Source organism: Phascolarctos cinereus, unplaced genomic scaffold, assembly GCF_003287225.1.
Source record: "Phascolarctos cinereus isolate Bilbo 61053 unplaced genomic scaffold, phaCin_HiC Scaffold_4;HRSCAF=312, whole genome shotgun sequence".
Classification (NCBI taxonomy): Eukaryota; Metazoa; Chordata; class Mammalia; order Diprotodontia; family Phascolarctidae; genus Phascolarctos; species Phascolarctos cinereus.
In genome coordinates, this window is record NW_027555847.1 from 180,703,485 (window position 1) to 181,280,200 (window position 576,716).

At 38.0% G+C, this 576,716-nt stretch overlaps 2 protein-coding genes and 2 long non-coding RNA genes across 5 annotated transcripts; 2 read left to right on the forward strand and 2 right to left on the reverse strand.

Moving 5' to 3' along the window:
- The first annotated feature begins 144,915 nt into the window (after positions 1-144,915).
- On the forward strand, positions 144,916-479,047 carry PIP5K1B (phosphatidylinositol-4-phosphate 5-kinase type 1 beta). 2 transcript variants are annotated; one of them, XM_021001802.2, is made up of 15 exons: positions 144,917-145,623; positions 269,836-269,920; positions 273,994-274,059; positions 326,555-326,685; positions 335,486-335,603; positions 350,791-350,943; positions 356,228-356,527; positions 386,901-387,112; positions 389,904-389,987; positions 390,095-390,143; positions 393,784-393,868; positions 397,922-398,077; positions 400,774-400,918; positions 447,584-447,701; positions 478,284-479,047. In XM_021001802.2, exons 3-15 carry the CDS (start codon positions 273,994-273,996, stop codon positions 478,284-478,286), a joined length of 1,620 nt encoding a protein of 539 aa, XP_020857461.1. In that variant the 5' UTR covers positions 144,917-145,623; positions 269,836-269,920; the 3' UTR covers positions 478,287-479,047. The 2 variants fall into 2 exon arrangements, with proteins under 2 accessions (XP_078008935.1, XP_020857461.1); XM_078152809.1 differs by lacking the exon at positions 350,791-350,943 and having other exon boundaries at positions 144,916-145,623.
- A 25,831-nt stretch (positions 479,048-504,878) lies between these two features.
- FXN (frataxin) lies at positions 504,879-530,977 on the forward strand. Its single transcript, XM_021001856.2, is given in 7 exon segments — positions 504,879-505,106; positions 509,403-509,458; positions 509,460-509,501; positions 512,722-512,842; positions 521,876-521,912; positions 521,915-521,972; positions 530,673-530,977. Coding segments are annotated over 7 exon segments (657 nt in total). The 5' UTR covers positions 504,879-504,914; the 3' UTR covers positions 530,824-530,977.
- Positions 530,978-540,855: 9,878 nt separating this feature from the next.
- LOC144456654 (uncharacterized) lies at positions 540,856-544,357 on the reverse strand. Its single transcript, XR_013485662.1, has 2 exons — positions 544,269-544,357; positions 540,856-543,940 (listed from the first exon to the last, which is right to left on the reverse strand). It is a non-coding gene; the product is annotated as an uncharacterized LOC144456654 (long non-coding RNA).
- Positions 544,358-560,220: 15,863 nt separating this feature from the next.
- On the reverse strand, positions 560,221-569,646 carry LOC144456839 (uncharacterized). The gene is made up of 2 exons (XR_013486008.1): positions 569,072-569,646; positions 560,221-562,363 (listed from the first exon to the last, which is right to left on the reverse strand). It is a non-coding gene; the product is annotated as an uncharacterized LOC144456839 (long non-coding RNA).
- Between the last annotated feature and the right edge of the window lie 7,070 nt (positions 569,647-576,716).

Below are 576,716 nucleotides of genomic sequence, written 5' to 3' on the forward strand. Positions count from 1 at the left end.
TTCACATCACTTTAGTATTTAATCGAGAGCAAGTTATTTGACCTTTGTACAAGTTTTCAATCTTACAGAAATGGTGGCCATAAAAATCAGAAAGATGAGGGAGTATTGAAGTGTATGCCTTCCTTTGTATGACTGATATTTCATGATTTCAAAGTGTAGTCTGTTCATTAAGCATTCTACCAGGGCCAAATATTATATAAGAGGATTCTCTCAGCTGAAGCAACAAACCTGTTGCAGACACAAGGGAAATTGTCCTTATATTGATCAGCATTCTGGACAACCACCAGCTTACCACTTTCTCTCCATTAATAGACTGTTGATGTTGAGTGGTTATCAGTCATATTTGACTCTTTGCGAAGCTATTTGGAATTTTCTTGGCAGAGATACTGAAGTGATTTGCCATTTCCTTCTCCAGCTCATTTGACAGATGAGGAACTGAGGCATACAGGGTTAAGTGACGTGATCAGAGTCACACAGCTAGTAAGTGTCTGAGGCTGGATTTGAATTCATAAAGAGGAGTGTTGCTGACTCCAGGCCCAGCACTCTATTCATTGTGCTACCTAGCTGCCCTTTTGATAAAGGTTAAAATAGACCAATCTAACCTGGGGAAAACCAGAGGAGTATTAATGAATTAAATGTCTGTTCCCTCCTCCATCCCCAATCCGGTCCACATTGTCTAAGAAAGAAACCAAGTGTTACTTCTGGTTATTGCCATTTAGGCCTCACCCACCTATTTTTCATGCAAAACCAAAGTGTTCTATTGGAAAATAACCAGAGACCATCTTCTGTAAATCTTGTAAAATATGGTCTTTCAGGCACCATCTCTTTCTAGCCATTCAAAGAGAAAGAATGTTTAGAGAAGTCAGACTTTTCAAGATCATGAACTTTATCAGTGAGACACAAAATAGGAGGAATGCTTTAATAATTTTTGTTGTTGTGTTATTTCAGTCGTGTATGACTCTTTATGATCCCATTTAGGATTTTCTTGGCAAATATACTACAGTATGTTGCCATTTCCTCCTCCAGCTCCATTTTACAGATGGGTAAACTGAGGCAAACAGGGTTAAGTGACTTGCCCAGGATCACACAGCTAGTAAGGGTCTGAGTCTGCATTTGAACTCTGAAGATGAGTCTTCCTGATTCTGAGTCCAGTGCTCTTTCCACTGTGCCATCTAGCTGCCCTCTCTAACAATAAGAGCATTCCAAAAATTGAATGGGCTGCTGTCTCATCAGGTAGTGAGTTCCCCATAATCGGAGAAATCCAATCACAGTTTGGATGACTATCCATGATACTGTAGAAGGGAATCCTGCACTCATTAACAGGCTATACTAGTTGGCCTCCAACACTCCTGCTAGCTCCATGAGTCTATGAAAATGATTCCCATTTAGATCTATTCTATTGACTTTATCTCTTTTGCATACCTTTCAGCTTTATTGAAACTCTTAAAAGTGTGATAATAACTCAAGATTCTATAGCCTCCTCAGTATTTTCGGCTGGGGAAAATCATTCCTGACTATACTTTGCTAGAAGCTGAGTGTAAGCATACCAGCCTTCTTCCTCAAATGCCCAACAGCTCAGAACAATGTAAATTCACCACTAACTGTGATTGATAATTGTTATTTATTTAGCAAAATTAAACCCATTATGTAAAGTTTATCCTGCACATTTTGACTTAAGCTTGTTTGTTTTGTATTGGGGCAATTTAGATTTGGGACAAAATAGATTTGGTTTGTTTTTTAAGTTAATCAATATTGTATTTGCTAGGGAGAAAAGGCAAGTATGACTTCCTACCTTGCTATATTTGGCTTCAGATTGTTAAGTCTTATTTGTAATAAGAGAGACTTGACCATTACAGAATCCTAGGATCTAAAGTTACAAAGGACTTTGGAGGTTATCCAGTCCAACCTAGTCATTTTATGAATGAGCAAACTGAGGTAGTCAGTAGTTACAAGCATCTATTAGACCATTTACTACACTTCTGCCCCCTCCACCACCATTATGCTGAGGCTGGGATACAAAGAAAGACAAAGATGCAGAGACAAAGAGAGGACACTCAGAGTAAAGAGACTTGTCCACGGTCACCCCATTAGGAAGTAGCGGGATGAAGATTTGAAACACAGTTCCTTGTAATCCAAAGCTAAGCGGGGAAAGGAAGGACAAGGGAATAAGCACTTATATAGTGCCTACCATATGTCAGACACTATGCTAAGTTCTTTATAAATATCTCATTGAATCTTCACAACAATCTTGTGAAGCAGGTACAGATATTATCTTTGTTTTACAGTTGAGGAAACTGAGGCAGACAGAGGGTAAGTGTCCAGGGTCACGTAGTATCTAGGCTGGATCTGAACTCAGGTCTTCCTGAGTTCCTGAAATTCAGACATATGTTCTCATTCACATGGAAGTGACTAAGTTGTCATGAACTTGTGAAGGCTCAGCCCCTAAAGATTAATGTGGACCAGCTAGGTGGTACAGTGGATAGATGGCTAGGCTCAGAGTCAGGGTGACCTGAATTCAAATCTGCTGTCAGACACTTACTGGCTATGTGACTCAGGGTAAGTCACTTAACCCCATTTGCCTCAGTTTCTTCATCTGTAAAATGAGCTGGAGAAGGAAATGGCAAACCACTCCACTAAGTTTGCCAAGAAAACCCCAAATGGGATCATAAAGAGCTGGATGTGACTGAAACAACTCAACAATAACAACAAAACCTGAGGGGAAAAAAAGCAGTATTTTTTTTCCCCTCGAGGTATGTGTTCCCATAATTGTCCCAAGAATAAAGCATATCTCTCACATGTACATGGTTGTCATGAAGGTAACTAATAGGTTTAATGGACAAGAGTCGTTTAATCTCAGCCACACATCTCCCAGTGAATACAGGGTAAATCAGTGGTATCAAATTCAAATAGAAATGGGGGGGGCCAATAAATTATATGCAAGGATCCCTGTAGTCTGCGTATTGACTTAGCTTTAAAATGTAATGTTACCTATGTTTTATTGTATATTTATTTATTTTGTTAAATATTTCTCTATTAAATTTTAATCTGGTCCAGATTTTGGGAGTGTTGAGGGCCTGCATACAGCCCGCAGGTGGAGTGTTTGATACCTCTGGGGTAGATGACTGTCTGAAGGTGATTCACCTAAGGCCCAGGTAAGTGGGAAGGGACTCAGGAAGGGAGAGACAGGCAGAGAAAGATAATGAGGGATTAGGAAAGAGATGGATGGAAGGAGAGAGACAGAGACAGAGACAGAAAGGCCGATACAGACAGACAGAGACACATACAGAGTGAGAGAGAAACAGACAGACAGACACAGAGACAGGAACACAGAGACAGAGAGAGACAGAGACATACACACACAGACAGAAAGAGAGAGAGGGAGGGAGGGAGAAAGAGAGACAGAGAAAGATGCAGAAAGACATAGAAAGAGAGAGAAGGAGAGAGAGAGGGAGTGAGGGAGAGAGAGAGGAAGAGAGAGAAAGAAAGGAGAGAGAAGAGAGAGAGACAGAAGGAGAAAGAAGAGGGGGGAAGGAGAAAGAGAGACAGAGAAAGACAGAGGGAGAGAGAGAGAGAGAGAGAGAGAGAGAGAGAGAGAGAGAGAGAGAGAAAGAATGAGAATATTTCAGTAGCATGGTGGAAGATCTCTCTCCATGCCTTGGTCTGCCTCTGTACTCAGTGAAGAAACTTCCCATTCTCTTAACAGAGAAGCCAGCAGGTGCAATTAGTGGAGTGAGTCAGATCAAGGCTCCTCTAGATGTGAGAATGAGTAGTAGTAATTTCAGTGCCCAGCTTGCATAGGTGTGAGTGACTAAAACCTTCTGCTTGCTGTGCCTGTGGGAGATTTGCATCGAGAACCTGGACTGTTGTTTCTTTCATTATGAAATGGAGACCTGTGACAGAGGATTCTTGCCCTACAGGGATGGTGAGAATTGAGACAGGTGTCTGTGTTGATACGTACACGTTTGCTGCTTACATTTTATTATTCTTTATTTCTAACCCAATTAAACTGCTTCCTAAGATAACACTCCTCTGCATAGAGATATTTGAATGACAGTGGCTCTGAAGGGAAGAAGGGAGCATGGTAGGGACATTGTTTGTTCTATATAGGGTATCTTGATTCCCCATTGAGGGGGCAGAGATGCCATAGGATTAGCTGGTTCACAGGCTTAGGACAAGAACCATTGATGGACTTCCTTGTCACTTGGTGGACATAGAACAAAATCTATGAAGAGCTGGGGTGCTGGAGGTTTTTCTGGGTCTCCTACAGCCCTGCTAGTGGTCTTTCTGATTCAGCACTGCTGCCATGATGAGCATACAGGCAAATGGGAGCAACATTTATACTTTAATAATTATGGAAAAGTATCCTTTTAAATCTTTTATTACAAGTAATTTATATTACATCTTGGGTCCACTAGTCTTTCATTTCATCCCAATCCCTAGCGGGGGGGGGGAGAGGGGGTAAGGCCATCTCCAATCACCCAGATGGCTCCTGAGGAGAAAGTGAGGCTGGTGACCTCTCACAGCATTCCCTCACTTAAATTCCATTCACTTACAAGTCATGGCATCACCTTCCTGATGTCGTAGTCTTTTTTGAGAACAAAGGACAGGTAACAATAATCTGTGAGTCCCTAGCCTGAATCACTGGACTGACTTGAACTATACTCAGCAAACAAGGAGTGAAGGTGGGAGGCATGAATAGAAAATATTGATTGACACACATACCTCTAGACCAGGGGTTCTTAATCTCTTTTTTAATGTCATGGATCCTTTTGGCAGTCTGGGGAAGCCTATGACCCCCTTCTTGGAATAATTTTGTAATGCATAAAATATATAAAACTGCACTAAGACTTTTGGGATACCCATAGGATTATGAAGGAAATCAATCACACTAAAATACAGTATCAAAATTAGAATGGTCAAATTTATTATTTCATAATAAATCATTTAAATATAATTATCAAAATTATTATTTATCTTTTTTTAAAATTCACAAACCCCAGGTTAAGAAATCTATCTCTAAAAGGACATAAGATCCTAACACAGATAACATGGAGATAGAGGCAGACAGACAAGAAGGTCCTGCTTATGACTTTAGGGAACCACAAAATTATCTGCACTACCACCTAGTCATTATGAGAGGCCTTGTCTAAGGCAAGACAATTTCTTTGAAGTCCAGGGTTTACTGGGGATTCATTTTGCATGTGTAAGTCTATGTATTTGATGGAAGCTAAAATTACTTCCATTTGACTGATTTTCCACAGAGCTCCCCCCCCACCCCTGTTTCTTATTTTATATTGACAGACTTTGAAATTTGCTGTTCTTCCTAGGAATCTTTTTCTGAGCAGAACAGTACATTGTGTCTCTAATTTTATGTAATTGCTCCTAAGTTTATGCTGTTGCTGTATGATATTTCATGGTTATGGGATTGAATATTCACATTTGTTATTCTGCTGTGTATAATTTAAGAAAGCAAATAATCAAAATGACTGATAAATGGCTATTGCAGCTAGATGGCCCAGTACATAAGAGTGCTGGACTGGTCTGAAAGATCTGAGTTCAAATACAGCGTCAGACACTTACTAACTCCATGACCCTAGATTAGTCACTTAATCTCTGCCTCATTGTAAAATAAGGATAATATTTATAAAGTGCTTAGCAAAGTACCACATAGTAGGTACTATATAAATGCTTGCTGCTGCCACAACAACTACCACTACTACTACTGCTGCTGCTGCTACTACTACTATTACTGCTGCTGCTGCTACTGCTACTGCTGCTGCTACTATTACTACTGCTACTAGTACTATTACTACTGCTGCTGCTGCTGCTGCTACTACTACTATTACTGCTGCTGCTGCTACTACTACTGCTGCTGCTGCTACTACTACTACTATTACTACTATTACTGCTGCTGCTGCTGCTACTACTACTATTATTACTATTACTACTACTGCTGCTGCTACTACTACTACTACTACTACTGCTACTATTGCTACTACAGCTGCTGCTACTACTACTACATATTTAGAGCTTTGGTGAATAGGAGTGGACTTGAAGTCTCAAATACTCTCAGAGATACCAATTGATGTTGAGGACAAATTCATTTATAGTCTCATATATAATTCTGTGAACAATTTACAGGTGATGTGAAATACATATTAAAGTGTAAAAGGAAGCTAATGGAGCTTTTGTGTGTGTGTGTGTGTGTGTGTGTGTGTGTGTGTTGTGTGTGCTGTACATTAACTGAACCAGGGTATGGTCTAGTAACCCTGGAGAGAGGAGAATTGGAAAGAATACCTGGAAACTGATGACTAGGTCTCCCATTGAGAATGAGGGACGGCTTAATAGGTTTGAAGCCCTTATGAGCAGAGAGGGATTGCCTGTGGAGAGACTGAAATGCCTGCCTGGTGGGAAGAGATTGAAACCAACCCCAGAGATGGATCTCAGATTACATTCATGCCAATGCATGGACAATACTACTCCCAAACTACAAAGTTGCTCAGATAAGTATCTATGCCACTGTGGGGAGGAACCATGAGGTACAGTGGAAAGGGCACCTAGTGAGAGGACCTGGGTTCAAATCTTACCTCTGAGGCTAACTTTGTGATCGTGGACAAATCATTTAACCCCCTGGGATCTCAGGTTCTTCATCTGTAAAATGAGGAGGTTGCTCTAGAATATCTCTAGATCTATAATACAATGCCACTGATGTATGACTTCAAGGGCCAGGGACTGATTGAGAGAAAGGGAAGAGGCTAATAGGCATCCTCAGGGGATTAGCAATTGATTTCACAGTCAATCTGAATTAGAAGCACCCTGAAGTCACAGTGTTAAAATGCTTGCAAAGGTTAAAACAGCAAATTGGTGGAATAGTAACCATACAGTGAGTCTAGGTAGAGTTCATCTGAGGTAGCTAGATAGTTCAGTGGATAGAAAACTGGGCCTGGACTCAGGAAGTCCTGAGTTCAAATCCAGTTTCAGACATTTATTATCTGTGTGATCCTGGGCAAGTCACTTAACCTCTATTTGTTTTAGTTCATTGGAGAAGAAAATGGCAAACCACTCCAATGCCTTTGCCAAGAAAACATGGACAGTATTGACCTGCTATGGTCCACTGGGTCGTGAAATATTGGACATGACTGAATAACAACAATACTTCATCCACACCTGCCAAAATGAAGGGGAGAAGCCATCTGACTATGTCTTGCATATTGATAGGCTCCTCCAGAGTCTGGTAGTCAAAGGTGAAATGAAGGGGGAAGTGGAAGATGTCAGAGAGTCAGAATCATCTCTCCCAATCCTCTCTGAAAGGCAGAAAAGAGCACTGGACTTGGAGTCAGGAAAAGTTGGATTCAAATTCCACCACATACATACACTTACTAGCCGTGTGACCTTGAGTAAGTCACTTCACCTTTAGATGTCTCAATTTCCTCATCTGTAAAATGAGGGGATTGGACGCAATAACCTCTAAGTTCCTCTCCAGCTCTAAATCTATGATTATATGATTTTGGGGGGAGGCAATTGGGGTTAAGTGACTTGCCAAGGTCTCACAGCTAGTAAGTATCTGAGGTTAGATTTGAACTCAGGTCCTCCTGACTCCAGGGCCAGTGCTCTCTAGCAAGTTTTGTGTCCCTTAGCTATAGCATAAAAGTCAGGGATTTTGTTTCCGGCATGCATGTGCAACAATGAACATTGCTCAAGGATAGAGGGTTAATGGACCTTCCTGCTTTACCAAACCTTTGGTCCCAAGTGTTTACATGCTAATTAGGGGGCATTACCGAAGTAAGCACCCTTCCCCACCCTCAGGTCCTGAAGCACTTTTTAGTGAGGTGACTGGCACATAGTAGGCACTTAATAAATGCATATTGAGCGACTTATTGACCAGATGTGGAGTACAGCAATGTGTTTTGGGAACAGAAACTCAGAGATTTATCGCAAGTTTAAAGGAATTTTCTAACCCTAAGTCAAATGATTTTCTGGGTCTAAGGACTTTGAAGAGAAAGAATTCAAAGAACAGATTTAAATCTTACTCTGGGGGATTTGAAAGGTTTCTGGGCTTTTTGAGGCTTGTTACCAAAAGAGCATCTTACCTTTATTAGGGAGAAGCTTACCAGTCGGTGCACCCACAGATGGCAGCAAAGAGCTGCTGAGGGGCATGAAGGAACTTGCCAAGACACCAATAGAGACCAGCATGGTGACATCACCAGAGCCAGCAGCTGTGTTGAAAACAAAAGGTAGCCTCTGTTTTCTATTACAGGTGCACTCCATGAGTGTTTATTAGCCATACAAGTCCTCTACATGTGCCCTTCCCCATTGGTGGTATGGTAACCTAAAGGAAGAATAATTGCCTATGTCTGTATAGAGAGATCTATTCTTGTCACTCTGTTCCTAAATGAAGAAATTACCTCTGCCAATGTGGATCATAACTTTCTCTGTAAGAGTTGCCCAGAGCATTGAGAGATAAAAGGGCTGGCCACACAGCCAGTATCTATTTGTGGTAGGACTTGAACCCAGGCCTTCCTGACTTTGAAGCTGGCTTTCTACCCACTACTCCACATTGACTCTTTCTTTGTAATGCTAATTGCCTAACATATTTTGCTTCAAACTAATGTGCTCCATGGTTGGTCAGGGGGCTTGTGAATTAAGGCTTTGGGTGGATGCTGATCTACAGAGGAGTAGTTTCCTGGGGGTCCTAGGTGTTACATAGGGATCATGGAGCCTCTCTTGAACAGAACATGGAACAAGGTTAGTAGGACATACCTTTCCCCCCTTGAAATTTGGACAACTTATATTCCTTTAGGAATAAGGGAATTTGATCCCCACATTCATGCCAGTACTGGGCTTTGAAACTAGAAGATGGGCATCGAAGCAATCAAAAAGCTAACACAAAACTATAGAAACAGATAATAGGCCATAATTTACCTAGAATGCTAGAATGTTTTCTTGGAGAAAACTGGTGATGCGATAGAGAGAGCATCAGGCCTGGAGTAGGGAAGACCTGAGTTTAAATCTGACCTCTGATACTTACTAGCTGTGTGACCCTGGGCAAGTCACTTAGTCTCAATTTGCCTCAAGTTCCTCAATAGCAAAAATGAGGATAATAATATTTATTTCCCAAGGTTATTCTAAGTCTCAAATGAGATAATATTTATGAATAAATAATATAAAAAATAAATATAAATAAAAGCTCTTAGTACAGTGCCTGACACATAATAGGTGTTATACAAATGCTTGTGAGCATGCGCGCGCGCGCACACACACACACACACACACACACCACTACCCTTTTCACTATAATGCCTCATCATGGCATGGAGGTCCTTTAGAGCTATGCTAGTCCAAGCAAAGCTCTGGCAGAATTGACCAAACCAGGAAGGCTTTGAGTATGGGTCCAGCAAAGAACTGTATGTCTATTGCCTACTAAGCAACTTAAGTTGGAGATTCCTATTGGCTGTTTGTTCACATGATGATAAGATTTGAGGCCACAGCATCTCTCAAAGACTATCCCCTAAGTCAGGGATTCTTCACCTTTTGTGGGTCAGGGACACCTTTGGTAGTCTGGTTAAACCTTTAGATCTCTTCTCAGAATAGTATTTTTAAATGCATAAAATACATAGGATTACAAAAGAAATCAATTATATTGAAGTGCAGCTAGATGGCACAATAGACAGCATTCTGGGACTGAAGTCAGGAAGACTCATCTACCTGAGTTCAAATCTGGCCTCAGACACTTACTAGCTGTGAGATCCTGGACAAGTCACTTAACCCTGTTTGCCTCAGTTTCCTCATCTTTAAAATGTGCTGGAGAAGAAAATGGCAAACCACTCCAATATCTTTGCCAAGAAAACCCCAAATGGAGTCACAAAGAGTCAGACGTGACTCAAAAACAACAACCAACAGTTATCAAAATACTTTAAAAAACCCTAAATTCTCAGTCTCATGTGCTGACTAACTCATAAAGGGGTTGATTTCTGCATTGGCTGTGTAAGTTTCCACACCAACAAAGTAATAACAATAATGATAACGGTGATGTTTACATAGATCTTTAAGGTTTGCAAAGTGCTCTACATGTATTCTCACTCGATCCTTACACACACACACACACACACACACACACACACAATCTGTGCTATTATCTCCAGTTTACAAAGGTAGAAACTGAGGCTGAGAAAGGTTAAGCACTTATCAAGGGTTATACAACTATTAAGTGTCTGATATGGTCTTCCAGACTCCAAGTCCAATGCTCTTATCCTTTACAATAACAAAATCACCAGTTGTTCATGCCTTCAAATATGGATGGAATTTTAGAGTTGGAAGAAATGTTAGAACTCATCTAGTTCAAATTGCTCAAATTAAGGAAAGGAGGAAGGACTGAGGGAGAGAGGGGAGAAGTGAAAGGAAGAAGGAAGGAAGGAAGGAAGGAAGGAAGGAAGGAAGGAAGGAAGGAAGGAAGGAAGGAAGGAAGGAAGGAAGGAAGGAAGGAAGGAAGGAAGGAAGGAAGGAAGGAAGGAAGACATGCAGGACACTTTTTACTCACAGGATCAAGGAATCTGAGGGTTGTAACTAAAGCAGCCAACTAGTGTAATCCATAGAAGAAGGAAGTCTTCCAAGCAGAGGGGAAGATACTACCTCCACAGCCAAGCTAGCCATTCCATCATGCTTTCTTCTACCCAACTCCCCACATGACAACAATAGCTGAAGGCATCATTTGCTTCTGTAAAATGTGATACCTGACTGGATTTGCATGCTTCACCTTCTCTGCTAAATTAGACATGTGCATATTCAGCAAGGAAAGTTTCTAAGCAGACATCTGAAGTAGGCAATTACATCCCTGGATGAACATTTGGCAAAGTGGTTCTCCCGCAGATCTGGAAACCCTCCTATTTAATGCTATTTTTATTGGATGTACTAGCTATGTCTGGTCTTCACGTCTCTGCTCTCTCCTGATTAAGCAACCTAGACTGTTCTGGTTCAAATTGTTTTCCCATTATATTCGAGTTTTCTCATCCCAGTGAGGTTTTTAACAGGGCCATCAGAAAATATTTGAAACTGACAAGAAAGAAAGAAAAGTTGAAGACTTTTTGACTGTGTTTTGGGGAAGAGAAAATAAGAAATTGGAAATGAGTGTAGCTTCTCCTCATCTCCATCATCTAGTCTAGTATTTGTTCCAAGGAGCTTTACCTCCATTTCTTAGCTGCCTAAAGGGGGCAAAAGAGAACACACTTTCTTCCTCCTCAGCAATAGAAAGTGTTTAGATATGGCAGGTCAGAGACTTAATAAAAATTAGTTTATTAATAATAGTAGTTCTGCATGCTGAGCACTTTGCTCAGCATTGTAGGAGGATGTAAAAGAAACAGAATACATGGCTCTAAACCTCAGTCAGCATGTTTAATGAGGAATTGGAAATAGTGGTCAAGGAAATTATGGAAGAGCACACACACCTACAAGGAGACGTAGAAATTGGCATTAATTTATTATAGCTATGGAGAACTATATCTATAATAGGACTTAAGGGGAAGGAGGATGGGTGCTAAGGTGAATGAGATGGCTCTAGGCATGTACTCTACTGGTCCTCTTCTTATTTCTTATGTATGTAACTTCTCATCTCCAGTTTGTGTGCCTTTGCATAGGTGGGTGTCCCTATGCCCCCATGCCTAGAATGTTCCCACTCCTCTCCTGTGCTTCTTAGGATGACTAATTTTATTCAAAGCTCAACTTAAGTGCCACCTTCCACACAAAACCCTTTCTGGGCCTTTCAGTTTGTGTGTGTGTGTGTGTGTGTGTGTGTGTGTGTGTGCGTGCTTGCACTATATATAACATATATACACTATATATGTGTGTGTATGTATGTATGTATATATGTGTGTATACACACACACACACACACACACACACACACACACACACACATATACTTATATAACACATGCCTGCATTGAAGACATCAGGATCACAGAGAAGAAATGGCTTCTCTCTTTGTTCCAGAGGGTTCAAAATAACTCTAGAACTCTTGTTCTACTGAAAGAAACTAAAGAGTATGGATAACTAAGGATTCCTACTAAAGGGTAATAAAAGAAAGTGCTTTGAAAAAACTAAGTGCTGGGGAAAAAATATAAGGTTAGAAAAAAATAAGCTTAAAAATATAAGGCTAATCATCCTTGGAAATAATGGCTGAACATGTTATGATATATGATCGTGGTGGAATTCTACTGTGCTATAAGAAATGATGAACTCAGAGATCTTAGAAAAACATAGAAAGGCTTGCATGAAATAATGAGTGAAATGAGCAGAACCAAGAGAACATTGTATACAGTAACAGCAATATTGTTTTAAGAGTGACTTTTTAAAAAAGACAATTAAAATGCAAGCATTAAAAAAAGGGGGTGGCAACTAGGTGGTATGGTGGATAGAGCTCTAGCTTTGGAGTCAAGAGGACTTGAGTTCAAATCCAGCCTCAGACAATTGACACTTACTAGCTGTGTGACCCTAGGCAAATCACTTAACTCCAATTGCCTCACCAAAAAAAAAATGGCTTTGAGTGAATAACTCATTTTGACTATTATGAACATTCAAATTAACTATAAAGAATGTATGAAGAAAGACACTATCCGTATCCAGAAAAAGAATTTATAAATAGAAGTGTGTATAGAATAATTATACACACACACACACACACACACACACACACACACACACACATACATACCTATTTGTGTCTAATGGTAGCCATGGGGGGGGAGAAGAAAAAGAAAAAGGAAATTTACATGATAACTTTATTATGTATTTAAAAGGAATAGCAAGTTGTATGTAATAGATTTACAGTTTTATATGCAATCATCTTTTTATGATACTGTTATAGAAATACTTGTTTTATTCCATAAATTAGAAATAAAATAAATACATGTGAAAAATATATAAGGCTAGAAAAATATATAAGCTTAGGAACTTATTCACCTTGGAGAAATCATACATTTCCCATCTTTCTAGAATTATTAGTGGGTATTCACGATTATTTCTATTAAAGCAGTAAAGAACAAGATAGCTCACTTAAATTTGTATGATTTTTTTTCCATTTTATGTAAGATTTAACTAATATTTAATGATATACAGGCATGTCAGTGCCAGCATAAGCAAGTATGGACTTACAGTTCCTCTACTCTAGCTAACTCTTTTCTATAGCCAATTTTTAACTTGCACAAGGTAAAATGGTACAAGTTCCCTGAATCTTACTTCTGCCAAAGAACTAACCTTGCTGACATTTTATAGACCTCTCTGATTTAGTTACATATGAATGAGAATCATGTTAACAACACATTCAATATTTTTAAAATCTAAGGTACTCTTATTTTTTTACACTCACAGACAATTGACCAAATGTACATTTTGGCCCCAATGTTTTATTTTGTTTTGTTTTTACCATTTCTCCAGGAAAAGTAGACAGACGTTATGCATACTTACTGTGAATATAAAAATTCAGCTCCTGTGTTGGTCATCCCAGAAACAATGCAAAACACAGCCTTGAGGACCAGTGCTATCCACCCTGTAAATACTCTCCCCAATTACCCTCCCCTCAGATGCCTAGAATAGTTTAATTCTCCTGACATATTCTGGTTTTTTTTGAAAACAGACAATTTTTAATTATTTTCTTTGGGATTGTAGCAGCCCAACTAAGATTTCACCTGGAGCCTCTGGGTATCTTAGCAACCTTGAACATTTGCTCATCATTGTAATCCCGGAATACTGGGTGTCAATAAAGCACTCATAAAAAAATAATGAGGCTATTTATGGGTGACCTGCCCATGAAGTAAACAATGGCTATTATGCCTAAGTAAAAATGTCAGAGAGAAGCTATTTGTGGGGGAACTTCTCTCAATGCCAAGAATCATCTCCCAAGATTGGAGGCAAGGGGACCCTCAGAAACACACTATTAGACATGCTCATCCAGCAGACTCTGTGACCAGGTCTCATTGCTCCCTGCCTCCCTTCATGATCTAATCTGCCCAGGACAGTTCTCTACTTTCTTTCTTCTGCTAACAGGCAAAAGCAGATACTCTGCTACCCAGAAGTCTCTACTCCAGAAGCACAAAGACAGGAGATGCCTCCCTAGAGTTAAACATGACAGAAGTTAACACTGGGCAGGCACATGAGCTCATATAGCAGAATGAGAAGGAAGAATATTCCAAAACTACCAGAAGTAAACAAAACCTCCTAGGTCCTCTGGTCTTGCTTAAGCCTTCTCTCCATAAATTTGAGCCATCTCTGCCACAGGATTTTATACTGTGCTCACTCGAAGCTCTTACATCAGTTAACAGTAAGCTAGTGGGCCCAGATAGCTGCAGACCTCGCCTGGTTACTGCTTTGCCCACATACTTACCCTCTCTATCTCTGTGTCCTGCTGTCCAGTGGGTGTGTCATTTGCTAACTGCATATGGCTTTATTTATTTTCCTCCTGCCTTCTTTACCCCTGCTAACAGGAATTGAAGACTTTGCCATTTTGGAGATTTGGAATTGTAAACAGCATGTGCATAAAATAGTCCCATGCCTTTTTTTTTTCAAAAAAGCTAATTTCCTTCATTTCCTATATATTGAAAGGTTCTTACTTTGCCTTTTTCCAGCCTTCGTCATCATTTGGATTTTAAAATCCAGTGGTTGCTGGTTATATATTGCAACCAGACCACTCTTTTGTAGAAAAATCAGGAGAAAGCTAATGCATATAATTCACATAAGCGATTCCTGATCGAATCCAGTCATGGCTTTCATTATCACTGACCCAATTCTGGGGCACTATTTGTGCTCATTCTGGCCTAGCATGTGTCATGACCTCAGATCCATGAACACCCCTCTATACTTCAGTAGTAACACAAAAAGAAAGAAGAGACCATGGCCCCAGTGCTACTCTGGTGGGAATCAAGCTGCTTCTCCAACTAGCTTCACCAGATCTCTTAAACTTACTCTCCTTTGCCTCTCCAGAGAACAGGACCAAAACAAACAAACAAAAAACCCAAACCAGATCTAAGAGAATTAGTATCTCTTTATTTATAGGTAATGGAATATTGTTGTTATTCGGTTGTTTTCAGTCATGTCTGACTCTCCATGACCCTATTTGGGGTTTTCATGGCAAAGATACCGGAGTGGCTTTCTGTTTCCTTCTCCAGCTCATTTTACAGAAGAAAACTGAGGCCAACAGGGTGAAGTGACTTTATCAGGGTCACACAGATAGTAAGTGTCTGAGGCCAGATTTGAACTCACAAAGAGGAGTCTTCCTAACCCCAGGCCCAGCACTCTATCCACTGCTCCACCTAGCTTCCCTAATGGACTATTACGTGGCCCAATGGAAAAATACAGGTTCTCGAGTCAGAGGACATAAATTCAAATCCTGCCTCTGACAAGTATTACAGAACAGACAATGACCTCTCTGAGCTATTTTGTCACCTGAATAATGAGATGGCAGGACCAGATTGTCCTAAGTCTTCTAGCACCATATCTATGATTCCATGAACAAGCCAGAATTGTACCTCAGGGGATGAAATTTAGAGGGTATTATCCTGAGATGCTCCCCACCCCATTGCCCCCAATACTGGCCAGTCCTTTAGCATCACAAAACTCACAGCATCCAGGGTCAATTGCCATATCCCAGATGAATCTCACCCCCATGGTAGCCTAGCTGGATGCCAGATGCCCGAGACCCCTTCCTATTATCTAATAGCACACATTTATATGGAATCTTGAAGTTTGTAAAGCACTTTACACATGTCTGATTTGATCCTCCCAAAAACACTGTGAAGTAGGTAGTGCTAGTAGGTGTCTGAGGCAAAAGTCAAACCCAGTTCTTCCTGAATGTAAATTCAACACTAGCTTTCCTAAAGCCCTGAAGGAAATTCCAGTGCAAACAGCCCTAATCTGCTTCAGCTAATCAAATCAATACTTCAGTTTTGAGGGATTCACAGATATAATTTCATTGGTATAAATTGCTGCTGGTGAGGAAACTTCCTCTATCAAGGTCAGGGGTGCAGAATCTGCACCTGGCCCTCTAGGTCCTCAAGTGCAGCCTTTGACTGAATCCAAACTTCACGGAACAAATCCCCTTAATAAAAAGATTTGTTCCATAAGACTTGGACTCAGTCAAAAGGCTACACCCAAAAGGGCAGGAGTTAGGAGGACCTGAGTTCAAAATCTAGCCTCAGGCACTTACCAGCTAGCTGTGTGACCCTGAGCAAGTCACTAAAACCCCAGATTGCCTCCAAAATAAAAATAAATAAATAAATAAATAAATAAATAAATAAATAGATAGATAGATAGATAGATAAATAAATAAAAAAATAAATAAATAAATAAGCAAACAAAAGGCCACACCCAAGAACCTAGAAAGCCACGTGTAGCCTTGAGGCGATTCCCTGCCCCTGGAGGATCATAAATTAGAGTTACTAAGGTTAGGAGTTGGGCAGTGCTGTTGCTGAAGTCAGGAAGACCTGAGTTCAAATTTGGCCTCAGATACAGCTTTGTGACCCTAGGAAAGTCCTTCAACCTGCTTGCTTCAGTTTCCTCATCTGTCAAATGAGCTGGAGAAGGAAAGGGCAAATCACTCCAGTATCTTTGCCAAGAAAACCCCAAATGGGGTCACGACTCAACAACAACAAAAATTAGGCCTTGAAAGCTAGGTCCTTCTGACTCTTGACTTCAGTGTTCTTTCCACTGGACTAGGCCATCATAACCCCTCCCTTGTTCTAAAATGTTTCAAGGCGCCTAGCACGATTGCCTTGCACACTGTGGATGGCTAATGAATATTGGCTGAGTCTGAAATATTTTCATTAAACAGTGAGAAATTACAAGACCTATTGGTTCTTCTCCACCACAAAACTGTGGTAAATCAAACCCACAATAGGTGGATTTATAGGTGTGAACCCTGTAGCCTGAGAAATTTGGTTTTGATTCATTAACATACTTGTTGGTTTGTTTAAAGTATGTAATTCAAAAAGCAAATTGAACAACTTGCAAAAAAAAAGAGAGGGGAAAAAAAGGTAAAAATTAACCTTTCGGGTTTTTTTTTTCTTTAAGAGGGAAAACAAACGTTTTTCCTTGCCAGGCAATGGCAGGTCTTTTTTTTTAAATGTTAGTGCTTTAAGCCCAATGGCAGATTGAAAATTCAGGCCTGCCAAGAATGCCAAGAGCCTGAAAGTAATTAAAATATTTACTTTAGCTCTTAGCAAAGGCCTCAATAACCCACAGGGGAGTGAGGTCAACCAGTCATTTTTATGAAGGTGTAATTACCTCCATTAACCTCTTGTGTGCCATATCCGGCATATGCCTCGAGGCTACCCCACCTGCTTATTATTTGGAGTCCTGCTGCATTGATAGAAGATTACTTAATCCTCAGCCTTGGGCATCACAGATTTCCCTCCCTTCCCTTCTTCCTCCTCCTACTCCGGAATGATAGCATAATGTCAATTTTGTTCTGAAGTATGAACACAGTACTAATGGGAAATTTCCACAGTTTTACCTTCAATTGGTTCTGAAAATGTTTATAAGGATATAGAATATCATTAATTAATCAATGAATATATTTGAATGCCTACATAGAAAACTACTTCTGCACGGGGTGTGTGTGTGTAGCAGTAGTGGAGGGGGGGAGGGGGAGATAGAAGAATTCAAGGAAATATAAAGCAATAATGTAAAAGAGTAAAAACAATCACTGCAGTTAAGAGTCAGAGGGCCTGGGTTCAAATCCTGACTGTCACTTAGTAGCTGTGTGACATTGAACAAGTCATTTAACCTCTTTGCCTCAGCTTTCTCATATGTAAAAAAAAAACAAAACTGGGGCCGGGAAGGGCCAACTGCCTGACCTTTCAGGTCCTTTACAATTCATTGGTAGGCTGGCCTACTTATCAATTGTAACCTCTCCCAGGAAAGGTTGGCCTTGGAGTCAGGAAGACCCAAGTCTAAATCCTGCCCCTGGTACTAACTGTGCGAATGTGGGTAAAGTCATGCAAACTCTTTGAACCCCAGTTTCTTCATCTGTAAAAGGGGGATACAAATGCTAGCAATATTTATGTCTCATATGAGTGGCAATATGGTATAGTAGATAGAGAATCAGCCTCAGAGTGAGGAAAATCTGGGTCCAAATACTGACTCTGACACATACTGATTACATGATTTTATGGGGGAAATATCTCCTCTCTGAGTTCATTTGGTAAGTAACCCCTGCCAAATATATATTCACCATAATGCAGAAATTATAGAGGTAAAAACCTAGGTTTTATTATTATGCTCAAGCATAGGTTCAGGTCTCAGAGAAAACCTAAACACTCATTAGGATTCTAACAAGTTTTCTTATAGGCAAAATTATGTCAGAGTGACAGAGAAATAATTCATTTACATATTGCAATCATGTACAGTCTTCTTAGGCCACAACAATTAAAGAAAAGATAGAGCCATAATCCCATATTTTTTCAATGTCATAAAAGTTGAACAAACTTGGTTAAACAGAGTAATAACTCATACACCCTTAAAGGAAACAAACCTGTCAATGAAACTCTATAGGTAAACTGTGTCAGGTTATAGATTAAACTATGATTAGAGGATGCACAAATAGACTGAAAGAGGATTTATACACACTAAGGCATAAGGGACAGCTGAGATTCTTCTGGCTTCTCATCTAAGGAATGTTTAACATAAAACTAGAGAAAGGTTCAGTTTTAAACTGTTGGTACTGACTATAGTTCAACACAATTCAAAGAAAGGTGCTATTAAGAGATAGCTTGGTTGTAAGAAATAGTGTCAAACTCTAAGCAGGCTGCATGTTGACTTAGAAAACCACAAATTAACATTATCTATGTTGCATTGTAAAGGACAGCCCACTGCTGTAGTGGATAGAGCACTGGACTTAGAATCAGGAACACATTATCTTCATGAGTTCAGATACGGTCTCAGACGCTTACTAGCTGTATGACCTCCCATGGAAAAAGTTTTGGTCAGGTGAGGTTGACATTAGCCAAAAGATGCAGGATGAATAAAAGGAAGTTTTAAAATTCACATGACTATAACCCTGGAAAAAGTCACTGAAACTCTCTGAAGTCAAGGGGACATAAGGCACATAAACAACCTAAGAGTATATTAAATAAATGGCAAATGAATCACATAGACAATTAAGTACTGAAGGAACTCAGAGGGAGAAGTCACTAGAGAGGCAAAATTGGGATCATAAGATTTAGATCTGGAAGAGACCTTAGAAACGATTTTGCTGAAACCTTTCATTTTACAGATTAAGAACCTAGGACCTACATAGGTTAATTGACTTGCCTAAGGTCACAGAGGTAATAAGCAGCAGAGCTAGATTTCAAATAACAGTGATATGTGACCTTCATATAACACTCCAAGGCTTACAAAGTGCTATTTAGTCCTCACAACAAACCTATGAGGTAAGAAGTACAGATATTACTATCCCTATTTTAGAGATGAGTAAACTGAGGCCCTGAGAGGTTTGGCCATAATCACACAGCTAGTAAGAACCAAAGGCATGACTGCAATCCTGTTCTTCTTGACTCCAGGTCCAGATTAAATTCCAAGACCAGTGCTTTCCCACTGTATCATACTGATAGAGATAAGCTTCACAGAATCCTTATTCTAAGTCTGCTCTGCTCCAAATTTAAGTGGGTGCCAAATTCAGAACAAAAGCTAAGAAGATGAAGGAGAGAGGAAAGAGAATGAAGAGGCCCAAGAGTGACAGGAGAACGTGAGAATCGGCAGCCCAGAGGAATGACGGCATCGCCCCTCATGATTGCCTATGGAATGGGCCTCTCACATTTGAACTTTTCATTATTGACTTGGAACCTAGACCCAGGGCAGGCCATTTGTTTGATGAGTTGAGATGAGATATTTGTTTTTATCATGCCAGCTGCCATAATTGCCTCTTAGAATTCCCAACCCTGATCTGAAAGAACCATTTATTAAAATGTATTAAGGCCAGTCTCTCATGCTGTTTCCTACATAAGCCATATTCATTCCTGCCTCTCTAACTTTTGTCATCCTGTTTCTCCCATCCAGAATATCTTCTCTCTTCTTCTCAAAAATAAATCCTACTCATCCTTCCAAACCCAGCTTGGTTTATCTCTTACATGAAGTCTCTTCTGAATTCTCCAGGCTATGTTAAGACAATAAGATTAGAGATTTAGACACGGAAGGGACCTTAGAGGCCATCTACCCCAGCCCTGCCATTTTAAAAATGAGGAAACAGGCTAGTAGATGTTGATTCTATAATCTAATGTTTCACAGCTAGTAAGGGTCAGAAGCAGGATTTGAATTCAAGTCTTCTGTTTGAAAATACAGCTCTAAGGTGCAACTCTGAGTGGCCTAAACCACTCAGATTAAAATGTAATTGGAAAATGTTTAACAGAATAAATGAAAAATGCAATACATTGTTGTTATTGTTCAGTTATGTCCGACTCTTTGTAACTCCATTTTGGAGTTTCCTTGGTGAAGATATTGTAGTGGTTTGCCATTTCCTTCTCCAGCTCATTTTACAGTTGAAGAAATGGAGGCAAACAGGGTTAAGCGACATGCCCAGGGTCACTCAGCTAGTAAATGTCTGAGGCCAGATTTGAACTCATGAAGATAAGGTTTCCTGACTCTAAGCCCAGTGCTCTATCCACTACAACATCAGGCTGTCCTGTACAATGCAACATAGATAATGTTAATTTGTGGTTTTCTAAGTCAATATACAGCCTTCAGGGATTTGTTTCTATTTGATGCTATACTATCTCTTAATAGCACCTTTCCCTGAGTCGTGTTGAACTTTAGTCAGTACCAACACTTTAAAACATAACTTTTTCCTAATATAGACTTTTCTTTCCTCAAGTAGATTTAAAGTTCCTCAATGCATGCTTCTTCATTGCCTCAAATTTCCCTTCACAGAATTACAGAATCACAGAAGCAGAGTCAGATAGATTCTCATAGACCTTCTAGGTCAGCTTTATTTAACATCCCGGGCAAGTGGTCATCTGATCTCTACTCAAAGAACTCCAAGACAAAAGAGTTCACTGCCTCAGAGAGTGGTAAGTGTGGGGAATTACAAAGAAAGGCAAAAAATATTTCCTTATCCCCAAGTGGCTTTTATTTTATATGGAAATAGTGATGTAATATAAGATTGATGCAAAGTAAATGGGAGGTACAGGCATACCTCAGAGATATTGTGGGTTCAGTTCCAGACTACCTCCATAAAGCCAATATTGCAATAAAGGGAGTCACAGGAATTTTTCTGTCTCCCAGTACATATAAAAACTATGTTTACACTGTCCTGAGTCTATTAAGTGTGTATTAGTATTATGTCTTTTAAAATGTACATACCTTAATTTAGAAATACTTTATTGCTAAAGTAAAAATGCCTATAGGAATGGCAAAACCTTTTAATTAGAGAGGACCACAGGAATACAGGAACATGGGACCATAAGATCATAGATCTAGTGTTGAATAAGACCTTAGTCTAATTTCTTCAGTTTATATATGAGGAACTGAGGACTAGAGAGTTTAAGGAACTTGTCTAAGGTCACATAGTAAGTAGGCAAAAGTAGCATGGTATAGCTGATAGGTCATTGGACTTAGAGTCAGGAAGATCTGGGTTCAAACATGTCCTCAAACACTTACTAGCTATGTGACCCGGGGCAAGTCAATTAGCCTCTCTGTGCCTTAGTTTCCTCATCTGTAAAATGGAGATATTGGAGTTGATGGCTTTTAAGGCCCCTCTCAGGTCTATGTCTATGATTCTATGAAATAGCTCATCCAGGATTCAAGCCCAAGACCCCAAGACTCCAAATTCAGTTCTCTTTCAACTACAGTCATTCTTCTATCACCATTTGATAGGATTATTATTATTATGTTTAAACAATTCAGAGAGTGTGGTATGACCCACACCATAAAGAGAAGCTGAGCCAACTTCTGCTCATTCCAATTTTTATGAAGTCCCAACTCAGCCAATGGTAGTGGGCAGGGAAATGGGAAGGAATGAAGGAAAGTCCTCAAGACCAAAGGCCCCTTGAGTTCTGGAGTCCCAGGAACAGGATAGTCTTGTGATCCAGAACACACCTGCCCCTTCCCCAATCCTGACAACCAATATTTAACGATGAATAGAGGAGAAGAGTGGGGTTAGGAGAGGAGAGAGGAGAAGGGAGAGGAGAGGAGGGGAGAGGGGAAGAGAGAAGAAAGGAGTGGGGAAGGGGAGAGGAAAGGAGAAAGGAGAGGAGAAAGGGAGGAAAGAGGAGAGAAAAGGGGAGAAGGGAGAGGAGGGGAAGAGAGAGAAGAGAGGAGAGGAGAAGGGAGTGGAAAGAAGAGGACAGGAGGGAGAATGGGAGAGAAGAAGAGACAAGGGGAGAAAGGGAGAGGAGAAGGAGGGGAAAGGAAAGGAGAGAGGTCAGGAAGGGGAGGGGAAAGGGAAAGAGAGGGGAAGGGAGAGGAGAAGGGAGAAAAAAGGAGAAGGGAGAGGAAAAGGGAAAGGAGAGGGGAGAGAAGAGGAGACATGAGGAAGGGGGGGAGAGGAGAGCAGATGAGGAGAGGAGGGGGAAAAGAAAAAAAAGACACTTCCAAGAAGTATGAGTAGGTCAAGGATACCAGAAATCATTTAGTTTCCTCTTAGTGAGGCCGGAAGGGGCCTGTTGTCATTTGTGCCAGCATCCTAAAGATTTCAAGGGGACAGCCACTCTGTGCTTCCTTTCCAAACACAGGGCTTATTACAATGCAGGGAACAATGCAAGTGCGAAAGGAAAAACAAATCCATGGAGGCTGATATTCCAGAGCCCAAATCATGTGGCAGCAGAGGCATCTTGTGTGATAAGAGCATTGTACTGAGAGCAGTTGTGTGCAGTCCTGGAACAAAGAAATAATAATAATAATTTTAAAAAACCCGCAGCTCTTTGGAGAACTTTCATACCCATTAATATGTTTGACAGAAGCAGCACTGAGGGTCTTTTGAACAGATACAAATGTCAACGGGCAAATGTATTCCATCATTGTTCTTTGACGTTTTGCTTTTCTGTTGTTGCAAACACCCGTTTTATTCTATTAAAATTCACCAAAAGAAAATGTCAGTACCATTGGAGGAAGGGCCTGGCTGCCAAGGATAGCATCAAGAGGTGGCCAGTTCAAGATTTAGGTTTTCTATTGAACTTGTCTTCGAACTAACTTGGGGAGTGGGGGGATGGTTTGCAAGGAAATTCTTTTGGGAGGACAGCAAATCAATGGTGTTAATATGCAGTCCTTCAGCTGTGGAAGCCGTCCTAGCACTCAGTTGCACTTGGTTGAATTGTAGTGATGAATGAGATCATCTTCCCTGCCTGAATACAGATAAAAGAGAGTCTCTAGAAAATGTGCATTCAACAAAGACAAATATTTAAATATGAGCCTGAAGAACTTTGCAAGGAAATGGATTTTTGGTGTGAATCATAGGACAAAACTTCATTTGCAGGAACTTAGGTTAGATCTAAAATATTCTCTACCAGTAAGAAATTTTCTAGATTCTTCATTCATAGCATAGTGGCTAGGCTGGCCTTGGAGTTAGCAAGACTTGAGTTCAGTTCCTTTCCCTGAAACTGACTAGTTGTGTGATGCTAGGAAAGTCACTCCACATTTTGGAAATTTAGAAAATTCCCCTACTAAATTTTTTTTTTTGCAGGGGGAGGCAATAGGGTCAAGGACTTGCCTAAGGTCATACAGCTAGTAAGCATCTGAGGCGGGATTTGAACTCAGGTCCTCCTGACTCCAAGGCTAGTACTCTATTCACAATGCCATTTAGTATGCCCCCCCACCCTGTGATTTTGGTCTCCTCTGTGAAGGCTTTCTCTTTCATTCCTGGTAGCATGGAAATAATAAGTATTTGGTATTTGTCAATATCTATTAGAAACATTGGGGCAGCTAAGTGGCACCATGGAGAGCACCTGGCCTGGAGTCAGGAAGACTTGAGTTCAAACTCAGCCTCAGACACTTACTAGCTGTGTGACCCTGGACAAGTCACTTAACCCTGTTTGCCTCAGTTTCCTCATCTGCAAAAGGAGCTGGAGAAGGAAACAGCAAACCACTCCAGTATATTTGCGAGGAAAACCCCCAAAAGGGTCACGAGTATGGTGTGACTGAAAAAATGACTAAACAACAAGGCCACTCTCTAAGCCAATGTAAGTTACACGACTAGGTACCAAAATGCACTGGTAAAGGGTGGTGTCACATCAGTTCTTCACCCATGAGCTCCCTGCATGAATGAAAGCATACCCCAAACAAAACTTTATAGTGGGATTATTACTCATGGAAAAGGCTCGTTGGCATTTTCAATAGACGCCTAGCAAGCATCCACTGTGTGCAAAGCAGTGATCAAGTTAGAGAATACATACAAAACGCTTTGCAAGCCTCAAAGTGCTATGTACATGTTATTACTACTATTAGAGAAGTATGAAACCATAGTCTCTGCCCACAGGATTTGTAATCTAGTTGAAGAAGGAAGACTTACAAAATGAGGAAGGGAAAAAAACATTTATTAAGTACCTACCATGTCTGGCACAGTGCTTAGGCACATTGCAATCATCATCTCATTTGATCTTGGGAGATAAGTGCCATTATTATTCCTATTTTACAGATGAGGAAACTGAGGCAAGCAGAGGGGAAGTGACTTACCCAGGGTCACATAGCTAGTAAGTGTCTGAGGTCTTTCTGATTCCAGACACAGCACTCTATCCACTGTATTGCCATCTAGCTGTCTCTGTAATACAATACTACGATAACCATTATGTTCCAATTGTTATTTATGATTTCAAGTGTATATATAGAGATACAGCATGGTATAGCAGATGAAGAGCTATTAACAACAACAAAAAAGAACAAAGTAAAAAGTGCACAGCGGAGAACAAAAGAAAACCTACAAGGAAGCAAAGACGGACAGCTCTGAATACAATGTGTAGTATTTCTTGTGTAGGCTTTCTTGAAATGGAAATTTATTGCTCTGTATTTTGAATCCTCTCTTATGTTCTGCTGTATACATGGCAATGTTTCTTTTTCTCTTCTTATTGTGTATTTAAGTTTTAGATAAATAAATATAAATGATTTTTTTTAGAAAAGAGCTAGTGCTTAAATCAGGAAGTTCTGGGTTCAAGTCCCACTTCTGACACATACTAGCTGTGTAACTCTGGACAAGTCATTCTGTCTCTGTTTGCCTCAGTTTCCTCATCTGTAAAATGAAGACAGTAATAGTACTCACTTCCCAGGGTTGTTGTGAGAATCAAGTCAGATGATGATTGAAAAGTACTTACCACAGTGCCTGGCACATAGTAAATGCTATATAAATGTTAGCTATCGTTATGGCTAACACAAAAAAAGGCTAAGAACCCCATTCTAAGGTTACAAATTGCAGAGCAGGTCCATATCTGCACAGAGGGAGGAAGATTACTCACCTGGAGGTCTGGTCCAAAAAATCAAAACCACCAAAGAATGTATATGGTCTTCCTAGTATGATTATGCATCTTTTGAGAGCAGGGATCACGTCTTATATTACTTGTTGCCACCAGCGCTACTATTGAAGGACCCTGTGTTAGAAATATTCAAGCAGAGGCTGACTGTAAAGCAGGTGTGTCATAGTGGGGCTTTCTTTTGTATATGAGTTGGGCTAGAAGGCCAGATGGGAGGTCCTTCTCAACTCTTAAATTCAGTGATTTTTCAAAATGGTGATGATAAGTGGTACAGACCACATATAAATGTTATAGGAGTTCAGAAGAAAGTTTCAGAAGAAAGACTGCGGTGGTCAAGGATACCCTTCATGGAGGAGGTGGGAAATGAATCTTAAATTTTATGCTTTCAGATTCTCATTTCTCAGAGATAGTTAGGGAAGACCTACTTGTAGGTAGGTGGCTAGCTGGCTCTGGACCAGTAGGACTTCTCTAAACCATCTCTGAGAAATGGGGGAAGAGGTAATGGGGTTAAGTGACCTGCCCAGCATCGCACAGCTAGTAAGTGTCCTACTGGACCTGGAATCTGGAAGACCTGAGTTCAAATCTGGCCTCAGACACTTAATTATCTGTGTGACCCTGGGCAAGTCACTTAACTCTGCTTCATTTCTTTATCTGTAAAATGAGCTAAAGAAGGAATGGCAAATCACTCCAGTATCTTTGCCAAAACACACCAACGGATGACATCAGCATCACGAGGAGTAGGACACAACTGAATAACAATAGCAACAACTTGTAGGTAGGGGAAAGAACAGGATAACTTGCTGAAGATACTTCTGCTTATCATCATTTTGTTATATGCCCTCCCCTTTTTTCCCCTCTGAGACTGTGGCCATACCAGTATTGGTCCTTATTACCATATACCTGGACTACTGCCATTACCTTCTAATTGGTCTCCCTGCTTCAAATCTCTCCCCACTTCAGTCTACTCTCTTCTCAGCTGCCAAAGTGATCTTCCTAAACTGCAGGTCTGACTATGTCATACCCCCACACCTTTACTCAAGAAACTCTCATAGCTCCCTATTACCCACAGGATCAAAATAAAATCTTCAGTTTGGCTTTTAAATCACTTCACAACCTGACCTCTTCCACCAATCCTCTTATACTTTACTCACCTCTGTGTCAGTCAGTTGTCATTCAGTCAGTCAATAAACATTTATTAAACACCTACTTTATGCCAGTTATTGTGATAAGTGCTGGAATACAAATAGTCCCTGTCCTCAAGAAGCTTACAATCTAGGGGGCAGCTAGGTGGCAGCTAGATGGCAGCTAGGTGGTGCAGTGGATACAGCACTGGCCCTGGAGTCAGGAGGACCTGAGTTCAAATCCAGTCTCAGAAACCTAATACTTCCTAGCTGTGTGACTCTGGGCAAGTCACTTAACCCCAATTGCCTCACTAAAAAAAAAAAAAGCAGCTTACAATCTAATGAGGGAAGACAACAGATAAAAAGAAGCTGAAAAGATGGGGGAGTGCAAGGCTATTGGGTGGGTAGGGGGAATGATAAAGACCTGTATCCAGGAGATGATGATGATGAGATGACTGCCCTAGGCCACCACCTTAAATAGAAGATCTGAGAGGAGCTCTCTGACATCTACATCCATGTTCTGTAATCAGAGAGAGGGAAGGGTCCTGGGGTCAGGGAGTACTGAGCAGTTGTGAGTTTCAAAGTTGATGCAATCTCAAGGGAAGTTGAGATACTGGAGCCAAGGATGAAGTCCAGGAGATCAGGAGGTCAGGCAGAAAATGATGAAGTACCAGAATTGGGCCCCCTTCCTTCAATGTATAATCTGGGAAGAGATCTTCAATTTCCATCCTCAATCCTCTCCACTCAGATAACAAAAGCAATTATTAAGCACTTACTATGTGCCAGTAAGTCACTGTACTAAGTACTGGGGGTGAAAAGAAAATCGAGAACAGTCCTTGCTCTCAGGGATCTCACATTCTAGTGGGGGGAGGGAATAATATGCAAATTACTATGTACTAATTAAGTACTATGTACTATGTATGGAAGAGAAGTAATCTCAGAGGAAGGTCACTAGCTTTAAAGGGGACATAGAAAAGTTTCTTGAAGCAGCTATGATTTTAGCTGAGATCTGAAGGAAGCCAGGAAAGCTCGGAGTCAGAGAGGAAGAGGGAGAGTATTCCAAGCATGGGAACAGATAGAGAAAATGTCCAGAGTAGGGGCACCCATCCTGGATTCAGGAACACCCAAGTTCCAATCTGGCCTCAGACAGTAGATACTTACTAGCTGTGTGACCCTGGGCAAGTCACTTCACCCCATTGCCCAGGAAAAAAAAAAGAAAACAGTCATCAGAATCTTTGTATAATGATAAATTTGGATGGATGGAGCCTTGAAGGAGGAGAGGTCACAGTTGAAGAAGGAGATGATAACATAGAGAGAGCCTGGAAGAGGCAATGAGGAGTGATGGCGTGGGTTTAAATGCAACCAGTGATGGAAAATGTGACCAAGGATTCTATGTCTCCATAAGGGAGCCAGGTCTCAGTGAATACAAGAAGATAGAGTGAAAAGGGAAATTAATTATTAAGATCAATCAATCAATAAACATACTTATTAAGTGCCTATATACCCAGCACTGTGCTAAGCACTGGGGATACAAAAAGAGGCAAAAGACAGTCCTTGCCCTCATGAAGTTTACAATCGAATAAGGGAAACAATGTGCAAACAAACGTATTCAAAGCAAGCTATATACAGGATAAATACGAGATAATTAACAGAGGGAAAGCACAGGAATTAAGAGGGATTGGGGAAAGCTTCCTGCAGAAGGTAGGATTTTAACTGGGACTTAAAGGAAGCCAGGGTGGTTGGAATGTAGGAGGAGGGGGAGTGTTTTAAGCATGGGAAACAGTCACAGAAAATGCCTGGAGCTGAGGAATGGAGTGTCTTGGTCAAGGAATAGTCAGGAGGCCAGTGTCACTGGCTGGAAGAGTACATGCTGGGGAGTAAGGTATAAGAACTGGAAAGGTAGCAGGGTGCTGGATTATAAAGGGTTTTGAATGCCAAACAGAGTATTTTGATTCTGGAGGCAATAGGGAGCCATTGGAGTTTATTGAGTAGGGGGTGGAGTGGGGCTGTGTAACATGATTGGCCCTGAGCCACTTTAATGGCTGAATGGAGGGTGGATTGCAGTGGGGAGAGACTTGAGGCAGGCAGACCCACCCATAGGCTATTACAATAATCCAGGCTTGAGGTGACAAGGGTCTGCCCTAGAGTGGTGGTAATGTTACAGAAAAGAAGGGGTGTATTTGAGAGATGTTGCAAAGTGAAATCAACTGACCAGACCTGGCAACAGATAGGATGTGGAGGGAAGGAGGGGAGGAGAGATGAGGAATCCAGGATAACCCCTAGGTTATAAGCCTAGGGAGGATGTTGTCACTGTCTACTGTAATAGAGAAAGGGAGGGAGGGAAGGAAAATATCAAGGAGGATTGAATGATCAAGAGTGGCTAAGGTTGCAAAGAGGTCAAGAAGAATGAGGGTTTTGAAAAGGCCATTCGGTTCGGCAAATAAGAGATCATTAGAAATTTTGGAGAGTGAAGTCTCAGTGGAATGATCATCAGAAACCAGACTGAAAGCACTTGGCTACCTATGGAGAAGGCATTCCATGTGGCAGAGTGGAAGGGGTGGGTAGATCTGGGGTGGGACATGAGATGGAGGAGGGTCACATGGAGGGCTTTGAGAGTAAGGAAGTAGATAGTGGGGAACAGGGAATAGATTTGTACAGTGATGGCCAAGTGTTCAGAATAACTGGGATTGGGAGAGTATGACAGACATGCTAATCATTGAGGAATGAGTTCAGTCAGATTATCATCCCTGTGGTGCCAGGCAGCCTGTCTGGAGATGGGGCAGGCCAGAAGGTAAATGAATGGTGGAGAGTGAGTAAATGTGGAGTTGCATTATGTGGAGTTTTCTGGCAGCAATTTACAAAGCCTCAGAGTCATCTCAGGATGCTGGGCAGCCAATATGTAAGTGGAAAGGGGATAAGAGCACTGTGTATGTTTGTATTCTAGTGTTTTCAGCTCAAAAAACCTCAGTGTGACTGAGACTTTCAGGACACTAGCCTCCTTGCTGTTCCTGGAACTTGACACTCGATCTCTTAATTCTATGTCTTTGTGTTGGCTGTCCCCCAGACCTGGAACATTCCCCTTCTTCATCTCCACACTCTGGCTTCCCTTGCTTTCTTCAAGTCACAGAATCCCACCTTGTGTAAGGAGCCTTTTCCAGATCCCCTAAATGTTAGTGCCTTCCCTCTGAGGTTACAAATTCCCCTGATATATCTTACCATAGTTGTTTGCATAGTGTCTCTTCCCTCCCCCCACCAATTAGAATGTGAGCTTCTTGAAGACAGGGACTGTTTATGCCTTTTCTGTAACCTCAGTACTTAACATAGTTCTTGGTATGTAGTAAGCACTTAATAAATGCTTATTGACTTAACTTACTCAATAAAGATAATAATTTCTTCTCTCTCTTTCCCCACACCTTCAATGACCTTTCCCCCTGCTCACACCTCCATTCCTAGGGAATTTCCCACATGTCTTCTCTGCCTTCTCCCTCCCCTCCTTCAAGAAATTTGTCTTCTATCTATATTCAATAGACTAAGAAGAGCATTTAGAGCCTCACTGGAAATTTGTGAAGTCAGTGAAGCTGAACTCTCTTAAAGGTTGTAAGGTAAGAAGCCAGAAAACTCACCCTTCCCTAACCCAAGCCCTTTCCAAATGATATCAAACAAAGAACAATTTGTTGAATTTGGAACACACACACAATTCCACACACAGTTCTGTTACGTCCTAAATCCAAGGAATTCCATAGTCCCCTAGGTAGGTGACTGGGATGATAGCAAATGAATCTTCCAAAGATGTAATCACTCTCATTGTTTTAAGTATAATAACAAGTATAATTACCTGGTGTTTGTATTTCCCTGGTTAACTGCAATGTCATCCCTCTGTGTGTTCAGAGAGAATTGTAAGACTTCAGGGGAGGGAATAAGATGGGCCAATCACATAGCAAGATGAGGGATAATAGAGGAGTGCTCAGCTAAGTTCATTAGTATCCATGCAACCTCAAGATCACTTTAGGAAGGTTCCTGGTAGCTAGGTAGACTCCCTACCACAAATGTAGCAGAGGACACAGAGGAAAGTTTCACAGGATAGGAAAGCAGCAGCATCACCATCAAATAATGAGCATTTATATAGGTCTTCAAGGTCTGCAAAAAGTTTTACAAATATCATCTCATTTATGCCCAAAGGGCTATAAAACTGCATACACTTTGACCCAGCAATACAACTACTAGGTCTGTATCCCAGGGAGATCAAAGATAAAGGAAAAGGATCCTATATGTACAAAAATATTTATAGCAGCTCTTTTTGTGGTGGCAAAGAATTGGAAATTGAGGGACTGCCCATAAATTGGGGAATGGCTGAACAAGTTGTAGTTCATGAATGTGATGCAATTCTATCATGCTATAAGAAATGACAAGAGGGATGTTTTCAGAAAAACCCAGAAAGATTTACATGAACTGATGCAGTGAAGTGAGCAGAACCAGGAGAACATTGTACACAGTAAACAGCAATCTTGTGCTATGATCAACTGTGAATGACTTAGCTATTCTCCAAAATACAAAGATCCAGGACAATTCCGAAGGGCTTGTGTGAAACGTGATGGAGTTTGGATGTAGATCAAAGCATGCTTTTTAAAAAAAAACCTTTATTTTTCTTCGGTTTATTTATTTATTTTTTGGTCTGTGTTTTCTTTCAAAATATGGATAATATGGAAATGTGTTTTGTATGACTGCACATGCATAATCTATAGCAAATTGCTTACCTTCTCAAGGAGGGAAGAGAGGGAGCGAGGGAGAGAATTTGGAACTCAAAATTTTAAAAAATGAATGTTAAAGTTGTTTTTACATATAATTGGAAAAATATAAATAATTAAGGAAAGGTAGTGCCCATAAAAGCATGTAGAAACTTAATACATGGATACTAACTGGAAAAAAATCATCTCATTTAATCTTCACAACAACTTTGTGAAGTAGGTGCTATTAATATCCCCATTTTAGGGATGAGGAAACTGAGGCAGACAAAGGTTAAATGATTTACCTAGGGTCACACAGCTACTAAGTGTGTGGAGCCAAATTTGCACTTAGATCTTCCTGACTCCAGATCTAGCACTCTTTCCACTGTGCCACCCATATGCCTAAAAGGGGTGTGGTCTGTATTGCCCAGAAGAAACATCCATATTGAATGGATCACAGATTCATTGGAGCATTGGAAGGTTCCAACCTCTGATGTCTGATCCAACTCAAAATCTACAACTGAAAAAACATTCTGAATCATTTCCTGATTCATCTCTCTGCCACTCTGAATTTTCTTTCCTCTTTTTTTTCTTTACCACCTTGAGGGAAAAGCAATTGGCTTATTATTATTAGGAAGAACTTATTGTGAAAGCTGATGTACGTGCTATAAAATATGAAAAAGCCAAAAGAATGGGAAGAAGAGAATTGAACCACATAAGTATTTAAGTACTTCTTAGGATTGTGGGAATTAGAGGGTTTTTAGAGGTTATAGAGATCATTTGTTAGAATCACAGAATTTGCAAGTGGAAAATCCCTACCCTGGAGATCCCCTTTGTTATTAGAACAACAATGTCCCTTTTATTTTAGTATAATAGTCCCATACCTTTCACTCCCAAAGCACTAAACACAGAAACTCTGTTGCTAAGTAGGCAGGTAACAAACACTAAGACAGCCATTTTGAGAGTGGAATCAGTGGCGTTCAAAGTATAGGAATATATATTTGCCATTACTGCCCACAGGCCAAATTTGATGGCATTCTATTAAGAATTACAGAAAGTATATCCAGAGCTATAACCAAGGAAGGAATGACAGGGCTTTTCTTCAAGGTACTGAAATATAGAAGGTGCTGACAATACTTGTGTTACTACAGAAAGTCGAAACAATTGAACTGAGTACCTAGTTAGCAAGAATAATTAAAGATGCAAGTAACAGATAGCCTGCTTCCTTTGGTTTCCTCCCCTCACTCACTCCATGATTACACCCCAAGCAAATTCTCCCTCACCGAACTTTTTCCTCCCCTAGCAATGGTTTTCATGGTAGCAGCTTCATGATGTCTAAAAGTCCTTTCCTATGTCCAAGGTGCCTTGTGACATGTGTCTAAGGCCTCTCCCCCAGTTTTCTTACCCCCAAGATTGTTTTACAAAAATGATTTTAAAAATACCTCTTGGGCTGCTGGAACCAGTTGCCAGAATTGCTCATTATAGCTCTGAGAATGGTCATTTCAAAACCTTTTAGTAGACATTTTGTCTCAAGCTGTCAAACTAAATCACAAATTAGATTTAGGCTGGGGGATTTTCTTAAAATTAACGAACTTCTTAGAACAGAATTACAGAGTAAACAGAAAGACAAAGACCAAATGCCCTGAAGTGGGGTCACAAAATAAAAAAAGAGACACCTCACTGCAGTCCATAAACTTTCCTGAGTACTCCTGAATGAAAAAGGCTCTGAAGCTTAGATTAGCATCTTGGAAGCACCTATTAGTTCATTTGCATAATTATCTTCATGGAATTGTAGACATTATGCATCTTTCTGTGTACTCAGATTCTAAATAACTTGGTTTCCTTTTAAGATGGAATTTCTTGACTCATTTCTATTAATTTCTCTTCTCTCCAACTCTCAGTTCTTTCCATTTGACCTGCTGGTACACTTTATTATCTTCCATGGAAAGAAAGCATTTATTTAAGTGACAACTCTGTGGTTATTCCCAAACCATATCTACTCATATATAAAAATACTCATATAACCTTTGTATCGGAGACATGCTCATAACCAGGTATACTTAGAGGACTTTTCTCATTTTGTTGTCTCATAGTCTATTCCAAGAAAATCTGGAGAAAATTCTACTGGTGCCTTCTATCCCTAGTATACAAAAATCAACTTCCTTCTTACAAACACACAATTCATGGACTGAAAGGAAGAAAGTTTGAATTACTGGGAAATAATCTCTCTACAATGTTTGTCATTCATAGTCACAAATGTCAGTTCCTCTCCTGTGACTCCCAGAAGGCATCTCAGGCATTGTTTTTCCTATGAGTTTTTGGAAGCTTCTCCTATAGTTTTGCATGGTTCCTAGCAGACAACATAGCTCTTCCTTCCTTCCTTCCTTCCTTCCTTCCTTCCTTCCTTCCTTCCTTCCTTCCTTCCTTCCTTCCTTCCTTCCTTCCTTCCTTCCTTCCTTCCTCCTTCCTTCCTTCCCTCCTTCCTTCCTTCCTTTCCCTTCCTTCAGTCCACATACCCTTACCTGTGGGTGCTCTGACCAAAGGAATGTAAATTTTGATTGCTGAAATCTTTATTTCTTAAGTTCCACAGTAAACCCAAATCACACTGGCTCTCATTGATTGGCCAACAATAGATCCCAGGCAAACTGCTTGGTCTGTCATTGTTTGGGCTCTGATTGGCCCAGAGTGAATGTAAATAGCAAGGTCTTCCCCTCCCAGATTGATTTTTTTTTTTACTAGATAAAGAGGCCATTCTTTGCCTCATTTCTTACCTAGCCTTAATCACTGAATGGGCATTGCTTCAGTCAAACTGAGACCTGTTAAAGATCTTAGCTTATAAAGGCTAAGGTGTCCCACTGCATCCAGGGCCATCTCCAGTCATCCTGATCTATATCTGGCCACTGGACCCAGATGGCTCCAGAGGAGAAAGTAAGCCTGTTGACTTTGCAAATTCACTTGTATCACCTCCCTGATGTCATGGTCCTCCTCAAGAATGAAGGACAAGCAACAGTAGCAGACAGCATCATCAATATTACCATCCTTAGCATCCTCAGAAGCTCTGTTTACATCCTCTGCAGAACCATGCTGCTCCACATTGCTCTCAGGCCAAGACAAACCCTCTTTGTTTAGGCAGAGCTTTATCTAGCCTTTATGATTTTCACCACTATACAGAAAACCCTTCAGGGTTCTCCCCATCAAACTACGGCTACAAATCTTTCGTTATAATTCCAGTGATACAATATCATATTGAGAACCTCTTCTCACCATGTCTATTTCTCTTTTCCATAACTCCTGTTAAAATCTAGTCTCAGAAGAGTTTGCCTAGGAAACAGGACTTTATTGCTTCCAGTCTTCAAAAGAATCCCCACCCCCCCCACAAGGAGTTTAGATATGATCGTTGCACGTGTTGATGTCTGTTCTCCCTCTGACATATAAAAAGGGTGCCTATAGCTGAAGAAGTACTCCCCAAGTGTTCGGGAGTGACAAAATATTGTGGTATAGCGGAAAGAACGTAGGATCTAGACCCAGTGGACCTGGGTTTAAATCCTATTTTCTGATGCATACCACCTGTATGATTTGGGCAAGTCACCTAATTTCCCAGTAACTCAGTTTAAACACCCATAAAATGAAGGGGTTGGATTAGACAGCCTCTGATGTCCATTCCAACTCAAGATCTGTGATCATGTACCCTCCAGCTTCCTCCCAATTATCATTTTTTAGTTCTAGAAAAATCTCTCTTAGGTAATTAGTGTGGAAACATAAAAGCCTCCTTTTTTTTTTTAGTTTCTCTAAAAATATTAAGAAATTCTATTTCCACACCCTAAAACCCTTTTCAGACTTTTCCCTTGGGAAAATGGGAAGTACAAAGGCTTGGGTTTTCCTTTGAAATGAAGCAAGGAGGATAACCAAAATTGATTCTTGTCCAGATGAAGTCATTGCCTTCCCACATGTGGCACATTTGGTGCCATGATCTCTCTAAGTATAGTGTCATCTCTTTTTGAAATTCGAAGTGAGAATTGATCACAGGAAGGAACTCTTAAGAGGAATCAGTCCAGGAAGGAACTCAGTGGTGACTATTCTGTAATGTTAACCCAAATGCCATTTTAACATAACATGATCATTTTCTTGTTTAAGATTCCTATAAATGTTACCTGAAATCCTCTTGGGGTGGAGAGTCATGTCAAAAACCTAATGCCAGTTTAGACATCTCTCTCTTTAAGCTAGAAATGACTTTGATATAGATTAATAACATATCAAATAAAATTGTTTCTGGCAGGCTTGAGCCTAAATCACAGGCTATATTATTTGCACTAGTATTTTTTTCTTCTTCAACACTAAGTAGATTATTCAAATGCAGTCACAACTAGACTGGAGAAAGTAGATAGGGGACATTTTACATTCCCACAGTTCTCCAGGATGTATTCTCTCGAAGGATACTATTTATTTTGAGAGGAAAGAGAGCAGGAAATATCCCTGTAGGGTTCATACCTTTTCACTAATCAAACTTGTTTGGGCAGAATTGGTTTTTCAATCATTTACTGAACAGATTTTATTTAGGGCTTACTAAATCTAGTAGTAGGCAGCTAGGTGGTGCAGTAGATAGAGCACTTGGCCCAGAGTCAGGAAGACTTAGTTTCCTGAGTTCAAATCTGGCCTCAGACACTTACTAGCTATGCGACCCTGGGCAAGTCTCTTAACCCTGTTTACCTCAGTTTCCTCATCTATAAGGTGAGCTGGAGAAAGAAATGGCAAACCACTCCAGTATCTTTGCCAAGAAAACTCCAAAATGGGTCATGAAGAGGTGGACGTGACTAAAAACAACTAAATAACGACAAAATCAAGTAGTACTAGAGCTAGAGGAGATAGACATGAAAATTTGGTTTCTGCCGTCACAGACCTACATTCCACAATTTTAAAATCAACACAGCATGTATATTCTGATAGTCTTATGTCTGGCATTAGGAATACAAAGATGAAAATTAACACAGTCCCTGCCCTCAAGGAGTCAATGATTCAACATAACTAAATGATCTTTTCGGTCTCCTCTGGCTCTAACCTTCTTTGTCAATAATAATAATAATAATAATACCAATAACAGACTCAATGACCCTTTCAAAGCCCAACCCAGCATCCATTTTGTGAAACTATCATGATCAGCCCAACATGGAGGATAATGTCACTCTTTCATGCACTCTTTCTTCTCACGCTTTCAACAAAAGAAGGCAAGATACAGCTAGAAATAACCAAACCTCCACCTGCTAGAAATTCTTCATTGCAAATGGTGCTGACCACTAATGTGGGCAGACCATGAAGATGCATGGAATTTACTGAAGACATGAATATTTTCATTATATAAAATTTATAATAAAATTTAAGTCATATTTCAGCCATTATGGACAAGAGTCTCATACTATATTTTTTTTTATCAACAGTATACTCCACTCCAAGTCACATAACATACTAACAACGAGTGCTGGGTGATTGAAAAAAACAACGCTTCATACCTAAGCCAAGATTAGAAAAAGTGAGAGCAAGTCAAAAGGCTATGAAAATATGAAGAGGCAAAGTTAAAGACTCTGAGGTCATTAAAAATCTTCACTTAATGCAACCTCCAGAAATTATTCCTGATAATAAAATGAAAGACAAAAACAGTACAGACATCTCAAATGATTTTGAAAAGGATATGGGCAAACAGACTAGACTTCCAAAAAAATCCCTTTTTGTATTTGATGGCATGAAGCTAACTAGCAGACCGAAAATACCAAAACAAAGTAATTAAAATTCAGGATCTGCTAAGACAATCATGAATAAATGCTACCATAATATTTGGCAGAAAATGTAAAAACATTTCAGGATCTGCATAGAATGGTGCATTTAATGGACATTATCATGTTAAGAGTCACATGAGCAAAAGTGTAGGTATCAAGAAATGCTCCTAACAAGAGGCATCAAACACTACATAGGCAAAATAGATTTGAGAGAACCATTGAAGATCTGCTGAAAGGCACAGGAAGAGTGAATCATTATTTAGCTGGTATATGAAGTTGAAAACTTCAAAGTCAATTAAAGGAAACAATTAGGAAAAAAAAACCCGTACAGGATGAAATCTGGAAAACAAAAGCATATTTGAAATTCTGGAGTCCCTTGAAAGTAAAAGTCAAAAGTTTAAAGTGAGACAAGGAGAAAATCGGCATAAAGAAAAAAATTCATACTTTGACATAAATAAAATTCTTACTAGTGAGGCCTAAGAAATAAAGAAATCAGAGAGGAGAGATAACCCCCAATGAACTTTTATATTCAACAATGTAAAAAAAATCTCTGGCCATCTTTATGGTCAGAAGGAGTCCAGCAACAATGAAGACACAAGTAACATCAAATGAGAAATAGTAAGCTTCGACATCATTAATATAATTAACAACAGAAGAGTTACATGGTGGAGTTGACTGGAATTGCAGCTTCTCTAAAAACAATTCAAAGGCAAGTAGACAGCAGGTCCAAGTGAGATCCATAAGTATTAGCTCAAAGATTTCACAATGGTGCATGAGCTACTAGCAAAGTATTCTGAGATTTCTCTAAGATGTAAGTTTGACTCCACTTGCTGAACAGAGGGCATGATATATCTGTTATCAAAAGATGCGAACAATAGCAAACCCTTCAAACACAGGCCAATTACATGCTTATAGATTTTATATAAAATATTTACAGGTTGTTGTTGTTGTTGTTTGTCCTTCTCTTTTTTTTTCTTTTTAGGCAATTGGGGTTAAGTGACTTGCCCAGGGTCACACAGATAGTAAGTGTCAAGTGTTTGGTCTGAGGCCAGATTTGAACTCAGGTCCTCCTGACTTCAATGTTTGTCCTTCCTTCTCAAACAGGACCATGACATCACCATTAAAAACAATCTGCAAACTCGATTGAGGAAGCAATATATTGACTGAGAAGTCAAAAGAGTGTTCCAAAAATGTCCACAGGTATGATGAGGAACTTATAAGTTTGATAATTATTGAAGAAGTTGCCTGAAAGAAGCATACCATTTATACAGCTTTTGACTCAGTTACACGCTCATGACAAAAATAAACCCAAGTATAAAGCAGGCTACCAATGCAATAATAATAGAAACAACTGACATAAGATGTGGCATTTTTTTGTGGGGTGGCAGTTTAAGCCTATTGTAGTTTGACTGAGCCTGAAATCCTTTATCATCTCTCCTAAATAGAACCAAATATGGCATCCACATTAAAGAGAGAGTCAAACAAATTCCCTTCATGTATATAGATGACACTCAATTATGTGATTCCATCAAAAAACATAATAACAGCTGGTATTTAAATATCCCTTTAAGGTTCACAAAGTGCTTTATGTGTTATCTCGCTAAATGACTCCTTCATCTCACAGAATCATTCAATAAGTGTAAATTTTTAACACACACCAAGGCAAGACCCTGAAAGCTTTAAACTTAAATCCAGAGGTCACATCAAACCAATGGATAAAGGAGATACCTTCAAATACCTTGGTTTCTCCCAGGTAAGATTTAAAGAGAAAGCTGGAGATGAATAAGACTTACTGGCATCGTGCAATCAAAGTTGAATTGGAAGAAAAATATTTAAAGTAATTAAGTACTACGCAATAACTTAACTCTTAAAGTACACCTCCAAAACCATAAAATGGATCATATTGAATCTGGAAAGTTTCTACCTGGAAGCAAAGGAGGTCCAGAGTACAGGAAGCAGTTTGGAGATGGTAAGGAAATGGTATGGTGACTTTGTTCTGGGTCAGTATAAAGCAAAAGCTCATCTATCAAAGCCTAGGATCTAGAGTTGTTTTAATGTGCATTTCTCTAATTATAGCAAATTTTCTCAGGCCACCATACCATGTCTTACAAACTGTTCCATTTTTACTCCAGCCCTCCTGTACCTCCCAATGAAACTCAGACTCTTATCACTGGGACTCTGGGCTCTGATAGGTGAGTTTACACCTTATTTTTCCTGAAACTACCCAGCCCTCCAACTCCCCCTTTCAACTCTGGACCCCCTTCATGTGTTGTCTTCTTCTGCTAGAAGGTAAGTTCCTTTAGGATGGGAACTGAGTCACCTTTGTATGTATATATAGAGTGCTTGGTACATAGGAAATACTTAACAAATTTGGATGAATTAAGTGATGGATGCAAAGTATGCAAGGAATTGGTTAGAAATGCGATATCTGTAAATGGTAAAAAAAAAAAATCTAGCACCTACAAAGGCAAGACATGATGGCCAGGTTTATACATTAGAAGCTCACCATTTTTTACAGACTAAAGGATGACATTCCCATACTAAAAACACAGGCTCTAAAATATAGCAGAGAACTTAAACAACAAACTGGAGTTGGACCATCATTACAGACTTAACTGTTGTCCACAATCACCTGAATATAACATTGATCCATAAAAACTTAGAAATTACATTTTTAATAGATGATGCCGTACCACATACAATCTCCAAGCGCTATGAATAAAAGTCTTTCGTTTAAACTACAGACATCTAGCTAAGGAGATGAAAATCATATGGGAAAAGATGAGGGACACATCATCCCTGTTGTATTAGCATTCTTAGAGTTGAACCAAGGATGCTTACAGTGAATTCACAAAGGATGCACTTACACCCTGATAGTTTTACTTAAGTATGAGCAGCAGTTATTCTATCCACCTGAGTAATAGTTTGCAGAACACTAATTACATAAAAAGAATATCAAAATACCTATTTGGCCTGGGCCATTTCTACCTGACTCCTATCAAAAAAGATGAGAACAAAATAACAGCAGTTATAATTGTATAGGAATCGAGCATAATTATAGACAAAACTATCACCTGTACATAATACTGACCCCCCCCCCACAAAAAAAGAACAATTTTTTTCATGGATGGCATTATACCAAACACCCAAAACTTCAAATCACTGGGGAATGAAAAGTTCTCAAGATATCATGATTTAGTGGAAGATATCAAAATTATATGGCAATAGGAAGATTTATATGTCATCATCTCCATCATCCTGTCTACTACTGGAGTTGTACCAAAGAGGCTCTCAGCACATCTAGTAGAAAAGCTTCTTTCTCAACATTTTAATTCAATAAGAAAAATCAATCATTTTCTCTACCTGCATAATTATTATTCATTTGTTTTCAGTCATGTCTGACTCTTCATGACCCCATTTGGGGTTTTCTTGGTATTTTTTTTTTTGCCATTTTCTTCTCCAGCTCATTTTATAGATGAGGAACTGAGGCAAACAGGGTTGAGTGACTTGCCCGGGGTTATATAGCTAGTGTCTGAGACCAAATTCAAACTCAGGAAGATGAGTCTTCCTGACTTCAGGCCAGGTGCTCTATCCACTGTTCCATCTAGGTGTCCTGAATAATATATAATAATAATTATTAAAGAGAAATAGCAGGATAGTGACTTATCCAAAGAACATTTCTTTCTGAAAACCAAAAGGATGAGAAGAACAAAATAATAAAAGATGGTATGATGTAGTGCTTGGATTTTAGAAGACACAGATTCCAATCCTACTTTCTAACTAACTAGCTCTTTGACTCTTGATGCGTCACTTAACCCCTAAGTATCTCATGTCCTTCAGTCAGAACTACCTAGGAATTATCCGCAGAGTCATGGATGAGCAAAGGCAGTTTTCAACAATGAGGAGATCATAGATACTTTCCGATCTTTCTAGACAATATTTATATAGCTAGGGGTGATTGAGTGCCTCATGAAGCTATGGACATGTATATAAATAAAAAGGGTATATGCATATAGAGTTAGAAAATAGTAAGGACAAAGAAAGTGTTTAACTCCAATTGACCTTCAGAACATCCCAAAGAATGCTTCCATTGGGGGAAAATCAGTAGCAAATTTCTTCCACCTTAGTTTTTTGATAAAGATTGATTTCTTGAGAGATTGAGGTGGCCCTCAGTATCCTGTTTGATTATCTAAGGCCCAAGGATTGATAGGTCATTAGTCCTTGACAGGTACACTCAAGCCAATAGAGAATCAACTGTGGATGGCGGTAACACTCAACCAGGAAGCCTATGTGACACCATAGATGACGTGTTTGATCTGGAATTAGGAAGACCTGTGCTCAAATCCAGCATCAGACACCACATGTCTACGTGACCCTAGGTGAGTCACTTAACATCTGCATGTGTCTCAGTTTCTTGATGTGTAAAAAGGTATAAAAATAGCACCTATCTCCCAATGTTGTTGTAAGGATAAAATGAGATGATATTTGTAAAGCACTTTTGCAAACCTTAAAGTGCTATTATTATAATAATAGCTATAGCTATCATCATCATCCTCATCATCATCATCATCATCAACAACAACAACAACAAATAGCTACAATCCTTGCTTGGGGAAAGGAAGCCTATTTCTTTAAAGAAATGCTACTGTGGCTGGAAATAGCCACCTGCAATGTGCAATTCACCAAGGGCAAACTGGCTGTTGCTGCCAACCTAGAAATCACTGAGTTATTGCTGCCTCATCTTGTGTGCACTTAGGATGAAAAAGTATCAAATTAGGATCAAAAATTATCAAACATTGATGGGAAAGCCCCAGGTTTCTCCATGGCTCCAGACCAAACTCCAAGGACTACACTTTCCAGAAAACTCTTAGTAATAGCAGCCACTCTGGTATAGATAGAAAACCCATACCTCAGTTTTACTCTTACGATTTCTTCTGGGCTGAGGTGGACATGAATTGGTCCTGTGCAAATTCAAGTTCAAAAGACATCTTTAAAGCACCGACTGTGTGCAGAACACATTAAGTGAGATACAGAAGTTAGGTGATGCAGTAGATAGTTATGGCCTGGAGTTAGGAAGACCTGAGTTAAAATCCAGCCTCAGACATTTTACTAGCTGTGTGACCCTGGACAAGTCACTTAAAGTCTTCCAGCTTCAGTTTCCTCAACTGTAAAATTGGGGTAATAACAGCACTTACCTCCAAGGGTTGTTATAAGGATCAAATGGGATATTTGCAAAGCACTTACATAGGACCTATCACATAGTTAGTGCTTAATAAATGCTTATTCACTCTGCTTCTCTCCCTTCCCCTCGTCCTCATGGAGTTTATTACTTGGTATAAATTCAAGGTTCAGCAGACACGGGTAAAGTACTTATCACGTGCAGAACACATTGGAGGAGGTACAAAGCTTCGGTAAGGTATGATCCTTAACCTCAGGAGGCTTCCAGCCTAGCATGGAGATAACATACACATTCAAATAAAGACAATGCATGGTATTAAGGTCATGAGACAATTGGATTTAGAGCTGAAATTGGCCTCAGAGAGCATCTAGTCCAACACTAGGCTAGATGTGGAAACTGAGGCTCTGTGATGCTTTCAATCAAGAGTCATGGAACAAAGTGCTATGTGAAGTCCAAGCAACAGGTCATCTGGGAAGGTTTTATTGAAGAAGGAACCTTGCGTTTGGCCTTGAAAAGATGAGTGTGTTTTTAGTTGGCAAAGAGAACAATGAAGGTATTCCAGACATAGGGAGCTGTTTGTATAAAGGTATAGATGTAGGAATAAGCAGGGCATGGGAGGAGTTTACTTTGGTTAGAGAATATGAAGGAGCAATTTGACTATATACAATGGAAAAGACACTGTATTTGGAGTCAGAAAATCTAGGTCCAAAGCCAAGCTCTGCAATTTACTACCTGTGCTACCTTAAGCAAGTCATTTCAATCTAGACCTCTGTTTTGTAAAATGAAGGCTTTCAGCTAGATATCCTCTGGAATTCCCTCCAGCTCTGGATCCTATAATCTTAGCTTAATCTAGCTGTGAAAATCTATCCAGGTGATAGATTGTGGAGGACTTTGGATGCTAGACAAGACTCCAAACTTTACTCAGTGGTCTGTAGGGAAATTTTTGAGCAAAAGTGTTATGCAGCTGGAAAATTATTCAGGCAGTGGGATGAAGGATAAATTGGAAGAGGCAGGATGAAGACTATTGCCATCATCCAAGAGCCTTTCCTAGTGTGGTGACAGAAGGAATAGAAAGAATTGATGGATGGGAGAGTTATTATGCAGGTAGATTTGACATGGATTTGTAACCAATTGAATGTGATAGGTGTAGAAAAAAGAAGAGCAAAAAATAACACCAATGTTTAAAACAGTGTGAATAATTGTGCCACTGACACATATTTTTGAAATCAGAAAGAAAAGAAAGTTTAGGAGAAAAGATAAGTTTGATGCAAATTGAGACATATATGTCGTTCCCAGCACCTACTCCAGTGCCTAGCACATAGTAGGTGCTTAATAAATACTTTGTGATTGATTAATTGATTAATGATTCTGTCAATTAACTGATCTCATTTCAAACCTAAAGATTTGTCTTAAGATCTAAACCACTCAACCAGAAACAGGCACAGAGTGGGAGGCTGGGTGGAAACTGAGGCTCTGTGATGCTTTCAACGAAGAGTCATGTAACAAAACGCTATGTGAAGTCTGAGCAACTGAGGTCATCTGGGAAGGTTCCATGGAAGAGGGGACCTTGAGTTTGGCCTTGAAAAGATGATTGTGTTTTCAGTTGCTCACCTTAAGTAAGCATTCTTATTGAGCCTTCAGTGAAAAGGCTCCTTCATGGTATGTATGTTAGCATGCCAGCCCAAGTTCTATGCACTCCTATGCCATCTGCAATCCTGGATCTAAGGTCACCATGACTCAAACTCCCAATCCCATGAGGCTCACTTCCAGTGCTTGAAATTAAGGACAAACAACTTATGAAAGAAAAAAATACCCCTAGGCCCATTTTTCCTAGCCAGGGTAATAGAAAAGTAAATAGGGGAATGGTTTTCCTTTCCCTCTCACTGGTTCAGTTCATGGCATCCAAGGTGGGCACAGCATTTAGGAGTTGCTGAAGAAAGCATAGCCAAAAGATGGTGAGAAGAAATAATGGACTGTCTCTCTTGTTTTAAAGATGTAGACAACCAGTCAAAGGAGGCTTCCCACACTCACATGAAAAGGAGTGCAATGGAGATCCATGCTAGGCAAACTGGACATGTTCAAAACATGCCCAGAGAAGCCCAGTTACATCTATAAACATGAATAAATACTTTATTTGCTATCGTGTTGGTGATTGATGAAAAGGATGAAATACACTAGGTTTTCTAGGGAACATCATTAGTTTGTGTCACTAGATTGTCAATGTACTTTTAATAAGATCTTTGGGGTTAGTCCTCTACCTAGTTATGTATATGGATCACCTAAGAATTACAGCTAGGTTCTGATTTGTGTAAATAATGACTCCCCAAAGTGATGAATTATTTGAATTCGTATAGCATATTTCCACTGAAATGGAACCAATTCTCATATTTACATAATTATAACTTTGAATTCTGTGAAATCAAACATGCCTGACCACTTAAGAGGATTCATTATTTTCCCTCACTGGGACCCGGTCATGTATTGACTGATTAGCTTAGCATTTCTTAGTTGTTGGGTTTTTTTTTTTTAATGATACAATGGTCTAAGTATTCTATTACCTCAATATGTCAAAGATATATGATTATTAGCATGAGAACTTCTGCCTCTTTTATAGTTCACAAATTACAACTTAATGGATAAGACAGAAATGGCTGTCTAAGGTTTAGAGGATTAAATAACTTAGAGAAGTAGGTTAGTATTGTGGACAGCACACTGAACTTGGAGACAGGATGACATAGGTTCATGGAATAAGTGTAAATACCAATTTTTTTTTTGTATTGGCCAGAAATTTTGAGGGTTTTTCCCTCCCAGATTGATATCTTTGTGAAGGTAGATTGAGCCATCTTTTGTCTCAACTCTTACCCAGCCCTTAGCATTGAATGGGTGTTGTCTCAGACAAATTGAAACCCAGGAAAGACCTTAATTTAGAAAGGCCAAGGTCACCCACTGCATTCTGGGCCATCACCAGTCATCTTGACCTTCATCTTGTCACTTGACTTCGATGATTCTGGAGGAGAAAGTGAGGCTGATGACTTTGCATAGCTCTGCCTCACTTATATCCAATTCATGCACAAGTCAAGACATCACCCTTGTCTTTGAGAATGAAGGACAAACAACAAATGTTTATTAGGTGTGAGATCCAGGACAAGTCACTTAACCGTAGGGCCCTTAGCTTCCTTATATGTAAAAAAAATAGGGGTTAAATTAGATGATCTCTAAGGCACTGTCCAGTTCTAAATTACCTGTGTGACCCTGGGCAAGTCACATAACCTCCCTGTGTCTTAACTTCTTCATCTGTAGAGATAAGAATAGCACCGACCTCACAGGGTTGTTGTAAGGATCAAGTGACTTAACATATGTAAAAGACTTTACAAACGTCAAAGCACTATATAAAAACTAACGGTTATTGTATTATTATTATTTTTTAAATCTATAATCTATTCTTTGTGGTCCTATAATTAGTAAACATCAAAGGTAAGGTTTGAAGCCAGGTCTTCCTAAATCCCCAAACACTGTATTCACTATGCCACATTGTCTCTCAAGTAAGGTATTAAACGGGGAAGAAATCTATATTCACACATAAAAAAGTGTTCACAAATGTCATGGGAGACATGTTTCATAAAATCCAACTAAAAGAAAATTTTACTATTGACAATAAGGTTTTCCAAGTGCTTCGGAATTCAGGTGTGCATCAGGTCCCAATTGATCTGGAATCCATGACATTTGAAAAGGAAGCCTGACTCCTAAATTTAGTTAAGAAAACATGCCTTATTATCAGAAGCAGAAATTCTTAGGCATTGAATTTCTTCTATTTCAAAAGATCTGTGATTTTATCAGTATTGGTTTTCCTTCCACTGAGACAGATCATAGTTCCCTCTATGTCTTGTGGATGCTTCATGAATTGCTATGGCCAAAGAAAATTGCCATCACGTCAATATCCAAACTTCTGGGAACAACTAGGCTTCTTTGCACGAGGCCAGTTCTCAGATGACAGACATAAAATCTTTTGCTGGGACTAGACTCAAAGTCATTCCAGCTTGGAGAGATCTGCTAGAGCAAACCAATCTAATATCTTTGCCAAGAAAACCCCAAATGGGGTCACAGAGAGTTGGACACTACTATAAAACAACTTAACAACAACAATAAAATGACGATGTATCAGAGGAATACTTCAGTGTAGGAGGCATTGAATTTTTCTAACAAAAACTTAAAAGAATCATAGGACCTCAGAGTTGGAAAGGACCCCACAAGGCATCTCAAAACTGAGCAAGAATCCCTTTTAATATCAGTCATTCACACTGAGTCTCCAAGCTATTACTTGAAGACCTCTAGAGTTGGGGAAGTTTACTACCTCTGAAGGTAATCCACTCCATCTTTGGACAGCCCTAATTATCATTCTGTTTTTCCCCCTTACATTAAGTCAAAATGTTCCTCCTTGTAACTTCTATACATTGCTCCTAATTATACCCAAGTAGGTCAAGCGGAATAAGTCTAATCATCCCCCTAGAGCTTAAAGATACCTTGCAACTATTCAAAAGTTTTGGGCAATAATCGTATATGCCATTCTTCCACTGGAACAAGATTAAGGTTCTCCTGTTTCTTTCATAAAGGATATTAGGACATAAAATACTGTAGCCACCCAAATTCTTCTTATGAGTGATTAAATTTCTTCCATGAGGAACAATTATATTTTCCTTTAATTTTATATGTTTGTTCTCTGAATTTTTTTATTCCTCATCTTCCATCCAAAGGGAGGTGAGCAGGTTGGAAAAATATTATTTGTATATTTAAAGGAATTATGGCCAAAAGAAATGGAGATTATCCACATATTAAAAGGAACATTGAAGAGGTGCCCAACATACAACAAAAAATGACAAGATGCTTCTACAAAAGTATGGACACAAAGTCAAACTAGACTATTTCATTTTGCTTGTAATTCATGGTGACCCAAAAGACATGATTCTCTGCAAAAACACCTAGTCTCATGTATGGCAAGTATATTGCCATGAAAGTTCTCTTTAGGAGGAGAGAAGGCAGAAGGTGGGGAGCAAAACCCAAAGGAAATTAGACTCATAGAATATCATACCAGGAATGCTCCTGTCAACTATCAATCAACTCCTTTTTGTGGAGGAGGAAACTGAGACTCAGAAGTGAAATAACTTGCTCAAGGTCACATACAACTCTAATTCCTACACAGTGGATACCACTTTAAGAAACAAGTGATGATAAAGCTACAATATCTGATACAGTTCTGCTTATCTGAATTCTATCTGCTGAGTTTGTTCCCAGGTCCCATTCTAGCAGAAGGGTGTTGATGGCAGCAATGACAGTTAGCAGTATAACACTTGCTGGAGCTCAGAAAATTCTTCTTAAATGGCTGACAAGTCAGTTTCATTCACTCTATGTGTCTATAGCAAGAAAAGAAATAGGAGCAAAGTACTTGCTGAATTATATTATGCAATGTCATCTTTTCCTCTTCTCCCTTCTCTTCTCCAAGGTTCTGATTATTGTACACAATCCGCTTATTCTCCTCTTGCTTTTAGATGGAAAAACTTTTTACTGTTATTGTATGTGTAAAGCATTTTCTATTGTTAAGCTGCAGTGATAGATTTCTTCTGAAAAAGAAGTCATCAAAGAGAAGCCGGGGAATTGACTAAAAATTGTAACTTGAGATTGTTCACTCACTGAGCTAAGGACCTGCCAATCACCTCTTTTCTCCAAATAAGTCTGCCCAACAGAAGATTCAAGAATCGAAATCAAAGAAAGAAAAGCCTGTTGTTGTCTTTTGGAGTCGATATGAGGCAGACAGTCTCCAAGAATGACAGTGTCCATTAGTTGGTCATTCAGTCAGATAGCAAACACTTATCAAGCACTTACTATGTGCTAGGCACTATACTAAATGTTGGGGATACAAGGAAAGATAAAAATAGAAACTGATCTCAATGAAGTCACATTCAAATGGGGGAGACAACATGTAAATAACCGGGTATGTACAAGGCAATCACAGGAAGGGGACAGGTTATGAACTTTAAATACCAAATAGAAAAGTTTATATTTTATCCTAGAATAATGGTGGCCACTGGAATTTGAGTAAGGAGATGATATGGTAAGACCTTTACTTTCAAAAAATAATTTTATTGGCTGAGAGGAGGATGAATTGGCTTAAGGAGAAACTTGAGGCAGGGAGGATAATTTTTAATAGCACAAGTGAGAGATGTTGAAGGCCTGAACTAGGGAAGTTACTGTGTGAGTTGAAAGAAGAGGATGGATATATGTGTGTGTGTATGTGTATGTGCATATACACATACATGCATGTGTGTATATGAAAGGTTGTGAAGATTTGTCAACTGATTAGATATGTGGGGAGAGTGAGAGAGAGGAGTTGAGTATGACAAAAAAGTTTCAAACCTGCCTGACTGGGAGGATGGTAGTGTTATCAACAATAAAAGAAATGTTCAGCAAAAAATGATTGGGATTGGGAGGATGGTAGTGTCATCTACAACAAAAGAGAAATTCAGAAAAAATGAGGGGTCAAGGGTATGGAGCAAGGGAAGATAATTCTGTTTTGGACATGTTGAGTTTGAGATACAGGACATCTAGTTTGAGATGTTCAAAAGTGAGCTGGTGATAGGTGAACATGGAGCCAGAGAAAGACTAGGAATCATCTATACAGAGATAATGGTTGAAATCACTATGCAAAATAGTATAGAGGGAAAAGAAAAGAGGATATGGGACAAAGTCATGAGGGACAACCATGATTACTGAGTGTAACATGGATAAAGAACCAGCAAAGGAGAATGAGAAGTGGACAGACAAATAAGAGAACCAGGAGAGAGCAGTGTTACAAGATTCTAGAGGGAATAAAGTATTTGAGAGTAGAAGATGATCAACAGTCTCAAAGTCTGAAGAGAGTTCAATAAAGATGAAACACTGAGAAAAGGCATTATATTTGGCAATTAAGAGATCATTTGCAACTTTAGACAGAGGAGTTTCAGCTGAATAATGAAGTCAGAAGTCAAATTACAGAACATTTAGAATGAAGTGAGAGGAGAAAGTAGAGACACTGAGTATAGATGACTCTCAAGAAGTTTAGGTGCAAACAATTGGAGAGAAATAAGAAAATAACTCATGGTAATAGTTGGACCATGTGAGTATTTTTTAAGGATGGAGAAGACATGGGTGTGGTTTTAAGTAGCAAAGAAAGAGCCAGTAGATATAGGGAAATTAAAGATGTGTGTGAGAGAGAGGGAGATGGGGAGGGGAGAGTGGCATCTCATCATTTGAGATTGGAGTAGATGAGGGCATCGGAGGAAAATGTCTGAGTAATGTGAGCTGAGAAAAAGAGGGAGCTCTTGGCCAACAGCATAATTTTTTCCCTAATGAAGTACTAGGCAAGATAGCTAACTAAGAAAGTGAGGGAATGAGTACCATGGAAGGTTTGAGAAGAGATGAGATAGTTTGGAACAGTCACAGTGAAGACTGAGTGAGTTGAATAGAGAGAAACAGAATGATTGCCCTGCTACAGTGAGGGCCCAGTTGAGATGACAGCACACGAATTTGCTGGGGAGCCAATCAGCAGTTCTGTCCAGCAGCACATGAATAGTTGTACAGAAGGTGGGTGGTGGGAGAAATCTAGGGTTGAGGTTTGTCTGCCAAACCTCAACCCTGGATTATTCCCATCATCCACCTTGTATGCTTTTATTCATATGATGCCGAATAGAGCTGGAGGAAATTCTATTGTCTTATCAGAAAAGGAGGACAAGGACTTCAAAAGTATAAAGAAAAGAGTAAAATTTAATTGATTCACCAAGGGGTTGAAATAGAGGAGAGGAGAGTGTAGCCAGTGCAAAGGTTATGGTCTGGGAAAGAACCAAAGAATAGAAGACATGAAGGCCATGGTGAAGATGAAGAATAGAGTTAGGGTCACAAGACCCAAGGGAAGATGGCATGATACAAAGTTATAATCAGATAAAGGAATCTCAGACTTCGTGAACAAGTAAGTGGAATGCTTGTTAGTGATAGATAAAAGGTATAACAATCTCTTTTTGTAGGGGAGGTAGAGTGGAGGAGTAGCTCATAAGAACTGAGTAGATTTAGGAACTGGGAAATTAGTATTTGAGAGAGTATCAATGTGGATGTTAAAGTTCCCTAGTGTGACAACAAGAGTTAAAGTGAAGAAAAAGGTTGTAAGCTAGGCAGTGAAACAATTGAAGAAGGATAGAAAATTTCTGGGTGGGGTGGCAGTTGATAGATAATGACCACAAGGTTATGGATCAGGTGATAAATTTGGATCATTACCTCAAAGGAGAAGAGGTTGATGAGTGGTGGTCATAGAGGGAGAGTCTGGAAATGGCAATGGAGTACGAGGAGTATTCAATCTCTCTGCCCCCCCCCGCCCCAGACCAGTGAGTTGAGGAGTATTCAGTAGTAGTACTGAAAATGATGTCGAGAGAATCAGTGTCATCAGAAGGAAGACAGGTCTTGGTGAGTGACAGAAAAATGGAGGGAGTGAGAAAGGAAGAGTTTTTAAATTTTGGAGCAGATATTTCAAAGGGCACAGTAGAAGGAGCAGACAGACATAGAGTGAGACAGTAGGGAAGGAGGGAATACAATTGAAGTGGATGGGAACAAGAGAGTATAGGACACAGTTCGGGGTGGGGAATGGGGTTTGTATGTGGAGCCTGGAGATAGGGATAAGGAGAATATAAGGAGGTGGGAATGTGTTAACCATTGAGGAATGAGCCTAGGCTTAGAGGTTGTTGAGGGAGACATGGTATTAGATGGTTCAAGGTTCTTCTTCAAGGTCAGGTGGTTATGTGAGGCCAGCCTCACAACATGGAGAAGCAGGATGGTTAACCCATGCTGAGCTTGCACTAGAGAAGCCTTTGGAGATCAGGAACTGGGTGAGATCTTTTTGGGGAAGGGTAGACAAACACTATAGAAAGCCTGGAGTCCACAGAAGTGGTAGGGGAGGAAACCAAGGCCCATGGAAGTCAGAAAGCAGGTGGCAAGTATACTGTGATGGTCACACAGCCACCGGTAAGACATATGTTAGCTTAGAACAAGAATGTAAACACTGAATTTCACTTAAAAAAAGGGAGAAAAATCTTAGTGACTTACTGAGGCAGAATCAGTTTAATTTTCTAAAAAACCCTTATTAAGTACCTAATATAAAAAGAGTACTGTGCTCAGCCCTGTACCACAAGATTTAGAATTAGAAAGGACCACAGAGATCTCATCCAACTTATTTTACATATAAAAAACTGAAGCCTAGAGAGGTTACTTGCCCAAGGTCATGTTGGTAATAAATTGGCAGAACAAGAATTCAAACTGAAATATCCCTCTTGATGCCAAATTCAGTGTTCTTTCCAAGATATCACAAAGCCTTTTCTGGAGAAATAAAAGTTTAGATGAGACATAATTCTTGTCTTCCTATATACTTACATACACACACACACATATAAAATATATATGTATTAGAGTCTATAGGGGCATATGACACAGAAACAAAAAACTATAATGCATAATATCACATAAGTGAATTATAGGGTTCCAAAACAAAGGATTCTGGGAGCTCTAGTGGGAGAAGACAACATTTCCCAGAATGGTGTGATCTGAGAGCACGACAGGTATTAAGCAAGGTGTTGATGAGAAAAAAAAGAGATGAATTCGGGAGTGAAAAAAGTAGTCAAGAATGAAATGGGGAGCCAGCAGCTGTTTTGAGGCTATGGAAGGGACCAGGACTGCAGAGAAGCTTCCTCATCAACAAAGGACTGGGAAGTTGCCAAGTGGCAATGGGTGAGGATCTAAGCAGAGATGCTGATGATGCCCTTGGCTGAAGATTGCTACCTCTCATTCCAGAGACTTTGATGAGCCTTCTCTTATTGGCCTTGTAACTAGTTAAGAGAGAGTCACATTGGGATTGGGAGGAGGAATAGAATGAGACTGTGAGACTGTACTCACCAGGAATGCAGGCTATGATTGTTTTGTTGTTTTATTGTTCAGTTCTCTTATGAATAGATGTTTTTACATTTCAGTGCCTTCCAGAGCCTTGTTTTGCTAGGAAAGGAGTCAACCGATTGTCAACTAATCACATTAAAAGTGATTTAACCAGAGAAGCTCTCTGGAATTTTAAAATCTAATTGGGGGACGGAGGAGACAAAATCAGTCAAACAGAATATTAATTGCTTAGGACCTCCTAATAGGAATTGGTATATCTGTCAGAGATTCTGGCTTCTCAATTTTCCTGTGAGTGATAAAGTGTCAGGGAAGTCTACATTAGGGTTGTTTCTACAGGGCTGGTGAACGAGATCCCTTTTCCTCTGTTATTAGTCTGTGTATATCCTAATGGGTGAAACACTTTTCCTTGCCTGTTTGCACCTGGAACACTGGGGAGATTTCAAGGTTTCTAGCAAGAGTTTGTGGCCAATTATAGAATAGATTTCAGCTTTTCCTGTAGACTCCTGACCAGGATTGTACTCAGAGAACATCCCCTTTGGGAAGGTCTTTGGGGTTTCTGTGGCTTTTTGAAACACTTATTCCATTTCAATTCTCTACAGAAGGTTTATCCTACTTATCTGTGCTGTTTAAACCACCCTCTGTAATTTAGGCTGGCCTTGTTGCCAAAGCAGAGCTAACTCACCTTCCATAGGGATGTGTCATAAATTGGTAGTAAATAGAACTGTTCACTCTTCATCTGGAGGCCAGTGAAGATTATGACAGAAGGATATATAAATGTGCCCATAATTAACAACATCTGAAAACCATTGCCTGTTTTCAAGAGAAAGGCTGCCTTATTCTTTGTCTCCCAAGGCCCTACCTCCTCCTTTCTTCACTATTTTTAACTTTGACAACTGTCTTTGAACTCCTGCTGTTAGGGAAGAAAGGCTATAATAAGCTGGAGTTGGTGCTATAGTCTTCCAAAGATGAAATTTAATAGAAATGAAGATATACTCCTTCATTTAGGTTTAAAAAAAAAACATGACACAGATTCATCACTAGCCAAACCCTTGGTATTCTCTGTGCCTGAGACCAGCATAGCCAGACTTTCCCAAGGACCTACAGCATGAGGAAACAATAACAGAGGCATAGTAGAAAAGTCACCCAGAAACACAGGATGCCCTACTCCTTTGCAATAAGGCTCCAGTTGGATTTCTCTTTTTTTTTCCTTGAAAAAACAGCTGATTCTGAAACAAAAGCATGATAATCCAGCTTACAAAACAGCAAAGAAATGCCACAACTTCTCTTTTTATGCTGACTACAAGTAGTTCCAGCAGCTATTCCTCCCAGCTAGTGCCAAAGGGGCCATGCACCCCCACCCCACTTGAAGCATTTCTCACTTCATTATTGCAGCAAAAGGTACAACAACCTAAGATTTTGGAGTAGGATTTCATGTATTGGAAAGAAGATTTCAAAAGAAGGCTGGGATCCTAGATTCTACTACTTACAAATTCGGGTAGTCTATGACTTACTGTAATTTGACTTGGGGCATTCCCATTTATGAAACTTAGCTAATACACCTGTGTTATCAATTTTATATCCAGTTCCTAGTGGAGATAGAGATAGGGATTGAACCGAACCTGTAATTTCATTGCTATAAGACACTCCCACTTGAGGAAACTCATTTTATCAGTCAGGGTAAAGGCCTCTGCAATTTGTTATCTTAGAGAGTTGTCTAGGGCAATTCTGAGAAATTAAGTGACTTGTGCAGAGTCACGTATTCAGTAGGTGTTACAGGGGCATTTGGAAGTGGAAAATGACATCCAGAGAAAGAACTGTGGAGGCTGAATATAGATTGAAACATACTATTTTCTCTTTTTTTGTTGTTTTTTTTTTCTCATGGTTTTCCCCTTTTGTTCTGATTCTTCTTTCACGACATGACTAATGTGGAAATGTGTATAATATGATTGTGTATGTATAGACTATATCATATTGCTTTCTGTCTTGGGAAGGAGGGGAGGGAGAAAAAATTTGGAACTCAAAATCTTATAAAAGTGAATGGTGAAAACTATCTTTACATGTAATTGGAAAAAATAAAATACTATTAAGTGAAAAAAATACTATTAAGTGAAGTGGCAAATGCTAGAAAATCAGGGCTTCATTTATTGTTTTGTTGATTGTCTAGACTAAAAAAAGTAATGAAGAAAATGTTAACAATATAGTTTAACTTAAAAGTGTGCCCTGGACACAGGCTTTTTCCGTCTTCTAGACATCTGGTTGTTAAATATTTACCAGCACACCCACAAGAGGTCTTCTTCCTGGTTCATTGCTTCTCAAACTATTATATCAAACTGCCTCTCTCTTACCAGGTTCCTAGTAAGCTGTCTTTAATGTGCAAGATGGCAAAGGTCAAGGATGGGGAAGAGAGGACAGCTCCAAATTGGTCCAAAGAAAGTCACACAGTAATAACACAACTCTCTGACTTCCCTGACTGACTTCTGGTTTCCTGACTGCTGTTGATTCTATCAGTGTGGTGCTATGGAAAGAATAATGGACTGAGATTTTGCTTATACGAGTTCTAGCCCCAATCTGCCACTAATTATGTGATGTTGGTGAATTGTGTTATCTCTCAGGTGCTCACTTTGTCATCTGTGAAACAAAAGGATTGAATCAGATGATACTGAGAAAATCTGATGTTGATTTGGTATTTTATATTTGATTCCACTCTGTAGTTGATTCTATTCTGTAACTCTGTTCTGTATTTTGTATAATAACCTAAGCCCTTTTCTCTGTATCTGAATGCAGAAGTCTTCCTCTCTCAAGTTAGATGCAAAAGTTCAGTTTTCCTATCAATCACTTTTAATTAAAGAAAAACTCTGGGCTAAGTTTAGAGGCTCAGTGCTCTCATAAAATATTTTAATTCAAAAGGAATTGTTATCTCAGTATCACCTTCAAATCAGTTTATGTCAAGAAAATTTGTTATCCCTTGTTACTTCAGCTCCAGAAAAATTCCATGACATCTGTGCGCTATCTTTGAAGGCCTACAAGCTGACCTGGTACATTTCTACAAGATACATTGCCTATCCTTGCCCAATTAAAAATGGTCTTATCCTCTTCCCGGGAGCCAGGGAGTCTGCTATCCCTTGTCCACCATCAATAGCTTCAGGATGCAGATGGGTTCTATAAATCAATAAAGCATTTCTCTAAGACAGATAGGGGTGGTCATTGGCCCCATATGAGTGTTAGCCCATTTTCCCTAATGTAACCAGTCATGTCCTCACCCCCATGATGCTGCCAACCCTACAACCAACTGTATTCCCATCTGGCTTCTTCTATTCTTTGTTCTGTGCTTATAAAAAGGAGCTCTGCCTCCTCCTCTGGGTCTTTTGGCCTAACTGAGGTAGCCATTTGACCCACTCTGTTAACAGGTTCACACCCTGCTAATAAAGTGTTATCTTGCTTGAAGAAAATGTACCTCAGTTTGCTTTTGTTGAATCTCACTTGCAATAATATCAAAGGTCTGGTCTAGTGCTAAAAATTCTATGATACTCTGACTCTGTTACTTCCTCCCTGGTTCTTCCATGTTGATGTAGTTACATTTTGCCTGCTCTACTCATCTTGGCTTGACTTGCCTTAAGTAGATTGATATCCACGTCTGATTATTCTCTTGTTTCTGGTGCTTTGCCTACTCCTTTCATTTCATCTCTGGATGCCTGAGCAAAGCTATAGCTCATCTTGACTGTATCTGTGGCCCAGACACAGGCTATCCCTTGCTTCCCAAAGTTGTAGAATGTTGACATCTATGGCCCTTAAAGTAGCAGGGCAGAACCGTGGTATAATACCCACAGCCCTTGGGCCCCTGGTAGCCTGGCTCAACACTCTCAAGAGCAGCAAACCAGATTAAAATGTGATTGAGAAACATTTAACAAAATAAATAAAAATACAATAGAATATAATGTCAATATATGGTTTTCTAAGTCAATATGCGGCCCACAGGAATCCTTATGTATGAATTAGAGTTTAATACCACTGAGACAGAGTACCAGTGACTTAGTCAGTTAGCTTCCTCATGTGCTCTGCGTCTTGGTTTTCTAGCCTAACTTTAGCCTCCCATCAACTTGCTCCAAAGTAATAGAACTTAGAGCTAGAAGCAACATGAGAGACCATTTAGTCCTACTATCTCAGTTTATAGATAAAGTAAATAAGGCAGAAAGAGATCAAAGGTTTTGCCCAAGGTTGCACACGTAGTAGGTAATAGAGCCACTTGGGTCTTCCCAAGCAAAGGACTTTCAGTCGGAATACATTGATGAGGATAGATGAACTAATCTATGTAAAATGCTTTGCAAACCTTACAGCACTATGTAAATGCTAAGTAGCTATTATGACCTATTTGTCTGGAGTCTCAGCTTTCTCCAACACAAGAGCAGAGAAAGGGAATAGAGCTCATTGAGTAAGCAAGGAGAAACAAAGGGGGGGGGAAGGAGGGGAGAAAAAGGCATCAGATTAAGGAAGAGAGAGGTCTGTGATTGTTAAATACTGAGATTCATTTTCTTAGGTAGAAAGTAACCAAGGGCAGAAGGCAATTCTCAAAGAGAAATTTTTTAAAAGTTTTGCAGCAGCACAACAGCATTTGAATAATTGAACATGCACCCAAAGTGATCAGAATAAAGAAAGAACAATAAAGTTAGAAGTTGTTCAGTCATGTCTGCGACCCTGTGGACATGCCAGTACGGTCTGTGGGGTTTTATTGCTATTTCCTCCTCCACTGGAATAAGGTAAACAGAGGTTAAGTGACTTGCCCAGGGTCATACAACTAATGAGTTTCTGAAGCCAAATTTGAACTCAGGTTTTTCTGATTTTAGGCCCTGTGCTTTATCTACCCAACCACCTCTGAAGTTGGAAGATATGGGTTCAAATTTCAGCTCTACCTCTCTTTACTCTGACAGCTCAGAAACCTGCAACCTCTATAAATCAGGTTTATTGTTTTGTTGATTGTCTAAACTTAAGAAAGTTTTAATAATGCAGGTTAAACTTAAAAGTGTGTATGTACACATTCTTCACTCCCCTCCAAGGACCTATAGCAATGCTTTAACTTGGAGTCAGGAAGAGTTAGGCTCAAATCCTTCTGAGAATACTAGCGACAGTACCCTGGGCAAATTCTCTAAACCTCTCTGTTTTTTATTTTTGTGTTTTTTTTGGCAATTGGGGTTAAGTGACTCGCTCAGGGTCACACAGTCTTACCCTCTCTGTACCTCGCTTTCCTCTTCTATAAAATGAAGGGGTTGAACTCATCTATAAGATCCTTTCTGGATGTTTATCAATGCTCCTATATTCTTTCCTTCTTCCTGTACTGGGATGAGCTGGTGATAAGTAGCCTTGTTTAATTTTAATAACTGAGCCCACTTGTCCTAAAGGAAAGCAGGGGAGGGAGGGACAAGGGAAGGAGCAGTGATGCTTATCTAAATCTTGAGACCAAGTGGAAGGTTTTGATGCATATACTGCAAGAACCCTGGTGGAGATGTCTCCTATCAAAGGCTTATTAAAAGCTGGCAAGTCACGGGGCAGCTAGGGGGTGCAGTAGATAGAGCAAAGTCTTGAAGTCAGGAGGATTCAAGTTCAAATCCAGCCTCAGACACTTGCCACTTACTAGCTGTGTGACCCTGGGCAAGTCACTTAACCCCATTGCCTAGCCCTTCCCAAAAAATAAACAACAACCAAAAAAAAAAAGCTGGCAAGTCAGATGCTTACAAAAGAGGGCTTCTTATAGCCTGTTTTGTGAGGTTAAGAGATATTGGGAGCATACACAAAAAGAGGTTTCAGGAGGTGCACAGTAGATAAAGTGCTAGACATGGAATCAGGGAGACCTGAGTTCAAATGTTGCCTCAGATGCTTACTAGCTGTGTGATCCTAGGCAACTCATTTTAACTCTGGCAACTTCAGTTTCCTCATTTGTAAAGTGGGGATAATAATAGTTCCTATCTCTCAGGGCTGTTACAAGGAGAAAATGAGATAATGCTTTTAACGTGCTTTGCAAACATTTAAAAAAAAAATATATTTCCAAATTAGTCATGTTGTGAAAGAAGAAACAGATCAAAAGAAAAAAACTATGAAAAAAAATAAGATGTTTCAATCTGCATTCAGACTCCATCAGTTCTTTCTCTGGAGGTGGATAGCATTTTTCATCCTGAGTTCTTTGGAATTGTTTTGGATCATTGTATGGCTGAGAATAGCTAAGTCTTTCACAGTTGTTCATGGTATAATATTGCTGCTACTATGCACACTTCACTTTGCATCAGTTCATGGAAGTCCAGTTTTTTCTGAAATAATCCTCCTCATCTTTTTTTTTATAGCATAATAGTATTCCATTACATTCATATACCACAACTTGTTCAGCTGTTCTCCAGTTGATAGGAATCCCCTCAATTTCTAATTGCTTGCTATTTACAAACATCAAAGTACTATAAAAATGCTAGCTATTATCATTATTAATATATTTTGCAAAGACTTTCAGAGACTTGTCTCCAAATAGGACAGGTTAGTTCATCCTAAGGGAACAGGAATGAGCAACATGTGTTTGAGGTGAGCAAGACTGCCAGACAGTAGAGTGTAGGGAACAGAGCAAGAGGTGAATGTCTGAAAGCCATGGGTGATGTGCATCATTTGTCAGAGCAAAGCAGGACTTCTGAAATATATCATGGTTGTTATCAGAGCCAAGAGCACAGAAGTGTCTTTGGAAATATAAAAAAACCTGAGGATCAGAAAACAGAGACTGAAAAGAAGAGTGCTGATTTAAGAACTTCAATCTCTTGAGAAAAGAGAAGCACTCAATAACCAGGAAGCAGCAGCCATGGAGGATAGTGCCAAGATGACTGCCACCTAGTAGGAGAACTGCCACCTAGTGGTAGAGAAGGACAGCCGACAGAAATTATCCATGGAGAGCGGCAGGAGATGAAAGTTGCTGGAATGACTACAAGACAGACAAAGGAGTCAGGAGGGAGCACCAGCTCAGGAGAACCCCAAGTACCTTCTACTGGAACCCAACCTAGAGCAATGCTTTAAGTCACAAAGACTGCAGTTTTCTTGAAGGTTGTTCACTGATGGTGGAGAGAGAGTCTAATTATGCTTTATGTGTTCAAAAGTGAGTCCTATTTCTAGTACATGGCAAATAAGATAAATTTCATGGGTTTTTTTTCCTTTTAGTATTGTGAGCCTGTGCACTTAAAAGAGAAGCTTCTGAGTTTCCTCAGAAGAATGTTAGGTACCAAAGTTTCTCAATTACCTAAGGAACAATAAGCCAGAAAAGTGAGACATCGGCCAAATCTACTTTGTTAAGAGGGTACAAGGGTTATATATTTATCTGTGTACACTTTTTGTTAGTCTTGCCATAAATCAATCAATGAACATTTATTATGCATTCACTAAGTGTCAGGCACTGTAGATATACAAAGAAGGGTAATAATGGTTTGGTCCCTCAAGTAGCTTACTTTCAAAAAGGGTTGTAGCCAATTTGATCTTGAGCAAGACAATTAAACTCTCAATACCCCCAGACTTCTCTTGAACACTATAAATTCCCTGCAAATTGCTGATTCTAATTGGCAGAGGGAATTTGTTACCCAGAGTTCCCTACCAGCCTGAGCCTAAAACAAAGATTGGAAGCTACTCAAAGATGAGGATCTCCTGTTGCTTATCTTAATCACCTTTGATGTTATTGCACTGCATTGCACACAATAAATGCATAAATATTTGTTGAATGAATTAATGAAGACTATATTTGTTGAAGTCATTCTCATTATTTATAATCCTATATTACATTTTTGTGTTATCAGAACTTTATTCATAGAACTGTGAATTGATATAACGTAAATCATTTTGGATAATGATTTGGAATTATTTATGAGCTAATATTTTTTGATCCAGTGATTCCATTACTAGGGTAAACCCTAAGGAGGTCAAAGACAGAAACAAATTTGTTATATGTCCAAATGTTCATGCCAATATCTTAAATTTTTTAAATTGTTATTGTGAATTGGACAAACACCAATAAAGGTGAACATTTCCATACATATAAAAAAGAGAAAGAGAATTGCATTCCGTGTTCATTTCTATTATACATAGCTTAACTTTTTTTCAGTCAAAAACAAGGTTTATTGAAGATTCACCACATTAGCCAGACTCTTAAGGAATCTGAGCATCTGTGGGCTATTGGCTAGATTGTGAAAATCTGAGCAATGGCTAGATTATAAGAATCAGAGCATCTTAATGGAGACAAGATGGACCTTATATACAGAAAGACTGTGGGAGGGAGCTAGGAGTGGCCAAGTAGTCTATGAGGTAATGGAATTCCAGGGAAATGGAGCCTGGATAGGACCAAGGTGGGAAGTGGCCTGGGGCCATAGGGAGGCAAGACAATGGAAGGCCAGGCTAGATCAAGGATAACAGAATTGGGGGATTGGGTGTAGCCAAAATGAAAGGCCAATTGATGGAATCATGGCCTCAGGGGAATGCCAGAGATCGCCTTGATCAAGTGGGAGAATTCAAGGACATCCAAAGGTTTTCTAGGGCCCGTAGACAAATGGGGCCCAAACTGGGACAAAAATCTCACTTTGGTCCCATACCCCATCCTTCCCCCCTCAAACAAATGGGACCCAAATTCTTTTGGAGTATGAGGCAAAGTTCTTTCTGAATCTGCTTCCTACTGGCAAGGGGCGTAGAGCTGTTCTTGCCTTGAGGAGGTCCCAAAAGAGGAGGTTGACTGGAACCGAGCACAGGCTGCATCCAGGGAAAGATGAGGGGATATTGACTGGTACCCACTGTTTGCTATCAACTGTAGGTGAATGGCCCATAGTCTGGAAGACATAAATCTGATAGAAAAAAACTGCAGGGCCCAGATATAAAGCAGGGACTAGATTTCAGGCCCAACTTTGAGAGTATAAAACATCCTTAGCTCTGTTTCGATTCAGATAATTCAGTTTTCCAACCATGCAATATCAAATCCACCTCATAGCCAGTCTCAGGAATAGCCACGTGGGTAACATTCCTTTTCACAGGAACATAATAGGGAAACTGAGCTGGGAGGATCCCATCTTAGACTGAGGCTAAAATTGTTCTCTCAGCTTTTCCCAATGCTGACTTCCCACCAGTATCACCTCTGAGTGGCTTGTGGCATTTCTCTCAAAATGGTGGATTATTGATTATCGATGGATTATGATCCATCAGACAACTCAAAATAAAATCCTATGAGCTTTTACCTCAAACAGCAAGTTTCACTAATCAAAGTTTACAAAAAACTTTTCCAGGATTTACATCTCAAACTTAAATTTGTCTTGGTGTAAAAAGCCAATCATTAGAGATTTCTATACACTTGCAAATTCTCAGCAAGCCTTACATAACCCAAACAAGCTTTTTGGCTAGTTTACATGTTAAAATAATAACCAATAATAGCTAAATTATTTTATCAGTAACCAAGTTATGAAAAGTTGCTTGACATAACTGAGATAGAAAGTTCACCGATTTGAAACTTGAAAGGAACCCATTACCAATCAGGTGACTTCAGTTTTGTTAAATGCACTTCCACATTACTTTTCACAGAGAATCAACATCTCATCATTAACAGTTAAAACTACAAATTTAAAAGAGCATGCTTACCCAAGTTCAGAGAGCCAGCTGCTTTACCTTGAACAGGATGTGCTGAACCTGGGTGATGTTTCCAGAAAAAGGTTGCCCTAGGGCCCAAGGCCATGCCAGATGGGCCCACTCTGTAGCTTCTTCCCCTCCCCCCCTTCCTTTCCCAGGAGGTGGAGGGCAAAATCAAAGGTGAGGGGTAAAGGGTGAAACTCTCTTCTCCTATGAGAAGGGTTAACAGATACCCTCTTGACTCAAGGGAAGGGATTGACCAGGTTGTACAGGTGTTCCAAAATTCCTTAATGATCAATTGCAAAACCTTCAGAATCTGTGAAGATATTTTTAGCTGTTCTAACTTTCCCTGTAACCTCCATGAAGGAGAATTCAGGGGTGCAGAGGGAAGGGAGTAAGTAAGCCTCAGGGAACCAAAAAGCAGCTGCAGTTTTCCCCAATTCCCTAGCTCCTAGTGAATTAACAGAATTGAGCATACACTTCTTGATAGGGTATCCACGCTTGTCCTCTATGCTGTGAAAGTGTGCCCAGGTCCATGGCCTTGAACACTTTTTTGTGGTATCAAAGAATCAGAAACCAAGTGGGTATCCACTGACTGGAGACTGACTGAACAAACAGGTATGGGAAGCAAAAGATGAACAAGAAGAAATGAATACAAGGAATTCAGAGAAAGGGTAGATTTGTATGAACTAATGGCAGAATGAAATTAGCAGAACCAGAAAAATGATATGCAGGGCTACAAAAATGTAAAGGAGAGATCCCTAACAAGATACTAAACTACAAGTAAAGAGGGAGAAACATGCATTATCTTAGAGAAGATGATAGAACATACCTCCCTCCCATCAGCAGAGAGAGGGATGGAGAGATTAAATTCAGAAAGCTGCATAAATTGTTGGACACATTTACCATATTGATTATATTTACTTAACTCTTTTTCTTGGTTACAAAAGAGGGTTCAAGTCAGGGAGTAAGAGGAAGCAGGTGGGATGGGGGAGGGACAGGGACAGTATATCCAGAAATGACTGTGATGTAAAAATGAAAGACATCAATAAAATCATTTTTATTAAAAACGTATATGGAAAGGGCACTCAACAGGAAATTAAGAAGCCATCCTCTCCCCCCCCACACAATGGATACCATAGTCTTTTTCCTATTTTGGAAGTTCCAGAAGCTATAGAAAATTCTCCCTGCTTGATTCAGTCCACACTGCCTCTCTTATCATTTAAGAGATGTTGGGCTCCAGTCTCACCTCTGGCACCAACAGACTTTATGACAAATCACTTTCAACTCTCTGGACTTTAGCTGCCTCGACTGTAAAAGGAGAGGGTTGGCCCAAAAGATCTCTTAAGTACCTTTCCAGATTGTGTGTTCAGTAACTCTGAGATCACAAATGCTACAGCTCTGTTAATGGCTGGAAAGAGGAGTTCAAACAGGTTTATCAAGTTGGGAGACAGCTATATCTCTCCCCTTTTCATTGCTGCCTTAGGTGTACTCCTGAACAATTGATCAGGCTACTTTAAATCAATTGTATTGGGCTCCTGGCCCAAGGAGAAGAAGAGGCAGGACATTCCTTTCCCTTACCCTTCCTAAGGAGTTCAAAGGAGAGAGTAGAGACTTTTGTGTGTGATAACTCCCATTGTATGGGGTGTGGGGTAGGAGAAAAAAATCAGATCTGTGATTTCCCTGATAAAAAAAAAAACACCTGATGAGGAAACTTTTTTTCTCTAAGTTCACAGTATCTTAGGTCTAGGGCTGGAAGGGATCTTAGAGGACATCTAGTTCAATCTTCTCATTTCACAGTTTAGGATAGTAAGACCCAGAGACATACCCAAGGTCACACCAGTACTAAGTGAAAGAGGCAAAATTTGAATCCAACTCCTCAATTCCAGAAATGGTATTCTTTCTACTCTACCATGCTGCCTTTTTTTGTAGCAGTTTTTTAATTTATTTTTTAATTATTGTAATATTCATATTTTAAAATTTTAAGTTCCAAATACTTTCCATCACTTCAGCCCCTTCCCCTCACATTGAGAACGCAAGCAACATGATACTTATTATATGTGTGAAGTCATGAAAAACATATTTCTGTATTAGCCATGTTGCAAAAAAAAAAAGGCAAGAAGAATAAAGTGAAAAAATTCTGCACTCAGAGTTCATCAGTTTTCTCTCTGGAAGTGGATGGCATTTTTCATTGTAAGTCTTTTGGAATTGTTGTGGATCGTATTAATCAGAGTAACTAAGTCTTTTACAGTTATCATTGCTACACTATTGCTGTTACTGTGTACAATGTTCTACTTGTTCTCTTCATTTCACTTTGTATGAGTTCATAAAAAATTTCCCAAGTTTTTATGAACTCATTCCCCTTGTCATTCTTATAACACAATCATATACCATATCTCACCACATAATTGTCACAGATTTTATGCCAAATTTTTTGCAAAAATGTGGGATGCAACCATTAGTTGAAGCTTTACAAATTGTGCCAGTATTACTTAAAAAGTATTTACTACTAAACTGTCTTTGGTGAAAGATTAGGATGCATAGAATACTTGTGAATATACTTTAAAATTGGGAAGATGAAGTCTTGCCATATCACATGACTTCCTCATTGCAGCTTTGCCTGCCTGCCCACTCTCCTTGTGTCTACAGCTCTTCATTGGGTTGAGTGACAATACCGTTAGTACCGCAGCACTCTAAACAAACCATGCAAGTCGGCTTCCAGAAATATACTGGCAATATGCGCATGCTGAGAATTCTAGACTCCCAGCTTGCAATGTGCTAGAGATAAATGCACATCCATATGCCATTGGTAAATACATTGTTCCTCTGTTTATCTTTTAAGCAGCGTGAGGAACAGAATTATACCATGTGACAATTATGTGATGAAAGGTTGTACACCAGTTTTTGGACTGAAAAGACAGGGTGCAACAATTATGTGGGGGTGACAATTATGTGACAAGTACCACAATTTATTCAGACATTTCCAAATGATGGGCATCCCCTCAATTTCCAGTTCTTTGCCACCACACAAAGAGCTGCTATAAATATTTTTATACATAGAGATCTTTTCCTTTTTTCTTTGATCTCTTTGGGATACATACAGACCTAGTAGTAGTACTCATGCTGTGTTTCTTAATGGAAGTTGATACCCAATCTTAGAAACAGAGTTGCATTAAAGGTTAATTGTAAAAGGTAAGAATCACATAATCAATGAGTTAGAAGCAAGATTTGAACCCCAATCTTCCTGACTCTGAGCCTAGCTCTCTACATCCCATTCTACTCCTTGGTGTCGATATTTCCCCTTCCCCCTCCCTTTCCCATTTGTATAACTGGGGAAAATCATAACAATAGCTGTCATTTATCTGCCCTCAGCATCACAGGATCAGAGCTTGAAGAGAGCTTAGAAGCCTTCTAGACCAACTCCTACACTTTACAGATGAAGAAACCGACGTTCGGTAAGATTAAGTGAGTTGTCCAAAGTCACCCACATGGCAATGCTGAGATATGAACCCGGGTCCTCAGGATCCAGAACCAGTACCATTTTCTTCTTAGACTAAGAAGTATGGAACAAAACTTAGGAAGAGGAAGTTGGCAGTAGAGAAGTAAAAATTCAGTAAGAGGGCAAATAGGCTTCAAGATTTCAAGCCAGCAGGCCCAAACAAACTCCATCCTGTGGCTCTGAAAGAACTGGTGGTGGATGGGATAGCTGAGCCATTGTCAGCAATCTTTGAATCATAGCAGAGCATGACAGGAGATGGGCAAATATTCAGATTTTCAGAAAAGGGAAGCAGATGGGAATCTGCAAACTGGACACTAGTGAGCTTGACTTGAATTCCTGGAAAACATTCTTGAATATATTATTAAAGGGACAGTTTGTGCACATTTTGCAAATCACTGAGAGCTGATATGACTTCATCAAAAACAAGTCACGCCAGACTCACCTTTTTTTTTTCCTTTTCTAATGAGATTATTAGAGTATTAGATCAAGAATGCCATTTAAACAAGAACTTTACAAAGTCTCTCATCTTATCCTTATGGGGAAGAGGAAGGTATTAGAGCTGGCTAACAATGGAGACAGAACCAGCTAACTGACAAGACCAAAATAGGGATTAGTAATAGAGTAATATCTGCTTGGAGATGGTCTCTAGTGGAATTCTCCAGGGATCTGTCCTTGGCTCTTTTATAGCAATAAGAAAAGCTACTATTTATATAGTGTTTTAAGGTTTACAAAGCACTTTACATATAATAACTCAGTTGAGCCTCAAAACAATCCTGGGAAGCAAGTCATTGTCATCAGATCTTGAAAATGAGGAAACTGAAGCAGACAAGAATTAAGTGACTTATTCAGGGTCACATAGCTAGTGTCCAAGGCTGATTTGAACTCAAGGTGTTTCTGACTCCAGATAATGATAATAGTTTGTGAAAAAAGAAGAGTATTTTAGTGGACTCAACATAAGTCAACAGTATGGAATGATGGCCCAAAGAACTATAGCAACATAGTCAAAGGTGTCATTAAAAGAGGATAGTATCTAGAGTCAGGCAAGTGGTAGTAACAGCTCTCTTGCCCAGTTAGATTAGATTCAGAGCTTTTTGTTCTGGACCCAACATTGGCCCAGAAATTGACAAATCAGAGCATAACACAGAGGAGGGAGAGCAGATGATGAAGGGTCTAGAGCCAATGCCATATGGCGGAAGGCTCTAGGGATGTATAGCCTAGACAAGAAAAGACTTAAGATCATAGGAAAAATAGATTTAGCACTGGAAAAGATGTCCAACCTCCTTATTTTTCAGATGAAGAAACTGAGGCATAGTGATGTTGAGTGACGTACCTAGTTTTACAAAACTTACAAATACAATGAGTGTCTGAGATTATATTTGAATTCAGGTCTTTCTGACTTTAAGAACAAGGCCCTAAGGGAAGAATAATACCCATCTCCAAATCATTGAAGGATTATTTGTTATGTAGAAGAGGAATGTCTTGTTTTGCTTTGTCCAGGGGGTTGAGCTGGAACTGATGGGTTGGAATTATTTCAGAAACAGACTTAGGGGACAGCTAGGTGGTGCAGACAATAGAGTGTTGGCCCTGGAGTCAGGAGGACCTGAGTTCAAAATCCAACCTGATACTTACTAGCTATGTGACCCTGGGCAAGTCACTTAACCTGATTGCATCCTGAAAAAAATCAACAACAACAACAACAACAACAACAACAAGAAACAGATTTAGATTCATTATAAAAAGGAAACTTTCAAAGAATTAGAGCTCTTCAAAAGGCTGGTTCCAGATGAGGGGAGGGCTTCACTTGTGTGGGTGGGAATAGATGACCTCTGAAGCCCTTTCCAATTCTGAGATTCTGTGATGAGTCTTGGGCATTAATTTGCAGTCTTTCAAGTGCAGTCAGTTTTGCAGGTATCCCAACACTGTGCTCAACCAAGACAGATTCTCTGGCCCAATGCAAATAAAAATGTAAGCATCCTCATATTTTAAGATGAAAGATACCTCTTATCCCCAACTTACCAATTTTGCTGCCTTAACGCATTAACCAGTTTGTGTGTGTGTGTGTGTGTGTGTGTGTGTGTGTGTGTGTGTGTGTGTATTTCTATCATCACACATTTATTCTGGATTTTGCCATAGAATTGGAGGCAAAGGAACTAATCACTCAGATCTTCACCACCCCAAGCCCAGTAGGCTTCCTTCTCAAAAAGTGAAATGGGGGAACAAGGAGACCTAGTGGTGAGGAAAAGGACTGTATCCTCCCCAACATCACCCTCCCTCAATTGTGCCATTTCAAGAGACTTCTTTTACCCTACTCTTCCCAACTCCTCTCAGCCTGGAGGACTTTACTGGAATCATTCCCTTCTCTTCTTAGGGAAATAAGGGAATAAGTTGTCTCCTCCTTCTCAATAACACATTCTGGCAATCACTTCTTTCTCCTTCCTTGAATTATCAAGGGCAGCTAAGGGAGGTGGGCATTGACATGGGTTTGCAAACTTTCTGAGGAGCTCTAGAATAAGTCTGCTCCATTTCTTACCAGGAGGTGTCTCCTAAGGGAAGAAATCCATGGAAGACTTGTGAGGTGTTCCTCATCCCCCTTACCTCCCTATTGCCTCCAAGATCAAATACAAAACGCTTTGTTTGGCATTCAAGGCCCTTTGTAATCTAGCCCCCTCTAACTTTTCCATTCTTCTTATATCTTACTTCCCAAACATGTACTCTTCCACACAGGCTTCCTGACTGTTCTATTAACAATGTGCAGTCCATCTCCAGCTCTTGGAACACGCTCCCTTCTCCACTGCACCTACTGACCTCTGTGGCTTCCTTTAAGAGCCAACTAAAATTCCATGTTGTTGTTGCTGTTGTTGTTGTTGTTGATGATGATGATGATGAGTCATTTCAGTCAAGTCCAACTCCTTGTGTCCTCATTTGGGGTTTTCCTGGCAAAGATACTGGTTTGACTTCTCCAGCCCAGAGAAAGGAGCCTGAGAAGCCCTTTCCACCTCTGTAAATGGTTCATGGTGATCTTAACTATCTTAGTCGCATAAAAATGTTCTGGCTTCCATTTGATTGGGTGATAAAGACATAGGCGTCACAGGTCAATGTGACTGAGAATCCAAAGTCTCCTCCTGATCTGGGGTTTTTTTCCCCCCTTCAGAATAAAAAGAGGGTTTTGCTTCTTTATGTTTTTAAAACAAACAACCCCCAAGTAAACGGTTTGAAGAGGCTGGTCCAGAGTCAGGTGGTTTGCGTGAGGCCGACTGGATGCTGGCAAATCACTCTGTTCTAAGCTTCCTTGTCCATCAGAGGCTCTGCCAAGAGTCCTGTGTTTTCACATTCCCATCTCCTTTGTCTTATTTTTGTCATTGCCCTTATTCATATGCACGGTGTGCAAGTGAGAGCCCCCCGTCCCTTAGAAATAGAGCCCAAGTTAAGTGGGGAATATCTATTCTTTTCCCTGCCCACTTCATGTTTCTCATTCTACAGAGTGAAAAAATAAGTAAATTAAGTTTTGCTGGAAAGTGTAAGCAACAGAAAATGCCCATTGGGAAATACTTTAGAATCCATGGAGAAAAGAAAACAATAAACTGGAGAAAACTTGTGGAAAAAAAAAGATACTGGTTTGCCATTTCCTTCTCCAGCTCATTTTTGCAGATGAGGAACTGAGGCAAACAGGGTTAAGTGACTTACCCAGGGTCACACATCTTTTGCTGGAAGCGTTTTGTGACCGCTTTTAATTTTAGTGCCTTCCCTCTGTAAATTGTTTCACTATTTATCCTGTATATACCTTGCTTTTTATATATCTGTTTGTGTGTTGTCTTCCCCATTAGAGTATAAGCTCCTCTAAGGGTAGGGGACTATCTTTTGCCCTTTTTATGTCCCCAGTACTTAGCACAGTGCCTCACACATAATAAGGACTCAATAAGTGTTAGTTGATTGAATACCACCCTCCTTATGGCAGTGGCAGTCCCTATTGGCTGGTGACCTCTCCTAGATAAGAATCATAAGGTTAAAAAAAAAGAATCATAAGGTAACAGGATTTCCCAATTTATCCCAGCTAAAGTGGAAGGGGCAGGTGAAAGGGACACTTTTGAAAATATCAGTGAGCCCTCTACCAAATATAGAGAGCAGGAATGTGAAGGAGAACCCTGAGTGGCAGAAATATTGGTCCATCCAAACCTTTAACTTTAAGACATATACCAGCTCTACCTTGAGGGCCAGTGTGATATCTTTCAGGGCAGGGACAGCTTCTGCCATGGGCTTAAGTGCTGAAATAAAAAACGATGAGGATAAGGATGATGACCCATTATCACTCCAATGGTGATCATCATCCTGAGGTTTTCCCACCACTATTTGGACTTCAGCTTAGCAGCTCTTGTCTCAAGCTGGAAAGTGAGACTTTGGAGGACTCTGCATGGTTATCTAGTTCTGACAACTTATGGTCCCTCTCTAGGACCATTGTCCACATTCATCCCTGTGATATCCATTCATCCATTTGGTTACTAGTAAGTTTTTTTGGGGGGGGCAAGAAGGGTGCAGTAACAGTAGACATGGCCTGTGTACATGGGGCCAGAAGGAGGCTGGTGGTGAGTCTGGGGATAGGAAGATGGCAGCTACATCATTAAGTAGTTTTTTAATGTTCTCTATATACTAGAGCAACCAACCATGAGAAATGAAACTTTCACCCTGTTCCTTTATCTGCCGCTCTTACTATGTCTCTCTGTCTCTTTGTACCTTTAGGCTTCTCACCAGTAAAATGAGAACAATGTCTACTCTCAGTTAAGGCTAACAACATGATAGCACTGTGATTATTTTGGGAGTTAGGGAAGTTAGCACTACATTCAAAAGATCATAGGAGGTGACATTGTTAACACAGTGCATTTGTTTATTGTGGGGGGAGAGGAGAAGAAAGAGGGACTGAAAAGGAAGTGATCCAGGGAAGGAGAAAGGAAACAACAGGTTAACCTCATTTTCAGAGAAATTACTTAGTTAAGATTCAGTTCATTCTCTCCCATCCCGTTAGCTGCTGCCAAACTGTAATTTTTCTAATGAGTAGACCTGATCACGTTGTTTCTCTGTTCAAAATTTGTCAGTGGCTCTCCAATGTCTGCTGGAGAAAATATATTCTTCTTAACCTGGTATTCAAGGCCCTCCAAAACCTGGCATTAGCTTATTTTGTAGTACTCTTATGCTGGCCAACATGGGCTACTAACTTTTTCCCATTCTACTCCTGCCCTATTCCACCTTTCCATTTGCACAAGATATCTCCCAGGACTACTTCCTAGAGAAGGCCAGTTGACAACTTTCTCATCCTTCAGAGACTACTCAGGGGTCACATCTTCCAGGATTCCCTGATCCTCCAAAATAGAAGTGATCCCTCTTTCTTCAAATTCCCTCCCGAGGTCTTTTACTTAGTTGTCAAATTCTTAATTCAATTTATTTTGATGGATAGCATCAGCATATCAGTCAGTCCATCAACAAGCATTTATTAAGTGCCTTCTATATGCCAGGCACTATACTAAATGCTCAGGATACAAAGAAAGGCAAGATGGTCCCTGCCCTCAAGGAGTTTGTAGTCTAATGGGATGAGTACTCCCTCTACCTATGCAGATTAAAATTTATCCACAGGAGAGATTTTTTTTAAAGCCTTTAGTGCAGTGCCTGGCATGCAGTAGGTGCTTACTAAATGCTCGGTACCTTCCCCTCCCTCCATCCTATAGGATTCTTATTTATCTCTCCTTAAATCTTCCATGGATGCTCAACCCAAAATACTCTAGACCCTCATCAGGAATTTTTAGTATTGCTTAGATACAGTGTAACACCTGACTCTAGCTGCAGGGAGAATTTACCTCCTTTTCTAGTCATCCATGTCCTTGCTGATGTCTTGTATGCTGCTTTTCATCCCTAAGTCATTGTTCCCAATATGGTAAAGTCTCATTAAATCCAGCACATCTTTCTCTTGTCCTTTGAGTAACCTGAAAGTTTGATTCTTCTGAGATCATATATTTCATGATTCATACACATATAGTATAATTGGGAGAATATTGATGTTAAAAAGATGGGCTTTTGTCTAAGGGTTCAGCTTGGAATCACTGAAAGCATTATAAAAATTTTCATCTAATACAACCTATTTCCTTTTTCCTCTTTAACCCTGGGCCCAGTTTATTGTTCATCCGCGTTACGTATTCAAGATGATCTATTTGTCAAATAGAAATTTACATATTCAACATATGTAATTAAAATATTCATATGTATGCACTATATATAAAAATTATTTATATACACATGTAAATTTATATATATATATATATATATCATATACATATACAAATATCAATATAGGTAGATTAATTCGGTGGGCTGCCAGTCCAGCTACGTGTCATGACATAATGACGGAGACAGTTTGTACATGTTTTAGAAAGGAAGAAAGCTAATATCATTTTATTAAAAACAAGTTATATCATCCTAACTCATTTTCCTTTTTTGACATGGTTATTAGACTGTTTTATCAGAGATGAGTGCCTGATCTTAATCCACTTGCTTATTATCCCCTTTTATCAACCTAATTACAAGCCTCCTTGATCTAAGCTAGGCCCATGTTCAGATGACAGACATATTTCCCCGGGACTTGGCCCCTACAGAAGCCTTTTCAGCTTGGCAGAACCAGTTGGAACTTGTGGGGGGTTTTGTTCATCTGTTGAAAATGTGGGGTCACTTCTTCCTCACAATGGAGATCTAGAAAACAGTGACAGCCATTTTAGACTCTGCTGCTGATTCAATCATATACAATCACTGTCTTTATCAGTAAAGAGGTATTATTGGGACCACTCTGTCATCTATTAATCATCCTGTTGAGCACACAAGGATTTTTGGTAGCAAGGAGAATTCTACCTAAGGATGATCATATTCTTATCTAATTCAATACATCAACCCATGATTTCATCCATGCAGGTGCTCCTTCTGATAAAGTGCAATCCCTCAATAATTTGGTAAAATGTCTTCACAAGTTATTGTGTTCTAAAAACAAAATTTCTGAAAATAAATCATCTGGTAATTGAGCCTTTGTGAATTTATCAAGGTCAATCCTCAGACAATAGATACAAAATCCATTGCTGTATCCATGACCCAGATTAGTAGGACCTACCAAAGCTTCCATTCCTCAGGCACAGACTTAAAGAACTCATTAAGCACAGATGTGATGGTTACTCCTTTACCCAACTAATACCAGCAGCTTGCTATTGCTTCTGGAACCAAATATAAACTCTGTTTAACTTTTAAAGTCTTTCACAACCTTTCCTCAATGAATTTATCAAGGCTCATCATCATCATCACCATTGCCAACATTTATATAGCACTTACTGTATACCAGGCACTGAGTTAAGTGCTTTGCAATGATTATCCCTCATTTTCTTGTCATGATAATACATCAAAGAAGGATTTTGTTATTTCAGTGCAAAACCAGGAGTAGTGACACATCTGAGTTATGTTGTGGCTCAATATGAAATCACAAATAAATCCTGGAATACATGGTATGGCCCCCCCAGGGGGCTAACTTTAACTAATGAAAGAATGGAAAATCACTTATTCAGTGTTTATTATGCACAAAGTATTGGGACAGCTAGTGGATAGAATGCCAGCTTTGGAGTCAGGAGGCCCTGAGTTCAAATGTTGTCTCAGACACTTACTAGCAGTGTGACCCTGGGCAAGTCACTTAACCCCAATTGCTTCCAAAAATGAAAAAAAAAACCAAAGCACTGAAAATTGATTAATATGTTTGCTTGAGAAGAATATTTTTTATTGGTAGCATAGTAGATAAGAGTTCTGGGCTTCAAGTCATGAGAGTTTGAGTCCAGCTTCTGACTCTTAGCCTCAGTTTTCTCTTCTGTAAAATAGAAATAATAATAGACTCTGTCTTGCACAGTTGTTGATAATAAAATGGGATAAAGTGTAAAACACTTTGCAAATTTTATTAGCAAATAGCTCCTTCAACTAATTTTCTTCTGGGGCTAAATGATAGGAGTAAATGGTAGGTTGATTAATGAAAAAGGTAGAATTTTAGAAAATCTTGTATTAGGAATAAGGTAGGTTTGTTTTTTCTCTCTGAGAACACAGTTAAAAAATTACATGTCACTCAGTCAGCAAGTATTTATTAAGCACCTCCTCTGTGAGGATACTGTGTTTGGTCCTAGAGATACAATTCAATGAATGAAACAGTTGCTATTTAATAAAGTTGTTGTTGTAGAGGAAACAATAAGAAGATATGTTAAAATATTAAAAGAATCAATACAAATAAATACAAAGTAGTCAAATAAAAGGGAGTGGAAAATGGAATGCTGTTTATGAGGAAAGGAAAGAAGGCCAGGTTGACTGGGTCAGAAAATGTGGGAGGAGTAATGTAATGGATAGAGCTCCAGGCCTGGAGTCAGGAAGACGTGAGCTCAAATCTGGCTGGCCTCTAAACTTACTAACTATGTGACCCTGTGCAAGTCGCTTCACTTCTGTATGCCTCAGTTTCCGCATCTATAAAATGGGAATAATAATAATAATAATAATAATAGCATTTACTTCCAAGGGTTATTATGAGGATCAAATGAGATAATCATTGTAAAGCACTTAATTCAGTGCCTGGTATGTAGTAAGTGCTATATAAATGGCAATGGTGGTGATGATGATGATGAGGCTTGAGAAATAGGTTGAGGAAAGGTTGTGAAAGGCTTTAAAAGGTAAACAAGGTTTATATTTGATTCCAGAAGCAATAGAAAACTGCTGGTATTAGTTGAGTAAAGGAGTAACCAACACATCTGTGCTTATGAAAAATCACTTGGGATCAGTGTGGGGGATAAACTAAAGAGGAGAGGGACTAGAAGCAGGGAGACTAATTGGGAGATTGTTGTCATAATCTAGATGAGGCGTAATGAGGGCCTGATCTTAGTTGGCAGCTGTGCGAGTAGAGAAAAGATATACACAAGAGGTGTTGTGGAGAGAGAAGCAGAAGATTTGTCCGATGATTGTACATGTGTGATGAAGGAAAGTAGAAAGTCAAGATGGTACCTACTTACATATCTTAGAGAATGGAAGAATGGTGCCTATCACAACAACTGTTAAGATAACAAGCATTTATTAAGCACCAGTTATTTGACAGGCACTATGCTAAGTGCTGGGGATACCAAGAAAACCAAAAACATTCTCTGCTTTCAAGGAGCTCAGTCTAATGAGAGAGGCAACATATAAACAAACACATGCAAACAAGATATGTACAGGATAAAATTAGAGCAGACATAGAGGGCAGTCACTAAGGCGGATCAGGAAAGGCTTCTTGTAGAAGGTGGGATTTTAGCTGTGATTGTTTAAAAGATGGATAGATTTAGGGAGAGAGATGTGAATTCAGTTTTAGATATCTTGAGTGGTTTTTTTAAAATTAATTAATTAATTTTTAGTTTTCAACATTCACTTCCACAAGATTTTGAGTTCCGAATTTTCTCCCCATCTCATCCCTCCCCCACCCCAAGATGGCATGCATTTTGAGTACCCCTTCTCCTAGTCTGCCCTCCCTTCTATCTCTCCCCCTTCTCTTATCCCCTTCCCCTTCAATTTTCCTATAGGGCAGGATAGATTTCTATAGCCCATTTCCTGTATATCTTATTTCCCAGTTGCATGTGAAAACAGTTTTTTTTAACTTCAGTTTTTTAAATTTTGGGTTCCAAATTTTCTCCCTTCCTCCTCCCCACCCACCCTCATTAAGAAGGTACAGGTTATATATGTATAGTCATGCAAAACACTTCCATAGTAGTCATGTTGTGAAAAAACTAAGTATGCTTCCCTTTGTCCTATCCTGCCCCCTATTTATTCTATTCTCTCTTTTGACCCTGTCCCTCCTCAGAAGTGTTTGCTTCTGATTACCCCCTCCCCCAATCTGCCCTCTCCTCTATCATCCTCCTGCTCTCTTGTCCCCTTCCCCCCCATTTTCCTGTAGGGTAGGATAGATTTCCATACCCAATTGAGTGTGTATGTTATTCCCTCCTTAAGCCAAATCCTATGAGAATACGATTCCCCCATTTCTCTTCCACTGTAAAAGCCTTTTCTTGTCTGTTTCATGTGAGATAATTTACTCCATTCTACCTCTCCCTTTCTCCTCCTCTCCATATAGTCCTCTCACCCCTTAATTTTATTCTCCAGATATCACCCCTTCATCTCCAACTCACCCTGTACCCTTTATTTATCTATCTATCCATATATATGTGTATGTACATACATGTACATATATACACATACATATAATTTTTTTCCTCCAATACTTTCATATTGACAGAGGACTCATGAATTACAAATATCATCTTTCCATACAGAATGTAAACAGTTCAACCTTAATAAGTCTCTTATTATTTCTCTTTCCTGTTTACTTCTTCATGTTTCTTGAGTCTTGTATCTGAAAGTCAAATTTTCTATTCAGCTCTGGTCTTTTCGTCAAGAATGCTTGAAAGTCTTCTATTTCACTGAATATCCATTTTTCCCCCTGAAGGATTATGCTCAGTTTTGATAGGTAGATGATTCTTGGTTATAATCCTATCTCCTTTGCCCTCCGGAATATTATATTGCAAGCCCTCCAGTCTCTTAATGTAGAAGCTGCCAAGTCTTGTGTTATCCTGATTTTGTTTCTACGATACTTGAATTGTTTCTTTCTGGCCATTTGCAATATTTTCTCCTTGACCTGGGAACTCCGGAATTTGGCTACAATATTCCTGGGAGTTTTCCTTTGGGGATCTCTTTCAGGAGGTGATTGGTGGATTCTTTTCATTTCTATTTTGACCTCTGGTTCTAAAATATCAGGGCAATTTTCCTTGATAATTTCTTGAAGGATGATGTCTAGGCTCTTTTTCTGATCATGGCTTTCAGACACCCCAATAATTTTTAAATTCTCTCTCCTGGATCTATTTTCTAGGTCAGTTGTTTTTCCAATGAGTTATTTCACATTGTTGTCTATTTTTTCATTCTTTTGAATTTGTTTTACAGTGCCTTGATTTCTCATAAAGTCACTAGCTTCCAATTGCTCCATTCTAATTTTTAGGGAAGTATTTTCTTCAGTAAGCTTTTGGACTTCCTTTTCCATTTGGTCAATTTTGCTTTTTAGGGTGTTCTTCTCCTCTTTGGCTTTTTTGGACCTCTTTTGCCATTTGGGTTAGGCTATTTTTTAAGGTGTTATTTTCATCAGTATTTTTTTGGGTCTCCTTTAGCAAGCTGTTGACTTGTTTTTCCTGGTTTTCTTGCATCACTCTCTGTTTTTCCTCTACTTCTCTTACTCTCTTCTCAAACTCCTTTTTGGGCTGTTCCATGGCCTGGGACCAATTCATATTTTTCTTGGAGGCTTTGGATGTAGGAGCTTTGACTTTGTTGTCTTCTGGTTGTATGTTTTGATCTACTTTGTCACCAAAGTAAGATTCTATGGTCTGACTCTTTTTGCGCTGTTTGCTCATGATCCCAGCCAATTACTTGGGTTATAAACTCTTTGTTAAGGTAAAGATCTGTTTCCAGTGTGGAGAATGTACTGTCCCAAGCTTTGGGGGGTTTATGCAGGTGTGTTTTCAGAGATACCTCTAGGGGCCTCTAAATTTTCAGTTCTTCCAAGGTGCTATGATCAAGGGCGAGGTGTTTACTCCTTTCATGGTCTGTGCTCTGGCCTATGAGTGACCACAAGCACTGTTTTCTGTCTTGGAACTGTGAGGAGGATTCTCTCTTCACAGCCCACTACAAGCTCCACTACGCCAGCACTCCTCCTAGCCCAGGACCACCACCCAGAACTGTGACCTAGATCCAAGCACAGGCAAAGCAAGAGAGTCCTGCACCAGCAAAGTGATCCCTGCAATCCCCCTCTGATCAGCCACTCATGTTCCCCCTCAGTCTATGGGCCAGAAGCTTGGGAGGTAGCTGCTGCCAGGGGCCATGCTCAGGGACTGGGGCTGTGACCCCACAGGACTTCTCTCTCACCACAGACACAGGCTTTTCCTACTGATCTTCTAAGTTGTCTTTGGTGCTCATGGGTTGAGAGATCTGGAAACTGCCACAGCTTCCTATGATTCAGTCCTCTGAGGCCTGCTCAGGGTTCACTGAGGACTGAGTACCCACACTGAACTGCATTCCTCTCCCAGCCTGGAGTGAATTACCTTTCTGATCAACTGTCTAGGTTGTCTTGGGCTGGAAATTTGTTTCACTCTGTCTTTTTGTGGGTTCTGCTGCTTTAGAATTTGTTTAGAGCCATTTTTACAGGTATTTGGAGGGGTTTGGGGGAGAGGTCAAGCAAGTCACTGCTTTTGTTCTGCCATCTTGGCTCCAATATAATTTTCTTTTTCCATTTTGATTTTCCCTGGTTTAGTTATCACGATCATATTTGTGTCATAGAAGAAATTTTGTAGAACCCCTTCTTTTCCTGTTTTTTTCAGACAGTTTATATGATATTGGAATTATTTGCATATTGGAATATATTTAGCAGAATTAGCTTATAAATCCATGTGGTCCTAGGTTTTTTTCCTTGGGAGTTAATTAATAGCTTGTTCAATTTCTTTTTTCTGAGATTAGATTATTTAAGTCCCTAATTCTTGTTTTATTAATCTGACCATTTTATATTTTTGTGAATATTAATTAATTTCATTGAAATTATTATTCATACTATGTGAGTGAAATTGTTGCTAATAATTTGTTTTATTTCTTTTTCACAAATTGTGGGTTTATCTCTTTCACTTTTGATACCGGTAATTTTTTTTTAAATTAACTCAGCTAATGGTTTATCTATTTTATTGGCATAGACTCCTTTAGAATTTTGGCTGAGAAAGGGAGATAAGATACTGATAGCTTGGAAGGATGGCAGGATCTAATGAAGGTTTTTAATGGTTAGGAGACACTTGGAGTTATTTGAAGTTAGTGGAGAAAGAATGAGTAGATAGGGAGAGGCTGAAGATTAGAAAGACAGAGAAAGAGGGGGTGGGGGAGGGGAGGAAGAGGAGAGGAGAGGAGAGGAGAGGAGAGGAGAGGAGAGGAGAGGAGAGGAGAGGAGAGGAGAGGAGAGGAGAGGAGAGGAGAGAGGAGAGAGGAGAGGAGAGGAGAGGAGAGAGGAGAGGAGAGGAGAGGAGAGGAGAGGAGAGGAGAGAGAGGAGAGAGAGGAGGAGAGGAGAGGAGAGGAGAGGAGAGGAGAGGAGAGGAAATGATTGCAGTTGCAATCTGCTGGATAAGATCAAGGACACATATAGAGTGTTTGGCCTTGGAAAGAAAGGTCTTCTTATGGTCAAAACGTATGACAATGACTACAGTAAAGTGAATGAAAGGAACAATAAACTGAAGCCAACTGCTTTGTAATAATAATAACCAATCTTTGTCCCAGGCAATAGAGGGTTCCTTTCTTACAGCAGTGGAGGAAGTAAGGCACAAAATTTGTATATATGGCCAGTAGTTGGTTTTGGCCTAAACTTTTTTTTTAAATCAAATCTCAAGAAAGGGCTCACTAGGTGGTGGAGGTTGAAATTAGGTAGGCATGGGGAGAGAAAGGCACAGGGTGGGAAAGAATATAACGATGAAACAACTGTGATATAAAAGAACAACAAAAAAAAATTTGACTTCCAGGTGCATTTAATTATAACTTTTGTGTTTCAGCAGAGGAATATAATAACAGTAATTAAAAATTATGACATGTGTCAATGGGAATATAACTAAGGTGCATTGTGAGCGTCAGAATAAATGTAAACTTCACTCTCTCACTCTTGCTCCACTTAGTATCAAGACTCACCTGCAGGTGTACTCTGTGTTCTCATTTTCCAATCATCTGCAAATACTTTCCAGGACACACTTGGGTCCCACACCCTGCTACTAATTCCCCAGCCAGGTAATTGATTCAAAAACATCTCCCACATGCAAATATCCTTTGGCTAGGTCCGTATCAGGTTTACTCAATTCACCTTGATTTCATTTGCATACCTTCCTTGGGACCTTTCTCCTCCATCTATATTCCCTGAATTAGAGGGTGACATTCTTGGATATGAAGTAGAGTGGAAGGAAGTCTGCAACTGTGGCATAGTGGATGGAGGGTTAGACTTGGGATCGAGAAGACCTGGGTTCAAACCTTCTCCCAGACATTTGTTACCTGTGTGAACTTGGCTAAGTCACTTAATAGCTCTCAACCTCAGTTTCTTCTTCTGTAAAATGGGAATAATAACAGCACCTACTTCAAAAGGTTTCAAGGAGCAAGTGAGAAAATAATATATATGTAAATCACTTTGCAAACCTTAAGGTGCTATATAAATGTTAGTTACTGAGACACCAGTCTGTAGTTTCTCCATGAGATATTATCATTTCATCTTTTTTAGTGTGGTTCAGATAGAAAATGTCCTTGGACAAGCTGCTATCCTGCTATTATTCTTTTCTATTTAAGGTTTTACAAACTATTTCGCAAGTAGGTAAAATAACTGCTTTTTGGTTCAACACAAGTATTAAGCTGGGAGCTCATTCCCTGCCGGGTCACTGGAAGCATCCTTGGTACATCTCCAGTAGCAGATGGGACAACACTGGGAGGTAGATGCTATTATCAATTCCCATTTTACAGGAGAGGAAACTGAGGTAAACAGGTGAAGTGACTTGCCCAGGGTCACCCAGCTAGCCGAATTTGAATTCAGGTCTTCTGACTCCAGGCCCAGTGCTCTATCCACTTTCTCACCTAGATACTCGCTGAGGACTCTATGAAAGAGAGGAGCTTCTGACACAGAATTCTAACCATCAGGACATGCATTAGTAGCCAGCAGTGCTGTGTTCCAAAGTGTTTACTATTTCCTTGCACTGATCACAAAGCTTGTTAAGGAAAAACCTGGTCTCACTAAATTGTTATTATTTTCATTTTGCAAAAGCATTCTTTTCAACACCCCTGTGAGGTAAGTAATATAAATATTATCTCCATTTTACAGGTGAGGAAACTGAGACCCAGAGAATTTAAATTACTTATGTACACACAAGGAGGTCAAAGGCAGTATTTGAATCCAAGCCTTCCAACTCTAGTTGATCGTTTCATTACAGAAAGTTGCAACTTCCATAACCAAGGAAAAAGGGAAAAAGAGGATCACTCCTGAGAACAAAGAAAAAGCAAATGCTTGGCTCCCATAACCTCTAGATAGGGATCTATACATGTTAATGAAAGAGAAGTTTATGAAAGATAGGTCCCACTTCTTTTTACAGAACTACAAGTTCTTAAGATTTTTAAGCTCCTCATTTAAAAATTTTTTTTTCTGTAAGACTTGTGGCAAAAACCTTTAGAAAACATTAAAAACACAAAAGTATCAGAAGTTCTGTGCTCCTTTGTATAACGGACCCTGAACCAGCAGGGAAGGAGGTGCAAGCCCTGGCATCTCAGTTCAAACAAAGTAGGTGACAAAACACCCAAATGTGCTTCTGTGGAATTATCCCATCAAACTGCCCAAAAGGGCATTATAGATACTCTACAATCCTACATCTCCGCATTCTTTCACTCTTGGAAACCTCCTCAACCAGAAATCAGGATTTGTATTTGGCTTTCCTTTTCCTGGTCACCTGCCTTGCCCTATTCTTATTCCCTTTCTTTATCCCAATTAAAGGATGGGGGGAGGAGAGATTCCTTATGCTTATGCTTTGGATTTTTAAAAAATCACCTGATGGTTAAGGGTCTCATATTGTATCTTCGGTTTGCTGGTAGATGAAATAGACTGTGTTTTCCATGTGCTTTAAGGAGGACAAAGTGGAAATGAGTAATAACCTCCAAAATGAGGAATCACGAAGGCAGGCCACTCGGATCCAGTTTTTGGCAAATACACCTCACATGCTTCAATCCAATAAACCACGGAATTCAGCACATATGCCTGCTGTGCAATGAAGTTCCCGTCTCTCAGAGGGGAAGTTGGGAGCATATGCTCTCATGGCTCAAGTCCACAGATGGGGCGCGATTCTTTGTGCAGCTGCCTCTGTGTGTGTGTGTGTGTGTGTGTGTATGAATACGTGCGTGGGCACATATGCTATCTTGAGGGTTTGGCTTCTGTTTCCTGCTGCTTGAGTCAGGGCTTTTTGGTTGGGTCACTGGTGCTAAAGGATCCTTTTGCAGAATCTAGGCTTGAGGAAACAGGACTCCTAATTCTGTGACAACAGGATCACAGAGGAAAGGGACCCTAGAGGTCAAGTAGTCCACCAACATCAGTTTGCAGATGAAGAACTCAAGGTGTATAGAGGTTAAGGGATCTACCCAAGGTCACAAAGGTGGTATGTATTAAAAGTAGAATTCTTAAATGTCTTGGAGGACAAAGTGTGTGGGGGGGTGAACCTGGACAGCATAATCAGAAGCAGCAGCCTCCCACTGAGAGCAAAGTTAAAGAACCTTCCTGATTAAGGCCCAGCTGATATCCACAATGTGGCCCATTGCAAAAGCCAAGCTGGGCTCTCCCATAATATGCACTGGTTATTAGATAAGCCCTGGTGGGCTCAACTCATAGAATATCCCAAGTATCTATCTGGTGCTCAGACTTGTGCTTAAGGAGCTTTCACAAAGGAAAAATGTTGGTTGATGCTTACAAAGTATGTTGCTAATTTGGCTGGCTGGATGGAGGATGGTGTTAATGAAGCCAAGATGATGACTTCGATCCACATCTATGCCACTCAGTGGTCCTCTATCCCAAGTCAGAGCCTTCCCCTTCTGCTCACATTTAGTTGCTCTGCAAATGCCTGCTCTGAGTCCCAAGGGGATCTCATGGAAAAAGTGGGGATGATTCAGTGCCACCCCATCAGCACTAGTGGAAAAAGCAATGTCAGTCATATCCTCCTTACTCAACATATATCATATCAACTTCAGACTATGAAAAATGGCTCATTTTTTGCCTTTTGCTTTTGGTTAAATCTACAGGGTACTAATGTTACCTCTTACAGATGAAGTTACGAGATGGAAAATTCCTTTTTCTTTGTCAGTTTTTGGCATCCCCTTAGCTTGTATATAGTGTCCTCATGACTGCAAGGTCAAGTTTATGAAATTTTTGTGAAACCTGCTTTGCTTTCCTTGGCCAAAAGAAAGTGGAATAGGTGTTAAAGAAATCAGAATTTTCTTTTAAAATAAGCAGCTAGGTGAATCAGGAAGACCTGAGTTCAAATCTGGCCTCAGACACTTACTAGCTATGTAACCTTGGCCAAGTCACTTAACCCGGTTTGCCTCAGTTTCCTCATAAGTAAAATGAGCTGGAGAAGAAAATGGCAAACCAATATCTTTGCCTGGAAAGTGAAATGGAGTCACAAAGAGTTGGACATGACTGAAATGACTAGATATATGCTGTATGACCCTGGGTAAGTCACTTAACGTCAGTTAACTGGACTGGACCTCAGTTTTATCATTTGTAAAACATGATTTGCTGAAAGGAGGCAGCTAAGTGCTGGGTCTCAGTCAGGAAGACCTGAATCTATTCCTGCTTCAGATACTTACTGACTATGCAAGTTGGGGGTGTTCTGGTGCCACTTGAACCAGCTCTTGGGTCAGTGTGTTTACACCTCAAGAAATAGGCAAAGGATGGGGCAGCTAGGTGGCACAGTAGATAGAGCACCAGCCCTGAAGTCAGGAGGACCTGAGTTCAAATCCCACCTCAGACTAAACACCTGACACTTACTAGCTGTGTGACCCTGGGCAAGTCACTTAACCCCAACTGTCTAAAAAAAAAAGAAAGAAATAGGCAAAGTAAGTCTATAAACCAAGGCTTGATTCGCGGCTTTATTGATTAGGCTTAAGAAAGTGAGGGAAAAAATGTTAAAAATGCAAATTAACATTCAATTAATTCAATTAATTAACAAATTAACTGAGTACATTCCCTTCTCTTCCCCTCCCCCCACTGTTGTTCAGTATTTACCAGCACACCACAGGCAGCTAGGCCTCAGTTTCCTCATAGATAAAATGTGGGAGGGGGAAGGAGTTGAGCTAGCTCATTGGATCACAGATCTACAACTGGAAGAGACCTTTAAAATCGCCTAAATCATCTAAAATCATCAGTGGATAGAATTCTAGTCCTAGAGTCAGGAAAACCCGAGTTCAAATCTGGCCTCAGACACTGACTAGCTACGTGACTCTGGGCAAATCACTTCACCTCTGTTTGCCTCAGTCTCCTCATCTGTAAAATGGGAATAATAATAGCACCTACCTCCCAGTGTTGTTGTGAGGACCAAATGAGCAAATAAATGAGTAAAATGTTTAGCACGGTACCTGGCACAAAGTACTATATAAATATAAGTTGTTCTTATAATTGAGAGTCCGGTAGGTGGCACAGTGGATAGTGCACCTGGCCTGAAATCAGGAAGACTCATCTTCATGAGTTCAAATCTGGCCTCAGACACTTACTAGCTGTGTGACGCTGGGCTAGTCATTTAACCCTGTTTGCTTCAGTTTTCTAATCTGTAAAATGAGGGGAAGGAGGAAATGGCAAACCACTCCATAGCTTTGCCAAGAAGATTCCAAATGGGGTCACAAAGAATCAGGTATAACTGAAACAAATGAGCCACAAAAAAAAAATTCTTATAATTGCTATAATAATTACCACTGTGTATGACCCTGGCCAACTCACTTAACCAAGTCTCTGTTCCTCATTTTCCTCAACTGTAATATGAGGAGTTGAACCTGAAGGCCTTTCTAGTTCTAAATCAATAATCCTATGAAACGAAGAGGATTGGATTAAACCTCTATAGAACTACCACTCCCCCAGCTCTAAATTCATGATTTTCTGACCCAGAACCATGGTTATTCCATTTTTTTTTCAGGATGTTGATATATACCATATGTATTCAGTGCTCTAAGGAAGGCAGCAAAGTCAAGTGGTTGGAATATGGGCCCTGGAGTTCTGCATTTCAGTTCCCTCTTTAGTCACTGACTCACTGTGTAAATTTCAGCAAGTCAAATTTCAGCTTCTCTGCACAAAAGCTTCTCCAATGAGGATGATAATGGTTTCCTGGAAAGAGGCCAAGAACACAGACACTTGTGAGGAGTAGGACGTCAGCAGAAGGAATCATTTCCAACAACTGGAGGAATGAACTGAGGGACGAGAACAAAATAAACATATATAGAGAGAGGAATAAAGGAAAAGACAATTTATAGGCCAGTACCAAGAAGGATGAAATGAATGTATAACATTGGGCCAGTCAATCCCTCTGGGCCTCAGTTTCCTCATAGGTAAAATGTGTGAGGAGAGAAGGAGTTGAAGTAGCTCATTGGATCATAGATCTACAACTGGAAGAGAGACCTTCAAAATCATCTAATCCACCCCACTCATTTACAGATAAGGAAATGGAAACACACAAATAATATGTCACAGGCAGGATTTGAATTCAGGTCCTCAGGAAATGGTAGAACCAGTATTATAATCCAAGTTGTCTGACTCTAAATCTACCATTTTTTCTATTCTACCATATTTCAATATATTGACTTCTAACCAATCAGTCAACATTTATTAAGTACTTACTATGTGCCAAACATTTAAGTAAGTGCTGAGGACACAAAAGCAAACAAACAAAAAACAGTTCCTGTCTTCAAGGAACTGACATTCCAATGGCAAAGATGGCATGTGTATTAATAGGTACATTCAAGAGACCTAAGGTAACTTTAGAGGAGAAGGCTGTGGCAGCTCAGGCAACTGGGAAAAGCTAATTGCAGAAGGTCTGGAGAAGCTCTGAACTGTCTGGGAGGAATCCACGGATCCTTAAGGGAGAGGTGAGGAGGAAATGCATTCCCCAGCAATGGGGACAACCAGTGAATAGGCACGGAGATGAGAGATGGGGTATCACGAATGAGAAAGGGTGAGTAGGCCCATATGGCTGCTCCATAGTGTACGTGGAGAAGAGTGATAGAAGAGGAAGATTGGAAAGGCTGGAAGGGGCCAAGCTTTGAGGAGGACTTTATATTATATCCTTGAGCTAAAAGGCTGCCACTTGATTTTATTGAAATGAGGAAAGGGAGGGGTGATATGGTCAGACCCATACTTCAGAAAAAAATCACTTTGGCAGCTGAGTGGAGTGTGGAAAGGCTGGAGGAAGGGAGACCAATTAGAAGCCTGTTGTACTAGCACAGGTGAGAGGTGGTGAGGATCCATACTAAAAAGGTGGTTATGGTGTTAGGGAAAAAAAAGAAATATATTGTGGAGACAGAAACAACAAGATTTAACAACAGATTGCATGTATGAGAAAAAAGAGTTTGAGGAATACAGCCAAGTTGTAAACCAGGAGACTGGGGAGGATGGTGACACCATGAACAATAAGAAGAGGAAATAGGGAATAGGGGCAGCCCGGTGTCACAGTGGATAAAGCATGACCCTGGAGTCAGGAGGACCTGAGTTCAAATTCAGCCTCAGTCACGTATTAGCTGTATGATCCTGGGTGAGTCACTTAATTCTGATTGCTTCAAAAAAAATAGAGAAGTTCAGAAGAAGGAAATAATAGGGAAGTTCAGAATAATTCTGTTTGGGAAATGTTGAGGCTAAGATGGCTACAGGAAATCCAGTTAAAGATGTTCAATAAGTAATTGCTTAAGAGGCCCTAGGGTTCAGAGGATATACAAAGGCTAGACATATGTGTGTGTGTGTGTGTGTGTGTGTGTGTGTGTGTGTGTGTGTGTATAGATACATACACTATCTTCTGTGTCTATCCATCCATCTTTTTGTCTAGCCATCCATCTATGTATCTATGTATCTATCATCTATCCATCCATCCATCTATCCATCTATCTATCTATCTATCTATCTATCTATCTATCTATCTATCTATCTATCTATCTATCATACAGTCATAGATACATATAAATCTCTGTGATCCCTTACAGTTTTGGATCTATGACCCTAAATTTCCCAAAAGGTAGAGGGCAACTTTAGAGTCAAGCTTTGGCATCATTTAGCCCAGCTCCCATCTTATTTCAGAGAAGGAAGCTATGGCCAAGAGAAGGGCCTAGGGTCATACAAACAGCTAGGTAACTGCTAATTTTCAAATCCAGGTCCTGACTCCACATTTGGCGTTCGTTCCGTTAGACCAGAGCAAGCAAAGCCTAGACCTGTTTGCTCCAGGTCATACTCAGAAGAATAGTAATAGCTAAAAATCAAAAGGCAAACAGGAAGTGGGGGGGAAAGCCATAGATGTTAAAAGTCTGGTATAGTAGAAATAGGGCTAGTTTTGGCTTTAGAAGGCTTGGGTTCAAACTCTGGCTGTGCTACTTGCGCTTTAGGATCACAGATACAGAAGTGGAGGGGACTTTAGAGGTAGCACAGTGGATAGAAAGCCAGGCCTAGAGTCAGGAAGACTCATCTTCCTGAGTTCAAATCTGGTGTCAGATACTTACTAGCCGTGTTACCCTGGGTAAGTCATTTAACCCTGTTTGCCTCAGTTCCTTATCTGTAAACTGAGCTGGAGAAGGAAATGGCAAACCACTCTAGTATTTCTGCTAAGAAAAACCCAAATGGGGTCATACATGACTGAAAAATTACTGAAAAACAACAGATGATAAAACTGAGGTCAAGAGCAATTAAGTGATTTTCCCAAGGTCACTTAGAGAAGTGACAGAACAGGCATGACCTCAGTCAAGTCACTTTATCTAAGCCTCAGTTTCCTCATCTGTAAAATCAAGGGGTTGGACTAGTTGATATTTAAAGTCCATTCTGAGTCTAGATTTATAATCCTATGAGTTATTCCTGAAAAAGGAATGTAGGAAGGTATGGAGAGACAGAGAGAGAAGGAGAGGAGAGGAGAGAAAAGGAGAAGGAAGAAGGGAAGAAGAGAGAAACAGAGAACAAAAAAGGAAGGGAAGGAGAGAGAGAAGAAAGAAGTTTACATGATAACTTTATTATGTATTTAAAAGGAATAGCAAGTTGTACATATTAGATTTGCAGCTCTATGTGCAATCATCTTTTTTTATTCTACTATGATATGGAAATGCTTGTTTATTTCCATAAATTACTTCATAAATTAAAATAATATAAATAAAAAATTTTTAAGTATTAAAAGAGAGGAAGTAAGGAAGGAGAGAGAAAAGGAGGAGGAGGAGGAGGAACAGCAGAAGAAGAAAGGGATGAGCAGAGAGATGAAGAAAAAAAATCAGCCATGATAAGTCAGTTCCACCAAATTCGGAATCAGAAGACTCAGGTGCCAATCCTCTCTCCACCACTTATTTAGCTATGTGACTTTGGGTAAATAACTTAACTTTACTAAACCTCAGTTTCCTCATTTGTATGATAGGGTTAATAGTCTCTTCTTTACACACCTCACAAGGATATTGTGAAGATCAATGACTTAATGCAAGTAATGTGCTTTCTGTAAATGGCTATGTAAATGTGAGTTATTAGGATTAGTATGATCATTTGTTGATTTCCCTAAGGCACCAAGAGGAGAACAGGGAGGCTGATGGTGGGAACTGGAATGTGAGGCCAAGGAAATCGTCAGCTTACTGAACCACTTTAGAAATGATACAGCATGAGAGTGTGAGCCAAAGGATAAGCAGGCAAATGCTCATAGAGGATTATGTGATTACATAATTATTAGGGAAGACTCTGAGAGGAATATTTGCAGTATTTCAGATGCCAAACACGAAGGCACATGATACAAGCTTTGGAAAAGTATGGAAAAATAAATGAGAACTTTATTAGAACTTTGTAGTAATCCTTGAATAGGCCAGGAATTTTTTTTAATACCATACCACACTTTTTTAAAAGCTAGAATTTTTTTAATACCATACCACACAACTGTTTAAAAACTGGAATTTTTAATACTATACTGTACAATTGTTTGAAAACTAGAATGTCGGTAAAGATGACCAGTTAAGTGATAAGGAGACAATGTAAAACTTGAAATTAACCATGTGGAATAAAGAAATTGTGTCAAACTCAGATAGAAACAGGGTCATTAATCCCTCCGGTTCCATATTGACTTAGTTTTAAAATGTAATTTTATTTATGTTTCATTGCATTTTTATTTATTTTGTTAATCATTTCCAAATTACAGATGGTAGAGCCTGCAGTCAGGAGTGTTGTGGCACCCTCCCATGTTTGACTCCTCTGGTGGGAAGGATAGATTGGAGAGGGGGCTGCGAATGGGGCTAAATAGAATGGTGGGCAGCACTGGCAGAGGTGGAAAGGACTTTAGAGATCATCTCTTGTACTTTAACTCCCTCACTTTAAAAATCAGGAAGCTGGGGCTCAGAAAGTGGGAATGATTTGCCAAGCTCACCCTTGGTTAGTGAATGGCCAAGCTAGGATTCTCTAAATCCTCTGTTCTTTCCTAGGAAGTTCTCTGTCCTTGAGGAAGGGAGGAATCATTTGGGAAATCAAAGGAAAAGGAAAGGTACAGATAAAAGTCATAGAATCATAGATTTAGTGCTGGAAGGAACCTTAGAGGTCAAGTCCAACTCCCTCACCATATAGATGAAGAAAAAGGGATGTCAAGTGATTCACCCAAGGTCAAACAGGTTCTAAGATCTGGGATTCAAACCTAATGCCTTTGACTCCAAATCCAGCTTACAGGCCTTAGGGCATCAGGAACTGTTCCTAGAAGTTACTTGAGGGAAAGGAAAAGGTTAGCATTGAGTTTGCGTGGGTTACTGTTGCCTCATTTCAAAGATTCCCTCAGGTCCTCCTCTTTCAGGTGAATCTCACCTGCTTCCTGCTGCTATAAATAAATAGGAGCTGATTGCTTAAACTTTTCTCTGTGAGTTCAGCACATCTTGCATTATTGCCAGACAACAGTGTATAGTAAGTGAAAATGAACTGCTCATGAAAATGAACAGAAGCATCCTCTGCAGTGCAAAAATTCATTTCCGGCCTCAGTTTCTTCATGTGTAAAATGAAGAGGTGGACTAGATGAGCTGGGATTAGTGGGGAGTGAAGTAGCTGTAGAGACAGAGGGTCTGGGTCCAAATGCTGTCTCAGACCCGTGTAATTCTGATCTTCCTCCACCTGTTTCTTTATCTGTAAAATGGGGATCAGGGAAGCAAATGACCTCTATGTCTGCATTCTTCCTAATACTACTTTTGGTGAATAATTCATCTGACCGATTGAAAACCTTTACTGGCTTCCCTTTGACCAGAGGATCCTTCTTAGCCTGGCATTCAAAACCCTCTAGGTTCTGTCCTTCCCCATCCTCCACCTCCTATTTACTTCTTTCCCTATTTTATCTCTTAGTACTCTCCAACACAAACTCTCTGCCCAGCACATTGGAATTTCTTTTTGTCATTGTTTGGTCATTTCACTTGTGACTGACTCTTTGTGACCCCATTTGGGGCTTTCTTGGCAAAGATACTAGAGTGGTTTACCATTTTCTTCTCCAGCTCATTTTACAAATGAGGAAACTGAGGCAAACAGGGTTAAGAGACTTGGCCAGAATCATGTAGCTAATAAATGTCTAAGGCCAGATTTGACTCCAGGCCAGGCATTCTATTCACTGTGCCACCTAGCTGCCCTCTCCAGAAAAGATACTATGCACCCTCCAGAAAACGAACTATTTACTGCTTTGAAGTCTAAATCCATTCTTTCTGATAATTCTACCACCACCTTCCATCCCCACACACCTACTACATCCACACATAACATTTCCCTATTTCTATTACCCGTGTTCCAAAGTCCAGGTCACATCCCTCCTCTTCTATATATCTGCTTCCTTCTGATGTTGCTTCTCCAACCTCAAGGCCATCTGTCCACTGTCTTATTTCCAGCTGCAACTCCCCACCCTTTGGCAGCTGTTTGGTGATGCTCACAATGAGAACTCATTCCCTATCACAGTTTCATTGAGTGACCACAGTGGGAGGCAGACATGAGGGAACATTGGCAGGGCCTGGAGAAACTTATCTCTGCACTAATGGTCTACTCTTAACTAACTGCTTCCCTCATTCCTCCTTTCCATGCCTCCCCAAGGTTCAACAATAACGACAACAACAGAAGAAACAAAAGGCAAATAAAATCAGCAAAATATAGTTTCTTTTCTTTTTCCTTCCTTTCCATCACCATCTCTTCCATCACCACCATCTCACTATGCTTCCTGACATGAGCGGATCATTGATTCTTAAAGGGAAAATGATTTGTTATGACTCAGTTTCATCTATACTCAGCTCAGTGTTTAAATGAGTTCTGCACTCGTTCTCAAACTTATTGATGCCTTGCCCACGTGGCACATGACTTTAGGTAATTGACTTCTATATTCCCCATTAAGTGACTTGCCCAGGGTCACACAACTAGAAAGTGTTATGTGTCTGAGGTCGGATTTGAACTCAGGTCCTCCTGAATCCAGTGCCAGTGCTCTATCCACTGCGCCACCTAGAGGCCCTTATATTCCCCATTCTTATAAGTGATTATTGAAGGTTGACAATGTGCCAAGTACCCTGGCGGAGGGGGTGGGGTCATACAAAGATGCCCTTCAGTAATAACAATTTACCTGTATAGCAAGTTTACAAAACCTTTTTTTATTGAAACAACTCAATTAGGTAGATAACAATAGCTAACATTTATATTGTGTTTTAAGATTTGCAAAGCCCTTTATATATTATTACATTTGACCCATATAATAAGCCTGTGAGTTAGGTGGTATTATAATCCCCCATTTTACAGGTGAGGAAATTGAGGCTGAGAGAAGTTATGTGGCTTGCCTAAGATCACATAGCTGGTGTTCAAGTTAGGAGGAACTCAGGTCTTTCTAACTGGAAATTCCATGCTCTATCTACCTGGCTGCCACAAGTAATACAAATATTATTAGTTGCCTTATAAAATTGAGACTTAAGCAGAGCAACTTACCCAAGTTCACAGAGCTATTAAGTGATAGAGCTAAGATTCTCCTGACTTCAAGGCTAGTGCTCTTTCTACTCTTGGTAGCTTACAATCTAGCTAGGGAGATGAAATTTGTACAAATAACTGCAATAAGATAAATAACTAGTATAAGGATTATTGGATGCCATGTGAGTAATTCAATCATCAATCAGTTGGTATTTATTAAATTATTTCTATGTGTCAAGTATTGGGCTAGGCATTAGGGAAACAAAAACAAAACAAACCAGTTATTACCCTCACATTGTATAGGAAGAAACAACATATCTACATATAAGTAAATATAAAATGTGTGTAAAGTATATACATGATTTTTTAAAAGTACACACAAGGTAATGGCTTCCCTGGCTTCCTTCAAGTTCCAACTAAAATGTTATCGTCTACCTCTCCCAAACCCTCTTAATTATAGTGTCTTTCCTCTGTTAATTATTTCCTATTTTTCCCTCTTAGACTGTAAGCTACTCAAGGATAGGGACTTTCTTTTGCCTTTTTTTATATCCCCAGCATATAGCCCAGTGCCTGGCACATTGTAGGGACTTAATAAATGCTTATTAACCAACTAATAGAGACGGGAAGGCACTAATATCTCTAAGGATTGGGAATAACCTCAAATGGCTGATGACCCTTGAGCTGAGTTAGTTAGTTAGTTAGTTAGTTAGTTAGTTAGTTGGCTAGGGCTAAAAGGGGCAGAAGTAAGGACAGAGTATATCCCAGGCATGGGTAGCAACTTATGCAAGGCATGCAAACAGGAAACAGAATGTTGAGTGTGAGGACCAGCTCATGAAAGGGAGTGAGTGGAGTAAGTCAAAGGTCATCTGGAATCAACTTGTGAAGGAATGCTTCTAATTGGGGTGATCTGGGAAATCTCCACAGAGAAGATGATGTCTGAGCTAGGTCTCAAAGGATAAGGAGGATCTCACTAGGAAGAGATGAGTTGACATGAGTAAAGGCATGAAACAAGGAAAGCACAAAATGTGAGCAATAGATTGGACAATGGACTGGGTTGGCCAGAATGGAGGATTATTGTAGGAGAGAGTATTGTGAGATGTCTGCAAAGGTAGGTCTGCCTTATCTCTAAAATTGGAAGACTAAAATCTAGGATCACAGGGCGTAAGGAAACCTCTAGTTTCTGAAGGAAATTCTATTTTTGGACAGCTCTATTTGTTAGAAAATTGTTTTTATTTTTCCCTCACATCTACGCTGAAATCTGCCTCTCTGCAACTTCCATCTACTTCTCCTAATTCTTCTCTCTGAGTCCAATAGAACAAATTTATTCTCTTTTCCACATGACAGTCCTTTAGATATTTAAAGAGTTATCAAGGATCTCCTGAGCTTCATCATCTTTAATTTAAGTATACTTAGTTTCTTCATCTGTAAATAATAATGTCTTATCTTCTCATGATCCTGGTTGCTCTCCCTGATATAAGCTCCAATTTGTCAAAGTCTTTCCTAACATGTTGTTCCCACATCTGAGCATAATTCTATAGATCCGACTAGGGCAGAAGACAATGGGACTTTGACCTCCTTCTTTCTGATCATATCACTTCTTTCAACATAGCCCAAATCCCATTAGCTCTTATGGCAGCCATATCTCACTTGACACATGTGAAAATTTCAGTCTTCTAGAACCCCCATCACTTTTCCCCATGAATTATTGTCTGGTTATACATCCTCTATCCTGTACTTCTTCTATCTATCACAGTGCTTAAGAGATCAAAACCATCCCTCCTAAGTAGTGGATTGCACTCTAGAAGATAGGTGCAAAGTCTAAAACAGGGTCAAAAGGTGATAAGATTCATCTGCCCTTCTCTTTTTATGGCCAGCACAGAAGGGTGATTCTTTGGCCAGAGTCCCAGCTACCTAAGTATAGTAGAAGCAGTCCAGTCATTGAAAAACAGTCATGAGTTATTTATGTCTTCAAAACAAGGTACCTAATGAGTATGCCTACGTTCTTTAAGGAGATCCCTTCTTGGCCTTGGACAAAGTCTCAAGCCATGGAAACTCATTAAATTAATCAAGGATTCTCCTAATTAATACTTCCTTATACATTTATCTCTATTAAGTTGCTGTTAAGAAGAGAAGGGGGGAGAGATAGAAGGGAGGGCAGATTAGGGGAAGGGGTATTCAGAATGCATGCCATCTTGGGGTGGGGGGAGGGGTGAGATGGGGAGAAAATTTGTGAATGTTAAAAACTAAAAATAAATAAATTTATAAAAAAATAAATTGCTGTTAAGAGTCAGCTTGGCATTATGGTTAGATTCCTGAACTTGAAGTCAGGAAGACTCAGGTTCTAGTCTTGACCATAACACATTAGCTGTGATAAGCAAGTAGTTTACCCTGTCAATGCTTCTAGTAGTTTACCCTGTCAATGCTTCTAGGCAACTCCAGGAGTACAAGTTACAGACAAATTGTCAATCTACATGGACGAAGGGAATTTTCACTCTAGGATTTTTCTTACAGTTCTACTGATGAAATTAATGACATCACAGTGAATAGAGATATAGAGATAGGTAGATAGATGATAGATAGATAGATAGATAGATAGATAGATAGATAGATAGATAGATAGAATGAAGTACTTGGGAGGAAAGTTATTTTCTGAAAGCATAAATAGCAACAATATAGGTGTGTATACAATATACTTATATATACTATAGTTTATGATATAATATATTAGATATACATTATCATATTAAATATAGTACATATAGCCTAGTATATATATATATAAAGTATAGTATACATGATGTATCATATATGTGTATATATGTATATAGCAATACTACCGTATAGTATACATAAAGTACTAAAATAACCTATTACCTAACCCTGAAATCATATTTCTGGTTCTGCAGAACAAGTAACACTCCTTCCTATTATTCCTCCAGTGTCTGATTCATTCACAGTAATAGCTGGGAGTAAGCACATTCCGTGTCTCTTGTTTCCCCAAGTCATAGGTTCCCTTCATTGCTCCTGTGGGGAATGTGTGTGTGTGTGTGTGTGTGTGTGTGTGTGTGTGTGTGTGTGTGTGTATGTGTATATATATATATATATATATACACATACACACACATATATATGGAGAGAGAGAGGAGGGAGGGAAAGGGGAGAGAGTATACACACACACACATTTCTATATATTTTATATATACATTTCTATACATACACATATAGTTAGTATCTTTTGATTTTAGAAAATGACTACCCTTCTAAGTACTTGTTTTCAGTGTACAATGTTTAACCTACTACCATCCACTTAGTAATGCCTGCTTTCACAGCAAGGTAATCAGAAATAGGGTACAATGTTCTAACAGTTCTTCTAGGGGCATAAATAAATACATATAAAACTTTTCTTAATTGATTTCATTGCAAATATGAACAAAGACAGCATATCAGTCTACTGCACAGTCTGAGTAGGCAAATGATATGCAGAAAATGGGTATTTGGGTGGCATCTGTTTACTGACCTTTCAAGCTTCAATTTAGTACATTATGACAGAAAAGGCACTCTTTCTGCCTTCATTGCAGTAAGTCTGGCATACCAAGAGCAAAGCTAGCTTGGGAGAGAAACTGAAAATGGTGAACAGATGGTATAACCCATCAGCAAGTCTAATGGATTCTGGGATCCTTTCATGGCCTGTGTCAGATTTAGTGACAATATTTTACCGACTATTAAGAGCCATAGTTCAGTTCAGTTCCCTCGTTGCGATGTTTTAACAAGTAACACCAGTCCAAGCAGTTTGGTTTCAGACTGTTCTCTGCACAGAAGGCGTGTGTGTGTGTGTGTGTGTGTGTGTGTGTGTGTGTGAAGGATGTTTGCTGCCAATGGCAAAACTGGGTTACAGTAATAAAATGTACTGCCAGGATTTCTCCTCAGGCAGAGCCTTCCTTCTACTTGCTGGTTGGTAAGCTTGCCTTCTCATTTATTTGCAATTTCTCTATACAGACAAGATCGCACAAGAAGCCTACAGTGATGCTGTACATGGAAAATCTTACTGAGTCTTCATTTTCTGTAATGGCCCTAGTGGAGATGGAGAAGAGAGCCAGAATTATGACCTTCTGTCCCACACAGTAAATCAAGACTGCGCTAATTAGATTTTCCAGGTGCTTAGATGCCATGGTACTGGGAATTTCAAAAATACATAGACAAACATTTCCATCCATAGGGACCAAAACACTGTTGCAAAAGATTTGGTAGGGAAATCTACCTCATGGCTTTAGAAAAAAAAAGCTTCAATTCTTTCCATTTTTTTAAATATAGAAAACATAATGAAACTCAAATACAAGAGAAATATCTGGCTCTTGAATTAGTAATGAGTTCTGTATGATATTTTAGAATAACAAAGAATGAACACTAGAAAAATATATCAGCCTGAAGTCAAAAGGGACCAAATAAATCACCAAGTCATTGAAGAAAATATTCAACATCTTGAATATTATCCTTGAAGGGAAAAATAGCTATTCAAATTTATATTTGTACTTTCCCTACCTCCCACTGCCACCAAATCTATTCTGTTGCAGCAAAAATATTTGGGAACTACTGACATTGTAGCTAACTCCTAACTGTTCGGAAGTAAATTATGTAAGGGTGAATTTATGGGCAGTATTTAGAAAATTCTACCCCTGTATAGATTTAATCTATGCCTGAAGGCTTACATTTGGTTTCGATTTTGTAGCCAGAACTAGAGTGGTTTGTTTCCATATTCTGTTGAATCTCTGAAGAATCATCCTTCCTGCCCACCCCATGGATCATGAGCCCATGACTCAACCTCTTTGCCCTGATTTTTGCTATGCCTGGCTTAGCTAAATGTTTCGGTTGGCTTTTAGTTTAGTTCAATAAACATTTATTAAGTGCCTGGACATCCCATAAGCAACTCAAATGCAACATGTCCAAAAAAAGAACTCAATGGTCTTTCCTACCTGAACCCATCCATCTTCCTAACTTCCTTATTTCTATTACTATTCCTATTCTTCTAGTAACCTGGTTCACAGCCTCATGGACATCCCTAACTCTTTATGTTCACTCATTAACCAGATCCAATAATTTGCCAAATCTGGTCAGTTCTTTCACCTCAATGTCATTTGCATCCATTCCATTCTCTCTAGTTTTAACACAACCACTGTGGTCCAGGCCCCCATCACGTATTGCTGGGACTATTGTGATCATCTCCTAACTGGTCTTCCTGTAACCATTCCCTCCCTTCTCCAATATATCTTGCACATAGCTGCCAAATTAATATTCCTAAAGTTTAAGACGGAGCACATCATTCCTCTGCCCAAAAAATTTCAGCAGCTCCCCATTGCTTGCAGGATAAAGTACAACTTCCAGTTTGTCATTTAAAGTCCTTCACAATCTAGCTCCAGTCTACCTTTGCAGGAGGATGATATATTATTCTCTCTCCTATACTCTATGCTCTAAGCAAACTGGACTATATTCTGTTCAAATCTTGGTGATGTCACTATTTATGTGACCTTGGGTAAGTCATTCAAGATCTCTCCTGTTGACATGCCTTTGTGCAGGCTGTCCCCCAACCCTGTAAATCTGCTACTTCTCACCCTCATCTCTTGGAAACTTTAGTTCCCTTCAAGGCTTAGTTTAGGAAGTCCCTCCTTCAACAGGATTTTCTGGATTCCCACTATTGTTAGCTCTACACTTTATACTCCCAATCTCTGTGCATTTATATTGTATACCCTGCACTTACTTATCTGTTAACATATTACATCCTGCTATTAGAATGCTATCTTCTTGAAGGTGGGGATTGTCTTGCTTTTGTATTTTTATCTTCAGCATCTTCAACATATGTACCTGGTATATAGTAGGTTCTTTTTTTTTTTAATTTTTATTTAAAAAAATTTTTTTTTCCATATGCTTTTGAGTTGAAAATTTTTTCTCCCTTTTTCTCCCCCCCAACCCTCCCCAAGATGGCGCACAATCTGACATAGGCTGTACATTTACATATCCATTAAACATATTTTCACATTAGTGAAGTTGTAATTAAAACCAATAGGAGGAACCATCAGAAAGATGAAACAAAACTCAACAGAAGGTAATATATAGTAGGTTCTTAATAAATGTTTGGTGATTGATTGACTGAATATGTGCTAATTACCGAAAACACAAAGATGAAAAAAGCATATTTTCTACTATTTTGCTCTTAAAGAGTTAATCATCAACCTTTGTTATGCTCTGTGAACATCAGCCCTTTGTAGGAAAGATAACAGTGTGGAGCAGGTAGGGTAGAAAAGATAAATAGGTAACTAAGAAGAAAAAAAGAATCTTGCGGGTAGGGATCTCAGGTGATCTCAGTGGGATCCAGTAAAATCCTCAGTGATCTCTTATCACAAAGACTCTCTCCAAAGCTCTGAATGGTTCTAGGATTTATAAGTAACAACATGGTGAATTGGATCAACTCATTTCAATTCTTAACTCATTCATTTAACTATACCAGTTTACCACTCTCTTAAAGAGTATTTTAATGTTGCATTAGACATAGCCTGTCTGTCTTTGACTGTATTGTTATAGGATTACTATGATCCTGACAGTCCTGTTAAAGGTTGAAAAGACATAAATTTGACTACAATGTGAAGAAATATAAGATTTGTTTCTACAAATCATTTGTGATTAACCGTGAGGGTTTCAGGATGGCTTGTAAAGCACATGCCCAGAAATCATGTTTTTCAAACAGCCTGACATCTGCCTTGTAAGAACACAAACATATGTGCCATCCTGAGCATATGATTAAGCTGATGAGGTATGATTACAGGGTAAGAGAAAGGAACGATGGAGCTACTCTGGTGCAATGTTCAGAATGCAAATGAAGGCACGTGCATGTATCTGACTATCAGGATTCAATTTGTATTTGAATGTCAAACCCTCATGGTGCTTTGGAAACATTTTGATGACAGGTTGAGAAACTGTAAGATCATTTTTTTTAAAGTTAGAAGTGATCAGTTCTTTATCTAATTGCTTCATGACTGCCAAAATCATAGTGCATATGATCATGATGGTTTTGAATCTCTGTAAAAACAAAGTTGCATACCATAGTTGCAAACACCCAATGAGTCTGTGAACCTTTAAGTGGGAGCTGCTGTTACAAGCAATTTATATTCTATCAGCTTGGTTAATGTAGCCTCAATGCTTAAACTTTCTTTTAAAAGAGATTCATGTGAATCTCTTGATGGTTCTGCTTTCTAATAGATATTTGACAGAAACAATATAGTGTAATGGAGGACAAGGCAGCCTCGGAGACAAAAAGACCTAGTTCAAGTCCCACTTCTGGCACATATGGGCTATGTGAATCTGGGTTTAGCCTCTGGGTGCGTGGGCAGTTCTCTAAGGCTATAAGTTTCAGAACAGTTGCAGATCTACATCGAGAGGAAATTTCCTCCCTGGGAGTTTCCAACACCAATGAGATAACAACTTTGATAATAGCACACACACATACATACACACAAAGATTCAAATTGCAAAATAAAGAGCCAATGGCAAAGCAGTGTACTGTAAAGAATGTTGGATTTGGACTCAAAGGTCCAGGGTTCAAATCTTGATGATGTCACTGTTTGTGTGACCTTGGGTACGTCATTCAAGCTCTCTCAGCCTCAGTTTCCTCATCTATAAAATGATGAAGCTGGGCTACATGACCTCTAAGTTCCCTTTCAACTACATATTTATGATCCAAAGAACACCTAGAAGGAGAAATCTTGGACATAATAGGCACTTAACAATTGCTTGTTCACTGATTCAGCAAGATTTGACCTGATAGAATTCACAAGATTGCCAGGTTAGATACCCAGGTGATAAGAAAAGAGTCATACCATTCTGAATTTGCTTTATTCTATAGGTGGGGAACTCAGAGGTTAGGTTTTCTGGGTTAATCTCTTGTGTAATTGATCTACATGAGATAATACTTTCATTTACACAAATTAAATTAGCCAAGGTGAAGCTTACAAACAAGGAAACTACAGGGAATTCTTATAAAATTATCATGAAAAATCCTTCCTAATGAGGGCCTAATTGAGCCAAGAGTCAGCATATGAGTTGATAATCATCTGCCTAAGAGAATGCACATGCCCAGAGTCTCAGAATAGTAAAGCATCTCATTACATGTTACAAAATGAAGCTGCTGAAAAGGTAAATCATTTTGATTTATTTAAAAGCCCTCTGCCTAACATGTTTCAGGGGGTTGAGGGGAACAATTCCCTTGCGACATTTTCCTTAATTTCTTCCTTCCTTCCCTCCTTCTCTCCTTCCTTCCTTCCCTCCTTCCTTCCTTCCTTCCTTCCCTCCTTCCTTCCTTCCCTCCTTCCTTCCTTCCCTCCTTCCTTCCCTCCTTCCTTCCTTCCTTCCTTCCTTCCTTCCTTCCTTCCTTCCTTCCCTCCTTCCCTCCTTCTTTCCCTCCTTCCTTCCCTCCTTCCTTCCCTCCTTCCTTCCCTCCTTCCTTCCTTCCTTCCTTCCTTCCTTCCTTCCTTCCTTCCTTCCTTCCTTCCTTCCTTCCTTCCTTCCTTTCCTTCCTTCCTTCCCTCTCTCCATTCCTTCTCTTTTCTTTCCTTCCTTCCTTCTCTTTCTTTCTTTTGTTCCTTCCTTCCTTCCTTTTTTCTTTCTTCCTCTTTCTTTCTTTCTTTCTCTTTCTTTCTTTTACAATGACTGATGTTTTCTAGTAATGACATTTTAATATTGTTGTTTTAAGGCATCAAATCTCCCTGTAGTATTTGGGAAAACATGTCCTTTTTACCAAGCCCACCCCATCCCACAAAGTGTGGACTTATAGAAAATAAACAACACCAAAATAAAACAATCCCCAAGCATAAATGACTTTAAGTCTTAAAAATCAAGGTGAACTTGAAGTTTTGATATGGGCCAGGACCTGGGGTGAAATGTTATAACTCCTTTTCTGCAACAATTGATCACATAAAATAGTAGCATTGCTAAGCCTAAGACTGTCAGCATGCTGGTGACAGGTGTTTGTGAATCTAAACAGCAGTTAAGGGCAGTAAATAGTACCCTGGAGCCTAGGCTCAGTTAATTTACCTTATGTGGGGGGGGGTTATTCCCAATGGTTGTTGGTTTAAATGGTATAGTAAAGTGCTCTAGAGAGAACTTCTCAACTCCCTCTGGGAACCAAAGCTCAAATGAAAGTTCTGAGGGCTATTTTAACCAGGGTAGAAGTGGCCCATTTTTGAAAGGGGTAGGGGTAGTGAAGCTGTGAATTGGCATAAACATTCTGGAAAGCAATTTGGAATTACGAAAATAAAATGCAAAAATGGCCATATCTTTTGACCCACAGATTTTACTGCTAGTCATATAGCCCAAAAAAGTCTCTGACAAAAAGAAAGTCTTCATATGCATGAAAAGATTTATAGCAGCACTTTCTGTGGTAACAAAAAAAAAACCCCAACACCAAACAACTGGAAACAAAACAGATGCTCATCAGTTGGGGTATGGCTAAAAAACTATGTCACATTAGTATAATGGAACATTGCTATCTAGTAAGAAATAATGAACATAAAGAATCATGGGAACATTTAGATGAACTGATGCAAAGTGAAATAAGACCTATGAAGACAATATATGCAATGATTACAACAATGTAAATGGAAAGAACAAGACCATGAAAACTAGAGTTGTCCAAAGGAGATATAGGAGAGGATACCTCCTCCTGATCCTTTGCAGGGGTTGGAGTCCATGAGTATGGAACATTGTATGTCATGACTTTTTTTAATGTGTTAAAGGGTTTTGTTGAATTTTTTTCTTTTAAATTTTTTTGGTTATAAGAGATAGCTGCCTGGGAGAGGATTGGGCTGGGGCTAGGGGTGGGGAGAAGAGAGTTGGCAGAAATACAAGGAGAAATTTAGGTGCTTTATAAACAATATCATTAAAATTAGATATCATCTCAAACTATTATTTTTAAAGGGAGATTAGTTGAACTAGACATGTTCAGAGGCTCCATCAGCTGGTTTCCAGAACAAGCAAATTAATTTTATAGAATGCAATGCTACTTTTATGACTGGCTATGCCCCAAGCTTACTTCTACAGCAATGGTTCTCAAATGTTTTGATCTCAGGACACTCTTAAAAATTATTGAAGACCCCCCCAAGAGCTTTTTTATATGGGTTATATCTCTTGATATTTGCCATATTAGAAATTAAAATCTTAGTGTTATTATGAAAATAGTTTTGACCTTGCTAACTCTCTGAAAGGGTTTTAGGGACTCTGAAGGGTCCTCAGACCACATTTTGAAAACTGTTGATCTAGAGTCCCAGAATTTTGGGATCCATATCTCAATGTGGTAAAGAAATGACAAAAAAAGAAACAAATAAGGAAACCAGACAGAATTTCTGGATTAAAAAGAGGGTTACATTTATACTACCTAGCTGCCACCTTCTTTATGAAATCTTTCCTAATTTCTCCCAGCTGCTAATGCCTTCCACTTTCTTCAAACTATTTATTTGGCAAATAGGGTTTGGTTTTTTTTTTTTTGGTGGAGGGGTGGTACATGTTGTCTTCTCTAATGAAACGGAAGTTCCTTAAGGGCAAGGAAGGCTTTATTTTTGTTTTCATATACCCAGCCCCTAGTACAGTATTTAGAACATAGTAGGTGATTAATAAATGCTTGTTGCTTGCTTAATTAGCCCACAGCATACCATGTCCTAAAGCATAGTATAGTTTAACTATGCAATAAAGCAAAGGACTATGTCTCATCTAAACTTTTTGTCTTTCCTGGTACTTTGCAGCGTTCTCTACATATAGTGGGCATTTCATGAACGTTTATTGTATTTTATTGTATCGTGTTGTATTCTATATGATGACTAGAAAATAAGGAGTGTTGTTGATTAATTACCTGGGATATAGGAAATATTTTTCTATGGAGGATATCTTTTGTTATCTAGTAATTATTCAGATTTACTTAGTCTTTATGTTGAGTATATAAAACCTTATTGTTCCTCTGATGCTTCTTGCTACTCAGAGCCCAGAAGAAGCTATGTAACCTTGGGAAAGCCAGTCTTCCTCTCTAGGCCTTGGTTGCCTCATCTACAAAATGAAGGGTTGGGTTAGATGATCCCTAAGGTCTGTTCCAACTTTAATGAATCTATAAGTAGCGCGCGCGCGCGCACACACACACACACACACACACACACACACACATAACACTTTTGGGAAATTACAAGAATCCTTGGATTCTACTTGGGCAAATATGATTCAGTGAGTCACACTCTGTGTAAATCCGGACAAGTCAGTTGGCTTTGGGAAATTGACTTGGCTCACATTTATTCATAAGAATTAACAAGTGGGCATAAAGTTTCAGCTGCCAAAGAAATGCTCTGACAAATTTGTGAGGCCCTGAAATGACCCTTCGCTAGGTTACAGAATCAAGAATGGTCTTTAGAAATCATCTACCTTGTCCCCTCATTTGAGAGAGGAGGAGGTTGAGTCCAAAGTCAGTACAGAGCTGGTCACTGACACCTCCTCGTTTCCTGGGTTTCCTGACTTCCAACACATTGTTTTATGCACTAAATCACATTGCCACTCATCCTGGAGTATTTTATGCACTGAAAAAAAATTTTTTTTAACAGAGACAAGAAAGGTCAAGAACAAAGAAAGGCAATATACAGTGGGGCATTTCTTTTTCAGGCTCTAAATAGAGGCATTTTTGTCCTCTAGGGACAACAAAAATCAACAGATGTGCGATTACTCATTCTGAATGAAGTCTAGGGTGATAAAAAAAACTTATTTCTAAGGCAGAAAAAAAATGGCTTAGTGTTACTATCTTAGAAGTTAAGGACAAGAGAGAAAAAAAGCAAAGAAAAATAACAGAGAAAAAGTAATGAAAATATTTTAGGAAAATATATGCATTTTCTCCCTGGGACCTTTTCTGGTTCTTTTCAAAATTATAAAAAAAAACCATGAAAAATAATTTATAAAGATTCACATACATAAAAAATTATCACATACCAAGTTCACAAACTACAAAAGAACTGTACAAGAAAGGTCTTAACATCACCAATAACCATGATGGTGTGGTTACTGATCTAGAGCCATACATCGGGGAAAACGAAGACAAGTGGGCCTTAGGAAGCATTGCTACAATAAGGCTAGTGTTGGTGATGTAATTCCAGCTAAGCTATTTAAAATCCTAAAAGATGATGCTGTTAAAATGCTGTATTCAATATGCCAGAAAGCTTGGAAAACTCGACAGTGGCCACTGGATTGGAAAAACCCATTTTTGTCCCAATCTTAAAGAAGTGTAACGCCAAAGAATGTTCAAATTGCCATACAATTAATTGTGTTCATTTCACACACCAGCAAGATCATGTTTGAGATTCTGCAATATATGAACCGAGAGTTACCAATGGTACAGGCTGGTTTTCTAAGAGGCAGAGGAACTAGAGACCAGATTGCCAACATTTGTTGGATTATGGAGAAAGCAAGGGAATTCCAGAAAAACATCTATTTCTGCTTAATTGACTACATTAAATCATTTGACTATGTGGATTACAACAAAATGCGTCAAGTCCTCAAAGGGATGAGAGTACGGTTCATCTTACTTGTCTCCTGAAGAACCTGTAAGTACAGAACCTGTAAGGTCAAGAAGCAACAGTTAGAACTGCATGCAGGACAACTGATTGGTTTAAGACTGGGAAAGGGGCACAAGGCTGCATATCATCACCTCATATATTTAACTTATATGCAGAGTATGTCACGTAAAATGCTAGGCAGGTTTTCTCTCAGCAACCTTAATTCTGGTTTTTTTATATAGAACTATCAATACCATGAGGATGAACCATAATTAAGTTGTCAATCAATCAATAACCATTTATTAACTGCCTACTATGTGCCAGGCACTGTGGTAGTTCCAATCAAAAACCAGAATTAGGGTTGCTGAGAGAAAAATCAACAATTTCAGATAAGCGGATGATACCACTCTAATGGCAGAAAGTGAAGAATTAGCAAGCCTCTTGATGAGGGTAAAGAGGAGAGCGTAAAAGCTGACTTGAAGCTTAACATAAAAAAACAAAACAAAACTTAAAATCATGGCAACTGGTCTCACTACTTCCTGGCAAACAGAAGGAAAAGAAATGGAAGTAGTATCAGATTTTATATTCTTGGGCTCAAATACCACTGCAGATGGCAACTATAGCCATGAAATCAAAAGACACTTACTCCTTGGCAAATCTGGACAGCATACTAAAAAGCAGAGACATTACTTTGCCAACAAAGGTCCATATAGTCAAAGCTATGGTTTTTCCAATAGTAATGCGTGGTTGTGAGAGTTGGATTATAAGGAAAGCTGAGCACTGCAGGACTGATGCTCTCAAATTGTGATGCTGAAGAAGACTTTTGAGAGTCCCTTGGACAGCAAGGAGATCAAATCAGTCAATGCCTAAAGAAATTAATTCAGACTTTTAATTGAAAGGACAAATACTAAAGCTAAAGTTTAAATACTTTGGCCATATAATGAGAAGATAGAACTCATAGGAAAAGACCATGATTTTGGGAGAAATTGAAGGCAAAAGAGAAGGGGACAGCAGAAGATGAGATGGATTGTGTCATGGAAGCACCAAACATGAACTTTTACAGACTTCAGGAGAGAGCGGAAGATAGAAGGGCCTGGTGTGCCATGGTCATGGCATCACAAAGAGTTGGACAGGATTGAGTGACTGAACAACAGAAACTTCACAAACAAACCAAATCGTACATGGAATACATAGCCAAGGTAACAAAGTATCCTTCGTAATATGAGATATAGGCACAATTTATAAGGAGAATGCCTCTCACAAAATCCCTTTAGGAAAAACCAAGGTAGAAATTTTATCATTTGGCTCATTTTACCTCAGAACCAGGGTCCTTGGCTTCATAACAATAACTATAGCTAACAAAGCATTAAATGTAGATTTAATTTACAACAACAACAAAAGAAAAAGACTTAAGAACAGAAGCCTTCAAGAAAGTTCTCACCCCCTAACCCAAGTCTATGTCATTTATACCCTATATGACTTTGGTTACTAGAGCCAACTTCATTGCTCTTATCTCAGACCTATACAATCCACAAAGCTTGCAGTACCAGTGAAGAACAAGGTCCAGGATTGTTCCTCAACACTGCGTTCTATCTCATTACTCCTTGGTTCTAGCTATTTCACTGGTGTTCAGGACTAGGCAGATAAAACTATGATTTTGCTAAATTTTCAGCGTTATCCCAGACAGCCCATTACTACACTGCTTGTAACATTCGAAAATTCAATTTGGCCAATGGGGAAATTCCCTCCCCATCTTCCCTGACCCTTCTTGATTGATTGTGGCACATCACCAGGCTCACTCAAGTGACTAACTCAAAGACATAATCAAAATAGGGTCATAGATTTTGAGCTAGAAAGGATCATAAAGTAGTAAGTATCTGGGTATGATTCAATCCCAGGTCTTCCTGGCACCAAGTCAAAGGCTGCATGGACTACAACAGATACCTTTCAATATTGCAGAATCACAAGAACAACTAGGTGAACAAATGGGTCAAGCATAACGTTTGACAGGATTGATTGGATATTGCCATAAGTTCCTTGTGAGAAGAGACTGTTTTTGCCCTAGAGCATAGCAGAGTACCAGGCACATAGTAGGTGCTTGCTAACTGCTCATTGACTTGAACTAGCACAGTGCCTGGCATGTAGCAGGCACTTAATACATGGTTATTGCTTGATTGTCAACTTAACTATGGTTCATCCTCATAGTATTTATAGTTCTAAACACAACATGACTCTTAAGCCATGTAACTATACTACTGTAAGCCTATCCTTACATTATTGACAGCTGCCTAACAAGTAGTATATACATAATATGCAAATGGGTTGGGATCTCATGCATTTGGAAGCTCCTTCCAATGATGAAGATCACAGCCTATCCACACCCACCCAACCAGTGTAACTCCTGTCCATACACTGCCATAGGTTCGCCACAGAGGATACATCCAAAATATTGAAGATCTTCCTTGATTTTTCCTGACATCAAGAAGGTAACAGGGGTAAACTCTGACTGTCCACCTGCCATTTCTCTCTCTTGCTTCATGACCAGGCCATTTTTCTTCCAAACTTGATAATGTATTTTGTTCCCATTTTTTCTTTGAGGTTCCTCATTGGTTATTTGTTGCAGCTTGCTGACATCTACCCCTCTCTATTTCCCTCTGTGTGATATTCTGTTCTAATTATTCAGAGACTATTATATTCCATGTCTCACTGCCGTATAGAAACACCAATAGAGATACAGATAAAGATTAGAGCTAGATGGAGATACAATGACATAAATATAGAAAGGCAAATAGATGAATGCATACATAGATAGCTAGGTTGGGTAGATGGATGAGAGAGCAAGACAAAGAGACAGACAGACACACACACACACACACACACACACACACACAGAGAGAGAAAGAGACAGAGAGAGGCAGGTACCTGAACCTGGAATGTGTGTCTAGGTATATATCTAAATATTTACGATTATACAAACCATAGAGAATGAGATGCAAATGAGGAGTAAGGCCTGCCTGGAGGCAGTGGTAGTACAGGAAAAGTCAGTTTTTAAGATGGAGAGAGCAAAGGGGCAGCTAGGAGGCAGGGTGGATAGAGCTCCAGCCTTGGAGTCAGGAGCACCTGAGTTCAAATCTAGCCTCAGACACTTGACACTTACTAGCTGTGTGACCCTGGGCAAGTTACTTAACCCCAATTGCCTCACCAAAAAAAAAAAAGGCAAAACAAAACAAAAAAAGATGGAGATAGCAAAGTACATAAAGACCCAAAGAGAACTTTGCTGAGGACCTGCATGCACATGATTCCCCTCAAAGAGATAGGAATCCATACCACATGGGGACATTAAACTGGCAGCCCCACTGTAAGGGGAGACTTTGGAAGTAATTTTTTACTCCATTATCCAGCCCCTTAATTAGAGGGGAGAGGCAACTGAAGGTACTGAAGGTATTTCTAATGTGTTTTGCAACCTTGAAGCACGATGTAAAAGTTAGCTGTTATTATATGTAAATGTGTGTATATAAAGAAAGCGCTAGTTAAATCTTTTGAGATTTGAAGGTGAATCTTTCATTACTTTTGATATCAGAAACTTAAACCTGAGTAACAAACTGGGCAGCTAGGTGGCACAGTGAATAGAGCATTGGGCTTGGAATCAGGAAGACGCACCTCCAGTTCAAATCCAGCCTCAGGTACTTACTAGCTGTGTGACCCTGGGCAAGTCACTTAACCCTATATGCCTCAGTTTCCTCATCTGTAGAATGAGTTGGAGAAAGAAATGGCAAACCACTTCAGTATCTCTGCAAAGAAAACCCCAAATGGGGTCACAGAGTCAGACACAACCAGAAAGCACCTGAACAATGACAAATTGAGATGGTTTGGTCTAATAATCCCCCCGCAAGCCACCTCTCTTCCTCCTTCAATACTCTGTGGCTTGGTTGGTGATTCAGCATGCCCATCTGGAATGGGATCCCTCCTCTCTGAGGCCAATGTGTGTGCAGTAGCCTTCAGTCGAGGCCTCTTCCCTGTCTAAAGGCAGCTTTCTATCTCTGCATTGCACCAGCTCTTGTCTGGCCTTGTTTTGCCTCCAGGACCATGTAGCTCACTCCCTGTTTATGTCTCCTCCCCAAGGTGCAAGTGGTCACCCTTCCAAAGAAGTGCCCTTCTTTTTGTTTTGGCTAGGCAATGGGGTTAAGTGACTTGCCTAAGGTCACACAGCTAGTAAGTGTTATGTGTCTGAGGCTGGATTTGAATTCAGATCCTCCTGACTCCAAGGCCTGAGCTCTATCCACTGTGCCACCTAGCTGCCCCAGAAGTGTCCTTCTTTTACACGCATCCTTCAGGTGCCCATGGACAAAAAGAAAAGGCTATAAAAATAACCCGACTCCTCTGGGCACATGGCATATATAGATATATCAGGATATCCATTGTTTTTTGTTGTTTGTTCTTCATTCTTGAAGAGGACCAATACAGAACAGAGCAGGAGTGGGGAACCTGCAGCCTCAAGGCCTCTAGGTCCTCAAGTTCAGCCCTTTCACTGAATCCAAACATCACAGAACAAATCCCCTTAAGAAAAGGATTTGTTCTGTAAAACTTGGACTCAGTCAAAAAACCACACCCAAGGACCTAGAAGGCCACATGTGGCTGCAGGTTCCCCACCCCTGGAGTAGTGGAAAGAACATTGGGGTAGGAACCATTAACCTGAGTTGCAGTCCTGGTCAGACCCATAAGTAGGCATTTTTAAAAAATTATTACCCGGGGCAAAAACAATTTGCAGGGATGGGTAGCAGTATGATAGAGAACTGCTTACTGATGGGTATAGTCACTTCAGGAGAGATGCCCCAGCCTGTCCCACAGAAATTGCATTCCAGCCCTCTGGGAAGGTTGGCAGGAAGATAGGCCCTGGGAGAGGGACACTGTGGTGACAAGACCCTGGGCTGATGTCCCAGAACAAAGGAGTGCTGTCATGACACTTGGCACAGGATGATAGAGGCCTCGAGGTTTGAGGCATGAGATTAAAAATTTCTAGACCACTGCAGGGGGGAAGCATGCCCAATGCTTACTAGCTATGTGACCTTAGATAAATCATCTCTCTCATTGCCTCAGTCTTCTCACCTACCAAATGAGAAAGCTAAATTGGTTGACCTCAAACCTCCCTTCTGACTTTAAAATTCTATGTTTCTCAACCAACAAAATTGTTCTACATCTTTAAAAGATGCGAAAAAATACCTATATTTCAATTTTCCCCTAAAGTTTATTTGCCCACAATGTTTTCCTTCTATAACTGCAATATTTTAACCACTCTACAAGGCGAAATTTCTCAATGGATAAATAAAACTATAATCTCAGCAATATACTGCCATCCTCTCCCGATACACAAATTAAAACTAAGGACAAAAACTGTTAAATGGAAAATGAAAGCAAAATGATTAGTTCTGTAGGGAGTACGCCCCTGGGTATTGACCAGGGATCGCATTGCCACCCAGATGAAGCTTTCATTCTGACATTCATGGGGCAGCTAGGTGGTGCAGTGGATAGAGGACTGGTCCTGATGTCAGGAGGACTTGAGTTCAAATCTGACCTCAGACCAAACACTTGACACTTACTAGCTACGTGACCCTGGGCAAGTCACTTAACCCCAACTGCCTAACCAAAAAACAAAACAAAACAAAACACTGTATCATTCTGACATTGATTTCATTTATTTATTTATATCTTCATTTGAGGATTATTGATTGAATCCTAGCTAGCCATCTACCTCAGACAAGCCCTTGGACTCAATCTTTTTTTTTTTTTAAGATATCTTGGTCTTTTGCAAAAAGAGCAGACACAAGTAAGTGACTTCCTAGAGAAGAAACTTGTGCATCCCTGAAACCTCTCTAAAAACCTATATGGGCCAGGGAAATTCAGGAAACATACGGCCCCAGGAAAGAAGTGAATCATGTGGCACCAGAGACGGCAGCATTCAGACATAGTGATAGAACGGTTAAGAAATTTCTAGGTCAAGTTGAGCACTCCAGGAATGTGAGCCTGCAGCAATGTTGCATAGATTCTACCTCCTAGGCAATAGAAGAATGACTAAGGAGGTGCTGAACAATGCCTCCTGGAGAGAAGGGGGGAACGTCCTAATACAAGTGGAAGAATTCTAGGATCAGGCAAGAACTGAAGCTGGGCTTCAGCAAAAGACAAAGCTGAAATATATGGAAGGAAACTCAGACCTTGTCCTCCACTAGTTCTGTGAGTTATGCAGACTGGGCATATCCAGGAGAAAGGAATAGAACCTGTAGTACCATCAAATGATTTCCCTCTTTGAGGGGAGGATTAAAGGGTGAGTTATTTCACTCTGATAGTCCTCCTTGTGTGTGTGTGTGGGGTGGTAGGGATGCAGGTGGAGGTGTTCAACCTAGGGTAATATATAAGTCTAGAATCTAGAATCTAGACTGCGGCTTCAAGGCCACATGTGGCATTCTAGGTCCTGGGGTTCTGCCTTTGACTGAGTCCAAGTTTTACAGAATAAATCCATTTCTTAAGAGGATTTGTTCTGTGAAGTTTGCATTCAGTCAAAGGGCTGCACTTGAGGACCTAGAGGGCCACGTGTGGCCTTGAGGCTGCATGTTCCCTACCCCTGGTCTAGACGATTTCATAAGTCCTTGAGGGAGGTGAAGTTTAGCAAAGAAAGAGGGACCACCTGTGTAATGATTCCAAATATTCTCAGCTTTGGGAAGAGTTTCAGTCCTGGGTAATATAAGTCTCAAGCAGGATTTTTTAACCTGGTTGTATGTCATGGACACCTCTTGGCAGTTTGGCAAATGTTATGGGCCCCTTCTCAAAATGCGTTGGGTTTTAAAAAAATTTATAATTGAAGGAAATGCTAAATTTCATTTAAAGGTTAGTGAAAACAAATACACACACACACACACACACACACACATATTTTTTCCCCTCATCCAGCTTCTATACACAATCTATACACAAACCCCTTCACAGTTAGGCTCATGGACCCAAGTTAAGAACTCTTGGTGTAAAGGATTTTGTAGTTGCTTAACAAAATGGAAGTCAGTAAGAGAGGAAAGAGGAGGAGTTTTGACTGTTTGTGTGCTTTCTATGTTTCAGTTTTTGTCAATTTCAATAAAGTTTATCCAGTATTCCATGTATTGGTAGTGTAAGTGCATGCATGAGAGCTGAGGGATCTTTTATTTTTAACATTCATTTAAAAAATTTTGTGAGTTGCAAATTTTCTCCCTCTCTTCCAGCCCTGCCCCAACCACTGAGAAGGCAGATAACATGATATCAATCATATATATGAAGTCACGCAAAACACATTTCTAGATTAACTGTGTTGCAAAAACAACAAAAATAAAAATCAAGAAATATAAAGAAAGCAAAAAAAAATGCTTCAATTTGTTCTTTCTGTAGAAGTGGATAGGATTTTTCATCATGGGTCCTTTGGAATTGCCTTGAATTATTGTGTTGATCAGGGTAGCTAAGTCTTTCACAGTTGATCATCATTACAATATTACTGTTTTTGTGTACAATGTTCTCCTGGTTCTGCTCACTTCACTGTTCATCAATTCTGAGAGCCTGAGATAAAACTTTTTCTTTTAATAGTGACTTAGACACTAATTATATTCTGATGGTCCCAAAGGAAACCCTGGGAACAAAATTATAATATTTCCAGAGGAAACCATGGGTGGGGGCATGACCCAAAGAGGGCTCTTTTGAAAAACCTCCAATAATGAATCTGATTCATAGCTCTGACACATTGGAGGCTAATACTAGGGGGCAGTGAGGACTTTTGCACCATGTATAAGGAGAAATTATTAATGCCAGAAGAAAGTCCATCAGTTGGTGGCAGGGAGGACCCAGGACATTGCCTAAGGGTACAAGTCTTACATATATGTGTGTGTGCATGCCCATGCACATCTGTGTGTATGTGTATGTGTGTGCATGTGTGCATAGATAGGCATATGTATGTATATATGTGTGTATGTATATATGTATATATGTGTGTATGTGTGTGTGTGTGTGTGTGTGTGTGTGTATGTGTGTGTAGGTTGAGCAGAAAGCCAAGTATTATGTATATATCTGAGTTGAATGCTTCATGGACATAGAGCATATTACAATACTTCTGAGATACCACATTGGTCACAAAACATTCCAAAAGGATTGCTACAGGAATAGTTTTGTTTTTCCCCACATGTCACATGGTCAAGTTAACAATAGAAAACTAAAAAGCCTTTGACAAAATACAATACCCATTCTTATTAAACATTAGGAAAGCATAGGAATAAATGAAGCCTGTCTCAAAATGATAAGTAGTATCTATCTAAAACTAAGAGAAAGCATTATCTGTAATGGGGATAAACTTGAAGCCTCCCCACTAAGAGAAAAGTGAAGCTAGGATGGCCATTTAGACCACTATTATTCAATATTTTACTAAAAATGCTAACTATACCAATAAGACAAGAAAAAGAAATTGAAGGGATAAAAATGGGCAATGAGGAAACAAAACTATCACTCTTTGTGGATAATATGATGTTATACTTAGAGAATGCTAGAGAATCAACTAAAAAAAGTAGTTGAAACAATTAACAACTTTAGCAAAGTTGCAGGATATAAAATAAACCCACATAAAATATATACATGTCTATATACTTCCAACAAAACTCAACACCAATAGATAGAGAAATTCTATTTAAAATAACTGCAGACAATATAAAATACTTGGAAGTCTATCTGCCAAAACAAACCCAGGGACTATATGAACACAATTATAAAATACCTTCACAGAAATAGACAGACCTAAATAATTGGAGAAAATTAATTGCTCATGGATAGGCCAAGCCAACATAATAGAAATGACAATTCTACCTAAGTTAACTTATTCAGTGCCACCAGTCAAACTACCAAAGAATTATTTTATAGAACTAGAAAAAATAATAACAAAATTCATCTGGAAGGACAAATGGCCAAGAATATCAAGGGAATCAATGAAAAAAAATGTGAAGGAAGGCACCCCAAAAGTAGCAGATTTCAAACTATATTACAAAGCTGTAGTCATCAAAACAATCTGCTACTGGCTAAGAAATACAGTGATGAATCAATGAAATAGATTAGGTACACAATGCACAGTAGTAAATGACCATAGTCTAGTGTTTGATAAACTCAAAGATCCAAGTTTAGGGGTCAAGAACTCACTATTTGACAAAAATTGCTGGGAAAACTGGAAAGCAGTTTGGCAGAAACTAGGTATAGACCAACATCTTATACCATATACCATGACAAGGTCAAAATGGATACATGATATAGACATAATGGGTACTATCATAAATAAATTAGGGGCTTGGAAAATGTACCTGTCAGATCTATGGATAAATGAAGAGTTTATGACCAAACTAAAGATAGAGAAGATCACAGGAAGTTAAATGGATTATTTGGATTACATGAAATCAAATGGCTTTTGCACAAACAAAATTAATGCAGCCAAAAAATTAGAAGGAAAACAGAAAACTGAGGGGGAAATTTTATAGCAAGTTTCTCTGATAAAGGCTTCATTTCTCAAACACATAGGGAATTGAGCCAAATTTATAAAAATAAAAGCCATTTCCCAGTCAATAAATGGTCAAAGGATATGAACAGGCAGTTTTCAGAAGAAGAAATCAAAGCTATCTACAATCACATTAAAAAAATGTTCAAATCACTTATGATTAGAGAAATGCAAATTAAACAGCTCTGAGGTATCAGTTCACACCTATCAGATTGGCTGGCAAGACAGAAAAATGAAATGAAAAGTGCTGGAGGAGATATGGAAAAATTGGGACACTTAATGCATTACTGGTGAAGTTGTGAACTAGTCTAAGCATTCTGGAGAACAATTTGGAACTATGCCCAAAGGACTATAAAACTGTGCATACCCCTTGAAACAGAAATACCACTCCTAAGTCTGTATCCTAAAGAGATCAAAGAAAAGAGAAGAGGACCTATATGTACAAAAATATTTATATGAGCTCTTTTTTGGTGGCAAAGAATGGAAATTGAGGGAATACCCATCAATTGGAGAATGGCTGAACAAGTTACGTTACATGATTGTGATGGAATATTATGATATTATAAGAAACAATGAGCAGGATGGTTTCAAAAAAAATCTGAGAAGGCTTGTATGAACTGATGCAAAGTGAAATGAGCAGAACCAGAAGAACATTGTAAACAGCAATATTATAAGGATGAACAACTGGGAAAGACTTAACTATTCTAATCAAGATAATTATCCAAGGCAATTCCAAAGAATCTATAATGAAAAAAGCTATCTACCTTCAGAGAGAGAACTGATGAATTCTGAAGATCAAAGCATACTTTAAAAATTCTTTTGTTTGTTTTCTTTTGCAACATGCCTAATTTGGAAGTATGTTTTGCGTGACTTCACATGCATATTTAATATCAAATTGCTTGCCTTAAGAGGGAAAGAATTTGCAAATCAAAATTTTTAAAAATAAATGTTAAATTTTTTTACATGTAATTGGAAAATATTTAATGAAATAAAGATATATTTTGAAAAAACGATAGTAAATGTAGGATAGTCACAATGAAAATCCAAACACCCAAGCTACATGAGCTTTTTATCTAGTCAAAAATTTGGCAATACCATTAAAAACACAAAATATGATGAAATATATAAGCACCTGCTTAAACAAGCAACTGTACATCCCAATATTTAGAAGCCTTCTATGATATGCATCATTTTGACAGACACACTACAGGGTTTAGTGGAAAGCACATTGTCTCTGAAGAAAGAAGACAGGATTTGAATCCTGGTTCTTGGCTCTGCTATGTGTTACCTCTGTCACCCTGGATAAGACCCTTCCTCCTCTGTGCCTGAGTTCCCCCATCTGAAAGGCAATTGTGGCATAGAGGATAGATTAGTGTACTTGAAGTTAGAAAGACCTGGGTTCAAATCCTTCTCATATATTTATTCATTGTGTGACCTTAGATAAGTCATTTAACATCTCTTAGTCTCAGTCTTCCCATCTGTAATATGGAAATGATAATATAACCTACCTCTCAGGGCCGTTATGAACAAATCTTAAAGTGCTGTATAAGTTAGCTATTATCTAGGAGAGTGAAGGAATTAGACTTCATTAACTTTAGGTTTCTTTCTGGCTCTAAATCCTATGATAGGTGACTAATGTGGATATACATTTTGTGTGAGCTCATATACATAATGGATATTGTATTTCTTGCTTTTTCAATAAATGGAGGAGTAGGTGAAGGGAGGGAGAAAATTTAGAACTGAAAAAATTAACAAAATTAATTAATGCAAAATAAATAAATCCTATGATAGGAACTAGATTAATGATTTAGTTCCTATCATAGGATTTATTTATTTTGCATTAATTTTATCATTTAGCTGTTATAGGGAATTTCTGGGCAAGAAAACTCTACTAATGCCGGTTAGCAAATTTTAGTCTTGGAAAGTGGAGTGGGACAATGAAAGGTCAGACTTAAAACCAGGTCTTCCTGGATCCAAAGCTGGGTCTTTTTCCAATATACCATAAGTATATGGAAGACCATTAGTACCAGCGAAATATACTGATACCAATGAAAAATACATTAAAGCAATGCTACCCCAGTGGGGCAACTAGATGGTGTACTGGACAAAGTGCCGGGCCTGGAGTTAGGAAGACTCTTCTCCCTGAGTTCAAATCTGGCCTCAGACATTTAGTAGCTATGTGACCCTGGGCAAGTCACTTAACCCTGTCTGCCTCAGTTTCCTCATCTGTAAAATGAGCTGGAGAAGGAAATGGCAAACCACTCTAGTATCTTTGCTAAGAAAACTCAAATGAGGTCACAAAGAGTTGGATATGACTGAAACAACTGAACAAAGAATCCCGATGAGAATAAGGCAAGAAATGGTCATTTTAATGTGTTCAATGTCCTTTCAGTGCCTGCCCTGAGGTGTCTGCCACATCCCAGTTTGCCAAGGTATCAGTACCACCACCACCACAGAAAGAAAGCCTGGTAAGTCATAGTGTTGATACTGCTCCTAAAGGAGCCGTAGCAGATGAGCATCAGGTAGGAGAGGTGAGTCATTTGTGGCTGAGAATTCACCTTGGCTGACCTCCACAGCACTGAGCTCTGTAGCCAGAGAGAACTCATGACTTGTGAAGTGGGCTGTTGAGTGAGTGATAAAGGGGTGGCTGGGTCACATGCCAAGCTGTACGCTGTTGGAATGAGGCTTGACAGAACTCACAGGAGGATTGATTGGGGAGGGAGGGGAGGATTCTGCCTATGTGTGCAACACACCAGACACAAATACTTACTCAATTCTTGGGTCTCATTATAAGCAATATTTTTTACTTTCAGAATTAGTCTTTCCCCTTTTACATTAGTAATCAAATACTTTATTGTTATTTAGTCATATCTGACTCTTCATGATCCCAAGAATTACACTGTCCGTGGGGTTTTCTTGGCAAAAGATACTGGAGTGGTTTGCCATTTCCTTCTCCAGCAGATTAAAGCAAACAAAAGTTCAGTGACTTGCCCAGGGTCACACAGCTAGTCTCTAAGGCTTGATTTGAACTCAAGTCTTTCTGGCTTGAGGCCCATACTCTATCAGCCGAGCCATCTAGCTGCCACGATCAAACATATCCAACCTATAACTTACCAAATAGGCCTTGATAGTTGAGTGGCAGGATTCTGGACGTGCAATCAAGAAGACCTAGGTTTAAATCCTGCCTCTGACACTAATTAGCTATGTAATAATACAAGTCACTAACCTCTGTTTGCCTCAGTTTCCTCATCTGTACAATAGGGACTTTTAAGGTCCCTTTCAGCTCTAAAGGCATGCCTATGGCATATTAAAGACATATTACGTGGCATGCCTGCTACAGTTCTAGAGGTGTGGTCACAAACAATGAGGTTTACACCAACCAGGAGAAACAACTGAGGAAGCCACAGCCTGGAGAGACTGGAGGCTTTTCTCAGGTGGTACTCTAGTGAAACTGTTGGAGAAAAGCATACCAGTTCATTCCCAAGTTCGTCTTTTACCTTTCCTCTCCACACTTCCTGTCTGTACTTTTCCCCAGGTATCCTCCAAACTCCCAACACACACTCATCTCAGCCCAGCACACATAAAAGGCAGCTAAGCGGTATAATGGATGCTGGCTTGGAAATCAGGAAGACCTGAGTGCAAATCCTGCCTCAGCCACTTACTAGCTATGTGACCATAGACAAGGCATTTAACCTTGCTGTTCCTAAGGCTTCTTCATCTGTTAAAGGAGGGGGTTAGACTTGGTGGCATCTAATTTTTCTTCTTTCACACTAATAATCAATCACTGTAAAATGAGCTGGAGAAGGAAATGGCAAACCATTCCAGCATCTTTGCCAAGAAAACCCAAAATGGTGTCACAAAGAGTAAGTAAGACACAACTGAAATGACTAAAGAACAACAAATATTAAGAGTCAGTGATTTATAGCATGTCGGGCAGATCATGAGAGGTAATACGGTCCAGAATGCTAGACCTACAGCTAAGATTGTTGTTGTTTGGTTGTTTTCAGTTGTGTCTGACTCTCTATGATGAGGAGACTGAAGCAAACAGGCTACTAAGTGACTGAGACCAGATTTGAACTCAGGAAGATGAATTTTCCTGACTCCAGGCCTACTCTTTTTCAATCATGTTTGACTCTTCACAACTCTATTTGGGTTTTTTTTTTTTTGCAAAGATACAGGAGTGGTTTGCCATTTCCTTCTCCAACTCATTTTACAGATGAGGAAAATAGGATTAAGTGACTTGCCCGGGGTCATACAGTTTATAAGTATCTGAGGCCAGATTTTAACTCAAGAAGATGAATCTTCTTGACTCCAGGCCTAGCACTCTACCCACTGTTCCATCTAGTTTCCCAGTAAGAGAAATGTGAACATCTTAATTAATGGTCTTGGGTGCACTGAGTAGAACTGTTTGGGCCCAGGCAGACACTCAAATCTATGAAGGTGTGTAAAGAAGGATACCTTTTTGGCTAGTTTTAAGAATAAAATCAAAAGGAAACAAGAAACAGAAGAAAATTATATAGGTTTATATAGATATGTATATACATACCTATATAAAATATATAATATAATTATGTAGCTAATATGTTGTATAATATTACTATTGCAGTATAACAAAATATAATTAAAACTGAAATTACATAGGTACATCTAATCTATGAAATCATATATATCTACATACATATATGTATATATATGCATATATACATACACATACACACATACATGCATATATACATATGTGACCCTTGTCCAGGGGAGTAAGCCTTGTGGAAATGGCAATTACATCTGCATGTGACACAATCTCTATCACCTCAGCTGCCAGAGCTACTGAAGACCCAGAAAAGAAAGTTTTAACCACCAAAGTCCTTAGCATTGCCAAACAGTTCAATATTAGACGTAGATATGATTTTTGCCAATGGAAAAGATCTTTGAAATGATGCATTATTATCTGTTTTGCTGCTGCATCCTAAGGACCACAGTGAAGTTTCATCCCTTCATATAAGATTATAACCAATTAATGTGGACCAGAATCTTCCCAGAAAGTTTTGAAGCTAAATTGCTTGACTAGTGCTAACAAATGGTCTTTAGTTGTCCTTTCCAGTGGGGCCTAAAGGTGTCTGACAAAGGTGCTTATGGCTTTTTCTCTTGGAATTTCACATATGAACCCTAACTCAGATTTGTTGACGGGGAAGGGAGAAGAATAAACTTCTAATCCACAAAGAATCCTAAAAAGGGGAAAGACTTTATTAGTCATTTATATTGCAATATAGAATGGTGATTGCAGGTGTTTCAAATATAATGCTTTATATTGTAAGTAGTTATATCTATGATCCATGTACCCAAATTAGTTTGTAAGCTCATGGAGAATATAGGGAAAGTCCCTCATACTTCTTTGCATTTCACACAGCACTGATCGTAATGCTTTCTACGTGGTGACTGCTCAATAAATATTTGATCAATAGATTAAAGCAGGGAAGGGAAGAGAATAAGCATTTATGTAGTTCCTACTGTATGCCAAATACTATGCTAAGCACTTTTCAAAAAAATATTATCCCATTTGATCCTCACAACAACCTTGCAAGGTAGGTGCTATTATTAATCTCATTTTACAGGTGAAGAGACTGATAGACAGAGGTTAAGTTGACTTGCCTAAGGTCGCAGAGCTAGTAAACGTCTGAGGCTGTATTTGAACACAGGCTGACTCCAGGCTCAGTGTTCTATCTCTTGCACCATCAGTTACCTATTTTATTTGTTAATTATTATTATTATTATTATTCATATATTATATTATGAAAGGCAGCACGATATAGTAGCTAGAAAGCCAGACTTGGAGGCAGAAAGATCATGCTTCATTCTCCTCCTGCCTGTGCTTCAGACGCTGGAGATCTCCACCATGACTCAGCTGCCTTCTTACCCTAGAATGTCCTTCTGTCCTGCTAGTCCCTGTCTCCTATTGGTGAGTTTCTTCTGGGTTTTTCATTACAAGGATGGGTCCAGGCAATCCACACTCCTGACTGTGCTTACCTTAAATATCTTTAGGTTGCTCTGTACTTCCTGTAACAAACTTTTTAAGGCAAAGTGCATTTTCTGTTTATTTCTGAAAGGGGGTAAAGCAGATGTTTTAAAAGTAGTTTTGATCAATCAGAAATCCATTTAACACTCCAAGTACTCGGCAGAACTAGTTGTATTAATTTTACCTTGGTCTTGACTTCTATTCAGAAACTATCCACAGGCTGTACCCTAAAGTAGAGTCCAGCTCAGGGCCAATTCTCTGGAAAGGTAGCTTTTGTCTGACCATGCCCCTGGGGAGACACCTCTTCCTCCACTCCTCTTTTCAGCTCTTTTTATGCTTTGACTTCCCTCATTAGGAGGCAAGCTTCTTGAACGCAGGGACCATCTTTCTTTTTGCTTGAGTTTGTATGTCCATCACTTAGCACAGTGCTCGGCACATAGTGAATGCTTAACAAATGTTTGCTGCCTTGCTGCCTTGCTGCCTTACCACACATACCTGCTGAGAGACCCTGGGCATATCACTAAACTTAGTGCTAAAGACAACTCTCTAAGACAAAACATTGTCAGAGAAGATGCTATCTGCATTGAGTTTCTTACCTGGAAGTTCCCTAAATCAATGGAATCACAGGTCCACCTATGTTATACATTAGTAACATAAAACTATATATAAATGTTAGCTTTTGTTCTTATTATCATTATTATTATTTTGTAATACTCCTTATTAGAATATAAGCAACTTGAGAGTAAGGACCATCTTTCTTGCTTGTATTTTTATCCTCATTAATTAGCACAGTGCCTAGCCCATAGGAAGGGCTCAATAACTCATCTATTTTTCCATCAGACATAGAAAGGCCAAGGTCGTCTACTACATCCTGGGCCATCATCATTTGTCTTGATGTTTGTCTTGGCACTGGACTTTGATGACTCTGGAGGAGAAAGAAAGGCTGAGGATTTTGTGCTACTCTGCCTCACTTAAATCTAATTCACGGATTTAAATCAAGACATCACCCTCATGATGTCATTGGTTCTCTTCTAGAATGAAGAATGAACAACAACACTGTCTATCCATATATCTTCAAGACTGCAAGCTCCTTGAGGGATATTTCCACTTCTTTTGTATGCCCTCAGGTACATACTAGTAATAACAATAGTAACTAACATTTATGTAGCAATTTAATAGCTTACATTTATATAACATGTTAAAGTTTACAAAGTACTTTATAAAAAAATTATCTCATTTGATCTTCACAACCCTGGAAGGTAAGTGCTATTATTATCCCCATTTTACAGTTGAGGAAACTGAAAGTGAGAGACATTACCACACTTAAATAGTTAGAAAGTGGATTTGAACTCAGGTCTTCCTGGCTGTAGTGGCAGTTAGGAGGTACAGTGGATAGAGCACTGGCCTGGAGTCAAGAAGACCTGAGTTCAAATCTGAACTCAAGATACTTACTACCCTGTTTACCTCAATTTCTTCATCTGTAAAATGATCTGGAGAAGGAAATGGCAAACCACTCCAGTATCTTTACCAAGAAAACCCCACAGACAAGTTCATGAGGTCATGAAGAGTCAGAAGCAACTGAATAAGTGAATAACAATTTCCTGACTCCAGGTTCAGTGCTCCATTTACTACGCCAGCTAGTTTTACATACCATATCTCATTTGAGATCATGTATGTTTCATGAATTGAATTAAAGTGAGTAGTATGACATACTTTACATAAATTATGTACATACAAAATTATATGATGCATACATACATAAGTTATTAGTCTTATATGCACTAATAATGTCCTACTCAGATTCATTATTGTGGTGGTGTAGTAAGCCTCGGTCCTCAATGGCGATGCCTGCAGAAACCTCTTAAGGTTTCCAAAGAGCTTTACAAACATGCCTTATCTCATAATGACCCTGTGAAGTCAATAGTACAATTATTATTACCCCTGTTTTACAAATGAGAAAATTAAGTATCAGAGACAATGACTTGTCCAAGGTCACACAGCTAGTAAGTGACGGAACTATGATTCCAGTCCAGATTTCCCCCGCTCCAAGTCTAGTGCTCTCTTCACTACAAAATTCTATTCTTTCCCTTACTCTCCTAGCACCTTTTCCTAGAGCTCTAGCTTCCTGATGGATAACAGAACTGAGAAATTTGAGTCCAGAATAAATATTTGGTACATAATTCCCTAAAAGACTAAACTACTCTTCTATAAATATTACCCACTACTGAGAAGTAGTAAAGCATAGAGTAAAGTAGCTAGAATTCTAGACCTCGAATCAGAAAACCTGCATTTGAATCCAACCTTAGAAACTTATAGTTTTGTGTACCTGAGCAAGCCATTTAATTTCTCTCTGCCTCAGTTTCCTCCTAAGTAAACTAGCACTCAAACCACAAGGTTCTTGTGAAGATTAAATGAGTCCGTGTAAAAACATTTTTCAAATATCGAAGTGCTATATAGATGTGAGCTATACACATATACTCTCATTGTAGAAACAGCTAGGGGATGAAATTGATGGTGTTAGACCTGGAATCAATCAGGAAGCTGTTATTCAGTCATGTCTAACTCTTCATGACCCCATTTGGGGTTTTCTGGGCAAAGATCTTGGAGTGGTTTGTCATTTCCTTCTCCATTTTATAGATAAGGAAACTGAGGCAAATAGAGTGACTTGCCCAGAGTCACACAGCTAGTTAAGTGTCTGAGGCCAGAGTTTAACTCAGGAAGATGAGTCTCTATCCAGCATGCCATCTAACTGCCCTAGGAAGACTTGAATTAAAATCATGCCTCACAAACTCTTACTAGCTCTGTGGCCCTGGGCAAGTCACTTGACCCCTCTCAGGCTCTGTTTCCCCATCTATAAAATGGGGGGGGGGTAACAATAGTACCTACTTCACAGAGTTGTTGCAGGAAATTAACATGTAAAGTGTTTTGCAAACCCTAAAGTGCTTTATAAATGCTATTTAATAATATTATTACTAGCCATAGTGAAAACAGCCACATCTTGAAGATGGTATTATTAGTGTGAATATCTTCAAAAGTATAGAGGAATAGAAATATTAAAGCCTATATAAGAAAATAGTAAATTTTGGGAAATATATAATTTTGATTATTGAAGACCCACCCTCCCCCATATAAAAAGCAGCCCAAATCCCTGTCAATTGGGGAATGGCTGAACAAGTTGTGGTATGTGAATGTAATGGAATACTATAAGAAATGCTATAAGAAATGATGAGCACACAGATTTCGGAAAAACCTGGGAAGAATTACATGAATTGATGCCTACTGAAGTGAGCAGAACCAGAAGAACATTGTACACAGCAAAAGCAACATTGTGAGATAATCAACTATGACAGATTCCACTCTTCTCAGCACTACAGTGATCCAAGACGATTCCAAAAGACTCATGATGGAAAATGCTAATGACATCCAGAGAAAGAAGAATGGGGTCTGAATGCAGATTGAAGCATACTATTTTCATTTTTTTTGTTTTTTCTTTCTCCTGGTTTTTCTCTTTTGTTGTGATTCTTCTTTCACAACATGACTAATGTGGAAATATGTTTAATATGATTGTACATGTATAACCTATATCAGATTTCTTGTCATCTTGGGGGGTGGGAGAGGGAGAAACATTTGGAACTTAAAATCTTATTTAAAATGAATGTTGAAAACAATCTTTACATATAATTGGAAAAAATAAAATGCCATTAAGGAAAAAATTAAAAGCAACCCAATATATACATTTGAGTCGTGGTGCCTTATGGTAGAAAGCATCCAGATATCTAGACTCCACCACTAATTAATTATGTTACATTCAACAAGTGACTCTACCTTTAAGAGCCTCAGTTTCCTCATCTATAAAATTAAGGGTTTGGACCAAATGATTTCTACGGTCCCTTCCAGCCCTGAATTTCTATGTGCCTATGACTCTAAGAACAGTCATAGACTTGGAGCTGGAAAGGACATTAGAAATCTCCTAGTGTAACTTTCTCATTGACAGATTTGGAAACTGAGGCCCAGAGAGTTTGCCCAAGTTCCCATAGGTAATAAATGGTAGAGCTGGGATTGGAACCCATACCATTCAACTCCAAACCCAGAACCTTTCTATCATACCACATTGAATGTTATCGACAGAAGGTACCTCGGTGATCATTTAGAAAATCTTCTCTCAAGTTTCATGTCTATGAAAGAAGTTCATTTCTGAATGCTTAAGAAATGATCGCTGCTGGGTAATTAAAGTGAAGAATTTAGAGTGACTGCTATCATTTGGCTTTCTCTTTCTGAGTATCCATACAACTACAAAGTTTCTCATGCTATCCTTGTGGACAACATGGTGAAATTGGAGCTAAATGATATTAGAAGTGGATGGATTCAGAGTTGATTGAATGATTGGACCCAAGGAATGGTCACTGATGGATTAACATCAATGTGCAGAGTGGTTTCTAAGCATGATCTGTGCTTGATTCTGTAGAATTTGACATTTTCAACAGTGACATGGATGAACATAAAGGTGACATGCTAATGGAATCTACAGATAATATAAAGCTGTAAGTAACAGCTTGCAAAATTCAAATCCAAAAAAATCTTTTCAGGCTAGAATGATGGGCCAAATCTATTAAGATGGACTTGAATAGAAATAAATATAAAGTCCTATACTTGGGCTCAAAAACTCAACTTCACAAGTACAAGATAGCGGAGGCACAGCCAGACAGCAATTCATGTAAAACAAAAAAACTATCAAGGGGTTTTAGTAGATTGCTGGCTCAATGAGTCAATGGTGTGACATAGCAGCTAATTAAGCTGATGCAGTCTTTATAGAAGATGACAGTCCTGTTGTCCTTTGACCTGCTCTGGTCACGTAAGAAACATGTGTTGAGTTGTGGACACCATATATTAAGTAGAACATTGACAAGTTGGTGAGTGGCCAGAAGACAGGGATTAGGATTGTAAAGGACCTTGAGACCATGTCATATCTGGGGATTTTTTATCCTAGAAGAGACTCAGGGGAAGATGACAATAATCTTTAAGTTTTTTGAGGGTTATCATGTGAAAGAAAGATCAGATTTATTCTTCTTGGCCACAAATGGCAAAACTATCCGACAATAGAAACTAGAGATTGAAGCTTAATGTAAGGAAAAATGTCCTAAAAATTAGAGCTATACAGAATATTTGGGCTACTATTGTGGATTAACTGAAGTCTTAATGAAAATAATACTCCTTCCCATTTTGGGGAAATGATTTGGACTAGAAGATGACCTCTGAGGATCCTTCCAAATCTAGATATGATAGAGTTAGTTCTCAGTTATCTGCTATAGTCAATTCTCAAGGATCTGTATTGCCACTTATTTAAATTATGTAGAAATTATATAGTACCCTGAGGAAATCTTTTAGTCAGGTACTTATAGCTGTAATTAAGCAGAATAAGTAATAAAGTCATCTGTTAATATTGTTTGTTATCTCTTTTTTAATTATACCCTCTAGTGTAACTTGCAGCTCAAGGGAAGTTCTTTTAAAACCAAACAGTTAAATAACGCCTCCCCCCATTCAAAGAAGTAGTAAATCAAAACCAGAACAAAACTTTGGGAGAGAAAGGATAGCTATATTTAAGCTGGCTCTCTGTTCTAGTTGAGAAGTGATGGCTTGGCTCATGTGTGAATCGGATTTAAGTGAGGTCAAGTTGTGCTAAGTCATCAGCCTCACTCTAGCCTCCAGTTACCAGAGTCCAGTGGCAGGACAAAAGTCAAGATGCTGGCAATGGCCCAGGTGGCAGTGGAAGACCTTGGGGTCTTTGATGTCTAACCAAGCACTAAGTTCTCCACAGTGCCTGCTTTGGTCACTTTCACAGCCATTATTCTCATCTGCCCATTACACCTTGGAGAGTCTTCACATGCTTGGGGTAGGCATCCTCCTAATTCACTGATTGGTTTGAGGCTTGTCGACTACCCTCAACCTGGCTTAGCCAATCTGCCAAGATGTTTTACCAGGATATGGCTACAGCTTCTTGGAGCTACAGGTGAGAGTTTGGCAGGTGGGCACCAAAGGTAGAGGAGCAGTTATGAAAATGCTTGGTAAGCCTTCATACCCAGAGATGCTGGTCCTCCTGGAACACCTCACAAACCCCTAAGAGGTGATACTATCTATAATGGCATATGATATACATGGTTTAGTCACAGGGATGGGGAACCTGCAACCTTGAGGCCACATGTAGCCCTCTAGGTACTCAAGTGTAGCCCTTTGAATCCTGTGGCCTCAAGGCTGCAGGTTCCCCACCCCTGGTAGTGGGCAGACCTCTGCACTTCAGGTTAGAAAGATCTGGATTTGAATTCTGCCTCAAACATTTCCTAGCTATCTGACCCAGTGCAAATCACAACCTCTCAGCCTCAATTTCCTTATATGTAAAATGATGGTAGTAATAGCACCTATCTCTCAGTTTTGTTGTTGAAGTTCAAGAAAGTTAATGTATGTAAAATGCTTTATGTATCTTTAAAGTACTCTCTAAGTGTCATATTTATTATATGCAACACGAATTAGAAAGAAGGGATTACTTCTGAGGAAGAAGGCAGCATAGGAAAATGGGACAACTTTCCATCATGTATTCATTCATTCATTCATTCATCAAGTAAATATTATGTGCAAGGTTCTGTGTCTTCATCATTATGTAAATTTTCATGTCATCAGAAATACCCTTAAAGACTACTTCCTTTGAATAGTTTACCTATCCGATTTATGGAGAATAGAAGAATTCACGACCAAACAGGAGATAGAAAATATTACAAAAAGCAAAATGGATAACTTTGATTACATTAAAATTGAAAAGTTTTTGCACAAACAAAGCCAATGCAACCAAGATTAGAAGGGAAGCAGAAAACTGGGAAAGAATTTTTACAACCAGTCTCTCTGATAAGGGCCTCATTTCTAAAATATATAGAGAATTAAGTCAAATTTATAAGAATACAAGGCATTCCCCAGTTGATAAATGGTCAAAGGATATGAACAGGCAGTTCTCAGATGAAGAAATTCAAGCCATCTATAGTCATACGAAAAAATGCTCTAAATCACCATTGATTAGAGAAATGCAAACCAAAACACTCTGAGGTACCACATCACACTTAGATTGACCAAACAGGAAAATGATAAATGTTGGAGAAGATGTGGGAAAATTGGAACACTAATGCATTGTTGGTGGAGTTGTGAAATGATCCAACCATTTTAGAGAGCAATTTGGAACTATGCCCAAAGGGCTATAAAAATGCACATACCCCTTTGAGTCAGCAATAGCACTTCTAGGGCTATATCTCAGAGAGATCATAGAAATGGGAAAAGGACCCACATGTGCAAAAATATTGATAGCAGCTCTTTTTGTGGTGGAAAATAATTGAAAATTGAGAGGATGCCCACCATCTGGGGAATGACTGAACAAGTTGTGGTATATGAATGTAATGGAATACTATTGTTCTATATAAGAAATGATGAACAGGCTGACTTCATAAAAACCTGGAAAGACTTGTATGGTCTGATGCTGAGTGAAATGAGCAGAACCAAGAGAATGTTGTACACAATAACAGCCACGTTGTGCGATGACTAATATTGATAAACTTAACCCTTCTCAGCAATACATCTCCAATACATCTCCAAAGGCCTCATGATGGAAAATGCTACCCATAAAGAAGAAAGAACTATGGAGTTTGAATGCAGATTGAAGCATACTATTTGCTATTTTTTTTCTTTCTTTCTGTTGAGTTTTGTTTCCTCTTTCTGGTGGTTCCTCCTATTGGTTCTAATTCTTATTTACAGCATCACTAATGTGAAAATATATTTAATAGGAATGTATATGTATAGCCTATATCAGATTACACGCCATCTTGGGGAGGGTGTTGAGGAGGGAAGGAGAGGGTGGTGGGGAGGAAGGGGAGAAAAATGTTAAACTCAAAAGCATATGGAAGTGATTGTTGATAAATCAAAATAAATTTATTTTTTAAAAAAAGACTATTTCCTATTCTCCCTTAAGATACTTTTAGTGTTTATGAAGGTTACCTCTTTTACTTGTTTCATTCCTAACCATTCCTTCACCCTGTACTCTCCAAACAGGAAAATAAAAATTTGTTCTTATCAAGACCAGCTTATTGCTGAAATAGCTTTTTAGGATTCTTTCCCCTCACACACACCCCACCTCCACCTCCACTCCACCCCTGCAAAGACTCCAGAGTTTGAAACTGTAGCAACTTCAAAAGCTGATTGCCGGCAGATATTGCACTTTCTTCATAATGATGGAATCAATAGCCTTCTTCCTAGTAGGAAGAGTTCCAGAAGATACATTTTAAGTGTTCAATTTTCTTCCACAGTATAGGTTTTTGATTCTTTATGGTCCCACTTAGGACTCCAAACACTTCCAGAAAAGCATTTCTACCAAAAACAATGAATGTACAATGGCTCATCTCTGAATTCCAAGAAAATTATCTGAATTTAGCACTAGAACTCTCTGTGCTGCTGTCATCTATTTATGATAAGATCCCAATTATACCATACTATACAAGGCATATTGAGAATTAATAGTTTATTTTATCTCTCTCTCTCTCTCCCCCTCCCTCCCTCCCCCTCGCTTTCCTCCTTCTTCCCTTTTTAACAAGGTATTTTGAAAAGACATTCAAGACTGTTAATATGCCCAAAGCACAAAAGTCCATCTTTTTTTTTTTCTAACACTTTTTCCCAGTAATACTTTATGGCTACAAATTATGGAACACTATGATCTTGAAAGACTCAGAACTTCAGGAAAACCAACAGTTAATAGAAAGATACTTGGAAGGTCTAAGTAGGCTTCAGTCTATTACTCATTTTGATTTGTATATGAAAAAAGGCATAAAAGATATCATCAATGACATGTGTGACTGGCAAAGTAGGAATGAAAGCAATATATCAGAAATGAGACTTAACAGATACACAAAGTGGGACACTAGTTGGTACCCATTAATTTTTTTAAATTTAATTGCTATTATTTCATTTAGGATTTTTTACATCCATATTCATTAATGGAAGTGGTCTATAATTTTCTTTCTCTGTGTTTACTCTTCCTGATTTAGGTATCAGTATCATATTTGTTTCATAATAGGAGTTTGGTAGGATCCCTTCTTTGCCTATTATTCAAAATAATTTATTTTACATTGGAATAAGTTGATCTTTAAATGTTTGATCGAATTTACTTGTAAATCTATCTGGTTCTGGTGCTTTTTCTTAAACAGCTCATTTATGGCTTGTTTAATTTCTTTTTCTAAAATAGGTCAATTCAGATACTCTATTTCCTCTTCTGCTGATCTAGGCAATTTATATTTTTGTAAATATTCTTCCATTTCACTTAAATTGTTAGGTATGTTGACATATAATTGAGCAAAATTAACTCCTTATAATTGCTTTCATTTCATCTTCATTAGTGGTATACTCACCCTTTTCATTTTTAATACTAGTGATTTGGTTTTTTTTCTCTTTTTTAATCAAATTAACCCATGGTTTATCTGTTTTATTGGTTTTTTCATAAAACCAACTCCTACTTTTATTTATTAGTTCAATGGGGTTTTTTTACACTAAATTTTATTACTCTCACTTTCAATTTTTTGGATTCCTAATTTAGTGTTTAATTGGGGATTTTTTCATTTGTTCTTCTATTTTTAAATTGCATACCTAATTCATTGGTCTGTTCTTTCTCTCCTTTATTGATGTGAACATTTAGAGATGTAAATTTTTCTCTGATCACTGCTTTTGTTGTATCCCATAGGTTTTGATATGTTATCTCATTATTATCATTCTCTTTAGTGAAATTACTGATTGTTTCTATGATTTATTCTTTTACCCACTCATTTTAAAGATTGGATTGTTTAATCTCTAATTAGCTTTTAACCTATATTTCCATGGTTCCTTATTAAATATAATTTTTATTGCATTGTGATCTGAAAAGTATGCTTTTAACATTTCTACTTTTCTTCTTTTAACTATAAAATTTTTATGTCCTAATATGTGGTTAATCTTTGTAAAGTATCATGAACTGCAGAGAAAATGGTGCATTCCTTTTTATTTCCATTCAGTTCTCTAGGGATAGCTATCATATCTAGTGTATCTAAAATTCTATTCACTTCCTTGATTTCTTTCTTATTTATTTTTTGGTTCTGAGAAGGGACGATTAAAGTCACCCACTATTATATATCTCCACCTGTAATTCATTTAATTTTTCTTTAAAAAATTTAGATGCTATAGTATTTGGTGCATATATATTCAGTATTGATATTGCTTCATTGTCTAGGGTACCTTTTAATCAGAATGTAGTTACCCTGTTTATTTCTTTTAATTAGATCTATTTTAGCCTTAACTTTGAGATCATGATTGCTACCTCCGCTTTTTTTGTATCAGCTGAAGAGTAATAAATTCTACTCTAACATTCCATGTTAATTCTGCATACCTCACATTCTTAAATGTATTTCTTGTAAAAAACATATTGTTGGATTCTGATTTTTTTTAATCCATTCTACTATCTGGTTCCATTTTATGAGTGAGTTCATCCCATTCACATTCAATGTCATAATTACTATTTGTGAATTTCCCTCCAGCCTACTTTTTATTCACTATTATCCTTTTCAGCCTCTCTTTTTACCCTATCCCCATTACTTTATCTTCTTCCTTTATAATTCTTTATTCTACCAAGAGTCCCTCCATTATCCTCTCCCCCCACTCTCCCAAATCTTAATCTACACACCCTTCTAGAAGGCCCTCTCCCCACCCTGTCCCCCCAGTCCTCTCACTCCTCTACAAGTCCAGAAGACTTCTACACCTCTCCAGATGTTCACATTGTTTCCTTTCAACCCAGATCTGAAAAGAGTAAGAGTCTAACATTACCAGCCCTCAACCCCCACCTGCTAACCTCTGTATCAGTTCTTCCTTTCGTGCGCCATTTATGTGAGATAATTACTCTTTTTTTACCTTTTCCTATGCAATTTTGTTTTTCAAAATCACCCCATCATACACAATTCAGCCCCAACTTTTCCTTCAAACTACCCTAATAATGACAGTTTAAAGAATACTGATTACATTTTCATATGTTAGAAGTAAACAGTTTACCTCAAAGAATAACATCAAATGGTCACAAGCCTAAAAAAAGTTCTTGGGAGAATTTTAAAAAAGAATTCAAAAAACAAATAAGAAAGGTAGAGGAAAATTAGGAAAAAGGTAAAGCAATCTAAGAAAATTAAGAAAAGAAAATTAACCACTTGGAAAAAGAAGTCCAAAATCTTAAGGAAAAAAGTAACTCCTTGAAAACTAGAATTGGGCAAGAGGAATAAAATGAAATTATAAGATGCCAAGAAATAATAGAACTAGAAAAAGCAGAAGAGAATTTGAAACATCTCACTAAAAAACAACTGATCTGGAGAACAGATCAAGGAGAGACAATATAAGAATTGTCAGACTACCTGAAAGTTATGATAAAAAAAATCTTAATATAATATTATGATAAATTACTAAGGAAAATTTCCCTGAAGTTCTAGAACAAGAAGGTAAAGTAGAAATAGAAAAAAATCTACCATTTATCACCCATCTAAAAAGGCTTCTAGGAGGAAAACTTATAGAAACGTCATAGCCAAATTTCAAAACTCCCAGGTTAAGGAGAAAATATTGCCAGTAACAAGAAAAAAAAAAGAAACAATTTAAATAATGTGGAGATACAATCAGCAAAAGAGCTGGGGTTGTGACCAAGAATAACTTACCTAGCAAAGTTCAGCACAATCTTCGATGAAAAAAATTGTCATTTGAAAAACTGAAAGACTTTCAGGTATTTGTGATGAAAACACCAGAACTCAATGGAGAATTCAATAAAAAAGATCCAGAAGAAATATAAAGAAAAGATTAAAGACTAATTGTAAGGGACTCATTAAGGTACCCATGAAATATTAGGAGAACCTGATAGAGAGCTTTAGCACACTGGATATGTGTCATGTGTTGGATTTCTGGAAAGACACGTACAAGAATCTGACAGGATCAGAATACATAGTGTTATGACCTACTCTGGCAAAGGCATCGTAAGATAATGGTTCTTTTGAAATATTTATTTTTGATATCTTTTGTTTTTATGTCACCTACATTTCCCAATGTATCTCACCCTTCTTTCCTTTCCCAGATAGCCATCCCTTGTAACAAAGAAAAAGAAAGAGGAGAAAAAATAGTTCACTGAACCTAAGACATCAAAAAATCTGACATTGCATGCAGCATTCTATACCCAGAGCCTCCCACCTCTGCAAAAAAGCAGGGTGAGATGTCTTCTCTGAATATAACTTTTTAATATCAGACATCTTTAGAGGCATATTAAAACTTAGAAATAATTATCTATTAACAAAGCACTGAAATTTTTTAAATGTAAATTTTACTGATATTATTGCTTTAATATCACCTAAATTCCCTTTTGTATTCCTCCACTTCCTCCCAGAGAACTATCCCATATAACAGCAAAGCACTGAAATTAAATGTACAAATACAAATGTTAGTGGAAGAGAGGGTAACCAAAGTTATTTACTGAAGTAAATAAGCTGAATGTGGAAAACCTCACTGAAAAAACTAAAAACAGGTCATGGGATGATGGAGTTAAAGCTAAAAGTGACCCCAGAGAGCAAATCCAACTCCCTCATTTTACAGATGAGGAAACTGAAGCACAGAGAACTTATGTGACTTGTTCAGGGTCACACAGACAATTAAGTGTCTGAGGCCCGATTTGAACCTGTGTCTTCTTGGCTCTGAGTTCACTGCTCTATCTACTACTCCACATCACCTCTATTAACATGCCATCTTGTGCATGGTTCATAAGATAAGAAATGAGAGAAGACTTAATATATAGTTGATGTTAGCCACACTAGTTCAGTAATAATAATATATTTCAGTACTTCAACAACCTGTGATTTTAGCAGTGTGATCATGCCTCCAATCCCTTGATATGCCTCCACCCTAGGCCTATCCTTTTGATCGGTAACCACCATCTCATGAGAGGTTCTAACCATGCTCATTTCACTTCTAGCTCAACTTGCTCTCTGGATTACTTGACCTGCTCATCAGCAGCTTTATCCCTGACCCCTACATATCCCCTCCCCCATGATCACAACTTCTCTGTAGCTTAGTAGGAAGACTTAAAGAGTTTCTGTGACCAAAAAATCCATCATCCTGCTTCCAGTCTTGTGATAAACTGATCTAAACTAAAATAGACTGGTCACTGAATGACAGACATGTAGGTCATAACCAGGCAGGCCTGTTCTCAAAGCCTTTCCAGCTTGGTAGGACCTAACAGCTCTTACATTGTGCAGGCACAATCACTGAGAACTTAGGCTGACTCCAACATTATGACGAAGAAATCAGAGCAGGACCTTATTGGTATATATAATACTAATATTCTTTAATCACATTATTTATTTTAATATTATTTTAATTTAATTTAATATATCTTAATTCAATTCATGAAACACTTATAACTATGTAAAGCCAGGTGGTACAGTGGATAGAGCATTGGACCTGGAGTCAGAAAGACTTGAGTTCAAATCCTGCCTCAGATACTTACTAGTTGTTTGACCCTGGGCAAGTGTCTTAGTATCTCTCAATGTCAGTTTCCTCAACTGTAAAATGGGGATTGATAGTAGCACGTACATTCCAGGGTTGTTGTGAAAATCAAGTAACACTCATAAAGTACTTTGTAAACCTCAATGTCCTATATAAATGCAAGCCATTAAATTGCCACATAAAGATTAGTAGTTATGATGATGGTGATGGTGATGATGTACCTGCACTATACTACAGAAAATACAAAAGAAGTTTAAGAATGTCCCTCAAAGAACTCGTAATCTTGAAGACAGAAAGATGGATAGAGAGAGGGATGAGTTAAGTGCTTACTATGTAATGGTACAATGCTAAGAAATGGGGATATAAAATACAAACAAAGAAGATGATCCCTACTCTCAAGGTGTTTCCATTCTAATAGAGAATATTACAAAACACAAAGAGTAGCTGGAAAGTGGGAGTGGATATGTAAAGGTTGAGGATAAGGGATAAATCTGCCAATGAAGCAACCCAGAGAGCAAGTAGAGCTGGAAGTGAAATGAGCATGGCTGGAGCCTCTTATGAAATGGTAATCAGCCAGAAACTCACCAATCCAAAGGGAAAGCCCAGGGTGGAAGAGGAAGAAAAGCTGCTGGCAAGGAGATGGAGCAGTTTGGAAAGTGAGTTAAGCTAGGAATAAAGTGAGCATGGCTGGGAGGTCTCATAAGATCCCAAGAGAAAGACTGAAGTTCATTCAATAGAACACAATAGGACAGGCTATGTTTAAATGGTAAAATGTGTACACCAAATAATTTGTGCTATTGAAGTTCAGAGAAGGGAAGAAGGATGAATGGAAGATATTCCAAAGGAACACCTTGCACCTAAAGGTCTCCAGAAATAGTTAAGGAACACACAGAATATAAATAACTGAGATATATGGGAACAAAGAGCTTCTGAAATAGAATCATCTTCTAAATAATATTTCATTTCCCCTCAATTACATATAAAAACAATTTTAACACTTTTTAAAGTTTTACGTTCCAAATTATATCCTTTCCTTATTCCCTTCCTCCCTCCCTGAGACAACAAGCAATCTGATGTATGTTGTACATATGCAATTGTATAAAATATTTCCACATTAGTCATTTTGCGGAGGAAAACTCAAACAAAAAAGAAAAGAAAGAAAGCAGTAAAGGAGAAAAATAGTACACTTCAGTCTGTATTCAGATGCTATCAGTTCTTTCTCTGAAGGTCGATCATATTTTTCATCATGAGTCCTTTGGGATTATCTTGGGTCATTGTATTGCTGAGAATAGCTAAGTCTCACACAGTTGCTCTTCACAATTGTTCATGGTACAATATCGCTGTGTAGAATGTTCTCCTGGTTCTGCTCACTTCACTCTACATCAGTTCATGTAAATCTTTTCAGGTTTTTCTGAAATCATCCTGCTCATCATTTCTTATAGCACAATAATGTAGAATCATTTTTAACTTCCTATTCTCTTGGGACATGAGACCTGAGAACTTTCTATATAGAAAAGTTTCTGGACCGGTGAACAACTTGTAGTTCATGTTGTATCTGATCATAGGATAGTCAGAGAAGGCAGGCATGCAAGCCACTACAGAGACAGGCTATTATGCTAGAATTTAATATTGAGAAAAGCAGCAGAAGTCATAAAGGAATGAAAAGATGTTTGTCCGCATATCACACACCAAATATTATCATTCTTTGGCTATCATAATTTGTCTTACTGTGAATTTAAATGTACTAAGTATTGGTAGACTCTTCTCATTTGCATTGCAGAGAAAAGCATGTTGGAAATACCTTCAGGAAATGGGCTCATGTAGATTCCAGTTACTCCGAACTACTAAGGTAGTCAACATGTCATCTCAGTTGCATGCCAGGAATCTGTAACTTCTTTTTGACTTTAACCATCCAAGTCTGCCTATACCTACACCTTATTAAGTATTTCTTCATATCCTTCCCAGCTGTGCCACACTATTTATCATTCTAGCCAATTCATTCTCAAACACATTCCTTTTGATGGGAATTTTCAAAATATGTCTTGATGGAGACAAAACCAACTGGATGTTATGCATATTTGAGTCCTTGGGTTCCTGGCACAAAGAAGCTATGCTTAGTCATGAAAACTATACAGAGAATTTCTTGTCCAGACTCAGCAAACTCAGTGAAGCTTGTTTACCTTCTGTAGTGGATAAAATGAGCTGTCCTGGATTTAATTCCTTCCTCTCTTATAAATTTTGTGACCAGGTAAATTATTTAAGCTCTTTTCTCCTCTGGTTCACAAGCGGAGAATGAAGGTAACAATTACAGAAGATTTTGCAAAGTGCCTAGAAGAACATTATTGACAAATATATGTTTGTACCGTTAAGTTAACCCCTCTAGTCAAAAGGCTATTCTCCTTTCCCTTATGAATACCAGTATTTGCAGGTTTCCTTAAAACACCAAGTTAAGTCTTGATCTAGAAAACATTAAGCATAATTTTCTATGCCTTTAGGATGATTTTTTTGAGCCAGTTTGATCTCTGTCTTCATATCTCCTTCATTGTACTCCTTTTCATATTAATTCTTACTCTCCCCATTCTCTTGTGTCTTTCTCCCTCCTCCTGTCCTTTTCTTTCCCACTTTTTTACAAACCAATTACCATTTGATTTATTAGCCTTGTGTCACATTATGGACCGATTGGCAACCTGAAGACGTGCCTAGAAGTTGGCTGTGTGTATGTGTGTGTGTGTGTGTGTGTGTGTTTGTGTGTCTGTGTGTGTGTGTATGTTTAAGCATTTAACACAGTGCCTAGCATACAATATGTGCTTAATAAATGTTTATTGATTGATTGATTATTGATTATAAGCAATCGATATGGTATACATATAGTGGAGTAGAAAGGAGAATTACAAACTTTAGGTCTGGTAAGCAGTCATATATAAGACTGGAGATTAAACCAGTTGGGGCAAATGAGTCTAGTTGTCTGAATTTCTTTAGCAAACATTTGCTATATCCCTATATCACCAATTTGAAATTGATTTGTTACCTATTTTTGAGATGGTTTCTTAGCATCCGATAACATTTGGAACACTCGGCCTTTGAGAATAAGCATTAACGTCAAATTGTTTCTGGCAAAATATAGATAAACCAATTAATGTGGAAAGGGGCCTGGATATGTCAACCCCTGAGGAAAGAAAAATGGTCTAATTGGAACTTTATTGCAACAGATTTGGTTGTTTTCTTTCCAGGAAAGAGACCTTCAGGAAAGTAGCTAAGGAAGCAGCAGTGTTTAGTGGGTGAGGGAAAGAGAAAGAGCAAACATGTTCCATTTTGGGTCCCAGAGCACTAAGTAGGAATCTTGGCACCTGGGGTAGAGTGAACACCTTCAAATGCCCCAAATATGAGTTTATTTTTTGATCCTAGATGTTATAGGGAGCCATTGGAATTTATTAAAAAGGGAAGATGACTTGGTCAGACACGTGCTTTTTGAAAATTGCTTTAGCAGGGTTGTCTGGGGATAAAGTGAGGTAGGGAGAGGCAAGGAAGCCTATTATGAGATTATCACATTAGTCCATGTCAGAGACTATGAGAGTATGAACTAGAGTGGTATGTGTGCGAGTAGAGAGAAGGGGATGTACGTGAGATACTTTGGAATCTGTTTGCATTTGGCAATTGTTTGGATATGTGGGATGAGTAAGAGTGAAGAGTTAAAATGACACTGAGATAGCAAACCCAGGTGATTGCAAGGTTGCTAGTGCCTTAATTGGTAACAAAAAGAGATTCTGAGAGGTGGTAAGTTTTTTGGGGGAAATGGTTTCCTTATATGACATCCAGTTAGAAATGTCCAATATGAACTTAGGAATAATTGAATCTTTTCTTGTTATTGAATGCAGTATCTATCTACTGGTATAGTGGATAGATCACTGGGCTTAGAATCAGAAAGACTCCTCCTCCTGAGTTCAAATTTGGCCTCAGACATTTAGTAGCTGTGTGACTGTGAGCAAGTCATTTAACCCTGTTTGCCTCAGTGATTCAACTGTAAAATGAGCTTTAGAAGGAAATGGCAAAACCCCTCTAGCATCTTTATCAAAAGAAAACCCAAATGGGGTCATGAAGAGTCAGATATGTGTAAAAAGACTCAACAACAATAATAACAAAATCTATCTAAAACCAAAATCCAAGATTATATGTAATGGGGATAAACTAGAGGCCTTTCCAATAAGATCAGGAATAAGGTAAGGATATCCATAGTCATCATTACTATTTGACATAGTCCTAAAAATACTAGCTAAAGCAATAACAAGAAAAAAATAATTAAAAGTATAAGAATGGGCTAAGAGAAAACAAAATTTTTGGATTTTGCAGATGATAGGTTGTTTAGTTAAAGAATCTTTGAAAGTTAACAAAAATTAACCATTAATAACTTCAAAAAAGTTGCTAGATATAAAATAAAGCTATACAAACTTTCAGTATTTCTATGTATCACGAGCAAAACCCAGCAGGAGATAGAGATATTCCATTTAAAATAACTACAGAATATATAAAACACTTGAGAGTCTACCTACCAAGTTACAAATAAGAACTATATGACTGCAACTATAAAACACTCTTTAAACAAAAAAAGACAAATAAAATAATTAGAGAAATATCAATTCCTAATGAGTATCCTGAGAGGTAGGTGGAGCAGTGGATACAGCACCGGGAGGGAGCCAGGAAGATTCATTTTCCTGAGTTAAAGTCTGATCTCAGACACTTACTAGCTGTGTGACCCTGGGCAAGTCACTTAACACTGTTTGCCTTAGTTCCCTCATAGGTCAAATGAGCTAGAGAAAGAAACCTAGCAAACCACTCCAGTATCTTTGTCAAGAAAACTCCAAATGAGGTCATTAAGTGTTGTATGCAGCTGAAACAACAGAACAGCAATAAAAAAAAAAGGCCAGGACAATATAATAAAAATGACCATACTACCTAACGTACTTGATTAGTACCAAATTAATCAATCTACAAAAGTATTCATTTATAGGACTAGAAAAAATAATAACAGAAGTCACCTGGAGGAACAAAAGCTCAAGAATTAATGAAAAAGTGAGAAGGAAGGGGGCCTAAAAGTAATAGATCTCAAACTATACTGCAAAGCAGTAATCATCAAGTACTGGTTAAAAATGGAAAAGTTGATTTATTGAACACACTTTGTACATTCCATGCAGGAAAAAAAACCCTAACCTAATAGCCTAATGTTGAATAATCCCAAAGGCTCAAGCTACTGCAATAAGGTCTTACTATTTAACAAAAAACTGCTAGGAAAATTGGAAAGTAGTCTGGCAGAAATTAGGTTAGACCAACCACATACAAATATATCACATACATATTTGTATATGTAATACATGTATATTATGTGTAATATAGATATATAATATGAGTAATATATGCATATTTCACAATATGTGTTTTATATATAGGGGTGTATGGGGTGTTCAGGGAGTACTAGTACTTCTGGTATAAGGGCTTACCATGCCCTTTTCAGGTCTGCTCATCTACCTTTGTTGTCTACCTGCCACCCAACTCTCACCTGTGACTCCAAGAAGCTGTAGCATGCACAGCAGCCACATGCCAGTAAAACTGACTGGGCAGGTGGCTAAATCGGGTTTAGGGTAACAGACAGGCCTCAAACTTGTTGGTGAGATAGAGGGATGTCTACCCCAAGCATTTGAAGACTTCCTCTGGCAGAATGGGCAGATAAGACCAACTTGTTTCATGAAAGGGGCTGAAACAGGTAGTGTTTAGTGGAGTGCTTAGAGCTTGGTCAGACATCAAAGATGACAAGGTCATCCACTGCATCCAGGACCACTGCCAGTGATCCTGACTTTTGTTTTGCCACTGGACTTCAATGACTCAGGAAGAGAGACTTTGTGCAACTCTGCCTCACTTAAATTTGATTCATGCGTAAGTCAAGATATCACCCCATGATGTCACTGGACCTCTTCGGAAAAAAAAAAGAATCAAAGACAAACAACAACATATCACATATACATCACACCATATACATCACCACATACCACAAAACAAGAAGTCCTATCAGAAGCAAAGTAGAGGAGCAAGGAAGAAATTACCTTTCAAACGTATAGATAGGAGAACAGTTTAGGACCAAATAAGGAATAGAAATCACAGAAGATAAAATGTACAATTCTGATTATATAAAATTAGAAAGGTTTTATGTAGCCAATATACTTACAATTAGAAGGGAAATAGTTAATTGAAAAAAATCTTTATATCAAGTTTCTCCGATAAATGTCTTATTTCTTCAATATGCAACAAATTTATTCAAATTTATGTTTAAAAGCCATTTCCAAATTGATAAATGATCAAAGGATCAGTATGAGTTGTTTTCAAGGGAAGAAACCCAGGCTATCTATAGTCATAATTTAAAAATACTCCAAATCACTATTAATTAGAGAAATGCAAATTAAAGCAATTCTGAAGTTCCATCTTATACCCATCAAATTGGCAAAGTGGACAAGAAAGGGAAAATAACAAATGTTGGAGGAGCTATGGGGGGAAAGGCACATTAATGAACTCTTGAAGGAGAAATGAATTGGTCCAGGTTTCTGGAAAACAATTTGGAACTTTGTCCAACAAGCTCCTTAATTGTGCATATCATTTAAACCAGTAATATCACTACTAGGTATATATCCCAAGGAGATCAAAGAAAGAAGAAAATGACCTATATGTACAAAAATATTTCAAACAGATCTTTTTTTTGGTGGCAAAGAACTTGAAACTAATGGGGGGCATATCAATTCAAGAATGGTTGATACAGAATGACATAAGGATGTAATGAAATTCTCTTGTACTGTAAGAAATGATGAAAATGACATTTTCAGAGAAACCTGGAAAAGTTATATGAACTGATACAGAGTAAAGTGAGAGGAATCTGGAGAATAATTTATACTACAACAACATTGTAAAACATACAACTTTGAAAGACAAGAACTCTGATAAATGCAATGATTAATCATGGTTCCAGAGAAATTGTGATGAAGAATGCTACTCATCTCCTAACTGAGAGGTAATAGACTTAATATTCAGAGACACATGTTTTTGGACATGGCTAATGTAGGAATTTGCTTTGCTTGATTATGAATATTTATTTTTGTATTTATTTTTTAATTTTTAAATTAATTTGCTTTTAGTTTTGAACATTCACTTCCATAAGCTTTTGAGTTTTAAATTTTCTCTCCCTCCCTCCCTGCCTTCTTCCCCAGGACGGTGTGCAAGCTGATACAGGTTCTACATATACAGTCCCATTAAACATATTTTCACATTAGTTATGTTGTAAAGAAGAATTAGAACCAATAGGAGGAACCACAAGAAAGAAGAAACAAAACAAAACAGAAGAGGATCTGCATTCCAATTCCATAGTTCTTTCTCTGGATGTGGATAGCATTCCCATCATGAGACTTTTGGAGATGTCTTAGATTCTTGCATTGCTGAGAAGAGTTAAGTCTATCAAAGTTAGTCATCACACAACATGGCTGTTAACGGTGTACAATGTTCTCCTGGTTCTGCTCACTTCACTCAGCATCAGACCATACAAGTCTTTCCAAGTTTTTCTGAAGTCAGCCTGTTTATCATTTCTTATGGCACAATAGTATTCCATTACATTCATATACCACAACTTGTTCAGCCATTTCCCAATGGATAGGCATCCCCTCAGTTTCCAAATCTTTGCCATCACAGAAAGAGCTGCTATAAATATTTTTGTACGTGTGGGTCCTTTTCACATTTTTATGATCTCTTTGGGATGCAGCCCTAAAAGTGCTATTGCTGGGTCAAAGGGTATGCACATTTGTATAGCCCTTTGGGCATAGTTCCAAATTGCTCTCCAAAATGGTTGGATCAGTTCACAACTTCACCAACAATGCATTAATGTTCCAGTTTCCCACATCTTCTCCAATACTTATCATTCTCCTGTTTTGTCATGTTAGCCAATCTGATAAGTGTGATGTGGTACCTCAGAGCTGTTTTGATTTGCATTTCTCTAATCATAGTGATTGAGTATTTTAAAAACATGACTATAGATAGCTTTAATTTCTTCATCTGAAAACTGCCTGTTCCTATTCTTTGACCATTTATCAATTGGGGAATGAGTTGTATTCTTATAAATTTGACTCTATTCTCTACATATTTTAGAAATGAGGGCCTTATCAGAGAGACTGGTTGTAAAAATTCTTTCCCAGTTTTCTGCTTCCCTCCTAATCTTGGTTGCATTGGCTTTGTTTGTGAAAAAACTTTTCAATTTAATGTAATCAAAATTATCCATTTTGCATTTCATAATATTCTCTATCTCTTGTTTGGTAATGAATTCTTCCCTTCTCCATAGGTCTGACACATAAACTATTCCTTGCTGTCCCAGTTTGCTCACAATATTAGACTTTATATCTAAATCCCATTTTGTACCCATGGGTGCTGAATGTACCCATTTTGACTTTGTTTTGATATATGGTGTAAGATGATTATGAATATTTGTTACAAGGATTTGTTTTGTATTGGTTTTCAGTGGGGGTGGAGGGTAAGGAAAGGGAGGGGAGGGGATAAAGGGAGAGAGAATAAATGCCTATTATTTGTGGGAGGAAAACTTCTAGTTAAAAATTTTAAAAAGAAATGTCTAATAAGTAGTTTGCAATGTGAAACTGGAGCTCAGGAAAGACACAAGTGACTATACAAACATACACACAAGTGAATGCGCACACACGTGTATATATACATGTATCCACATATGTATATATGTCATCTGCCTAGAGATGATGATTAAATCTATGGTAGTTGATGAGATTACCAAATGAGAGAGTAAAGAAAAACATGACCCAAGACAGAGTCTTGGGGTATACCTACAATTATGTTATGAATGAAGATTCAGCAAAGGATTCTGAGAAGGAGCAGACAGGAAGGAGGAGAAATGAGAAAAAGCAGTATCATAACCTAGAGCAGAAGGAATATACAGAAGAGAGGGTGATCAACAGTGTTAAATGCTGTAGAGAGGTCTACGATGCCTGCCTGCCTCACCAAAAGAGCTGAAGCTTTAAGCTAAAATAAAGACGGCAAAGGTTTGGTGGGGCATTTGGGGTTAAGTGACTTGCCCTGGGTCACTGAGCTAGTTAAGTGTCAAGTATCTGATGCCAGATTTGTACTCAGGTCCTCCTGACTCCAAGACCAGACCTCTATCCATTGCACCACAAGGCTACTCTTGCTAGGTCAGACAGGTAGCATCTCAGCTGAGGACTCAGGCTGAAGCCAGAAGCTAGAAGCAGAGGGAATCTCTACAACCACATGCCCAGTGAAGCAATGCATAATAGTGACTGGAGACCAACAAAGTTCCACCTAGAAAAGATTATGAACTTTCCATCATTCAGTAGACATTACAGGCCATACTAGAACAATGGAGAATAGTTCAAGTAGAAAGAGAGTAATATCATCAGAAAATGGCATGGCTGCTGCGTTGGAGGTATGAGCTGCCCTCCACTCACATCCTCTGGATATACTCTTCCCTATCTCTGTACCTTTGCATGTACTTCATGGCCATACATTTTCCATACATATGTGCACCTCCATGTGTGTAACCTCATCATATATGTTCCTTATTGTGCTCCTCCTTCCACTGATGGTCTGTGTACTTGTGTAAATGTGCCTCAGGTTTACAAGGGAAATATTAAGTTGCAACATTTCTTATTATGTTATTTTATTAAATGCCTTTGCTTTGAACTAATCTCATTCTCTAGCTGGTTGTCTTGTTGGTAAAAGTAAACACATCAATGGGAGTTCATTTTGTGTTTGTGTGTGTGAGTGCATGTATGTGTTTATTTATTTAGAGACTCAGAGTGGAACTTGAGCCTGGGTAGCCTTTCTCGGTTGGGGGTGTCCTAAGTGATAGATGATTGTCATTTTAGGCTAATAGAAACTGAAATATAAGAGGATTTTTGCATCTAGAGGAAAGGCAGGGTCTTAGGTAAAGGAAGCAAATATAACTATACACATTTGGAAGATGTCTAAAAAAGTTAAAAGTTCACCTTTACAAGTATAAATTAAGTCCCATAGAATTAGAGAGGATTGCAAATTGCATATACCTGGGTTTTGAAGTGTGTGGGGGGTGGGGTGGGCAGGAGGTGGAGTGAGATAAGTTTTAAGGATTTGTTGTTGTTCAATCACTTCAGTTGTGTTGACTCTTTGAGACCCCATTTGGGATTTTCTTGGCAAAGATACTGGAGTGGTTTGCCCTTTCCTTCTCCAGCTCATTTTACAGATGAGGAACCGAGGCAAACAGGGTTAAGTGATTTGCCCAGGGCCAAACGGTTAGTGTCTGTGGCCAGATTTGAAATCAGGTCCTCCTGACTCCAGGGCCAGTCCTCTATCCACTGCACCACCCTAGCTTCCTGGTTTTAAGAATTATTAGCCCCTTAACTGGATCCAGCTGGCTCACTCCTGATAACTTTTTTTCTTTGTTTCTACTGATTAATAATCCGAAAGACAATATTTTTCCAGTGGGAGTAATTAGGGTTCTCCCCCATCCCAACCCAAGGCCAGGAAGCTCAAACCAGCTATCTGTTACTGCCTCTACAATCCATCTCCCCAAACAGTGCAGCAGCCTTACATGCTCTCCTGCTACACCCCCTCCTTTTTATCAGACCATCTCCCATTATCACCTTGTCCTCCTACTGATTCTTCCTTTTTAGTATCCTCTTCTCAGTCCACCCAAATCTCTTAGCTAGATCATAATTCAGAGGAGAACTAAGTGTTTCTGGAATGGGAGAAACTAGCTTGCAAAACCTCCCCCTTCCATTTTTTAATTTGATATAGAGGTGAGACTCTAGATTGTAATAAACATGGTCTTTTGCCATGAACTAAGTGTTACTGGTTTTGTTTTGGAGAATTGTGACTCAATATATGTAGAAACTGCCTCTACCTATAACAAAGCATTACAAAGTAGTTTGTGTTTAACTTACTCCTGGAGAACAGCCTAGGGCAGGGAACTGACAGTTTAACAGAATTGCCCAGCTAGTTGATATACTTAAACCCTCGTCATTCTGACTCCCAGTCTAACCTTCTACCCAATATGCTTCTTCTCGTGTTACCGACATAAATAGTGGTAAACCGAGATTAAGGAAGAATGAGCATACTAATAATATTCACCTGGCTACGATATATGGCTGTGAAACATGGAACACCACCATGCTGGAAGAACTCAAACTATAAATAACTGAATAGAAAGAGGCATGGTAGGTGTAAACTGACTTAAAACTAATATTTGAAAGTGAGAGGCCAAAGATATCTATTAAACTATTAGCTTAAAATGGCACTAAGACTTGTGACACTATGTGTATATATATATATACACAAATGTATATATACACGTGTGTGTATATTGTATATAATATATATGTAATATATTGGCCCACTTCCTTTTCATACAGACATTCATACATATACATTATATACATACACTTGCCCACTTCTGGGACAGTCCTAAATCTGGAGAATGAAAGACAACAGATGGGTAGGGTTTAGGTTATACAAATTATACACTGGCACCTCCAGATATTAAAAAAAAAAATTAAGCCCGGAAAGCCCTTAAGACCCTTGGGAAGAGCCTTAATGGAGGATTTAGCTGAAAAACCCTGGCCAGGAATTGCACAGGATGAGGACAGTACGGGTTGCAATCAGCACTAGTGAAAGGAATATCCACGTTGATGAAATTTCTGATGACAGATTATACAGCAGGTTAAAGAATACACATGCATAGTCTCGGCCTGGGGAACCCTGGTGTTAAAGAGTTTGAGAAACACAACTGGAGGAGATCAGAGGTTGGTAAGCCCACCCTAGCGTCTTAAGAGTGTCCTAAAGCAAGAAAGAGGTCTCTAACCCATTTCCATTCTATGCACCCTCACTGTAATGTCTAAGGCCACTGGAGGCTGAAAACCAACCCATCTTTCGGGATTACGCTCTGCTGGGGAAAGGGAGGGGTGGGGTGGTCTAAGAGCCCACGTTCAGACTTTGGGACACCGGGAGGCAGCAGCGGTGGCGGATCCCTAGACTTCTGTGCTTGCTGCAAACCGGTCTCTCTTCCCTGCAGGGTGTGCGGGGATGGAGAAAGGGGGAGGAGAGAAAAGGGGAAGAGCTTGGGCAGCGGCCGCCAGCGGGCGGGGCCTCCGGTACCCAGCAGCGCAGTTTGGTCTTTCTGCTGCTCTCACAGACTCGCACGCTCACTGCACCCGGGCCGGGGCCGGGCCGGGGCCGGGCCGGAGCCGGAGCCTCCAGATCCCAGGCGACGCCGGTTGTTTCACGCTTCCTCTAACCCTCTGTACCCAGGAGGAAGGGGTAGGAGGTGGAGAAAGAGAGATAGAGGAAAGCACTACGTTACGAGAGACTTTGTTGCCTTAGGAAGAGACGGTGCATGGTATTTGCTGCTTAGCTCCAGAACCAGGCAATCGGTGACTCCTCTCTGGCCCCAGGGACCAGCGGGGAAGGGAAGGAAAAAGGATCGGAGACGCGCGCGCTCCCACACTTACATACATACAAACACACACACACACACACACACACACACACACACACGCACGCACTCCTGAGCGACAGTCTTGAGGGAGTTTGTACAGAGAGCTGAAAAGCTCCAGCTCCGGCCCCAGCTGCGGCCCCAACTGCTCTGAGGCTCGGCCGTCGTTGCCATCCCCCTCCCACCTCTGCTCGTCTTCCCCCAGCCTCGGCCAGCCGGCAGCCCGGCAGCCTCTCCTCTCTCTGCTTCCTCTAGCCAGCACAGCTGCCTCTAGGTCTAGGAGCCGCCGCAGCCGCCGCAGCAACATCCCCGGAACTAGCAGACTGTGGCGCAACTGGTCTGGGGAGCGGAGGCGCTGAGATCCTGCTCCAGGGTAAGAGACTAGTTTTCTTTCCTTCCCGCCCGCGCTGCCCTCTCCTTCTCTTTCTCAGGGCCCTCGGCATTCGGGGAATGAGGGTTGGTTTCTTCGTTTACCCCCAAACCTGGTTCCTCTTCCCTTCCTCCCTGCCACTCCAACTCATTCTCATTCTCCCAAGAGGACTTTGCAAGCCTGTGCTTGGCAGGAGGAAGGGGCTTTGTAGAGCCCCGGCAGGGTGGTTGGAGCTTTGAAGGCAGACTTTCCCGCCGGCTACTAACAGCTGCTCGGCTTGGCTGGCTGTCCCCGTGCCCGCCTCATCCCCGACAGGTCCGCAGTGACACCAGCGGAGTTGCCGGGGGCGGGGGGGGGGGGGTGCACTTCATGGAGTATACCCCTTAGGGACACCAGAGGTAGAAGAGGGGCCAAATTCGGGTTTGGCATTAGAGGATGAGGTTCCCAGTTCCCCATGCTTTGGACCTGGAAACTTATTAGAGGCATTTAGGATGTCAGGAGAGGTTTCGAATCTTTCCTTTGGTCATTACTGGAGCCGGAGCTGGTTTGAACAGGTGCAGTGTTGTTATGACAGAGAATGCTGCAATCTACTAATGCCTCCCCCCAACCCCCAGCCCCCACTCTTCACACACCTTTTCAGATGATGCTTTAACGGCTCAGGAGGAGAATAGGAAGGGGGCATGTCTGGAAATGATTTTGAAATAATTGTCCCATCTGATCGGAGAAAGCAGCAAGTGCCAAGGTCTGTTTATGAGACATCCATGCAGATAAGACTTGCCAGTTCTCATCCCACCAGCGAGCTTGTGCAGGACATAGTTGATTATAAAGCTCATCAGAAGAAGTTGCTTGGATAGGTGAATTAATTCTTTCATTGAACCTACTGGAATCAGAACCCCCGAACTAGGGAAAGGCAATTAATTATGCAGAGAGTCTGTAAAAGAGCAAGCCAAACGAAAACAACCCAACAAACCCAGGCTCTTGGAGGCCCAGGAAATATGGTGAGTTCCTATCAGGGAGGGACACCACTCTATGACTGTCTGCTACCAAAACCCAAGTGTTTTCTCTTAGGTAGAGGCCAAGCTTCAAGATTTTTTGGGGTGGCGAGGTGCGGTGTGGGGAGAGGGGGAACTCTGGTGCTCTTTTTGGTGATAAGCAGTGACCAAAAATTACTCTCCCTTTTTTGATGAGAGGACAAATTGTTGCTACAGCTAGCTGGAAAAGCAGAGTGTTTCTTTGTAACTTTAATGCGATAACGTAGAAGACTGTCAATGAATGTTTTTATTAAGAGAATTTCTTAACCGGAAGGAGTCCCTGCCACAGGGGAGGTGGTCCATTTGTAATCTCTATAAGTAACTTCAGTTATGATTTACAATGAATACTACTGGGGGAAAAGAAGTAACAAGAGTCTTAAGTATTGTAACAGATACAATTTGATAGAGATTGTGGCACAGTGGAATATACATACACACACACACACACACACACATATATACGTATATGTGTGTGTGTATGTATATATATCTATATAGATATATATATCTATATAGATATATATATATCTATCAGATGAGGAGTCAGAAGACCTGGGTTTGACTCCTTACCCTGATGCTTATTATTAGCTCTTTCAGAATATCACTTAACCTCTCATCTGAAGTTTTCTTATCTATAGTTCTATTCCGTGAATATTTATTAAGCACATCAAAGCTTATTAAACTTTCTATATTACCCAAACTGTCTCCTTACAGGAAAGGTGCTTTATGAAATTAATTTGTGTTTATTTTGCATATGTGTACGTGTTCTATTTAATTTTTTTGGTAGCAGCATGTAGTTGGCACTTAAATAATTATTGTTTGATAACTCTTAACGCTAGGAATTTGGGTAGATGAACTCTAATGGCATTTAATTAAAAACGCTAATGCCACCTTATGTTTTTGTTGTACTTTTGTAACATTCTTAAACAGTATCTCATTTAACCCCCATACAGCTCTACCATTGTAGGCATATTTGGGCTTTTTATCCTCATTTTACAGATGAGGAAATAAAGTCCTAGAGATATTGTAACCTTCTTGAAATCTCATGGATAGTAACTGATGAAGATGAGACTTGAACCCAGGCCTAATGACACCCATTCTAATCCCCTTCCTACTACATTCCCGGGTCTTCTGACTCCTGGCACAGTTTTCTTTCCACTATGCCACAATTAAAGTTTTGAGTTCAGTCAGAGCTAGGACAAGAAGGTATTTGTGTGCCCTTAGGCAAAATTTTAAAATTGTTCCCTCAGTATATTACTGTCAAGGATTTGAGCCTTTAGTATAACATGTTGAGTTATAGCAAAAGAATTCCATTCCACATGACCTGTATTTTCCTTGGATTCAGAATATTTTTAAATGTCCCTCATTTGCATATCTCTATATGATGTGTCCTAGGCAGCTGTTTGCTTAGTCCACTGCTTATCCAGTATTTGATGGTAGTGGCATTTGAAGTACATGGTGGGGGGAGGGAGGAATATAAATGAGAGAACAAGGTAGTTAATTTCAGTTATTTCTAAGTTGTGAAAATCGAACAAATCACATTCTCTCTCTAGGCCTCAGCTTCTTTATCTGTCAAAAGAGAAGATTGACTTAGTCCCTTTCTAGCACAAAAAAAAAAATCTGTGCTTCTGTAACTTCTGCATAGTAAATTTTTTTTTTGTTTTGGCTTACAATGCTGTTTTTTGTTTGTTTTTTAAAGTGTCAAAGGATATTTTCTATAAAATACCAGGCTGCCATAATAGACTGCTTATTCTATACCTTTGTTTTCTCTCTGTCTTCTGCTATGTAGTATCTGTATGACTTTGGACAAATAATTTAACCTTCCTGGGCTTCAATGGGTTGGATTAGGTCCCTTTTAGTTCTAAATCAATTGACACATTCTCTCTCTCTCTCTCTCTCTCTCTCTCTCTCTCTCTCTCTCTCTCTCTCTCTCTCTCTCTCTCTCTCTCTCTCTCTTTCTCACTCTCTCTCACTCTGTGTGTCTCTCTCTTTGTCTCATTGGCTATCTCTCCCTTCCTCACTCCCTTCTTCCCTTCCTCCCCCCTCTCTTCTCCTCTCTCTTTCTGTATATATGTGTATATATATTTATGGTTATATTCAATAGTCAATAAATATATTCAATAGATCCATTAATATTAAACTCTCAGGAGGATACTCTCTATAGCCATGCAAATTGGCACCTTCTCTATAACTTAATGTCTTTGTTACCTCAGATATTGAAAGGTTAAGTGATTTATCCAGGTTCCCATAGCCAGGTTTTACTGGCTATGAGGCTAGTTCTTTACCTACTGTATCACTCTGCTGCAATTTGATACTATAAGCCAAAGGGATATGCTTTAAAACATAGGTAGCAATTTATTACTATCACTTGTACTGCTACTACTACGAATATCTAGCATTTATAGAACATTTTAAGGTTTGCAAAGTTTCACATATGTTAGCTCATTTGATTCTTACAACAATCCTGTAAAGTAGGTGCTGTAATTGTCCCCATTTTACAGAAGATGAAATTGAGACACTGACTTTACCAGGGTCACATAGCTAATGAGTGCAACTTGAGTTGTAGCAGAAGAATTCTATTCCACATGACCTGTATTTTTCTTGTATTCAAAATGTTTTAAATGTCCCTTATTTGCATATCTCTATATGCTATGTCCTAGGCAGCTGTTTGCCTAGTTGACTGCTTATCCAGTATCTGATGGTAGTAATGTTTGAAGTACTTAGGAGAAATGCAAATAAGAGAACTGATATAATTTTTATTATTTTAGGAAGGGTGGGCTATTTCCAGTATATTGATGCTAACTCTTCAACACAGAAGACACTCTCAAACCCATTCTGATTTCTGATTCCTCTTTCCACCCCTCCCTCATTCCCCCCTGCTCCATTTTCCACACTGGTGGCAACTGGTGGGTAGAGTACTGGACCTGGAATCAGGAAGAGCAGAATTCAAATCCGTTCTCAGAACTTACTAGCTGTGTGACCCTGGGCAAGTCACTTACTCTCTTTTTACCTTTCCCTTAACTGTAAATAATAGCAGCTACCTCACAAGATTGTTGTGAGAAATGAGATGGTATTTGTAAGAAGTACTTAACAGTGCCTGGCACCTAGCAGGCGCTATATAAAAGCTGATCCCTTTCCCTTCCTCCTGGTAGATAGTAAAATAGGGTTTTTCTTTCTCAAGGAACATTGGCAAAGTTTTACTTTCTAGCTCTAATATTAAAAGTGTTATGTAACAGAGTTATTTACTCTGAATATTCTGGGGTAGAATCATAGAATATTGGAGTTGGAAGGGAATGTAGAGATCACCATTACAAGCTCTGTCTTTTATTTTATTTTATTTATTTCTTTTTTTTAGGCAATTGGGGTTAAGTGACTTGCCCAGAGTCACACAGCTAGTAAGTGTCAAGTGTTTGGTCTCAGGCTGGATTTGAACTCAGGTCCTCCTGACTTCTGGGCCGGGTGCTCTATCCACTGCACCACCTAGCTGCCCCTAAGCTCTGTATTTTAAAAATGAGCAACCTGAGGCCAGGAGGGAGTGAGAGATTTTCCAAGGTCACATACAACTAGTTAGCAGTAGAACTTCTACTAAAAGCCAGGCCACCTATTACCTGCCTGTTCCTCTGCTCACTCTGGCCTATTAACTCTTTTAAAAGGAAGTGTGTACAAATTCAATTCTGTGCAGCTGTTTCTTTGGCAAAGGGGCATTTTTATAAACTCCTATCGTAATTAGTCTTGTAAAGGCCTCAGTGATTTCCAGACATCTACTACTACTTGACTGAAAATTAAGAGAGATTTGGCACTTTGAAAACATTTTTTAGAGGGATAGGTAGGTGGTGCAACGGATGGAAGGGGGAAGAATATCAGAATTCAGATTCAGCCTCAAACATTTATTATCTGTGTGACCTTGGGCAAGTCACTTAACCCCATTTGCCTCAGTTTCCTAAGCTACAAAATGAGCTGGAGAAGGAAATGGCAAATCACTCCAGTATATTTGTTAAGAAAACCCCAAATGAAATTATAAAGAATCAGACCTGACTGAAATTGACTGAGCAACAAAAAGTATCTGGAAAGTTGAGTTTTAAAAAATTTCCTAAACAAGCAGTTTTCAGGAGGAAATATTTATCCATTGTACTTTGCATGGTTTATGCATCACATTAGGCACAGAGCATCATCTATACAAGGAAGTGAGGGAGCTATTTGAATAGAAGCCAAATATATACCAGCTTCCCAAGCTTGTTTTCCTTGTAAATAAAACCATCAGTAAGAGGTGGCCCCATCATGCAACTGGTGAAGTCATAAATATATCTACATTTTCTTCTCATTTGCATGTTGTTTCCACTTGCATTTCTTAAGCAGAAAACTTGAGAATGCTTCTTCTTATGAAGATTTCTCCAGCATGTCCTCAGCTTCATGTTACTATTTAAGACATAAAGTCCTGAAGGTGTTTTTGGAGCAAATGATTTAACAAAAGTTGGGAGGCCTTTACTTCTGCCATTCCCAGACTAACAGAAGCAGTTAGAATTCAGTTGTATATCATGTCCACCACCTGATCATGAAAACCCAGGCCTCTTACAAGGTTGGATTATCTGGCCTTTTAGCTACCAAGAGAAAAGACCAGGCTTAAATTAACAGCCTTTTCTCATCTTCCCTCTCAGTTCAGATTGGTTAACAACCTATATTGGTACTACTTGTGAACTAGGCCATCTGTTCCTTTGGTTTGCTGTTGGTGTTGTTATGGTTTTTTTTTTCCTTTCAAGAAAATAAATTATAAAATCTATTTCCCTGTAAGCTCCTGATGAAGGCATTGTATATTTCATAATACTTCAATAGCATTTGATGCCACTGTTATAATTAAATATGAGAGTAGACTAAATTAAAATAGTCTCTAATTTTGCAAATTCTAGCATGCTTTCTTTACTTTTCTAGTTCGCTTTAACCAAGGAGCTCAAAGCTGTTAACAAGGGTAAACACAAGAACTCTGTTCTAACTAGGAAACTATTGGGAGAAATTTAAGGTGTAAGTTATTGATTTGCATTGAGCATATCATTCATTAGGGGCAGCTGGGTGGTACATGGATAGAGCACTGGGCCTGAAGTCAGAAAGATTCATCTTCCTGAGTTCAAATCTGGTCTTAAACACTAGTTGTGTGACCCTGGGCAATTTGCCTCAGTTTCCTTGTCTGTAAAAGGATCTGGAGCAGAAAGTAACAAACCACCCCAGTATCTTTGCCAAGAAAACTCAAAACAGGATCACAAGGAGTCGGATGCAATTGAAAACAACTGACAGCAAAATTAGCCAGTCAATTGCCAAGGCTGGGATCTGCCACTTCTCTCGTTTTAACTACATGATAGTATTTTTTTTTGAATGACAATGGGGTTAAGTGACTTGCCCAGGGTCACACAGCTAGTAAGTGTTATGTGTCTGAGGGCAGATTTGAACTCAGGTCCTCCTGTCTCCAGGGCTGGTGCTCTATCCTCTGGGTAGGATGGGCGGCTAGGTGGCATAAGCTGCCCCCTACAAGATAGTATTCTTAAGGAAAACTTCAAGAGTTCAAAGGATAATCACAGCATTTATTTTTTACCTTTTAATTTTTAAAATAGCTAATTATATTTCCCTCACTAATGAAGAAACAATTAGGTATGCATTTCTAACTGACTGAACTAGACTTTAATCATACCATCTCTAATTTGTCCCTTCCCCCTCAACATTCCTTTTCAGTGTCACTGTCCAACTACCCCTATATTTACCCATATAATTTCCTTTCATATATTCGCAGGCAATATGGATATTGATCTGGTTTTGCCTTTTTTTTTTAACTTTTCATGACTTTATATCCCTTTCAATTAGCAAATATTTTTTCTCCCTCCTACAAGGAGAAAAACAAAATCCTTGTAACAAATAACTAGTTAAGCAAAACAAATATCCCTTTCCATTTTTCTTGATATTCCTCATATTTACCGTTACATTATTGTTACATTAGCCCCAGAGTTGCTACAGTTACTTCCCAGTTATTAGACAGTGGATAGAAACTAGACCTGGGGGCAGCTAGGTGGCACAGTGGATAGAGCACTGGCCCTGAAGTCAGGAGGACCTGAGTTCAAATGTGACCTCAGACCAAACACTTCACACTTACTAGCTGTGTGACCCTGGGCAAGTCACTTAACCCCAATTGCCTAAAAGAAAAAAAAAAGAAACTAGACCTGGAGTAAGGAAGACTCAGACATTTACTATCTGTTTTACCCTGGGCAAGTTACTTAACCCTGTTTGCCTCAGTTTCCTCATCTGTCAAATAACTGGAGAAAGAAATAGCATACTACTCCAATATCTTTGACAAGAAAACCCTAGCTGGGGACATGAAGAGTCAGTCGCAACTGAAAGGACTCAGCAACAACACATCTCAGAATGAGTAGTTCTCCCTCTCCCTCTTAGTGGTAGGGCCATAGGATCATAGTAACATGGGTATCCTGTCTTCATCATATATTTAAGTTCCTTGAGGATAGGGACCCTTCTTTGTCCTTCACAGTGGCATATAGTGAATGCTTCTTAATTGATTATTGTGTGTTTCTAAAAGCAAAATAGGAAAACTACTGGGTTTAGTATATGCCATACTGTGAAATGGCCACTCTCCAGTGGAAGCTGAGGCAATGACTTTGCATGGGAATTTTGTACAAAAGTAATATAGGCAGTTCAGGAATAGCATCAAAACTCTTCAGAAGAAGTCTGCACCATCTTTTAAAGGATAGAATCAAGGGAGAACCTTACTGCTATCTTTAGTAAAGGAGCTGAACTTCAGCAGGTGATAGAAATTTCACCAGTTTGAAGGCTTGACAAATCACCATTTTCTAATCAGACTCCCAGCCCTGATGAGCAATAGGTTTTGGTGATAAGAAAGTGTGATCACACCCAGCTTTAAGTTGATATGTGTGGATTGGTCATCAGACTTAGAGACTAAAGGATGTGAGGACAAACCCTGTCTCAGACAATTATTAGCTTTGTTGCCCTGGGCAAGTCACTCAGTCAGCCTTGGTCTTCTCATCTATAGAATGGGGTTAATAAAAGCACCAACCTCACAGGATTGTTGTGAGGATGAAATGAGATGTAAATATGTGTGTATGTGCATATATACGCACACATACACACATCTATATATACTGTATATACACATACATCTATATATGCATATATGTACACATATATACTATATAGTGCATAATACTACATACATATACAATCTATGTATGTTCTATATATACATACATCGATACATACATATATACATATATAATTTTGTAAACTTTAACTTATTATAGAAATTTTGGCTGTGATCATAATATAGGCAAACTAAAGATAAATAGGAAAATTATATTAACATTGAGAGAGTTTTATGCTATTTTATAGGGTAAAATATTTTTATCACTATAATCTGTGTATACAAGATATACCTTTAAAAATAAAAGGACTAAAAAAGGATACTAGAATTTATACAAACAAATGAAAGCTATGCTTCAAAGTAGACACCTTGAAAAGCTTCACACTGATTCAAGTAATGCTGTTATTCTCAAAACATTCTGGAAACTTCTTTTGGAATTGCATTCAGAGTGAGTTTATGGAAAAAAACGGACTCTTTATTACATCTTATTTTTGTCTCCCCACCCCTCATACCCATCTTAATCACCAGTGATATTCATTGGAACTGTCTCCAAATGATTTGTGACTTTTTAAAAATCAGATCAATCTTCAAAGCATTAGGATTTTGGCATCATTGAAGCTATACAACAGAATATGATTTGTTTTGAAGACAGCTCTTTAATGTATGAGCATTGTTGAAATGCGGCTATAGCCTCATAGGATGTCTACTTTGAAGGGAATAATATTCATTAGGATATATAAGCTCAATTCGTCAAAGCAGTTTATTAAGACTTAATGTATACAGCACACTCAGGTGGTGGGGAGGTACAAAGTTTAGGTAAGACTCAGTCCTGCCTCTCTTAGAACTTAAAATCTTTTAGGGGTTGGGGGAAAAATAAGATTCTTATTCAGTTAACTGTTCCACACAGTGAACCTTGATAAGTGTGTCAGAGAGATGCAAAATAAAGTTCTGAAATATGTGGGGAAAGATACTGAGGATGTAGTGAAAAGAATAATATATTTAGAGTTAGTGGGCTGAGGTTCAAATCCTGGTTCTAGAATTTACTGAGAAACCCTGAACAAGTTACTTAAACTCTTTAGGCTTCTGTTTCCTCATCTGAAAAAGAAGAACATTGGATTATATGATCTCTAAGATCTCTTCAAGCTCTAAATCTATGACCCTGAGGTGGTTTTTTTTTTAATAAATTTTAAGCTACTTAACATTTTCACTAACTTATTTTTAGACTTTAAAAAAATGCTTGGTCCCTTTTGAGCCTCACAACAACTTTGTTAAGTAGAGCCTTCAGATATTATTCCCGTTTTACAGATGAGGAACCTGAGGTTGAGATTAGTTCAATGACACACTCAGAGTCAGATAGCTGTGATACGTCAAAGCTGGGATTCCAGTCACACATTCTATCCACTAGGTCATGGTGCCTCTGATATATTTTTAGAAACACAATTTTATCCTAGAATAGCTAAATAAAGAAACATGGTAGATTCAGCACCTAATTTCTCAAAGAAATAGACATAGCATTTAAAAATACTAGAGTTAAAACCAAGGAATTTTAGAAGAAAAACTGTTACCTTGGAGAGCATTTTGCTCATTATATATTTTCTGATCAGGAAAGCTGAGTTACAGAGTTCAGATTTCATGATGACTAACCTCAATATAGTAAACACCTTTCTAGAGCAAAGTAGATTTTCAGAGCCCATATACTAAAGCAATATTAAATACAACAGAACTTCTGTATTACAAAGGCATCTGGACTTTCCTTTGGAAGATGTCAAAATGGAAATTGATATATAGCAGCTGACTTTGGAGGGTGCCATGATGGTATAATAGAAAGATATCTGTATTTGAGATTAGAGGATCTGGGTTCAAATCCTGGATCTTCTCCTGGCTACCTGTGTGACTGGACAAATCATTTAGGTTCTCTGAGATTTAATTTCCTTATCTGTAAGATGAGGGAATTGGATTAGATAACCTCTAAGGACCTTTCAGTATTGAAATCTATTATCCTTTGACTTACAATTCTCTTTTAGGATGAATCCATCAAGGGCTCACCATAACTGCTAAGGCTAAGCATATGTGAAAAGGAAGTCATCTGCTACCCAGAAGCTATATGTTTTTCTGGACAAAGAAGAAGCCTTTTTCCAATGAATTATTCATGGATGATTGCGTCATTTATCAAGAATATACTATATAAGTGAATTTGAGTATGGTGGTCATCTAAGTATGGTAGAGAGTAACACTGAAAAATCTAATCATAGCCAAAGACTGCAGTCTAACCCTGCCAGATGGTTTGTGCCATAGGGTGCTGTAGATGGGCTAGACAGTGTAGATGGTGGGGGCTAAGTCATTAGTTCCATAAATAATTCAGGTCAGGTGCTGCTGAAAAAGGAAGTCTGACTTGGAAATGATATTGTGAGGTGTGGTCTTATAACTGGAAAAGTTAAACAGCTGTCTCTGACAACTAACCAGAATACTTGAATTCAATTCAACAAGTATTTATTGAGCAATTCTTATGGCCCAGAACTGTACTGGGTGCTTTGGAAGATATAAAAGTATGAAAAAAAACCCAAACAACTCCTGTACTGAAGAAGTTCCAGTTTAATTGGGGTAAATTAGAAAATAGTACAAGACAGGATATCATCAAATGCTTACCTTGTTGACTTAGTCAACAAGTCTTTAAGTGCCTGCTAAGTACTAGGGATACAAAGATAAGAAAAACATAATCCCTGCTCTCAAAGAAGTTGAGCCATAGAGGACAGAACCCAGACCAATGGGTAGAGGGAGGCAGATTTGAATTCAACACAAGGAAAAAAAAACTACCTCACATTTAGAGCTGTCTAAAAATGGAATGGTTTTGCCTTGTGGGGAGGGAGTAGAGTGGTTCCCCCGTCATTGGAAACCTTCAAGCCTAAGGCTGGATCTTGTTAAGTTATGTTGTAATGAGATTTGTGCTTTGAGTAGAGATTGTACTAAATGCTCTCTCAGGTCCCTTCTAGCTCTGTAATTATATGATTCTTTGAAATTGTCAACATGTACTACATATACAATGTGGTTTTATGATTAGGTCAAGGGAATTCTCAGTGTTCCACCTATCCTTTTGTTCTATTAATTTTAATAGACTCTCAATGAAGACAGAATTATAATACATACATCACAAAGGATTATCATAGTTAGATTTCTTTTCAAATCCCATCCAGCACATTGTTGATCTGCTCCCCTAATTTTTCTATGATTTTAGTGCATGGTCTAATCTCACAAGTAAATCTTGGTCTCTGTCTATGTATACACATACACACATATATACATATATGTCCTTTCTTTGTGCTCGGAGGCGACATGGCATATTGGCAGGTGACCTCAAAGTCAGAAAGACCTGGTTTCACATCCTTCCTTTTACACATTCGGTGATCCTGGACAAGTGATTTATCCTCTCAGAGCCCTAGACAACTTTTTAGAGTTACAGAAGAGGAGATGACCTGTATTGGTAGAGGGCATCCTTTCATCTGGAGACTTCCCTACACTAGTGGGATCAAAGATCCAGTCCCTATCCCTGTCTTTTTCTTAGTGATAACATGCAGGAGTGACTTAAGAGTCCTATGTGAAAGCTGGAAAGGATTTGGGGTAGAGAGGGCAAAGAAATGATGTAAAGAGAAGAAAGTAGGTCTTATGAGGAAAAGGTAAATGGAATATGAATTATTTGGTTTTTGAGAAAAGAAAGATTGTGAGATGATTAATTATGAATTATTTTCAAATGTAGGGTCATTGCGAGTAGTATGGTGACTGCTTGGCTAGTCATCATTTTTATTGTGTTGAATAGTTTTACTTGGGGGAAAATGTCATGGATTCAAACCATAGCATAAGTTGTTTATAGGCTCATAAAACATTTCCTCATTTTGCAGATGGGGAAACTGGGGCCCAAGGATGTTAGAGAAGCATCTTGTTCAGGACTAGTCAGGTGATTGTCCTGCCATTATTTGCCCTTCTCAGACCATATCTAGAGTATCATACTGCCAACACAGTAAGACCATCGCCTGCCTAGTCCTGGATAGTATGATTCTTTAAATGCAGGCCAAGAACAAATAAGTTGTTTTTTGCTTTGTTTTGTTTTTGCTATCATATTATGCCGTTGTATGTATTTTGTATGATTTTAAACTTGCAGTTATTGAAAACCACCAGATTTTTGTCTGAGGAGCTATTTGATACCTCACCATGCCTCCATCAGTCCTCACTTCAGAAACCCACTAATTCTTCATTCACCCTGTCCTCTTTTCTTTCTGCCTCTGAGAAAGAGATGATGTTCCTTTTCCTTACCCAGGCCAATGGGTTTCATCCTGTCCCATCTTCTCTAAGAGCTTTCCCCATTTATCATTCCCTCTCCTAATCTCTCATGTCTTTATTCATGCGAAGAACAACCTACTAAGAATAGAACTATGCCAAGTTCTGGTAGCCTCCAGAAATGAGTTATAGAGGTTTTCAGGCCAAGGCTGACCCACTTTTCCAGATGTGTTATAGAGAGGATTTTTATTCAGGTACAGGTTGGACTAAATTGCCTCTAGGTCTACTCCAGCTCTGAGATTCTGTGATACCTCTGTGATGTTCAGTAAGTCATTCAATCTTGAGCATCAGTTTAATGTTTAAAAAAATGGGACAGGGAATTAAACTAGAAAATTCTAAGGTATTTCCCAACTCTCAATCCTATGATCCTATGAGACTAATGGATTTGTTCAAGACCAAGCTTATGTAACTTAGCTGTAACTAGAACCTAGATTTCCTAATTCCCAATTAGTTGTTTACTCATCATACCACAGAGTCCACAAAGTTTTGTTGTTTTTACTCTCAGAAGATAAATATGTTCTTCATGTAAGGTCATGGAGGGAAAAAATGGTTAGAGAGCTCCTGGAGACAGAGGCAAGATCTCTGATGGCATACGTCAGAGAAAAGCTCTTCAAAGTTTTGTTTAGAGAGCCATATTGGTGTAATCATATAATAATAGAGGATCGACTTGGATTCAGGAAGACTCGGGTCTGAATCTTGCTTCAAGATGTTTTACTAGCTAGCTGTGTGACTTGGGGCAAGTCACCCAATTAAGGTCTCAGATTTCTCATCTGTAAAATGAGGGATTTGAACTCAATGACCTCAAATATCCCTTCCAGCTCTACATCCATGATACCATGAATTATTAATTCTTTCTTTTCTTTTTTATTGTGAATTTAATCATTAACAAATTCAAAAATTTCAATATATAAAGAATAAGAGAACAGCATAAGACCAGTGAACTTCTGTTACACGTGCTTTGTTTTATAAGTGTGTGTGTGTGTGTGTGTGTGTGTGTGTGTGTGTGTGTGTGTTTTATTATGGAGGATATTTTAAGTTACTAAACCCTAGATTTACATAGTGAGCAGCTGGATGGCCCAGTGGATGGATTACTGGGCCAGGATTCAGGAAGACTCATCTTTCTGAGTTCAAATCTGGCCTCAGACACTTACTAGCTATGCGAGCCTTGGGCAAGTCACTTCACTCTGCTTGCCTCAGTTTCCTCATGTGTATAATGAGCTAGAGAAGGAAATGACAAACCACTCTAGTATCTCTGTCAAGGAAACCCTAAATGGAGTCATGAAGAGTTGGACATGACTGAAATGATTCAACAACAACAACAAAATTTGCATATGATACATATGTGTTTATATCTATAGATATTTTGTTACTATCTTATATGTGTGTATCTATCTATATGTATACATATATCTATATATTTATACATATATAGATATACACAGATATGATAAGGTAATAACAAAATCAGTTGGTTCATATGCACATTAAAGTTTTATTCTGTGCATTTTAAAATGTTTCATTGATGATTCTTTTATGTAGCTATCACTGCCCCCTTAATAGTTTCCCTCCCTTTTAACAAATATGTGCATTCTAGGAAAACAAATCTGCCTATTTGTCTGACTAAGAATATATATCTCATTCTTAATCTCTGCTCTATCACCATGGTGCAAAGACAATCACAAATTCTTCTCCAGAGATGCCTTCCTCAGCATTTACCTAAGAAAGCCATTAAATTTTGTTCCTTATAAAGGAATTGGTTAGGGAGTGTCTCTTCTCCCACCACACCAAATAATTCCAACTATGTGTGCTTCAGCCTTCTTCCCTGAGTTTCTATTCTTACATCATTTTCTCTTTGCTTTTGGAGACTAATCAGGATTCCCAGGAAGAAATACACAGAGTACCTGTTTAACATGTATCCCTGCATGGCACATAAAGAATGGACTTGAGTAAATGGACTTAGTCAGCAGACTGTATGCAGATGGTGACATAGTCAGTGCAGGGCTGGGGAAGAGTGCTAGATTTGAGTCAGATGATCTAGGTTCAAATCCTAGCCTTGCCACTTTTTACTTGTGTGTTGGACAAGTTCCTCAATATAGGATCTGAAGATCACATATTTACATCTGGAAGAGACTCATCATATAGCCCAACCCTTTCATTTTACATATAAGGAAACTGAGTCATAGAAAGGTGAAATGACTTACCCAACGTTATGTAGGCACTAAGGGGCAGAGGCAGGATTCAAACCCAGGTCAGTCTGACTTTAAATTCAGTTCACTTGTTTATGGTTGTTGAGTCATTTTTTCAGTTGTATCTGACTCTTTGTGACCCTATTTGGGATTTTCCACACTGGAGTGGTTTACCATTTCCTTCTTCAGCTCATTTTACAGATGAGGAAACTGAGGCAAACAGGGTTAAGTGACTTGCCCAGTGTCACACAGCTAGAAGTGTCTGAGGCTGGATTTGAACTCAGGAAGATGAGTCTTCTTGACTCCAGGCACAGCATTGTATCTACTGCACCACCCAGCCGCCTTTCTTTTTTCTTTTTTTTGCAATGCACCACCCTATTTTCACTGAACCTGTTTATTCATCTGTAAAATGAAGAGGTAAGACTAGACGCCCTGTAAGTTTTCTTCCATCTCTAAATCTCCAATCCTAAGTTAGCTGAAACTTCTGTGGTTGAATCTACTAAATTGCAGTCTAATGCCTTTTAAAGGACAAGATAGACTTTAAAGTCCTTTTCAACTTTAGGAGCCAAGAGAGGTAGATATGATTGCTACATCATCGTTGGTAATGTATGTAAAGTATGATCTTTAAAGATCATGGGAAAAGGGAAAAACTACTTCAAGATTGGAGAAGGAAAAATGCTTTGATTTCCAAAATAGAAAAGAGAATAGAGCCTGCAAACTATAGGTCAGTGAGTTTGATTTTGATTCCTAGAAAATTCTACAATTAATAGTTGATAAACAACTTAAAAGGGATTCCATATTTATGGAGTCAATATGGATTATTCCAGAATAGATCATGCCACATGCAGCTCATTTTATATTTTGACAGGAATACTAAACTGGTAGACTAAGAAAATGCTGCAAATGTATTTTACTGGGATTTTAGCGAAGCAGGTGATAATGTATCTCATACTATTTTTCTAGAAAAGATGTACAGATATAGACTAGATCATAATACAGTTTGATGAACTCAGAGATGGTTGGATGGCCAGACCAAAGTTGTAATTAAGTTTTTAATGGTTTAGGGTTAGCATGGTGGCATATCTCCAGTGGAGTGATCCAGGGATCTATCCATGCTTGATCCTCTGCTACATGATTTTTTTTATATTAATGACTTAAATAAAAGTATGTCAGGGGTAGGGAACCTGCAGCCTCGAGGCCACATGTGGCCTTCTAGGTCCTCAAGTGTGGCCCTTTGACTGAATCCAAACTTCACAGAATAACTCCTTTTATTAAGGGAATACTATTATTTCTTATAAGAAATGATGAACAGGAGGATTTCAGAAAAACTTGGAAAGACTTACATGAACTGATGCTGAGTGAAGTGAGCAGAACCAGAAAAACATTGTACACAGTAACAGCAACATTGTGTGATGATTAACTATGATAGACTTAATTTTTCTCAACAATACAATGATCCAAGACAATTCCAAAAGGCTTATGATGGAAAATGCTAACCACATCCAGAGAAAGAACTATGGAGTCTGAATGCAGATTGAAGCATACTATTTTCACTTTTTTTGTTTTTTAATTTTTCTTTCTCATGGTTTTTCCCTTTTGTTCTGACTCTTTGTTCACAACATGACTAATATCTAAATAGGTTTAATATGATTATACACATAAATCTTAGATTGCTTGCTGTCTTGGGAAGGGGGAGGAGGAGGAGGTAGGGAGAAAAATTTGGAGAGGGAGAAAAATTTACAGAAATGTATGTTGAAAATTATCTTTACATATAATTGGGGGAAAATACTATTAAGGAGTAAAAAGAAAGGCCTATGCCTTTTTTCCAGCAATAAGGAGGTGATAATCCTTCTTTATCTTGTTCTCATAGTATCTCATCTGTAAAATGGTGTTCAGTTCTGGGCACCACAGTTTAAGAAGAATGTCAGTAAGCTAAAGAGTGTCCAAAGGAGGCAATTAGGATGGTGAGGGATCTTGAGTCCATGTCATATGAAGATGGGCTGAAGCAACTGGGAATGTTTGATGTGTTGGTTAGCTTTGTTGACTTTTTATTTTGGCTGTAAGGAATGGTTTGATGGGTGGGAGAGGGATATATTTAGAAATGTAGATGATGTAAAAACCAAATATATTAATATCTTTTGGGGGAGGAAATGAGAGCTATCTTTAGATATTTGTAAGGTTGTCTGTCACCTGACCGAGAAATTTTTCTCGTTCCATTTGACCTGAGCTATAGTTCCTGGTGCCCTGAAGCAAACTTACAGGGATGTAGAATGTTTTCAGTTTTTGAGGGAAACAGAGCAATACTGATCCACTATGTTCCTTTTATGACACTCTCAAATGTTTTATATGTTTTTATTTACTTCTACTTTTAGCTAGGCCAGTAACTTCTTGGACTTTCTCATTTGTGATGTCATGTCTTTCTACATAAATTTATTTATTTTTAGTTTTCAACATTCACTTCCACAAGTTTTTGAGTTCCAAATTTTCACCCCATCTCCCCCTCCCCCCACCCCAAGATGTCATGCATTCTGAATATCCCTTCCCCTAGTCTGTCCTCTCTTCTATCTCTCTCCCCTTCTCTTATCCCCTTTGCCTTCTATTTTCCTGTAGGGCAGGACAGACTTCTGTACCCCATTTCCTATATTTCTTATTTCCCAGTAGCATGTAAAAGCATTTTTTTTAACGTATGTTTTTAAAACTTTAGGTTTCAGATTTTCTTTCTTCCTCCCTCCCAGCCCACCCTCATTGAAAAGGCAAGCAACTCAATATAAGATGTACATGTGCAGTTATGCAAAACATTTCCATAGTAGACATGTTGTGAAAAACTAACTCTATTTCCCTTAATGCTATCCTGCCCTCCCATTTATTCTATTCTTTCTTTTGACTCTGTCCCTCCTCAGAAGTATTTACTTCTGATTACACCCTTTCTCAATCTGCCCTCCTCTTTCTCATCCCCCTGCTCTCTTGTCCCCTTCTCCCCCTATTTTCCTGTAGGTTAAGACAGATTTCCATACCCAATTGAATGTGTATATTATTCTCTCCTTAAGCCAAATCCTATGAGAATAAGATTCACTCATTCCCTCTTACCTTCCCCCATTTCCCCTCCACTGTAAGAGTTTTTTTTTTTTATATATATATTATAATATATATATTTTTTTTTCTAGTATAATCCTCCCTCATCCCTTAATTTTAATCTCCAGATAAGACCCCTTAATCTTCAACTCACCCTGTGCCGTCTATCTATCTGCCTATCTATCTATCTATCTATCTATCTATCTATCTATCTATCTATATACATACATATAATTTTTTCCCTCCAACTACCCTAATACTGACAAAGGTCTCATGAGTTATAAATATCATCTTTCCATGCAGGAATGTAAACAGTTCAATCTTAATAAGTCTTTATGATTTCTCTTCCTGTTTACCTCTTCATGTTCCACTTGAGTCCTGTATTTGAAAGTCAAATTTTCTCTTCAGCTCTGGTCTTTTCATCAGGAATTCTTGAAAGTCCTCTATTTCACTGAATGACCATTTTTTCCCCTGAAGGATTATACTCAGTTTTGCTGGGTAGGTGATTCTTGGTTGTAATCCTATCTCTTTGCCCTCTGGAATATTATATTCCATGCCCTGTGGTCCTTTAATGGAGAAGCTGCTAAATCTTGTGTTATCCTGATTGTGTTTCCACAGTACTTGAATTGTTTCCTTCTGGCAGCTTGTAATATTTTCTCCTTGACCACGGAACTCTGGAATTTGGCTATCATATTCCTAGGAGTTTTCCTTTGGGGGGTCTCTTTCAGGAGGAGATGGGTGAATTCTTTCAATTTCTATTTTGCCTTCTGGTTCTAATATATCAGGGCAGTTTTCCTTGATAATTTCTTGAAAAATGATGTCTAGGCTCTTTTTTTGATCATGGCTTTCAGATAGTCCAATAATTTTTAAATTCTCTCTCCTGGATCTATTTTCCAGGTCAGTTGTTTTTCCAATGAGATATTTCACATTGTTTTCTAATTTTTCATTCTTTTGGATTTGTTTTACAGTGTCTTGATTTCTCATAAAGTCACTAGCTTCCAATTGCTCTATTCTAATTTTTAAGGAAGTATTTTCTTCAGTAATCTTTTGGACTTCCTTTTCCATTTGGCCAATTTTTTTTTAGGGCATTTTTCTCCTCATTGGCTTTTTGGACCTCTTTTGCCATTTGGGTTAGGCTATTTTTTAAGGTGTTATTTTCTTCAGTATTTTTTGGGTCTCCTTTAGCAAGCTGTTGACTTGTTTTTCATGATTTTCTTGCATCACTCTCATTTCTCTTCCCAGTTTTTCCTCTACTTCCCTTACTTGCTTCTCAAAATCCCTTTTGAGCTCTTCCAAGGCCTGGGACTGATTCATATTTTTCTTGGAGGCTTTGGATGTAGGAGCTTTGACTTTGTTGTCTTCTTCTGGTTGTATGTTTTGATCTTCTTTTTCACCAAAGTAAGATAATATAGTCTGACTCTTTTTGTGCTGCTTGCTCATGATCCCGGCCAATTACTTGAGTTTTAAACTCTTTGTTAAGTCTAAGTTAAGAGTCTGCTTCCAATATGGAGAATGTACTGTCCCAAGCTTCAGGGGTTTGTACAGCTGTTTTCAGAGATACTTGTAGGGACCTGTAAATTTTCAGTTCTTCCAAGGTGGTATGATAAGGGGCGAGGTGTTTACTCCTTTCCTGGCCTGTGACCACAAGTATTCTTTTCTGTTCTGTAACTGTGAGGAGGGGTTCTCTCCACAGCCACTACAAGCTCCACCTCTATAGTACTCCTCCTCACCCCAGCACCGCCCGCCCAGAACTGTGACCCAGATCCACACATGGGCAAAACAAGAGATTCCTGCCTCAGCACTGGCAAAGAGATCCCTGCAATCCCTCTCTGATCAGCCACTGGATTCCCCCTCAGTCTGTGGGCCAAAAGCTTGGGAAGCAGCTGCTCCCCCCAGGGCCATGCCTTGGGGAATGGAGTTGAGACCCCGCCTTCCTCTCTCAGCACGGACAGAAGCAGACTTTTCCCACTGACCTTCTAAGTTGTCTTTGGCATTGGTGGATTGAGGAGTCTGGAAACCTCCACAGCTGCCCATGATTTAGTCCTCTGAGGCCTGCTCCAGGTTTGCTGCAGCCTGCGCTCCCAGCCCAGCGCGATACACCTTTCTGATCAATCATCCAGGTTGTCTTGGGCTGGAAATTTGTTTCACTCTGTCTTTTTGTGGGTTCTGCTGCTTCAGAATTTGTTTAGAGCCATTTTTTATGAGTATTTGGAGGGGTTTGGAGGAGAGCTCAAGCAAGTCACTGCTTTTACTCCGCCATCTTGGCTCCGCCACTTGTCATGTCTTTCTGCAGCTAGGATTTTGGTGGTGGTTGTGAAAATCATTATGGAGCAGAAAAGGAAAATGGTGGTATCCAATCTGATTCCAAGATTTGAGAAGTTGTGCAGTGCCTATCAGGTGCACACATCCCATTAATAACTAATTATGGGGGGGTTTTTGAGAATGAAATAAAAAAAATATATTTTTTCTTCAATTTCTGTATTAATTTTTTCAAATAGCTACTAAGTTGATAGGACATAAATGCCAAGTTATTTGGACCTAACTACTTAATAAATTGTTAGGTATTTCTTTTGGAAAAATCACTGAGACCCTAAAGTTCTCATGAATCGAAAAGTTTAGGATCTTCTGCCTTACAGTGTAGAACCAGGAATGGTGGGTAGAATTTGCAAAAGTCAAATTTAGTCTCAATGTCAGGAAAAATTTCTTAACAGAATTTTAAGATTTTAGAGGTGTCCAAAAAAGGAATGGACTGCCTCAAATTGTTGTAGGTTCCCCTCAGTGGACGTCTTCAGGCAAAGGCTGGGTAATCACTTTATTAAGTATATAATAATTCTATTCTTCTGTCATTTTCCCTTTACTTTTGGAGACTAATCGGGATTCCTCGGAAGAAATAAACAGACTACCCTTTTAATACGTATCACTGAATGGCATACAAAGAAAGGCCTAAAGTAAATGGACCAAGCCAGCAGACAGTACACAAATGGTGGATTTGTACACAGTATGCAGAGGGGATTCCTTCAGGGCATTGGTTGGACTTAAATGGTCATTGAAGGCTCTTCAAACTCTGAGTATGTGATTCCTTGACCAAAGTGAATAAAAATTTCTGTTCCTTTAAGGAAGGCATATAAATTATAGTTAAAAATGAAATGGGTCAGGTTGTGAAGGAATTTGCATGCCAAACAGAAGATTTTATATTTCATTCTACAGGTAATTGAACGCCATCAGTTTATTGCATGGGGTGAATAACACGGTCAATCATTTGCTTTAAGAACATCATTTTAGAAGTGATTAGAAGGCTGTTGCAGTAGTCCAAGCCATAAATGATGAGGGCCTGTACAAGGGTGGTGCCTGGGTAAATGGAGAAGTGCACTTTTAGGAGAGGTGTTACAAGGAAGAAATGATAAGATTTGATTACATATTAGATATGGAGAGTGACTGTGAATAAGTAGTTGGAGATGACCCACAGGTCATGAACCAGTGACTGGAAGAATAGTAGTGCCCTTGACAGTAATAGGAAGGATAGGAAGACAGCAGAGTTTTGGGGGTAAAAGATAATGAACAGTATTTTGAACAAAGTGTATTTAAGATGCCTATGGGGTTTGAGATATCCAAAAGGCAGTTAGTGATTTAAGAGTAGAGCTCAGGAGAGATATTTGGGCTGGATATCTTAGATTAGTCTTAGATGTCTATTCATGGTAATAGCTTTGAAGGGAGGGGGAAGAACCTATGAGTAGGGGCCCAGATGAAGATTAAATTTCTTTCCACTTCCGGCTGGGTCAGATCTTCATTGTATAGCTCTGTTATTTGAGTGGGCATTCAGCTATAACTATAAAACCACACTCTTAAAGTAGTCATTTGATTATTTGCAGCTTCTGATATTCTGAGTTCCTCTCTATAATTATGGGAATAATGACCTAAAGGTGCCATATTTTAAATGAATATGATTCAGGAAAGATATCTGTATAACAAATCCTTTTGATTTCTTTATTGTAGTAATCTCATTTTATTTTGGGGGTTTGACCTCTGATTTCAAAACTTTAGAGGAATCTCTGAGAGGAAATTCCCTCTAACAATGCAAGTGGACACACGTTGTACATCTTAACAATCTAAGAAAGTCATCTGGGATCCCAGAGAGCTTCAGTAATTTGTCCAAGGTCACACTGCCAATATGTGTCAGAGGCAGGATTTGAACCCATGTCTTCCTAACTCCAAGGTTAAGGAAAAGTTAAAAAAAAGCAGGTAGTTATCTACTTCTTTAAGATTTGTGGATTTATATTACATTTCTCATTTGATTCTTATAAAGTCCTAGTACTAAACCCACTTTATAGATGAGAGAATTGAGGCTCACAGAAGTTACATAAAGGACAGAATATTTTCTAATTCCTGTAAAGAAACAAAAAGCCCATTTAGCTATTTAATAGAAGTTGCCCTTCATATTTGGTGTAGTTTTCCACTGACTCACTTTTTGATAGTACTGGAAAGGGCTTTGTACTTTTGGTGGGAAAGAGTTTAGCCTTTTCAGGTTAATTCAGCATCGTATAAAAATCATAGAGCTTTAGAACTGGAAGTAATTTTAAAGATTATCTAGTCCAACACCCTTATTTCACTTAGGACAAAACTCTGGAGAAGTTTGCTCAGCTTGTACTTACAAGTATGACTAGGAGTAGAGCCTAGAACTTCTGGCTCCTGAGGACATAGGATTTAGAGGTAGATAAGACTCTACTTAGTATCCCAAGGTTTCTAGGGGAAAAAAATATATATTTCCCAAAGTGCTCAACGCCCAGCCTAAAAATTGGGAGACTATACATCTGATATTAGTTTGTAGTTAAAGAGAACAGTAATGCAGAAACAGCTTAGATTGACTTTCTGTTAGAAGAAGCCTAGGCAATCTGAACCAATTTTGGAAAAATGGCCACTGAATTGAGAAATGTCTACATTTGCTCATGTAATGTTTGTGCAAAGTGGACTTGAAAGCTTATATACTTCTTAAACTTATTTAAAGAAGAAATCCAAGTATAGTTTAAAAAAAAAAAGAAAAGAAAGAAAAAGAACTTTACTTAGAAAATCTGCAAGAAACAATCTAATCAGGCTCACTCTCCCCAACCATGAATTCATTTACCAGTTTAATTCATTTATTCAATCATGTCCCACTCTTTGTGACCCCATTTGGGGTTTTCTTGACAAAGATTCTGGTTTGCCACTTCTTCTCTGACTCATTATATAGTTGAGGAACTGAGACTAATAGGGTTAAGTGACTTGCCCAGGGTCACACAGCTAGTTAGTGTCTGAGTCCAGGTTTGAACTCAGGTCTTCCTGACTCCAGGCCCAGTGTTCTACACCAATTTTAGTTGGCTAGTTAAGTATTAGCATACAGTAAATCTTTGAATATTTAAAATCCTCAGGGAATGAGTCACCCTTTACAATATTTTTATTGACCTGTGGTTTTTGCATCATTTTCCTAGATCTAGATCTAGATATATATGTATATATTCACTCCCTCACCCATAAAACCATCTCTCACAACAAAAAGCAAAGAGTTCAGCAAACTAACCAATATATCAACCAGTCTCACTGTGTATGAAGTGTTTCATACTCATAGTCTCCCATGTCTACAAAGATCAGAGGCAGGTGTATTTTCTTATCTCTTCTTTGGGAACAAATTTGGTCATTAATTGTACAACATTCAGTTTGTGTGTGATGCATCATTCTGAATAGCTGAGTTTTCTGAATAAACTAAAACTTTGTGCCCCCACCCTACCTTCATGCTCAATGATTTTCCACTTTAGTTATTTTGGATTGAAATCTTTCCAAAATGTTTTATACGTATTCCTGATTTCTTGAACAGATGGTCCATTTTAACTTTTTCTTGAAGAGCATAAGATAAATATCAATTATGCTCATGTGCTATCACATTAGAATTGTACCTTTTCTCTAAATGACCTTAGGATGCTATACTTTCTGAGTTTTATTGTTATAGCTATTGCTATAGCTATTGCTATTTTTCTTTTTCTTTTTGTCGCGTCCTTGTCATTTCCTTTCAGTGTTAATGTGCCTGCCTGTAGCAGCTCTCCCCACCCCTTTCTAATTTGCTATTTCTTATCTTCTATGGGCCAGTAAACCATATGAGTGAGCTTGCTGTGAGTATGTATAAAATAAGAGTAATTATGTTTTAACCAATGCTCGGAGGGATTTTCTTCTGAGTAAAATGTATGAGTTTTAGTGCCTAACCTTACTATAACATTTCTTTTGTCAGCTTAGATGCTGAAGAGAGGGAAGTGAAACCAGAGTAGATTGATGGGTTGGTAGAACAAGTTGAAATAGAGGGATTGAAGGTCATGATGAAGATGAAGAATAGGTTTAGGAGGATGAAGCAGAAGAAGAAATTGAAGGAAAAGAGGTTTGTGGTTAGAGTAAACAATTTCACAGTTCTAGAACATGGAGATGGAATAGTTATGGGTTATGGTGACATCAAAACTATGCCCATATCTGCATCTTGCTGAGGTGAAGATAGAAGCTGTGGAAGTTTAGTGACAAACTGGGAGGTTAGGGTATTCAAAAGGACTTGAACATGGATATTGAAGTCCCCAAGTATGGGGTTGGAGTGGATAGGAAGATTACAAGCCAGATAGTAAATTCCTGGATCACTGACCTGAAAGGCAATAGGTAACTGTAACAAGGAGTTGAACCTGGTGATAAAGACATAAATTAAAAGGAAGATAATTGTTATATACATTTATTTTTCAAGAGTTATAGAAGAGCAGACTGATTTAGGACTTTGGGACCAAAGGTCATCCTTTTCTGTGAAGTCTTCCATGCACTGGGCCCACATTCCAGCTCTACCACTTGCTGCTTCTGTAATGTTGGGTATGCAATTTGACCTGTCTAGGCTTCAGTTTGCTTTTCTGTGAAATGATGGGGTTGGACTAACTTTTTAAATATATGCTGTTATCACTTCAGGTAAAAGGAATCTCTCCTCCTGTTCTAAACTGGGAATTCTCCACGTCTTTTTATATTATGGGCCACTTTCACAGTCTGGTATATCCTATAGACTCCTCAGAAAAATGGTTGTTGCCTACATTGAATAACTGAAGGAAAATGTTAAATTTCAATTAGAAGTTAATGAAAAATAAATATGTATTTTTTTTTTATCATCTAACTTTATAGATCTCCTGAAAGCTATCCACAGACTCCTTGGGAGTCTATAGACCCAAGGTTGAGACCCTGCTCTAAACTATGATAGTACTTGGTATTATATGTGCTACTTACCTAGTGCATGGCATTTTTAGTTATCTTTTTATGTATATGTCATATTTCACTGACTAGATTTGAAAGTAGAGATCTTGTCTTTTTAAAACACTCATCTCCCTCATATCTAATATGGATACACACACACACAGACATATACACATACACATACATATATATACATATACGTGGCCACATACACACACATATATATACATACACATGTACATAATAGACATACATATATACAGTTAAAATGTATACTATATCACATGCATATGAAATGCATATGCACATATAAATATCTACAACAGCATATATATACAATATAGAATAAATACCCAATAAATATTTTGTCCTTCTATAATAGCAAAGAAAATGATCCAGCAGCTCAAAGCTGATAAATATTGACATTAGTTGAGGTAACTCTCAGAGATTTTGAAATGTCTGCTTTAAGGTGAATTTGTACTTGGAAGAGTTAAGTCCCAGTTTCTTGGTTAAAAAAAATTTAAGGAAGGATTGGATTTTTATTAAGTTTATACTTCTAAGAGTTCAGTAGGGCAAAAATTATTTGGATCACTCCCTAGTCTCCTCCACTAAAGCCTTATTCTGAAGCCTCATTGTGTTCCTGTGGAGGTACCGCTGGATTCTCAAGAGCTGCATCAGGGCAGCATAAACTCTGACAAGTGAGTAATAGGATACTAGATTTAGGGCTAGAAGAGACCTTACAGGCCATTTAGTCCAACCCCTTAATTTTATTAATGAGGAAACTGAGGCCCAGAGACTTTTCCTTGTAACCAGCAGGGCCAAAACTTCCACTGTGTCACGCTGCCCTACAGAACTGGACAGACTTCAAGTGTGATCCTGGTGACAAACTCCGTATATTTTTCCCTAACCTACCTAATTTTGGAGAGGCTCATCCCAAGATTTTCACAAAGGGTGATGACTGACACCTCTCTTGGACCCTCTATTCAAGCCATAGCACAGTTGAGATTTACATTGGTGTCCTGCATTGACAAAATCACAGGCTGATTTTTTTTATTTGGGAAAACCTTCCTGTCTTATTTCAGTGTGTTGAGTATCATGTAGGTTTCTAGGAGCCTTAGCATTGTATTTACATAGGCTTTTTCTAGAAAGCAGTTATGGAGTTATTGCCCAAGAATGGGGATTGTGACTAATCCTTCCAAGGCTCCTGACCCTTTGGTGACCTGTGGGCATGTGACTTAACTTCTCCCAGTCTTATTCCCTCCCAACCCCTCCCCACCCCACTGTGTCTATTTATTTCTGCTTTAGAGGGATATTGAGAAGCTAATGGTCTTTGAGGTCCTTTGGAAAAAAGGTCCATATTTACACTAATGGGTTTATTATATATACTAGCACAGAAAGAAAGTTCAAGATCAGGGCAGCTACTGTTATGAAAAGTGGATGTAAACAAAGATCTGAGGCTAGGTGCTTACCTTTTAAGTATCATCAAAAATTCCTGGAAACTCATAAAGGAAGGTTGTATTTCCTTTGGGAATACTTCTGGGGCCCTTGAGCTAGAGAAGGAAGGGGTAGCTGCATATTTCTACTGTATGTGGCATGATGGCAGTGTACCGCAGAGGTGTCAAACACAGCCCTCACAGTGCAGCTGTAAGTTGATTGCTAATTTATGAAATCATGAAATGGGTCAGTCATGCCCAGTTTTTTGGGTGCTTACTAGGAAAGGCCATGATGGCAGAGGGGAGTAAGGCTGCAATCACACTTTAATAAGGCACAGAGAGTATAGGAGCAAACAGACAGAAAAAATACAGAGACAAGCAGCAAAAATGGGGTATGGAGATAAATAATGGGGATATGAGGAGAGGGTGATGGGGAGGAGTTTGGGAAGGGAGAAGCACAGAAAATCACTCCTCTAACCATGGATTAGAGTTGGGAGCACTTGGCAGCATGGATGTGATGGAAATGGAAGAATGCTGGGTGAGATGGGGAGCAGGAGTTTGAGGGCTCATTTTTATAAATTTTTTGAGGGGGAAGACTAATTCTTATCCATGCCATTTTGGAGTTAGTTCATTAACATATCCAAGTCATCGCAAACTTGTCAGTTAAACTTTAAAGATAGCATGCCACATCATCTCAAAATTATCAACACCATTTGATGATCTGCTGGTCTTACTGAATGTCTGAAACTTTACTGAAATTCACTTATCATAGAAGCAAAAGGACCCGATAGCAAAGCCCAGAATGTCTTCCCTCAATTCAACACATATTGCCAGGATCAGATTTTTGGTTAGTATATGTCACAATTTGTAAATTATGTTCCTTTGATCTTTGAGAAAGTTGGTAGGTGACTTCCAGATTCCTCTTTACAATCTTACTTCCTGCCATTGCTACTTTATACTGGCTACTTATAAACTTACTTACTATACAGACTAGAAGGTGCTCAGGGAACAAGATACAATTTTAATGCATTTGCAACCAGATGAAAATATCATTGGGATGTATTTAACAAAATAAATAAAAATACAGTAGAAGAGAAATAATGTTAATATGTGGTTTTCTAACTTAATACTATCCTGCAGGAATGGCCCCATTTCTATTTCAGTTTGACACTGCTAGTATAGAGTACAAACCACTCATTTGCAAAACATCAGGAAAAAGATGATACTCTTTCTATAAGTGCAGATTGTACTCCGTCCATGCCTTTAAGTCCTGTGCTACTTTTTTCCAACCATTTCTGGCAAATAATAAGCATTTAATAGATGTTTATTGATTGATCTATTGATTCACCTATAAATCCTTCACAAAGGATATGCGTAAAATTCTTGGTACAGGCTAACCTTATGATATTTCATGATCTCAGTGATCATTGTTCTTCACTCTCACTACATCACTGACCAACCTCCTTTTCCAGTCATGTATCTCTGATGATAACCTTTATGTTTCTTCACATGTTCACTCATCTTGGGTGGTGGTATGTTTCAGTTTATTGATACCCACAGTGAATCACTTTATTTCTCTTTGGATGATCCAAAAGTTTAATTCTTCAGAGAATTTGGTTTTCCATGATTTGTGGTAATATAGCATCATTGGAAAGCTATTGGTTGAAAAAACAGCAGTCACAACTAACATATGTGTGTGTGTATGTGTGTGTGTGTTGTGTATGTGTGTGTGTGTGTATATATATATATATATATATATATATATACACACACACACACATACACACACACACACACACATATGTATATATTTTTATAGTCTTACTTTTCCATCTCCACAAAGTCTTGGATGCTCCATCTCCCAAATGCATGACTTTGCCTGGAATGTCCTCTCTTCTTACCTCTACCTCCCGAGTTTTCTGAACTTCTTCAACATTCAGCTCAAAAGTTCAAGTTTTGGCAAGAGGCCTTATGTCATTCTCTGCCCCCAAGTTTCTCCCCCTACTACTAGTGGCTTCCCACTGGGATTAGTTTCCATTTATTCTATCTATCTATCTATCTATCTATCTATCTATCTATCTATCTATCTATCTATCTATCTATGTACTTATCTCTATATTTATATCTACATACTAATTGTCTCCTCCATTAGAATGTAAGATCATTGGGGATAGAAATTGTTTATATCTGGGTATTTGTTTCCTCAGCACAGCATAGGGCTCTTCTACGCTTTATAAACACTTGCTAATTGTTTCCCCTGAATCTGTCCATCTTCTTTGCTTCCTCACTTTACTATTTCTCTCAGTGGTTCCAAAATTTGCCAGATCTTACATGTGCAAAACCATTGTGCCACTTTACTATTTCTCTCAGTGGTTCCAAAATTTGCCAGATCTTACATGTGCAAAACCATTGTGCCATTTTTGACTCTCTTTTCTCTTCTTATATCCAATTCAAGACCTACTGATCCTATCTCTTTAATATTTCTAGCATCAGTTTCCTCTTCTCTGGTCCCACTGCCACCATCATAATTGGTCCTGGCCCTTATTAGTCATGGTCTAGGCCGTAACATTAGCCTCCTAACAGATCTTTTCACCTCTAAATGAATATATTCCTTGTTTATAGAGCCATTCATGGCCATTCCTCTAGCCAGATCCTCTCACTGACACTCATTGAATGAAGTTCAAGCCTCTTATCTTGGAATTTAAGGCTTTCCGTAATTTGGAACCACTTTATCTTTCTAGTTTTGTCCATACTATATGATCTACCTTATGGACACAGTCTTCTTCTAGACAAACCATAGTACTCACTTCTTTCATGAAGAGTTCTCTGTCTCCTTCCCGCAATACATAGTAATAATCTCACCTCTTCCCATTTACCACTTTGCACCCCTTATGCACTTATAAATATTTTGCATTGAATTTATGTGTTTATATTATGCCTCCCTATCCAAAGTTGTCTCATTTTTTCCCATTCCTTTAACATTAAACAAATATTCAGTATCCCACAAATGTATGTATATATATATGTATATTAAATATGTGTATGTATGTTGCATTCAAGAAGAACTATTATTTTTAAGTGTACTCACAAAACAAGTCAATATTATATTATTTTATAAAAATATTAAGTTTTAGGCTCACATTATTGTTTTAAAAAGTATTTGTACTAGAAATTTTTTTTTTCTGCCAACTTTCATTTCTGATTAGGTTAAGATCCACATTAAGGTTTTAGAGATGAAAAGTTCCATAGATATTTAATATGCTTATTGAACTGAATTGGATCCAGAGATATTTTGCAGAAAGAAAAAAAATCATGTTTGCCTGTTAGAGAAAGCATAGGAAAGATATAGGGATTATAATAGATAATAGCTAATATTTAATTAATTTAATTGATAAGGAATTCTTAAGCTCAGCATATATTAGGGGAAATGTTGCTTTTAACATTTCATTTGTTTTTAGTATTTGTGTACAGTCATTTGTATAGATTGCATTTACACGGCACTCCAAGGTATAGGAAACATCTTCCTCACAATAGCCTTTTAAAGTGAATAGTGTTAAGTCATAGGATGCAAATTTTCCAAAAGAGAAAACTGAGTTTGGAAGAGGTTACATGACTTGCTCAGTGTCACCCAGAAAGCTAAGTGTTGAAGCTAGGACTTTGAATCCAGACTTTTAGATGCTAACTAGGGCTCTATTGACCATACCGTGGAACTGCTTTAGATTATTTGTTTGCATACCCTATCACTTCCCAAATGGTGCTCCACCCACATATTTGTCTTAATTTCATGTTTGTCTTGAAACTTATTTTTTATTGATATAAATATTAAGAAGCATTTTGACTTTACCGTATCTTTTTATTACCTATTACAATGCCTTGGTGCCATGGATGCTTTTGAAATACATATCTTGACTAATTAAAACCTCCCCAGTAGTACTGGTTAATTTTAATAAGATTATTTGGATGTTTCTGAAAAAGTTAATGGAAATCTCACTTGGGCAGGAGAAACAAAACAGTGTCTTACAGCATTATTTTGGCAGTGTTGGTAGTAACTGATGCATAATCTGCTCCATTAGGCATATAGAATAGCAGAAAGAGAGAAATGAAATTAAGAGACTAGAAATGAGTTGACCTAGTCATAAGCTTGTTATGCACATGTTGCCAAAATGTGGGGTTTTTTTAGTATCATTGGTATGAGATTGGCCTTTAAGGTCCTTTCTAGTTCCAGTTCTGTGAAAGTGGTTGATAAGTTCAGTGAAGTAGGGCAATGTGGGGAAAGGGAAGAATTGAATGCTGCAAAGGACTGTTTGTATCAGGGATGATTATATTGTGAATCAAGTGACCAGTCAGAGCCTTTCAGTCTTTAATTTGGACAATAGGTGTTGCAGTCTAAAGGACTGTGGGTATTCCACAGTAACAGCAGGAGTTTCTTGATCCTATGATGACCCAAGAACTTATCAGAGATCATCACCTTTAGAGGAGTTTAACTCTGAATTTCTCTAATAAGATACTGCACAAGATTTTGTGAAATAGCTAGATGTTATCTGAACAGGTTGAAGATGAGACTCTTTACTCCTTAGTGAAGGTTTTAATTAACTATTGGGAAGTCAAGTTTCTCAAAAGGATGTGTTCTGAGAAACTCTACATTCAGTTCCTTAAATACTTTTTCCTTTTGTTTATCTCCTTGAAAGATGCTTTACCATGTTCTATGTTGATTTGGTAAGTCATGAAATATTAAATGCTGCTACTAAACAAGATTAACCTACACTGGCCCCTTCTCTCAAAGAAGAAATTTAAAAAAAAACACTCAAAACAAGAAAAAAAACCAACATACTTCCATTAAAAGTAGTTATAATAAAAAAAAATTAGATGGTAGGAATATGTGCATAAAAGGTATCTGAATATTGACTTCTTAGGTACAGTGGATATTTGAATGGGAAAAAAAATTAACAGGTCTCTATGTTCCAAGTGCAGGAGATTAAAAGTACAAAAAGCAAGACAGTATCTACCCGAAGGGAAAACAACAAATATAGGGGAGTGATGACCAAGGACAGGGATGTTTTGGGCTAGGAAGTGACAGTGGGGACAGTGAATGGACTCATGGGGTAATTGGTTGAATCACCTTTTCCAGAAATGGTAGTGTTGATTTGATTACTGATCCCATTGCAAGTTGAAAATTGGGCTAGGCGGTGTGGATTGTCTGCAGTGGCTTGGCAAAGATTAGACAGTGCTGCATGATGGGCCTGGGGGGGTTACCTATAAAGGGTGAACTCTTCAGAAGTCAGGAGTGCAGAGCCCCAGGACTTCAGAATAGTGGTCAAAGGAGGAGGAAGAGGAAGGTATAGCTGAACATCATGGCAAGAAAATGTCAGACATACAGCATGATAGGTCTTCTATCACTGGGTACAAGAACCCACAGTCAATGAAGAAGAGGACATTTTATCAATCAAACACATAGAAGAAATCATTGCAAACAAAATCAATGAAGCTAATTATATAAAGTAAAAGGATTTTACACAACAAAAAAGCAATGTCTTTAAAATTAAAAGAAAAGAACATATTGTGAAAAATATATGATGTGAATGTATCAGAAAGAGGTTTGACACTGAGATTCTAGAAGGAAGTGATGCATATCTATTAGACTAATAATAGACATTACCTAAATTCTGAGATAGTTCAGAGAAATTTTGTTAGTCACAATTGTGGCAGGATGGGAAGACTCATTTTAAGAGTAGAATGAAGAAGAAAGAACTTGCTCTCCATACAAAATGCTTGAAAGAACAGATGATTACATTGCTGTGAGATATTTTCCCCTCCCCCAACTTGCTTTTACAAAGGTTTCTTAAATATCACATTTTGCTGAATATGACTATGAAAATTGTGTGCTTGGTTTCAGTTTTTGTGAGGTATTGGCATGGGGATGAGAATCACAATGAATAAGCTACCTTGTGTATCTAGAAACAAACATAAAAAACAGCTAGTCAAAAGAGTTTAACCCAATTTACAAAGCTCAAGATAAAAAGTGTCAGTTGTCATTAATATCTAACTCATTATAAAAATACTTCTTTTCCTGGTGCATATAGGGTGGCCAGATTTGTAAAGCAAAGGAAATGATATATTTCTAGTTCCCATCAAGTTTTCTCTTTCTGGGACAGAATATTATCCCAAGGTAGATGGAATTATGTTTTCTCCTGTACTTGGAGAAGTATGGCAATCTGTGGTTCTCCCTAAAAATTCCTAAGAGACTATCAGAAAGGAATGAAAATCTCTTGTTGCTTTTTCTTTTCAAAATTATTATTTACAAGAAAAAACACAGTTTCTTCCTTTGATGCTACCCCCCCAAAAAAAGAAAATTCTTAAGTTGCAAATAAAGATTTTAATAATAGATCAGAGGATCACAGATTTAGAGATGGAAGGGACATTAAAAAGAGGCCATTGAGACCAACCCTCTTATTTTACAGATGAAGAAACTGAGGCTTAGGGAGATTAAGTCACTGACCAGCTATAAAGTACCTGCAGATAGGATTCATACTCAGCTCTTGCTGACTCTCAGTCCTATGCTTTGTCCACTACACAAGCACATATCTATTCAAGACCTCTGACCCTGATGCAATGTCCAGGAGACAAAAATAAATTAAGATGCTCTCATATCTCCTCTAATGATATGCTTTTGCCCTTGTTACTACAAAGCCAGTTGCCTATGAGTATGTTCTTTGCTGTTGGGCCCAAGGAATCATCAGGTTTTTTTTAATCTGAGCTGCATATTGACGGGTTACTCACCAAAATATTTATCAGTCTCCAGTCCACCTAAAAATTTACCTCTATTAAAGTGCCTGTTTTCCCACAGCTCCACTTACATTAGATTTTTTTTTATTATTAATTTTGCCATTCTAATAGATACAAAGGTATCTAAAGATTATCTAGAATTGCATTTCTCTGATTACTAGGAAATGTGAACATCATTTCATGAGGTATTGACAATTTTAATTTCCCCTTTCAAAAGAGATAGAAGGGAAATAAATGGCTTTTGACCATTGCTCTGCTGGGAAGTATATATTTTCTGTAGATATGCATTACTTCCTTTTAGATTCTGGATGTCAGACCTTTACATAATATATTTACTATGTATATATACATATATATATATAATGTATATAATATATATATATATAATGTATATTATATATATAATGTATATTATATATATATATATATATATATATATATATTTCAAATATGGTCCTTTCCTTTTAATTTTGGTTAAGAACAGTAGCATGAGCTGAAGTTTGGAGGTAACAAAGATAAAGCAGACAGCTTATCTAGCAGAGATGGGCTTTCTTGCTCCAGATAAATCCCTTTTCTTTTTAATACTTTGGCTGGAGATCTGTTCCCATGGTTTTGTGCTCAAATAGCATTGAAATTAGGTGGGATATATTTCATGGCCAGAATACAGCAATGTGTTATTCAAAAGAAAAAAAATTCAATAAATGGTGATGGGAGTAGCATTGTATTGTAATAATACTTATTATTTATTTTTATACATTTTATGTGTTATATTTATATATTTGTGTTTTATATTAAATTTATATCTTATAGTTCTTTAAAGTTTGCATATATGTATTAACATATACATATATTATATCATTTATCCTCACAATAATCTGGTGAAGTATTATTCTTAGTATTGAGGTGAGAAAAAAAGCCAACAGAGGTTAAATGTTTTATCCAAGGTCACCTAACTGAATTTGAACTCAGGTCTTCTTGACTATCCACCCTATTCCAATATCCACTCTACTACCTAGCTGCTAAAGGACTAAACTATATTAAAATATTAACTTTATTAAGGTAGCTGAGTGAATATTGGAATAGAGTCAATGGTCAGGAAGACCTGAGTTCAAATTCTGCTTCATGAACTTGAGGGTGGATGAACATGTAGCGGATAATATTTGGAAGAACTAAAAGAAAGAACGAAACAAACAATATTGTTGTGGAAGTTTAATATAAACTGCTTGTCAGCCAATTGGCAAACATTTATTACATGCATACAATGCCAAGCACTGTGCTAGGCACTGGGGTTACAAAGAAAAAACTGAGAAAGCTTGACTTCATAGGTCTTATATTCTATGTGGGGGCTGCAACACATTCACAGAAAAGTAAATACAGGAGAGGGGCAGCTAGGTGGAAACAGTGCCGGGCCGGGAGTCAGGAAAACTCATCTTCCTGAGTTCACATCTGGCTTCAGAGACTTACTAGCTGTGTGACCTTGGGCAAGTCACTTAACCCTGTTTAACTCAGTTTCCTCATCTGTCAAATGAGCTGGAGTAGGAAATGGCAAACCACTCCAGTATCTTTGCCAAGAAAATCTCAAATGGGGTCATGAAGAGTTGGATGTGACTGAAATGACTGAACAACAATAGCAGCAAATACAAGATATACAAAATAAATAACCAGTGATATAGAGGAGGGGGCAGAGACTAGCAACCAGAGAAATCAGGAAAGGCCTTTTGAAGGAAATGATGCTTGGGCAGAGCTGTGAGGTGAGCCTAGCCAAATGGAAGAGATAGAGAACATTATGAATTATAAACCTGGCAGAAGGATAAGATAGAGTAATGATGGAGGTTGTAAATATTTAGACACCTAATAAAGGTCTAATTCTGCTAAAAGCATGCATTTTGATGGTTCTGTGAACTGATGATGCCATTGAACATAAGCCACAACTCACCCCCGCTTCCTCATTATGCCGAATCCTTATTCCTATCTTTCTCTAGAAGATTAACCCAGTATGCTGGAGGCCTTCCTATGGATCTTTTAATATTTCATGGATCATAGTACAATTCTGAGATTATCCATCTGTTTTCTGTCACTTTCCCTAATTATTGTCCCACCTCCTCTTCTGGTGGTGTCATAGGATCTTAGATTTAGAAGCTCAGAAGCAACTAAAAGGTCTTTGAGTCCAACCCTCTGATTTTACAATTGAGGAAACTAGTTTAGAGTTGAGAGGTGTAAGAAGTGACCTACCACAAGCGCTCTTAGTTCAGGTTTAACTTTGGGATGAAATGAAGCATATGTGTGAGACATTGAATGGTTGATTGAAAAAAAAAAAGGAGGTTTGCCTTGCCCTAACAGTAAGGATATGCAGTAAAGATGCAGTGGCACTAATGTTCAGCATTGGTACATGGGGCCTTCCTCCCTTACCTCCTCGTGGAAATGTCTCTGATCAGCAGGTTGCCTGGGCAAGGTGACTTGAATGAGCTTAGGCACCTACCAGGTCTGAGGCCTAGATTCCATGGAGTTAGAACTTTTTTTGCCTTTAAATCATCAGGAAGCTGTGTCAATAAGGAAGATGCCAATCAGATGCCAGGGAGAGCATTGTCTTCTCTTAGGAAATCCCTGTCAGGGGAGGGAAGGAAGAGGGTCCTGGATTTGCCCTATGTTGGAAATGGATAGAGGCTATTACTACCCCATGGTGTCAAGGTCCTAAGGATCTTTTAATTTTGGGGGTGGGGATGGTTGTTTTTGCTTTTTTTGTTTTTTCTGTTTTAGTACTACCCATGCCAAGAGGACTGTCCAGTAAAAGCCCTACAAGTTTTTTAGCAAAAAAAAAAAAAAGGAAAAACAAGCCCAAACCCCAGAAATATGGAGAACAAAGGCCAGATATCCTAGGCTTTTCCTCATCCCTTTGGAAGGACCAAATCTGCAGTCTCACAGCCTATAAAGGCCATGCAGCAATGCCAACTCTTTGCACTTCATGGTGAGTCTTCTAATTCAAGATGGTGATAATGAACCAGGGTGAGGTGCCTTGCCCTAGATAATGCAGACAGCAAGTGGCAGAGTTGGGATTTGAATCCATGATTTCTGACTCTAAATCCAGTTTACAATGTGCTCAACTGAAATTTTCATTCTTAAAGCCATAGAGCATCAGTGGACCACTATTGGTGTTAAGAATATAACTTTTATAATAAGCTTTTGTGTCAGGGAGTAGTTTGGTGTTCCTGAAACACTGTACATTTAATTGTGCACTCATAATGCAAGATCTGTATACTGATGGTTGGACCCAAAGGACTGCTCATCCAAATGTGCTTAGAAGCCCCCTTGATTATCAATATTAAGCAAGGCATAAAATATGGAAATTCATGCCACAAATGGTGTTTGCTGGGATTGAGGAGGATATCCTGTGCAAAGTTCAAATAGAAGAGAGATTCCCTATAAAATGAACAGTTCTCAGTGTGCTCCTAATAAATGTCTGGGGCAGGATTCAAACAACATGATGCGTACTTGTTTCATCAAGCCCTGTAATAACACAGGGGCTCCTCGATGAGCTACTTGGCTCCTTAAAAGAGATTGGTTTAAGCAGTCCAATCTGGGGAATTAAGAGAGACTGGCATAGCAATCCAATCAATGAATTAGCAAGCATTTATTAAGCACCTACTGGGTACCAACAACAGGCCTGAGGACAAAAGAGACAGTTCTTGCCCAAGTTTACATTCTGCTAGGGGTATACAATTTGTTTGTTTACAGGTAAGTAAATACAGGATAGACACAAAATAAATACGTAACGATACGTCTTGGATTCTTTCCTACCCTAAAATTATGTGATTTTTTTTTAAAGACTGTGTCTCCTCAACTCAGTCTGCAAGTACAGAGGTGATTCATAGGGCCTACCTACCCCACTACACAGAAGCTTTGACTCGTCCTATTTCTGACCATGGCTGATTCCCACACTCTTAGGCAACTTGGTGGCCCCTGGTCCCAGAGACTCCCCCTATGAATACTGAATTCTGTGCAGACATTAAATGGGCTTTATCACTACTACAACTTGAAAGTCCTGTGCTAAAGAGATCTGTCAGCCTCAGCCTCCTGGGTAAACAGGATCAAAAGTGTAGGCCATCACATTGCAAATCTGTGATTCTACACAGTTCTGCTACCTCAGTTTGATTCATTTGTTTTTGAGATTACAGCTCATAAATTCTTGATTTATTCCCAACACCCAAGTCACAGTTGGAATCAGGAACATTTCTTTGCCCCTCTAAATCCTGTGCATTATATCTTGACAAAACCTCTAAGTCTATAATCACATACCCTTTCAGTAAAATTTTCTAATATATGTGTATTTATTATGTTTATTATATTATATACATTATAAAGTGTGAATACATTTTTAAAGGATGATTAGATAAACATAAGTAGAATAATGTTTTAAAATAATATTTTATTAGTAGTCCAGAACTCTTTTTGCTTTCACTAAAATACTTATTAACAATATTTAATTAATAAAAGATCATTAATATTTTATGATAAATATGTAATTGGATGTACTTCATTACTTTTAAAATCTTGGTTTAACATTTCACGATACAGCAATTTGCAGTTATGGTTCTAAGTTCAATTTATTTCAGTACTTAGTTTCAATGGCTGTCATAACTGAAAAAAGATTTTGTTGTTATTGTTGGGGTTTTTTTTTAAGCAAACATGAAATTTCTGTGATATAGGGATCCCCTGGAGAGGAACACCTCTGCCAATGTAGATGGGCACATTCTTTGCAACTTTCGAGTGTTAGAGAGTTCTATTGGGCATTGAGATGTTATGGGACTTGCCCAGGGTCATACATGTAATATGTGTCAGAGACAGGACTGGAATCCAGCTCTTTCTAATTCTGAGGCCAGCTCTGTATGTAGGACACCATGGGATCTCTGAAACTGAAAAGGATACCTCACAAAAATACATAGATCCAAATGGAGAAGTTCATTACTGGCTATCTATCCTTACTAATTCAAGATGCTCATTTTTACCAATTTTGCAAGTTTGTTGAAAGTTGGTTGTTAAGTTTCCATCTTCCCTGTTATTCGGTAATTCTGGAAAACTAATTCCAAGATATTAGACTTTTATGTTTTTAACAAATGGGTTCAAAATCCACTGAAGCTCTTCATTTGGAAGATTTTTAAGCAGGTTAGAAAATTTCCAGGTGCAAACCTGCTGATAGGAGACTTTTTATAGGTGAAACAACTTTCAGCAACATCTTAGTTTTTTTTTTAAATGATGTATTTACTTATAACATACTATTATGAGGTCATAATATCTCAAAGCACAATATGTACTTAGGTCGAGGTTCAATGTTAATGACAGTGGGTATAAACCCATATTTCAGATAAGATTGTTGATCATTTCAAATTTGGGAAGTCAGCTTCCTGTCAGATCTGGCTAGATTGCCATTTTATTTCTCTAATAACATAGCTGGTGAAGAGCTTATCCTAGGAGAAGTGTCATCTTTTATATTTACTTGTTAGTTTGTGCTTGCATTATTAGTATTCACTTCAATTCAAAGTTGCAAAATCATTTTTAAGTCACATTCATTTTATGAGGGTTAATTTAGTTAATAAATAATATAATCTGTAAATCCATTTAACTGGGTGCACATAAACTGCGTATGTTGCAATAGGCTCATAGGAAATGAATGAGAGCAATCTTTTTGTGCTATGATCCCATTCTACTCCTAATATACCTTATATACCATTATGTGACACATAACTGTCTAACACACAGGGCTACACCTTCATTTTGAGAAAAGGTACAAATGTCAGTCCATTTATTAAATATTAGTAACATGCTTCTTTTCAATTGTTTTCAGTCATGTCTGACTTTTTGTGTCCCCTTTGGGATTTTCATGGCAGTTACTGGAGTGGGTTGCCATTTCCTTCTCCAGCTCATTTTGCAGATGAGTAAACTGAGGTTTGTAGTTAGAGTTCAGTGACTTATCCTGGATCACTCAGCCAATAAGTGTCTGAGCCCATATTTGAACTCCCAAAGATGAACCTTTCCAGGCCAGGCACTCTGTCCGCTGTGCCACCTAGTTGCCCTAATATTAAATTTATTTCTTTTTTGATATTAAAAAAATGGAAACATAAATTTTAATATTTTCTTCCTAAACCCCATGGATTATTTTGTTTAACCCATATTATGCATGGGCTCCATTTCATAAATTATTGCTGTGGAGTTATTTTTTTATTTTCAATGTTAAAATTTGAGAGACTGATAAAATAATTTTCCTTACGACTAATATAGCCCTCTTTAATTCCATGCTGTTCTCTTTCAGAATATGTTAAATGCTTCCTCTTCCCACTCAGGTGCTGGCTGGACTAGGTGCCAGCTGCTTGGGAACTGGGTAAGACTAACTTCTTCAGTCCCAGACTACTTCCTTCCTCACAGTGCCAGCCACAGCCAATCCAGGAATCAGGGGGCCTAGTGGAGCAAGCATACTGGGATGCTACCTCCCTCAGCTTGCCTGCCAATGCCTTCTTCCCCTCTCACCCCCAATACTGTCCCCATGACCACCCCCACCCCTGGAGAGAGAAAGTCAGGATTCCCGTTATGTTCAGAACTATGAACCCACTTTCTGCTTTCCAATGATGATGGTCTAGGCTCCTTCAGACATTCATGACTCAAAAAGTTTTCATGGTTGTTCATACCACTTTGATGAGCAGGGAGTTACCAACTACAGTTCTTCCAGTAAGACGAACAGCAATCAGGCCTCACCATCTGCCCTGCCACACTGCATCCTAATGTCTTCTGGTCCTTACTATTTGGCCTGGAATCAGGAAAACCTGAGTTTAAATCTGGCTTCAGACACTTACTAGCTCTGTGACCCTGGGCAAGTCAGGTAACCTTCTTTGCCTCAGTTTCCTCATCTGTAAAATGAGCTAGAGAAGGAAATGGCAAACCACTCCAGTATCTCTGCCAAGAAAACCCCAAATGGGGTCATGAAGAGTCAGCCACAACTGAAATGACTGAAAAACTCTATACTTATCATTTGACCCATTCATGAAATTAATACTATTTCACCATACTTCTGTACCAGGTGGTTCCTCTTCCCTCTGTTATTTTTGTACGTTACTTTTCTGCTTGGATTGTAAGCATACATTGAACAGGAATTGGAGGCATTGCAGTTTAGTGGAATAATCAGAGGACCAGTTTAGTGTGGATTCCTTACATCTTTTTCTGGATTGTGTGACCTTGGGTAAGTCATATCAGAGTCTGTAGACTGCTGAACCTGTGGTAGTCGAATTCTGCTCCTGCTTACCTCAGTGTCCCACCCATTACTCCTCCCTCCTACTCTTTTTCTCTAACAAAGCAAAACAGAAAACTGTTGGTATACAGAATAAGATCTTTCCTATATATATATTCATCTGCCTTCCTAGTTGTGTCTGAATATTCCCTCTTTAGAACACTTGCTCCTAGGGGGCAGTTAGCAGATCTTTCCCCAATTCTATATACAGTCTTGTTCAGAACAGTGCTTACTAGGTGTAATTAGGAGTTAAATACCAAGTACTCAAGGCATTTTAGGAGGGTATTGGGTAAATTGAGTTTCTGTACATACACTGGTACATTTTTAGCACTTGACAAATGTTAAGAAGGACTAATACATCATGTTTCTGAGGAATTGGCAGGAGGTTGCTATTATATGTGTAGCTAATGACAGAGTAAAAGCTAGAAAAACATAGGGTTGTTGTGTTTTTCCTTTTCTTTTTCTTCTTTAGTTTTTTGGAAGGATAGCCCAGGGAGAAAAGTACCTTGTGATCTATTTCTGGGTTTGATGGGAATCTGAAAGTGGGCTTTTAGTAATATATTAAAAAGTTTGTATGTAACTTAAGACTCCTGGTTCAGTAGCTCTAACAAAGTCAAGGAAAGCTCCTTTAGTGACTAAGTTGTTTATGTTGTAAAACTGATATGGCCCTGGACAAATATTTATTTAGTGAGTGTTCTCAGAGTAAGTTTGATTCCTTCCTTAGGGAGTATTTCCTTAAGAAATTCATTACCAACCAACTCTAGTTTTAAATCATGTTCTAAGTTCTTAGGAAAAGCCTATGCTCAGTTAGTGATTTCTGCTCCATCCTTAGGGGGTATGTCCTTAAGCAATTCATTACCAACCCACTCTGGTTTTAAATCATGTTTGGAGTTCTCAGAAGAAGCCCAGATTGAGTTAATAACATCAGTTCTCCCCTCCTCCTCCATTGCTTTTATTCAGATACTGCCTGACTCATTAATATCTTGTGTATAGCCACAAGATATTAATGCAATGTGGGTGGGGTGGAGGCTCTCCTCAAAGACTGATTCTTGAGCTACCATTTCATTCTCATTGTATATTGTATGGCCGTATGGCCATCATGAAGACTTGAAAGTCATGGGTACAGTATAGTATGTCTTATAAATAAAGTGCTCTATAAATGCTAGTTATATATAAGTTGTATAGGGGTGTGGACACAGGTGAAGACCGGCTGTGTGAGTGTGGTGGATGGTAATGTATAGATGTTCATGCTGTTGTTCAGTCATTTTCAGTTGTGTCTGACTCTTTGTGATCCCATTTGGGGTTTCTTGGCAAAAATACTGGAGTGGTTTGCCATTTCCTTCTCTAGTTCATTTTACAGATGAAGAAAGGAAGGCAAAAAGGGTTAAGTGACTTGTCCACACAGCTACTAAGTGTCTGAGGTTGGATTTGAACTCAAGAAGATGAGTCTTCCACACTCCAGGCCCTGCACTCTATCCACTGGACCACCTAGCTGCCCTAGATGTTCATAGTATCATAGAATAAGAACTGTAGTAGAGCTCAGAGGCCACCTAGCCCTTTAATTTTATATGTGAAAAAACTGAGGCCTAGAAAAGTTAAGTTATTTGCTCAAGGTCACAAAGTTAATGAATGTTAAAGTCTAGATTTAACCCAACTCCTCTGAGTCCAAAACCGTTGCTCGTTCCACTACACCATTCAATATTGAATGAGAAAAGGCAACATGGAACTTTTCTCAGGTACTTTTCATTCAGTGTATCTTCATAGAGATTGCAGCAGGACATTATGCCCTCTGGGATCTAATAATATCTCTTACAGAATTATGGAAGAACAAAGTAGGAAGTAGAACGTACCTCTGGCCAGACTATGACTTTGTCCTCCCCACATATAAAAGGGGAATCTTGGACAATGATTGTCTAGCCCCTAGATCCAGAAATGTTGGTTCAAAATCTACTGTCCTGAACCAGGAGAATATTGTACATAGTAACAGTAACACTCTACAGTGATCAGCTATGATTGACTTAGCTCTTCCCAGCAAAACAATGATCTAAGACAATTCCAAAAGACTCATAATAGAAAATACTATTGACATCCAAAGAAAAAACTGGTGGAGTCTGAATGCAGATTGAAGCATACTGCTTTCACTTTTAAAATATTTTTTTCTTTTCTATTTCTTTCACAATATGACTAATGTGGAAATATGTTTTACATTATTGCACATGTATTACCTATATTAGATTGCTTGCCATCTTGGGGAGGGGAAAAGCAATGGAAGGAGGGAGAAAAATTTGGAACTAAAAATCTTACAAAAAATAATGTTGAAAATTGTCCTTGCATGTAATTGGAAAAAAAATAAAATACTATCAATAATAAATAATTTTAAAAAAAACAGAATCTATTCTCCTATCTTCCATCTTCACTGACCTAATATTCTATCCCATCTGTCTATTGGGTCTTTTGTCCATTTTGGCTGGCTTAGGGCATACGTGGAAAAAAGCTTGTCCCTTCCCTATATCTGCTTTTGGGTATGCTCTGCTGTGTCATCCTGCTGTTAAAATAGGGAATATGGAAAAAGTACAAAGATAACCTGTCAAAAATTTAAAAATTGGGGGTGAGAAATTTAAGTAGGAAATTTAAAGACTCCTACCACTTCCATTCTAATCTCCTCCACCTAAATAATTTTCAGTGATGTTGGGGCATTGGCAACAGTCTTAGTTATCTGGAGGAAGGTTGGGTTTAGATGACTTCTTGAGGTCCTTTTCTAACTCTTAAAATTTTAAAATTTTATAATATTTGTTCTATGGGTAAAGTTCATTTCAAATTTCTAAAAATTGATTTCAGAGTACAACTCCATCATAGGTTATGGACTTCCTTATTTAAAATGTTCTTTTATTATGTAAATGTGATGAATGTGTTCCTGAAAAGCTGGTTATTAATTAAAGTTTTAAAATTCTAAATGTACTAGTCGTCCTTCCTATTTAAAGGAACCTTGTGGTAAATCCTTTTGTAATGCAAATAAACAGTGGTTCCTTAAGAGCTTTTTTAAAAGTTCAGATTTGGGCATAGTAGATTTCCTTTTTTTAAGGGTTTATTTATAATTTTTGGTTATTAGTAATACATCACTATGTATTGCACCTCTCCATAGAACTTGCCCTTGTAACAAAATACAGTTAAACAAAACACAGGAACACGTTGACCATGTCTGATAAAGTATGGCTCATTACACAGCCAACACCCACTACTTCTATTCAGAGAAAAGAGAGGTATGTAAGGTAGCATTGTGGAGAGAGATAGAGAGACAGACCGAGAGACAGAGGATGGGAGAGAGAGACAGAGACAGAGAGACAGAGGATGGGAAAGAGAGAGAGAGAGAGAGAGAGAGAAGAGAGAGAGAGAGAGAGGAGAGAGAGAGAGAGAGAGAGAGAGATCCAGCCTTAAATACTTAATAACTCTGTGGCCCTGTACAAGTTACTTAACCTCTTTTTGCCTCAGTTTCCTCATCTGTAAAATAGGATAATAATAGCGCCTCCCTCCCAGGATTCTTGTGAGGATCAACTAAGATAATAATCGCAAGGTGCTTAGCATAGTACCTGGCACACAGTACGTGCTATATAAATGGTAGCTATTATTTGTCCTCTGAAGTCAAGTTGGCCCATTTAATTCTTCAGAATTTTGATGTCTTTTTGTGCGGTTTCCCATATGTTCCTGTTGTTATTGTGTAGATTGTATCCCTATTGGTCTATGAATTCCATGGCAGCAGGGACTGTTTTTTGCCTTTCTTTGTACCTTTAGCCCCATTACATGCCTGTCATATAGTCGGTGCTTAATAAATGCTAGTTGGCTTATTTATGGTTCGGATGGTTCTGCTTGTTTTACTCTTCAAATAAGTCTTCCCAAGTTTCTCTTAATTCCTCCCATTCATGGTTTTATGGTTGGATACATGGTGTTCAGACCCTGCAACTCATTCAGCCATTCCAATTCCTAGTCAGTGGGCATATACTGAGTTTTTCTTAAAGAAGAATAAATTAATCATTAAGAAACTGTAATCAATTCCTAGGTGTTCAATTTTAGACTAAGGCCAACTTCTCTTGTAGTCCAATGATAAAGCTAACCCTACATAGATAGAGTTGACATTCCTAGGCATCAGTGCTTCATGGTCTACACAAAACCTTTTTCAGGCTGCCAAGAGGATAAGGCTCATCCACGGCAATGGTTTGCATACATTTTCATCTTCTGAAAGTTCTTTGATATCATGAAAAGGGCGCTATGTGTCATAGGACCTTGTTCTTACTGGCTATTTAACCTTGGGCATATCATTTAATTTCTCTTATCTATACAATGTAGATAACAATTATAAGCACTATATATATATCACAGAGTTATGATGATACAGTACATTTTTGTGAAGCACCTACTATGTGCCAGGCATCGTGCTAAGGGGTGGGGATACAAAATAAGAATGACAGCTTCCTCAAGGAGCTTATAATCTAATGGGAGAAAACAATATACAAAAGGAAGCTGAGAAGGAGAGGGAGGCACTGGCTAAAGGGTACCAATGCAGAGGATTTTGAAAGATGGTGATAACCAAGGTGGCAAATGAAGAGACCTTTGGTTGGCTTTTTTGAGTCTTCTATAAAGAGGGAATAAGGGAGGAGTTTTTTATTTCACCCTCTAGCCTTCCAATCACTGAGGCAGAAGTAGCAAAGTAGCAAAGCTGAAGTAATTTCCATGATAAGGAATTTATCTGGTGATGAGTTAATCCTGGGTGTGATGAAGATGATAATGGAGTTGAAACCTAGAAGAGAAAGCTGGTGGCAAATGAAGGAGTTGTATGGAATGTTTGCTATAAACTACGAAGCAATATCAAAATGAGATTTGTTATAACTCACTTTTTCACCTCTGCTCTGCATTGCTACCATTGAAGTTGTAGGAATTATTATATAAGTAATTTCTTTCAGAACAATAGCCTTTGTGAAAGTCCTAAAACAACATATAACTTTCTGAGGTTTATTTTATTGCACTTTGCTTTATTATGCTTTGCAGATACTATATTTTTTACAAGTTGAAGGTTTGCGTCAATTATCTGGTATTGGCTAAGAAATAGAAAGGTAAATCAATGGGACAGAGTAGACATACAATTTACAGTGGCAAATAAATATAGTAACCTTGTATTTGACAAGTGTAAAGACTTAAGTTCTTGGGATAAGAATTCATTATTTAGTAAAAGTTGTTGGGAAAACTAGAAAGCAGTGTGGCAGAAATTAGGCATAGACCAGTATCTTATACCAATTTATGAATAAAAAATAGAGAGCAAAGTAAGATATAAAATGGATAATTTTATTTGTATTAATCTTAAGGGTTTGTACAGATAAAACAAATATAACTGAGATTATAAGGAAAGCAGAAAATTGGGGAAAATTTTTATAGATAGCTTCTCAGATAAAGATCTCATATTTCAAATATATAAAGAACTTTGTAAATCTAAAAGAGTATGAGTCAATCCTCAATTGATAAAAGGCCAAAGGATATAAACAGGCAGTTTTCTGATGAAGAAATAAAAACAATTTATAGTCATATGAAAAATGTTCTAAATCATTACTGATTAGAGACATACAAATTAAAACAGCCTTGAGATATCATTTTACATCTTTTAGATTGGCCAAAAATGATTGAAGAGGAAAGTGATAAACATCGGAGGAAATGTGGAAAAATTGAGATACTAATCCACTGTTGGTGGAACTGTGAACTGATCTGTGAACTGGAATTATGACCAAAGTGATATTAAGCTGCCTATATACCCTTTGACCTAGCAGTACTACCACTAGATTTATTTCCAAAGATGATTAGGGATAAAGGAAAAGAATCTATAGGAGCTTTCTTTGTGATGGCAAAGAACTGGAAATTGCAGGGATGCTCATCGGTTGGGGAATGGTTGAACAAGTTGTATGTTATAGTGATGGAATGCTACTGTGCTATAAGAAATAATGAACTTGATGATCTTAGAAAAAAACAGATAGACTTGCATGAAATAATGAAGAGCCAAATGAGCAGAACCAAGAGATCATTGTATACAATAGCAGCAGTATTGTTTTAAGAACAACTTTGAGCAACGAAATCATTTTGACTATTATGAATACCCACTTAACTACAAAGGATTTATGAAGGAAGATGCACTCTGCATCCAGAGAAAGAACTGATAGAGAGATGTATAGAATGATTTTACATATATATGCATATTTGTGTCTAATGGTTGTCATCTCTAGGGTAGAGGTTAGTGCTTTTAATTGTTCAAAGCATATTCATTTGCACTGTCTTGTTTGATCTTCAGGATAACCATGGATCAGATTTTAGAACCATTTGGCAGATGAGGAAACTGAGACACAGAAAATTAAAGAAAAAAGGGAGAAAAAATAAATTTACGTAATAACTTTATTATATGCTTAAAAGGAATAGAGTTGTACATAATAGATTTGCAGTTTAATGTGCAATCATCTTTTTTATTGTACTGTTAGAGAAATGCTTGTGTTATTTCATAAATTAAAAATAAAATAAATACTTTTAAAAATGCAAAGAGGAAAATAAATAAAGCTTCCAACCTGGGAGAATTAATAGTATAATGGAAAGAGCCGTGATCTCAGAAGTAAAATTTCTGAAAGGACCTGAGTTCCTCTGAGTCCTGTCACTACTACTTATTAGCTGTAATATGTTGGGTGACTTCCTTAACTTCTCTAGGACTCTTTTTTAACACCAAGTATTTTATTGGGTAACAACATAAAGCCAAGGCTGGGAAGGCTTTAAGCAGAAAACCATGCTGAAAGCAAGGGGGCATGTGGCTTTCTTATCATTATGCTTAATAATAGCTAGCATTTCTACAGCAGTTTAAGGCTTGCAAAATACTTTACAAATATATTATTACATTATATATACATTTTATATATACATATATGTAATATATACAAAATGCAAATATATTATTACAAGAAAGAGGAGGCCTCAAGACTCTGTGCTAGCCCATTGTCATTGCCAGTGGACTTCTCTAAGAGCAAAAGGACAGCAAAAAAGAGGGACTGGACTATGGCCCCTTACAGCTCTAGCGTTCAGTTTTCCAAGCTTGTTCCCCAAACCAGGGAGGCCAGCTTTGAGCCATTGACAGCTCCCTGACTGTCATGTCTGTCTGTGGCAATAAGCCTTGTTTTGGATGATGTAACTTGATGGGGGGATGAGGAGGAAGAGGACAGTTGGAATGTATGGATGGAGCAGCCTAAATGAAAGTTCTAAATGGCGAATAAACAAACAAGCAGCCTTGTAGAATCCTTGTTAAATTAGGAAGCTCAGTGGAATAGTGGACAGACCATTGGACCTTGGAGTTCAAATCCTGCCTCAGACACCTGCTACATATGACCCTAGCCAAGCCATTTAACCTTCCTTGGCCTCACATTCTTCATCTGTAAAATGAGGGGGCTTAACTCAATGACCTTTAAAGACCCTTCCGGGTCGAAATCTATGATCTTATGACCCTTGTTTGCCTTCAATGATTGGCTCAAATGTCACCTCTTATAGGAAACACGTCCTGGTTCTTTCCCAATTCTAAGTTTTCCACTTAGAAATTACTTAGCATTTATTTTGTATTTAATGTTTTATAAACAATAGTTTCCTCTCTCCCCAGTCCCAGAGTAAGCCCCCTGAGAGCAGGGACCCGTGTGTGTGTGTGTGTGTGTGTGTGTGTGTGTGTGTGTGTGTGTGTGTATATATCTCTACATTGCCTAGCATAGTACCTAGCACATTTGTTGTTCAATCAGTTCAGTTGTATTTGACTCTTTGTGACCCCATTTGGGGTCTTTTTGGCAAAGATAATGGAGTGGTTTACCATTTCCTTCTCCAGCTCATTTTACAGGTGAGAAACCGAGGCAAACAGAGCTAAGTTATTTGCCCAGGGTCACACAGTTAGTAAATGTCAGAGGCCAGATTTGAACTCCCTGATTTCAAGCCCAGCACTCTATCCACTGTGCCACCTAGCTGAGCTACCTGGCACATAGTGGATGCTTAATAAGTTCTTGTTCAATGAAGGAAACAAGGAAGTCTATAAGCTCTAGGGCAGCTGTGCTGGCAGTGCCAAGTTAATGGTTACAACCCATTCACCTGCACCAAAAAAATTCACATTTAATTAGTGCATTTAGTGGTTCAAAGCACATTCATTTGCATTGTCTCATTTGATCCTTGCTATACAACCATGGAGCAGATTTTAGAACCATTTGGCAGATGAGGAAACTGAGACAGAGAACTAAAGGTCTTGGTGAATTAATGGTAGGGAAGGAACAGAGGTGAGAGCTACTGATTGACTTGGAATCCAGAATTCTTTCCACAACATCATGTGACCACTTATAGGACCTTCCAGCCTTAACCTTCAAATCATTAGTAGGAAACAACAATTCCTCCCACTTGGAAGGAGTGAACTGGGCTAACATTGAGCTTGGTGGGAGATCTGGATTAAAATCTTAGCTCAATACATAAATTTTGTTAAAAAAAATTATTAGCCACACGATGCTAGGAAAATCATGTCACCTCTCGGAGACTCATTTTTTGTCTAATAAAAGAGGGTGATATTCTTAGCTCTCACAGTGCTATTGTGAGGGAAGTACCTTTTCTCTTTCAATTCTATGTAAACATGAGCAGTTTTATTCCCTAAGGTTGCCAGCAACTAAGGGAATTTCTTCTCCAGCCCCTTATAAACCTAAGATAGAGCAGAAATAAACTTTTATGGACAGTGAGGCACCTCAACACTTGACTATAGGCAATCAATCAAAGGGCAGAATCTTTTACCTCTTTCTGGAGGAGTGAAAATTGGAGTACTGGGACTTTCCTGGTGTCTCAAAAAACAAAAGGATCTCTGACAAAAAGCCAGAGAACTTATAATTTTATTTCTTCCATGTATATGCATGTGTGTGTGTGTGTGTGTGTGTGTGTGTAACTCATTCCTTGCGACTCCTTTTTGATTCATTCCAAAGTTCCTTTGGAGTTATAGCTCACAGTTTGAAAAACACAGTCCTAAGACATTTTATGAAGAGAGGTACCTTGCTGGGTACCATTTTATAGCTCTTTGGGCATAGTTCCAAATTGCTTTCCAGAATTGTTGAATCAATTCATAACTCTACCAACTGTGCCGTAGTGTCCCAATTTTTCCACATCCCCTCCAACATCCATCATTTTTCTTTTCTGTCATATTAGCCAATCTGATATGTGAGGGATGGTACCTCAGAGTTGTTTTAATTTGCATTTCTCTAATTAATAGTGATTTAGAGCAATTTTTCATATGACTACATGCAGCTTTTATTTCTTTGTCTGAAAACTGCATGTCAATCATTTATCAATTAGGGAATGGCTCTTATTTTTTTTTTTATAAATTTGACTTAGTTCTCTATATATTTGAGAAATAAGGCCTTCATCAGAGATACTTGCTATAATTTTTATATGCCCACTGATACTTTAAAAATGAATTTGCATTGATATATTTTGTTTTTATATCACTTACATTTTCCAAGGTATCTTTCCCCTCTCCCATTCCCAGACAGCCATCCCCAATAACAAAAAAAAATTTTTAAAAAGGGAAAATAACAGTTCAGCCAAACTGTACAATACATCAGAGAAGTCTGGCATTGTACACAGAGTTCCACAGTCATAATTCCACACTTTTGCAAAGAAGAGATGGAGAGGTATATTACCAACTAATTTTAAGAATGCACATAGTAAATTTATTATCTTAACAACTTCGTCCAAGGGGAGATAAAACAATTCAGATTGACTCTGGGGTTGGAGGTCATTTATACTGCTAGCACTCTTAAGAGAGTTCTTAAGAGCAAAAAGTGAAGTCCCTTCGTTCTCTCAATAGTATTTCTATTACCCCACAATTGTACTTTTTGCTTCACATGTATAGATGTTGAATTCAATTTATCTATAGATTATTTCTTCCATTTACAGATACATGATATTTACCAAGTTATATAGACACATTAGAAAAGGCTGTGAATGATTCCCCTAATTTTGATATTACTATTTTTATAAGGAAGAGGAGCATGCTAAGTCCCTGGCCTAGAGTAGCATTCTGTATACATGCTTCTTAAATAAGAGAAAGATAATGGAGGAGATTGGACTAAATGACCTTTGAGATTGGGACCTGCTCTAAATCTGATGCTGTAATGAGGCTTGTAAAAGAAGATGGAAGAATGATAAAAGCAGGAATATAGTGTTTCCACTAAGACAATGCAACACCTGAGGCATGGGGTGGATTTACTTTATCTATCATATGTTTCTCAAAAACACCTGCATAATTTGATTTCAAATGTGCAAAGGTTTTCCTTTTCCCTCCAACTATGACTATTGGCTCACATCTCCCCTGGGGTTTTGGAGAGAGGGTAGTAGGAAAGTAAAGCCTCTGCTTAAATTGACACATCTTTCGCTTCCTCTATAGTTTGTAAGAGTCTAAGGCATTTTAAATGAGCAAAATAATATTTCAGTAGGGAAACATGGGAGAAATGAAACTGCCTTTTTGAGAGAGTCTTACATTGCAGTCAACAGGTGCTAATGCATCTATGTTTATAATAATGGTGTAGTGAAGATTATTATTTTTCCTTAAGATATAAGGCATAAGGACTCATTCTAGCTATTGCTTCATCCCAGGATTGAAACCAACCACATGACTTCAGTTTCTTTCAGATGGACATTCTTCAGAGGTGTTCTAAAAAAAATTAGGTTCTATTGGTCTAATTCCTCATTTATAGTAGATGATAAAACTGAGGAATTCTTAACTAGGCCTGCCTCTTGCTTTAAATGAGTTGGCTATATGTTACATTTTGGGCATCCCATGAAACCTTTTCTGTAGCCAGAATAAAGGAGAACTTTGAGAAAATTTGTTCAGATCATTAAGGGGGGATATTCTTATAATGAGAAATTTTGGCCAGAATTATTATATCTGGTTTGGACTACTGGGATTTTCCTGGTGTCTCAAAAAACAAATGAAATCCTGACAAAAAGTCAGTAGACCCAGAGGTGTTAGAATCCAGCTTGGACTTGATCTGAACAGAAATTACCTCTTCAGCACCTCCAGTAAGAGATCAGCTAATCACCTTTTGAAGAGTCCTAGAGATAGGGAACCTGGAACAGCTTGCTTGTAGTCACCCATTTTACTTTTGGGGGGTTCGAATTAAGTAGATTTCCTTACGTGTGCTCAAACCACAACCTTGGACACCCACCCTTCTCCCTCCTACACATGCTCTAGTGACATAATACAATCAACACTACCTTTGCTTCTGGAGGGAGTCCTTTAAATATATCCTGCTGGAGGCCACTGTTCCATCTCCACCCCTCATTAGATAAGAAACATCTTGAGGGCAGAGATGAGAATCTGACTTTGGTGACTACCCCCAGCTCTGGCACACTACCTGGTACTTGTAGTTCAGTCATTTTCAGTTGTGTCAGATTCTTTGCGACGTCCCCTTTGGGGTTTTCATAGCAGCCACTGGAGTGGTTTGCCATTTCCTTTTCCAGCTCATTTTACAGATGAAGAAACTGAAACAAACAGGGTTAAGTGACTTGCCCAGGATCACGCCAGGGTCTGAGGCCAGATTTGAACAAGGTCCTCCAGACTTCAGGGCCGGCACTTATCTACTAAACAACCCAGCCCTTAGTAAGTTTAATACATGCTTTTCATTTATTAATTCCAACCCTTTATTTCATAGACAAGGGACCCAGAGAAAGTAAGTGACTTGCCTAAAGTCAAGTGTCCTGGCCAGACTGCAACCCAGGTGTTCTCTGTCTTTGGATTCCCTATGTAAAGGGACTCAATTGTATTAACTGTCAGTATGTGGAATTACAGGGTTGTATTGGCATGCCTTTTAGCCTTATCTTTTTACCCTTGAAGAGGGTTTTTTTTTCCTTTTTTTAAAGCTGTTTATCATTCCAGATTGTTCTCATTATGGTAGTTTGTGGGATTTTTTTTTTAGCAAAAGAAAATCTTTTTTGTTGCATAATAAGCACATTTAAAACTGTCATTATACAATTTAATCTTTGGTTCTCTGGTTAAATGAGTAATCCTATACATTTGATACAAACAAAAGTAGCTTTTAAAAATAATTTTGCATAATATACTAAAGATTTGTATTTTCAAATAAATATTATGCTTTTTTGATCTCTTAGGGCTTTGTTTTCCTTATCTGTAAAATAAGGAATTCAATCTAGGTTATTCAGAGTAGAATTAAGGTCATTGAAACAACATTATTTGTAAAGTATCATCCAGCTCTACAATAATTTTGTCAGGTAAGTTTTATTTCATCTGCCTTATCCATAATTTTAGATTATAATCTCCCAATGTATAGTAAGGCAGTAACGTGGTGTAGTGGATAGAGTGCCAGTCCTGGAGTCAGAAAGATCTGAGTTCAAATTCAACTTCAAATACTTACGAGCTGTGTGACCCTAGGCAAGTCACTTTACTGTGTTTGCCTCAGTTTCTTCATTTGTCAAATGATCTGGAGAAGGAGATGGCAAAGCACATTTTTGCCAAGAAAATACCAAATGAGATCACAAAGAGTTGGACATGACTGAAATGACTGAACAACAACAAATGGGTAGTGATATAGAATCATAGAGAGTTTTTAGAATTGTAGAAAAGACCACAGAGATACCTTGTCTGACCTGCTCATTAAAATGAAGAAACTAAAGCCCAGAGCAATTTCCACACCCAACCAAGATTACTGAGCTAGTTAATGACAGAACTAGGCTGTGGCGTATGGGGTTGTGTGTGTGCAGTAAATACTCTTTAGGGATTTAATGTCCACAAGTCATTAGTCAGCACATGTAGGATGTTGATTGTTAGTGAACTTTGGAGGAAGCAATATAATGTATATGGAAGGAGAATTGTACGGAGGGCAGGAGACATGCATTCTAGTCTGGCCTATCTTTTATCCTCCCTTCCCACCAAGCCCTGTGTGGCCTTGGGCAAATAACTTAAATTCTTTGTTTCTTAAATGCCTCATCTTTACAATTGGAACCATAAATTCCTAGCAAGGGGCTAAATTTCATGACTTCTCAAGAGTTACTTCTAAGTTATGTTTGGACTAGTTACATAAAAACGATTGTCCTCCATAAATTCCATTTAGATCTGAATTAAAATAATTACAAATTCCATTTTTTTTATGGAGGATGAAGTTAGTTGTAGTGATATATAGGCTGAGAAGGTGGCCAGAAAAAATGATTTATACATGCATACATACATACATACATACACACACACACACACACACACACACACACACACACATACACACATATATTTAGCACTGAAGGGGGACTAAGGAAGGAAGAAACATAGAATAAAGCATTGTACTGAATCTGGTCTTGCTCTTAATGCTGTATGTGGCCATAGGCAAGCCATTTAACCTCCTTGGTTCTTTGGTTACTTCTCTATGAAATTTGTACTAACTGGCATCCAGGGCCCTTCCCAGCCCTGAGAACTATAGAGGCTTGAGAGACAATGTTTGGAGGCTGACTCATTAGCAAAGGGAAATTTAAAAAATGAAATCAATGGAGAAAGAAACAATTCAGAATTAAAAAAAAACAGAAACATAGACAAGGAGAGAGAAGGAAGTGGGACTATTTTGGAAAATGAAAAACAGAAACCAAGGAAAAGAGAAAAATATGTCTAAATTTAGGGAAAGCTATACAGCCCAAAGGGTGAGAGTACTGCATCCACTCCCTTTCCTTTAAAGAGCCCATCAACTCTGGATTCCATATATGGATTAATTGTATTCAATCTTGGGGGAACCTGGCCTCTGAGAAGGTTAGAATCCCTTTTCTAATAAAATTTAACTTACTTTGTTCCCTAATCACAGCACCCTAAGGAAAAATTGCTTACAGCTTAGGTTTTGACTTCATGTCTAAGATCTTCCCAAAGTGGAGGATAGAAGGGTACTCAGTTTGCAACATGAAGTCAGGTATAGTACCTGGTGTTTCCTATGCACAGAATAAAAGGTAAATACAGAACATTCACAATGTGAATTTAAAAGATTTAAAATAGGATTCAGTAACTTGTAACTACTGCTGTATTTTACTGGGAAGCTGAGAATTCCATCAGAAAGATAAAGCATTTGGGGGGACTAATAAATAGGTATTTTTGCATTTCACTTTGTCTCTTTGCTGTCCAGACAATTACCTCAAGGTCTTCTAACAAGCCAGGCCAGGGCTTAGGCTCATCTTTTTGTTGGAGGTGTGTTCTGGTTTTTTTTTCCCCCTGATGGGAAACTGTTCCTTGCCACCAGACAGCTAGAAATAAAGAATGTATGGTTTCTTGAAGTCTTGGATTCATAAGACTTCCTCCAAGGCCAGACCTGTACATCTCAGGTTTGCTCTTCTGTCAACAATGTAGAGAAGAGAACAATAGAGGCAGTTACTCTTTTCATAAAGGTCAATTCTTCTGGCTTAGTAGTGAATGAGGGAGATTGCTTCATCATCTCAAAGTTCAAGATGCCTTCAGTTCTTAATTACATGCATGTGGTTGACCAAAAGCAGAAAGGACAGCTTGCTCTTTTCAACCTATGGTTACCTCAGTAGAAAAATTGAGGAAGGTCGGGAAGGATTAAGGAAATAATGAATCACAATGGCAATCAGTCACTAAAACCCAAGATTACTATAGTTAATTGATGCCAAATATATCTATCATTGGATCAACTATCAATCATTGGATCAACAAATAGTTGTTAAGTACCTACTATGTGTCCGCACTATGTTTGATACCACATATACAGAGACCTAGTGAAAGTCTGTCCCCAGGGAGCTTAAATTCTATCAAGGGAAACAAGTAAATCATGACTGAGTTGCCATCCTCTTCTGGTGAAGGGAGTTCCCACCCTGGGAGTTCCCTACACTGGCCAAATCCTTGGTCGCCATTGAGATCCTCAGTATTCATACACATTTTTCTTGCTGCTTTTTGATACATGATATGAGAAACTTATTCTGAATGACCAAATATTCATATATTTATATATTGGAGTTTTAAATGGAATATGATCTAAAATAGAATTCTTTTCTGCAGAATTTTCAGGACATTAGAAATACGATTGAATTGAATAGTTGCCATTCTCTGAAGCTGGCAAAATCTTCTTAGAACTTTTTCAACTTAAAACTTCATGCAACTGTTGCAGTTGCACAAAATCCTGTTTAGAAAACTACTTACTGAAACAGTCTAATTTCTACTGACAGATTTTTATTTTCCTTGGGAGCAGTGCTTCTTTTTAGCCATGTATTTTTGAGTATCTCTGTTTTATGTAGGCATCTTGCAAATGGTGTAAGGTGCAGGAAGAAAACAAAACCTTTAAGGACTGTACTCATTCAAAATGTATACCAATACCTTTGTAGTATATAAAATCATTTCAGTAAGACTATTTGTTCATTGGACTACTAGATATTAGAATTAGCAGTGAAACTTGTGAGTAATCCCAGAGAAACATCTTTAAGATTCTCCCTGAATGCTGATAACAATGTTCTGTGGTCCCTGAAAAAGTTGCTATCCCAAGTGGCTCTCAGAGAACTTTAGAAAGTAGCCTAGAAAGTATTTGACTGCCACTTAATACCCATGTGACGTTAGGCAAATCACTCAGTTGCCCCTTCATCTTGGTTTACAAAATGAGGGATTTGGACTAGATAATCTCTAAAACTCATTCCAGATTTAAATCAATAAATCCCAAAGAAGCATGTTACCCGCCTCTTGCAAGAGAGGTGATGGACTCTGGTCCAGATGGTGTAGAATGAGACATTCATCTTTGGACATAGCCAACATGTGGATTCATTTTTCCTTAACTATGCTTATTTGTTAAAAGGGAAGATTTTTATTTTAGAGGGTAAACTTTGAGATGGAAGGAGGGGGAGAATAGTGACAATGATGCCAAAAAACCTGAAAATCTATGATCTTTGACCCAAACAATGCAGAGTCGCTCTTCAAAAAGGCGCTTCTTCTGTGGAAATAATGGATGGTCTCCACTATAATGCACAAGCTTCATTTTGGTACTAACCATCAGCATGTAAAAGCATTTAAAACTTTGGGGGGTGGTGTGTATGTGATGTTTGTGTTCATATAGTTCTTGTGTCTGTTTTGGAGGTATGATCTCAGGTATTTTATACTGTCTACTTATTTTAAATGGTCATTAAAACAATATTGAATACTGCCTCTGGGCCTAGTGTAGCTTCCCTATTTTTCTCTCTTGATTAAATCTATTTAGCTTTCCTCACTATCCTTCTCACCCTGTTTGCTCTATCCTCACTCCTCTGCTTTACTTCTACCCCCTACCTTGCCCTACTATTCCTTAACCTACCCACTCCTCTAAGAGCCCCTCCCTTATTCTCTCCCTTATCCCCTTGCCCTCTTATTTCTTTTTTTTTTGCCCTCTTATTTCTTTCTGAATTTAGAAGACTTGTATACCTTTCTAGATGTTTATGTTGTTTTCTCTTTAACCCATTCCCAATGAGAGTAAGGTTCCAGCACTACCTGCCCTCCCATCTAGTAGCTTCTTCTGTATCAATTTTTCCTTTTATGCTTCATTTGTATGAGATACTTATTCCTTTTTATTTCTCCCTACAGTTTTATTTTTTTGGAATCACCCCATCATACTCAGCTTAGCCCAAGCTTTTCTTTCAAACCACCCATATAATGATATAAAGAAAACTGATAATATTTTCACCTATGAGAAGTAAACAGTTTGATTTTATTGAGTCCCTTATAGTTGGTCTTTAATGTTTACCTTATATTTTTCCTGGATGTTATATATCAAATTTTCCCTTAAGTTTGCCTCTTTTTGTCACAAATACCTGAAAGTCTTTCAGTTTGTTAAACATCCATTTTTTTCATTCAGGACTATATTTAACTTTGCTGGGCAAGCTAGCATCGGTTGTAACCCCAGCTCTTTTGCTCTACAAAATATAGTATCCCAAGATCTACAGTACTTCAAGGTAGTAGCTGCTAGATCTTGTGTAATCTTTATTGTAGTTATATGATATCTAAATTGTTTTTGTTTATGTTGCTTATAAAATTTTTTTCTTTAGCCTGGGAACTTTGAAACTTGGCTGTGATATTCAGGTGATGATAGTGGATTTTTTTCTGTATCTGCTTTGCCTTCTTGTTCTAGAACTTCAGGGCAATTTTTATTAATTTTTTGTAATACTGTAACAAGATTCTTTTTTTAATCATAATTTTCAGGTAGTCCAACTATTCTTATGTTATTTCTCCTCAGTCTGTTCTCAATCTGTAATATTTTTAAAAATTAATATTTTTGTCAATTACATGCAAAACAATTTTAACATTCATTTAAAAAAATTTGACTTCTAAACTTTCCCTCCTCCCTGAAGGCAAACAATTTGATATAGCTTATACATATATAGGCATACAAAGCATATTTCCATATTAGTCATGTTGTAAAAACATAGACAAAATCCCTAAGAAAAATGAAGAAAGTTTAAAAAAAAATTATGCCTCAATCTGTATTCAGAATCCATCAGTTCTTTCTCTGGAGGTGGATAGCATTTTTCATCATAAGATCTTAGGAATTGTCTTGAATTATTGTATTGCTGCAAGTAGCTAAGTCATTCACAAGTGATAATTGTACAGTATTGTTATTACTGTGTACAGTGGTTCTCCTGGTTCTACTCACTTCACTTTGCATCAATTCATATAAGTCTTCCCAAGTTTTTCTGAAAGCATCCTGCTCATCATTTCTTATAATAGCACAATAGTATTCTGTCACAATCTTATACCAAAACTTAGTCAGCCATTCCCTAATTGATGTGCATCCCCTCAATTTCCAATTCTTTGCCACCAGGAAGAGCTGCTATAAGTATTTTTATACACATAGGTGTTATCCCTTTTTCTTTGATCTCTTTGGAATACAAGCCTAGTAGTGGTATTGCTGGGTCAAAAGGTATGCATTGTTTTATAGCTCTTTGGGCACGGTTCCAAATTGCTCTATGGAATGGTTGGATCAGTTCACAACTCCACCAATAGTGCATTAATGTCCTAATTTTCTCATATCCCTTTCAATATTTGTCATTTTTTGGGTCATATTAGCCAATCTGATGTGTGAGAAGTGGTACCTCAGAGTTGTTTTAATTCGCATTTCTTTAATCAATAGTAATTTAGAACATTTTTTTCACATGACTATAAATAGCTTTGATTTCTTCTTCTAAAAATTGCCTCTTCATTGGAGAATGACTCATATTCTTACAAATTCAGTTCTCTATATATTTGAGAAATGAGGCCTTTATCAGAGAAACTTGCTATAAAATTTTCCCCTACTTTTCTGATTTCCTCCTAATCTTGGCTGCATTGGTTTTGTTTGTGCAAAAACATTTTGATATTTAATGTAATCAGACTTATCCATTTTATATCCTATAATGCTCTCTATCTCTTGTTTGGTCCTAAATTCTTCCCTTAGATATGACAGGTAAAATATTTCATGCTCCCCTAATTTGCTTATGCTATCACTATGTCTAAATCAGGTACCCATTTTGACCTCATCTTGGTATATGGTATAAGATGTTGGTCTATACCTAGTTTCTGCCAAACTGTTTTCCAGTTTCTCCCAAATTTTTGTCAAGTAGTGATTTCTTGTATCAAAAGCTTGGACCTTTCCAATTTATCAAACACAGGGTTAGTATGGTCATTTACTACTACTACTGTGAATTGTATACCTAATTCTATTCCGTTGATCTACTGCTCTATTTCATAGCCAGAATGATACTGTTTTGATGATTGGTGGTGGTAGTGGTGGTATTCAGTTGTTTCAGTCATGTCTGACTCTTCATGACCCCATTTGTTGTTTTCTTGGCAAAGATACTAGAGTGGTTTGCCATTTCCCTCTCTGGTTTTGATGATTACTGCTTTGTAATACAGTTTGAGATGTGGTAATGCTAGGCTACCTTCCTTTATTGTAATGTTTGCAATTAGAAAATTTTTAAAGTCTCTTTTTATTGAACCTAAATTTCTTCCTCAAGTATAGTGCATTCCAGGAAACAGGATGTTTATTTGTTTTATGTTGCCAAGGCAAAATGAGGGCTTAGTTTCACAGAGAAGTCAAAGAGATGGGTATGTTACTAGTTGGAGGTATGTTCTTTTTTCACTCAGCTTGATTTTCATCTTTGTTACTTATTGATGGGGCAGATTTGTGTTTTCTTTATTGGTTTGTATAGATTACTCTTCAAGGGCACAAGTAGTCTTGAGCAACTAACCGAGAAGCTTCTTAGTTGAACTCTTTGTTTTAATTGATGAAAAACATAGATCTGCTGGTTTTTTCTTTTATTACATGCTAAATAATTTTGCTAGATTATGTTCACATATGTTCATTTCTATTATAGAGTCATCAATTTGAGAGCTAAAAGGAAGCTTAGAGGTCCTGTAGGCCAGCATTCTTATTTTACGGATGATGAGACTGAGGGCTAAAGGGGTTAAGTGACTTAAGTCTTAGATAAGTATTGTGGGCTCCTGATAGGGGAAAAGCCATAAAATACAGTAATAAGTAGAAAACCATAAAACCAAACAAAACCATAAAAAACTTAAACTCTGTGAAAAGTGGAAGCTCAAACATGGTGACCTATTTACAATCATAACGTAGATACTGAATTATGTTTTAGATTCTGAGTCATAACTTAAGATACTATGACCTATGAAAGCCAAAACAAGAATATTTTGACTTATGTGTGAGCACAACATGATCAATATACCAACTTATGTTTGGGCATAACATTGGCTTAATTCCCAAGCTCTTTATGAAGCAGAAAACCAAAAATATCCACCAATCCGTAGTGATGCACTCTCCTCCTGCCTTTGTCTGCTTTTTATAATTGCCACAGGGATTTTGGGGGTTCTTTAGCTAAGATTCACTGATTGGTCTGGCTGCTGCCCCAGACCAAGGATAATTAATATCTTGTCAAGAATCCATCATACAGCTCCAAATGTAAGTAACCCAGTTGATTAAACTACTACCTGTAATCAATCTGGAGCTCTTTGGCTCTTCCTTTAACATAAAAAAAAACAAAACACCCCATGGTTATGAGGGAGGTACAGGGTTCCCTACATGGTAGAATTACAGGTACTAAGTGACCAAGCCCAGAATCGGAACCCATTCCACATCTAGACCATTCTTTGTTCTGTGAAAACTAAACCCTACCTATGATACATACTCTCCTAAATTAAGTTTCCTCTTCGAACCAAAAGAAATGTGATGCAACTTTGTTGTTCCTTCATTTGGGTGGCTCTTTAACTATCCAGTAAAAAGTACACATATATAATCAATTGCCCCTTCTTACTTTGGGGGCAAAAACTATTAATCTTTCCTCTCAAAATCAACAATGAAATTTTAATAAAACGGCACATTTTTTTTCCTTAAAAAGGTTTGCTAAAGCTGCATGGCAATCTTAGCAAAAAAGCAGAATCCAAAAACTTCAGTCATACAGTCTTATGAACGTCAACTTTGGTTTTGAGTGACTGAGGAAGAGAAATGGGAGGTTTCCACTGGATAAGAAAGACATTAGGAAGTGAGTCACTTATGGTAAATCCATTCTTCTTAAGAGAAGCTGCTGGAAGGATGACTGGTTTTGATTCCGTGGTAACCTCATGTGAGTATCTACGGTGAGCAGTGGTAATAAAGGATTAAAGACATTAGCTCAGGCAGGAAGTCATTGCCATGGATAGAACATTAAGAAATTGGGGTGTTCTTTTTAGGGTTTAGGTCATTTGCAACCAGACATAATTAGAAGGAGGGGAAGATCCACTTTGTGACCTGCAAATAACTGCATCTAAAAACATCTAGAGATTACGTAGTTCATTTAACTCAATGAAGATGAAGAACGAACAACAGCCATCAACCCATTTAACTAATCAATAATGTGTCTTAAGCACCTAGTGTATCTAGGCATTGTGATGTTCTTTTTTTTCTCTGTCTTTTAAAAGCTTTGTTTTTCAAATACCAAAAAAAGAGAGCACTTCAAATATACACATCAGTACACAAAAAGATTCTATATGAAATTGTGAATCTTCATACCACTTACTGCAATCAATTCTAAACATGCCTTTTAAAGCTTTTCTGCTTGTCTGTGCTTCCTTCTGAACTCCCTTCTAGTCTGTTTTTTTTACAATGATCCTCTCTATTCTGTAATCATTTTTGTTATACTACAGTAATTTCAGTGTAAAATGAATCAATGAATGAAAACAGACTGAATTTTAAAAAAGATCTGGAGACTATCCTGATGGGAAGTTCTCTCTAGTGTCATCTATACTTAAGGCTCTAGGGAGCTAATAGTTGATACATTTGGAATCTTTTTTTCTTCTGGTCTCTAAGTAGATGTATCCTCCTAGCCTCTTCTCTAGCCTAATGTCACTGAGTGGCTTTTTTCACTTAATTTTCCCTATTTTGGGTTGTTAGAAGAAAGAGGATGATATTTCATTTATTCAACAAAAATTATTGAATGTTGTCTACATATAAGATGCTGTGCAGATTATAAACATATAATACAGCAAAGGTAAATTTTTAGATTTGTCTGATAGAATATAATCTCCTTGATGGAGAGACTGATCAATTTTTGTCTTTTTATCCTTAGTGCCTAGCACAATGTCTGACATATAGTGGACAATAAATGCCAGTTGATTGGATGTTTATTGTTTGATACCTATGTACCAGGGCTCAGCTTCTTACCCAGGGTTACATAATGAGTAGAGAAGGACTTTGACCTTTTAACGCTGAGGTGCCATTCTTAAAGCCTGCTCACTCCCAAGATACCTCTGGCTCTGTTGCACTGTCCTCTGATTGGTTCCTGCCAGGAACCACCATATGAAGAAGTGAGCAGGCCATTCATGCTCACTTCTCTCCTGTTTCTTCTTCTGACTCTAGGCTTTTCCCCCTTAGCTCTGTGAGAATATGTATTGTCTTCCCCAATGGAATGTAAGCTCCTTGAAAATAGAGGGTTTTTTGGGGGTGGATAGGGATGGAGGAGACTTGTATTTGCATTCCTATGCACCACAGCACCTAATACATAGTTAGCACTTGATAAATGTGCACACATATTCTCTCTCTGAATTTGTTTGTGTATATGAATATATGTGTATATATACATACGCAAATATGTGTGTATATATATGTACACACATATATGAATATGTATATATCAATGTGTATGTACATATATACACATACACCTATACAAATATGTGTATATATATAAGTACACGCATATATAAATATGTACACACATATATACACTACATATGTATACATACACATATGATATCAGAAAATTTTTGAGCCTTATATTTTTCTCTGGACAATCACTGCCTCATTCATATATATGTATGTATGTATATGTATGTATACATATATATAGATATAATTTATTTATTTCCTGAAAATGGGTACAAATCCATCAGCTAATAACAATATGTATTTTATCCATAGCATTGAATATTGGTTGCAAATAGCATGGTATTGTGGAAAGGGCATTGAACCCGGATTCCAGAAGCCTAGGTTCTAGTCTTTCTATGTCACTAGTTAGGGGTACGATGTCAAGCAAGTCACTGCCTCTGTCCGGGTTCCATTTTCCTCTTCTGTACAATGAGGTTAGGCTTTAAGATGATTTTAAAAATCTCTTCAGTTACTGAAATTCCACAGTTCCATAATCCTTTTCTCATTTGTTGAGTTCAACAACATGAATACAGACATGATCTGTAACTTAAAGGTAGAGAAGAGAATGGACTGATGATCTGATGAAAGATCTCTTTCTGGACTCTCTCCCTCTCTCCCTGCCTCCCTCCTCTTTTCTTTGAGGATATGGAGGAAAAAAAAATCTTCCTCTAGGCCACATCCACTATAGCAGCAATGATTTTCCCCTCTGCTTTTCGTCCTAGTATAAGTTAGACAGCAAGCTATTTACAGAAAGCAAGAACAGTCTGAAAGAACTAGGCCAAACCAAATCAGTGTTTTAGAATAATTTTTAAGTGAAATCTCCCTTCCTTTCAATCTCTAGCTATTTATTAAACAGCCTGTAAGTCAAAAGGCCTTTCTCATAGCACTATCTACATTCGTGGAAAGGAAATGCCTCTCTTTCAGAAATGTGATGAATACATTGCTTAAGTTTCAATTTCTATCCTCTCACTGATCGCTGAGGATCTCATAAGATTTTACCAAAGTGCAGTGCATTTTTTTTCTTCTTCTGTAGTTTCTTAGGTATACCAGAATATTGTTTTCCCAAGTAGATGTCTTTACTAAAATATGTCAGTCACACAACAGTTAAGTCCTGTCTTCAGCATTTAAATTTCTTCATAACCTGACTCATTCCTACCTTTCCAGGCTTCTTACACTTGACTCCCCTTCCTTCAATCTATGATCTAGCTATATTGTCCTACTTGCAGTACTACCAACATAACACTCCATCTTCCTATCTCTTTGCCTTTTCACTAGCCATCTACATGCCTGGAATGTTCTACTTCCTCATGTCCATCACTTAGTTCCCCTGCTTCTTAGAAGACCCAGCTCAAATTGATCAGGAGACCTCTTCCTGCCTATTCTGTATCCCAATCTGCTTTGTGTATGTGCTTCGTAGATACACAATCCTCAACATTCATGGGTTGACTAGTATGACTTCAAGCATTTGGTGATTTTATTAGTAATGTCATTTTCACTTTCTTGTTATGCTGGGGCAAATTCACAGTTCTGCACAGTACAGAAAAAAGTTAGAGGCAAGTTTGTGGAGCAATTGGTATCCTACTAGGCGCTTCACTGCTCTTGTTCACCCTTCCATTATAAAGAGCTCCCTGTGTATTCACTGCATATTTTCATTGTTCTTCTTTAAAACTCAAGTTTTGTGTTGCAATTATGCTTCCAAAGCACATTGCAAGTACTTTGGACTCTAAGCCTAAGCATGCAAAATCAGTGATGTGGCTTAGTGAGAAAAATAAAGGTATTAGATAAAACTTCAGGGGCTGTCAACCTAATTGATCATCTGGCTAGAGATATCAAGGCTGCTGATTCTATCATTGATCGACACCCTCATGGTTAAACATCAACACCCACCTCTGCTATGCTACCATACCCCAAGACCCTTAAGGATCTCAAATGGCACAGGAAGCAGATGTTGGGTGGATTATTTCAAGCTGATGCATCTTTCACGATCTCCAATGCTATCTACCAGCTGTGAAGGATAGAGTGTCAGAGGTGATGTTGAGACATCGTCAGTCTCAGCATCTTCTGACAGCAGCTACTAAAGTCCCACAAACCTCTCCCTTGGTTTTCAAAGGGCAGCCAAGGTAGAGAGATTTACAGCAATATAGTATATAGTGCAACCCCATCACACTACTACCTGATACAGTGGAAGGTAAGATTCAGGTTAGATATTTTAGTTTTAAGAATTTTATTTGCTGTATTACATTTAGATTTCATGTGTTTATGAAAAGTGAACATTGTCTGAAATATTTTTTTTTATTGAGATGTTAACACAAAAGATCATAGAATCTTAGGGAATTACTAGTGAGAAAAGTGTTTTGCATGTTACCAATTTTATTTTGTGTACTGCCTTCTTTGGGTTATTTCATGGTTACTTTATTAGGAAAAGTGCATATTATTAGAATTAATGTTTTGTTGTAAAGAAATGTATACAGAAAAGTGTGTTTTCAGCAATCTCTAGCGAAAAATTACAGTTTTTGGTGGTTGCAGGAACTTAACCCTCCACACCCCCATTTCCCACATGTTCAATGTGTAGACATTTGAATTTTTTACTTTTGAGTCAGGTTCTATAAAAATTGAGGATTGACTGTATCTTGTGTTTTCATGTTGTTTCCATCATTAGAATGTATGCTTCTTAAAGTCAGGTACTTTTTTCTGCTTTTTAAAAAAAACTTTTGGGGCAGCTAGGTGTCACAGTTAATAGAGCACAGGCTCTGGAGTCAGGAGGACCCGAGTTCTAATCCAGCCTCAGATATTTGATACTACTAGCTGTGTGACCCTGGGCAAGTCACTTAACCCCAATTGCCTCACCAAAAAAAAAAGCAAACACACACACACACACACACACACACACACACACACACACACAAACAAACAACTTTTCTTTATATTCTCAATGCTTAATGCAGTGCCTAGCCATAGTGGGCACTTAATAAATGCTTGTTGACTGACATACTAACATAGGTGCTCACAGCTTCAGCAGATATTGTCAAAGTTCAGGAAGCAGCTGTCCCAATGAGTCATCATTACACAGCTCTATGATATTTTCTATATCCAAACATTAACCAAGCTTTTAGCACAGAGTGGCAATCAATCAATATTTATTAAGTGCCTACCATATGCCAGGCACTGTGCTAAGCACTGGGGATACAAAAAGAGGTGAAAGACAGTGTCTACCCTGAAGGAGCACATAATTTAATGGAGGAAACATCAAACAAACAAATATGTCAAAACAAACTATATAGAAGAAAAATAGGAAATAATTCAAGGGGAGGTACTAGAGTTAAAAGGAATTGGAAAGATTTACTGTAAAAGATGAGAGTTTATTTAGGACTTAAAGGAAGCCAGGAAAGCCAGTAGGCAAAGATGAGGGAGGAGAGTATTCCAGGCATCAGGGAGAGTCAGAGAAAATGCCCTGAACTGAGAGATGGATTGTCTTGTTTGTGGAACAGTAAGGAAGCCAGTGTCACTGGATTGAAGAATATTTGGTGGGGATTAAGATATATAAAAAACTCAGGGTGGTGGTGGAGGGAGGGTTGCACTAGATTATGAAAGACTTTGAACACCAAAGAAGGAGGATTTTGCACTTTATACTGGAGATACTGAAATTTATTGAGTAGGAAGTTGACATAGTCAGACAAGTTTTTAGTGCACAAAACTTCCTCAAGGACACACATCAACAAAGGTTAATGCAAAGGAAAATGAACAGAGAAAGTCACTCAGAAACATTAGATGCTTCCCCCTACCCTTAAATAGTGTACTAAGAAGTTTCACCTGGTTCTCTTGCTCTCCTTCCTCCTGTCAAGATAGCAACTCTATAGCCACATAGTAAGAGCCAGAATATAAACCCAGAATTTGAGTCATTTTACTTGTGGCTACAACTATAGTGTAGGGCAGCTAGGTGGCACAGTGGATAGAGCACTAGGCTTAGAATCAGGAAGACTCATCTTCATGAGTTCAAATCAGGCCTCAGATACTTACTTAACTTAAGTATAACCCAATGAACTAGAGAAAGAAATGGCAAACCATTTCATTATCTTTGCCAAGGAAATTCCAAATAGGTTCACAAAGAGTTGGACACTACTAGAAACAACTCAAAACAAGAATTGTCGTGTAGGAGAAAGACTGATAGCATGGTAAAGGCTGTCAGCAGCAGCTTTTGCCATTGTATTCTACAACTCAGCTGTCCTGCTTTCCTAATTGTGGTAAGAAAAGAGTCATTAAAAGAAAAACAATATGTTATTAATTTTTATTTATTCATCTCCTCTTGGAGATTGGAGTAGAAGTGGGAGGAATTGTATTTGATTTTTTTCCGCAAAAGTACTTATATCTTTGGTACTGATTTTACATTAATCTGAAGATTCATTATACTCTTATCAAAGTCTTAACGTAAAATCTTTTCAATTCACCATTATAATTTTTAAAGTCAGTGCAGCATTGCCTTTAAACTGTAGGGACAATGGTGCATTTTCCATCTATAGCAAAACTGGTTTTTATCACAGTGGTGTTGGGTTATAGAAACCTAGTTTATAAACTCATCAGATAATGTCAGACTTTTACTTAGTTGCTATGTAGTTGTAGGTAGTTGCTAAGTTTTAGGCTCTTGTAATGCATTGAAGTGATTGGTTAAGCTAGATTTTATCATTGTTATGCAAATACAGTATGCTATAGCAGGATTTAGTCTTCAGCTTTCCAGGTTTAAAAATTCAATTTTATAATTTCCTTTGAGGGACTGATGAAGTGAATCCATTGGCTTGTGAACTATTTGGGGGCAGGCCCATCTTTTGCCTCTTTTTCTTTTTACCTGACACATAATGGGTGCTTAATATATGCTTATTGACTGACTGAATCCATCAGAGATTGCTTAATAAATTAGCACTCTTTTATAAATTTGCTATCAGAACTACAAAGGCCAAGCAGACTAAGCAAACTTAATACTAAATGACGTGTGCATTCTCTCCCAAAGGAGAGATCAAATTAAGATCACAAAGGTGCTTAAGTCATCCTAGAGTCAAAGAGGTGGACCACCTGAGGTGTTTTCATCAAGGCAGTGAGAACCTTTTTTTTACCAAGCAGAGGTATACCAACCAGATTAGGATGTGCCCTCAGGCAGGGTGTGTTGTGCTAGTCTGCTCTTTGAGGGGGGGAAATACCCACAGCACACCTCTAAGATTAATCTGAATTATTAACATTTCTTCATCACTTATTTACATTTAGACAATCAAGAAAACAATAAATCAAGTCCTATTTTGTAACAATTTCCAAAATGTAAATGCTCACACTGAAAATTTAACTGGTATGAGTTGACACCAGGACACCCTCTTCCCTGGTCAGTGCTGGAGACATATTCACATTATAGAGATTCATTCTTCTCCATTCAGTGTCTTGTATTGTTGTTTTCCTGATTGTTTCTTAGATTTGACTTAGATCTTGAAGTTTATGGGCTAATGACTTCTTTGGAGGGCATGATTAACACAAAGCATTATAGTATAGTAGAAAGAATATTGGAGGGGCAGCTAGGTGGGCAATGGATAGAGCACTGGCTCTGAAGTCAGGAGGACTTGAGTTCAAATCCAGCCTCAGACCAAACTCTTGACACTTACTAGCTGTATGACTCTGGGCAAGTCACTTAACCCCAATTGCCTTAAAAAAAAAAAGAATATTGGCTATAGAGTCAGAAGATACAAATTCAAATCCAATCTGATATACTACTTAGTATCCTTGGGCAAGTCGATGTGCTTTTAAAATCATGGTGTTGAAATGTATGATCTCTGATGTCTCATCTAGTTCTATAACTGATTCTGTGAATATATGAACTATGTGATTCATATGTGATTTCTGTGTATTTTTTGCGAATAAGATTCTACTATAGTATTCCAGTCTGTCAGAAAATCTTCATACCAGGTCTTTTTAGGGGTATGTGTATTCTACTGGATTTTACTCAATTGATTGTACACTCATCTTGTAAGACATTATCATGGGACATGTGGTCAAACGCAGTCAAAGTAGTAATGTTGTCAGAAAAGGACAATTAAGTAAAATTACCTGATAGAATTTTTGTTTTTACTTCAATTTTCTTGTGTAACATTTTGATAGCTTCACTGGATTGGAAACAGCAATGCTGCAAAAAAATTTTTTTAATAGGATATTTGGTGAAACTGGAAATACTACCCCATCTGTCATAATGATGATCATTAAAAATAATGAAGCACATTGAAACTATAGACATACATTCATTAGTGAAGTTGCTGCAGGATTGTACAAAGAAGCTCAAATCTGTACCCTGAACATTGTTTAAAAGTAATTGCTTAAGGAAGTGCCCAAATCATTGCTTATTACTATTTTCTCTTTTGTTTGTTTTCAGGTCCTTTGGTCTTAATTGTTATACCAATCAATCAATAAGCATTTATTAAACACCTACTATATACTAAGCACTATGGTGAGGACTAGGGTTACAAAGAAAAAGAAATGAAACAAGCCAGATCTCCTTGAGGGACTATCTATCAGGGAAGACATACACACATGTACACATACTTATATGTACGTGCATATAAAAAGAATAAATACAAAAATAAATATGAGGGAGTTAAACACAGTAATTTGGGAGAAGGAGGGTGATAGAAGGAAAGGCTTCATGTAGAAGGTAATGCTTGAGAGGCAGTTAGGTGGCACAGTGGATAGAGCACTGGCCCTGGAGTCAGGAGGACCTGAGTTCAAATCCAGCTTCACTTGACCCTTACTATTTTTGTGACCCTGGGTAAGTCACTTAGCCCCATTGCCTAACCAACTTCTCACCCCCAAAGAAAAGGTCGTGCTTGAGTCAAAACTTGAAAGAAAGGCAGAAGTGAGCAGGAAGTGTCTTACAGTCATAGGGGGCTGCCAGTGCAGACAGAGAAAAGAGAGAAGACCCAGTGTTGTGTTTGAGGGACAGCCCAGTTTGGTTGGATCACTGTGTGAGGAGAGGGGAAGTCATGTTCATTAAAGCTGGAAAGATAGGACAGAACCAGGCTGTGAAGTGTTTTAAATGCCAGACAGAGGAATTTATATTTTATCCTAGACATGATAAGTAACCATTGGGATTTACTGAGTAGAGTACTGATATGATCATATCTGTGATGAAGGAAAGTCACTTTGGGATGTGTGGAAAATGGATGCAGTGAGGAGACTTAAAGCAGGGAGACAAATTAGAAAGGCATTCCAATAGTCTAGGTGAAATGGTATGAGGACCTAGTATGATCAGTGAAAAACTACATTACTTCTCTTACTAGCAGTAACTAACATGTCTAGAAGGCTTTAACACCTGCAAAACATTTTCACAGCAAAACTAAACAAATGACCCCTCCTCTCCCCATGAGGTGGTTAGTATATCATTATCCCCATTTTGCAGATGAAGAAAGTGTGACTCAGGTTGTGATTTGCCAGTGGCCAAACACAACCAAGAAATAGAGATGTAATTTTGCAAAATTTAAAATGAGATTTTAGAAAATAAAGAAAAGTACTATATTTGTTATGCTTAATTTTTGTCAACCTATTCAAATTAAAAATCCTAAATAGATTTATAAGCTATCAGGAATTGACTTGAAGAATACCTTTTGAACTTCTTTTAGAAAGCTACTATTTTAAGTGTTTTCTATAAGCTGAATATCTTCCTTCCTTATATCTGGAGGCCTTTAAGAATCATTATCTTTGTTGAAGTCTCAGGGGCAGCTAGGTGGCAAAGCAGATAGACTGCTGGGCCTGAAGTCAGGAGATTCATCTTCCTGAGTTCAAATCTGGTCTACCTGTGTGTGAACCTGGGCAAGTCACTTAACTCTGCCTCAGTTTCTTCATCTGTCAAATGAGCTGGAGAAGGAAATAGCAAACTTCTCCAGTATCTTTGCCAAGAAAATCCCAAGCAGGATCATGAAGTCAGATATGACCGAACAACAGCTTAAATACCACCTTCTGAGTGATCTTTGCTTATTCTCCCAACCCTCCGGTTACTAGTATTCTCTTCCTCTAATTTACTTATCTGTGTACATCCAAAATTTTCTCCAATCTCTAGTAGAATATAAATTCCATGAGGGCAGGGACCATGTCTTCATATCCCTGTTGCTTAACATGATACAGGATAGGCGCTTTATAAATGCTTGTTGACAAATTCCTATTGACTAATCTCTTAGAAGAATCAGACTCTTGTACAATAGAATCTCTGCATAATTATTGTGAAAATTTACCAATTTACCATTTCCACCACATCATCTGATGTAGCATGATGGCAATAGAAGAAAAATTATATTAAAGTAGAAAAATCACAGGTAATACATTTGTGGCATCTGTCCCATCTCCCCTTTAGATATATACAATGAGGTTTATTTTTATAGAAAATAATGCTTTGTTCAAAACACTGTACAAGAGCTGGAAATAATATAGGAGTCATAGGGATATTCTAGAACCTGAGAATTGGTGAGTTATTCTCAGGAAAACACTAAATCAAGTCAATAAACATTAATTAAGTACCTGCTGTATATCAGGCACTAAGTGATAGATACCATTAAGCATTGATTACACGTCCTAGAAACTACATAAAACAAGTACCTGTGGAGAAAAGGGTTTGGGATGAAAATAAAAATGGTAGTGGAAGGATCTGGGGGAAGGGAACCCACTGAGCCAATCTGTACTCTGGCATGGTAGGGCCTCTGTTCTGGAAAGAACCATAGAGTATGGACACAGGGTCTTCTGACATAACAACTACTAGGTTAGATATTTATCAACCAACTCTGGACCAGCATTAGGGAGGAAAAGGTATCTAGGTTGAGGGAATGTTAAGAGCCATGGCAGTAATTTCACCTGAAGTCCCTAAATTTCCCCATCAATTTGTTGATGTCTGAAATTCCCTTATTAATGAAATTCCTTTATTAGTGAACAATACCTTTCATTAAACAATTAAAAATAAAATAGAGGTGATGTTTTAGGAATGCTTAAAAATTCATTCTCATTAAAATATATAAGTATTATTGAGAGCAAGTATTCTTAAATAGAAGGGAGTCTTTTCCAGGCCTAACGTATTCCTGCATAGTGTTGTTGGGTTTTTTTTTTAAATGGAGGATATATTTCCATTAATTATTGTATTTATTTTATATGCATAATATTTTAAAAGCTCATGTTGTCTTCCTATACTTACAAAAAGCCATCCACTTGAATCTTCCCTCCATGTAGTTGCATCCAGCCTCTTCTATTCATTAATATTTTACTTTTTCCAGTTTGTGGACTTAATGTCATTAACATTCGAGTCTGCCATCATCATTTATTTATCTTGTCACTAAGAAGGGCAATGGTCCCAAAGAAAGTGTGTTAGAATGGAAAAGGACAAACCTTTGGGTTCAATTTTCTCATTTTGGACATGAGGAATGGAGGCCCAGATGTGAATTGGCCAAGGGTACATGAGTGAGAAGTGTAAAGCATCAGGAAATGATTATTTTCAAATCAGGGTGTACAGAAAATGGAAAATTCCTGCTAATGTAGTAGTGAATTTGCTAGCTGCCAAACTTAGAACGAGTGACTCTTAAATTCATTCCATTAGGAAAATGTCAGAACACGTATGGCTGTAAGTTGTGGGACAGAAATCAATATTGCATAAAAAATGCAAATTAAAAATGTACAAGTTGGTTGTATCTAGAAATGTATCTCCCATTTTCCTCATTTATCATTTTTAAAAATAGATTCTGTTTTTTAAGAATGTAACTATACAAACTTGTAAAGATGTTTCCCACTAAAAATAACATCATAATTCATTTTAATTATAATTTTATAATAAACTATATCTAGATAACACTTTGTGGTTTACAAAGCAAATTGCATATAATCTCTTATTTTGTCCTTTCAACAACACTGTGAGGTAGACAGGACAAGTGCCATCCCTGTGTTACAGATATAGAAACTGAGGCTCAGTGAGATTAAGTGATTTACCCAAGATCAAACAGTTAATTGACTATAGAGTAGGGGCTGTTTTTTATTATAAATCCAGTGCTTTTTCCATTACATCAGAGCTGCTGGGGGCAATAACTGTGTTCCATATTTTCCTTTGCTTGAACTCTAGCATGTATATAAGAAGCTATGTGATAATATTTGTAAGGTGCTTAATATAGCTAATGTAACATGTAACATGTTCTTTCTCCTTCCCTTTCACCCTTAGGGGAGCCTTCAGTTCTTTGGCACAGTTTTTAAGGTGCACTCCTCTTCCCCCCTTACCTCATAGAATCATAGATTCAGAGCCAGAAGAGACCTTGGAGGCTGTATAATCTAAACTTCTCATTTTACAGATGAAGAAAGTGAGGTTCTGAGTGGCTAATTGGCTTGCCCAAGGCTATATAGTTAGAAAGCATCAGAGGCAAGATTTGAATTCAGGTCCTCTGACTCCACTACTAAGTGTTCTTTCCACTGTACTACATTGCTTCTTAGAAATACCTATTTTCCTTGAAGCCTCAGTGCAAGTACCAACTTCTAAAGGAAATGCTTCCTGATATTTACCAGCAATTTGTGCTGTTCCTCTCAAGTCACTTTGTACCTATTTATATATGTACATAGTATCTTCCCCATGTAAAGTCCTTGAATTGTTTCATATTTGTCTTTACATCCCTAGTAGCCTTCAACACAGTAGGCACTTAAAATATGATTTCTGATTAAGACTAATTAAATTGTGTTTTTTTAAGACCAAAGTGAAAAAGTAACAATAGCATACATTAAATAAATGCCCATTGTATGCAGAGCACTGTCCTAGGTAGAAAGTTTAGTTAAATGCTATCTATAATAATAATAATAACAATAACAATTATAGCTATTGCTATCAAGGCACTTTAACTGTATTCTCATGCTCACTCTGTAAAGTAGGTGCTATTATTACTCTCGTTTTATAGATGAAAAAATTGATGTTGAGAAAGGAAAAGTGACTTGCCAAGGGTCACATAGCTATTAAGCGTCTGAGGCAGGATTTGAACCATCTTTACCCTGGTTTGGATGCCAATTGAGGTTGGAGGGAGTGAAGGGTCATTATAATATATAACTTCACAATTTTGATGCCCATAAACTGGGCAATGCTATCACTTCTGTAGCAACACACATATGTGTATATGTATATGTGTGTATAGTATATATGTATGTGTTTATGTGTATGTGTGTATACAAATGCATTAACATTTATATACTATTACATATTTGTGTAATATGTATGTGTGTATATATAGATAGCTGTTCACATACACATATCTGATGGCTCTATCTACTAAACTTTCTAGGCATGAAGACATTCATTCTCTTTTATTTTTGCATAAGGTGAAAGTTCTGTTATTTTCACTGATTGTCTTAAGTGACTGTAGGTAAAGCAAGTAAAACACTTCTAAGAGTCATTATGAGAATAAGTACAATTTAATTTTGTTTAGAATTATTTGACCATCAAGGCCAACTACGAAGCAATTTTTGTTGTACTTTAAAGTGTAAAATTAACACAATGAAGTTGAAGCCTTCTGACTCTAACCATAAAATAATATAATATATTTTGGTTTTGTCACTTAAAATAACCATGGGATTATTATATGATTATTATATTATAATCTTAATCTTCTTCTTCCTCTTGCATCTAGCATAGTGCTTTGCATACAATAGGAGTTAAATAGATGTGACATGGTATGTGGAAAGAGATGTAGCACAGTTTGGTAGACCTAATGTCAGAAGAAATCGGGTCCAAATCTGAGCTCTGATACTTACTTTGGGTCTATGGATCAGTTATTTAATTTCTCTAAGTCTTAATTTCTTCATATGTAAAATGGGGAGAATAACAAAGCACTTAGTAAACCTTAAAGTGCTGTATGTAAATTTTTGGGGGTGGTAGGTGGGTTTGGGGAGATTTGGACCTATGATTTCATCTGTAGGGAGCTCCTAGAGAAGAAACATCTTGTCTTCATAACATAGTCTTAGAGAGCTGCTTGGGGCTCTGAGAAATTAAATGACTTGGCCATGATCACACAGTATATGTCAGGGGCATGACTTCAAAACTTGGTCTTCCTGACTCAGGCGCCCACCATCTACACTGCTTCTTATTATATTCAAGTATCATTATTTCCGGCTTATTTGTATTTTATGTATTATTTATATATATTTATTATAAATTGATATCTTTTGAATATATTTATATTTATCATATATTTATTATTTATTTCTGGATAATTACAACAAAATAAAAAAAAGTATTAATATTATTTCAGGATAATAATTATTATCCACTACATAATTGTCTATGACATGGAAGAAGAGTTAGGGCTTTGATTTCAGACAGAGACTGGAATTTTTAAACTATAGATTAAATTGTTTATCTTACTTGTTGAATCACTGTTTTCTTTGTTGGTTGCTGGGGAAGTGAGTTTTCAGAGGTAGTAAGAATATCTTCCATTTGTATGACACTTTAAAGATCTGCAAAGTGCTTCATGTATAGTTTCATTTGATCCTCTTTATACCCCAGTGAGATAGATACCATTATTATCTTGATTCTGGGGAGGAGGAAATTAAGGTAAACAGGTCAAATGACTTGTTTAGGGTCACATAGCTAGTAAGTGAGGCAGAATTCAAATTCGAGTCTCCCGAACTCCAAAGTGTAGTGCTCTATCAGTAATACGATTCTGTGTGTGTGTGTGTGTGTGTGTGTGTGTGTGTGTAGCCATAATATATATATATATATAATTGAATATTGAAGTTAAATAGAATGGGAATTGCTTGAAGACAAGACCATGGAGCTGGAAGGGACCTCAGAGACAGCCTAGTCCAAGCCCTTCATTTTATAGATAAGGAAACTGAGACCTCAAAAGGTACAGTCACTAGCCCAAGGTTATAAAGATAGTAAGGGCCATTTTTATTCTTGTGTCCCCAGTGCCAAACACATACAAGTGCTTAATAAATGTTTGTTGATTTGAATTGAGTTGAATTGAATACAAATGATTTTGATCCTAGTTTCAAGAGACCAGTGCAATATAGCTTTAGTGTCATCATGATTTTTCTCTTTCTGATAAATAGCATGATTAGAGTATATACATACAGCCCTACCTTTAATACTGTATCCAAGTTTACTGGAGTGTAACTTGGACCTATTCTGACAAAGGAAGATGTGAGGTTGTGTGTGTTTGTTTGTGTGTATGCATGCCAATGTATATGTGTTGTATCTACAGAAGATGACACAGAAACTGGGGAAGTTACCTGAACAAAGTCAAGGTCTTTAAGGAGACTGCTGCTCTTCTTTGTAAGAGCAGCTAAAGGCAAAGTGGATAGAATGCTGAGCTTAGAGTCAGGAAGACCTAAGTTCAAATCCAACCTCCAACACTAGCTGTGTGACCCTGGGCAAGTCACTTAACCTCTGTCTACTTCAATTTTCCCATCCAGATTATGGGGATCATAACAGCACCTACCTCCTGGGGTTCTCATGAGAATCAGATGAGATAATATTCATAAAAATACTTAGCACAGAGCCTGGCATGTAGTAGGTACTATAGAAATGCTTATTGCTTTTCCTCCTTGTATGTAAATGGGAATCTTTCTGAAAATGTTAGATGACCAAGCTTTACAGATTTAAAAAAAATTTGTTTTCAGCTTACAGGCTACAATCACAGGTGTGATAAATGCTGCTAAATCCATTATAGTTGCACTTTGTTTACAAACCAGTGATTTTACCCAGGTTCCAGAGGAGACAGACACACCTGCTTTCAAAAGTCACTTTGTTCATTGTTGTCATGTTTGTTTGGGATATTTGGCTTGAAGAAAAGCTTCCCTGAAAGTAGGGGAGGAGTGCCTGAAACTCTTCTCCTGTGGCTCAGCTGTGCTACCTTAATGTGTAAACAGAGGTCAAATAATTTTGCTATCTCTGAGAGTTACTCCCCAAAGCTGACAGATCTTTCTGATGCACCCAGCTCACTGAACTGTCACTCCTGGGATGCCAACTTTGTAGTCATCTGGAAATTCTTCAATTGTTGTTCGAACTATCTGTGCCCTTCACTCATCACTTGGACTTCTTGCTGTGTCCTTCCAGAGTTCTCCCGCCTCCTCTTTACTTGCCCAGATTCCTTCTAGTTTGAGATAACCTTGGTACATCTTATTTGTCTGCCATGGGCAAATGCTTGTGTGGGTATCATGTAGACTGGCAGAACAGTAGTAACTGAGAGTAGTATCCACAAAACAGGGTTTAAATGGATTCAATAAGAATAAGCCCCTGGTATTAACCCCAACTAGAAAATTCAAAGCTGGGGAAGAGAGTAGCATCTGCTACTGCTGAGGATTAAAAAGTGGCTTACTGCAGAAAACAGTATTTACTGATGCAGCCCTTTTGTGGGTGTGTGGCTGTGCTGTGTGGGTGTGTCTGCCTTATAATATGTGCCTCCACACTGACATACACACTCCACAGATACAAGATTGCTGAAGTGTGATGTTTGTATATTTTCATGCTTTAGTAACTGCCTAACCGACGTCTGCCCACCACACTATACTCTGCTATCTTTGCAGTCTTCCTTCACCTTTCACCTCCCCAGTTATTCTGGCCTCTGCTTGTTTCTTGAAAAAGACATTCCATCTCCCAACTCTGGGAGTTTTATCTGCCTGTCCCCCATGCATGGAATGTTCTTCCTCATTTCTTCCTATTGCCTTCCCTTGATTTCCTTCAAGTCCCAGCTAAATGTCCACTTTGTATGGGAAACCTTTCTCAATCCCCCCTTATATGGCTTATTTTTCATTTTTTAGGTACATAACTTGTTTGTACATAATTGTTTGCATGTTGTCTCCCAGATTAGATTGTGAGCTCTGAGAGCAAGCACCATCTTTTACCTTTGTTTTTATCCTTGAGTACTTAGCACAGTGCCTGGCATATAGTAGGCACTTAATAAATGCTTATTGCTTGAGTGACTTTTCCCTAAAAGTTATGCTTCAGAAACTTCTAAAGTCTTGGCTAACAGATTGTGATTTTCTTCCTGAGGGTTGAATTGAGGGCATGAAGAAAAAGGAAATCTACTGTCAAGACAAAGAAAGATGAAAAATTACTTTCTGCTATCATTACAATACACTTTGTATATTAATAATGCTCTGAACCGTCTGTCCTTAATAGTGTTTTTCCCAAGGGCCAAATCCAGATGTTAAACTAGAGGGATCCAAATATATTTGCATGTAATTTACATGTACTTATATAATATTCATCCACAGACAACTGTCAATTAGGACTTTATACTACCTATCATTTCCTCAGTTCTTAGGTTTTCTTTTAACTATTTCTTCTCGCCTGGCAAGTCGCTACCTACTTTGGCCCCCTCCAGAGGAAGACAGTAGAAAGAAGACAAAATCACATAGAGACAGAAAGGTTAGAACAGGTGTGCTTCACCTATGTTGTGTCCTGGACCTCTTTGACAATCTGGTAAAGTCTACATACCTTTTCAGAATGATATTTTTAAATGAACCAAATAAAAATGTAAAATTATAAATAAAACTGATTACGTTAAAATAGTTATCAATTTTTTTTTAATTTATAGACTTTTCTTGACTTCTCAATGGGTTGGGGAGGGGAAGGGAGAGAATTTGGTACTGAAAATATAATAAAATTGGGGGGAAATGTAAAGTTCATGGACACCCACAATGACGGCTGGAAGGATATTAAGAACTCTGGGCCTTGTCATCCACCCAGCCCTTGCACCCTTAGGACTTCAGAGCTTTTCTATCTGCCCTGCAGCTGAAATTTCTTTTGTGTTTGCTCTCTAAGTTAGAGGGTGAGTTTCTTGAGAAAACGGACTGTCTCAATTTTTGTTTGTATTTCCAGTGCTTAGTATAGTGCTTGAGATAGTAAATACTTGGTAAATACTTTGCCTTTCTTTTCTTTTTCTTCCTTCTTTCTTTTCTTTCCCTTTCCTCCTTCTCTCCTACCCCCTCCTCTGTTTTCAGGACCCTTCACCATTATGGTTACCCTCTGTTAGACTTCAGCTTAGCAATGTTCTTAATATCCTATGATTCCCAGAACTGATCCCAATACTTTAGTCAGGTTACAGGATAGTGGAACTGTCACCCCTCTATTCCTGAAAGCTAAACTCCAGATTTCATTAGCTTTTGGACTTCCACAAGATGCTTTTGACTTACAGAGTTTGCAGTTCACCAAAACTCTTGGTTTTTTTACATAACAACTGTTTTCTAACCAGATCACTCCCATTTTATACATGTGAAGTTGATTTTTTTTCATGACCTAGTGAAAGACTACATTTACCTTTACTGAATTTTATCTTCTTAGATCCAGCCCAGTGCCTCTCAAGAACTTTGGGGATCCAGACTCTGTCATCCAGTGTATTAGCTATCCTGTTCAGCTTTGGGTTATCAGAAAATTTGATGAACATGCTACCTATACCTTTACTCAAATCACTGATAATAATGTAAAGCCACATAGAGGCAAGCAGATGTCCTTGGGGCATTTCATTGGAGACTGATGACAACAATGCATATGTCGCACTTTAAGCTTTAAAAACACTTTTTCCTCACAAGAAATACATGAGATAAGCAATTTAATTACCTTTATAAAATGAAGATTGGAAAACTGAAGATCAGTGAGATGAGATGAGATGATTTGCCTAAAGTCACACAGCTACCTACAGTTCAGATCTGCTTTTGGTAGTGCCAGAGTTAAAAAAAAGACTTGGAGTCAGGTCTTCTAATTTCAACATTTGTTCTTTTACCATAGTCTCTGTTCCATTTCCTCTTGAGCTGTCTTCTGTTTCAGGTTTTAGTATTGTTAATCTGGAAGTCTCCATGCTCTGGTCCTCTGGAAGTTCACTGCCCTTCTTGCCTTACCCCTTTTCTCTATGCTCAGTCTTCCTGAAGCAAATTCTACTTAATAGACAGATTTCCCCCCTATGTTCAAGTTGACTTTTTCCTATGCCATTTGAATTTCAGGCTGTTGAGATTCCTGATCCCCATGCTACTTCAGTGTGACCTCTCCTTCCTTACCTGATCATATTCTCATGTAGAAACTTGTATTTTCTTGTGCATCTGCTCTAGCTCCCCACTTATTGAGTACACTGGACTGAACTGTCACTCATGGTTATAGATAGTAGATACCTTTTCTTACTCTTAGAAATCCAACCTCTTCCTCCTCATCTGAAAGTAACAATTTCTTGGCCCATATTTGGAGTTTTCCTCTCTTGGGACAAATCTTGAAAAAGAGCTTTAATATGTGAATTAAATTTCCTCAGCATACAAAATATTATATGTATCACTATACCTTTTTAACCCTTCCCCAAAATTGGGCAGAATTTGACTACCTCAGGAATGGGCCTTTCTCCTATCTTATCTTAACTCACAGATCTTAGGATTAACCACTTATGCTGAAGTAGATAAAGTCAGTTTAGAGGAAATAATTTATTTTGTATTATGCTTGAAAGTATTATTTTTAAAATTCCTGTCCTATATTAGAGGAAAGTCACTTGTTGATTAGAAGAATTAAATATTTTTCATCACAAAAACTGTCTTATGATTCAGAAATTTCTGCAACTCTCACCTAGACAAGTGTAGTACTTTATGCTTTAGTCAGAAATTGCACTGTGAATTGACATGGGGAATGTTCTTTGGATGCTACCTTTGATATCAATTATTATCCCTCTATTTTCTTCCATTTTTTCCTTTTAATTCCATAGAGAAGCATCAGAAACATTTTATATGCTAAAGATGACTTCTAATCTTCACCTCTGAGCAAGTCAGTTCTGTCTTTTCATTATCTTTTCTGTAGGTAGAAAATTGATTGAAAGTTGGTTTTTTAATTTCCTCATCTGTAAAATGAAGGGTAATACTGATGCCTATTTGGGTTGGCATGGAATATCACTTACAGTAATACTAATTGAACAAAAAAGATTATTTTCCAAGTAAGGAAGGAGCTTATTTGATCCAGGAAATTGAAGAAAAACAATGCTTTTAGGCATGAATGGTATTTGGGGTGTGCCAGAAGAAGACTTTCCAGAGATAGAGCTTTTTAAAACTTTCCTCTTGGGCAAAATCTGTGCATTATTCAACTTTGTGTCTTCCATATCCTCTAGCCAAAATACTTTTCTGTGTAATAAATAGCAATAAGTATTTGTTGAGCAAATGAATGATTGTGACAATAATGGCAATTTATATTTAGATGGCGCTTTAAGGATGCAAGTACTCTAGGGCAAACTAAAAAGTTGCATAATATTCTTATTGCCTTTTGTTTTCCTCCTTCTAAACTTTATAAATTAGGTATAATAACATTTCACAAGAACATTATGACAGATAACTGATAACACTTCTAAAGTTTGATTTATCCATGTGAAAGAGTTTCTGGGAAGTGGACTTAGAACTTCTCAACCTCTATTTCCTCATTAAATGGTAACTACTTTTTGCCTTTTGGAGACAGATTAAAATGTTTCTCCTTTTGTATACAGTCTTATTATTTCAAGCCTAGGGTGGCTGCGTATGTCTTTTCTCACACCATATAGTCCGAGTCCTACTGAGATGTGCTTCATTTCATCTGTTTTCAGTCTAGGATTAAGATGCCATTGTCTTCATTAGTTGTATGACTGAAGTAATGTAATTCACTCTCACACACTAAAAATCAGTTTTTTGCAGTAGTGTTCTTGAGTCTTGTTACAGGGATTGTTCAATTCCCTCCGTTGATAACTCACATTCTAGAGCAACTGGTTGTGGGTATTGGTTCAATGGTGTAATGACTGGTAGCATGAAACTTCTTAGTCTATTTGATTTAATGACTTCTTGGTTTCCACATTTTTGTATCAGGCACAATTTATTCATAGGAAGTCATAAATCATTTGGTTATTATGTAATACATTTCACCATGTAAAATACATGGATTTCTGTGGAAAATTGGTTATCTTGCAAGTTTACATTACTGTAAATAAACAGAAAAGTAATTTTTTGAATTAAAAATTGGAGGCAACTTCAGTGTGTGTGTGTGTGTGTGTGTGTGTGTGTGTGTGTGCATGTGAGTGTGAGAGAGACAGACAGATAGCAGAGAGACAGAGAAGACATTGTTTATAAGACTAGATCAATGGCTTCTCCATTCAACTGCATGTTATAGTCTACACAAGAGGCATCCATTATCTAAATGGGGTTTTCTGTGAGGATAGTTAGGCAAAATTCTTGTGATTATGGGTCTTCATTTAGGGGACTCTCCAATATTTCAGGGCTTGATACGATAAGCACAATCATATCTGCAAATAGGAGCATCTGGAGGAACTCAACATTTTATGTGGAATTTCTCTTCCATTTGGGCATTCTTCATGGCAGTGTCAAATACCTTTATCAAATATACATCTCCATTTAAAATCTTGTTTGATATTAACAACCTGAGGGTCAATGAACAAAATTTATTTCCATTATTGTACTTTTCAAAGGAACTTGTATAACTTTGGTGTGAGAATTGCAGGCACCTTTTTTGGAAGAAAGCTTTTAGGGTGGTGTTTTAATCTAAATGAAATGCTTTCTGAAGATAGTCAATAATAAATAAGAACAGTGAGATCTGGTGATCTCTAGGCCAGGATTTCCAAAACAAAAAAAATTTGTCATTAACCTCTGATAGTCTTGTAAAACTTGTAGATTCAATGAATCCAAATGTGGTGTCATTATCAGAGAAAAAATATATATATATGTTCTTAGGATGTTATAATTAAATTAATCTTGCCAAGATTTCTGTAAATGTTTTTCCTGTCACACTACTTATTATTTTGAGAGGAGATAACTTTCTATAGTCCTCTTCTATAAGATTTTACACTTAGGTTTGCCCAAGTTCTCACAGGCACTAAGTAGATAAGGCAAGATTTGAAACCAGGTCATCTGACAATAAGTCTGCCCTTGAGGTGCTTACGTTCTCTTATGGGGGGGGTGGGCGGGCAAGGAGAGATGATGCAATTTATACAATAACAAGTAAAGTATGAGGGAAAATGAGAGAGAAAGCACTTCAACTGATATATTAAGAGGCATACTGACTGATATGTTTATTTGTTCCTACTTGCCAGCTGTAATTGCACAGGTGGTCAACATGGATTTAACAGATTGAGTTCTATAAATGTAAATCATCAGAAGTCATATCACAATAGCTTGAGGACTGTTTGTACCCATCCTAACTTACATCAATCAACTAAATAAAATACCTCCGAGAATACTTCAGTGGATTTGTGGTATCATTGACATAGATTTTCTCTCTACTGAGGCAGATCTCATTCCCGACTATACTTTCTTATTCCATGTAGCTCTTGTCCATGTCCCTCACAATCCTCCATGAGTGTCCAGCCAAAATGCTAAGGGCCTGACTGTAGATTTATTGACATGTGGATATCAGTGCCCTGTACAGCTTGCTGATCAAGTATTCCTCAGTCTTGCTTCATGACAGGCCCGTCTTGTTTCCCATCAATTGTTTCTTTTATGCTGTTTCTTATGTGACATTCTCCTTTAGTAATATGCTATCATTTACTCATGCTCCCCATATATCTCTTCATTCCTCTCTGTATAACCTGTAAATTTGATTCTTTGGAGATTGAAAGAAGACTTAAAGGTTATTCAGCCTAGCTTATGTGAACCTGGTGGATATTAACAATTTTATTCTTATTGGTTGTATACAGAAGAAGAAAAGGTGTGAAGTTATTTTGGGAGGCCTCCTGGAGCAAAGTTAATAAAATAATGTCATCTACCCCACATATATATTTACATTTACATGTGAATATATCTATATAAATATATCTATATATAAGTATATATAGATATATTTACATTTAATAGACCATGTGATTGTAAGGACAGGATGTGAGAGTGATGAAGGCCATACATTGAAGGCAATGTGTGGTGTAGAGGGCTGGACTGATCACAGACTTATCCTTTCCAAGCTAAATATTCACATTCATTAAAAGCAGCAATCCCAAGGCAAAATGACTAGCAGAAGAATTAATGTCAACAGATTAGAGTGCTTCTCTATGTGGAAACAGTTTGTTACTAACTTGGAGGGAAAGTTGAGCCAACACATGGTTGGCAACAGTGGAGTAGAAAAGGAGTTGATAGCTTTCAGAGATTTGGTGTTCAACACTGCATTTATTCATATGGGTCAGAATATTTGCAAACATCAAGACTGGTTTGATGAAAATGATGGGGAAATTCAGAAACTGCTAAATAAAAAATGAGAACTCCACAGAATTTACCAGCAGGATAGTTCATCCATCTCTAAGAAGGCAGCATTTAATTCCATCAAAAGTAAATACAAGTGAAGCTTAGAGAGATGAAAGATTCTTCGTTTGGTAAGAAGGCAGATGAAATTCAGTTTTATGCTTATAGTAACAATCCAAAGCACTTTTATGATGCCCTGAAGGCTGTTTATGGGCCAAAGACCTATGGTGCATCTCAACTATTCCATGCTGAAAGAGCCACATTGATTAGTGATAAGGACACGATCCTAGAGAGAGGGGCTGAACACTTCCATAATGTTCTCAACAGACCACCATCAATCAATGCTGAAACCATTGACAGTTTACTTCAGGTTCAAGTCAGTCCCTCCCTAGCTGAAGTTCCAACTGAAGAAGAGGTTTTGAATGTCATTAGACTCCTTTCCTGTGGCAAAAAAACCTGGTGCTAATTCTATTCCAGCTGAGATTTACAAGGTGTGGGGGGGGGTCCATTGCTTATATAAAAGCTGACTGAAATTTTCCAGTTTATATGGCAAGAGGAGGTTATCTCTTAGGAGCATTGTCTATCTCTATAAAGGTAAAGGAAATAGATTGTCCTGTGACAATCACAGGGGGGCCTTTCTCTTAAGCCATTGCTGGCAAGATTCTTGCCAGAGTCCTCCTTATTGGGCTGATCCTTCACCTGGAAGATGGTCATCCACCTGAGAGCCAGTGTGGTTGTAGAAAGGTGCAAAGAATGGTTGATATTGCTTCCCAACAACTCCAGGACTAATGTTAGGAGCAACATTTGTAGATACTGTCAGTTACAAAGGCTTATGGAAAATTATATCAAAATGTGGTTGCCTGGAGAAGTTCATTAGTATTGTCCATCAATTTCAGAATGGCATGCTTGTCCAGGTTCTGGATAATGAACAATATTCTCACACTTTCCCTGTCACTACTGAAGCAAAGTACGCAAAGCTGTATACTTGCTCCCACGCTTTTTAGCGAGACGTTTTCAACTATGTTGTCAATGGCCTTCAATGAGGACATCGAATCGGCAACTGCTCTGATGGTAAATTCTTCAACTTGAAAAGGCTATAAGCCAAGTCTAAAGTGGAGGGAGTGTCGGTGCGTGATTTTCTGTTTGCAGATGATTGTGTGCTCAATGCAGCCTCTGAAGCTGACATGCAAGAAAGCATGGATCAATTCTTTGCCACTTGTCCTAATTTTGGCCTAACAATTAACATCAAGAAAACACAGGTGCTCCATCAGTCAGCACCACACCATCCATATGCGGAACCATTGGTTATAAGAGATGGAGAAATTTTGTGAATACTGTAGATAAGTTCACTTACCTTGGTAGTGAACTTTCCAGGGGAGTACACATTGATAATGAGGTTGATACATGCATTGCCAGAGTGAGCTCAGTGTTTGGGAGGCTCCAAAGGAAAGCTTGGGAGAGAAGAGGTATTAGACTGACTCCCAAACTAAAGGTTTATAGAGCCATTGTGCTGACCTCATTGTTGTATACCTGTGAAACCTGGACAGTCTGCCAGAGCCATGCCAGGAAACTGAATCGCTTCCATTTGAATTGTCCTAGGAAGATTCTGAATATCATCTGGCAAGATAGGATACCAGACATTGAAGTCTTTTCTTGAACTATACTGCCAAGCATTCAAATTCTACTGCAAAGAGTGCAATTCTGATGGGCTCGCCATGTTCAAATGCCAACTGTATGCTTGCCAAAAATACTGTTTTATGGGGAATTCACACAAGGCAAGCACTCACATGGAGGTCAGAAGAAGCAATGCAAGGACACTCTCAAGGTCTCTCTTAAGAACTTTGGAATTGTGTAACATGGGACACACTGGCATAAGACCACCCAACATGGCATTCCTGTGTTCTATGAGCAAAGCTGAATTGAAGTGGCTCAAAAGAAATTTGAGATGTTCAAATTCAGATAATCTACCCTAGATGTTCACATGGATTATTTGTACCCAACCTGTGGTAGAGAATTCTAAGCTCCTGTTGGTCTGATCAGCCACAATTGGACATACTATAACTTAACTCTAACATAGTGATGTCATTTTGGTCCTCTTCAAGAAACGACAACTATACACATTTATTTACAACCAGGCCCTCCAACCAAGCCATAGTTTTCAGACCCCTGGATTAAACAATGGCTGGTCAAGTTTAGGTAGGTACAAAAATGAGGGAGATGAAGTTTTATAAGTGATCAATATCAAATCCCACACCTAGATTAAAAAGTTGAGCTCCATAAATACAGGATGGGTAAAATTAACCAGACAGTAGTTCATGTGGAAGAAGCCATGGGATTTTATTGATTATTAATTCAGTATAGGATAAAACATCCAAAAAGTGAATGTAGTTTTATGCATTGAAGAGGCATTACAACTAGAAGTAAAAAATTCCTTGATGAATGACCATCTTCTTATTAAAGTCAAACAGGGCATAAGGGCATAAGGCAGGGAGACACGTGCCCTGTTTGACAAACAAAGACATTAGTCACTATCACAGAAAATATCTTGGTCAAATCTATTTGGGAGAGAGGTTCTCTAGAGATGATAAGGTCCTCCAAATGTACCTCTTTGTAGCTGACATTGTATTGACTTCATTAAACCCTAGACCATTACAGGTCCTCTTTGGTAAGATCCATGATTACCCAAAAGAGATAGGCAATAATCTGTAGAAGAAAAAAATAAAATAGTTAAAATGCCTTTTATCCATAATATGACAGGCCATTGGACTGAGTTAGTCTAGTCTATTGAGCTGGCATACATACTCAGCTATACATATACTCAGGGTACTACTGAAAGACAGTGAGCTGGGCCCAAAATCAAATAGGGAGAGGACAGTAGATTGGATTACTTTTAGAAAGTTGTATAATAATTTAATGATTATACTGTTCCTGACACAAAACTCTATCCATTTAACATCATTGTTCTGATGATACTACATGGTTGTAGATCTTGGAAAAATATATTTTCTGAAGAACAAAAAGCTATAGGGTAAGCCAAAGGATAAGGAAGAGATAGACTACAGTCTAGTCCTAGTGATGACAAGAACAAGAAATGTTGTAAGGTGTATCATTCAGGAAGTATGTCATTAGAAGAGGAGGTACGTTACTCGTGTTATAAGAGCAAAGGCCAACATGACTACTGCACTTGGCACTTGCCAAATGTCAAGAATTAAAGCGATGCCATGAGTCCATTGTTGCCTATGTCCTTTGAGGTCTAGCTATTTCCTAAGCTCACTCATCCATCTTTACGTGTTTCATATAACTATACCTCACATCCAGAATTCACTATTCTTCTCCTTCAGAATCCTTGTCTTCCCACAAGGTTTCAAGCTAATGCTAACATAGACCCTCTATGGGAGCTCCCAATTTCTGAGCAGAAGCAGCCACACACAGGACTGAAGCTCAGCTATAAAAACAAAGAAAGATGTATCAAATTCAAGAGAAGAACTTCTTGTGACTGTAAAATAATGAGACTGTTTCCCTTATATGACTAGCAAATTCTAAAGTCAATTCCAAAAAGAAAGCAAAAGAAAATAAGGCTTCAAATAATAATCACAATAATGAGTAATAGCAAATAAATAATATGCCTAGCCTCTCATTGGGACCACTTTAGAAAATGGTATTCATTTCTGTATAGAATAAGTATAAGAAAGCAGTTGTGTTAACTTGAAGGATATATGATTATTTTTATTTAAAATGGCTGATAAAAGGGGGAAATGTGGTGCTCTAACTTCTCCAAGAATGAAATTCCTTTATAATGAAGTCACCCATATTTAAAAATTTTTAAAAATCATCACATATCATATGAAGCCATTGCTGTTAATCAAATGCCTTCATAACAATTTCTTAAGATCAAAGCCAATGTTTCCATTAAGTTTTGCGCATGAGTAATATGTGACAAACATTCATATCTACTTTTTCCATTCTTGCAGTTGGAAGCAAATACAACTGACCCTAGGCAGAATTGTGAAGTGAGGTATTATTATTCTTATTGTAATTGCTATCTGGTGTTGATCACTTATCGAGTGATTTGAATGATTATACTTCAGAATAAATGAGTTTGCCAGTGTGATGCTTCCCTTGGTAGTTAACTTTTTTAGCCTTTTATCTCTAATCTTATTTGTTGGCAATGGAAAGATACATGGATATGCATACTATAGATGTATCATCAAAAATTATTTGGGTTTGCTAAGAGGTGTGGTATAAAAGACATTTATCAAGGCAATTTATGACTAGAAAAGGAGACAGCCATCACATATTGAGAATGACAAATAATACATATCTATCTCAAGGTGTACTGAGATTGATAGAACAGGTTCAGTGTTCCGTTGCTTCTCAGTACACATTGATCCTTCAGTTTCTGGTGGGTTACATTGTTTGAATTCATACACACACACGAATACACACACATATACATGCATGCATACATGTATACATACACACATACACATATATTTGAATATTCTTTTCCTGGTCGTTTACAGAATTTGTTATCGTTGGCATTGTTAAATTACCCATCATGTGTGTTGGAGTTTGCAAGATAGTTTTTTTTTTCCTCTGGAGAAGATACTATGGATTCTTTTGACTGACACTTTGTTTTCTGTGCTCAGAAGTTCTGGGCAATTTCCTTGTATTATTTCTTGCATTGTGTTCAGACTTTTTGATTTGTCATGTTCTCTTGGGATACCTGTTTTAAGTTGTCCCTACACTTTCTATCTTTGAGGTCAATATGTTTTGCTTGTATTGTGATCATTTTTCTTTTAACATTATTGCTTTTTGCTTCTCTTCTAGATTGTCCTTCACTTCTGTGCATTGCATACCTAATCTGTCGGTATCTCTTCTATTTCTTTTGTGAGGTTTGCTACTATGGATCTAGATTTTTCTATTTTGCTGATTATATCTGCTGTGCATGTCATAAATTCTTCTTTCATAAATCTTTTGCCTTTTGTTAGCCATTCAGGAACATGCTGCTGTCATTCCATGATCTCTTGAGAATGCACAAGGTGTTGTTTCATTTTCTTTTGTCTTGAAATGTTTATTCATAGCTGTCTTTATTCATTTGGCTGATCTGGAGGACATCTTCTCTTGTGTTATTAATATCTTCCCCTTTGATTTATCTGTTTATGTTCAATGTATTTTCCTGAGATCTTTGGTAATTTCAATCTTTTTTTTTCCACATATACTCCTATCACTCATTTTCTGACCCATTCCCCTTTGATTGTAGTAACCTTGAAAGCTGGATCTCAAAGCTCTCTCATCTTCCTTTCAAGCTGGGGAATTCACATTTCATCAGCGCCAGTCTCTGCCCCCAAATAAATTCTGGGGAAATAGAACTGCCTAAGCCCACCGCACCAGTTCCCTCCTCAGTCCCCGGCCAAGCACTGCTGTTAGCACATAGAACTGCCATATGGCACTCCCAGCCAGAGTAAGCCTCAGCCTTTTGGTTTTCCTCAGCATGGAGAGTAGGAGTGGAAAAGCAGAGTTGAGTTCTTTTGCAAGCCCATCGGTCAGCTGGCTTGTCCACCCTGCCAGAAAGTGCTGCCTTGGAGCAGAGGGTATGCTGCATGAATGAGTTAGGGATTTCTGCTTTGGGGGTTTTGCCTTGTTAGGGTTCTTGGTCTCTTAGACTGTGAATACAGCTAAAATTACTTAATCACTTTAATAACTGTTTTGTACTGTATGTATTTGGTGGAGTCTTCATTCTCATCTTCATTCCTTAAATATCACAGCCCCTTCCTCAAATAGTATATCAGGTAAAGGTTAGTACTGTTCAAATTTGGTTACTAATTGTTACTGATGAGAAGAGTGCTATATAAATGCCAGCAGATCTAGTCTTTTCACATTTATTATTGTTCCATTTCTTGTTTCTTCTATATGGGCCCTTGTAATAATCTGGTGTATCTGAACTCCAAGTTCTCCACAGGCCTTTCTTCTCAACTCTTTTTCACTGTTTGGTGAAGTGTTGCTTCTGGTGGTCTTTAATCTTTCTTCATAAATGTGCTTGTGATATAAACCAGCAGTGTCCTTTGGCTGCCTTTCTGCTTGGCAAGGATGTCAGATCAGTGCTGGCTGATGTGGCTTTTGAGCTCTCTTGGCCTTCTTATTGTGGCAGTTGATTTACATTGGTTAAACTTCTGTAATAAATGTTGATAGAATAATAAATGTTGATGGAATCACTGTACTTTTGGATAAGTAGACAAATAGAAAGTTGTGTTCAATAAAAAAAATTTAAACATCATGGGACAGATTATTTTCCAGAAATGAGGGATATTTCCTCTATGTAAGGTAGTTTCCTAATTAGAACAAGCAATTACTCATTTAGAAGAAACCTTTCTTATTTTGCCCCAATCTTTTATTTTAAGTTAATATATTTTAAAGCACCTACTAAGTACCAGGCATGTGCTAGAAGTTAGGGCACAAAGGCAAAAATGCAGAAGAGCCTCAGCCTTGAAGGGGTTTTTATGTTCTATGGGAGGAAGCATTATATATCTGATAATAATATGTTTGAAAATTGAGAATTATTCCATTTTTCTTACCCTGATTTCCAGATATTTAAAAAATGCCTGATAAGTCACAGAGATAGGACAAATTACAATTCATAAAAAAATAGAATCGTTGTTTGAGGCTGTTCACTTAGATTCCCATTATTTCCCTATTCATTTTTGATCACAGATCATTATAAAAGTTTTACATTTCCCAGATGTAATGTCAGTTCATATGTTTGTTATCATCTTGTTACCATATTGTACTAGACTTCTAATGAAGGAAAACTCTACAAACTCAAGAGGGGGGAAAAACACACACAAAAAAGTTCTCTGTAATGTATATAAACCAATGCATAAAACGGAATTTTCGTTTTTTGAGTTTCTCACAGTACTATAAAAGTTTCTTAACCATAATCAAAATATTAAATCCTGTATTATTTTCTGGAATGATGGTATTCTTCATGTATAAACATTTTGAAAGAATTGAGAAATGAAGAATATGCAGCATTAGCTATATTTCTGAAATAGAAGCTGCATCATCTATTTCTCTTTAAATTATTTAGAGAAATGTGAAGTTCTAAGCATATTGACTCAACCACATTTGGCTTAAGGTGTCTAATTTATTTAACAGAAAAGGATCCTTAAAAAAAAGCATTTTAATGTTTATCAGAGTATCCTAAAAACCTATAAACACAATTTATTCTCCTCACCTTGAAAAAATTACCTTATAGGATTGAAGTATTTTTAATAATCAAAAAATGAAAAATATAAGAATTTAAGTAAATGAAGATTTTTTAAAGGATCTAGTTCACTTTTTAGTTTAATTTACATACAGATAATGCCTCTGTGTTAGTATAATGGAATTTCAGATAGAAAGCCCTTTTCAGAATACTGGTGTTAATATAATATTTAGTAGGGATCTGGGCAAACTGGAAGACTCTGTAAGATAAAAACTATTGAAAAAGAGTAAGCAGTTACTTTTGGATAAATTTAGCCTACATTCAAGTACTGTCTTTATGGCTATGAAAGATATTTATCAGAGAGAAGACATTTTACTTAACATGACATTCATTAGAATGCCGGAATGTTTTTAAACTGCCCTACCATGACCTCAGCCAAGAACGTGACAAATCCCTGGTTGGCATTTTCATTTCATATCTTAGTTCTGTGGAAAGAAAAGCAGACTTTAAATTAGAGGTTCTCTTGGCCCTGTCACTTACTAGCCACATGACCTTGGGCAAATCCTATTTGATCTCTCAACCTCAGTTTTCCTATATATTAAATAGAAATAAAAATACACTTACTCCCCATTTCACAGATCTTTGTGAGGATCAGATGAGATCATGTTACAAGTTACAAGGGACTTTCAACTGTCAGCACTGTGCAAATATAAGTTATCATATTTAACTTTAATAAAATAATAATGGCTAGGATCTTAAGATTAATTTTTTTTCTGTAGTCAAATACCTGTGATGTGTTACTTAATCTCTGGGCACCACCATCATCATTATCATAAATATGGATACCTAAAGTGCTATTGGCAAGATAGGTAGAGAGCTGCTGGGAAGCAATACCTTAGGACCTTTCTGAATGATCACTATAATTCTTCTCCAGCCATGTGAACACTCATGCATGTGGTTAAGGGGCAATTGCTACCTACCAATCGGCTTTATTATTTAAACTAGTGCCTCAACCCAACTTTCAGCAACTTGTGGTGATTGAATGATGAAGTATTACTGGACACAGAATTTTTCATACCTTTCATCATTTAGAAGGAAGACTTTGAGACTGCTTTTCTTTTAGTGCATCCAATCTTGAAAAATTATTGAGTGAGGGGAAAAAAATCTTAGAGATTATTTAGCCTTACTTCTCATGTAATATAAGCACCCTCATTGCAATTATCTTTGATAGGTGGCGATCCATTCTCTACTTGTACATTTAATGACAGAGTGTGAGGACTTCATGGCAACTAGCCCCATTATTGGAAGTTATAATCATTCAAAAATTCTTCTTTGTCAAAGTATGCCTCTGAATACTCTATTCATTCTAGCTTTGCCATCTTTTGTAAGAAGGATCAAAGTAACTCTATATTCCATGTTTTAGACCAACACCTCACCCCCTATACCAACATAAGCTCCCAATGGATAAGTGACCTAGATAAAAAAAGGTCTCATCATAAACAAATTAGAGAAACAAGGAAGAAATTATCAGATCTATTCAAAGAAAAAAAGTTCAAACACTATATAGAGAGGACCACACAAGTTAAAGGCATGACTTTGAGTACATAAAGTTTAAAAAGTTTTGCACAAACAATTCAAAAGATGAGATTAAAAGAGAAATACTTAACTGGGAAAAATCTCTCCAAGTTTCTTTGATAAAGCTCTAATTTCCAAGATTGTATAAAGAATGAATTCATAAGAATAAAATCCATTCCTCAACTGGTGAATGGTCTAAAGATATGAACAGGTATTTCTTGATGGAAGAAACTCAGACTATCTATACCTATATATTTTTAAATGCTCCAAATAACTACTTATTAGAGAAATGTAACTTAAAGCAATTCTGATATTCTACCTCATACTCATCAGATTAGCAAAGATGGCCAAAAAACGGCAAATTTTGGAGAGGCTTTTGGGAAACAGGAACATTGATGCACTGTTGGTAGATTCTTGCATTGGAATTCAATTTGGAATTATACACAAAAAGTTACTAAACATTGCATATTCCTTTACTAAGCTATACCAACTAAGTTTATACCCAAAAAGAGCAAAGAAAGGGGGCAAGGTCCTATATGGAGTCTTTATAGTAGCTCTTTTTGTGGTGGCAAAAACGAACTGGTAACTAAATGGATGTTTTTCAATTGGAGAATGGCTGAACAAATCGTGGTATATGAATGTAGCAGAATGCTATTGTGCTGTAAAAAGTTAGAAAATAAATTATTTTTAAAAGATTTGGAAAAACTTATATGAACTGATACAGAGTAAAGTTAGCAAAATCAAAAGAATGATTTATATTATAAGTTACCATTATAAAAATGAACAATTTTGAAAACATATGAACAATGAAGAATAAAATGAACAGAATTGGGAAATGTTTGCACAATAATAACATTGCAAAAACAAAACTTTGAAAGCTGTAAGAATTTTAACACAATGACCATCCACGATTCCAGAGGACCTTGGATGAAGCATCGTATCCATCTCATTACAGAAAAGCAATGGACTCAGGGAAAACAATATGACATTAAAACATATATATATATATATATATGGTTGAAGAAAAAAATATGCTTTGCTTGACTCTGGATATGTGTCCCGAGCAATTTGGATTTTTTTTTGGAGTGGGAGGGATAGAATAGATTTTGTGTGTGTGTGTATGTATGTGTATATGTATATGTGTGTATGTATGTATGTATACATATTTAAATTAACTGAAAAACAAATTATGTAAACTTGGGCAAATCATTTTTCCTCCCTGACCTCAGTTTTCTAATATATAAGATGGAATTATAATATTTAACCTGCCTACCTCACAGATATGAGATTCAAATGCAAATTTAATAACCTTAAAAATGGTAGTCCTATATAGATTTAAACTGATAATATTTTTATCATGATTTGTCAGCTAGAATTTTCACAAAGATGAGCTTCTGTGTCTGCATTCAATTTCTCTTGTGGGAAGCTAGAGTAATATGAGCATTGTTATGGGGGCTTCCTCAAGCCCTCAGAGATCTAAGATTTTATTTACATAGTCCTTCATTTTCTTTTTTAAAAATTTATATTATGATGACTGAGATTAGAAGTATGTTGCTTATTAGCAGCATGGCCTACTCCCTCTTTCTGGCCCCCACCCCTGTGTAGATACTGCCACAACTCCTCCCTTCAAGTATTATTCCTTGTATAGTCTCCACCCATGGGGGAGTGGTTTCCTTGAACTTGCCTAGAGACATGGGAAAATATGCAGGGAGATATGCCTGAGGCATATCTATTTCTAAGAGATTAACTCACTTCCTAATTTATCAAGCCTCATTTCTCCTAACAACATCATTAGGTCATTCTTTGCTCAGGAATGCTTGAATACACTAGATTCATTTTTAATCTTTGATTTTAAGGAGTTCAATAATATTCTTTCATAAAATGAACTTTCAAATGAACTAAAGTTCATTTGATCTTCAAGTCAAATATCATGGAGAATTGGAAGGAAAATTGAGTGAGCTTTCTATAAACTTGGAGAAGTCGGTCTCTCGGCACTTCAGTTTCCTCATCTATAAAATGAATACATTGGACTGAATAATTTTAAGGCCTCTTGCAGCTCTAAATCCAAATGAGATCATTATCTCATGAAATTCTTTCAGTTAGGCAATGTCAGCAAGTCAATAGATTATATATGTGCAGACAGTTCTAGTCTTAAACAAATGATTTGTTTATTTAACAGAGGACTGTAATCTCCATTTGAGCAGTTAATAGCAAGTTTTGTGTTCAGTAGTGGGAGCACATGGTCTTGGCTAAGACATTTAAACTCTTCGGGTATCATTTCCCTCATCTGCAAATGAATGTATTAAGTGAATTGATCAGAATTCTCTCTTATTTCTGATCTATGATTCTGTGGGAGGAAGGAAGCTGTAGTCTGACATCTTAAAAGTTTTTTGTTTGTTTATATATTTTCCCTCTGTAATCCTAAAAAATCTCTGTGTGACATACATCAGGTTGTAGAGTTGTCATAGGGAGATAAAGAACTTTTCTGCAACCTGGTAAGAGATAGAACAGTTGTCAGGTTGCTATGGGCAGATTTACAAAAGGGCCTTGGTTAGAAGTTCTCTCTAGAGTATTGTTCCTAGGGGACCAAAGGCAGAAACTCTTTTGACCCCAAAAATCAGCATAAGTTAAAAACATACCCAGTTAGAGGGAAAAAATATCATGAGGATTCAAATGCTCTAAAATGTGTTTTTTTTTACATAAATAATAGTAAACTGTTCTTGCTTCTCTAAAGGAAGCTTTCCCTGGAGGATAGAGATTTACATTCAAATGCCAGAACCCATGAGAAACTCTCATGTTTCACTTCCTAGAAAATTATTGTCATCCAAAGGCCTGAAAGGGAAAATTCGTTTCTGAAATCAGTTTAGAAATGATGCTCAGACTTGATTTCTCCCAGTCACAACAACAATACTTCTGAAATAACCCTTCCCAGCCACAAAGTACCACAAAAGATTAATAGGGTATGATCCTTAGAAGTTCAATAAAGCTACAGATTTGTTCAAAAGTATCTTGAAGTCATGTACACAGTTTCTTCTCTGTATGAAAACAAATTTTATCAGTTTTATCAGTGATAGGAGATTTAGCAGACAATTGTCACCAAGTGCATAGAACATGGATAAAATGCACACAAAAATTCAGTCTGTTCTTAGGATCTTGAGAATCAGTGTATTAGATGAAGGGGCAGGCCTTAGAATCAGGAAGACTTAGGTTTAAATCTTATCTTTGACACATAACCAGCTTTATGACCATGGGCAAGTCTCAATGGACCAAGCAACTCTCTGTGACCGAGGTTCTTAACCTTTCTGGTGTCATGTATTCCTTTGGCACACTAATGAAAATTTCTTAGATCATTTTTCAGAACAGTTTTTAAATGCATAAAATAAAATACCTAAGATTACGTAGAAAAATAAGTCTATTGAAATAGTCATCTCTACAGCTAATCTTCTCTATAGGCATATCTATCTCTATATGTATAGATAATATGTGTATCTATATTAATGTACAGATAGATATGTAAGTTCATAGACACCCCCCGGTTAACAATCAAGAGTGAGATTTATATTTATATCTAAATGTAAACATAGATATAGTTATATAAAAAAGTTCACAGACTCTCTGCTAAGAACTCAGCTCTGACACTATAAATTACAAAAGAGTAACTGGTCTGCATGGATGGAGAACCAGGAGTTCCCTACACAAATAAAGTCGCAGGTCTGAACCCGCTATCTTCAACCAAGTCCAATTCTGTGTATCTTACTATGTTTACTTGAAGCCATATGAGCTTTCATTTTGCTTCCAGTCCACAGCTTTTTGTCATTGGCTCATGTAAGGTGGGTTGGAATTTGTAGGAAGTACTGGAAGAATGAATAGTTATACTGTTATTATGATGGAAGCAGGTATATTATGCCCTATTGGTTGAGACCAGCTTTTTGAGTTCCAAGGGCTGTCATGACAGAAATGTTTTGATCACTCTATAGTAGTGTGATCCCTTTGTGACTAACTTTTATTTCCAGTTCATCAACTTCCAGAATGAAGACAGGTGGTTATGCCTTAAGGGAGATGGTCATCCTATATGCTTCAGTAATTACAATAGAAACCACTCAAAAATAAATTTAAAAATCCCACAAATACAATTGTGGAATGACAGCAATTCTCTTACTCCACCTATGAAGGCCTAGTCCTGGATCAATTCTAGGGATTCATTTCAGTTCTGGTGCTGTGCAAAACAGGCTATGGTAATTGCTCAACCAAATTAGACTCTAAGTAGTTTGCTAGCAAAGCATGGAGCAAAAGAAGACACTGTGGAAAGATACTTCATGTCCCAGCAAAGTGAGGTGGAGGTTTGGGGTAATTATTCTTATCATTCAGGACCCTCTTGCTATTTAAGGTATGAATAGGGTTGTTTTGTATTGGAATACCAAGAGGGAGACTGAAACTACTGTATGTCATTGAGTGACTCTTGGTGATGGTGCACTTGGATCAGATACATTTCAAGCTGCTTTTAGGGGTCAACAGAATTTTCTTAGGGAAATTAGGAAGCCTAATTTAGGTTTTTTTTTTTTTTCAGCCAAAGACAAGGTTTAATAAAGATCTGCCATATTAGCCAGACTCTTAAGGAATCTGAGAGTCTCTGAGATATTGGCTAGATTCTAAGAATCTGAGCATTGGCTAGATTTTAAGAACCTGACCACCTTAATGGGGACAAGATGGACCTTATATACAGAAAGACTGTGGGAGAGATCTAGGAGTGGCCCAGTAGTTTGGGGTGACTGGAGGAGAGGTCTAAGGAGATCTGGATGGGAGTGGCCAGTAAGCTGGAGTGAACAGAACTCCCTACATGGCCAAGGGAGAATGGAGCCTAGCTAGAAATAAGAGTGGGAACTAATTTAGGTTTCTAAGAGCAACATTCTAAAGGAACTTAAACCGAGGTTAGATGATTTGAGGTACTGGTGATGCCTTTCAAGGCATCACGTTTTGATTAAATTAACTAGAAATTATGAATAACCATCAAATCTGTCAATTTCTCAATTATTTATTAGATCTGTGTAGATATAGGCAGTAATTCTTTCAACCATGTGTTTAGTAAAGAATGGTTTTGGCCACATTTTTTATCCTTAGCAATTTATGAAGCTTTGGTTTAGTTTTCATTTGGGTTCTGAAGTTTTGTTAGAATGTATATTTGTTTATTCAGTTTTAATTGAGGTTTATTCCTTTGATATTCTCATTTGTCAAGTCTCTGAAAAGTGGTAGGATAATTGTGACTGGCTACCTTTTTATTTATGAATGAAAATTCTTAGAACTCTTTTTTAGAAAATTCATGCTGGGATTTCACCTCAGAATTAGAATTCCACATTGCTCAGATATATTACAAAGGGGATAGAGCCAAGATTCTTACTGCTAATGGGACAAGCCTAGGCATGTTATAAACAATTACTGTTGGATTCTTTGAAGTTTTCCAAAGGTACTAGAACTTTTAGGTTGCAGAATCATTGGGTCATTTTAGATCTTTAGACTTGTGAGAACCATAAAGGGCAGATATTTTTCTTAGAAACTTTACATTCTTGAAATTCACCATTGAAGCATCAACATAGCCAGAGGATCACAGTTAAACAAAACAAAACAAACCCAGGCTCAACTTTGATTTCTTTCTTTCTTTCTTTTTCTCCTTTGGCATTAAGATGGGGGGAGGGAGCTATAAATAAGATATGATTCACTCCTGACCTGAGTGAACCACCTAAGCTAAAGCCCCATTTGAAGAGGTCTAGGCTTTGGGGTGCTGCTGCAACCCCAAGATCGTGACGCCAGGCCCTGCTTGAAAGAATTCAACTCAAATCTTCTTCCAGCCAGAGAAAAAGTTTTATTAGTGATAAAACACATAGGCCAGGAGATGCTTGTAAGGACAAACGGGCATGAGAAAGTCTCAGCCTTTTGCACGTGAGATTCTCAGCATTTGAATGGGGGTCAAGCTAGATCTTATATACTAAAGTGACTTTGGGTAGCCAGAGGAGGAGTCCGGGAAAAGGGTCTGGGTGAGAATTCTGATTGGAATGTCTAAGAGATTGAATAGACAATGGGAATAGATAATGAAGGAACTGAAAGACATCTGAATGAGATCAAAAATGTGGGGCCAGGGCTTTCAAAGGGAGAAGAGGGGCTGGGGCCTGTAGGCAAAAGGGAGCCAGATTCCCTTTGGGGCAAGGGGCAAAGACCTAGGCTTGGGCCATATTCCATCACATTAATTTACTTCTTCCCAGCAATTGCCCCCTATATCAAGTTCCCCTTATCACACCTCCCTTGATAACCTTTTCCCGCTTACAAATTGAATTTTAGTTCCATATCCATGACACAGTTATTTCTATACGTGTGACCCAGTTTCCTGACCCAAAGATTTTCAATTCATTCTTGAATGATTGTATAGCCTGTTGAAAGTAGTTCATATTTCTCTTTAGTTCTATTGTTCAAAGACAGGTTCTCTTATACAGCCTATTGCAATAAATGCCAAGCCTTTTGGTGTTAGGGGAAGCAAAGGTAGCAGTAGATAAGGACACGCAGAATTTTCTGAAGCTTGCATTCATACCCCCTGGCTGCATGTGAAGGATGTTTCAGCATACTGTTTGATTTAAGATAAGAACAGGATCTGTGATTTGTCTGGAAACTCTCAAGTGTCAAACATGCCTCTTAGGCTTGCAACACTCCCTAATGCAGCCTGAATCAGATTTAAATGAAATTGGGAAATACTTAACAAAATAAATAAAAATACAATAAAACATAGATAATGTTAACATGTGGTTTTCTAAGTCAATATGCCATCAGAAGAGATACTTATATACTGGTTAGTGGCCCTCTTTTTATTTGAGTGTGATACCTCTAGTCTCAAGAGAATGAGCACTAAATGATTTGTCCAGGCTTGAAGAGATAGTATATGTCAGAGGTGAGACTTATACTTGGGTCTTCTGGCTTTAAAACTGGCTCTTTTTCTACTATTCCACTGCCATTTCTATTGCTTTATTTACAAAGTATTAAACTAATAATTGTATGCCTTTGTTTATGCTGGTTCCCCCCTTCTAAGTTGCCCACTACCCATGCATGCTGTTTTTAATTCCTAGAATCTTTGGTAGCTCAAGTCTTACCTCCTTGAGATTCATCTCAATCTTACTGTGTTCTGTCCCCTCTTCTTAGTTTTTAATTATGCACAGATTATTGTTTACTCACCCTAGTACAGGCCTCTACTCAAGATTTTGGATCTCAAGAACCCTTTACGCTGTTAAAAATGATTGCCCACCCACTCCACAAAGAGCTTTTGTTTATGTGGGCTATATCAACATTTACCATATAAAAAATTAAAATGTCTTAGCATCATTATGAAAATAGTTTGGACGTCATGGACCCTAGGAAAGGATCTCAAAGATTCCCAGGAGTCCCATTTTGATGAGAACAGCTGACCCAGACTATGACAACAGCCTTCTAATTTTTCTCCTTCCCTTCCTCTGATTTCTCCCTTCTCCAGTCTCTCTGTCATATGGCTGCCAAAATATTCTTCCTAAGGTATAGGTCTGACCATGATGACATTACCCTTCCCAAGAAAACTTCATTGCACTGAAAGAGTTGGGCTAAAATGCAAACTCTTCAGGCTTTCGTTTAAGAAATTCCATAATCTAGCCCTAATCTACTTGTCCAGCCACGTTTATCATCATTTTTTTTATTCATTCTACCTTCCAATTTGCTACCCTTTAAATTCAACATATTGTATCTCAGCTCCATGCATTCATACCAGGGATCCCCTATGCCTGGAATACATATTCCTTTTTTATCTGTTGCCTTCAAAGGACAACTTAGGTATTACCATCCTTTTGAAATCTGCCTTGATTCCTACCCACCCCTAATAATCTTTGTGCTCTCTCATTATAATAATAATAATGATGATGATAGCATTTATTAAGTACCTACTATGATAAACATTACAAATAGCTTCTCATTTAATTCTCACAAAAACCCTGGGAAGTGAGTGCTATGATGATCACCATTTTACAGATAAGGAAGCTTAAGCAAACAGAGGTTAGGTGAATTGCCCAAGATTACACAGCTAGTATATTATATATGCCTAGAACTCTATTTGATTTTTCTGTGTCCATCTTTGCTCGTGAGCCATGTGTTACATTTATCGGTCTTTTGTGTTGTATTACTCCAGTAGAGTGATTCCTTATGTAAGGAATATTTTGTTCTTGTCTATGCCCAGAACAGTGTCTCTTATATATTAGGTTCTTAATATGGGGACTGAATTGAACTGACATTATCATATGTACAGAGCATATTTCCATAACCAGATTGTAAGTATCTTGAAGACAAGGAGCCTTGATTTTTAAATTTTTTAATTTTTAGGCAATTGGGGTTAAGTGACTTGCCCAGGGTCACATAATTAGCAAGTGTTTGGTCTGAGGTTGCATTTGAACTCAGGTCTTCTGGACTCCAGGGCCAGTGTGCTATCCATTGTGCCACCTAGCTGCCCCCAAGGAGCTTTGATTTTGATCTCATTGTACTAGCCCTAGCTCAGCACCACTGACTTGCATATATTAAGTGTTGTATATATGATACCTTTTGTTTATTTGTGGGGGTGTGTATGAATGCATGTACATATTGTCTCCCCTGGCTAGACTGTAAACTCCTGGAGTGCAGAGATAATTTCACCATTATCATTTATCCCCAGCACTTAGAATAGTGTCTGGTGCAGAGTAGGCACTTAATAAATGCTTGTTGATTGACTAATTGGTGGTCATAGACAATGTATTTAAACCATGTAGGATACTGGCACATGTAAACCTGTTATTAAATACACATATTATAATGCATTTTTATTTGAATGTTTATGAATATTTCCAACTTTGGGAAGTTTTCCAAAGTAAATCTTCATGGTAGAGTGAAAGGAACACTCAATTGTATGTCAGGACCTAGGTTCAAATCCTTACTCTGACACTTTTTCCTAATGTGACTTCGAGCAAGTTATCTGTTCTCTCCAGGCCTCACTTTCCTCAGTGATGAAATAAGTGACATGGGCTTAGATGGTCTCTGAGGCTCCTTCCAGCTATATATCTGTAGTCCTGTGAACCTATGCAGTGTTTTGATTGCATTTGAAGATATTTCTGAAATAATTTTCTCTCCTCATAATTCAATTTTATAAAAATTGCCATTTTCCTCTCCATTTGCATTTTAAAGCCTTGTATCCACTGAATCATAATTAATTTGGAAAGCTTAGACTCAAAAATTTTTATAATAAGAACTGGTACTAATTTGAAGTATGCTTTAAAAAAAAGGAAATCTGATCATTGACAGGAAAGTTAATACTACAGACATGATTGAAAGGGGACAAGAACTAAGAGGAGAAAATTTTTTACACTCTCAAATACTTTCAAAATTTCAAAGGATGTGCTATTTATTTATTCACTCATTCAAGAAACATTAATTGAGCACCTTATAAGTGAAGGTATTGTGCTCAGCTCTTTGAGGAGATACAAAGAAGAATAAGCCACTTACTTCTCAATTATTGTTATTTGTCCTTCATTAAAGCCTTTCTCTGGTATCTCATTCAATTCAACAAACATTTGCCCAAGGGTCGTTGTTCTAGACTCCAAAGGAACTGTAGCAGTTATGGAATCCAAATCCCTAATTTTACAACATTGAGGCCCGGGGTAATTAACTGACTTGTCCAACATTGCATATATGAAAGTGATAAAACCAAGATTTGGACCTTGGTCTGCTGATTCTAAAGGTAGTGGGTATTTTGCTTTGTTTTGCTTTCCCACCATCTCTCACTTTCAGAGACTGTTTTGAGGGACTACTTTGTCTCTCAAAACAGCCAGGATCCCTGTCATTAAAGCTTAGTGTCATATGAAATCCCCTGAGAACTTTAGCTGTGTGAATGAACTTTTTTAGCCTATAATGAATAACTCTAACTGAAATGTTTTTCATTTTTTAAAAACATTTTTGAGGTCAACAAAAATCAAACAAAATGAGCATCTTAATATACATTGTGGCATAGGAGATTGTACATAAAGCTGCAAATTTCCTCTACAGTGAACTTGCCCTTCCTGTCAAAGTAGACCATAAAAATTCCAACATGCAACTCTCAAAGCTGCTTGGCCTGTCTGTGATTCCTTCTGGCCTTTTTTCTGTTCTGTTGTGGTTTTGGAGGGAAGGGGGAAAAGAAATCCTATCCCTAACCTTCCTCTCTGCTTATCTCCCATGAACCCTCCCCCCAGGGAAAAACAAAACAAAACAAAAACAAAATCCTTCTAATAAAACTGCATATTAAAGAAAAACAAATTCCCATGTTGGTCATGTCTAAAAATATATGTCTTATTTTTCATACATCATTTCTCTGTGAAAAGGAGAGTAGATTGCCTCATCATTGTTACTTTATTCAGCTCAATTTATTTATTACTTTTAGAATAAGGACTGTTTTTATCAATTAACAAAAATCAATGTTTCTCCCCCTCACCAGTGAGGGAAAAAAAATAAAATCAGTTGTCAAAAACGTGCATAGTCAAAGCAAAACAAATCCCCACATTGGTCATGTCCAAAAATATATTTTTCAACCTGAACCAAATGAGCTGAATTTAGAAAACATTTATTAGTGCTTTATATGTGCATAGAACTAGGTCTCGATTTAGTTAAGACACTAGCCTCATGGAGTTGACAGTCTAACAAGAGGATGACACACAGTGATGACTGTAACATAATATTACATGATAATCATATGAGAGAACTGCAAAACAAAGTGTTGTCTTAGATATGAGGGGAAAAGTTGTTAATGGAAGCATTGAGAAAAGGCTCATGGAGTGGGTGCTATTCAAGTGGGCAAAGAGAGGAAGGAGGATTCTCCAAGCATAGCAACAGTGTTTGTCAAAGCATGGGAATAGAAAAATGCAGGGCGTGTTTAAGGAGCAGATAATAAATAGTTTTTGTTTGGCTAGAACATAGTGCAAGGAGGAGAATAAAATGAGATAAGACTGAGAGATTGGGTAATACCAGATCATATAGGAAATTGAAAGCTAAGCATGAAGTCATGGAGGAGAATGAAATGAGATAAGCCTAAAAAGATATGGTAATGCCAGATTGTATAGGAACTTGAATGCTAAGCATGGAATTTGAACTTTATTTAGTATGCAGTAAAGTGCTACTGAAGACTTAGGAGAAAAATGACATGAGGTGTTATGGTACAACAGAAAGAGGACCTGACTTCAAATCCCAGCTCTGCGCCTTTACTAGCTTTGTGACCTTGGACAAGTTACTTCTCTAAATCTCAATTTCCTCATCTGTAAAATGGGGGATTAGATTAGAAGATCCTTTGAGACCCTTCTAGCCCTAAGTCTATGTTCCTCTGATTCTTATAGCAGTATGACTGATGTATGAGAAAGAAGGGAGTAGGGGCCAGCTAGGTGGCTCAGTAGATAGAGCACCAGTCCTGAAGTCAGGAGGACCTGAATTCAAATGTGGCCTTAGACCAACACTTGACACTTCCTAGTTGTGTGACCCTGGGCAAGTCACTTAACCCCAATTGCCTTAAAAAAAAAGGAAAGAAATAGAAATAAGGGAGTAAAGGTGAGAGGACCTGTTAAGAGGCTATTACAATAATTCAAGAAGGGTGGTAGTGGTGGAAATGGTGCAAAAGATGATACAGAGTGCATCATTAGTGTCCAGTTTTTTCACATCCTCTCCAATATCTGTCATTTTTCTTTTTTTTTTTTGTCGTTTTAGCCAATCTGATAGGTATAGGGTGGTACTTCAGAGTTGTTTTAATTTGCATTTTTCCAATCAATAGTGATTTGGCATTTTTACATGACTATAGATGGCTTTAATTTCTTTGAAAACTGCTTGTTCATATCCTTTGACCATTTATCGATTGGGGAATGGCTCTTAGTTTTACAAATTTGACTCAATTCTCTATGTAGTTGAGAAAAGAGCGCTTTATCAGAGATATTTGGGAAAATTGACAGAATTTGTTCATTTATTAGGAGTGTGAGAGGTGAAGAAGAGTCCAGGATAATCCCATGGTTTAGATGAATTGAATAAAGGTTGGTTTCAGAAATAATAAAGTCAGAAGGCAAAAACATGGTTAGCAGAATGGTGATGATTGAGGTTTAGGACATGTTGAGTTTAAGGTGCCAGTGACACGTGCCAATAGAAATGTCCTGCAGGCAACTTAGAAGTTCGAATATAGAATGGAGATTTGAATTCAGCTTCTCTTGTGCAAGAAAAATGTTACCTTTGTTCATTTTCAGTTTGCTTTGTAATCAAGCATGAAGTGTTTATTTGGGCTTGTGATTCCTTTTAAGTAAATGTCATCCTAGGGAATAAAAAAAAATGAGAGAACACTGAAAAATAAGCTAGCATAGTTGAGTATGACATAGCCACGGGACACATAGCTGGTTCACAGACAGCTTCTTAACAGCTTCACATTTATACTACAAAGTCCTTAAATATGTCATTATGTAATACAAATGGATTTTTTTAAAATTGGGGGTAGGTGTCATAAAGTTGAAATTCTGTGTTTATATTGGACTTGTTCTTAATGAGCGTGTGTGTGTGTGTGTGTGTGTGTGTGTGTGTATACTAAAGTGATTTTGTCCACCTTTCGTGACTAGTACCTGCTTTGTAAGTCAAACCTGTCCATTATGTTTGCCTTGAATTTAGCCATGTCCTGTACTTGAAGCTTGATCTTATAGGTTTGGTCCTTCTCCTAAGCCTCCCTCCTACCATGTGCAACTCTGTTATAACATAGGGAGCATGAGAGAATTCAGAATTGGAAAGGGAGTTGGCGATAGAAGTGGATCCCACTTACTCACTCTGGCTCAAGGTTCCATTGATCTTTTTTCAAACTGAATTAATTTTCGCAGATGCTAATACTAAAAAAAAGCATTTATATAAATGTCCACTTTGTGCCAGGCACTGTGCTAAATGAGGGGATGTAAATACAAAGAATGAAATTATCCCTATTTGCAAGGAGCTTCTGATTCTAATAGGAGAGACAACAAATACAAAAATAAATACATACAGCATTATTATCAAATGAATTAATGCAAATATATACAAAGTAGTCAAGATAAGTATGGGAAGGGGAATACCAATAGTTGGAAGGAGCACCAGATGATTCTATCGTCATCTCAAATTTCACTCAGTTTCAGGCCAGGAAAATCATGCTCTTGTCCCTCACCCTTCCTCCAAATATACTACATTTCATTGTTTTCATTACTCTGAATCTTTCTCAAAGAGCTTTTCACCCATATGAGCATTTCTACTCATATTCTAAGCATAGGATCATCATAGACAGTGGAACTGGAAGGAAACTTAAATATCAGTATATCCAACCATCTTGTTTTACAAGATGAGGAAACTGAGGACCAGAGAATAGTGACCTGTCTAAGATCACATAGTTGTGTAGAGCCATCATTTTACTTTCCACCTACTGCTCTTTGAATGGCACCATACCATTGCTTTTAAATTTTTTTACATCACATTCATTTCCAGAGATATCTATCATCTCCAAACCAGCGAGATATCCCTGGTAACAAGAAGGGTGGGGGGAGAGCAGTTCAATAAAACTAACCAACATATCAACCAAGTCAGATGTTATACATAATCTCTATACCCATTTTTCCCAACTCTGCCAAGGAGGGAGGGAGGTGTATTTTCTCATCTCTTCAAGGCCACTTTCTAGATCATTATAATTGCACAGATTCCAGTTTCATTTTATAGCCATTTATTATTTCTATTTACATCATTGTGGTCATTGTCTACATTTTCCTCCTAATCTGGCTTCTTTACTTTGCATCAGTTCACATCAGTTCCTTCTTTCTCTGAACTCTCAGTATCCATTGCTTCTTATAACACAGTAATATTCCATTAGATTCATGTACCACAGTTTTGGGTTTTTTTAGACATTCCACACTTGGTGGGCATCTTCCTTTCCAGTCCTTTACTTTTACCAAAAGTGCTGCTAGAAATATTTTGGTGTATTCACCATGACATTTTTCACATCAAGGTTTCTATAGGAAACCTGACATGATCAGGGAACAAATATTGGGCAGACTATAGCTACGAAACATTACTGACATCTGCAGTCTGTCCTCATGGGGTTAAAATAGAAAACCAAAATTAACTACCAGTAAGCTACACCCGGAAGAAAGGTGGGAGTACATACATATGATGTCTGTCTCCCAGACAAAGCTCCATACTGTTCACTGCACCCACATGGTTCTCAGAGGGCAATACATAATAAAATGCAGTATATGTAATAAAATACTTGAAACCTACTACCAAGGATTTTATGATTTTTTGAAAAGAAAGAGCTAGTATTTAATCATTACCCTGGGAAGGGAGAGGGCGATATAGGGGGAAGGGAAGGACAACAGGAGTCCTTTGGAACCTAACACTTTGTAGAAATTCTTTCAGAGTGCCGATCCAGAATCACTTCTGTAATACACCCAAGTGGTAACTCAGCCTGAGGAGCCAAGCAACCAGTTTGATACTTGGACAGTTCTAATTGTTGGGAGGTTTATTTCCTACATCAGATCTCTGTCTCTCTGCTGCTTCTGGTTTTGTTCTCATGAAATAAGGCAGCCAGATGTCACGTTGCATAGAGTGTGGGACCTGGGGTCAAGAAGACCTGGGTTCACAAGTGGCCTCAGACACTAGCTGGGCAACCCTGGACAAGTCACTTAACCTCTGCCTCAGTTTCTTCAACTGTAAAAAGGGGATAATAATAGTACTTACCTCCCAGAGTTGTTGTAAGGGGGAAAATGAGATATTTGTGAAGTGCTTTGCAAACTTTAAAGTACTTTTAAAATTCTAGCCATCACCATCATTATTATTACTACTACTATGATTATTATAAGTGTGCTGGACTTGGAGATAGGAAGACCTTGGTTCAAATCTTGCTTTCTGAGATAACACTTACTAGCTTATGACCATGGGCAAGTCATAGCCTTTCTAAATCTAAGTTGTCTCATAGAAAGGCAGCATCACACAGTGAAAAGAGCTCAGGCTCTGGAGTTGAAGGACCTGGGTTCAAATCCTGTTTTTGGTGCTTTACTATTTGTTTGACCTTGGGCAATTCACTTAATCTCCTTGTTCCTCAGTTTTCTAATCTATAAAATAAGGGGATTGAACTAGCTAAAGTTTTAGGTCCCTTCCAGCTTTTTAAGATCTATGATTATTTGGTCTGTAAAATGGGGGGGATTATACCTAGGGTCTATCTCCCTGGGTTGCCATAATGCTTTCATGAGAGACTGTATGCTATAGTGCTTCACACATTTTTTCTAGGAATCACACCTGTTGATTACAATGACTTCCAGAACACCTGGTGAGGCAACTCCCTCTTCAAATACAGATGCAGCACCTGCTGCTTTAAAGAGCTGCCTGGGGCATTGGAAGGTTAAATGATTTGCCCATTTACCCAGAGTCCCATTACCTGTGTTAATGGTGGCCTTGGACCCAAGTCTCCCTAACTCTGAGCCAGCTTTTCATCCACTATGCTATGCTTCTTCACTTTAAAAAAAAATTATTTTATTCTGAACTTAAGAAATAAAACAAACATTTTTATAACATACTAGGATAGAAAAAAGGATGATTGCCTATGAAACTGCAAATCTATTATGTACAACTTGCTATTGGTTTTAAATATATGATAAAGTTGTCCTGTAACTTTCTTTTTTTTTCCCTTTTATTCTCCCCCCTCCTTAGAGATGGCTATCATTAGACACCAATATGTATATGTAATACCATCCTATACATCTATTTATCAGTTCTTGCTCTGGATGCAGATAGCATCTTCCTTCATATGTCCCTTGTGGTTAATTTGGTTATTTATGATAGTCAAAATGACTTAGTTACTCAAAATTGTTCTTATAACAATATTGCTGTTACCATATACAACATTTTCTTGGTCCCGTGCATTTCACTCTTCATTATTTTGTACAAGTCTATCCATGTTTTTCTAAGATCATCAAGCTCATCATTTCTTATAGCACAGTAGTATTCCATCACAATCATGCATCACAACTTGTTAAGCCATTCCCCAACTGAAAATATTATATACATATAAACTGTATATGTACTAGTCTTTCTTGATATAATTGCCAGCTCTCATATCTTCTCCTCCCCTTCACTTCCTCCATGTCTTTCCTTCTCTTACTCTCTGTAAGTAGTGGATCTTCACATGATGTTATCCTTAGGTCCTTCCTCTGAATAGCCTCTGTTTTATCAACATTGTCTCTAAATGTGGTATGCTACCCAAGATATGGTCTGACCAAGGCAGACCTTTCTTATCCAGGGCAATGGGCCTCTTCTGAATAACTTGGCCTGAGAAGGCAATAGCTTTTTTGGCTGCCTTATCAGATAGCTGATACACCTTCAGCATGAAGTCCATAAAAAAAAAAAACAACCCTAGATCTTTTTCAAATGAACTAACTAGCCATGTCCCTTAGTAATTCTATTCTTATAAAAGTTAGTTTTTTGAACCCTCAAATAAGATTTTGCATTTATGCCAAATTTCATCTTCTGTAACTCATCCTGAAGTGCTTGTCTCTAGAGGGCTTCAGGGATCCTAATTCTGTTATCCAGCCTTTTAATTATTCTCACAACTGGAATTAGCAGTTTGGGGCATGAGAAAAGCTGGTGTGGGAGAGGCTGTCCTGGGATCCTGAAATTGATCCTGGAATTTGTATACTGCTAAGGGACTGGGCTGCTGTTAGGAAAAGGAGAAGCTGAGGTGGAGATAGAACCATCTGGGGAAGGAAGCATGCTTTGGGGCAATGGGTTATTTAAATTACTGAAGGATAAGGAAGGAAGCATGCCCAAAAGCATGTGGCCAGTGGTTGAAGGTAGGCAGAGAAGAAGAGGAAGCCAGTTCTAGCACTATGCTGTTGGCACCTACTAAATGTCTTTCCCTAATCCCTAAATATGGTTCTAGTTCCCCTCACCCCTAGCTTTTTGTAATCTGAAGATTGGGTAAGTATGCCATTTATTGACTTTAATTCAAGTAATTGATGAAAATGTAAATAGTACAGGGCCAAGCACAGATCTTTGGGACACCTAACTGTAGACTTCATGCCAAGCTGACATAAAATCATCATAAAATCGTATTCCAACCATTTGAATAATTTCAGCTTTGCCTGTCCTGACTATCATAAAGCCCATATCTCTCAATCATTTCCACAGTAATAATATGAAAGACTTCCTTTGCTAAAATCTAGATGAATGATATGTACATTATTTACCTGATCTGCCAGTCTAATAAACCTGTCAAAAAAAAGGAAATGAAATTTTTCTGGCATGACCCATTCTTGATGAAGCCATACTCCCTTTGGGTGATCATCATCTCCTTTTCTAGATGTTCAGTAACCATCCCTTTAATTACGCATTTAATTCAAATCAACCAACATTAGGTGCCTGCCCTTACTCTGGACATAAAGATACTTAAAAGAAAAAAAAGTCCTTGGCTTCAAAGCATGATGTGTACACAGATAGGTATGATACAGATTGTCCCAAAAGTCCTAGTGCAGTTTTAAGATATCAAAATCATTGTACCCTGTACAAAAGAAATTGGAGCAAATGGAAAAACTCACAAATAACTAGGGAGATAAGGGAGGGTTTCATGGAGGAATTAGCACCTGAGTTGAGCCTTCAAGAAAAACAAGTACTATGATAGGCAGAGACAAGAATGAAGTGCATGGTAGGCACAAGGCAATGAGTTCTGTGAACGCTAGGAGGTGGGAAATGTAATATCGACTCCAGTCCAGTTTGGCTGAACTATTATTCATGCAAGGCAATTTAGAATCCATGAAAGTTACTTGTATAAAGTAGGCTGGAACAGTGAAAGGCAGGTGGGAGTGAGATTATGGAGGACCTTAAATGACTACAGTGTCCACAATTTTATCCTACAGGTAATAGGGAACCACTAAAAAGTTTTGAGCAGGCGAGTGATATGATCAGACCTAGGCCTTAGAAAGATTATTTTGGTCCTTGTGTGGTAGACAGATTAGAGAAGAGGATGATTAGAAACAGAAGACCAATTAGAAGGCAATCATAGAAATCCAGGTGAGAGGTGATGTGTCATAACTTGGGCAGCAGCTGTTTGAGACAGCTGGGTGCAATGTGTTCCCAGTGGATTTGACTAGGCTTCACAGCCCAGTTAGATATAGGGGTTGAGGAAGAGGCAATAATCAATGATGATTCAATCAATCAACCAATTTTTTAAGTACCTGCTATGTGCCAGGCACTATTCTAAACCTTAGGGATACAAAAAGAGGCAAAAGACAGTCTCTGTCTTCAAGGAGCTTACAATCTATTACAAGCTTAGATGACTGGAAAGGATCTTGTTACCTCCAATAGAAATGTCAGTTTGGAGAGGAATGTTATGTTCAGGGTGGAAGACAATGAGTTGTTTGGATATGTGAATTTAGGCACAAAATACCTAGCAGACAGTTGATGATACATGGCAGGGACTCAAGAGCTTTAAGACCAGATATATAGGGGCAGCTAGGCAGCACAATGGATAAAGCAACAGCCCTGGAGTCAGAAAGACCTACCTGAGTTCACACCTGGTCTCTGACACTTACTAGCTGTGTGACCCTGGGCAAGTCACTTAACCCCAAATATCTTTAAAAAAAAAAAACATATAGAATTGGCAGTCGTTTGTGTATAGATGATATTGATATATGTAAATTATATGTAGGCATAGATGTATATAGACTGAACCCATGAAAGCTGATGGGGGTGCCAAAAAAGCATACATAAAGAGAGAACAGAAGAGTACCCAGAACAAAGACCAGCGGAACAACCATGCTAAGGGGATCAATGTAGATCTAGCAAAGGAGACTGAAGAGGAGGAGAAGTCAAAAGAGGTAGAATGAAAACCAGTAGAGAGCCAATGGTATGGCAGCCAAGGGAAGAGGGCATAGAATGAAGAAGAGGTTAAAAGTATCAGAAGCTCCAGAGAAGTCAAAGAGGATAAAGCCTGGGGAAAAAAAAAGACAATTGGATTTTGAAGTTAAGAGATTCTTGGTACCTTGGAGTTCCAGTCAAGTGGTATGGCTGAGAGCACACAGCAAGGCACTGAGAAGGGAATCAGAGATGAAGATGTGGAGGCAGCCAACGTATCTCAGATATTACCTAGTCTAACCTCATTTTACAGATGAGATGACCTAGGATTTTGGCAACAAGAGGGAGCTTGTGGGGATGACAGAGTCGAATGAGGAATTTCTGAGGAACCTTTGCTGATCTTACACTGGAAGAGGGAGTTTGCTTACTAGGAGTTCCCTACATTTATGAAAGCACATGTCAGATTGGGAGATTGGTGGCATGGAACAGCAAAGAAAGATGATCTATTTAATTTTTCTGAAAGCTAATATCTATGAATGCATTCAACAGTCATCTTTTAAGTGCACATCACGTGCAAAGCGTTGTAACCAACTTGGAATGAACCATGAAGAAGATGAAAAACGAGACCCCTGCCCTTGGCTACCCACACCATATTAAGTTTTCCATTATAGAAAGTGAGTAGTATGTTGGGGCTTAATTGGATAATTTCGTAAAAAATAGATGTAACCCCTATTTCCATAAAAGAGAATGATTTCTTTTATATGAATCAATTAAAACTTTTAGCCTTCCAGATTCTGGATCATATTTCCTAATACCTGACAGCCTTTAAAATCACTAGTGGAAAAATAAAGGATTAAAATATTTTCGATGTCACTCACTAATATTATAAATACCTCTTTCAGAGAGGTCATGAGCATAATTATTTTCACGTGAAGAAGAAAGAAAATGTGGAGGGGGAGATTTGTGACTATGTGCCTAAAAAAATCAAATAATGATTGAATTTTAAAGAATGAAGTGACCTTAGAGACTTGGAGACCTCTGGGGTCTGAACACATTTTTCCCTTGTTCAGAAAACTCTCTACTGAATGTAGGATCAAATATAATCTCTTCTGTTTGGCATTTAAAACTTTTCACGATCGGCTCTGGCCTACTGTTCTAGGCTTATCACATATTACTCCCCTGAATGCACTCTGTGGCCAGCCAAACTACCTTTCTTGCTGTTCCTTGCATTCTAACATGCCATCTTTCCATCTTTATGCATTTGCACACACTTTCCCCTATGCCTGGAATGTCCTCTCTTATGACCTTCCCCCTCTAAGAATCTCTGGCTTCCTTCAAATTTCCACTCAGATGTTACCTCTTACATGAGGCCTTTCCTAGTCCCCCCAGCTGCTCATGTCTACCCTTTGGCCTTATCTTGTGTTTATTTTCTCTATATTTACATGTATTCATGTTTCCTGTGGTGGACCATAAGCTCCATGAGGGCAGGAGCTGTCATTTTTGTCTGTTTTCCCACTGCCTGGCACCACAGCTTTGTATAGAGTAGGTACACTCAATAAATGCTTCTTGATTTATTGATAGATTGTTTCCTATTGCCTGTGTGACCATAGTCAGCCCCCTTCACCTCTTTAGGTCTCAGTTATCTCATCCGTAAAATGAGGTTAGATTAGGTAATATCTGAGAACTCCTCTAGCTCTAAATTTGTGATCCTGTTTTTCCAACTCTTTCTCTGTAATCCAATAATCCTGCTTTACAGATGGTAAAATTGAGGCCGAAGGAATGACAGTAACCAAGGTCAGGCTGCTAGTTAGTAGCAAAAAGAGACTTTGAGTCCAGAGTTCATGGTTTCCAATCTTGTGCTGTTTCCTCAAATAAGTGGTAAAGACAACCGGTATCCCCACGTACTCAATCCAAGCACTAACCAGCAAATCAAAACAGAATGATCTATGGCATGTCCAGAGTGTCCTAAATTTGGGTAACTCTCCTGGTGAAATTGGATCTAATCCTCTAGCTGGATTAACATGGAAAAAGCAAATATTTTCCCTGATAGATTATTAATAATGATCCTCTCTTCTCTCCCACCTCTTGCTTTTTAGCCTCAGTTTTGTGTGTTGTATTCTGTTGTTAGAATGTAAGTTCATTGACGGCAGGCGTTGTCTTTTTTTGAGGGGTGAGGGGGAATTGTGTTGTTTTTTATTGTGTTTTTAATGGAGAAATACATCCCCTGTTTACAAAATAGCTCATGAAAAATACAAGGAATACAGATACTCTAAAACAAAGCAAACTTCAGTCATGAGACACTGTATGCATCATGTGAAAGCAACACTCTGATCTCTAGATTATGAAAGGTAGAACTAAAAAGTCACTATACAGAAAAATTCCAAGTTTCCTGTTTTGAAAAACTTGGGTACAGTTACATGAAACATTTAATAAACTGAATTTTATTTTCCCCAATGGGTAAACAAAATGGATTGTCTTTGTTTTTATTTGTATTTGTATCCGTAGCTTAGCATAATGCCTGGAACATAGTAGGTTCTTAATAATTACTTATTGACTGACTGACTAATATTATAGAGGTTTAAAAAAATTTTAAATAGGTTGAACTTAGGAAATTTAAATACATCTTGAAGTAGATAACCTCTGAAATCTGCCCTAAAGCCATCATCCTATGATGTTCCTTTGTGATGCTCGGGGTGAGAGGAAAATATTCTGAGTTGATGTATCAGAAATGTTATGGGCTTTTGAGGCAACTGCCAGTGTATTGGATTAAGGTTAAACCTGAGAGAACAGGGGACAGATTTTTCCTGTTAGAAACAAAGACACTAAAATAGTGTTTCTAATGAGATTATAAAGTTAGTGACTGTGAATTTAACACTACACATGACCTAAAGATTTAGTTTTGTCAGAATGAGTTGAGCCTCTTCCAACAGGGTAATAAGGGATGCCAAGAGGCATTAGATGGACAGAAGATTAACTTTTTCTTTCTTATTTTTTTGGCATTGAAATGCCATCAATACAGTCTCTATAGGGCATGGGGTGGGGAGGTGACAGGGAGGAAGCCATATGCTACATTAGAAGCATAAATCTCCCATTGAAATCTTTGCTTTTCAAATTTTCTGATAAGAATGACCCCTTCAGTTTGTCTTGTGACTGAGGCTGTGTTAAATTCTTTTAGATTGAATGATGTGTGTTTGCTCCGGAGACAGAGCTGATTTCAGGGTCTTGTGCCATTCCAGGGTCAGTGGGGAAGAAGAAAATACAATGAGAATGCATGAGTAGCTATGAGAACAAACTGAAAGGAGTCTATGTGGAAAGCTCCAGAAATGGCAAATAAATCATCATCCTCTGTGTTTGGAATACTGAACTGTATGCCTATTCTTGCATCCTGTATTCTTTGGTCACAGTGAGAATTATTTTTCCTTCCAATTAGGAACCAAATGAGAAGAGTGTGCTAAGATAATTTTTGCCAATTAATTCTCTTGTCCATTGCCTCTCAGTTCAATGATGATTATTTTCATTTTCTTTCCTTGAGTTTGGCATGGGGAGTTGGCATGTCATCTTATGTAGATTCACAGAATGTTAAGAGTGAGAGGGAACATTAAAGACCATCTAATCCACCTACCTGTCCTTGGATGTACTTTGAAGGCAGGGGCAGTTCAACATTTTTATTTGTATCTCTAGCACCTACCTCCGTGCTTAATACCCATAGCAGGAGCTTAATCAATGCTAATTAATCGATTGAGTTACAGATGAAGAAACCAAGGCCAAGACTAGTGAAATGACTTGCAGAAAGTCACATAGCTACTATAGTCCACCTACTGGTGGAAGAACTGATACTTGAACCTATGACTTCTTTTTGTCTCCAAATTTAGGTTATGCTTTCTACACGGTGATAAGAATTAAAACAAGAGTTAGTGCCAGGTCTAAAATTAGGTCATATTTCAGATCCATGTCCACCAACAGGCTTATCATATCATTATGGCTATTATTATTTTTATTATCAAGAATTGTCGGCATACTTACATAAGAAGATTATGTAAGTGGGGGGCACTTTTGTAGGTACTCAATACACTTATTGATGGAGGAATTTTTTTAATTTTACCGGAAAAGCACTAATATTAACTAATCCCACCTTAGTTTATATTAAGTATAAAAGACATGCTGGTAAGTGGTACAGTGTTCCTACTGCTAAATTATACCAATTTTAAATACACACTGGCTTTTTCTTCCATTTAAAAACTGTGTTCCAGTATTTTATAAGAAGTTAATACGCCGATTCCAAGAGATGTTTGTTTACTTGATTCCACCAGCAGAAAAAGAAAATCAATAAATAAAACTTTTCCTTTAATAAGATTTTCTCCTTGTTTTCTTTTTTAATTTTATTTTTAATTCATGGAATAAAACAAGCATTTCCATAACATAGTACAATAAAAAAGATGTTTACATATGAAACTATAAAACTACTATATACAATTTATTATTCCTTTCACAGATGAGTTCACTTATCTAGCATACCATCAGTATTCTCTTTGATGTGTTCAGCTCTTTGCTTCTGATATCTTCCCAATAATCGTTAGGAGAATAGGAGAATAACCACCCCTTGCACATTCAAAGGGTCTATAGATAATTAGCCTGTCTCAAAAGACTGACTCTTTTTTTTGTTTTTAGGCAATTGAGGTTAAGTGACTTGCCCAGGGTCACACGGCTAGTAAGTGTCTGAGGCTAGATTTGAACTCAGGTCCTTGAGCCACCTAGCTGCCCGTAAAAGAACCAATCTTGAACACTGGTATTGACAACAGGAATTTGTCTTCTAGTATCTGTGATTCTCACATGTAAATAGCTTTTAGACTCCAACTTTAACTGGGCACACAGTCAACTTATCCCAAAATATGCTTGTGATGAGACTGTCGTGAGAATTGAAGCTCTTGCCACAACAATGACATCAAATGATTCAAAGATTACCAAGATGGAAGGTGGGTAACGCCACCCGTATATGGGTGCCCTATCTATTGTTGGGGAGTGGAAAGGACAGGCTGATGCAGAGCTGTGAAAGCAGGGTTGGAGTAAGAGACAGCAGGAGAGGACTGTGACTGGGCTGTATGGCCATGTGGTAAAACTGTTTAGCTAAAATGAGTTTGTGCTAACCTTTTTCTCAACCCACTTTAGGGTCAAATGAAATAATTCGTGTAAGGCACTTTGCAAGCTGAAGTGCTTTGCAAATGTGAACTATTAATATAGTTATGAAAATTGTGGCTTAGTTGTATTTCGGAATGAATTAACAACATTCATCATATACCTCATTGAGATCTTCCACATGGCTTCTGGGGAGTAATTCTTCATTGGCAATATACTCCAATATATTTATACCTACCATATGTTTCTCCATTGCCCTGTGGGTGAATCATAACTTTAATTCTTTAGAGGATGTAGTATTCCATTGTTTGCAGTCATTTAGTATGACTGGGGCAGCTAGGTGGCACAGTGGATAGAGGGCCAGGCCTGGAGTCAAGACAACTCATCTTACTGAGTTCAAATCTGGCCTGAAACACTTACTAGCTTGTGTGACCCTGGGCAAGACGCTTAACCCTGTTTACCTCAGTTTCCTCATCTATAAAATGAGCTGGAGAAGGAAATGGCAAACTACTCCAGTATCTTTGCCAAGAAAATCCCAAATGGGCTCACAAAGATTTGGTCACTGTTGAAAAATGATTAAACAACAAGCATCACTGGAAGAGTGTTGGTGTTGAAAAAAATGGGCCTTTGTTTCAGGGAGAAGCTGTACTCTGATGTCTCATTGTAGTGTGAAGAAGGCCCTTGGAGTCTCCAAGTCTAGTGATGGAACACAAACCCTGGCATATTCTATCATGTTAGGAAGACTTTATGTATACTTCTGGTGATGAACTTTGCTTTCCAATGCCCCTTGCCCTGCAACCTTTTCACTCTTTGAGATCCCTCTACTCATCTAGCCCTTTCTTCAATGGGTGACTTCCTCCCAGAACCACCATTTTGAGGAAATACCCAAGCCAGCCATGTTCATTCCTTCACTCCCTTCCCTGCTCTGCTCTTGATTCTTTGAATTTCTCCACCATGACTCCTCCTCTCCCCACCCACATCCTTTTCAGCCCCTTTAATATGTTGTTTTCTATTACCATATTGGAATATAAGCTCCTTGAGAGTGGGTACTATCTTTTTTTCTACGTTTGTATTCCCAGCATTCCACACATGCATGGCAGATAATAACATGGTAAATGCTTAATAAATCCTTATTGAATTTTTGACTGAAAATCAGGCTGGTGTCATGTGGAGGCTACATTATCGGTAGGCTGGCCAGTAGATGATATGTGATACATTCTTTGTCTATGATAATCGTGCCATTTCCCCCATCCTCTGTCTACCCAAGTCTTCCCCCTCCCCCCATCCTTCCACTGGAGTCAGGTCAGTCTTCTAAAACAAAACAAAGCTTTGCTATTGCTTCCTTTAATGCCATTATTTATGATGTCCTTTCCTCTCACCCCCACCACATACTGGAAATCCTTTCTCTTTAAATAACTAGAGGGAGATACTCGTCTTAGCCAAATTGTACCCATCTTTCAAAATGCAATTCAATTTCACCTCCTCCAAGAATGAAACCTTCTCATGTGGTCCAGTCTTCAACAACCTTTATCATCTCTCTGCTTCTGGACCATGTATAATGATCACTTATTTTATTATCTTTCTCTCAAGTATTACTTCCCATGTTAATCATGCTTCTACATCTAGGCTGTAAATTCCTCAAAACCCACATCTGTGTCTTCTTGAACTTTCCCCAGGTAGTACAGTGTACAGTTCCTAACTACGTTTGTGGAAAGAATAATCAAAAGTATAAACTGGTGATACCTAATTAATATTTTATTCTCATGGGTTAGACATTTAAGAATGATTAAAGGCACATTGAATTCAACTCAACAGATGTTTATTAAGTACCTACTGTGTGGAGACACTATGCTAGGCATTAGGGATACATATGTAAAAAGTGAAAAAAAACAATTTATGCCCTCCAGTAACATACATTTTACTTAACTGGTGTAGGGGTGATGGATAGAAAGATATACAAGTAAATAAATACAAAGTATATTTAAAATCTCAATCCTAGAAGAACTATGTTATGAAACATGCTACCCATCTACTGACAGAAGTAATGGATTCAAGTGCACAATACCACCAATATTTTTGGACATAGCCAATTCAATAAGTTGTTTTACTTGACAAAGCATACCTGTTTCAAGGGTTTTGTTTTTCTTTTTTCCAGTGGAGGGGAAGTGGAAGGGAAAGAATTTCTTTATGAATTGAAAAAGTAAACAAAAATTTTAAGAAGAAAAGGGATGTCAACTGTGTGATCCTGTGATTTTGGGGGAGTCACTTAATAACTTTCAGCCTCAATTTCTTCAACCATAAAATGGAGGTAACTGTTCCTACTTCAGAGGGTTGTTATGAGAATCAAGTAATTCTTACAACATATAAAGTGCTTCTTAAACCTTAAAGATCTAAAAAAAATTAACTTATTTTATTTTACCACTTTTTAGCTCATATTCATGGATGAGCAAGATACTACTGAGTATAGCAATGGCAGAACCAAACCTTAGAGTTTAGTCATGAATTTGGGAGTGCATTACTTGATCAATTAGTCATCCCTGTCTTCATATGCATAAGGTTTATAATCAAGTACTATAATTATTAATGTGCTTTCCTGAGATTCTTGAAACTAAAAATGAAGTACATTTAAAGAAAGACACTGAAAAGGAATAATCCAGGTTATTTTTTAATGAGAAGTTTAAAATGTAATTTAATCTGTACAGTAATAAATATCTGGATAAAACCTGTAGACTTAAACCAAACATTTGGATCTTTGGTAGGCTGTGGACAAAATAGCCAACCATTGGACTGAATTTTGCGGTGATTACTCACATGTTTATGAGAAGACATTAAAAAGCAGTGATATTGTTTCAGTTGGCATGGATATTTTAACAACTGCCAAATGGAGAGTCTGAGAAGTGTAATCATACATGTGTGTTTCTTTTCATGGTCGTGAGCTTCTTTCTATTCACAGTTTCTGCTATTGTGTGTTTAAAATTAAAATTGAGCCAGGAGAGAATGGTACAATAATGGCATTTTCATGGAAAAAAAATGTGAATTACACTATATTGAAAGCAATAAATTGTTCAGTTGTTTTTAGAGAATACTTTTCACTATCTAATATGCACAGTGAATGCTCCATTTTAAAAAGGCTTAAAGTTTTTATAGTACAACTTTTATTGGGAAAATGAATTATGACTGCTACATTTTTAGAGCCTTTTATTTCCATTTATAGCTATTTGATTTCATTGAACATTTGTGTAGTGCCTACTGTGTGCTTGGTACTGTCTACATGTGATGCCAGCTTATCTGTTTTATTCAGTTTGGAAGAGCCAGTTTAAGAACTGATGAAAGTGTTTTATGAAAAAATGTGAGCGTCGCATCTTGCAATTTGTTTTGATTAGTATTCCCCCCTGGATTCATATTGGACGGGTGCCATCCATCTTAGGTTGGAATTGGTTTCAGAAGTTGGGCTTCATTTTTTAAAATATGGGACACTCAAAATGGACCTGACTTTAAATTATTTTTGTCAGTGGCAACAGAACTTAAATTAATGTGAATATATGCAGGACTTAGAGTTTAAGGTATTGTGAAGAAATGGCATATGATGTGTCTAGACATTTGTAATGTGTACCCAGTCTGGGTTTCATTGTGCAAATAAAATATATATATATATATATATATATATATATATATATATATATATATATATATATATATATATATATATATATATATTAAGTGCATTTAATAAAACTTCTATGCCCTCAAAAATAGACATTTTAAAAATTGGCTACAGGATGAATACAAGGGCTGCATCTGCCCCCTTTAATCACTGTTACCATGTTTTTTGACTACTGTGTACATGGTAGCTCCGGGGTTTTCTACTTGTATGAAATGAAATGAAGGATTTGGCCTTTTTGTTTTATATTCTGGCAAAAAGCATGAAAATCTTTCTTTTTAAATGTGGTAAAAATTATGAAAGATTATAAATCATTTTTACCTTTAGTTTTCTTTTTATAAATTAGCCTTCATTGCAATATAGAGCTTCATTTCTATGTTACATGTTCAACCTGTATGATTTCACATATTATAATCAGATGATTGTCATCATTCTTTGACCCACTGCTGGAGCACTGACACATCGTATCATGTAAAGTTTAGACTTCTTGAGAACAGGAGCTATTTTTCATGTTTGTTCTTACATTTCCAGAACCAGGGACAGTGCTTAATAAATACTGTGTTGGATTCAGTTGAATTGCTCCACACATTACTAAGATCTGAGTAGGCAAATTAAAATAATAATAGTACTGACTAAATATGTTTTCTAAGAGGTGATTCAGTAGTTTAACCTGAGCTCGAGGTTACATTTGGGGGATAAGGAGGATTAAATATATTTTTAATACATTGAATACCAGGGTTTGAAATCTGGTTCTGGTTGCTTATTAGCTGTAAAACCATGGGCAAATCACTTAATTAACTACTCTATACCTCAGTTTCTTCATTTACAAAATATGAGCAATTAATATGTGGTTCACAAGATTCTTTTGGGACTAAAATGAGACTAAATGAATAAAAAAAATCTAATAGAAATTCATTTGTAACCATAAAGCACTATAGAGACATAAAACATGATCATTATATTAATAATGAGTTAATTTCTTGTTTTATTAGTTGATCATAAGTCAACAAGTGTTTGGGGGGGAAGTAATTTCTTTAAAGTCACTTGTTAAAGTATTTGGCTCAATTAAAATTGTAGAATTATAAAATAACATTTATCTCTTTACATCAAAATTAGTAGATTTTATACTATTTAGATGACTTGCCAGTTTATAGATTTTATTCACCAATTAAAATAAGCACACAAATATGACAAAATTAAATTTCTAAAGTATAAAATACCTAATTGATGGGGAACAGATAGATAAAGATTATACAAATATTATGATTTAAAGAGTTACAAGTCCCAGGAGGTCTAAGACAAACAAAAAACCTAATGTATGCCAAAATATTCACGGTAGCCTACATTGTGGTATCAAAGTACTGGAAACAAAGTGAAGGTCCATTGATTGGGGAATATCTAAAAATTCTTTTTGGCATAGGAATGTATTGAAATAATGCTGAGCAATAAGACATGATGAATATAAAGAATTCATAAAAATGTGGGGAAATATGTGTGAATTGGTGCTAATAGTCCTGGAGAATAATTAATGAAATGTTTCTCCTTCCTCCTGGTAGAGCAAGGGGAATACTAGGGGACAATATCGTGTATATTTTCAGATATGGTCATTGTATTGGATGTTTTTGCTTACTTGTCATTGACAAAAAAGGAGGAGAAGGGCAAAAGGGGGAGAAGTTCATAAAATGTCTTAAAATGTATACGATATGAAAGTAAAAAACATTTTAAATGGTATAAATTGGATCTTGTTGTATACCAAAAACAGAATAAATGTAATGTTGAATGAGTCTGTAAGATGTAATGGCAAGAATACTACTACTAGGTCCCAAAGACATTAAAAAAATAAAAAGGAAAAAGACCTATATACAAAACTCTGCATAGCAGCTCTTTTAGTGGTGGCAAAGAATTGGAAGTTGAGGGGATGTCCATCAATTGGGGAATGACTGAACAGGTTGTTGTGTGATTGTCATGGAATCATATTGTGCTATAAGAAATGATGACTAAGATGCTCTCAGAAAAACTTGGAAAGACTTGCATGAACTGATTCAAAGTAAAATGAGCAGAACCAGAACATTGTATACAGTAACAGCAATATTGTATGATGTTCAACTTTGAATGACTTAGCAATTCTCTCTAAGACAGTTCTCAAGGACTTGTGATGAAAAAATGTTATCCATCTCCAGAGAAAGAACCGATAGAGTCCGAATGCAGATCAAAGCGTACTTTTTCTTTACTTTCTTTATTTTTCTTTATTTTCTTTGCGTTTTTTTTTTACAACATGACTAACATGGAAATGTGTTTTGTGTCATTGTACATGTATAACTTGTATCAAATTGCTTGCCTTCTCAATGAGGGAGGTAGGAGAGGGAGGGAAGGAGAGAATTTGGGACTCAAAAAATTTTTTTTTAAAAAGTTGTAATGGAGTGGCAGCTAGGTGGCTAGAGCTCTGGGCCTTGGAGTCAGGAGGACTTGAGTTCAAATCCAGCCTCAGATATGTTACACTTGCTAGCCGTATGACTCTGGGAAAGTAACCGAATCCTGACTGCCTCACCAAAAGAAAAAAAAAAGATGTAATGGCAAGAAATTAAACTCAGCCACTGTCCTTTCTACCAAGAGGTTTCTCCTCCTTTTTTCCCCTCATGCTTTTATTTATGCTTTTTTTGTGTGTCACATATCTTTAATGGAAACAATCTTGACCAGAACTATTGTGCTTTCTATATACAATCATAAAATATGTTTTTCAAATTATATTAAATGTAGGAAAGAAACCATGGCATAGTGCAGGCCTGCACAACATATGGCCCGTGGGTGGCCCACCCAAGCAGCTCAGGGACAGTATGTTGTGCATGCCCATTTTACATCCTCTGCATTTTTTGCAGGCTACCCAAAATCCTTTCACAAGCCTCCCAAAAGCCTTTAATGAGGCACACGGCGCGCAGCACAGGCCAAATGTGATGTAAACGTGTCATAGCGGATAGAGAGCCAGTCTCAAAGCCAAGAAGACTTGGGTTCAAGTACCACATCTGACTCATACTGGTTTCATGTCAGTACTCTAGATCAGTAATGTCAAACTCAACTAAAAACAGGTGCCATTAAACTATGCATAAGGATCCCTGTAGTTGCATACTGACTTAGAAACTCGCATAATCAATTAATATTAAGCATCTACTATGTGCCCAACATTGTGCTAAATGCTGGGGATACAAAAATAGGCAAAAGACAGTCCCTGCCTGCAAGGAGTTTATAATCTAATGGGGGAGACAACATGCAAACAAATATACACAAAGCAAACTATATGCGTAACAACTAGGCATATTAACATCTGTGTTCTATATTTTTATTTATTTTTTAAATATTTTCCAATTTCGTTTTAATCTGATCTGGCCAATTTAGGCAACTGTTTGATGCCTCTGCTCTGTTCAGGTCAATTCTGACTTGCATTGGTAGAAGTGTCCTTTCCTGGGAGTTCCCTTTACCAATGAAATCACAAGTTCACTCTATATCCCTATTCCTAATAACTGTAATTTATTTCTTTCATGTCAGAAAAAAACAACTTGGTATTCAATATAACATTGAACAGACCAACTTCTAATTATGATATAAAACTATTTGGGGATTAAAAAAAGGAAGAAGGCAGTATTGACTACAAAAGGGCAATAATACTATTAGGTACAACACAAGACAGGTACCATGAAGTACAAATAATCAGATTATTTAAGAGACATTCTGTTGGACTGTGATATCATTAACTGATTATCTCAATACCTTGATCAAACTTTAGCTCTTTTAATGTTAAAATGAATATATAAAACTATAATCATCTAATTAGAAGTCTTGTCTGTCAGATTATATGTTAACAAATGATTTTTGTTTTAACAGGAGCTGCAAGGGAAAAATAAATACACTAATGATTAGGCTAACTGCCACTACCAGCTCCAGATGACTTGACACATACTTCTCAAAGGTATGCAAATTTGTCTGACATTTTCTTTTTGTTTATTTGTTTGTTTTAGGCAATTGGGGTTAAGTGACTTGCCCAGGGTAACACAGCTGGTAAGTGTCAAGTGTTTGGTCTGAGGACAGATTTGAACTCAGGCACTCCTGACTTCAGGGCTGGTGCTCTATCCACTCTGCCACCTAGCTGCCCCAACATTTTCTATAAACTCTAGAAGTCTCTTTATAAAGACAAGTTACTTTGGTTGAATATGTGATTTCATCAATGATAGTACCTTTCCTTGATACAGACGGTACCACTGCCAACTCTGCCCCATTGCATTTAGCTCTTGTCTCTTTTTTCTTAAGTTCTCTCTAAAGGATCCAAATCAATATTCTAATCCAATCATCAAATCTAAAATCATTTTAAGCTTTTTTCATTTTAAAGTATCTCAGAGGCACCATTTGGAGAGCCTATTATAAAGTAGAAAGATGTGCAAAACCTTTTTTTTGGAGGGGGGAGGTATGTCTAGTACAAAAGTTTCTACAGTGTAAATGCTCATTCATTTCTTAGCCCCTAACTTTTCACATACCCAATTTTTAAAAGAAGCAATCTTAGTTAGAAGAATGAAACCCAAGGGATACAGTATCTTAATAACAAAATTTTTCATTAGCTTAAAAGTCATAGTAATGTCTCAGTTGTACAAATGTCTGTCAGTACTTACTAGGTACAAGATATTAATGTGATTTGAAAGATTTGTTTCAACAGCCTCTTTTTGGAACTCTAATGACTCAAGGGTCAATCACTGCCTTTTCAGCATAGATTTACAAAACGGTCCCTTTCTTAATGGGAGTACTAAAGTTATACAGCACACATATGAAAGCAATATTTTAATCCCAGAAGAGACATTTGATGATTTTTCTTATCAAAGTGCTCAACTGAGCATAAGATCATAGGTTTAAAGCTAAAGGGGGACCAGAGCTCATTTAGCAAAATCCAAAATTTCTCAACTCAAACTTTTTGGTCTCAGAACTCTTTTACACTCCTAAAAATCATTGAAGATTCCAAAAAGCTTTTGTTTATGTGTATTTAATTCTTGATATTTTATCATCTTATATTTGGTTATTAAAAATGATCAATTTTTAAACATTTATTAATTCATTTAAAATTACGATAAACCCATTAAATGTTAGCATAAATAAAATTTTATTAAAATAACAGTATCACCCCAGTAGTGAGAAGAGTGGCATCATTTTACATGTTTTTTTCAAATCTCTTTATTATCTGCCTTAATAAAAGGCAGCCACAGTCCTACATCTCTTCTGTATTGAATTTATTATAATATATTGTTTCAGTTAAAGTATATAAAGAAAACCCAGCCTCACACAGATATATAGTTGGAAAAGAGAGGAGCATTTAAATGGCCAATGGTATCTTATGGTTTTGACCTCTCAGACCCCTCAAAGAATCTCAGGGACTCCCAGAGGTATTCCTACCATTCTTTGAGAATCACTGATCTAGCCCAATCCTATCATTTTTCCAATAAGGAAACTGAGATGCAGAGCAGTAAATTGACTTGTTCAAGGTTGCACAGGTGTTAAATGGCAGAATGAAGATTCCATCCCAGATCCTTTGATCATGAATCCAGTGTGCTTTCCACTGTGCCATGCTTCTTATAGAAAAAAAAAAAAGAAATGGTTTCATAATAATTTACTCTTTCATTCTCTTCACTGCCCCACTATGGAATCAGACATGAAGCATAAATTAATGAAAAATACCTCTGGACCTTTTCATAATTTGTCCTCATTCACATTGATAATCAACCTTCCATTAAACCTTAGCCACTTCTGATAAGATTCAGGTCCCCCTTTGGAATTTTATAGCTTAATAAGCTGCAAAGGCTTAGAAATGAAATCACAAAAGTGGAATCCTTTGGAACAGCTGTTGAGTATTTTTTTTCCTGAGATGTGAAATGTTCCTAGGTCTAAGAAGCTTTTTACATTAATTGGAACCATTATCCTTACCTCAAAGTGAAAGCATAAAATTGATCCCTGTGATTGAAATAAATATCACTTCAGGGGCCTTCTCATGAAAACTCAAGGTTTTTCATAGCAGTCAATCAGGTTTAGGACCGTGTAGGTCAGAAAGGTTAAAATGAACCATATACAGTAGTATTTTGCATTTAGCCCAGCAGTTCAGAAGCTATTCATTAGTTATTACTGACTGAAACAGTGTTTCTGATAAACTCTGGCAATCTCAATGTAAAGACTTGATATTTTGGTCAAGCTGTACTTCTGTTTGTGTGGATTCTTTCTCCCACAGTATATGATATAATCCCACCATGCCATAGTATTCTGATGAAGTTTTAGCATTGTTTCCCTACACGTTTCCTAGAGTATCTACCCTCAAACACTGGTAACCTCCCTCTTCTGCTAAATATGTTTGGTAGAGAACATATAAGCAAATCATTCTTCAAAATATGTTGCCCCATGTAACCAACATTTAATCTGATTGAATCGATTCTAAAGTCTATCGTGGTCTTTAAATGTGCCACATTTCCTCCAGACAGTAAATGTCACCTATATCTTTGAACTATTGCTATACTCCAGGGAAGATTTTGAGGTGGGTATTTTTGTCATCATTAAAGACCCTGTTCTATCCTTCTTAAAAAAAAAAAGTCATTTTTCTAGACACCAAAGAAATTATTAGTTGAAAAAATGAGTAATTACTAAGCAAGTAGCATTGCCCTAGGCACTTGGAAGTTATAGAATGTATGCTTTCATTTAGAAATTAATTCATATAAATACATTGAATGTATACAAATAAAATAGAAGAATTAAAATGCATATGAAGAACGTTTGCTTTTTTATTTGGAAGAGCATATAGGAAGAGTGATTTCATTCTGAGGAGAGAAAGAGGAAAAAGAGATCGGTTAATAGTGGTACATCTCTTTATTCTGTTTGGAAAGATCATAGTCAAATAAGTCTATATGTCAACCCAGAAGGAGCCTTTTGTGGTATGATGGGTGGAACACTGGACTTGGAGCCAAAAGACCTGATTTCTAATCCCACCTTTGTCATTTATTAACTGTGTAATGATGGGCAAGTCATTTAACCTTTCAGAGCCTCAGTTTCCTAATTAGTAAAACAGGGATAAAAGATTTAGACAACCCTTCTCACAAGTTGTTAAGAGGAAGTCTCATGTAAATGTGAGCCTTATTATTAAAGCCCTTGATAATTTACAAAACATTTTGCCCACATAACAACCTGTACAGCACACGAGAAAGGTATTATTATTCCTATTTTATAGATAAGGAAACTGAGGAACAGAAGTTATTTGATTTGCCAATGGTTACATTACCAGTCAGTGATGGAGATGGGATTCAACCCTACTTGATTCAGTTATGCCTCATTTTATTTGGGTACATATGAAGACTCAAAATTGAGTTTGCAGAAGTATAAACCACAAAAACTTGTCTTAATGTGTTTTAAACGCTTATAACGAAGTCAGAAGAGTTGTTGAACTTTGGCTCATGCAGAATGATTACAGAATATAGAATATAGTCATGCAAAATGACTATATAATGCTATATATATATAACTCTGCTGTGATAAAAATACGTGTATGTATACATTTTGCATATATGTATGTATGTATCATCACAACAGATGTTATATATTAATATACAATATATATGCATATATATTTCATGACAGTGGAAATTATATATAATTATATAATGTATATGCATATATATTTTTATCACAGCAGAAGGTCTGTTGCAAATCCTTTTTTTAATAAAAGAAATGGTTTTGTAGGGAGAAATATATTACAATAATAATAAACACTTTGGATTTATATGGCGTTTTTATTTCTAAGAATATGCAAGTTAAAATATTTGATTTTCTATTAATTAAGACTTACAAAAATAAAAAGCTTTGAAAGAGGGAGTAAGATTTTTCAGTATTTTCATATAATCTGATCCAGTTGTTTAGAATAAAAAATACTAACCAAAATGGACATTTTGGGTAAGAAAGCATAAACCACAATATTGTGCTTTATCTTACAAATCTAAATAGGAACATCTTCATGTTCTCTCTTAGATGTCTGCCACTGAAAATGGAGATGCGATATCAGGAAAACAAAATGAGGAAAAAACCTATAAGAAGGTAAATGTTCAGTTTATTTTCTCTTGGAATCGTCCCTGGGATAAAGAGTACCTTTATTTTCCTGATAGTCAGCATGTCATAATGGTTAGAGAGCTGGTGTCAAAGCCAACAAAGATCTGGCTTCCAGGTCCAGTTCTGATGTATACTGGCTGTGTGACCCAGGGCAAGTCACTTAACTTCTCAATGCTCTGAGTGACTCTCTAAAATTGTATCACAGAGAAGATCTAAACTGCATTGGTAGAGGGAGTTTAATCACCTTTACCTGGTCCAGTGAAATCCCAGGTACGACAGTCCCTTTCACTATTTCATTCCCAACATTATCCCAGCTTAACAGCAGAATAATTTAAAATTTTTTCATCTTCCAAAGCAGTTGTTAGTGTATATTTTTCTCCTCTAAAAGTACTCAAATCTCCTTAGTATTCATTCATTCAGTTTTTATTAAGTTCCTACTATTTCCACTTACTTCTAAGCACTGGCATAGATAAAAAGACAAATAACATCTAATCTTTAGTTGAAAAGTTACATGAGGATACACTATTTTGTTCTCCCAGTAGGAACCCCTTAGTCTACTACTTCTTGCATAAGAAACATAGAAAATGATGGTTTTTAGATCTTCTTTTGCCCTTCCCCTAACATTATGCCTTGACCATTATTCCACAAAATCATCCTTTCAGACTTAACCAAATTTATCTTTCCTTTCCACATCTACACTTTAGTAAACTCTTGACTCCTAGCAACAAAAGTATCTATATGCAAACATTATTGGGAAAAATAATTTCCCAAGAACTTCAGGTGTTAATGCTTTGTCATTATATATTGTCCATGTCATTTAGCTTTACAAAGGTTCCTAAGTGGCCACTCCAGTCCTTTCTCAGCAGATAGTATGTTCTGAGGGGAAGAGTATGGATGTGCGTGGGGGTGAAAAAGGAGATAAATTGCATTTTCCTAGCTAGATAACTTTTTTGTATATACTATGTGTCTATTATCCAAATACCATCCTATCCAAATTTGTCAAGATTCTTTGTCAGGGCATTGGTTACTTGGAGATGATTTTCTCAACCACAGAAATTCACAAAGACCATCTACTAATGCATGAAAAGGTTGTGATCCACATCAATGGAGGACTCACGGTGATGGAATTATAAGTATTTGAAATAATCAAATCTAGTGGAGGCCTGATCACATGAAGTTTAGAGAATGACAATATAGCCCTGATAGTTCCAGTTTGGTTTTTATGTGGGCAAGCACTCTCCTATCCATGTACATCTCATTCTAGCTTGCAGACAGCTACATCTGAAAAAGCAAGGAGGAATATTGTCACACCAACCAGAAGGACAGCAGAAGTATAAATTAAACATGGAGGAGAAAGCAATCAGGAATTTCATCTCACCATTTGTTATAAAATATGACACTTAGTCAAAGGAATTCACTCTATCATATTCCACTTCACCTCAAACCAAATGCCATCTAATTTATGTAAGACCCCTGTTAAAACTAGTCCAATTTGAGTCCCAAGTAGTGTTTTCTAATTTGCCAGCATATCATTAATTTGGGTGAGTTTAAAAATGCATGCCAACCAGTGAAAAATGAGGCAAACTGCTTAATTCTGACTGCTTCATTCTGACCACTTCTTGCATAAGAAATATAGGGAAACAAAAGAAACATAAAGTTGTTGAACTTAATTCTGACAGTGAATAACTAGTTAATGATGTGACAACAATAAGAGAAAGTGACTGTGCCTTCTTGGAATAAAGGAGCATAGAAAAGGAATGCTAGAATAGACTAAAAAGTGTCCTCTATCTTAGGAAGGTAAATATGAAAGAATTTGGAGAAAAGGTAGATATTATGAAGATGAATTTGACTTAGTAGATAGGTAGTTGTAGGAAAGAGAAGTTAGGTGATGCAGTGGATAGAGTGCCAGGCCTGGAGTCAGGAAGACTCATCTTCCTTAGTTCAAATCCAGACTCAGACACTTACTATTGCATGACCCTGGGCAAGTCACTTAATCCTGATTGCCTTGGTTTCCTCATATGTAAAATGAACTGGAGAAGGAAATGGCAAGCCACTCAAATCTTTGCCAAGAAAACCCCCAATGGGGTCACGAAAAGTAAGACAGGATTGAACAACAGCAACAAAGGTATAGAAAATTCTAGTAATCTACTTTTGAGTAATCTAAATAAAGTAGGAAAGGGGAGACAGCTTAAGAAATCAATGTGACTACACAGAGAGGTCTCTGATCAGCTCCATTTTATGACAGACAAATATACAAGATGAAAGGAAGTACACATAAATAAGGATGACCTCAAAAGTGTGGCATATACCTATAAGAATAATATCAGACTGAAACCCAAAATAGGCTAAGGCTTTCAGAAATGCCATAGAAAACTCAAAAGAGTTTCCTGAAGGCTCAAAGAAAGCAAGTTAAAGGTCAAATAGCAAAATCCATGTCAGTAGTTATGTGAGAAATCATGGAGAACAGACAAAGTTCTAGAAGAATAGATATGGACAAAGGTTATTCTAGTTGTCAAAAGGGGGAAACATTATTCGCTATTTAAATGAATGATCAGAATGAAGACATAGAAGAAACAATTTTCAAGTTTTGTGAATGACACAAAGCTAGAAGGGTTAGCTGATCATATGGATGACTGAATCAGTATTCGAAATATTCTTGACAGGTTGGAATGATAGGCCAGAATGAACAAGATGAAACATAACAGGGGTAAGCATAAAGTCTACATTTAGGATGAAAAAAAAATCAATCACACAAATGTAGGGTGGCTTGATGGTACTTCATCTGAGAAAGATCTAAAGGTTTTAATTAAATGTAAGTGCAATCTGAACCTAGAGTTTGCTATAGCTGTGATACAAGTTAACCCAGTCTTGGTCGGCATTCATAAAAACAGAATCTACATGTCAAGACAGTTAACAATTTTACTATATGTTGGGCCATATTTGAAGTACCACGTTCCATTATAGTCAGTCTAGACAAGCTTTTATTAAGCATTTTTTATGTGCCAGGCACTGTGCTAAGAATACAGAAAAAGGGAAAAAAATAGTCCCTTCTGTTAAACAACTCACATTTTCATCCTAACGGAAGTGATAATATGCATGTAACTATGAACATTCAAAATAATATAGAATGTAAATGGAAGGTAATTCTAGAAGGCTATATTTTATGGACAAATTACAAAGCTTCCAGGGAAGGGCACTTGGAATAGTAAGGGGGGAAGAAGTCATGTGATATGGGTAGCAATTGAAGAAAGTAATGATGATTAAGCTGTAGCAAAGAAAACTTTGGAGATAACACAATAGCCGTCTTCACATATCAGTAGGAGTAGTAGACATATTTCCTTCAGAGGACAGAAATTGGACACATGGGTGGGAATTAAAAGAAGCAGGTCAAAGCAGTGAGTTATCAATAGTTATTAGTGTTCAAACTAAGGCTGGATAATCATGTCGTAGAAAAGATTTCTCAATTAGGTGAAAATGTGGACTAACTGGAACATTCCAATACCAACTTGCATAATGGGTCCACAAACAAATACATATTTAATGAAAGATATTTTAATTAATTTGGTTATTGGTTCTACTTGGTCACGTATGAGATAATATCATAAATAAGATTTTTATTGATGTGTTGTACATCACCTACATTTCGCCCTGCTTCCCCTCCCCTTTTTAAAAAATTCTTAAATAGGTAATTAGCATATAGGGCAGCTAGGTGGCACAGTGGATAGAGTGCCGATCCTGGAGTCAGGGAGATTCATCTTTGTGAGTTCAAATCTGACTTTGGATACTTACTACCTGTGTGACCCTGGACAAGTCATTTAACTTTGTCTCAATTTCCTCATCCGTAAGATGAGCTGGAGAAGGAAATGGCAAACCACTCCAGCATCTTTGCCAAGAAAACCCCACAAGGGGTCATAGAGAGTTGGACATGACTGAAAAATGACAGAACAACAACAAAAAATTATCATACGTCTTAAGACTATGGGAGATGCTATTGCAAAGACACAAGATTATATGCATACACACACACGCATATATATGTCTTGCTATTAAAGGCATTCACATTCTAGCTGGGGAGAGAAAACAAACAGTAGCAGAGCAGGACAATTCTCATGGGAACACACAGTAAATGCAAGAGGAATTCGGAAAAAGTATCAGAGTATAGTCACTAGATGTGATGAGCACCCTACTTCTGTTTCTTTCCTTCTGCAGCCTCTCCACCTCCATATTTTGTTGGCCCAATCTGACTGCTAGACAAGGGAGATAAAAGGTGAAAGGACTGATGGTCAGGCAGTTCAGGAACAAATCAGTCTTGCTACTTGCCCGTCCCATTCTGCCCCATAGCCTGTTTGTAGAAACTAGGGTTTTACCTCATCTATTGTCTCCTAGCCCTATACTTAATACCCCATCCCAATAATTGGGTCCTGAATTGATTCCTCTATTCCTCAAACTTTATCTTAGAAACCAAGTTCCTTGTGATCATTACTAGCTGATAATCACTAATTGTATGAACCTAGGGAAGTCACCTAACCTGCTTTGTGCCTCAAGTTTCCTTATCTCTAAAATGGGGATAATAATAGCTCCTGCCTCATGGGGTTGTTGTGAGGATCAAACGAAATAATATATGTAAAATAAATCACAAACCTTAAAGCACTGTGTAAATGTTAACTATTATCATTATCTTCAGGCTTCTGAGAACCTGGCGGCATGATATGAATAATAATAATAGCTTGCATTTATACAGCCTGCTTTAGTGTTTACAAAGCTTTATACCTCTCATCTTGTTTGATCCTATTGAAGTGGGTAGTGCAAATATTAATATCCTCATTTTAAAGATTAGAAAACTGAGGCTCAGACAGATTAAATGTGACTTACCCAACACCCTGACTCTGCCATTTATGAGACTGCATGAACTCATGCCTGAGCCTTATCTTCCTTATTTATAAAGTGAGAAGGTTGGATTATGAAACACCTTCCTGTTCTTCCATTGTAAGATTGATTCAATTCTTTATTAAGTGATGGGGCTGGGATTCAAATTTATATCTTTTGACTCCTGATTCCTTTCGGTATATTGCATCACCTCTCTGCATGACCTAGGTATGATGTCTATCCCACCTACCTGTTTCCCAGACCTAGAAGATGCTCAGTGCCTCTCTATATCTCCACTTGATGCTATCCATACTTCCTCCTGTCCTGCCACAAAGGGTCTGTCTTCTGGCCCCTCATAATCGAACCAATTGCACTGCCTATTCAGCTCCATTTAATGTCTCTAAGGAAGATATTTGTTTTTATTGACTAAACAGTCCCATGACTGTCTTCACTTCTGTATATAGTACCAGTAGCACCCAAAAGAATGACTTCTTGTTTTTAAGGAAATATTTAGCATGCTTGTAGGATTTTTGTTTCAATCTTGTATAGTATCAAATATTTGAAGACCGATTATTCAAATCCTTGGATTATTCTCCTCTTTGTTCCTATTTCCCATACTTCAGTCATTTGTTCAATTTATTTGCACAAAGGGGTTAAGGAAGATCTGAAAGTTAATTCTTTCAACTGTTGTTAGTTTCTTTCTGGTTTTATAGGAGAGAGAATTGCCAGCTAATGACTAAAATGAGAATTTGGAGGTATTTGCTGATTCCATTTGCTTATAACCTGCCTTCTCTCATCTCTGTGCCTTCATGGAGGCTGTCCGTCATGCCTAAAAGGCATTGCCTTCTCACCCCTGCCTCTTAGAATCCCTGGATCCTTCAGAACTCAGTACCATCTTCTATATGCGTACTTTTCTGATCAAGCCAGTTAGTACTATCTTCCCCACCAAAATAACATTGTATATTTATTTTGTGTGCATATACATATAATATAGATGTAGCTTATGAGAACATATGATAAATAAAATATATAATATAATGTATAATAAATATATAATATATATAAAAAATATAATAAAACACACCCATCGTCTCCCCAGATAGATTATGAGTTCTTTGAAAGCAAGGATTGTTTCATTTATATCTTTCTATGCCAAGTGCTTAACATAGTGCCTGGTACATAATAAGTATATAATTTATCACTAAGTATTAGTGCTTGTTGATTCATCAATTGATTAAGAATTGTCCTGTCCATCTTTATAGAAATTAGCCTTATTTTTATCCACTTGTTACCTAGTATTGTGCTGGGGCATCTAGGTGGCACAATGGATAGATAGGGTGCTGGCCCTGGAATCAGGAGGGCTCATGTCTTTATGAGTTTAAATCCAGCCTCAGACACTTAATGAGCTGTGTTATGCTGGGCAAGACACTTAACTATGTTTGCCTCCATTTCTTCATCTGTAAAATGAGCTGGAGAAGGAAATAGTAAACCACTCCAATATATTTGCCAAGAACACCCCAAATAGGGTCATGAAGAGTCAAACACAACTGAAAAGACTGAGTAAGAGCAACAGTCTCACAGAATATAAACACTTCTACTTCGCCTTCTTACCTAGTAAGCGCAGTCAACTTATAATGAGGCATGGATAAATAAAATCTAGAGACAGTCCCAAGTTGTGCTTTTTGGGGCATCCAGGTGACAATAGATAGAGTGCTAGGCCTGAAGTCAAGGAGATCTGAGTTCATATGTGATCTCAGACACTTACTAGCTGTGTGACCCTGGGTAAGTCACTTAACCTTGGTTGCCTCAGTTTCCTCATCTGTAAAATGAGCTGTACCATTCCAGTATCTTTGCCAAGAAAACTCTAAATGGGATCACAAAGAATTGGACACAAAATGAAAAACAACTGAATGACAACAACAACAAAAAATCATTGTGCTACAGCTCCAAAAGTGATGTAAAAGAAATCTAAGAAAGTTTTCATATTTCTTTTTAGATAATTTTGTGAAACATCCCTATTTTAGTTTAAACTGTATAGTTGGCTAAATATCTATCTATACAAAATGAAATCCACATTAAAATATGAAGCATAATAAAAATCAATCAAATAAAATGAGGACTAGGAAGAAAAAGTGAGACAGTCCAGACTGCTCTGGTGCTTTCAGTGTGATAGGGAGATAATGCACTTATGAAACATAATAACTATACAAAATGCCACATAATTAAGTGGCACTTAATCCTTCAGTCTTTACCACCTGGTGCCGGCCAACAATAGCTCATTTCCTATTCTTTCTACAAGAGGAATATTGCGCTCAGTAAGAAGTTCCTCCCTCAGTGAGTTTATTGAGCTGCAGAGCAATTCACCAGATTATCGATAACCTAATGCTATTTGCTCCCACTAAAACATGATAGTAACTCCCCCAGGGAGTTTGATCCACAGGAATCCTTTGATCCACTCATTTCATTTATGCATTCTTTCAACAACAACAACAATAATAGCTGGTATTCATGTGCTGCTTTTAAAAGGCTTGCAAAGAGATTTACAAACATAATCTCCTTTAATCCTTACAACAACCTGTATAGTAGAAGCTGTTATTATTTTCATTTAACAGATGAGGAAACTGAGGCCAACAGATGTTAAATGACTTGCCCAAGGTCACACAGCTAGTGAGTATCTGACGCTGATTTTGAACTCAGCTCTTCCTGATTCCATGTCCAGCACTCTTTCCATTGTGCCACCTAGCTGCATGTCATTTTCAATAAAGGAATTTATGTAGCACCTACTATGTGCATAGCATTTTTCTTGTTGTTCAATTGTTTCAGTCATGTCTAACCCTTTGTGACCCCAGTTGTGATTTTCTTAGTAATGATATTGGTGTGATTTGCGATTTCTTTCCCTAGATCATTTTACAGATGAGGAAACTGAGGCAAACAGGGTTAAGTGACTTGCCCAGGGTCACACAGGTAGTAAGTATAGAGGCTAAATTTGAATGTAGGTCCTGCTGACTCCAGGGCCAGTGCTGTATCCACTGTACCACCTAGTTATAGCTGAGAGACACAGATAGAGAAATAGGGACAGACACAGAAAGACACAGACTGGCTATGCCCCAAGAGTTAACAGTCTTGTTGGGGAAACAAGGGGTATACATGTAAGTCACTTAATTAACAGTACCAAGAAGTCTATGGTTAAAAGGTAAAACTGCTTGGTCCACATAATAAAACCTCTAGAAGTTTAGAGAAGGTGGAAATCAATATGGACTGAAATGTTTAGGGAAAATTTCATTGAGGTAGTTAGTTATTCTCTGATTCTAAGAGAAGGGCTTGCATTTATTTAAGACCTTCCTTGTGAGATTAAGAGCTCTTTTATTTTTTCTCTGTTTAAAAATCTAAAATAACTATTTTGTGATATAGGGAGGATGTAAGTATTTTTACTCCTTCCCACGTGTCCTTCACTTTTCTAAGGGACTAAATATTAATAATGAGAGGCAGCATGGTATAACAGAAAAATGGCTGGTCTTAAAGGATAGATATCTGGATAATAAGCAGGGAGAGAGAGAAGGGCATTCTCTACAGGGGACCTACTCCAACAAAGGCATAGTCTCAGAAATGGATGGGAAAGATAATTTGACCTATTTGATTTATCAGGTGGTTCCAATTGCATGGTTAGATGGATGGGGTCAGATTATGTTTGTTTGTTTAGTGACCCTTTTCAGTTCTAGTTTTAGAGTAGGCTTTGATATGAATTCCTTGTTAGGATTTTTCTGACTCAGCAGAAATTTGAACATCTTTCAAACCTGGTTTCAATTGACATTTCAGAGATTACAGTTGTTTAGCTTGGTTGCATAGAACCATAAATATCAGACTGAGAAGTTCTGACATTCTCATAGGCAATAGGGAGCCTTTGTAATTTTTAAAGTAGATAAATGATATTAAGTGGATTAAGTATTTTAGGAAGGTGAGTTTGGTTGAATGTTTTGAAGGGATTGGAAGTAGGGAGAGACTAGAATGAAGACCAAGGATGATCTCCCACTAGTCCTTGAAATAATGGACTAGAGGAGTGACAGTGGGAAATCTACAGAATTGATAAACACTGTCTCCTGCGTATGTTTCTTCCTCTTTTCTTGCCTCCTCTATAGTTCATCATTTCTAAACTAAACTACTTGTCTCAAGGTCATGAAGAACCTACTGTGCCCCCTGACTTTCCAATCAATCATTTTGGCTTTGTGTTTCTGCTTATAACTTTCAAAACTGCTTTAGATTATTAATTCGATGTGTTGTTGACTGTAAGACAGGCTTTGAAGCCTGTAGGAAATCAGTGAATTGTTTTTGAAAAGTGTGGCCTCCCCACCACATTCCTCCTCATCTTCACCTCTTAGTATCTCTGGCTTCCTTCAAAAGTCAGCTCAATTCCCATCTTCTTCAGGAGGCCTTTAGCAGTGCCCTCAGGAGCAAACGCCTTCCCTTTCCAGATGAGGAAACTAAGGCAAGAAGGGTTAAAGTGCCTTGACCAGGGTCGCACAGCTAGTAAGTGTCTGAGGCCAGATTTGAACTCAGGAAGAGGAGTTTTCCTGATTCCAAGCTTAGTGCTCTATCCACTTCACCACCTAGCTGCCATGTAGCATACCACAAACTCTTCATGCATTCATCACCCAGATACATTTAACTGTCCAGTTAATAGAGCATTTGTAACTCTTCTTAGAAATACAGTGAGAGTTTTTCACAATAGCAGACCCAGAGACACCATGAATAAATTAGAATTACCATTGTAAGTGGCATTCCTATCACACTTCTATTTAGCTATATTGCTTTTTGCTTTGTTTGGTTTGGTTTTTAGGCAATTAGGGTTAAGTGACTTGCCCAGGATCACACAGCTAATAAGTGTTAAGTGTTTGGTCTGAGGCTGGATTTGAATTCAGGGCCTCCTGACTTCAGGGACAGTGCTCTATCCACTTCACCATACCTGCCCCTACACTTCTATTTAGTAGATAAGAATGAAAGGTCCCTTCTCTTTGACCATCCCCCATGCCATGCTTTAGTGAGGAAGGTAGGCAAGAGCCACATCAGTCAGCACTGTGTGTTCTAACCATATTAACTACATAAGAATTTGTTTTCAACAAGTGAGAAGTATTTTGATTGACACTGTTTATACTTCCTGTTAATGAGAATTTGATCTGATGGGAAGACTAGAATGGAAGTAGGGACGTTAGAATGCCATCAGATTGTAGAATTAGCATGCTAAGAAGGTAACTGATAGCCAGTTCCGTGTGGGTGTGACATTCAGAGAGAGAAATTTCAAATGTAAATCCAGTCCTGGTAAGAGCATGTATGTGGGAAGTAAAGCACATGATGTGATCATCTACACCTTTCACCATGCATGTGATTCTCCACACAGAGTTTAAACTTTTAATTTCATAAGATTGTAGGATCTAGGTAGATGGGCTTTAGAAATCCAATGACCAAATGAGTTCAGAGAAGGAAACTGAAGTCCATATCATTCAAGCACAAGTAACTTGCCCATTTGTTTAGTAAATTGGTTTTCAAGTTTTATTTTCTTCATCTTAACTCAATGAAATAATGGGATAGGGTTTTTTTTGGGGGGTGCATAAGTGGTGGGTAGCCACTATTCTTCCTAATGAGCAATGAGGACAAAAGTTACTCTTTCTTTTTGCCTGAAAGCACCACCCACCGATGTGAATTAGTTCATTTAACATCTGTTTATCCAAAGCAGAGGGTTTTTTCTTTTGTTTTAAAATAATCGACGTCTTTTGTTTCAGCAAGAAGTTTAGCAGTATATCACTAATTAAGGAAAAAGAAACACTTGTTTTGAATGAAGAGCACCAAGGAGGCTGCCTTACCATCATCATCAATTTCTCTTGATTGTTTATTCTTTTTTAGTAATATTTTATTTTTCCCCATTGCATACAAAAACAATTTTTAACATTCATTTTTCAAAATTTTGAGATCTGAATTCTCTCCCTCCTTCATTCCCCTCCCCCCTCACTGAGAAGGCAAGCAAGTTAATATAGGTTATATATGTGTATTTCCATATTAGTCATGTTGTGAAAGAAAACACAGGACCCCCCCCCAAACAGACACAAACAAAGTGAAAAATAGTATGCTCTGATCTGCATTCAGACTCCATCAGTTCTTTCTCTGGAGATGGATAGCATTTTTCATTATGAGTCTTTTGGAATTGTCTTGGGCCATTGTATTGCTGAGAATAGTTCAGTCATTCATAGCTGATCATCCTTATGATATTATTATGATATTACTATGTGCAATGTTCTCCTGGTTCTCCTCACTTCACTCTGCATTAATTCATGTAAGTCTTTCCAGGTTTTTCTGAAATCATTCTGCTCATCCTTTCTTATAGTGCAATAGTATTCCATTACAGTCATATACTACAAGATTGTTTATTCTTCACTTTCAGCTTTTATATGCATTCTTCCAAAGAATTACTACATCCCCCTCTCTCTAACTCTGTAGGAGTTGGGACATCTTTTGTAGCCAGGATCCATTTAGCTTGCCAATCAAAGTGGAGTTCCTGGACTACTTACTTAGCATACATTCATTAACCATGTTTTCTTTTCTTTTGTTTAATTATTTTTTAAAAATTTTAATTAATTAAAATTTAATTAATTAAAAAATTTTTAATTGAAAATTTTAAATTTTTTAAAATTTTTCAATTAAAAATTTTCTTTTGTTTAATTATTTTTAACATTAATTTTTAATTCAAAATTCTCTCCCCATCCTCCTATCCTTCCCTTACCCATTGTAAAGGCAAGAAATATGATATCAATTACATGTGTGAAATCACGTAAAACATATTTCCATATTAGCCATGTTGAAAAAGAAAAAAAAACAAGAAAAATATAAAAGTGAAAAAAAATTATGTTTCAATCTGTACTCCATCTGCACTCTCTGTATTTAGATAATATTTTTCATCATAAGTCCATTGGAATTGTCTTGGAAAATTGTATTGATCAGAATAACTAAGTCATTCACAGTTGATCATTGTGTAATATTGCTGTGACTGTGTACAATGGTTCTGCTTACTTCACTTTGCATCAGTTCACATAAGTCTTCCCATTAATTATTTTTTCAACCCACATATTATAACATGTCTTCCTTGGAAAGGAAAAAAGCATGCTGCCTAGCAGAGGTTTTGATGAGTTACACTCAGTTGACCACTGGCAGTAATGACCTCAGGTGACACAGTAGGATCATAAAGCTTGGAAGATTAATAATAGTAATAATTAATAATGGCATTTATATAGCACTTTATAAATATCTTTTATCCTCACAGAAATCCTGGGAGGTAGGTGAAGATGAGAAAATTGAGTGAGGCAGAAGTTAAGTGACTTGTCCAGATTCACATAGCTAATTTGAACTCAGGGCTTCCTGATGCTACGACCAATGTTCTATCCACTGAGCCGTCTACCTAATGGATAATCTAGTCTTCCCACATTTCACAGATGAGGAAAGGACAAGAGGAAGCAAATGACTTGCCTATCGTCACACAAGTATTAAAGTGTAAGAGAGCTGAGATATGAATCCATCTCCTGGCTGCTTCCATCTCACTGTGCTGCCTTTCCCATTTTCCAAAACATTTCAGAGCCCTTTTGAGGTATTTGATCTCTTCTCATTGCTGCTTTGACATGATGTTGTTTATTGCTAATAAAAGCATAATACAAGTAGGAACTATGCAAGCTTCATTGCACAGTTCTGCCAACACATTTCAATCCTGACCACAAAGACTATATTTGTTCTAAAGCAGGTGCCATATCCACCTCTGCCTCCCACGGAGGAGCTGACAGTCCTGTACAGCTGGGTTGTGGAATTCACAAGGGAGATATTCTCCAAGAGGAGGCTAAGTAGTTACATCTGAAACACAGGTGAAATTTCTAGAATCTTCTGGGTTAGGCTCCAGCTAGGAGGGCCAGGTGAGGCCAGTCTGAATCCTCATACTATGATTGATAGAGTTGCCAAGAAAAGCTATTCCTGAGGTCATAGGGTAGTATCTGCAATTTAGGTAGATATACGAGAGTTTGCATTTTCAGTATTGACATTACAGGAAGAATGAGGGGTTTCTTTTGTTTTGTTTCTTAAATCTTAGCTGCTTGACCATCCTTAGGCATGCAATTGGAGGGATACCTCATTTTTAATCTGATCTACTGGACGCATAAAAAATAAAAGGATCAGATAACATGAGATATATTCAGTAATGTATAGGAGTAGAAATAATTTAGAATTTCATCAATGAAAGATAAGTTTCTGTTTTCTTAGAATTTAATTTTATGTTTCCTTATATATTGTTGGTCTGGCATGGACAACTGTCTCCTATCCATGAGGAGGTGGGAATACTCCACTCCTGTTTGTTTTCCAATTTCCTCCTTTGATATTCTTGGCACCCCCTCAGAGAGAAGCAGGAAGGAAGGTGGTTAAGCTCTGTATTGAAGACAGCCAAATGGAAATGTCTCACCTTCATGCTTGCTCAGCTACAAGGAAAGACCTTTTATATGGAACTTCTTAATTATCTCCTAGGTCCTGTCCAATTCATCCACCCTCTTACTTATAATGTGCTTAGAGAAAGAAAACAATCTGAGAGGTGCCGCTGTCCATCCTCCAGCATGAAATGAAGAACAGTAAGGAATTAAGCAAGCTAGATAATGAACTCTTCCCCAGTCAGATCTTCCTATTTTTTGTTTGTTGTTCAGTTATTTGTCATGTCAGATTCTTTGTGACCCCATTTGGGGTTTTCTTGGCAAAGATGCTGGAGTAGTTTACCATTTCCTTTTCCAGCTCTTTTTACAGATGAGGAAACTGAGGCAGAGTTAAGTGACTTGCCTAGTGTCTGAGGCCAGATTTTAATTCAGGAAGAAGAGTCTTCCTTACTCCAGGGCTGGCACTTTATGTACTGGCCACCTAGCTGCCCTATTCTTCACATTATGGCTTTATCATTTTATCAAAAGTGCTTTGAAATATAGATTCATTTTTTCCAATGGCAAAGCTGTGCATGATGAATATCTAGTGTTTTGCCTTTGCCATTCCTTCTTAACTGAATTAGCTGTGTTTGCTTGTACAGGAATGCAGGACTCCTAAGTCATCTTTTTGGTTTTATGTTTTTTGCAAAGTGCATGTTATTAGCAACAAATTTTTTTTAGCAACAAATTTAAAAAAAAAAATAAAAAAATTGCCTCCTGGTCCCAACACTTAGTGAGACCAAAGTACTTTCACCATCCCAGTCTCTTATACATACTGCCAGGCAAGAGGAGGGTTAATTCAGGATTGAAGTTGAAATGAACTACATTAGAAACAGGGAACTACTGATGGCTTTTGAGCAGGAGAGTGACATGGTCAGATCTGTGCATTTTGAAGATTTTCAAAAATTTATTTATACCTTTTGTTTTTATGTCATTTTGGTTTCCAAATAGATTCCCCACCTTACCTGCCTATGGAGCAATCCCTTCTAACAAAAAAAAAAAATTAAAAGAGGGGGGTAAAACCAAGTCAGTAAAACTAACCAAAAAATCAACTCAATCCAACAACATATTTAGTGTTGTTTCCATACCCATAGTGCAAAGCATTTCTGAAAAGGAATTTCTGCCAAGCAAGAAGTAGATGCATTTTCTCATCTCTTCTTTCAAGCCAAACTTGATCATTTTATTGAGACAGCATTCAGTTTAGTGTTTCATTCTTTCCTTTCACATTGTTGTAGTCATTGGGTATATTATTTTCTACTTCAATCTAAAAGTCTTCCCATGATTCTGAATTCTTCTCATTCACCGTTTCTCAAGGTAGCAGTTCAGAAATTTTATGGCACTGTTTTGTTACATTCATCTAACTCAACTTTATTTAGTCATTGCCCAATCAGAGTTGATTTCTGCTTTGGTTCCATTTTTTTCGCTACCACAAAAGGTACTACTATGGATATTGTGGTGTAGATGGGACATTTCTTTCTCGTTTTACCTTCTTTGGGGTATTTGCCTAGCACTGGGATCTCTAGGTGAAAGGTTATGAACCTTTTAGTCACTTTTAGAGCATGCTTCCAAATTGCTTTTCAGAATATTTACACCACTTCTCAACTTCACCAAAAGCATTTGAATGTGCCTTTCTGAAGCCCTTTAGCACTGACTATTCTCATATTTTGTCATCTTTGCAAATTTTCTGGGTATGCAACAAAAACTCAAAGTTGTTTTTATTTGCATTTTTTCCTATAATTAGTGATTTGGAGCAATTTTTCATATGGTTGTTAATATTTCATAGCATTTCTTATAAGAACTATTTGTTCATAACTTTTGATCACTTACTCATTGAGGAATGGTTCTTGGTCCTATATATTCATGTCAGTTTCTTATGCCTGTTGTCCCAAAAGTCTTAGTGCGGTTTTAAGCTTTAAAATAAAACTTAAAACTGAACTAAAGCTTTTGGGACATTCTCTCTACCTTGGATATCAGATTAGCAATATTTGATGCAAAGATTTACACACACACACACACACACACACACACACACACACACGGAGTCAAGAGCTTCTCCTTTTAATCCTGGCTGCATAGATTTTTTGCGTATGTAGAAGCTTTTCAATTTCGTATAATTGAAATTACCTATTTTATCTCTTGTAATAATAGATGATCTATCCCTTGTTTGATCAAAAACTCTCCCACTAGCCATACTTGATCGCATTCTCCTCTAATTTATTTTTATGATATTCAGGTCACATACTCTGAGCTTTCTGTGGGCTGATGTGAGTTGATAGTCTGAACTTAATTTCTACAAAACTGCCTTCTAGTTTTCCCAGCAGTTCTTATTAATTAGGGAATTCTTTACCAAGTAATTTATATTCTTGGACTTATTGAATTTGATTATTTCTGGTGCTTGACAATTATTTTAGCAGTTCTGTGAAGGATGGATTGGAGAGAGGAAAAATTGATAATAATTGAATCATTTAAGAATTATCAAAGCACTCAAAGAGGTAAGAAGGGCATGAACTAACATAAGTAGCCGTACGTGGAGAAAGGGAGATATATGGAGGCAATGTCAAGGTAGAGCCAAAAGGGCTTGGCTAAAGGAAAGGGAAGACTCAAAGATATCCCTGAGACCTTTGTAAATGGGATATCTGCCAGTAATTGATTTAAATGAATACTAAAAATATTTGAGGATTTCAGGACTATTTTTTCCTCATCTTTCTTCCTGTTTGCTACTTACAGTAGTTCTTCCTTATTCAAAGAAATTCCCTTGGGGCATATGACGTTTCATTTCATTCTTTCTAAAAAAGATTTCAGGATTTTCTGAAGGTAAATCACACATGAAGAGAGCATGTTAGAGAAAAGTAGGGAAGATGTCCAACTTTAAGTGTCTCACGGTTTCTTTTAAAATTCGTGGAAAGTTAAGAGGAAACAAAACTCAACCCTTTTTTTTTTGCTTTATATAACAGTTCCTTTAACTTGGAAGTATATTACTTCAGATATTTTACCCAATATTTTCATATATGTATGTATATTTACAACTATTATGTGGTGCAGTAGATAGAGTGACAGGTCTGGAGTCAGGAAAACTCATCTTCCTGAGTTCAAGTCTGGCCTCAGATACTTACTAGTTGTGTGACCCTGGGCAAGTCTGTTTACCTCAGTTTCCTCATCTGCAAAATGAGCTGGAGAAGGAAAGGGGTTTTCTTTGCCAAGAAAACTGAAACCGCAAAAGGGGTCACAAAGAGTTGGACACTACTGAAAATGACTCAATAATGACAACAGCAAATATAAATGTATATGTATATAGATAGAGTTATATGAACTTTCATGTAATTTGATACTTTTTGTAAAACCTTGCCTTTCTAAACAGGTTAAACTGGCTTCTCTATCAGTTATCCATTGTAAAAGAAGTCTAAAGGTGACAAACAATTTTCAAATCATAAAAAAGTGGGTGGCTGCTTCAGACGGAAATGGGAATGTCTATGAGTTGAGAATTCACATGCATTTATGACAGGAATTTTAAAGGAAAAGTTTTTATCTATGCTTAAAATTCCAGCCTGTCACAGATAACTTCCAAAGGTAGAAAAATTAAGTCTTTAGTCAATCTGTTCTGCAAATGAGTCTTAACTATGTGAAAAAATTGTCTCCTAAATATTACCCATATCTTCAAAAAAATGCTGCTTTTCAAATGTCATGAATGTTACCAGTGATGATGTATTATTAGTTGCAGCTCGTATTTATATAGTGTAGTATTACTAGTATAGTATACTACTAGTAGTACAAATATTTAGAGCACTAAAGCTACTATGAATAGTGAAAAGGTTGAAGTAAAGAATATTTAAAAGAAACATAATGATTGCAGCTAATATTTTTATATTAAGTCCAAGCCCCCTCTTATCTGAACTATTGCCATAGTCTGCTAATTGGTCTCCCTGCTTCAAGTCTTTGCTCTAGTCTAATCTCCATAGAATGTTGGCTGGTCTCCATTCCCCAGCCCATCAATAACCTGCAGTGGTTCCCCATTGCCTCTAAAATGAAATAGAAACTCTGGGGATTATTGAGGAGTGAGGAGCAAAGAGGAGCAATAAAATTTTAAAAGTAAGAGAGCAGTGATTTTATTTGTTAAATCCCCTTTATAGCAAATATGCTTATATGTGATAATTTTCTTTGATTATCTTCATGTGTATACACACACACACACACTCACCTCACACACACTTTTAACTTTTAAAGAGATGTCATTTTGGAGGCCTGGTATCTATCTGGCTGTCTCTTGCATTTGGACCCATAAGGTACCTTGTGTATCAATTATTCTAGAATGTCATATATTTGTAAGATAGGCAAATTGTTAAAAAAAAAAACCAAACAACTGTGAGGTACCTACCTCATACCTATCAGATTGGCTAGTATGACAAAAAAGGGAAATGGTAAATGTTGTGAGGAATGTGGGATTATTGGGATTCTATTGCACTGTTAGTGGAGTTATGAACTGACCCAACCATTCTGAAGAGCGATTTGGAACCATGCCCAAGGGGCTAAAAACTATGCATACCTTTTGATCCAACAATACCATTGCTAGGTCTTTATCCCAAAGAGATTTAAAAAAGGGTAGGGGAAGGAAGAACAACTCTTTTTGTGGTGGCTAATAATTGGAAATTGAGGGGATGCCCATCAATTGAGGAATGGTTGAACAAGTTGTGGTATATGATTGTGACAGAATATTATTGTGCTATAAGAAATGACAAGCAGGATGATTTCAGAAAAACCTGCAAAGAATTACACGCACTGATGAAAAGTGAAGTGAGCAATACAATGATCCAAGACAATCCCAAAGGATTCATGTTGAAAAATGCCTTTTGCCTCCAGAGAAAGAATTGTTGTTGTCTGAATACAGACTGAAGTTTACTCTTTTTCTTTCTTTCTTTCTCTTTCTTCCTTTCTTTTTCTTCCTTCCTTCCTTTCTTTTTTTTTCTTCATCTTCTTGCACAGAATGACTAATATGGAAATGTTTTACATGATTGCATATGTATAACCTATATTAGATTGCTTACCATCTGAGGGAGGGAGGTATAGAATTTGGAACTCGAAACTTTAGAAGGAAAAAAAATGAATCTTAAAAAATTGTTTTTACATGTAATTGGGGAAAATAAAATATTTCTTTAAAAAAGTTATGCAAATTGTTCTTACTTTCCTTGAAAAATATATGTTGCTTTCAGAAACTGAGGGATATCCCTAAAACTGTGTTCATGTCCTCGCCTCAGTTTACTTTGACTAAGTATTTTAGACTCATTTTCCTGGCTATACTCAAATGCTTAATTGTCTGTGATCTCATCAATGTGAATTTTCTCTCCAATGATACAGACAGCGTCGGCCTATGTGTCATCCATATCCTCCAACAGGTTTGTCAAAGGCCGTGACACTATTGTCAGATCAGTTTATTAACAGTAAATTTATTAGTTTATTCAGTGTAAAGGTGCGAGGAAGGAAAGGCATTGCACAAAGAACTTTGCTTTCTCTTCTGCTTTGATACAAGCTTAGAAAGTTTGTTTTTAGTGCAATAGTGATGTTTTGGGTTTTTTGTTTTGTTTTGGGTTTTGGGGGGTTTTTGGGGGAGGCAGGAAGCACTGTTCTCCAAGTGAAGCCAGCTGGCTAGATCAGCCCCTTTGCCCAAAGGAAGAGATAAAAGAGGCAGATAGAGACAGAGTAACTGATGAACATCTAAGAACATAGCCCCTGACTCCAAAAGAATTCTGCTAAGAGCTATATTTAGCTGTATCTGACTTACACATGATTGGTTTACTCAGATGTATTTGAAGTCTGCTTACTGTAGATGGGCAAAAGACTGTAGCTCTCTTTTTGTATCTCAGTATAAAACTCCTTACTCTCTTACAACCATGGACCTCCTGGTAGTTAGGTTACTTCTAGATAAACTACATACTGGGAGCAATTTCACAAATGGCTTTAATTCACTGAATCAAACAAGGAAAGAAAGCCAGGTGGTAGCACAGATGCATGTGTCTTTTTGTACCTTTCTTATATGAGTATGTCCCACTAAATCAGTTTGTATGCAATCAGTATATTTATAGTGAGACAAATTGAATATGAAATTTTTCCTCTGTTCCTTAAGATTTTATAATTAACATACCAACAAATTCCTGGGGTCATAGACTATAGAAGTTGAAAGGGACATTAAATTGTAATATTCTAGGACTAGAAAAGATCTTAAAACATAAAATGTTGAAGCTGAAAGAACTCTCAGCAGCCTTCTTTAGTCCAAGGGATCTTAACCTCTTTTTCTGTCATGAACCACTTGAGCAGTCTGGTAAAACATATTGACCCCTTCTCAGAATAATGTTTTTAAATGCCTTAGATAAAATACTTAGTATTGCAAAGGAAACCAATTATATTTAAGTTATTAAAATATGCTTATTTTAAAGCCATAGACACCAGCTTGAACTCCTGTTCCAGTCTACCACTTTCATTTGTAGATGAGAAAATGGAGTCTCAATTTATAAAAAATAATCCTTTATTAAAAGAAGGAAGTTTTAGGAGCTTTTACCTTCCTCATTTAATGAGACTGAAAAAATGAACATTCAAGTTGTCAAAATGTATATTTTAAAACTGATGTGAATGAAAATACACCTATATTCCATGCATGATCCCTTGTCTCACTAACACACGTGTTCAAGTAATATAGTTCTAACCTAGACCTGAGGGTATAGCTCATGATCTGGTCTGGCTGGTGGGGAGAGGTATTCTATTCCAATTTGTTCTAGTCCCAAGTCTGTCCTAGAATAGAGGATTCCTTTTCAGTCGAAGTTAGGGCCAGCTCCAACCTAAGAGGTAAGATCCTTTACTGCTTATGTTAGGCCTCGTACCATGTATCTGGAATTGAAGTACGATGTGGCAAGCAGCTGGATGGCACAAGACTTCAAGTCAGGAAGACCTGAATTCAAATGCAGCCTCAGATACTGTGTGGCTCTAGGCAAATCACTTAACCTCTCTGCCTGGATTTTCTCATCAGTACAATGGAGATAAAATAACACCTCCCTTCCAGTGTTGTTATGAGGATAAAATGAGATCATATTTCTAAAGTGTTTTGTAAAACTTAAAGTTCTATAAATACTAGATGCTACCGCCACCACCACCACCCTACCATTACTACTGCTACTACTGCTGCTGCTGCTGCTACTACTACTGCTACTACTACTACTACTACTACTACTACTACTACTACTACTACTACTACTACTGCGTTCTACATGATTTCAATTTAAATGTAGTAAACTGTCTTCTCATAGCTACTACCTATACCTGTGGACAATTTTTCTTCATATATCCAGTTTGCAGAAATAGGCATTTGTTCCCAGTCATATATCTTCTGCCTAATTAGGAATGTGCAGAATTCTTGTTCTTCTTCCATACTCACAGTGGCAAACATTTTGAAAAGAAGGCAAAAATGTCTGTTAGCCAAACCTCATTAGGCTGATCACAGAAAAACATGTGGTTTGCAAAAAATCTGTAGCTGTAGGGGAAGATTATATACCTGTATTTTGAAGGTATTGCATGTGGTGATAGCAATTCTTCCTAATCTATAGATAATAAGTAACCATATGTGCTAAATAATTTTTTTACCTGTCCAATTCTTCACATGGTATCTCCTGTGTCCCTCAAAGCAGCACTCATCATGTAGTATTTCACCTTTTACAGAAGCTAGTCTGCTTTACAAAAGATATATGGAAGATAGGATGAATGGGAAATGGACACATATAACAGAATCAAGGGATTCACAAGTTCAAACCAAACGAGTTCATACATTCCATGGAATTCACAGAAATTTTTCACCATTCAAGATCATGATTTAGTTATTATTGAAGATTTCAATGTTTTGCTTTATATTTGTTTGAAAACAAAAAGCTAAAATATCTGTAGATTTTTCATCATGCAAGAAGTAAAAATGAATTCCTTGCCTTCAATGTGGACTAATCTTTTTTTCTTCTTGAGAGTCATGTGGCTGTCTGGTGGTTTTCACTGAATTGAGGGGAAAAGTTCACCCCCACTTGACACAAAGAGGATAGAAGTGATACAACTTAAAAAAAGTGGGGGGAAGTTTTTTGGATGTGGGTGGAGATGACTTCTGCATCCATGCTTACAACTGGGCCATCACAGAATTTTAGAGGAGGGAGGGACCTTAAAGATCATATGGTCCTCACTTCTCATTTATCAGATGCAAATGCCAAGATTCCTTCAGTATGTGTGGTTTCCAAACCAGTGCCTTTTTAACTATTCCTACCAATAGAAGTCTTCTTACACTTACAAAGGAGTCATTTGGGGCACTTCTTTTGAGAAGGTTAGGAGGGTTAGAGAGCTTTCCCTGAGATGTCATTTGCATTTTTCGCTAGGGAATTTCTCATTCATGGACGTGGCTATATTGTTCTTTATGAGGTTTATTTTTTAAATCTGTCTGCCTTATCTCATGCTGTTAGAATGACCTGTGTTTATGAAGGAAGGATGGGGAAGGAGTTTATAAATACATAGAGAGAAAGTGAGGAGGAGGAGAGAGGGAGACAGAGATGCTGCATGTGACAGAGAAGAGAGACAGAGACAAATGGTTAAAAATAAACTATTAATCCTGAATTTGTATTGCATGGTATGGTATGATTGGGATTTTATAATAGATGACAGCAGCACAGAGAGTTCTAGTGCTGCAAATGATTTGGGGAATAAGAGAATACACTGTGTTTTTAGAGGAATAAAGATCAAGGCAAAAGTGAAAGGAATGAGTGAATAAATGAAAAGCATGAAAAAGATGATAAAGCATTTACTGTGTACCAAGCACTGTGCTAAACTCTGGGAATACAAATACAGAAAGCAAAGACAGAAGACCACTTTCAGAAGCTAAGATGGAGAAATAAGCAGTAAATCACCATAACTCTCCTATATTCATTTCCAAACAACCATAAAATAGCACCTCAGAACAAATCCTAGAACAGCAGAATCAGCAAAAAGGTGGAGGCAAATAATTTTTTAGCCCAAGAAACTTGGAAGCTCAGCAGGAAAGGTCAGTTTCACTTGAGTAAGAGGGGAGCACAGTCCAGGATAGGAAGCATCCCAGCAAGCCCCATCTCAGCAAACCAGTGGGAGATCCTAAGCCCCCCAGTGCAGTTAAGCAAGCAAATGCCAACACCAGGACCCCTCCCCATGTGCCTCAGTATAGCTAGGGGAATGGGCAGACTCCAGTTCGGAGGATCACCAAATGCTTCAGCATAGCCCTGGGCAAACAGGCAGACTCCGGTGGCCAGACCACCATGTGCTTCAGTATAGCCCCAGGGAAACAAAGAAACACCCCACTGGCCCCTGCACGTGCCAGACACCACTAGAACCAAGATTCAGCACCAGTTAAGCTGCCAGACCCCTATGATCTCTAGCAGTGCCAGCCACCCCCCACCCCTACCCCTCAGCACAGCACCAGACATGAAGGTCCCCCATGAGCCTCAGGACAACATCAGTGCAACACCAGGTACATAGCCCTGGCATAAGAAGCCTGAGACAGTGCCCTTTCCACCCTGGGAGCACAGCTCAAATTTAAAAGAAAGGAAAAAGGCCAAAAAAAGATGAGCAAAAAACAACAAAAAAAAAGAATCTGACCATAGAAAATTATTATAGTGACATGGAAGATCAAGACACAAACTCAGAAGAGGATAACAATGTCGAAACACCTATAGGCAAAGCCCCAAACAAAAATGGGAAGTGTTCTCAAGCCCAGAAAGAACTCATGGAAGGCTCAAAAAGGAGCTTTGAAAATCATATAAGAGAGGTAGAAGAAAAATTGGGAAAAGAAATGAGAGTGATGCAAGAGAATTATGAAAAAGGAGTCAACAGCTTGAAAAAAGAAAACAACTACTTAAAAAAGTAGAATTGGCCAAATGGAAAAAGAAGTACAAAAGCTAACTGAGGGGAAAAAACTCCTTAAAAGTTAGAATTGGGTAAGGGGAAGCTAATGACTCTATGAGACATCAAGAATCAATCAAACAAATGAAAAGAATGAAGAAATAGAAGAAAATATAAAATACCTGATTGGAAAAACAACTGACCTAGAAAATAGATCCAGGAGAGACAATGTCAGAATCATTAGACTACCTGAAAGCCATAATCAAAAGGAGAACTTAGATAGCATCTTTCAAGAAATTATCAAGGAAAACTGCCCTGAAACCCTGGAACCAGAGGGCAAAATAGGTATTAAAAGAATCCACCGATCATCTCAGGAAAGAGATCCCAAAATGAAAACTCCAAGGAACATTATAGCCAAACTTCAGCCCCATTAAGTGAAGGAAAAAATACTACAAGTGACCAGAAAGAAACAATTCAAATATTGGGGAGCCACAATAGGGATTACACAGGACTTAGCAGCCATGACATTAAAGGATCAGAGGTCATGGAACATGATATTCTGGAAGGCAAAGGAGCTAGGACTACAACCAAGAGTCACCCACCAGCAAAATTAAGCATAGTGCTTCAAGGGAAAACAAAAAAAGATCATTCAATGAAATAGAAGGATTTCAAGCTTTCATAAGGAGAAGACCAGAACTGAACAAAGAATTAGATCCCCCATATTAAGAACCAAGAGAAGCCGAAAAAGGGAAAAAGGGAAAAGAAAATAAGAAATTCCATGGAGTTGAACTGTTTACAACCCTACCTGGGAAAATAATATTTGTAATTCTTAAAAATTGTACCACTAATAGATAGCTAGAAAGAACATGCATAAATAGAGGGTACAGGTGTATGGTGAATTTGAGGGAATAACATAAAACATAACTAAGGGATGAGAAAGAGGAGTGCATTGGGTGCAGAAGGAAAGGAGAGGTAGAATGAAGTAAATTATTTCACATGAAGAGGCAAGAAAAAACCTATCATAGTGGAGGTAAAGATGGGAGGGTGGGCAATGAGCATCTCTTGAATCTTACTCTCATCAGTATTGGCTCAAAGAAGGAATAATATACACAATCAGTTGAATATAGAAATGTGTTTTACCCAACAAGAACATAGGAGGGGAGGAAATTAAGTAAAGGGGGGCAGAAACTGACAGAGGAGAGGGCAGAGTAGGAGAAGTGGTAGACAGAAGCAAAACACTGTCAAGGAGGGAAAGGGTAAAAGGAGAGAGAGGACAAACAGGAGGAAAAATAGGAGGGCAGGAAATACACAGTTAATAATCTTAACTGTGAATATGAATGGGATGAACTCTCCCATAAAATGGAAGCACATAGCAGAGTGGATCAAAAACCAGAATCCTACAATATGTTGTTTACAAGAAACACATTTGAAGCAGAGAGACACACTCAGAGTAAAGGTAAGGGCCTGGTACTGATAGTGAATTAAAGTGGATTTCCTACATTTTAAACAGACTTGGACTATTAATTTAACAGACCAAATTTGTATTGACAAACATAAAATATAGACAGCTAAGAAAGCATAAAATATTGAACACAAATTAAAATTTCATATCACATTGCACGGGGAGCATGGTCCAATGGGAAAAGTGGTGCTCTTGAGTCAGAGGCCTAGTGTTAAAATCCTGCTACTGACACTTAGGTGATCTTGAGCAAGTCACTTAACACTTTCCTGGGTCTTCGTTTCCTCATCTGTAAGATGAGGCTGTTGGACTCAATGGCCTCTGAGGTCCCTTCAAGATCAAGGTTTATGATCCTAATGATATATAGGCAGAGGATTTATATGTTTTGGAGTACAGAGTGAGGAGAAGTTTTGGGAATTATGTGCTTAGATGAAATTTGTTAAAAAAGATGTCATGACTTTTGGTTAGTTAGTCATGGAAGTTTGCCTGAGGACTTGAGATGCTTTTAAAATGCTTGGTTTGATAAGCAAGGTGGAAAATATTCCAGGTGGAATGTGGTCTATAAAAGAGTTCAGAGGCAGAAGGATTGAATGTAAGAGAATATAAGATTGAATGTAACATCAAGTTTATCTAAGAAGAACACAGAGGAAAAGAAAGAAATGTTGTAATCCATAGTGGCCCATTAAAGGATAAAAGTAACAGGGTATGGCACTATAATCTTTGCTATGATGGGATTCTGAGACTCATGGATCTCTTGAGCTTAGGAGTTCTGAGCTACAGTAAGTCTGAAGTTCATCAGGTTCTACACTAAATCCTGTACCAATATGGTAAGCTCAGAATGACCAGGCTACTTAAGGAGGAGTGAACTGGCTCATGTCAGAAATGCAGCCAATAAAAGCTTTTATTCTCATCAGTAATGGATGCTGTGTTTCCTGCCTCAGTGATATAGAAGGGCCCAATGTCTCTCTCCCCACCCTCAAGGAGGCTAAAAACAGATGGTGAGGGTCTTACACGTATTCCACATGGAAAGAGGAGCAAATTTATATAAAAAAGACTGTGAGGAAGGAGACAACTGCTTGGTAAAAAATAATTGGTGACAAAGAAATTCGACAGTAAAGGATCAAAAACAACAGATGTTACTTGTCGGGAGGAAATTATCCAACTGTTTGACTTCGAAGCAGATCACAACTCTCCTGGGCTATGGGTTTTTTCCTTGTTAAATAAGGAAGTTGGACTAGGTTAATTCATCCATTAAAGTCTTTTCCAGCCTTAAGGTCGTAGGATCTACTTTGCAAAGACTTTGCAAAAAAGACATTTGTGTTCATATTTAGTATGGAGGCCAGCTGACTGGAAGTGTTTATTTCCTTTTTCTTTTTTTTAACCTGGGAGGAAAAAAAGTCCATATTGTTTATAGAATTTTCTAGCAAATTCCAGACAGTGTGAGAGTAAGAGACTAAGAAAGAGAGATACTGGTTCTGGCCGCCACTTTGTTTTTATGCAGTTAATGGAGTAGTGATTCCATACAACCATAATGGGTGGTCATTCATGACCTTAAGCAAGCAGGAGTGAGCATTTGACATTAGGGATACCACCTGAATACTTTCTTGGCAGTCCTGACGTTATGGTGATGGAGGGTAGAGACAGACTGGGAAGCCAAGATTCGAAGAACCAAGGCATGGCTGGTAGTAAAAAACAGACCAGAAGCAGGAAGTATCCAGAAGCCAGTATTCAAAAAAGAACCAAAGGGCTCGGGCCTGGAGTCAGGAGGAGCTGAATCCAAATCTGGCCTCTTACACTTATTAGCTGTGTGCCCCTGGGCAAGTCACTTAACCCTAATTGCCTCCCCAAAGCAAAACAAAACAAAAAGGAACCAGAGGTCAAGATGCAGGAGTCAGAGAGCTCAGAATGTTCTGGAAGGCAGTGGATCAAGTGCATTTGTGTAGTTGCTCTTCCATGTCATCATAGCCCCTCCCACCCAAGACCTTTCCTTATTCTTCTCTTGTCACTGTGAACACTCTCTCCCTGTTGAGTTCCTCTAGTGACCAGTCCCCCTACCTATCAGTACTTTCCTAGGGCATCATACTTAATCTGACTACTCATTCCTCCTCCTCACACCTACTTCTCTGTACCAGTTGTGTCTGGAGTCACCTGCTGGTTCCACCCTTTCCCCCTAGACTTCCAGTTTTAGGAGAGGCTGGACTAAAAATTGCTTATCTATTATGGGTGCACATAGCCTAATCAGGGCTATTTGGTAAAATGAAAAAGGGGGGGGGAATCTCTAATTGTGAGGTCTAATGGCCTTTATTCAATCCTCATCCTTCTTGACCTCTCTGTACTATTTGACACTGTTGACTTCTTCCTGGGTTTTCATGATACTGATGTCTCCTGGTCTTCTTACCTATCTAACCCCTCTTTCTCAGTCTTCTTTGCTGTATTTTCAATCAAGTAATAATCACTAACTGTGAGTATCCCTCAGGAGCTCTATTTTGGGCTTTTTACTCTGCATTATCTCACTTAGTGATCTCACTGGCTCTCATGGGTTCAATTATCTTGTTGCAGATGGCTCCCAGATCTTTCCATCTAGGACTAATTTCTGTCCTGCTCTCCAACTCTACATCAACAAATCCATATTGGATCTTTCAAACTGGATGGTCACATAGAGATCTCAAATTCAACATGTACAAAAGAGAATTTATCATACCCCCACCCCAATCCCACCCATATCTAACCTTTCCCATTACTGTCTAAGACACTACCATTCTTCCAGTCATTCATGGTTAAGAGCCTTGACTCCTCACTCTTACTCTTCCAACATACCCAGTCAACCACTACATCTCATTACTTCTTTTTCCACATCTCTCATATGTATCCTTTTCTCCCCATTCAACAGCATTTTCCCTATTTTAGGCCACAATTGTCTTTTGTCTTTAGATATTACAATACCCTTCTTTGTTTGAACGCTTTATCACTTTTATTTTTGCTTCACCCAAAATATACCTTTCCTCAACTTCTCCTGGGGAACCAGCCATATTAACAAAGAATTTTTTAAAGTAAGTTTTTAATGGGTATTTTTGTTTCTTACATCACCAAAGTTATTCCCACTCCCAGAGAGCCATCACATATGAAAAAGAGTATTTTTAGGGAGAAAAAAAATCAGTACCCCTAATCATACATTGAAAAAGTCTGAAATCAGGTGCAAAGTATAATACCTAGGTACCTCCCATGTCCATGAAACGGTAGGTTGGGGGTGTCTTCTCATATCTCTTCTTTAGAATCCTGCTTAATCTTTATACTTAACACTTTTTAAAAAAGAATTTAAAAAGGAGGGAAACAGTTCAGCTGAACTAAACCAAATATTGAAAAAAATCTAACACCATATGCATCAATAATCCTATGTCTCTACCAAAAAAAAAAAGCGGGAGGAAAACCTTGTTGTATCTCTTCTTTGGGTCTAAACTTGGTCATTATAATTTTGCAACATTCCTTTTTGATTTTTTGTTGTTGTTCTTTTCATTTACGTTGTACTTAATGTGCATATTGTTTTACTAGTTGTGTTTATTTCACTTTGAATCAGTATAATAGCCTAATTACATAGACTCCTGGCATAACTCTTCCCTTTATCTTTTGTCTAGACTATTACACTCCACTTTATCCTCCAAATAGCTGCAAAAGTGATTTTCCTGAAGTGTAGCTATAAACATGTCACTCCCTACTCAGTAAGCTCTGGTGGTTCCCTATTACCTCTAGGATCATATATATAAACTCTTCTGTTTGGCATTTATAGTTCTTCACAGTCTGGCCTCTTTCTATGTGTTCAATTTTCATATTTGTTATCCTCCTCCACAAACTCTACAGTGTAGTCATATTGGCCTAATAACTATATTTCTCACACAGTAATCCTGATTCCGTGCCTTTGGACTGGCTGCCTCACAAATGTCTGGAATGTCTCCCTCCTTACGTCCATGTGTTAGAGTCCTTGGCTTCCTTCAAGACTCAGCTCAAGCACCATCTTATGTTAAGGAGGATTTCCCATTTCTCCTGGCTGCTACTGCCTTCTCTAAAGTCAAAACTGAATCAAATTTATAAGAATACAAGTCATTCCCCAATTAATAAATGGCCAAAGGATATGAACAAGCAGTTTTCAGGTGAAGTAATTAAAGCTATCTATAGTCATATGAAAAAAAATGCTCTAAAACACTACTGATTAAAGAAATGCAAATTAAAACAGCTCTGAGATACCACCTCATATCTGTCAGATTGACTAATATGACAAAACAGGAAAATGATAAATATTGGAGAAGATGTGAGAAAATTTGAACGCTAATGCATTATTAGTGGAGCTGTGAATTGATCCATCCATTCTGGGGAGCAATTTGGAACTATGCCTAAAGGGCTATAAAACTGCGCATGCCCTGTGATCAAACAATACTATTACCAGGTCTGTATTCCAGAGAGATCATAAAAAAAGAGGAAAGGACCCACATGTACAAAATATTCATAGCAGCTCTTTTTGTGGTGGCCAAGAATTGGAAATTGAAGGGATGCCCATGAATAGGGAAATGGGTGAACAAGTTTTATGGTGTATGTGGTATATGAATGTAATGGAATACTACTGTTCCATAAGAAATGATAAGCAGGCATATTTCAGAAAAACCTGGAAAGATTTACATGAATTGACATTGAGGGAAGTGAGCAGAACCAAGAGAACATTGTACATAGTAACCACAACATTATGTGATGACCAGCTTTGATAGAGTGCTTTACGTATAATAGGCACTAATAAATTATTCATTCAATAAGCATTTATTAAATGCTTATTATGTGTCAGGCATAATTTCTGAGCAGCTAGGTGGCACATAGGATAGAGTACAGGGCTTGGAGTCAGGAAGACTAATCTTCCCTGAGTTCAAATCTGGCCTCAGATACTTACTAGCTATGTGAACTCTGGGCAAATCACTTAATCCTGTTTGCCTCAGTTTCCTCATCTATAAAATGAGCCAGAGAAGGAAATGGCAAACCACTCCGGTATCTCTGTCAAGTAAAACCCCAAATGGAGTCATGAAGAGTCAGGCATGATTAAAAATGACTCAACAACAAAGAAAATGTTCCACACATTGTGTTAAGTGCTATATTTACAAAGAATGGCAAAAATCAGTCTCCCCTTTCCTGTACTGGAAGAGACAACATGTAAATAGCTAAATGCATAAAAGATATAGATAGAGTAGATGAAGATGAACTGAGACAGAAAAACGCTAGAAGCTAGGGGCACCAGGAGAGCCCTTCTGCTGAAGATGGGATTTGAGCTGAGTGTTGAAGAAAGCCAAAGTGGAGGTGAAGAAGGTGAGAATTATAGGCATGGGCGATAGGTAGTGCAAAGGTATGGAGATAAGAAACTGGAATGTCATGTGAGAGGCCAGTGTAACTGGATTCTGGACTGCTGGAAGGGGAATAACAGGCCTGGCTACTGGAAAGACAGGAAGGAACTAGACTCTGAAGGACCTTAAATGCTGAACAGAAGACTTGCTATTTGATCTTGGAGGCAATAGAGGTCCACTGGAGTTTATTGAGTAGTGAGGTGTCATAGCCATACTTATGCTTCAGAAAAATCACTTTAGCGGCTGAGTGGAGGATGGATTGGGATTGAGAGAGGCTTATGACAGGGATTCTAATTAAAAGATGTGACCATCTGGAAAATGGAGTTGGACTAGAAGGTATTCTAAGGTCCCTTCCATATCTAAACTTGAGATCCTATGATCCCATGAAATCCCTTGGGACTTGAGTTTCTTCTTCATGTATAAAATTAGAGCATTAGACCAATGGTCTGGAAATTCTGTTGTACCTTGAGGTCATGTGGTGCTAGTTTGTGATTTGAAAAATGTGGTTTTTTTTTTTATGTTTCTTTTAATTTTAATTTATGGAATAAAACAAGCATTTTCATAACATAGTATAAAATAAAAGATGAGCACACATAAAACTGACAATCTATTATGCACAACTTGCTATTCCTTTAAATATATAGTAGTTATCATGTAAATTTTCTTTTTGTCTTCCTTTGCCTTCCATCCTAGAGATAGCTACCACTACAGACAAATATGTGCATATATACGTATATACGTGTGTGTGTTTAAATATATATGTGGGTGTATGTAGATAAGTAAAATCACTCCATACATACTTCTATTTACCAGTTCTTTCTCTGGATACAGAAGCATCTTCCTTCATATGTCCTTTCTAATTAATTTGGGTATTTATAATAATGAAATGGCTTAGTTTCTCTCAGTTTTTCCTAAAAAGCCACTTAACCCCATTGCCTAACCAAAAAAAAAAAGAGAGAAAGAAGGAGAAGAAGAAGAAGAAAGAGGAGGAGGAGGAGGAGAAGAAGAAAAGAAGAAAAGAAAAAAGAAGAAAAGAAGAAGGAGAAGAAGAAGAGAAAGAAGAGAGAAAGAAAGAAGAAAAAAGAAAAAAGAAGAAAAGAAGAAGAAGAGAAAGAAAAGAAGAAGAAAGAAAGAAAGAAGAAGAGAAAGAAAGAAGAAGAGAAGGAGAAGAAGGAGAAGAAGAAGAAAGAGAAGGAGAAGAAGAAGGAGGAGGAGGAGAATTATTATTATTATTATTATTATTATTATTATTATTATTATTATTATTATTATTATTTAACCTCTCGGTGCCCCCCAGACAATTTTCTAAGATCATAAGTTGCACAGCGGGTGCTGATCAGCACCAATACAGGGAGTTTCCTAAACTAGTGAAATGGTGGGTTTGGGTCAAAAAACAAACAAACAAAAAAGCTCCATAAAACCTATTGAGTTGGGTAAAAAGTTAGTAATAGTCAACTCATGTTTAAGACAACAAAACCACGAAATGAAGAAAAATTATGTTTTGCCTTCTTTGTACCATAACCACGGCAGTAAAATTGAGACAGAAAGGAGAACAGAGCTGCTATTTCTCATGTTGGTAGCCTACAGAGAAGGAAACGGCATTGCTACATTGAGATGCAATATATAAGGGCGTGGAGAGTGCAGTTTACTTCCTTTTTTTCTCTCTTTTTTAACCTCCAAGATATTTCCAAACTCTTTGTAAGCTTTTTTCCTCCTTTTGAACTAAATTTCAACTGAAGCTGTTGCCATCATTTTTTTTTAAGGATACTAACAAATTTGGTTTCCTAATGCTAAAGGGAGATGTTACTTGCCCTTCCTAACTAACAGGGTTGTTGGGAGGGTCACTGAAACAGTTGTATACATGAAAGCATTTTCAAAAGTTAAAAGAAAAATATAAATGAGGTAGCATGGCCTAGTACATAGACAGTAAATAATTGAATGACCTTCACTTTAGATGACTTTAATAAGTTCAAAAAAGGATTACAAAAAGATTTGCACCATCTGGGCCCCCATCCACTGGCTCCCTTCACATTACTCTGCTACACAATTCTTCTTTGGAGGAAATAGTGGCTCTCAAGCTTTTCAGGCTAAAGCCAACAAGCTGGGATAATAGATGTCCATCCCCTTTTTGTGGGACAATGAATGGTTGAGACAGGATGGAAAACTGTCAAACCAAGATACATTTTTCATGTATCCTTTCTTTCTTCGTCATCATGTTATAGCTGCCATCTTCCTTCACTCTTTCAACCTCTTTCTCCCATTGGTGGATTCCTCCAGGAACCTTCATTTTGAGGAAGGGCCCAGACTAGCCATTCTTCATTCACCAGAATTTGTCATCTTCTTTCTGCCTCTTCACTTTTCAGGTCCCCTTGTATGTATTGTCTTTTCCTATTAGAATTTAAGCTCCTTGCAGATTGAAACTGTCTTTTTGCTTGTATTTATTTTTACTTTGTATTTTCTTATATTATATCCCCAGAACTCAGCACAGTGTCTGGCACAAAAGTGCTTAATTAACGTTTGTTGACTTGCCTTGACTCATGCTTTACCATCAAAATTAGCTTCTCTAAACATCACAGTGGAAGTTGGGAGGCAGGATTGCATAGTAGATAGCAAGCTGGAGAAAAAGGAGCCACATCATAACCAGGGGAATCCTAGAAGTAGATAGTGCCACCTACTCTTTCTTTTTAGGAATGAAACTCTTTGATACAGCCTTTTTCTCTCACTCTACCTGACTTTTAACATTTTCTTGATGAGAGGATGAAAGGACACAGGAGAAAACTGTAATCAACCAAAGTAAGCTTAACACATGCCACATCTTGAATTTTGAATCAACCTATCAACCACCCATGGAATCCAGGTCTTTGAGAACAAGTATATAAGCTCTCTGGTGTCACAGTGAATAGAACACAGGGCTTGAATCAGGAAGGTTCTTCTTCATGAGTTCAAATCCAGCCTCAGACACTTACAAGCTGTGTGACCCTAGGCAAGTCACTTAACCCTGTATACATCAGTTTCCTCATCTGTAAAATGAGCTGAAGAAGAAAATGGCAAACCACTGCAGTATCTTTGCCAAGAAAACCCCAAATGGGGTCACAAAGAATCAAACATGACTGAAACAACCAGACAACCACGAAATATAAGCTCTCATGCTCCTCGACAGCATTCATTTGTTGTGAATTCTCTTCTGTATGTATATATGTTTGTGAAAATGTATAGACATATAGTTAAGGTGAATACTATTTTACTGATGTTGAGACTAAACCAATATAACCAAAATAAGGTGATCAGCATTCCCTCATTTTTTTATAAGTTGTGAGCAAAAGACAATACTATAAAGGCTGAACATATATGAACATACATTGGGCATATGAGCAATAAAATTTGCCATAATGTTAAGATGATCCTTATCTAATGGTATTCATAGCTATCATTATATTGTCACAATTAGAAAAAATAAGTGGTAACTCATAAATGACATTATTTGCTATTATTTTTACATGACCAAACCAAGCACTTATTGCTGGGAATGAGATAGTGGCTACTTCTTCAACCAAAGCAAGCTCCGCATAGGCCATTTCTTTGAATTTTAGACTAGTCCATTAACAACCCTGAGGAACTTTAACTTTTTTTTGGTAGGCTGCTTAAGTCTTTAAACCCCTTCTCAGAGTAATATTTTTAAATGTATAAAATAGAATACATATGATTACAAAGGAAAGCATTTATATTAAAATGCAGTTATCATTTTTAAGCCATGGACCCATGAGAAACCCTGAAGAATCCTTGTAGGTCATGAATGGTCTTAAATTTTTTTCTTTGAGAATCATTGCCCTAGGGTCACTACCAGCATCATCTGGAGAAATAAGAAGGGGAAACTAGACACAGCAGAAGGCCATTCCAAAGATTTCTGGTCCAATAATCATGAAGATCTCAGCATGCACAGCTTCTTCTGTTTCTTGCCCATGTCCAGGAAATGAGGCATGTTCTGGGAACTAGGAACCATTACCCATTCATTACCCTTCTCCTTGTCCCATCCCAAGGCTAACCTGTCAGCCTTCTTCCCTATAGAAGGGAAAGTTTCTATGAATTGGCCCCTGTTCTCCTTCTAAGGTCTGCACCCAATTCATGTCCAGAGTCCTGGTACGTGCTGCATTGGTATTTAGTGAAAGACAACACCTCAGGGCAGCTAGGTGGCGCAGTGGATAGAGCACCAACCCTGAAGTCAGGAGGACCCGAGTTCAAATGTGGATTCAGACACTTGACACTTTCTAGCTGTGTGACTGACCCTGGGCAAGTCACTTAACCCCAATTGCCAAAAAAAAAAAAGACATCTTCCACAGCCTGCTTTAGCTCCCAATAACTAGGATCTGACACTCATCCTTTGAGAGCTCCTGGAACAATGAGATAGTAAACAAGAAAATTCAGCCACTAGCACCCCCTCTAAATGACAGATCCTGAAGTCATTAGAAGTATCTTAGAGCAATTTCCTGCTCTGTTCAGTTACTGCTTTGTGTACCTCTAGGGGAGAAGGCAGAAAACCAGAACAATTCTTTTCTTTTGCAAGCTCAAAGCATTTTCTAGACTTTGAGTAAGCATATAATTACAAGGAGGTATAGTTTGATTTCTAAGGAAGGAGGAGGACACAGATGGAAGACAGAGGGGTTAGGGAGAAAGGAGCCAAGGACCAGTGGAATTGAAAGGATGAGAACATAGGGACAGATTCTAGAGTTCTTTTTTTTTTTGAGGCAATGGGGGTGTGACTTGCCCAGGGTCACACAGCTAGTAAGTGTCTGAGGCCCGATTTGAACTCAGGACTTCCTGACTCCAGGGCCAATGATCTATCCACCGCTTCACCTAGCTGCCCATAGATTTCTTCAAAATGGCACTTTGGTGTTTCAAACATGCATGGCTCCAAAACATAAGTATTTTTTTAAAAATTAGGTGCTGTTATTCTACATAAGAAAGCAAAACTTTGAGTGAAAAAAATGCATCTTGAATTTTATTAAAACCCTACAATTTAAAAAAATATTAGATGGGTTTAGCATGCCTAATTTGAACTTAAAAATAAGCTCAATAATGTTTTGAACTACCACAGGCATGAGTTACAAAAATGTATCCTGAATCCTAGATACTCTTGTTATGGAAATAGTCTATGTGATATACTAGCCACCATTACAAGTTTTCTTAAAGAGCTCCATTTGATCACCTCATTTTATAGAATAATGTTATGAGTTCACAAAGTTAACTGGGATTTGAGTTTTCATATTTTGTTTTCTGCTTTCAGTATGGAATTTTTTTTTTCAGTTCAAATCTGATTTTGTCAGCATAAAAAGCTCTCAGAGTGAAAATTTCTTCCACCATTGTCCATCAGCAATTTATCTCTAATTTAATTTTGGAGAATTGCCTGGGATTCTGAGAGTAAATGACTTGCCCAGGGTGACAACTCTTCAGTTATACTTAGGAGAAAAAAAAGCTAGAAACTTTTACAGTTTCCATTTCCATTTTAAGCTTACTAGAAAGGAGATTATGTATTTTAACCATTTCTACAAATCCCTAGGTCAAACCTCTTCTAATTAAGACATGCCTTATGATGCTATTTCCTGACCCATTTAATAAAGTTCTTGTAGGGAATGTGATCAAAAGGTATTAATTTTAAATATTATTTTTATTTACATCCTACAATAGAAGTAGGTATAAATGTTTGAGTATTTTTTTCTTAATACTTCATGGGAGTGGGCACTTCCTCCATAGATACAGATCATAGCCCTTTTTTGTCATAATAGATAATTTCATGAGTTTCTGTAGCTGAAAAAAAATTATGCTTCGAGTGATGGCCTCCTTGTACTTAACTGTGTAGTTCCTCAGACAGACACAGTACATTACCTGGCATGTACCTAAAGCCTTCCCAGCTTAGATAAGGCTTATGAGAGTCTGGGTACTCTTGGCATACTCACTGAGAATGAAGAGTTGCTTCCAGGCCAAAATGAGGCAATGTGGTAGAACTTGAAAGAAGGTGCTGGAAGGGGCCTCAGACGTCATTAGCCGTCAGCCTTCTTCAACATAGAGATGAGAAATGGAGACTTGTCCGAGGGCACGTGGCTGGTTAAGTGCCAAAGAACCAAGAATATGATTAACATCTTTCAACTTTAAATGTAATCTTCTTTCCACTATCCTATGCTGTGTCTTACACTTTCCTTCATTTCCAAAATTCAGAGTACTTTCCAGACTTGTAGGGGCAGATCTTATTTGAGGAAGGAGTGAGTGGTTAATAAAGGGAGAAGAAAAACACTATATTTGAGCTGAGTTTTGAAGGAAGCCAAAAAGTACCTGGATTGTGGAGTTTGTGGACAGAACAAACATCTTCAGGTAGATAGAAAGGGGTTGGGATATGAAGGATTTATATATATCAAACAGAGACTTTTATAGATGATCCTGGAGATAATAGGGTTAGGGAGATTACATGGTCAGTCCTACACTTAGGAAAATCATTTTGGCAGCTGACTGGAGAATAGATTGGAAAGGGAAGAGACAGAGAAACCAATTAGGAGGCTATTACAGTAGTCCAGGGGTGAGGTGATGAGGGACCTACACCAGAATGGAGCTATATCAGAAGTGAAAAGGGGACATATTAAAATAATGCCGTAAAAGTAATCGTAAGACTCGACAACAGATTAGATGTGTGGGATTAGTAGGGGTGAGGAGTTGAAGGTAAAACTAAGTTGTGATTGAAAGAATAAAGGTGCCTTCAGCAATAATAGGGAAGTTAGGAAGAGGAGAAAGTTTGGGAATAAAGATAAAGTTCTGTTTTGAGCTTCTTGAGTTTGACAGAACCTACAGAACATCCAATCCAAGATGTCCAAAAGGCAGTTGGCGATGCAAGATGGGGGTACTCGGAGATGGGGATAGATAGATATATAGACCTGGGAACCCTCTGCGTAGAGATTGAACCCATGTGAGCCAATGAGATCACCAAATGAAATAAGCACATACTTGATGCAATGAAATTAGTAATAATGAGCTTGGGTGATTTATTCAAAGCTGCAATCAAATTATTAAAGGAGAAACTAGAACCCAAAACTTTTGGTTCCCTAGTCTGTGCATTATGTTGTGATCTAGCATATATAGTCTTTGGTTTTTTATTCAAGTCGTGTGTCCAGGAATCATATTCTGGTTATAACATCCTCTCCAAAAACATTTTTTCCCAACATTAAAGTATGTGGTTTATTGCATGTCAGCATTTTCTATTTGTGACATGAAGAGCATTTTTTGGTAGCTTTTGTGTGATCTGTAGCATTGAGTAATTATCTCCAGTGTTATAACTTCACAGTTAACTTGTTTAAAGGGACCTTGTGGAGCTGATATTAGAAAGATGACCCCCTCATTCAGAGTTGACCTCAAAAGATTCAGCTGACAGCATAAAGCTATGTGTGGATTTTTAAGTGAGTCAGGTCTGAAGGTTCTGTTTCTATTTCACTTCCAAGTTTGATCTTGGTGAACTGACTTGGTGATTTTTGCAGTCTTGTTTCATAAAGTCAGAATTTACCTTTTGTATTAATTGATTTGCAGAATAGGAACTAAATGTCCTGCCAACATTTCCAGAAAGTTGAGAAGCTATGAGTTATTTGCCTACTGCTCAGCTTAATGGGATTGTTTCAAATTAACATAGTTAGATGGCTTGTATAAAGGAGAGAGAATGCAAGGGTCATTTAGTTGAGGAGATTGAGAGATAGCAGAGGAACATGGAAGCCAGTTGTATTTCCTGAGATATGTTAAGTTGTCCATTAGCCCCAGCGTCCCTGAAGAAGTTTATTACCCTGTTGATTTCTTTAGTTTTTCCAAAACAAAATCAACCTAAACAGTTTTTCTTTGACATTAGTCTTCAAAAAGAAAAAAAAATAATAAACTCTTGAGAAACAGGTATGGTCACCACAAGACCAGAAAGTAGCAGTTGGAGAAGCATGACTAGCCTGCCAAATCTTTGTCATATAGGGTATTCATCTAATAATCAAAGCTAGATTTAAATATCTTCTTGAAGGTATTTACAAGGAAACTTTCTCTTTCAGCATCATCAGGACTGCCTTTTTAAATTGCACACATCTTTGTGAATTTAATTGACATAATGTTACCAAAAGCTTCTTTGTAAACTGTGGAAATGGGGACAGGTGATTTGATTCCAATCCATTTATCTATTCATAATTGTTGGTCAGAGGAAAAAAATATGTTAAACCTGTCAGCACTACATAGAAATAGTCTGACACATGATCTTTTTCTGCTTATATATATGTATGTTAAGAAATATAGCCTAGTAAAGTAGATAAATAAAATCTTGGACTTGGAGTCAAGAATACCTGGGTTCAGATCCTACTTTGGACACATATTTTATAACTATGAGGAAGTCATATAAACTCTCTTTAAAATTAGTCAGCAAGCCAACAAACATTTAGTTAAATATTTACCATGTATGAGGCAGTGTCTTAAGTACTAAGTTGTTTTTTTTTAATAAAATGGAAAAAAATAGTCCTATCTTCAAGAAGCTTCTACTCTAATGGGGAAATAACATTTTTTTAAAAGGTACATACAAGATATATTTTCTGAAAAAAATTGAGATGACATCCAAGTGGCACAGTGACTAGAGTTCTGAAATGTGGAGTCAGGAAAACTTAGGTTTAAATCCTTCCTTAGGCACTTATCAGCTGTATGAACCTTGGAAAATTACTTTGTTTCTCTTAGCCTTGTTTCCTCATCTGTAAAATGGGGGTAAGGAGGTAATAATAGCACCTACTTCACAGGGTTATTGTGAGGATCAAATAAGATAATACATAGAAAGAGCTTTGCAAGTCTTAAAGGCTAGATGAATTCTAGCTATTATTATGTACACAAAGGTGTTATATTTTTAATTATTTGGTAAATATCTAGGGAATGCCCCTAATGTGTACCTGACTATGGAGTAGAAAGGGAGGTGTTAAAAGCATAGAATTAAGATTCCAAAAGCTAAACAATAAAATCTATGGAATTATTTTCCATGTAAGTCATAGTTAAATTGTAAGTGATATGAAGAATTATTATAAAATCATGAGTGAAGTTCTAGCCACAAAAAGTGAGGATTACAAAGTCAGATTGAACAGCAGTATCATTATGAGCATTTCTGTTTTGACCCTAGGTATTTAAGCATCCGCATCATTTCTTAGATGAATAATGTGGGTCACCAGCCTCCAAGAAGTTCTAATCCATCTGAGTTCATAGATCCTTCCATTCCTCATGGGTTCAGTATCATAAGACCTTCCCCTTACCCTCCAAGTCTCAATTTAGTATACTTGGAAAAATTAAATATTCTGATTTTCATCTGTTTAACCTAGAGATTTATAGAAGTCCATGAAATCTGTACTACCTTCACCCAAATTCTATGGTTTGGTTTGGTTTTAGTTTTATTTATATGTTTTGTTTTTTACATTAAAAACATTTACAGGTTACTCTCACTTCATGAGGTCTCCTATAACAAAATAATAAAAACGGTTAAGTAAAATTAATAACGTGGTGATCTAAACTAAAAGTACAGATAACATTTTACATCTGTAGCCTCATCCATCTCTATTTTTTTAAAAATTAAATTAATTTTCTCTCCTTTCCACTCCATTGAAGGCATCTGTTTTGCCTTCATTTCTCAACTTCCAAGTCATTATCTTAACTTAGCAGTAAGCTTACATCCTTCTTTTTTTATGCATTTCTTATCTTCATCCTGGGAGATGACAGTTATATCTCTAGTACCCACATTAAGTAATTCAAATTTCCTCTTCTTCTCTTGGACTTGTCCTTCATGGGACCACATTTATACCTTAGACTTGACTGTCTTGTAAAAAGAAATTACATCACTCCTAAGACAACAGACTTGGAAATTCCAATTTTTAAATATGATTTACTATCCTTCTACCTCTCACACCTTTACTCCTGCTCTTTTCTAAAACTTAATTTAATTAATTTTTTCTGAACTTAGCACCAAATAAAATAAACATTTCCGTATAGATTGTAGAACAGAAGGAGAGAATTGTACATGAAACTGAATCTCCATCACAAAGCACTTACTTTTCTTTTTATGTATGTAATAAATTCATCATGTAACTTTCAAAGCTGTTCTGCTTATCTTTGATTCTGTTCAGTCTTCTGTTCTCTTTTAAAAATATTTTTGCAGACACAAATCTTATCTCAATCTCTCTTCCTTTCTTCCTTCTCCCATTGAGAAAAAGAAAAGGGAAAAAAAGGCCCTGTTAACAAATATGCATAGTTAAACAAAACAAATTCTCACGTTGTTCAGGTCCAAAAATTTTATGTCAAGTTCTGCATCTCCTTTTTTGTCAGGAGGTGGGTACCAGGTTTCTTCATTGGTTCTTTGGAGCTGTGGTTGCTCATTCCCCACCAGCTTCACTCCTTTTGACTCCATCCTGCCCCCATACCAGGTACCTTCTCTTTCCCTTTTTAGTTTCCTTTTGTGTGTTGTCTTCCTCCATCAGATCATAAACTCTATTGAGAACAGGGACTGCCTTTTTTGTATTTCTATCCTCAGAATTTAGTACAGTGCCTAGAACATAGGCACTTAGTCGATGTTTATTGATCGATCAATTTATTGATCAGAGTCTGTCAAAATTGTTTTTCTTTAATGTTGTTGTTACTATATTATGTTGTTCTTATGGTTCTGCCACTTCACAGTGCATCAGCTCATACAAGTGTTCCCAGATTTCTCCAAAACATCCCCCTCATCATTTCTTGCAATATAATACTATTCTATTCCACTACATTCATATGCTGTAATTTAGCTATTTCCCAATAGATGAACATCTTCATTTCTACCTCTTTGCCGCTATAAAAACTTAGCCTATTCTTTAACATGAGCTCACAGATTTGGAGCTGGAAGAAACATGAGAGGTAATTTATTCCAAATCTCTCATGTTATAGATGAGGAAACTGAGGTCCATGGAGGTTAAATTACCTGTCCAAGGTCTCATAGGTAGGCTTTGACCCCTCTTCTATTATCTAAGACTTCCTTCACCATTGCAATTACACTTTACTACTCAACCTTGGTCATAAGGTCTGAGTGAATTATTCACTACCACTAATGATTCTTTTATTCCATAGACCCTTTTACCATTCTTGACCTGATAATCCTCAATTCTTGCTCCTATTTCTGGGATGCTAAGCATTGCTGGAAGATATGGAGAAATCCAGTTGATTTTATGCTCTAGAAAATTATGGTATATAACCTCATCAAGTGACCATCCTGTACACATATTGAGTACTTAGTTTATTCCCTAGAGTGACTGTTCCACACCTTTTTCTCTTTCCTCAAAACTCAAACTGCTCCTTTATTCCTATGCACTCCCAAACCTCTACATATTTCTGGCAAATCACTTCACATCTTAATTTACTGAGAAGATCAGAGTTATATTACAGAAATTCCTTTGATCCTCATATTTTAGAATATCCATATCCTTACTGATTCTCTCTCTCTCTCTCCACCTCCATATATCTATATCTATATACACATACATACATACATCTAGATAACTATAGATAAATATACATATAGATATAGATATAGATATACTAGACTAATCTCTTCAATGAATCCTTGATTTCATCCCCTCCTCCTTCTTCTTCTAGAGCCTTGCTCTCACAATCATCCCTTCAATGAAAAAGTATTCACTGCCTTCCTTTCCCCTGATCTTTGTTGGCTTAAAAACACATTCAGGTCTCCCTACTCTTGTAAAAAAAAAAAAAAGAAAGAAAGAAAGAAAATGTCCTGCCCTTGACTTCTCTTTACCATCTAGCTACCTTACCTTTTATGGTCAAAGTTCTTAAAGTTATCTGTACCTGGTGCCTCCACTTTCTCAATGCCCACTCTCTATTTAATATGGTATAGACTGATTTATCACACTTCCATTATTCTAGAAACTGCCCTCCCCAAGATAATCAATGATGTCTAAATCGCCCAACCTAAATCATGTCTTTTTTTTCAGTCTTAACCTCCTTGACCTCTTTTACAGCATATGACACTTTACTTTTCCTATAATTGTGCAACGAAGTATTCATTAAGCACCTACTATGTGCCAGGCTCTGTGCCAGACACTAGAGACACAAGGGTGGAGAATAGAACTATTCCTACTAACAAGGAACTTAACATTCTGGCATAATGGTTGATAAAGCAAGTACATTATATACAAATAGACAGCATAAATATAAAAATAGTTAAATATGAGGTGGTTTGAAAGGGAGCTCAGAAAAGGCTTCATATAGAAGATAGTACTTTAGCTGCATTGTAAAAGAAAAGAAGACACTCTATAAAGTAGTGTTAAGGAGGAAGACCATTCCAGGCTTGGGGGATGGCCAATGCAAAGACAGAGATGGAGATGGATGAGGAACATGGATGAAGAGCAGGGAATAATGTCCAGTGAGAATAAAAAGATATGTTGGAGCCATGTTGTGTGGTGCTTGGAAAAGCTAAACAAAGGAGTTTATTATTTTATTCTACTGGGAATAGGAAACCATTGGAATTGAATCCCTCCCCAAGCTGATAATGGCTTTTTCTTCCCTGGGCATAATACTTTAGTTTCACCTCTCTAATATACTTCTTTATTTTTACTGTAATTATTTGTACATAATCTATATATGCTCCTTCCCTATTAGACTGTAAACTCCATGAGAAGATAGAACCATATTATATATAAACTTTGTATCTCCTTCAGAACCTCAGTATTCTCACATAGTAGCTGTTTAATAAATATTTGTTGAATAAAATCAAGTTGTACTTGTCACCTAAGAGACACCGTTCTATATTGGGATATGTTTTAGAAGCTCCAAAATAATTTTCTACACAAATGATGATAATTTAAAATGAATAAATGCTGTTTAAGATGTTGCTGTTCTAAATCATGATTTTCATCTGCAGTTGATAGCATATTTTTGGTAAAGACAATTAAGTGTACTAATTTACTGCTGCCAGAGTGTTTAATGAATGTTTTAAGAATGTATTATTATCCTGCTGGTAAAAAGTATTTGCTTAACTCAACTTGTCACCAATGATGAAAGAATATAGCTTCATTAACCAGTTGTATAAGTAGGGCACAGACAATTTACATTAAGGGGAACTGTGAAAAACATCTTCTTGACCTCTTGATACTCTAAATCCAATAAGTAAATACACAAGTATTTCAATAGAACAAAGTCTATTAATAGAGGGAATTTTAATAAAATTTGGGTCTGACCTAGACTTCATCTAAAGGAATTGACAGTGAAATGATAAAAGGATCATTTTAAAAGGAAGTTTTACTGAAGAAGTGCTCTTATGGTTAGAACTTAGAGGCCAATATTTTAATGAGGTCCCCATAAAGTTGTAATAATTGTGAATATGCTGCAAAATCATAGTAGAAAAAAGCTGGTTGCCACCTAGTGAAATTATATACAGCGAACTCTCAGTTATCTATGGTATTAAAAAGTATTCAGTCCTAACACCTTATTCTGATGCCTCAAGGTAGTAGGTAGTTGAGCCTGAGTTCTTGAAGCATATGGCAGCTGATAGGTTCTATCAAGCTAAAATGACTACCAAAGAAGGCTTCTGACAAGGAGGTGAAACAGTCTGAAAAATGAATTGACCTGGGAGTGAGGTGAGCAGCATGTCTGGAATCTATAAGAAATAGCTATCACATCCACAAGAGTGTTGCAACATCCCAAGAAGTCCTTCTGGGAAATTATGTAATCGTTACAACCACTTCATTATGGCTTAGAAATTCTTCTGCGGGAGTTTCCTTGAGACCCTAAGTAGGACACATGGTTTAGATGCCATATCCTCATGACTACATGGAGACCATTTTGGAGAAAATGGAAGATTTATGGAAATCATAATGGTATGATTTGTTTTTTAAGAATCATTTATTTTTCTTTAAAGTCATTTGTATTCAAGGCCAAACAAAGAAGGGATCACTTCAAGTTGGGTGAATCACAGGTGATTTTATGGATGACGTTATTTAAGCTTGGCCTTTAAGGATGGATGTAATTATGATAGGTGGCAGTAAGGGCATTCCAGGGAGGGGGAATGGTATATACAAAGAATGGAAAGCAAGAAGCGTTTCCAGGGAACAGTGAGTACACTATAAGACTCTAGAATAGAGGATTCGTGTAGGGTCATGGAGTGAGATATAACTGGAAAGGTAGGTTCGAACCAGATTGTTAAGGTCCTTGCATGCCAGACTGAGGAATGTGAACTTTATCCCCATATAAACAACAGGGAATGATTAAAAAATGATTAAGCGAGAGCATGGCATGGTCAAGGCAGTGTTTTAGGAAGATTAACCTAACCGTGGTATATAAGATGGATTTGACCAGAACAATTAACATAAGTGTTCAGTATATAGTGAGTATTCAATAAACATTGCTAATTGAGTAAAACCTTGCACTATAAGCAGAAATATTAAATAGATCTGGATACAGGGGAGTTTAAGCTTAGAAGGATAGAAGCTGGGAGGCTTAGCAGAGCAAGGTATCTTCAAATAAATGAGAGTAGTTTTAGCATCCATTTTCTAAATAAAAAATAAATAAACGCTAGAAGTTATTGCTAATCCTATTCAATCTTAAGACAATTCTTAAAATTCATATACGTATTTTCAAACTTTTTTGATGTAATCAGTTATGCTGATTTTTCCCTCTTTTTCTTTTCTTTTTTAATATTCTCCTAGTGGGGCAGGAGAGGGATACTGGAGAAAAATGTAGTGAGGTCAAAAAAGAGCAATAAAAACTTATTTTTTAAAAAATGAATGTATAAATATAAACAAATCATCATGTTACTTTGGGGCTACATAGCATGATTTTCTCATGGTGTTACTTTAATTAAATCTTAATTCATAATCTTCTGAACTATTTTGGACCCCAGATTTAGATTGAACATGTGAAAAAATGTGTAAAAGGGAAAGAAAGTTACAGGACTCAATAAGCAGAGAGCTTAGAATTCCATTCAGCAAACATTTATTAAATCCCAACCATGTGTGGTATCAAACACACAGTCCCTAACACTCCCAAATGCTGCCTAAACAAGATTAAAATGTAATTGGGAAATATTTAACAGAATATATAAAAATACAGTAAAACATAGATATTTTATTTTAAAACTAAGTCAATATTCAGATAGCAGGGATCCTTAATGTATGAATTAGCAGCTTGTGTTCCTATTTGAGTTTGATACCACTGATGTTGTGGATTCCAATCCTGCCTGCCTCTGACACATGCTGGCTCTGTGACTCTGAGCAGTTCATCACTTCACTTCTTGATACCCCTCGACAGCTCTTTTAAACTATACGTTGACACAGTGGATAGAACACCAGCCCTGAAGTCAGGAAGACCTGAGTTCAAATCCAGCCTCTGACCAAACACTTGACACTTACTAGCTGTGTGACCCTGGGCAAGTCACTTAACCCCAATTGCTTAAAAGAAAAAATAAAATAATTTTAAAAATAAAATATACATTGAAAACAAGTTGGGATATCTGCATTGGTGGAGGGAGTTCCCTCTTCAGGAGTTCCTTTACCAATGAAATCACAGGTTCAGTTCAGAAAAAGAAGGGAATAAGGTACTATGTAACAAAACCATCCTTACCTTGAAGGAGGTTATGTTTTGTTCTAAATAATAACTTTGACAGAAGATGAATGTTGAACTCCAAAGGAATAATTAGAAGCTCCTAGATAACAACTGTTGGAAAAAGTACCAGGGCAGCTTCAGTACTTGAACTGATGTTTATTTATCTTTTTATCTTGATTTATCTTTATCTCTTGAGGCTACAACCTCTCCTACCATCATTTTAGTTGCTTACTCGTGGCCAGGAGGAGCATCTTCTTTGCCACCATATATTCTAATATTTAATGGTTTTACTTGACACAACCATAGTTCAATAATTTGTTTCATCTTCTGCCACTGGTTATTGAACTAATCTTTTTCTTTTCCTTTTTTTCTCTTAGCTATGCTTCTGAAACGAGTTCATTATATCATCTGGATAGGGGTGGGAATGCAGTTAAAATGAAAAAAATTTAATGCTTCCTTTTAAAGCCTATAGAGTTAGACAACTTGTTTAGTGATATAGTTTTGCAGACTGCCTGCTTTAGAAAACCTTTTTCTGTAACCAGTGTAATGTCATTAAAATCTTAGAACAAGATTTGTGTCCGAGCTTAATGCCAGGTTTGCTAAAGATTTCAAAACTTTTTATTATCTTTGTCCTTTTATTCACACAGCTTATTATAAATTTATATCTCTAGCAGACAAAGCAGATCCAGCAGGCTTCTCTCCAGGCAAAAAAAGCAGTATGTAATAGTGATAAGTATATTTTCATCTGCTCTTGACCAGAACCAGGACTCTATCTTCACTAGCAGTTCCTTAAACCAGTGAAATCACAGGTCTAGATTTAAAATAATAGTAATAATGAGAAAGGTAAAAATATCTATTCTACTTACCACAAGGGTTTTTGTGAGGCACACACATTGTAGTGTGTGCAAAAGTGCTTTGAAAACTGAAGGTAAAGCACTTTCCACTTTAGTATTGTCCTTTTTTATTATTAGCCACAGAATTTAGCAAAGAGTGAACTTTTAAAAAATTCAGTGAAATCCTAACTTCAACAACATCCTACCCTGAAGGTTGTGAAAAAGGCAGACCCATCAGAATAGGGGAAATACAGTCAGTAAGCTTATAAAGTATTATTTTAGTTACCATTATTAATGTTATTATTTACACAAAAATATGAATGCATTTGTAGGCAGTTATATTTTTTTCTTTATTGGACCTCTTGTTTCAGTGGTGTAGGAAATTGCTAATGAAGAAACTTCTACCAAAGAAAATGTGAATTGACTCTGCAACCTAGTCTAAGACTATTGCCTAGAGCCACTGAGAAGTTGAGTGATTTGCCCCAAAATCATATAGCCAACATATGTCAATCATATATTGGGACTTGAATCTCTCTCTTCCTGACACTGATGCCAACTCTCTCTCCACTACACTAGACTGCCTTCCTAATAAAGGGTACATGTGTAATCTGTTGATGTAATTCTCTTTTAAATATCGGGGCCACAGTAGAAGCATTTCTCGTATCCAAGCAACAAATGTCCTGTTCTAAGCCTTGATAATGTAGAGTCCTACATTAAAAATACATAATTTATTCCTCTGGGATCCGAAAACCCAGTCTTATAATACATTCACAAAGTCAAGGATCCTTTCTGTAGATTGAAGGAGAAAATGTTCATGTACATGGATGAGACTGTAAGGCCATGGATAGTTGCTGATGAAAGTGGATGATCCCAGTGTGTGTAGAATTCTGAACTGTCTCTACCAATTAAATGATTTGTTGGTGCCCATCCAAGATGAAGCAACCCTGCTTTCAAAGAACTGATGGTTCTAGAAAAACAACCAACATCCTTTCACATAGTAGCTTCATTGTCATTGTCATTACTCACTGATCTACTAATCAAAGATGCACAGTATAATATTTCAAAGTGTTTTCACACTTTAAGAACACATCTTGTTTAAGGACTATTGTGTTAGAAAACATCACAGTTCAGCAGAAGTTTGAATGCCATGCTAATATTCCATGTGGAAAGAGTTTGTATATTAAGCCTTTGGTATTGACTATTGAGGGAGAAAACAGCCTGCCTCAATAAAAGAGAAACTTGCATAAAAGAGACTTTTTTTTTGGAGGGTGGGGAACAGATGTGCATGAATATATGGATGTACTTATCTCCACATTAAATATATATATATATATATATATATATATATATATATATATATATAGTTTTAATTTAAGGCCTTTTTGCTTCTATAGAACCTAAATGTTCTGGTTGCTATTTTGAAAAAGAGTTACCCAATATACTATACTTCTATTTCTCAATGAGTTTTTAAGTCATTGTCTGTTTTCATTCATTACAATAGAAGCAAACGTGAATCTCTCTGGGCTGAGGTAAAGTCTCTGTAAAGATGATGAAGATTAAACTAGGTAATCTCTAAGGATCCATCCAGCCCTAACCTTTATAAAGTGCGTATTATGTGCTAGACACTGTGGCAAAGATTGGGGATCCAGAGAAGAATGCAAAACATTGTGTACCCTAAAGGACCTTACATGGTTGGAAGTGGGGTATGGTGAGAGAGCACCAATGGCTGGAGGGATAAGAAAAGGCTTCCTATAGAAAGTAATGCTCAATTCTCCCTGATTGCAAGTCCATAGTGCCTAGTAGTAGTCAAGTTGTTACCATTCAAAAAGTCTTAACTAATTATGATGCTAGTGACTAAATTAACCACAGAAAGAACCAGTTAGTTTCAGGATACAAATGTTAGTGGGATGGGGAAATGAACACAAAAAACCCTGATGAGGGTTATGGTAATCCCTCTGCATTCAAATCACACCTTAGATACTAACTCCTTGTGTAACTTTAGGCAAGTCACTTAATCTCTCTGGGTTTTCTCAACTGTAAAATGAGAGGATCGGAATAGGGGCAGCTAGGTGGTGCAGTAGATAGAGCACTGGCCCTGGATTCGGGAGGACCTGATTTCAAATCCAGCCTTAGACACATAACACTTACTAGCTGTGTGACCCTGGGCAAGTCACTTAACCCCATTGCCTGGCCGAAAAAAAAAAAGAAAAAGAGAGGATCGGAATAGATGTCCTCCAGAATCCCTTTCAGCAAGCTCTATGATCCTATGGTTCTAGTGTGGCCATTTTTCTTTTAGATCCCTTAGAAGGAAGTGATGCTACATCATGTGCTTTGCTATTAAAATGAGTGTGATGAAGAGCCCTAGACTGAGGCTAGAAGACTTGGGTTCTAATCCTGGCTCTTCCAGTAACTCCTGTGTGACCACACACAAGTCATTTTTCATCCTTCTGTCTCAGTTACTTCTTCAATAGGATGGGGGGGTGATGGATTAAAGTAGATTATCTCAGAAATTCCAACCATTTTTAGAAGTTCTTTGATTCCTAGTGATAGATGACTGAGTATAGCATCCCTCTTGAGTTTTTACATGAAGTTAAAAAGAAGAAAATCAATTAACCTCAGAAATTAGAATTACTGGTACAAAATGTCACTGAGCCCTATCAATGACATTATAGTAATGGAGTCATAGAGAGGGAAAAGTAAAAACAAATAACAAACTGAAGAGGGAAAAAACAAAGATTTGAAGCTCAACATTCTGCCATCTTCCTTCCCTAGGCCACTGAGTAAAAGGGCCATAGAAAATGAAAAATACCAAGGCATTTTCAAACCTAAGGAGAAATTTGACATTAAGATGCATAATAACATTTTTGTAATGAAGCAAACAGATTGAATGATGTGATGGAATACAGTTGTGCTGAATTCTTATCAGTATAATGATCAACCAGGATTCCCAGGAGACTGAGGGTGATAAATGCTACTCATCTTCTGATAGAAAAGGGAAGGATTCAGAATGCACCAAAAAGACAAATATTTTTAGGACATATCCAATATAGAAATTATTTTTATTGACTATACATTTGCGTAATGGGTTTTAGGTAGTTTTGTGTTCTCAGTGTAGAGAGGAATTTGATGTGGAAGGGTGAGAAGGCAAGTCTTGGCTAATTCAAACAACAAAAATACATACACACATACAACAGATCAATACAATGACCAACCATAATCCCTGAGAATTCAAAATGAAACATGCTGCCTATCTCCTTACCAGAGATGATAGATGGACTCAGACTGCAGATTGATACTTTTTTTTTGATGACATGGCCAATGATTGTTTTGCTTGATGATACCTTCTTGTAACAGGGGTTTAGTTTTTCTTGTATTCTCAAAGTGAGGGGAAGGGAAGTATGAGGGAGACAGAGAGAGAGAGAGAGAGAGAGAGAGAGAGAGAGAGAGACTGATTTTTACTTGAGAATAAAATAAAGCAAAATTTAATTTAAAAAAAAGAAAAATATTTAATTAACAAGAAAAAAGAGTCTCTCAAATGTTGGCAGTCTGCTGGATGATGTAGAGAAAACCAAAGAAATAGAACACCAAGTTCCTGCACTAGAAGGGTTTACATGAAAGCACTATGCAAATGCAAACTATTATTATTTGTAATCTCAATGTTGATGGGAATCATGTACTCATGAAAGTAATTAAATAACAATGCCATGCAGCAGTATTGAGTGGTACAGACAGTAAGTACTATACAAGATTGAAGAAAGGAGAGGATAATAAAGGCAAGAATATTAAGGCAATCTCCATAAAGGAGATGGGTTTTAAGTGAATTCAGGAGAATAGGAAAGTGATCCCTAATCTGAATTACTGGAAAAATGGTGGTGCTACTGAAGGAAATGTGAAAGAGTTGGTTGGTAGGATCAAATGCTACAAAGAACTCAAGGAAGAATAAAGTCTATGGATTTGTAAGGAATCAAGGGGGGAAAAATAGGAGCAGATGTTACATTAGGAGGTCATGTGGTATAGTGGGAAGAGCCAAGGCCTTGGGGTAAGGAGAGGCCTCAATTTGGATCTCACCTCTGATACTTAACCATTACAAAAGCATCGCCACGTCACTTAACCTCTTTGACTGAACTTCAGTTATCTCATATTAAATGTGGACAATAATACTCATAGAATGTACCTTACATGGTAGTTATGATGATCAAAGGAAAAATGTTTTGTATATCTTAAAACTATTATTATTTTTATCTTCTTGTTCAATAAAGTTCAGATAGAAACAGTCCTAGGACAATTCACTCTCTTACTATTATTCTTTTCTGTTTAATGTTCTTTGAACTGTTACATAGGTGGATAAAATGACTACTTTTGTAGTTGAATGAAAGTATTAGGATGCAAGCTGACCTTCTATAGGGTCACTAAGAGCAACCTTGATATGATTCCAGTAGCAGTAAGGACAACAGGGATAATACGAACCTATTATGATGATGGTGGTGGTGGTTGTAGTGGTGATGGATCAATCAATATTTATTAAGTGCCTACTATGTACCAGGCCCTGTGCTGTTACTGCTGCTGAATTTCCAGTAAATGATCAGCCTTGCAAAGACAACATAGTATTGTCAAAAAAAGCATTGAATTTGGAATCAGGTGACCTGAATTCAAACCCTAACTCTGATCCTGTGTGACCCTAGACAAGTTACCCTTTCTGAGATTCAGTGTCCTCACTTGTAAAATCTATATAATAGCATATACTAATTAACAAATGTTCTTAAAGTGCTATAAATGTGTGAGTTGACATTTTTAACCATTGTGTGATTCATTTTTTCATTCTTTTGTTCAGTAAGTATTTATTAAACCTCCAATTTCCATAGAGAATGGTGTTAGGTGCTGTGGGGATATAAAGAAGTATAAAACCCCTTCCTTGCCTTTAATGCTTATGTTTGAAATTATTCCTTTTTCTGTGCTTTTTCATGCGCTGGGAGAAATAGGTGCAGGTAATTTTCTCTAGGTTAACACAGAATATTTACTTGATTGTAGGTAATATTAGAGGAGTAAATTCCTAGAATTTTTCTTGTTCCAGAACTGCAAATTTATTTTTGGGTTAAAATGCACTAATCTTCAAGAGATTTTACTGGCAGTTTTGATCCCAGTTTAATGTAGATTTGTAAACAAGGAATCAGCTATGGTACCATACATATATGATACCAAAGAATTTTAGAATTAAACTACTTCTGTGCTCCAGAGAAAAAAATCAAAATTTTGTGTCTTGTATTTTTATGGTAAATAAATTACTTTTGTTCCTTGACTATGTTGTAATAAGTCTGGTTTTTAAAATCGCTGTTCTAGTTATATTTGGATAGAATCTTTAGATGATGAAACTTTTATTCTGCCTTCTAAAGTTATGATCTTACTTTTAAAAGGAAATTTTCCCTATGTATTAGCCTATAAACCTATTTTGTGATTTTGCTAGGATCTATGATTTCACTGATGTGAGGATTTCAGGTGGAAAGTTCTTTCACCAATTCAGATCAGCGGCTCGACTGTAACTTAGCATCCTCCAACTAATAGCACCTTCTTTCTCAACTACTTTGTATACATTTGTATTTATTAAGTTTATATTAGTGTTGTCTATATTTTTATGTATACTTCAAGGATTTGAAACCAGGGATTCCTGACTCCAAGCATCACCTGCTATATACCTCAACTCTTTATTTCTCATCACAAGTCCGGACAATGTTTATTTTAGCAATTTGTGTCAGAAAGAGAAATTTCATGGGAAGATTGAAGAATTTGATCTTTAACTTGTTGAAAAACAACCCCAAAAAAACAACCCATAACTCAGGATTTTCTCAAACCTTGGCTTTTGTTGTTGTTGTTGTCCAGAAACAGGAAAACAAAACTAACTACAAGCCCATCTTTGTTGCATGTAATCTTGAAAAGGAACTTGGCTGTTGGAACTAATGTCAAGACTTGTTTTCCTTCCAGACTGCATCATCTGCTATTAAGGGTGCTATTCAGCTGGGAATAGGATACACAGTGGGTAACCTCACTTCCAAGCCAGACAGAGATGTGCTTATGCAAGACTTTTATGTAGTGGAAAGTGTGTTTCTACCCAGGTAAGAATATTATTTTTAAGTTATTATTCGTAATTATCTTCTTGCTAATAAATAATGACTATATCATCATTATAATAACAGATATATTTATATCAAGTTTTAAGCAAAGGATTTTACATCTATTACCTCATTTGATCTTCACAATACTCAGCAGGTTTTTATTAAGTACCTACTATATACTGTACACTGTAGCAGGTTTTAAAGATACCAAAGAAAGAAAAAATGAAATCATCTCTGCCTTCAAGGAGCTTACATTCTGTTAGGGGAAATAGTGTATATATATATGTAGCAACCCTGCTAAAAGCCTTTGCTCATTCTACTTTGTGAGTATATAGCCTAATCCACAGTATGTGTTAGACTCCTGGCACTGCCAAAAACAGGCTAAATGATAAGAATTTTTATCATGTCAAAAGGAAGTAGAATGGTTTGGTGTGCACTTATGTCACATACATCAGAATCAACCAACTTTTATTTCTTTTGGTGACAGCTTATCCTTTCTCCTTCTTGGCTTCTATCCCAATGAGCTGTATTTATAAAAGACACCTGTCCATTTTGACATCCATCTCTAACAAAGTATAAAAATTGAAGAAGAATATTCTATCTTACTTGGGGTGGGGGCACATCATTTATAAAGGCCTTTGTTAGTTAATCCAGAAGTAATCCTTATTAAACTGGAAACATCAAAGCTTATTCATTTTGCAAATAATAAATTAAAATGAAAATAGAGATATTAACAAGTTAGTTAGCTTTTGGTTTATGCAGATAGCATCTTTTTGTCATCAAATCATGTGACTCTTAAAAATATGCCATTTCAATTGATTCATTAGTTTGCTAAGTGATTAAAGCTATTTGGATGGATCTTTTGTCTTATTCATAATATTCAGGAGATCCTTCCCAAAGTAAAAGTTATGCAAATCACATGCTACCCTTTGGTGGATCTGTGATTGCACCAGTTTGGGTAGTGTAGATTACAACCTATCCACAAATTTTTGTCACATGTAACTTTTGTTTGGGTTCTCCAGTAAATCTTCCACAGGGTGGCCATCCAATATACTGGAATCTTTTTCTTTCTTTTTTTAAAATTTTATTTTATTAATGTATGTATTTATTTTTAGTTTTCAACATTTACTTCTCTAAGATTTTGAGTTGTAAATTTTCTCCTCCTCCCTCCCCAATACAGCGTGCAATCTGATATAAGTTATGCATATACATTCATATTAAACACATTTCCACATTAGTTATGTTGTAAAGAAGAATTAGAACCAAAGGGAAAAACCATTAGAAAGAAGAAACAAAAAAAGAGAGAGAAAAAATAGTATGCTTCTCTCCGCATTCAGACTCCATACTTCTTTCTCTGGATGTGGATAACATTTTCCATTATGAGTCTTTTGGAATTGTCTCAGATCCTTGCATTGCTGAGAAGAGCTAAATCTATCAAAGTTGATCATTGCACAATATTTCTGTTACTGTGTACAATGTCTTCCTGGTTCTGCTCACTTCACTCAGCATGAGTTCATGTAAGTCTTGGAATCTTTTTCTAAGACCTTTTTGAATCATAGTACCATGGATTTGATACTTATAACTCATTTAATTCAATCCCTCCATTATACAGATAGAAAACTGAGGATCAAGGAGGCTTAGTAACTCGTTCAAGGTCACATATGTAGCAGACATGAAGGGCATTGTTTGAATTCAGTTCCTATGACTGCAAAATGAGTGCTATTTCCACATTTTGTGGATATCTGTGGAGCGCACATTACTCAACCATTGCTCTCATTACATGACTCAAAAGTGTAGATTCCACAGAAATTAACCATACCCATGAATATAATGAGATTCTTTAGATAGTCACAATGACATACAGAAGTTGGGCAATCAAACAACTTGGCCAAAGATAATTTATACCAGCTAAAGTGTAGTGGAAATCATACTAGATTTGAAGTAAGAGGACCTGGGATCAAAAGTGACTCTGCTACTCACTACTGTGGGATGGTAGAAAGAATGCTCAGGTTGGAGATAGAGAACTTGAGATTGAATCTAACTCTTAACTACCCATGTGACCTTGGGAAAATAATTTACTTTCTTGTGTCAAATCACATGACAAAAATGTTTGAATATTAAATTTTGCATCCTAACAAAAATATTTTTCCAGATACTAAGCTGTGTGTATGTTAAATACTTGATTTGCGCCCCTGAAAAAAGTTTTTTTTTCCTTTTAACAAGAGGATTTTTTGTGTATAAAAATAGTATGAATTTCTAAAACTTTTTTTAAAATTTTAAATAAAACCACAGATAGTGGAATGTGACAGTAGAAATTCATGCTATCACTGTCTTCCTCATCCAGAAAATGATGAGATTTGACTAGATTATCTTCCAGAACCCTCCTGGCTCTAAAATCAAGTCCTAAGAGAAATCATTTCTTTTTTGTCTTTTGGGAGTTAAATTGCAAATTCTCTTTCTCATAACAATAAAACGCTATTTTTAGGATATTTTATTCTGGTAGTCTCAGAATTACTTGTGAATATTGAATTTTCCTGTAGGGTTAACTTTCTTTCATATCTCTTCTAATAATTCAAGGAACCAGTATTTCACTAGGGAGTTCACAATTTCATCTGCACCTCTACTGAATGCTTATCTCAGCCCCTAATAGATCATCTTCATAAGTTTCCTGGCTGGGGAAAAAAAAAAGTCCATCACCACTAGTCAGCCCTGGGATGATGAGTCAAATTTAGTTAAGCCAATAGCACATGTAAAGTACATTAGGGAGCCTATAATGAAGACTTTCAAACTTGCTAGAGCTTGGTTATCAGCCCTTGCTCTCTGCCTTAGGAACCCAAGATTACCTCAATTCCATAGAACATCAGTGGAGGGATAGATGCATGGAAAAATTGAGGCTTGGGAATTGAAGGGTTAAATGAAGTCCTAAAATCTTTTTCAACTGCATGATTCCAAGATGCACCCAGATTTATGTGGCAAGTTCCTGAAGGGAGCCAAGGCTGATTCTGGATCTGTTGATGCCTGGGCTGGTGTAGTGTACATCAGTTGAATGGGGAAAGAAACTGTTTAATACGTTTTGTATTCAGCTTGTAGAATTAGACCTGATGGGACAATCTTTTAATGTGGCAGAAAAACTGCATCGAAAAAAGGCCACATGACCTGGGATAATTTCCTGAGTGACTAGATCCCTAGTCACCAACCCTAAATTTCCCTCTATTGTTCTCAAAGCTCTAAGATCCAGACCTCCCTCCTTCCAAAACCTCCATAACTACCATTTTATTGGAGGGAGGAGTTATTTATTGTTTTGGTTTGGTTTTTGTTTTATTTTGGAAGCAATGGGGTTAAATGTCTTCCCAGGGTCACACAGCTAATAAGTGTCTGAGACTGGATTTGAACCCAAGTCTTCCTGATTTCAAGGCCAGTCATCTATTCACTTCATCACCTAGCTGTCCCTATAACCATCATTTCTGAAGATGAGAGCTGCTAGAACAACTGATTGGCCAGGGCCCAGGAGAATCTCTGCTATATGCAAATTATTAGTAATGTTAAGGAGCACCATAGGAAGGGGTTGGTAATAAAGATTATGCTCTTCTTGAATTCCAAAGACTCAGTTTCATTTTCAGATTCTGACACTAGGTTATTGTCTGACCATCATCACTCAACCTTTTTGGTGTCTTCACAGCTAAACCTGTCATTTAAGAGTTAGTGCTGACCCTCTTACCCTACTTGAAAGGAATATTCTTGTGCTTGCTCAAGAAAAGATCTCAGAAAGGTTTTAGAAGTCCTATAGTAAAATAACCCTGTCGGGATATCATAGTAGCTGATCCAGTAGAATTGTAAGTGAGAAACATATGCTTCACTGACTTGTACAATTTATTTTTTTAAAAAAGCAACACAAAGAAATATAAACGCACTCTTGGTAAAGGTCGTACAGTGTCTAAGCTTCCAAGTTGAATCCCATTAATTTCTTTAGGAGGATAAAATAGATTTTCCTCTAGGGATTAGTGCCATATTACTCAGCTTTGTGTTGCAGAAAATTATTCCATTATCAAAATTCAAAAAATGATAACCAAAGGCTTTAAAGTTAAAATTTACAAACTATTTTTCAATCCTGCCTTAGGCATAAATACCACCCAACTTGCTCCTCCATTGTGGGAAGCACACAAAAGGAAGTCTTGTCTTCCCACTCTCACTTCTATGAATTAAAAAAATAGAGGTCTGGAACCAGCCCAGGGCATTATAAATTCAAGTCTCTTTAGAAATACATGCTGCCACCCTCCCCCCCCCTTGTTATGACTAAGATGCTTTCCAAAGCTTTGATTTCATACCTATTTTCTATTTTAACCCAAGTAAAAGTATTCTTCTTTCTCAGACTTCTCAGAACACTTTCCTTTTACAGATCTTTCATAATTACTTCATTCTCTCTTGTATCATAATTAATCTTATTCATATCTTTCCCTCATAATACAGGATGTCCCAAAAGTCTTGGTGGAGTTTTAAGCTTTTATGATTTGGGGGACAATTCTGTAGACTGTAAGTTCCTCGAGTTTTTGGTTTTTAAGTTCAGGTCACTTTATTTTCTAAAAAGTCTCTCTTACAATCTCAATATACATGTTCTTCTTTATGATGTTCCACTTAGAAGAAGATGAGGAGAAACAAAAAAAAATAGAAATAAGGAAACATGTAGAAAAGCTTATATCAATGTAAATTATAACCTTCAAGTCTGCCAAGTCTACTTGGAAGCAATTAAGATCATCCAGATTCTTTGTTAGGTATATATAAAGAGCCTGGGGTTCAAATCCCACCTCAAACACTTACAAGCTATGTGACCCTGGACAAGTCACTTAACTTCTGTTCACCTCAGTTTTCTCATCTGTAAAATGTGGATAATAATAGCACTTACCTCCCAGGGTGCTTGTGAGGATCAAATGAAATAAAAAATTGTAAAACGTATAGCATAGTACCTGGCACATAGGACTATGGCAATATTCATGTTGTTATTGTTGTTGTTATATACCTTTGTATATTCAGTACCTGACATAGAGATACTTAATAGGCTAAAGATGTACACAGTCTGAAGAGAAAGCAGTATACAATAATAAATGTATGAATGAGGGAATGAAAGTTATAGGGAGACTAAGAGAATATAATATCCCTTAAGATTACCAATCATGCACTTTATAACTGGTTGTGTTTTGAAAAAAGGCTGGATGTAATTCTGTCACTTGACAGGCAAGACCTAGGATCTGATAGTCCATAACAACAGCCATGTTCATCTGAGATAACCAAGGGGAACTTTCTTCCCACTGTCAGACTAATACCCATTAAAGTCATTCTCTGTCATTAGCAGCTAAGCAGATGGTGAAGGCATTTTGTAATGTTTGTAAGTGTGTCTGAAGCTAGACTCCATTCTGAGTGTCAGTAAGATAGCATATATATGTGAATCTTGAGCACAATACCTTCAAGCAAGATGCCCTAGCTTTGTGTCAACTGGCTGATATATTCAGTCTGCCATGCAGCACAGCCCCTGAGCACTTCTTTCAGTCATGTCCGACTCTTTGTGACGCCATTTGGGGTTTTCTTGGCAAGATATTGGAATAGTTTTCCATTTCCTTCTCCAGTTCATTTTACAGGTGAGGAACTGAGGCAAACAGGGTTAAGTGACATAGTTAAGCTAGTGAGGGTCTGAGGCTGGATTTGAACTCATGAAGATGAGCTTTCTGGATTCCAAGTTCTATCCACTGTGCCAACTAGCTGCCCCAAGCACTAGCCATATTGGACCTTCCCAATAATTTGTATATCCTCAAGTCCCCTAGGACTTCATTTTACTTCAGGATAGATTTGTTGTTCTCTAGAACCACTTAAAGACCAAGAGGTAAATAAATGTTCTTTTGTGCAGTTACTTTTTGGTATAATGTCAAGCCATGTATGTAAATGCGAGCATGAACATGTACATGCCTGTTAGAGGGGTGGGCTTCTTAAATTACAGGGTTTTTTTTAATTAGGCATTTAACGTGTGCAATCAGTTATTATTTTTTTTTCTTCCCCACTTCCCTGTCATCATAATATAGGTTGGTCAGTATATCTTCAAGAAATACCATTTAGTCTTAATATTAGTCCAAGTAAGACCCAATAAGGAAAGAAATTCTGCTGGGCATGGGAGAGCACAATGAATTCCAAAGAAATGACTCTTGGATTATCCACAATTTGAGCTACTTCATTAATTCATTAATTAATTCTTCATTAATTCAGACTTTTGAGTGTTCCAACACCATAATTACTAATTGACACTTAAAATACCACATGTAACTCAGCATAGTTCTAGAGACCTCTAATTTCATCCATATAAAAATCCCCTTTCTTGACAAAGATCACCCAACCCTTGTATACCTTAGTAGACGGTCTTCATGAATTGCCATGACCGATAAATTTTACCACCTGACGGTCAGCCTTCTGCAGTTGAACATTTCCAAACTTGGCTAAGCTGATTCTAGAATGGCTGACTCAGTCTGTTGCCAGGCCTAATCAGGAAATCTTTCTAGATTGGTAAGACATACCATAGCTTGTGTTCCACTAGCACTTAGCCTGTGAAAACCACAGCGTTTGGCCCCTGTCATGCCATGAAAAGAAAAAATAAGGCTTTTGATTAAGTCCACTAGTAAGCATTGAACACTTTTGTTTTTATTCGATTTCTGTTAAAGCATTTACCAAACCACAGGTGTTTGTACTTAATTTCTTAACAGTCTGTCCCTACAAGTCTCTTTTTCCTTCATTCATTTATTCATTCAAGAAATATTTATTTGAATGTCTATTCCATGCAATGCACTGAGACAGTGTATCGGGCTCTTTTGTAACTTTTTTTTTTTTATAATACTGCCTGTTTAGCAATGAGACCTAGAAGGCTTGCTTCATCTTTAACCATATTCTGCCAGTTCCTATACCAGCTGGCAGGGTGTGTGCCTAAAGGAAGGACACACACCCAAAGATGCTGTATTATGTGTGTATGATCACCAAGGAAACCTAACACTTTGTTCTGTAACATTAGTTGAACTCTTCTCAGTAGTCAATGAGGAGAAACATTAGGCAGCAGAACAGAGGAAAACCATTGTAATTCATGGAAGCAGTAGGGAAGAAAGAACATTGCAACATGTTCAAAGTAACCAGCAGCTAGAAAACTGAACAGTATTGCCTCTGATCATTTTTTCTTTAGGCAGCTAGCTGGTACAAGGGATAGAGTGCCAGGCCAGGAGTCAGGAAGACCTGAGTTCAAATCTAGCCCCAGATACTTAACTAGCTTCTGTAACCCTCGGTAAATCAATCACTTAACCCACTGCCTCAGTTTCCCCAATTGTAAAATGAGAATAATAATAAAACCTATCTTGCAGTGTTGTTGGGAGGATCAAATGAGATAATATTGGTAAAGCCCTTAGCATAGTAGGCGCTTAATAGATGTTTATTCCTTTTCCCCCCTTAAAATGGTTTTATTAATACTTTTTTCCCCTAAAACATTACTGTTATTTCTCACTGTGTCCCTTCCCCCTCCAAGAGATCCCTCCCTTATAACAAATAACAAATAAGTAAAGTCATGGAAAACAAATCAACATATTGGCCATGTCTAAGAACATATGCCCCATTCCACACCCGTAGTCTACCACCCTCTACTCTTACCATCCATCTTATGTAGTCATGACTGGTCACTGCTCCAATCTCTGATAGGATCACAAGGCCATACCTTGTTTTACTTTATTCCTTCATTCATTCAATTGTACTTCCTTCTTCTGGTTTCTTACTGGTTTCTTGCTTAAATGGAGACTGGATTTTTAAATAGTTTAAGGTAAGAAGGAGAATGAATCCAAGAAATGAGAAATCAAGATGAAACACTGTGAAAGAAACATGATGAACATACCCATGAGAAATTAATTTTGTTCATTGCATAAGGCAAATTAGCATAGTGTAGCTGCTGATTACAACCTTTATTTAGCCTCTATGTTTAATGCCCTGAAACAACAATATTCCATATTTGTTGACACCCTATACCAAATTTACTAAATGCTGCCTACTTTCCTATCTTGGACAGTAGTTTCACTTGTCTGATCCCTTTGTTCCACAAACCAAAGAGTCCTACACAAGGTTCACTCTTCTAATCCAAAATAAGTTACAGAGATGTGTAGATATTACTATTATCATCACCAAAATCAATTGCTTATATTTGTTTCTTTCTTTTAACAATCTTGTTTGTTTTTTAATATACTAAAAAGTATATGCATTCCTGATTTCAAGATTTCACTCAGCATACACACTATGTATTATTGTAATATACACTATTGTTATTTTTCTTCATGGTTTATTTTGGATATTTGTCTAAAACAGTCATATCAAACTATCTGTTTGTGATGGCTCAGCTCTTGTAGGTGCTAGATGATAGGGCAGTGCCCTTCTGTTTAGAGTAGCACAAATTTTGACTTCCCATCATGTATTCAATATTGCTGGGGTTGATGAAATGCCGTTCCTTAGAAGGGCCACGCAGAATGTTGAATCAGTGGTACCCTCACACAGCTAACTACATGCTGTGGATTGGCAGGGAAGCTTGCTTAGAGGAGGCTCTAGCTGAGATGGCATCTGTTCTGTTCTCAATTGACGGACATGTGTTGGTTACATGTGCATCAAGAGACCTACTTCAAACGATTAAAATTTTCTAGAGGAGAAACTGGCCTGAAGAAAAAAGAAAACTTCCTATAATTTGACATTCAAATGGACATTTCTCATCTGTGCATTTTTTTTTTTTTTTTAATTTTAATTGTAGCGAAGGGAGCAATCTGACCCCAGCTCATCACTACCCAGACTTCAGATTTAAGACATATGCTCCAATAGCATTTCGGTATTTCAGAGAACTTTTTGGTATCAAGCCTGATGATTACTTGGTAAGAATTTATAATTTTCCTCCCTCCTACTGAAATATGTGATGTAATTATTTTTCTCATTTGTCTCACTGGCAACTTGTGACTATTGTTTTCCAAGACTCAGAGGAAAGTTTCAAGTTCCAAGTTTTATAACAAGTACATATTTGTGCCCTGAGATGAAATGGATTACCTCCAGAAGTAGTGGGCTCCCCCTCTTCAAAAAAAATCATAGATGATTAAATTTCTATAAATTTAGTTCTAGAAAATAGTTTTAAATTCTGTAGCTTTTAACAGATATCCACAAAAATTGCTACGCTAATTGGTATTTAAGTAACTATGGTATTGGTTCCTACTTCAGATAATTATTCTAAGAGATATATTATAATTAGATGTAAATACTGCTGTGAATTTAGCTGATGGAATTCTTTTTGAAAACCTTCTTATCTTAATTGCCTTACTTGTGTGGTTCATCTCAAACTTGCCTTGACCCACAATAATTTTCACCTTGACCTGAAATTTGTATAATGTTTGCTAAAACATTATATTCTTGACTAATTCTGATAATATAGATTCCATGTCACTACAACTCTATTTTATAACTCTGAATGTTGTATTCAGAGAAATGTTTTTTCACATTCCATCCCCATCTCATGTACTTCATGAGTACAGTAAACAAACAAAAAAAAAACAAAACTTGTTGTGGGGCAGCCTTTTTTAGCTTCCAAGTTCATGACATTTAGGCTTCAGAGACCATGAATTTCACTTTATTCATTCAACAAACTTTTTAAGCCACTGTTCTGTGAAGAGCACTGGGTTAAATACTGAGTAAAAGAGACATAAAGTTGACATGAGATATAGTTCTTGTCTTCATAGAGTCTATGATCTACTGGAGGGATTAGATACATATGCAGAAAGCTATAACACGTATTGCTCGCGTACCATATAAGTGTGTGTTGTTATCCTTATTCACTATTTCATGATGAGTACATTAGAGGGTTATAGAACAAAGCATCATGAGTTCAAAGAGGGAAGATCTTGTTGACATGGAGATTAGGGAAGACTTGATTTTTTAAAGGATAATTGGGAATTCTAATCACACAAAATCAAAGAATCTCAGAGTTGGAATGGGACATTTACTCTAAGCTGTATTTGACCATGAATCCCCTCAACCACGTCCTTAATAAGTAGTCATCCAGGTTTTCCTTAAACAAGAGACCATTCTACTTTTGGAGTAACCATTTGGATGTTTTTCTGCGCCTTGAACTGAAATTTGCCTGTCTATAACTTCCATTTATTTTTCCTAGTTTTGTCCTCTGGAGCCAATCTAAACAAATATAATTCCTGTTTCATGGGACAACCCTTTCTATACTTGAACATAACTAGTAGGTGCCCATTAAGACTTCTTTTCTTCAAGCTAAACATTCTAACTTCCTTTAACTCAGTGGTTCTCAAAATATAGTCCAAGGATCCTTGAGGGGGTCCCTAAGACCCTTTCAGGGAGTCTTCAAAGGTAAATCTATTTTCAAAATAATGCTAAAACATTATTTGTTTTTTCAAATACTCTTCTTCTCTCCAACTACATATTTGTGTGAGGCCAAATTTTATTCATATACTTCAACCAAAACAACAAATATATTGCAACAGAATGAATGTAAAAGCAGATATGACACTCCAGCTTTCTTCTGTTCAGCCAGACAGTAAAAATATTTGCAAAATATATGTAAAACATCACTCTTCTAATTAATTTTTTTATTTGGAAAATGTATTTTATTTTTCCCCAAAAAATGCATTCAGTTAACATGTAATAGACTTATTATTTTAAATAAGTTACTAAATAAATATTTTAAAATTTAGCAATTTTAATTTCTAATGTAGCAAATGTCAATAGATATAACCCCCATAAGCAAAAGCTCTTTGGGGTCTTCAGCAATTTTGAAGAGTGTAAAGCATTTTTTGAGAACCAATTGCTTTAAGCTATCTTTATACGACATTACCTTTAGTCCTCTCCCTTCCCTGGCTGTCCACCTTTAAACAGCTTATCAGTGTATTTCCCAAAATATTACCCAGAGCTGAAGTGTTCTGATCGAGAAAAAATATAGTGTTTCTATCTACTCCTTCTTCTGGGTACCATGCTTCTCATAATATAGATAAAGATTATATTCACCTTTCCTTTTCATACTATGGATTTATGTGGGGCTTGCCATCCCCTGAAGTCCTTTTTCACACTATCTGTAGCTCACTATGGCTTCTCCAACTTTTTCTTTTGAAATTGACCCAAGAGGACTTTGTTCCAGTATGTTTGAAAAGGAAGAAAGTTAATCATGGTATCTGATCAACACAACAAACTAAGAACCTAAAAGATGGTTTCGTAAAGACAGACAAATTCTTAACGATCATCTCATTTGGGTTCAGTTTAATAAGACAGAAGTCATTCAAAACAAATCTGTTTTTCAGAGTACTGTGCTATTTGTTAATTTCAAATGAGATGAATATTTGAAATAAATGCCAATACAGTTGGCAGCTAGGTGTCACAGTGGATAGAGTGTTGGACTTGAAGTCAGGAAGACTTGAATTGGAATCCTGTCTCAGATATTTCTAGTTGGGTGACCCCAGGTAAGTCATTCATATTCTCTTAGCCTCAGTTTTCCCATGTGTAAAATGCAACAAGAGCAGCACTGACCTCACAGGGTTGTTTCGAGGATAAAATGAGGTAACGTATGTAAAGGAGATTGTAAGCCTTAAAGGCTATATAAACGCTAGTAATTATTTTTGTTATTTGTTATCATATGAAGAACTGAACTATTTATTACTTCATGAAAGCAGAATTCCACTTTGTATTCACTCACTCAACAAACATTTACCGAGTGCTTAGATTATACTAGGCCCTGGGAATTTAAAAAACTCAGGGATTGGGCCTGTTTATAGTAGGGACTCTTAAGTAAATGGTTTAACTTTTACTTATTTCCCAATATCTATCTGGAATTGGTTGATTAGAGGATATCTTGAATAAGTCTAATTCCTCAATCCTAAAGTAATCCTGCTCAGAACACAGCAGATCCCACATTCATAGAGCCAGAGCTAAAAGGAACCTCAGAGGTTTATCTAGTCCCTCAATCTATAGAAAGAGAAACTGAGGCCCAGGAAGGTTCAATGACTTATCCAATGATACCCAAGGTTACCCTGGATTCAAACCCAGGGACTCTGCCTGTAAGTCTAGCACTCTTTCCACTGTAGACAAAACGTGCTCTGTTTTCTTCATGTACAAGACTAGGTAGCTCTTCAGGAGCAGGGGAGTATCATTCAGTTCAGTTTAACAACCCAATTTGTATAAAATGTCCCATCCATTCGGGATAGAAAGCTACAACCCAGTTTGGGCTTTCAAGGAGATTACAATCTAAATGAGGAGAAAGACATACACAAAGACCTATGATAAAAAGGAGGGCAAGATAAATACAAAGGAGAAGTGCAAAGTGCTATGAGAAAATAAAGAAAGAAGAGTTCATGTTTACATTGGAGCAGGAAATGGTAATATCAGAGAAGGAAGTATGAAGGGCAAAGGAAGGTTCTTAGTTGGGACTAAGGTACAAGACAAGCTCATCCTAGACATGGGGTATGGCATGAAAATTGAGATCGTGAGAGTGAATCTACTCTCCCTCTCTTTGGGAAGAATATGTAGAATGATGGGTAGAGGGCCAAGAACTAAGCCTCAAGATTCATTCACATTTAAAAGGCAGAAGGAAGAAGTGAGAGGAAATGCAGAAGCAGTGTTAATAGGTTCAAGAAGTATGCTGTCATGAAAGGCAAGGGAAAAGAATATTTAAAGAATGAAATAGTCAGAAATGCCCAATGCCAAAAAGGTGTAAGGGGAACAAAGATTGGGGCAGGGGGTTGGGAGGGGAAGGAAGGTCGTTGGATTTGGAGCTTGGTGAAGCTTGAAGATAGCAATGAGGAGAATAGACATTAAAATATAAGTAAGGGGAGTCCAGAGACAATGTCATTCCTAAACTCTTGCCTCTCAGAGAAACAACAATTTCTTATGTGGCGTGGTCTTGGAGTCTAACTTTTTCAGTTGATCAGTCAATAAACATTATTAGGTACCTACTGTGTGCCAGACACTGTGCCAAGTGCTAGAGATACAAAGAAAGGCAAAAGGTAGTCCTTGCTCTCAAGGAGTTCACACTCTAAGGAGATGACCTAGAAACAACTTTGTACAAACAAGTTATATACAGGATAAATTGAAAATAATCAAGAGAGGGAAGGCACTAAAATTAAAGAAGATTAGAAAAGACATAGGCAACACAAGCTTAGGGGTTACCTCGTGAGATATGAATCCCCAGTTCAGAAGTTCATCGACTTGTCTTTGTAGAGAGAGAAGGGGAGTTCTTGAGTAGGATATATTTTGGAGAAAAAATAGAATCACCCATGTGGCCCTCACAATTGGAGGAGGAGGAAGAGAAAGGAGATTATAGTGTTGACTTGCTGAGTGAGAGATCAAGACCTTGCCACATACCTACTATTACTGTGAATTATTCAAAAAGAACAAGTTTGATGGGAAAGAGGGTTCCTACTCAGCCCTAAAGTGCTTGCTTGGATTGGGGAGTCTAAACCACAAAATTTCACTATTAGTCTTAGAAGGAATTGTATCACCATAGAGAAAGCAGTCAGGGGAATAGTTATGAAGAAATAACTGGTTATTTTAAAAAATGGAGGCTGTCAGAATATACAAGGGAGTTTCATGGCAAAATGAAGGGGAGCAGGTAGAATTGAAAGACAGATTTACAGTCAGGGGACCTGGATTAAGGGAAGAACATTTTGTCATCATTTTATTTTTTAAAGAATGGGAAATTTGGGCACTGGGATTGCAGCTATTGTGATTTACATAGCCATACAGAAAATAAATCCCAAGATAGCTATGCGGCTTCTAGAAGTGACATTTTATTTAACCCAACCCCCATCCTCTCTTCATATTCTCCAGTCTACTTCTATTCTCACCAAGGTCTTCACCCTTCCACATGGACCCTTGATCCCATACTCCCTTGTCTCCTTCTGTAGCTTGTCCCCACAACTCATCTCTTCTTTCTCCAATTCTCCGTCTCTCCCTATCTAAGTCACTCTCGTTAAAAAAAAAAAAGCCTTCACTAAATTCCCATATACTCTGGCACTGACATTATATTTGACACAGGACACTGCTCTGACATGGTTCAGTGGGAAAAGCACTAAGCTAGGAGTTAGGAAGCCTAAGGCTCCCTAATTTGTGGAAGGAACCATAGGCTCCTTGTCTATCCCACAGGAATTCAGAGTTCCCAAGGTACGTGAACAGAGTTGGGGTACTCTTGTCATCCCAATAGTAGTTTAAGGATTCTAGTGTTAGGCCAGGGTCTTGTCATTTTCTGCCGTATTTTGGACATGTTAGTACTTTCTTAAGTGCATGTTCAGGAGGTACCAGTTTTTCATATGGTGATAAACTTGACAATGTGAAAGCAGCTTTCCATATAATAGGTTACACATAAACAGAAACTCATTCATTCATATAACAAATGTTTAAGCACCTACTGTGAAGGAGGCATTGGGGATACAAAAACAAAAGCAGCTCATGCCCTAAGGAGTTTATATCATATTGAGAGAAAACAACATGAGCACAGATACTTAAACACAAAATAAATATGAAATATTTTCTGGAAAGACACTGGCAACCTGAGTTATCAGTTATCAGACTAGGACTCTGTAAAAGGTAGCACATGAGCTGCACCTTAAAGGAAGAAGCTCAGAGTGCCTAGAGATCAAAGTAAGAAGGGAGTGAATTTCATGCTTGGGGAATTGGCCAAGCAAAAACCCAGAGACAGGACATGGAATGTCCTATCCAGAGAACAGCAAGTAGACCAGTTTGGTGGGAAGCCAGATTCCCAGGAAGAAGAGTACTGTGCAGTAAGCCTGAGGAGAAAGTCTAGCGATGAATTTGAAGAATTTCAAATCTCAGAAAAAGAGGAGTTTGGATTTTATCCGAGATGCCAAAAGACTGCAGGTGAGAAATGAAGGCCTGAACCAGGGTGGTGACTAAATGATTGGAAAGATGGGAACAGATGCTAGAGATGTTGTGGAGGTATACTTGACAAGATTTGAAAAACTGACTACATATGAAAGTTGAAGGAGAGGGGAAAAGTTGATTCTGAAGTTGTGAACTTGGGTTACTGGAAAAATATTGGTACTTTCAGCTGAAATAGGGAAAGTAGAAATGTGTAAAGATTTGAGAAGATAGATAAAGAATTCTGTTTTTGACAGGTAGGGCATAAGATGTCTACGGGGCATCCAGGCAAAAATATCTAATGGGAAGTTGGCAGTGTGGGACTAAAGCTGATGAGAGAAAACAGAGTGATATATGTTGATTTGGAAGTCAGCCATAACAGCTGATCAGTGAGCTCATGAGAGCTGCTAAAATCACCAAAATAAAGAAGAAAGGCCTCAGGACAAAGCCCTAGGATACAACCACCCATTGACAGCAGGTCACTAACGATGAGTTCATGAAATGAGACTGTGATGGATTAGTTAGATAAGTTGTAACAAATTGAGGAAAAGAGAAATATTTTGAAAACCTAGAGAAGAAAAAGTATCCAAGAGGAGTTATACGTACAACAGTATAAAATGCTGTATATTTGTTTAAAATGTTTTGTTTTTCTTTTCTTTTTTCATTGAAAAGTAGGAGATGGGAGGGAGAAACAATAAATGCTTGTTAATTGAAAAAATATTTTTTAAAAATTTTAAAGATGAGGACTGAGAAGAGTTTCTCAAATTTGACAATTTGGAGATCATGATAACCTTGGAAAGAACAGTTTTAATTGGATGAGATCAGAAGCCAGATTGCAAAGAGTTGGGGAATAAGTATGAGAAAGGAAATTTCAGGCAATGAGTGTGGACTATGCTTTTTCTATGACTCTGGCTATGAAGGAGAGGAGAAATATTTCTTGAGCATATGTTAAGATCTAGAGAAGGCTTTAAAAAAATAACAAGAGTGATTTGGTAATACTTATAGGTAGCGGGCAAGGAGCCAGTAGATAGGAAGAGATTGGAAATTGGAGAAAGAAAGATGATTGTGGGGACAAGATGGAATCAAAGGCTCATGTAGAAGGGTTGACCTCAGAGAGAATGGAAAAGGACAGGAGCATATAAAGAGAGGTTGGAGAGGGGCCAGGTTAAAATCAAGGATTTTTAAGCTATACAAGTGGGGAGAAGAGGGAGCTCATGGCAAATGCTCTCTATTGTCTCAGTTAAGTATGAGACATGGCCCTCTGATAGGGAGCAGGTGCTGGTATGGGAGGATCAGGAAAGAAGAAAGAGTTTGAAGTAGCTTCTATGGGGCATATGACAGAGAAGGAAGGGTAAAGGGTTCCCTTGCTCATGTGAAGCTCAAGATGAAATTAGATAATACAAATTATAGTGAGCAGTTTTATGATTTCCTCTAGCACTGCTTAATATCACATAAGAACAGAAAATGCAGATGGTGGAAATAAGCCAGAGTTAAGGTTTTAAAAAGGCATGATTGTCTATAGGACAAGAGAGACAAAGAATTCAAATCTAGAAAATAATATACAGTTGAATGGGTTAACTATAGGGTTAATATTTGTATGAGAGTAAAGTAAAATCAGAGCAAAGGTGATAGCCTTGGAGAGCACTAAGGAATGGATGGATTCATGGTCAAGGTGAGGACAAACACCAGGGTTAGGAGGAGATGGTGGAAGGATAGGGAGTTATGATCAGACATAAGAATTTCAGAGTTTCTAATTATGGAAGTGGATCATCATGGATAATGGTAAGATCAGGAGTGTAACTATCACTTCGTGTGCCTGAGGTAGAGTCAAGGTGAAGAGGAAGTAAATCGAGGCTTGTGAACTGGGAAGCCAGATTTCTGAGGGACATCAACATGTCAGTCAATTAGTAGGTGAATAAACATTTATTTAGTACCTACTGTGTGACAGGCACTGTACTAAGTTCTGGGGATATAAAGAAAGGGAAAAGACTATCCCTATTATCAAGGAGCTCACAGTATAATAGGGGAGACAACATGCAAATGCCTGTGCACACATTTGTGTGTATGTATATGTAATACATATTTTATACATATATATATATATATGCATACATATGCATATCGCATACCTATATCTGTGTATATGCATGTATATATGTGTATATATGTGCAAATAAATATATGACAAATTAGAAACGGGGGCAGCTAGGTGGATAGAGCACTGGGCTTGGGATCAAGAAAACTCATCTTCATGTTTTCAAATTCAGCCTCAGATATTCCCTAGCTGTATGACCCTGAGCAAGTCATTTAACCCTGTTTGCCTCAGTTTCCTCAACTGTAAAGTGAGCTAGAGAAGGAAATGGCAAACCACTGTAGTATCTCTACTGAGAAAACCCAAATGGGGTCATAAAGAGTTGGACATGACTGAAAAATGACTTAACAACAAATTAGAGGTAAGACAGAATTAAATCAAAGAGGTAAGACAGAATTAAAGGGGATCAGGAAAGGCTTCTTGAAGAAGGTGGATTTTTAGCTGGGACCTGAAGGAAAGCTGGGAAGTCAGTATGCAGAAATGAGGAGGGTAAACATTACACGTATAGAGAACAGCCAGTGAAAATGCCCAGATTTGAGAAATGGATTGTCTTGTGTAAGTAACAACAAAGAAACTGAATCATTACAGGGTTCAAGATATAAGAAGACTGGAAAGGAAGGAGTGGGTCATGGAATATTTTAAACACCAAACATAGGGTTTTGTATTTGATCTTAGAGGTTATAGAGAGCCATTGGAATTTATTGAGTCGTTTAGTGACATGGTCACACTTGTGCTTTAGGAAGATTCCACTTTGATAATTGAACAGAGAATGGACTAGAATGGAGAGAGACTTATGGCATTCAAACCATCCAGCAGGCTGTCAATGAAAGCATCAGGGGGTGCCAGTGTCACAGGAGAGAAGGAGACCTATGCTAGAGATGTTACAAAAGTAAAATTGACAGACCTTGGCAACAGATTGGATACAGGGAGTGAGAGAAAGTGTGGAGTCAAGGATGACACCTAGGTTGTAAGGCTGAATGACTTGTCTTGATGATGGTACAGGGAAGTTTGGAAAGGAGTAAGGGATCCACTTGTAAAAAGCAAGAGTTGAGTTGTAGACAAAGTCTTGAGAAAGGAAGAATGAAGCAGTGTATAAGGCAGTATACAAGTATCAAATTAGTGTTACAAAGAGTAAGGAGAATGTAATCACTTCCAGACAGGGTTGTTGTTTTTTGGGCCCTCTTGACCCAAAGTGAGAACCTGAAAAGACCTTAATTTAAAAGGGCCAAGGTCTCCCACTGCATCCTGGGCCACCTCTAGTCATCCCGATTGATATCTGGCCACTGGACCCAGATGGCTCTGGAGGAGAAAGTGGGGCTGGTGACTTTGCACAGCCCTCCCTTACTCAAATCAAGGTCAATTGCAAGTCATGTCATCATCTTCCTGATGTCATGGTCCTCTTCCAGAACGAAGGACAAACCACAACCACACAACCTATTAAATCAACAAGTTAATGAGCATTTATTAAATACCTAACATGTCCCAGAAATTGTACCAAGTGCTTTTCAGGGAAGGTTTCATGGAGTAGGTAGAGGTTGAACTGTCTTGAAGCATATGTACAACTCTGGGCAGAGAGGAAGGACATTCCAGCTCTAGAAGGGAACTATGTGAGCAGAAGTGAGAAAGCTCAAGACGTTTTTAAGGGAAGGTGTCTAGACCAATTTGGTTAGAGCAGAAAGTTGAATAGAAGGGATATTGGAAGATAAGGTTGAAAATGTGAATGTGCCTTTTTTCAGTCACTGTGTTTTTAGTTACTCTACCTGTCGACATGCTCTGCTGTGTTGAGAGCACTGTAATAGGCAACAAAAGAAATAAAAAGCTTAGATAAAATATGGTCCCTGCCTTTAACGGTGTTACAATCAAAGAGAAGGTAAGATGTAACGGTTGACCTGTATACATGGTTCTGTTCCATTTATCCAAAAGTTTGTGGTTCCCTGGAAATAGAGGAGTAATTGCTGTGTACCTTTGGCTGAATGGGCTGACCTTTCTGATCCCAAGAGTCTTTCTTAGGCATGATATCTCTGAGCTCTTCAAAATCCAAAGCCCTGAGGACTTGCTTTGGTGAGTCTCAGGCATGCCCACAGCTCATCATTAAGGCTGTGGGACTCTAGGGCACTTCCTAGTGATTTAGAAGAATGGGAACTGAAGAGGCTCTTATTGAAAGGCTGAAAAATCAATGTGCTTCCTTATGTCCTGAAGGTCTTTTTTTTTAATGGATTTTGAGTCACAAATTCCCCATTTGATATACTTTTCAAGGCAACTCCTCCTTATCTAACCAATCACAATGGATGATCTGTTTCAAAGGGCTCCTGAGCTTAAAAAGTGACACTTGAATTGAAGGAATTCTAAATGGAGCAGAAATATTGAAGCTAAATTTCTCTTGATATGTATGTGGATGTGATGACTAAAGGAAAATACACTGAAAACTTAATGCATATATTCTGCTTCCTGCCAAATTCAAGCTATTAAAAAATAGCTACACATGCCCTATGGTTGCTTCAACCCAAATCAAGTGCCATTAGAAGATCAATATGTGTGTGTGTGTGGTGATTGATATGCATATGTATGTGTGTGTGTGTGTGTGTGTTTTAGACATTGAGCAGAAACGTTCAGACCACACCTCTGATTTCAGTGGCGTAAGGAACTCCTAGTAAGAAAATGCCCTCTACCAATATGACTCATCACTAACTGCTCCACAATTTAGAGTCTTAGAGAATTGCTTGGTGCTCTGAAAATTTAAATGATTTGTCCAGGATCGCATAACCAGGCATAGGACTTGAACTTAGGTTTTCTTGGTTCTGAGGCCAGCTCTCTGTAAACTATGCCATACATATATGATTGTGTGCACACATGTGTGTGAATGTGTGTGGGTCATCACATTGGTGATAATAGTGGTTAGGTTCCCATGTCAGTCCCTAAAAGTCTATTTAACCTATAATGTATTTGAAGAATAATATCAATTAAGCTATTTAAAAAATTTTTTGGTCCAAGCCTGTGATTCCATCATTGTAGGGAATTCTCAGGAAGGATAGCTCCCTCTGCCAATGCAGATTGACAATTGCTTTTCAACTTACCGTCTTAGAAAGAGTTTCATGGTACACTAAGAGGCTCTGGGACTCATCTAGGATTACATAACCACCATGTCTCAGAGGTGAGATTTGAACCCAGGTCTCCCTAACTCCTAAGCCAGCTCTCTTCTCCACTACACCAAGTTGCCCCTCCTATGTGCATATAGATAGACATCATATTTAGCTTTACATTGTTGCATCTCCATCTCAACTTCTCTGAATTCTTCTGTTAGGTTCCTATAGCACATTAACGTTCACTCTGTGCACGCTGATTATAAGTTTCATGTTGAAACATGCAACTACTAGACTGTGAGGCAGTCAGGGAAGTTGTCTCAGAGAAATGCAACCATTCAAATGCCCCTTTTTCCTCCTTCATTTGTAAATGAACTCACACCAAAGGGAGGAAAGGAACCAAACTGAATTGATACCCATCCTTCCATAGACAGCAAGCTATTAGTTTCTTCCCATCTCCAACATGTGCACTGTGATGCCAGAATCTAGTGTACATTAAATGATGGCTTTTCAGTCTCAGGAAGTGCCTGCTTGAAACAGCAGGGTGGCTGTTTTACGTTCCACGCTGTTTAAGGGAAGAAAGACAGGCAGGCAAAGTATCTCAGTGATGCTACACAACTTTGCACTGTTAATTTGCCTTGGCAGGACACAGCTGTGCTGTAGCTTTGCTTTCTCCAGTGGGTGAAATAAGAAGGCACTGCAGGAAACAGGAGCAAGACAATTAATAAATGTGAACAGCTTGCTCGAGTGCAAGTGCCTGGAAGATGTACAGATGTGCCCACGTGCACAGCAGAGGACCTGGTTGATCATGGCCAGTTAGAATTCTCCTCTTCCTTTTTCACTTCATCTTAAAAGATAAGATTTCAAAGAACCAGTTTTCAAACAGTTGTTCCCAAGAGATGTGGGGTGAGAAGACAAGGAATTGTAGAGAATAATAACCACATTCCTATAAATAGAAATTTAAGGAGCACATAACACTGTGCTAAATATTAATTTTTAAAAGTTATTAAAATATTTTGCTTTTTTGCTTTTATTATCTTAACATAATAATTATGTCAAGAAAGTAGGGGAATAATGGAAAACCAAATACATGAGAAAGAATTCATTATATTACATCACTGCTGATAGAATAAGTTGGTTTTTAAAAATTCAGGTCTGAATTCTGTTTTTCTCTAAACACTCCTTCCTTGTCCACCCCAGTTTCTTTATTGACAACCTTTAATTTCCTCATTCAAATATTTTTGTCCTTCTATATCTTTTTTCATTGTATCAGAAAGGACTAGTTCCTTATAGGATTACATAAAAGTAGCCATCAGGATTTCTAAGGTGCCAAGCTTATAACCAATCAGTTTAATTTTCCCCATGTTTTTCGACTGGCTACTTGATAACTCTATGAAGGAATCAAGATTTGCTCTTGCCTCAACTGGGATCTTTCAATAGTGGTTTTGTTCTTTTTGAAACTGAAAGGGAGATAGCTATCCTCCTGTATTTTCTGAGTTTTCTTAACACTTCATCTCATGTATAGCCAGCTATCTGTTCTCGGCTTATCCGTATTTTACATGATCTCTATGCACCAGAGGCCATCTTTCTACTTTATCACCTAACTAATTATACAGCATCAATACCTGACATGTTTCCTAATTTCCTGTGACTCCACTGGATTCCCTTCTAAGGTTTTAAAGAATCCATTTTTGTTTCCTTTGTTATTTCCTTTTTATATCTTGGCCTGGCAGTCAGCAATGTGAATGTGCAATAGACTGGTCAGGGGAGAAAAGGTGGAGAAAATGAGTATATTGATTTTCTTCAAGAGTTTAACAACCACCTTTTTTAGGTTTTGAATAATTTATGTGTGTTTGAGTTAGTTTGCTTGGGGAGTTTTTTTGTGAGGGAAAGTTATCAAAGCAGTTTTTATCTTAGAATTCAATGGGTACAAAGGAAAAAATCCCAAGACCTTCACCCCCCTCCCCTGCTGGTCAATCTCATCATCATGCCAAAATATTCTACTTTACTAATCTAGAACTCTAAAATTCTTCTGACTATAATCTCCTATCCTTCAATTTCTCCCAGGGTCTCTCTCCTCCTAAAACTCTGCATTCTTATCTCCAATCACTCCACTGATCCGCCCTGATTTCCCAGTTAGGCTTTTCTGCTCTGTCATTACTTTTGTTCTTGACCCTTTGGTTAACCAGTTAAACTTTTTACTATTCTTCACCCTCTAATCATATATTCCTTTGTTTGTGTAGTCCCATCACCTAGTACAGGGCTTTACACATAATAAGCCCTCAATAAAATAAGGATAAAAATAAGGTTGAAGAGTTACTTAGCTGCCTGTTTTTGAAGGGCCTCAAATAGCAGGTGAGGAATCTCAGCTTAATTCTGAAGACATCAGAGAGCCACTGAAAATTGACCAATAGAGGGCTGATGTGTACCAAATGATATTTTAGGAAGATTACTTCTCTCCATACCCTGCCAAGTTTAAATTCTATCTTTTAAATGAAAGCTGCCCTGATTACCCTTCTGCCCTCTTTTATATATAATATTGACTGTATATATGCTCTTTTTTTTGTATTACAAATTTATTTTATTTTCAATTCATGGAACAAAATAATCATTTCCATAAGACAGTACAATAAAAAAGATGATTGCACATGAAAATCTACCATGTACAACTTGCTGTTTCTTCCAAATATACAACAAAGTTGTCATGTAATTTTTTTTCCTTTCCCATCCTTCCTGCCCTGGCTCCAGAACTGGCTACCAATAGACATAGATAGATAGATAGATAGATAGATAGATAGATAGATAGATAGATAGATAGATAGATAGATAGATAGATAGATATAGATAGATGAATAAAATCATTCTCTTTGTGTGCTTATCACATAGTGCCTTATATTCTTAGTGAACTTTTCATGTTTACTCATCTTTCTTTTTTTTCCTCTCACAGCAAGATCATGATCATCTAAGGCCATTTTAGTCTCCCATAGCATCTAGTTTAGTGCCTTGCACATTATAGGCGCTTGGTCAATATTGCTCTGACTATATTTGTCCATTGATATAACACATTTGAAACAGTTAATTCACAGTGAAAGAAGCTGTTACACTTGAAAACATGATGCAATGGGAAGAGTAGTGGATTTGGAGTTAAAACAGCCTGGGTTTGAATTCTGGTTCTCCTAATTACTATCTGTATGACCTTGGGCAAATAATTGAAGTCTCCCTGGGTTTCAGCTTCTTTCTTTATCTCTGAAATGATAAGGTTGGACTAGATGACCTATGTGCTCCCTTCCAGTTCAGAGTCTAAGATCTATAATGTTGTGCATGTTATTTTTAGTCAATTGACTAAACTAGCTAATCAATAAACATTTCTTAAGGGCCAGACACTGTCCTGTGCAAACAGCACCTGCAGAGAAAGGCAAAATGCAGTCCCTGCTCTGACGGAGCTCACAATCTAAGAGGGCAGACAACTATGTACAAACAAGCTATAGACAGGATAAATTGGAAACAGTTTTTAAAGCTTAGATCTAGTGATTAAAATAAAGTGGTTTTCAGTGGTTAGGTTTGTCAGCATTAACATGTTGAACACACACTGTGCATTCTGTTGCTAGCTAGCATTTATCGACTAATTCTTAGAGGATGGAACCTTGCTCATCATGTTAGTAGGTACACAGTTTGGTTCCTGATTTTTCTAGTGTTTCTGGTTGTATCATTTGAAGGTCCTTTTTTTTTTCCCATGCAGGCAGTTAAAGTGTAAGGTGTCCGTTCTTTATTGGAGGTAACAAATATACAGATTCAGGTAGAAAGTATTTCCATCCTGTCTATTAATACTCTCCCTCTAATGGTTATAAAGGTTAAGAGAAAAAAAAAATCAAAAGTGACACAAATATCCTTCTCACTACCTTGAAAGTATACTTATTTAAGATCGAGAAAGGCACATTCAACAATTTTTCAAGCTTGCTTTTCTTTCTCAGAAGCAGCATGGTTTATGTGATGATACTGTTGTCTCCGCTTTAGTATTCCATCTGCAGTGAACCTTTAATAGAATTATCCAACCCTGGGGCCAGTGGATCCTTGTTTTTTGTAACTAGTGATGACGAGTTTATCATCAAAACAGTTCAACATAAAGAAGCCGAATTCCTTCAGAAGTTGCTGCCAGGTTACTACATGGTGAGTACAGAAACCTGGGAAGAGATTCCTCCTTTTAGTCATATGACTACTTTTCTGAATCATTTTTCTTTCTCCTGGTTTTCAGAGTTAATTCTTTCACTTTGGCTGACTCAAAAAAAAAATCAGGGATTTTTGACACTCAGTGTCAAAATTTTTTTCTATTTTTTAAAGAAAACAAAACATGTACCAGGAGAGCTTCGATTCATGGCTCAGGATTTTGATGACTAAAGAGCTGAGAACAAATATATTAACATTTTAAAAGCCACAAGCATATAACCCAGGAAATTAGCCAGAGGATCTATATCTTTTTTTTTTTTTTTGGCTAGGCAACTGAGTTAAGTGACTTGCCCAGGGTCACACAGCTCAGGTCCTCCTGACTCCAGGGCCGGTGCTCTAGCACCACCTAGCTGCCCTCAGAGAATCTGTATCTCTAGAAAGCTAAAGAAGTAGTAGTATTACTTGCTTTAAGTAAGCAGGTATAAAACTCTGGATTTACTTGATAAAATCTCCAGCATCTAGAGAGGGGTGGGAAACCTGCAACCTCAAGGCCACATGTGGCTAGGTGTGGCCTTTTGACTGAGTCCAAGTTTTGCAGAATAAATGCTTTTATTAAGGGGGTTTCAACTCGGGTCTTCCTGACTTCAGGCCCATTGCTTTATCTACTACATCATCTAGCTGCCCTTCATTCTCATAGACGAGACAGCAATTACATATAGAAGTACATACATAGCATAATTCTCAATTGACTAAATACAAATATATAAAAAGCAAATAAAAATAAGATAGTTTGGGAAGCAAGGCCAGTATTCACTTAATTCATTAAAATAGAATTCTACTATATAGCATTTTTCATTGTGTTTATTTTTATTTTTTCAGCCAAAGACAAGGTTTCTTAAAGATCCACCATATTGGCCAGACTCTTAAGGAATCTAAGCATTTGTATCCCTAATGCAAGCAGGCCAGATTGAATCTGAGCCCTTTAATAGAGACAAGATGGACCTTACGTACAGAAAAACTTCGGAGGGATCTAGGAGTGGACAAGTAGTTTGGGGTGACTTGGAGGAGGGGTCTGGGAGAAGGGGTCTAGGGAAGATCTTGATGGGAGTGACTGGGTCAAGAATGGGGTCTAGATAGGATCAAGGGTGAGGCTAGGTTGAGGGTAAATGAGAATTAGGAGATTGAGAGATAAGGAAAGGCCAACAGATAAGATTATAGCGTCAGGCAAATGCTAGAGACTTCCTTGACCAAGTGAGAGAGTCCAAGCCCTAGAGCCTGCAGACAAATCGACTCTAATTCTCTTTGGTGTAAGGGGCAAAGGTCTTGGCTTGGGCCCATACCTTGTCATTCCCCACTCAAACAAATGTCTCATTGTTTTTAAAATACCATTTTATTTTAAAAAATTTGATCTGTACCATGTACAGTGTTTAAGGAACATATTGTTTAATTAGAGCTATAATTTTTACTACATTTGTTATTTTACTGATAAATTTTTGATATTTTTTCTTAATTATTCCCAAACACTAGATATTCCCAAATATTTCTACCATTTTCTTTTTCTACTTTTTTCTCCCTCCCCCACTTTTTTTTAAGACTAAGTCTATCAGACTGAAAGTTCAGAGCCTATTCATGACCCTGATCCATTCTGATCAAAACAGGAATTCCATTTCTCACCTGAGCCAATTTACCTCTCTTAATCACACTATTTTGTGAGCCCCTACTCTGTAGGGGTCAAATCCTGCCTTCTGTGCTTAATAGCTCAATGACCCTGGGTGAAGTCACTTAAATTCCCTGAGCCCCGGTTTCCTCATAGAGATAATAATGCTTGTAGTTTCCACTTTACAGAGTAGTTATGAAGATTAAATGGGGCAATGCATGCATTTTACTTTGCCACTTTAAAGCACTACATAAAAGATTACTATCATTATAATTATTGTTGTTGTTGTTGTTCTTTAAAGCACTTTTACCAAGCTTCAAGCTTTGCAACTATGTGGCACCATGGATACAGAGTGCTGGACCTAGAGTCAGGAAGACCAGAGTTCAAATTCAGTCTCAGGTTGGAGCCTCACTGGCTTTGTGATGCTGGGCAAGTCATTTAACTTCTGTCTACCTTAGTTTCTTCATCTCTAAAATAGGGATAATAATAGCATTTAACTCCCAGAGCCATTGTGAAGACAAAATGAGGTATTTGCAAAGAGCTTTGCAAAACTTAAAGTGCCATATAAATGCTATTATTATTATATAAATGTCAGTCATGATTGCTGTACTAACAATAACTTCCTTATATCATTCTTAAGGTTTGGCAAAGTATGTTATATGAATTATCTTACCTGAGCTTCACAACAATCCTATCAATTAGATAAAACAGCTATTATTGTGCTCCATTTTACAGATGAGGAAATGGTGCCTTAGAGAGAGGTTTTATCATTTGCCTAGGCATGACTATTGCTACTGGTACCTTTGTTATAATGTCTCCCTATAGTTGCACTGCCTTGCATTATCGTCATTAAGGTAACAGACAAAACGTGTCCATGAACTTATGTAAAAAAACTCTATTAGCATCCTGAGAAAAAACTGATGGGATAAGTTTTCTAATGATAATTATTTATAAATTTTATTAAGGTAACCTGTTTAAATCTGGTTTTTCTTCTTTGTTGGACTCATTTAGAGGGTTAGACTCATTCATTTATGCTGATGGTTCTTAGATCAACATAGCTTCTGCTTATTTAAATAAATATGGCTTATTACAAGCTAATTCATTCTATGGGATTTTCAAAAGAAAGAATATAGTTTCCAAAGAAGTGACACATATATGTCACGCCTATTAATTCATAAATACTTATTTTCTTTCTAGTCATAATTTCCTATATCAAACTATTAAATGCATAGACTTTTTTAAAAAAAAATTTAATAGAAGATTCCCTTAATCACAAATCTAGTTTTTGTTTAACTTAGAGCCAATTTCATGAAATCATTGGGTAATAGATTTAGAGCTGGAAGAAACCTCAGAGGGCATCTAGTGCAATTCCATTTTTACAGAAGAAAAACAAAGATCCAGACCTTTCTCAGTGACTTGTGTAAGGTCATATAGTTACTATATTATATGTACTAATGGAGAACTTGTATATATGGAAAACTTGTGAATCTGACTCCCAATCCAAGACAAGCTATAATCAGTTCAGTTATGTCCAACTCTTTGTGATGCTATTTGGGTTTTTTTTTTGGCAAAGATACTAGAGTGGTTGGCCATTTCCTTCTCCAGCTTATTTTACAGATGTGGAGACTGAGGGAAATAGGGTAAGGGACTTGCCCAGAATCACATAGCCAGAGAGTGTCTAAGGCCAGATTTGTGATGTCATTGGTCCTCTTAAAAAAAAAAAACACAAAGGACAAATTCAGTAAGATGACTCTTCCTAACTCCACTGCACCACCTAGCTGCCCCACAAGACAAGTTAACAAGCATTTATTAAGCACTTACTATTTAAGAGCCATCCCCATGTTCTTTCTCCTGGACCATGTCACCTCTCCTCATGATCCATCCACTTCATTCAGTTTTCATGTCCTGGATTTAGGATGAAAATTATGTAGCATTAAGCAAAATTAGAATCTGAAGCAGACAAAGATAAAGAGCAAAGGTAATTCATGAGGATGATTACACTTGACATTCCTTCCTAATGCTATCATGAAAACACCACTTTGAACAAACAAGGAAGAGAGAAGATCGCAGGCCATAAAGTGGGTAATTTTGGTTACATAAAATTAATATTTTGCAGAAACAGGTGCAATTAAAACAAGATTAAAAGGGAAACAACTGGGGAAAAAATCTTTGCAGGAAGTTTTCCTGATAAAAGGCCTAATTTCCAAGATATATTAAGAACTGATTAAAATTTATAAGAATAAGAACCATTCCCCAGTTGACAAATGGCCTAAGGGTATGAACAAGCCATGCTAAAAAGAAGAAACCCTTATGGCTATCTATATCATATTTTTAAAAATGCTCCAAATCATTAATAATTGGACGAGTGCAAATTAAAGCACTTCTGGGATTCCACCTCACACCCATCAGATTGGCAAAGTTTGAAAGAAGAAGGAGGAGGAGAAAAAGTTGGCAAATAATGGAGGGGCTGTGGAAAAATAGGTACATTAATAAACTTTTAGTACCAATTTTTAATTGGTACAACCATTCTGGAAAGCAATTTGGAATTACACACAAAAAGTATTAAACAATGCATAGCCTTTAATGGAGCTATATCACTGCTAGATCTATACCCAAAAAGAAGTCAAAGAAAGAGGAAAAGGTTCTATATGTATGAAAATACTTATAGCAGCTCTTTTGTGGTATCAAAAAGTTGGAAAGTAAGGGGACACAATTCAGTTAGGGAATGGCTAAACAAATTATGGTATATGATTGTGAAGGAGTACTGTTGGTTCATAAGAAATAAGGAAATAAATGTTTTCGAGGAGACATGGAAAGACTTGTACAAACTAATGCAAAGTGAAATAAGCAAAATCAGAAAAACAATTTATTCTATAATATCAATTATATTTTTAACATAACATCAATTTTGCATGTTATGAAAATGGACAGTTTTGAAGGCTGATGAAAAACTGATGAAGAATGAAATGAGCACTACTAGAAGAACAATTTAGGAAATAACAACATTGTTAAAGCAAAACAACTTTGAGAACTGTAAGAATTTTAAGCAATAAATAATATTCTTGACTCCAGAAAACCAATGATGATGCATCTTATCCTCTTCTGGACAGAGATGGTGATGACAATGATGATAATGATGATGGTAGCTAGCATTCTGTAACACTTTACAATTTGTAAAATACTTTACAGATATTATCTCATTTTATCCACATGAAAACCCTGAGAGCTAAATGCTATCATTATTATTATTACTCTCATTTTACATATGAAGAAACTGAGGCAGACAGATTAAATGACTTGCCTAGTGTCACCCAGCTAAATGAGTGTTTGAAGCAGATTTGAGCTCGGGTTTTGTTGATTCCAGGTCCAGCATCACTGCCCCACCTAGGTGATTTGGGGTTGAGAATTAGACATTTTTCAAAAACAGCCAATGAGAGAATTTGTTCTCCTTGACTATGCATATTTGTTATAAGAAATTTGTTTTTCTTTTTTTAATTGGGCAGAGAGTGAGAGAGAAAATAGATAGCTGTTAGTTAAAAAAAAACCTTTAACAAAAAGAACCTCTTTGATTTATTGGCACAATTGTTTAAAAGGTTATTTTGATTTTTCTTTCTCTCTTTTTTGTTCTAGAACTTAAACCAGAATCCTAGGACTCTTTTACCAAAGTTTTATGGACTTTACTGTGTGCAGTCAGGGGGCATTAACATCCGGATTGTGGTGATGAACAACATTTTGCCTCGCTCAATGAAAATGCACTTTACCTATGACTTGAAAGGTTCTACGTATAAGCGACGAGCATCCAGAAAAGAGAGAGAAAAATTAAACCCTACATTCAAGGACTTGGATTTCTTGCAAGACATGCATGAAGGATTATATTTTGATACAGAAACATACAACGCATTGATGAAGACACTCCAGCGAGACTGTCGGGTAAGGAGAGGCCGTTATTATGATTTGTACTGCAAAGTCCTGTTCCCTGATGAACACTTGAGTTACTAACTCTCTCATGTGGATGGGAGAACATCACCCTGGCTACTGCTAGTTCTTGTTTTGGCAAATTAGTAATAATATTTGCAAAAAAAATTTGCTGTAAATGAAGTAAACATAGAGTTTTTCAGTCTGGAATGAGTTAATAAAGGATAAGACATTTACTAAGGAAGGCTTATAATGTACTGAATTGTTTGCTAAGAGTTGGGGACATGAAAACAAAAACAAAGATCGCTTTTTCCCTCATGGAGCTTACATTCTAATAAAAAGAGACTAGACAAGGGGCAGCTAGGTGGTGCAGTGGATAGAGCACCAGCCCTGAAGTCAGGAGCACCTGAGTTCAAGTCCAGCCTCAGACCAAACACTTGACACTTACTAGCTGTTTGATCCTGGACAAGTCACTTAACCCTAATTGCCTAAAAAAAAAAAAAACCAAGAGACTACACACACTGTTAGTGGTAGCCAGGAAGGAGAATATTTTGGTTCAGAAATTTTACAAGGATGGTGGAAAAGGCCATAGGAAGTTAAATTGACACACTCCTTGCAGGAACAGTGAAAGAGATGATTTAATCATGGTTCCAGAATGTATTAAGACAGACCCATATGGTGGTAATGTAATTAATTGGCACTGAAGGAATACTATCTCAGTATCCTTATCTCCCTACAGAAAAAACAGTGGCAGAAATTTTGTTTTCCTTCTACCTTTGCTGTAGGGAAATTAGTCAAACTAACTGAGAATAGATATTTGGGACTAATATAGTGATTAAGCAGATAAGCTATATGCAATTCTTGAGGGAAGAGGAATTCCTAATGGGGAGAGAGTTTTGGAAGCAGATTGCGTGATAATGTAAATAAGTGGATCCCAGGAGGTCCATGTGTGGACACAAGCCAATTATGGAAAGCATTTGCTGAAATTGCTTTCTGTTATCTGGATGAGAAGCAATCAGGAGCTGGGACTCAAGGGCTTCAAGTACAAAAGCTTATTATGTGCAAACTTGGCCTAAGTAACTATCCAAAACTAAGGCCAAGTGATGCTCAGGGGAGATTTTTACATGGTGGAACTGCACAAAATGTATATTGGGATCTATGTCTAGAAAAGGTCTGAAATTCATCCTACATTGGCTTTTGCCAGTTCCATGGTAGTTGAACAAACAAATCCTCTGGGAAGAGAGCCTCTTTTAACAAAGTCAGCCTAAGCAGAGAGTGGATTGGGAAAAGTTCCAAACTTCTTAGTGCTGGGTCACTAACTACGGTGGTTGTTAGCTGAGAAAGTCTGTGGTACTATTAGGAACAGGCCAAGGGAGGACTATATTTGCTGAACTTGCACAGTCCATTCACACATGAATATGAGAGGAATTCCCTGGGCCATGTCCATTTGTCCATATCATCTATAGAGAGGAAATAATATGAACATAGAAAAGTAAATACAAAATTTTATACAAAGTAATTTCAAAGGAAACTGGGAAGGAATTAGTAACTGGGCTTGTCCAAATAGGCCTCATATAAGATGTGGACCTTGAGCTCAGCCTCAAAGAAAGGTAAGAGGGATGAGAGGTGGAGGGGAGATGAGAGTACATTTCAGATGAAGAATACTGACCCAGCAAAGAGACAGAAGAGGAAATGTACTTTTTAGAGACATCTGGGTAGCAAAGTGGATAAAGTTCTGAGCCCGGAGTCAGGAAGACCTGAATGCAAATCTGAGCTCAGACATTTACTAGCTGTGTGACTCTGGGAAAGGCACTTGACTTCTGTTTGCCTCAGTTTCCTCAACTGTAAAATGGAAATAATAGTCACACTTACCTCCCAGGGTTGGTGTGAGGATTAAGTGAGATAATATTCGTAAAGCACTTAGCATAGTGCCTGATGCATAGTAGGGTGCTATATAAATGCTAGTCATTATTATTATTATCATTATTTTCCAGGAAACAGCAGTAGGCCAGTTCGGTAGGAACATGTGAAGGAAAGTAATATGCACTAAATCTGGGGGGAATCAGCTAGAGACAAATGGTGAAGGATTTTAAATGAATATTCAGTATGGGAGTAGTTTCTGTGCTGTGACCACATATGGCTTCTAGGTCACAGAGGGACATCCTGAGAAGGAGTAATTATGTCTCCTCCAAAACAATTCATGAAGGATGGGGGGGGGGGAGTCCATCTTGTTTGGTTGGAAGGGATGGAGTTGCCCCTACATACTGCAATATAGTAAGTAGGGAAATCATTCCTAGGCCCTTGGCCTATCTACTATGAGTAACAATGCTTCTGACAGTGAAATGTGTTTTTTGGGATGCATCCTTTTCATTTAATAGAAGTATAATTCTATAGGCTTTTGTTCCCAGAAATAGTTAGGTGGCATCAAATGAGATATTTGTAAAGTCTACAGGAAAAAAAAAAGGAGGGAGGTATTTTTTAAGAGGATGATTAATGGGCCTCTACAAAAGGAAGAGGCCAATATGACTTTATCAAGAAGAAGACATGACAGACTCACTCTTTCTTTTTTCTTTTTTTTGACATGCTAACTAGACTGATATATGAGAATGCTGTTGATAGAATTTGCCTACGTTTTACTAAATCTTCTCATCCTATTCTTGTGCAAATGATGCAAAATGTGAGTTAGATGATGATGCAATTAGGTAGATTTCCAAACTGGTTGAATGATCAGAAGCAAGAGTTAATAATTGTTCAGAATTATCTGGGAAGGAAGTCTATAGTGTTATGTCCAAGGGATCTGTTCTGGGCCTGATGGTATTTAGCATTCGGTTGTTTTGTTTTTTTTTTAATCAATGACTTGGGGAAAGGAATAGATTGCATACTTATCCAATTTGCAGATGTCACCAAGCTGGAAGGGATAACTAACTCATTAGATGATAAAGCTAAGACACCAAAACGTCTTAACAAGCTAAAAACAATGGGCTGAATCTAATAAGATTAAATTTAACAGAAGTAAACATAGTCTTATACTTGAGTGCAAAAGAAATCAACTTCATAATTATAAGATTAGAGGAATGGTCACTAAGCTCTGAAAGATGTCTGACGATTTTAGTATGCTGCAAGCTCAATAGAAAACGACAGTGTGATATGACAAGCCAAGAAAGTTAATGCAAACCCACCAGGCTTGTATGTAATAGAAGCATAGTGTCCAAGACTAGGGAGATGATATACTTGCCTTACTGTATCCTGGTCAGTCCATACGTGTGTTATTGTATTCAGTCCTGGGTGCTACATTTTAAGAAGGACATTGCTAGCTGGACATAGAGCTATATAACCAACAGTTCTGGCTCTCAAGGTAAACACCACAAAACATATTCATTGCATGCATTAAAACAAGTTTGTTTGCTCAGGGATACTTAGTGAGAGGTATCAGAACACAAAGTCCCACTGGGAAGAAAGCACCTGGCGGGTAGATAGGGGAGAGTGAACACAGATTCCCGGACACCTTCTGAATCTTGCTGATAGGAAATGAAATGAGGTCAGGCTGAAGAGGAATTGGCCTTGAAATGGTGTGCAACCACTTTAGGATGAAGAGGAATATCCTATTTGGTATCTTCCCATTTTAACTAATTATTCTTGCTAAGTTAAGTGATAAGATCAGTTGTTTCTACCTGGTAAAGGTATGCAAGTGCTGTCCAATTTCTCTGAATTTCAGCGCCTTTGGACAAAGCCTCATCACCCCACCTGAGTGGTAGCTCTAGCTGGAGCTAGAAGAGGGAAACTAGGTAGGTGAAGATCCTCAAGATCATACCATGTGAAAACTGGTTGAAGGAACTTGGTGTTTAGCCTAGAACACAAAAGATTTAGGGGAGGGGAGGGACAAGGGAAAGCCATGGTAACCGTCTTCAATTATCTGAAGAGCTATCATATCAAAGAGAGAATAGAATTGTTTTGCTTAGTCTCAGAGGGTTGAAGCTACAAAGAGGCAAATTTAGCATTAAGGTAAGGAAAAACTCTCTCTTAATTTGTATCGTCTAAAACTGGAGGGGCAGCTAAGTGGCGCAGTGGATAGAGCACCAGCCCTGAAGTCAGGAGGACCTGAGTTCAAATCCGGCCTCAGACCAAACACTTGATACTTACTAGCTGTACGACCCTGGGCAAGTCACTGTAACCCCAATTGCCTAATAAACAAACAAACAAACAAATAAATAAAGATGGAATGGGTTACTTCAAAAAAAATAGTGGATTCCCCTCTGTGGACATCTCTTAAAAGCTGGACAACCTGGGGCAGTTAGGTGTCGCAGTGGATAGAGTAGCAGCCCTGGATTCAGGAGGACCTGAGTTCAAATCCAGCCTCAGACACAGAACACTCACTTAGCTGTGTGACTCTGGTCAAGTCACTTAACCCCAATTAAGAAAGGAAGGAAGGAAGAAGTTGGACAGCCATTTATGTTGTAAAAGGATCCTCCATGTATGAGTTGGACTAGATGGCCTCCAATCTTGAGATTCTATGGGTTTTTTTTATGCTTTTTAGGATAAATAGGGATTGGGAACAATGATGAAGCCATGAATAAAAATAGTAGAGAAGGAAGCAGGTTTAGGATTCATGTGAATAGTTGTTGGTTACTGCTGAAGGAATATTGTGCATTCATTCATTCATTTATTGAACATGTAGTTAGTGCTACTATTGTGAGACAGTGTGGTTTAGTAGAAAGAGGACTAGTCTTTGGGGATGAAGACCTAAATCTGAATCTTGGCTCTGCCAGTTACTAGTTCTGTCACCCTGGACAAGTCACTAAAACTTCTTCTTGTCTTGGTTTCTTCCTTTATAAAATGAGGATAATACTGCATTATTGAATTTACTGGGGCATTGTGAGGAAAACACTTTGTAACATCTGAATGCTATATAAATGGGAGTTATTAATGAGTTCCTTGCTGTTCAGCAGTTTGCTGTCTGGCATAAATATAGAAGAGATGCAAGGTGCTTGTAGAGGTCATGATAAGAAAGTAATGACATTCAAACTTGGGGGAATGAGGAACAGTACAGGTGAAAAATGTTACCCAAGTATAGGTGATTTTTTAAGCAAAAAAAAAGCACAGAAGCAGGATGTTTAGGGAATGACAGATAAATTAGCTTGACTAAAATAAAGGTGCGGCTAGGTGGTACAGTGGATAGAGCACTGGCCCTAGAGTCAGGAAGACCTGAGTTCAATCTGGCCTCAGACTCTTACTAGCTCTGTGACCTTGGGCAAGTCACTTAACCATGATTGCCTTAAAAAAAAATCTGTTTACATATCTATTTATCTATACATGTATATATATGCATCTACACACATATTGTTTGTAAGGAAAGAAGATAGAAAGGTGGAGATGGGGAGGGACTGAAATAATACTCCACTATATGATTTCAGGTCTGGAGTATTGTGAAAGCTTACATTGAGAAAGGGGGTGTGTTTTGGATGTCAGCTAGGGAAAAGGGCCTGAACTTGTCAGTCAGCACTCCTGGCCCAGTGTCTTTTAAGTAGTTTTTGGAAGTGAATGCCACGTATTGTTTTGTAAACAGAAGAGGTCTGTAATTTCTATGAGCTTCGAGTGATGTAACTATCAGCTGCACGCCTGGGTTGAAGCTAATGTGTTCAAAAAGGGCATTGTTTGTATTTTACTCACTCCTATCAGTCCTTGTTAAACCAGAGGCTCTTGGTTTCCATCCAGTCGTGATGATGTCAAGAGTGTGTTATCTCTAGATGGAAATCCAGGAATTCCTATTGCTCTTGGGCTGCTGTCAAAATGTTTTCTGGCTATAATGGAAGCTTTCAAAACACGGCAAGAAATGGAGCAGGCCAAATAAATGTCACAAAGTGTGATATAATGTGGCCTCATTGGGCTGGAGGCAGGAAGAGATTAAGAGTTGCAATGGTTTTATACATGAGAAAGATGAAGCATAAGGAATGAGAAGCATCTCATAAGTCAGTAGGTATAAAACAGTTCTCCCACTGAATCCACTAAACCTTACAACTGTCAGGGATGCACTTTCCCACAGGAACAACTTCATAAACGGAGGATGAGTATAGTTTAGCTGGAGCAATATGACAGAAGGCATAGAATTATAGACTTGGAGTCAGAAAGACCTGGTTGCGAATACTACCTCAGTCACTTATTGGCTGTGTGGCCATACAAGTCACTTTACCTCTATGGGTTTCCGTTTCCTCATCAGTAAAATGAAGGGGAGGATGTAGTGGGATTCAAAGACCTTTTCAGCTCTACATGATCCAATGAGTGCTAGACTTAGCATCAGGAAGACCTGGGTTCAGATCCTGGCTTTGACACTTATCATGTGACTCTGAGCAAGTTTCCTAAACTCTGAGAGCCTCAGAAAACTCCCTAGAACCTATCTGCTAAGTGAGAAATGTTCAACAACACAAGCTACTGGCCCAAACCAGCAATGAAATGTAATTGGGAAATATTTAACAAAATAAATAAAAATATAATAGAACATAGATGATGTTAATATGTGGTTTTTCTAAGTCTATCTACAGCCCTCAGGGATCCTTGTGTATGGTTAGTGACCGTTTGAGTTTCTATTTGTGTTTGAGACTACTATACTGTGTCATAGACAGAGGATGGTGGAGAGAATTCCATACAGGGAGTTCTCTATGCCTGTGAAATTGAAGATCCTTCCTGTATTCTTGTGAATTATAGTTAAAAGGTGGAATGGTGGATAGAGAAGCATCCTAAGACTCTTGAAGACCTGCGCTCAGGAAAAGTCCTGCTTGGCCGTCTCTCAGTGCCGTAGGCAACTAAAACTATATGGCAGTTGCCAATATGTATTGGTAGAGGGTGTTTCATCACTGGGAGTTCTCTACCATGATGGAATCATAGGTCTGGACAAAAATTAAATTTAGTAGTTTAATTAAAATTAATTAATATTCTGAATGTATTACAGGTTAAATAAACTTTTGAGAGACTGGCATGGAAACCTAACCACCGACATAAACCAATATTATAGATCTATTGGTAAGGGGTAGGATGGGTACAATGAAAAAAGTTCTGACTTTGGATCCAGAGGACACGGATTCAAATTCTGACCCTGCTCTTTGCCACCTATGTGACAGAGGGCAAGTCATTTAAACCTCTTTTGAAACTGTAAAAGGAGGAATTTGGATTAGACGACCTGGAAGGAACCTTCCAGCTTTAAATCTATGCTCCTATGTTCTACTACATGCTAGTTGCTACAGTCACAAAGATCAAAAGGCCAAGTCCCTTATTGCCAAGAAGCTTGCCACCTATTTAGAGAAAAAGAAGCACAACGGAAGAACTGGAGAACTAAACAAGGTAGTATTAAGGTTAGGGACTGAACTTGTGATTTCATTGGTATAGGGAACTCGCAGGTGAGGACACTCCCTTCACCCGTGCAGGTTGACACTCTGTAGTATTTCATCTCATCTCCATAGAGTAGCAGTTCTCAAACTTTTTTGGTCTCAGGACCACTTTACACTCTTAAAAATTATTGAGAACCCCAGAGAGCTTTTGTTTATATGGGTTATAGCTATCAATATTTACCATACTAGAAATTAAAATGTCTTAATATATTTATGAAAATATTTTTGACCCCTGAAAGGGTCTCTTGAACACCCAGAGGTCCCCAGAGCATATTTGGAGAACTGAAAGCCTAGAGCACTGAAAGGTTGAGTAATTTGCCCACAGCCAGTACGTGTCAGAGGCAAGATTCAAACTTCAGTCTCCCTACCTTCTTGACTGGCTCTGTCTGCTATGCCGTGATGCCTCTTTGTAGTTTTAGTTAACTAACCCCAGTTCATTTACTCATTGAATAAACGCTCATCAAACACTTACTTTGTGTGAAGCACTAATTTAGGTGCTGTTTTGAAAAATAACTAGTATTTATATAGTATTTTAAGGTTTCCAAAGCACTTTACAAATATTTCATTTTATCCTGACAATAACCCTGGAAAGTAGATGCGCTTATTATCCCCATTAGACAGATGAAGAAGCTGAGGCAGACAGAGATTAAGTGACTTACCCATGGTTACATAGCTAGCACATGTCAAGTGTTCCTGATTCCAGGTCCAGCACTCTATCCACTGTACCACCCAGCTACCTTTCTTAAAGAACTAAGACATCCCTTGCCCCACCAGAGCTTGCAGCCTCATTTCTGAAACAATCCCTCCATTGTTTAAGAAGAATATGGAAGAGATTTTTATTCTTAAGATTATTTCACTGAAGTGGTGATTCCACACTACACCTGACCTTTTCAACAGGTGATCACACTCACTGATCTTGTGTCTAAACTTGAGTGTGACCCCTGAGGAAAATCTTTCCAGGAGGCAAACAAGGTGAATGTAAAAGTAGTCATGTGAATTATGTTCCATACAAGTTCTAAGTGGGAGAGACAGGGGGTTGGCCATGTGAGACCTATTCCAGTTGACCTTTTACAGACTGTTCCTTAGAACAACAAACCTCAAAACAGCAAATCCCTGATGTCTGATCTCTGGTGAAATGTAGTATTTGACCTCATTCTCTTAGCACCAACCACAGGAAACATGAATAAACAGAAACAGTTCCTGTGCAAAGATTCCTTTACCTTTGACTTTGCCTTTTTTTCTGGCGCTTAAACATGATTTTTACAAGAGCATGAAGATAAAAAGGGGCTGTTCACAGTGGGAAGGCAAGAAATAAAGTAAAAATCACACAAAACCAAGAAGAAAACAAATCCCAAACCGGATGGGCTGCTATTATGACCTGAAGCTCGGTCACTTCTCACCTACATTCACAAGGATGGAAAAACACAGGAGTAAATGTTGATGTGAATCTTAACAATCAAATTTTTGTAGTCCCATTCTACCACAAACCTAGTCATTGAGGAGATAGTTTCTGTTAGTCTTTTGACCTTTGTAAGTTCCCAACAAGAAATCCTTAAACTTTAGGGGTTGTTTGATCTCAGCTCAAGGTGCAGTAGCTACTTGCGTCTTGTTCTGTTCACAACACACATCCTGTTCCCTATTTGTAAAACATATAGAATAAACATATATTCTGCAATGATAAAATCAAGAACTGAAAACCAAGTTCATCTAGACATTGAAAATTGGATTATCATTCAAGGAGGGTAATCATAATCAACCTACCCCAGTGGCACCCCAGAGGTAAAGATGCCAAGAATATATGACCCCCCCCCAGGCTCCATACCTCCCAACCCCCTCTCTCCCCACTCACTCTCCAGCAGTGTTGGACTTAGGGTACACATTACTGAATATTTATGACTTAACTTTCTACATCAGCATTTTATGCCTCTGTATAGGAGAAAGATTCTTAACCTGGGACCTCTGAACTTGAACACACATGTGTGTATATACATGTGTATGTATGTAGGTGGGGGGGGTGGAGAGAACTGTACTTCAATATAATTGGTTTCCGTTTAATCCTATGTATTTTATATATTTAAAAACATTATCCTAGGAAGGTGTTTCACCAGACTATCAAAAAGGTCCATGACAAACAAAAAGTTAAGAACCTCTAGGGGCATCTAGGTGGCACAGTGGAGTCAGAAGGATCTGAGTTCAAATCCAGGCTCAGACACATAATACTTCCTAGCTGTGTGTCTCAGGGCAAGTCACTTAACCCCAATTGCCTCACTGAAAAAAACAAAAAAAAAGAACCTCTAGAAAGGATCATTGCAGGTTATTCATTCCTCAGGTGTTCTGGATTGGGGAACAAAGAACAACTATCCCCATAGGAACATCAATGAGGGTTATGAACAACCTGGACTCTAGTTCATACGTATGAGTCATTGCTAACTTGAGTGTCTATAAGTCAGTGACTAGCTATATTATACCAACTCTATCTTGGTGTATGTTTTAATTGGCAATAATAATTTCCATGACAGAATGTGGCTGAGATGAAATATGAAACTTCTCGCTATTTTAATTAGTTTGCTAAATTGTACTTTCTGAATTATTTGTTGATATTCCGCTAAGATCACTTAGGGGAACCACATTATGAGAAATACATTAGCAAGAACTCATGTTTACAACGCAATATTTCTTGTTTGTTCAAGTGGAAACCTTGCTGGAGATGAGCTTAATAATTAAATGGCCAAAATGATTTTTTTTGCATTTAATAATAATTCGGTTGTACTGCAATTAAATTTGTTAATTTTTAAATCATGTAAAATCAGTTTTTGCTTGTCAGAGAAATACAGTCACCATAAATATTGATAAACACTCAGATCTATAGGAAAACAGTCTGAAGAATGTAGAAACTTTGAACATCTTGACTAAATCTTAGTACTAAACACAGAAAGCTTTCACTGTAAGCACTAGATATTTTATTTTTTAAAAATCAATGTTTTATTAATTTTTACATTACTGTAATGTATTATTTTTTACATTGCTGTCATTTCCCAATTAGACCTACCTTACAAAGAATCCTCCCTTATAACAAAGTATTATTAAGCAAAATGAATGAATGTGTTGACCATATGTGACATCTGCCTCATTTCACACTTACAGTCTTGCTCCTGCCAAGAGGATGAAGGTATGTTTCACCATCAGTCCTCTGATGTCAAGACTGGTTAGAGTTCTGATGTCTTTCAGTGGTACTTTCCTTTATGTCAGGTCATAATGTAAATCATTCTCTTGATTCTGCTGTTATTCTTACTCTTCATCAGTTCCTACAAGTATAAGGTATTTTCAAATCTTCCCAAGTTTCTCCGAATTCTTCATGTTTATTTTTTTTCTGGTGTAATCACATTCAATGATATTCATATGTTGCAATTTGTTCAACTATCCGCCAATAGCCATGAGTCAATGTGGCAGAGCAGATAGAGAGGGGACCATGAAGTCAGGAAGACCTGGATTCAGACTGTATTAATCTGGGAAAATTAACCTCTCAGTGCCCTAGGCAATTCTTCAAGACTATGAGTTGCAGAAAAAGTTCTGACCTGCATTGGTAGAGGGAATTTCCTTACCCAGGAATTCTTTATGCCAATGAAATCACAGGTCTACTTCCCATTCCTATTCTCCATGGGGGGGGGGGAGTGCCTACTGATTTCCAAATTTTTACTACCATAAAAAGTGCTACTATATAGATTTGCATGGTATCAAGCACCAGTTTTCATAGGTTTTAAGTGTAAGTTAAACCATGCTTTTTATGGTATTAAATTTAGTTCTATGGCTGGCATGTGAAATCTCAGTCAAAATATGATTTTTAGCAACAACAAAAAAAATCCATTTCATTTAAACAATGTATTTTCTTTATTGTATTGGTTATCATCACAGGAGCTATAAGAATGGGAATAAAACAACCCTGCAGATCTAATTGAAAAGGTATTGGTCTTCTAATTCTCTTTAAATTGGTTTTTTTTTCCCCATGATTGTTAGCAAATCTGGAGTCATTGCTGTTGGACTTCAATCAAATTGGGAGGTTTAATAAGTCATCCTTCATTCCTTACCATTTATACCTTGACATGAAAGTCAGTTCTGTTGTACAGGGAAAATTATTAATAAGTGCTCAAATTTGGATGGGCCAGTATGAAGAATATACCACTTAGAGATCATCTAGTCCAACCCTCTTCATTTTACAGATAAGGAAAGGTAGAAGAAAAACCCCACTATTTTTTAAAGATTTATTTTGGAAACCTTATGATTTATCGACATCATTGAATGGCTTTGTGGTATTAAGCTTAATTCTGGGCAAAATAATCTAATATTTTAAGTGGCAGTCTCGCATAGTGGGTAAATAAGAACCGGGAAAATCTGGGTTCAAGTTCTACTGCTTTTCACCCCTTTGCTGTGTGACGTTTGTGTAACATTAATTTCTCAGTACTCTAAATAGTTCTCAATTGCAGATAATGTGCCAACTGCATTGGTAGAGTGTCCTTATCTAAGATTTCCTTATACCAATGAAATCCCAAGTCTAGCTGTTATCTTTTTCAAGAGGCATATAGGTATGTTTTCTCTTTCAAGATTGAGAGTGCATCTTTTTGTGGTGGCTAAGAATTGGAAATTGAAAGGATGCCCATCAATTGGGAAATGGCTAAACAAAATATGGTATAAGATTGTGATGGAATATTATTGTGCTATATTGAGTACCAGAATCCAGTTCAATTCAACATATTTGATTACTATTAGAAACATATTGGAGTGTTAGATCAATTTTTAAAAAATGTTCAAGAGTTACAGATGGACTAGCAAAAATATTCAACCTTAAAAAAAATATTTCTGGGAGGACAGGAGGTTAGATAAAAGCATATAAAATTGTATTAATTGTATTAATGCTTAAAACTACTTAATTTAAGCCAGATAAATAGATGCACCATTTTATATAGTCAGAAAGTTTATGGCCATTGTTACCCCAAAGACCCACTATAGAATGAAAATACACAGTAAAATCTCACTTTCCCTCAATCTTAAAGTACCCAGCATCTTTTCTCAGACAGATGTCAAGGTAAGCTGGTATCAAAGATCGCCTATTTAAATGAAGTTCCAAAAAGCACAAGACTTGCAGTTAAATAGTCACCCATTAACCCAATCTCAAAGCCAAGTCTCTGAGAACACTGGAATGTTTGAGAGCAAAGAAACTTAGGTGAGAAGAAGGATAATGAAAGAAGTGGTGAGAAAAAAAAGCAACAAGAGGGAAACTGAGATAACCATCCATAAAATTGAAAGTACAGAGGAAAAAGAAGAATCAATCCAGTACTTTACTGTGTATACAAGGACAGTCTATAATACCTATAGTGAAATGCCAAGATTGTCTTGGATCATTGTTTTTGCTGAGAATAGCTAAGTCATTCACAGTTCTTCATTGTACAATATTGCTATTATTATGGCCAATATTCTCCTGGTTCTGCTCACTTTGCTTTGCATCAGTTCATGTAAGTCTTTCCAGGTTTTTCTGAAATCATCCTGCTCATCATTTCTTATAGCACAATAATATTCCATCACAATCATATGCCACAGCTTGTTTAGCCATTCCCCAATTAATGGGCATCCCTTTGATTTTCAATTCTTAGTCACCACAAAAAGATGCTCTCCTAATCTTAAAAGAGAAAACATACCTATATGCCTCTTGAAAACATAGCAGCAAAGTTACTTGGAAGAATACAGTACTAGCTGTATTCATTACAGGATGTCAAGTCTCAGGAATAACAAGGGCTCAGAATCTTTGTTAGTCCTGATTCTAATAAGACATTGAAACAATATGGAACAATACATATGCCCTTAGTGGCTTTCAAACATGTTTTATACGGTATGTACTCAGTAAAAGATACCCCATCTCTGACCCAATCCGCAGTGCAAAATTTAAACATTAGTATCTACAAATCCAACTTACTGAGCAGTGAGTATTTTCTATGGTCATTTAAAGCTACAGATGTCATGGGTAAGCTAGACCATAGATTTAGAGATGAAGGGGGTCATAAAAATCATCAAGTCCAGTACCTCCACCCCATCTTACAGGTAAAGCCTTAAGGGTTTAAATAATTTGCCCATTGACACACAGGGAGTAAGTGGCAGAGTCATGATTCAAACTCAAGATTCCAACTCTTAATCCAGTACTATTTCCACTGTCTATGGCACTGATTACTGTGACAATAACATATGAAGGAATGATATTAATATGCAACCAAAAGCCATAAGTTAGATGCAAGAATTTCTTGAAAGCAACTTTGCTAAAAAAAAAAAGGTGGGGATGTGGCTGTATTCTCTTATTTTAGTCTTTAAAAAATAGATTCTGATCATTATTAAATGGTTTGTCTACGTTCCTGCCTGAAGGACATCCAGCCCCTTGGATTTTATCTACTGAAGAATAAATAGCCAACCATAAATCTTCAAAATCATCTTGTAAAATTCTTAGAAATTTTAGATGGCTGTATGTGTTCTGCCAACTGAAAAATTTTGTGATGCTGATAAATTGGTCCATTTTGGTAATGTTTGCAAAATGCTATCCTGCCCCACCAAATGATCCTGAATTGAATGTCCTTGGGTTCGAGAGGAACAAGGCTAGATTGATTCTCAAAGTTCTCCTCCTGGTGATTCCTCATGGTATGGAGGCACTGTAGTACAGCAGAAAGAGTGCTGCATTTGAAATCAGAGGACCTGGGTGCAGATCATACATGGCACAGTGGAGAGAGCATTGGGCCTGGAATCAGGAAAACCTAAGCTCAAATCCAGCCTCAGATGCTTACTAGCTGTGTGACCATGAGAAAATCACTTCACCCATGTTTCCCTCAATTGGAAAATGAAGATAACAAGAGCACCTATCTTGCAGGGTTGTAAGGATTAAAATGAGATAATATTTGTAAAGTGCTTAGCACAATGCCTGGCATACAGTAAGTGCTATATAATTGTTCCTTTCCTTCCCTTCCCCCTCCCCATTTCCTATTCAACCTTCAGTAAATTGGTTAGCCCCTATGGGCCTCAGTCCCTCAACCGTAAAATTAAGAGATTGAATTAGATAACCCCTAATTCCCAACTCTAAGTCTATGATCTATGAGGTGATGATACTATGCTAATGAAATAATATCTGACAGTACCAATCATGCTGGAAAGACTTTGAATACAGGCTGGGAAATGAATTGTGGGGTGTCAGCCTAGCTAAGTTCAAAGACACTCATCCCCAGAAGATTGGCCACCAAGTGACAGTTTTTCTTTTTTTTTTTGGCACAGTAATTCATAAAAGCATCTATTAGATAATGGAAAGCCTATAATCTGCTACAGATCTTTGAAGTATTAAAGAAGAGGATCATCATATACAATGTTATGCCATGTTTACTTTTTTTAAAATAGAACCTTTGGTAATTAAAATAAATGTTTCTAGAACATTCAAATACACTTACCTGTTCTTCACAAAGCACAAGGTAATATGTTAATAGAAAAAAAGAATATTTTTATTTCATTCAACAAAAACTTATTAAGGATTTATCATGTGTAAGGCTCTGTGTTAAGTGCTGGAGATACAAGGACAGAAATGAAACTTAATGCTCTTCTACTTTTCTGATTGATTCCATTATACATAGGAACACGCAGAGCAAGAACATTTTTGATACGTTGGTTTAGATATATTCATTCCTAGCAACAGAAGACCTTTAACAGCTGAGTTCACTGTCACAAGGCATTATTATTTTATCATTTTCATGCCTACCTATCTTATTTCATTCAAACAGTGGATGAAAATTTTAAATGTTGTTAAAAAAAGATTTCATGAGAAAATTGATCCATCACACAGGCATGGTACAAGACTTTCAATCTTTTTTATAACAAAAGATGTGATCTTGAATGCTGATTGAGCCAGAAATTCTGTAGAGAGTGAAATATTAAAGGGGAATTGGGAGAAAATCAGGGCCTAGTGTTTGCAAAAGTGGTTGTCATTAAATGAAAATAAAATGGATGGTTTAAGAATAATACACTAGCACTAATTCTTTAAGTGATGGTTACTCTTCTTCTATACACAGCAAACTTGATAAATGGGAGAGTGTATAGAAGCCAACAAGGCAATGGAAATGGTCTGTTATCTTACAGAAATAAAAGAATGTTTTGAATTCCCCTGCATTAAAGTGATACTTGACTTCTAGATCTCCATTCTATTGTGAAAAGATAACTTCATCTTTTGGTTGAATAATTTCTCAAGAAAAGGGTTCTCACCCTGCATCAATGTCAGACAATTATATATCCTTCACTCTACTTTTTTTTGAGAAAAAAAGGAAAAATGGAAGAAAACAAGCTATGAGGGAATGAGTCAATATAACAAATTTCAGAACATAACTGAATCTTTGATTCTAAGAGGACCAATTTTAGGAAAAAGATAGCAAGCACAGTTTTGGACATTTTGAATATGAGGTGTTGGTGGGATATGTGGGTGCAGATATTCTGTCTTAGGCAGCTGAGTGGTACATTGTATAGAGCATAGGACCTAGAGTCAAGAATTCTGTAGTTCAAATCGAGCCTCAAATACCTACTAGCTGTATGACACCAAACAAGTCACTTAACCACTGTCTTCCTCAGTTTCCTCATCTGCAAAATGGGGTAATAATGCTTATCTCCCAGCATTGTTGTGAAGATCAAATGAGATAATATTTATAAAGCACTTTGCAAAACTTAAAACACTACCTAAATGCTAGTTATTATTATTTTATAGGCTGTTGGAAATGTGGATCTAGATAGTTCTTAACCTGGAGTCCATGAATTTTTTTTTTTTGGTTAGGCAATGGGGTTAAGTGACTTGCCCAGGGTCACACAGTTAGTAAGTGTTATGTGTGTGAGGCCGGATTTGAACTCAGGTCCTCCTGAATCCAGGGCCGGTGCTCTATCCACTGCGTCACCTAGCTGCCCCCAAGAACTTTTTTAAAACAATGTTTTTATGACTATAATTCAGTGTAATTGTCAAATACTACGTATTTTATTCATTTAAAAACATTATTCTGAGAAGTGGTCCATGGACTTCAACAGACTTCCAGAGGGGTCTGTGATACAAAAAAAAGGTTAAAAGCCCCTGGTCTGGATCTTGGGAGACAGATGAGGGTTTAAGCATATATTTATGGAAGTCATCTGTGTAGAGATGATATTTGAAGCTCAACTAACAACAGAACCTCAGAGAATATTCAGCTTATGGGGTGAGGAAAGGGATGAAGAGTCAGAGAAAGGAAAAGATAGATGAGAGAAGAACCAACAGAGGTCTTGGTGTCTCTGATTCCAAGAGAGAAGAGAGAGTATCATGTAAATAGAAAATGAGATCAAATGTTAGATGCTATGGAGATATTAAGAACAATGGGAACCAGAACAGTAAGAGAAGTTCCAGTAGAGTGGAAACCAAATTGCCAGAGATTGAGGAGAAAATGGATGAGTAAAGGCATCCTTGATATATTGACCATTTCCCAGCCTATTTCACTTGTTTTTCAATTATATATGATTCTCTGTGACTCCATTTGGGGTTTACTTGGTGGAGATATTGGAGTGCTTTGCCATTTCCTTCTCTACCTCATTTTACAGATGAGGAAATTGAGGCAAATGGGATTAAGTGACTTGCTCAAGATCACAAAGCTGGTAAGTGTCTGAGGCCAGATTTGATTCCCATCTAATGGTCTATTTGCTTATCTTACAGCTGGTTCATTCCCGTGCTACAACTGTGTTCACTAAGCAGGCAAAGTGCTGATCATCATCAGATATGTGTCAATGGCTCCATTTTATCGATAAGATAGACAGGGAAGCCAATCTTTCCAGTTGCCAGTGGTAGAGGAGACAAGATGGTTATGACAAAATAATAACTTAGGACTCACCAATTTGAGGAGTAAGCTTTTGTAGAGTAAGCTTGGTATTAAATGAATTTAATGAAAAATGTTTATTGAGAACCTACATACTAGGAAGATCTATGACCAGAGGTTGATAAGATGAGCAAATACACAGTGGGAACAACAAGGGATAGTTCTTTAATATTACTTTTTGTACATGGACATTTATAAGCCCTGAAAATTCCTGTTCTCTATGGTAAGATAGGTATTCGTTTTACCACAAATCAAGTCAGGCATTTCAGTGAGGACACAAAAGCGACACATAGGAGACATATTTTCACCTTTTGCCCTGGCTCTGGGACTAAGTGAATAACATGAAGAATACCAAGAAGCATAGGGCATACCTTCTGCCTCAAGGAGTAGTCTCTATACTCTGTTTGGGAGAGATAAGAGGTGTGAAACCATGAAAAAAAAATAGTATGAGTCATCCTAAGATTAAATGTCAAACAAGCGATGCAGGCAGTTCCACAGTTCATTGAGGATTAGAAGACTTCACAGAGAAGTTGGGTCTTGAAGGATAAGCAGAGTAGAGAGGTAGAGCAGGGATAGAGGGAGGACAGCATTCAGTTTACTTTCTACCATGTAACACTGAAAAGCAGAGTTAAATTTCTGTCTTAATTTCCCCCACCCCACAAGAGAAAAAGGAAATATGATGGGGGGCTGGGGAGAAAAGAGAAAGGTGGAAAGCTCTACCAAATAACTCAGCAACAACAGGTGAAATATAATCCAAATATTTAATTTGAAAAATCTAATCAAAAGTATAATCTAGCCCATTGGCACCTGCCAACTGTTAATAACTTGTTTGCACACAAAATCCTATTAGCAGGAAAGCAAAAACTTTCCTTTTGAGAAAGTTGATTATTACAGGACAGTGATTACTTTGAAATCTTGTCATTTTAGAGGGAAAGGAGAAAATGCTTTCATAAAGCCTGGTCAAGTGTAAGCAGCTTGTTCAAATTCTCATTAGCTACAGAAAAGAGAAAAATATTCATCCAGTCACTTTTGACCCTTACTTCAAAAATAAATGAGGTATTACCAAAAGATTTCTCCAGGAAGAATGCAAATACTGGACTGAAAATTTCTTGCCCCATGCTCCATTTTTTTTTTCTCCCTAAAGGAAATACTACTGAGACAGAAAAAAATTCACATCTGGGTTTTCTGCGTCATTTTAAACTAAATAATTTAGATGACTTCTAAGGCTCATTTCACCTGTGATTGTACTTTAAATACATACACATATGTGTGTGTGTGTGTGTGTGTATCTACACACACACACACTTTTTTTATAATTTCTTTTCTATCTTTGGTGTCAGTAATTTCTATAGGTCTCTCATTGTAAGTGACTTGGTTTTTTAAGAGATTTGAACTTATAGAGCTGATATTCATGAAACGAAACCTGAAGCCTTGACTGATAAATATGGTATTAGAAATTATGTATTAAGATTAGAATCCCTAATCTTTTTATATTGATAATCAGGAGATCATTGAACAAGGTCATCTCTATGGTGATACCTATCAAGGAATCTTACGTGATTTTAAAAGATCTATGGTAGAGGGTACTTCCAACCAATATGGCCACTGAACTCATCATCCTTCTTCTAAAACCCTCTCTTCTTCCTCACTTTATTATTACTGTTGAAGGCACCACCATCCCCCTGGTCACCCCAGGTTACAACCTAGATATCATCTTTTGACCTCTCACTCTCTGATTGATAAGCTGGAGGATATCCTGAAGAGGAGAGCCATGATGGGGAAGGTCCTTGAATTTGTGTCATAATGGAAAGATTGTTTGAAGGAACTGAAAGTATTTTATTTAGAAAAAAGAATATATGGGGATGTGGAGTGAGGGGAGACTCCATATATTTAAAGGGCTGCCATGTAAAAAGAGGGATTAGACTTTTTCTGTGTGGACCTAGAGGGTAAAACAAGGGACAAAGTCTGGAAGTTGCAAAAGTTATAAATTTGATAAATTTAAACTTTTTGTAATTTTTGTACATTTAAACTTTTTTGTGAATTTAAATTTTTTTGGAAATTTAAACATTTTGAGGCAATCGGGGTTAAGTGACTTGCCCAAGGTCACACAGCTGGTAACTGCTGGAGGCTAAATTTGAACTCAGGTCTTCCTGAGTACAGGGCTGGTACTCTATCCACTGCACCCCTAGCTGCCCTGGGAAAGCTTCTTAATAGAACTCTTCATAAGTGGAATAGTCTGCTTCAAGAGGTAGTGGGCTCTCCTTCATTGAAAGATTTCAAGCACATGTGGATGACCACCAGTCATGTATGTTGTAGTAGGGATTTCTTTGGGGGTTTGGCTTGGACAAGATGGCTTCTGAGGCCTCCTACAAATCTAAAATTCCATGGTTGTGATCTACAAATTTTAGCTGTTGGTATTCCAAATGTGAGATCTCTGATGACCAATAAATTAATACACCACTGGAGGAACCAGCCCCCACTCGTGTTGGCATTTTTATTGTAAACAAAAGCAGAAAATGTCAAGTTTCAGCTGGATAGAAGACTACCTCACCAGGTTTTCCTTGGAGAAGGGAATAAAGAACTTGAAATAAAGTTCATTCCAGGTGTACCTGAGGTCATCCAGAAACACTATTTCTTAGGACTTAGTCATCTCACCTTGTATTGCTAATGATATAAAGGGACCATCATGAAGACAGTTGAAGTTTACATGCCAACATTTGTGCCTGAGCACAAAAAAGTAGAGAAAATCTTTACAGTGATCCTCCAAATAAAAATTATCATGTATTTTGATACTCAGTGACTTAATTTCTAAAGATGGGCTAAGGAGAAGACAGTTAAAAATATAGTGGAAAATATGGTTTGGGGATTAAGTCAATGAAAGACACTGAAGGGTTATAGATTACTCAAAAGTGTTATGCCTTCCTTTTTTATGCAAAATATTTCCATATTAACCACATTATGAAAAAAAGCATGCTTCTAATACCTTCTTAAAGAGAGTGAAAACATGCTGTATGATGTGGTGAACAACAACAGAAAAAACCACTGAAATGAAATTGACCATATCTTAATATAAGTGATTATTCTTAATACACAGAAAACAACTAGTTACTAGGAGGCATTTCAAAATCAGTTGTCCATGTGCAGCCTGATTATCAACTGATTAGAGCAAAGGTTGAATTTAATACCAAATTAGAAGGAAGGATAAAGATGCAAAAATAACACAGTATAATTACAATGGCTCCTATCTAACCTTTTTGAACAAATCACTTTGAATTGTTTGCTAAATTTCCACTGTATCCCAAATTCTGTAACCCAAACTAATCAGAGTCAAACCTTGAACTACTTACTTATCTGAATCGTTTCTCTATTTTTTCCTACTTTCTACTCTGTAGAAAAGCATCATCAAACTTTTACTAAGCACCTTCTGTGTGCCAGACACTGTGCTTAGCAATGGAAATACAAATACGACCAATGAAATAATCTCTATTCTCAAGGAGCTGACATTCTAATGGGAGAAGACAACAAGGACATTTATAAATTTAGACAAAATAAATATACAGGGAATAAATACACATTGGTTTGGGAGGAAGAAAGGGCACTAGAAGGTGGAGAATTAGGGAAGGTTCCCTGTGGAATGTTGTTTTTGAGCTTTAAGGAAGAGAAGGATTTCATGAGGTAGAGATACGTTACAGTGCTTTGCTCAGTGCCAAGCTCATAGTATGCATTTAATAAATGTTTTGGCAGCTAGGTGGTGCAGTGGAAAAAGGGCTGTCCCTGGAGCCAGGAGGATTTGGGTTCGAATTTGGCCTCAGACACTTACCAGCTGTGTGACCTTGGGAAAGTCACTTAACCTCATTTGCCTTAGTTTCCTCATCTGTAAAATGAGCTGGGGAGGGAAATGACAAACCGCTCCAGTATCTTTGCCAAGAAAATCCCAAATGGAGTCACAAAGAGTCATACACAACTCAATCAACTGAATACAATAACAACTGGGATATCATGAACTATACCGGCAAAGGTTTCCTAGAGATGACTGCTGCGATTTCTTGTCTCTACCATATTTGGAGCTCAGACTAATTTGTTGCTAAACAACTTTGCCCTTTAGCCAGGGTTTGTTTGTGTCTCTAACAAGCAACAAGTTCAGAAAATCTCTGTAAACAGTAGTTGTGCTTGTTACTGCAGCAATGTGTAGAAGAAATCTTGAAGTGTGGGGGAATGGAAAGCCAACATTGACGTGTCTTTTTCTGCCAAAACAAGATCCACATCCATGGCAAATAGTTTTTAGGGGATGAATGTAATAAATACATTTCAGACCCACATCTATCACAAATAGTTTTTAGGGGATGAAAGTTATATCTAAATTTCATAAATGTTGTAATCATACTTCAGATAGGTTGTAGGCTATATGTTTTATTCTTGTGTTTACTCTTTTTCTTTCTTATCTTGTACATGGAATGAGAGCTATCCTTATTCCAGGAAATAGGAATGGAATGGAATGGGAATGGAATAAGTATTTATTAAATGCCTATCATGCGCTAGTTATTGTGCTAAGCACTTTACAAATATTATCTTATTTGATCCTAACAAAAGCCCTAGGAGATAGATGCTGTTATGATCTCCTTTTTGCAGGTGAGAAAATTGAGGTTGAATGACTTGCCCAAGATCACACAGTTAATACATGCCTAAGGCTGGATTTGAACTCAGGTCTTCCTGACTTCAGGCCCAACTCTCTATTCCTGTGCCACCTTGCCATTAAAGTCATAAGATCTGGTTTCAAGTCCCACAATTGACTAGCTGTGAATCCTTAGGAAAACCATTTGATGTCACTGAGCCCAAATTTCTCATCTATAAAATAAAGACAATAAGGACTTAAAAATTCCACAGGGTTTTTATGAGGAAAGAGCTTTGTATGTGAGTAGTAGTTATTAGTATTATCAGCATCCTAAGCCATCACCCAGATCTTTTTTCCAAAATCTTTATCCATATAAAACTTAATAGTCTCATGCTATCACTTGACTCTTAGACAAGAAGCAATTTTTATCAAGTACTTACTTTGTAAAAGACACAAAAGAGTTCACTTCCTCCCAGATATTCAGACATTACTCACATATGGTAGTCCTTTTTTAGGACCAAAAAAAATGGTTTCTTATACAAAAAAAATTCTACTTTCCAGTTTACTTGGAATTTTAGTTAAATTGTAAAATTTAAATGTGCAAAACACTCTCCCTCTATTTCTTCCTCTCGGCCTCTTTTCCTCTCTTGTGCATGCATGCCACACACACACACACACACACACACACACACACACACACATATCCTTTATCCCAGCAACATTAAATAGAATATGATTTCAAACTTTCAGCAGGGAGAACTTTCCCAATTAGGATCCCCGACTGCTAGTGCCTTACATTGTTTATATTTTTGTTCACTTGTTTTAGTCATTTCTGACTCTTTGTGGTCCCATTTGGGGTTTTCTTGGCAAGGATACTGGAATGGTTTGCCATTTCCTTCTCCAGCTCATTTTACAGGTGAGGAAACTGAGGCAAACAGGATTAGATGACTCACCCAGGGTCACACTGCTAATGTGTTTGAGCCTGGATTTGAACTCATGAAGATGAGTCTTCCTGACTCCAGGCCAGGCATTCTATCACTGTGCCACTTAGCTGCCCCACTTTACATATTTTATATCTCCACAATTATCTGTATGTTGTCTCTCACATTAGAATATATATTCCATGAGATCAAAGTTCATGCTTTTGCTTTTCCTTGTATTCCCAGTGCTTAGCACATAGTAGATACTTAATGAATGCTCATTGACTTTCTCTATGATTCAGAAAGTTGAATTCTGCTTGAGCTAAGGTGAAAAGACCTCTATTTGCATGATGGCCTGCTGTTTTGAATAGGAAATTCAGAGTTACCAAAACAACCAGAAATGTCAGCCTCATGCTGATATTCAAGAAGTAATTGTGAGGCCTGAATGACTGAGCTGACTGCCATCTATTGTATTACAGAATGCTAGAAATCTCTGAGAGCCTTTGAGTTGGCTTGTAGATTATTTATTGTGTTAGTTATTTAAAATCACAAGAGGACACAAATAAAAAACTGTTTCAAGCTACTAATTCATTAAATTCTTAGGTACACGTGGCCAAAATCCATCCCTGCTTTTGTCAGTGATAGGATTTATGAATATGTTTTAAAATATTCGCATGATCATATTTTTTGATCCTTAAGATAATTTCTCCTTGAAAATGCATGAAAAAGCTGGTGAGAATGTGGTGCTTTAGATTTTTTTTTGTTATGACCTTTCACAGTGAAAACAAGAACCCAACCTCCCATGGAAGATTTCTGCCGTTTTTCAAAGATGCTAAAAGAATTCCAAAAGGACAGAGGAAAAAATTAACTATTTCCCTTTCTCTCTTATCTCTCCTTACTTCCTAGTCACATCAGCCTTTGTTCTAAAACTTCCAACCAGGTTTCACTATTGAGGCACTCAGTATCTTTTCCTCTGGGCAGTGAATTATCAGTGTCAGGTACCAGGCATTATTTCTTTCTTTCTAGCAAAGGAAACTATTAAGTATCAACTTACCTTCAGTTTGTTCAGTGCACTGCTACTTACAAAGGAATTTGAGAGAAATTAATCCCCTTTGATCCTTACGATAGTTCTATGACATAGGCAGAATCAGTTTTAGTGTAATACTCATTTTACAAGTGAGGAAGCCAAGGCTAGTAGACATTGACTTCCCCAGGGTCCCACAACTAGGAAGTAGCAGAGTCAGAACTAGCTTCCAGGTTTTTCTGATCCAGATCCTGTGTTCTTCCTACCATCATAAGCTATTACTGAAGTTAAACATTTAGTTTGATAGGGGAAAGAGATGTTAGATCCGTTTTCTAAGAGTTGAATTAATTTGTGTGTGCTTAAAGGATGAACAATGAAATTAGTTTAATGGAAATGTTAGGATGTGTCTTTCTGCCAGTTGAGTTCCTCACGACATTAAGTGATTCTGAGCCCTTCTCTGATCCCAGCAGAGCTCTCGTTCAGAATAACACACATCCTTATAACACTTTAGAAAAATAATAGCATGGCATTCTGTTATTATTACCTCAGTTTCTTCATCTGTAAAATGAGCTGGAGAAGGAAAGGGAAAGCCATTCCAGTATCTTTACCAAGAAAACCCAAAAAGATCATGAAGAGTCAGATACAGCTGAAAAACAACTGAACAACTTCCTGACTCCAGTCCCATATCCATTGTGCCACCTCACTAGAATTATTGTGTAATGTGCAGTGCCAGTAGAAAATTAAACTATTCTTCTTTCTTTTTTTTCCTTTTCTAGGCAGTGGGGTTAAGTGACTTGCCCAGGGTCACACAACTAGTAAGTGTCAAGTGTCTGAGGCTGGATTTGAACTCAGGTCCTCCTGACTCCAGGGCCAGTGCTCTATCCACTGCACCACCTAGCTGCTCCAAAAATCAAACTGTTCTTGATCCAGCTTGTTAGATGTACTAATTTACAATGTATTGACAAAAATACTGTAACTGTGCAAAATTAATATGTGCTCATAAGCCCAGGGCATTTAAAAAAATGAGGATAGGCCTACTGGCATCAGTCATTGAAAATGAATTTGGTAAGTTCAGACTCTGCTATAGTGCTTTTTATTACCATCTGGTAGGGATTTGCTGAAGTGAAGGGGGATGGAATTCTGAGTATGTTTGCTTCAGGCACACACCTGAGTTGTCTTAGCCCAATGATGGTGGGGGAAGAGTCATTTTCAAAGAATCAGTCAGTTAATGGTTGTTGTTGTTCAGTCATTCAGACGAGACCAACTCTTCATAATCCCCTGGACTATAGCACACCAATGTGGTCCATGAGGTTTTCTTTTCTTTTCTTTCTTTTTTTTTTTTCCGCTGAGGCAATAGGGGTTAAGCGACTTGCCCAGGGTCACACAGCTAGTAAGTGTCAAGTGTCTGAGACTGGATTTGAACTCACATCCTCCTGACTCCAGATCCAGTGTTCTATCGTGAAGTTTTCTTGGAACGGTTGGAATAGTTCACCACTTCCTTCCTCAGTGGATTAAGGCAAAAAGTTTAAGTGGCTTGCCTAGGGTCACACAGCTGGTAAATGTCTGGGGCTGGATTTAAATGCTAATCTTCCTGACTCCAGGCCCAGTGTTCTATCCACTGTGTCACCTACCTGCCTCAGTTAATGCTAAGTGGGATAAACACAGATCCCATGGATTAGTGACATCTTTGACCAGGCTGATGAGTTGTTTTCACCATTTCTTCAAGGTTGCTCTTACATCATACTCAAGCATAGTTTGGAGGTGATCCTGGAGTCCTGAGGCCTGAGCTAGGAGAATGTAAGATTTAGCAGGTTCTACCAAGCTTAGATAGGCTTCCAGGATTGGCCCTAGTGATGGGATGGATGACTTATAAAGAAAGAGTATTTGTTGTCTTTCTCGCTCTGGTAGTGCTTTCATTTGAGATGTGAGCATCCAATACTCTGGACAATAAATCCCATAATCTGTCTTCACCCATAGACATTTGAATTTGATGTTGTTGGTGTTTTATAAAATCTTATGTATATGATGGAACTTTGGTTTGTATTAGATTTCTCCTTAAACCTCCATGAACAGCAAATAAGTCTAACCTGTATTGTGTTTCTGTCGTGTTATCGTCAAGGAATACCTTATAGCTTTCTTTTTTCAAGTCACCTCATTGTTACCCTTCATTCTGTGCCCTCTTACTCTTTTACCATTCTTTTGTTCGGGTCTTAGAGTAAAGAGTCTTGGAATTAATTGATACCTAGTCAGGAAATCTCTTGATTTTCCCATGCTGGTAAGGAAACATATCTTGTAAATCATTGGAAATCACCGATGATGGTTTTTAAAAGTTCACTTTCTCAAAAAGTTTCAACCTTCTTCCTTCTTAAGCTTCTTGTTGCAGAACAGTGGTTTCCAAAGGGGTGGGGAGACTGAGACATGACCCCAAAAGGTATGTGATCAACCAATGCAGAAATTGGGTCACTGCCCTCATTAGCTAGTTATGGGATTTGTCTCCAAAACAACCATTATCCCCCCCCCAACTTCCCCTTATTCTAATTCCTTTCACTTCTGGAGAAACTTTGATCCTACTCCTATTTGAGCTTAGCATTTGACTCTTAGAAGTTATAACCTAACAGAGACCTGAACAGCTTCAACAGCATCTGTGCAATTACAGTTGGCAAAATTCCCATCCCCAGCCTGCCCACGTCCTCATGACTACCCTTTAGAGAACAGACTCTGTGTACTGCAAGGTAGTGAGCAGTGAGTGATATTTTCAGTGAAAGCAAAAAGGTTTTTTTGTATCATTAATAAGTAAAATAAAAAATTAATATTATTTATTTTATCTTCATATCATCCTTTTAAAATTTCTATATTTTATCCCCTGACAAAGAACATTCCATTTTTTTGTGCCAGGTCTATATTGCCTGAAATCAATTTCCTAGCTGTCTGCCATAGAAACCTCTTGACATTCTAGAATGATTGTTTTCTTTGTGGCTAAGTATAGCACTTGGGTAATAAATCATCTCTACTTTTTTAGTTGGAAAAAACTCTGTTTTGTAATTCATATTAGTAGAATAGTACACGTATGTAATTTGTAAACAAATATACCCACATGGAAGGTGCGTGCTCAGAAACTTCTTACCGATACATGTGATAAAAAATGTTTGCACACTACTGTTCTAGTGTGCTAACAAATAGTGAAACTAATTATTTCATAGTTTCAATATTTAAAACTGAAAGAAAACTCAGAGAGATTGTGAGTCTTAACTCCCTCATTTGAAGGAAATGCAGGCCAGAGAGGTGCAGGAATTTGACTCGGGTCACATAAGTAGTTAGTGTTAGTGCTGCAATTTGAACACAGATCTTGTGCTGTGAACACAGGTCAAGTGCTCCTGACCGTTTTCCATTCTATCTCAGTCAGCCTCACAATCCAGTGGGGGTATCAATGACAACCGTGTACCAAAAAAAATAAAAAAGACTATATAGGATAAATTGGAGATCATCTCAGAGGGAAGATACTTGAATTAGGGGGGATCAGGAAAAGTTTCCCAAAGGAGGTGGGAGTTTAGCTGGGACTTAAGGGAATCCAGGGAAAATGGAAGGCAGAGATGAAAGAGAGCATTCCAGGCATGGAGGATGGAGTTTCTTGCATCCAGAGACAGAACTGATAAATAGAAGTATGTGTAGAATAATTTTACAAACATATGCCTATTTGTGTCTAATGGTGGCCATCTCTAAGGCAGGGGTGGGGGGGAGTGTCATGTATAATCGTCTTTTTTATTATGCTTTGCTATGGAAATGCTTGTTTTCTTCCAGAAATTAATTTTTAAAAATAAAAAGACTGGAAAGGAAAGAGAGGGACAAGTTACAAAGGGCTTTGAATACAAAACAGAGGATTTTATATTTGATCCTGGAAGGGATTGGGATTCACTGGAATTTATTGAGTAAAGCATGGTAAGACCTGTGCTTTAAGAAGATCTCTTTGACAGCTGAGGGGAAGATGGACTGGAGTACAGAGATGCTTGTGGCAAGAAGACCTCCCTTATTCTTTACTAGAACTTTAATAGAGGTACTAATAAATAGTATACTGATATTAGGAATATAAAGTAACACAAGAGAGAATAGGGAGCGTGTAGGAGTTCTAGATTAACGAACTAGGTAATCAGTCTATAAATAATTGAGAATTTGCTGTAGAACCAATGTGGGACCGTATGGTAGGAAATTAACAGGACATTATGATGAAGGGAACAAGGGGAGAGAGATGGAAGGAATTTGGAACTCAAAAATTATAAAAAAACAAATGCTAAAAATTGCTTTTACATATGTAATTGAGAAAAACAAAACAAAAACATTCTTTCATAAAAAAAAAGATGTTATGAAGACTGCTCTCCTAAGAAGGGATTCTATTACTTTCTGGACCCTATCCATTTCCTGAGCAGCTTTGCAAAAATGATAGTGTAAGATATTTTAGTAGTTCATTTTAGAGGAGACCAGCATGCACATCAGGAAACTAAATCTCCCTGCTCTAGAGAATGTAATGTAATGTAAGAATGTAATTTTGGGGCCAACTTCCCAAAGAAGAGAAGAGAAAAGACGCATCACCTCTTCACAGAGGTGGAGGGCAGTGGGTTACAGAACATCGTATATACTCTGTGGCTTTGTTGCACTGTTGGTTAGTTTCACCCAATCTGTCCTTTTAATTTCTTTTTTTTTTTTAATCCTTTGTTACAGAGGATGACTTTCAAGGACACAGGGCAAGTAGGGAAGGATGAAGTATTTTTTAAATGAAGGAGACGTAAAACTGAAAAAAAAAATCTTAAGGGTGGTTAGCTATAAAAGAATGTTTTTCGAATCAACCTGCCTGGGAGGGATAATGAGTATGGAAATATCCCATATGCACTTAGGATGCATTCATTGGAAATGATTTATATCTGAATTCTGTTGCAAAGAGTGACCCCTTTAGCTGACACTGGAATTCTTTCTACCTGTCAAGCATCTGTTTCATCCAGCTCTATCTACCTGTGTCCAGCACAGACCAGCTACATTTAATCCTCTGTCTTACTGACAGTTGAGTATATAATGTAGTTTTAAGCTCCAATCCTTCTTTTGGTTACATTAAGAGGAAGACTTGATTAGGAAAGAAGCAAATTTTGAGAACAAACATTAAAAAAAAATGACCTCTAGACCTCTCCAACCTAGGATGTGAGTTGATTCTAGCAGAATCCAGATTTAAAGTGAACATTTTCCTGAAGACACTGAGAAATGGCTTCAGTCTTTGCCCTTAAGAAACTAATGAGATCCACTCATTTTAGTTCATTTATTAAGCATGCACTACTTTGTGCTCAGTGATGAGGAGCCAAAGAAAAAAGGAAATGACAGACTTTGCTCTTAGGTATACTGGAAAGCTTGCTGAATTTGGGGGCAAGAACCTGGGTACACATTCCAGTTTTATTTTTTAAAGGTATGTAATCTCAAGCAAGTCACCTCACCATTCTGAGCCTCAGTTTTCCTCATCTACAAAATGGTAGAGTTGGACTAGCTCAGGGATAGGGAACCTCTGGGTCCTGAAGTGCAACCCTTTGACTAAATCCAAACTTGATGACTCCTTAATGAAAGGATTTGCTCTGTAAAACTTGGATTCAGTCAAAAAGCCATACCCAAGAACCTAGAAGGCCATATGTGGCCTCAAGGCTGCAGGTTCCCCACCCCTGGACTAGCTAATCTCTAAAGTCTCTTCTAGCTCAAAATCCCTGAAATTTTATAGTAATTCTTTTTAGTTTACATAAATTACCAACTTGCAGTTCTCATTGTTTGATAAAACAAATTTTTAGCATGTGTGAACGAATGAGAGCTTGATGATCTCGATGTACCCTTATTTTTTTTCCCATTTGTCTTTAATCTCTTTTAGACTGCTATCTGAGACAGTATTCTTAGATACAGAGCACTTCTCTGTAATTATAGAGCCCTCTGGGTTGCTGAGAAGAATTCCACTGTGGGAGGCACACAAGGGTCTGTGGTTCACAGTACAATCATCCCTTCCACACTGCAAGGTTTAGGGGCATGGCACCCTCATGATCTGGAAAATCCATGTAAAATGTTTTGGCCCTCCTTTCGTACCAGAGAAGTCTAAATTTTCTTTCTTTTTCTTTTATAGGGTGCTTACAATTCCTTATTGTAAATTTTGGGTTAAGTATTTGGTAATAGGTTCTGTGTCCTCTGCTGGCCTTTAGTGTCTATTGGCTGTGGCTTCCCAAAAACTCCCCCAAAACCCCCATTTAATTTCTTATGCCAACCCACAATATGTGTGTGTATTTTTTTTCTTTCTTTCTTTCTTTCTTTTTTTTTTTTTGCTGAGGCAATTGGGATTAAGTGACTTGCCCAGGGTCACACAGCTAGTAAGGGTCAGTGTCCACTGTCTGATCTGAGTCCGGATTTAAACTCTGATCCTCCTGACTCCAAGGCCAGTGCTCTGTCCACTGTACCACCTAGCTGCCCCAAACCCACAATATATTGAAACTGCCATAGGGAAAGTCATGATATGGAAGAGATAACTGTACATTTGACTCTTTTTTTGTTCCTAGGTGTTGGAAAGTTTCAAAATAATGGACTATAGTCTTTTGCTGGGAATCCATATATTGGACCATTCGCTAAAAGAAAAAGAAGGGGAGAGTTCACAGAATGCACCTGATGCTAAGCGGCCTGGGATACAGAAAGTCCTTTACTCAACCGCAATGGAATCTATCCAAGGCCCAGGGAAATCTGGAGATTCTGTAATCACCGAGAGTACTAATACGTAAGTATTAGCATTTAAGCATTAATCTTGAATATTAAGAGAGTCACAGTTTGGATTGAAAGAGACCTCAGTCCCTCCCATACCTGGAAAAAGTAATCCCCATAAGAGACCCAAAGCGAAATCATCCAGCTTTAGCTTTGATGCCCTCCAGTGAAGGAGCCCACTGTCTTCCTGGGTAAGCCCTTCCCCTTTTGAATAGTTCTGATCATAAGGAAATTTTCCTCATATCAAGCCTTGAGTTTCTTCTTTACAACTTCTACCAGTGGTTCCTAGCTGTAGCCTCTGAAGCCAGGGGCAACAAGTTTAATCAATTTCCCACAAAGTCACTTTCACATACTTAAAGGATAAAGAAGTATTACCCCAGCTAATCCTCTTAGACATTCAACTAGGTAACATAGTGGGTTGTGTGCTAGACCTGGAATTAGGAAGACCTCAGCTCAAATCTGGCCTCAGACATCTACTAGCTGGATTATCATGAACAAGTCATTTAGCCTCTGTCTGCCTCAGTTTTCTTATCTGTAAAATGAGTATTATAATAATAGCACCTGCCTCCCAGGGTTGTTATGAGGCTAAAATGAGATAATATGTATTTGTTAACTCCTTTTAAGCCATAAAGCACTACATAAATGCTAATTATTATTCTTAGTCTTATGGGAGATTTATTGTGACTTTGATCATGTAAATGAATATTTTAAATTTACTCACCTGCCTAATCTCTCTCACGGAGATAGCTTGGAAATAAAATTAATATACTCATAATTCTTTTCTACTTAACAATGGACAAGTGAGTTGCAGCTTTCCTGGTTATAGTTATCAACCTCCCAACTCCATTTCAGCTTTTCATTTGGAAGAGCACAATTTCTAAGAACTAACTCAAAGTCTTTGAAGGGTTTTGTTGTCGCTCTCTAGTACTGACTATTCAAAGATTCCATCAGAGAAGATCACTTGAGAATAGGAAATGATAACTTTGATTTGTTATCTGTCACCTAAATGCATGACAGTCATTATGGTTGTAATTCAGAGCCTCTTTTCTACACTCGGGGAATTCTCTTTGGTAATATAAGATAGCAGATGTAGTCTCTGGCCTCAGCCAGATGTGACAGTAACTTTGGTATTTCTTTGCATCTATAAACTGCAGATTTGCTAACAGAAGCAAAGCAAAGGACTGAAATGAGCTGCATACCCCCGTGCACATATGTGATCTGAGCATGGGGGCTCACAATTTTAAAATAGGTTTCTTCTGGCCTTAACTGTATAGCTTCTAGACTTGTCAATGGTTGACCGGATCACAGGCATATTAGGCTATTATATGGATGAATTCATCATATTTCAAATCATTTCTTCTAGCCTTTGTACTTATTTTAAATGTGATTCACTTGAACAGAATATACTGTGTTCAAAGCACTAGAGAGATATATCGAGGCTGATATGTAGATTTGAGAGTGTTCTCTGTAGAAATGATGATTAAAGCCATGGAAGCAGCTGTGCTATTACTAAGGGAGGGAGTCTAAAGGTAGAAGAGAAAGAGGGATGAGAAGTGAGCCAGGAAGAGGGTTGAGAAAGGAGGGCAATGAGGGGAGGGATGAAGCAATACAGACTGAGGCAGGAGATAGATGAAGACTCAGTCTGCTTTGCTGAAAAGAAGTGGTCAGACAAGTTAGAGAATGAGAAGAGATCATTGCCACAGAATACAAGGGAGGTGGTAATATACAGGAGGGCTGGGTAGTAACTAGCAGTGTCAGAACCTACAGAGAGCTTAAAGATCATGAAGGATGAGGAAATGAGACAAATTCTACAAATCTAACTCATCCTTCCCAGCCAGCCCTTTACACTGGACCATGTCGTTTATGCTGGAATCAACCTCTGTAGTGACTGAGGCACTTCATTCAGAGTCATCCATGGAATCCATAGATTTCAATACATCTTTTAAAAGGAGCAGGGGAGATACCATACCATCTTTGTTTCTCATTACTCTAAAAGATTGGTCATGAAATTCTATTTAACAAAAATTCATCGTGCACTTTCAATGGGTAAAGCAGTGTGTTCTACCTTGAACCAGATATAAAAGTAAGATAAAGTCCCTCTCCTTCAAGTTGCTTATAATGTCTTAAGGAGAAGGAAGTGAAAATGCAGGTATATTATATATAAATCTCTAGATTTCCCTGGGCCTTGGATAGATATGATTTTAAAAAAGTAAAAACATGGAGTTATGTTGTACTATAAAATTTCAAAAACATAAGGGATCACTTTTGGCTAGGAGAGTCAGGGAAGACTTTGTACAGGAAAATTATTTCCAATAGGCTTGGAAGGATGAGCAGATCTGACCTGATAAAAATATGGAAGGGAAGGTGTTTTACATATGGGGGATTATATAAACAAAGATATAGGGACAAAGAAAAGAACAACATTTATAGCCATCATTCAAATAAAGAATAGCATGATAAGAGGGGATATACCATGAGATGTTGGTTGGAGCCAGATTATGAATGATCTAGAATAGGAAAGTAAAGAATTTTACCTTACTTTAGTAGCCAGTAGGGAGTTGTTGAAGGTTTTGAACACCTGAATGATGTGATCTTATCTATCCATTTTGGTGGATTTCTCTGACAGGGGACTAAATAGGGAGAGACTGGAAGAAGAGAAAACAACAGACTGTTGGCGATGTTAAACCTGGTTACCAAATATATTATACATTCAACAGTTGTAGGTGACTTATTAATAATAATATTTTTAAAAAAACATTTTAGCCTATGATGCATAATGAAATATTTTCTCTTTGGTCCATCAACAGAATGGGAGGCATTCCAGCTAAAAGCCATAAAGGAGAAAAGCTACTTTTATTTATGGGCATTATTGATATTCTGCAATCGTATAGGTAAGGAGAGGTATTTTTAAAAACCTTCACAATATTTCTGAATTAATCAATATGCCATTCTGAAATATTATTTCCAATGTTTTTTTCATTAATTTTTGTATGTTTAGGTTAATGAAGAAGTTAGAACATTCCTGGAAAGCACTTGTTTATGATGGGGTAAGCTACTTCTATATGAGTTGTTAAAATTTTGATTACTCTGTGTTCCCAATTCATACTATGAGAATCTGATGACTAGAACAATGAACCACTGGCCTCTGCAGAGAGAAGACAGGAAAGTGTCTGCAAACTCAGAATGTGTAAATCACAGATTTCAATCTACACAAGACATCCAGAAGGAAATCAAGATTTGCAAATGGATAATACTCAATATGATGGGCTTGAAAATGCTGATCTCTGGATCTGGCCTGTATTTGAAAGATCCTTCTATCCTTTCTTCAGCCAAATAATGTTTAAAGAAATCATGGTCCTATTGGACACTGTCAGCAAAACCAAAAACAGAGAAAGGAAAAAAAATATTGATTTCACTTATAGACAAGAGTAGGAAAAAATTAGATAATGAAGTTCTTTCAAGCAACATGAGTTGTTCAGTCATTTTTCAGTCATATCTGACTCTTCATGACCCCATTTGGCGTTTTCTTGGCAGATATGAGACTGGTTTGCCATTTCCTTTTCCAGCACATTTTACAGATGAGGAAACTGAGGCAAACAGGGTTGAGTGACTTGCCCAGTGTCTGAGGCCAGATTTGAACTCAGGAAAAGATTCTTCTTTACTCCAGGCTCTGAACTCTATCCACTACACCACTTTGCTGCCTCAAATCCATCCATGAGTTAACACTTAAAGGATTATGAGATCATAGATATCTATCATAGATCATAGATTATGAGATCATAGGGTTAGTAGGGAGCTTAGATGTCAGCAAGTCCAACGCTCCTCATTTTTCAGATGAGGAAGCTAAAGCACATAGAGGTTAAGTGACTTGCCCAGGGTCACACAACTAATAAAAGTCTGAAGCCTATTTTAAATCCAGGTCTTCATGACTCCAAGTCCAGCTCAGTATCCCCTATGCCACCTAGCTGCCTCATAAGGCAAATGTATGAATTATCTGATGTGAGAAAATGCTTTCTCCAGACAGGAATGACACAGCAAAAGCAAATGAAACCAATTATGGGGAATTTTCCTCCTCCATCTATCTTCATCTCATATCACATATAATGGAGAGGCAACTAGATGGCTCAGTGGATAGAGCACTGGGCTTTGAATTAGGAAGACTCATCTTCCTGAGTTCAAATCCACTTACAAGTTATGTGACCTTGGGCAAGTCACTTTAACTCTGTTTACCTCAGGTTCCTCATCTGTAAAATAAACTGGAGAAGTAAATGCAAACCACTCTAGTATCTTTGGCAAGAAAACCCCAAATGACATCATAAAGAGTTAGAAACGACTCAATAACAACAAATATATAATGGAACTAAATTCAGAATCACTGCCACTCTAATGCAGCTAAATTTGAACTCTGATGCAAAATCTTCTAATTGAGCTAAAAAGCTACCTTTTACCTAGGTCCTTAACCAAGATCATAGGGTGACAGGATATTGTTCATGACAGATGACAGCCCTGGGGGAAGAAAGACCAGAGTTCTCGCCCTGCTTCTGACACACATTGGCTCTGTGACTACAGACTACTTCATCTCATGGTATTATCTGGCAACTCTAACACTATAAATTATAGAAGGGTTGTCAATCTGCATTTCCTCGATATTAGTTCTCTTGATGAAATCACTAGGCTGAACCAATTTCTTTTTAAGGCATCTAGGTGGCACAGTGGATAGAGCTCCTGGCCTGGAGTAAGGAAGAAGTTCAAATCTAATTACAGAGGCTAGCTGTGTGACCTTGGGCAAGTCACTTAACCCTGTTTGCCTCAGTTTCTTATCTGTAAAATGAACTAGAGAAGGAAATGGCAAACCTCTCCAGTATTTCTACCAAGAAAACCCCAAATGGGATCATGAAGAGTCAAACACAACTGAAATGACTGAACAACTCCAACAAGCCAAAGATTACAGCATCTATTTCTTAAGAAGAGGACGACTTTAGACTCTTTTCTTTGAAAGAAAACCAGGCATAGTTGCTCATCTCTTCTAAAAGGGACAGGAGTGGGGCAGCTAGGTGGCACAGTGGATAGAGCACTGGCCCTGGAGTCAGGAAGACCTGAGTTCAAATCCAACCTCAGATACATAACACTTACTAGCTGTGTGACCCTGGGCAAGTCACTTAACCCCATTGCCTAGCCAAAAAAAAAAAAGAAAAAAGAAATAGGAAAATAAATAAATAAATAAAAGGGACAGATTCTCTGCAACAGCTTTAACAATAGTGAATTAATTTTGTTTGTATCAGGAGTGACATTCTGCATGCCTACCCTAGAATCATTCTCAACCATCACAGTTTTTCATGTCATGCATTGTAGTTCATTTCTCATAGTTAACATTCTTCTTTCCTATATCAAACAAATCTCCTATTATGGAAAAACCCCTAAACATCAGATATTTCTTTTAAGCACAGAAGTATCTATACTAAGCACAATCTTGAGTTTGAAAGGGAAAATAGGATCATGTCAATTGAGCATCTGGCTCTTTTTTTAAAATTCTTTTTTCTTGGGGGTGGGTGGCAATCAAGGTTAAGTGACTTGCCCAAGGTCACACTGCTAGTAAGTGTCTGAAACCAGATTTGTACTCAGGTCCTGACTTCAGAGCTGGCACTCTATCCACTGTACCACCTAGTTGCATCCCCTGCCTTTTTCTTATTCTTTTAACAATTATCAATAATAAAAAATCTTGGGGTAACTATACACTCATAGCATGTCAGAGCTGAAAGGAGCCTTGGATGTTGTCTATTCAAATTTCCTTATTCCAAATTTCCTCTGAGGGCCAAAGAGATGACGAGCCTTCCCCAAGGTCTCACAGCTACTTTGGTGTCAGGACTGTGATTCAGACTCCCAGGACAAGGTCTTTTGCCCTACCATGTAGATTGTCTCAGTGTGACAAAAAACAAATTCTAATCTGATTGTAATGTTTCTACCACAAAAGAGATAGCCACAGCATAACTGTAAGAGAGGACACTTTAACCATGTCTTATCACACCGGAATAGATAAATGTGAAGCAAAGTCAACTCTCATTACAATGAAATGTTTAATCATTGACTAGAGTGACTTGTGAACCCATCTTCCCTTATCTCAGATGAGTTGTACATATAGATATAAACTCAAATAATGTCATGTGACTAGGGCATTAGGATTTTTATTGGGTAACACTGTGTTCCACCACCACCCCCAATTTCAAATCTAGTTGGTTTCTAGCTAGAATTGTCTTTCATATGTATTGCAAATGATGCTTATGATATGTTTTTGTTTTTATGCATAAATGAGACCCTCCCCCCAAAGGATAACATCTACCCTGTTAGTTTTTTCCATTATGAGTAAAAAATTTTTGTTCTCTGTTAAGCAGTAGAAGACCTCTTGTGCAGGGACATTTATTTTCTCTTCCTATCCTTTGGCAGAATGTGTAGGGTCTGTGTTCAAAGAAAATCCAAGAATATTGTAAATTATTAAGGGCAATGTCTAATTTATTGCTTTCCTTGACTGCCCAGACAAGCCTTGTGGACAGAAACATGGCTCGTGGAAAACAGAGTTATAACTTTCTCAAGACTCTTCCCTTGTTAATGTACTCTGTTCTTAGATTACCTTTAGAATGGAATTGAATTACCTGAGAAGTAATTCTGTGATATCTATATTGTCTTTTCCAGGATACCGTTTCAGTTCATAGACCAAGTTTTTATGCAGATAGGTTTTTAAAGTTCATGAATTCCAGAGTTTTCAAAAAAATCCAAGGTAAGCATTTTATTATTTTTATTAGCATTACCCAAAAAAAAGCTGAAGAAAACATCTTAGGGCCTTGTGTGCAGTCTTTGTTATGAATGAATGAATGAATGAATGAATGAATGAATGAATGAATGAATGAACGAACGAACGAAAAAAGCATTTATTAAATGCTAACTATAGACCAGCCACTGTCCTAAGCACTGAGGATGCCACAATTTAAAGAGAAGAGTCCTGAATTCAAGGCATTTACTACATTCTAATAGAGGAAGGCAACACATAAAGGGAAGAGGTGACCTGAGAAGGGCATTTTGTTTCTGGGAAGAGGTGATCTGAGAAGGGCATTTTGTTTCTGGGAAGAGGGAAAGGAAGCTACACAATCAGAAGTCCATGATAAAGGCCTGGGTAACTGTCTGGATAGGTTGTGAAAGGTGGGGCATGGCCTGATGTCTAGGGCCAGCCAGTGGATAATTAGTGGGCCCTCAATGTATCTCCTTCACACTCGGAATCTTCTGAGGGCTTGAAGGACAATAATGTGATTTATCACATTTTAAAAGCACTTCCTGGTTGACAAAGAGCTGTCCTCATGGCAATCTTGTAAGACAGGTAGTGGCACATATTGTTGTCCCAGTTTTCAGATGAGGAAAGAGAGGTTAAGTGACTTAAGGCCACATAGCTAGATAAAAGTACAGCCTGCTACTTTACATTATGATGTTTCAGTATTAATTCATTCTCTTGCCTCATTGCTGATGTTGATAATAATGACTATTACCAAGAAGCCATTTGTCCTTTATCCTTTTTACAACCCTTCTCTTGCCTTTCCTTTATCGTAATCAGCAGAACAAGTTACCAATTTTTTCCTTGTTCTACCTACCCACTCAATTGATCCTTCTGCCTTTATTTCCTTTCTACTGACGTCACTTATTTTTTTAAGCTACTTCCTTATTGTCTCGCTTTTTGAGAAAGCTGGTATGATCCCAGCTAGTAACTACATTTTAAAACCTTGGAAGTGCTAGATTGGAAGATTAGGAGTTGAGAATTTGCACAAATTAGCAGAGAGAGTTTTTTTAAGTATGAGATGATCAGAAAAAGAGTCAGTACACTACGTGCATAAGTCAAATCAGAGAATTTTTGTTTATTTAAGAAAATGGGATAGAGTAAGACTAAGGCAAGCATAAGGACAATGTTAGAGACTGACCTGAGATTTCATTGGTATAGAGAACTTACTAGGTGAGGAGCTTTATCTCCCTGGCCTGGTAAGATAAGTAAGTACCTTCTCTGTAATAATAGCTTTAGAGAGTTTCCTAGAACCCTGTGAAAGATTAAATGTGATCTTCAGTTGATGACAATGTATTCTATCTACATCTCTGTATTTGGCAGTAAAGATTTTGGATTTAAGACTACTTAGGAGACTTGAAAGCTTTTCCCCCTTTTCTCTAAACTAGAAAACTGCTCTCCTTTTCTTTCTCAACTTGTATACCCCAGAGTACTCCCCCATTTAAGCTCTTGCTGACTTTTTGAAGAGACCTAATTGGCAGCATAATCTGAGTTGTGAGTCATAAGACTAAGTACATTTGTCCTAAATGAAGAGATTGTCAGGGTCTTCTTTGCAAAAATCTCCTCAGAAGGGTAACCTAGACAAAGCTCAAAGAAGCTTCAGGGCCCGCCCCCCCCCCCACGCTTTGCTCCTCTCCTCCAGGGAAATTATCTTAAAATATTAAATACTAGACAAAATTATGTCAAAATGAAGAGTGACTGTATAATGGAGTGTGATCCAGCCTGGACTCAAAGTAATTTCCACAGGAGTTTTTGCAAGTGAATTCACAGAATTCAATAGAGTTCACAGGGTGGTAATTTGAGTACTTTTTTGTCAATTCATTTCTCCAACACGTTTTTTTTAAAATTCTGCAGTATTGAGGAGGCAAAGATCAGAACTGAATTATGTTTCTCACAAAATTGACCCTGCATAAAACAAGGAGAGTCCATTTCTGTGGGAAGTTGCTGAAGGAGAGTAGAAGTTTGAAGTGACTTGGCTTATGTTAAATAGTATTACTGTCAAATTGGGTACTGACATGTTCTGAAAATTCCTGAGCCCAAGTTAATACAACTGGGGTCATGAGAACTTGACATTCTCCACCATCTGAACCTACCAATCCATTAGACAAACATTTATGGCAAAACAGTTAACAGTGCTCTACCCAAAAAAAGCAATTCTTTAAAAAGTTATGTAGAATTAAAATTTGAATCATATCTGGAGATGATGAAACTTTATACCCTTTCACCCAATGATCCCACTACTGAGCACAAACCTTAAGGAGGTTAGAGATAGAAATAAAGGCCCCATATAAGCCACAATGTTTGGAGTAGCATGTTTTGTAGTACTGACAGAGGGTATCCATCACTGGGGGAATGGCTGTGCAACTTGCGGTCTGTGAATAAAACAATATTATTATATCTTAAGAAATTATAAATATGAGGATGTCACAGAAACATGGGGAGACTTGTAAGACCTGATGCAAACCAAAGTCAATAGAATCAGAAGAGTAGACAAATGACTATAATAACATAACCCAAAAAACTCTCATTCACTAAAAGGCAGGCAAACTCAGTGTATTTACAATGACCAATTATGGCTCCCAAGAACAATAATGAAATATTTCCATCCTTCCTCTGATGATTACCTATATTACCTTGTTAAAGTCACTTAATGTCCCTAGAGCATTAGTTTCCCCATCTATAAAATGAGGGAGGTTTGACTAGCAAAAAACACTGAGGTCCATTCAGCCCCAGATATGTGATCCTATGGTATAAGTACAGAGGTGGGAAATGACATGTGCATTATTTTGCATGTTTTCTCAGATATTAGCGTTTGATCAGTCAGTTTTACTTGACTGTTTTCCTTGTTACAAGGGAAGTACAGAGGGAAAATCTATTGGGACATGAATATGGTGTAAAAAACAAAAATGGTAAGTTTGTTCTGAAGATGAATACAGAGCATTTAGGTATGCTAATAGTGAATGAAGGCTTTGATGAGTTCCTAAATCTTCAACTTACCTTTCAAACCATGTTGCAAAATTACCACTCTTCATACATTCTATGCTCTAGCCATAATGGTCTTCTTACTATTTTTCATACACGACATTACACCTCCCAGCCATTGTCCTTGCTGTCTACTATATCTAGAATTTACTCCCTACCTCTTAAAATTCTTAGTTTCCTTGGAGACCCAACTCAAGTACCACCTTCCTCATGAGAACTTTATCGTTCCCCTCAACTGTTGGTACATTCCTCTCAAAAATTACCCTGTACTAAAGGGGCAGCTAGGGGGTACAGTGGATAGAGCACTGGCCCTGAAGTCAGGAGGACCTGAGTTCAAATTCGGTCTCAGACCAAACACTTGACACTTACTAGCTGTGTGACCCTGGGCAAGTCACTTAACCCCAATTGCTTAAAAATTTTTTTTAAAAATTACCCTATATCTATTTCATATATTCCTGTATATTCTTGTTTCTGCTGATAAAATGTAAGCTTCTTAAAAGAAAGAATTTTCTTGTTTTTGTTTTTGTATGCCCATCATTTGGCACAATGCCTGGCTCAAAGTGGGTAGCTGATAAATGTTTGTTGATTGATGGATTGTTTGATTAAATATGTATTTCAGAATATCACTTCCTCTTTTCACAGCTTATAGAATTAGAGCTGAAAAAAACCTTAAAAGCCAATTGTTCTTACTAGCTGTGTGACTATGGGCAAGTCACTTAACCCCAACTGCCTAAGCAAAAAAAAAAAAAAGCCAACTGTTCCAACCCCCTCATTTTATAAAGGAGGAAACTGAGGCCCAGAGAGTATAACTACCTTGTCCAAGCTCATTCATGTAGTAAATAGGAGAGCTGAGATTTGAGCCCAAGTCCTCTGACTCCAAAATCAAAACTCTTTCCTCTTGACCATGCTCTAATTCATTCCTGTAATATATAAAATAAATAACTTGATTTGATACTCCCCAGAGATGACTAAAATGTTAAACTACAAAATAAATAATAGTATTTTGTTTCTTTTTTTCTCTTCTAGCTTTGAAGTCCTCGCCTTCTAAGAGAAGGTGTAATTCCATTGCTGCCTTAAAGGCTACATCACAGGAAATTGTATCTTCTGTGAGCCAGGAGTGGAAGGATGAAAAGTGTGATTTGCTTACCGAAGGGCAGAGCTATAGCAGCCTTGATGAAGAAGGTAATATAGACCAACTTCAGATCTGGTTGCCACAGAAACATGCTCATTCACACCTGTAAGGGTTTTTAGCATTAGATCGTTGTTGTTTTGTCTTCATGGATTACACCTCATATTCATCTTTGATACAAGCTAATTAGTAGAATATACTAGAGGTAAAACCTACAGTTCTTCAAATCCTAGTCCACCGGACAAGGCCTACCAAACTGGAATGCCCTTCTCTACCTGTCCATCTTCTTTCCCTCCCCACTCTAACCCACCCTCTCCAAAAGTCCATACCAGTTACACATATTGTTCTTCTGATATTCTGGTTGTCTTAATATGTATTTCTTGGAAGAATACCTTTGAGAGTCTACTAAATACTCAGACATTTAAACTTCAATGGGTCCATGACCTTACCAGATATGAATATCCATTTTCTAGATACATATCATCACTCATCCATGCCTTCCACGCAATTTTTTTTATTTTCTAGTTTTTAATGAACTTGAAAAAATTAACAAATACAAACATTTCCCTATTCAAATAACAGGAAGAAGAGAATTGCATATGAACCATGAATCTATTATGTACCAATTGTTTTGAAGTATATGTGAATTTTTTAATTTATTTATTTTTGGTTTTCAACATTTGCTTTAATACGATTTTGAGTTCTAAATATCCCCCCTCCACACTTTCCTCCCCAAGATGACATACAATCTGACATAGGCTATACATGTATGATCAGAAGTATGTTTTAAAATTTAACAATCAATGTTGCCCTGTCTGTCTCTGTCTCCTTGTGAGCTTCCTTCTACTTTATTCTTTGCATTTTTAAATATTTCATAGACATGCTTTTTTTCCATGTTCTATTCTCCATAAAAAAAATCTCTACCATGGAGCCCTTTCCCTAGCTTGGAGATTGTTAATTTCTTTTTATGTCATGGACCCCTTTTGCAGTCTGATGAAGCCTATGGACTCTTTTTCAGAATAATGTTTTTTAAAGCATAAAATAAAATACATAAGGTTACAAAGAAATTCAATTATATCATCATGCAATTAGCAAAACTTAAAAAAACACACATACATTTGGACTGCTTTAGGTCTCTTTATATTTTGTGAGTTACCAGGGTAAATATCAGTCAAGCTATCCATCTACTTTCCACTACTCTTGATACATCAACATAGCTTACATTTATAGAGTGCTTTAAGATTTACAAAACTATTTATATACATTATCTCATTTGGTTTTCACTACAATCCTGTAAGGTACATATTGTTCTTATCATGTGTATTACTATTTATCATTCATTAAAGGGACCTACCCCTTTTTTCTGGTTCTCTCTTCCCCAAATGAACTAATCAATTTCTTTCTAAAACTCTAAAACTCTTTCAGATTTTGGGGTTTGTTCTTGTGAACAGTCCCTCTTTTACAAATGGAAAGTGAGGCTCAGAAAGCTTAAGTGACTTCTCCAGGTTAACACAGCTAGTAAGAGTCTGAAGTGTAATTTAAACATGGATGTTGCTGACTCCAAGTACAGTCCTCTATTTACTGTACCACAGATTTCCTGAATGATATTCCCTTTGCTGCTTATTTCTTGCATACATGAACATTAGGCATATTAGTACTATCACTCATACTGAAGTTTAGATTTTATTTTAGAAGGGGTGTATGAAAGTGATTAAAAGGAGTCCATGCTGACTTCAGAGAGAGTGAAAGTGGGTGGTAAATGGGAATTACAGATAGGTCAGCATGATCTTCCTTTCCTTTATGCTTAATAGAACCTGCAAGGCTCATCCTACAGTTACATGAATTGTAAGAGAAAAATAAGCACATTTTCCTGGTTTTTGAAGCATTAGTCTCTCCCAACAAGGTATCTGTTATCAATGTATCAAAATCATTCCAGATACACAGTAATCTCTGAAATGTTTTGAATATATATCACATAAAGGGCGATGGAGAAGTATATGGGGTGTGTTAGGCAAAAACATAACAAATGATAAATTTCAAAGAATAATAAGAATAAAAGATAGCATAAGGGAATGTTTGGGGAAAATAAAAAGAAGGTGGGGACTCATATGAAGAGGGTGAGAGATGACACGTGGACAGCCAGACTGCTCTAATGACGTTCTTTTGGTGTTAGGAGAAAGCAAAGATGACCTCCAGAGTATTGAGTGGCCCCCTTGTGGTGAATTTCTAGGACATGAACTAGAGTCATACAGGATAGGCAAGCATGGTTGGGTTATGATTGGTGCTGCTAAACTAGTCCAAATGAAATTATAGGTCCATTTGAGGACGGAGTTGAGTGTTATTCCTAGGATCTAATCACAGGAATATCCTTGGATAATGTTAATAAAATATCCATTACCTAGAGCAGGCTTTGGTTGTAATTAGCAGTTACCCTATTATATTTATCCTGTACACATCTTGCTAATTCAGAATTCTTAGAGCTAAAACAAAACCCATGACTTCAAAAGAACATTCCTAATGTAATTTCTATAAACTATTTTCAAATTAATTCTGTTCCCTTACTATTTAATCTATTTTCATGAACCTTTTTATGTTCTATAGAAGTACAAAAATGAAGTCAACTCACAATTTAATTGGCTGTCAAACATGTCTACCTTGTGCTTTTGCCAATTTAAATGACAATCAAATCTAAAGTAATACTGTATTAACTACGATTCATTATTGTTGCTGCTGTTTACACTTTTCACAGCACTGGGATCCAGGCACCGACCAGACCTTGTGCCGAGCACTCCATCTCTGTTTGAAGCGGCTTCCTTAGCAACGACAATTTCGTCTTCTTCTCTGTATGTCAATGAGCAATACCCACATGATGGAACTACACTTTATTCAAACAGGTAACAGTTGCCTTTTAAGTAAATGACCTAGTTACTCATCAAACAGTGTTACCACGGTGATATCATGCCTAGGACAACGTCTCTGCCTGATGGGGTTTTCTTGATCCAAATGCCATTTTATTCCAATTGCCCCTTCTTGGATGTAAAAGTTGGAAAAATTGTCGTACTCTGTTGTCATGGTTCTGAAAAATTCATCAGTAGGAACAAGGCACATGTTTCTCTTTTATGATAGCTCTATTTGGAGATTAGCAATGTGGCTGTGTGAAGGGAGCCAAGTCTTTGGTTTGTAATTTTCTGCAAACAGATTTTTTTCCCTAAGCAAGTGATTCATTAATATTACATAGCCCACTGCTAAGGTATTTTAACATTTACTTTATGTCAATGAGCTTAGTGATTTTCGTAAACATTTAACGTGGTTTTTATATTTTGTATGGCTTGTCAGAATTAGCTAAGTTAAAGGATACCTTTGTTGGTTTTTTTTTCCTTTTGAAATAAAATATTAACATGTGACTTCTGATGATAGATAGTGGTATCTTTGTAGAAACTTGACATGAGAGGTCACAAAGATATGGCTATTTTATTTTATGACACAGAGAGGGAAGAGAGACCCATGTGTGAATGGGAAGGAGGAGGAGAATATTTCCAGATTTCACTTTGCTCTACTCAGCTATGTAGGGGGTTTGTTTTTGTTTCTGTAATGAATAAACATAAATACAACAGGCTCTCATATGTTCCAGGCCAAAATCTTGATGGTATCACAGTTTATAGAGATTATTGCTCTAAGATCTTAAGTAATTTACTTCTTCAGAACTACAAAAGGTATTTGATTAGGTTAGTCTCTCAAGATTAGAGATATTTGAAATGATATGCATGATATTCAGTTGTGCTTAGACTCTCTTAATTTAATAGGCAAAATTAGAGGCAGCTAAGTGGCTTTCTGAGCCAGGAGTCAAGAAGGCCCAAGTTTGGACTCAACCTTAGACAATTACTAGTTGTGTGACCTTAGGAAGTCACTTAACCTCTGTTTGCTTCAAATTCCTCAACTGTAAAAAAAAGTCCAACAACAGTACCCCCCTCCCAAGGTTATTATGAAGGTCAAATGAGATAGCATTTCTAAGGCTCTTAGAACAGTGCCTGGCGCAAAGTAGGTGCTATAAAAATGTTTATTTCCACCTCTTCTTACCATACCCCCATCCCAGCTAAATAGCAATTTCCTTATATTGTACATTCTAAGGAGACAGAAACTGGTTTATGTAGAAATTTTTGCATTTCAAAAAATGGTGGATCCATATATCAATGAAATCACAGGTCCGGGCCCTATCCATATAATGATGCTTTTTAAGTTAGAGGCATATATGTGAGTAAACGTTAACAGAAGGGAAGCTTAAGGGCTATACTTTTGTTGTTATTTAGTCATTTTCAGTTGTGTCCAACTCTTCGTGACTCCATTTGGAGCTTTCTTGGCAAAGATACTGGAGTGATTTGCCATTACCTTCTCCTGTTCATTTTACAGGTGAAGAAACCGAGGCAAACAGGGTTAAGTGACTTGCCCAGGGTCACAAAGCTAGTAAGTGTCTGAGGCCAGATTTGAACTCACTAAGATGAGTCTTCCTGACTAGAGGCCCAGCACTCTATTTACTCCTCCACCGTATTGCCCTGAGTGCTATACTGGCATCCCCAAAATATCAAAAATGAAGGCTGGTCAATGTTGTCTTTCGAACCCATTCAAAATACCCTACCATCCAGGGACTCCAGTTACTGTGACAACACTGGGCTTGCTCTCCCCAAGTGCTCTCTGTCAATCGGTAAACATTTATTAAGCACCAACTCTGTGCCAGGCACTGTGCTAAGCCCTGAGGATACAAAGAAGGGTAAAAGATACCCTGTGCTCTCAAGGAGCTCACACTCTAATGTCAGGAACCATATGTTGCTCCATAAACATTCAGGACTTTGTTGACACCATGTTCTCCTCTCATAACAATTCATTATCCTCTGAAAGCTGGGTCCTCTGTGTTTTCCAAGGTGACAGTTAACTCTTTTGGTCTCATCTGTAACATGAGGGGTTTGTAGTAAATGACATCTGAGATCTAGGACTTTTTCAAAATTATTCTAAAATTTTTGCTATGTGGAAAGTTCACATCTGCATGTGGGCTAAATTCTATGGAAGTGAAATCCCCAGAACTCCAAATTTTTTGTTATGATGGATTCTTCTTAACTTCCTCAAAGGTAGGAATTCTGCTTTCTTCATCTTTGTAACTTCTCTTCCCACCATAATCACTTATGAGACTACTTGCACACAGCAAGAATTTAATAAATATCTACTGAGTTGAATTAAATCAAATATTGATTTAAATAATTGAGCTTTTGGTCAAGATGTGTGGATCTTTGTTATTTAGGGATTTCCACAGTAATGGTATTTGCCATAATGGTATTTATCCTGTAGCTATTGATTTTTTTTTCATAAACTACACACCATTAAAATGATTTTAAATTTGTTACAGACTGAATGTTAAAATGACACCATTAGTTTAAAATGTCACATTGCTAAGAATATGTCCCCAAAACTCCTTATTTAAAAATGAATGTTTCAAAGTTATTAATGGAACTTATTTTCTATTAATGTTCCACTCTGCTTGAGCTTATAATTTGGGTTCTTCTGCAGAATAAAATTGCAGCTGGATTTCCCTTACCATAAAATGATTGAAGTAAAAAAGTGGCAAAGGAAAGAAGTGATGGAACTGGGGCAAGGAGAAAGGATGATGGACGGATATGACATGACCCCTGTCCTGTAGGAGCTTGGGATTGATCTGGGAAGATGGGACCTAGCTGTACAAAACAATTATACATTGTCTTCTATCATTCTCCAATTAAGTACAGAATTCGTGGATATAGAATATAAAAGGCTACCAGAATTTGGAGAAATATGTGATGTCTCTGATCTTTGCCATTATCCCTTTAGTTAACATGGGAAAGGAGAGAAGCAGCAAGTGAATAATAACAGAAGGGCAAGTAGCACTCCATTCATATACTTCCAACCCCCTAGTCCTGGCTCAGGTTATTGTCAAAGAATTATCATCAATAAACTGAAGAAAGTAGAAAGGATTATCACCATTTTTATTATCATCATTTTTGCCACCTGAGCCCCGCTAGATAGTGCATTCATTTAAGAAAGAAGACCTTCAGGCATCATCTGTTCTGACATTCTGAGTCCTGGGAGCTAATCTTAATGATATTTGGAAATAAAAAAAGGGTCAAATGCAGATTTTGTCATTCACATAAGAGATTTTTCTGCTTTTCATTTGTTCTGCGTCTCTTTCCTATTGAAAAGAAATATTTTTATCATGGCACTTTGACTTCATGCTATGTGTACATGCCCTCAAATGGTCTCCAACTAGCATCACAAGCAGTGGTTGTTCTGACCTTTTTATACTTTTGAACTTTTTCAGAATATCTGTAAGGCAACAAAAGCCTAGATGGCTAGATAGCTAAGTTAAATGTTTCAGTTAGGATATTGTGATCAGTTAAGACAATGTGGTACAGTGAAAAGAAAACTACCCTTGGAGTCTCAGAACCTGAGTTCCAATTCCACCTTTGAATCTTACTTCCCTGTGACTTTGGGCAAAGTTAACCAACCTCCCTCAGTTTCCTCATTGGAAAAATGAAGGAATTAGATTAGATGGCCTCCAGAGTCCCTGCTAGATGTAGATCTATGATCTTATCATCCTAGGAGGGGTGAGAGGGGGAAGAGAGTGAGCCAATCCACTAGCCACAGTGAGACATTACTGATAGATAGTCCATATGCTATTGAAATGTCCGGAGGAAGGTCCCCAACATGCTAGGGGCAAATTTACAGGAAAACAGGGACAAGAGTTGTATGGGATTGGAAGGCACAAATGGAATCATTAAAAGGAGCGCTTTTTTTCTCGACTAATGGTATTTTTTTTTGGAATTTGTAATTTTAATTTTCAGTTCCAAATTCTTTCCCTCCCTTCACCTCTCCCCCAACCATTCAGAAAGCAAGAAATGGACTACCTATTATACATATGAAGTCATGCACATTAGCCACACTACAAAAAAAAAAGAAGAAGAAGAAGAAGGAAGGGAGAGAGGGAGGGCGAAAAAAAGGAAGGAAAGAAGAAATGTTTCCATTTGCACTCAGAGTCCATACATTTTCTCTCTGGAAGTAGATAGGTTTTTCATCATAAGCCCATTAGAACTGTCATGATCATTGCATTAATCAGAGGAGCTAAGTCTTTCACAGTTGATCATCATTATAATATTGATTTTACTATGTACAATTTTCTCTTAGTTCTGCTCACTTCGTTTTGCATTAGTTCATATAAGTCTTCCCAGGTTTTTTGAAACCACCCCTTCAGCATCTTATAGCATAATAGGATTCCATCACAATCATATACCACAACTTGTTTAGCCATAACCCAATTTATGGTCATCCCTTCAGTTTCCAGTTCTTTGCCACAATGAAAAGAACTGCTATAAATATTTTTATAAATATGGGCCCTTTTACTTTTTCTTTGCTCTTGTTGGAGTATAGACCTAGTGGGATTGCTCAAAGGGTAGGCAAAGTTTTATAGTCCCTTGTGCATAGTTTGATATTATTCTCCAGAATGGTTGGACCAGTTCACAGCTCCATCAACAGTACATTAATGTACCTATTTTTCCACATCCCCCAGCATTTGTCATTTTCCTTTTCTGTTGTGTTAGCCAATCTGATGGATATGAGGTGGTATCTCAGAGCTGTTTTAATTTGCATTTCTCTAATTATTAGTGATTTTGAACATTTTTTCATATGATAGCTTGTATTTCTTCTTCTGAAAACAGCCTGTTCATTGCCTTTGACCATTTGCCAATTAGAGAATGGTTCTTAATTTTATAAATTTGGCTTAGTGTCCTATATATTTGAGAAATAAAACCTTTATCAAAGAAATTTGCTATGAAAATTTCCCCTCAGTTTTTTACCTTCCTTCTAAAGTTGACTGCATTGGTTCATTTCTGCAAAATCTTTTTAATTTAATGTAACCAAAATTATCTGTTTTCCCTCCCAGAATGCTCTCTATCTCTTATTCAGTCATGAACTCTTCCCTTATCCCTTAACCGGAGAGTTAATTTTCCCATGCTCCCCGAATTTGTTTATATTGCCCTTTATGTCTAAATTATATACCCATTTTGAGCTTATCTTGGTATATGGTATGAGATGCTGCTCTATACCTAGTTTCTGCCAGATTGATTTCCAGTTTTCCCAGCAGTTTTTATCAAATAATGAGTTCTTATCCCAATAACTGGGATCTTTGAGTGTATCAAATACTAGTATTTGATACTAGTATTTCATTTCTGTATGTTATATACCTAATCTATTCCATTGATTTCTATATTTCTCCTCCAGGACCATTTGTTTTATTGACTACTGCTATGTAGTATAGTTTGAGATCTGGTACTGCATTCTTTTTTTTTATTATTGATTTCCTTGATATTTTTAACCTTTTGTTCCTCAAAATTAATTTTGTTATTATCTTTATAGTTCTATAAAATAATTCCTTGGTGGTTTGATTAGTATGGCACTGAATAAGTAAATTAGTTGAAGTAGTATTGCCATTTTTTATTATACTGGTTCAGTCTACCGATGAAATTAATATTTCTTGAATTATTTCTTTTCTTTACTCCTGTAAAGAATGTTTTATAATTGTGTTCAGATAGTTGCTGTGTGTGTCTTGATAGGTAGACTTAGAAACATTTTATATTGTCTTCAGTTACTTTAAATGGAATTTCTCTATCACTTCCTTCTGAGTTTTGATGGTAATATATAGAAATGCTGATGATTTGCATGGGTTTATTTTATATCCTGCAACTTTGCTAAAGTTGTTAATTGTTTCAACTAGTTTTTTGTTTGTTCTCTAGGGTTCTTTAAGTATACCATCTGCAAAAAAAATGTAGTTTCATTTCTTCATTGGCTCTTCTTATCCCTTCAATTTCTTTTTTTTTGTCATATCACTACAGCTAGCATTTCTAGTACAATATTGAATAATAATGGTGATAACAGATATCCTTCCTTTACCCCTGCTCTTATGGGGAAGGCTTTTAGTGTATCCCTACTACAGATAATGCTTACTTACTCTTGGTTTTAGATAAATACTAATCATTTTAAGAAAAGCACCACTTATTACTATACTTTCTAGAGTTTTTCATAGGAGTAGTTATTGCATTTTGTCAAAAGCTTTTTCTACATCTTTTGATGTGATCATATGATTTTGTTGTTTTTATTATTAATACGATTAACTATGCTGATAGTTTTCCTAATATTGAACCAGCCCTGCATTCCTGGTATAAATCACACCTTGTCATGATATATGATCTTTGTGATATATTTCTGTAATTTCCTTGCTAGAATTTTGTTTGAAGTTTTTACATCAATAGTCATTGGAGAAATTGGTCTGTAGTTTTCTTTCACTGTTTTTGCTCTTTCTGGTTTAGAACCATATTTGTGTCATAAAAGGAATTTGGTAGAATTAGAAAGAGTGCTTTCAATAGAGAGATCATAGATTCATCAGAGTAGCCCTTGCAAAATTAACTATTGATCTGTTCATTTTTTCAAATGTAGAAACAAAACTATTTTCTAAAATAATGGGTGTGGGAGGAGAAGAAAGCATGAGTCCTTGGGAAGGTAGCATGGCATAGTAGAAAGACAATGAAAGCTAAAATTAAGAGCCCCGAGTTCAAAGCCCAGCCCTAGCATTTACCAGTTCTTATGAACTTAGATCAGTTGACCTCTTTCTGAATCCTCAATTTTTTACTTCTACAAATTGGGGGTCATGATACTCATATTACCAATGTAGAGGGTTGTTACGAAGCAAATGCTTTATATACCTTAAATCACATCCTGTAGTCTAGAAAGGATACTAGTTTTACAGTGAGAGGATCTGGGTTCAAGCTCTGTTCTGTAGTTTACTACCAGTGTGACCTTGGGCAAGGTACATCTTTAAAATGAGGAGGCTGGACTAGATGACTAACTAAGGTCCTAGTTCTAAATCTAGACTCTGAGATACTTTCCAAGTTTAATTTGCCCCATTTTCCCTACATTTTCACTATTTTCCCTATAATGCAAGGCCTGGAAGAAGAAATGAAACAATATCCTTTTCACTGAAATAGATTTGCCTTTTTAAGTTGACATTACATCTATTCTGTGACTACCTGTAAAGCCAATAACAGAAAGGGAAAACGTTCATTGTTCCATCATTTACTCTTTGGCATTTCTCCCTTCAAAGCTTTCTGTATCAGCATCCTTTCTTCTTACTCCTAAGCAAGGCAGACTTTTGCATTAGAGTACCAAGAGTTCCAATGGCTGTTATCCCAATAAACATGACCTGGCCACATCTGGTGAGCATGAAGAATCAATCCACAAGCATTTGTTGAGTGGCTACTTTGGGCCTGGCACCTTACTAGGCACTAGGGATATATGAAGTTAAAGCATGAAACCATCCCTGCGCTCAAGGACCTCACATTATAAAGGAGGGTACACCTTTTACACCTATGAATATATACAGAACAGACATAACAAGATTAAATAAATACAAACTAGTTAAAAAGAGAGAATACAAACACTGAAGGTGGGAGGTGGGGAGGTTGTCAAGAAAGGCGTCATCTGTATAAGATGGTACTTACACTGCATCTTCAAGGAAGAGAAGGATTCTATGAAGCAAATGACAGGAAGGAATGCTTTCAAGGTAGGGCCAGTACAAAGGGATGCAAATGGGAGATGGAGTGCTATGTGTGAGGAACAAAGGAAATGCCAGTTTGGCTGGATTATAGAGTGAGGGATAGGGAGTAATGCATAATGAGTCTGTAAAGTCAGGTCAGATTGAGGTAGTGAAGGGCTTAAAAAGCTAAACAGAGTAATTTATACGTTCTCTGAAGGCAACTGGCACTGCTGGAGTGATTTGAATAGGGGAGTAAAATAGTCAAGAGAAGGAAAGACATCTAAGACTCCCTCTTGCCTCTATACTCCAATGTCCTCAGCCTTGCTGATGAGTGTTACAGGGAGAATTTTTTTTCCTAATTTGAATTTTAGAAGAGTCTTGTCCTATGTTTGAACCATTATTTGTTGTTTAATGAGAAAAGATGATACTTATTTCTCAGAACTGCTAAGAAAGGAGAAAGAATAAAGAGTAGATTTAACAAAAACTTAATGCAGTCTTTAGAAAATCCTTTCAATAAGAATTCAATGAAAATTGAATCATGATAATGATGGGCACTAGCTCAGATATTTTTTGCTCTTTGTTTTCATGGTCACTGGTATACAAATCCTCTCCAAGTTCTGTGCTTCTATATTTTATACACTGTTATTTTCAGAATTATCCCAGACAAAATGTACCTGTATAATATTTAACTGTAGATAATAATAATAGCTAACAGTTACATAGCACTTACTGTGTGCCACGTGCTGTGTTAAGTGCTTTACAAATATTATCTCATTTGGTCTTCACAACAAGTCTAGGAGGTAAGTGCTATTATTATCCCCATTTTACAAATGAGTAAACTGCAGCAAACGGAAGTTAACTGACTTGCCCAGGGTAAGTAAGCTAGTAAGTATATGAACTTAGATTTGAACTTGGGGCTTCCTAACTCCAAGTCTGGTGCCCTATCCACTGTACCACCTCACTGCCCCATAAATAGAGCTTTATGAAATATTAGAGTGGTAGATCTAAAGAGATTGTAGATTTACATCAGTTGTACTTCATTGGGCCCTTAAGAACAATGGGTAAGACATTTAATAATCAGAATAAGGTAGATATCATTCATTCACATTGATTAAAACAAATACCCATTGATAAAACAACCCTCCTCTCATACCTAGATCACACCGTACCCACAGTCAAGTTTTAGACTTGGAAAAAGTGATATTCCTTTATTATCTTCTCCAGAAATTATCCTGACCTATCTTTTCATATATTTACCTCATCTAGAACAAAGTATAATTTAGGTGATATTTTTAATGTAATTTAAGAGGTAGCCTAGGGGGGCAGCTAGGTGGCACAGTGGATAGAGCACTGGTCCTGAAGTCAGGAGGACCTGAGTTCAAATCTGGCCTCAGACCAAACACTTGACACTTATTAGCTGTGTGACCTTGGGCAAGTCACTTAACCCCAATTGCCTTTAAAAAAAATTTTTTTTAAAAGAGGTCGCCTAGGAATTACTATTATATCTAGGTTTAGACATTGTTGCAATTGTGCATTTTTGGTCTTTCAATTCTGCTTACTTCACTCTAAAATTCTAAATCATTCCATATAAGTCTTAGGAAATGTGCGGTATCAGGGGCAGCTAAGTGGTGCAGTGGATAGAGCACCAGCCCTGGATTCAGGAGGACCTGAGTTCAAACTTGGCCTCAGACACATAACACTTATTAGCTGTGTGACCCTGGGCAAGTCACTTAACCCCATTGCCTAACCAAAACAAAAAACAACAACAACAACAACAACAACAAAAGAAATGTGTGGTGTCATACATAGAGTGCCAGATCTGGAATCAGGAAGACCTAAGTTCAAATCTTGCCTCTGACACTAACTGATCCTAGGCAAGTCACTTAACCTCCCTTGGCCTCAGTTTCAACTACAAAATGGAGAACAATAATGCCTTGTAGTACATCTCCCTCACAGTGTTATTTCTGAGGAACAAATGAGATAGCATACAGAAAGCACTCTGGAGGCTTTAAAGGACTCCTGAGGTCTCAGTCGTTATTGCTTCCATGCTTCTCGGAATTTTCCATAGTTGTCGTTCCTTGTTGTACAGTAATATTTCATTTCAGTCACGTGCTACCATTCGTTCGGTCATTCCTGAATCATTGGACACATTTTTGTTTTGACTTTTTGTTATTACAAATAAAACTGCCATTAATGTAGGATTTAGGGTCACCAAAGACCTTCCATCCCACTTGAGGTGGGGGTTAAAAGACCAAAGTTTCACAGATATCCTGAATAACCACTTTTCCCCTTCCAATAGTCAGTCACACAGTAGGAAAGGTACTTGTTAGTCTTAAGTAAGAAGCAGAAGGGAAAAGGTTCTCTCAATCACAAAATAAAATGTCTAACAAAAATTTTCTCTAGATCAAGTAGTTAAGCACATGTAGCTTGTCTTTCTTGTTAATGACGTCATTAGGGTTTGAATCCAACAACAGGACAAAGGATATGAACAGTATAGTAACTTTTCTTACATAATTTTTTGAGTTCTAATCACAAATCTTTATCTGTTCAGTCTTGCTTTTCACATATGATTTTGAATAAGATTTCTTTCAGATGGGAGTAGCTATAATCATGTTAGAAGAGTTGGTGGGGGGAAGGGGTCTCCATTAAGCAAGTGAATCATGATAATAATAGGCACTGACGCAGAACAACAGCAAGAATACTGTTCTCTCTCACACAGAATGGCTTGTAAGACTGGTTCATTGTCATCAGAGTAATCAATTAAGAATTTGTATAGGACAGTGAAGCACCAAATAAAATTGCCAGACACCATGTTGTTACTCAAAGTCAATAGTCATTGCTTGACTGAATATGACCCTTTGTAAGGACATTAGAAAACTGTTGGAATATATCTAACTAATTTGTCTATGCAGAAAAATTGGAAAATGACTGTATCTTGTCTACCAAAAAAAAGTACTGTGATAAGCCAAAAATTAGTGAGAAATTTTGGCAAGTGGGTAGATTTTTTAAAAATGTGTCTCAAAATCCAACTAGGCATTTCTTTTTTCTTTCTGATTCTTCCTTCAATACCTGTTAAAATCTTGCTTTTTGATATATATTGTGTTTTGTGGCTTTATGTCAATATCTTTTCATAGAAATACTCCCTGCGAGAATATCAGTAACTACTGACCCATATACCTACTTTCCTATCCCTACAAAATGTTTGAGAATAATTACACATGTACCAAGGACATCCTTGATTGAAATATAAGAAAGGAACAGATAGGCTTTCACAAATAATATTCTACAATAGATTTTACAGGCACACAGTTGAATATAAGACCTCACTGTGCTTATTGTTAACTATTAAAGAAAAAAATTTTCTTTAGTAGAACAAAACAGCTCTTTTAAAGTCTCTTCTCAGACAAGATGTGTCCCTGGGATATGTCAGAGTCTTATAAGATTCACTGAAAGATGTAAATACAGAGATAACTTTGTCCAGTGATGCTCTGGTTATTACTATTAAGGAAAGAATAAAACAAAGTAACAGTGCTCACCAAAGATACTTACCATTATCATGGAGGACTATAGCTTACATTCCATATAGATGGTTAGGTTCTCCAGATGTTTCTATGTAGAGATGAAATTTTGTTGATTGTATCAAAAGTCCTGAAACATTGCAAAATCTACTAAATGAAACTGCTAATCACTCAAAAGAGTCTAGTATAACCAACTACAGTTGAAAAACCAAATGGATGAAAAATGTTTGTTTTCTATGATGTGTAATTACACCATTGTCCAAGCTGTAATATGCTGTTGAATATACAATCCATAGAACTGGTATATCAGAACACATTTGTAGGATAGACACTGAGAATGGACAATGAGCTGGACTCAGAATTGAATAGATGGAGGAATATGGGTTGAATTGATTTAGGGGCATTGTACAGTTCTTTTAATGACCTCAGCCTTCTCCCTGAAAAAAAAAAGGTCTATGTTTTTATCATCAGTATTTTTCTAGTGATGCTCTATTACTACAAGTCATAGACTACCACAGTCCCTAAAGAATTAAAATTTCAGGTCACCAAGAGGCCAATGGAAGTGACACACAGTTGGTGTAGGTAGGGTGCAACATACAACTATGCCCAAGAGAAGTGGCATAAAAGAAGCCATCAGAAAACTCTAAGATGAGAAAACACAGTGGAATGATTGTGCAACTAGAGAAAAAGATAAACCAATAGACAGGTATCAAGAGATCTAAAGGAAGCTGCTCCAGCCCCCACACCAGCACAAACTGTCTGCTACCTCTTGAAGTTTTGTAGGAGGTCAGAGAAAATGATCACACAGTCAAGAAAGGATGACTTGTAATAAACACCACTGGAGAGAGTGTCCACCTCAATGAGATTCAGACCCACAGAAGTGGTATCTCTCACCCATGTTTGTCTTTTCTATCCAGATCTGATTCTAGCTTAAATTTCTAGAGATAAGGAACTATTTCCCTGTTTTTCTTGTCATATTGCCCAGGTTCTTTGACATAATAAATGTCCCCTAAATACATATTAATCAACTAAATACAACAGTTGTCACTTTCAGATGGCCAAAGAAGGAATACCAAAAAACTGATTGAAGTTTACAGAGAGAATTTAGGCACAGAAAATGAAAGGTATCTGTTTACTGCTTCTCCTTTCTCATCATAATATTTATCAGAACCTCTAATTTTTCAAGTACAGAGTCATGATCCACATTAAAATGCATGAGACAGGTAATTCAATGGACAGAGCCCTGGACCTGGCATCTTAAGTTCAAACCCATGCTCATACACTAACTAACTCTGTGATCCTATGCAAGTCACTTAATCTCTATCTGCCTTAGTTTCCTCACCCATAAAATGGGGGTGATAGTAGTACCTACCTCCCAGGGTTGTTGTGAAGATAAAAAGAGATAATACTTGTAAAGTACTTTACAAACCTTAGAGCACTATGTAAATGCTAGTTTTGTTATGTATGAGAGTTGCAGATTCTTCTGACTTACTCTGGATTATTATTCAATGTGAGGTGTGAGTCTATTTTAAAAAAAAAAAGATCTGGTCAGCAACTGTTCCAAAAATTCATCTCTCTTGCTTTCCAAATGTAGCTACATTTGTGAGCTAAGTTAGCCATTCTAAATTAGAGACACCAAATTAAAGTTGAACTCTGAGAACTTTTGAGTTCCAAATGGCAAAATTTTAGTAGATGAAACTTATTTATTCAGTATTAAGCATTAATAATACACAGACACAAGATATTTTTGATGGAGGGCACCTAGCTCTCTATAATCACCTGATCATTCAAACCTGTAGGCAATAAAGGAAGTTGTGGGTTTTTTTTTTTAACCTGTGTTGTTGACTGAGAGTGAGACTTATTTAGAGGCAGAAAATATGGTGCAAAGAGCACTAGATGTGGACCCAATAGACTTGGGTTTGAATCCCAACTCAAATACTCACTAGCTGACTAACTTTGAACAATTCTCATAATGTATTTTGATTCTCATTTTCTTTACAACCTGTAAAATATCCTAGCAATATTTACAAAACAGCCACCTTACCTGGCTGTTGTGAGGAAAAAACAGCTTTATGAAGCATAAGCCTCTATGCAAATCTGCGAGGTTTATTTATACTGTTGCCTAGAGGGATCTTCACATTTTAATGGTGTTTGTTGTCTGATAATGTTCATAAAGTACTTTAAAATTCCTTTTTAGTAGGTGGTGTTAAATGATTAAGTAATATTTTATGACTGCTACTAAAATATTCAAAACTTTTCATATGTGTTGCTTGAGTATGCACAGAGATATTTTACAATCATAAAAAGTAAATGATTACAGGTGAAGTTTGTATGCACAAACCTAAGAGTATATCAACCATACAAAATCTGGCACAAAACTTAACCTCTAAATTGAATTGTGGATGTCAAGTAAGAGTCCCTTCCTTCCGCTGTGAAATTTATGGGCATTCTAAAATCACGAAGATGCTCTAAAAAGCTTCGTTTGGAAGTATTCCTGTTTGTGAGTCAAATGTCAACGTGTCCTTTTCCAATCAAGACATGTCAACATAATTCACCAAGAACAAGTGTGGAATGAACTAAATGTCCTCCACAGCCTGACCCATTAAGTCATCCAGCAATCCTATATTTGGGATTAAATCACCTTCGTTTTGTAGTCACACTAAAATCAAATTGAAGATTAGACAAGGGCATGCAGTTCTTCATTGCCTGGGGAAATCTAACTATTCTGCCCTATCAAAGTAAAGGGAGAGGTTAAAGAGACCTGGCTGGTTTCTGAATGAAAGATTGTAACACTTCAGTCTTTCAGTAAGACTGATTCTGCTAAAGTGCCATTTCAGCAGGTCCCCTTCTACCTCAAGATCTAGAAGGGAGCTTAAAACAGCAAACTGAGTACAGAGGCATGGGTATGATAACTGAAAAGTAAAGGCATGTGTATGGGCAGCTTGGTGGTGTAGTAGATAGAGTGCAGGGCCTAGAGTCAGGAAGGCTCATCTTCCTGAGTTCAAATCTGGCTTCAGACATTTACTAGCTGTGTGATCCTGGGCAAGTCATTTAACCCTGTTTGTCTCAGTTTCCTCATCTGTAAAATGAAGCTGGATGACTTCAATATCTTTGCAAATAAAACCCTACATGGGGTCACAAAGAGTCAGACATGACTGAAACAATTAAACAACCACCTAAAGAACAGACAACAGAAAAGGACCCATATGTACAAATATTCCTAACATCTCTTTTTGTGGGGGCGAAGAATTGGAAATTGAGGGGATGTTCATCAATTGGGGAATGGCTAAGCAAGTTGTGGTATATGAATGTAATGGAATACTATTGTGCCATAAGAAATGATGAGCAGGCAGACTTTGGATAAACCTGGAAATACTTGTGTGGTCTGATGCTGAGTGAAGTTAGCAGAACCAGGAGAACCTTGTACACTGTAACAGCCACATTGTGCAGTTGACTGACTTTGATAGACTTGGCTCTTCTCAGCAATGCAAGGATCTAAGGCAACTCCAAAAGACTCATGATGGAAAATGCTATCCACATCCAGAGAAAGAACTGTGGATTCTGAATGCACATGGAAGCATACTATTTGCTCTCCTTTTCTTTTGTTGTTTTGTTTTATTGCTTCATTCTCATAGTTCCTCCCATTAATTCTAATTGTTCTTTACATCATGACTAATGGAAAAATATGCTTAATATGAATGTATAAGTAGAGCCTACATCAGATTGCATGCCATTTTGGGAAGGGGAGAAAGAAAATTGAAAATTGAAAATCTTACAGAAGTGAATGTTGAAAACTAAAAATAAATAAACAAATCATTTTTAATTTAAAAAAAAAAGAATACAGGTTCTATTTCCCTGGTTTGACTATTAATTGCTTAACCCTTACTACCTTATGTTGGCAGTGCAAATATAGTATGAATAATAGAGCTACTCAAAGGGTCCAAAGAAATCAATACTGAGTCCAATGATTATTTTAAATTATGCTCACTTAAAAATGAAATAAAAACTCTTTTAAATAAAAAAAAACGAACAGACAACAACCTAAAGAACAGATAGCCCTTATTTTAATGTGCTAAACCTGCACAGGAATGGTCTTACCAGGCCCTTATACTGATCTAAGCAACACCCAAACTAGTTTCAAGATTTCTTAGCTCTTCACAAGTCCCAGTAAGATTTCTCCAGACTTGTATTACAAAATTTTTATTTTATTCCTTAATTTTAATAAATTAATAACAAAATGTTAGTTTAAACACCCCAGGTGGGGAAGGGGTCTTTGCTTCCCTCTAAAACTATAACTTTTTCCATCTATTGTAACTCAGTATGTCAAAATTGTCATTGATCTTGCCACACAGTGTTATTGTTAATGATGTGAAGAGACTAACTCAGAAATTCCTGGCTCAGTTATTATTTAGAGCAATTAATTAACAGATCAATCCTTGAATGTAACAGCTAGTCATGTGTAATCTTTATTTCTTTGATAACTTGGAAACTATAGCTTTTATAAGTGAAATAATTAGTTTACAGCCCTAATTGTCAACCTAGGTATGAAATATATTTTTTTACATTCTTATATTATTCAGGAACATTTCAATATGTAGTATCTGGGAATTTCTTCTAAAACACTACTATAAGGTAACAGATGTACATCCTTTTATTTTTTTTAATAAAGACAAAAGATTTGAGAGTCTTTTTGCCATATGTGACAGCTTTAATAGCTTAAAACGATTATAAAAATAGCTTACTAAGCTTTAATAGCTTAAAACTGCACCTTAATTTTTGGGACACTGTGCTTATAATTGTCCTAAACAACTCATTATTACAAAATCTCAAGTCTTAAATGCCAATATTCTCCTAGAGATTCTGAATGACTATAAATCATGAAATACCAAAGCACTGGAAGAATTAAATTTGCAACTCCAAAAGGCACCCAAAAGACATTTGATGTCTATAAGAACCAATAATAGGTTGCCAATAATAATAACTATCTTACAGATGAGCAAAGTGATACTCAGCAAAGTTAAGTGACTTGCTCAGGGTGACGTAGTTAATAGGTGTCAGAGTCAGGATTCAAACCCAAGTCCTTCAGATATTAATTTCAGCTCTCCACTATACCATGCTCTCTCCCAAAGGTGAGTTGTGTGCAAAAAAAAAAAAAACAGCATTAAAGACATTATCAAGGAGACATAATTGGTGAAAGGGGTAGGCTAGTCATATTTTATAAGTTAGAAATTTGCTTCAGTGGGACATCTGGTAGATTTTATTGTTGATTGATCTTATCACAAATTAGTTATCCTGTTGTGGCAAATAAGAAACACAAACATTACTGAGGAATTGGAAATCTCAGAATAGTTTCAAAGTGCTTCTGTTCCTTCAGAAGGTCCTTTTATTATATAAGGAAGTTCAGACCATAATTTGCTTGTTAATTTGCTTATTAAAAAGGATCTAAGTTACCTTTCAGTGGAAATGACACTAAAGGAGAGCCATTAACATCTGCTTTGCTGCTATATGCTAAGGACCATGGGACTATTCTGCTTAACTTACAGCTAAAATTTTCCATATGTGCTATCTTACCCTCTTGAGAGCAAGACTGTCTTATTTTCTAGGTGTATGCTCAGTAAATATAGTAAGTCAGTCAATTAATAAAGAAATATTTGTTAAGTGTTTATACTATGTGCCAGGCACTGTGTTAAGCACTAGGGATACAAAAGGAGGGGAAAGAGTGCCCCTGCCTTCAAGGAGCTTACAATCTAATGAGAAAGACAACATGCAAACATATGTATACCAAGTAAGCTATATACAAGATAAATGGGAAATAATTAACAGAGGGAAAGCACTGAGATCAAAAGGAATTGGGAAACACTTTCTGTAGAAAATAGGATTTTAGTTGAGGCAAAGGAAGACAGTAGGCAGAGTTGAGGAGGGAGAGCATTCCAAAGATGGGGGACAGACTGAGAAAATGCCTGGACCCAGGAGACAGAGTATCCTGTTTGTGGAACATCCAGGAAGCCAGTGTGGATTGGAGAATGTGTGGCGGGGGGGGCAGCTAGATGGTGCAGTGGATACAGCACCAGCCCTGGAATCAGGAGGACTTGAGTTCAAATCCAGCCTCAGACACTTAACACATACTAGCTGTGTGACCTTGGGCAAGTCACTTAACCCCATAGAAAGAAAGAAAGGAAGAAAGGAAAGAAAGAAAGAAAGAAAGAAAGAAAGAAAGAAAGAAAGAAAGAAAGAAAGAAAGAAAGAAAGAAAGAAAGAAAGAAAGGAAAAGAAAGTGTGGCAGGGTATAAGGTATAATAAGATTTAAAAGGTAGGTGGAGGCTAAGTTATAAAGGGCTTTGAATACCAAACAAAGCATTTTGTGCTTGATCCTGGAGGTGATAAGGATCCAGTGGAGTTTATTAAATAGATGGGGGTGACCTGTTAGGCCCTGTGCTTTATGAAAATCACTGTGGTGGGCTAATGGAGGATGGATTTGGCTTGAGGGGCTTGAGGCAGGCAGACCCACCAGCAAGCTATTGCAAGAGTCCAGGCATTAAGCGATGAGGGCCTGCACCAAATTGGTGGCAGTGTCAGAGGAGAGAAGGGAGTTTATTCAAGAAACGTTGCAAAAATTAAATTGAAAGGCCTTGGCAACATATTCAATATGAGTTGTGAGAAGAGGAGTCAAGGACGTCTCCTAGTTCATGAGCCTGAAGGATGGTTTAAAAGGGAAGGTAGGAGGTGGGGAGGGTTTAGGGAGGAAAATAATGAGTTCTACTTTAGACATGTTGAGTAAATGCTTAATAAATGCTTCATTCATTTTCAAGGAATTTAGCTATAAAGCAGAGGAGAGATAAAGAATGAGAGCTAGCAAAGATGTTTAAATCAAGTGAAAAATTTTTAAGGATGAGGAGGAAACATAGGTACACCCATAAGCATCAAGAAATGAACCAATTGATAGGGAGAGATTGAAAATAAGAGAAAGTGAAAATGAAAATAGGCACAATATGCTGGAAAATATGGGAGGGAATGTGATAGAGTCCATGCAGAGCAGTTGGCTTTGATAAGAAGTATTTAATCTGAGATGAAATGAAGGAGAAAAGGGGAGGGGATGTCTGAATGATACACACTGAAGAGGAGGGACGATGGGGAAGTGGCCTCATTTTTTCAGTGAAGTATGAGGTGGGATCAACAGCTAAGAGAAGGAGGTGGCAGGATTATGGAAGGCCTGAGAAGAGATGAGAAGATTTGGAAGCACAGTCCTTGTCACACAGTAAATAATAAATCTTAGAGATTTGACTTGAAACAGCCTCTGTGGGGAGTGGGATAATAATAAGGAAGAGATTGTTTGTCTTACCACATTGAGGGCCCAGGTAGCATACACCATGAACCTGTGGTTCATTGGAAGACATTGTCTATATCTGAAAGATAAATAATTTGCACACTAAAGTGTTGACATGTGCATGGAATTGTGCTGAACACTGGGAGTACAAAGATGAAAAATTATAGTTCCTTGAAGTTATACCTTAGTTTATCATTCTGGGGCTTATATTTGTGTGCATGTGTGATTACTATTTTTTTTTTTTACTGTATGGCCTTTCATATGAAGATAGCTGAGATATTCAGCCTACAGTCATTCTGCCAAACTTGCTTCCCTTTTCTGGGGGTATATGTTGGGGCTGAATTGCCCAGCTATTCCACCGCTGACAATGACCTCTTTGTACAGCCATGCCCTCAGTAAGTGCTCAGTGTTTGTTGATGGTGATTTTCAGGTGCCTCTCTTCCTGCTTCCTTGACAATGGCTTTCTTTGGGTCTAGCTTCTTCAAGCCAAATTAAATGAAAACTGGAGATCCGATCCCTCAGGGGAAAAAAAACGCTTAGATGAAAATGTATCTCCTATTACCAAACTTGTGACCATTTATATGCTTATTCTGCTCCTCACCCACTTTTTTCAGTTCAGAGATTCTGAGTGACTAACATTCTTTTCAGAAGAAATGAAATCGATAGCGTGTCTCCTTCCCAACAGAAATCTTCACATACTTCCTCCTCTTTTCTCAGTAAGTCTTCAGTTTGTTTTGAGATGATTTTCATATTCATAGTCAAGATTTCACTAAGCTTTGTTTGTTTTAAACTTTGTACAGTGTAGATACTTACAGTGTAAGTGTATTTGGTTACACTCTGAATCAAAGGAGGGCTTGGCATTTAAGACAGCTAACTGCAATTTTAAAAGTGTTTACACGGAGATAATTACGGAACCATTAAAATGGGGAAGAAGTCTTAGGGTAAAAATAGTAATTCATAGAAGATAAACATCCTAACAACTGCAAAGTAAAAACATAGATTAATAGTGTATATACTAAGTTTAAATACTGTACAAACTTAATAGAGCTATGTACTATGTACACCCTCTCAGCATGGGGTTATATTGCCCTTAGATTGTTACTCTCTCACAAAAGGATCAATATCTGATTCAGAAACTATTCTCACTCAAAGCGTTATCCACTAGCTGACTACAAAGCTATCTTGCTACCAAGAGGTGGTTACTTGAGGAGTAGAAGGGAGAGAATTGTGTAGGAGAAAATAACCTTCGACCTTCTTATAAAAATATACAGTACTGTCTTCAACTCTAACTTCTACCTCTTGGATGGTGACCTAAATCAACACTGAAAATGTATAGATTCATGCAAACTAGCCTTGAGCTGACGCCCACATGATAAGATATAGCCTCTTTTAGGAAGCTGTGACTGCATTCTCTAACAAGATCATGGGATTTTATGTATGTCAGAACACTCTGTGACTAAACTGCCTGTATGACCTTCTGCCAATCATTCAACTTTTCTTAGCCTCTTCTGTAAAATGAAATTGGTGGGTTAGCTGGTGTTTTCCAATCCTAAAACCCATATGTATTGCATTGCCTTCAATGAGCCGCTGAGACCTTGGGCAAATGCCAAACAAGATGTTGTTGAACAAAAAGATATCCTGAACCCTCTGGGGTACCATTGGATACCTTGAGCCCAATGACAATATCTCTTTCCTTCAGAAACAGAGACCAGTTAATTTCTAGTTTAGACTAAAGGATGTCTACAGGAAACAAGAAGTTATAGAAAAATTTGCTTTATAACTTCTGCCCCTACCCTGCCTTAAACAGTCTTTTCCTCTACCAGACTTCTGACCTGAACTAGTCTTCTACTATCTCTAGTGTAGAAAACTTCAGAAAAGTAGATTCAATTCAGAAAGTGATTCAGAATTAGTGTTTTGATTTCAGGAGCCACTAAAGTTCTGGTTTGTCTTCAGAAGAACAGAACAGTTCCCAGCTTCCTGAGGACTAGAGACTCCTATTCCTACTCCTGCTCCCCTTTTCCTAATAAGAATACATTTAAGCCACACAATGACAGGCTCTCTTTCTTTTCTAAAAAATGGTTCAGAAGAAGAAAATCCATAAGTTCCTTTGATAATGTGCTTCAGTATGCTCATAAAAGAGAGAAGCTATCATGTGGTAGAGAAGTTGACCTTTAAAATAAAACTTAACAGAAATACCCACAACAGTCACAGCTCAATAATCACAAAATAGCAAAGAGCCATAGTGATGCTGAATAACACCCACATTGTCAGGCTATGTCACTGTGACAGAACTATGCTCAAGGTTGTTGTATATACAAGGGTATGGTCTGCCCAGCAGCATAACTGAGGCTTTTAGAGCTTGCTAACTAAACTTACTGCTGCTTGGAGACCGTAGTTTGACATGATTTTTGCCTGATCCGCACAGGACCAAATGCACATGATTTTAGATCTTCTTATCAAGCCCCTCATTTCCTCGCAACATTTTGGGTTGCAACAAAGAAAACTTTGCAGAATCACAGACTCTCAGTGTTTGGAAGATGCCTCGGAGGTCACGTGATCCAACCCATAGCAGAATTGGAATCTCTGCTATGACATGACTGATGAATGACCACCCCTCCCACGTGAAGACCTCCAGCCATGGGAAATAACTAACCCCATTCCATTTTGGGATCCTTTCATCAAGAAATGTCTCTTTATGTTGAGCCTAAATTTACCCCTTTGCAATTTCTAGCCACTGTTCCTGGTTCTTTCTTCTGGGGCCAAGTAGTTGAAGTCTCATCCTTCTACATGGTAGCCCTTTAAAGAAGGCGGCTGTCATCACTCCCCTGCCCAAGGCTTCTCTTTTCTGGACTAAATGTCCTGAATCCCTTTCAACAGTCCTCATGGGTCATAACTTCCTTTCCCTTCACCATCCTGGTTGCTTTCTTCCTAAAACAGTTGGGCAGCCCAGGACCAAGAATAGAGTCCTGGGGCCTTCTATTAGAGATTTCCTTCTAGGTTAATGTTAACTGTTTTAAAAAGCATAGTATTTTGGGGGCAGCTAGGTGGCGCAGTGGATAGAACACTGGCCCTGGAGTCAGGAGGACCTGAGTTCAAATCCAGCCTCAGACCAAGCACTTGACACTTACTAGCTGTATGACCCTGGGCAAGTCACTTAACCCCAATTGCCTAAAAACTAAAAAAAAAAATCATAGTATTTTGCATCTAATCATCCATCCGATTCCAAATGCAGCTGACTTTAATATCATCTAATCTACATCTCTCAAGTTCATTCACAAGGATAACACAATTTTACATATTATGATATGGCAGAGGTGCCCATCGATTCTGTTGGTTATCTTGGAAATAGAAAAAGACGTATTTTTCTTAAAGCTCTCAACATTTTAAAATTGTGACAGGAAGAGTATTTGCTGGTAGTTTTTTTTTCCCCAAAGATCAAGCTAGCGTTCTAATGGCCCTATCTAGTAGTTTCCTTTCAGGTTTAATCCTCTTTGCTGTCTCTGTAGGATTTCATACTTTGGACTCGCCCCTTCAGTTCTTTGGACTATCTTCTTAATCTCCATCCTTATTTGACTTCTGTGACACAGCTTTCTCCCATTCCTCCTCCTGTCTCTCTGACCACTTCACCTCAATCTTCTTAGCTGCCCTATATTCTTCCATCTTCTAAACATGATTCCTCATGGCTTTGTCCCTGAGTTCTTGGCCTTCTCATCTTGTCTCCTACTCCAGTGATGATCTCATCTGCTCCAAGAGTTTCACTTATTATTCTTATGGAAATTACTTTAAAATCTGTTTGTCCAGCCCTGATTTTCTGTCCAAACGATAGCCCAATGTAGCCAGCTGCCTCTTATAACCTTCACCTGAATCTCCTACCAACAACTGAAATTCAGCATGCCCAAAACTGAATTCATCTTTTCCCCCAACTTTGTCCTCTGGCTGACTTCCCAGTTTTTGTCAACAGCAATATTGTTGCACCCAGGCTTAAAACCTCAGTCACCTTCAACTATTCCCCATCCTTTTACCTATCCAACCCAAGTCCTACAAATTTTAACCTCACAGTATCTGTCATGTACATATTTCCATTCCCATTGCCAGTATCTTGTTCAGTACCTTATTACCTCTTACCTAACAAATTATAGTAGACTCCTAACCAGGCTCCCCAACTTCAACTTATCCATCTATTCAAGCTATCGCACATATCACTACCAGGTTAAACTTCCTAAGCCATATTTCTGATTATATTGTTCTCTTGCACACCTCATTCCTGACTTCCGGTCTCACATGTCCTACTGCCAATTGCACTTTGTAACTGGATGTTACATAGGTATCTTAAACTTGATTATATCCAAAACATCATCTTTTCCCACAACCCACCTCTGCTACTATCTGTCTATCTACACACACACACACACACACACACACACACACACACACACACACACACACACACACACATATGCATGGGCATATATATTACTGCCTCCCAACTTTTGCCTTCAGGGACACAACATCAAGCTAACTGCTGGAGGCCAGGGATAGTGAGAGGGCTGTTACTTTACAGCAAAACATAAGACTTCAGAAGGAAGGCAGATGGCAGCTGTGAGCCCCCACCCCTCATCATCCTCATCCCATTGCCCACTGGGGAAGAGAAGAGGGGAGAAGCCAGGCCTGTTAAAGCCAGAGAAAACAGACAGAAACAGGAAAAAAAAGCTGTAGAACAAATAATAATAATAAAACAATCTAATGTGACCTAATGTGATGATGTCATCACTGATACAGAAAGGTTTTACATTAATTTCCTGCAAAATATCTTCTTTATAATACAGCATACACTTTCAAGGTGTGGGAGGCATGGGAGGCCAAAATGTAGCCCTGCCATCTGAGACAAGATGTGTAAGAGAAAGGAAGGAATCGCCATTCTATTAAATGGTGAGCGAGGAAAGAGTACAGACATCATATTGGGAGGGTCCTAGTGCCCCTCAACCAGGCTGGCAAGGATGGTTCAGCGGCATACTGGGTAGGGTGAGATATATATGTGTGTATACATATATATGTGTACATATGTGTATTGTGGGTGTGTTGTATACGCATCTGCATATATGCACATACATATGTGTCTATGTATGCGTATTGGGTATTTACACATGTATGCATGTGCACACACACACCCTATTACTGCCAAGGACACAGCTATACCCCTACTCATCCAGACTGACAACCTCAGTATCATCCTCAGCCCCTCACTCTCACCCCACATATTCATTCCATTGCCAAATCTTGTCATTTCTACCTTTGCCACATCTCTTATATGTGTTCTCTCTCTACTCACACAACCACCACCTTAGTTCAATCCCTCTTTATCTCTCACCTGGACTATTACAGTAGCCTGCTGGTTAGTTCTCCTTGCTTCAAGACTGTCCCCAACTTAGTCGGTCCTCCACTCAGCTGTCAGAGTGATCTTCCTAACGCCTGTATCTGAGCAGGTCACCTCCCACTCAGTAAACTGCAGTGGCTCCCTATCACCTCTAGGGTCAAATATAAAAGCCTTTCCTAACCTGGCCCCTTGCTGCCTTTTCAGACATCTTATTATACCTAACTTCACTCCATATACTCTGTGATCTAGGGACTCTACATTCCTTGTTATCCCTCGCACAAGACATTTTATCCCCTTACTCCTTACCCAACCCCATGCCTCCTCATCTACTCCTGGTTTCCTTCAAGTCTCAGCTAAAATCCTACCTTCTGCAAGAAGCCTTTCCTGATCCCCTTTAATGTTAGTGCCTTCCCTATTGGTACAGGAACCTTTTTTTTTTCCAACCATGTCTTTGTTTTGGTTTTTTTTGGTTTTGGTTTTGTTTGTGAGGCAACTGGGGTTAAGTGACTTACCCAGAGTCACACAGCTAGTAAGTGTCAAGTGTTTGATCTGAGGCCAGATTTGAACTCAGGTCCTCCTGACTCCAGGGCTGGTGCTCTATCCACTGCACCACCTAGCTGCCCCTCAAACATGTCTTTATATCCTCAGCTCTTAGCTTGGTGCCTGGCATATAGTAGGTGCTTAATACATGCTTTTTGATTTGGCTTGACTGCCCCTATAGCCCACCAGAAGAACTCCACATTTCATAGCCTTGATGCTTGAAGCCCTCTGCACTCTTCTGCTTGCTGTTGCTTGCATTTGCCCTACCTTTTCCCAACTGGTTTTGTTGATGATTCTTCTGTCTGTAGCATGTACTTCACGCCTCCTCTCCATCTTTGCCTGTTGAAATCCTCTGGGACCCAGCAACATCAAGCATTTCCTAATTTCCTCCCTCTCTTCCAGTCAAAAGTCATCTCCCTTCTTGTTCTCCCTCTCCCTCCTTTTCTCTCTCCCTCTCTAAATTCCCATATTTCCTATCTCTTTGATTCTTCTTCACCTTCCATCTTGCATTCTAGTTATCTATATAGGTACCCCTGCTCCCCTCCAAGATGATACTTCCTCAAAGGCAAAGACCTGGCTTTTTCACCTTTGTAATTATCAGTAACACCTGTTATAATACCATGAGTATAGTAGGAGCTCCACAGTATTTGAGTGAAAGAATAAATGACTGGTGTGTGTTTCCAACTCTGCAAGGCAGGGAAAATATATGAGGGCTTATTTATAAGTTGTCCTATCACTTGTCACTCTCCGTTAGTCAGATGTTCACTTTTATATTGCACCAGCTTTTCTCCATCCTCAGAGGGATGCTAGCCAAAGACAGAGGCTTTATTATTTCCTTAAAGTTGACTTCATAGATACTCTTGATGTTTTGCTGTGTTTTTTTAACCTTAAAAATTTTCTTCAAAAGTAATCAGCTTATCTCTTCCTGGGGGAAAAAAAACAAGTAGCATTTCCTGTGACTGCAGTTTGCATTCATTTAATTTGGATGACCAGCCTTAGATAAACACTTAGAAATTGGCCTGATCCTATGACTAGGATTTTGTAAGAGCAAACAATTTACCCTAGTCATGCAGGTAGGACCTTTTAGGGGCTCCCATCCTGGTAGCATATGGGAAATTACCTTCTACAGGAAACTAAATAGTGCTTTGAGTGATCTCCTATCAAAAGTTGTTCTAAGGGTATAGGCCCTGCATGGATAAAATTCACTGCTATGTGATGAGATAATGATTTTTTTCAGCATGAGGTTTATATAATCCGCAGTCATATGACATGTACGTGTGTGTGTGTGTGTGTGTGTGTGTGCGTGTGTGTGTGTGTGTGTTCTCCATGCCTTCTTCCAAATGACTTGGATTTTTTTGCATCTTAATACTATCTATCCCTACTGGGAAGCAGCTATTCATGCTTCACAATACTGACAGGCACTATTCAGTAAAATCCCACAGTTCATTAATGCTGTACAGAATCAGTACTAGAATCCATTACCTCCTGAGGCCTAGCCTAGTGTTCTCCTGTCTTTCATACAAGGCAAATGAGGACTGAATCTCTCCATCCCCTCCTTCATCCAGCTCCCACCATTCCCTCAACAGCCTTCTAAGTCAAGAACACATTGCTCAGTTTATTCACTCAAAAGGCAGTTTGGCATAGTAGGTAAGAGGACTGGTCTCAACATCAAGATATGAACTGGGTCCAAGCCCCACTTCTGTCCTGTATGTGACCCTGGGCAAGTCACTTACTCTTTAGGCAATTCTCACACTACGAATTGCTGAAAAGGTACTGATTTGCACTGATGAGAGAATTTCCTTTGGAGTTCCCTATACCAGTGAAATCATAAGTCCAGTCTCATTCCATCCTCACAACTCCCCCCACCCCCCCCAAAAAAACCAACAAATTGGGAATCCTATGGCAGATACTAGCCAGTGTAAACTTGACTTTCAGGTTTAGGGTTCTAAGATTTAGAGTATTAGAACTGAAAGTAATTTTCACTCATACAGCATATAATAATCCAACCACTTTGTTTTATAGGTGAAGAAACTGAGGTGAGAGGTTAAGGGATTTGCCCACAGTCACATAGCTAAATGGTGCCAGAGTTAGGGCTAGACCATCATTCTCCTGATTAGCATCATCTTTCTTCTACCCTACATTTTTCCCTCAGATCCCTAGATGATATAAATCCCCTCCCCCTCCCAAAATATAAAAGTTCCCAATTCATATCTCCGTCTCGCTTTTTTGTTTTTAGAAAGCTAATAATAAACCCACAGTATAATAAATTTAAAGCTTTTCCATCATGGCATTTCATTTCTAGATAGGGTTTCCCTTCTGACCCTCTGCAGAACCGCCAGGATACCTCCTCCCACCAGATCTATAAATTCTGGGGTTTTCACTGAAATTTTTCATTGTGCTGTCCAGAATTACAGATATGGCTAATTACAGGTTTCCAAGTCTGGGAAACATGCCAAGTCTTTTAGGCCCTTATTCAATATGTCCTGGTAACAAAATTTGCCTAAGCTTTTATGTTAGCCATAGGTAGTGGCTTTTTTCCTGCCAAATTACAAGAAATTGTCTCCTGAAACCATGTTACAGACCCTGGGGGCAGAAATATTTCTAGCGTCATAGTTTCTGAGGTGCTGAGAGTGTTCTGGAGAGGTAGACAGTACATTAAATGCAGAAAACCATCTGTTAATGAAGCTGCTCCAGCCCCATTTTTTAGAGCTATCTTATGGAGGTGGCCCTGAAGTCAGGAGGACCTGAGTTCAAATCCGGCCTCAGACCAAACACTTGACACTAGCTGTGTGACCTTGGGCAAGTCACTTAACCCCTATTGCCTTAAAAAAAAAAAAGGAGCGAGGGCTATGTATAGAGTAACTCAGTCTGAGGCTATCTCTACAATGCCACAGCTGGTAATTAAGCTCATAGGGTCTACAGCAGGAAGGGACCTTAGAGTCAGTAAGTCCAGTCCTTTCACAAACGAGGGAAACTTAGTTAAGTTGTTGGTTTGGTTTTTTTTTTCCCCCAAAGGATCATAAGATTATAGATTTAGAACAAGAATGAAACCCTAAAGGCCATCATATCCAATTTCCCCTCTCCCATTTAAGAGATGTGAAAATTGAGGCACAGAGAGATTAAGTGATTTGTCCAGGGTCACACAGCCCGTAACTTTCTAAGGCAGGATTTGAACCCAGCTCTTCTTGACTCTGAGTCCAATCTCCCATTCAATGTGCTGGATTTGCTTCTAGGTACAACAGCTAATGAGCCTACTGGATTGTTTGACTTTTTAATCTGGTTGTTGTGGTATTGTACAGACCCAGCCTGAGTTTCAGCAACATTAATAGTTGTGATAAAACTCCTAGCTCATCAGTCTGTCCTTCCTTTTTGCCTCCCTCCCTCTCTCCCTCTCTTTCTTTCTCCCTATCTCTCTTCCTTTCTCGCTCCTCTTGGTTCTTTCCTTTCTTTCCCCTCTTCCTTCTTTCCTTCTTCCCTCCTCTCTTCTTTCCTCTCCCTTTCCTTTCCTTCCCTCCCTTGTTCCTTCCTTCTTTTCTTCCTTCCCCTCTCCTTTTTCCCCTCCCTCTTTGCCAAACCTGGTTGACCATTTCTTTCTTTCTTTTTTTTTTTTTTGGTTGGGCAATGGGGGTTAAGTGATTTGTCCAGGATCACACAGATAGTAAGTGCTATATGTGTCTGAGGCCAGATTAGAACTCAGGTCCTCCTGAATCCAGGGTCAGTGCTCTATTCACTGTGCCACCTGGCTGCCCCCACCATTTCTTGATAAAGAATTAAAATATTGCAATAGAGAATGTCAGAGGCAAAAAGCTTCTTCTTATGTAAAAACATACTGCCCTTCCCCTAGCCTAGCCCTAGAGTATTACCTGAGACAAGATTTGGATTTGGGAAGAACAAAAAGGAACATTCCGTTTATTCTTTAAAAGGCTTGAATTTTTTCCCTTAGTTTGTACGTGGATGAACACTAATGTTCCTCTCTGTTTTATTCATCTGTTCTCCCTCTGCAAGAAAAGTGGGAACAATAGCTAATGTTTATATAGCGTTTGTTATGTGCTGGGCTCTGTGCTAAGTGCTGTGCACTTACTAGCTCATTTAATCCTCACCACAACCCTTGCAGGTAAATGCTATTATCCCCATTTTATAGATGAGAAACTGAAGCAAACAAAGGTTAAGTGATTTGCTACAAAGCTAGTAAGTGGCTAAGGCTAGATTTGAATTCAAGTTTTCCTGATTCCAGACTTGCTGGTCTATCCATTATGAACTTTGATCAACACAGTTACCATCCATTATTCCAAAGAATCATAGAGGAAGCATGTTCTCCACTTCCTGACAGAGAGGTAATGGACTCAGGGTGCAGAATAAGACTGATATTTTTAAACATGTCCAGTGAAAGAGTTTGTTTTGCTTAACTGTGTATATTTTTTCCAATAATTTGTTTTTTTTTTTCTCGATAGAGTGGAAGGTAGAAGCAAGAGAAAATAGATTCCTAGTAATGACAAAAATAACAATTTCTAAAACATAAGAAAAAAAAAAAAGAAGCAAAGTCCTCCATGAAGGGAAGACTTCTAAAGTGCAAGTCAAGCTTGGTTTCTATTAACTTTGAGTTTATTATCACCACCACTCTCACAAGACTTTCATTTTCTGAATTTCTTTAAGGGTATTAGGATTGGGGCTAGGCTAGGGGGAGGGCAGTGTGTTTTTACCTAAGAGGAAACTTCTTGCCTCTGACATTCTCTATTGCAGTATTTTAACTCTTTATCAAGAAATGGTCAAATAGGTTTGGCAAGGAGGGGGAGGGAGCAAGGGATAGAGGAAAGAAGAAAAGAAGGAAGGAGGGAAAGGAAAGGAAAGGAAAGGAAAGGAAAGGAAAGGAAAGGAAAGGAAAGGAAAGGAAAGGAAAGGAAAGGAAAGGAAAGGAAAGGAAAGGAAAGGAAAGGAAAGGAAAGGAAAGGAAAGGAAAGGAAAGGAAAGGAAAGGAAGAGGGGAAAGAAGGAAGGAAGGGAGAGGGGAAAGGAGAGAGGAAGAGAGGGAGGGAGGCAAAAAGGAAGGAAGGAAAGAACCACCCACACATTTCTAAGTGTGTTGGTACTATCACTGTGTTGCCATGACATTAGGCAAATTCAAGTGCCAAAAATCAAAATCTAATTCAATCTAATAACTTCCTCTAGAATTTTGTCAAATTGGAATGTATCAGTAGAGCGTTTGACATGTGCAGGGCAGGGGAGTCAACTGAGAAACAATAAATAGCTTGAAGAAGGAAGTTCTAGAAGAATAAGAAACATGAACCACAAAGAAAAAGCATATGTAGACAAGTTCTATGACTCATGAACAGAAAACTGAAAATGTTATGAGAGTTCTGTAATTTGTTGAGGCATCTGGTGCTGCTGCCTCTTTGTAATGAATAAGTAAAAGTAAAGGCAGCCACCCAATCTTACTTTCATTACTGACAACTACAGGAATAAGATGGAGAGGGAGAGAAGGAGGGAGGGTGGTTGTCTTTTATATACAAGATCCATGTTTGTCAGGGAAAACATGTTTATCTTCCAAGAGTTGGGGTATGTGTGTGTGTGTGTGTGTATGTGTGTGTGTTTCTCATTTTTGTCTCACTTCCCTGAGTTTATCAGGAAAATAAACATCCCTTTCTATGTCCCTGTCTGCTTGAGGGTTTTCTTTAAGAATCCCATTCTAGGAAGACACTAATGTCTAAAAACTCTTGCTGGTGCATAATTAACTTAAGTTTATCAGGATTTCTTATCTCTGAGGAACTAAATTTCATTTCCTATTTCCTGATCTATGCATGCTGCATGGGGAGGCATGTACCTTTTTCAGCTATCTGTATAGAGTGAAGCTGGCAGCAGGAATGATTCTGACAGAAGCAGCACCTTGAATAGATTGTGCTAAAATTGGACCAAAATTTAACTCTGTACAGTTCCATCTCTTCCTCCACTATAGTCTTCTTTTAATGCCTTGTCAGTTGGAGATGTGAGATTTTTGAGGTTGGAAAAGAAATTGAAGCAAGAAAAATAGATTAGAAAATCACCAACATAAAGATGGTAATTAAATCCATGGGAGCTGATGAGATCATCAAGTGAAATGGGAGAGAGGGATAAAGGGGAAGAGAAGAGGCCCAGGACAGAATACAGTTAGAGAGTATGGTCTGGAGGAAGATTCAGCAAAGAAAGCAAAGAACAAATTTTATCTTTTCATAGGCCATCTATCAAAATGCCATTTATCTTTGCTTAGAGATCCAGGCTAATAAATGAGGGCTGTATGAAGGGTGTGACAAATGCTCAATTAAAAGGTCCCTTCTAGCTCTCAAATTTTGTAGTTCTATAGTCCTGTGTCTTAGCCATGAGTATAAATAGGAGGGTAGAAATTTGGGAGTAGGGGTAAACATGGGGGTTAGTGGTGCTGTTAAACATAACCAGCTTTAATGTTCTTAAACGGTTAACTGAGATAGGGAAGAGGCTTGGGGAACAAAGGCTAAAAATACCTAAGCCCAACACTACTTAAAGGTACCGTGTCTTCTATGAATGAATACGTTACTGTAATCCAAACCTCAGGGGCAGTATGACATAGTATAGAGAAGTGGCTTCAGGCTCATATAAAGACCATGGTTCAGTTCCCTCTTTTGACACCTACTGGCCACGTGACTCAGGGCAAGTCACTTTGCGTGTCCCTAGGAAACTCTCTTAGACTATAAATTTCAGAGAAGGTGCCTAATTCCATTGGTAGAGGAAGTTCCTCACCAGTCATCTACACTGACTAAACCACAGGTCCAAACCCCACCCAAAAAAAAAAAGTCTAAACTTTAATTCTTCTAAAACTACTTGACGCTGCATAGAAAAAAATGACATAGGCAGCTAAGTGGCACAGTGGATAGAGCAGTGGCCCTGGAGTCAGGAGTTCCTCAGTTCAAATACAGTCTCAGACACTTACTAGCTGTGTGAACCTGGTCTAGTCACTTAACCTTGATTGCGAGGGGGGGGGAGAGAGAGAGAGAACGAACATAAAAGCTGCAAAAGAGCCAAGGACACACATTATCCATGTTCTCATAATTTAGCCTTTCCTAGGAATAAGTATCATAAGTAAAAAGAATCTGCAACTTGGATTTTTTCTTTGAAATACCATTTTGGTATTTGTAAATTGCTCTAAGTATATAAAATGGTTCAAACATGCATAACATTTTACAGTTTACAAAGTTCTTTCCTCATATGTGAGGTAGTAGTGAAAATATGATTGGCTTCATTTTAGAGATAAGGAAAGTGAGGCTTAAGTTAAGCTGTTTGTTCAAACTCTTAATATCAGAGCCAGATCTTGAAAATTTCCCTCACTCCATTCCCAGTGTTCCTATGGCCAGGTGACAGTCTCTGGGGCAGTTTCCTTATCTGTAATATGAAGGGGCTAGACTGCATGGCCTCTGAAGTCTCTTCACTCTTTAGTTCTATGATACTTTCATGCTTTAAGTTCTCTGATGATCTATGACTTTTGTGGTGGGGAAAACCTTGGATTTGAAGCCAGAGGACTTGGGTTCAAATTTCAACTTTGCTACCTTGTGTCTGGAGGAATTAAAACAGCAAGTGGTGGTGGGAACTGAGGAAGACCTATTCCCAATTTGTTAGGCAAATGGCATGTGTTGTTCAGTCATTTCAATCTGACTTTTTGTAACTCCATTTGGGGTTTTCTTGGATAAGATACTGGATAGTTTGCCATTTCCTTCTCCAGCTCATTTTACAGAGGAGGAAACTGAGGCAAATAGGGCTAAGTGACTTGCCTAGGGTCACACAGCTAGTAAATGTCCGAGGCCAGATCTGAACTTAGGAAGTAGATACTTCCAGACTCCGGGCCCAGCACTCTAGGTACTGCATGACTGAGAAGGTTGAACCTTTTTTTCCTCAGTCATTTCATCTTTCATTTGCCACATGCCTGTGTGACTTTGAATCAAGTAATTTAATCTCTATGGGCACACTCATACAATCGCAGGGTTGGATTGAATGGCCTCCACTGTCCTTTACAGCCCTAATATCCTATGATCTTTCCACTGATGCCTAAGTAGAAAGTCTTCATAAGCTGCCGGTTATTTTTTTCTTATCATATCCTAGTAAAACAATATTCCAGTGATGAGCACCTCTGTCCTGAGCTAGGTTGGTCCCTAAAGCCCTTCTGGCTTTTTGGCTTGGGAAGAAGTACCAGTGCTTGCATCCCACTAACATAGCTACAAGAGTACAGATTCATTTTTATGCTACACTGAGGCACTGGTCCAGGACTTTATGACCATCCCTTTTTTTTTCTTTACTAGATCTGTGATTTCATTGGTTTAGGGAACTCTTGGTGAAGAAACTGCCTTTAAAAATGCAGGTCTGCAGTTGCATGGCCAATTAAAAAGTAGCCTGGAACCTTGAGAGGTCAGGTGACTTGCCCAAGGTCATACAGCTAATATATGTCCAGGGCAAGATTTGAACACTGAAATTACCTGACTTCAAGGCCAGCTCTCAGTCTACCACTCTGTGCTGGCTCTTACTGCCCCTTTTGTGCATGTGAAATAACAAGACAGATGAAACAATAGAAGAACTTGATCATTCCGTGTAACATATTTCATTCTATTTTCGAAAGTGTTTAATCATTAATTAGTCCATCTTGATGTTCCTTTAAAGGTGGAATTCCATAAAGTCTGGCATGTAGACATGTCTGGTCAAAGTTACTTCTTCAGTCTTCAGAGAGTTCCTAAATACCAGACAAGGGCTCAGTCAATAGAGCCAGAATGCTAACACTTAAAGGCATTTTAAATATACACTCTGAAGTCCTACAAGATTTTATAGTAAATGAGGTAGATGGGTCTCTCTGCCCACCACTTTGAATAGAGTAATGCTTTCCTTCTTATTCTTATCAAAACCATGCTGGTTTGATGCTTATTTGGCTAAATCTACCATAACCAAAGAGCTCCATATTATACTATATTACCTTCAGGGTACTATAATCTTTGACCTTTAAAATGTTTCTATTCCTTATAAGAAGGTTTATGGTAGGAGGAAAAAGCAGCTTATGGGCATGCTTGTATGCCTACTCTGTATTAACCCTGAGTTCAGAATGTAGGTAATAGTAGTAGTAGTAGTAGTAATAATAATAATAATAATATGCATTTGTGTAGTGTTTTAAGGAGTTTGCAAAGTGCTTTGCAAATATTATTTTATCCTTACAACAACCCTGGTAAGTAGGTGTCATAATTATTCCTATTTACAGATGAGGAAACGGAGGCAAGCAGTGGTTAAGTGATTGCCCAGGGTCACACAGCTATCCAAGTGTCTCTGGTTGTATTTGAACTCAGGTGTTACTGAATCTACATCCACTGTACCACCCACTGCCCCTAGTAGAGTAAAAGGTATACTGGCTTTATAGATGAAGGATATATGTTCAAATCCCGGCTCTGCCTCTTCTACCTATACTGCCTTAGGCAAATCACTTGATCCTTATAGGCCTCAGTTTGTAAGATGATTTGGCTAGATTGTTAAATGACTTCTTTCATCCCTTCTAGCTCTAGATCTGTGTTCCTCTCTAGGATCCTGTGAACATGATGGGAGAATATAAATCAAATCTGATTCATCTGCTTAGTGAGGCAAATAGCACAAACCCTTAAATTTCCCAATTCATTCAAACAATCCTGAAAATTTATCTTGATTTTTACTTGTAGGCTTCTCTGCCACTGTTGGCACTGGGGGCACTCCATCCACCCATTTCCAAACTGCATATTGTGCTATTGCTAATGACTTAAGACAGTGTTCATAGAGCTGTTAGCCTTTCTAGCAGAGAGAGCCAGTTTCCATAACATTTGCTGATCATTCAAGTCAGAGCTTGAAATCAGTCTGGTAGTGTTCTAGTCGTGCTAGAGAAGCCTACTGTCAATCCCCACTCCATTTTAAAGGTAGCAGGCCCATGAAAACTCAATCCTGCCTAAAGTTTTCCAATAGCCACGATCCTGCTTGCTGCTTGGTAGTAATTTAAACACACACACACACAATGATGATGAAAGCAGAGTTTTGTTGTAATCCAGTTGAAAGCTATTTTCTCTGGTGGCTTCTGAGGTTGAAAGCTTATAATTATTTTAGTATTTGACAGACAGTGCCCCTAACATACTTAGGTATGGTCACTTCAACTTTATACCTTTTTGTCAAATCACTGCTGAATTGTTATGCCCTGAAGGCAAAGGCACAAATTCTGATAGATAGCCTTACCATAGTATAGAAGACCTTTACTTCAGAGCTCAGTATATTTTGTAATTAGCAAAACAGAAAGGAACCATCTTCTAAAAGGATACTGTTGTGGATATTTCTGACATTTTTGTTTGAGAGCCCAGGATATAAATTTATGCAACTATCTGAAGGATGAAGGTTTTTTGTATTCATAAGTTCATTACTAGAGATAAAAAGATGAGATGGTGGTTTTCCCAAAATGATGAAACTGTGGCAAGAGCATTGGCTATGGAGACAGAGGACCTAGGTTCAAATCCTACATCTATTGTTTACTACGTGTGACTTCGGGTGGGTAAGTCCCTAATGAGAAATTGCTCAGAAGAGGTAAAAAGGTAGCCATCCTCTGATGGCTGTATAGGAAGATCTGGACAAGAGTAACAAATGAGGGGTAAGAATGGCTGGTTTGTGACCTGTTGCTTTAAAAAGGATTACATAGATGTGAGAGTCATTAAAATGTATTAGTACCAAGTATGTGTGTCCCAGTGCCTGCCTCAGCAGCATTTGCTCTGCGAATTCTATCATTGAGAGGCTATAGGGAAGGATAATTATTTGGACTGAGCACTCCGATGGAGAGACAGGATGCGTGTGCCACATTCACTGCCTTGACTACTATTTCCCTTCAGCTTTCAGTGGAGATGTCCAGAATCCTGAAACCAAGGGCGTTTGGAATAAAGATGCTTCCAGCCCTTGCCTAGAGCTATCACCCTGGGAAATAGTGCCTGGAGAGGTACAACCTTGAATCTGCAGGTCCTATAGCCCCACCTACTGAACACCTAGAAAAGAAAATTCTTGCCACCTGTCTAATGGTTCAGCATTAGAAACTAATGATTTTATCACTGGAAGTTACATTCAGGAGTCAGGAGGATCCAAGTTCAAATGCGGCTTCACATACTTACTAGCTATGTGACCCTGGGCAAGTCACTTAACCCTGATTGCCTTTAAAAAAAAATTACACATATGGAAGGTTGGATCTCATGGTCCTTAGGGTATAGTGGCAAGGGCTGGAAGCATCTGTATTCCAAAGACTCTTGGCAAATCTCTACTCTGTTCAGGGCAGAGACCACCATTGGCTCCTCCCAAAGCCTTGCTGACTCCATTAGCAACTTTAATTTCATTTCATTGGAAATAACAATGTTGGCAATGAATAGTTTGTTTTACTCACTGCATATCAACTTAAAAGTGCCATTTGTCCCATAAGAATCTATTGTAGGCAGATGATTTAGCTTCTCAAACATTAGATTATGCTATCTAGAGGAACAGAAGAAAAATTAAACCCATGCTTTGGACCCAAAGTGACCAAATGATACTGAAAAGAGATTGCCACTATTTTTTTCCTTGTTAGACGTTGCAAATTTCACTGTCTTAAAAATAACATTCCATCCCTAAGCAAATTAAGAGAATTTAAAAAAAGCATACCAGCATTTTTGTGGCTTAAAAAAGAAGCACTATTACAGATTCATTGCTCTTCAAAGCAATTAATATCTTTTCTGGCCTCTTGAACTGGTTTGGAAATGTTCTCTGCACTATATCCAAGAAGAGAGATTGCATCAAAGAGCAATGGAGAGCTTCTATGCCTTGGGTGTAGAAGCATCATCTTTGACCCAGAAGCTTGAAGACTCATGCTCATGACAATTAATATCACAGCCCAGAGAGAGAGAGAGAGAGAGAGAGAGAGAGAGAGAGAGAGAGACACACACACACACACACACACACACACACACACACACACACACACAAAACATGGCAGCTCAGGAAAGGGCCAATTTAACCTCTTGGCTGGGACAATCAAACTTCAAATGAGATCTCTGATTCTGGTTACTCAGAATTTACTCCATTTTAGTCATCCTCCTCAAAGATTAGCATTTTAATGACTGGCATCATAAATACTTGTCAAATTGAAATGAACTGAATTGAATAGGCATGTCCAGAAATCCTAAAGAACTTGGGCCACCTTGAAATGGAATTAAATAAAGTACATACCTCTGTAATAAACAACGAATCCATCAAATCAATACACCATTATTTTCCTTTGAACTCCCTTTCCTACTGCTGCTCATGCCTAACCAAGCCCCAACAATGAGTTACTTCCACCAACCACCTTCTCTGTTACTGCTTCCCCACTTCCCAGCCGTATCTTTGCTGCCTATACTCTCACCATCACCCTTATCTCCCTCTTCACTCAACCTTGGACTTCACCTTTGGGTCCCCTGGCTCTCATAGGTTAGCTGTCACTTTATCTTGCACAGGTCTCCATACCACTTCCCAGCCATCTTCATACCATGCCACCTCCCCCACTCCTTTCTAGTTTCCCTTTACATGTGGTCTTCCCCTATTAGAAGGTAAGCTTTTTGAAGGCATAGAATATGCTTGTATTTAATTCCAGCACTTGGCATAATTCTTGGCACATAGTAAGCAAGTACTTAATAAATGCTTTACCTAGCTTTCTACCTATCCATCTATCTACTGAATCACAATTGTGCTGGCTGGGTCTACCACAAATTTATGATATCTCCTCTAAACTGCTTATTCATTGCTGCATACCGGTCCTTTTACTTTGTCCTGATAAGTGGGTCCACCGCATCCTCTACAGTAGATGTTCTAAGCTGTCTCCATTCTCTTGAGAGTCAGCATGGTACAGCAGAGCCTAGAATCAGAGGACAGGGTTCCAACCCTGACATTTAACTATCCTTGTGACCTTGTACAAAAAATAACTTCCTTGGGTCTCACCTTCCTCTCTATGAAATGAGAAGATTAGAATAAATGGCCTCTGGAGCTCCTGCCAGCCCTAGAGCTATATCTGATGACCTAGGAATAAACAAGTATCTACAGTTATAGATGAAGCTAGACTATGTTCATGTCGTTTGGTTTTTTCCTTTGCCTACAGTAAAGAAATCTTCAACATCCTCTTATATAGTGTCAAGTGATGTTCTAATGAATCTGTCTGTGCAAGCAGATTTAATCATAAGCACAAACAGGGACAAGCAACTAACCATCTGGTGATCTAAGAAACAGGACATGTATCCTGTCTTACTTAAGGAAAGAAAAGACCATGCTAAAAGCCAGGGAAAGGACAGGATGATTGGGAGGGAAAGAACTGAGGTTAGTACCGCATGTTCCCTGAACATATGCGGCAAGAGACAGGCCATAAAGCACTCATTAGTTTTGCAAGGGGAAATCTGAGTGTTTCAGCCTGGGAAGATTATTGATGACTCCTCTCAGCATTCCTGCAAGGCTAATGTTGGCTGATGAGGCCAGACTAATGCTGCTAGTAACAGAAATGAGCATTTTTGTAAATGACAGAAAAGCCAACGTGACATCAGAGGGCCATTAGTGTCTGCATCTGGGAGAGCTCTGACTCATATGGATTTTAAAAACAAAAAACTGGGTAGCCAATACAGTGTGTATTATATTATTCTGCCCTCCAAAAGGAGCAAGGGAAGGTAGAGTTCATGTAACTAGAGGCTTTTCTGACTTCTGCAGATTGGGGGGATAGAGTTTTGGTCATTTCTCTGATTACTGGGAGGGGAGGCAGTGTGGAATGGTGAAAAACTTACTGGATGTGTGGAGTAAGAGGACCTGGGTTTGAATTCTGTCTTTACTTCTTTGATACCTGAATGATCTCGAACTAGTCACTTCAGGTCTCCGGGCTTCACCATCTGTAAAGTGAGGGGTGTTAGATGAGTTGATCTTTAAGGATCATTCTAGGTCTGGATCTCTGTTCCTATAATCTGTGAGCCAGTGGAACAGCAGGACCGGGAATCATAAACTGGCCCCTATGCAGTTAGAAACAAATTACATTTGCCTTTGCTTCAGATTATCTAGCTAGTTCTGAAGCATGGGGCTAATGGGCATGGGGAAACTAGATTCTGTAGGTTGGAAGTACACACTCTATCTGTTAAAAATCTGATGTCTAAGTTATATAGGAAATTGGTTTGAAAAACAGAATAAAAGCCATTCCATATATGAACTGCTGCAGAGTAAAATAAGCAGAGTCAAGAAAATAACATATATGTGATGACCACAACAATGCAAATGGAAAGAACCACCAAAAACAATCAAAAATAGATGTTGCAAATTATGAAAAACAAGCAAGTCCCTAAGTGAAAAAAAGAATGTGAAAAGACATCCCCACTCCACTCCTTTGTAGAGGTGGAAGGTCTGTGGGCATAAAACATTACATTTATTTTTAGACTTTTTCAATATATTGATCAGTTTTACTTGGTTTTTTTTTTCTTTAGAAAATATTTGTTCTAGGTAACGGCTTTTTGGAAGGGGGAGGGAGAAAGGTAATAGAAGAAATTTTGGCAGTGTAAAAACAAAAGGCATCAATAAAAAAAAATTTTAAGGAAGAATAAGAATCTTTTCCCAATGGATGTATGATCAGAGGACATGGACAAGCAGCTTTCAAAAAAAGCTGCAAGCTATTGACAACCATAAGAAAATCCCCCAAATCACTTAATAATAAAGAGAAATAAATGCACATTAAAATAATTCTGAGGTTTTACCTCACACTCATAAAATTAATAAAAGATGGAAATGGAAATGTTTGAGACATTCTAATGCAGCATTGGTGAAGCTGTGAATTGGTTGAGCCATTCTGAAAAAAATTTTTTTTTTGAAATTCTGCTATTTTTTTAATCAGCAAACTATAAATACCCTTTGACTCAGTCTAACACTTCTAGGCATAAACCTCAAGGAGGAAAAGATAGAGAGAAAAATCCCATATATACAAAAATATTTATAGTGGCACTCTTCATGGTAGCAAAAAACAAGAAGGAAAGTGACTAAATCAATCAGGGGTACTTGAATCTAGTGGGAAATAGTTACACTATAAAGAATGTGGAAGATTCAGAGAAACTTGGGAAGAGTTGTATGAGCTAATGGAGAATAAAATGAAGAGAGCCAGGAGAAACATTTATATGATATCCACCGTAAAGGAAAATAACATCAAGAGATTTCAAAACTCTAACCAGTATAGTAACCAGTCAACTTCAGAGTGAAGCATTCCCTCCTCTCAGAAGAGAAGCTTTATCAGATTAGAGATGCAGAATGGGATATACACTCTCAGACACAGGCAAGTCAATGACACAAATCATTGCGTTAATTTGTTTTGCTTGTCTGCATTTAGTGCAATGAGGGATACTTGAGGTGTAGAGGGAATCACTGGTAGGTGATAGTAATGTTAAAAAAAAAAAGAAAATCAATAAAATACTTTTAAAAGAAAAGATTGGAAATATCCAGTATTAAGAATATTCAATTGTGTTACTTCTGAAAACTAATCTTTCCATTCTAAGTGTATAAGCAAACAGTAAATGTTATGGTCTTGTCAATGGACTTCCTGGATTTTCAGGATAAAATCTTCCTTTGAGAGAAATGGTTTGGTGACTTATAAATGACTACCCCAAAGAAAATCTTGGAATCACTAGACAAAAGCAAACTGATATTAAATCCAAATGGGCACGTTGCCCAGGAGATCGGCTGAACACTTAAAAAAAAAGCCACAGGGCAGCAGCCAGAATATTCCCAAGTGCCAGAGCTGATGAGAAAGAGGACTCTAAATTGATCAGTAGCCTAGACACAAATGGAAACCCGTTATGAAACAGTTTGCATCTCTTATCTCTAGGGACAGCTATAAGAAAGGAAGAATTTGCAGTTGGTTGCTTACATACTCATAGTCAGATTCAATGATTTGCTTATTCCTGTACTTGTTCTTTTTTACTTTAATAATTCTATTTTATAAGAATACTTTAGTGAAAATGAACATATGCAAGTCCATCCATACACATTAGAGCTGGGTTTCATAAATTTAGCTTTGAACACCTCCAAGGTGAAAGTTTTTCTTGATTCAATATGTATTTATTAAAAGATAGACAGCTAGGTAGTATAGTAGATAGAACACTGGAATTGGAGTCCACAGTGCCATAGTTCGAACCCTGCCTACTAGCTATATTGTTATTGTTCAGTCATTCAGTCCTTCAGTCAGGTCCAACTCTACATGACCCCATGGACAAACATGGGTCTTCTTGGTAAAGAACCAGAACAGTTTGCCATTTCCTTCTCCAATGTATCCCTATTTTACAAATGAAGAACTGAGGCTAATAGGGACTTGCCTAGGATCACACATCTAGTAAGGGTCTGAGGCCAGATTTGAACTCAAATCTTACTGCCTCCACTCCCAATGCTCTATCCACTGTGCCACCTAGTAGCCCCTACTAGCTGTATAACCCTGGGCCAATCATATAATCTCTCTCAGCCTCAATATTCCCATTTGTAAAATGAGAATAATAATAGTACCCACCTCAGAGTTTTGTGGAGATCAAGTCAGATAACACACATAAAGAAGCACTTTGCATACCTTAAAACAATATATAAATATTAGCTATTATTATTATTATTATTATGAAACACCTACTGTAGTAAAAGATACTTTAGGGGGCGGCTAGGTGTCATGGTAGATAAAGCACCGGCCCTGGAGTCAGGAGGACCTGAGTTCAAATCTGGCCTCAAACACATAACACTCACTAGCTATGTGACTTCTGGGCAAGTCACTTAAACCCAATTGCCTCACCAAAAAAGGAAGAAAAAAAAGATACTTTAATAAGTAATGGAGATATGCCAACAGAAATTCCATACCTTCAAGGAGATTATATTCTCTAATGATGATATAACATTTATATAGATAAGTAAATAGATGGAGGGAGAGTGCTAGAATAGAATTACTAGGAAGAACCAGAAAGACTTCATATAGGAGTGGCATGGGCCTGAGCCTTGAAGGAAGATAAGATAAAGATATTAAGAGGTTGAAGGGAGGTGGAAGAGCATGCCATATTAGAGAACTGCCTATTCAAAGGCAAAGGAGTGGGAGATGGGATGACAAGTTCGCGGATTATCTCTATTGGATAAGTTTAGCTGAAAATGGAAGAAATAATTTGACATAAACCCAGAAAGGTAGTTGGGAGCCAAATTGTGGAGGGATTTAAATACTAGGCTGAGGAGGTTTTAATTTATCCTAGAAAACATAAAGAGCCATTGTGGTGATTTTTTTTTTGAGCAAAGGAATGGTATGGTCAGATCAGAACATCGGGAAAATTATTTGGGCAGCTCTGTGGAGACAGGATTAAAGAAGGGGAAGACTAGAAGGGAGCTGTTGAAATAGTCTCAGAGCAATAGCAATGTAAGGAGAAAAGAACTGATGTGAGAAATACTGTCAGAGTAGAATTGACAAGACTTGTCAACAAATTGGTTTGGAAGAATGATGGGAAAAAGTCAAGGATGATTCCAAGATTGCAAACCTAGGTGACTGGATGTAGGGTGGTATTCTGCACAGAAAGAGGTTGGAGGGAAGGAGGGTTAGGAAGAAAGATAATAGCTTCTGTTTAGGACTTGATGAGTTTAAGACACTGATAGAGGCAAGGGGTGGATGATAACACATTTATTAAGCATTAACTGTTTGCTAGGCAGAGTGCTAAGTGCTAGAGATACAAATCTAGGAAAGCAAGATACTCCCTGCTATCAGGAAGCTTATATTCTAATAGGAGACAACATCACATAAAGAAGGAATGGGAGGAGGAGATGTATGAATAGATTACTGATTTAGATAAAAGATGACTAAAAGGTGTCTCACTAATTTAAAGGCAAAAGTTTTTATTTTCTCATTGTCTTATTTCTGATCCAATGGGTATTTCAACAATACTGGTTGCTCTACAACATTCTTTTTTAAAATATTTATTTATTTAGTTTTAATTTTAAACATTCACTTTTATGAGATTTTGAGTTTTAAATTTTCTTCCCCTCCTTTTTCCCCTCCCCAAGATGGTGTACAATCTAATATAAGCCGTACATGTACAATCATATTAAACATATTTCCACATTAGTCATATTGTATAGAAGCATTAGCACCAAAGGGGAAAATCACAAGAAAGAAAGAAAAAAAAAAAGGAAAAACAATATGCTTCGCTCTGCATTCAGATACCATAGTTCTTTCTCTGGATGTTGATAACATTTTCCAATATAAGTCTTTGGGAATTGTCTTAGATCTTTACATTGCTGAGAGGAGCTAAGTCTATCACAGTTGGTCATCACACGATGTTACTTTGTGCAATAGTTTTGAAGTAATGTCTATTGAAAACTCATGGACAACTTAAATCCAGGAAAGAAAATAGTTGTGAGGGCTCATAACAAGAGATTGTCAACTGAACCAATTGATGCTTTCATCTCTTTTGAAAACAAGACAGGAGGATTGATAGAGCTAGTTTTTCATCAGAGGCAGTTGGTGGTGTGCTCACTTGGGATTTAGTGACCAGGGGAAAGAATTCCAAACTGGTGTACCATTTGCTACTGAAAGGAGAGGAAGCATGCCCTGAAACTTGATTGTCATGAGGGCAGGAGCAGAGGTCAAAGAAAAGGTATGCCCTGGTACAATATTGTCAATGCTTTCTATATTTTCTACCTTGTACAAATCTACCCTAGTTATGACCTTGGAAGTAGATAAAGGAGGGCATGTCTGCTTATGTCTTTGAGAAGCAAAAGTTTGTTTTCCATCGTCCTAATGAATTTTTTTGGGAAAAAAGTGAATTGAACCAAATGCAAAATATACCTTTCCTTATTCCCAAATGCAATTAAATTATTTTGTTTGGATTCAATTTTAAAAACAAAAGCCTCAGTATTTCCCAAAATTTGCAATCATTCATCAAATATCTAATGTAAGGGAAGAGATTTAGAAGGAAATCAAACACAACCAAATCCAACCTCCCTCTTTTTACAGATGAGGAAAGTGAGGCCCAGAAAAGTTAAATAACTTGTCCATTGTGGCATAACTAATAAATGACAGAGTCAGGATTCAAATTCTGGTCTGCTTACTTTAAATCCAGCCTCCTTTCCACTATACTATTAATAGAAGCATAAGACAAAATCTATACCCTCATTAAGGAGGCGGTGCAGCACAGTGAAAAGAGTGCTAGCTGTGAAATCAGAGATCTTGGATTCAAATTCTTTCTTTAACTCTTACTACCTGTATAAACTTGGGCAAGTCACTTAACTCCCATGAGCCTCAGTTTCTTAATTTGTAAAATGAGGGAATGGACTAGATTACCTCTGAGGCCCCACTCAGCTCTAGATCTGTGTCCCTTTAAAATGCTTATACTTTATTTTGGGAATAAAAGATATATATACATACTATCGGATTTCAAAGAAGAAATCGCTTTAGTTTCCAAGAGAAAGCAGGATTTAAAGTAAGCCTTGAAGGGAAAGTAGAATTTATATAAACGAGGGATTGTTTTTGTTGTTGTTGTTCAGTCATTTTTTTCAGTTGTGTCCGACTCTTCCTGACCCCATTTGGGGTTTTCTTGGCAAATACTAGAATGGTTTGCCATTTCCTTCTCCAGCTTATTTTACAGATGAGGAAACTGAAACAAACAGGGTTAAGTGATTTGCTCAGGATAACACAGGCTAACAAAGTGTCTGAGGCAAGATTTGAACTGAGGTACTACTGATTCTAAGGCTGGTGTTTTATCCACTGCATCACCTAGCTGCCCTTCAGCAAGTGATAGATGGGAGAAAATATGTATACTGTCACCAAGACTACAGATATTGTTCCTGTATCTTTAAGAGCCAAATGGAATGTTGAAGAAAAGGCAATTTGAGCTGACATTTGGAAGTTACAGGTGAAAAATGCTTTATTATGGGGTGTTTTTCTATATGAAGTCAAGACAAGAATACGTATTTTTAACTTCTGAGCTGTGAAGATTTATAGAGGGTTTGTGGAGAAGACAGAAGGTCAGGGGGGAAATTGTGCAAGAACTATCTTAACTAATACATTATAGAAATCTGTTATGTTATAAGGGAAAAAACATAAAGAGAAGTCTATGAAAAGTATGTCTGATGAAGAGACTGTTTTTCTGTCATGACTGGAGAAAAGCTGGAGAAGAGAGAAAGGAGATGGAGAGTTCTTTTCTGATGAAGCTTTCAACAATTTTATCTTATAAAGCAGATTTTTGAAGAGACTTAACTTTGCATCTTGAGAGAAACTAAATGGTGTGGGACTAAGTTTTCACAAGTGAAGAGAAATCACTTGCCTTTATGGTGAGAGTTTATGGTAACCTTGGCTGTGACATTTCTCATCACCAAATATTATGAATAATCATTTGTGAGTCAGTTATCACTGAATTAATTTGTTAATAAATTTCATGTTTAGTCATTTAAATATTTAAACATGAAATTAAAGGGTTTGTTATGCAGAGAAGTATAAGTAATTACCACTGGGGAAGGTTTCTCCTTTTTGTTAAACAAATAATTTAAACAAATTTATTAAACAAATAATAAGGAACTTGGATGGAGGCTTGAGCTGATTAAGTGATGAGAAGAAGCTTGCTATTTTACTAATTAGAAAGAAAATATCCAAATATACTAGATTTCTCTAGAGCATAGGATAATACAATTAAATATGGGAACAAGTCAAATAGCAGGCTAAGTACGTACAAGTGAGTGGTCAACCATACTATAATCTTGGACACATATGAGTAAAAGTGCAAAGGCAGGAAAATGTAAGGCAAATTTGGGGAGCAGGAAGTAGACAATCCTGGCTGGAGTGCAGAATTTTACATAGGGGACTAGTGAAAGAGAAAGCTGAAAATATAGGTTGGGAGCAAAGGACCTTGAATGCTGAACTAATAAAGAGAAAGACATGACATGATGGTGGTGGTACTGTTTAAATTAGCAGATCCTTTAGTCACAACAAAACTCAAAGGTTTTTGAGGGGGGAGGTATTTTAGGAAGCCTAATATGATACTAATTTCCAGTATATATCTGAATATAGAGAGTGAAGGGAGTATGTCTCACATAAAACAATCAGGTTGACCAAGGCTGATAGCAGTGAGAAACGAAAGGGTGAATCTGAGAGAGATTCTAAAAGCATCGATGGGACTTGGCTACAAATTAGGAGTAAGAAAAGGAGTCAAAGATTCAATTCAACAAATATTTATTAGGCAGTGGGGACCCTAAAGAAGCGTTTGTTGAATTGAAAGATGACTCCTTCGTCCTTAGGGAATTTTTTTTTCCTGTATCACAACCCAAAAGACACAGGCACATTAGTCCCAAAGTACTCATTCCCAGCTACCCATGAATCTTCTCCAATTGCAATCTCAAAGAAAAATAAGTGAAATTATGTGATCAGGAGCCAAAAGTGAGATGTAGTATGAGAAAGATAGTGTTATAAAAATATATCTTTTACATGAAAGCTCTTTGAAGAAGCAAAGTATGGTCTCTTGGGGTATGGCCATTTCACACAGGGGGCATTCAGGATAATTATTCCACTTACAGTATGTGCAAAGGGGTGTGTGTGTGTGTGTGTGTGTGTGTGTGTGTGTGTGTGTGTGTGCATGCAAAGTCAAGTCAACAAGCAGGCACTGTGCTTTGCAATAAGAATACAAAGAAGGGGAGAAACTAAAGCTTCTGCTTTCAAGGTCACATTCTAATTGGGAGTGGGGGACAACATGCAAATAACTATGAACAAATAAGATCAATTGGACATGATCTCAGGAAAGACACTAGCATTAAGGAGGAATGGGGGAAAGTCTTCTTGCAAGTGATATTTAAGCTTGAAGGAAGCCAGAGAGGCCTGCAGGGAAAAATGAGGGAGAGAATTGGAGGCATGGGGGACAGCCAGTGAAAATGCAGTCAGGAGATAGAGTGTCATATGCAAGGAATAGCAAGGGGGCCAGTCAGATAATGTGGAGGGAGTAATATGTAAGAATACCAGAAAGGTAGAAAGTAACCAGGTAATAATGGGCTTTAAAAGCCAAACAGAAGTTTTTATATTTTATTCTGGACTTAATGGGGTGCAGATTTTCTCCCTTTCAGAGAAGTAACCTCATTATATCTTACTTTATGGTGTTATTTTTCTTTTCCTCTTGTTTGGGGTTAGTTATGTTCACTGTGTTTTCTCTTCATGTGTTTTCAGTAAAGGATTACCTTCAAGTTCCACTTTCACATTAGAAGACAGTGCCATCTACTTGACATCTGAGCAGAGCACACTGGAAACACAGGACGATAATGCCTCTGTGTTGGATGTCTATCTAGTAAGTTGTGTTTGCCTTTTGTCTTTCTTTCTTTCTTTTTTTTTTAAACTCCAGCCTTATCACTTAGTGGGTCCAGATCCCAGTTTACACATGAGCACTTTTCATAAAATTAGACACCCTGGATTTGTTTGTTGTAGTTTTAAATGAACATAATGATATACCAAGGCTGGCCTTAAACAAGTGAAACCATTTTGAGTCCAACTTTAGTCTTCAAACAAGGTCAGTCTCCCCACGGTTTGTTCACTCAGCATAAAATGGACAGTCAGAAAATACAGGTGAGACATTAATTTGCTGAAGGACATTAGCAGGATCATCTGATTCTAATTATAGTGGACTTCTGTGATAAACCCATTTTTCGTAAGAGTGAGTAAGGTCCTTCCTTGGAATCCATTCTACCCATATGTCAGGTAATTTGGCTCTCTGTAGCCTCAGGGTACTATTCATTAAGAAAGCTGTGAATGTTGCCTATAAAACTATTCTAATTGTTTTCTGCATAGAGAGAGAGAGGGAGAGACAGAGACAGAGAAAGAAGAGAGGAGGGAGAAAGAAAAAAAGGAAGAAAAGAAAGAGAAAGAAAGAAAAGAAGGAAGAGATCAACATAGATACAATGGATCCTCATTATTTGCGCATTACAAACTTGTGAATTTACCTACTCTCTAAAATACTCCTAACACTTTTGCAGTCTGCATAGAAATGTACAGAGCAGTGAAAAAATGAGTCCCCCTAATGTATATGTTCCAACTGAGGTCAAACAAGGCAATCCCCTGCCTTCTTGTTTCAGCTTTTGTACTGAAAACAAGTGCCCTTAGTGCCATGTTTTTTGAATTTTTGTGTTTTTTGTTGGTGATTTTGCTTTTTAAAATGGTCCCATAGCTTAGTGCTGTCGTGCTGTCTAGTGTTCCTAAGCACAAAAAGATTGTAATGTGCCTTACAGAGAAAAATAAGTGTGTTAGGTAAGCTTCATTCAGGCATGAGTCATAACTACTGGTGGCCATGAGTTCGATGTTATGGAATTAGCAATGCAATGCATCCAGAAAAAGGAAGAGGAAATTTCCCCAATCTATGCATGGAGCCATTCTAAAAAGTGCTAAATTAAATGTTGTGATCAAAGGCTCCCAGCAACCTATCCCTGTACTTCTCCTAGGAAAAAAATGGTTCAGTGGTCATTAATTCAGTGTTTACAGCGACTTTATGGAACATAACTACTGCAAATGATCAAAATGAACAATACATATCTCTCCTTCACATGGATCCCCTTCTTTCGGTATGCTCACACTTAGTCCCATGAAGCAAATTAAGTGCTGGTTGATTATTTTCCATGTTTTCAAGTAACTGTGACTGACTGGAGCATTGCTCATTCCTAAGCAAACATTCGCAGGGTATCATAGCTACGTATGTGTTTCAGCAACAAACTGAAAATGACCCATTGAAAAGACTAACAGGGACAGCTAGGTGGCGCGGTGGATAGAGCACAGGCCCTGGAGTCAAGAGGACCTGAGTTCTAATCGAGCCTCAGACACATAACAGTCATTAGCTGGCCAAGTCACTTAACCCCAATTGCCTGACCAAAAAAAAAAAAAGAAAGAAAAAAAGAAAGAAAAAGAAAAAAAAACCTAACAAAGCAGCAGAACCAAAGTTCTATTTATGCATAGAGACCTTCAGAATATGCAAATTACCATTCTGACCCAAGCAGATTTCAGGACCAGAGTTGGTTTTAAATGACCATTCAGATTAAAAGATTATGATAATATCTGACAATCATATTAAAGTTTGCAGATTGCTTAATTTACATTATTTCATTTGATCTCTCACAACAACCCTGTGAGGTAACTGCTGAAACTATTATTAGCTCCATTTTACAGATGAGGAAACTGAGGCCGAGATGTTAAGGGACTTTCCCAGGTCACATTGCAAGTAAATGTCTGAGGTAGGAATCAAACCTCCTAACTCTAGGCTAGCATTCGACCATTCCATGTTCCTCTACAAACTAAAATGTCCACCAAGCAGCATAGGAAGCCTCTTAGAACTGTTGAATGTTATAACATGGTTTCTGGGCTTTTTTTTTCTTTTTCAATTGGGGTTCAGTGACAGCTACGGGTCAGACAGCTAGTAAGTATCTGAGGCCAAATTTGAACTCAAACCTCCTGACTCGAGGGACAGCACTCCATCCACTTCACCACCTCGCTGCCACTCACCAACCCTCCACCTTTTTTTCTGGCCATTCGTAAAGGGAAAACAAGGCTATCCCTTAAAGACAGCTCAGTCAACATTCACCCTAGACCCTTTGCTAGATGTTCTTGCCATATGGGTATTCTTTTGCAAAAGACTCTACAATTCTCTAAACTGTAATGACTAAAAATAGTACACTGGAAAGATCAATGGCTTTGGAGTCAGAAAACCTGGGTTTAAATCCTACCTCTTTGATTTACAACCTCAAGTTCTCAGCTTCTCAAAGTCTCATTTTCCTTATCTGTCTGTTGAGGGGGTTACACTAGATAGATCCTAAGGTCCTTTCTAGCTCTAATCTATGATCCTATGAAAATTATTTTTTGAAGTGGGGGTGAATATCCTAATTTGGGGGGGGGGTAGGCAGTGGAGTTAAGTGACTTGCCCAGAGTCACACAGCTAGTAAGTGTTATTTGTCTGAGGCCAGATTTAAACTCAGGACCTCCTAAATCCAGGGCCAATGCTCTATCCACTGTGCCACCTAGCTGCTCCTGAATATCCTAATTTTACCAGTTTCTTGTCTGGCTAGAAAATTATTTATTGCACAATGGCAATGATCATTTTCAAATATTTTTCTTAAATTTGCATTTTTATGTAAATAACTACAAGTAGTTTAACATAATAAGACCTTCTAGCTAAAGGTAACTATGATCTAACCCCAGAAGTCTTTAATAGCATGCTAGACTTGGAGTCTGGGAAATTGGTTTTCAAATCCAGCAACAGACATTGCACTAAATCTGTGACTATTAGCAAGTTGCCTGACCCTCAATTTACTCATCTGTCCAATGGGAATAATAACACCTGTAGTACCCACTCAGAGAGTTAATGTGTGACTTAAATAAGATCATTTATGTAAAATACTTTGAAACCTTAAAACAGTATGCAAACATCTGGCTTTATTATTATACACTGACAAATGTAAATTCCATTGAGAGGAGCAGCTAGGAAGAAAAATAACAGTAGAAACTAGGAAGAAATCAGTAGAAGCTAGGAAGAAAAATGACAGTAGAAACAACCAAAAATTCATAGGAGATTTAAAAACCAAGACTGGTGAGCACAATAAAAATTCATGGCCTCATGATAGATAGGCTGAAGTAGAGATCCTGAGTCAAAGAGGCAAATCTGATCTTATGAGTAAGATGCAATAAAATGGGATTCATGAGTAGGCTAAGGCATTAGAAGCAAAGATATACCTTATTCAAACCAATCATTTATTGAGTACCTACTATGTGAAAGGCACTATGCTAAGGGCTAAGTATACAAAGAGGGCAAAAGATGATCCCTATTCTCAAGGAGCTCATAGTCTAATTGAGGAGACAACATGCAAACAACTGCACACACACAAAAAATATATATCCATAATAAATCAGAGATAGTCATTAGAGGGGAGAAATTAGCATTAAGAGGGATCGAGAAAAGCTTCCTGCAGAAGGTGGGATTTTACCTGAGGCTCAAACAAAATTACAGAAAGGGACAGAGATATGGGCTGGGTAATAGGTGGCTTTAAAAGTGCTCAGATGACTGGCCCCAAGTTGAGTTATCATTGTCCTGATGTCACCTGAAAGAAAAATCTTTAGTGGATTACCTCCGGAATCTGTTGTAAGCCCTCTTCTGTTGAACATTTTTGCATTCTTAGTATATTTGCAAATGGCACAAAGCAAGGAGGGATTATGTTGGATAACATAGTCTAGAGAGGAAAAAGAAAGATCTTGATTAAAATAATAGTCCAAATACAGTAAGATGAAATTTAATGTGGATATATATAAAGTCCTACACTAGGGTTCAAAAAAATCAACTTGATAACTGCAAGATGGGAGAAGCATGGCTAGGTAATAGTTCTTATGGGGGAAAAAAATAGGCAGGGGAAGGGTTCCATTAGATCGTGAGCTCCATGTGACTCATCAATGTCCCATAGCAGCCAAAAAAAGTAAAAATTAAAATTAAAAAAAAAACAACCTTAGGCTTCATTAAAAGACGCAGAATATAGGAGACAATGGTTCAGCATCCCTGCCTTATAAGGAGCTTAAAATCTAGTCAGGGAAGAGAATATGTACATTGTAGGTATATACAGGCAGGTAGGTGGCACAGTGGATAGAGTGTCGGGCCCAAAGTCATGAAGACTCATCTTACTGAGTTCAAATATGGTCTCAGCTACTTACTAGCAGTGTGATCCTGGGCAAAGACACTTAACCCTGTTTGCCTCAGTTTCCTCATCTGTAAAATAAGCTGGAAAATGAAATAGCAAACCCCTCCAGTATCTTTGCCAAGAAAACTCCAAAATGGGGTTACAAAGAGTCAGGCACAAGTGAAAGGACTGAACAACAACAACAACGAATTTTGAAAGGAAGGCATGAGCAACTAAAAGGATCAAGAAAAGGCTTCATATAAAAGAGGATGCCTGATCTGAGTCTTAAAAGAAACTAGGAAAAAAAATAAAACAAAAAAATAAAACAAAAACAAAAAGAAACTAGGGATTTCACACGGTTGAAGTAAGGAAGAAGTATGTTCAGGCAAAGAGAAAGCTAGAGCAAAGATATGGCAACAAAAGATGGGGAGTACTAAGTATAAAGAATGGTAGGAAGACTAGTTTGGGGGCTTCCAGATTGTGAAAGGCTATAAAGGAAGCTAGATGGCGCAGCCCCTGGAGTCAGAAAGACCCACCTTCCTGAGTTCAAATCTGGCCTCAGACACTTACTAGCTATGTGACCCTGAGCAAGTCGTTCAACCCTGTTTGCCTCCATTTCCTCATCTGTAAAATGAGCTGGAGAAGGAAATGGCAAACCACTCCAGTATCTTTGACAAAAAAATCCCAAATGGAGTCATGGAGAGTGAGACACAACTGAAAAACAGCTGAAGCACAATATAAATGCCAAACAGAGGAATTTACATTTGATCCTGGAGGCAATGGGGAACCACTAGAGTTTGAATTGGGGCAGAGGAAGACCGCATGTGACAATGGTCAGACCTACGCTTGGGCATCAGCATGAAAGATAGATGGGGATGGAAGAGACTGGAGGCTGGAAGATCAAATTAGGAGTCTGCTGTGATAGCCCAAGTAAGAGTTGATGAGACTCTGAACTGGTGGTGGTTATGTAAGTAATGAGAAGGGGACAGTGACAAGAGATGTTATAGAGGAAGAAAAGACAAGATTTGGAAATGAATGTGAATCCTTCATGCTTCTCCAGCCTGTCACAAGACAGCAGCCATTCTACATCACACTTTGAAAAATTCCTGCTGAACTGCACAGAACAGAGAACACTAAAGCATAAACTTTTACCATTGGGCCTATGAAGTGACCATATCGCTCTCCAGCTAGGTTAGGATAACTAATGGAAATGGGTAGGAGATGAGATCTTGAAAATCCAGAACATACGAAGTATAGCAGACACTTACACAGGGGCTGAAAATTATTCTTCTACTTCATTCTCTCTTGTTATATACTTTACCTTTATGCCTCAAGCAAATGCCCATACTATTAGATTGATGATTCTTACATTGTTTGATAACAGAGTATGATTTACAGAATTCATTACCCAAAACAGCTCTCACTAAACCTAAGAAGGGTGACGTAGGGCTCCAAAACCATAATTCTCAAAGGTTTCAAGAGCTCCATTGCTAACAATGGTAAAGTGTAAGATAAATTTTTGCTCCTTTCTTTTTGCCCCCAGTGAGACAGCTCAGTGACTCCTTGGAAAGTCCACTTAACCTGAATCGATATAGAAACTTCAGTGGAGGACCAGAAAATCTAATTGATTAGATATATAGATATGTGTGTGCGTGTGTGTGTGTGTGTGTGTGTGTGTGTAGCTACTGGATCTACCTCCGTGAACTTCACCTACCCACCTATGACTGACTTACTGTCAATGAGCAAAGTGGGGATTAAGAGAGGAAAGAAAAGTAATCTGCCTATGACTAATAGGTATTTTCACCAGAACTGTTTGAGAGTAGAGCAGACTCTCTTAGAAGTCACCCATGCTTTCCAGTGCCAGCTAAATGTTCACCAGAGGTTGGGAGATAACAGAAGAGGAAATAAGAAGAGGAGGATATAAGTCAGGTATTAGGAGATGTGTGGAGTGAAGCAGGCACCTGTCTTACTGTGTGATCAGACCCAGCCCTACCCATAAAGAGGCACTCAATAGGTATTTATTAAATTTAATTACTTCCAGCTTCAACTAGAAGTCAGCAATTCAAAATGTTGGTGGGCACCTCTTCTAGACAACTCAGAAATGGCAATTCTTATTACAAGACATGGTCCACTGTTCATTATTGATTCTCTACAAGTGCTCTAAGTTAATTTGGGGTTGATGAGAAAGCAAGAGAGAAATAAGTATCAAGGAATTGAAAAGAGGCTCATTTCCATGCAATTCTTAAGTTCTCCTTGCGAGACCTAAAGTGTCGTATTTTTTGTTGTCGTTGGGTCGTGTGAGTTGTGTCTGTCTCCACATGACCCTGTTCAGGGTTTTCTTGGCAGAGATATTGGCGTGGTTTACTATTTCCTTCTCCAGTTCATGTTACAGATGAGGAAACTGAGGCAAACAGGTTAAATGACTTGCCCAGGATCATACAGCTAGTAAAGTGTCTGAGGCTAGATTTGAACTCAGCTCTTCCTGACTCCAAGCCTGGAGCTCTAGCCACTGCATTACCTTGCTGCCCCCGAAAACTGTCACAGTGCCCTATTTTTTTTTCACATACCTATCTAGTCCTAACCCCTAACCTCATCTCCTATGCCTTTTCTTCTCCCTTTACTCCATGCCAATGAAATATGCAATGATAGGGTTAAATTCTGATATTCTTTCTATTCTTTAGTCCCTGTATTTTCATTGCCTACCCTAATGGGAGAAACCAGCTGGCTGCTTATTTCTACTGCTGCTAATGTTTCCCATGCTCTGGGAGAATTAACTCTGTTCACAGCCCTTGCAGTCACATATGGATGGTAAACAACATTCCCTCTGAGCTTTGTTTTGGGTTTTTTGGGTTTTTTTTTCATGTAACCGACCTATGCAGATCCTTAAGGAGAAGAATCAGTCACTCTCCAGAGTCAAAACAAGAAGAAAGGAACAAGACAGGAAAAAATATACAACATACTTTTCAGCTTCATAGCAGAAACTCATCATGTTATTTTCCTTGCTTCCACTGACAGCAAAAATCTAAAAAGAAAAGGAATCAAATAACCCCAAGAGCTTGGGGTTAATGGCATCATTTATAAATTTCTTGTAGTTGTATAGCAAATCTAGGTTTTCCTTAGCTATAATGCAAAAATGATGCTCAATTGTCATCATTTTTCAGTTGTGTCTAACTCTCCGTGACCCCATTTAGGGTTTTCTTGGCAAAGAAACTAGAGTAGTTTGCCATTTCCTTCTCCAGCTCATTTTACAGATGAGAAACTGAGGCAAACAATTGACTTGCCCAGGATCGCACAACTAGTAAGTGTCTGAGGCAGATTTTAATTCAGGAAGATGATTCTTTCTGATTCCAAGCCCAGAGCTCTATACAGTGTGCCACCTAGCTGCCCTGGTGCTAAATAGATTATGTGATTATAATGTGGTATTTTGTTAGTGTCAAATGGCTTGAAATCCATTTGTCTATTTCTTTTGGTACCAAAGTAATCTGATAAATTAGTTTGTCTTTTCTCATGCTTTCAACTTCATTTGTAATACTGTAGTTTACTAAGACTTGGCAACTTCATTATCTCTCATATCACTATACTTATCTGGTTTATAAAGTGTATTTCAGACATATAGATCACCACCTAACCCCACCCCCTCCAAAAAAATAATAAAAGGACCTAGTTTCTAATCACTATTTTTATTTCAGACACTTCCCATTTAGAATGAAAGAACATTTGCAGAAAAAAAGAAATCTAAAGATTTTGCTCCTGATTAATGAACACTAACAGCTGTCATTTTCATTCCTGGAAGAATAGTATATGGTATAGACACTAATGTAATATCTAGTTCATTTTAATTACTAATTTGGAGGGGATTGTTTATGAGAGTTGGAAATAGGAAATAGATTGTTTTATTATTGTGAGGACTATATGTTTCATATTTCATTTCTATCATTGAATGTTTTAGAGGCAGCCAGGTGATTCAGTGGATCAGGGCCTGAGATCAGGAAGACTTGAGTTCAAATGTGATCTCAGTCACTTATTGGCTATGTGGCCTCAGGCAAGTCATTTAACCTCTGTTTGCCTTAGTTTTCTTATCAGTAAAATGAGGATAATAATAGCTCCTACTTTTCAGGGTTATTATGAGAATCAAAAAAGGTATTTGTGAAGTGCTTAGCACAGTGCTTGTCACATGGTAAGTGCTATATAAATAGTAGCTTCTTTTTCCTCTGTATTTTTTATGTTCTGGGTTTTTTTTTTCACTTGGGCAGCTAGGTGATACAGTGGATAGACTTCCAGGCCTGATGTCAGGAAGACTCATCTTCCAGAGTTCAAATCCAGCCTCAGATACTTACAAGCTGTGTGACCCTGAATGCGTCACTTAACCCTGTTTGCCTCAGTTCCTTACCTGTAAAATGAGCTGGAGAAGGAAGTGGTAAAACACTATCACAGTATCTTTGCCTAGAAAACTGCATATCGGGTCACAAAGCATTGGATATGATTGAATCGACTGAATAACAACAGATTTTTTCACTCAGTCTGTGTAACTATACCAGGCACGTGAAGCATGTCTGACTTGTTTAGGAATAGTCACCACATTTAAGTGGGTTAGTAACCACAGAAACTCCCATTTCCTTCCCATTACTGAGGTTTAGGATTTTCATCTACTTCCTTGCCTGCCACTTTTAATTCTTGCCTGGGATGGGATGGAGTGTGGAGTACACACACACACACATACACACACACACACACACACACACACACACACACACACACACACACAAACATAGACACTATCCCAGCTTTTCACATAGATAGAGGGTAGTTTGGGTGGCATTTGCAGTGACAAGATTGGTGTTGTCAAGGGAGGGTTAGTGCTATCAACCAAAAAAAAATCACAGTTGGCAACTGAAGTGAAGCTGAGGGTACTTAGGTATCTCAGCACTGATGTCTTGGATAGCAGTAGAATCACTGCAGTACCAAGAAGGGGTAGCATTACTGGGATGAGCTGTAAGAAATGTGATTTCCAGTATCAGTAGATTTAATTAGGTTGACCAAATTGTGTGTCTTCCATCATGGAACCAAAGTAAGACCTTGAGGAAGCTCCATGATGTGAAGACACCCTTGCATCATGTAGGAGAAACTTCTCTGCATGTCTTTATGTCCCCATGCCCAGGGTTCTGACAAGGGGAAAGAGCTGGGATTGGAGTATACAATATGTGTGCCTATAGTACCTTTCCTAGAAGCATTTGGGACTGAGGAGTTAGTGTTTCAGTAGGTAAAGTCTATGATGAGAAAGCCTTTCAATTCAGCCTAAGGGAGTCTTAGAGAGCCCAGACATAATAGGAAAAGGTGATAAGCCGTATATCTTCTTCTCCCTCTCTTTTCTTCCCTTCCCTCATTACAAATTACTCAGATTTTACATTGATTTTAGCCTAGTATCTTCTCATGGCTTCCTTATCCCTTAACCCTTCCCTCCCTCAGTGGTCCCAACTTAGGTCAACACACAGAGCCCCAGTCCCTACCCTAACTCTTGTGGTAAAGTACCCAGGATAACCTGAGTCTATCTTTTCTCTGGAACATGGAATCTCTACTCCAGTCCTGTATGAACTCAAAGATAGCACTTATTTGCAATTTAACAAGTCGGGTCTAAATTAAAAGAGAAAGAAGTTGACAGATATTAGAATGAGATTTTTAACACACCTCTGTTTCACATTGTTAATAGCAGAAAATCTCCAAAGCACTGTGTGCTTGAGAGACAGAAGGGGTGAGAAGCTGTGAGATTTGAGTTTCATTCTGTAATGATCCAGCAAAGAGAGAGACCCTGGTCAAAGGTAATAGGTAGTACCAGAGGAAAGGAATACAGGAAGAAATGGGTGAGGACTGGGAAATATCCCTCAATATGGGCAGAAGGTCCTAAGCAGTATCTCCTTTTCCTTTACTCCCTGGAACAACCCTTCCTGTTCTTCGGATCCTGGTTCCCATCCCTTACACACACTCACCACCTTGAAGGATTCAGCACTAGTGACCTGGAAATGGGGAATATAAGTCCCTACTACCTTGTGGCTAGGAAGTGGAAGAATTCCTGTTACTACTACTGAGGTAGAAAGAGCGATGGTCCAAGCATCCCATTCTGGAACTTTGAATCATTTTTCTCCCCAAAACGTTATTATACACAGTGGCACAATTCTATGATACTATGGGTACAGATATATTATAAGTTAAATTGCTTTGTATGGGCTGGCCTGAAAACCTACCATTTGTATATAACCTAACCGCCATTTTAAAAACTACATAATTGAAAGACTGCAAGTTAAAGGAGATTCTAGTCCTAACCTCACTCCTAGCTTATTTGGGCTTAATTTGCTGGGTTTTGGTTCCTTCATCTGAAAAGTTAGGAATGAACTAGATCAAGGGTTCTTGCCTTTTTTTGTGTAATGGATCCTTTTTGGTAGTCTGGCCAACTCAATGAACCCCTCTCAGAATAACATTTTTCATGCATAAAATAAAATACACAGGATCACAGGGAAAACCTGTTACTCTGAAATCATATCAAAATATTTTTTAAAAGCCAGATTCAGACATAGCTAGAAATAAAATTATGAGCTTGTAAACAAAAAAAAAATCTAGGTTAAGAATACCTGAGCCAGATCATCCCCAAGTTCTCTTCCTACTCATTCTATGAAGTGTTCCAAAGTTTTATGATTCTTCAAAATGTTTCAAATTCCAAGCAATCAACTTATATACAATCTTTTGGAACAGAGCCTGTTGATAAACTGGGGATGCCCTAAAGAAAATTCCTTGGAGGATAAGATGGTAGACAGCATGGCCTCTCCAACTTTCCTTTTCCTTCACATCCTCTGCCCCAGACCTTAAGAATATTTGAAACAGCTGCATGTCTGGAAGACTCTGAATCGTTAACTTTTAATTCCAGGATGTGTTTTCATGCATGGAGATTTTCATTTTACATCTGCATGTTCATTCAGACCTAAAAGGCTATTCACTTTAATAGTTCATTACCCTCCTTTCAATTTTCATTTGCCTTCACATTTAGGTTGGAGTAACTGAAAAATGAAAGATATGTCTCTACAGGGTTAAATGGAAGATCAGTGTACACATTTTTGTCTTTTTTCCATTAGTCTTTTTAGTATCCAAGATACCATGATTGTTCTTTCATCAACCCTACTTAAAGCACAAGCCTATTATCACAGAAGGCTTGCTTAGTATTTTAAGAGTGTTTGTGAGTAGCAAGACTTTTCTCAAAAGATTATTTCATATCCTTTCAAGACTATTGCTTTTATACAATATATCTTATGCATATATGTATAGTATAGAGTGTGTATATATACACATTGTGTGTGTGTGTGTGTGTGTGTGTGTGTGTGTGTGTTGTTGTTGTTAACAAGACCAATCTCCAGAATCTGAAATAGTTTTAGAAAGAAATTTATCAGGTCCTTTGGGAGGGGAAGTGTGTGTGTGGGAGAGAGAGAGAGAGAGAGAGAGAGCACGCCAGAAAGAAGGTATGGGTCTCTCTCCATGTTCTGAAAAATTTACATTATATAGGATTTTGACGAAGGTTTCCATACCTGAGTCACACAGGAATCAAATGAAAGGAACTCAAAACATAAGACTGTGTGGACCCAAAACAAGTCCTGGGTGCGAAGACACAAAACAATAATGTTTTGGTTTCAGGACCTGGGGGAACCCAAAATAACTAGTAGCCATCTTCAGCATTTCTAAAGAGTTACTGAGGTCAGGCAACATTCTGGATACGAGCAACCTCTAATCACATAAAGTTGGATCCAAACATTATTAATAAAGTATAAATAAATAATTCACAGTGTGTGTAGACACACCTAAGTATACATATACTTGAGTGTGTTTATGAGAGAGAGAGAGAGAGAGAGAGAGAGAGAGAGAGAGAGAGAGAGATTTTTTTTTTAGCCTATTCCTGTGACATATCCCCACTGGAGGCTCAGGGCATGTTTGAGTATGACAGATTGAAGAAGTATGGTAGTCTGAGATACCCATGGTCTCTGAGCTAGGAGTGTTGTAAAGATGCCTGGGGTGGTCTCTCTTGGGCTGAGTGGAGGACAGAGTAAGTCACAGTGGAAAATGAGCTGATGTATTCTCTAGTGATTGGCATAATTTACAGCAGATTAGAGGTGGGAGTGAAAATGGGCATTCTTGTAGAATTGAGTGGGGGGCATGTTATGCCAATAAACCATTTAATAATTGTTGATTTAAATACAACTGATAATAAATGGAATCTACTTTAAGCAGCCATACTGTATATTCTGTATGTGTAAATTAGAATATGTTCCCCACAGTTTACCTGAAACATGAATTTCTAGAATAATAACACTTATGTAGCACTTTAAGATTCCTAAAATACTTTATATATGTAAAATACTTAATAGTTCATATGATCCTCACAACAATCCTATGAGGTAGGTACTTTTATTAACTCATTTTACAGATGAGAAAACTGAGACAAACAGGGTTAAATGACTTGCCCAGGGTCATATAGCTAGTTAAGTGGTCTGAGGTTGGATTTGAACTCAAGTCTTCATGATTCCTATAGTCTATCCACTGTATCACCCAGCTACAGTTGTTCTGAGTTCTAATGTGCCTACTGAAGCATTCAGTCCAAGTTTCAAATTATCCAATTAGGATCTGAAAATTTAGATCTCAAAGAGACCATTAAAAGTTATTGAATCCAGGGGAAGCTAGGTGGCAAAGTGGATAGAGCACTAGCCCTGGCATCAGGAAGACCTAAGTTCAAATCTGGCCTCAGACATTTGAAAATTACTAACTATGTGACTCTGGGCAAGTCACTTAACCCCAATTGCCCCACCAAAAAAAAAAAGTTATTGAATCCAACCCCATCATTTAAAAGATGAAGAAAGTGAGTCCCATAGAGCTTAAATGACTTGTCCAAGGTTAGTAGAGCTGAGTTCCTCAAGCCCTCCCTCAGGTCCTGGATTTGACTCCAAATCTAGAATTCTTTGCACCTGCACCACAGAACTCCCTCATTTTAAAGACAAAGAAATTGTTGCTCCAAGAGGAAGGCCAAGTGACTTGCACAGAGTAACATAGGTAATAAGTAGCATAGTTAGCATTTGAACTCAGTTCCTTAAATTCTAAGTCCACTGCTTAAAAGAGAATTTGACCTTCAAGTTGCATGTATTTGAGGCAATCTAAATCATTTTGATTTAAGGGCAGCTGGGTGGCACAGTGTATAGAGCGCTGGGCCTGGAGTTAGAAAGACTCATCTTCCTGAGTTCAGTTCTCACCTCAGAGCTTATTAGCTGTGTGACCCTGGGCAAGTCATTTAACCCTGTTTGCCTCAGTTTCCTCATCTGTAACATGAGCTGGAGAAGGAAATGACAAACCACTCCAATATCTTTGCCAAGAAAACTCCAAATGGGGTCACAAAGAGTCAATCACAACTGAACAACAATGATAACAACAAATCATTTTGAAGATATTCAAATAGTGGGAGATTTTTTTAATGATACTTTTAATCAGTGATCAAAGGGATGCTTTCAATTGGTTTTAGATCTGACAACAGCAGATTAGGGCATAAAGAAGAATGCAGCAAAGAGGTGAGCGTACTGCATTGGTAAAGGTAGACAATAATGTGATCTACTGTTTGAATTGCCAGAAGTATTGAAAGTCATTAATGCAGCTTTACAAGTTGCTTCAATTTCTAATTCTTCTTGACCCAGTAGAGAACACAAGGGAATGTTAATGGAAAGAATGGCAAACTGGAACTCAAAATCTTATAAAAGTGAAAGTTGAAAAAAATTTTTAAAAGAGTGGCAAAGCCATTCCACAGAAAAGTATAATGGGTTTGAATGTCCTTTTATGCCTAGCTAACAACGGAAGTACAAGGGAAATCATGAGATTGCTATTTTAAAATAATAATAGTAATTTGTAATAATAATATATAACAATCTAATAATAACAATAACTACAAAACAACAGCTTTCTTTCTAATGTATTCTATCTGGACTAGGCTTTTTTTTCAACCCAACCATCATTCCTTATTAATATCCCCTGCATTTTATTGGCATTTAATCTAGACATATATCTCTGCAAAGTATATTTTCAAAGTACAGAAGAGCAGGGCAAGTAGGGGAAAAGCACTTAGGCCTTCCTTTAACTAGTCTCCCTTACCAGAGATGTCAGTTACAATGTGGAGTTGATGTGAGGAATGATTATATTTTTATTGTGAATTAATAAATAGGATAAAGGGTAGCAGAGAAATGAAAGTGACTGAATGAACAGATTAACATAACTTTATATGAAAGGTGGCATGATGTAGTGAATCTAGTGCTAGATTTGAAGTCAGAAACACATAGTCAGATCTTGCCTCTGATATAGAATGGCTATGGGATCCTTGCAGGAGGGCAAGATCTCAACGTCTCAAAGGCAACAGGTAATTCTCCAGGATTGAAAACCATTACAAAACCACATTAATAGAGGGAGTCCCCTCCCAAGGAATCACAAAAGTAAGGAGGAGTAAAGGGGGAGTGAGAAGAACACAAGTCTGGGAGGAGGAGCAGAGTGAAAGGAATCACAAGTGGCACAGGGTGAGAGGCACTTTTGTATATGGAAGAGTTCTGTAAAGATAGAAATGGTATGATAGAGAAGAAAGTGCACTGGGACTTGAGGAGCCATGAGTTCAAGTCCCCATTGTTATTTAGCATCATGGAAGCATAGATTTAAAATCATCAGATCATAGATTTAGAGCTGGAAGGGACTTAGAAATCATCAGATCACCATCTAGAATTCTAGATTCTAGTCCATGGCTTCTTAAACTTTTTCTACTCAGTCCCCTTTTTGTGGGTTTTTTTTTGGGGGGGAGGGGTTGGCAGCATTCCTTGGCATGGCCTGAGGTCATGCACAGTGCAAAGTGCACATGCCTTGTTTCCAGAGCCAAGGCTGCAGTAAAGTTGTGCGATGCAAAATGGGCAAGAGAAACTCCTCAGATTAATTTGATTTTGAATTAATTTTTGGTCGTATATTCAGAAACCTTTGGCTATTGCCAAATTTTTCACGGTTGCAACCCATATTTTAAGAAGCACTGACTGGTGTCAAACTCAAAGGGGATCTCTGCCACTGTATCTTGACTTAGAAAACCACTTATTAACACTATCTAGGTTCTATTGTATTTTTATTTATTTTAAATATTTCCCAATCATGTTTTACATTTAATTTTAATTTTCTTTCTCAATTACATGGAAACAAAATTCTTTAACTTTTTTATTTTAATTTTGAGTTTCAAATTATCTCCCTCCTTCCCTAAGAAGGCAAGCAATTTGATATACATTATACATGTGCAGTCATGTAAAACATTTTTACATTTAACTGTTTTTTTCAATTACATATAAACAAACATTTTTAATATTCATTTTTTTTATTTTGAGTTTCAAATTCCCAATTACATTTTAATCTGGTTCTTGCAGTTGGCATGTGTGTTTGATACCTCTGATCTAATATAACCCTCTTATTTGACAGATGAGGAAACAGGCCCAGAAAAGTCAAGGAAATACCCAAGATTGCAAAGACCACAGGGCAGAATGAGGCATTAGAAACCAACTCCTCTGATTCCAACTCCCACAACCTTCTCAATATATAGTGTTATATACTGGGTCACTTTGGGCAAGACCTGTGATCCCTCCAAATCTGTTTCCTCATCTGTGAAACAGTGGTAATAACACTTTATCCACCTACCTCACCAATTATTGGAAGGAAAATACTTTGTAAATCAAGTACCATTAAGAATATGTTTAATTAGGAGTCACAAGATCTTTAAAAACTTCAGTCTAACTTTTTGACATGAGTTTCTGTATTTAAATCCTTCACTGATTTTGATGACTTATATATGATTTAGGTGTTTGCCAATTAGTGTCTGCATATAGTCTATGCTAGAGCAGCATGGTATAGGACAGTGGTATCAAAACCAATAGAAATAGATTCCCTGTGTGCCTCATGTTGACTTAGAAAACTACAAGTTCATATTTGTTTTGTTAAATATTTCCAAATTACATTTTAATCTCGTTTGGGCCACACTAGAGAGTTTTGTATGAATTTAACAGCTCTGCTGTAGTGTAGCCTCTCTTAATTCCTTTTGGTCTCAGGATCCCTTTAAACTCTTAAAAATTATTGAGGACCCCAAAGAGCATTTATTTATGTGAGTTGTAGCTATCAGTATTTACTCTGTTGGAAATTAAATAGATAACATTTTCAAATATTTATTAATTTATGTTGAAATAGTGATAGTAAACCTATTGCATAGTAATATAAATAACATTTTGTGAAAGATAATTATATTTTCAAAAATAGTGAGAAGAGTTACATTATTTCATTAATTTTCCTAATCTCTTTCATGTCTGGATTAATAGAAAACAGCTGGATTTTCATATCTGCTTCTATGCTCAATCTGTTGCAATATGTTATCTTGGTTGAAGTATATAAAGAAAATCTGGCCTCCCACAAAGAGGAAAAGAAAGGAGTATTTTATTGGCAAATAACATCTTGGTATTGTTATGAAAATAGTTTCAACCTCACAGACCTCTCCCCAAAAAGGGTTGTAAAGACCCTGGATCTTTGGTCCACGCTTAGAAGATTGCTGGGATAGTGGATAAGTAGTCATTCTTGGAGTCAGGATGAGCTGGATTCCAGATCTTCTCCCAACACCTACTAGCTTCACTTAACCATTAACCACTCAGTGCCCCAGACAGCTCTGCAAATGGTAAGAAGCTACAGATGACTTGCAAATCTCCATCTATAGGAGTTTCCAGACCAGACCAATAATCTGTGCTATCACTCAGGACTCTTTAAGGGATGGTTTGTAATGGATTTGTATCAGTGCTGGAATTAATCCTTTTTTATTTTTATTTTTTTGGCCAGCTAGTAATATGTCCCACATTGCTCATATTATTGTCTCAAAAAAAGTGATCCCATTGAATCATTTAATTTCACAACCAGAAGGGACCTTACAGGTCATCTGCTCCAGGGCTTCTTAAACTTTTTCCACTCAAGACCCTTTATCAACCTGTAACCCCTCATGCTTTTTGGCACCATTACTTGGCATTGCACGCATGCACAATGAAAAGTGCACATGCTTTGTGTTCAGAACCAAGGCTGTAGTAAAGTTGTATGATGCAACATGGGCAAGCACTATCAGAAACACCTCGGATTCATTACATGTTTAATTTTTAGTTAATTTTTGCTCTTTGCGTGTTAAGAGACCTTTTACTGTTGCCAAATTTTTCATGACCCCACATGGGGTCGAAACCCACAGTTTAAGAAGCACTGATTCTAGTCCATTTCTGTTTTTTGTTTAACAGAAGTGTTTCGTACCAAAGAGGGGAAGCAGCTCACCTATGGCTTAAAGCTCATTCACTATACAGTAAGGGCTAGAATCCAAAACTTCTGACTCCTAATACATTTTCCAAAATAGCTTTGTAAACTCAGAAAAGGTCTTTCCCTCCCTTGAGATATTATAAAAAAAAATAATCTCGATAAATGGAATAAAGAAACAGATTTACTACTTTACCACAACAAATTTGAGCCTGACTTCCTGAATTCCACAGCATCCAAATACGATCCCCATTTTATAATTAAGATGGCTGAATTCTAAAATGAGTGAAGTCAAGCTAGTGATCTTATTTATGATGCTATACATGAGAGTTGCTGGCATTGCTTTAGTTGAACCTGTTGGAACGGTTATGATTAGAGCAGCAAAAGGAACATTGGATTTTCAAACAAATTAATTCAAGGGTTTTTAAACAGAGCTTTGTTGAGCTAGACTAATTTCTTTGCAGCAATCCAATTTTACAATAAAAAACTGAGCTGCATCATATCTTCACAGGCAATGCTGACTTCCACTTCGTTTCAGCATTCATTTCCATTTATCCCATAGACCTGGATGTAGTTGACCCTCCATCTCTTGCTCACTTGTTCATAATCTTCTAGATTGCCAGTGATTCCCCAGATCTTCTAATCTCTCCCTAATGCTTTTTTAATTCTAATATCTTTTTATTCTTTAAGAAAGTGTTGACTCTTACTGGGAGAATGATAACAATACCTTACATGTCTATAGCACTTTATATGTTAAAAAGCACTTTCACACCTATCATTTCATTTCTCTTAAAAAAAAAAGTCCTGTAAAATAAATTGGTCAGGTATTATCCCTGTGTTACAGGTGAAGAAAGAGGAAGGTTATTTAGTATCTCACAGTATTGACTTGGAACAGCCATGTAAACTACCGAAAGCCCATTGATCAGGCATTTATAAAAAACTAATAGGTCAGACCTAAAAGAAATCAAGTTATAAACACATATGGATTTTGATTAAAATAGAAAATGATACAACAGGAGCAATGGATGCATATAATATAGAACCATGATTGTTCACTGGACTTATTCATCATATATATCTATTAAGTGCCTACTAGGTGCCAGGCACTGTGCTAAGTACAGGAAATACAAAGACAAAAAGGAAATGGTTCCTACCTTCAACGAGCTTACATTCTAATAGAAGGAAGTAACATGTATAAAATTAAGTCAATTAAAAAAATGTATATATATATATATATATATATATATATATATATATATATATATATGTATATGCAAAGCAAATAGAGAGTATTTGGGGGCATCCTAACAAGGGGGAAAATCAGAAAATAGCCTCTTAAGGAATTGACCTTTGAGTTGAGCCTTCAAGAAAAGTAAGCATTCTAAGAGACAAAGGTGATGAAGCACATTCCAAGCATGAGAAGCAACTCATGCTTTTGCCTGCTTAGAAATGGGAGATTAGAATGGCATGTATGGGGAACAATACATAGACCAGTTTCACTGCAAAGTACAATGTGTGATGTGGGCCAAATGAAGTTAGTCTGCAAAGATAGGTTGGAGCCAGATTAAAAAGGGGTTTAAATGCCAAACAGAGAAGTTTTTATTTTATGCTAGAGATAGTAGAGAACCACCAAAACTTCTTAAGAAAGAGAATGAGATGGTAAGACCTGTCCTTTAAGAATATCAATGTGGTAGCTGTCAAGATGTAGGGAGGCTAATTATAAAGCAACAATAGAGATGATGAGCAACTGAATTGGGATTGTGGCTGTGTGTGAGCAGAGTGAAAGGGATGTGTCTTAGATCTAGGACGGCCGGATGCCAGAGGTGTCGGTGAAATAAAAATTTCAAGACTTGGAAATTAAGTGGAGGGGGGTAGGGCAGGGAAGGAAGGAAATTGAGGAGTCAAGAATGCCTCCAAGTCTCTGAATCTGGATGGCTGAAAAGATGATGGTATTCAATAAAATAGGGAAATTTGGAGGAGGGATTGGGTTTTGAAGGGGAAATAAGGAGTTGCATTTTGGACATGTCAAGTTAGATGTCTAGGGAGTATTCAATTGCAAAGAAAATGTCAGAGCTGTAAAGGAACCTGGAAATCACTTACTCTGTATGCAAATGGGCTTCATTTTATATATAAGGAAACTGAGGTTAAGAGGTGAAGTGATTTGTCCAAGGCCACATACACACAAGTCTTTAGTGGTAGAACTGGGACAGGTACCCAGTTCTCCTGATTTCTAGGCCAGCTTCCTTTCTGTTCATGACTCTGCTCTCTGCTTCTAGGCAGCTAAGGAAGGACTGGTGAAAATGTTTGGAAAATATTTTTTAAAACTTTTTTTGAAAAAAGACTAACCAGGATAATGCTTAGTCTAGATAGAATTCTCAAATGGAGAATCAAGAAGGATTCCATTTGGTTACATCTACAGTTTCTTATGTGGTCTCCAAAATGAGGACCATGGCTATGTGATCAATCAACAGGAAGCTGAGAAGATAAGTCATATCCCATTCTCATTGTGGGATTCGTCTCTAATACAACCCCACCTACCCTCATCCCCCTAACACCACCCAACTCTGCCCTCCTGCTTTTGCAGTACAAAGTCCTAACTTCCCCTCTTCCCAGATAGCCATTGTCCCTTCAGGATAATTATAACCTAGCGGCTCCTTAGGCATCCACATAGAAGCAACTACACAGGTACTCAGATATCACTGGGAAAAATCCCACTTCTGCATCCTGTCCCTCTGTCCCAGATCACCTTGTGGCTATGACAGATACCTATTAGAAGGTGAGTTCTGTGCTAGTGGAAGAGGGCAGTGATCAGCAAGTGAAGAAGAGCACTGCCCCCCCCCTTTTATTTTGGGTGGGACAGAATGAGTCACACAGCATGAGCAGCTATGAGTGACTTATGATGTGTTGCTTATGTCATTACATTCCTTTTCCCAAAATCCATCTCTCTTCCTGTATTACCATTGACAGCACCACCATCTTTCCTGTTACCCAAGTTATCACAGCCTCATTGTACCCTATGGTTTGGGCCTTTATCACTTCCACAGGGACTATTATAATAGCCTCCGAATTGGTTTTCCTGTCTCAAGGTACTTTTCTCTCCAATCCATTCTCCACACAGATGCCAAAGTGATTTTCCTAAAGCATGAGTATCTATTGACTCTAGGATCAAATTTTATCTTTATCTTATCCTTTTTTTATTATCTACTTTTGTATAATTATATAATGTACATGGTATAATATAGTAGGCAACTAGATAACACAGTAGATAGAGTACCAAGCCAGGAGTCAGGACGACTCATTTTCCTGGATTCAAATCCAGCCCCAGATACTTACCAACTGCATGACCCTGGGCAAGTCACTTAGTCCTGTTTGCCTCAGTTTCCTCATCTGTAAAATGAATTGGAGAAAAGAAATATCAAACCACTCTAGCATCTTTGCCAAGAAAACCCCAAATGGAGTCATGAAGAATCAGACATGACTGAATACAACTGAACAACAACAAATTAATATAGTACTATGTTTGTAAGTAAGTATAATTTGGGGCAGTTAGATGACTTAGTGTAAAAAGTGCTTGGCCTGGAATCAAGAAGACCTGAGTTCAAATCTGGCTTCAGATACTTACTAGCTGTGTGACTGTGGACAAGTCATTTAGAACTCTTTGCTTCCATTTCCTCATCTGTAACAGGAATTAGAAAAGGAAATGGCAAACTACACCAGTATCACTACCGAGAAAACCCCAAATGGGGTCACAAAGAGTTGGACACAACTGAAATGGCTGAATGTACTTTATTTTTTCTTGTTAAACATTTGAAGATGGTCTCTTGGAACCATTCTATTGTGTCCCCTTCAAAGAATCTTTGGAAACCAAAATATCATCAAAATATAAATAAGGTATAATGGGGAAAAGTTGTTAGATTTGCAAGTTAAAGACCCTTGGTTCTCCCTGGGCAAGTCATTTAACCCCAATTGCCTAAAAATAAAAAAATTAAAAATTAAAAGAAAAAAGATAAAAGACCCTCGGTTCAAATCCCATCTCTGATACTACTTATGTGACTTCAGGCAAGTCACTATAACTCCCTGGGCCTCAGTTCCTCATCTGTAAAGTGAGGAAGTCTGAGATCTCTTCTGGCTCTAAATCTAGCAGAGAGAGGGTGATAGGGAGATACTATTTCTAGTCTTCCTCATATACAATCCAAGTGCTACATCTCATGCTCATACCCAGCCTGGAAGTCTCTGGCATCTGATTAGTCCCTTCTGTAGCAATAAGAGATGGGCCAATGTACTTATCGGATGACAGTGTTCCTTTTCAGATGAAAACAATAATAGATTTTCTTCCTCTTCATGTTTTCCCAAGGAAGGAAGCAGCTGGGGGAAAGATTAATTTGCCTGTCTCTTATCTTGAGATAAAAGAACTATGTGATAGATTACATAATAAGGTAATAAATTAACTTTACAATTAGCAAAAGTAACTTGGGTTCTGGAAATCCTGTTGTAGAATTGTCAAGGAGTGATAAATCACTGGTGCCCAAAGCATCGTGTTACATTCTCAGGGAACAAACCACCAGGAGGGGAATGGCATTAAACAATCTCTTTCACACTAACAGTTTTTAAATGATAGGATCAGCTCTTAAATCCATCATATGAGAGGGCCCAAAGAAGAGCAAACTTGTCATTTGAGTCTAGACTGATCCCAATGCATCCATTGAGTAGTGTCATCTACTTATTGAGGATATTTAACTATTGACAGGAAATCTGTTCTCTCATGAGCTACCACCACACCTATATTCAACCAATAAGTGAGTAAGAGAAGAGGAAGCACAGGATGCTAAGTCAAATCCAAATCTTACCCATCCTTTCAGATCTAACTCAAGTCCCACTTCCTCCATGAACCCTTTATAGGTAAACCCTACCAGTAATTGTGTGACCTTAAGACAAATCATTTAATTTTGTTGTTCAGTCATTTTCAGTCATGTCTGACTTTTGGTTTGCCACTTCCTTCTCCAGTTCATTTTACAGATGAGGAAACTAAGACAAACAGGATTAAGTGATTTGCCCAGAGTCACACAGCTAATAAGTGTCTGAGGCCAGATTTGAACTAAGGAAGATGAGTCTTCCTGACTCCAATCCTAGCATTCTATCTACTATGCCACCCAGCTGCTCTCAAATCATTTGATGCCTCTGGGGTTATTTCTTCATTTATTAAAAGGAGTTAGACCAGATGATTTTTGAAGTACCTTTACCTCAAAAATTCAATAGCTCTACTTCAGCTCCCACTGATCTCTCCCATATCTTAGAATTTGTAACATGTAACTATTTCATCATTCTCTCATTTTTTTCCATGAGTAATTTTTTTTCAGTCAAGTTTTTTTTTTTTGGTGAGGCAACTGGAGTTAAGTGACTTGCCCAGAGTCACACAGCTAATGAGTGTTATGTGTCTGAGGCTGGATTTGAACTCAGGTCCTCCTGACTCCAGGGCCAGTGCTCTATCCACTATGCCACCTAGCTGTGTAGTATTTATTAAGCACCTAATATGTGCCAGGCACTATGCTAGGCCCCAGAGATAGAAAAACAAAAGCAAAACAGTCCTGCTCTCAAGGAGCTTACATTTTGTCATTGAAGGAGACACTATGTACATATAATGATGCAGTGGTTAGATAGAACTCAAGAAGAACTGAGTTCAAATCCTGCCCCAGACCATTAGTAGCTATGTAACTCATTAAAAATCACTTAATATGTTAACTTTTTTCCTGTAAAATGGAGATAGTACCTACCTGACAGGGTTGTTGGGAGGATTAATATAATTAATAGAATACAATAGAATATACAACACAATGTAATATAATATATAAAAGTGTTTTGCAAAGCTTAAAGCACTGTATAAATGTTATTATGTAAATACATGCAGAAAAAATTCAAAATAAACACAATATGGTTTAGGAAGGAAGAGCATTAGCAGTAGGGGATTTAAGAAAGGCTCCATGGATACTACTGTGGTGTAAGAAAGGACAAGCAAGATGGTTTCAGAAAAACCTGAGAAGACTTATATGAACTGATACAAAGTGAAGTGAGTAGAACCAGGAGAACACTGTATACAATAACAGCAATATTGTATGATTATCATCTGTGAAAGACTTAACTACTCTGACCAAAACAATTCCAAGGGACCCATGATGAAAAATGCTTATCCACCTCCAGAGAAAGAACTGATGAACTCTCAGTGCAGATTGAAGCATACTTTTTTTTATGTTATTTTTCTTGGGGGGGGAGGGGGAGCATTGTCTGTGTTTTGCAATTTGGCTAATACAGAAACATGCTTTGCATGACTTCACATGTATAATCAATCTCAAATTGCTTGCCTTCTCAAGGAGGGAAGGGAGAGAATTTAAAACTCAAATTTTTTTAAATGAATATTTAAAAAATTTACTTGTAATTGAGAAATATTTAACAAAATAAATAAAAATATTTTTAAAGGCACCATGTAGAAAAGTTATGCTTAAGCTGAATCTTGAAAGAAGGTATTCTATTAGCTACAAGTGAAGAGGGATATTAGATTGTAAGAGACAGAGTGATGTAGTGGGTAGAGAGCAGGTCTTGGACTTAGGAAGACCTGTGTAATCCTGGGAAAATCACTAAAACTCTCTGTACCACAGACAACTCTAAGATTCTTAAGTTGCAGGTTGGTACCAATATCTACATTGGGAAATAGTGTTTCTTCATAGGGAGTTCCCTACACCAATGAAAAGACTATGCTAGGAAAGACAGACAGACAGACATATACAACCGTGTGTATATGTGTGTATATATGTGTGTGTGCATGTATGTGTATAAATACATATGTATACAGAATAATTTTAAAGAGAAAACAAGGAGATTAATTACAGTATGTAGGGATCAAGATAGCAATTTCAAGTTAATTCAATAAATCTTTATTAAATGCCTATTATGTTCAGAGCACTGTGCTTAATTAGATCATTCTTTCTTGACTTGAGACTTGGGGATTCAGCTTTACCTTGAAAAGAAAGGTAAATATGTGTGGCAGCTAGGTGGTGCAGTGGATAGAGCACTGGGCCTGAAGTCAGGAGGACCGGAGTTCAAATCCGGCCTCAGACCAAACACTTGACACTTACCAGCTGTGTGACCCTTGGGCAAGTCACTTAACCCCAATTGCCTAAAAAAAAAAGAAGAAAGGTAAATATGTTTTGCATGACTGTATATATATATATATATATATACACATGTATGTATATATATATATATATATGTGTGTGTGTAATATTATATGTATACATATATATAATATTATATATATGTATGTATATATATATATATATATATTATATATATATATATATATATATATATATATATATATATATATATATATATATATATAAAACCTAAATGTAATTGCTTGCCTTCTCAATGAGGAGAGAAGGGGAGGGACTGGAGGAAGAAAATTTAGAACTCAATTTTTAAAAAATGTTTAAAATTGTGTTTACATGTAATTGGGGGGAAATAAAAAGTTTTTTAAAGAAAAGAAAGGTAATATATTAAGTTCACACCCAAGAAGGCAGTAAATATGAAAGTCCATCCCATTCTTCAACATAGACAAGAACTCCATTTTCCTGACACATAAAATGGCAAAATGAAACTTAAAACTCTCTTGTCTATCATGGCTCTTAGAACAAAATATCTTCTACCTTAATGGAATCATAGAATGGTGGAGCTGGAAAAGACTTCAGTTAACAAAGAAAGAAACTGAAGCCCTGAGAAGTTAAATTAACTTGTTCAGGCCATATAGATGGACAGAAGGAATGTATCCTAGTAGAAAGAACAAACTAGATTCAGAACTGGAAAACCAAGCTTTGAGTTCCAACTTTGGCACTGACTAGCTGTGTGACTAAGGGCTAGCTATGACCTCTCAGAGCCTCAGTTTCCCCATACATGAAATGGAAATAATATATTTTTACATCTCAAAGTCTTAGTGAGGAAAATTCTTCATAAACCTTAAAGCACTACATAAATGTGACCTATTATAATGGCATAACTATCACTTAAATTAAGGTCTCCTCTCTTCCATTCCAGTCCTTTTACCATTATACCATATTGCCTCCTTGGCACTTGTGTCTCACATAACTGTCTGGCCAATGTCAGACATGGACTATTAGAAAACACTTATTTCTTCTTTTTTTCTTCTTTCTAACCCTGCTTTTTTTGGTTTTTTGTTTTTATTTTTGGGGTCCCAATTCCTCTACCTCTAATGCAGAGATAATGTCTCTTTCCCACAACAGGATATTGTTAGAACTCAAAGATCTATGTTCATGGTAATCTGTTTGTAAAAGTTATGGTGAATGGTGGCTGGCAAAGAAATAGATAAAACATCTTTTCATTGCTATTTATTGCTATTTATATCAAGCTTTAAGCAGGAGAGGGCATTGCATCATTTTTTCAGATGGGGAAAACTAAGCCCCAGAAAAGTGAAATTACTTGCCCAAGGTCACACAGATAACAAATAGAAGGATTAAGAGGATTAATTGTCAATCCTCTTGCTACTATATAAATAATACTGGGTTATTTCATTGCAGATTAATTGATGTTTCTGTGGGGCTATAAATTTAACAATATATCCCATTTTATACTGACTAAAGGCTAACATTGCTGTCTAGATTTCTGACTGAAACAATATTTATCACAGCCAGACTCTAAGCCTTCAAGTCTCACAAAGTACTTATGCCAGACAGTAACTTATTTAAAGCCCAGAGGTGTTTGTTTGAAATTATAAATTGCTACAACTAGGAGGCAGCTTCTAGTAACCAAAATGTGACCTCAGAGGGAAAATCAGAATGAAGGACCCAGGGCTGAGGCTATATCCCTTTATTCATCTAGTGGCATTGTCTCATTCCTTGGCCATCTGATTTGGCTACTTCCTAGGAAATAATAACAAAGATTTGTCAGGTGACAAGCTTAATATTCTTTTGGTTGTACAGTTGTTTTCAGTTGTGTCCAACTCTTCACGACCACATTTGGGGTTTTCTTGGCAGAGATACTAGAGTAGTTTGCCATTTCCTTCTCCAGCTCATTTTACAGATGAGGTAACTGAGGCAAACAGGGTTTAAGTGACTTTCTCAAGGTCTCACACAGCTGGCAAGTGTCCGAGGTCAGATGTGAACTCAGGAAGATAAGTCTTCCTGACTTTATGCCCAGCACTCTATCCATTGTACTACCTAGCTGCCTCAGTGACAAGCTAGTCCCAGGTAAAATAATTTCTGCATGAATGCAAAATTTATTTCTTAGTGATTTATTTGTTATTTGCTATCAAATCAATACTCATAAAGATTGTAGCATATTCTTCTTAAGCCATATGTGATTTGTGTGTGTGTGTGTGTGTGTGTGTGTGTGTGTGTGTGTGTGTGTGTGTGTGCTCTACAGAAAGGGTTCTTAACTATTTTTGTGTCATGGACCTCTTTGGCAAGCTGTTGAAGACTATAGATCCCTTCTTAGAATAATGGTTTTAAGCTCATAAAATAAAATAAAATAACAAGGAAAATCATTTATATTGAAAGAGAGTTCTCAGGGAGACTATATGATGTAATGGTAAAAGCACTGGACTAGAAGACTGGGCTAGAAGACCTGGATTTTTCTTTAAACAAGTTCATGGGCCCCAGGTTAAAACCACTTGCCCTAGAGAAAATATCTAGTGGGATCAGGAGAAGAGGTGACTGGAACAAGAGTTGGGAGAAAGGTACGTGGCTGGGGTAGGGTTGGGGAGAAGGAATAAACATGAAATAAATTTGAAACTAAATGGTCAAGACAAAGGCTTAGCCAACTCATGTCTGCTTCAGGTGTGACAATTCCAATTTGTAGATCGTTAAGGCCATTTTTTCCCTCCTTCTTAGTCTCAGACTTCAGCTGCTCTGTGATCTTTTCACTTCCCATTAAGGTCATCACAGAAACTGAGCTGGTTCAGGGATTATTATACCTTATGTTTGTATAATGCCTTGTGTCTTTCACTTCTGTTACCTCATTTGATCCTCAAAACAATACTCTGAGATTGGGAGGGCATGTATTTCTGGTACCCTTTTACAGATTAGGAAACTGAGGTCAGAGAGGTCTTGTTCAAGATCATAAAGGTAGTTAGTGAAAGAGTCCCAGCTGCAACCTAGACTTCTCTGACACTCAGCGTGGGCTCATACTGGTTTTTGAAAAGGGAAATAACTCCATTTTAGCATCATTTTAGCAATTCTAAGAGTTGATGGAGAAAGATGAAATAATCTGCTGAAAAGAGGTTAGGGTATTATCTGTTTGTTTCATTTGAAAGACAATGATTTCTAGCTTTAGAATATAAGCCCAGAGCAAAGCAAGGCATTTGAATAACCTAGGCAAGGCTTGAAAAATGCACCTCCTATGTATTTCCTCATTTGTAAAATGGAGACAGTATTTTCACTATCTACCTCAAAGACATAGTTTGAACATAGTGGATAGAAAGTAAGCTTAGGGGCAGCTAGGTGGTGCAGTGGATAAGAGCATGGAGCCTGGAGTCAGGAGGACCTGAGTTCAAATCTGGTCTCAGATAATTACTAGTTGTATGACCCTGTAGAAGTCACTTAACCTTGATTGCAAGAAAGAAAGAAAGAAAGAAAGAAAGAAAGAAAGAAAGAAAGAAAGAAAGAAAGAAAGAAAGAAAGAAAGAAAGAAAGAAAGAAAGAAAGAAAGAAAGAAAGAAAGAAAGAAAGAAAGAAAGAAAATGAACGTAAGCTTAGGTCAAGAAGACCTGAGTTCAAATTCTGATTCTAATACATACTAACTTATCCCTAGTAACAGCATCCTTGGTAAGTCTCCTTCCAGTTGTGAATGAATGAATGAACCCATACAAATAGAAAAGATAGTCCTAGTTTTCAAGGAGTTCTAATGGGGAAGACAACAAATAAGGAAGATTTCAACTGCAAATCAGATGAACAGGTCCCAGGGTCCTTAGAATGCAGCAGCAAAGTAGATGTTAGTGCTTCTTTAATGTCATTTCCACTGATAAAATCATATCATAGATCCAAACAAAACAGATGAATACCAGCCTCACAGGGTTGTAATGAGGCAAATAAACCCTGAAGTGCTGTTGAAATATGTTTTCATATCTCACACAATCAACACACAATCAACCAGCATTTCTTAAGTACCTAATATGTGTGTGTGTGTGTGTGTGTGTGTGTGTGTGTGTGTGTGTGTGTAGTGGTAGGTGCTTAAGAAACAAGTAATATATAATAGTGAGTACTTAAGTAACTAAGTACATAAGTAGGTACCTACTATATGTGTAGTAAGTACTTAAGCTAGATGGATAGATAGATATATCAGTCACTGTGCTAGGCACTGAGGAGACAAAGAAATAAACACAGTCTCTGCCTTCAAGAAGCAAAGGAGTATACATATGTATACTCTATGTATACATAAAAGTACATAAAAATATAAACAATATAAATGCAAGGTAATGGAGGGAGGGATGAAGGCACTAGGAGCTGAGAGGATCAAGAAAGGCTTTGTATAGAAAGTGGGCTTGAGCTGAGCCTTGAAGGAAACCAGGAGTTTTAAGACATGGGTTGAAAAGGAAAAGTATTCCAGGAATAGTGGAGACAGGCCCCCCTTTGCAAAGGCAAAGTTGTTTGTCCTTTGTTCTCAAAGAGGACCAATGACATCAGGAGGGTAATGTGAATCAGGACTTGCAAGTGAATTGGATTTAAGTGAGGTAAGGCTCACTTAAATCACACACTCACAGGTGTAAAGTCACCAAACTCACTCTCTCCTCCAGAGTCTTCTGAGTCCAGTGGCAAGACATAGTTTAGGACAACTGGTGATGGCCCCAGATGCAGTGGGATACGTTGGCCTTTTTAAGCTAAGGTCTTTCTCAGGCCTCAATTTGTCTGAGGCAACACCCATTCAGTGATTTAAGGCTGGCTAGGTAAGAAATGAGGCAAAAGGTGGCCTAATTTGCCTACTCAAAAAAAAAATCAGTCTAGAAGGGAGGATGCTCAGGGTTTCTGCTAGAACAGAAACAATTGCCATTTACACTCACTCTGAGCCATCAGACCCCAAACAATGACGAAGTGAGGCTTGGGCTGGGACCTGCTATTGATCTATCAGTGACAGGCAGAGTGATTTGGGTTTGAGGCATAGTCAAGCAGCTCCATTTGAATCCCAATGGGCTTTATCGAAGCCTGGTTTTCCAGAGTTCTATTTCAAGAAATCATAAATGAAACTACATGTGTCAGAAGAGTTAATTGTCCCAGTTTTTTTTTTAACGATAGAATAAATAAGTAGGGAGAAGAACACCCCCCCCAAGAAGAAAAGCTCCCAACCCCAAGATATCTTGTGAGGTTTAAGCAATCAAAATTTACTTTCCTTTGGGCAGAGCACCGACATGTAAGGGTATGAGTGCCCATGTGGACAGAGTGAAGGAAGGAAGGAAAGGAGGGAAGGAGCATTGACCAACTGGAATTAGAGGCCAGAGGTGGAATGTTATGTGTAAAGAACAGCAAGAAGACCAGTTTTGTTGAAATATGTAATGTGCGAAGGGGATTAATAGATAATAAGACTGGAAAAATGGGTCAAAGCCAGGTTGTGAAGAACTTTAAATACCAAGGAGAACAGTTCATATTTGATCCTAAAGGACATAGGAACCCACCAGTTTACTGAGCAGGGAATTGACATATTTGGACCTGTTGTTGACTACAAAAGCTCATGGTAATTTTTATTTGTGAATCCTAATCCTTACACGTGGAGAGGAAATTGCTTGAATATATCTGGCTATGAATCACTGGGCAAATGATGAATTTGTATTTACAAAGAAAGAAGTGAAATTCATACCTGTGTTCTTTTCTTCTTTTCAGTGAAAATCTATATACTCGGGCAGAAGTGACCACAGTGACTGAAAATCCTGTTCTCCACTCCAGAATTACTGGGCACAACTTGGCTCAACCTTGCTACACAAAGAGTAGTGACTGGCTGGACTTATCTTTACCTAGGAAAGTTGTCAGGAGAGCTTCAAACCATAGAAATGATAGCTCTGCTTACTTGGCAGAAATGATGTGAAAAAAGCCACACGTTCCTATCATTTGCTGTTGCTTGTTGAACTGTGAAGAACCGCATAGACTATATTTAAGCTACTTTCTCTACTGTTGCCAATCACCCTTTGGGACTTGGAAGTCATATTTTCCTATTGGCTCTTGTGTTTATTTCATTTGCATGTATCCAGTGATAATGAACAAGTCAAATATGTAATCTGAATATCTATTTAAAAACTCATCAATACGAAATGGTGAATAAAGTGTAAATTCTGCTCCTTTTTTCAAAGTCATAATCTCGTAAGTCCATGTTGTTGGAAGTCTAAACAGATTTCATACAAGGGTCAGCGTAACCGTTCTGCACCGACTTTATGGAGACTTGCTTCTATAAAGATACTCTCACTGTTGACTAGTGAAATGAGAGAGAGAAAGCTATTTATAACAAGGCCTTATGTTGTGTACATATATTGTCTTTGGAATATTTGTGATTCAGTTTATTGCTTGTTATAAGAGAAATTATATAATTTATTTAGTAAATACTACTGTAAACTATAGTTTTGTTGACAGAAATAAAAATATTTTGTTCTCAACATTGGCAGTATATTGGTTTTGCCTGCTCTTTCCATTGTTATTCTTTTAACTCCTCTTCCCTTCTTTATGACATTTGTGGCCCCAACAGTCAGCAAATTGCTTGAAAAGAAATTGAGAATACGGCAAGCATAAAGAATGAAATAAAAAATAGCTCCCAAAAGGGAAGTCTCAATAAATGATGGGTAAATAATCTAAGATGCTGCTTCCTAAAATGCCATGATGACTAGTTTTGGTAGCATAATTATAAGTAGCTATGTAATAAATGGTACAGGCAAGACATTGCCTTAACAATAACAAAATAATAATAATAATAATTTCCATTTATGTAGTACTTTAAGGTTTACAGAATACTTTACTCAAAACAACCCTGGTAGTGTAAGTACCAACCCCATCTTATAAGTGATAAAGCTGGGGCTCAGAGAGGTTAAGTAATGTGTTCATAGTCACACTGCCAATGGATATTAGAGCTGAAAATCAGTAGGAAGCAAGAGAATTAAGTCAGCTTCAGGAAGTACCTTCATAGGAGGAAAATGTTGAGAAAGAAATTTCCTTAGAGCAAAAATAGTACTTGAAAATTCCAATTATGAAAATTGTGAATCCAATTAATATAAAATACTGTTTAACATAATAATACTGTTTAACATAATTAATTTAACATAATAGTTTTCAAGTCCACTCCAGGTTTAAATCCTAGGATCTATTAAAGCTATCTATGCAATGTGTTCTAAATTGGTCCCTTCCTTTCTATTTCCACTGAAAGCATTCTAGTTCAGGGCCTCATTACCTCTTGCCAGAACTGTTGTAACTTCCCAAATGGTTTCCCTGACTACAGTCTCTTCCCCAACTATAATTCATCCTACATACAGCTGCCAGAGCAATCTTCCGAATGCACAAGTCTGTTCATGTCATTCCCTCACTCATAAACCTTCAATTCCTATTGCCCACAGAATACAAATGCCTTAGCCTGACATTCAAGTTCCTCCATAACATAGGGCCTACCTAACTTTCTACCATTAGCCATTTCTATTACCCTTCACACATAATACATTACTGCCAAATTGGAGGAATTGTTGATTGTTGGGTCTGTCCCACTGTCTCCTTTTTCCATGTGTAAAAGATGTCTGTGTCCCTAGTCTCCTTGAGAAATGCCATTATTTAAAAAAATTAAACAAAAAAAATTTTTAAGAGAAATGCCATGATTGGAACATCTCCCAATTTGCTTTGGTGCCAGCACTGCTCATATTGGTTTGATTTGGAGACATGAGGCAAAATGTAGGAGTGACATACAAAGGTTAAAGGGAGAGGAGAATGTAATGATGGCCAATTTTACAAAACAGCCATACCTGTCGCCTGCTGTGTGTTAACCTTAGATCTGTGACAGGCAGTGCTACACCTGAAGAGCATTACCATTCAGGATGTATCCCTTTTCAGTGCTGGGGTTTCAGGGATAGACAGATGTACAAACTAGGCCAATGAAGAGCAGAATCTCTGGGATCTTGGAGGTAACAAGCCTGCCATTCTCTTTTCCATTGTAGCTGCAACCAAGAAAATCACCAAAAATACATGCAGCCCTTCTGTGGCCCTGAGTAGCACCAAGGGATTTTGGATAAGCTAGACAGCCTCACAACTTGGCTCTCCCAGAGTTCAGGAGACCAAAGAGCAAGAAAACAGACTTCAGTCTGAAAAGGATCTTACCTTAGAGATTCAGATATGGAAAGTGATTGGAATGTTAAATTCTGATATGTGTATCAAATGCTTCTTTGACCGTGATTTTACTATTCTAAGTAAACTAACTCTGAACTTGGGATGTAACTGGATGTTAGCAGTCTGGATCTACCAAATAGAGTTGCTAGGGAAGGGGATAAGAGGAAGAGGAGGAGGGGGAGAGAGATGGAGAGAGAGAGAGAGAGAGAGGAGAGAGAGAGGAGAGAGAGAGAGAGAGAGAGAGAGAGAGAGAGAGAGAGAGAGAGAGAGAGAAAACTGATTGATGAGTAGCCCAAGTTATAGAAACTGGTATGTGATATAATGTCCCACTGGGGCCCCAAAGGAAGCACTGATATATCACATACAAGAAATATCAAGATACCTATTACATATTGGCCCCCACACATGGAACGCAGTGCGCCATCTCTGTTAAAGTTCTTCCCTACTGTCAAAGCCCAGTTCAGGCATCACTTACTACACGAATACTTCCCTAACTTCCTAACTAAAGGTAATCTTTTCCCCCTCAACTCTCTGATGGTATTTTGTGCCATTCCTATGCACCTACCATGCTCTGATGTATACTTCATTTACTTGTATCCCTGCCTTATATATCCAAATAGATTGAAAACTCTTTGGGGAAAGGTATAATACCTTTTACGTGTCTTTGTATATGCAGCATCTAGTAAAACACTCAGCACTCAGTAGATGGATCATTAATATCTATTTAATTAAGTTGAATTGAAGGCAATGTGGGGCAGAGTAAATAAGTAAAATCATACCACTTGGGCCTGTGAGAGGGAAGCAGGGACAGGACTAGTCCTTTATAGTACCTTCTCCCACTTCTTGACTTTTTCCTACCTCCCCAGTAGTTCAATGACCATGTGCTGCTATCCACCCCTGCCCTCCCCACCCTCACTTTAGCACAACATCCAAGTCTGCTTTGGCCCTACAGTGATCCACATTTGGAACTCACTCTCACCCCTCTTGTACCCTCCTCCTCCCTATATGTTCCTATCAAAATACCCTTTCTCTTGTACTTCATTTGTGACCCATTTTGGGTTTTCTTGGCAAAGATCCTAGAGTGGTTTGTCATCTTCTCCAGCTCATTTTACAAATAGGAAGCTGAGGGACACAGTGTCAAGTGACTTGCCCAGGGCCACACAGCTAGTAAGTGTCTGAGGACAGATTTGAACTCACAAAGATGAGTCTTACTGACTCTAGGTCCAGCACTCTATTCACCATGCCGCCTACCTGCCCTTAATTAAATTATTACCTTGCACTATTTTTATAACTGCTTCTAAAACCTACCATTTGGCCCCCTCACTGATCCTCCAGCTGCCTGTTTCCTATTAACTTCAAACTGCTATAAAATTCCTCCAGGCAATCCTCTCTTGCTGCTTGACCCATCATACATTCATGTATGCTTGAGCTAACAGATTCCTTAGAAGTTATCTGGTCCTAGCAAAGAACTGGAAACAAAGTAGATGCCCATTGGTTGGGGGATGGCTAAATACATTGTGGTACATGAATATAATAGAGGAGTGCTGTTGTGTAAGGAACAAACAAACTTCCATAGAAGTATGGAAAGACTTAGATGAACTAATGCACAGGGAAGCAGGAAAAAAATATACCTAATGACTACATTAATGTAATTGGAAGGAACAATAACCACAAAACAATGCAGAATTAATGTTGCAAAATTACAAAGAGCAAAGTTGGCTCAGAAAAAGAGATAGAAGAACATATCTCCCATTTGCAGAGGTGCACGGAGGGGGTCTACAGCTGTAGAATATTTTAGGTAATGTTAGATTTTTTATGTATTGATTGGTTTTGTTAATTTTTTAAAAAATCTCTTTTTTTAAAAATACTTTGTTATTAAGGATGGTTTTCTGAGAGGGGGAAAAAAGACATAGGAGGAAATCTAGACAATTGGAAAAAACCAAAAGATATCAATAAAAATCTCTCTTAAAAAAGAAATGAGGGGGCAGCTAGATGGTGCAGTGGATAGAGCACTGGCCCTGGATTCAGGAGGACCTGAGTTCAAATACAGTCTCAGACAAATACTAGCTGTGTCTTAACCCCATTGCCTAGCAAGAAGAAGAAGAAGAAATGAGGTAGTCCAAGCACCTCATTTTAAAATAATATGTTATTGATAACTGGTTTTTATATCACATACATTTCCCTCACAAATGACTTTCCCAGAGAGCCATCCTTTATAACAAAGAATTCTTTTTAAAACAGTTCAGCAAAACTAGCCAACACACTGAAAAGATCTGATCTTACATGCAACATTCCACACCAATAGTTCCCTGACCTCTCCAAAGAATGGGGAAGGTGGCATGTCCTAAGTCTTCTTAGGAACCACATCAGATCATTATATTTTCACAGCATTGTCTCATTGCTTTGTTGTTCCTTCCATTTATATCGTTGTAGCAACAAAAAAAAAACAACAACTTTTTTTTGCGAAACCCTTCATTGTAGAGATGAGGAAACAGACCCAAAGAGGTCATGTCTTGCCCAAGGTCACACAGCTTGTTAGGAACTTAGCTGACCCTTGAACCCAGGTCACTGAATGCAAGTCCAATGCTCTTTCCTTATCTATATCCCCACTATCTCCCAGAGAGAAGTAACTTTTATCACCTCGATTTCCTAATAAGCATAGAATCCACTACACCAAGGGAATTTTCTTTTTTCTTTTCTTTTCCTTCTGCAGGATCAATTGAGCAGGAGTACTCATAGTCAGAAGATTCTGGGAAACTTAATTAACAGGTTTGACTACCCCTAGATATCAGAAACTTAGGACAGTGTGATTTTGGGGCCCTAAGACAAAATTTAACTCAGGACAGCATCTTCCCCTAAAATTATCCCTAGGTAAGTTGAGGAAACTGGAGCAGTGGCTTAGTCCTTCCTTTGGCTGGAAAGGGAACCCAGAACCACAAACTCGCCTACACTGTTCAGCTTACCAAGGAAAGGTTTTACTTTGTAATCTGTAAAATCTTCAGTCCAAAGAGTGGTGTTCACTAAATTTACATCTAAGGAAGATCTCTTATGGAGTGCCCAGTTGTCTTCCACATTTTCATCAATAATAGCAATTCACATTTCCATAGTGCTTGAAGGTTTACAAAGCACCTTCCTCATGATGCTGTGAGGCAAGTAGTATAGATATCATTATACACATTTACAGATGAGGAAATCAATAAATACTCAGAAAGTTGAAGGAATTACACAGAGCTAGGTCTCAAACCCAAGCCCTCTTGTCCCAAAGCCAGTAATCATTCCTCTATTCGTGCGACCTCCCCAACTTGGATAAAGACATAATAGGCATGCTTACCAAATTTGCAAACAACACTGACCTGGGAGGGATAACTAATGCAGTGGATTATTTTAAATTTCCCAGTTGATCTCCTGTTTTGATCTCTCCCTTCTCCAATCCAGCCTCAATACTTCTACCTAGTATCCTTCCTAAAGCACAGAGCTGGCCATGTCATTCCTCACGGCTCAGGAACCTTCAGTGGCTTTCTGTAGTATAAAACAGAAAGTCTTCATCCTGGCATTCAAAACCCTTATGATTTGACTCTAGCCTACCTTTCCAAACATTTCATATTACTCTATTTCATACACTCTGTGTTCCAACCAGATGGACCTATTTGCTATTCCCCAAAATCATCATGTCAATTACCACCAATGTACTGTTGCATAAGACTCAGTCTTTCTAAAAAAAGGAGGGGAGGGGTTGTTGTTGTTCAGTTGTTTCTGTCATGCCCAACTCTTTACAACTCAGGTCTTCCCGACTTCCCGGCCTGGGTACTCTATCCACAGCACCACCTAGCTGCCCCAACAACAGGAAGAGTAGCTCCTATAGGTAAATCTCTCTCTCTTTTTTTTTTTAATACTTTGCTATAAGCTCCCTGTAAGTAAACTGGAAACACAAGAATAGAGAATTTAGAGCTGCCATGGAACCTACTGATCATAGATCTAAATCGAGGAGGGACTCTAGAGGCCATCTAGTTCAACTTCTTCCGATTTGACAGATGAAGAAACTGAGGGCCATCAAAGCCAGGTGATTTGCCCATGGTCATGCAGGTAGTAAAGTGTCAGAGACAGGATATGAATCTAAATACTCACATACCAAACCCTGTACCCTCCCCACCGTATCAAGTCCAAGCTTCTCATTTTCCAAATGAGAAAAACTGGGGAAGAAAGAGCACCTACTATGTGTCAGGCACTGTGCTAAGCACTCTTTTTTTTTTTTTACAAATATTACCTCATTGGCATACTATTGTGCTATAAGAAATGATGAGCAGGATGATTTCAGAAAAACCTGGAAAGACTTATATGAATTGATGAAAAGTGAAATGAGCAGAAAAACGTTGTACTCAGTAACAGCAATATTGTACGATAATCAACTGTAAATGACTTAGCTATTCTCAGCAATACAATGGTCCAAGATAATTTTGAAGGACTTACCATGAAAAGTGTTATCCACCTCCAGAAAAAGAACTGATGGAGTCAAAATGTAGATTGAAGCAAACCTTTTCTAATTTGATTTTTCTCATTTTGGGGGGGTGTCTATTTTTTCTTTCAGAATGGACTAAATGGAATTGTGTTTTGCATGACTGCACATGTATAATCTACATCAAATTGTTTGCCTTCAATGAGGGGGGAGGAGAGCCAGGAAAGGAGAGAATTTGGAATTCAAAAAAATTTTTAAATGTAAAAAATTGTTTTTACATGTCATTGGGAAAAATCAAACATTAAGAATCACACACACACACACAAATATTCTCTCATTTGATAGGTAGATATGACTGTTTAGCAAGATCACATACAAAGGGATCATAGGATCTTAGAATAGAGCTAGTAGGGACCTTAGAGGCCACTGAATCCAACCTCTGCATTTTACAAACGTGGCCCATGGAGGCTGAAAACTTGCCCAGTGTCATTCAGGCAACAACTAGCAGAGCCAGGATTGTACCGCAGCCCAGTTCTTTGATTCTAGTACTCTTTCCACTACGCCATGCTACCTGTCCTGTATTTCCTGCTACAGGTAGGAGGTTAGACTGTGAACTGAAGTCTATGAATCTGAGTCTAAGATAGTCTCTCATGCCATATCACTTTCTGTCTTCAGCGGAGAGTATAATGGTGTCCATAGGAAATGTTATTTCTAGACTCACATTAACATGACCTATCTTGAATGGCCTCTCTCCAATGAACTTAAAATGTGTCCTTGTACATAAATTGCATTGCAATGGATGGATCACACACCCAGTGCAAGGCAGAGAATGACATCACACATTTCCTTCCCTGTTAACTAAGTTTACAGTAAGGCGGCACACCACACATATACATCATGCAGGCAATTCAACTGACAAAACAAATACTGTAACTGGGTGTAATCACCATGAATATCAGGAACAAAAAGTACAAAACCAGCACTAATCTAGCCATCGTGTTTGGATTCATTCATTTACCCAATAAGCATTTGGTGCCTGTTATGTGTCAGGTAACGTGCTAGACATTGAGTATATAAAGACAAAAAAACCCCAAAAAACTAAAAACCAACCTGCCCTCATGAAGCTACTAAAGAGAAACATATATAGATGAATAGAAAATGTATACAAAGTAACCAGAAAAATATTTACAAAGTAGCTTCTGAGGGGGCATGTGCCCTCAGAATTTATACCAAGTAACCTCTGAGGGGGTAGGCTAGCAAAATATATGCAAAATTACTTCTGAAGGGGAGTGAATAGCGTGGTTAGAGCAGCTAGGTGGTACAGTAGATAGCGCTCCTGGCCTGGAGGCAGGAAGACATCTTCCTGAATTCAAATTGGGCCTCAGACACTTACTAACTGTATGACCCTGTATATGAATGTAATGGAATGTAATAGAATAGCACTATTATGCTATAAGAAATGATGAACAGGATGACTTTAGAAAAACCTGGGAAGACTTGTATGGACTGATGCTGAGTGAAGTGAGTAGAACCAGGAGAATGTTGTATACAGTAACAGCCACATTGTGTGATGACTAATATTGATAAACTTAACCCTTCCCAGCAATACAAGGATCTAAGACATCTCCAAAGGCCTCCTGATGGAAAATGCTATCCACAAAGAAGGAAGAACTATGGAGTTTGCATGCAGATCAAAGCATACTATTTGCTATTTTTTTTTCTTCCATTGAGTTTTTTTTCCTCTTTCTGGTGGTTCCTCCTATTGGTTCTAATTCTAACTTACAACATCACTAATGTGAAAATATGTTTAATAGGAATGTATATGTATAGCCTATATCAGATTGTGTGCCCTCTTGGGGAGTGTAGTGAGGAGGGAGGGGGAGAAAAATCTTAAACTCAAAAGCATATGGAAGTGATTATTGATAAATCAAAATAAATTAATTTTTAAAAAATAACTGTATAACCCTGGCCAAGTCACTTAACCCTCTTTGCCTCAGTTTCCTCATCTGTAAAATGAGCAGGAGAAGGAAATGACAAATCACCCCAGTATCTTTTTAAAGAAAACCCCAAAAGAGTTGGATATGATTGAACAACTGAACAACAGACCTGTTGTAGGAGTCGGTCCTTGAGCTGAGTAGTAAAAGAGCTAGAGATTCTACCAGGCACAGGCTAGGAGGAAGGCAATTCTAGACACGAGCTGTTGCCTGTATAAGGGTAGAGAAATGTGAGATAGACTATTGTGTTAGGAACAGCAAGAAGCCTAATTCAGCTTCATTGAAGAGGGCATGGAGGCAGCTAGGTGGCACAGTGGATAGAGCTCCGGCCTTGGAGTCAGGAGGACCTGAGTTCAAATCCGGCCTCAGACACATAACACTCACTAGCTGTGTGACCCTGGGCAAGTTACTTAACTCCATTGCCCAAAAAAAAAAAAAGAGTGCATGACAAAATCTAGAGAATGAAAACTCCTTTACCAGATAGAAAAATTCAGCAGAAATAGTTGTTTTAAACAATTTTTAAAATTAACTGATTAAGTTAAATATCTGAGGGCTACAAATTTCCCTCTTCCTGGCTCAAGAAAGTCTGAGGGAAAAGTGGCTTCCCCTCCCCATGAGAACTGTAAGTAAAAACTTTCATACCTGAAGCAACTCCTGGAAATGGAGAGGCAGCTAGAATGGTAGACAACGTGCTAGGCTTGGAGTTAAAAAGACCTGAGTTCAAATCCCACCTCAGAAACTTATTAGCTATGTGACCCTGGGCAAGTAACTTAGCTTCTTTCTTCACCTACAAAATGAGGAGATTAGACTCAATGGCCTCTAATGTTTCTTCCAGTTCTTAGTCTATGATTCTTGTGTAACTGTGACTGGGACAAGAAGGATACAATTCACCCTTACTTAAAGGGGAGCTTCATACCACTGCTAGGATGAGGCAAGAAAGAAATTCCTCCAGCCTTCTGCCATCTCAACCATTCACTCTGACTACCCAGGTACAAAACTATTGTTTTTACTAAAGCAGTGAAGATGCTGTCAGCACCCTTTGAATTTGGTGCATTGGCAAAGCTCTAGCCATTCTACTCTAGTTATAACTAGGCCATCCACACATTCTCCCACTCCACCCCAGCTATCAAGGAAGGAAGCCCAGTGACTTAACCCCACCCAGCTAGCCCCAAGAGTGGGAGAAGAGCAGAGTTTGATGTGTTATTATAAAGCTTTTAGACCAATACAAAGTGCAGGCACAAGCAAAAATATGTCTGTAGGGGACTGGAAAATAGGCCATCAGACTGAATTTCTCCCTGACCCAACCCAGTGTGAAAATCCGAAAATCTTTTGTGAATAAGAAGGGTGGGTTGGTACGCCTGACAACCAGGGAAATCTTTATATGATCAGGGGTCTTTCAGAACCATACTATGAGAGGAAATTCAGAATTATCTTTAGAATAGGGGCACACAAGCTTGATCCTGCATTTGAGCAACACATACCTCCCATATGCCCTTTGCTGGACTTAGGGTTATGCCAGAGATATAGCTTTTCCTTTGGAAAAAGGCCTAGCATCGCCACCTGCTGGGAGATTCAGAAAGAGCTAAGGGATAATCTGTGAGAGAGATCACTTGCTGGAGCCCTATCTAATGCATGACTGTAGTGACAAGCTATACAGGTCTGACAGCTCTCAGTATTTTTCACAAGCTATGATGGGTCCACTTTGTTTTCTTTGAGTTCATAAAGCAGGGTACTTACAGGTGGGAATGGTGACAATATAATGGATTGCATCATAGGGTAAGGTTCCCAGCTTTTCTAGGTGGGGCCAAAAAGCCAGAGATAGAGGAAATTTCTCCAAGTGTAATTAGGCCCTCATGGTATGTGAGAACATTGTGATAATTCTGCGTGATGCACTCTACTTATCCAATAAGCAGCTTTCCAATGCCCTTTAGGTCATCCACAATTTCAGTTCTTCTGATAAACCGATGTTCCATAATTTGTAGCCGCTTAGCAGCACCCAGAGAATGTTGCTATTTTAAAAGATGGGCTTTTAGATAATACCAAAATATTTACAGCAACACTTTTTTTTGTAGTAGCAAAGAAATGGAAACAAAGCAGATGGTCATCAATTGAGGAAGAGCTAAACAAGTTGTGGTTCATGAATGTAAGAAAAAATTACTATACTATAAGAAGCAGCTAGGTCCTGATAAGCATGCTACATATTTCCATTGGATTAGAACCAATTACTGGGGTAGCTAAGTGGTAGAGAGGATAGAACGTTGGGCTTGGAATCAAGAAGACCCTTCTTCCCAAGTTCAAATCCAGCCTCAGATACTTACTAACCGTGTGACCTGGGACAAATCACTTAACCTTAATAACTTAACTATTTGCTTCAGTTCCTGATCTGTAAAATGAACAAGAGAAGGAAATGGCAAACTATTTCAGTGTCTTTGCCGAGAAAACCCCAAAAGGTATCACAAAAAGTCAGACACAACAGAAAAGGACTAAACAAGAACCAGTTCTTGTATTTTACATAATTGTAGCTCTGAATAGCATGAATTTGAATATATACAACCATTTCACTGGAATTCAAAGACAGCTAGGTGTTACAGACAATAGCCAATCTCAAGTCAAGAAGACCTGAGTTAAAATCTGACCTCAGTCACTTACTAGCTGTGTGAACCTAAACAAGTTACCTAACTTTTGTCTGCCTCAGAGTACTGAATATAAAATCAACTGCAAAATGGGGATCATGAAAGCACCTTCCCGCTAGGGTTATTGTGAGGATAAAATGAGATATCTGTGAAGCACTTAGCATAGTGCCTGGTATATAGTAGGTGCTTAATAAATGTTTGTTTCCTTCCTTCTTTCATTATTTGCACTAATTGGGACCTGGCTGTGTAATTAATATGATGAAGACAGAAAAGTATGGGGAAATCTTATATGAACTGATATAAGGTCAAAAGAGCTGGGAAAACAATAAATAAATGATTGCAATGAGGTTAACGCAAAGAACCACAATAAAGCAATTAAAACAATGTTGTCAAATTATAACGATCAAGCTTGATCCCAAAGAACAGCTATAAGAAGATACTTCCCCCATATCATTGCAGACCTGCGAAACTATGAATGTGAAATACCACACAAATTGCCAGACTTTTTCCAATATGTTGGTTAGTTTTGCTGAAATGTTTTTCCTCTCTTTTTTTTCAGGCAATTGGGGGTTAAGTGACTTGCCCAGGGTCACACAGCTAGTAAGAGTCAAATGTCTGGTGTCTGAGGTTGGATTTGAACTCAGGTCCTCCTAACTTCAGGGCTGGTGCTTTATCCGCTGTGCCACCTCGCTGCCCTCTCTCTTCTTTTTTTATTCTTTGTTATAAAAGATTGATCTTTCGGAGGACAGAGGGTATATTGGGAAATGTAGATGATATAAAAATAAAAGATATCCACAAAAATTTACTTAAAAATTTTTTTCATGGCAGACAGGAGCCTGGAATCATACTATATAATATGCTATATAATTTGTTTGATGCTGTCCAGCCTGCGCTCCTATTTAATTCTAGGCCAAGCTTACTCTTCATTTTAATTTCCTGTCCATGATATATATAATGATGGACTCGCTCAATGGGCTACCTATCCAGATGCAAGTTGTCATGCAGGCAACATGCGCTTTTCCTCACACTTTTTTCTATCCTGGAGAGTTAGGCTGACAAAAGAGGATGGGCAAGGGAGCACTTAACTTGAGGCTCCAGAAAGTTTAACATTTTTGGCATGTTGATGGAAAGTGACTATGTTGCTCCAGTATTTTTTCATACTCCCCATCTGTTACCCTAGCAATGTACTGAATGGACTGCAAAGGAGTATGAATTCCAGACAGAGTCAGAGTTCACATATGGAGAGAAGCCTACAAACCGCCAACAAATCCCCACTCCTACAAAAAGCATAACCACAGGGCAGTTAGGTGGCGCAGTGGATAGAGCACCGGCCCTGAAGTCAGGAGGACCTGAGTTCAAATCCGACCTCAGACCAAACACTTGACACTTACTAGCTGTGTGACCCTGGGCAAGTCACTTAACCCCAATTGCCCCCCAAAAAAGCATAACCACAAGCCTACAAGAAGAACCAAAGCGGAGAACTCTTCCCCCACCTCCCAAAGAGGACATACTTAGGAGTCAACACTCCTTTGCCCAATCAAACCAGGGAGTTACCCTAAAGGCTGGGGCCCCAAGTCTAGGCCGTAGACAACCTCAATGAACCCATTCTACTCCCCCACTATAGTATAACAAGCCTAGTCAGGCTTAGTTATATTCCTTCCCTCAGGGTAATTCCACGATTGGACACATACATGTATGACACATACATAGAAATTAGCCACCTACCACCCAAAACACCTGGTTCCTTTCTCTGACATAGTCATATGACAATTCATAAATGAAGTTCCATTGAAAAGAAATGGGTAAAAAGAAATCAAAGAAAAATAAAAAGGATATACATGTATATATATATATATGTGTGTGTGTGTGTGTATAAATATATATATATATTGAAGCTTTTGTCATGGAATTGGAAATTGAAGGGATGCCAATTAATTGGAGAATGACTGAACAAGTTGTGTTATATGATTGTGGTGGAATATTATTGTGCTGCAGGAAGTTATGAGGATGGGATGAGTTCAGAAAAAACTAGGAAGACTTATACGAACTGAAGCAAAGTGAAGTGAGCAGAACCAGAAGAACATTGTACACAGTAACAGCAATATTGTAGTAATAAGCAACTGTGTATGACTTAGTTATTCTCAGCAATACAATGATCCATAGTAATTCCAAAGGACTCATGATGAAAAATGCTAGCCATCTCCAGGGAGAAAACTGATGAATTCTGAGTGCAGATTGAAGCATATTGTTTTCCACTGTCTATTTTTCTTGCTTTTTTTTGCAACATGGATAATACAGAAATATGTTTTGCCTGACTTCACATGCATAATGGGTATCGTATTGCTTGCCTTCTCAGTGAGTGGGGGAGGGATAGGAGGGAGAGAATTTAGAATTAAGAATGTTTTCATGAACATTTTTAAAAATTTAATAAAAATTGTAAACATTAAGAAAAAAAGAAATGAGTAAGATGTCTACACATCAAGAGTGTTTAAATGCCCATTTATGCAATGCCACATGAAGCATCTGCTTGCTAATGGAGCCAATATGGAATAGTTATACTTTGAACTTTGTACTTCCTAAGCAGCTTCTAGTCTATATGTCTACCACTTCTAGGAGAGAAAAAGAGCCTCGGAGTCAAAGATGTATAAAGGAACCTTTGTATATCAAATGAGGCCTGATTTTCCTGATTGGAAAATCCTAAAAGAACTGGTGTAATAATAATTTATTAGTATTTTGTTTATTTTGCTAAGTATTCCCAAATTACATTTTAATCTCATTACTCGGGACTGTTGTGGACTACATGTTTGAAACTTCTTGCTCTATATTTCAAAGAAAGAGAAAGCCACAGTAACATGTAAGAAACACTGAATATCACAAAAGCAATCTATCCAATACAAACGTAGAGCATTCTATAGAGGTAATATAGGCGTGGGTTTGTCACCTGTTTTGGACTCTTGCTAGCTAAGTGTCCCTGGATAAGTCACCTCACTGAGCCTCAGTTTCCTCTTTTATAAAATGAAGCTGTTGAACTCTGTGACTTCTAAGATCTCTTTCAGCTCTAAAATTATGATGTGAGGTTTTCTTATTCTTTTTCCAGGATTTGGGTTTGACTCAGATGAAGACTTAAGAGGCCAAATTCATTCCTGCTCTAATTGTCCACTAGGTGTCACTAAATAGAAGTCATCAGCCCTCTAGTTTCCCCTGCACCAGATGGGTGCCTGGGTCAAGTTATAAGTAATCATTTCTGTTCTTACCAAGTAGCTGCAACGTTTTTCCATGAAGTGGAAGCAAAAGAAATATGGGAAACACTGGTTACCTTCAAATTTCATTACCTTTTAGGAATACTTTTTCATTGACTCCCACCTCAACTTTGTCCTTGCTTGCCACATATTTGACAAAAATGTGACAAAAACCTCATGCAAGGATAGAATAAATGAGTTACTTTTCAAAAAGAATAATTACCTCAATTTTGTCTCATTTAAGATTCTTGTGCATAAAGACATCTTTTCATTTACAATGATTTTTTTTTCAAAACTAAATTTGATTCAGGGAAGTTTATGGTATCTGGTTTTTTTTGGCAACCAGATTTTGATCTGATTTCTTCTGATTAGCTAAAGAGTCTGGTAGAATTTCTGTGAATAGCAATACTCTGTGTCAAATTGGTCAGAAGACATGTTTTGAGTCCTACATCTGTCACTTACTAATTGTATGAATTTGAACTAGTTACTCAACCTCTATGAGTCTTATTTTCTTTCTTTATAAAACAAGTATAATAATGTCTTCCTCACTGAGTTCTTACAAGGATCAAGTGAAATAATATAACTGGAATTACTTTGCAAAGTACAAAATGCTATACACAAATTATTATTTTTATTATTAAGTATTTATTAAAATATCAATTTTCATCCTTGGTCATAAGTGGGATGAAATGCTGGACTATAGGGGCCAAAGTTGAACACTAAATTTGGAGTCAGAAGTGGATGAGGGAGCTTGAATTCCAGTTCAATTCAATCCAACATTTATTAAGCCCCCATTGTGCACAAGACATGATATTAGGGGCTGGAGACACAAAAACAAAATGAATCCCATAGAAAAAACATGGAGCCCTCTTCCCTTGAGAAAGGGAACACTTAATAGTGTATCTGCTGATCGACATGATTGGTTTTGCTCAAGTTGGTTTTATAAGGCAGGTGTCATGATGGGTAGGTATGACAAATTTCCAGCAAATCACCAGCCTTCAATTTTCTCATCTTTAAAATGAGGGGACTGGGCTGAACCCCCTTAAAAAAAAACCTGTGTCTGAGTTTCAAAGGCCTTGCCAATCATACATCAGTACCTACCCATCTTCTTGTCATTGTAGTTGGCAGTACTAGGTGGAAGAAGCCTTGATTGGCTTTGTAAAGTCATCAGGGCCCACAAAGAACTTATGCTGTCACAGAAACAGTACTAATAGCTAGAATTTAGATAAAACTTTAAGGTTTACAAAGCACTTCATATATATTATATCATTTGATCCTCATAATAATCCTGGGAGGCAGGCAGGTGTCATTATTATCCTCATTTTATAGATAAGGAAATGGAGGCCTAAAGAGGTTACTTTGGCCAGAGTCGCACATCTAATAAGTGTCTGAAGCAGAATTTGAACACAGGACTTCTTTACTCCAAGTTTATCCACTTTGCCACCTACAAATGACATCTAAAACTCCACTTACCTTCCTGAAAATACCCCCTTTACTTTCTTGGCATTTATCACCAAATAACCATTACCATAAGGGTAATGTTGGATTAGCTAATAATACCAATAGCTCTATTTCAATTGTACTATCATTTCTGAGGGAAAATGCATATTTTAATGGGAAAAAGCACATTCCTAGTTTCAACTCAGGGTTCTATAGTAATAAGCATTCCCACAGCTTCAATAATGGTGGGTCATCACAGCAACTCCAAAGATGGTGGGGAACATTAGTTAATATTCCAGGGTACTAGTCAGTTACATCCTTTGCTTACAGAAGGTACAGGATACCTTCTGTCCTGGACAGTTGACATCTGGAATATTAATGTTGAGTTCTGGACACTATCTTTTAGGACCAGAATCATTAAGTTTGGAGAAGTTAATCACCAGTAGCTAGTCACTAGGTGAATTATTTGACTGTGAAAACATGAAAAATAAGAAATACTTCTCAGTCCTAGACGGATTCCCTGTGTTTCAGCAATGAAGGTGGGAGAGTGGTAGAAAAGGGGAGGAAGGATACGAAGAATTACAGGAGGTATATGTAGCCAGAGGAATTCCAGAGTTATAGCTTGTGGAGGCGGAACAACGAGTGATGATAAAAATCAAGAATATGACCACTCCTCAAGTGTGGTAGGGGTGAAGATAAAATCAGATGGAGGTGAGGAAGTTGATCAACTGGAAAGCATACCTATTCAAAGGGATACTAATGCATAAATGAAAGTACTGAAGTATAAAGGCAGGGGATTGTGGTATGATAAAGGAAGGAAAATGACATGGAGACCATTAGATAATAGTCACCATGGGTAGACAGTGTGAAAGATCTGGATGGAGTACATTTCAAAGGAGGAAAAATTGCTGAAGAACAGATCTAGGGGAAGGGTCTGGAAGTGGCCATGCCTCCTCCTCCTCCTCCTCCTCCTCCTCCTCCTCCTCCTGGTCAGTGTGTCAGGGAGCATAAGATAAGGTGCATCCAATACTGGAGAAAGTGGTCAGAGATTCAGAGTCATCTGGAAAAAAGCTAGGTTTCTATAATTACAAGAATGAGATTAAGATAGATAAACCATTTAAGTGCTTGCTGTGTGAGGCTCTATTACTAAGCTGAGCATACAAATAGATGTAAATAAGACAATCCCTACTCTCAAGGAATTTACACAGAGGACCTGTGGCATCAGGGAGGTGATGCCATGACATGCAAGTGAACTGGATTTAAGTGAGGGAGTGTGACAGCAAAGTCAGCAGCCTTACTTTCTCCTCTAGAGCCATCTGGGTCCAATGGCAAGATACAGATCAGGATGACTGGAGATGGCCCTGGATGCAGCAGGAGACCTTGACCTTCTTAAGCTAAAGTCTTTAACAGGTCTCAGTTTGGAGGCAACACCCTTTCAGTGATTAAACAAGACTTGGTGAAGCCTATAAGTAAAGGAGAGTTAGAAAACAGCAGGCCGGATAAAGAGGTAAAGTCCAAAGAGTGAATCAAAGTGTGAAGTGAAGTGAATTGATCATGGCTGGGACTTGTCATGAAATGACAGTCCAGTCTGGGGACTCAGCAATCTGGAGAGCAGGCTTCAGGGCAGAAACGTGGAGGCTGGCAGGGACATAGAGAAGTCTAGAAAGTGAACTGAACCAGGAGTTGAGCCAGGAATATGAGAGGAGGAAGTCTAATACGAAGAGCAGTTATTAACAATATAATAGGGTTCCAGAGCACAATGGAAGGTGAGAGTGGAATGGAACAAGGAAGGGGTGGAGGGTGAAGGAAAGAGGCCTGATATGCATGAGTCTGAGGGATAAGTAGCCACAGAAGGGATCTTCCAATAGAGGGCCTACTACTCTATATCACAGGGATTCTGAGTGTGGTTATAGGGCAACAGATTGCCATGCCCTACCTAGAAGCTATGGCAATGTCGATTAGGCTGGAGATTAATATTTCGCCCAATATGTGTTTCCTTTTTTCTTCTTTGAAAGAGTCTTTAGTCATTACTACAGTCTTCATCTGTATAGTAACATAATGTTCGTGACCACAGAACTCTGAAAGTACACCTACCATCAATTATAATCAATATTATGATCCCTATATTAACTGAGTCAGAAAGTACCCCTGTTCAAAGCCACACATCAAATTCCATTCCATAGCAGAGATTCAGACAATGAGTTCACAGTTCCGTTAAGTATTATATGAAGAAGTGTTACTACTGATAGGCTGTGTTGCATTGTAAGAAAATCTCCATCCTATAACCCTATCAAGATATCCTTGTAGGGCAGCTAGGTAGGCAGTGGATAGAGCGCCGGGCCCTGGAGTCAAGAGGACCTGAGTTCAAATTTGGACTCAGATACATAACATTCACTAGCTGTGTGACTCAGGGCAAGTCACTTAACCCCAATTGCCTCACCAAAAAAAAAAAAAAAAAAGATAGCCTTGGAAATTGCAAGAGAATATCTATTGTATTTCCCTTTTCAACCAATCAAAAAGCATTTAATGGGCTCTCTCTTGCCCTAGAGTCTGCTTCTCCTTGGTAATGAGTTAAGTTCCCTGGCTACAAGTTGTTGTTATAATAGAATCCTATTTCCCTAGAAAAAATGAATATGACTTTTTTTTTAGAGGCAATTGGGTTTAAGTGACTTGCCCAGGGTCACACAGTTAGTAAATGTCAAGTGTCTGACACGGCATTTGAACTTAGGTCCTCCTGACTCCAGGACTGGTGCTGTATCCACCACACCACCTATTTGCCCCTCAGAATATGAGTCCTTTAAGGGATAATTTAAAGCAGAGGAGTGACTGAGGGTGAGGGTCCCGGTGTGAAAATAAAGTAAGTTAATTTAGTTAGGAAGGCTTTAAGACTGGGAGAAGTCTATCAGTTGATTGGCTTGGTTCTACTTTGGGGAATGCAAAGAATTTTATGTATGACTTTATTCCTTTTTCCTTCTTTTGATAGTTTTTGTTGTTAGTTTGTTTTTTTTTTCATTTAAAGAGCAGGAGCCATACAACTGTGCCTAACAAATAAAATTGCATATGATTCACATCCTTATTATCCTTATGTTTCTCCTGGATATTGTTCCTTCCCTTGGCCACTCTAGGCCCTTGCTATCTCTCCCCCCTCTGGAAATAAACTGAAAAAATTGCTAGATTAATAATGAACAATACACTAGATTAAATAGATTTCTCTAAACGAAAGAAAGAGGAGGCCATCTAGGGCCAAGGGCAGGAGGAAAAGAAAATACACCAAATAGAACAAGGAAAGGACATCCAAGGGAAAGAGACAGAAAAGATGACACAAAAGATGACACACTAAAAATGAAGAGGGAGAAAGAGTGGGGAAAGGAAATCTGAGGAGTGAGAAAAAGAGAGTCTGAAGGCCAGAGAAAAGCTAGTGAGTTCCACCTTCTTCCCTCCTTGGGCTAGGGAGAGCCCTATCCCACTATAATCTCTAAACTCTACTCTTTTCAGCTGGGATCAATAAATGTTTACTTACTGCCCCCACTTAGTTTTGCCAAATTAAAATTCCTCAAAAGCCTCACTTACAAAGCTTCAGTAAAGCCACTCTAATCACAGGAAAATAGATTTAGAGTGGGAAAGAGCCTAAAAAGGGGGTCCAACCCCCTCATTTTGAGGATGAGAAAAACTGAGGATCTGAAAGGTAAGTGACTTGCCCAGGTCACTGGCAAACAGCTAATAAGTGTTTGAGGAAGGACTGACAGGTTCTTCCTGACTCCAAGCCCAGTGCCCTCACCACTATGCATGCTAGGTGATCAGAGTGGATACAAAATGGTACTTGGAGCCAGGAAGACTTGAGTTCAAATCTTGCTTTAACATTTATACTATCTGATAAAGACCTAATGGACTCTGAGCGCAGATCAAAGGATATTTTTTTCACTGTATTTTTTTTCATGGTTTTTTTTTCCTTTTGGTCTATTCCTTCTTTTACAACTGCGACTAATACGGAAATATGTTTTACATGATTGCATATATATATATATATATATATATATATATATATATATATATATACACATATATATGTATGTATGTATGTATGTATGTACATAACCTATATCAAATTGCTCACCATTTTAGGAAGAGGGGAGGAGAGGGGAAGGAGGGAGGGAGAAAAATTTGGAATTCCAAATCTTGTAAAAATGAATGCTAAAATTGTTTTACAAATAATTGGGGGGAAAAAACTATTCAAAAAAATAACATTCAGACAGTAATTTGAATAAGCAATTTAACCCCTTTCAAGATCAGTTTCCTTACTTGGAAACTGTGAATAATAACAGTAACCTACCTCACACGGTTATTGGGAGGTTTAAATGAGATAATTTTTAAAAAGCTTTGCAAACCTTAAGCCATATGTAAATAATAATAATAATTGCTGCTGTTGTTGTTGTTATCTCTCCATCTTCAGCCTCCTAAGGCTGCCAGGCTGGTTTCCCTTACCCATCAGTCACAATATCAGGCCTGCTCAAGCAGCCACCTCTATTTTATCAGGATCCCTGCCAAACTCCTCCAGCCCTTCACCTATTCTATGGTCAGCATAAAATCCACATAAGCCAGGATCCAAAGTGATAGTACCACCAGCTGTCTTCTCAGGTCCCTCCACACCCCACCCCATCCCTGCACAATTCCACCTTCAAACCCTCCTGCTAGCAACTTACCTCTGACAATCTGTCTGGCCATCTGTCCCTCTGGCTCTGACAGTGGAATTCTTGCAGTGAGGCACTGAGGCAAACAGTCAGGACCTGTGTCATACCAGGGGAACTCTCTCTCAGGTACAAGCAGGATTCAGTCTGTCCATCTTAACAGTTGGGGTCCAGATCTGATAGATAATTTTAGAAAACACATTGTAGTCTGGGTGCAGTTAGGCTGTGAGCCAAGTTCTAGTCTTGCGGACAGAACATTCCCCACTGACCAATCTAATCAAAGAATCAGCCAATGTGGATCAAGTTCCAAGCAGAGGTTTGTATATGTTTTGGGAGGTGATATTGAATTCAATTCAACCCAGTATTTATTAAGCAGGGCAAGGCACTGTGCTAGACCCTGGCAGATATAAAAACAAAAACCAATAGATTCTTTACCCTCAAGAAGCTGACAATGAGCTTACATCCTACTAATGAGCACTTGTTCAGTTGTGCCCAACTCTTTTTTTGGTGTTTTTTTTTTTAGGCAATTGGGGTTAAGTGACTTGCCCAGGGTCACACAGCTAGTAAGTGTCAAATGTCTAATCTGAGACTAGATTTGAACTCGGGTCCTCCTGACTTCAGGGCCAATACTCTATCCACTGTGCCACCTAGCTGCCCCATACCCAACTCTTCATGACCCCATTTGGGGTTTTCGTGACAAAGATGCTGAAGTGGTTTGTCATCTCTTTCTTCAGTTCATTTTATAGATGAGGAAACTGAGGCAAACAGGGTTAAGTGACTTACTCAGGATCACATAAGTAAGTGTCTAAGACCAGATTTGAACTCAGGAAGATGAGCCAGTACTCTATTCACTTTGTGCCCTAGTTGCCCACTAATGAGTGTATATGTCAGTAAATATAAACAACCTAAAAAGTCATTTCAAAAGGAAAAATACACAAAGAACTAAGGCAGGTGCTCTTAACCTGGGATCCAAGAACCTGGTTTGTTTCTGTTATATATTTTGATAATTATATATTAATATAATTAGTTTCCATTGTAATTTTGTGTATTTTATTTTATGCTTTTAAAAACATTCTTCCGAGAATGGGTCCATAGGCTTCACCAGACTGCCAAAGGAGTCCATGACACAGAAAAGATAAACAACCCTTCTTTCTAAGTCTTGTTTTTGCTCCAGTTGTTTCCCAACCCTGGAAGGTCCTCTCTCCCTGTCTTCACTGGCTGAATTCTTCCTTATCCCTAAAAATCTAGTTCAAATGCCCCCTCTTCTGTGAAGCCTTCCTTGATATGGTTTATACGTAACAGACCTTCCCCCTCAGATATCAGTCACCGTACTTCCGTACCTTTCTAGCATGCTTCTCAAGTCATAATATATATTACAGTTACGCATTTGTTTCACACCCACACATCCACACATCAGGATAAGTTACCTGAGCCTCTTCCCCCCAGTACTTTAGCACAGTGTTCCCCGAAAAACAGGCATTCAACAGATCTTTGTTCGTTTCATAAACTGCCTTGCTTCTAAAGAGAAAATCAGAATGCAGGAGATGAATGCCCACAGGCTAGGGAGAAATCAACCTAGAATTATTCTTTTCTACCCACTCAGATCTGGTACTCCAGTACCAGAGAAGATGTGCAGGAGTCTGAAGGCAGAAACCACGGGGAAGTACTTGGATGAGGGGAAAGGAGAAGGTTCAGTGACAGAACATTCAGCCATCCAGTCTGGCTCCTGGATTCGTGATGCTCATTCTTCTTGAAAGCTGTTTCCCAGAGGCTTCTGCTCTCCAGCTTTCCCCTCCTGGGCTTCTTTGCCCTTCCTATGCTCCTTGGGACTTCCCTCAGCCTTCCCTCCCCATAACCCTTTAGCCTGGGAGGGGCTAGCTTATCAGTTAAAGTCAGACCTTGACTGTCCTGGGGCAGGATGGGGATGAGGTGGGATGTGAAAGAAGATAAAAGGGCATGCTAGGGAGATGCTAAGCAGGTTCATCTCTTTGTGTCTTCATTTGGGGGGAGCAGATAAGGTGTTGCTTCAATTAAATGAATGTGGTTTTTTTTAATAGCATCTAAGATTAAAAATGCAAGGTGCTGGAAATACTTTTATGGTCTGGTGCTGAGTGAAGTAAGCAGAACCAGGAGAACATTGTACACAGTAACAGTCGCGTTGTATGATGACTAATATTGATATACTTAACCCTTCTCAGCAACGCAGGGATCTAAGTCATCTCCAAAGGCCTCATGATGGAAAATGCTATCCACAAAGAAGAAAGAACTATGGAGTCCGAATGCAGATCGAAGCATACTATTTGCTATTTTTTTTTCTGTTGTGTTGTTTCCTCTTTCTGGTGGTTCCTCCTATTGGTTCTAATTCTTACTTATAATACCACTAATGTGAAAATATGTTTAATAGGAATGTATATGTATAGCCTATATCAGATTGCATGCTGTCTTGATGAGGAAGGGGGAGAAAAATTTAAAACTCAAAAGCTTATGAAAGTGATTGTTGATAAGTCAAAATAAATTAACAAAAAAACCCCAAAAATTAAAAAACAAAAAACAAAAAGAATAGAGTGCTGGATTTGGAGTCAGGAAGATCTCTTTTTGAATCTCACCTTAGACACTTCCTAGCTATGTGACTAAGCAAGTGAGTCTAAGCCTCAGTTTCCTCACCTCTAAAATGAAGGAACGTGCCTCAATGACCTCTACGGTATCTTAGAGCTTTAAATCTGTAATCTTACGATCCTATGACATTGGAGTGCTGCAAGTAAGAAAGGAAATACTTTGGGGTCCTCTGGACTATCCAGGGGTATATGTCCCAACAATCTGCTTTTTTTTCCTTTAGAAATGTTTTCTGGGGTCCAACCTGAACAGAAATTGGTCTGATGTCTAGAGGAAACCCTGAACAGCCTTGTTAGTTCTAAAGAGACTCCTCCCTCAAAACTGAAGCTTATCTGGAGAGAATCTTGAGCCAAACCAGAACCCCTAGAAACACCCTTTGAGATTATTAGAACACCAAAAGGGCCCCAAAGCCTGCAAACTTTACTTGAAGGATAAACTCAGAGCAGAAGTAAATACATCTGGAGCAGGACAGGGACTCCTCTACACTGCCTATGACATGGCTTTGAGTGAGGAGAGTTGTGCAGGACTCTACCCAAAAGTATCAACCCTTCTACTAACATTCAACTCTCTAAGAGTCCTCTGGGGGGAAAAATGCAAATACCACCAGGAAACCTCAATCCCTTTTTAGCTAATGCCAGTTTAACATAAGTTGACTTGATGAGTGAGACCCATAAGATAAGTGCCCAGGAAGGGGGAGAAAGAAACAGATAGGGGAGGCAGAAGGCAACTAAGGCTGTTTGTGGCTTGCTTCATCATTTTACCTAGGATTTGCCCTGCCCTAGGGTAGCTAGACCAGAGAGAGAACTCCTTCCCAGGACCCATCCAACCACCCTGGAGTGTTAGAATGCATGTCAGGAGTCATCTCACAGCTACCTCCACATTTTTGCCAGGCTATAAGGGGAGCAAGAAATTTCCTGTATGAGAAGGTATCATTACCTACATGGCCCTACCTGGCTTTGACCATTTAAAATTCCAGAGAAATCTCTCTATATCCCAAGCCTTATAATTGCCTTAATATTGACAACAAACATTCATTATGAGCTCATTATGCAGCCTTAGTAAGCCACTAAAGCTCCTTTGGTCTACTTAAAGCTCCTGTCTTTGGGACTGCATTCTTTGTTTGGGACATTCATTCTTTGTTCCAACAATCATTTATCAATGACACAGAGTAGACCTTCACAACTTGGCAGTAGGTAGGGGCCAAAATTAAAATAGGCTGAACTTCTTTGGGCCGCAGATAGGTTAGAGACAGACTGATAATGGTTGGTTGCTGCAGGTCATGTGACAAGCAAAAGCTTGCGCAGTGGCAACCCTATATTTTTTGCTAGCCACTAGAAATCCTTTGGCACCACAACCAGCCCACGCTATGTTGTGCAGGCCTGACTTAGAGCATTTATTAAGGGCTTAATATGAGGCAAGCACTGTGCTGAGAGTTTAGGGATGCACATACAACCAAACAAAATAGCCCTTACCCTCAGGGAGCTTACATTCTAATGAGGGAAGAGACACATATAGGGGAGCTGATGCTCAGGAGAACAGAGGAATATGGCAGTCAAGAAAAAAAAAGGTCACATCCAGAGAAAATCTTGGTTAAGAGTGAGGTGAAATATACAGTAAGTCCTTCCTAAAGAAGTCAGCAATGAGGAGGGAAGAGAAGATTATTCAGGGTGAAAGTTTCCCACATATGCAAAAATGCAGTATCTGAAATGCAAAACTTCAGGTCTTCTGATTCCAAATCCAGGGTTCTTTCAAAGTTGATTCCATCTGGGTCTTGAGATAAACTTGCTTTACTTACCTCACCAATTTATAAAATGCAAAGTACTAGATAAATGTGGGCTGTTATTTTTAGGGACAGACCTGTGAGGCAGGTAGAACAAGGATTATTATCAACCTTCACTGCACATATTGGCTTGCTTCAGGTCTCATAAGTTCCAACCCAGGCTCTCTCCAAGAGCAGGCCTCTTTTTCACTAAACTACGCAAATGAAGTAAGGCTAGAACTTCTTTTCAAAGTGTTAAGTAAACATAAGCTATTATTGTTATTCCTTTTCAAGGAATGTTCCTTCATTAGGAATACTAATTACCTGTTATCACCTTACACAAATTGTTTCCCCTCTCTGGGCCTATAAAATGAAGGCAGTCTAGGGGTACAATGGATAGAGCACTGGACATGGAAGACAAGGTCAAATATTGCCTCACACATTACTAGCTGTGTGAGCCTGGGCAAGTCACAACCCCTCTAAGCTTCGGCTTTCTCATCTATAAAATGGAGATAACAGCCCCTGCCTAACATGAGTTCAAATCTTGACTCAGCCACTTAGTAGCTATATAACCCTAGGTAAGACCCAACTTCTCTGGGACTCTATTTCCTCATCTGTAAAATGGGGATAATAACAGCACCTACTTCCCAGGGTTATTGTGAGGATCAAATGAGATAATTGTAAATTACTTAGCATAATACTTGACATATAGTAAGTACTATATAAATGTTATTATCATTATTATCTGTAAAATAGAGAAAATAGTACCTAATTCCCTGGGTTGTTGTGAGAATCAAATATTTGTAAATCACTTAGGACATCTTATTATGTCCTACATAAATGTTAGTTGGTATCATCATCATTATCATCATTAATGGTTGGACTACATGAGGTAACTCCAAGGTCCCTTCTGCCTCCAAAGTTGGGATAGTGATTTCATCAGTGCAGGGAACTCCAAGGGAGTAAATTCCCTCCACTAATGCGGATCAGCACATGCTTTGTAACCTAAAGTCTTAGAGAGTTCTCTGGGTCACTGAGAAGTTACCCAGAGTTGCACTGTATGTCAGCGGCTGGACTTGAACCCAAGCCTCCACTCCCCCGGCAGGGCTGCGTCTCCACAGAAATATCGCTGTTATTGCTCCATAATTACAGCCTTTGAAGGGATCCCCATAGGAAAAAGCCAGCGGGGAAGAGGCAGGCTTGCACCACCAGGGGGCAGCCGCGTGAAGCCCGGCGTTCGCGCGCTTTATACGGCGCAGACTAAGGAGGCGGGGCCAAGCTCCCCTCCCCCAACACCCCCCCCGCCCCCGGGTGCCGCGGCCGCAGACAGAAGGCGCGCGAGGAGCATGTGGAGGCCCAGGCTGGGAGCGCTGGCGCTGGCGCCACCGCGGAGGCCCTGCAGAGCTGGGCCACACACCCTGCCGCAGCTGGCGCCCAGGCCTCGGAGGGCTGCGCTCTTCAGCCTCCCGGCCCAGGCGGGCCCCCTGGCTCTGGGAGCAGGGGCTGGAGCTGTGTCTTCCTGGGCTCCGGGACATTTCGTGAGTGTGCACACCCCGGGCATAATGCGATTGCGGCCCTGGCTGCGGGGTTTGGGAGTGAGAGGGGCGGGGCCTGGGAAACGGGAGGGGGGTTACCTCGGGAGAAGAAGGGGCGGGGCCGAATTAAAGGGGAGGGGCCTGGGAAGCGGGAGGGGAGGGGTCGGAGAAAGGGGCGGGGCCTGTAAGTGGGGAGGGGCAGAGGTGTCTGGAGCCGCACATGCGCGTTCTTTAGCTCCAAGCGCCCTGAAGAGGTGGGGGTGGCGGGGCTGTAACCCTGGGTTTATGATGTCCGAATGCGCTCTCGACACGTAGTGGCCGGGGTCCACATCTTTCCTAACTCCCCTTCTTCCTACACCTTTCTCCAGCCATTTCTGCCTTTGCAGTGCCTGCCCCCCCCCCCGTTTCTGCATTGCTCTGTCCTCCCCTCTACCTCTTGGTGAGGCTTGTGATGTATTGAGTGGACTTTGTTTTTCTGTGTTTGTGTTTGTTGACTGAATCTTGTGATGTAGTTAATATATGCTTTCAGGTTTGCAAAAGTGATTTACAAATATAATAATAATATTTGTATTGTGTGTGCCAGGCACTGTTCTACTCGCTTATGTTATTTGATCCTTACAACAAGGGATGGGAGGACAGGGAAAGGTCTATAGGATGCTATTCTTCTCTCCATTTTACAAAGGAGGAAACTGAGACTGACAGGTTAAGTGACTTGCCCAAGGTCACCCTGCTAGTCAGTGCCTGAGGCAGATCGTCCTTGACTTCAGATCCCACATGCTTATCTACTGGGCCACCCTTGAATGTAAGCTCCTTAAGGGCAGGGGCTGTTTAATTTTTTTTCTCTTGCTTTTGCAAAGCTTGCCACATATTGTACCCTGAATAAATTCTGGATGATTGATAGATTGGGACAGAACTTCCTCTTTTATACAAAGAGAGGATTAAGGGGCAGCTAGGTGGCACAGCGGATAGAGCGCAGGCCCTGAATTCAGGAGGACCTGAGTTCAAATGCGACCTCAGACACATAACACTTACTAGCTGGGTGACCCTGGGCAAGTCACTTAACCTTATTGCCTAGCCAAAAAAAAAAAAACAAGGAGAGGATTAAAATAGATCACCTCTAAAGTCAGTCCCTTTTTAGCTCTAATATTCCATGAGCATAAAATTCTTCACTGGGTGATTATGAAGTCATTAATTCAGCTTATCTTTTTCTGGCTGAATTAATCACAGTTCTGTGATCATTTCCTCCTACATCTTATTTCACAGAACTTTAATCATTCTGACTTTGAATCCTCACTACACACCTTTTGGGAGTCCAATGAGCCATGGTAGGAACCCTGATTTTTTTACAGTAAGGTGTGACTTCCCACATATTAAAGTTGTTGTTTGTTTTGTTTTGTGGTGGAGACCTGAGATTTCATCTGTATGGGAGACTACTATTGAAGATACTCCTCCATTAATACAGAGTAGCCGCTTGTGGGCAATTTAGAGTCCTAGAAGTTACCCAGGAGGACTTAACAGATAACTGATTTGAACAGTCACACAACTAGTATGTGCCAAAGTTAGGACTTAAACTCTTGTCTTTCAAAATCTAACCACTATACTGTGTCTTCTTTACTTAAAATATTTATGGGCTGATAAGTAACTTCCATGAAGCAGCTAGGTGGCTCAGTGGATAAAGCTCTGGGCCTGGAGTTAGGAATATCCGAGTTTAAATCCAGCCTCACATACGTATTAGCTGTGTGATCTTGGGCAAGTCACTTAACTTCTGTTTGCCTTAATCCACTGAAAAGGGAAATAGAAAACCGCTTCAATATATTTGCCAAGAAAACCCCAAATGGGATCAAGAAGAGTTGGACATGACTGAATGACTGGACAAAAGATATCTTCTCTACATCCCTTCTTCTTCCCCTTCCTGTTCCCCATCCATCTCTTATGATTTAAAAAAAAACAACAAGAAAAATAAAGCATTTCAGCAAAACGTTCAACCAAAAGCTGGCTCCTGTTGTGAAGAAAGCACTTAGTAATTGTAAGTGCTTAGCAGAGTGCCTTGCACAGAGATGCTTAATAAATGTGCATTAAATTGTTTAAATGTAAGTTATTCTAAATCTGCTGAGGATTTAGGCTTATTTCTGTACTTTATCTCCCCCATTTTTATTAAGTTATAATTATAGCTAGCATTATATATATGTATATATACATATATATATCACATTAAAGTTTGCAAAACTTAGATATATTATCCCATTTGATCCTCATGACAGTCTTATGAGTTCATTTCATAGAGGAAAATAAAACTCAGAGAGTTTAACATGTGAACAGGAAATGAAGGAAAGAAGCATTTATATGGCTCTTACTATGTGCCAGGCTCTGTGCTAAGTGCTTTACAGATATCTTATTTGATCCTCACAGCAATCCCTCAAGGTATTCCCATTTTACAGTGAGGAAACTGAGGCACACAGAGCTTGTGTGACTTGCCCAGGGTCACACAGGAGCTAGTAAGTATCTGAGGCCATATTTGAACTGAGGTCTTCTTGACTCCAGGCCCGGGGCTCTGTCCACTAAGCTACTGAGCTACCTCAGCTTGGTCACAGAGCTTTTAAGTCTCAGAAGCTGTCCCTAAAGTCTCTAAAGCCACTCCTGTCCTGACTCAGAGTGTAGTGCACTTCTGGTAGTATTGAAGCATTCAGATGTTGTTGTCACTTTACCATTTCTGAAAATTATTTCACATGTATGTGACTTTTAAAAAGCATTGACAAGAAATCTACAAGAAAATAAACAGATCCCTCTTTTTGTGTTATGAACTCCTCTGGCAATGTGGTAAAGTCTGTGGACCTTTCTCAGAATAATGTTTAAAATGCATAAAATAAAATGCATAGGATTACAAAGGAAACCAATTATGTTGAAATGTAGGTATTAAAATTATTTTTTCCAAACAAGTTCACAGATCCCAGGTTAGGGACCTGAGAGATGGGCAAATAAAATCTTATGATCTTAGCAGAGAAGATGCCTCTAGTAATCACAGAATGACATTAAAGATGGCTTATTTTTCTATAAAGTGCTTTGTAGTCTATAAAGCATATTCTTCAGAAAATCCTCTGAGGAAAATAATGCTAAGGGACAGCAAGGTGGTGTAATGCATGCGTAGAGCACTGGACTTTGGTGTGAGGAAGACCTAAATTCAAATCCTGCCTCAGACACTTATTAGTTATGTGACCTGGAGAAGTCATTATAATCCCAGCCTCAATTTCTTCATCTCTAAAATTGAGAATAATAGTAGTATGTTTATCACAGGGTTCTTATAAGAATCAAGTGAGATAATTTATGTAAAGAGATTTGCAAACTTTAAAGCACTATGTAAGTGCTATTTATTAAAAATGTCTGTATTTGCAGGGCAGCTAGGTGGTGCAGTGGATAGAACACTGGCCCTGAAGTCAGGAGGACCTGAGTTCAAATTCGGCCTCAGACCAATTACTTGATACTTACTAGCTGTGTGACCCTGGGCAAGTCACTTAACCCCAATTGCCAAAAAAAAAAAAATCTATATTTGCAAATTAGGAAACTATCTTGGGTTAAGTGACTTGCCCAAGATAACCAAATTACTTGCCTTGTCTTTTTTAGATCATGGACAAGTGGTCATTTAACCTTTTCTAAAAGACCTCCACTGACAAGATACTCGATACATCCAGAAAGAACTGGTAGCTGTCATCAATACTAAGTTTTCCCTTCTGTTGAGCTGTCTATGACTTTTGTCCATTGGTATTATTTCTGCCTTTTGGGGCCAAGAGGCCAAGTCTAATTCTTTTTCCATGTGGATTTATAAATCTTCAAATATTTGAGAAAATGCTAAATTCTCTCTTTTCTAGGCTAAGCATCCCTATTTCCTTCAGCCCATCCCCTTACCATTGTGATTCTCTTCTTCTGAATCCAGTCTAGCTTAATACCTTTTTTCCATCCCCATGAAGCTTTCTCTGATTCTCCTCCATCTGGAACTACTCCCTTCCATCTCCATAAATTATTAACTCTCTGATGGCAGTTTCACTTTGCGTCTTGTATCATAGTGGGATATTTTTTCCACATTACTAAAGTTTACTCTTTTTGGTAATAGAGCATAGAGACTCAAGCTGTGACTTCAATAGTATAGGAATAAATTTGTGAGTATACTATTATTACCTTAGAAACTTTAGCCTGTACTTCTTAACACTATGAACTTCATAAGTAGGTTGGCAATAGTTCTTTAATAGTGTCTTGTGTGACTTAAATATATCCAGAAAACAAGTAATTATTATCTTTGTCTTTTAGAGTTCTCGATTCCAGGGCTTCAGGGGTCAGATTCCAAAGGTCAAAAAGCAGAGTGTTCATTGATGAATTGAGGAATACAGGAACATTGGTTGACAAAAAGTAAGTTGCATTACTAATGCTTCTCATTTATAATCACTCACTGATCTGGAGTAACCTATGCAGTGGCACTGCTATTATTAGGATAGGATTCTTCCAGGGCAGCTAGGTGTTGCAGTGGATAGAGCACCGGCTCTGAAGTCAGGAGGACCTGAATTCAAATCCAGCCTCAGACCAAAACACTTGATACTAAGCTGTGTGACCCTGGCAAGTCACCTAACCCCAATTGCCAAAAAAAAAAAAAAAGGATATTAGGGGACACAGAAGTGATGGAACCCATCCCTGGCTCAAAGTCCTATTCAAGGAACCAAGGCTGGAATCATGAGTGAACAAAAATTAAACTCCAGGCCGGGTTAGAAAAGCCCAGCTAGGGAAACAATTTTTACAGCCGGTGTCTCTGATAAAGGCCTCATTTCTCAAATATATAGAGAACTGAGTCAAATTTATAAGAATACAAGTCATTCCTCAATTAATAAATAGTCAAAGGGCATGAACAATTTTCAGATGAAGAAATTAAAGCTATATATAGTTATATAAAAAAATGCTCTAAATTACTATTGATTAGAGAAATACAAATCAAAACAACCACATCACACCTGTCAGATTGGCTAACATGACAAAATGGGAAAATGATAAATGGTGGAAAAGATGTGAGGAAATAGTAACACTAATGCATTATTGGTGGAGCTGTGAACTGATCCAGCCATTCTGAAGAGCAGTTTAGAACTATGACCAAAGGGCTATAAAACTGTGCATCCACTTTAACCTAGCAATACCACGTCTAGGTCTGTATCCCAAAGAGATCATAAAAATAGGGAAAGGACCCACATGTACAAAAATATTTATAGCAGCTCTTTTTGTGGTGGCCAAGTAGTGGAAATGGAGGGGATGCCCATCAATTGGGGAATGGCTGAACAAGTTGTGGTATGTGAATGTAATGGAATACTATTATTCTATAAGAAATGATGCGCAGGCAGACTTCAGAAAAACCTGGAAAGACTTAGATGAACTGATGTTGAGTAAAGTGAACAGAACCAGGAGAACACTATTCCCAGTAACAGCAACATTGTACAATAACTAACTTGATAGACTTACCTCTCCTTAGCAATGCAAGGATAAAAGACAACTCCAAAAGACTCATGATGGAAAATGCTATCCACATCCAGAAAAAGAACTATGGAGTCAAAATGCAGATTAAAGCATACCATTTGCTCTCTTTTTTCGTTTGTTTGTTTCTTCTTTCTTGCGGTTCCTCCCATTGGTTCTAATTCTCTTTACAACATGACTAATGTAAAATATGTTTAATATGAATGTATATATAGAGCCCATATCAGATTTCACCCCATCTTAGGGTAGGAGAAGGGAGGGAAAGGGAGAAAATTTGGAACTCAAAATCTTACGTAGGTAATGTTGAAAACTAAAAATAAATTAATTAATAAAAAAAAGAAAAGAAAAGCCTAGCTATCCATATCCAGAGAAAGAACTATGGAGTCTGAATGCAGATTGAAGCATACTATTTTCTCTTTTTTTGTTTTTGTTTTTTCTTTCTCGTTTTTGCCTTTTGTTCTAATTCTTCCTTCACAACATGACTACTATGGAAATGTGTTTAATATGATCACACATGTATAGCATGTATCAGATTGCATGCTGCCTTGGGGAGGTAGGGGTAGAAAAGGAGAGGAGAAAATCTGGAACTGAAGATCCTAAAAAAGTGAATGTTGAAAACTAAAAAGAAAGAAAGAAAAAAAAGAAGAGGCCAAGAAATAACTCCATAATAAGTACAAGTAGAGCCTCAAAGAAAAAGAATGCCATTTTTGTAAGAACTCCAAGAGGAATGGAAGACATGAAGCAAGAGATTTTTCTTTTCTTTTTCTTTTTGGCTGGGCGTTGGGGTTAAGTGACTTGCCCAGGGTCACACAGCTAGTAAGTGTTATGTGTCTGGGGCCAGATTTGAACTCAGGTCCTCCTGAATCCAGGTCGGTGCTCTATCCACTGCGCCACCTAGCTACCCCAGGAGATTTTTCTTAATGAAATTAGAACACTTGTGAAAAGAAAAAGTTGGAAGGAGAATAAACTACTTAGAACAGAAAGGTGGAAAATATGACCCAAATAGTAGACTCTCAGAAAAAATAGAAGACTATGTGAGGTATCTACTATCAAAAGCAGCTGACCTAGAAAACAGCTCAAGGAAAGATAATTTAAGAATCATTGGTTCTTTGTAATAGAGGATGGTTCTCTGGGAGGAGAAAGGAGAAAGGATACACTGGGAAATGTAGGTGATGTAAAAAAAAAGCAAGCAGTAAAAATCAATTTCTAAAATCAGTACACAACCCCAAGAGAATTTTTGTTTGATTAAAATTTAACTACATTTTTAATTGATATATTTTGTTTTTACATCACCCTTTCTGAATGTAACTCTGACCTGCCCTCTCCCCAGCAAGCCATCCCAACAAAGAGAGAAGGAAAAAAAGGGTTCAACAAAACCAAATGAACACAATGGTGTCTGACACCAGTAGAATCTCTCCTGCCTCCCTACAAAGCAATGAGGAAGGTGCATTTTCTCATCTTTGAGGACAAGCTTCAGGGCTTGTGTGTATGTGTGTCTGTGTTTTAGATGCACCAGTTTTCTTTAAGAAAATGCTTTCCTATGCATTCAGTAAACACTTGTGCATTAAGTGATCTGACTGTATCATGGATTTGCCAGTTTGTTCTCAACATCCTTCTTTGGATTGTTAGTTTTAAGCTGAGCCATGCAAATCCATTCGCTTAATATTTAGTTCCATTTGGGGCTTGTGATTTTTAGTTCCTCATAAGGAATAGGAAGATTTATAGTTTCTAATATCTCTCCCATTCTCCAGCTTCTAGAGTTATTTTGAGAGCAAAAAGTATTGTGCCAATATAAAATCATAGTGTTAGGGTTTGAAGAAACTTTAGAGAATGTCTTGTCCATCTCCTGCATGCATCCCCTCAACAATATCCCACCTAAAAAAGTGATGATTTTGTCAAAGTCTTCTTGGTCTTCAGGACTGTTTCAACTTCATAGAATCACAGAATTTCTGAATGAGAAGAAACTTCAGAGGTTATCTAGTCTGATCCATTTTGCGGGGAGGAGAAGGAAGTTGTTTTTAACATTTTCTTATTTTGTTTTAAAAAAAATGTTAATTTGATACTGAGTAAAATGAGATTTGCTGACTATATGCTATGTTTTCTGCCATCCCTGCAGCTCACTAGATGAAGCCACTTATGAAAAACTTGCAGAGGAAACACTGGACTCCTTAGCATATTTTTTTGAAGATCTTGGAGACAAGCCTTACACCTCCAAGGATTACGATGTCTCCTTCGGGGTATTTCTATTCTTACTTTAATTTTTCTGACCTGTTGGAACAACAGCGCATTGAGGGAAAGAAGTCTCCCTCAGGACCTTCAATAAGTATGACACAAGATCATAAATTTTGAGCTGAAAGGGCCCTTAAAGGTCGTCTTAATCCCACCTCCCAATTTACAGATGAGTTACAAAGAGGTCAGATGACTTGCCCAAGGTCACATAGGAAATAAGTTAGAACCAGATTTCAAACCCAGGCCCTCTGGATACAGATCCAGAGCTCTTTCCACCAGCCAGATACTTCTAAATCACTTTGAGGAAAGTAGCTCAATGAATCCTTTTATAAAACTGGCCCAAAGTCATAAGGAGAACAAGTGTCTCCCCAGGTGGCTTGGAGAAAAAGAATGAGAGAGCCTTCTTTTGGGACGGTGAACTTTGGTGGGGTTTCTTCTCATGTTATGGCCAGATAATTGTCAGCAGGACAACAGTTTTACTAAGCAGCAGTACAGACGTCAACAAGCCTTTATCAAGTTCCTGCTATGTGCCAGAAATAAGACTTAGCGTCTGCCTGTTAAAAATTAAGTCTGTACTAGTGAGCCAAGCTAACAAACATTAATTAAGTGCCTTTTGTGTGCAAAGGAACTAAAACAAGTCACTGCTCCCTAGGAGCTTACATTTTACTAGGGTTTACAACATATGCACAAATAAATAAATGCATGATTATTTGAGGAGAGAGTGAGCCAGAAGAACTAGAGGGACCAGGAAAGACTTCATGGAGGAGATGGCATGTGAGCAGGGCCTCAGAGGCAGCTCAAGCTTCTAAGAGACAGAGAGGAAAACAAAATGTATTCCATATATGCAGCATAGCCTCTCCAGAGGCAAGAGATGGAATTTGGAATTTGGGAAATTTGGGAAAGGGTTCTTGGTGATGCAGTGAATAGAGCACTGGCTTGGAGTCAGAAAGACCAGATTTCAAGTTTGACCTCAGACGCTTACTAGCTATGTGATGCTGGGCAAGTCAATTAACCCCTGCCTGTGTAAACTGGCATTCCAGCTATCCATTCCAATATCTTTGCCAAGAAAACCCCATAGACAGTATGAAGAGTCAGATATGATTAAATAACGACAACAATAATTGTACTTTCATACCCTACCTAGTGTAGAAATTATATTGAGGCAGCATGACATAACAGCTCCATTTATATATAGTGCTTTAAGGTTTATAAAATGCTTTATAAATATTATCTCATTTGATTCTCACAACAACCCTGGGAGGTAGCACCTATTATTATCATTTTACTGGAAATGGAAACTGAGGTAGACAGCAGCTAAGTGACTTGCCCAGGGTCACACAGCAAGTAAGTATCTGAGGCCATTTTTGAACTGACTCCAGATCTAGGCTGTATTCAGTGTGACACCATCTGCTTCATCTAGCATAGGGAGCCACTTTAGAATCAGTAATACCTGGATTCGAGACCCACCTGCACACGTACTAGCTGTATGACCCTGGGCAAATCACTTAAATGCTCGGGGCTTCCAGGAAACTCTCTAAGAGAGGAGTGCCTAACCTTTTTAATGTCATGGAACCCCTTGGCAGTCTGGTGAAGCCTGTGGACCCCTTCTCAAAATAATATTCTTAATGCAGAAAGTAAAATACATAGGATTGCAAAGCAAACAAAGTATATCGGAATACAGTTATCAAATATGAAGAAAAAAGTTCTCAGACCCCAGAGTAAGCAGTGTTTTCTCTCTGGGATTTCCTACAGTGATGAAATCCCAGGTCTGAACCTGCAAAGGGAAGCCCATATTGAATGAAAAGGAGGCCTTCCACCCCAACTTCTTTTTATCCCCTAATTATGCTCAGCTCTTGCTGCCCCACGTCATTTAATAGTATTGTCCTAGACTATAAACCCCATGAGGTCATGAACTGTCATCTAAAATTCCTATTTCACCCCATATTTTTCATAGGTCTCTGCATGCAGCAGGTATTTAATAGCTGTTTCTTATTGCTAGGAATACTTCCATAAGATGTTTGTTATTTTATATGTGGTACTCTGCACTGAATTAAGATTTCTTCAGTTGGATGAAGATAACCACTTATGTTTGAGAGTTTAATAAATGGTCATGACAAACCACTAGGTGTCATACTTAGGAAAGGGTTCTTTCTGGCTTCTGACCTTTTTAATTATTATTTAGTGCTAACTCCCCGTTGAGCAGGAAGAAGAAAATCCCCTGTTAAGGTTAATTCTCTTGACAGCAGTTAATTAATACTAGGAAGCAGGCATTTTGGTTTAAACTCTGGAATTATTTATGATAAGGATCTTTTTGAAGATCATCTCAGGTGTATAAACAACATTTAATGAGTACCTCGTCCTACTGTGTCCCTTCTCCCACCCCCACCCCCAGGAGCTATGCCAGTATGCTAGGTAGACATTGTGGGCCCTGCCCCCAAGAGCTTCACAGCCTAACCAGAGAGACTGACCAGCACACAAAGGAGATAGTAACATGATGGCTTCCCAGGGATATGTTATTAAATATTAAATAGAGTGTAAACAGAGTACATGCATCCTTTGAGAATACTGGATAAGGGTATGAACAACACTTAGTCTAGGGTGAGTGATGGAAGACATCTCTGAAGAGGGTTTGGAGACAGATTTTATGGATATAGAGGGACCTGAGTTAGTAAAATAAAGCTGGAGGAACATTCTGTAGCTTATATATTTATATGTATTATTTATGTACATGGTCTTCCCCATTAGAATGTAAGCTCCTTAAAGTCAGGGATTGTTTTTGCTTTTTCTTTGTAAAGTACATAATGTTAAGTACATAATGCCTGGCACAGAGCAAGCCATTAACAGATATTCAGTGAGTTGATTGATTGATAGGATTATAGATATAGCACTGAAAGGGAATTTAAAAGTCAGCTGCTCTAACTGCATTTTACAATTGAGGAAATCCAGCCCCACAGAGGGGAAGTGACTTACACAAGGTTATACAGGTAATAAGTGGCAGAGCCAGTATTTGAATGTGGGTCCCATGATTCCAAGTTCAGTGGTCTTTCCACTGTATTACATTGCATCTCTTGTATAGCCTTTAAAATTTTTTTTTCTGAACTCCATAAACACCCCTCAGAAAAGTATAGTTCTATATACAGAGTAGAACAGGAAAATATTATTTATGTAAAATTCTCTAATACTTACAGCCTGCTTTTTTCAAAAGTATATAATACCAGTTGCCCCCCACCAAAAAAAAAAGTATATAATAAATTTAATTTGTTACTTATTTAACCTTCTGAACTTCTTTCTGCTCTCTTCTGTACATTTTTAAAAATGTTGCAATGGCCTGCTTTTCTTTTTTCTTTCTTTTTTGTAGGCAGTCGAGGTTAAGTGACTTGCCCAGGGTCATACAACTAGTGTGTGAGGCCACATTTGAACTCAGATCCTCCTGACTTTAGGACTGGTGCTCTGTCCATTGTGTTACCTAGCTGCCCCTTTTCTTTCTTTCTTTCTTTCTTTCTTTCTTTCTTTCTTTCTTTCTTTCTTTCTTTCTTTCTTTCTTTTTTTCTTTCTTTCTTTTTTTCTTTCTTTCTTTCTTTTCTTTTCTTTTCTTTACTTTTAAACAATACTATTACTACCTCCCCCTATCCCAGTGGGGGGAAAAAGGTAGAATCCTGGTAACAAGCATAGTCAAGGAACTTTTTCCCCGCAAGGGACTCACACTGAAAGCCTTTATTTATTTGTTTATTCATTATCTGTTTATTTTTTCCTTGTTAACAAATACCAATAGTCAAGCAAAATTAATTTCTGTATTGGTCATGTCTAAAAATATATGTCTCATTCTGTAGCCTGAGTCCATCCCCTCCTTGTCAGGAAGTGGTTAGCAGGTTTCATCACTGAGCCTTTAGAATCTTGATTGGTTATTGCACTTTTAAGAATTCTAAGTTCTTTGCTTTTACGGTGTTGTTAATTATATAATTCCTGGCCCTACTCACTTATCTCTGTATTAGTTTATACTATTTCGTCATTGATTATTGTACAGTAGTATTCCATTATAGTCATATAGCATAATTTGCTTAGCCATGCCCCTTCCCATTACTTTGCCGAGTAAAGACAGCTAGGTGACTATCAATACAATGATGAGCCTAGAGTCAAGAAGACCTGAGTTCAAATTTGACCTCAGACACTTAACAAGTTGTGTGACCTTGAACAGGTCACTTAACCTCTGTTTGCCTCAGTTTCCTCAACTGTAAAATAATAACAATCCTTACCTCCCAGGGTCATTGTGAGGATCAAATTTGTGAAGTGTTTAAAACAATACCTGGCACATAGTAAGTACTACATAAATGCTAGCTGTTATGATGATGATGGTGGTAATGATGATTACTCTGTGTGTAGAGCCTTAATAGTAATAATCTTCCTCTGAAGGTCACCTTCAGAACTTCATTATGGTTTTTAAAAGCTAGATCAGTAGAGCAGAAGATCTGAAAGCTCTTACCTAACCTTAAAAGCCTTCAGAAATAGGCCTAGGGATGGATCATCTAACAACCAACCTAATTAGATTTAGTTTGAATGCACATTTATGAAACTTCTACTCTGCTCAGAACTATAAAGTTTAGATTAAACATACCCCCTGCCCTTTTGAAGCTTACAGTATTGTAGTGGGATGTACCAACACAGGTAACTCGAATACACCGTAAATACATTGGAAAAGTGAAAAACAAAGTGCTACATGAGGTCAGAGGGGGAAGAAAACTTAAAGAGGTAGTCTTTGAGTTGAGTTTTAACAGAACAGAGCAATGAAGGACATCTGTGAAAGCATGGATGACTTCCATCTGCAAATCCCCTACATGGGTGATTTCTGGAAGACAAGACAGTGAATAGTCCTGTTTGGTTAGTAAAACACGTTGGGGAAAATGAATGAAATAAAGATAAAAAGGTAGAGCCAGGTTATGGAGGGCCTTGAATGCCAAGAAAAGGAGTTTTTACTTGTTAGGCAGTTGAGAGCCACTGAAGACTTTCGAGCAAAGGAATGACGTGGCCAGATCTCTGCATAAAGAATACGAGTTGACTGCATTATGAAGTGTGGGTCGGAGGGAGAAGAAATTGAGGAAGCTATTTCCAGAACTTGGTCTACTGGGTGATCTGTTTTTTGGCCACAGCAATTAATAAGGACTCTTTACTAAGTTATGTAGGAATTATGATTTGCCTCGTTGATCACCTGTGAGACTACCTATCTTTTGAAGTATTTAAGTAAATACTGCTAATGATAAATTGAATGTTAAAGATTTAAAACATGGCCATTTTTATTGACAAGTCTTAGCTGAGTTGCCCATGGCCAAGCAGAGAATTATCTGGAATAACTCAAGCTGAAATTAGAATCTAGGCAGTTACGCAGATAGCTCAGGCAAAAATCTTGAGTAGATAGGTATTGGTAAAGAATGATTATAGTCAACTTCCAGTTTTCTGTACCAGATTATTTGATTTGAAGATTATCTTACATGTGTTGTTTCCTGCACTCAAACTATGGGTCTCCTGATCAAAGGAGACCATTATCTATGCTAGTACTTTCTTTTTAATTGATGTGGATAATTGAGTTTTGGCTGTAGTACTATAGGGCCAAAAGTCCACGTACATTGAAAACCTTCCCATGTCCTTTGCTTAACTAAATTGTCCATGAGAGATCTAACTGAACAATGCCGACACACCCATATACAATATCACTGGATTATTGGACCTCTCTTTTTCTTTTGATTTTTTTTTCCAGAGGCAGCCTAGCCTCCTATAGAATTGGAGCAGTAAACGAATGTCTGCATGTTGGTGTGGTCCTCTGTTTGCTAGGTTGGAAACTGACATCTTGTCCAAATATTATTGATGTATTCTTTGGGGACTAGAGGATATTTGTAGCTGTGTTTTTTTTGGCCCAGGCAATTGCATGTGGGGCATGCTGGCTCGTGTATGACTGCTTCTACAAATTACTTATTTATAACAATAGTTCTTATTTCTGTGCCCACATAAACAATTCTTCCAATTGGCCAGCAGTTAGGGTTACTATGCCTTGCAGGAGGTGTCTTTACAAGCAGTGCAAACATCAAAATGCCTTAGTGGACTAATAACGTCCTTCATTCCCCTCCTTTTGGCTGCTGCTTTTAAAAGAGCTTCACATTACAAACAGACATATAATGGGAGGAATTATAATCATTCACCACAAACAGCAAGAGGTTGGTGAACTGTAATTAAGAATTGGAAGCAAGAAGCATGTATCCATTAATTCAGTGGTGTCTGAACTTTTCTAATATTTATGTCAAAAAATTTCCCTAACTCCTTCCTCCATGTGATAAGAACTATACTAGTAATATCTGTTGGTTGATAAAATACAAAATTACAAAAAACAGTTACCATAAAATCAATTATGCCTTTAAATGTATTTTTATTAATTGTGGCCCAGCAGGAGGGAACCATTGTTCTGGTGGTTTGCTTTCTTTGATAGCTATCAAAGGTTCCCTCCTGCTGTATTGTTTTTAAATTTGAAAGTTGTAAAAAAATTTTAAAAATTTTAAAAAAATAAGAAAAAAGAAAAAAAGGGAAAAAAGGAAAAAAATGAACAAATTTGAAAGTTGTGAGATGTTATTTCTAAACCCTAAATCAGTGTATGTGATATAGTCATTGTCACAAATTATTACCTTTCCCCTAAATGTTCCTAGACCTGCAGTCCATGGATATAGGAAGATTTTAACCCATTACTTATTAAAATACTTTTTTCAGAGGTCACTAGTTGAGCATCCTCTTCAAAACTTTGTGTTGATAGCTTTTATTTTATATTACTTTCATTTCTTAATATAACCTTTCCCATCTGCTACCAAGGAACCATCTTTCTCCAACAAAGAATAAAATGGGGGGCAGCTAGGTGGCACCTAGGTGGCGCAGTGCATAAAGCATCAGCCCTAAAGTCAGGAGAACCTAAGTACAAATCTGGCCTCAGACACGTAACACTCAAAAGCTGTGTGACTCACTTAACCCCATTGCCTAGCCAAAAAAAAAAAAAAAAGAATAAAATAGGAAGACATAGAAAGCAATTCAGCAAAACCAACGGACACATCAACCAAGTCTCAGAGTATGTGCGGTGTTCCATACCCATAATGCACTTCTGCAAAGAAGGTCTTTTCTCATCATTTCTCTTGAACCAGTCATGGTCCTTAACAATGTTCAGTTTGATGTTGGGGTTTTTCCATTTACAATGTTGTAGGCATTGTGTATGTTTTCTTGGTTCTGCTTATTTCATTCCATTTCAATTATTAACTTTTCCCATGCTTCTCTGAATTCTACATGTTTCTTAGTTCTTAGCCATTCCCTAGTCACTTGGCATCTACTTTGTTTCTAGTTCTTTGCTAACACAAAAAGTGTTGCTATGAATATTTTGGTGAATTTGGGACCTTTTTTCTGTCTTTGATCTCCTTGTGGTATATGCCTAGCAATGGTATCTCTGAGTCCAAGGGCAGTGAATTATTTTTTAACATCATTTTCCCCCTTCAATTTAGTCCTTAGAAATAGTAAATCAGAAGCATCCTCTTATTTCCTGTTCTGAATTTAATGGTGGCACACTTCATACACACTCTATTAAATAACATATTAGGATTCTAATTGGGTCTAATTTTAATTGTCACTGTGCAGTTATTATCTAGATTAGGTTGCACATGGAAAGTTAGCTGTTTGTATTACCTTTCCATACCTAATAATTGTACAATTATTGCTACTATCATTATTATTTTTATTTAAATAGTTTGTTTTCATACTTGCAGAAATTTTTATAAGAACTATTCACAACAGTTAAGTTGCCATGGGGTTGGGAATTGACCCAAAGGAATAGGTTATATCCATGTAGATGTTATAGAGATCCTTTCTTCAGGTCACAGTTGATGTATAGTGAAAGAGACCCAGAAAATCTTTCATTGCCAGTCTGACTAAGCGGAATTTTATTTTTCTAATCTATTTCTCCCATATCCTGTACATACTAAAGAGGCACAGGAGATGTGGAAATAAAAGGCTCTACCACTGAAAGGATATTTTTAAATTTCCATTAGTTATTTCGAGGGCAAAGGTGAGTGAACAAATCTGTTTTCATGTGTGACTTGAAGTATAAGAGAGGTGTCTTCTAAGCATTAAAAAAAAAATAAAAAGCTTTCTGGTGACATGTGAAAAGATCTGGGGTTAGAGCGGATTCAGCAGGGAGCCTGGGGCTTCAGAGCTCCTCACCATCATCCTCCCACAGTAAACAAAGTAAATGGTTAATTGGATTTAACCTGTTTGGTTTGTGAGTATATTTACATGTTGAATTTTACATGTCTAATTTTATTGTTTGTTTATATGTGCATTTTGAGTGCTTGTGAATATTGAGTATATAAGAACAGTACCCTGGGTAGAAGACTAGGTAGAGAGCCATCTCCATGTTGTGACCTTGGGCAGAACTCTGAACCTCAGTTTCCTCATCGGTAAAAGTAGGGCTCATCATAGCTGCCCTAACTTGCCTTTACACAGGGTTTTTTTAGTAAGGACCAAATGAGATTAAGAATATGAAAGTGTTTTGAAAATCATGAGATATTCTTATTTCTAAACCCTAAATCAGGCCTGTACCGCCTGAGGCCCACGGGATGCTTGTGCAGCCCAGAGGATTTCAGGAGGCCTGAGAAAAATGTAGAGAAAAACATCTACTACATTTTTTTTTGTTTTTGTTTTTGTTTTTTAGGCAGTTGGGGTTAAGTGACTTGCCCAGGATCACACAGCTAGTAAGTGTCAAGTGTTTGGTCTGAGGCCGGATTTGAACTCAGGTATTCCTGACTTCAGGGCCAGTGCTCTATCCACTGTGCCACCTAGCTGCCCATCTACTACATTTTTAGCAGGCCACCCAAAATCCTTCAGGTTGTGTAGGCCTGCCCTAAATCAAGATTGTTGTGATATCTGTTGTGTTCGAATGTGATTGCAAAGTATTGAGAAACTGAGAAGTTCAAAGAAATTATGACGCGATGCCAATTTTCATTTCCTCCCCCTCCCCCAAACACTAGGATGGTGTGCTAACAGTAAAGCTTGGTGGAGACCTAGGAACTATGTGATCAACAAACAGACCCCCAACAAGCAGATCTGGCTGTCTTCTCCATCCAGGTATGTAACTTACCTTGTTCTGGAAAAATTGAAGTAGGCACAACTTGAACTTCAATGTACCTTAATAATTTCCGGTGGTGCCCTTTCCATCATCTCCTCCCTCCTCAGCCTCCATGCCCATTATTAACTAGCTTTAAAAGTGAATCTTGTTGTATGTTTGCATACATTTATCTCTTGTTCTAAGCAGGAAAATGTACCCCAATCACATGACTTCTCCTTGCTGATTGCTTGGTTTCTGTAAACAGACATGAGGGTATTTAACCAAAAAGATATGTAAATGAAAAGAAAGATGTGTCTTTTAGGAACTAGGGTAGACAGTCTTCATCATCTCTGAATTAATGGCATGTTTGTGGCAAGGTCTTGTTTCACATTATATAATTTTCTTTAAAATTTTAGTATCTTTTGTTTTCACATTACCTTTAAGTCCAAGCATATCCTTCTTCCCCTATCCACCAAGCCAACCCTCGTAACAAATGTTAGAGATGAGGAGTAAAAAGCAGTAAGTCCAAACCAACCACCACCAACCACATCAACAATCTGAAGGTATTGGTAAAGGATCACCCCCAATCTCGACACACCCCTCCCAGTGTCTGCAAAGATGGAGAGAGAAGTGTTTTTCTCCTCTCTTTGTCAGGGACAAGGTTGATCATTAGAACTACACAGCTTTCCATTTCAGGGTTTTTCCCCATGCACAATACAGTTTTGGTAGCAACTTTGACCCCTGATTTGTTTTGTAATTCTCCTTTGGCTGTTTCAAACACAGAAACCAAAGGTTGGCAGAATTCCTTTTGCAGCATAGTGCAGCAGGTTCAACTGAAATGCACGAGAGTTTTAAAGGGCTGGGCAAAAACTGTTCAAGTCACCTAGTACATAGCCAGAGTTTCCATAGATGCATACTCACTGGGAAGGAATAAGATAGGAGAAAGCACATGGTTCAATATAAAGGGTGCTGCATGTTTCCCTGCCCTAGTGTTTACATTAATTCTTGGATAATTAGCAGGGGGCAACTAATGAATGATCTCTTCACCATGCTGTGTTCAATAACTCTGTTATAAGTGAATTCAGTAGGGTTCAGATATTAGTAAGCCATTGCTCTCACTTCCTTCAGGCTCACAAATGATGTTTCAAATTCATGTTGTCCCTGGTGATTGCCTGGATTTTAACATGGCATTTGGATGAACAGTCTGTAGAATCTGTCTACCTATATTTTTTTCTAGGACTGACAATATAAATAGATAATGAGCTGTTCTTAGCATTAAACAGGAGGATAGCAGGCTGGATTACTTTCAGAAAATTACTGAGCTCCTTTAATATCCCCAGACTCTCCTAGAAACTAAAATCCATCTTATAACTTCCAGTATCCTAGTGACTTTGTCATAAGACTTTGAGACATGACCCACAGCAGCTTTAGAAGATTTAAAAATGAATTTCATGCACAAGAATGGAAAGGTGCATATGGGGGTTAGCCAGACGAACTATAGTAATAATAACAACAACAATAACTAGCATTTATTTAGTGCTTTAAGGTATACAAATCACTTTATACCTTTGTTACCTCAATTGAGATAGTAACCCTATTATATAGGTGCTGTTATTATCCCTGTTTCACAGATGAGTAAAGTGAGGCACAGGGAGATGAATTGGCTTGCTGAGGATCACACAGCTAATAAGTGGCTGAGACAAGATTTGAACTCATCACCCTGGCTCCATATCTAGCACTGCTTTTACTATGCCACCCAACTACCTATGTGGAACCAATGAGGAACCTTGAAAAAGAACAGGAATAAAGGCTGTCATCAAAGAAACACATCCTCACAGTGCTAGTGAAGCAGGGGCCAGAGATTTGATCCTTATGTGAATCAATTAGCTTCATCTCAGTCTGTGGTCGTGGCCCTCATCCCTTACCCATGGCCAGCTATCCCATAAATTTGTGCTCTTGTTCACAGCAAGGACTAAGTGAGGAAAATATGGTTGGATCACTGCAAATTCATTCTCACTTCTGGAAAAACATCCCAGCCTACTTGGGCTAGCAAAAGTATATGTGTCAGTAGCTTCCTCTCCATTTCTAGAGGATAATACTAGTAGTCATGGCAACCACCAAAAAATATATATAGCTATGTCTGGAGACTGAAAAAGGCCATGCAAGCCCATGTTTTATTTGGACACACTTGACAGTAACATGATGCTAGACCAGTCTTGCTCAGAAGTGTGTTTCAGTGAATAATAATAAATTTGTGTAAAGCCCAAGTAGCATTTTTCATCTGCAATATATGCCAAAAAATTTTTAAAGGAACTGCTGACAATCCATGTAGGGTAGGTTACAAATACTAGTTTTTTCTTTAAAAATGTATTTTTCTATTTTTCCCTCTTTAGGTAAAACTTATCTTTCAGATTATTTGATTTGGTTGAAAACTTTTCCAGGTGCTTCCTATGACATTGGTTGATTTACCTATGGAAACGCAATGGCCTTTTGTAGTCACATTATCCCTGTGGACCAGGTCCTCTGTGTGATATATAGTGGGGAATGAGCAAAAAAAAGAGGCAAGGAAAGGAAAAAGTTGTGCAAACATCAATGAATAGCACTGTTTGAAAGGCATGGGCTTTGGAAATGTTCCAGTCAAAGTGAAAGTGCTTGAATGTTAATTACCATTTGCTTGGCCTTTATGTAGTGTGAGAATATTTTTTAAAAGAAAGAAAAACTTCTGAGAACTGCCTTGTTGAACAAGTTAAATCCATAGATGAATTATGTAAATTAAGGTTTACCATCTATAGAGCTTATCTTTATAGACTCTATTAATAACCCCCCAAAATTCAAATGTTTCAGTCATATTATTCATAGAGAAGGCCTGGTGATTTTTCTCATAGGCATGTTATTACAGAATCGTTTGAAGATAAGTTTGTAAAAATAAATAGGGGGGTAGGATAGGATGAATGGGGGATAGGATAGGATGAAGGGAAATATACTTAGTTTTTCACAACATGACTACTATGGAAGTGTTTTACGTGACTACACATCTATGACCTGTATTGAGATGCTTGTCTTTTCAATGAAGGTGGGTGGGGAGGGAAGAAGGGAGAAGATTTGTAACCTAAAGTTTTAAAAACACATGTTAAAAATTTTTTTTTAATTTTTTTAAAGGGAAAAAAAATAAAGTCTGCTTTATGGTCATATCCATTTAGTAGATGTATTTAGCATGGTAGTTGTTCACTAATGGTGGATTTCATCCACATTCTTCATGAAAGAAGCTGTAAGAAACAAGGAAAGGATAGCATTGTGATCCGGAAAGTAAGTGGGATACATAAGAAGATACCTAAGGATTTTCCTAAAGCATGAATAATTACAGATAATCTAAAAGAAGAATTCAAAGGCAAGAAATAGTTCACCTGACTTAAGGATAGGCAAATGAGGAACTAAAGGCAAAGTAGCAACAAACTGAAAAAAAAAATTTTTTTTTTGACCCAAACCTGTGATTTATCTTCACCAACACAGATCAACAATTCAGCTTTGACTTACAGATCAAGAGTTACTCGGGCCACTAAGAGATTAAGAAACCTGCCCAAGGTCATACAGCTGGCACAAATAAGAGGAAGTATTTGAACCTAACTGATGCTGACACTATCCCTTACCTAAGCCAGATAGGAAGTACGAGAATAATGACTTGTTTTCTAAAAAGAGGCAGCAAAACAGGATAGCATACAGAAAAAAAGAGTATTCTGTATTAGGAAAACAACTCCCCAAAAAGAAGAAATTTGTCTCATAAATTAGCACTTACTCCAAAATAACGTACTATTCCTTAAATTACTCCTAAATGGAGTGAGGGACATATCCTTGAGAATTAAAGGAGTTATGTAACTGAAAATGGGATAGAAATACAACAGAACCCCTTTACAATTCTAGTTGCTATGGACAAAGTGAATATTTGTGTTATAGGCTGAGAATACGAATAATAGACTTTAACTATATGGAGTTATTTTATAAGGGACATTATTTGACTTTGCCAGCTTGGGCCTGCTTATATGTCTTATTGTTTGAGGACCAGCCTAGCTAAATTTGAAAAAGCACATCATCACATTGACCAAAGGGTAGTTAGTCTTTTTGGCCACAGCAATACCCAAAGACTGTCATAGAACAGTTGTACTCTAGGCCTGTAGACTAGAAGGTGCACCCCCACTGATGAATACATATGTCATTGACATGTAAACATGATCTAATTTATGATTTTCCTTAATTTGTATAATATTGAGGTATACTATAGCAGTTCCATTGTTATTTTAAAAAAATTATGCTGGTATCCTTTGTTTTTACATCACCTTTATTTCCCAATATATCCCTCTACTCACTTATCAAGAGCCACTCCTTTTGGCAAGGAACTAAAAAGGAAAATTTCAACAAAACTAACACATCAGCCAAATTGAGCACTGCACCCAGTGTTCCACACCTATAGTCTTCCCCTCCTTGCACCTACCCACCTCAGCCTGTGCACAGAAGGAAAGGAGGGAGGTAAAGTTCTCATAATCTTTTCTTCAGGGCCAAGTCTGGTCATTGTAATTTTACAGCATTCAGTATATATAAATACACACACACATTTGCTACTGATCTTTTATTTTCTTTACATGTATATATATATATATATATATATATATTTGCTTTCCTGGTTCTGCTAAGTTTGCTTTTGTGTAAATTGTCACAAGTCTTCTCACACTTTTCCATGCTCTTCTTACTCATCCACCATATCATCAGTCATATTCCATTACATTCACATATCACAATTTGTTTCCATTCCCTAATTGCCAGGCCTCTACTTTGTTTTTAGTTATTTGCTACTACAAAAAAGACCACTGTAGTTATTTTTGTGACTTTATCATTGACTTCCTTGGGGTATGAGCATTGGGATCTCTGAGCCAAAAGGGTATGGACATCTTAGTCATAGTCATTTTCTCAGTATAATTCCAAACTGGTCTCCAGAATGGTTAGTCCCATTGTTCTTTTAAAATGTGAATGCCACATATATGTGACCCTTATGGCAGTGATATGTGTAGCCCAATGAGTAGGAAATTTCATGTTTTTTATGATCACTGGGGATGAAGAGGAGAATGGTACTAGGTAGTGCTACACAAGCATGCTAGTGTAATATAATGATAGCTAGCATTTATGTAGTACTTTAGGTTTGTAAAGTGCTTTGCAAATATCTCATCAATTTTTCCAGTCTCAAAAGCTGGAGAAATATCTCCTACTGGATAGCCTGGCAACGCTTTTATGCACAACATTTTGATAAATAACTTTTAGTAAGAGTTTTAACAGGCTGCTTCCTATGGCCTGGTTTATAGCAATCTACTTGGCCCTCGCCCTTGCTATCTTTTAAAACATTCCCCAAAGCATAGTCCAGGCAAGGACTCCACTGGGAAGTTGTGCCAGGACTGTCCCCTCCCTTCTGTTTCCCCCATGTGGTCTTGTACCCACTTTAGGCCTACTGCCTCCCCCTGTGCTGTGACTCCACTCTACCATGCTGCCCCCATCTTCTCTCCCCACTCATCTTGCATGCTCCTTCTTTTGACTTTTAAAAGAGATTACTACTTGGATGACCTTAGGCAACTATTTTCAGGATCTCATTTTCCTCATCAGTAAATGAAGGGTTAGACTAGACTACCTCTAAGGTCCTATCTAGCTCTCTAGCCTTCTATGATTTTCATGTATTTCATTGAACTTCAAAGCCACCCTAAAGGTGGCCCGCTTTGAATTGGGTGAGTAGGTAGCACAGTGTATACGGAGAGCTGGACCTGACGTCAGGAAGACTTGAGTTCAGATGTGGCCCCAGACACTTCCCAAATGTGTGACCCTGGGCAAGTCATTTAACTGTCCTCCTATTACCACCACCACCTCCTCTGCAGTGGAATGAGGATGTGTGTTCATTTCTCTTCTTTAGGGCAAAATTTGCTTTTTATAATTTTGCAACATTCATTTTTGGTTGTTTTGAATCGAATTGGTGGCTGTTCTTTCCCTTTATGTTTTTGTAGTCATTACGTACACTGTTTTTCTGGCTGTGCTTGCTTCACTTTGCCTCTCAGTTCACAATAGTATTCCCATGCTTCTCTAAATTCATCACATTGTTTCTTATAGCACAGTAATCTTCTGTTACATTTGTTTAGCCATTCCTCAGTCAATGGGGGCAAGGAAATACTGATTTTTTTTCCACTCTACCCTCTGAAAAAAAAAAGATCACACAGAACCCAGTGCCACAAATAAGTGGAGATGACTGAACACTGCAGTATCACCACACACAGGCTAGGGAGCCATGCTCAAATGGAAGGGAGATGAATTGGAAATTTGGTTCGGGGTGAGGGAGCCAAGTAATTTCCTGGATGTGGTGATTTTTAGTGGTGATCATGGTGGCAATAAGAAGGTTTATTTTCCTTCTCTTCTTTTTTCTTTTATTTGATACCTATGTGGATGTTTTTGAGGCTGTAAGGAGGAGCTGGGTATAATCTTTACTCAAGGCCATTCACTCCACCACCTTGCTAGAACTTCTCAGCAAACTAGGGTGCCAAAGAGTTACTGTCATTAGAAGAAAATTCAACACAGCTTGTAAGGGTCAAATAATTTCTCCACTAGGTCCTTTAATTATTAAATCATTATGTTCATGCCAAGCATTTTTGGCAGCAGCTAATGAAATATCACTGCTAAAATAGTAGCCCTCATGAGTGAATCTAAATGTCATCTTTTGCTCCAGATGTGAAAAAAGATACATAACAAAGTAATTGGAGCAGATAATCCTGACTCCAAACAGCCATCAGCTCCAGAGCTGCAAAAAAGGGAATGTCTGCACAGCTTACAATAAGTTTGATTTATCCTTATTTACAAGTGCCTACATGTATTGTTCCTACTCTAAAGAGTATTCATTGGGATGTGAAGTTGAGCTCTCTTCCCTGATTTCCACTATAACCCTGCAGACTCCCTTCCCTCACTCGGGAAGTTCAGTTCCCAGGGCAGTATAGAAAACAAATGAGAGGTGAGTAGGATGAGGTGACAGTAATTTTTCCACTCCATCCTTTGGCTATTTTATTCCTCTTTTCATTTTTTTCCGAGTGAAAAGAGGAGAAACCTTTCATTCTGATAGCAGCTGTACTTGGGAGCCGGTCTGTAGAGTATGGACGACTCTCACTCACTGACAGTATATGCTAATACAGAGTAGCAAGAAGGCAGTACCAAGAGGCTGTCTGGTTTAATGAAAAGAGAACTGGATTTGGGAATCAAAAGATCGTGGTTGAAATCCAGGTTTAGCCCTTTTACTTTGTGTGTTTTTGACCTTGGCAAGTCACTTTGTCTCTCTAGGCCTCAGTTTCCCCATCTGTAAAATACCAGGGCTGGGGGTGGAGGAGTTTGGCCTGTATGGCCTCTGAAGTCTCAGCTCTAAAGCTGGGCAAATTCAGTGTTTTGCCTCCTTCCTTTCATACCTACCCCACTCCTGTTTGGAAAGGTAAGTGAGTAATATTCTTATTCTCCCTCCATCTCTCCCCTGATGTAAAGAGAAACTGTCACACCGGTATCTTGATCTCTGAATAATTCACACATCACAACTTTATCTCTTTCAGTTTAAATTTAGAAAAAAGGATCATTTTTAATTTGCCTCCCAACCTAAGAAATATTTATGTAGATGCTATGTTTTTAAAACATAGGAGACATGTCCCAGTAAATAGAGGTCCACCCTCTGTCAGAAAGACCTGAGTTCAAGTCACACCTCTGACACATAATAATAATGATAATAATGCATTTATATAGCACCTACTGTTACATTTCATTTGATCCTCACAACAACCCTAGAAGGTAGGTGCTATTGTTATCCCCATTTTACAGTTGAGGAAACTGAGGCAAACAGAGGTTAAATCACTAGGCCAGCGTCATTCAGCTAATAAGTGTCAGAGGCCAGATTTGAACTCGGGTCTTCCTGACTCCAGGTCCAGTGCTCTGTACACTATACCACCTAGTTGCTTCATACTAAGACGGACTGGTTGTATAACCCTAGGCAAACTACTCTGTAAGACTAAAATAATTTACAAAGAAGCTACTGGTCTGCATTGGTTAAAGGGATTCACTCAACCTAGAATTTCAACACTGCTGAAATTACAGATGTAGATCAAAACCAAAATTTACTAAATAATCAATAATCATTTATTAAGTACCTACTGCATATAGGCACCATAGACATCTCCCAACTCCAAGTATTTTCACCGGCTCTCCCCAATACATGAAATGCTCTCACTCCTTGCATTTGCCTCCTGGCTTCCCTGGCTTCATTCCACTCTGTGAAAACCCCGCTTTCTGCAAGAAGCTTCGCCACTGAGATTACCTCCAGTAATGTTACATGGGGTAACCCCATGTCTCTTTTATGTAGCTGGTTTTTGGCTTGAGGACAGGGACAGTGTTTTTGCTTTTCCTTAAATCCTCAGTGCTTAGCACAGTGCCTGGCACATATTAAGTTCTCAATAAATGTTCATTGAGTGTTTGATTTGATCTGTGGGGGTCACAAAAGATCCCATATGTTTCTGGATCTCTATAGGGACAGTCTCTTCATGATGAAGCGTCATGTCTTCAATCACTTTGGGAGGTTCGTTCATTTCTGGGCATCTCTGTAAATGTGAATTCTTGCTTCTTACCACATACTCTCCACATGGAATGTGTCATGTAATTGTTTTGTCTTCTAGTGGTCCCAAACGCTACGACTGGACAGGGAAGAATTGGGTGTATTCTCATGATGGAATATCCCTCCATGAACTGCTGGAAATGGAATTTTCTCAAGCCTTGAAAACTCAATTAGATATGTCTTCCCTATTCTGTTCTGGAAAAGACACTTGACAAAAATCTAATTTTTAAAGATGTCGAAAGCTGTAAATGAAGAGTACCTCTCTCCTCCACGCTTGAATTTGTTTTCATCCTCTTAGCCCCACCCCCCATTTAGCATCATTTTATGTGATAGTTATGTGAAAAGAATATATATTTTTGACCTCAACTCTGGCTGTAGATTTCTTGAAATTGTTTAGATCTATTTCTATATTATATCTCACTTTCATAAGCCTACATCAAAGAACTATGAATGTTTTTTGTTTTGTTTTTTAAAGCACAAACCCCAGGGAAGGTGAATTGGTTTCACTCTTGTTACTATGAAGGATGCCCTATAAAAATGACAAAGTGACAAACAGATTGTCAGCCCCACCAGGCTTTATCAGAATGAGGCTAATTACTAGGTGGAACATAAATGTTCCCACACTCCATCAAAAGAGTAAAACAATACTTGTGAAAATCTTTAGTGTTTCAGCATCAAAGGCAGAGGGGGAATTCTCCAACAAAAGATAACTTCCTTTAGTTCTTGTCTGTTCTGAACTATGAAGCCCATGTGCTCTGGGGCTTAGAGGAGAGACAGCTGGACAGCCTATTTATTATTCTTTGCTCCTAGTAAGGGGGTAAAGAAATGACAGTAACCACTTCAGGGGCTTAAAGCACTGTTACTTTGGTTTGTGATGTCGCCCACATATTGGGAATTTTAATAGAATTTCTATTGCTGGATTTCACGTGCTTGAGTTCTGTTCTTTACAGAAATTATTTTTTCTTAAAAACACACACACAATGCCTTTAGATGTTAAACTGGTAAGAGAAGACACCGTATTTTAGCTGCTGCCATGCTTAGGTTTAGGGAAAATAAAATGTTATTAAGGCTGCTGTGTTGTTTGCACTAATTACATATTATATTATAGAAGGGAAATCTTAAAACAGAAAATAGGAATAAATAGTATTTAGACTGGGTTTTGGAAATCTTTTCTAAGTTGCTCCTCAGGTAATTTTCTTTTATTATCATTACTGGTTGCGATTAAAATGATAGAATCAATAAAAATCTTGTTTTTTTTCCTGATGACCAATTTAGTAACAGCTTACTTGGAAGTCAGCTGTCCAGCAATCTCACCTATTTAGAACACATGAAGCAAGCCAAAACAAAATAAACAAACAAAAAAAACCCAACTCTACAGAAACAAAATAGAGGGCACTTTACCCTTAGAAGAGCCTCTCAGGCCCTCACTCTGACCCTATTTACTCTTACTTTACACTTAGGCTTTTCAGACAAGAATGATTATCTCATTTTCAAGCCTACAGATAATTAGGAGGGGAAAGAACTGCCACAGGTTTATCAACAGCAGTGAAAGCTTGGTTGCAAAAACTAAGACAGCAAATCTGAAAAACAGCTTTAAAAAAAAAGGCAACAATGTGGGGTCATTTAGTATACGGACAAGCAACCTTATACACATCCGTTTTTATAGCACAGTATGATCATTGATGTTCATAGTATTGACCTCAACCATCAAGAAAAAAATTAAAATAGATTCAGATTAAGAAAGCAGATAAAATAGATGGTGCATTTAAAAAATATACTTTCATCTAAATTTCTTGAAATAAGCATTTTGGTCTGTAAAGAGAAGCTTGGGGCAGATAGATGGCACAGTGGATAGAGCACCAGGCCTGGAGTCAGGAAAACTCATCTTCCTGAGTTAAAAATCCAGCCTCAGACATTTACTAGCTGTGTGACCCTGGGAAAGTCAGTTAATCTTGTTTGCCTCTGTTTCCCCATCTGTAAAATGAGCTGAAGAAGGAAATGTAAACCATTTCAGGATCTCTGCCAAGAAAACCCCAAATGGAGTTATGAAGAGTCAGACATGACTGAAAATACATATATGTGTGTGTGAGTGTGTGTGTATAGTCTACCTAACTCTTGCAATTCTTTTTGAATATGAGTCATCTGTTTACTATGTGCTGTAAGAAGATAGGAGCTCAAGAGAGGATATAATAATAATATTATGTAATAATATAATAAGCTCAAGAAGAATATAATAAAGATCTTTCTACGGTAGATGTGCAATTTAAAAGGTTTCATGATTTGTCTTTTTTTTTAAATATGGAAATATTTCATGAGTATGTTCCATGTATAAAATTCCATCCTCAGTTTCATTCCATTCTCAGACTTTTTCTTTGCCTCTAATAATGCCAGTGACCTGGAGCACCTTTCTGGCCCTGCTCGGCTCTATCTCCTACTGAGTCATAGCATGGGCAATGGGTATCTTGATTGTTAGATGCCATTCTCCTAGCCTAAAGTGGTAAAGCTAGTGTGTGAGAAGCAGTACCCCAAGCTATATCTAATGAAAAATGTACTTCTAAGGGCAACTAGGTAGTGCAGTGGATAGAGCACAGGTTCTGGAATCATGGAGACCTGAGTTCATATCTGGCTTCAGATATTAGCTGGGTAACCTTGGGCAAGTTAACTTCTATTTACCTGTTTCCTCATCTGTAAAATGGGGGTAAATACAGTATCAACCCCCCAGGGTTGTTGTGAGGATTAAATGAGATGATAATTATAAAGCACTAAGTTAAGACACAGCGCCTGGTACATACTAAGCACTAGATAAATGTTAATTATTAAAAGCAACTGGTAGTTGTACAGTAGAGTATTGGGCTTGGAGTCAGGAAAGCCCAAGTTCAAACTCTACTTCAGACACCTACTAGCTATGTGACCATGGGCAAGTCACTTAACGTTGCCTCAGTTTTCTCATCTGTAAAATGGAGATGATAATAGCTCCTACTTCCCAGAGTTGTTACAAGGATTAAATGAGACCACATACAAAAACACATTTCAAAAATTGAAGTGCAAATGTATAACCTGTATAAAATTGCTTGCCTTCTCAATGAAGGGGGTTTAGGAGGGAGGAAGGGAGAGAATGTGGAACTCAAAAGTTTTAAAAATAAATGCTAAAAATTGTTTTTACATGTAATTGGGGAAAAATAAAATGCCAAATAGAATATTTTTTAAAAAGCAATCCAGAAGAAAAGTGATGAAAAAAATTAACGTACTATGTAAATGTTAGCTATTATTATTATTAAACCCATAAATGTACAGATAAGTTTATTTCTGCTAATAGAAGTGCATGATGGAAAAAAAAAGTTGCAAGACTAGGGAATAAATTAAGACAAAAGAAAGTTGGACAATGGTTTTTACATTGTTAGTGGCAAAGAACATTTTCTTTTGATTTTTAAAACAAAACCTGCATACTCGGGAAGGAGGTAAAAGTACAAATTTTACAGAATCACCTAATTCTAGAAGAGACCTCAGTGACCCATACCTGAAAGGAATCCACAGTATAAGATGCTGACATAACCATAGAAAAGTCCAATGGCTCCTCCATATGAATGGAAAACACTTGAACATAAGCCGTGAAGTTTCACACACACCTCCAAATCCCACCTCTCTCCTCCTCCCATTCTGGGCAAACATGCCCAACTCCTTCAGTCCCTTTTTTTAAGAAACAAGCTATTTAATGCTGCTTTCCTTATTTCTTATATAAACAAATCTTTTCCTTAGTATTAAAGATCTCTGCTGCCTTGATCTCCATATACTGTCATTTAATAACTGTCTTCTTGGTATGGACTGCTCTCTTAATACGTAGAGGTAGAGGCATGGAATCCTTAGTTTGATATAATTGGCTATGTCCTTTTGAAAACTATACCATTCCTTCATTCAGTGAAATAGAGGACTTTCAAGCATTCTTGATGAAAAGACCAGAGCTGAATAGAAAATTTGACTTTCAAATACAGGACTCAAGTGGAACATGAAGAGGTAAACAGGAAAGAGAAATCATAAGAGATTTATTAAGATTGAACTGTTTACATTCCTGCATGGAAAGATGATATTTATAACTCATGAGACCTTTGTCAGTATTAGGGTAGTTGGAGAAAAAAAATTATATGTATGTATATGTAGATAGATAGATAGAGGGCACAGGGTGAGTTGAAGATTAAGGGGTCATATCTAGAGAATAAACTTAAGGGATGAGAAAGGATTATACTCAGAGAAGAAGAAAGGGAGAGGTAGAATGGGGTAAATTATCTCAAAAAAAACAGAAAAGAAAAGTCTCTTGCAGTGGAGGGGAAACGGGGGAAGGTGAGAGGAAATGAGTGAATCTTATTCTCATAGGATTTGGCTTAAGGAGGGAATAACATACACATTCAATTGGGTGTGGAAATCTGTCTTACCCTACAGGAAAATAGGGGGAGAAGGGGACCAGAGAGCAAGGGGATGATGGAGAGGAGGGCAGATTGGGAGAGGGGGTAATCAGAAGTAAGTAAGTGCTTCTGAGGAGGAAAAAAAAAAAGAAAAGAAAACTATACCATTCTTTATTCTTTGGCCTGACTAAATAGGTCCTTTGGTGTATGTGAGACTGAGTTTATTTGGGTCCTAATATCTGATAAACATGCAGAATCACAGTTCAGATCACTGAGAAGCACGAAGTATTATTTTGTCAGGTAGTCATATCTGACTCTTCATTTAGGATTTTCTTGGCAAAGATACTGGAGTGATCTGCCATTTCCTTCTCAAGCTCATTTTACAGATGAGGAAACTGAGGCAAACAGGGCTAAGTGACTTACCCAGGTCACACAGCAAGAGTGTCTGAGGCCAGATATGAACTCAGGAAGATGAGGCTTCCTGACTAGAGGCTTGGCACTGTATCCACTGTGCCACCTAGCTGCCATGAAAGATTAAAATGTGCCTTAATTGAAGGATTATTTATGTAAACTCTGGTTTTTAGCAGAGACTTTACTGTGAAAAATAGAAACAAATTACTCTGGCCCCTTCCAGCTGTTAATTCTATGGTGAAGAATAAGTGTATTATTAGTGATCTACAGAATAAGTGTATTTTTGTGACCCTCCACCCCTCTCCCCATCCGTAATAGCAAATCTTCAACCTGAAGTTTGTCATCCCTTTGGTCTTTCTAGCTAACCGTTCTGCAGGCTCAATAATCACCAGTTAGATAGTTTACATTGAAACTGGTACACACTGGTAATAGAGATACTCCAAATACGCTATAATCCAGCCTACTGACCTGTTTGCTATTAAAATCACCCGATACCACCTCCTCTCTTGGTGCTTTTGCACTGGCTGTCTCCCATGCTTGGAATGCACTCCCTCCCCACCTCTATCTCTTGGAATCCCTGGTTTCCTTCAAGATTTAGCTCAGGTTCCGTTTTTCTTCATGAAGATTTTTCTGATCCCCTAGCCATAAGTGCCCTCCCTCAGAAAACTATAGTGTATTCATTTTGTATATATTTTGTGTATGTTGGGGTGAATGGGGTGTTCAGAAGGACTAGCACCTCTGGCATGAGGGTTTGCTAAGCCCTTTTCAGGGCTGCTCATCCATTTTTGGTGTTTGCCTGGCACTGAACTCTCACCTGTGGTTCCAAGAAGTTGTAGCATGCATAGTGTCCACAACCCAGTAAACAGGCTCAACAGACAGGCTAAACCAGGTTGAGGGTAACTGATGGGCCTCAAATCCATCGGTGAGTTGGGGGAAGGGTGTCTACCCCAAGCATGTGAAGATCTCCCCCTCAGAATGGACAGATGAAAACAATTTGTTCCAATGGCTAGGAAGGAGGCTGAAGCAGGCACTCTGGAGCACTTAGAGCTTGGTCAGACATCAAAGATGCCAAGGTCACCCACTGTATCCCAAAGCCATCACCATGTCTTGACTTTTGTCTTGCCACCGGACTTTGATGACTCTGGAAGAAAGGGTGAGGCTGATGACTTTGCACAACTCTGCCTCACTTAAATCCAATTCACACAGGAGTCAAGACATAACCCCGTGATGTCATTTGCCCTCTTCCAAAACAAAGGACAAGCAACAATGATTCTCTATATGTTTGTGTATGTAATATGTTTCCCCACTCCATTAGAGTGTAAGCTCTTTGAGGGTAAGGATTATTTCTTTTTTGTCTGTATTCCCAAAGTTTAGCAAAGAACATATAGGCCCTTTAAATGCTTGCTGACTGATTAGGTGACTTTTTTTTTCTTACCTAGCCTTAATCACTGAATGGGCATTGCCTCGGTCAAACTGAGACCTGTTAAAGACCTTAGCTTAAAAAGGCCAAGGTTTCCCACTGCATCTAGAGCCATTTCCAGTCATCCTGATCTATATCTCACCACTGGACCCAGATGGCTCTGGAGGAGAAAGTGAGGCTGGTGACTTTGCACAGTCCTTCCTCACTTAAATCTGATTCACTTGCGTGTCGTGGCATCACCTCCTTCGTGTCATGGTCCTCTTCCAAAATGAAGGCCAAACGACAGATGATTGAATCAACATCAGTAAAGAATATGTAGGATGACAGGGAAGAGTGTTTCCTGTCAGGTTTACTCTTTGGTTCTAGGTCAGCTTCCATCACCCAGAAGAAAATAAGAAATGCACTCACCTGGTTCCCATCCCTTTCTTAGCATAATTCTATGCACTCATAGATTTAGAATTGGAAAGAAATTTGGAAATGATTTAGTCCAGGGGTGGGGAACCTGTGGCCTTGAGGCCTTTTATTAAGTTTGGATTCAGTCAAAGGGCCACACTTGAGGACCTAGAGGGCCACATGTGGCCTCCAGGCCCAAGGCTCCCCATCCTGATCTAGTCCAACTCCTTTCATTTTACAGAGGAGGAAACTGAAGCCTAGAGAGATTAAATGACTTACCTAAGGTCTGTCATTACTTCTTGCTTCCTCTTAGGTTTTCTATCCTCAGCCCACAGGAGAGCTTCTTTACTGAAACTTGTTTTTTAAAATAGTCATTAAGGATAGAAAGGGTGAATATTAAAAACAAAAGAAAAGTTGCAAAGTTTCAGGAATATTTAAGCTAATATTAAAAAAGGCTCCCAAGTTAAAGAGCACTAGATTGGGAGTCGGGAAACATTGGTTACATTCCTGGCCATGCCATTAATTAATTGTGTGACAAGTCACTTCTCCGTCAGTCTCAGTTTCCTCACCAGGAAAATGAAGGCAATTGAAGTCAATCGAACTTTCATTATGTGTCTGTCATATATGGAGCACTATGTTAGGTGTGAGAGGAGATATCAAGTTTATTTAGTTAACCCTAGGCCTTTGCCCTCATGGCCTTTATAATTCTTTTAAACACTAAAAGAATATGATTCTGGGGCAGGAAGGTGGTACGTGGATAGAGTGCTGGGCCTGGAGTCAGGAAGACCTGAGTTCAAGTCTGGCCTCAGACACTTAACTAGCTGTGTAAGCCTGGGCAAGTCACTTAACCCTGTTTGCGTCAGTTTCCTCATCTATAAAATGATCTGAAGAAGGAAATGACAATCCACTTAGTATCTTTGCTAAGAAAACCCCAAATCAGATCACAGAGAGTCAGATAACAAATATGATTCTACATTGTCACTAATATTTCTTGGAATATAAATGAACCTAAACAGTGATTTTTCTCACTTTGCTACTACATTTTAATCTTTATTTGAGAGCAATTGATTCCTTTAGTTTTTGGAAGTCCTCTTCCTCCCCTAAAAGAGGCTAAATTCACCTTCATTTTATGTCAATCTTGTAGGGAAAAGCAAAATTATATGTAGGTGATGCTTGTAGATTAGTGTAACACCCTGCATATAGCACAATGTTGGGCATGTAATAGGTACTTAATAACTACTGATTGATTGAATGAGTAAATGTTGCTAGATGGAATTGACTGTGCAAAGGAAAAAAAGTTAAGATTCATCTCCATTTCACTGGAAACCTCAAACCATTGCTGCAGTGTCTCTTTTTTTCTTTTCTTACAAAGCAGAGGTATACTGAGCATGTCATCACAGGAGTGATGTGAGAGAGCCTTTGAGATGAGGAAGACTTGGCCTGAGAGGTGAGAAGATAGTGATATGGAAGGAGGAGAGATGGTTAGAGGTGAAATGATGAGAGTGAAAAGAAGAAAGTATTTACTAAGTCATTTTTCATAGACCCAACCCTGGTGGAAGAAGAGAAGAGCAAGAAAGGAAAATTCCAAGCAATGATATCAATCATATCAAGGTGAAGTAAGAGAAATCCCACATATAGCATAAAGGAGAGAAAAGAAGTGTCTGTAAGCGTGTGGATGGAGTGGCCACCAGTAAGGTAGACATTATGTCAGAGATATGTGACAGGTCTATTGATGCATTTATATAATGTTGCTGTTGCCGCTGTTGTTGTTTGCCCCCTGTTCTCCAAGGGAACCATGACATCAGGAAGGTGATGCCATGACTTGCAAATGAATTGGATTTAAGTGAGGGAGAGCTGTGCAAAGTCACCAGCCTCTCTCTCTCCTCTGGAGTCATCTGATATAGATATAGATAGGGCAAGATATAGATCAGGACATCTAGGGATGGCCCTGCATGCAGTGAGAGACCTTGGCCTTTTTAAGTTAAGGTCTGCCCCAGGTCTCAGTTTGACTGGAGGCAACACCCATTCTGGGATTAAAGCTAAGTAAGAAATGAGGCAGAGGATGGCCTCATTTACCTAGTCAAAAAAAAATCAATCTGGGAGGGGAAAACCCTCAGGATTTCTGGGCAAAACAGAAACAATTGTTATTTACACTCACTCTGAGCCAATAGGGCCTAAACAATGACCAAGAGAGGCTTGGCCTGGGACCTATTACTGGCCAATCAATGAGAGCCAGAGTCATTTGGGTTTAAGGCATAGTGCTTAAGAAATCTAGCCTGTGAACCCCAAGTATATCTAACATTCACTATCGTGGTATGGTGTAGATTGTCTGGTAAAACTAGTACTGAATTTGGGATCTATATTTATATTCTGGCTCTAAGTACTTATTAACTTGAACTTCTTGAGACCTCAGTTTCCATATCTGCAAAAAGGAGTTCATTTCATTCCTTTTAGTTCTAATTCCTATGATCCTTCCTGTATGTATTGCGTTAGACTATATATAATATATATGTACACACATATATATATGTGTGTACATATATATATATATATGTATATAGTAGGTCATGGAATTGGAACACTTCCCATGATAGCTATATATGCATTGTTCTCTATACATGCTTTAAGAGGCTTAGGGATGGGTCTGTTTAAAAATAAATAATAATAATAGCATGACAGGATGACTGAAATGCTTTTAGAGTCTTTTTCTGTGTTACCTAATGTCCAGAAAAATAAAATAACAGTATTTAGGACAAGTAAATTATAGGACCAGTGCAAGTAGCTATTTAAATTGGTGAGTTAGCTCTTATAAATTGGTTTTGTCTCAGCCCTTCTAATTATATGGTTTATGATTTTGTCTGTGTAGTTGTTAATTTTATTATTTTGCCTTGGGCTGGGGGGGGCAGGGCAGGGAAGTGAAGCAAAGAGGTTACTCACACCCTTCACAAATTTAAGTGAAAAGAAATAGCCTAACATTTTAAATTAATGCATGGTAAATGTTAAGGGTTTCCTTTTTTGGTCTTTATTTATTGCTCGGAGGGGCAGAGCAGAGTAGTGAGTAGAGAGTGGCCTCAAAATCAAGAAGAGGGAGGAAGGTTAAATTCTGATGTTACACATATTGACGCATACTGACTCTATGACCCTAGGCAAGTCACAGCCTCTCAGTACCCCCTGGAAACTCTCTGTAAATTGTCAAGAAGGTGCTGATCTGCATTGGCAGAGAAAGTCCCCTATGCTTTTTCTCAGTACACTGATGAAATCACAATTTCTGGTCCAGTTTATGATCCTATAAAGCTTAACCTTCACTAAAGTCCTCTGTCTCATTGTGGTGGGATAGTGCATAATCTCTAGTAAGTCCATCTATGAAGTTGGAAAGGCTTCAAGGATAAATCTGTCATCCTACAAACAGTACAACCAGATTTGCAAAGGCTCACCAGCAGAGGATTGGCCACAGATCATTAAGTTTTTTCCACTAATGCAATTTTCAAGGACTGTTTTTACCAAGAAGTAGAGAAGTTATCATGTGCAAGGCATATTCTTACTGACAAAAATCACAGATCCTTGAATCACGGAAGTAAATATAAACACAGATCATGCAGAAAATGAAAACATGTGGAGCAATATTGATTTTGGTGAGGTTCATTGGGCAATGGATCTTTTTGCTTTTAATTTTATTTACATCTTTTGCTTTTACATCAGATTCATTTTCTAATAAATCACTTCCCTTTCCCCACCCAGAGAACTGTCCCTTATGACAAAGAACTAAAAAGAAGGAAAAAAATAGCTCAGCAAAACTAGCTGACACATGAAGTCCAATAGCTTGTGAATTAGATTTTATAATCCAAGTTAGTGAATTAATATCCACTATTAAATGGGTTATAATCCAACTTCAAAAAGGCAGTTTTCCAAGGAAAACTCCTCTCAACTATGTGTTCTAAAGCACATTCATTAGAGATATTGTCCCCAAAAGATCAACATGTCCTGTATCATTGGATTTTAGAGCAATGCAGTACATTAGTGGTAAATCCAATTCATTCATTTCATAAGTGAGGAAACTGAGATTCAGGGAAGTGTATTGATTTGTTCATGGCACTAAGTGGCAGAGCTGGGATTCGTTCTCAGGCCTTCTGAATTCAAATATTATATACATAAATGCATATATGTATGCATATATGTATGTATACATGGCAGCTAGGTGGCCCAGTGGATAGAGTGCTGGGCCTGGAGTCAGGAAGACTCATCTTTCTGAGTTCAAATCTGGCCTCAGAAACTTACTAGCTGTAACCCTGGGAAAATCACTTAACCCTGTTTGCCTCCATTTCCTCATCTTTAAAATGAGCTGAAGAAGGAAATGGCAAACCACTCTGGGATCTTTGCCAAGAAAACCTCAAATGGGATCACCAAGAGTTGGACACAACTGAAAACAACTGAATGACAGCAACAATGACTGAGGGCACTGAGAGAGAAATGGAAGAAGGGGAAGAGAGAGGGAGTTAGGAGCCACCCTAGTAGCTATGGAATATGGCCCATTAGAGAAAAAAGTCAAGAAAAGCTGTCTCCCATGTTCAGAGAACCTTGGGCTCATCTTAAATTTCTTCCTGTCTTTCATGCGATATACCTCTAATTAACTGCTATATTCCATCTTTTCTAACACTCCCCTCCCAAATAGATTGTATACTGCCAGAGGTGTGCTGGAAAATATTTAACAACTGACTAGGGGGCTAGGGAATGCACCGGGAAGATGTATACACAAGACACTTTTCAGTTTAATTTTCATTGTTGCCATTTTCTCTATTACTTTCTTAAATCTAGAGTGAGGGGGCTGTGACCCACAGTTTAAGAAGCATTGAAGGGGTCACAAGTGAAAGAATTTAAGGAGCCCTGGATAATCAATGAAACAATAAATCAAGGTCTGATTTGTAATACTGGCCTGATTTCCAAGGTATAAATGCTCACATTGAAAATTTAACAATCAGTTCTCTTGGGTAGGAGCTTTCTCCAGCACAATCCTGATTCCTCTCATTTCAACTGACCTAATTCAAATGCTCATCTCTCCTTGTCTAGACTGTTGGAATAGCAAGTTAAAAAACTGGTCTCCAGATTATCCTGTCTCTACTCTTATCCTCTATACTACTTAATCCCAGTAATCTTCATAATATGCCACTTTGATTATGTTACTTCTTTACTCAAAACTTCAGTGTCTCCCTGTCTTCTACTGAATAAAATATAAATTTCTGATCCTGGCATTCAAAGCCCCCTACAATCTCACCAACCTAATCATCCATCTTTATCTTACATTACTCTCCTCCACATATTTCAGTTTCCAGTGAAATTGTACTGTTCCGTTCCTTATTCTCATTCTCTTCTCTTCCCTATCCTTCCATTTCTCATATTATCTATCCCCCATTCCTGAAATTCAGAGTGTCCCAGAAGTCTTAGAGTTTAATACTGCATTAAGACTTGTGGAACATCCTATATATTCTCTTACCTCCTCACTCCCTCTACCCCCAGCCTATCTCTGTTGGTTAAAGTTAGTGTTATAGTAGACAAAGTGCTGGGTAGGAAGTTATGAATAGCTTGGTTCAAATCCTGTTTCAGACACTTACTAGCTCTATGATGCTGGACTAGTTTGCCTCAGTTTCCTAATCTGTAAATTAAAGATAATAATTGAACCTACCTTGCAGGGTTTTTTATGAGTGCCCAATGAGGCAATGTAGGTAAAGGAATTCTTAGGAAGTCTTAGAGGGCTCTGTAAATGTGAAAGTCTCACCTTTCTAGTCCTTCAGACCCTTTACTCAGATGTGACCTCTTTAAAGAAGTATTCCCTGCCCTTCTCCCCTCACAGATCTTTCCTTATTCAAACTTCTCAAAGCTCTTTGCTTTTTTTTCCTTCTCATATGCTCTCTAGCATCAGTGATTTTTGTGTATTTGTCTTTCCACTGCTTAGATTATAAACTTCTTGAGAAGGTGTGTGTTTTATCTGTCTATGCATCCCCAGTAGTGAGCATATAACCTTCCCACTGAGTGCTTAGGTGCTTATGGCAGCTAAATGTCATGGTGTATAGAGAGCTAGATCTGGAGTCAGAAAAACCTGAGTTCAAATCCAGATTAATACACTAGCTGAATGATCCTGGGCAAATCACTTAACCTCTGCCTTAACCTCAGTTTCTTTATCTGTAATATGGGGATAATAGTAGCACCTACCTCCCAGGATTGTTGTGAGGTTCAAATGAAATAATATTTGTAAACCACTTTGCAAACTTTAAAGCAGTGTATAAATGCTAGCCATGATGATAATGACACTCTAGAGTTCTACTTCAAATGCTTGTCCTCTTTCTGCCTTGGTTCATGTCTTTTTACGGAATTCTCACTTAGGTATCATTATATAGCATGGCTTGATTTTAAATGTGTTTTTATCATTGTTTTTATTGTTTGTTTTAAAAACTGAGTCATTCTGTCTCATCCAGGCTGGAAATGTAGCAGGCAGTCATGACCCTGATCCCAATATTGGCCAATATGGAAGCTTTAAACTGCTCTGTTTTCCTGACTTGGGCCAATTCACACTTCCTTAGGCAGTCTGGTAGCGGTCCACTCACACTGAGACTGGAAGATTAGTGTCAGACCACCTGCAGCTCAGAACTCCTCAGCCTCCTTCAATAGCAGGGTTATGGGCTTGCACCACTATGCTCTCACTCTGTGAATGTTTAGCTGTAAGGAAAAGACATGCAGCCTGTTATTAAATACATTGCCAAACACATTTCAAATCAATTTGTGGAATTTTTGCTACAAACACTGAAATTGTAGAATCCTCAGATTTCATTAAAGCATCTTTTTAAAATAATTACAATATAATCAAATTACCTGCCATGGCCGGGGGGGGGGGCAGCAGAGAAGAGAGAACATGGTAAGAGGGAAAAAGAGAATTTGAAACTCAATTTTAAAAAATTAATAAAAATTTTTTTACATGTAATTGAAAAAATAAAATATTATTAAAAAATAAAAAATACTTAGACCCTAAAAAGAAAAAAGTACTTACTGCCATATGACTATCTTCCTCACAGGACTCTTGCCAGGAAAGCACTTTGTAAAGTGCTAATTTTAAAAAAAGTTGTAAGGATGAGTATGAGATCCGAAGAGGGAAGCAGAAAATATATCAGTAAGGAAAAAAAAAAAAGGAGGAACTGCTCATCACTCACATTGAGTATAAAACATCACTATTCCTTACCCACTGTGGCTACTGGGCTGTGTGTGTGTGTGTGTGTGTGTGTGTGTGTGTGTGTGTGTGTGTGTGTGTGTGTGGTTTTGGGCACAGGGCTACTTTTCTTGGAAATCTCCAATAAACACTGTCATTCCTGGAAGAGATGAGTCAATCAATTGTCCCATTGCTCCACTAAACTTCCCAGTGACTTTCCCAGACCAAAACACCCTTCCCTGGACACCACTCCCCCGTGTGTATTGTCTTCCCCCATTAGAATGTAGGCCCAGAAAGGCATGGGGCTATCTTGCTTTTTTGTATTTGTGTGCCTGTGCTTGGGAAAATACCTGGCTGAAGGTAAACACTTAATAGATGCTTTTTCATTCATTTGTTCGTTCATTCATTCATTCATTCACTCACTCATTGACCAGCACCTGAGAAATAAGGTGGCTGGGAGAGCTGAAAGACACATGTATCTTTTTATCTCCTTTGCTCCCCCTATCCTTCCCCCCAAAAAAAAAGTCACATTTGAAGCATGTTACCTTTATATCACACTGGAGGAATAAAACTCCATCTCATCACTATCACCATTGAACCCTCCCTTGTGATAAAGAGGAAGAATAAAGCAAATCATCTTATACAGTGACTACATCTGACAAACATATGTCTTTGTATCTTTTGTGTGCATACCACTACTAGTTTGCATATTATCATAGAACCTTATAGTGTGAAGGAATAAAAAAAACCTGCTTAATGCAAGTAGATGAATCTGGAGCCAAGAAAACAGCATGCTGCCACCCACAGATAGGACCATTACTTCAGAGAAAATACAGATTTTATTTACATACTCCCCAGATTTTCAAACTGGAAAAGACCACATAGGCAATCACGTCTAGATTCAGAATTTTACAGATTAGGAAACTGAGACTCAGAATGCAAGTGACTTGGCTTGCCAGAAGTTGAAAGGGCCTTGGAGATCATCTAAGCCAAGTTTCTCATTTTGCAGATGAGGGTGCTGCAGACCAAACAGAACTAACTTTCCCAAGGTCAAAGAGAAAGACAGAGAACTGAGAGTCAGAGACAGAAACAGAAACAGAGAGAAAAAAAGAGACAGAGATAGAAAGACAGAGACAGAGACAGACAGGGGGAGAGAGAGAGAGAGAGAGAGAGAGAGAGAGAGAGACAGAGACAGAGACAGAGACAGAGACAGAGACAGAGACAGAGACAGAGACAGAAAGCTCTTGGCCCTGAAAGCACTACTGCCCATTCAAGAAATTATTATCATTGTCATTAATATTATGGTAGTGGTGGTTAATAATAATACATATTGTAATAATAATAAAAACAATAATAGCTCACATTTATATAGTGCTTTGATGTTTAGAAAGCTTTTTACATGCATTATCTCATCTTATCCTTACAGTCACCTTGTAAGTTAGGTGCTCTTATTAACCCCATTCTACAAATGCGGAAAAAAGGTATGTAGAAATAGAGAAATAGAGACGTATTCAGGATACAAATGGCTACTAAGTGTCTTGAACTTGTATACCAATCCTGACTTCCCTCTTCCATATCCAGTGGGAGGTTGGGGAGGATTGAGCACTGGTTTAGTATCTCTAAAATCTTTATTGCCTGAATGCAGGTAGACTGCAAGGTTGCACAACAAGCCAGTCCCTCCTACCAGGACGTTCTTCCAGATCACCCTCTTACATCTTCCTCCCACCCCCTCCCTGTCACCAGCCCATAGTAATTGTCTTTGCCTTTTGTTCCCTTTTTCTTGATATGCAGATCATCTTACAGTGTGGCTAGAGTAGAGTTGTTTGGAAGACAGCCAAAGCAATTCTGAATAACATATTAGACACTATGACCTTTGTATAGACATTCTATGCCTTGTGTTTAGAGAATCCCCAAGTCATGTTTTCAGGGCTGTGCTGGAGTTGAAATCATCCATTTCAGGTCATTCTTGTTGACATCTGATTTTTACACAAAAGAACATGCATCCTTGTCAGCTTAGTTCTTCATAATAATTCTTTTTCATTTAATTTAATTTTATAATTTAAAATTTACTTTTTTTTGAAATTTTAATGTAATAATCATCAATAAATAGGTAGCATAACTGAGTAGATAGGACTTCAGACTTAGAGTCAGAGAGCCCCAGATTCAAATTCTGCTTTAAATGTTTACTAACTATATGACTCTGGAAAAATTGGTCAACTGTATGCCTCAGTTTGCTTATCTGTAAAAATGAAACAGTTGAACTCTGTGGTTTTTAAGGTTGCTCACAGCTCTAACTTATCCATGGATTGTGGTATCTTGCAACAAATATTTCAATATAGAAAGAACAAAAGAGAGGTTTAGATATGAATCTATAAACTTCTGTTACACGAGTTGTTTTTTTTTAAGTGTGTATTTAAAGTAGTAACAACTTAGTAACAAAATTGCAGCTAGGTGGTGCAGTGGAGTCAGGAAGACCTGAGTTCAAATTACACCTCAGACACTTAGCAGCTGCACCCCTGGGCAAGTCACTTAACCCCGTTTGCCTCAGTTTCCTCATCTGTAAAATAAGCTGGAGAAGGAAATGGCAAACCATTACCTTTGCCAAGAAAACCTGAAATGGGGTTTTGGACGTGCCTGAAAACAACTGAATAACAAACAAAATTATCCCATCCATGTCCCCTTGACTGAACTATTGTTCAAAAATGTCTGCTATTTTATTGATGCCCCTTTTTTTCTTTCTTTCTTTCTTTTTTGTACCTGTATCACCACCCATTTACTCACATCCATCCCCACATCCATCTCCTCCTCATAAAGAATAAGTACAATCAAATAAAACAAATCAGTACAATGACCACTTCATAGTAGCATTTTTCAAATAAACGTAGGCATTAGCTTGACCCATAATGGGCCCCGTCATGGAATCATGTGATTTGGAAATTGTCCTTATAACAATTTATTATTTAATCAAATTTTCTCCCGTCAACATTTTAAGAACATAACCAATCTATCTCCAAGACTCAAATCTTAACTACTGCAGGAAGCTTTTCCCATTATCTCCTCCAATCTCCCTCCCCTCCCCCTCCTTCCGCCCTCCCCCCCCACCCCCAGGCAGTACAACTTAGTACCTTCCCACTGAGATGCCCTTTTTACATGTTGTTTCTCCCGTTAGAATGCAAATTCTGCAAATTCCTTGAAGACTGGGACTGTGTTTTTGTCCTTCTTTGCATCCCCAGAGCTTAGCATAGTTCCTGACACAGAGTATAAATGTTTAATAAATGCTTATTGACTGAAATAGAAATAAACTCTTACATTTCTCCTGTTTGTGGTTTGTGAAATATACTGGGACTTTTTTGCTTTCTAGGTACTGTAATAACCTCATGTGATTAGCAAATTCTCCACTAACCTGTGAACTGATGGACAGTGTCCTTTTTTTCCTACAAAAATAACTTTCTGTAAAAGTGTAGCTACCTGAAAGATAAGGCCTAGCTTTTTTCCCCTCAAACTTCATCCCATCAAGAGAAAATCTGCTTTGCTAAAGAGATTATATCCTGCAATCCTTGTTTTTTGGTGGGAAGAAAAAATAAAAATAGAACCCAATCAGAGGAACCCAGTAGTTAAGGCCAGGTCAGAGCAGCCTCTCTGCTCCCCAGCCCACCCAAGCTTTACAGGTTAGACTAGACCTGCAAGACAGGTTCTTTCCTGGAGAGATAAGGGCAGAGGTTGAGTTTGTCCCTATGCCTTTCATCATATGCCTTTGTGTTATCTGTTTTACTATTCCCTTAGCACAGCTCTTCCTGGAATATTAGGGGAATAGAAGAAGAAATTAATATAATGCATATAAAGCACTTAGGAAAGTAAAAACCTAACACATTCTCATTAGTCATAAGAAAGCTAGGAAAACATAAATGAATCATAGAAGGTAAGAGATTGGATCTGTGACTTCATCCACATAACAAACTCCCATCTGAGGAAAAAAAAAAACTAGTTGAGATGAGTTCCATGTCCATTATACTCTGTTGCTTCTGTGTACAAATTATAGTATCATAAATTCAGAGTTGGAATGAGCATTTAGCAGTTAAATAGTCCAAACTAACCATTTTATAGGTAAGTAAAGTGAGGCCCAGAGAAACTGAGACCCAGACTTGCCAAAGTTTTTATAGGTAGTAAAGGGCAGATCCAGTCCCCCTATGCCATGGTATTTCTCTCAACTTGGATAAGTTTCACAAGTGGACACTACCCCCCTCCCTACCTCCCCCTCCCCCCCCCAAAAAAATCCCTTGAATTGAGTGGCTTAGCAAACTCCAAAATAAATCTAACTTTGTACTTCATGAAGTTAGGCAGTGATGTGCTAGTAATTGTTTAACAACCATCTCTCTGAAATTGCAAGACAGAATTTAAGGTTTACATTATTAACATTTTCCCGCCATTTACATAAGTCTAGACGATCAATAAAACAATAAATCAAGGCCCTGATCTGTAGCGTTTGCTGATTTTCACGTAAATGTTCACACTGAAATTTTAACAGTTGTATGTGAGCTGTCTCCAGCACACCCCTGAGTTAGAGACAATATCACCTTAATGTACTTAATGCAGGGGAAGCATTCTATAGTGGAAAGAGTCCTGGGTTTGGAGGCAGAGCACTTGGGTTTGCTTCTTTGTCATTTCTCTTACTACACAGTGTGACCTCTAGCATATCACCTGATCTCCTTAGACTTTGGTTTCATCTTCTATATAAAGTGAAGGGGCCTAGCTTAGATAACCTCTAAGGTCCCTTCCAGCTTTAAAGCAATAGTACTATTCATTCTCATTTCATCTTCTGTGGGACTCTATTACAGGTAGAGGACAGCTGTCCATCATTAGTGAAAGCTAAAAGAAATAACTGGATCAATTTTAACTTTCTGCTGCACTGATTATAAAAAACAAACAAACAACAAAACATGTTTGAGATCATTTCCACATTTCAGATCTGATGATGCTTTTCAAAAGCCATATTTTTCCCATTATTATTTACATTAAAATGTCACTGCAGCCTACTCTCATGGAAATTCCATCAGCCCAGGGCCACTCAGATACAGGTGTCTTTATCTTTCAGCTGTTGGTGTATAATAGCAGCTGACCTAATGTTTGGAACACATCAAGTCCTGTTTTGCTAAACTGTACAAAGAATTAGCCATGAGGATCCACGCCTAACATTGAGATGTAATATGACCTTGGGAGTGGCTAGATACATATTGAGTAATGGCCCTTAGGAACACAGGGCAAGAAAAAGACAGTGGAATCAACATCAAGGCCCTCATACTCTTGTGCAAAAGCATCCCTGGAATGCTCTCCTTATTTACCTGTCACTTAGCTTCCCTGATTTCCTTCAAAACTCAACTGGAATCCTCCCTTTTGCAGAGGCCTTTTCCAATCCCTTCCAAGCAGAAGTTCCCGACTCTTTTGATGTCATGGACTCCTTTGGCAGCCTCGTGAAGCCTATGCAACACTTCTTAGAATAAATGTCTTAAATGCGTAAAATAAAATGCTTAGGATTGTGAAAGAAACCAAGGTTAGTGAGGATATTTTTTTCCCATCCAAGTTCATGAACCCCCTGAAATCTATCTATAGACCCCTTGAAGTCTGAGGTGTACTGAAGCCAGCTTGGCTTCACAAGAACTGGGGCTCATAAGAGATGATTGTTAAATTTTCACAGCAAGCATTTTCACCTCTAAAAATGTCAAATGCTACAATTCAAGAGTTGATTTATTTTTATTGTTGATGATGATTGTCTAGACCTAAAGGAATGGATAAAATTTCAATAATGTAGATTAAACTTAAAAGTACATGTTGTACTCTCCCCTCCACCCAGGCTGGTTGTTAAAAATTTATTAGCACACACCTCCACAGACCTGAAATTAAGAACCCCTATTCAAACTTCTAGTGCCTTCCCTCTGAGACTGCTTTCCATCCACTCTATAGATATCTTGAATATAGCTAGCTAGTAGGTAGTTTACTTATTGTCTCTCCTAATAGAATATAAGCTCTCTTTTTACCTTCCTTTGTATCTCCAGCACTTAGAATAAGGACAGATGATCAATAAATGTTTGTTGATTGGCTGACTGACATCTTACTGGGCAAATAAGAACCCTTCTCCAAAGGAGGAGACTTAGAATCTCTGGCTCTTTCACTTCTCAGCTCAAATGCTACCTCCTATAGGAGGCCTTCCCTGATACTCCAGTCATTAGTACTTTACTCCTCAGCCAAGAAAATTATTCATTTTGTAAATATTCTGTGTTGACTTATCTTACAAGAATGTTAGATCCTACTGGGAAGGTGTTATTTTGTTGTACAGGCATATCTAAGAGATATTGTGGGTTTGGTTCCCAGCCACCTCAAAAAAAGTGAATATTGCAATAAAGGGAGTCACATTAATTTTTTGGTTTCCCAGTGCATATAAAAGTTATGCTTATATTATACTATAGTCTATTAAGTGTACATTACAATATATTATGTCTAAAAAGACAGTGTATATACATTAAAATTACTTTATTGCTAAAAAAAAATGCTAACCATCATCTGAACCTTCAGAGAGTTGCAATCGTTTTTGCTGGTAGGGTATTTCTTCAATGTTGATGGCTGCTGACTGATCAGGGTGGCAGTTACTGAAGGTTGGGGTGGCTGTGGTAATTTTTTAAGAATAAGACAATAATGAATTTTGAAGCATTGAATGATTCTTCCTTTCACTTAAAACAGAGGCCATTGCATAGTTATTAATTGGCCTAATTTCCATTGTATCTCAGGGAATAGGGAGGCTTGTGGAGAGGGATGGGGGAACATCTGGGGTGTGGAGCAGTCAGAACATGTAACATTAATCCATTAAGTTTGCCATTTTATGTGAGTGTCATTTGTGATGTCCCAAAACAATTACAATAGTAACATCAAAGATCACTGATCACAGATCACCGTAACAGATATAATAATGACAAAGTTTGAAACATTGTGAGAATTACCAAAATGTGACACAGAAACATAATGTGAGCACATGCTGTTTGAAAAATGGTGCTGATAGACTTGTTTTCAAGGTTGCCACAAAACGTCAATTTATAAAAAGAAATGCAATATCTGCTAAGCAAAATAAAGCAAAGCACAATAAAATGAGGTATGCTTGTAGTCTCTGTATTCACAGTTTCTAGCACATTTTTTTTCTTGTCCAGACTTGTGATTTCATTGGAAAGTCCCTCTCCTATCAAAGCAGAGAAACAAAATTTCCTCCAATTGTCATTTTTAAAACTTGCCTGGGGTCCTGAGAGGTTAAATTGTTTGCCCAGAGTCATACAACCAGTATGTTTCTGAGTTGTGATATGAACCCATGTAAAGCCATCTCTTTTTCTGTTATGCTACCTTGCCTAGTATATGGTAGACACTTAATAAATGACTGAATCTTTAAGCTTTATTAAGAGAGGCATAGCTTCAGTAACAGAGATTATTGGATCAGAAATTTAAAGCAAGAAGGCACCTTAGATGTCATGAATCCAAACCCCTCATTTTGCAGATGAGGAAACTGAGGCCCAGCTAGTAATGTCTCAGGTAGGAATTGAACTCAAGTCTTCCAGACACCAAGTTTAGCATTCTATCCAGTTGGATTGTACTTTACCCTAATCAAACCTCATTTGGAGCATTGTGATCAGTTTTGGGAGCCACAGTTTAAGAAGGACATTGATAAGCTGGAGGCGTCCAGAAGAGGGCCACCAGGATGGTAAAGTGCCTTGAGTTCAAGTCATGTAGGGTTGGTTGAAGCAACTGGGGATGTATGGACTAGAGAAGAGAACTCAGAGGGGTAACACAGCAGTTGTCTTCAGGTATTTGTTGGGGTTTTTTTGTTGTTCAGTTATTTCAGTCACATCCAACTCTTTATGACCCCATTTGAAGTTTTCTTAACAAAGATATTGGAGTGGTTTGTCATTTCCTTCTCCAACTCATTTTACAGATGAGGAAACTGAGGCAAACAGGGTTAAGTGGCTTGCCCAAGGTCACACAGCTAGTAAGTGTCTGAGGCCACATTTGAATTCAAATATTCCTAATTTCAAGCTCAGCTCTCTATCCACTGTGCCACCTAGCTGCCCAAAAGTATTCGAAGGACTGTTATATAGAAGAGGGATTAGATTAGTTCTTCTTCTTTGGCTGCAGCAGGAAGTACCAGGAGCAAAGGATAGAACTGAAAAAGAGACAAAATTTAAGCTTAATTTCAGGAAAAGCTTCCTAATAATTTAACCTTTCTGGGTTCTTCCTTCTTGGAGGTCTTCAAGCAGAAACTAGATGACTATGTCATATGTTATATTGAGGATTCCATTCATGTATAGGTTCCATTAGACAGCCCGAAGTGTCTTCAAACTCTTGTATTCTGTGATTCTGTGAAATATTTGTTGAATCAAATTGAATTGAATTGAACTGAATAACTAAATAGGTGGCACAGCTAGGTGGCTAGAGCACAGACCCTGGAGTTAAGAGGACCTGAGTTCAAATCTGGCCTCAGACACTTATTAGTTGTGTGACCATGGGCAAGTCACTTAACCCTGATTGTCTCTAAAAAAAATAGAAAAAGAAAAAAAGCATACTGTCAAACTCCAGGAATGTATTGGTTAGTTTTTCTGAACTGTTTTTCCCTCTTTTAAAAATTCTTTGTTACCACGGATGTTTCCCTGGAAATGAGGAGGGAGCAGAGGGAAGGATATATTCAGAAATGAAAGTGATGTAAAAAATGAAAGATATCAATAATTTTTTTAAAAGAAAGTCATTTAAGTTCTAAATGGTATTTTTACAGCAACAATATTATCTTTCCCTATAAAGAGAAAAAAAAGTTATTTATTGTGATTTCACAATTATGAGGACAGGGACCCTTCTGTGTTTCCTTATTGTGTTAAGCAATTTTGTTCCGTCAAGGGTTTGTGCAAGAAGTCATGGGCTTGGGGCAGCTAAATGGTATGGTGGATAGAACACCAGTTCTGGAGTTGAGAGGACTTGAGTTCAAATCTGGCCTTAGACACCCTGCATAAGTAACTTAACCCTGATTTCCTCCCCAAAATGTCATGGGCTTTCTTTGGCATGTAAGTCCACAGTCCTGCAATCTGTCAAAACAAACATGATTCGACAGTGCCTGAAGTAAATATCCATGTTATAGAATACATTTCTTTTTCCTATGTAGAGAGAACAGAGAAAGACCTGAATTTTCCTATTAGAGTCACAGAAATAATTTTAATAGTTTACAACCATGTAGCCCTTCAAAGTTTACAGAGCGCATCATCACAACAGACTTGTGAAATAGATAGTGAGAATATGATATTATTATCTCCATTTTCAGTTGAGGAAATTGATGTTCAGAGAGGTTAAATGACTTATCTATGTCCACAAAGCTAGGAAGTGTTAGAGGAGAGACTTGAGCCTAATGCCAAAGCAATCTTTAGTTATAGAATCTGCACATTATATCACCTCTGCTCTCTGTTCTTGATATTTCCTTGTCTTCTCCAATAGAATATAAGCTCTTTGAGAGTAGGAACTGGTTTTTCTTTTAAAATTTCTATCCCCAGTGCCTACCAGCATCCAGGCAAATGAGAGACACTTATTTAATAAATGCTTCTTGATTAATTGTCCAATTTTTTAAAAAAATCTGATTTGAGTTCTCAAATCATGTGGAATTTGGTATATAGGAGATTGGTACATTAAAGTAGTACTATACTGTAATTGCTGAACCAAATGCTAACTCAGTGTGGGTATATTCTGTTTTTCCATTTTTATTATTATTCCTATTGATTGGTTTTCATACAAACTTGTAGGGTGTCTATAAGCAGAAGCTTGTATTTTCAATGATATGGAAAACAAGAGAAAAAGGAGGTGGGATGGTTTGTGAGAGTTAAGGACAACCCTGTTAAATGTAGGCAGAAATAATGCAAATTTTGACTAAAACATTTATTTTCAGGAAAGTCAATATGGGACAAAAATATAGCATACAAGCTACAGATTTATTTTAATACATCAGTTAGAAGTGAGAATAGTGAATCTATAACTGCACATAGGCACTAGAATTGCAATTTGAAATTCTGAACATCCTGGTAATAATCAAATCAAATAAATTAGGTAAAAATTAGAATGACCGTGATGGGTATAGAGTTGACTCTAGAGGAAGGATAACTTTGGCTCAAGTCCATACACAAGTTCAAGTTCAGACACATAACGGCTGATGACCCTGGACAAGTGGCTCGACCTCTCACTGACCCTAGGTAACTTTTTTTTTTTTAGACAATTGGGGTTAAGTCCCAGGGTCACACAGCTAGTGTCAAGTGTTTGATCTGAGGCTGGATTTGAACTCAGGTACTCCTGACTTCAGGGCCGGCGCTCTATCTATTATGCCACCTTGCTGGCCCCACTAGGTAACTCTTGAAGACAGTTAGTTGCAGAACAATTGAAGATTTGCGATGGTAGAGGGAATTTCCTGACAGGGAATTCCTACACTAAAAATCATAGGTCTGAACCAATGTACGTCTCTACATATACATACATTTCTTGTTGTTCAGTTGTGTCCAACTCTTCATGACCTCATGGATCCTTCCATGGGCCCACTCCAGGCCCTTTTATCTTCCACTATCTCTTGAAGTCTGTCCAAGTTTATGTTCATTGTTTTCGTGACCCTGCTTATCCATCTCATCCTCTTTTCCTTTTGCCTTCAATCTTTCCCATCATCAAGTTCTTTTCCAACAAGTCCTCTCTTCTCATTATGTGTCCAAATTATTTGAGCTTCAGCTTTAGTATTTGACCTTCCAGTGAATAGTCTGAACTAATTTCTCTAAGTATTGACTGATTTTTTTAAATTTTTCTTATTTTTAGATTTTTAAAAATTAATTTATTTTGAATTATCAACCATCACTTCCATAAGCTATTGAGTTTTAAATTTTTCTCCCCCTTCCTCCCCAAAACAGCACACAATCTGATATAGTCTATACTTATACATTCCTATTAAACATATTTTCACATTAGTGATATTATAAGTAAGAATTAGAACCAATAGAAGAAACCACCAGAAAGAGAAAACAACTCAACAGAAGAAAAAAAGTAGCAAATAGTATGTTTTGATCTGCATTCAAACTCCATAGTTCTTTCTTCTTTGTGGATAGCATTTTCCATCATGAGGCCTTTGGAGATGTCTTAGATCCTTGTATTGCTGAGAAGGGTTAAGTTTATCAATATTAGTCATCGTACAACATAGTTGTTACTGTGTACAACATTCTCCTGGTTCTGCTCACTTCACTCAGCATCAGACCATACAAGTCTTTCCAGGTTTTTCTGATGTCAGCCTGTTCATCATTTCTTATATAGAACAATAGTATTCCATTACATTCATATACCACAACTTGTTCAGCCATTCCCCAACTGATAGGCATCCTTTCAATTTCCAATTCTTTGCCACCACAAAAAGAGCTGCTATAAATATTTTTGTACATGTGGGTCCTTTTCCCATTTGTATGATCTCTCTGGGAGAGAAGTGCTATTGCTGGGTCAAAGGGGATGCACATTTTTATGGCCCTTTGAGTATAGTTCCAAATTGCTCTCCAGAATGGTTGGATTGTTTTACAACTCCACCAACAATGTGTTAGTGTTATAATTTTCCCACATCTTCTCCAACATTTGTCATTTTCCTGTTTTGTCATGTTGGCCAATCTGATAGGTGTGATGTGGTACCTCAGAGTTGTTTTGATTTGCATTTCTCTAAACAATAATGATTTAGAACATTTTTTCATATGACTATAGATGGCTTTAATTTCTTCATCTGAGAACTGTCTGTTCATATCCTTTGACCATTTATCAATTGGGGAATGGCTTGTATTCTTATAAATTTGACTTAATTCTCTATATATTTTAGAAATGAGGCCCTTATCAGAGAGACTGGTTGTAAAAATTCTTTCCCAATTTTCTACTTTCCTTCTAATCTTGGTTGCAATGGCTTTGTTTGTGCAAGAACTTTTCAATTGGTAATCAAAGTTATCCATTTTGCTTTTCGTAATGTTCTCTATCTCCTGTTTGGTCATGAATTCTTCTGTTCTCCATAGATCTGATAGGTAAACTATTCCTTGCTCTCCCAGTTTGCTTACAGCATCAGCCTTTATATCTAAATCATGAACCCATTTTGACTTTATTTTGGTATATGGTGTGAGATTTTGATCTATGCCTAGTTTCTGCCATGCTCTTTTCCAGTTTTTCCAGCAGTTTTTGTCAAAGAGTGAGTTCTTATCCCAGAAACTGGAGTCTTTGGGTTTATCAAATAATAGATTACTATAGTCATTGACTACTGTGTCTTGCATCTATTCCACTGATCCATTGCTCTATTTCTTAGCCAGTATTGACTGATTTGATCTCCTTGCTGTCCAAGGGACTCTCAAAAGTCTTCTCCAGTGCCACAATTTGAAAGCATTGATTCTCTGGCTCTCTGCTTTCCTTTCAGTCCAACTCTCACAGCCATACATTACTTCTGGAAAACTATGCCTTTGACTATATGGACTTTTGTTGGCAAGGTGGTATCTCTCTTTTTAGAAAGCTGTCCAGATTTGCCATATGTTTCCTTTGAAGAATAATTTCTTAATTGCAGTCACCATCTGCAGTAATCTTCGAATCCAAGAATATAAATCTGACGCTGCCTCCATTTCTTCTCCCTCTATTTCCCAGGAATTGATGGAACCAGTTGTCAATGTTAAGCTTCAAGCCAGCTTTCAGTCTCTTCTCTTTCAAGTCTTTAAGGAGCTTCTCAATTTCTCTTCACTTTTTGCCATCAAAGTGGTATCATCTGCATATCTGAGACTGTTGATATTTTTCCTGGCTTTTGATGCATCCAGCCAGGCGTTTTACATGATGTACTCTGCATATAAGTTAAATCAAAAACGTGACAATATACAGCTTTCTCATACTTCTTTTCCAGTCTTAAACCAATCAGTTGTTCCATGTTCAGTTCTAATTGTTGCATACATACATGTGCACATATAAAAGTGACCAATATAATGACCATGTTTAAGAACATATTCAAAATTCTGCATTCATAATCCCCTGTCCCCCTGAGAGGAAGGAAATATGTTTCATTATCTGTCCTCTGGATAGAAGCATTACACAATATTTATCACCTGCTACTGGCACATTGATATCTGCTTTAGAAATCATGGGGTGAGGGCTTTGCTCTTTAGAGTAGCTGAGACACAACTATTGTCTGAAGAAGACTGGTCTTTTCCTCACTGGGGACCTACGTCCCCGAGGAAAACATCCAGGGTAACATCTGTAGTTGGTATCAAGCACATAACTTGAGAAGGTGTTGTTTCCCAGGGTAATCCAAAAAGATCCTGTTACCTAGAATCCTAAGGGAATTGTTACCTTGACAGCCGCAGGCAACAGTGCACACACCTCCCTTGTTTTGTGTGTATGATTTTCTAACCTAAACTGCATCTTCTCACAGAAATAACTGCTGAGCTTTTTATCTAAACCATGCTTAAAGCAAAGTTTTGCCCATGGGAAGGTTGAAGTGGTACCTATGTACATATGCTCCCTCCATCCTGCTTACCATGTGTGGGGCTGTATTCTTGGATCATGCTGGAGGCTCTCTGTATGCTCCCTCTTAGGTTTCGGCTTGGCAAACATTTGGAGAGGCAGCTTGGCCAGGGTGATCCCTAAAATGGCTTGGAAGTCAGGTAAGTGATTTAAAAAAAAATTCTTGGAGTGATTATTAGAGGGAGAAAAAACAAACCACAGAGATTTTCAGTAGAAAGATTTTCAGTTATTTCAATGGCATCAACAAAGTAACATTTACTATGGGTATACTATGTGCTGGAGGCACCACAGCATAATGAGTACTGAATTTTGAGTCAGGAAAACATGGGTTCAAATCTCGTATCTGGATACTATGGACACTCAGGGAATTAAAAAAAACCCACCATAATTTATAGATAGGTTAAAATCTAGTAGAGGATATTTCTACACTCAGCATTGATGTCTTCTATATAGTAAAAGTCATAATGTACCTCATTCTTTACTATGCAGTATGGTGAGAATCCAATGTACGTGCATACTAACTCATCTGGGGTATTGTGTTTAGTTCAGGGCACCACAGTTTTTAAAGGACATTGATAAGACAGAGAGTGTTCAAAGGAGAGCAATCAGAATGACTGAGGGGCCTTGAGTTCCTATCATATTCAGAGTGGTTGAAAGAAATATGTAGAGCAGCTATTTTGTGGTGGCAAAGAATTAGAAAGTGAGCAGGTGCCCAACAAATGGGGAGTAGCTGAACAAATTATTGTATATGTATTGTATATGTATATGTTATTGTATATTGTATATACTATTCTGCTGAAGGAGATGATGGGGATGGTTTCAGAGAAACCTATGAAGACTTGAATGAATTGATACAAAGTGAAGTGAGCAGAACCAGGGAGAACAATTTATACAATAACAGCAATTTTGTAAAGACAAAAAACTTGGAAAGATCTAGGAACTCTGGTCAACACAATGACCCACCACAATCCTAGATGGCTCATAATGAAACTTGCCATTCACCTCCTGAGAGAGAGGTGATGGATTCTGAGTCCTGCAGATTGAGATATTTTGGGGGGAACATGGCCAATGCAGGAGTTTGACTTGATCTATATAATGTATGTAACATGTAATGTTTTGTTTTTCTTGCTTCCTCAATGTGGGGGAAGGGGGGGAGGTGGAAAGAAGAAAATATGGACCTGAAAATAAAATAAAATTGAAAAAAAATTTTTAAAAGAAAGAACTAATCAAGTCAATATTATTTTTAAAGTACCTACTATGTACCAGCCATTGTGCTAAGTGCTGGGGATGCAAAGAAAGGCCAAAACAAACAAAAAAAATTAGTTCTTCTCCTCTAGGAGCTCAAATTCTTTATAATGGGAGGGGAAAGAGAGGGAGGGAGGGAGGGAGAGAGAGAGAGAGAGATTAAAAAACTATGTACAAACAAAATATATACAGGATTAAATTGGACATAATCTCAGAGAGAAGGCCCTAAGCTTAAGGAGAACTGAAAAAGTCTCTTTGCTGAAAGTATATTTAGTCTGGAGAAGAGAAGATTTGGGGATAGTGGGAGGGGGAGGGAGGAGGGAGACAATAGCTGCCTTGAAATATTTGAAAGGCTGTCATGTGATGGAGGAAGGTTTAGACTTGTTCCTTTTGGTCCCAGAAAGCAGACCAGTAAGAAAATGTAGAAGTGCAAAGAGATCAATTTAGGCCTGAGGTCTGGAAAAACCTCATAACAATTAGAGCTATTTCGAAGAAAGGTAGGCTGGCAGCCTCTGGAAGTGGTGGACTGCAGTGCTTTTAAGGTCTTTAAGCAGAAGCTGGGTGACTGCTTGTAGGATATGTTATGATGGGGATTCTTATTGTATGGGGTTGGAACTAGAGGGCAACTAAGATCCCTTCCAACTCTCAAATTTTGTGATTATGTATCTTTATTTTCCAAACTTAAGATTTCATTGTGTTAGGGAATTCCCTACAGTGATGCAGACTGATACTTGTTGGGCAAATTGATAGTCTTAGAGAGTTTCCTGTGGCACTGGGAGGTTAATGACTTGCCCTGGGTCCCATAACTACCATGCTTCAACATAGGGGTTACAAATATGGAAAATGTTACAATCCCTCCCCATAACTAATTCCCACTTCAGTAGGAGAGAATACAACTCTACACAGAACCATGGAAGATTAGTATATATTTAAGGGCTAACTTATGCACAACAGACTCAAAAGTTGTAGAAATTCAGAGCTATAAGATCAAGTGTGAATTGATTAACCAACATGTCTTTATTAACCAAAATGGAAACAATGTGGTCTCTGGAGAAGCTCACAGTCTAGCAAAGGAAATCGGTGTATTTAGAGAGAAGGTTTCTGGGAGGATGTGTGACAATTTGAAACAAGGGTTCCCAAACCTTTTCAGATCCTTGGTTTTCAGTAAATCTTCCTATATGTATTTCATATTCAATATGAAAGGAAATAAATTCTAGAGTTTACGATGCACACAAACATAAGAAATTAAATAGATTCATTAAACTTTTATAAGGAAAACTCAAATTAACACATTTTTTCCCTACTAGCTATTACTTTTAGAATATTTTGATATGATAATATAGTTATTATTAATTATACTCTATTAACAAGTTTCACATACCCCCGGGAACTATGCACACCCAGGTTGGAAACTCCTGAAATGAAAGATTTTGGCTTGTGAGGCAGCATGGTATAGTGGAAAGCAAAGAGAATTTGGATTTAGAGAACCTGGGTTCAAATCCTAGGTCTGATATTTACCACCTGTGTGCCCTTGAGTAGTCACTTGACTTCCAGCTAGGTGGCTTTGTGGATAGAGTGCTAGACTTGGAGTCAGGAAGATCTGAGGTCAAATTCTAGCTATGTGACCATGAGTAAGTTACTTAAAAACTCTGCCTTGTTTTCCTCATCTGTAGAAAATGTGGAAAACAATAGCACCTACCTCCCAGGGTTTCTGTGAAAATAAAATGCTATTAAAATTTATAGAATGCCTTGTAAACATTAAAGTGCTATAGAAATGTTAGCTATTATAATAATTATTTTTTCAGTAATTTTCCACTCAGTTCAAGGAACTGAACTGAGGGCATGGTGATATTTTATTAATTCTTACAAAAGCCTAAAAATGGTGGATGGGAACATCATGTATGAGAACAGCACATAGGTCAGCATGACTGTACCATGGTGTTTATAAAGGGTGATAATGAGCTATATACCTAGCAAGATAGGCAAGTTGTGACAAATTTTAAATGCCAGCATTTATATTTGACCCTAGGGGTAAAAGGGAGCTAATGGAATTTGTTGGATAGCAGAAAGAAACTTTCAGAAAAATTGTTTTGGCATCTTTTTAGGAGATGGGTTGGAATTTACTTGTTACCCTCAGGCTATCTTAAAGAACATTTCTTTGATGTCCCATCACTTGTTCAACAAACATTTGGGTTTTTTTTGTAAGTCTTAACAGTTTTCTTCCAATTACATGTAAAAACAATGTAATATTAATTTTAAAAATTTTGAGGTCCAAATTCTCTCCTTCCCTCCCTCATTGAGAAGGCAAACAATTTGATATAGGTTACACATGCACAGACGTGCAAAACATAGTTCCATATTAGTAATATTGTGAAAGAAGACATAAACCAAAGAACAAAAACAAAAATAAAAACGAACAAGAAAAATAAGAAAGTCAAAAGTATGCTTTGATCTGCATTCAGACTCCATCATTTTTCATCATTCCTTTTTTTTTTTATCATAAGTTCTTCAGAATTGTCTAATCAACAAGCGTTTACTAAGGTCCTGCTATGTACCAGGCAATTGCTAGGTGCTAGGGTAGGAAGCTCTTACATTTACAATAGTTGGCACTTAAAGATCTTGTCTTTAACCAAAGCTTTGCAAAATACAGATTAGAAAACTTCTGCCTGATTGCATAACATGCTTCCCAACTTCTGGGAGACATAGGCTCACGTTTTGGACTTTGCCTGGCAGAAAGCTTGTAAAAAATAATATACACAGTCCAGTTGCTCCCAGGGTCTGTGAATCACACACAATAGTTGTTAATCCTTCATTTGAGAAGAAGACCAATGACATCATGATGTTGGAGTCAAGGTACAATGTGTATCGGTGTTGGCTTTACTTGCAAGTAAATTGGATTTAAGTAAGGCAGAGTTGTCAGTCTCATTATCTCTTCCATAGTCATCAAAGTCCAGGGGCAAGATAAAAGTCGAGATGACTGTCAATGGCTCATGGCTCGGGATGCACATACAGTAAAAACCATGAGTGAAAAACCCTATAATTTCTACTGAAGACTAATAAAATACAGCACAAATATCAAAAGGCACCATTGCTTCTGGAGCTAGAATTGCTTCATCATTTCCAGTTGGCTTAGATACCTGAATGAGAAAGGTTGTTGTGAGAAACAAGGACATAGTACTATGCTGCACAAAAGCTACTGGCCCACTGTGTGCACCCAAGTACTGAACAATACAATTATAGTTTAGGAATTATCATTCACACTTAAGCAATTGTGCTTCTTATGTATTGAGTAAGAGTAGGAGTATTTATGACAGAACCAAAATTATATACTTCCATTTTATTTGGGAGAACTTCTTTGGAATATCATAGCCATGACACTTTTTTTTCTGTCTCTACAGATTGGGCAGTCTCAGAGAGCTTCCTGGGGCACTGAGAGGTCAGGTGGCTTGTCCAGAGGTTCACAGCTAGTACGTGTCAAAGGCAAGATTTGAACCTACAGGCCCAGGTTCATTAGTAAAATTACCTAGCACATATAGGTTCTTTTCCTTTTTTATAGCAGCTTTCTTTGCGGTGGCAAAGAACTGGAAATTTTGGGGATGCTCATCAATTAGGGAGCAAGTTGTGGTATATGATTGTGATGGAATACTACTGTGTTATAAGATATGATGAGCTCAATGATCTTAGAAAAACATGGATAGACTTTCAGTAAATAATGAAGAACGAAATGAGCAGAACCAAGAGAACATTGTATACAGTAACAACAACATTGTTTTAAGAAGAACTTTGAGCAAATAAATAATTTTGACTATTATAAATACCCAAATTAACTGCAAAGAACATATGAAGGAAAATACAATCTGCATCCAGAGAAAGAACTGATAAATAGAAGTATGTATAGAATGATTTTACATATATACATATTCTTGTCTAATGGTAACCATCTCTGGGAGGAGGGGAGGAAAGGAAAAAAGGGGAAAAAAGAAATTTACATGATAACTTTATGATATATTTAAAAGGAATAGCAAGTTGTACATAATAAATTAGCAGTTTCATGTGCAATCATCTTTTTTTTTTGCTAGGCAGTGGGGTTAAGTGACTTGCCCAGGGTCACACAGCTAGTGTTATGTGTCTGAGGCCGGATTTGGACTCAGGTTCTCTTGAATCCAGGGCCGGTGCTCTATCCACTGCACCACCTAACTGCCCCTAAAAAAAAATTTTTTTAAGTCACCTTGGTTATTTCAATTACTTAGGTTATTTAGTGCTCTCTTCATGTACCTTATTGTAGTAATTTTGTATACTATTTTTTCTGGTTTACTCTGCATCCAACTGATCCCATTTTACATACAAAAATGCTTCTTTTCTTATCTATTGTGTTTGAAAGGACATAAATAGAAGCTGAATTTCAAAAGTTGAATCATTTTTTGAAAAATAATTTCAAAGAAAGAAAGGGATACTACTTACATGGGCAATGATTGACATTGCCCTGTTTGTCCCTACCAACTCTTTTTTTTTTTTAAATTCTGGGGACATGCTGTATTCATTGTTCAGAATTTTAATGTAATCAGCAAAACAACATTTTATGAGACATTTCCACTTTTAAAACCAAACAATGGAAAACCTCAAGGGAACTGAAAGAGAAGGTGGTCACAAGGGTGTTACTGTGACGTACAGTAACATACGTACAGCATACAGCCAAGGACACAAAGTTCTTGGCTCTAGGTACATCGATCAGTTCTCCTATACTCCAACTGGAACTAGGACACCAGGAAAAGCCACCATCCCTCCTTATTTATTCCTCCCAGAGAGACAAAGCCCTATTTTGTTGCCTCCCTAATGACAGGCAGCTACTGTTTTCTGAGTGCTGACATTGATATAACCCAGTCCCATTCACCTGTACCCTACAATAACAGGAAGTAAAAGGGGTCAAATCACACCCTAAAATAGGGCACCTGGCATAATAAGAAAGTTGTTTTCTTTACCAACAAGAGTCAAAATGGTAGTTCAAAAAGCTATGTTGGAAGACAACTACAAAAGATTCATGATGGAAGTTGCTATCCACATCCAGAGAAAGAAATATGGAGCCTGAATGCAGATGGAAGCATACTATTTGCTCTCCTTTTCCTTTGTTGTTTTGTTTTAATACTTCATTCTCGTGGTTCCTCCTGTTAGTTCTAATTGTTCTTTACATCATGACTAATGGGAAAATATGCTTCTCATGAATGTATATTTAGAGCCTATATCAGATTGTATGCCGTCTGGGTGAGGGGTGGGGAAGAAATGGGAGGGGGAGAAAATTTAAAACTCAAAACCTTATGGAAGTAAATGTTGAAAATTGAAAATAAATATATTTAAAAAAACAAAAATAAAAAGCTAAGAGGGTTTCTAACTAAGGACATCAGTGAGAAGTGGTACTACGGCACAGACTCTTTTTTTAAAAAATTATTTCTTTTTAGTTTTCAACAATCACTTCCATAAGCTTTTGAGTTTTAAATTTTCTTCCCCTCTCTCTCCACCTCCCTCCCCAAGATGGCGTGCAATCTGATGTTGGCTCTACATATACATTCCTATTAAACATATTTTCACATTAGTCATGTTGTAAAAAAGAATTAGAACCAATAGGAGGAACCACAAGAAAGAAGAAACAAAACAGAAGGAAAAAAAAGAGCAAACAGTATGCTTCGATCTGCATTCCAACTTCATAATTCTCTGGATGTGGATAGCATTTTCCATCATGAAACTTCTGAAGATGTCTTAGATCCTTGCATTGCTGAGAAGAGCTAAGTTTATTAGTCATTGCGCAACGTGCACTTCACTCAGCATCAGTCCATACAAGTCTTTCTAGGTTTTTCTGAAGTCCCCTTGCTCATCATTTCTTATAGCACAATAGTATTCCATTATATTCATATACCACAACTTGTTCAGCCATTCCCCAGTTGATGGGTATCCCCTCAATTTCCAATTCTTTGCCACTACAGCAAGAGCTGCTATATTTTTATACATGTGGGTCCTTCACTGACTCTTGAGAGAGACAGAATTACTAAAGATTCTGCAACCAAGACTGTAAATATAACTGGGGTATTTTGAGGGCCTTTATCCATTGGGTTATGCAGGCCCCAGTTGGACGTGACCCCTCCATCTAACTTACTCAGTTAGTACAAAGTTCCTATATGTGACCCTGGCTATAGATCACTGCAGTGGGAAAATAACAATAGGAACATTTAAATAGCACTTTAAGTTTATAAAGTGTTTTAAGTACTTTAAGCTTATAAAGTGTTACTATCCCCATTTTACAGATGAGGAAAACAGGCCTAAAGAGGTGAAATGATTTGCTAATGGTCTTCTAAGTAGACAGATCAGGACTCTCCAGTGCTGTCTCCACCTTCCATCAGCAGCTTTCCTACAGTTTGGGTTCCTAGGAACTTCATGTCCCACCCAGGATAAGCTGATCACCAGAAATCTCATCACCACACAGACTCAGTTTTTGATATTCAGCACCTTCTTAACCCCTCAATAGCCTCTCCCCTCTGACTGGAAAATGGTGGGTAAAGTACTAAATTCCTCCAAAGTCCTTTACGGAGGACTATGAACATTCAGAACTTTTATAGGTAACTCTCCAATTTCTATCAGCCATTCTGCTTGGTTTGGGCTCCATCAAACATCAGGCCCACCCCCTTCCTCCTCTCTCCACTTTACCCTCTTTTTTAGTTTCTTTTTGTGTATGGTTTTCCTCATTAGATTGCAAGCTCCCTGTGGGCAGAGAGTATTTTTTGCCTCTTTTTGTATCCCCAGAACTTGTGTCTGGCTCATTTCTTGTTAAGTCCTGTCTGAACTCATCCGTGGGGTATTTTGGCAGAGATACCAGAGTGATTTGCCATTTCCTTCTCCATTTTGTCCCCATTTGAAATCAGATCTTCTTGACTCTGGGCCTGGCACATAGTAGATACTTTCAGCATTTTTAGACATGTTTGATTCTTTGTGACCCCACTGGGGGTTTTCTTGGTAAAGGTACTAGAGTGTGAATCACTTTCTTTCTCCAGCTAATTTTACAGATGAGGAAACTGAGCAAAAAGGTTTAATGACTTCTCCAGGATCACATAGCTAGTAAGTGTCTGAGGCCAGATTTGAACTCAAGCAGATGAGTCTTCCTGACTCCAGGCCTGGCACTCTAACCTCTGTACTACCTGGCTACTCCTGGAGAAAAGTTTTCGTTTCTCAGTTGTTTGAGTCATGTCTGACTCTTGTGAATCAAGGAGCTATTAGAATCCATTGAGGAGAGTGTGGACATGGACAGTCCTGCACTTTAAGAGAATCACTTTGATGACTGAGTGGAAGTTGGATTGGAGTAGGCAGAGGCAGAGGAACTGAAAAAAGCCTATTGCAAGAGTTCAGGGGTCAGACAATGAGGGCTTACACCAAGATGATAGCAGTGTCTGGAGAAAAGGGGGCATATTCAATGACGTGTTGAGATTGAGGTGTCTATGAGACATCCAGTTTGAGACTGGAGATCAGCGGAGAGGTTGTTTGTTGTTATTCAGTCCTGCCTGACTCTTTGTGACTCAATTTGGGGTTTTCTTGGCAAAAAACTGAAGTGGTTTGCCATCTCCTTCTCTAGTTAATTTAACAGATGAGGAAACCGAGGCAAACAGGTTAACTGACTTGCCTAGGGTCACAGCTAAGTGTCTAGGGCCCTATTTGAATTCAAGTCTTCCTAATTCCAAGTTTAGCTTTCTATCTACTGTGCCACCCTTAATAAGTCCCAAGAATCATCTATATAGAGAGGACAACTGAATCTATGGCAGCTGAAGAGATCACCAAGTAAAATAGTATAGAGGCAGAGGAAAACAGGGCTCAGGACAGAGCCCGGAGGAGGCACCTAAGGTTAGAAGATAATCCCATCAATTATAGACAAAATCTTGAATGATTTTAACATAAAAGATACTTTTGAGGAGAGACTTTAGTCTTTATTCTCTTCTGTGGAGTACAATGCTTAAAAAATGCCCTGCAGGATTGTACAATCAATGAATCAACAAGCATTTATTAAGTGACTACTACTAGGCAAATACTGTTAAAGTCTTTGAGGGACAGGAAGATAAAATGAAACAGTCCCTGCCTTCAAGGAGATAATATTCTATTGTGGGAAATATGTTACATGTACACATTTATTTTGGAGGAAAACACTCAAGAGGCTACATGGATTTGCGCTCCTTTTATGAATTATAAAAATCAGACACTAAAATCTTGTTCCAGTGACTCAACATAGTGAAGTGGTGACCTTGATTCACTTCTTGGCAGGCCCTACCAAAGGGAAAAGGCTTCAGGTACTTCCCAAGACAGTCTACCACAGTTATTCAAAGTTAGCTAAGTTCACAGAGGTTGTCCATTGGTTAATGCACTATTTTTTTAAAGCTACAGGAACTCAAGAAGGCTAAGGATTTTGAATCTGCACCCAGGAAGGAGTTTCCACATTGATAACATCATGAATGCTTGACTTATTAAAATAATAATAATAATAATAATAATAATAATAATAATAATAATAAACCACTACTCTTCTAGTAATGGTTTTCAAACTTTTTTGTCTGTTGAAAACTAGGGGAAAAAGCCGAAGATCCTATTGGTTACGTGCCTGTTTGTCACTGGGGGAGAGAGACTACTTTTATGAGAACGAATTAAAATAAATGGTATTTTATTAATGTGTTAGCTATATAAAATGTGACTGGTTATTTATAAGTACGAACAACTCAAAAACTCTTGGACGTTTTGAGAATTTTTGCCTTAAACAATCATCCCTGTGAGAAAAAAACCACCCCAAGAATATCCAGAGACAGTTACTAAGAGAAAATTGAACGACTTTCTCCTGTGTGATCATGGGCAAGTCGTTTAACCTCTCTGCGCCTCAGTTTCCATTCCTTTAAAATGGGGGCAATAAAACCTGTAGCACCTACCTCACCGGGCTTTTCTGAGTCTCAATTAAGATTGTGTAAAGCCCTTTGCAATTTTTAAGTGTTCTACAATACAAATGGTAGTTATTATTATTACTCAAGATTCGAGATTTTCTAGACTAGGTTTTCCATACCTACTTATAAGAGAAGAAGCAACACCTGGTTGGTAGAGAATGCTTTTATCACCGTGATAGTTTCTGGCTCCTGTGGTTGGGCCAGCACAGATCCAGTGAAGTGACTAAGTACCGCGTGCTGAGCTCAGTCCCATCCCACACCTATTGTCTCAGAGCAAGGAACCAGTATTTCTGGAAGAGCAAGATCTGGGGATCCCCAGGCTGGGAAGGGGGTGGGGAAGGGCGAAGCGAAAACTAAGGGAAAGGGTTAACTTTCTCCCAGATCTTGGGCCCCCTCCCTTCCACCGCGGGGGGCAGCGCGGCCGATGCGCACCCGTCCCCTGGGCAGCCAGCCCCCAAACTGCCTCCTTGCCATTCTGATGCAGGGGTGGACCTCGGCTCCAGAGATCCTGAGGCCTGGAGCCAATGAACTGTAACCTTTCCCTCCCGATGCACTGAGAAGTTTATCAGTAAGGAAATCAGGGCAAGAAAAAAGAGGGGAGGGGGTACAGAGCGATTGGAAATCACGGCGGAAACCTTGAGGGCCCGGGCCAGGCTTCTCCGGGACCTTTTGGCAGAGCAGAGCCAATGTAAGAGTACTCTGGGTGGGGCGCTCACGAGCCCGGCGGCTTAGGGAGGGCACCCTGGCGGCCGCACTCGCCCCAGCATTTCCCGTCCCACTCCCCAAAGCAGCAGCCGGACTCGTCCCGAACCTTGCTTCCCTCGGGAAGCGGAGAAACAGGTGTCGGGGCGGCTGTGGCTGCCGCTCGCTTCCCCTCCTGTCCCGTACCTTTCCCAGCCGAGGACGTTAGGAGCAGCACCCCAGGGTGCTCACCTGGACGCCAGGGAAGCCGTGCCGGGAGGAGGCGTAACTACTGCCCCTTCCCCCACCCTGGATGGCTTGCCGCTCTCTTTTTTTTCCTCCTTTCTCCCAAACCTCCAAACAGGAAATAGCCTGAGTCACAATAATACATACATAGGAGCGGCAGCGACTCACACACCCAGTCCCGGGTTAAGAGCCCCGCGCTCCGGCTCCGAGGAGTCGCCAGCCAGCAGTGGGGGCAGCCCAGAGGCCACAGAGAAGTTGTACCGCCAGCTGCCCGATTGGGCGCGAACAGCAGGGAAAGCGGAGCTCTCCGACTAAAGTCCTCCCTGCGCTCTCTTCACCTCGGGCTGTGGCTGTCCCGCACCCGCAGTTTAGGCCAACGGCTCCAGGCAAGTACCCTCCTTTCCGTCCCCGCTCCCCGTTCTAGCCATTCCCGCCCTCCCTCCAGGGCAAGGAGCCCAGGCGCCTGGGCTGGTACTGGCGGCGCGCAGGCTTCCCTAGGGAGCCAGGAGCACTGCTCAAACCGAGCTGAGCCAGACGTGCCGAGGCTGGGCAGGGCGTCGCCGGGACTTCCTTTCCTCCTGGCAGTACCTTTAGGACGCTGGGCGCTAAAGGATTTGCGGCATTCGGCCCCAGCCCTTTGCGCCCCGGGGCACTGGTGGAGGCGGACGCAGTGAAAATTGCATGTGTCTCTGCCTAGTCTGGGGGACAGAAATCCTATTTTAATTAGTGTGGGAGGTTACACCCGAACTCTCCTTTTTTTAATCTGCTTTTTCTGGGCTCTTGCTTTGGGGCTTGCGCTATTTTGGTTATGGAGGAAGGAGACCCTTGCCCAGGTCAGGGCGTCTGTACACTTGCTCCTTTCCAAAGTGGAAGCAGGTCTCCTCCACCCTTAGCCCCTTCATTCCTCACTTGGGGCTGCAGGTGTTCAGAAGGAAGTGCCCCCATTTCCTCAGTCCGGCCCCAGCCTGGAATTGTTCAGGACACATCCTGGATTGAAACTGTTTCACTTTCGCCTGAGACTCTATTAATGAGATTAAAAGGGCCTTTGCGCGTTTCTGTTTGCTTGTCCCTCAAGTGTTTTCTTGATGATGTCGGAGGCCAGAGATAACTTCGTTAATTAGTGTCTGCAGGGATCCTAGAGGAAAAGAGTTGGAGGGAAAGGTGTTACTTTGAGGAATCTGGAAAAGCTAGCTAGAAAATAACACTTAACAGATAAACTGTAGTCCCCTATCCCATACTCACAGTGGGAGCAGTGAGTGGTGAAGTTTTGTATTTCCTTTCTACTTCATTTAACCTGCTACATTTCCACATTTATTAGGCACCTATTGTGTGCGTAGCTCACTGGAGAAATTCAGAGTCTAAATAAACCCACCTGAGAGGTGAAAGAAGGATACCGTGGAATGGAGTTGTTTGTTTGTTTTTAATGCAATAGGCTGGTGAATTTTCAGTACCTTTCTGAAGGGTTGTTACAAATATGAGTCAGACAGCACAGGATCTTAGATTTAGGGAGGCCATCCAGGCCAACCAAGTACGAAGGAAGTGAGGGCCAGAGGTCGAGAGACTTGCCCAAGGCCGCACTGTTAACTAGTGGCAGAGGTCGTAGACAGAGGACCCCCAAGTCCTCTGACTCCAAATCCAGAGGTCTATCCGCTGTAGGAGCAGCCTCTCTTTTCATTGGCTAAAGGCCACTGAATTCCAGGCGTTCTTTAAGCCTGAGAAGGGAATTTCAAAACTGTTCTAAGTCCTCGCTGGGGGCTTTCTTTGGAACAGGGTCTTACTAGAATGAATGAGTCTTTGCTATTTCCCTATAGAGAAATTATGTCCTACTGATTGCTTGATAACTGTAGACCTCTGGGGACTCCAATCAATCATCCAAGATTTCAAATCACTTTACTATTGTTAGTTCGTTTTAGCTTATATAATGTAGCCCCGTGAAAGACGAAGCCTCTCCTGCTTATGGATGAAGCGATAAAAAGATATTGCATTTACTTGCTAAGTGCTTTAGGGCATCCTAGAAGTATCCTATGAAATATGGGATATATCTTCTGTATTCTTATATTCTATTCTTCATCTTTGCAAAGTAAAACACACTCCCAAACCAATGCCTGTTGAAAGGCCTACATCCTAGGTGACAAAAAGTCAGCTCTTTTTTCTTACAGCACTGTATCTCAAATTTTGTTGTGTGAAGATCTAGGATTTTCCCGAAGAAGAAAGTTGTAAAGACAGCTTGCTGTCTTTGTCAGCCTTGCACACTGTGTACATTCAGCTGAGGGGGGAAATAAATCAGTGAATTTTGGTTGAAATCAACCATAGAATCAAAATGTAGAGCCAGGGATCTGAAATCAGTTATCAAATGGATGTAAGGTATGTAAGGTATACTCCCCCCCCTTATATTCTTATTCTCTTTTAAAAGATTAATTTTAATTAGTTTAAGAAATTTGCACCAAAGCTCATTGTAGCTTATTGGGCAAATGCCAAGAAAGCAAATCAATACACTAGTGATGAAACAAACGTCTGTGAAGCTAATTTGAATATCAGACCACAAATAAAGAAAGAATGCAAACAAATATAACAATAAATAACTACAATTTAGGTTTCCTTCTAAGTTATTTCTGTGGAAAGTGTGTTATGTTGCTAAATTAAAAATAGATTCCATGGTTCGAGCCAAATTAGGAATAACCTAGCAAATACAAATGTAAAATTCAACCTCATTGAACATCCCCCCATTAGTATATTTAAGTAAAGGAAAAAATAAAAATTATCCTGAACCATCGTATCTTCCCAGTTATAAAGCACAGATTACAAAATAGTTCATTCCTCTCATTAAATAAGTTGTTCATAATGTTGGATGTAATAAAGATTTGGAATGAATTGATCTGGAAATGTACAATTTTTAAAAATTAGCTTATTATTTAATACTACTGCCATTAAATATTTAAAAATCATTTAAAGAGATTCTACTGCAAGAGTTCCACCAACATTTTATTTTAAAGTGAAAGATTTTATCACTTAAAATTTGGAGTCACCCTCTGGTCTATAGTTTTTCACTAACTTATTCTGTAAAAATAATAATAGCTAACATTTATATAACACCTACTATGTGCCAGGCACTTTGCCAATTTTTTTATTTGATCTTCATAATGACCCTAGAAGGTAGATGAGGAAACTGAACAAAGAGCACTACAGTGACTTGCCCAGGATCACGTAGTTAATAAGTGTTTGAGGCTGGGTTTAAACTCAGGTCTTGCCGACTTCAGGCCCTAAATACTACTCATTGCACCACTTAGCCATCCACAGTATCCTTTGGATATTATAGGTAGTTTTTATAACTACGGGTGTGTCTGGTTAAATGGACAATTGCCTACATTTGAGTTTAAGAATTAACACTACATCAGTATACAGGTATACCTCATTTTATTGTACTTGGCTTTATTGTACTTTGCAGATATTGTGGGGTTTTTTTACAAACTGAAGGTTTGTTGCAATTTGGGGTCAAGCAACTCTATCCATGCCATTTTCCCAACAGTGTCTGTGTCACATTTTGGTAATTCTCACATTTTGGTAATTCTCACAATATTTCAAGTTTTTCATTATTGTTATATTATCTATTGTGGTGACTTGTGATCAGTGATCTTTTATGTTACTTTTGTAGTTGTTTGTTTTTTTTTTTGGTCGAGGCAATGGGGTGAAGTGACTTGCCCAGGGTCACACAGCTAGTCTCAAGTGTCTGAGGTCAGATTTGAACTCAGGTCTTCCTGAATCCAGGGCTGGTGCTCTATCCACTGCACCATCTAGCTGCCCCTGTAGCTGTTTTTTGAGGGGCAAGAATGGAACCCATATAAGACAACAAACTTAATAAATGTTGTGTGTGTTCTGGCTACTCCACACACCAGCTGTTCTGCCATCTCTCTCCCTCTCCTTAGACCTCCCTATTCCCTGAGACACAACAATATTGAAATTAGGCCAATCAATAACACTACAATGGCCTCCAAGTGTTCAAGTGAAAGGAAAAAGTCAATCAACAAGGCAAGTATATTTTCACGATAACCCTGGAAAGTAGGTACTTTTATTATCTTCATTTTACAGATGAAGGAACCAAGGCTCAGACTAGGTTAAGTAATTTGTCCAGATTCATACAGCTATGTAAGTCTCTGAGGCAGATTTTGAACTCAGTTATTCCCCCATTCCAGGTCCATGAAGACATGACATTGCCTTTTTATTCTTTGTTTCTTCTAGAGTATTAAGGATGTATATCTTACGTTAAACCTATCTATCCATAGTCACATGAATATTTTAAATTTTAGAAACTCCCCCATAGGAATGAAATTTGATTTAACTGCAATTTTGCCAAGTTTCTGGTTTTTGATGGTCCTATTTTCAACGAGACCACATAAATGTCTATTCAAAATTTAGTTAATTATCTAAGAATATGATTCCATATACAAAAAGGGAGCAGGTGGTACAGTGGCTAGAGCACTGGCCCTAGAGTCAGGAGACCTGAGTTCAAATGTGACCTCTCACAACTTACTAGCTGTATGACTCTGTGCAAGTCACTTAAGCCTGTTTGCTTCAGTTTCCTCATCTGTAAAATGAGCTGGAGAAGGAAATGGCAAACCACTCCAGTATCTTTGCTAAGAAAACCCCAAATGGGGTCACAAAGAGTCAGACATGCCTGGAACAACTGAATAATAATAAAATACGTAAAGAAGTCATGCATAATGCAAAAATTCAATAAGCAGTTAGTGAGATATTCTGCCAAAGTTGTTTTGGATTACTTTTAAATAGATATTATTTGAGATACCTGACTTTGGGAGAGCTATCTGCTTGCCCCTGGATGGAGCTATTCATCTTACACTTAGGAACTTCTGGCTTCCTTTTGATTGAAAAGCACTTTGAAATGTGGAAAGAAAGGTAATTCAAATGGAGGAGGAGGGATTGTAGAAAATGCCTCTTTTTAAAAAGACTTTAAAGGCCATCTCCTGAATTCCTTTCTCAGTGTGAGTGGTCTGAAGAAAAAAAGGTTTCCTATACTAATACTGTAAGTTTCCAATCCTCCCCTTCTTTCCTGCCCCCACCATACTCCCACTTGCACCCTAATGCATTCTTTGGCTTTGCCTGATTGTTATAGCAATAGAATTTAGAGTTCCATTTTTAAGAGACAGAATAACAGTGCTTTCAAGCAGTCTGCATGTGAAAAAAAAATTCCTTAGACTCCAGGCTACAAATACTATGACTCATCTGCTCAAGATGCAGAATAATCAGAAGATACAAAAGATTAAGGGAGCAACTCCACTATGTTAAACATAAAGGAAAATTATTAATTTATGCATTCTTAATGCAGACACACAAATACTAGCATTCCAACACTTAGTAAATTTTATGTGCCCAAGATCTGAGGTGAGTAATTGAAGTTAGCAAGAACTCTGTACACACTCGTGAGGTTTATACCCAGTCAGACAGTGAAAAGGAGAAATGGTGGGATGATAAGTAGGAGAGGCAATAGAGTCAAAAATGAAAGTGGGTTTTTTCAAGTTTTATTGATGCCTTTATTTTCCCCTTTTCCTCTTCCTACCACCAAAACTTCCCCTTGTAGTAAAGAAAAACTGCTAGACAAAACATGTGCCATTAATACTTCACCTCCCTGGCAAGAGCAGGGAAATGTTTCATCTCTGAAACCAAGATGTATCATTGCAGTTAATAAGAATTTGGCTCCAATTTAGTGTCATTTTAATTTACATCATCGTAAAGGACAATGCTGCCCTTTGGGAACTTCATCTGTTCTGTGGGATACTTCATATTCTGTACATGAAAACTAGTGGAAAACCTAGTGGGTTAGAGGCTGGTGCTGTCCCTGGGGTTATTGCCTCTTACTGCTTAGTTATCCTGCTAGTCTTAATATGATAAATGTCAAGAATTTTAGACCAAGTCAAGATGGGAAGCATGAGAGAAATATCACCTAAGTCTTACCATCTTCCTTACTGCTATATACCCTAAAGACTCTGGTGGCTTATGATCTGGACTGTCCCTGAATTATAAGAACCACTAGGCCTCTCCTGCCCTAAGGCTGAATTCTCCTATATATGTGTGTCTTGTTCATTGATTTTTTGGCAGTGTTTCATTCTTTGTGATCCCATTTGGAATTTTCTTGGCAGAGATACTAGAGTGGTTTGCCATTTCCTTCTCCATATCATTTTACTGATGAGGAAGCTGCGGCAAACAGGGTTAAATGATTTTCCCAGGGTCATACAGCTAATAAGTGTCTGAGACTGGATTTGAATTTGGGAAGATTAGTCTTCTTGACTTCAGACCTGGCACTCTATCTACTTGGCTACCATATATGTAGCTTCCCCTAAGTAAAATGTCAGCCACTGTCTTCTTTTTCTGTTTGTATCCCCAATCCTTAACACAGCCCTTAGTACATAGTAAGTAATTAATGAATGCTTTTCCATTTTATTGTGTATATTGTTCCAGTTCTGCTTTCTTAACTTTCCATCATTTCATAGATACTTTCCCATGTGTCTCTGAATTCTCATATGATAATTATTAGCAATAATAATAATAATAACAACAACATTTATATAGCACTTTAGGCTTTGCAAAGTGTTTTGCAAGTATTAACAAGTATTTTACAAGTATTACAAGTATTTGGGTATATTTATACCCAAAACAGCTCTAGGAGGTAGATGCTATTATTATCATCATTTTTACAATTAAGAAAACTGAGGCAAACAGGTTAAAAATGACTTGTCCATGGCTAATTTGGAAATACGTTTTGCATTACATCATGTATAATTGATTGCCTTCTCAATGAGTGGGAAAGGGACTGAGAGAGGACTCAACATCTTAAAAAATGATATTAAAATTAAAATAAAGGATAATTATTATTAAAAGTAAAAAAGATTTTAAAAAAGATAATGTGGCTGAGGCCCTATTTAAACTTGGATCTTCCTCCTGCCTCATACTCACAATTTCTTATAGTTCAAATACTATTGCCAAATCACCAGACTCAGCCTTAGACTCCTTCTCTTGCTCCACCTCCATCCAATATTCAAAAACCATGAAACATCTAAACCAGAGGAAAGATTCTTGTTGAATTTATAGAAGTTGTGTTTTTCTCTCTGCTTGTTGAGCTTTCTATTCTAATAACTTTAAAGATTCAATTGGTTGGGCTATTGATGTTTCTCTATTCTACTTAATTAAGCTAATGTGATATAAGCTGATTCTGAGAATCTGTGGAGACATATGGGAGTGTTTGACAATCCTTGGATGAAGGTCAAAGGGTTTGCTGTAAAGAAATTCAAGAAGAGCCCTTGGCCCTGTCCTATTTTCGTAGGATCCTTGGAACCTAAATCTAATGTTATATTTTCATTTTCTTGTTAATTTCAACAGGTCAAAATCAGCACCCCCTGATTTTTTTAAAAGGGAAAGAAATTTCATTGAATTTCTTTTAGGGTAAGGAGAAAATGCTTATACTGTGTTACCTTCTTTAGCTATCCTGACCACACAAGCACTCCAGTAGTTGTTTGGAATGTCTTGTCTTGTTTTTATGGGTGAGGAAGGGAGTTTTAATGTTGATCATTTAGTGATCTCTTTCCCATGGAAGTCC

What these genes read in the sequence shown, in the direction of transcription:
- PIP5K1B (XM_021001802.2), top strand. Translation starts at nt 273,994, where the DNA reads ATGTCTGCCACTGAAAATGGAGATGCGATATCAGGAAAACAAAATGAG. An exon ending in AAGCACTTGTTTATGATGGG is followed by an intron (nt 390,144 to 393,783) that starts GTAAGCTACTTC and finishes TGTCTTTTCCAG; the next exon opens with GATACCGTTTCAGTTCATAG. An exon ending in TAGCAGCCTTGATGAAGAAG is followed by an intron (nt 398,078 to 400,773) that starts GTAATATAGACC and finishes CACTTTTCACAG; the next exon opens with CACTGGGATCCAGGCACCGA.